Source organism: Triturus cristatus, chromosome 2_1 (genome assembly GCF_964204655.1).
Source record: "Triturus cristatus chromosome 2_1, aTriCri1.1, whole genome shotgun sequence".
Lineage (NCBI taxonomy): Eukaryota > Metazoa > Chordata > Amphibia > Caudata > Salamandridae > Triturus > Triturus cristatus.
The window spans coordinates 779943153-780519868 of NC_140581.1; the positions used below are offsets into that span (position 1 = coordinate 779943153).

Genomic DNA, 576716 nt, shown 5'->3' on the forward strand with positions numbered 1-576716 from the left:
CTTGTGGACGGAGCGTGTGTTGAGGAGGATGCACTTGAGGTTGTTGTTGCTGATGTTAGGTCCGGCGGGCGGTGTGCAGGTTCGGAGGCAGGTGAATCTGCAGGTGAGGCAGGTGAAGGGTCTGTGTGTGCGCTTCGGGGTGGCTCGGTAGCAGGCCGGTGGTCGTCCGGTGTTGAGTGCGTTGAGGGCGGCAGTGTCGTATTTCATTTGGGTTCCTTGGTTCCGACGGGGGCCAGGGGTTCTGGCCCTGGGCGCGGTCCAGGCGCGGACGGGCGCAGACGGGCTTGCCTTAGGCGGGGGGGCGACCTGGGCTGAAAACAGGGTCAAGGGTCGCTCCCTTAGCGCGCAGCGGCCTGCATTATGTAGGGGTCGAGGGAGGGAGGAGCAGCTGGGAGGGGGAGCGGGGACCAATCAGGGGTCAGGGGGCGGAGCCGCGGGGGACGCAGCGGCGGGAACGAAGGAGCAATGGCGGGGGGAAAACTACAGTGGGACGGGCACAGGACGCGAAAGGGAAATACAATAAATACAACAGATGCAGCAGGGCTCAGAACGCAAAAGGAAATACAATAAATCAGTACAATCAGCAGTGGATACAGTAAAGAGATAGAAGGAGGCAAAGCTTACGATCACTGGACCACCAGGGATCGAACCGGTGGCAGCAGCAGCGAGGCACAGGGGCACAAGGACGCAGCACTAGCAGGGTGTGCTAGCGCGGTGGGGGGGGCGACCTGGCCGGAAAACAGTGTCAAGGGTCGCTCCCTTAGCGCGCAGCGGCCTGCATTATGTAGGGGTCGAGGGAGGGAGGAGCAGCTGGGAGGGGGAGCGGGGACCAATCAGAGGTCAGGGGGCGGAGCCGCAGGGGACGCAGCGGCGGGAACAAAGGAGCAACGGCGGGGGGAAAACTACAGTGGGACAGGCACAGGACGCGAAAGGGAAATACAATAAATACAACAGATGCAGCAGGGCACAGAACGCAAAAGGAAATGCAATAAATCAGTACAATCAGCAGTGGATACAGTAAAGAGATAGAAGGAGGCAAAGCTTACGATCACTGGACCACCAGGGATCGAACCGGCGGCAGCAGCAGCGAGGCACAGGGGCACAAGGACACAGCACTAGCAGGGTGTGCTAGTGCGGTGGGGGGGGGGGGTGACCTGGCCCGAAAACAGGGTCAAGGGTCGCTAGGGATAGCTATTAATATGAACAGGTCTGATAATGCTTTCAAACCCCAAACTGAAAGTAAGTCCCAAAACCACCCAGTTCAAGTCCATGTTACTGGGTCTTGGTGTATTTCAGTGGCTATCTTGTGTACTTTGGAGATGGCCGCATAGACAGATGGTGAATTGTCCCGGTATAAAAACACAGCAGCTGGATCCGATGGCACGGCATGCTCCACCTCGGTCAGCTAGAACAACATCTAAAACATGTCTACTCTGTAAAGGGACCATGCGGATTGATGCTCGTTCTTCCGTTAAGTTTCCTAAGGCCGCAGTTGTCTGATTAATCACTGCCTCCATTGTACGGGTGAGGCGGCGGACCAGTTTTCTGTTTTGTACTGGGCCAACGAAGAAGAAAAATCCTTTAATAAAGTCTGTATATTGCTCCCATGTGGTCTCTGTCTGATCGACTACAGAGACATCGATGGCACGTTTTCCCCTACTACCATCGTGGTTATTGAACAATTGCAAATCTTGGTGGTATGTTGGGGGAGCTAGAAACACAGGTGGTAAAAGAAAAGCTATGTAACAGGTACCAGACCAGCCTGAAGGTACGAAGTAGTATGCCTTAGCTCCACAAACAAAATAAGTATGATGTGATGCGAGAAAGCTGCTTTGGCCCCTTGTGGACATTTGCAACACTGTAGTACAGTTACTGTGACCCATTAGCACATTGCCTGTACTCTGTACACAGAGGGGGCCAGTAGTCAGAACAACAGAGATAACAGGTGGCCCATTTCCTTTAGCTGCTCTAGAGTTTGGATACACATATTTTGTTGCTGCATTTCCTCTACTATATTCTTCCATCTCCAAGACGGTCTCCTTTGCTTGTGGGTCCCCATCTTCATTTGGATAGCATACTTTATTCAGTTTGGCGTTGAGGTCACCCACATCCCATGTTTCTGAGAGGTTAGATTTATAGGAAGCATAGAGTAGCTCAAACCAAGCTTGGCATGAGCCATTGTGAGAAAATGGCAGTGGTGGCAACGGGATTCCTCACAAACCCAACAGTTAGTAGCATTGCTTAGCTGGTGTGTCTGATGCAACATTTGAAGAAATTAATTGTTTTTCAGATTTTTCCGGTACCCCTGTTTATGTTGCGGCAAATCAAAATGATGATGTTCCTTTGTAGTAGGTGATGTAGCAGTAGTGTTGAACAAGGAATCCCCACATTACAGTAGAGATAAGAGCAGCAGTTGAAGTCAAACCAAGGATGCAAAGTGTACAGCCATTACACATTGCCGCAGCAATCCCCTTCTTCTCCCTAGGGGGGATCATCTTTCGGCAAATGACAAGAAAGGTAGTGCCCTAAAAGTCCTGAGTGGGCGTTGGTTTCTTCACTGACGTTGAGACGAGTTGCCACTAATAGGTAGACCTCCCCTTTGTAGTCAGACTTAACCACTCAGGCCAATGACTTCTCTTGTCTTGTTTTGCTCTGGAGAATCTTTCTTCCTGGGTCGGAGTAGGTATCTAGATATACCAGGGATAGTGAGATCCGCAAAAAACTTCCTCAGTTCTTTCAGGTGATGCAGCTCGTTCCGTCACTGTGACCAAGATGTTGCGGTGATCTTTCAACGCAGTAGAATCCACTAAGGTGAGTGGAATCTTCTTGCAGTGGGTGGCATGCGTCCAATTTTACCTGTTGGTCACTCGGGCTGCAGTTCGGGTGGCAAGGAGGACCTGCTCGGGGCCTTTCCAGCGAGGTTCCAGACAATTTGTTCGTTGTTTGGAAGACTTTTATCATTACGAAGTCTCCCGGACGCAAGTCATGTCCGTCACCTTGCGACCTGTCCGGGGTAGCTTCTCGAACCAGCTGATGAATGGAAAGTAAACTGTCAGTCAACTGAGACAGATAATCACTCATTAATGTGTGAGGCACATCGTGTATGGGGCGAGGCTTAGGAACTCCCCAAATATTCATGGGCCTGCCAAACACAACCTCATATGGGGTAAGCCCAGAGCGTGTATGAGGTATTGATCTGATGGAAAGCAGTGCTAAGGGCAATGCATCAGGCCACTTTAAAGAAATGGAAGCCTGTATTTTTGCCAATTTCAGTTTCAATGTAGAGTTATAATGTTCCACCAAGTCTGCTGACTGTGGGTGAAAAGCAGCATGGAACTTCTGCTTGACCCCTAGCCCTTTCATAACATACTCTACAACCTGTCCAATGAAATGAGGCCCATTATCACTCCATAAGGGAAGAATTCTTTCAGGAGTATTTTCGCAGTTGTGAGGGCTGTATTGTCTTTCGTAGCATAGGCCTCCACCCATTTACTGAAGGCGCAAACTATTACTAAGACATATTTAAGGTTAATGCAGCACTCAAACTGGATACAGTCCATCTGAAGGACCTCAAAGGGTGCAGATGGTGTCGCAAGCCCCCCTGCTGGAGTTTGCGTTCCCTTCCCAGGATTGTACTGGAGGCAGACCAGGCAAGACTGGACTATCATTTTGGCGGTAACAGCAATGTCAGGATGGTCCCAAACTTGCATAAGTTGTTTTGCTACTGATGATGCACCAATCAGAATCAGAGGGTGTAGGTATGCAGTGGGCAACTTCCATTTAGTCATATCTTTGTTCCTCCAACAGCCCTCATCATCCAATGTTCCCTCCTTAGACCATTGGTCTAATTCATCAAAGGAGGCAGATTGTTGCATATTGAGCACTTCCTGTCTAGCATCATGCCAATGCTCAGCTTGCGACGTAACCACATACATAGACGTGGTGCTTCACTGCATAACAGTCTCACGGGCTGTACAATCTGCACAGGCATTACCTGCTCCTATTTTGTCTGTCACCTTCTTATGTGCGCTACACTTACAATAGCTATTTTCTTAAGATAAGTTAAGGCAGTAAGAAGATTGTGCACTAGTTCTCAATGCACTATCTGTGTTCCATGTGAAGTGAGAAAACCGCGTTCTTTCCACAGGCGGCCAAAATTGTGTGCTACCCCGAACGCATACTAACTATCAGTGTAGACATTGACAATCAGCAGGAGAGTAACAAACATCCCCACAGCCCCGCAATGCGGGGGCCCCCTCAGCTCTTCGGTAGAGAGCTGTGAGAGAGACAGGCTCTAAAGCAGCTGCAGTGTGCAGCCTGCTCTGAGCTCCTCGCATGGCCCAGGACTGAAGAGAAACAAAGTAACAAGTTACATTGTATCTCTTCAGTCAGAGCTCGGCAGGAAAAGGGATGGGGGCCCTCAGACAGAGCAACTGCTCTGCCCGGTCTGCATGAGAGAGGCCAAGCAGAGGTGAGAGACTCCGTACCAGTGCAGCTGCTGGCTCCTCTCAAGGCTGCCTGGGTGTAATTCAGAGCCACCCTGTATCCTCCTAGAAGTGAGGAGCTGGCGATAGCATCTATGGCAGAGGCCCATGTATCCTGCTGGTGGCTGTGGTATTAGCTGAGGCCTGCGGGCCGGGGAGGCTGAGGGCTCATTTAGCTGCAGTAAGCATCAGCTGCATTGGGGCCAAATCACGCTTGCCAAGGTTTCAAAAAGTGTTTTCCCCTCCAATCTCACCTGCCACTCTTGACTCTCCCTCACCCTTGTTCCACTTATTGTTGGGACAACTCGCTGTCAACCAAACAGCAGCCCTCTTCCCTCCTCCCGCCCGCACTGTGGAGAAGTCATCACTTTGCCCGGTCTGCATGAGCAGAGGTGAGAGGCACCGCGGCACGCCCGGCTCCTTAAAGGGCCTGGGAGCAATTCAGAGCAATCCTGTGCCCTCCTGTGAGCAAGGAGCTGGTGATGGGACTTATGGCAGAGGCCGGTGCATCTTGCAGGTGGCTTTGGTGTTAGGTGCGGCCTGCGGGGCTGGGGAGGCTAAGGGGGTGGATGAGAAGACTGCTACTGGGCTGAGAAGAGAGATTCAGAGGGACACCAGCCCCTACTTAAATACAGGCCTGTGGCATGACAGCCCATGAGGCCTAGCAGCTTTTAGCTAGGAGAGTTGGTCCGCAATGAGCCAAGTGACCAGCACCCCTAAGGGACACGAAGCCCTGAGCTTCTCAGGCAGTGTCAAACGCCAGTAAAGAACCACAGACTTGGGCTCAGCAGGGTGTGAAAAAAGGTTGATTCTGTTTTGGAACGCTTGAAAGCAGCTTTACAAGTTTACGTAAACTTGAGCCAGTAGACTTAGCTTCTTGTGTCTGGCTTCTGCAGCTCAGTAGTTCCACCAGCAGTACTGGCAATGCAGATATTAGCTGGGTCTCACTTACCATCAGAGAAAGCCCTTGCAACTTGTGTAAAATCCAGCTCAGCCCTTTTGCAGCTCAAGGAGGTGCAATGGTGATGGAGGTCTCACACATTACCAAGGGAAACAATCTTGCTTCTTATCTACCTCAAGTGCATATAAGCCCCGTTGACTTCTTCCTCCATGATCATACTTGCACTGTGGGGAGTTGGATCCATTTTTTCCCTACCTGTCTGAGAGGCCAGTACATCGTCTCACTGGGTGTTGCAGATATTTTTCAAAGGTTACACTGTATTCTTCACATTCTGTCACCAGTGCCCTCCAACCTCCAAAATGCCCCACCTGCTTTCATATTGTATGTACGCCATGCCACTTTTCTTCTACAGCAGTGTTAACCATTGATAGGAAACCACATGCCTGGGCACTTCTGGAAGCCAAAATAAGCAATCAGATCAGCCAATGAAGTCATGTAAATATATTTACTAGAACACATTTAAAAGTGCTTTCTGTTTATATTTTCTGTTTGAAGTATGTACAAAGGGCTCACTAAAAATACCGGCTTTAGGTGATCTTACTTTATTTTTGTACCCTGCTTGGACATTAAAATACAGGTGGCAAACCGGTCAGGTGGCAATGCTAAGTGAAAACAATGCCAAATATATACAAAACATAAAAGTATGAGCTTATTAGGCTTATAGTCAGTGAACCTGTGTGTGGGAGGTTTCTCGGAAAAATGTATGAGTTGCTAAGCCTTTAGTAGCTCACAACTATTTTCACTGATCTGAAGTACAGAAAAGGTTGGAGATGCCTGCTCCAAAGTGTACTGCTCATCTGAGAAGGGCCGAGGCAACACAGAGCTGACTGGGGCAGGAAAAGGTTTGCAGCTCCAGGAACAGGATCTGCTGGGACGCATAGGAAGGTAAACAAGCATTTGCAATGCAATTGATCTCGCATTTGTGAGAGTTAGAGCTATTGATGTTGTAAAGGACTCTGGGGCACATGCATCATTGGAAATTGCGGTCTGCCCCTTCACGACCGCAATTTTTGCATTTGGGATGCATCATCCCAAATGCAAAAATTGCTATTTAAGTAATCGCTAAATTTGCGATTACTTAAATTGCGATTGCATTTAGGGAATCACGAATTGCGACTCCCTGAATGCTATGCAAGAAAACAAAAATTGTGATTTCTCATTTAAGAAAGGCAAATTACCATCAACTCAAAGTTGATGGTAATTTGCGATTACTTTGAAAAATGCACAAAAGTGCATTTTCCAAAGTTCTGTGTTGTACACATATATGCCCTTGGGGCATGTGTGTGTGCAACATTTTTTTAAATTTTAATTTCAGGGGTGCATCAGGGTGTCCTTTTGGCACCCTTGTACCCTTGAAATTGCATGCGCAATTTGCGAGTACCTATTTGGTATTCGCAAATTGCGCATGCAATTCCCATTGATTCCTATGGGCTCTAGGCCCATAGCAATGAATTGGAAGCAATTCCTTATTTGCGATTCGCAATTTGCGAGTCGCAAATAAGGAATGTGTAGGAATCTCAATTTTTTTTGCGATTCCTACATGTATAGGGAATTGCGATTTCTAAATTGCGATTTCTTACCAATCACAATTTAGTAATCGCAATTCCTAGTTTTGATGCATGTGGCTCAATGTATTTTACCTATGCGTTTTCTGTTTGGAGAGGAGTGAATGTGTGTGCTGCCAAGTGGACATATGTTGTTTGGATTGGAATTGCTAGTTGTGGAATTGTGTTGTGTGGATTGGATCTGTGTAGTGAAATAATGTGGCATAGTGTGCAGTGTAATTATGTGGATAGCAATTATGTGGTATTGAGTGTACTGGAATTATGTAGAGTTGGTTTGTGTGTCACGGAGTGTGATTGTGTGTCTTGGAGTGAGATTATCTGGAATGGTGTTTTGTGTTGTGGAATGGTTTGTAGTGGAATATACGTATGTGGTATGCTGTTACATATTGTAGCATGAATGTGGAATGTTGTGGTGTAGATTGGAGGTATGTGGTGTGTTGTGTAATTGTGTTGTTGGTTTGAATTATGCAGTTTGTTGTTGAATTATGTGGTGTGGAATGGAAATGTGTAGAGTTGAATAGTGTGACGTGGAAGTGTGCGATGGTGAGTGAAAATTATTTTAAGTGGTATTATGAGGCATGGTGTGAAGTGTAGTTATGTGGAATGTTGCTGCGTGGCATAGACTGGATTTATGTGGAGTGTATTTATGCAATACGGAGTAGAGAATAATTATGTGGAGGTTAATTATGTGGTGCTGAGTGGTATTATGTGGAGTGTAATCAGGGCCGGACTGGGAACCACAACCGGCCCTGGCAAAGTGCTCGGCCGGCCCCCCTCCCTTCCCCCGCCCGGGAAGGTGGGGGGGGGGTGCCGCCGAGCTCTTTGGCAGGGACGGTTTTCGGCTGATTTTGTTACAGGGCCGATTCTGTAGCTATGCTGCAAAATCGGCCCTGTAACAAAAACGGCCCCCAGGAGCCCAAAACCGGCCCCCACCCATGCGGCGCACCCAGTGCCCGCTACGGCCAGTCCGGCCCTGAGTGTAATTATGTTGCTTTATAAATTTGTGTGGGGATGAATTGTGGAATTCTGTGACGTGTGGAATTATGTGGCATGGTGTGGTGTATAATTGTGCGCAGTAGAATTATGCAGCATGTTGCAGAGTTGTATTTTGTGGAGGGTAATTATGTGTTTTGGAGTTGAGTGTAAATATGTTGTGTGAAGTATAATTATATAGGTTGAAGTGTAATTATGTGTAGTTGAATTGTGTTGTGTGGAGTGTAATTATGTGGTTTGGAGTGGGATTAAGTTGTGTGGAATGTTATGTGATGTGGAATTATATGGTATGGAGTGAAGTAGAAATATGTGTTTTTTAATTTTTAGGATTATAATTATGTAGTATGGAATGTTGTAGGGTTAAATTAGTTATAATTGAATTGTGCAGCATAGAATTATGAGATGTTCAAATGTGCTGTGTGTGGCAGAATTAGGTCGTGTGGATTTGGGCAAGCTGTGCACGCCAAGGCTTTTATGTCATGGGGTATAAAGTTGACGATTGTCTATTTTTCTTTGTAAAAATAATATGGTCTGTTTCTTTACCTTCCGGTACATTTCTGAACAATTTGTTAAGCTAAATTGTATTGTTGCATTGTGTGCGCATGCAGGGAAGAGCAAGTGTCTGGCAGACATGCAAAAAATCATCCTACGTCTCAGGATTAACTTCCACACTTCTAAGCAGTAATTCCAGTCCTAGAATGAGTTACCTGTTTGCTTTACAATGACAGTTAGTAAAACAAGTATGTGCTTTGCCAGCCTGTGTAAGTAGCAAAGGTTTTAAAGGGACTTGTTTTTGTGCAAGGTATTGCTTTTCCCAGATCACGGAAGGGGTAAAAAACATCTCCAGTTAATAATAGGGTTGACAGGATGGTGAGATAGCAGAATATTCATGCATGTGGATCTGGTGAGGACTGCGGGTAGCAAGTGCTTGATACGCTATTTGCATAAGAAAATACTATATATTTTTTTCATTATCCTCCATTAGGTATTAGTAAGAAAGGGGGAAGAGAAGCGTTCACCGACAGCATTCGGTTAGTCTTAGGGAGACAAAGAATGCTGTGGTCTGTGGTAGATGCCGCCCAAAAGGCATAGGTATATGTATAAGGATCTGCCAATGAAAGGAAGTGGAAATGCGCTTTAGACGTTGCCAGTATTGATGGCTACTGTACGGTTGCAGACTTCGCAAGGCTGACAGTGGGTGGGGAAATGCTATGTTGTCACTATAGGTTTATTACAGGAATAACGCATACTCTCTGGTGTTTGTCCTTGGAGTACTTGCTGACTGGTGCTACATATGGGATCAGGTTTGCCTTTGACAGGAGGTATGGTTTAGTGGGGTACATATTGTAAATTGATGTTGGTGTGAGGAAACAAAAATCGGACCATTTAATATTGTTGTGTGCATCATGCAGAGGATGAAAGTAGCAGGAATGGCTTTGATGCAGTAGAGGCTAACAGGAAGAACTGTTTTGGGGTGGTCAGTTGAAGAGATTGTTTAACATGTTTTAAACTACCACAGTGGCATTGGGGAGGGCAGCAGCTGAAAGGCTCTGTCTGTACTGGTAGGCAGTGGTTAGATGGGGACTGACCAACAGTCTTTCTGTCGGTGGGGGACAGGGGAGCAGTGGGCGGTGGTCACAGGTACACAGTGACATCCAAGGGGTAGTTTTAAAGGTGGGCAGAAAAGCATAACTGCGGGTTTCGTAGGGGTGAGAGTAGAGTGTAATGGATGCGTTAGTAGCAGGCACGAAGGCAGTGGTCTGTGTTTGGAGGTGGTTAACTGAGCGAGCTTTGCTTGAAGGTGGGTCATCAAGTAGGAGGATGTGTTTGGTGGGCCGGCTAGAGGCAGTGTTATGTAACTTTGCTGGAGGGTACAGCAGCAGTATTTACTGATGTATGTATATCGCCCGATAAGAGGGCGGATGTGACCAATGGAGGAACCAGAATCCTTTTTTTATGGCTGGGGTGAGCCCCTGCAGTATGGCGGGTCGCTGGCCTGAGAGCTCTTGACTGGCGCGTAGAATGGGGGCCCCCTCCATGTACTGTGCAGGTGGGCCCCCTCAAGTTTCGTTACGCCACTGACAATCAGGTCTGTAGTAAGCTCACATGCTCTGGTTAGAGCAATCAGATCAGCTGCTTGAGCTGATTTCTGTGGGATACGAGCTGTCTCAACTATTGTGTAGAGTGTCGTAATAGCATAGGCAGCAAATGTAGTGCTATTGGGTAATTTCAAACATGACCCGTCAACCCATAACTACCCATCTGTAATGAAGAAGGGAATGTCTTGCAGGTCAACTCGACCTTTTATTTGTTCTTCAGTGAGAAATATGCAATCATGTGACTCTTGTGACTGAGGCTGAGTGGATGGAAATGGCAGTAATGTGGCGGGATTTTGTGTCAAACATCTTTTTAACGTGATATGGGGGGCCAAAAGTGTCAATTCATATCCTGTCAAGCGAGCACTAGTCAAATGCTGTGTCTTTGTTTGGTTTAGCAACGCATCAACTGAATGGGGCACTAACACAAGCAATTTGTGTGACAAAACTATTCCTTCACTTTGGCGTATAGATACAGCCGTTGCTGCCACTGCTCAGAAACATCCAGGCAGCGCGCAAGCGACTGGGTCGAGGACAGCTGAAAAATATGCACACGGACGTTGTTTATCACCGTACATCTGTTCTAAGACCGAGATGGCACAACCTTCCTTTTCATGTACATAGAGTGTGAAGGGTTTAGTGTAATCTGGGGTACCTAATACTGGTGCAGAGCAAAGGGCTTGACGTAACTGTTGGAAAGCGCTCTGGCACTCAGCTGTCCATGGGAGGGCATCTGGGTGTCTTTGGTCAAAAGGCCTAACAAGGGTTTGATAATATGCGAAAAACAAAAGGAAGTAAGGCCAATAAATGCACAGACATCTTTTTGAGTACGGGGTACAGGAGTGTCTGGAATGGTTCGAATGCAATCTGGTGTGAGCGCACGTTGCTAGACAGGAGATGACCTAAATAGGCATTTTTTAAATCAATCACGGAGAATGTGGTGGCAGTGGGAGGGACCATAGTGAGGAGGGTTATTATGTCAGAAACAACTGGATATTGGGGCACCACTATTTTATTGACCTCACGCAAATCAATAATGAACCTGTAAATCTTAGTATCCGTGTCCTTTTACAAAATAGGAAGGATAGGGCTATTGCAGGTATTATAGGGAACCTCTTCCACTACACCTACTTTAATCAAATCCTGAACAATACCTGCTAATGCTTCCTCACCCTCTCGAGATATCTTATATTGGGGCAAACGAGGCAACGAGGCCCCCTCCCTCACTTGAATTTGTACAGGTGGAATAATCATTTGACCCACATCAGTGTCTGAACTAGCCCATAGAGTGCAAGGTAGGGACGCCAGAGCAACGTCTGCATTGATAACGCACGACCTATCAACTATTGGATAGTTGTCATTAAGGATAACACGTACACCTTCTGGGGAACAGCGTATTGTAGCACAAAAATATTTTAGCATATTGATACCTACAATGTTATCTGGAGTGTTAGGGGAAAGCAAGAATGAACATGTTGCTGTGGATCTATCTGGTCCGAATTCAAGGGGCTGTGATAGTGGGCTAGGTGTAGGTGTTCCGCTGATCCCTATTGATATTATCAATGTGCCAGACAGGGGAGCCCCAGGAACCAGTCTATTAGATAGGGCATTATTGGTAGCCCCTGTATCCACCAGAAATCGATCAGTAGATCCCAAGACATTTGCGTCAACATAGGGACCCATTTGATCTACTGGCACCTCAACTGGTCCCACACCCTGTCTTAGGCAGCCCTAAGCATAATCAGAATCTGCAGGTGTATCAGCAGAATAATCAGCCATTTGGTACTGATGTCGTTTGTCAAAAGTATTATGATAATTCAGTCATTGTTCGACTGCCTCAAACCGGGGGCGAGCACCTGCACTACTCCTGCTCCCTACATTCCCTGGGCGCCCTCTCATACTTCCCCGTCCTCTCTGATATTGTTGGCCTTGTAAAACAGGGCACTCAGAACACCGATGCCCAGTCTCCTTACAATAGGCACACTGGTCAGGAGACAAATTTGCCGGAAGGAGAGGGAGCGCTCCAGGTGCATGCATTGTACGTCCTCCTCCTCCACCTCTCCTAAATGGAGAACCATACGCTTGAGCCATCATGACTTTCGTTTTCAAATCCTTAACCTTTGTATTCGCCCTACCCTTCGCTTCTAGTTCCTGTCGCTCATAATATTATGCCATTGTCAAAAGGGAAACTGGGGAGGACGTAGTCCAAGAACTTTCACTAGCTTTAAGGCGACTAGATATATCAGGTAACATATTAGCAACAAATTTATCAACAAACAGATGTTTACCCGTTTCATCGGCCAGGGACTGGCCACTAAAGTCTTGAAATGTCTCCTCAAATCTAACGTAACGCTAACGTAGTCCAATCTATTTTCTTAGGGGGTATGAGAATCTACAATGTAGTCACAATAGCTTTAGGAAGATCTAATATCTCCTGTAGGGGCTTCTGGGCAGGTGTCCTGTTCGCATCTATTTCTTCTAATCTTTCCCAAGTGTCACCAAATGCCACAGCGTCATCAATATTACGTATTCTTGTCCACATATCAGGGGGCAAAATAAGCCCAAAGAACATATCTATATCCGCTAAGGTCATAGTACAGGAACTGATGGCTCCTTCCACCTCCTCATAGAAGGCGGCAGGATTTTTCCGAGGGTCGGGCAAGGCAGCCTTAAGAGCCATAACATCTGCTCTACTCCAAGGAGTATAGACCCAATCATATAACAAGCATTGGCATAGCCAATAGGTCTCGCCTTTGGGACCTTATAAGTGTTTAGTTATCCAGCACAATATTCTTGGTGCAACAACATCAAGTGTTGCATGGCTAAACACCTATAAGGTCCCAAAGGCGAGACCTATTGGCTATGCCAATACTTGTTTATTATTTTATTTGTTATGCAGGTATTTTAATTAATTTATGCAAATAAACAACAATTGCCACTCTTGCACTTAAAGGCACTTACTTAATTTCACGCCTCTGTAAGAGTGAGATCACAGAGTGAACAACACAAAACCATGACTGAAATTCCTAAAAGCATCACGCAAGCACTCCCAAGCACATATATCTCTTTTTCACATCCACGTTTTTGCAAACAAAGGATATATTTGAAATATACGTGTATTTTTTGAATTGTTCAGAAATGCTGCTGACGTGAATGTAGCTCGGCTGCTCTTAGGTTTAGAACCTTAAATTGATTAATCGGCTGCTGCTCTGCCCAGAACAAAGTCCCGAGGAGATATGCACATTTAATCACAAACCCCCTCTGCGCTCGTGTGTGTGTGCAGTCCCTCTCCTGTGCCGAGGCCAGGCGGCGCTGCTGGGCTGCTGCACGGAGGGCAGAGCCCGGAGCTGATGGGGTGTGACGGGGTTAAGAGACATACACCGCTGCCGAACCAGGCTGGGCTTCTGCGCGACTACATTAAACCTCCGGTGACTGCAAAATGAAGAAAGAGGGAGCACACAGGCTTCTCAAGGTCTTGCCGATGTTGTGGGTGTATGGGGACGGGTGCGGTGGCAGGCAGCAACATTTATATTCAAATGAAGTAAGCGAAGAACCAAATGTCAAAGATGCCGAGAACACCTAAACACAACCAACGGAAGCGCCCATGCCCCCTTTTGTCACGGTAGCTACAGCATCGCATGGGTTGTATACAGAGAAAGGGATATGTTGTTCTTCACAACAAAAAACGAATACCTTCAATAACCACAAAACCCGATTTCGAACAAAGTGCCTAGCGTGCTGCCTATGATGGCACACTTATATAAACACGCGAGTGGTGCGCGCGCCACAGCGAGACATCTGTTTTGCATTATCGTGCACGCGTCTGGGCACGATAATTCAAAACAGATGTCACCCATGCGGGTAACCGCAAGCAATAGGTTGTTGCTGGAGCAAAGGCGGGACATGCACCCGCCTTTGCCCAATTGCATGCTGTCTTTCGTAGAAAGATGCACGCAAACGCCAATAGCCTGTGAGAAAAACAAAACCACACGCACGAGCGTGTGGTGAGCTCTCTGAAGCCCCTTACTAAAAGTCTCGCAGGGCAGCGCATGCGCGCTGCTCTAGGCTCAACCTAAAAATAGGTTTTTAATGGGGGAAATAAAACATTTTAACTGTGAAAATTATAAAATAGAAGAAATTCAGCAGGTGTTAGCACCTTCTATGGTTTAGACACAACCCCTAACTAGGTACGCACTGTAGCTCTTCTATTACATTTGCCCTATTCTTAGTGTCCCCACAAAAGGGCCTAGCGTCAGATGTTGTAGGCAAAATGAAAGCCTCTAAACATGCAGGTTTATGGTGGGTAGAGACTCACAGAGTAATACAACAGTGGAGCTAAGGTTTCCTGCCTGCAGCTTCTGTATGTACGTTTGGAGAAAGTTGTCCAAAAATATCAGATCCTTCTTGTAATCCAACTCGTAATATACCAAGAGTTATGGCATATTCTGAGTGGTTATCACTGCTACAATATAATGAGAACACTGCATGGCACCAAAAGGGATGGGTTTATTTATAGTTTGTAGGGCAAGTAGATTTCTGAAGCATCCCATCCCTTGAACAAGAATATATTTCATTAAATTCCACGCCCTATCAAATCGAATCAGTAACATACATAGCTGAGCTGTACGCACAAGGATCTTGTTCAGTGTGCTCCAACTTGTTTTAAATAAAGGAAATAATTACTTTATTGTAAAGCTACGTTTGTCTTCATTTTGGCATGTGTATAAAAAGACACCAAGATATAGCTCTGGCCAAAAAATGGAAACATCAATATGGCAACACTTGGGAAAAACACAAAGGAAACCGCTGTTTTTTTTGTTTTTATTCAGTTGGGCTTGGAGGGAATATTTTTTTAAGAAACATTGTAAAAATTGTAGTAAAACCATACCCAATGCATAGTGATGCCCCAAAAAATATTCTAAAAGCAGCTTTGCAGCTCTTGGCAATAACGCAATGCTTTAATGGCTCACTCAGTAGTTATGGAAGGCGCGGGGAAGAGCACCAAGCTGTTCAGGAAAGCGAGAGACGGGCCAATATCTGAGAAGAAGTACACTGGCCCTAAAATAAATTAAAAGAACATTGTAAGTCACAACATTGTTCCCTAACCTCAAAGGTAACTAGAATGTGGTCTAGTGCCTCTGTATGGCCAGACATCATCTCAGACTCAAAATATCATTTTAATGTAGGGGTTGGGTACTTTTTCACATAAATAATGCCACAGAGAGATTCTGGTGACATAAACATGAGTCCATCTGGGAATGCTACCTGAATTACAGATAACATGTTTTTGAAATAGTACTATAAAACAGTACACTATTCTGTTTTCTAGACTTCATAACGGAGTACAATCCACAAGCATAATAGAAACATTCTAAGAATTTTGAATACTAAATAAAGGGTGTGACCTTTTTGTGAAATTAACAGTTTTGAATGCACAGCTGATCCTACAATTAATAATTGCTAGATATGTGCAATACAGTTTCGTCAAACCACAATACAGGAAGGGACGTTATGCTACGATCTTAAACAGGAAAACGCAAAAATGTCTGAAGTCACTTACTAAGAGTGAGCAAATTGCGTGTTTTCCTTATTATTAGATGTACCATTTTCTACATCTATTTTCATAACTAAAGAGTAGAAGAAAAAAAAATTATGAAAAAAATAAGAATTCTTGCTGTGAAAATCCTAGTATAGCGCCACTGCGGGCACAGCAAGCAGATCAATTCCTTCCTAAAGGCTAAAGCAGCCAATATGATGTCCACTGCACCTGTCATTATGGTATGCTAGCTGCACAGCAATTGGAATAGGTTGAGCAGAACAAAAATTCTGATTGGACAGAAAACAGCCAGTTAAAATGACTGAAACAAGGTGCTGTTTAAAACAATCTCAATGGCCGCTATTAAACCAGAACACCCTCAACCACCCTATTCAATGCTAAAGTAAATTAGATATGCCTTGCACCCAGTATGAAGGAACTTACTGAGCAAAGTTGTACCAAGCAGACAATAGGTAACACATGTGGCTGCTGGCCATGCAAAGAAGCCAGTACCACTGTTGGCAGTTCTGCTGGGCAAAGAGCCTAAGCACTGTACCCAGTACTCCTTCCAAACTGCCCGTTTATTACTTCTATAAACACCAGACACTGAGCACAGCTCTTGGTTTGAGACCATGCCCTGCACCAAGGCTTTGGCATGCAAAAAGGCTACTTCAAAATAATGAATCTGAAGAGAAAATACAGTATGCATTAGAACCAACATATCCCTCGACACTTTATGACCTATCCACATCTTGTCATAGCCTCTACAGACAGAACTTCAGAGCCAGACCTTTGCCACCTGAACATGCCCATCCCCCAACTCCAATAAAGTCCACTTCCAAAGTACCCTCTGTCAGACACAGGCAAGAAAGACACAATTTCACTTTTTAACAATGATCACAATCACAAATCAGAACAAACAATCCTGCAATCATACACACTGCTTCAATCACTACAGCCTGCATAAAAGGACAGCGAAGTGTGTGTGTGTGTGTGTGGGGGGGGGGGGGGTCACGGAGATCCATATGCTTATTAAGGTCTCCCATAAACAGGTCATCTTCAGGCTTGATGTCCATCATATCTGCACCACCTTTAGGCTCAGGCAGCCACTCCATCCCTAATACCCATCTATAATTCCAGCTCATGTTCTCGAATACCTGCTCAGTCTTTAGGTTCAAGCTCCCCTCCGGTCAATGATTTGGGTCCGTAATATTGCCCACTGATACAGTAAGGGACCTTGCCTGCGACTTTGCATTACTGCCCACAATACCCGTTTCATATTCAAATTCCGGATAGAGGAAAGAGCACTGCTTTAGTCCCTGTTCCTCCTGTCCTTGCTCTTTAATCCTAAAATCCCTAACATTTGCCCCTACTTTTGTCTCCGAGTTCTCAAAAATGGCCCTTTTAGACTCAGGATGCCTAATATCTGCACAATATTTACCATAATGACACCACATTTAATATGTACCTTCTAATCACGACCATTTTAAAATTGTTTTTCCCACCACGTCACACCCAGTAGGTTTACTGCTGGCTGGTCATCACAAGCCTTTACTACTTCTTACTTTGAATACACCGCCAAACTTGCTTCACATTTTCAATCATCCCAACCCCAATTTGTTTTGGATTCTCCATCTTTGTCCCTCATGAGCCTCTTATTAGAGTCTCCCATTCTGGATGTTCTAATCTGGTGTTCAATTACCCCCTTCAGTTATGCTGATATTCTGTTGCCCCCTCAGTGTTCTGCCAACTCCCAGCTACCAAAGCCTCCATCCCATTTCATGTTCATTCAAATCACAATTTTTTTAACATCTACCATCATCCAGAGTTCAATTAAAGCTCCTTTCCGCATCTGCATGGGAGTTCCCTCACGCACCCTGCCTGTGGTGTGTTCTCTCCTCCTCGCATATTGTCCATCAGTCCCTGCTCGCTACTATTCTAAGAACTACCTCAGTTGCCTGGTGTTCCATCAGCCCTCAACCCTCCAGTTGTTCTCACTTACTTTTAAATGTGTTAGTTTTCATTTACCCCCCCCCACCCCAATGTTGCAACAACAACTGTGCCACTTCCCAACACTAAGGAGAGTGCTATCATCCTCCTCCCTCTCCTTAACACCAGTGGTGGCTCCTCCGCTAAGGCGGAGGAGCGTCACCCCACTGCCTTTAAGCAGTGTGAGGAAAGGAAAAATAAAATGATACTAACTTCTTCTTTTATTGTTTCCAGCTGCTTTGCAGGCAGGCAGGGCTGCTCTGTTCTCAGAGCAGGGCAGGGGAGGAGTGGTTTGCCCACTCCAAGTGCGCCTGAATGCTTGGCCGGTCCTTTCAGGCCGGCTAACATTCACGCGCACTTTGCATGTTCTCCATGCAGATTGTATTGCAGCCTGCGTGGAGAACATGCCTAGGCCCCCATACCCTGGCTGAGCGACGAACCACAGCGCTTAGACCAATCGCAACACTGCATTGGAGCGTTGCAATTGGTATGGGGAGCCTGGGGGTGCTTCATGGTTGCTGTTCCGCCGGAGACCCAGGGAAGAGAGACAGAGCAGAGACGCGTTGACAAGGTAAGTGTTTTTTTGTTTCTTTTTTACATTACCCTTCCTCCTCCAACACCTCCTCCCCCGACCCGCCAACCCCTAATCCGTGCCACCACCGCTTTACACAGAGGAAAAAAAGTCTGGTTAGATTATAGATTTAAAGAACCTGGTACTATGCCGCCACTGATTTTTGTGATGCATCCATGGCACTAGGAGGCACACTTTGTGCCCCTCCAGTTCATTAAACAGACTCTGAACTTCACATTATCAGTGATAGGACTAGCCCTCTGTGCATATACTAGAGAAGAATGCTACCAGGACCAAAATAAAAGTCAGCATACAGGTTTCACAAGCCCTCAACATAGAAAGGACATTCATTTTCAACACCCCCCATCTCTGGTGTTTAGCAGCCCACTCTGCACCATTTTCCTACCTCTGGTGTTCCAACCCCCCTGGAATCTCTGGTTAATTATCACCACTAGAATAATATCACAGCAATATCCTTCCCCTTCAACTCCCCGATCACTGGGATTCTATCACCCCTACAATGTTATTCAATCACCACCCCCTTTGTATCTCCAGGGTTTTATCATGCCATCCTTTACTTCTTATTTTCTATCACCCATCTTCTGATCTGGTGGGGTAATACCACCCCCTCGTTTTCCCGCTTGTGTGCGATCACAAACACCGCTTCCCTCTCGGTGCTCTATCACCACTCCCCCTCACTTAACCCTCTGGTGTTCTACCACCACCCCCTCTGGTGTTCCATCGCGATCCCCAACCATTATCCCCGTTCTGGTTTGCTATCACAACTCCCACCCCTTTACCACTTCAGGTTTTCTAGAACCAACTCCCTTCTTTCTCCCTCTGGTGTTCTATCACCACCACCCTCTTTCCCCTCTGTTCTATCGCCGCCCCTCTGTTCTATCGCCGCCCATCTCATTTGGTGTTCTATCACCCAGCCCCCTTTCTCCTGTAGTGTTTGATCAACCCTTACCAATCCCTCCGGTGTTCCATCACACCCTCGCCTCTCCTGTGTTGCATCACCACCACCCTATACTATTTCTCCTAATGGTCTTCTGTCACCCCCCCAACCTCTGGTGCCCCCCCCACTCCATTTTCCCCCTCAGGTGTTCTATCACTACCTCTTCTTTCCCCTCTGGTGTTCTCTCCCCCACCCCACCCCAAACCTTTCTTTCCCATATGGGGTTGTGATGCTCCATCAGTTGTAGCCCCCTTCCCCTCTGGTAAGCTATCAACCCCCTTACTCTCAACTTATGTGTAGTATTTACTATCTACCTTTCGTCTCCTGTCATCTCTGCCCCCCCGTTCTATCACCACACGGTACTCCACCACCAATACCCCTCCCACTTTAAATGTTCCGATGCCCCCCACCCCGTCTCTGAGGCTCCACCGCATTTTGCAGTATCGAAATTTGAGGAGTGACCCCTTTCACACCTTGTGTGTTTGATAACGTCCCCAGCTTGGCTGTTTGTTCACACTTCACCACAAATAGTGAGCTTTGTCCCTATCACCTCACTCCCCAACTTAATTCTGGATGTTCTATCAATATTGTGGCTACACTAATCGCTCTCCAACTCCTATGCCCTGTGTGGCACTGCTCCATCATCACCTAATTAGGTGTCCAATCACACCCACCCCCTGCTCGCTGCGCTCCAGGAACCCCAACCGGGTTGTGACTCCCCCGAGCACATTCGGCTCTCCTATCCTACCAGACTCCTACCTCGCTCCCGTCGCACACAGCTTTTAGCTGGGCTCGCAATGTTCCGGCCCAGACTCAATGTCTTCCACAGGCTCACGGTAAGGCTTGGGCCAGAGGGCGCAAGAGAGCTAACCCAACGCTGCAGACTTGTAAGGCTATCCACAGCTCATAGAGAATGGTCATAGAGTATTGAGTACGAGATTGTCATAGGAGCATAGAGCGTTGTGGACTGTCACCTTCCGGGCCATAGAAATGGAATGTAAAGATAGAAAGAAGACCGCAGCTTTCAACAGAGAGCTAGAATGGTAGCTCTATGGTGTAGTTCCTGATTTTAAAGAAGAATCCTTCATTTGATTTCTAGCTGGTGTCGGCGTACTGAGTTAGTTGTGAAGAAAACGCTGTTTGTTTATACTGCTGCCCTCGTAGACGTAAGGGGGGGGGGGAGTTCTTCCACAACTTATTATTCGTAATTATTGAAACAGAGTTTGAAGTATTACAAATGGTATGTGTTACACTCCTTCCTCTCCGTGCCTTACCTGACTCACGTCATGCCCGGAATAGCTCACCAGACGCTAAGGCGAGAGCGCTGATGGGGTGGTTAGCCGGATGGTGGACACGGAACGAGAACACAACGGGAGTTAGTACTACAACTCCCATGATCCCTGCACTTCCGCCACCAAGTCCGATCACGTGGGAAGAACCCGGAAGAGGTAAACCTTTGAAAACGCCGTTCGGCGTTTCACTCGCTGCTGATTATTCTCCCGATGCAGCCGAGATCCCCGACGTCTGCTGTTCGCCCGTGTAGGGTAAGGGTGCACATGCACCACCTGGATCATTGAGAGCCGCTGCTCTCGATATTGTTATTGCAAAGACTTCGTACTCCTGCCTAGACTTTCCTTGTGTGGCGAGAGAAACCATACCCTGCTGTTCTTGCTGAGTGTATACGTTGGCCGCTTGGCTACTCCATATTCATGAGTGTTATTATTTTCGCATTCCCTGTGTACAATTTCCTGGGTGATCTTAGGTGTTTAGTGGTACTTGTATAATACTCGCCCTGAAACATTAACCAACGGTTGACATTGACTTAAATGCCACGGAGTTGAAAGAAGCATTTTAACTCCGGACCATTGTTTATTAACAGGGGGCCATGAGGCGGCAGTCTGCTCATCCCCTGTGAAGCGAAGCAAGTCAACCCATGTGGTGTGTATGATAAAGAGCATATGATAGAGTGTTTGCTGTCTGCCTGGCCACAGAGTGTGAGGAGGTGTTTTCATGTTGCCTTCCTTTTGTTCCTAGAATCCTCTATATCATTCAGAACAGGGTATTGCTTGAGTGGGATCCAGGATGAGTACACCTGGAGAAAACGTGGTTTAAGTTTATTTGCAGGTACGCATCTTTCCTCTAGAGTGAGTTGAATAGGCATATTAAAGAAAAGGCTAATGTGTTGAGTGTCTTTTACTTTCAGATCTCCCTCCCAGCTGTTCCCATCCTTTCCTTCCCCCGCTTGACCATCCCACTCTCCTGTGCTTTAATAGCAGTCAGGGTTGGGGCTGTCGAGAGGTGGACCCCTTTTTGCATCGTTCCGCTCCCGAGGAATCTTCGAGTCAACAGAATAATCAGCCCACGAATTGACTTCCTCCTGGGCGGGTCGATGCAAAACATGGCCACATTAGAGGAAGTTGTAGGTGCCTTAACCTTAGTACAGCAAGAACTAGCCACCTCTCGAGCCGAAACAGCAGCTTTAAGGCAGAGGGTTGAAGGAATGCAACGCAACCCCTTTGATGCAGGTATGGGGCGGGTTCCTTTAGGTGGCTTTTCAGCCTCAGCCGCACCATTCAGCGTAGACCTGCCTACGCCTATTCCCCTTGCAGCTCCTGAAAGGTTTTCAGGAGATGCCCATAAGGTGCAAGTATTTATTACACAAATCCTGCTACACTTTTCGTGTAAACCCAAGGCTTTCCCTTCCAACCAATCTAGAGTAGCCTTCACCATTTCCTATTTGAACGGTGATGCCGCACAGTGGGCTGTTCCCTTGGTGCGGCGCGATGATCCACTTTTGTATGACTGGGATGCATTTCGAGACGAATTTGAACGAGTGTTTGATCGCCGAGCCGCCACCTTTACAGCTGAACGTGAACTGCTAGAATTAAGACAAGGGAATAAAGAATTAGTTGTGTATGTCAACGCCTTCCAACGATTGGTTGCAGAGACAGAATGGCCCGAGAATAAACAACGCGCGTTGTTTTATCAGGGCCTTAAGGATGACTTGAAGGACGTAGTGGCTACTATAGATCCTCAACCCACCTCTTGCAAGGCACTCATTGAACTAACCCAGAGGTTAGACCACAGATTAGCAGAACGTAGGGTGGATCAAAGGAGAGGAGAGAAACCCTCATTTAGGTTTGACCGAGCTAGACCAGCTCCTTGAGGATATAACTCCACTTCGGAACCCATGGAAATAGGTTCAGTTCGAGCCTCTCTTACCACAGAAGAAAAGGAGCAGAGACGCAAGAATGGGCTGTGCCTATACTGCGGAAAGAAGGGGCATTATGTGAGGGAGTGTTTGGCTAAACCTCCAGGAAGGGATAGAGAGGTCTTGTCCCGCAGGAGTGGAGAAAATCTGAAGACGGAAAACTTCAAGGCTCAAGAAGACAAGAAGGGAGGTTCTTGGGCATAAAGGCGATCCCTTCCGTACAAAACATTGATGACAGTTCGACGTCCCATTTGCATGTGTCGTTACACCTACATCTGGGAGAACAGAAATGCCCCCTCAAGGCCATGGTAGATTCGGGAGCAACTGGTCTTTTTATAGATAAGGACTTAGCTCACGCACTGAAATTAAAACTAATACCTAAGGCCGAACCCGAAATTGTGATGACGGTAGATGGGCGGCAATTGGTTTCTGGCCCCATCCGGTACTGTACGGAAAACCTTGAGATATCTTGGGAAGAACAACATTGGGAAACGCTTTGTTTCAATGTGATAAAGGCACCCCAGTACGGAATCATATTGGGTCTCCCCTGGCTCCGGAAACACAATCCGATGATTGATTGGGAGAAAGAGACGATCGAATTTAATTCGCCCTATTGCATAGAACACTGTAGTTCTAATCGACAGAGTACGACGAAAGCGTCCTCTCGAACGCATATGATAGCCACTGCTGAGGAGAAAGACGTTCGTTTACCTGCACCATACCACGACCTCCAGGACGTGTTTGACGAAGACCAAGCCAATATCTTACCACCGCATCGTAGCTACGACTGCCAAATTGATCTGGTTCCCGGGGCTGTGGTGCCATGTGGAAGAATCTATGCACTCACCGAACCAGAAAATGAGCATTTACGCCACTATCTAGACACATACTTAGACAACGGTTTCATAAGACCGTCCAAATCACCCGCTGCATCACCCCTCTTTTTTATACCTAAGGCCAATCGAGAACTCAGAGCCTGTGTGGATTTTAGAGCGTTGAATAACATCACCATTAAGAATCGCTACCCTCTGCCCCTCATTCCAGTGTTGTTAGACCAAGTACGCCGAGCGGTAATATATACCCGCTTGGATTTGAAAGGCGCTTACCATTTGGTAAGAATGCGTGCTGGTGATGAGTGGAAGACGGCCTTCCGCACAAGATATGGCCTATTTGAGTACTGTGTGATGCCATACGGCCTATGCATCGCCCCAGCCGCATTTCAGTTTTTCTTAACCGACGTCCTGCGTGAGTTCCTTGATGTTACGGTTATCATTTATATTGACGACATCTTAATATACTCTGAGAAAGAAGAAAACCACGTAGAAGACGTTCGAGCGGTTCTGCTCACACTACGAAAACATCGCTTGTTTTGTAAAATAAGCAAATGTGAATTCCAGGTGAGGAGAGTGGAATTCCTGGGAATCATTCTATCGGCTGAAGGACAAGAAATGGCAGCACGTAAAATACAAGCTGTTTTAGATTGGCTACCCCCCAAAAACGTAAAAGAACTGCAGTGTTTTCTGGGGTTTGCCAATTTTTACAGACGTTTTATTCAGCAGTTCTCGCAAGTGGCAGCTCCTCTGACCAGACTACTGAAGAAGAACGTTCCTTATGTGTGGACTGAAGATGCCCAGAAGGCATTCACTGTGTTAAAAACCGCCTTCACCACTGCACCTATTCTTGCCCACCCTGACAGTGACATACCATACGTAGTGGAGGCAGATGCTTTGGATGTGGCCATTGGAGCCATTTTATCACAAAGAAACAAAACGAATGGGCAATTACATCCGGTGGCCTATATGTCCCGAAAATTAAACACGGCGGAAACCCACTACACCATAGCAGAAAAAGAACTCCTTGCTATCAAAGACGCCTTTACAGAATGGAGGCATCATCTGATGGGGGCAAGACATACCGTAACGGTATATACAGACCATCGAAACCTGCAATTTATGAAGTCGGCTCGGTTACTCACTCCTCGTCAACTACGGTGGATGTTGTTCTTTGCGGAGTTCGACTTTGTGGTTACCTATAGACCCGGGGTGGAGAATAGGAAGGCAGACGCCTTATCTCGTCGTGACAATTCCCTTGCTGAGAACAAACAGGAGCAGCAGGCCATCATTCCCTCCACAAAAATTGTGTGTGTAATACAAACAGAGAACTTCCTAGACCAAGTAAACAGGCCATTAAAAGTCCATCTTGGAAAACCTGGATGAAGGACAATACAGAATGGCACTTAAAGGACGGTCTTCCCATGCGCCAGCATCAGCTGTTAATACCTGTCTCTGCACTAAGAAAAACAGTCTTCGCTTGGTGCCATGAAGACCCATGCGCTGGACATACAGGCTTGGAGAAAACTATGGAAAAAATTCTGCGCCACTTTTGGTGGCCCAAGGTTAAACAAGACATCACTAAAAGAATCCAAGAATGCGTTGTGTGCTATCAGGCCAAGGCAGACCATAGAAAACCTCAAGGACTGCTGCAACCGTTACCCTCTCCAGAAGAACCTTGGGAATACGTATCAATGGACTTTATCGTCAGTTTACCAAAGGATAAAGGCTGTACGACCATTTTAGTGGTCGTGGATAACCTAACTAAGTTGGGTCACTTCATAGCGTGCGCTGACCTGCCCTCCTCATCCCAATTGGCAACCTTGCTGCTCACAAATGTCGTGCGTCTTCATGGGATACCCAAAGTCATCATTACAGATAGGGGTCCTCAAATTACCAGCAAATTTTGGAAAACCTGGTGCTCAACACTTCATATAGCAAACAACACCTCCACGGCCTTCCACCCACAGACAGACGGTCAAACAGAACGTCTGAACCAAACCTTAAAGAAATACTTACGTTGCTACGTGGATCAAACAACGGACGAATGGGTGGACCTTCTGTGGTTAGCAGAAGTGGCCTACAACGACGCTCAGCATAGTTCCAACAAAATGACACCCTTTTTCTGTACCTATGGATTTCATCCACGCTTTCTTCCCATAGTGAAACCTCAGTATAATGAGAAAATACCGAGTGTACAAGAAAGGGTTACAGTGATTCAAGTAACTCTGAAAACCGCCAGAACAAACCTACCAAAAACCAAGGAACAATACAAAAAACAGGCCGACAAGCATCGTAGACCAGGTCCTACCTATAAGAAGGGTGACTATGTATGGCTGTCCACAAGGAATTTCAGGTTTCGCAAATACAGTGTTTTCAATCCTCGATACGTGGGCCCGTATCGCATAGTGAAAAAGATTAATCCAGTGGCGTTCAAACTCGCCTTACCCTCACACATGAGGATCCATCCGGTTTTTCACGTTTCCCTTCTGAAACCATCTGCCAAACCATCTCGACAACCAACGTCTCCTGCAATAATAGATGGACAACCAGAGTACGAGGTGAAGAGAATACTCGACTCCAAGTGGAGACGCAAATCCTTATGGTACCTTTTGGCTTGGAAGAATTATGGACCTGAAGAAAACTCGTGGGAGCCAGCAACTAACGTGCATGCCCCTCGATTGGTAAATCTGTTTCATAAAAAGAACCCTAGTAAACCTGGCCCTCAAAGAGGGGCCCCGAAGAAAGGATGTGCTGTTACACTCCTTCCTCTCCGTGCCTTACCTGACTCACGTCATGCCCGGAATAGCTCACCAGACGCTAAGGCGAGAGCGCTGATGGGGTGGTTAGCCGGATGGTGGACACGGAACGAGAACACAACGGGAGTTAGTACTACAACTCCCATGATCCCTGCACTTCCGCCACCAAGTCCGATCACGTGGGAAGAACCCGGAAGAGGTAAACCTTTGAAAACGCTGTTCGGCGTTTCACTCGCTGCTGATTATTCTCCCGATGCAGCCGAGATCCCCGACGTCTGCTGTTCGCCCGTGTAGGGTAAGGGTGCACATGCACCACCTGGATCATTGAGAGCCGCTGCTCTCGATATTGTTATTGCAAAGACTTCGTACTCCTGCCTAGACTTTCCTTGTGTGGCGAGAGAAACCATACCCTGCTGTTCTTGCTGAGTGTATACGTTGGCCACTTGGCTACTCCATATTCATGAGTGTTATTATTTTCGCATTCCCTGTGTACAATTTCCTGGGTGATCTTAGGTGTTTAGTGGTACTTGTATAATACTCGCCCTGAAACATTAACCAACGGTTGACATTGACTTAAATGCCACGGAGTTGAAAGAAGCATTTTAACTCCGGACCATTGTTTATTAACAGGGGGCCATGAGGCGGCAGTATGCTCATCACCTGTGAAGCGAAGCAAGTCAACCCATGTGGTGTGTATGATAAAGAGCATATGATAGAGTGTTTGCTGTCTGCCTGGCCACAGAGTGTGAGGAGGTGTTTTCATGTTGCCTTCCTCTTGTTCCTAGAATCCTCTATATCATTCAGAACAGGGTATTGCTTGAGTGGGATCCAGGATGAGTACACCTGGAGAAAACGTGGTTTAAGTTTATTTGCAGGTACGCATCTTTCCTCTAGAGTGAGTTGAATAGGCATATTAAAGAAAAGGCTAATGTGTTGAGTGTCTTTTACTTTCAGATCTCCCTCCCAGCTGTTCCCATCCTTTCCTTCCCCCGCTTGACCATCCCACTCTCCTGTGCTTTAATAGCAGTCAGGGTTGGGGCTGTCGAGAGGTGGACCCCTTTTTGCATCGTTCCGCTCCCGAGGAATCTTCGAGTCAACAGTATGGTATTCTACTACGGGTACAGTCTATTGCCGAAATAAGAAGAGAAATTATGTTACCCTCTAATCCCATGCTTAAACAAGCGCTCACCAGGCAGCCTATGACACTTACTTTTGGCTTTTTCGCCCGCCCGACTTGGACGAGCTTGCCTGCTTTCCTTCTAAAGTAAAAGCTTTTACTTCAGAAGGAAAGCAGGCGAACCCGTCCAAGTGGGACGGGCGAAAAAAGCCAAACGAAAACGTCACGAACAGCTCTTTTCCAATGGTTGGCCACCGTTTAGCATAAACAGTGACGCCAGCCAATAGAAAAGAGGAGTGGGGCTTAATGCCCTTTACCAAAAATACCCCAAATCATTAAATCTTGCCAGCGAAACTGCGCATGTGCACAGCCTACGCCAGGCGAGACCTAAAAAGTATCCCTTTGCATCATCGGAACTCCTTGTTCCCGCACCCTTTGGAGAAACATACAGAGGTGCGGCTTCACGCATTGGTCTCATAGCAGGCTCACTACTACTAGGATTATCCGTGTCTACTGGAACATCTGTTTTCTCTATCTGAGAGTTTTCTGTTTCTACGCCTTTGCGCCGCTTTTTAGCTAATTCTTGTTCCTTTTGCATTTTTAATGTGTCATCCCGTAGTTTAACCGCTCGTCTAATTGTATCAGGTATGTTTTTGAAAGGGTAAGTCCCATCTCCTAACTGCTTATAATCTGCATTCACGTCTTTTGGGCCTGGTTCATCAGAGATATGTTGCCAATTATATAATACATCCCAACAGAACTTTTCTAAAAAATATAACTGTTTTGCGTCTTCCCAAGCCTAAACTGTAGTTGTGAGGATCGTTGCTGTAGTAGCCCGACGAGATTCCTCTCTAGCACTGCCCTTCAATTTATCTTTGTCTTCGCTAGACAGAGTAGCGCGAGTCTGTCGCATGGATCGCTGATCTTTGTCCATATCTTTTGAGGGGGAGAGCTCCTCATCAGAAGCACCACCCTCAGGGGCACTCGGAACGGGAGATTTATACAGGGGCAGGGGCCGCTCTAGTATGATACAATCATCATGAAGCGCATCAAGTATTGGATAGACAGGACGTCTAATAGGGTACTAGCCATTTACCTGCATCTACGTTCTCTATCTTTCTTTTCTATTCCTTCCTGCATTTCCTTATCACTTAATTCAACACATTGCTGATATATCGTCTTCCGCTGTTCTTTCTTCGCTATAGCTTCCGCTTTCTTCGCTCTCTCTCGCACTTCCTTATCCCAAATACGCAAACAATCAAACATATCCTGCCTACTCTTTCTCTTGAACAGACACTGTTCCACGTACTGAACCTTCTTAAAATCAAATGACCCATTCACTGGCCACTGTAGGTCGGGTTCTTTCTTTGTGTATTTGTTCCACAATGAGCCATACATTATGGAACAAATACCGTATTTTATATACATATCTCTATTCGGCGTCCCATCTGGAGGAGCCGGCTAACTTTGTTTCAAAACATTTCCTGCACTGCAACAGCAGCACCACTTAAAAAGTTTACTAAGAGGAGGAATGTTTTAACAAATATATGTCAAATATTACTATCCAAACAAGGTTCAGAAGGAGAATAATCCCCACAATACCTGCCTTCAGTCTTTGCAAAGAATGAATACCAAAACCAAACCAAACAATCAAGAGTGCGGCGTCAGCGACCTTACCAAACACAAGTCTTCAACTCCCATCTGCCGATCTCTGGTTGACCTAATGGTCACTGCAAATTCGCCAAAGAAGCCCCGGTCAAGTCAGAACAAAACGGAAAGTTCACGTTGGCTGCAAAGACAAAGGTCTTCTCATGTAGTGTGCGTCCTCAGTGATAATTTTGATCTTCCATCAAGACCACTCCTTCAGATGGCCGTGTCTCCGATGGGGCCCCACTTGCTGGGTGCCAATTGTGGAAACGTACCCCCGAGAGGGAACTTTGGTGCAGGGTCAACCTCTCGTACACGGGTCCGAAGACAAACAAAGGAGAGATCGGCACTGGAGTGAAGTAAAACAAACCAAGTTTATTAATCACTCATGAGTGGGATCACATCCAAGCAACACCCTAGAGTGTTGTGGGAGGAAGTACCTTGAATACAAAAACCATCATCCTTATATACTGTTGTTGCAGTGTAATCGCATGGGAAGGAAAACTGGAAGAAACAAGTTTAAGCACGGAAATAGCTATAGGCAAACAAGGGCAGATGGGTGACCAGGTGGTCAGCAGATGAGGAGGGGGAGTAAGAATGTATATGGCGGCAATAAGCAATGATTTGATAACATCTGAGACCAGGTGCACCGGCAGCTGCAGCCCCTCAGCACGTACATCAGATTGGGTGAAAAGGATATTACTATGGACAGAGCAGCATGCATTAATTTTAAACCAAAATCAATCTTTCTCCCCATACTTCCACATGACTCCATTGATACATTCCACGAAGTAATTACTAAAGAACTTACCAAACAAAAACACAAACAAGCAACGAAGAATAACATGAACTTCAACCTTTCATTCCAACAAAGGGAATTGATCTTATCTTTAGCTCAAGACAATAGCCTTGTAATATGACCGTCTGATAAAGGTGGTAATATCGTATTGTGGGGAAGACAAATGTACATTGATGAAGCCCAAAAACAATTCAATGATGCCAATTTCTATTGTAAATGTAACACTACTGCTTACAATATGAGTATCACTACCACCTGGGAAAAATTAGCTGAGTGGCATGAATTAGGATTAATTACATGGCAGTCAGTCAGTCAAATTGGCTTTATTTCGATATAAACATATCTTTAAAAGCAGTACAATTCATTTGTTTAAAAAAATAAAAAGCCAGTTCATAAAGATAACACTTATTCAAGAAGAAAATACGAGTGGCATAAATGAATTACATAAATTAATTTAATTACATGGCATGAATATCGCTTTTTAAAGAGAGACTACCCCAAACTACCAATACTGTACTTACTTCCTAAAATTCACAAAAATCCTTTGGTGCCTCCTGGCAGGCACAAAGGGGCATATGCATCAACATTAGCATTTGCGATTCCTTATTAGCGAAAAATAAGGAATCGCTAATAAGGAATAGCAAAAGGCTATGCATGTAGGAATCGCTATTCAAATAGCGATTCCTTAACATTCCTTATTACCGAATCGGTAATACCGAATCGGTAATAAGGAATACCTACCCATTCATTCCTATGGGCTTGGAGGCCCATAGGAATGAATGTAAAGCCATTCTGTATTAGCGATTCGGTATTACCGAATCGCTAATAGCTGGAGCACTTTCAAGGGTGCCAGGGTGTCAAAAGGACACCCTGTTGCACCCCTGAAAATGATATGTGCACATATGTTGCACACACACATGCTCTAAGGGCATGTGTGTGCGCAACATGAAACTTTGAAAAATGCACAAAAGTGCATTTTTCAAAGTTTTTGCAAATTACCATGCAGTTCATCTTCATGGTAATTTGCTCCCCTTATTAGCGAAATCGCTAATTTTTTAACTTTGATGCATTGCATTTAAGGAATCTCACTTTGGGATTCCTTAAATGCAATCGCTATTTAAGGAATCGGTATTTAAGGAATCCCTATTTAAAGAATCGCTATTTAAGGATTCCTTAAATACCGATTTCTGCTTTTGGGTTGATGCATTGGGATTGGGTATTTTTTACTTAATACCGGGAGCTAATAAGGAATCGGTATTTTACCGACTGGATTTTGGCTTGATGCATAAGGGTGATAGTATCTTCAGTGGGCAATGTAAATGAAAACATATCAAAATATGTAGACCACTTTCTTAAGGAATATGTCACTCACTTACCATCTCATATAGAGGACACCAAAGACTTTCTAAATAAAATAGAAGGTATAACTTGAGAGGAAGAATATGTTCTCATTACCCTAGATGTGAATTCTCTGTACACAATCATTGATCACATACAGGGTATTGATGCATGCATGCATTTCCTAGGCAAAAGAGACATATGCTACCTAGAGCACACAAAGATGCTAGCAGACATGATGAGGATATGTCTCATGAATAATATCTTTATGTTTGATGGTGACCTCTATAGGCAGACACACGGTACTGCAATGGGTACTTGCTTTGCGCCGAGCTTTGCGAACCTCTTCTTAGGTAAATGGGAGGAGGAACTCCGTGAGGACAGTAACTTTCAGTCAGATTTTGAACAAATAATAATTTGGTTGAGGTACATCGACAACCTCTTTTTGATATGGAGAGGCAGCGAAAAGGAGGTCGCTGACTTTGTTTTGAAACTCAACAAGAATCCATACAACATTACACTGACACATAACATCAGTAAAGAGAGTGTAGAATTCCTTGATACACAGATAACGGTTAAAGATGGTTTGCTTGTTTCTAGCCTACATCGCAAAGCAACCGCAGGAAACAGTCTCCTTCACGTGCTAAGTGCCCATCCTGATGCCCTCAAATGGAGCATCCCCTATGGAGAGCTGCTTAGGGCGCGAAGGAACTGTAGCACGGAAGAAGTATACAACAAAGAACAAGAAACCATGTTGAAAAGATTCAGGGAGCGTGGCTATCCTGAGCGGGTACTCCAAAAAGCTTTGAGTAAAATTAATAGCACAGATAGGGCGAAATCCTTGGAATACGCCAACAAAGAAAACAATGTTGTAGCACCTACAAGGGTGATTACGACATTCAATCATCAATCTAAACAAGTCCATAAAATTTTAGCAGACAACTGGAAGATTCTTAAAACTGATACCATCATAGGCCCAAATTTAAGTGAAAGACCATTGGTAGCTTACAGGAGAGGCAGAAGCCTTAAAGACATACTTGTCAGAGGTGACATTACAAATTCCCAAAAGGCTAACATACACAATCTTAAAGGATTTTATCCTTGCGGACATTGTAAAGCTTGCAAACCCAGTAGGATGGTAAAAGAATTTCAAATACCAGGGTCTAGAAAGAACAGGACAATAACACAATTTCTCACATGTAGTACCAGTTATGTTATTTACGTTCTGGAATGCCCTGTAAACTCAGATACGTGGGCAGCACAACTTGTATGGTCAAAAAACGTATCCAAGAACATCTCAGGGCAATTACTAACATCGACACGCACTACCCTATTGCACGACACTTTCAGGAGAAACGCCAGTCTAAAAACTCATTTCTTTAATTCTTTGCGATCGAACAGGTAAACCTAGGAAGCAGAGGAGGCAGTAGAGAGTTAGCACTAAGAAAAAAAGAGTCCAAATGGATATTAGAACTAGAAACCAGATTCCCCGGGGGCCATAACCTCGATGAGGAATTAGCAACACATTTGCATGAAGAATGAGTACATGTAACTTCCATATTATCTTCTGTAGTATACCTCTGATAGACAACTTGATCTAAACAGCAATGTAGATTTGTTTACCTGTTTAAGTGGTATATTGAATTGTTTTTAATATATTCTCCTATTTTGTTTATTTCGCAGGAGGAAAGGAAGGGAACCATCACCTTTTAAATCACCTCACAGGCTCCCTACCCTTTTCCTTGTCAGGATCGCTATCAAAATCACAAGATAAGAGACTTTTTAAATTGCATTTCTTTCATTATGCGACTGAAAAATATAGTTATTCCGATTCTTTTGTTTTTCACTTTTCTTTATAAGAAGCACAGGACAAGTAGCGACTCAATAGACTTACGACCACTTGGTTTTGATATCTTATATACAGCAGTTTTTACAAGCCATATCCCTTTTGTTGCATATTCTGCTGGCTTAACTTACCAACATGGGCACTAGTCCGCTTTAACTCACGGTTGGTGTTCATTAAGGTATTCCGCCTTATAACAAATCTGCTTTCCCTTACATATAAATGAAAGCAGTTGTGGTAAGTCAAGCTTTATCTTATAATACACGAGCACTGGGTAGTTGCCGTCTACAGTTTGAATAGAGCAATTCCCGCAATGGGAATCTATTGTTAGCAGACGCCTCGCAGTATACGGCAGCAGGCATGTTCCGAATCTTGGCGCTAGTCTATGAAATGTATTGCACATTTAGAATAAATCAGGGGATTATGGTATGTCAACACAACCTAATTTTGTAACAAACATGATGAAGCAAAATCGATACAAAAAACCACCAATGTGACATGTATAGAGAATGTACGCATAAGAAACGTTTAAAATTATATGTATACTTTCATGTTACAAAATGGCCACCATGTTAAGTGCGATATTGTGAGTCCTACTTTTGTGTCCACTATATTTTGTGTAATAATGCACGTTGGTTTGTAGCAGCTTTATCGTGTGATCAAGACACCAGGAGTGTCGAAGCGCGTATCGGTTGAAATAAACGTATGGTTTGGATATTTGGACCCCTGAGAGTGCGTGATTACTTGTCCTTTGGATGTATATATATATATATATATATATATATATATGTATATATATATATATCTTTCTGATCTCTTGCAGGACGTCCAGTATATTTGCTTGAGTCTTATCTCATATTATTTGCTGCTTGCTTATTCATCAGTATTATTCATGCATTATATTTACCAAGTGTGTTATTATTCCTTGCACATAAACATATATATATATATGTTTGTGTATTTGAATCTTGTGCATTTGACATCTGGGAAAGCCTTTCTGTTAGAGAGCATTGTGTAAAATAAAACCCCAAGCCTTATTCTAAAGAGAGAGTCCGTGCATTTTGTAAAATAAAACCCTTTTCTAAAGGTGCTGTGTTTTTGGCCGCTATTGTGTGGAAGATTCTGTGTTATCTGATAGGCCCAATCAAAACAGTGCTCCTTCATGTAGTATCAACAATCTACCATATAACAATTCATAATATCTGCAGAACTCGTCAATAATATCCCCTGGAGTGTATATGTGTGTCCTGGTAAGGGAAGAGAGGTGAGGGATCATGCACACTTATTGTGTAGGTGTGCAGTGCAGCCACTCCAGGGTAGCGTTGTTTTGCTCTTTTGTGTTTATTAGTTTATTTTGGCTCTGAGTCCATCCCAAGGGTGCCCTCCACCATATGGAGTGTGGCATCCAAGGTGTTCAGCTCTGCATGTAGCTCCTTAGGAAAACCCCACCGAATGGCTCTTGCAGTTCCTGCAAACCACCAACATAAACACCTCCCACTCGATCAAGGAAGATGATGGCATGCCCTGATTGTGTTTAAAGTAGTCTGTGATGTGTGTTTGGAGGGATGCTGTGTAGCAGGCATTGTCCAGCTGGAGTCACCATGTCGGGATGAGAGGTTTATTATCTAGGCGCTTAAATCCCAGTAGGCGGGGGCCAGTGGTGTGAAAGGGTATACCCAAGATATTCAGTAAAGGGGGCGTAGCCAGTCAGCCTCTCTGAGCAAAGAAACATGTGAACCCTGGTGTGTAGTGTGTATATAGGTGATAAGTAGAAGTAGTCATGCTCGTGACCATGCTGAAAGCGCTAAATATCTGATAGGCCCCCAATGCTGCGTCCAGTCTCGATAGCCGTCACTGTATGGGCCGTGGATCCCTACAAGGGGGGCAGGGTAGAGCGGTTCAGAGTGACATCCGCCACTCATTTAAAATCCCTTTCCAGCAACACATCACCCACCTGCGTGTATCCCATCGGTGCTGAGAGTCAGTGGAGAAAGGCCACCTTCTCATGGTTAGATGCGTATATGCTCCCTAATGTAATCTATTTGCCCAGCAGTCTACCCCTCACTAAGACGTAGTGGCCCTCCTTGTCAATTTGGGTTTGCAAACACTCAAATTGGGTCCCAGCTCTCAGACAGATAAATGTGTATCTCGCATATCCCGAGAATGACGTGGTGTACAATTGGCCCGTCATCCACAGCGCAGTCATTCCACTTCCACACCTATAAGATATGTTTCTTGGAACTTAGCAATATGTACTCCTCTACGTCTAAGGTAAATGTGTATATTATGCCGTTTGGCAGCGGACTCCATCCCTTGGACATTCTATGTCAGACATTTAAAACCCTGGGCAATTGTGGCCATGACTGGAGTACAGGTAATGATGCCGCTTAACATGTGCACCTGATCCCACAGCCCATTCTGTCCCTCCCATTCCCCCTTGCAGAGACAAACAAAAAGGAATAATAACACTTTCCCCAAACTTGAACTCTTTCCCCAGGGCAGATCAGTAATGGCTGTCTGTCCAAACGTCACACAACCTTGAACCATTGACATTAGCAAAGTTCCACCATACCCAGTCCGCTTGTTGCTCCCCAGTTAAGGCAGCCCAGACGGAACGGAGGGGGCCCCCAGCCTCAACCCACCGTAACCTAATGCACAGTTCTGGTTCCATAACAGTCCATTCCCATTCCATCTCTTGGATTCACTATGCATCCACGCCAAGGAACCTCCACTCATTCACAAGTGGCCTGTCTACTAGGCAATGCCTGCCCCTTTACCATTGTACCAGTCCTTTAGCAGCCGCTCCGAGCCCACTGGCGCTGCTCCCTTCCAGTTGCGTCACCTTCAGACGCATCCCGGAGAGACACCTGTTATCACCTATAGGGTTGGAATCATAAATGGCCTCAAGCAGTATCACCCCTCATGTAGCCGGACTTCAGATCACCAAGCAGGGACCTGACTCAGGGTGTCCGCCATTGGCCGCACAGTCTGTCTACAGCTTAAACCAAGTCCTCGACTGTTTGAGGTGTAACCACTGGGGGAGGGCTTTTCCATCCATGAGTGATCTCTCAAGCTCCAAATCTGTGGCTTGCCCTCTCAAACGTGATTCATTGCTAAAGTCCGTCCTTGTCTGGGAGGCAATAATTGCAGCTGCCTGAATTGCCTCAGCCCTCTCCAACGCCATCTGTTCTTTTGCGTGATTCCGCAGCGTGCTTCTGCTCCTGGGTCCACGGGTCCTTCTTCTGTGTTTCGGCACATCTTTCTGAGATCTTCTCTACCTAGTCTCCCGGCAGGCTCCGGTTTTGTAGGATTCCAGGCAGTCCCACACATCCCAAGCTTCTTCATAGAAATGTGTGTTGTTTCAACCTGGCCGGGCACATAAGCGCGTACTGTACCCCCTCCTCTCTCATTGTCTTTTTCACTTCCATATAGGACACCCTCCTGGACTGCACAGTAAGGGTATAATCAAAGAATAATGGGACCCTACCATTTCCAAACTCGTAAGGGCCCTTATTCCTGGCATTATGCAGAAGGATTTTGCGATCTCAAATGTAGAGGAGTTTGGCCACCACTAGATGAGGCAGCCTGCCCAGGGCCAGAGGATTCGCTGGGACCCTGTGCGCTCTCTCTAAGGCAAAGAAGGGAGTCAATTGGTTCGGAGTGACTATTGTCTTCATCCAGTCCTCCAGGTAGGCCACAATGCCGCCTCTCTCTGTTCCCTCCGGTAGGCCCACCACTCGGACATTTCCAATCTTGTTATGGCCCTCTACATCTTCAGCACGATGCTCCAGGATATGTACTGTGTTTGTTAGTGTTGCAACCTGCCAGGCCAGGTCGAGATGCACTGGTTGTAGTTCTTCGAGTCCCGATTCCCCCTCTGTTACCTTGTCTGACAATTTATTGTGGTCGGCTCGCAGCAGTCCGGTCCCCACAGAGACTTCACAAATCTCTTGTTGCAGTGTGCTTTTAGTCTCTGCTATAGCCACCAGAATTCTATCAAATTGTAGCTGCACATGGGGTGGCATAGTGTCCAAGCTCTCGCTCACTCCCCTGTGTGTTTATTTGTCAGGCCTTTAACTTTCCCATATTCTTCCAGGGCATGAAAATTGTGAGCGGGAGGGAGTAATTATCGAGTCCGAGGCAGGGTATTAAAATGCAGATATCTGGCCTCCTCGGGAGTTACATGGTAACGTGGCCTTCCCTCCACTAGCTCCACACTGCAGTTGGTGATGCCTCCCAATGATGTGCAGGGAGGCCTCAGATGGTTGAGTGCTGCCAAACCAGCACTGGGACTAGGAAGCACACCACGCACCGGTTGTACACTTATGTAAGTGCGAGCACCTAGTGTTTCGGAAGTGCACCACAAACCAGCATCAGTCTACCAAGTGGCACCCTCTCGTCAGTTGGGGTCCATTCAGTGCCTGTCTCCTCTTTGCCCTCTGTGAGCTGGGCCACACCTTGAGCCTCCAACGGCTTAGTACCATAACTCTACATCCACGATGGGGCCCATGTTTGCAACCTGGCACAGATTCTTTGTGTCCTTGTTCCTCCCAGTGCCTTAGCTCACCTTCAGAGCATCCAGCTATCAGGCATTTTCCCCAGCAGGTCATGCAGGGGTCCACTCCAGTCGCTATACACTGCCTGGTTGTGACAGCCCTTTCCAGTTCAAATCAGGTCACTCCTAATCCATACTGCTTTGACGGTCAAGCCCCCCTTTTTTAATTTTTCCCTTCTTTTTTCTTTTCATTGTATTTGTTTTCCTTTTTCCCAAGCAGGAGCAGTGGGGTCTGTTAGTTCCGGGAACGCATACAAGGTCCTACTGATTGCAGTATTCTAGTTGTGGGCATTGGGCCAGGCAATGCTCCACATGTTACAGAGTCCCCCGATGGGTGCTGTCTCACAGGCAGGTTGCCCTGGAGCACCGGCCAGTATGCCCAATTCATCAGGCCTCTCTGCCCCATCTCAGAGTAGATCCACAAGAGGCCCACAGCCGGCTGCTGCTTTAATGAGCAGGGGAGCTTACCACAGGCTCACCTCCGTCTCTGAGGGAAGCCCTCCACCTGCTGAGACCCTGAGGTGCTCTGTGCAGTCGTCGGAAGGCTTTAAGGCGGCCTCCGCTCGAGCGTGTTCTTTGCAGACGGGGACTCTGTGCAGCCGATGCGTCCTGGTTATATCCAACGTTCTGTGGTTCTGGATAGGGTCGCTGTCTGGCACTTCTCTCTGTGCTGCTGCCTCTTCTCTCGCTCCGGGGCACTCACCTGATTGCCTCTAACTGTTGGGCCCACACCCTGTCTCGTTCAGTACTGGGCAGTTATCGCAGTGTTGTAATGGGGTGCTGGGGTGACTTCTGACGTTCCCGGAAGCTTGAGCCGCCCTCCAGGTGAAGTCTGACTAGCAATTCAGTTTAGGCCATCTTTTGGGGTCGTACGGGCCCCCTCAAGCAACAATGCTACTGGATAATTGCTTGGGGAAGCGGAGCGATGCGATCTCGCATCTGCCATCTTTGGCAAGTTAGCCACGCCCCACCACACATGCCTAATCATAGTGCTTTTTTTCTTTTAAGACATGTTGCAAAGCAGTGCAGTGCAACATGGCTTACAATAAAAAAACAAGCATTTGCAATGCAATAGTTTGAGAGTTAGAGCTATTGGCATTGTAAATGACAATGTCTTTTACCTATGTGTTTTGGTTTCGAGTGCAGTGGATGTATGAACAGAGATGCAGCTGCAGCACTGCCTAGAGGACTAAGAATGGGGAATTACCACCCGGGACAAGAGACACAGCTGCACCACTGCCTAGAGGGCTTAGAATGCCACCAAGGCAATGGTTTCCAAGGCTTCAGTCTAGGGCCTCTGGATAAAAGCACGTCTAAGCACCAGGTGCATAACCTGCGAAGCTGACTTACCACTTAATATTTGTACAAATTGTGTCCACCCATGAAGGACGGGCGTCGCGCGGCCTCACCTTTGAGTTTGGGAGCACTGAGGTTTCAGCTGATAGCTATGCTGTGAACAGTGCTACCGTCTCCAGGTGCCTGATTATAACTGTCCTCTAATTGGATAATCTACAAAAAATCTAATTGTTTAGACAAGTAACTAGGAGCTGTGCTATACAGCAGCACTAGTGCCTATGCCAAGTCACCTGCTCACTATTATAACTCTAGATGTTATAGAACAAGCATTTGCAATGCAATAGGTCTCGCATTTGTGAGAGTTTGAGCTATTGGCATTGTAAATGGCAATGCCTTTTATTTACGTGTTGGTTTTTAAAACATAAAAGGCATTGCCATTTACAATGCCAATAGCTTAAACTCTCGCAAATGCGAGACGTATTGCATTGCAAGATTCAGAAGAAATTAAATGTGAATACATTAGAAAAAAACAACGTTTATATGTAAACTGTGATCAAAACGTTTTGTTTTAGATTTTAGCATTGTCTCGAACAGAAAATGTGGTGCAGTGTATGCATATGTACATTGTTAAACTTAAAGGGAAATAATGATAAAACTAGAGAATAAGAAGGACCTACACACGTTTAGGTATTAAAAAGCCACATAGACCGACAAACTCTCAATTGAACACGTATTAGAAGAGCTTTTTTTAACCCTTGATGCAGTTGAACATCTTATCAAAAAGAACAAAATAATAATACACCTGAGGATTACATCAGCGTCAAATTGCATTAGAAAAGCTATGCTTCTAAAGGCCTGCATCTTTTTATAATAATATCCTGCATTACAGGCAAAGCAAACGTCAGAACCTGAGCAGCAAACACTGCAATTTCGAGCAGAGTGCTTCAGTTGCCAGCGTTTCTAAAAAGCAATTTTTTAAAAAACAACTAACTTTTAGTTAGCGCATGATGATTCCAAGATAAAACAAAATAAATGTTGTGTATGGAGAACCACCAAAAACGACATAATTCTGCTTGACAGACGCAGATGGTGATAAACGGCTTATTCAAGGGGCATTGTAGCTGTTATTTCCTAACCACAACCCACTTAATTAGCAATAGCGGAGTTTACGGGGTGTGACTAAGCCAGTCCCATTTCTTCAGATGTCCTATTGGGGTCTTTCAAGCCTCATTCTCAAGCTCAGCGAAATGAACTGCTGAATGAAGGAAGCGCCCTAAGTAGCACCACAGAGCAGTATTTGCAATGTTGTTAACTTACCTACACCTCAGACAAGCGTGCCAACATTAACAAGCACGAGTCCTGGGGTCATTCATTAACCCGAGTTTCCCCTAAGGTGCTGCCACCAGGGCCAGTCAAATTCATTATTTCATTTCCCCCCCCTGTAGAATATGCATGCAAATCGGAGAAGGGGCAATAGACCGAGATTTATAATCTCGCCCATTTTATGATTTTGTCCATTACGAGCACCTGAATTTGGCGGAGATGTGCAGGCTTTAACTTTAATAGCCGGCTGCAAAACGATTATTTCTGCATCCAAAATACAGAGCTCGGCTGCCTACCGTTGCAAATGGTTTCTTCCATATTACAAAGCAGAAAGTGAAAACGCGGGCAGTGCCAGTTGTCGCTTTGCAACAGGAGTCTTTTCAGGGGTGAATGCGGCCAGACTTAAGGACGGTGACCGTTAAGGAACATATCAAACAAGAAACAAACACAGACACACGCGCACGCACACAGTCTCTCACACACGCAAAACAATAAGCAATAGACACAAACACGCAAAGACACAAAAAAACGCACACACACGGAAACCTATAAGCATCAGACACAAACACGTACACATGGAAGCCAATAAGCATCAGGCCCAAACACGCACACACAAAGACACACTATAGAAAAATGCAACTAATTAAAAAAGTTGGATTAATAAACAACATGTGAACTTACAAAGTGCAGGCGGATGTGTGCCATGGCAGAGCGGGGAGACCTCTGGGGGCGGAGGGAGGAGGTCGGGCAGAGCAGCAATTGCTGCTGCGGAGGAGTGAGTATTGAAGAGGCATTGCTGCCTCATTAAGGGAAAGGTTGTGTTTGTGCTGAGGGGGAGTGGGGGGGCTCTTAATGGGAGGTTGGAGGGTTGTGCTTAATGATGAAAGCGGGCGCCGAGTACAAAACAAGCCGGAAGTCAGACGCCCTTGCCCGGGACGTGGGCGGGGCCTGCTCCGGCAGCAAGAGAAACGGCGTGCCATGCCAACGCGGGGCTCCCATGCTGAAGGGAGAGCCCCGCGGTTGCGACCGGAGTGGAGCGAAGCCCCGGGTCCCAGGAGGGGGCCCGGATGAAGACTGCGGCGGCCGAGGCTGCCCACGGCAGCGCGGGGCTCCCGGGAGTGCAGGGAAGCCCCGCAAGAGAAGTGCTGCAGCCGCGAGGAGGAGCCCCCCCAGAAGAGCAGCCCGGTGAGTGAAGAAGGGCTGGGGGGCTCTGTGTGGGCTATTGTTGGTGCCTGATCAAGGCACAGCGTCCTTTTGGCATTCTGAGCAGCCCCGTCTTGCAGCGGGCCGCTCCAACAGGGCTGACATGTGGTCGGAAGGGGGACAGGAGATGTGCACGCCGCGTGGCTGTAAGCGCGTACACCAATTCAAATCCGCTAAGAGCCTGCGCGTGCCCATCTCCTGTCCCCCTTCCGAGGCAAGTCAGCAACAATAGATCTCGCTGGCGACAGCAGCGCTTCGCGCTGCGTTCGCCAAGCGAGACCTAAAGACGTGTGGTGGTGCAGAATAGTTGTACTCTTGGTACCATGAGTCTAGGAGCTTTACTCTACGGTGACTAGGCACTGTACAACAAAACTAAGTGCTGAATCATATCACTAGGTGCTGTTGCAAACCTCTAGGCACTAAACCTTATCTCTAGGAGGGACTGTAGATTAACAAGGAACTGTGGCACATTAGACACTGTACAAAATGCTAGGTGCTGCTTTCCATTGCGTGGGCTCCATCCGCCTGTGTTTCAGCCCGCTCTACAACCTGTTGAAATAACAAGAGTAGAGGGTGTATTTGCTGAAATAATTCCAGGAAGATGCCCAAATGCATTTGTAAAAAGCATGAATGAAAGAAGCATTTAGCGAAACAATTGGAGAACTAAGTACAAAGCATTGCAATAACACGAGAAGAAGTGCTTGAAGAGAGACAATTAGAGGAGGAAGGCATTAGGTGCCACAAATAAATCTAGGCACTGCACGGTCAGTGTAGTAACTGTGTGAATGGTATCTATCTGTGTGCACTTTTATAGGGCCAACCGATCTATAAATGAATGAAGTCCTGTCCAGAGCCCTAGAGGGGAATTTGGTCCCAGCTGCTTTCGAAGACAGCCGATGAAGAGCCTGTCAGAGTCCTATAGGAAAAGTGTGCTTGAGCAGCTATATAAAGAGATGGGTGGGGGAGTCCTTTATGGGTGCAGAGGCTGGGAGTGTCCTACAGCCAGTGGGTGAAGTGAGAGGGATTGGCACGGCATGGCGTGCCCCTACTTCTTTAATTGGGTGGAATCCGTTCTCCTACTTTTTATTTTTAAGAATGTGTCCCAGGACGGCAGGCTAGGCGCTTGTGGATGTTCGAGGACTGGCGGATCTTGCAGAGAAGGAAAAGGACTCTGTCTTTTCCTTCTTGACCACAGAAGACAAGGACAGTGTCCGCTTCTCCTGCTCTACTGCTGGCAGCAACCCCCTCTCTTTCTTCCTCTTAATCCCTCCCTTTCTGTCTTGCTCCTCCTCACTTGCTGAAAACCATGACTTCTAGAAACTCTTCATACCCTCTTTTTCCTCTCCTTTAGTTTATTTGTTCCCCCGTGAAATGGATCTAAAAACAGAAAAACACTTTTACTTGAAATTATGTTCTATTATAAAGTGCAGCCTCGGGACGAAGAGAAATAAAAGGTTTAATAGATGAAAAATAACTAAATAAAGCAAGACAGAGTGGTCGCAAAGTGGCCAGAACAACATTGTTTTCCCCGGGTAGGGAAGTGCACCATTCTTTGAGGTACTGCAATACCTGATTGATGGGTGGATTGGAAAACAAAATGTGTACCTCTGTGGTCTTTTTAAACCATACTGCTTACGTTTTGTAAGGATATAAGTAATGGACATTGAAGCGGGTCTCTTCTGGGCCCTGTGGTGATGTCCTTAACTTTTCAGGCAAAAGCACTCACTGATTTCTGAATGAGTGCAACAGTGTTACGATAACCATGTTGCTTGTTGTTCCTGCTTACATTTCACATACTTTACCTAATTTTGCATTCCCTGTGAGTTTTTTCTTTTACCAGGATGTTGTTACTTTTTTTTTTTTCAGGCCTCATATTACTCTTGTCTAGTGCATAATTTGAATTGAGTCGTATTCAGGTTTTGATAGCGGGGCACAAATGGGTTGTAGCTGAGCTGAAGGCAGTGCGAGTTTCTCAGTGGTGCAGTATGGTGTTCAGTGGGGGAGAGGATGTGGCACAGAGCTGCTGAATTTGAAACCGGGGAACCAGGTTCAGCTTTCATGACCAGTCCATCAGACCACTCTCCCGAGACAGCACATTCCCATGCTAGACCTTAGAAGGCCTTCCTAGGCCAGAAGTTGGATCCTAGCCTCTAGCGGTGGCAAGCGTGGGTTAACCTTGAAGGCCTGTCCACCACAATCTATACTGAAGTTCACCTCCAGTCTTGGGGACAGGCCTACGAAGCAGCACAACCCAGAGCGGCAATGACCCTGTCACTGAGGTCACAGGACCATTGAGGCCGGTCCGCCCCACCCTTTGGTACCTCCGTTGGCCTTGTTTCAGTAGTTGTATTGTAACTCACTAGGGATCGGCAATGCAGGATTTGCACACACACCAAACTAAGTTTGCAAAATTCAAGGTCTTTCTGCTTCATGCACAAGCACTTTTACATGTTCTACCCGCTTTGGGGGCACTGGAACTATGCAGCAATGGAGGACAAAATGATGCTGCAGTGTTAACTAAATTATGCAGCATAAAAAAGGCTGCAGCGTAATGCGATATATTTTCTGATACTTTATTATTTTGACATTTTTACACATACTAACGGTCTCTGCAAAGATTTTGCCTTATTAGTAAAAGTTTAACATAGAAATGCAGCAGGGAGAAAGGTGTCCAGTCAACCTTTGCAAAGGGCCGTCCACTTCGCAGCAATACAAGTCACATTTGTTAGTAACTTTTGATCCGTTTGAGCTGCAAACAATTTATTAGTTAAAATCGTCAGATCATGCAGCAGATTATGTATTATGTGGCAAATACGGCAGAGCCATAATTATGTGGAAAACATTTGCAAATTAGGATATTTTGCCATTCATGTTTGAACTGCTCTTGTGGAAAAAGGGAGAAGTGCTGATCACAGAAACTCCATGGCTCAGAGACAAATGGCTTGTGCTTTCACTTTTTAGTGTATTTGGGACATTCTGTCATTGGGAACATATCCCACTTTGTGAATGTATTTTAATGTCAATAGCTCATATTAAACCTTTAATAAACATGTGTATCCATTGGTTGAATTAAATGATGCAGTAAGCTGTAACTGGTCAGTGAAATGCTAAACAAATTCTAAAAATTGGGATGAAGTGCTCTTCCAGGCCACACCTCTGACTCCGCCCACTGACCCAATACTCTGGTTATTCCTGCCCTCTGATTCCCCGCCTACAGTCCCCCTACTTTTTTTCCGCACTTCGACCACTGCTTGCAGCAGAAAGGTGCTTGACTGATATATAAGACAGGAGTGGGGGAGTAGGTGTCCTCTATCCCTCCCTTAAAATAGCTGGTTTAATTATGCATTTTTACAAACAAAACTACGCCACAAACGTTTTGGAACGCTTGTTTTCATGCTGAATTTACAAGCGCACAGTGTACAAAAGTAAACTCTACCGAAGCCTAGATCAATATGCTCATAGATACTAATATTAAGTGTGGGCATAATGCTACCGCATCTTCAAAATATATATTGCAATTATTAAAATGGGTCTTTTGTAAAACCAAGCCTCGGAAAGGGCGACTGGGATGAACAAAAGGTACCATTGGCGCGATCTCTACACGCAGAATGCCTTATGGGTAAAGCTAATGCTCCGCACAGAGAAGATGAGCTACATATTCTCTTTATAGTATGTTTTCACGATCGCTCCCAAAGTGTCAGGGACACTGAGCGAGGTACCCAACGCGAACAAAAACAATAATAAGGTGACAGTCAAGGGATCTAAATCTTTAAAAGGATTAGCCAGCAGTAAGTGCACCAAGAAAAGTCAAGTGTTAAATATGTGACTAAACAGCACTGGAAAGAAACTGTGCATCAGTGCAACACCGCAAACACCCCCCTGAAGCTATGGCCCAGCCAATGGAAAGGGTACACGTCCCACCAAAGATATAGAGTGCTTTTTAGAATAGCAGCAGGCTTACAAACTTGTTTTTTTCAAACCAAAGTAGAACAGCAATTTTCCAACATAATAGGCTTTTAAGCAAAAAATAATTGTAATGTGTTTTAATGATGCTGACAACTATTGCACGGTTGGTTTCCTTTCATTTGAGGAGAGGCGGGACTTGTGTGCTTTGTGTTATTATTGGTTTCAACATCAATTTTTCATTTTCTCATTCTCACTGAGGCTTTCCCCAACCCTGGTACAAGCGTACGTCAGGCAGAATTTAACCTATCAAACCGTACCATCTATGGGTAGTTTTGATGCAGCGTCGATATTGTTTACAATTAAACGCATGGATGGCTCTTAGCTGACAGATACCATGTATAGCCCTATCACACTGCCATTTCTCCGTAGGAGAAAAACAAAGAACTAAGTTTATTTGGCAAACATGCAACCGGCATTGTGCTGTGTGACATGACTTTACATTATAAAGAAGGCAAATAATGTTAACTGGTGGAATGTACGGATTTAGCATTGTGTGTCAGAGCCTGGGGAGTGAGTTTGTACACCTTTCGACTAATATGGTCTTCATTGTGAAGCAGGCAGGTGCACGCATGTCAGAGCAAAGTCACATGTTAAATGTGTGAGTAAAGGCACCAGGTAAGTAACTGTGCATCAATGTGCAAGTTACAAGTCAAGTTTGTTTTTTGCGTCAGAAGGGGCAGGGAGGCACCACACGCAGGTACATAAGAGACAATAAGTAGGAGCAGTTGGGAGCTGCGCCATCGGGACGACAATGAGGAACCATGAAGCAAAGAGGGCATGGCGAGGAGTGACAACAGGGGAACCACCAAAAACAATAGAAACAAGAGCGCCGAAGTGCAAAGCCCAGTCCCTGCACGGCCCCGCCCACCAGGCACTGCCTCCTCCTGTGGGACAACCAAAAGGAACAATTAGTTAAATCGCCATGGGAGGATCGAACCACACAAATGAGGGACAATTGCAGTAATAGACCAATTAGAAGCCAGCCTTTCTGAATGCCACAGATAACAACGAATGGTAATCGGGGGAAGTGCCAAAAACCCATTGAAAAGATACAACAGGTCTTCGAGGCTCGACCTAAAAAGGACTAAGAATCGGTCTACGCAGGCCACGTCATAGCAGTTTTCTGTTTAACTTTAAGCCATGTTGCACAACAGCTCATACTGCTTTGCAGCATGTCTAAAAATACACTGACAAAACCAATAGATTTTGTAGAGGTGAAACCTATTGGCTTTGCCAATGCTTGTCTTATACAGCCTCTCACCAGTAAAATTGCTGAAGGATCTTTTATCAAACTTACACTAGTGAAAACAAAGCTGTATTCCACAACTAGGCAATATCGATTTAGATGCCCTGCTACTGACATCTGAAGAGAGAAGACCAGGGTCGGATTGGTAACGCGGGCACTCGGACAATGCCTAAGGGGCCGGTGTCCAGTTCCAGCTGTGGGCCGCTTTTTTGAGCAGTCTGGGGGGCCGATTTGTGTGGTTGCTGCCTTGTTCGGATACTGCCAGCTGCCCAGTGGGTGCCTGAGTGGCCTTTCTGGAAGCAGATGGGCGTCCATTACCTCCCGTTTAGCAACGGGCAGATGTGTCACTCCCTTTCTCTCGCTGGGCCGGGCCATTAATATATGCATATTGAGCAGGGGCAGTGGGCCTGAGCAGAAGTGGCCTCACTTGTTTTCAGGTGTGTTCCACCAGTGCGAACTAATCCGTGCATTTATTTTAACCCCATCCCTCCTTTTATTTAATAACATTTCGCCAAAGCAGTGTTTTGAGGACAGACAATATGCAAATATGGGCCACTTTTTTGGTTTGCGTGCCCTGGCCTAATTTAAATTCCAATCCAACCCTGGAGAAACCCCCTAAAAAGGATTGTAGAGTCAAATCGGTGCTATGATGATTTCAAGAGTACACCTGTGTACTTTGAAATGGGAGCAAGATAAAGGTTTGGACCATTTACAAACTGCTGGGCTTCATTTTGAGTCCTTAGTTTACACGAATTGAGAAAAAAAGTAACTGTTGCCTTTTGAGGTCAGTGTTATTTTGTAGCAGGCCAGGAGCAACCTCTTAATGAATTACGCTCAGGCCAGCAAACCTCCTCGAAAAGGCCTTGCATGCACGTGAACCGGGCGCCTTGCATCCAAGGCTCACTGTTGCACCTGTTCAAATTGTTGAGAGCCGCTGCTGCACTCTCCTTCGCCGAGATCCACGTCAGTTAGCTCCAGCAGAAGAATGATAGACAGTGAGTGATGTATCGATCTCTGGGCACGGCTCTCCTCCCTGCTTCCTCGGTGGCCGCATACAGAGAGCGGCCCCGTGCATTGCCGAGTCCAGGCACGCTGAGCATGGCGGCTCCGCCCCCGGCCCGCCTCCTCCCGCCTGCGTCGCAGCTCTTCGGCTCGCTCACCCCCGGCGGCGGCAAAGGGAGGCTTGTCTCATCCAGAGTACTCTTAGCGCCGCGGAGGTCGCCATCTTCACCGCGTAGCCCTCTTCAGAGCCGGTGACAAGGTCTGTTGCGTCTTGGGGGCCTTGCTATCGGGGAGGAACCCCAGGATCCCCTGCAGCGGCAACGCATCAGGCAGAGGCGGTGGCTGCCCTGGGAGGTGGTCCAGCCTTTCAGTGAGCCGACGGAGGGAGGAGAGCCGGGTGCACACCGCTTGTTTTCAAGCAGGCTCTGCTTACAGACGCCCTGCTGCGGCGGGGAGCAGGACAGCTGCTGAGATCCGGAGGGACTGGACCCCGAGCCGGGGAAATGCAAGGGACAAAGGCGCTCACATGAATCTGATGGGTGAGTGAGGTTGGCATCGCAGCCTGGCACTCCGATACAGCCCACCTGCGGGCATGTTTGTGTATTACATGTAGACTTATGTGCAGTCGGATTCACCCTTTGACGGAAGGGCGGTGTATTAATGATGCCAACACGGGCAGGTGGGGCCCCATCCTAGAGCCCTAGTTCTCTGCCCATGCTGGTTCTGTTGGTGTTCAGGTGTCCTCGGCTACGTTTGTGACACGTTGACCCACCAGGTCCATATGGCGTGGCAAGTGGCATCGTCGTGCCTGGGTGCATTGCTTCCACAGATGACCGTTTCCTGCAGTATGTTGTGTCTGTGTGAATGTGTTTAATGTTCAAACAAGGCTTACTCAATGCACAGTTTCCTTTTGGCTTCTTCTCGTTTCCGCATTTCATCTTCATATACAGAGGATTTGGGGGCATCGTCTGCAGTGCCACCTGTTAGTTGGGCTCGCGGGGTATTTAGAGCTATACGTGCACTGATTGCCCATTGCCTGCGCTGAGCTCGATTCACTGCTCTGTGTGGGAAAAGGACTTCCGTGACACGCAGATGGCTGCGCTCCCATGCATGCTAAATTCGCTCACTGAATGAGGATATTATGTTGGACGTTGAATCTCCCCCACTGGAACTCTGGGGGGGTCGGATATTCCCATACGGATTTCTCTTTTAGGGGCTGTGGCGAAATATGTGTACACGGCACCGGGGTCCTGCTGTTTGTCTCTGTCGGCAGCGCCATGCAAATGCTTCGCGCTTTGCTTGGCTCAGGTGCGAAAAGATGTCGCTGCTAGATTGCTCTCTGTTATTACTTCTGTGGTTTCTTTGCAAAGGTGTTGGTATAGCGATGCACGGGTGTTAATGCGAATTCACGCACTGACTGGACGTGAATGCCGCACTGACGCTTCTGCGTGGAAATGCCCCGTACAGTGCCGCGGCTTTAGCGACAGCTGCCCCAAGCTCAAGTGAAAGCTGGCATCGCACCTCGTTCCTGGAAGGAGGCTATTCAGTCTTAAGGGATGGTCATAAACCGACAATATCGGTTTAAGTGGCGGTCACCAAATGCAGGCCTACTTTCCATTTCGTACATTTATTTTGCGTTCCTTTAAATGTTGTCTCCGGAAAAGTATTCCAGCGTGTTTCTTGAAATATTGATATCCTACTCGTGGGGGGAAATCTCACTGTCGCATAAGTAGAACATGTTGGCAGAATCATGGCACACCTGGAACTTACAGGTAGCAGGCGCAGGATGGAAGTGGTTATAAATTTAAACATCACATTCACAAGTTGCATCTGGTTCGTAAATATTATCATACATGTATTTTCATATTACAGCCGTTGTTGACAATGTATTTATACGACAGAATACATGTTCCTAGGGGTTTGGATATTTGACCTGCTTAAAGAAAACCTCTTATCTAGTCATTGAATGCTTACCATATCAAGCTCTGACTTCTGTTGTGAGTCACCCACCCTACGCTCATCACGAGGCAGGGCCGAGAAATGCATATATCTACTAACTTAAGGGAAACAAGATGGACGTCTCTAGGACGAGAGGGCGTGCTGGCATATACCGAGTAAACAGTAGTGGGGCCAGGACATGCCCATGCTTGCCCTCACCAACTCTGTATGTGAGCCCTGAGAGGGCCCCTTCACTCGCCAGCCATAGCCCCACCTGCGGATTTGTATGTGTGTGTGTGTATATGTATGTGTATATATATATATATATATATATATATATATATATATATTCACTGAAAAAACCATAGGTTTCACACATGTTATAGTTAGCTGGACATTTCACTCGTAAAAAACCATTGAAATTCCCCCGTTATAGTTAGTTCAGCTAAATATAACTTGCGCGACCGCAATCCACTGCTGATGACGTCACATATTACATCACTCATGACATCACTGATGACATCTCAAATGACATCACTCATGACATCATCCAGTGAATGTGTCTTTCTGAAAAATAAATATTTTTTATATATGTATATCTAAAGGTTAATGGAAGAATAAATGGGTAAATAAGTGTCTAAATGGATGTTTTTTTTGTGTAAAATTAAGTGTATAACTGACTTATTAACAGTATCTTGGTGAATACAGTGATGTAATATGTGACGTCATCAGCAGTGGAACTAACTATAACGGGGGAATTTCAATGGTTTTTTAAGAGTGAAATGTCCAGCTAACTATAACGTGTGTGAAACCTATGTTTTTTTAGTGAATTTGTAAGGTTTTTTAAATGCTAATTTATGTATGTATTAAATGTTTTATATATTTATTTTACAATAAACTACCTATGTATATCGTTATAGATTGACTGTATCCTGTAATATGGAATGGCTCAGCTCTTTTTTTTGAATTTGGATAAAGTTGAACAGCATAGTTAATATCTTCTATAAACTTATAAACAGTTTAAAATGTTTTTTTGGTTTTTTTTAAGGGTTTTTAATGCGCGCACCCCGCGACTTTTTGGAAAAAAATAAAATGTTTTTTTCACCCTTCGGGGTCCTTCAGGGACCCCCTGACAAAGGCTAGGGGGTCAGGAACTCTCTACCCTGCCCCCTTTTCACGTTCTCGACCTTTCTTTTTCACTGTCACACACAAAATGGCATCTGACACTTCCTGATTTCGACCGATTGGAATGTTGACTGACATCTAACCACCAATCAGAATTACGCTCGCGGACATTTGGTGCGTGCACCGTGCGCGCACGGTGCGCGCACGGTGCGCGCATATAGATATTTATGAACTTTTAACTGCAATTTTCTCAGGAACTACTGAACAGATTGACACCATATATGCAAAAGGCACATGCCTGACCTCAGGACTACCTCTTTGCCAAATTTCAAGTAATTATGTTCAGCCGTTTGGGCTGTACCTTCGACTAAAAGTCCTATGGGAAAATGCATGGGCAAAACGCGTTTTGGGATCCCCCTTTTTTCTCAGCCCCCGCTTGACGAATCACCCCGAGACTTTCAGGGTAGGAGCTGAGCGGAGCGCCCCATTAGTTTTGAAAATTTCACGAAGATACGTCAACCGGCGCCAAAGTTATTCAAAATAGAATTTTCAGATTTCCTATGGGAACTTGGTCCTAACTATAACCATCTGATAATATACATACATTAGATAGATGTATGTCTGAATCATTGTTGGAATACCTATGCAAATTCCCACTTATCTTACTTTTAGCTGGAGCTTAGTACAACAAACATGTTGTTCATCAGAACATTGGTACAAGCTTTGTGGATGATATATATTCGCTTCCTCTGTGCCTCATAGGAAGGACGAGCAGTGGGGGTCTCTGGAGTCCAGTAATCATGCAATGGGGGTCCACAGAAGTCAAAAGGTTAAGTGCCACTGGTATGGGTTTGGTTGGATCCAGAGGCGGCTCCTCAGCTAAGGCGGAGGAACTTCCCCCCACTTCTATTTCAGCAGTGCAAAATAGAAAATGATAATAGCATGTTATCATTTTCTTTTTCTATGCAGGATTCGGGGTGGGGCTGGCTCCATGACGCCAGAGCAGGGAAGGAGTGGTTTGCACTCTGCTAAGTGCACACAACAGTTTGGCCGGCCATCTAGTGCTGGCCAAACCGTTATGCGCACATGGCATGTTCTCCATTGGGCTGTGTTGCGCAGCCCCATGGAGAACATGCCCAGACTCCCCAGGCATTGCCTGAGCATCTAAACAGGATGCTCGGATCAATCACGACTCGGCTCCTGTAGTGTCATATTGGCTGGGAGAGTCCAGAAGCCTGGGTGCTTGCAGCAGAGGGTGGAGAGGCGTGCGTCAGCTGAAGAGGCGTGAGGCGGATGGAGAGGCTTGCGGCAGACAAGGTAAGTTCATTAAAAAGAAATGTGATCCTACCCCCCACCCACCATCCCTGTTCTGAGTGAGCCGCGACTGGTTGGATCTCGTTTAAGCAAGACTACAAATCCCAGAATGCACTAATCTGTTAAATGAGCCTAGTGCTAGAAATGTGGGGTCCATGTGACATGGATTCATCTCCTCTCCTAATATATAGGGACTCACTGGAGTTGTTGAGTGTGTCCTCCTGGGGAGAGGCTTTCATGGATTTTGAGCCTTTTTTTTTTTTGTATATCATACTATAAATTATTATTGCTTCCCTAGGGCTCTCTGCTTTTTTGCTGGTTTCGGTTTACCTCCTGGCAGAGTCCTTGTATACTTTTATGCTTTAAGAGTTTGTATAGACTTGCCTGCAACCTCTTGAATACTGTAAATCATGTTAAGTGAAGCAGAATGTGACAACATAGTAAATATTGTAACTAAATGCAGGTCACATTAAGCAAATTTCCTCACAGAGGGATGTGCAGGCAGGCTATCGGGTGACCAGGTGTGCAGTGATTATGCGAACGTGGATTATATATGAAGCAAACTATTTTCTGAGAGTCCGGAAGTGATGTGAGTGGAGCTGAGTTTGGAGTAACTCCTGGTTCTGCATTCCTTCAGCTTGGTACTAGAAAGGACCTGCAGATGTCGAATGCAGCTAAATTCAGAAACCTTTGTGAACTAAGCTTGGAGATTGCTACAGCCCTATAATTGTAGAGTTTCTCTATATTTTCGTTACCTCTTGTAGCAGTCTCTAGGTGCTCTGCAGACTTTTCATTCTGAGCTGCCTAGATGGCAGATGCGTAATGGTAGCAGTGTCACACTTTATTTTTGTGCATTGTGCACAGAGAGTGGCTCCAAACTTCACAAGTGGTATGTGAGCGTGTTTCACGTATTTGGTCCAAAGGAGTTTGAGGGTAGATTCAAAAGGTGCTTGCACAAACCAGTCGCCATTGTTGCTTTAGAGGGATGGAGACTTGGTTATTGTGTTAGCCAATAATTTATTCCCCTACTGAATTGTAAATGATTGTTGACAAGTCTGATTTTCTTATGAAGTTTATTCCATTATTCATATGTTTGGACTGAGAAGCAGTTACCTCGTATGTGGGTTTTCGGGTAAGTAGGAACTATCAGCATGGGGGATTTCTGTTCTGAGGTTTTTTTGGGCTGTTAAAGTGCACTAAAGTGCACTTTATTGCACGTTGCACTTTAAATTCTCCTTAACTTCGTTGCTCTCAGACGTGGTAGATGCTTCGTGATGGATTGTGATTCGCTGGGAGGAACCAATATCAGCAAAGGGGGTGGAACCTATCAGTACTCGCAGCCCTTTTAAATGCTAACAGAGGCGCGGCCAAGGCAAGCCTGTCCGTGCCTGGCCAAGGCTAGTTACTGTGCCAAAAAACGTACTTCTACTTCCAACGAAGTCAGATACTTAAATTTGGTAAAACATCAACCTAACCCATCCATCTCACTTCATCTTATTAGGTAGCCTTAGGTTACACAGAACAGCTCAACCACTGAACTGATCAAACCTGTCACTCCCGCCCACTAGCGCGTGCACGGGGATTAACACATCCAACCAGATCACGTTTTTATGTCTTAGCATCAGATCCATGGTTAAGCACCAAATAGAAATATATCAGTAATTGGATTCTGAAAAAAAAATAGATCTATTACTTCTATCAGAAACCTAGCTAACAAATGAATCCTCCCCTGATATCTAAGCTGCTCTTCCAGGAAATTATTTACTCCATGCTAATCATTCAGTGGGCAAAGTAGGTGGAGGCTTGGCAGCAATCATTGGGAGAAAAAAACTGAGACTGAGATTACTTGTCTTGAGTCTTTTGACCTCCCAGCAGTCAACAGTCTCTTTATTAAACCTGACTCCACAACCTCCTCTCTAACTTGGTATACAGCTCTGGGTCATATGCCCCACTTCCCACATACCCGGGCGAACACATTTCCCCTTTAGTAATTACATTTGCAAAAATATTGCCAATTGGTGACCTGGGCAAATGAGGAAACGGGTGGGCAATTGTTTATGGATCTAACGGACATGCAGAGTTGTTTGCAGCGGCAAGTAAAGGTGGGGGTTGCTTGACTAGCCACCAACAATCCTTGGCAGCAGTAAGTTCAGCAGGAAGTTGTTTTAACATCTGGAGGAAAATGGTAGCTACCTGAAATTTGCTAGAGGTCAGGATGACGCTTCCCACAATGTACTGGAGCATCTACTTTTGGGGGATTCCCTTGGTGGGTCCGATGGACAGCGATTCGTTGATTCTTGTATGTTGTATTTACCTACGGTGTGCAGCTGACTAGTGCCACTAGTCCAGAGGAGCCTAGAGTTGCCTGGGGGAACTGGTGTTTGGTCCAGGAGGAGTCACAGTTGTGCAGTCATGTAGTTCCAGGATGGTTGCTACAGGTGCAGAGCATCACGCCATTGGTTGATGCAGTATCTGTTGTCAAAGACTCTGGTCTCTTTGCGTCCTTTGTTGCAAGTCAGATTAGAACTGAGGTTCTGGTGTCAGAGGTGCCCCTTTAATCCTAGATGTAAGGATGTTAGGGGTGTGGATTCAAGTGGCCAATGGGCTACTAGCCCCAGTGGCTAAACTTCCCATGAGGTAACCACAGAACCCTCTATTCTGTCATTTTTTAAAAAATAACAGAAATCTTCCTTCGCTGTACAGACCTGGTAGGCCACCCTGAGGTGAAGCTAGTCTTCTGGGAATCATAATGTGTCTAATAGTCACTGATACCGTACCACAAGCATGAACAGGGAACTGGCCTTCCAAAGAATGGTACAAAAACCATTGAGTAACAAAAGTATCAAATTTATTTAGTGAATATAGTTTTAATTTATATAAATAACATAATGAAAATAGCACCACAATAGTCCGAGCACATTCTACATCACACACACCCATTCCTTCCAACAAGCAAACACATACTCGCACATAATCAGATGTCCTCCAAAATAAGGGTTCCACATTTACAAAATGTCAAAATATATACTTAGACAAATCCCGCACATGATGTGAAGCAATTCAAATAGATTGCAGTTAATAGTCATGATGGACCCTACATGCTTCCCACCGTAATACTGTTTCCCCTTGTATCACGTGATTCTAATAGCATCTCATTTTGACATATGTAAGATGTGTAACTATAAGGTGACCCAATTACCCACTGTAATACTGTTTCCCCTTGTATCACGTGATTCTAATAGCATCTCATTTTGACATATGTAAGATGTGTAACTATAAGGTGACCCAATTACCTGATAGAATTCTATCAACCATGGATGGTGAAATATTGTGTTGGTCTCGTCTAATTTCAAACTTGGGATAAGCAGGCCTCCTAAGCTAGTCAGCACGCCACACTTATCTTACTTAATCATCTTTCTGGCTATAAACCAGTCAGTGGACCTGATGAGTTTTACGCACCCCTCCTCCTCCCAGCCACCTGTCTTTTATATGCTCTTGGTATGTCCCTCACATTTCCTATTGAGCTACTGTTCTAGGCAACCCCACGCACACACCCACATACACAGACATTCACACTTTCATTTTTACAACTCCAGTACTTACAAGAACACACAGACTCTCACATGCATACTTAAATAAACAAAGGCACACACATCGGCACTCACAGGTTGGTTCAGCACTTACCTTGTGGGCCTCGCTGTTCCTCCTCAATGCGTCAGTTCTGCTGAGCCTTGTGGTCAGAGTGGGGACACCAGGGTGGGACCTGATGCACGCGCTACTGAGCATACGTTTGATGGCCGCAGTTCGCCTCCTTCTAAATCTTATTGTCAGGATAGTGCAGGTCTAACCGTGGGGCTTCAGGCGAACAAGCACAATGTCTGTCTATCACTGCACACCCTGTCCTTCCCTGAATCGAGGCCTATAAGGAAATACAGAGGTGTGCAGGCGGGAGGTAAATAAGATGAGCGATGGGAGCATCTGTTCCTGATTGACGTCTTCCACCTTCTAAGTCTTTGGCTGCTCGCCTCATTGGTGAGCCATATGGCGCCTCATCCAGTAGGAGGTGAAGACGGATGCCTGGGGAAGTCTTTCCCTGTGCCAAGCTTGAGTCCATACACTGCCCTTTGCTTTGCACTGGGTAGCCTGCTCGTCCTATAACCAGCATTCACATGCACTGCATGCAGGAGGGAGATGGCTCTGTACATCCTCCATCCCCATGCAGCACACGTCAGACAAATGAGCTATTAAGCTGATCACCATATTATATAATGACTATCGGAAGCCCACTTAGGGAACTTGGCGGCATTCAGCACATTATGCCTTACTGGACGATTTTTTTTTTTCCTTTCATTGCAAAAATATTGTATTGGTGGTTGTATAGAAAGCACTAGTTGGACGGTAATAGTACAGATGCCTCGTATTTAAGGTGTACAGAACGCGGGTTAAAGAGCTGTTTAGGACCCCAGCAAGACCAGCTAAGGACAGCTGTGTTGAGGGAAGTGAATGAGAAAAGTAGTAATAGGATTGTGGCAGGTTAACATGCTTGACTACGGGAAGCCATGATTAATAACGTGTTTTAGTGGTCAGTGCTCAAAGTATGCATAGGCAGGTATAGTCCGGGAATGTGAAATTCAGCGACCAAAGTGTATTCAGTGTAAATAAAGATTTGCTGAATATGGCACATCGTTTACTACATGGTTCATAACTGGCTAATTGAATCAAAAAGCGTTGCAACTTATAAAAGGATCAAAAGCTACTGAGAGGGCTGCATTTCGAATTCAGTATAGTAACATCTGCTTCGAACAGGGGTCTCCAACCTTTTCTGTAGTGGGAGCTACTTCTGCTCAAGGAAAGTCTGCCCGAGCTCCTAGCAAATTTTTAACTGTAAAATAGTGACTGCACTATCACTACCCTAAGCAGGATTATCAGTAGTTACCACCCAAGTATTCCAAGTGCGGTTAATAGCAGAAATGCCGGGAAAAGGTTCATGAATATAAAATGCCTCCACCTGACTTATGCAGTAACATTCAAATCTTGACATGCCCTACGGCACAAAGGACAAAAATTCAGTAGTAGGTCTCCCCAACTCAGCTTGAATTATCATTCATCAGTTTCTTAAAATGCACATTTTTCTTACTTATACCACTTTCCACTGTGGGCAAACAAACTCGGGGCCTTATTTATGAAGGCCTTGCGCCGCATCACTTTTAAAATGGGAAAAAACAGACTACTTTGAATACCCAGGTATTAGTCATATGCCATGGATGCTCACCACGGATGCCTGCATTATGCCAGTAGTGCCAACCATTATACTACGGCTACAGTTGTGCCAAGGTTGGAAACCATAAGGATCAGGGCAGATACCATACATCAGTCATGACCATTATTGTGCCAGGAATAGGTATATGTAGGACAGTCATGCTCCTAGTATGTAAAAGTTGGCTGCCAGTATACCACCAGTAGACCAAAAATACCCAAAATAGTCAAGGATGACCATTATTATGCCATTGGCACTATTATGCCTGGAACAAGCACAATTATGTCAGAGATAACACCCTTGTGATGGGGGCTAGCATACACATTTGGATGTCCTTGATACCAGGCATAGCTTTCAGGAGGCAATAGTGTTTATCATGGATGCACATAAATGCTGATGAGTCTCTTAATTTTCTCTGGTCTAGATCATACCCTGGTCTCACCAGGTCTTGAGCTGATCACTCACCCAACTGACACATTTTCACTCTGACTCCTGCAGTCCCACACTTTGGTGGGTCAGCACTGATTACTGCTCAGGCTACTGCTGCTGTGCTTCTTTTATGGTACACTGTTCAGACACGTGTTATGTCTGATACAGCAGGGACTACAACATGGTCAGTCTCCTTGTGGCTTAGCTATATTGAGATTGGATACAGAGTGTCGAGTCGCAGGCCCTATATACCGATACAGTGTGTGTTTAGGTGTTAGTGAGTTACTGCCAAAGGTTCTGCTGGCTGTCACTCTAAGGGTCTTGAGATGAGCAGTGCTGCATTTTTTAATAGACATCTACCCTCTGAATTTGATACTGGGCTTGACTTCACCTCTGAGAGCTACTTTGAAGGTACTGGTGAGCTACCAGTAGCTCCAGAGGCACTCGTTGGAGACCCCTGGCTTAGAACATTCAACTGGTTGCATTTGGCCTGTTGGGCACTGAATTAAGCAACTACATAAGAGAGATTTTGCCCAGCTAACCCTAAAAACTCCAGTGAACATGTAGAGGGTGTCGTTTGTCCACACACTAGAAACACAACCCCAGAGGGCGGAGGCCATGATTCATTCTTTGTCATGATGGGTTTTAGCACAGCCTATTAGTTATTGCTCCCGAAATCTCAAGGCACTGAAGGATTTGGAAGAACCTCAAACATTTTGCATCTCCCAAGGCTTTCATCTTAAGGTCCCCTAGAGATGCTCTCAGGTGATCCATATTTAATGTACAATGTTGTTCTCGAGGTCTGTGTATTGGTAGTATAAGGTGCTGCCAAAAGCGCCATTGTGTGAATAAACCCACTACTTAGCTTTACAAGTCAATTTTTGAGGCATGTCCTACTCTGGAACATACAACAGTGGTGGGCATCGGGTTTTGCAGCTACAAGTCCGAGCGTGCTAAGGAACATTCGAACTGCTTCCCCTCCATGGTACCGGCACGGGAGGATGGATGGAGGACATATTGATCACCTTCTTAATGACTCCGAAATCAAGGGGTAATATTTAATCTTCTGTAAATAGTGTTCCTGAATTACTTACATCTGTAGGTATGTTGAAGCAACAATCACTGGACAGAAGTTCTAATTAGTAACTGGATATACCGATGGGAGATATGTTCAAACTAATGATGGCGCTTAAATCTGATATATACAGAGTAGCTATTTTACGTAATTTGAATGTATAGAAATGTCTCAAGTATGTAATGCACATCATCTGAATGCACTAGACTAACTTATCGCTGAATTGACTAGGAATAAAATAACAGTACAGTATGCATCTTTGATCAGAGGGAAGGTAGGCAATTTGAAACTCTTCCCTTTAACATAAGCCCCCTTCACCACTTCGGGTACACCTTGTTACAAGACTCAAAAGCCTGTCTGTTACCACATGTACGTGCAAGAGAAAACCACGTACTAAAGAGAAGCGGCGCACAGTCCTGCTTATCCCCTTCCCCTCGAAACAAACCGAACAGAAGCGCAAGACCGTCACATGAACTGACCACAGTTCCTTAAGTGCTGTATCTTCTTCCTTTCATGGGTGCATGTGGCCTTCTGCTCTGAATCACTACTTCCTCATTAAGCGTGACACTTCATTCAAGGTTCAACCGACCGTGCATTACAGAGCTTGAAGTGCTTCCATTTTGAAAGGGCACTTCTATGCATGCAAACACATTTTAAAAGCCCCACTGATATTGCACCAAAGAGTGGGGATTTTGGAAAGAAAGGTTTCTCTTTCAAGGGCGTTCTTGCGACCACTGTAGCTCTCTACCAGTGCTTATAGAATTAATGTAGAATGTATGGAGAGAGGCGCTATAGGTCTGCCCCGCAGCCAGTGGCTGCCACAAGTGTCAGTCTCTTGTTGACCAGCTGTAAATACCAACATTGTATGTCGCGTCATTCATGACTTATGGAGCATTTCCTTTATATTGCATTCACCCATTTCAAAGGGACATTGGGCGTATTAATTCATAGGAATGCCTAGATTGCAGATGCCTGAAGGGTGTAGCATTCCTGTGCAGGGAAGAATCATTGCTACAATTTAGCAAAAGGATTTCACCATCTTTTTGCAGTTGTAACCAGGCCGTCTCACTAGAAAGACTGTTGCCAGAAGTGATGCTTCCAGTGACGAAGGGATGACTCGAGAACCCCGGCACACTGTGCCGCTGACTGGAATCTGATTGGACATCTGGCCCCCCCTCCCCCATCCCTTCAGCCATCCTCTTCTAATTAAATCCCGCTGTGTTTCATGGCAAGGACTAGTCTGTTGATACAGCTAGGCTGCTGATGAGAATGGAGATTGTGGGTAGACCCCTGGAAGGGAGGGCGGGAGCGATTGGGTAGCCTCAGGAAAGCATCCTTTCTCTGCAGGGGTTGGGTCGTGGATCGTTTTACTTTCAAAATCCTCCTTCTGACTGGTAATGCATGCAGGCTGGATTGCCTGCGGATCAGCACCTTGCTGCCATGGTCAGGGAAAATCCCTAGTAATATTGTAGTCATGATTTAACTTCCATATCGCCCGTACTGCCCAACACCCTAATTAGCACTAATCTTTCCTCCTTTGATTTTAACTGTGGGTCGAAGGGCCATGTGGACAGGAGTTGGCAGTAGCACTATCTCCCGCCACGTGAGTTGAAAGAGTTGAGTGTGGGTGCACTGTTCGGGGTTCTTCAAGGAATGATCCAAAGTGAGAAACTTTGGGCAGTAAAAGATGTTGCTCCAGTGGTTGAGATTGAGTGGAAAGAAGGTGATGTGTGTGCTTGTTTTTTCACAGTTTGATGAATGGATCTTAGGTAGCTTGAGTAATAGGACTCCTCATATCTGATTTCACGTTTATAAGCAGCATGGGCACCCCTTAATATATGTGGAACAAACATCAGCCAGCTTTCAATCATCTCTCATTTTTGTTAGTTGTTCATCTGAGACTCCAGATTTATGTGTTGCCATGGACTGGTTCATGCTGAGTGGCCGTTACTCAATAAACGTATGAGGATCTTGACAAGTAATGATTAGAGGTGGGCGAGCCAACAAATTAACAGGGAGAGCCGGAATCGAGCCGAGGCTCTGGCTCGGATCTTGGATCCTGTGCACGAGCCGTCCCTGAAAATGTGTTATGTGTGCATACAACAAATTGGGTAAAATATGCCAAAGTCTCTTCAAAGCTGTAAAAAAAAACATTTCCTTAGTATGTGGGAGTTACGACATTAACAGAACCCATTATAGCATTGCACTTAGAAGCACTTCTTAAACGTTTTGTACGCATGGTAGTCTGAAATCATATTTTAGAAAATACTTTCTTATGCAATAATAAAAAAAGTTTTGATTAAATAGAATATTTGAATCAGATCACAGAATTGAAGCGTGGAAGCAGTGAGGTTTGCTGGTTTCACACTGTAGAAATCAGCCAGAAAATGGGTATCTTATTTGTCTCGTTATGTAAAGGCTTTGTTTTTATCTCGGTGCATTCTTAGGCAGTTTTTAAAAGGCCCCAAGGTATTGGAGGGCTGTACATGCAGCACCAGTTTAAATACAAAACAGACCATGCATTGTTTATTGGCATGGGGAGAATAAGTGATTTACCCAGAATCACAGGACGTTGAGCCTGGTTCCTGAGTTCCACAGTCTGCATCTCTGGCCGTAACAGTAACAGCACATCCTGCCTGGAGGGAAGGCAGGCAGAAGCCACATGAAAGTTCAGCTCATTATGGGCTCTGGTTCCAACCAGAGCCGGACTGGCCGTAGCAGGCACCGGGCGTTACCCCGGTGGGCTGCCTGGGTGGGGGCCGGTTTTGTACCCCTGGGGGCTGGTTGTGCAGCATAGCTGCAATATCTGCCCCTGTAACAAAAGCTGCAGCAGTGAGATAGGAGCGGTGCTTTCCACTAGCACCCCCCACCCCCCCCCCCCCTTGGGGGCCGCCCAAGCGGTTTGCCAGGGCCGGTTTCGGTTCCCAGTATGGTCGTGGTTCCAACATGACCTCGAGTTCAGCCAGAGTAAGGCTTCCCGCTTGAGCCTGGTAAGAGTTTTCAGTGGCTCGCTATCCTCTAGTAATGATTGATTTAAAACGGTTGGAGAAGTCCGCGTTACCCTCCTAATCTTAACCAGCACTAATGTGGCCTTACTTTGCGTAGTCTGCTTTCCCTATAAGGTACAGCCCACATTCAATATATGAAAACAAAACATAAACAGTGGTATACCCAAAATTATCCTCCTATACCTGGGTATGGAACGTACTATTATACAAGAAAAAATGATATGAAGGAAAAAATACAAAACCGTTTGAGTAGAGCACATTTAATTACCCTCTCAAATGTTGTTATTCTTAATGTATGTATCATAATATATTTGCAACACACATAAGCAATGGCACCTAATCAATGAAGAAGACAGAAAATAACATATACCATAACATTATATACATAAACACAATTGTATATTACACGGAAACCCTAGAATATTTTTCTCACTAGTGTCCACCCATAAATTCTGGGCGAGCCACTCGGAGGTAGTCCAGGTGAAACACCTAAGGCCTGGGGACTTATTTTCCTAGCTCTAGAGTGACCACACAATTCCAAAGTAAACTGTAGTTCCAAGGACTCCTCCTTAGAAGTGACACTTAGGTGTCATTGATTAGGTGCCATTGCTTATGTGTGTTGCAAATATATTGTGATGCATACATTAAGAATAACACAAAGTTTCGAGAGGGTAATTAAATGTGCTCTACTCATAAACTGTTTTTGTATTGTTTCCTTCATACCATTTTTTCTTTCTTGTATAATCGCACATTCAATATATGGGCTGCAACTACCTTAATGCCATGCCTGGTTCCCGGGACACAAACAATCATATAGGCAGTGCTTAATTTCAGCCGGTGGTGGTTACTTCAGGAGCATCAGCCCACTGCTGAAATGCAGCAGTCAGAAGAAAAATTATTGTAAATAAAACTACTTTGTCATTTTATTTTTACTTCCCGTCCACCGTGTCTAGGGCGTGGCATGGCCATGCCTCAGCATCTCGCAGCATGGGAGGAGGGGTGGTAAACACTGAAGGGAAGGTGTGCATGTGCTCAACTACGATTTATCTGCCAAACACTGAAAGTGCACATGTCAGTTTGGCCAGCCGGCCAAACCGACATGTGCACTTTGATATCTCCAGGCTGTTCCTTTGAGATGTCCTATTGCCCAGGGGCACAGGATCGCAGACACTGCTTTAGGGCAAAACTGGCCTGCTACGCCCAATCCCAGCACTTTGATCATGCAGGGATTAATAGCATGAGAGAAGTGCTGGGATTGCGTGGGGTCTGGGAGACTGTGCTCCTGGAAATTGTAGTGCCTGGACAGGAGCAGTGAGGTGCAGTGAGGGAGCAGAAGACTGCGGCGGCCGGCAGAAAAGGTACGTTTATACTTCTATTATTTTTTTACCCGTTCCGCCACCTTAGATTGGCAGCAGCCGCCGCCGTGGAGCTACAGCACTTAATTTTAGCATTAAGAGACTTACCAAGAGCATGAGAAGGAAAAGCAAACCAAGCAGAAAGATGGTCATGAAGGGACATAGCACGAACCTTCAAGAGTGAGATAAAGGAGTAGGGAACGAATAGAAGTGGATTAAAGAGGCCGGAAGTGGATTCAAGTCTATTCTGCCATGGTATTGGTCGCGCCGACTTTTAATTTGACCTCCTGCAGGCTTCTTGGCAGAGCTTTGCGCACCAGCACTTCTTCTTTTACAAAGTAGGCACTTGTCATATTGGAGACACTGTAGTATAATGTGGACAGTCATTGTGGCCACGTTAGCTGATAGTCACTTGCAAGTCTTGAGATACAGCCATTTAAAAAACGTTTGTTTCCCCAGAAAATTCAAATCCTGAAAAAATTCCATTGAGGGAAAAAGATGTTGCGCTGGAGGTCTCTTTAAATATCGGATATATGCTATTAATGACACACTGTTTCACACGGAATGCTTGTTTGATAGTCTGTTTAAGGAAACTTGTTTTCTAAATAGCTTGTTACAATCAAGTCCATGGGGTAGGGTAGGCCTTGTGGAGGAGAACTCATTCGTAATAAACCAGTAGTTTATGCCGACAAGCACATATAATGTGCCTACTTGTTGGCCACGTTTTGAATTATAGCCCCAATTATGTAAAGTGCTGGTTTTACGATCTAATCCACGCTTACCGATGGGAAAATTAATATATTATTAATTCAAGTTAATTAAAATGAGTAAAGTCTAGGGGTTTACACTGCTTTTATTTACAGCAGAGATCTACTTTACAGTTGCTTCATGAAAAAAATGTTAAGCTTCTACAGGTCAAAGCTAATGCAGTGCATGACATTGCAATTTTGGCAAGTGATTTATTCCCTTGCGTTTGTTCCTCATATGGTACAACGCATGCACCGAGGTCTCGCGCTCATGGGTCCTCGCTGGCAGGTTTGCAGTCCATTTAGGTGTCAAACAGCAAATTACTGAAAACTGAAGGTTGATGCAGAATGATCCTCTTTTCAAAGCTGATCTGAGGTTAGGGTTCAGGGTATGCACTAACTTTAGAAGAATAATCTGAAGGGCCACTCCTTTGTGAAACAGGCTTAACCGAAGAGTAATGTATTTCTGGAAATGTACATTCCTATTTTTATATAGATATAGATTCATGATGCTTTTTTTTATACTACCAAACACATTTTGATGGCATGTAACTGGTTCATCTTTGGACTATCATTCTGTTGTAGCATCCCAATCTCTACTTTACCTTTGCTTTTCAACTGCTGTTCTTCCTTCCGCTCTGCCAGAATTCTGTTCTCTTGTTTTGTCAGCACAATTTTGTAAGCAGTTGGTCAATGTCCTTTCTGTGCAAACCTTTTGTTTACTTCTGATCCTTTCGGAATATCCTACATCAATTGTGAAGCCAAGACTTACTATCATGTCCTGGTTTCTGTGAGAAATGTAAACATCTTGTACATTCCTCCATTAATAGGTCTTCACTGATGTAGTTCCCATTATTGTGTGATTTGTGGGTCGAATCCTTGACTGTCCCAATGAATCTTTCATCCTCATTGATACTTTCCTCCTTAACTTGACATGGGTTCCCCAGCTTGCACTTTAAGTACTCTTTCCTATTTGTGGTACCAGTCCCACTATAGGCAGTCATGCCACCCTTTGCTCACTCCACCCCCTGCTGACCTGGCTTATCCACTTCAGGGTCATCTGATTTTAATAGTTCCTAGATATCTTTAGTAGAAATTCTTAGCAGCACCTGCTGTTTGACAGCACTTCACAAATTTGCTAATGTCCTCCTATAATCTCAGATGCCTTCAGTCTACCCTAACCTAATAATTTGTTTTCCAAATACCCCAATTTCAGAACCGAGTGTTCCAGTTGCTGTATTGTCAATGATGAATGCCTGTAGCAGCACTGGCTGCAGGATATCTCATTAATTCACATTGTTTTACCCCAAGTGTGACGTGTTCACTGCTGCGGTTTCCTACTTGAGCTGAACTGGAATACTTCCCAAAGCTGTTGACTCTTCTTGAATCTTTTATGAGACATTGTCTCATTACCTTTGCTTTAAACTGAATCTCACGTGGAATATCCATAGCTCTCCCATGAGCAGATACCGTTATTCAAACACTTACATTGCCAATAAAATGCTGCAGCTGATTTGATCTGTGAAAGCTAATTTGTTGAGAAGCCACCACCAAGGTATTGTGCTAGCAGCCTCCCCTTTAGGCGGTGTGCGAAGCTAGAAGTTCATCTTCTGGCACAAGCATCAATAGTAGTGATACTTAGCAACACATACTATTTTAGGAAACTAGAACACCTGCGAAAATTCAACAAATCCATGCCCTATGCAGATGAAAGTGGGTGCTTAAATTTCTTTGGGTGCTTACATTTGTTTGGGCCATATCTGCATCAATTTATGAAATTCATTGAACCTAACAGATCATCAATGGCTATACTCCAAGTTAACAACTCCGAACACCAGTTCTTTGTTTTAAGAGCATGTTATAGCATCAACAATCTTAAAGCAATAGATGGCTTGGCATCTTATTGCTTACATGCATTATAAGACACTGATTTAATCATAAATTTGATTTCTGAGTAGATGAATAGTCAGTAGTCCCAAGAAAAGTATACTAAACATGAAAGGATCACTCTGTGTCATCATTCCTCAGTGATTTTTGCTTTCATCCATTTCACTGCACCTTTCTCGTATTGTATTGTATTGTAATTACATTTATATTTATATAGAGCTTCCTACCCCTGACGAGGCGTCAAAGCGTTCTTTTGGTGAGTAGCACGCTACTCCGGAACCCATAAAGGATTAGTGGTGAATTAGTATAGTGAGATATGAAAGTAATTTGAGTGGGGGATATGTTAGTCAGTTATTTGGATTGAGAAGGATAATGGAGGGATAGAAAACGGAAAAAAAGATTTGCATTTATATAGCGTTTGCTACCCCTGACGTGTTTTTTCGGCGAGTAGCACGCAACTCAGAAACCCATAAATGATGATTAGTGGTGAATTAGTATAGTGAAATATGAGAGTAATTTGAGTGGTGCACATGTTAGTCTGGTATTTGGATTGACAAGGATAGTGGAGGGTTAGACGAGGGAAGGATTTAGAATTTTTTCTGTTGCTTTTTTTGGAGCTCATAGCAGTGGGAGGAGGCTTGGGATGAGTAAAAGGGAGGTCGAGGTGGAAGAGTGAGAGGAAGGGTTTAGAAAGGCTTGTTTGGGAGATCTGAATAGTAAAGAGGTATGAGATGATGCAAGGAGGTAGAGTAGGGAAGAGAGTAGAAAGGGTTATTTTGGGATTTATACTAGTGGTATGGAGTTTGGAATGAATGAGAGAGTGAAGATAGAGGATACATGGATAGAGGCATAGGGTGAGAAATAGGGTAGTGCATTGGATATGCTGACTTAGAAGAAAAGTAATAAATATATAGATGCATGAGGAAGGTAGTATATGTAAATTAAAGATGCATTTAACCCCTTCAGTGTCACGCCCTTTCCCCCTCCTGTGCCGGGCGTTGCATTAGTGGGTGGGGTTCATGACGAGATAGTCTCGTCATGGGCACAGCGCGACCGTGCTCCATGACGAGACTATCTCGTCATGGGCACAGAAGAGGTTAATAAACTCCGTCTTTCGGGTGTTGTTGTACTTTAAATAATTATTCATTTTGTAATTCAATAGTGAAACAATTGTAGATAGCTATGATAAAAGATTTACTTATTTATGCAGCCACTTATATACATGTTTAAAACATAGTTACATTTTTCTATCTGTAATATTTACATGTATGATGAAACTGGATGCTCCCATAGCTTCCCAATTCCTCAAGCTGTGGTTTATGTCAAGAATTATATTTTTGTCAAGAATGGTAACTGTTTTACAGTTGTTTTCTCTTTTTAAGTGGGATCCTTTCTGATAGACCTTGTTCTGTTGTAACTGAAATTACTCTTTTAGTGATCTAGTAATGAATCAAAAATTATTCTTAAACAGTTTAGTTCTACTTCAGGTAATGTTTCCTGACCTCTTGGAGACTGACTGGCATGCAGACACCAGACCTGGTCCGTCAGCACTTCGAGTATCCTACAGAGCGCTCTCTTCCTCGGTCAATGGAGCTTCTGAAATTGGAACAAACTGGAGTTGTTTGGGTCCCACTTTTATGCTCTATTTCCAGCCTGGTATAGTGATCCACTCTTGAAGGTTCTGGAATTAGTTTGAGGCGGTTCCCTTTCAAGAGTCTTTTTTTCTGGTTGTAGTGCAGACATGGTCTTTGTGCAAAGTGATGGCTCTAGTACCAGGTAGTGGTGATGCTGCTTTTAAGAAGGAGTATCTAAATTATGTGCACAATAAAGTGTGAAGATTCTGCACCTGGCTGACATCAGGCTTCCCGAACTAGCAATCCGGGGAACACAAATGGGATCACCCAGCCTAGAAATCCCCTGCACCCACACCCCATTAGGTAAAGAATCTTCTGACTTATCCCCTCTCCTCTACCATTAACCAATAGCGGTGCTCAGGAAAATCTAATCGGAAATTCCTTGCTAACCGCTCCTTGTAGAAATCTAATAGCTACTATGTCTCCATCACCTCAGTCTATGGGTCTCTGGCTTCAGGAATACAGTCCATACACGTCCACACTGTGGAAGCTGTATCCACCCTCCATCGTGTTCCGTGCTAAACCAACTACTATCCAAAATTAATCCTGCTTGTCCCAGCACTCCAACTCTATCCTAAAAGAGTCTCATCTATCATGCATACTTGCACTCTGCATGTCAGCGCAAGGGTCTGGATGCTATAGCCAAGTGGAACTTTACATGAGTGTGAATAGTAGCTCAAAGTCCCAGCTAGAATAGAAATAGGTCTGCTCAGGACTATTAATCCTCAAAAATTGGTACGCTGCCTCTGCGTTATGTGAACAACCCAGGACATGGGCAGTAGTTCTATGTCATAAGAGGGTACCCTTAGTCCCCCTTCTGGGTTCCAAAAACAGATTCTGGACCTTGGATTTGCCAATGGCAGGTCCATGTCTTGGCACACACAACGGGTAAATGCTCATACACCATGCAGGGGACATTGCTGCCCCAACAAAAATCGAAATTTTGTTTACTGGATAAGAATGTAAGCCCTGATATGTAAATTAGAATTCATTATTTTGAATTGGATGTTCCTTGAAAACCTCGATCATATATTGTGCCTTTAAAGTTAGAAGTAAATTCACATTTATGGTTAAGGGAAGTTGCTATTTGATTCCCTTCATAATTTTTTTAAGTCACTATACTATTACTTAAGATAGTTGTGTTAATATAATGCCTGCATCTATGTTTGTTCTGATGTATAAACACATAAGTTCTGCTTACTGTGCTATTTTACTGGTAACTATTAATTGCATCAAGTTAATAAGGACACCATTGTCATGCATACACATTTTTTTTAAAGTATCAAAATGATTGCTACAAGAGATCAACTTTTTGTCACTTTTCCAACGTACGTATCTAAAAACACAAATTTCTTAAAAATGGAGAGTTTGGGAATTCATGAAGGAACCTATGTGTTTTTGCAAAGACTCGTCATTGAAGTGTGATTTGGTCAGCTTTTGAAAAGCGTCATCTTTGCAGTCTGAACACCTGCCTGTGTACATGACATGCTTTTCTCACTGGTTGGACTGACTGGTTGGTGTCAAATTTACTTTGTAGCAAACTTGTGTATGAACCTTCCCCATGAGCCTTTGCTGGAACATGATTGGACATGTGCTGTACTTACTTTAATATTTATTTTGAGTATGCCTTTGGTTCTGGCTAAAAGCTGTGTGAAAGACCATATCACGCTGACATTCAGCTGTGATGAACTTATTACTTTTTTCTTGGATCAGACGTGATTTTGAGCAGATATTAACGAACGCTTAAAAAATGCACAGCTTGAGGATTGCTTCTGGTGGACTAGTTTATTTAACTATTTGCCTTCCACTGCCTTCAACGTAGAAGATAGCTTCTCTCCAATCAACCCGGTTGAAGACAATTACAGAGCCTTTTGCACGAGGATTGTATCCACCACGGACTCTATTGCTCCATTAAAAAGATGCAAACCTAAAAGCAGAGCACCAGCCCCATGGTACAACGACTCCCTGAAAACCCTAAAATCAGCCTGCAAACAGGCCGAGAGGAAGTGGAGACGAGGCTACTGCGAATCAAATAAAATTAGCTGGAAAAACAAGCTCCTTGAATACAAATCAGCCATCGCAGAGAGCAAATCCACCTATTACTGCTCCACTATAGTCAACGCTGCAAATAGCTCCAAAAGCATCTTCCAGATCCTTGATAACCTGATCCACCCAGACTGTGCAAAGAAAACTATCCCCCCTTCTCAGACCCTCTGCGATAATCTCGCACAGTTCTTCACGTACAAAATCGAGACAATCATTCAGAATCTTGCAACTCCCCCTTCTCAAGATAATCCAAACTCCCTCGGAGCCGTTATTACCAACCTTGAGCCGCCGAGCCCAGGACACCTATCAAGGCAATGCCTACAGGCTCTTCCCCCCCCCCCCCTATCCCCAAAGCAGATTACGAGAGACTGGCACACGGAATCACTTCTGGGTCCCCCCTCGACCCATTGCCCCCTAAAACCTGGAAAGCGTGCGGTACTGAACTATTCCATACCCTCCGCAGGATCTGTAACCAATCTCTGGGCTGTGGATTCGTCCCCACCCCCTGGAAGCAAGCACTCATTACCCCACTGCTAAAAAAACCCTCTTTGAACCCCGAGTGTCTTTCCAACTTTCGACCTATATCGCTCCTGCCCTTTCCAGCCAAAGTGGTGGAATGCTGGGTTAGCTCCTGTCTCTCGACACATCTTGAGCAGAATCACATCTTGGACGACTTCCAATTCGGTTTTCGCCCAGCCCATGGCATCGAAACGGCGGTACTTACAGCCATGGAAGAACTTCGGATGCGTGCAGACAGGGGCCACTCAGTAGCCTTGATCCTATTGGACCTGTCTGCCGCATTCGATACGGTTAACCATGTGATTCTGCTGAAGAGACTCAAAGAGGCAGGGGTTGACGGCACCGCCCTGCTATGGTTCCACTCCTTCTTGAGAGATAGGAAACAGGCTGTATCCCTCCCCCCTTTTCAATCCGCTTTTTCCCCAGTACCTCACGGTGTACCCCAGGGCTCGTCCATTAGCCTGATCCTTTTTAACGTTTATCTAAAACCACTGATTACGTTAATCAAATCCCACAGATTGAAAACGGTAAACTACGCGGACGACACCCAGCTCATCCTCTCCTGGGAGGGGGAGGATTCAATTCCCATGGATTCGTTCCATGATTGCCTAAGAGACACAGCCGGCTGGCTTCACATGAATTCCCTGCAATTCAATTCTTCCAAGACCGAGGTCCTGTTCTGGGAGCCGGAGTCCTCGTTTATTTCCTGCAGAATTCTGGCCCCCGGAAAACCCAGAAAAACCACAGCCGGCACTAGTGTCCGCAATCTGGGTGTTATGTTAAACTACAACCTCAGCATGGAAACGCAGGTAACCAAAACAGTCTCTACTTGCTCGGCCCTACTGCGTTCTTTACGTAAAATCATGCCACTATTCCCCGCCCAGGCCCGAGCACTAATAGTCAGGTGCACTATCCTTAGTCGCCTTGACTATTGTAACGCTCTTTTGCTCGAGTCCCCAGCTGTTCTACTGGACTGGACTCCAAAGAGTCCAGTCGGCTGCAGCCAAACTGGCCCTTGGTTGGACCAGAAGATCCTCGGCCACAGCAGCCTTAGCCGAATTACATTGGCTCCCTTTGAAGCAGCGAATTGCTTTTAAAGCACTTTGCCTTGTCTTCAAGGCACTACATGGAACGGGCCCCAGGTCCCTACAAAAATTGTTTCCTGGTACACCCCCACCAGAACTCTCCGATCCACCTCAGCCTGCCTTGTGTTGGTACCAAGATTTAACAAGGTAAAGACTGGGGGAAGATCCTTCAAAGTGGCTGCCGCCAAACTTTGGAATAGTTTGCCGGTCGACATTCGCCAAATTCCTAAACTCCTACCTTTCAGAAAGCGAATCAAAACCTGGCTTTTTACCAATCCCGTTCGCCGCTAACTCCCTAGTTAAGCCTCCCGTCTCTTTCCTTCTTAAGGAGGGAGTTTCAGCGCCAGGATACCTGCCAGGTGACAGTTGCGCTCTACAAATGTTTTAAATAAATAAATAATAAATAAATAAATACATAAAATCAATGGAGATAGCAAGGCCACTTGTCAAGAGCCTCTCTCAAAGACAAGTGTGTGGTGTCGCCAACTGAAAAAAGTTACGCGATTTGACCGCCGAGGGGAAAATGGCATGTTTTTTAATTTTGGACATTTCAAGAGAAATAAAATAGAAAATGTTCATCTATCAATAAGGGGGATAAAAAGATTTGTCTCAAAGAGGATTATGAAGAAGCTAGAAGTAACCTACTGAAAGAAATAAATCTAGACATTTCTCCACTTCAGTATTTGAGCTTTTAGACACATTTTGGTGCTCACTGCCTAGGTTAAGGTGGAGAACACCCACACCTGTTTTCTAGATTATTCTCTATCAAAGAACACACTGATATTATGAATCTGGTTACATAGTCTGTTGTCTAGGAATTTCAATCTTGCCTTTTTTTATTGTTAATGGAACAGTGGTTTTGGTAAAAAGAAAACCATGACGTTTTCTTCCAGTAGTGATAGAACGGTGTTTAAATGGTGAATCTAGATATGTTTAGATATGTTTTTTAAAAAGAAACAATTTCTTGCCTGATGCTTCAGAATTCAATTGCCAGTGAAAGCATTGTAAAACTGGCAATCAATATCTTGTAACATAAAGCCATATTGACCTCCTAGAGACTAAAAGTTTGTTGGTAAGCTTTAGATGAAGGATGGTCAAACCAAGAAATTCCTTATTCAGCACTAATGATCGAACGCATGAAACTAGTCCAGGAAACTTACCTGATGTTAAACAGTTTTTTTTTTTCTTTCAAATCCCAATGTCTTCAACCTACTTGGTAATTTACTGGTTACATAGCGTAAAATATTGACACTAGTTTGCTATCTTTATGTGCATGCTATTTCTTACGGTAATCATGCTTCCAATTATTCTTCTAATGTTTACAGATTTTATTCTGCTCCTTTTTTCAGCTGGGTGTAATGCAATGGAAATTGATTCCAAAACTCCAGGGAGATAATTTTTGTAATTTAGCTGTCTTGATAATGATTCCAGTGTTTACTAAATAGCCTGTCGCTATTAGTGCTCAATTGTTTTTTACTCAACACAATAGTATGTTCTTACTCTGTGTATGCTTAGAGCGCAATACTTAAATATATAGGGCCTCATTTAGATGTCGGGCGGAATTCCTTCCGCCCGACACTGACTCGGTCATGGGACTGACTGACACCCAGTCAGCAGGCCCGACCGGCGCATTACAATGTGACCGAACACTGTTCAGTCGCATTGCACTTTTCTCAATGGTAGCTTGTGTTCCGGCCAGAACACAAGCTCTCATTGAGAAAAGAGAGGTGCAGTTCATCCCTGCACCCCGTGGCAGGCACCATGGGGTGCTGGGATCAACGGGGGGGGTCACCATAGGTGCTCCCTCAGCCTCCAACGGAGGCCGTGCACCCAAGGAGGCCCTGCAGGGTGACCCCAAAGTTGAGTTCCAACAGCGTTTCTGTGTCGGAAAGGCCGGCACAGAAAGGATGCCCAAACTGTACATTATAATCTCTAGGGCAGAAAGGTCTGCCCTTGAGATCACAGGCCGGATTCCGACTGGCCGATGAGCTCTCCGAGCCCATCGGAAGCCAGCCGGAATGACCGGCAGGTTTACTTTACGACCACCGCCTTCATCGTAATGAGGCGGTTGTAAAGTAAACCGACCATCCCATTGCAATACGGCCGTAAAGGCTCCGACCGAGGTTCAGAGCCTTTTCTGCTGCATCGTAATTGCCCCAAAGTCTTTTTTTTAAGGCTTTTATTTGCTGCCTTTGAAGTGAATTTATCTTGTAAATTAAATACAAGGCCCCATTCTTCCTCAAGTAAGCTTGTATTTGGATACAGGTCAGATCATTGAAAGACTTTATTTAAATAAATATGAATAGCAATAAATGTTAGACTGAATAGTTGTCCGGTTGGATCATACTTTCATTTATTGATGTCGGCTGTAGGTAGAATTTAGCTTGGCACTGAAATACAGATTCTTGTAAGAAATTTTGAACTTTTATTGTGCAGGTTATTTTTTCTTTGTCTGAGATTGCTCTGGGTACTGTATTTAGATGGTTTTTAATAAGCGTTCAATTATACAGGAACTGGATACTTAGAAACTGTATGAGTAAAAAGAAAGCACAGGATTGATCTGACACCTTTTTCTCGAAATACATTTAAGACCTTTTTGACACCATTAGGACTGTAGTAACTTTAGAAGTGCATTTTTGGATCTGTAGTGATTTCACTCCTTTGAGTGTGTGTTTTGCAGTGACATGTCTCTGTGAAAATTCTATTTACAATTTCAAAACGGTCCACTAGTGTAAGTACGGAACAAGGAAGGAGTATGACTTGCTATCTTATGTGGCCATATCATTGGAGAGGGAGTGGATGAAGTTTAATTCAAACAGGGCAGAGGAAATAAAAGTAGTGTTTCTACTGCTTTGTAGATTTCCAGGTAAGGGCATGCCCCAGATAATTAATGGCTTCTGTCGCGATACAGCTACTGTTCCACTATCCTAGATTTAATGTAAGAGCTTACATATCCCACTGCAGTTGCAATGGACTTTTGGCAAGAATGCTCAGTGACCCACCTCTTCTCTTTGGCTCATGGCCCTGATTTGGTAACTTTTATCTTTGCAACATGTTTAGAAACCACAAAAATGAACATTTGCCTTACATAGGATGCAACAGGTCTTCATAATCTGCACTGGCCTCTGGCAACCTTGAGTGAAATAGACAGCATTATATACAAAGTTCTGCTGTGTACTAGCAATCGTTTCCTGTTACATGCCACTTAAGAATTGAGATTTGCACTACATCTGCACTTTCATGTGGCCCTTTGATAGGAAGCTTGGTGTGTTTAATTCAGGAGAGCTGTCAAGTAGAAACATGTATTTAAGGTGTACATGCATAAAGTAAGAATGTATCTCACTAGAATCATACACAGGTCTTTTTTGCAAGGTGACTGTATTAATGCTGTGGGAACATTTAGGGACATTTGCTGTTAAAGTCGCAGCCCAATGGCAGTCTGCCTACCCTACCCAAATGGCATCATTGTAATCTTTGTTCAATTAGGCATGAGGGGATGCAGGATGGATATTTTGTTTCAATAATTAAATGTACTATTGTCTGCCACAACATCCCAACATATTATCAAGCTTTTCAGCCATCCACGAACCGTAATGTACTACTTTATGGCTGGAATACTAAAGGCCATGCGATTTTTTTTTTTTTTTTTATTTATTTATTTATTTTTTCCAAAAAATGTAATTTATTTATTTTAATTTCGCTTTATCCTGAGGAGATGATAAACATTTGTTTTTCAAAGTTTCTTTTGAGTAAGATAGTGACAACTTAATTCTCTGGAACTTCAGCCAAAACCTAATGGGCATCCGTTCCTGTACCTTGCCAGTATTCAACAGCATTACAAAGGATATGGGCATCCGGTGACTGATGACAAAAAAAGTTAATAATGTTATGAAGCCTCAAACAATTCTGGTCCATGATAACGTTTCCCAGAAACAGAGAAACAGTAAATGATGATCTATTTTAAAGGAAGAATGCAATATTTTCTTTTACTTAGGAAATTCCTACGTGGACTATTTTTCATCTTTTTTTAATTGAGTTGGTTTTTGGAATGAAACGTGAATCCTTTAGTGAGTGGTACCAAATGCTGGAGGATAAAGACACAGCTGGAGTCCTCTACTGCTCTGAAAGTGCAACATCACTACAAGATCTGCTGCCTTGGGGTATCGATTGAAAGCAAAAAAATTACAAATATTGGGCAGCATCATCCCGAGTTGTGCTTCCCCTTCTACACACACTGTGGGGTGGAAGAATGAGTTGACCGTGCCACTTTTCAAACTCACAAATACATCCCACTCAATGTCAGTGGAAAGCATTAATTAACTGAACCGTTCTGTTGGCTTAATATCCTTCGGTATCATCTAATGCCAGATTTTCCTAGATAAGAAATTGAAGACGCACTAGGGCGTAAGGCATTTGGGTGAATAACAACAAAGACCGTAAGATAACTTTCTGTTAGCTTGAAGATTTAAGTTTCAGTTCCACAATTTTTCTGGTGTTTTAGCTATGTTTATCTTGCTGCTGTGGGCAGTACATGCTGAAAAATAACTCCTCATTCTACATTGATTTGCATGTTGTAGTTGTCCTTCAAGTTGTGTTTTTTTTCCCTTTCAAATTTGCTTATTTAAGAAAACATGGACTCTTAATATAATATAGATATTATTAGAATGTAGTCTGCATAGACCTCTTTTACAACTTTAGCATAGATTCTCCAAAAAACAATGTAAAAGAAATTATAGTATCGAGACCGGATATTGTGGCCAGCAAGAGAGCACATGGTGAGTGTGGAGTTTGGTATAGGTTTGGGCGATATGTGGTACCATGTCAGTTTTGTTTCCAAGAGCGATACCAAGAGGCTGCAAAAAGACAAGAGCATAGGCGTTTTGACGAGGTGCTAACTGTTAAGCAGTGTACATATCTGGTTCACTGTGTCAACAGGAAGGAGTTCAGTGTGGTTTGTAATGTCAAGGATGTTAACTAATGAGGAGTATTTTAAGACCTGCTGAAGGGCATGAACTGTTTTCCTGTTTTGTGCTGGTAAGAATGATATTTCAAGAACCATGAAGCACTCGTATGGGTACTTTGAAACTCCTTTCTTATTTGGCAATAAAAACTGTAGTAGTTAAGCTGTCCGCATTTGTGGGTAGTCTGGATGGTTAGTTGGCAAGAGGAATGGGGATGGAGGCTTAATGTTAGGCTATAAGTGTGTGTAATAAGGTGGGGTGGGCAGTTGTTGAATAGGCTTAGAATCTTGATTCAGGGTTGCCTGTACCATTCATGACTTGTATAGCCTATGGCTAGAATGTTAGTACCTCTGTCCCATTTTAAGATGTATGGTGCTCCCTTCTGTAATGCTGGACTCCCACTGAAGTCCGAACAGCTCACATTATGTCCTGAGGGTGTACTTGGAATAAAGGGAGTGAAATTGTAAGTACTGCAGTTTAAAACTTAAAAATTGGACATGCACAGCCTTAGTTTGAATAAACACATCTGAGGAGCTTAGGATGATTAAAATCTGTACCCTCTGGGCAGGGCAGTTGTACCAGTCATTGAGAAAAATGTATGTTCAACAAACTGCCTAACTGAGTGATAGCTAAAATAATGATTCAGTTACAAATATGAGCCTTACCAGGGACTTCCAAGGACAAAAGACTGTGAATCTCTCCTAAGAAAGGTAAATAACATAAGCCCACCCAACACTGTTCCAAACATCACTTCTCTCCCACCTCTCCTTTTCCTCCCATCAAAACTCCCACCCCAGCTGTGATGCACACAGTATTTTAACAAATTCTCCAAGTTCGGCCATCGGACTGCAAGCTATCCAGGACTGAAGAAACCAAATGTGCCCTTGTTTACAGGCAAATCAAGAAACCGATCCTACAGTGGAACAGCAACTTGACCATGGTGTGAGTAAGAGAAAATGAGCTACACTCCATTGTGAGGGAATCGCATTTCTAATCATCTCAAAACCCTTCTCCACTTCAGCCGTTTAGGCTGCTGGGTGGAAGGGGGTGTCGTACAACAAATTCTTCTGCCCCAACTGTTTGACATCACTCTGCCCTAGAGAGCCCACACAGATGGCCTACATAACCATTCAACAACCTCACTTTGTGCAAAAATGTCCCATATAGAATTCCCAATTTTTACTGGCAATATACCTTGTCATTGAATGTGAAACCCCTGCAACAAATGAGAAAAAAACACATGAAAAATTAAAACTGTTTCCAAAGACTGAGTTGGCCAACAGAGACAACGCCCACCACACTGCCTGGTGAATGCTCTCTCACCTTAAGTACGTCTAATGCGAAGACCTCATCTGCTTATTTGCTTTAAAGTGTCATTAGTCAGAATACTGTTATTGCATTGTGCAATTATTCCTTTGCTGCTCGTTTTATTGATCCTTTCCTGCAGTCTGCATCAAGTTATTGCTTTTTAGGTTACATCAAGTATACACAGCCCCATGCAGTTTTTTTATTGCCAATGCTCGTTTCTGAATTTATCTTCTCATATAGTGATCATTGATTTGTTTTTGTGTTCTATTGCATTATTTCATAAATGTTTCTGTTTGTGTTGGAAAGATAAAATATGGTAAATTTTACACGTCGGTTAAATTTCATTCGAATGTGCGTGCTGAATTTTACTATAGCTTCAGTCTGTCAATTGTTTGCATGCGTGTAGGTTTTAGGTCTCACTTCTGACAGCTTTTAGTTTATAGTTATCAGTTTGCGAAAGACCTGTTGTGTACAAAACCAAAGCTTACAGTGTACTTAGTGAAAGCTCACTGCTTACCATTTGAAGGCTTTCTTGTCAATCTCCTTCATTTATTTATTTATTTCATGGGGCCCTTTCCTCTTCATGCGTTTGAAATGGAGCATAGCTTCTTTGCCGCCCTCTTGATTGGATCATTTCTTGTATCCTTTCTCCACTTGCATTCATGGAACTACTTTTTTTGGTTTTCTTTCACCACTCCATGTGAGTGCATGTTTTCTAGCTCTTACTGGTGTGTGTTGCCTTCCTACCAAAAGCCGCCGATTTGTGTTTTAGCAGTTGATGAGAGCTGACTTTCGAGATGAGGTGTGTATTTTTAACCAAATACTTTAAAGTGAGCTCTGGCCATTTTCCTAAATGTAAATATTGTGCCCTCCTTGGTGTTTTAAAGCGTCATAGATTCTGACACCCCTTCTGTTCATTAGGCAACAGTTTTGATGTAAACGCTTGTGAGCTTACACTGCCCTCTGTAGAGAGCAATTTCCGACTTTAAAACTCGTTTGTTTAAAGGTATGAGCTTCTCTGTCCTCTTGACGGGCCTCCAGGTTTTCTTTTGGAAGGGCAAATGTATTAAATATTGCCATGAGGACATTTGTTGTTGCCTGCCGTAGTCTGTGAAGTGTTGGCACTCGCCGCTTTCAAATGTTGATGGTGCTAAACCGAAGTACAACCATGACCATTGAGGAGTGACTGTTGGCAATGACGATTGACTAGTGTTTCTTTTATTGTAAGCTGCCTTTGTGCAGATTTTAACTTGTTCATTCCAGGAGACCCAGAAATCACGATTGGTTACTGTGAAATACAAAGCATTTAGATGGTAAAACATTTTTTTTAAGGAAGGCACGCACTGTGATAGATATGTAGATCCAAATGTATTATTTTTATGGCGACCAGATTTTCGGTGGTGGGTTGCACAAGAGGGAGAAACGGGGCAGAGCCATATTTAGTAACAAAAATTCGCATTGAAAAAACCTATATGTGTCCGCATTTGGGATCTATTGGCTTTGCCAATGGGTTTTAGCTAATCTGCACAGTATCTCTGAAAAATTGTAATATGCGGACGACTGCATTTTGCAGGTGCATGCATCCGCACCTATAAAATGAAGTTGGTGCTTTTTTATTTCCTTTAGTTATCTATCCTATTTGGATAAGTAACTTAAAAGATTATTTTTTTTTTTAACTAAAAGGGGAGGGGGGGGAGTGCGGAAGCAATATAGGGGATGGAAACTGAAGCAATATGGGAGGGACAGAGAAGCACATGGCAAGACTGCAACACAGCAACCAGAAGACTGGGGCAAGCACAGAAGAATACATCAAGGCAGAGCAACACAGAAAAGGGGGGGGGGGGGAATGCTTTTTCTCCATGCAAATTTTCATAGGAAATATTAAACACGGGTACAGCCCGAACTGCTGAACAGGATTACACCAAAATTGTTAGAAAGGTAGCTCTTGGTCCAGAAAGCTCCCTTTTTTGTTAAATGGTGAAAATCCGTGCAGAAGTTGTGAAGAAATTTAAAGAAATTCTTAGTTTTATATCTAGGGACGCAAAGGATCCCCGAACCCTCACGATCTTGTGCCTGAGATCTGATTGGCTGCCAACACTTAAAAGCAGGAATTGTTGGAAGCCATCTTGTGACTCGGTTGAACCGATTCACTAGAAACAATGTTTAAAAAAAAAGAAAAGGGAACAGGGTTGAAACACCCTGACTCCGTAGGCCTCATGGGGGGGGGGGAAGGGGTGTCCCGCAGGGACTATCCAGAGCCAAAAGAGCATTAAAAAAAAGAATTTAGGTGGGACTCGCATTGGATTCGTGACTCCAGCCAAAAATGGGGAAAAAGCGAAGTACGGGCTGCTGCGCTTCATTTCAAATCAGCCCTTGGGTAGGACAGGTCCTGGGGGAATTATTAAAATATAGGAGGGGGTGCACGGAACACCCCTCCTCGGGCTGTTCAAAGCCCTGGGGACCGTCCCCTCCCCAAGGCAGTCATATAATTATATGCGGGGGAGCCTCGTGGCTCCCCTGGGGACTGCTATCTTCCCTGGGCACAGATGAAAAAAATAAAATAATGCGGGTGAAGCTGTAGGGCCTCCCTCGCAGCCCCGGGGACCACCACCTCCCAGATATATATATATATATATATATATATATATATATATATATATATATATATATATATATATATATATATATATATATTTCCTTCCTTCCTTCCTTCCTTCCTTCCTTCCTTCCTTCCTAATAGTTAGGACCCTGTTTCCATAGGAAATCCGCAACATTCTATTTTGAATAACTTTGGCGCCGGTCGACGAATCCTCGCGAATTTTTCACAATAGGTGGGGCGCTCCGCTCCTACCCTGAAAGTCTCGGGGGGGATTCGTCAAGCGGGGGCTGAGATAAAAGGGGGGTCCCAAAACGCGTTTTTCCCATGCATTTTTCCATAGGACCTTTAGACAGGGCTACAGCCCGAACGGCTGAACAGAATTACTAGAAATTTGGCAGAGAGGTAGTCCTCAGGTCAAGGAAGTGCCTTTTGTAGGTTTGGTGTAAATCTGTTCAGTAGATTCTGAGAAAATAGCCTTTAAATCAATATATATATCTGAGCCAGCTTACGGTACGCTTACCGTACGCGTACGGTGGCGTGCGCGAGCGCGATTCTGATTGGCTGTTACATCTAAGTAAACATTCGAATCGGTCGAAACCAGGAAGCGGCGGCCGCCATTTTCTCTCTCGCACTCTGAGGGGGGGGCTGTAAACAAAGGCAAAAAACATATAAAGGGGCTGTTTAGACAGCGCCCATGCACATAGCCATGTTAGTTGAGTCCTCAAAGATCCCCCAAGGCCAAAAACGGTAAATTTTTATTTTTTGAAAATTTCGCCGATTACGCTTACCGTACGCGTACGGTGCGCTTACGCTAAAAATTTTAATAAAAAAAAAAAAACACTCTGTGCATGGCATATTATTGTCATCACTTACAAATTAAATTTAACAGATTACCTATCACAAGGAAGCGCATAATATGTCCTCCATGTGCGCACGGTGCGTAACGTGGGCACGCGGTGCGCGTAGCGCACTGCGTGCCCACCTTGCGTGTACGGCGCTAACTGCGTAAAGTGGGCGCGCGGTGCGCGAAGCGCACCGCGTGCTCACTGTGCGCGCACGGTGCGTTAAGTGGGCGTGCACGCCACGAATGGCATAAAGTAACTTAGCATTTAAAAAACCGTACAAATTCACTGAAAAAACCATAGGTTTCACACACGTTATAGTTAGGAATTAGCATTTAAAAAACCTTGCTAATTCAATGAAAAAACCATAGGTTTCACACATGTTATAGTTAGCTGGAAATTTTACTGATAAAAAACCAATGAAATTCCCCCGTTATAGTTACTGTAGGCAACTATAACTCACGCGACCGCAATCCTCTGCTGATGACATATGTGTCTTTATGAAAAAAAAATATTTGTAATATATGTATAGCTAAAATTTAATGGAAGAAGACATGGGCAAATAAGTGTCTAAATACAGTATTAGCATCAGCAGAGGATTGCGGTCGCGTGAGTTATAGTTGCCTACAGTAACTATAACGAGGGAATTTCATTGGTTTTTTTATCAGTAAAATTTCCAGCTAACTATAACCTGTGTGAAACCTATGGTTTTTTCATTGAATATATATAATATATATATATATATATATATATATATCTCCTTCCAAAACACAGCTCCTGCTGGGACCCTCGAAGGGTGGCGTATGCTCCGGTGGAGCAAACCGGAAAATTCAATCCAAGGTATGAAAAAGTACATAAATACGCTCTCAGGAAGGAAAGGCAGACACGATCTTCTCCATCACCAGTTTAATGCACACGACGCGTTTCGGCACGTGAACCAGGCTTCTGCCGAAACGCGTTGTGTGCATTAAACTGGTGATGGGGAAGATCGTGTCTGCCTTTCCTTCCTGAGAGCGTATTTATGTACTTTTTCATACCTTGGATAGATATATATATATATATATATATATATATATATATATATATATATATATATATATATATATATATATATATATATAATTTTTTTTTTTTTTTTTTTTTTTTTTTTTTTTTCCATCCACGCAGGTTATTTAGAAACTGAGCCCATTGTCAGTTGGTTCATAGTGCCGGTAAACCCGAAAACCGGCAATTTTTGTCAAATCCAATTTCGCCGATAGATGCACACTCAGAGTCACGGGTATTACAAATCTGGCAGCAGTTTATTCTTCGTTACGCGTTTCGACACTGAAAGTGTCTTGATCACACGAATCACCAAACGTTTTGCATTGATTTAAATAAAGTTCATTGACGTGATTTCACTCAAAACAAAGTAATAACAAAAGTAGGACTATATCTGTAACTTGTCTATTCAGATGTTCTATAATGCGGCAGACATATTGGAAGATGCAAACCTGCTGTCTCACTATACATCCTGGCCTGATTATATTGCTAAAATTGTACATATATTTAGTCCAAGGCAACGTAATACTATATAAATTTTGGCAATTAAATACCATATTACCAATGATAGTTTCCATTGTTAATATTAATGAACAATATGACATTAGACAAGTGTCTATACATATATATATATATATGTATATATGTGATCTATGTAATCTATTGTTGCTGACTTGCCTCGGAAGTGGGACAGGAGATGGGCACGCGCATGGTCTCGGCGGATTTGAGTTGGTGTACGCGCCTACAGCCACGCGGCGTGCACATCTCCTGTCCTCCTACCCTCGCAAGCCAGCATGCAGTTTCACTTTCGTTAACACGCACGTCCTAGGCAGCCTCATGCCATTTCATTTTTTTTTTAAATGCGCACGCGCGCTCCAAGCACTCACCGGCTCTTGTTGGGACTCTGCGCTGCTCCTCTGCTTTTCCTGCCGGTCACTGCAGCAACACGCGGGGCTCCGTTTTGCTCACAGGAGCCCCGCCTGAAATCCTGCTTTGTCCACACTATGCACCATTCACGAAGGCGGGGTGGGCTCCCGCTGGACTTCCTGTACTGTTTGGCGGCCCCCTCCCTGGGCAGCACGAGCTGCGCAGCACTAATTAAAAGTCCGGCTGTGCTGAAGTCCCCACACGCCGCCACTGGGCACGAGCTGCATAACACGCAAAAGTTACATGTACCGCGCATGCGCGGGCAGCCCTCGCAGGTCTTCTCCCCGGCCCGCATGTGGAGCTGCTTTCTCTTTTGCTTGTTCTTCCTGGTTCCAGCGCTCGCAGGTTCTTGCTGCTTTCCGAAGAACTGGTTATTGTCCCTGGCTGCGGCTAAGCCCTCTTTGCATTTTTTATTAAGCTGACACGGTTGGGTATGCTTGCCCGTAACTTGATTTCTTCTGTCTATATGAGCATAACATGCTTCCGAATGATTTCTGTATGTTACGCGCTTCTACCTCGTTGCGTGGGCTACGAGTTTTCCCCGTTAGCCTTGAAAAGCAGTTTACGATGCCTACAATAATCGTGCTTTATATAATTTAATTTGGTTTCAGGGCTTTTCTTAACGGTACGTAAGCAAATTGTTTACCACTTCAGAGGAGGTGTATGTATGTCGCACAATGTATTTGTTTTTTGGTCTGAATTACGTATACGAAGTATTGAGGAATTACATACCCTAGAATTAGATGCTGTTTGGAAGGGTGGACTTGTTAAATGTTGCAACGAGACCCATTCACCAAAGTACACCCACTAGCCTTGCGAAGATTCGGTGTGCTACGTTGCTCCTCGGGGTAATGTTTAGAGATTGGGTGTTTCTCTCTGAAGTCTTGTTTTAATAGATAAAGAATTGTGCTCATTTTATCGACCGCGGAAGGATAAACATCCTAGTGCTGCTAGCTTGCGCAGGGCCTCTAGGCTTCAGTGAACAGTAAGGTGAGCCTCACCCTTTGTCAGGAAGCGCACAAGCAGCAGGGGTGTCATTTGTATGCAGCACACAGACTCCTGGAGAGCAGGCCCGACGCCTCGAGGCGCTAATAAAAGGAGCGCTCACGCGGTGTTTACTCGTAGAGAACGGGGCCGGCGCATTGTTGAAAGGAAGAAAGCACACTCCCAGCACAAGGCCATTTGTGTACTACACTGTGCAGAGAAAAGGCTGTGTCAGCACACGATGCATGGTATGTATGGGCAAACCCTCGTGTGCACCAGTGAGGAACGTGCAGGACCCGCGTGTGGACACCAGCAGCTGTTCCCCAACAGGTACTGGTGCGTTTGTGCACGTGTCTGTGTGTGCCTGTCTGCGTGCCTTTGTCAGTGTGTATGCATGTGTGTGTGTGTGTGTGTGTGTCAGTGTGTATCCATGTGTGTGCGCTCGAGTGTGTGTGTGTCTTTATACTTATTACAGCGCGGACCAGGGCTAAAAACGCAAGCATAAGTGCGCACTCGTGAAGTTATTGCGACTGAAAACTGTCCTGCTTTTAAGAAACTACTGCAGATCCCGCGTGGGCGACTCTGAATACGTTTTTGTCTACACACATGTAAGTCACATAAATTGCATGTAGTTTTAAAGCGCACCTTCACGTAAAGTAGCTGTGTTTTTTTTTATAGATGAAGAATTGTGCTCATTTTATCGACCTCGGAAGGATGAACATCTTAGTGCTGCTACTTAATTTTAGCGCTCTGTCAAATAAACAGCAGCCCAGTGCTGCTGTTCAAAGTGGGCTCGCATATTAACGTCAGTAGGGCTAAAAGTGACCCCCGGACCATACTTTGAGAATCCAAGTTATATAACACGCATTCTCAAACAAGCATTTGCAATGCAATAGGTCTCGCATTATTAAAGTTTGAGCTATTGGTGTTGCATTATTTAGCAATGCCAATAGCTCAAACTTTAATAATGCGAGACCTATTGCATTGCAAATGCTTGTTTTAATTGCAGGGGAGGTTGAATGGGCTCCTCCGCTGCCCTAAAGTCTGCCAGCTCCCTGGGGCACTTTACATTTAAAATGCCGGGGGACACCCTGTCCCCCCACAGGAGGCGGGGAGCCAGCCTGGACCGTGGGGGCCTTCACCTCTCCCCGTGGTTCCCAACATAAAGTCCTGGTCTCTTGTTATATATGACTACCAATCCCATAATGCCTCATAATGGACACACTGGGAGAGAGGTAGATAAGGTAGAAAGTAAGGATGACTCACAACACCGTGAGCAAGACCAGTTTGGTTGAAACGCGTTGGTGGTGGCAGCGATATTTGTACTGATTGAATACATTGAAAGAAACTTCCTTTTTGAGAGTGCGGCGTTAATCACATTTTGATGGATCATTTGTTTCGAGTGCAGGCCACCGTGGAAAGCGTGCACTGTGGATGGACTGACTTCGTTATGGCACTATATATCTCTATCAAGCCTAGTCTGCCTGCCTTCGATCAGGCTTTGCATTCGAAACTATGGGAGATTGTGCTGGTACGCCCAAGTAACACCCTAGAAATGCAGCTTTGGCGCAAAGACGTCATGAGAAAGGTGCTTATTTAAAATACGCTAGAGAGACTTTGTGTGGCTTTGCGCCAATTTGCATTGGCATAAAACTTAAATGAATCTGGGCCGTAATCTTTCAAATCTAGCTTTTAACCACACATATTAAGTGAGCATGTGTGGGCTGGAAATGTTTTATTGTTGTCTCTCTTTATTTATTTTACTAACTGATCTTTCAGTTTATATATGGATGTACTTTAAGGGTTCACAGGCGATGTTTTGTTTCTTAGTTTGTATTGTAGGCTTCAAGGATGCTTCTAAATGGAGTTAATCTGCTCAGTTTTCTCCTAACTGCCTCATTTAAACAACAGTTTTTATTGAAAGGCATGTGACTTTGTACCCCGCCCACTAATTTAAAAATCCTGCACTGTAAGAATTTGCTGTTAAATGCTGCCCATTTACCTTTTCTGATAATTTCATGTAAAGGGCCTGAATTCAAAAATGCTCCTTGTTGTAAATTCCCTGTCTTTGCTGGTGATTATTGAGCATTTGGCATCAGTCTTGAAGTTTAACTACATTTTTCAGTGCTTGTGACCTTCTGTCTGATTTAAATTGAGCTGGTCTCTAGGAGAAGAATAAAAACAAGCATTTGCAATGCAATAGGTCTCGCATTTTCAAGAGTTTGCTTTTGGCATTTTAAATGATGATGCCTTTTATTTATCTGTTTTGAAAACCAACACGTAAATAAAAGGCATTGTCATTTTCGATGCCAATAGCTCAATCTTTCGCAAATGTGAGACCTATTGTATTGTAGATGCTTGGTATGAGAAGGAGGCAGACGAGTGACGGACATAGGTAACAGTAAATATGCAGTGTACAGCAGAGAGGAGGAGGACTGGGTGTAGCCTCCCAGGGATTTTATTTATTATGTGTGTTTTTTATAGCGCAAACTTTACCCGAAGGTGTCAGAGTGCTATACAACAATACCAGTTACATTATTTAAGGACTTCAGAGTACACGAATAACATAAAAGATACAGACAGATACATTCTAAACTCACATAAGAATGGTAGTGAGTAAGTACAGGAATTTACTACTGATACAGCTTGGGTGGTGTGCTTCCTGGTGCACCCAAAGTGCTGGGCAAGGAGAGACACTGCACTACGGATGGTGTGCATCCTGGTGCATCCAGAGCGCCGGACAGAGACAATGCAAGTGCATGGGTGGTGCGAGCCCTGGAGCACACAGAGAGCACTGGGCAGGGAGAGGCAGTGCACTGGCCTGGGTGGCGTGAGCTCTGGTGCTGAAGAGACACAGGGAAAATGTATATGCCCATACTGTAAATCAGATAGCATGTGTGTGTGCTTACCTGTGTTCTACTGCCGCTCTGCGGGTTTTTATGTGTGCCTGCGTTCTCCTGTGCATGCTCGTGAGTCCGTATACGTGCTTGTGTGATTTCTTGTAAGTTCCGTGTTTGCATGACTGTGTTCATTGTATATATAAATATATTTTGTGTATAATTGTGTAGCTTCTGTTTGCAGGCGTGAATGTTTTTTGTGTGTCTTCTTTACTTGCTTCTATGCGTGTTTTAATATGTGTGAGTGTTTGTGCTTTCTGTGTGTTATTAAGTATGTATTTATCTGTGTGTATTCACGTTTCTCAAATATGTTAACTCTTGCCGCATTGGACATAGAAATCCCGTGTTAGGCAAAATGTTGATACTTATTTTATTTTTTTACTATATCAAGCTAAAACATCCTCCTCAGAAAACAGGTTAATATAATTTCTGCAACAAAATATTTCTGAAACGTGCCGATAACTAGGTAACTCTATTAGCTAACACCAGTGGTTCTTGTTTTTGGGGAGAATCGAGAGAGCACTGCCTTTAGCCATCCCCTTGCCTTGGCTTTAGGGACACTTTAGGAGGGAGACGGGTTCACATATCAAAACGTTGTTTGTTCGTAAAAAAGAAAAAGAAAAGAAACGTAAGTCTCCTGAATAAACAGGGCGAGTAGTCAGTCTGGTGTGTACTTTTTGGGCCGGCTCCACCTTTTGGCTTCTGAACCCCATGAGTAGGAGGCAGGACGATGGGCAGTGCCCACTGCCTTGGCAAACCTGCCTGACAGGGGATTTATTTTGTTTAACAGGGGGACTTGAGAAGTCCTATAAATGTGAAATTACTGGTCTACGTCCCCCATGCCACTTTCATGAAGGGGTGTTTTGGAAGCGCCTTCGAGTGATTTCACAGCGCATGTGCCAATCACACAAACCCCACCGAGGAGCATAACTCAATGCCTGGATGTGTACGGAGGGAGCAGTGAGCCATGCGTTCTATGGCAAGCTTAGTTTTTTAATAAAGTTAAAATCGGTCGGACAGGCACATCTGACAGAGGAGACAGGGTCTAGGACTCTGTACTCGCACACCGATCGCTTCAGAGAGACAGAAGCTGAGCTGTTTGTCTATACTCCAGTTATGTGTGCAGTGCGGATTGGGGGTGTTTGCATTTCGAGTGCCTCAAAGTTTTGAGCAGTGGGTGTGCATAGTTAGCGAAGCCAAGTAAATCCTGACCTTTCCTGGGGGAAAGTAATTCATCTCCATTTTCTATTTGAATGCCAGGGAGTGCTAGAGCTCTAGGAAAAACACCAATTTCCCCTCTTTCCAGGCTAAACACAAACATGAAAAACATCAAAGCGCGAAAGTGAAAGTAATCGCGGTCAAGCGCGGCGCGCGCGCCCGCGCACATGCACTGTAGCTCTAGGCCGCCCTGGTAGCACTTTTTTGAGCCCTCTCAAAAAGTCTTGCCAGACCAGCGCATGCGCTGGGTCAGGCGAGACCTAACAAAGGTGGCTGTCATTAAATGTCTGTATAGCAATGGGCATTGGGTTCCTCCCTTCCATATGTACAATAAATATGCTTAGGAGCATTGCCTATCTTTGATCGTTTTCTTTCTCTTGTATACACCACATACATGTACACGAAGGTTACAACAACCTGATATAAGGAACTTTGAAAGGAAGGAAATAGCGCATACATATTGTTTGAAAACAGATGGATTGTTTTGAAACTCCGCATTTGTTAAATAGGGCGACTGACGTCACTATGTACAGGAGCATTTCCTCTTACTTGCCATTCGATCTTAAAATGGTTTTAACCATAACGTACATGAAAGAAAACAAAATTGTGAAAGCCAATAGCTCTGCACATAGGCATTAAAAAGAGCTATCTATTTGCTTTGCCAATGTTTAAGTAGTCCTGGCATTGCTAAAAGGTTTTCTTTGTTTTCCACCCATTGGAATGCTATGGTACTTTAGACTTGAGCTGAAAGGTGATTAAATTGGAACCTGTAAAAAGAGTGCAGCTACTGCATTGTTTCTTCCTTCAGGCCAGGCGGTCTGTTCCCCTCCTCCCTTCCCCCAGAGGACAGTGTAGAGCGAATCCACTGTCTATCAGATAAAAAAAAAAAAATCAATGCCTACTAAATACTGTCAAACGTCTGTTCTATAAGTCGTGGTAGAGTCAAATGGTATATTATAATAAATGTAGAAAATGAAGAAGACCCACTCGTGCCCCAATGCAAGCATAAGCAGAAAGCTGTGTACAGATGTACGTATTAAAGGAGAAATACAGGCCTAAGCTCGTAGAATGTAAATCACAAGTAGCGTTAGAACCCGGGGGGGGGGGGGGGGGTTGGCTGGAGACACGAACATCAGTAGAATGGAGCAATATAGTCAGACACAGCAGAAAGGGAAAGTTACAAGCCCACATTGCAACAACTTGTCCCTGAGGAAAAAGTGTAGATAGAAGTAGCGCAGTGGCACAGGATAGGTGGGAGTTTAGACCTTGTAGAGCAGTAGACATGTGGGGAGTAGAGCATTACTAGGCTTCTAAGAGAAAAACCAAGAACGACCGGTAGTACAATCGGTGGTGTAGAAGAACGAATAACACATGCACAGGAGTAAAATTCCTGTAACACGTAATTAACTGTTTTTTGTTGAAAGTATTACTCATAGATATAATGTTGTGATTAAGTAAATACCTGACTGTTTATGCAAATGTATGATGTATTTGCACTCACTAATGTATGAAAGAAAATGGCCGCCACATTGTAAGTTAAAATTCAGATTCCAGTTCCATGGGGCTGACTGACCTTCCACGCTCGCTATATTAAACTTTGTACTATAATGCCACAGAAATTGTCGTCTTTTTCTTTTGTCAGACAACAATATTATGTTGATTATAGTAATTCTGTTCATCACAATACACGACTCCTTTAGATGGTTTTCAAATACTGTTGTGCAGGAGTGTTCTCCTTTAACTCTCTAATGTTCACCCCACAACTTTGTAGCTAACTTGTGAATTGAGCCAGAGATTTCAATAGAATTGGAATGCCCATGTAATCCATGGTACCCAACTCCTGCCCTGGCACCCAACTGAAAACCTTCACTTGCACCCAATTGACATCATTGTTCTTATCTAGTGGGTAGCAAAGTTCACTCTTGGAAAGACTAGTGCTGTAAAGCTCCTGCATTGATCTCACCCGTCTTCAGATGAAATACAGCCAGTACTGCTGAATAAGCAGTCTCTTACCGTGGCCCTCTTTCACAATTTAGGCCACATAAGTCTAGATATAAATCACTAAAAACTGTCCTATCTCAGTACGGTGGTATTCTTGTGTCACACCTTTGATTAGCTTGGGTTGGGAGTTATAGATGAAGCAGTACTCCTACCCACTTCTGAAGTGGCAACTAGCAGTAAGCAGTAATGTGCAGTTTTACCAAAATAGGGGGGGGGGGGAACACACTAAATAATTTGGAGACTTCCTTAATGTATTTTGTGCATATCACAACCCGCAATTGCTGTACTTGTTTTGCTCATACTTTTGCACTTGTTTGTGTCTCTGGTGCTATTTCCAATGGTCTGCCATTGTGATTTTTGTATTGTGCACATATTGAGAGCTTAGAACCATGTCTGCTGGAGCTCACTACCCATGTGCCACATGGGTCCCGCTGATATTTTCATCTTATGCATCCATTTTTATATTTCTCGTCTTGTATAATTTTCTACTTTGGTACAGTTTTAATTATAGTTCACAAAAAATCTGTAAATGTCAGATCCAAGATTCTAACCAAAGGAATGGGGATCCCGCTAAATGTGCGGAAAAAGACCCCTATCTTTGAGAAAAGAAAAATGTACTTTTCTTGAGTCCCTTCACTCACCCAGGGTTGCCCCTAGGTGACATGCTTTATCATTGGGGTCATCCCAAACAGCTGCTGTCTCGGGCGTGCTGCGACTTTCAGAACTACATAGGAGCACTTTTTTTGAAAAAATGTGTAGTGCAGCGTTAGTGGAGTGTTGAAAGTGATGCTAAAAAATACCTAGCTAGTGAGCTACTATTTTATTCTTGCTCCTAGTTGGTAAGGATAAAAAGGGGGTTAATAGTAGGGAGAAATGCAACTATTATGTGTATACAGTCCCTAATATTCGGTCAACATGTTTCGAGGTATCCCCTAAACCTCTTCTTCAGGACCACATTGGGACCAGCTCCTCAGGGAGGACCATGTTGCTTATGAGTGAACTCTCCAGAGTTAGAGATCACCGATTTGTGATCTGAGGATATGTCTGTGCCCCCCCCCCCCCCCTCTGCTGTGTCGACATGATCTCCGCCACCGCCTGTAACGCTGCTATCTGTTCAGGATCCATCCAAGATGTTTTTTTTCCAGTTGGGTCTTCCTAGTTGACAGTCTGAACTGTTTCCGTGTAGACCGGTTCCCCACCCCGGGCCCAACTCGTGGTTGCCGAAGTGGCATCCTGGCCTTGTATGCTTCCATCCAGGACCACACAGTGGCCGGTGTGTTGCTGAAATTAGTGCTACCATCCAGGACTATTTTAAGCTTATCCGGGAACATTAAGGAGTACTGAATGCCTTCTTCGCGCTGGGCCTTTATCGCTTCCAAGAAGGATGCCCTTTGGGCCTGGACCTTAGCAGTGAAATCAGGGAATACCGATACATTACTGTCCTCTATTTCCAATGGACCATTGGCACTGGCTTTTTGGAGGATTATATCTGTCTCTTTAGTGTTGGAGCTGTGCCACCACTAGGCGTGGGGGTTGCTCCAGCGCCAGAGGGAGCACCAGTACTTGATTCAGCCTCTCTAAGGCAAAGGACTGTGTGGGTAGTCACCGCGCCACTGTAACACGGTGCTCCAGAAAGGTTACCATGTCTGTACCTTCTACCCATTCCGGGATTTCGACCGCCCTGATGTTGTTGTAGCGGTTTCAGCCCTCTGTGTCCTCTGCTCACCATTCAAGTGCCATCACCCTAGTTTTGAGCTATTCAATTTGACGGGATCTTGACGTCTGTTTCGGTTGAAGTTCCCCATCCGTCACTCGCCCCACCAGCTTGCAGTGCTCCGCTTGCAGCAGGCCTAAACCAACAGACACCGCTCCTATATCCTGCTGCAGTGTGACCTTTGTGTCCGCTATGGCAGCCAATACTTTGTCCAGGTGGGTATGTATTGAGAGGCCAACGATGCCGCTGTCCTCTTCCTTGGACCCAGTGGCAACTAGTGAGGGTTCCCCCAACCCATTTGTGGTCCCCTGTTTATGCTTCAGTTTTCCCATATCGGTCACAGACCCCACACAGGTATCAGGCACCAAGCAGGCCAAGGGTCCGAAGCAGGGCTCAAACCACTCTCTGGTGGAATTTGTCACCGATTCACGTAACACGCCCATGGCTCACCAGCTGATGCCCGATGGCTCGCAGAAGGCCCAACACTCCAGGGGTCACCCCCGGTCCTCACCCTTCTTGTCGTCTTCACTTGTGTTGCTAGGCTGGGGTCCAACCAGGGAGATCCGTCTCAGCTCACTCCAGGCGTTATCTGCCCTATTAGTTCCCCCTCTGTCGCCAAAGTGCCCGCCGCACCACACCACTCCTCGAATCTTTCTGGACCTCTCACAGGCAGGTAAATCTCATCTGTCAACGGGTCCCCAGGGCCGCAGTCTTTCCGGTGTATCCAACCTCTCCCCAGGTTCACCACCTGATCAGGTCTCATATAGTCGACCTCACTGGCCCAGACTGGGAGTTCCAACTTTCAGTCAGTAATCCAGGCCTGGAACTCTGCGCTTCTTCCTCACGTGAGTGCTCCTACTTGAACAATATAGCTCTCCTGGGCCTTTCACACAGCTGGGCCTTGTAATCTATAGGCCTCTTCTCTCTTTTTGGGCCCTAGGACTCTCCAACCAGAACAACATCTCCTGCGGCCCCCAATTTATTACCATGTGCCAGAGCAGGGTGGCCGTCACTAGCTCTCCCTCCTAGGTACGTTCTGCTCTGCATTTCCTAATTGGCATGGTGAAAGAAGGCACAGTGTGGTCCCTGCCAAGTCTCGCCACCGCTCCTCGATCTGGCCCAGCTCAGCCCTTGGACGGCTCTTGGATCATGGGTCTCTGGCACCCCTGCCCAGCGCGCAGGTGGTCAAATCTCTGAAGTGGAGTTGAGGCTCTTGCCTCCACACCTCCTACGCAATTGTCAAGGAGGCTGGGCCCTCCTGTCTTGGCCTGGGTGCACGTCTCCCCTGCCTCACTTCCAGCCCCTACACTGGGCCTTGATGTTGGCCCCGATCTCGCTCACCGCCATGGCCCTCTCTCTTCAGGATCATGTGTGGTCTACACACTGTCACTGCATCGCAAATGAGGCTGCCTCCTTGGTTCGTCTGTCGCTGTGGCCCCTCAGTCCTCCACCAATGCCCGTCCTCTAGGGCAGTTGCTGCCGGCCCTCATCTCCTGCAATGGGTTTCTCAACCGCCGCTGGGCCTCTGGCTACACAGCGCATGGGTTATGGCCCCCTGATGCCTCTGGGTGGAAATGGAGGAATCCCCTCCTTTTTGCACTCACAGGGTAGACCGCTGCCCCTTGCACAGTCCCTTTTCCACCACAGGGCTGCCCTCTCTAGGTGAGCCCCGACGGCAACGGCTCTAAGGTATCCTGCCCGGGTCGCCTGTAGTTCTTTTCCCCTCTTCCCACAGCTGCGGTGGGGGGGGGGGAGCGGGGACTCAAGTTCAGTGGCCGTGCACTCCCGGGGTCCTCTGTCGCTACCCCAGCGGGCCGATGCGTCTGGATTATCACTGGGCCGGTGCAGTGCTGGCTGCTCACGCATCCGCCATCTTTAGCGCCGTAGCCACGCCTTGTTTAAATAGCTTTATTCAAATGATTTCATCAAGAAGGTACATCCTAATGAAGCATGTCTAATATCTGAAAGGAAGGATAGAATAACCATAGTAATGCAGAGAATTATGATTCAATCGGAGCATTAATAAAAATGAAAAAAGATTGCATTTTACAGGCTAGAGACCGAAGAAGAAAAACGTGATAAAAATAGTACCATAATTAAACCGCAATTTATATTTTGCATTAAGAGTAGAAAAAAAAGGAAAAAGAAAAAGAGGAAGGAAAAAGATAAAAAAGGAAATAATAAATGGATTATTACAAATAATTGGGTTTACAGAGAGTAGTTATTATGAATAATCTTGCGCTTAATGTGGATAAAGAAATTGCACTTGAGTGAGGTGAAGCCCTTTAAGTAAGTGATGATTCAGTTGAATAAAATAACTGTGCTGTGGCAGTGCCAGACTGGATATACTGCATCATGGGCGGAATGCAGAAGAAATCAAAACATTCACCCCCAGTCAAGAGATCTTGGTTAAATTCATCTTTATTTTGCTCACCATGGCACCCCAGTTTAGACACAGCCATAACCAAATCAGTCTTGACCCTGTTCCTCATGGGAACACTCCAGCCTGAACTGCCAAGCCAGGTCCTCCCTGGAATGGAAACCAGCATCCTAGGACCGGTTACGGGGTTTCATCCTTCATCAGCCAGGCTAGTTGAATCCAGTGGCACAGTGAGCCCGGAACCCACGTCTGGGCATACCTGGGGCACTTAGGGCACCATTGCTTTGCCTATCTGCCAGTGACCCTTGAGTAAGCTCATGTATATTTATAGACTGCGTCCTTTTCTGTACGGGGCTCTTTGGGTCAGTGCCCGTGAGAGTGTTTTATGTATACTGAGGTGGGATGGCCCTGAATTTCATCCTTTGAAGGTGAATGCAAGTGAGTTCGATTTAGTTGGGTAGGAAGACAAAGGACAAATCACCTTGTGTCGTATAGTATATAGATATTCATGTTACAATTTGAGTGTCTTTATGGATGCAGCATTATTGGTTATTGGGATTAATAACTTTCATCCCTACACCTTCTTCGGCCTACAGTGCTGCGGAGCCCTCGGTGGCAGAGACGCGTTGGAGCCCTTCGGTCCACGTGCGTTGTCACCAAGACATGGTCTGAAAACATCTGGATAGATGAGGCACGCGATGGACTTTGAACCCCTAACGACCTCTTCTCGCACATAAGTTAGTATAATTACTTAATTGGACGTTCCTTGGCAGTGATGTATTTGCGGAAAGTCTAATTGCAGGGTGGTGCAAATGCGACAATCAATCTTGCTGAAAAATACTTTAGTCCTTCAGTCATTGCATTAGGAGGATGCTGAGAAGTTTGAGGTTGGACACCCGCTCGTGGATTCTTGAAAACAAATATTGAAGATCATGTTGTGCGTTTTTTTTTTTTTTATCACACTGCAAAGTAATACAGCTTAGTAGGCAGGGCATTTTTTCAGATTAATGGATAATCGAGGTTTATTAAAAAGAGGGAGAGTTAATGTAACTGGCATTGGCGAAACGAATGGAGTTTTTGCTTTTGAAACGGTAAGGATATGGAAAATATTTGCATAATAGTTTGGTGGGCACTCAATGAATGTTCGTCTACAATGCAACTGTTTTTGCTCGAGCTGGGTCCTAGACACGTGACCAGTGTTGAAGAGCGTCTCGCAGATAGGGCAGTGAGCATGAAGGAAGCGGAGAGCTGCATCTCCATGGCAATGCCTCGTGTAGGTGGAAGGAAGAGCTAACCGCAGGCTGATTTGTATGTGAGAAGTGCTTCTTGCCTGCCTCAGATCAACAGCCCTTCACAGTGAGCGCGATGGTCCCTCGCGCCGAGCTATCTTCGCGCTGATGAGGTGTGTACTGCTGCTGCTGCTGCCGCCGCCTGTGTGCTGCTTTTTTTTTTTATCTTCAGTCACGCGCTGTTATGAAGATGGGGGTTATTATAGAGCTTGGTTCCATTCTGACTTTTTCCATTTTGTATATTCATGTGTGCCTGCCCCCGGCTTATGTTAAGGGCATTAGCACGAGTACAAATCTATGCTGCCTGCTCGCCCCCCCCCCCCCTCTCTCTCTCTCTCTCTCTCGCGCGCGCGCGCACACACACACACACTTTCGATCACACACACACACACTTTGGTTCACACACCCACACACTTTCGATCACACACCCACACTTTCGATCACACGCACACACACAGTCACTTTCGCTCACACTCTTTCGCACTCAAACGCTATCTATCACTCGTCTAAATTGTGCCACTTCTGTCACATCTCACCAAAGCTGCACAATGTTGTTGCATTCTGCTTTTTGCAATACTCCAGACAGGCAGATCCGTCGAATATTTTTGTTTTTAAATGTATTTCTTTTCCAATGTATTTTTCACTTTGCGATAAGACGTGCGGTTCTGTTGGAAAAAAGATTCAGAATATGCGTGTCGCTTGCATTTTTTTACAGTTATTAAACAGCGCACGTCATCAAACACATAAAATATTTCCACCCAGATTACATTATAGCCGTGAAGGCGTGAAATGCAGCGTGTCGAAAGCCCGAGTTGCACTCTGCAGATGTTAACAGCAGCATCTGCTGAATAATAAAAGGCCCTACAGGTTTCAGGATAAATTGGAGCACGGGTATACAGCAAGTATGTGAATAGACCAGACGGGCGAGTTTGGGAGCGCGTTTTAAGAGCGGTAGTTGAAGTCTGTAAACTGAATGAGAGGAGCCTCGTGCTCGTAGTACTGAGTTGAAGGTACACGCAGCAAAAAACAAACAAAAAACCCCCCTGAAAATGCACAAGTTGAGCTTGACCGTTATTGTGTATGGAGGTAGCCAAGGCCTCTGAATGTCTAAGCTCACCGTGAAAATGACACGTGTACACGGAGACGGAAGAGGGTTTGTGTACACAAGCAGCATGTATACTGTTAAGGGGCATATGGGCTGGTATCTGGATCATGTGGTTTGTAATCCGACTGTGCTCGAGCCATCGCCATCACTACATAAATCCCAAAGAAAAGGTATGGGGCTGGAACCATCCCCGTGACTGGGTTCTCCTGGATATTTGTCTTGGCAGAGAAGAGAAGGGGCATGTTGTGTGTGTGTTTGCCTGGTTATGCCTGACTAGAAGAGGGAAGCGTGATGCATGTGCTTGAACATTTTAACAGCAAAAGCTAAGACCGGCCCGAGTGGTACACCCCTTCTGCAAAGAGGTGGATCATAAGTTGCGTGCACCCTAGCTACAAACGTGTTTGCATATCGGTGATTGAATGGGGTGCTGTAGGCAGTCTCTGCCAAGGATATGAATGCATGAGGTGTTGTGAAGCATGATGGTGCAAGTCCTGAAAACAAATAAGGGATCAACTAATTAGCAGATACAATCCAGGATGAAGGCACAGAAACTGACTTTGACAACTATAGCACCACCCCTGCCCCGACTTTAACAGGAGTGGCTTTGCTCACCAGTCTATGCAACCTAATATTCGATGTATTTAATTAAGGAGCGCTCTGCATAGACACCTATACAGCAGTATGTTTACTCACCCCATGTTATATTTTTCTTATACCTCTTAATTTTTAGAACTTAGACTGCACCTGCGCAAAGAGATGTGATTTAAGCAGTCACTGCTGCTCAGAGCTTCATTTCTTAACAAGGGCAACTCCACTTTTATCATTTCACAATGTTTGTTGCAGCGTAACATTTTAGCTTATAGGCTCTGGTTTTCTGAGTTATCTCCATAACTAGATTATCTACAAATTTAACCAAACTCGCACGTTGTGAAATTTTTATCCCAAAAAAAATACATTGTGTAGATGAGTTTAAAAAGTATAAATATTGTGTAGCTCTCCACACACACTGATGGATTTCCTGTGATTGCATGTCTAGATGTTGACTAGGAAGAAAGCAAACCTTCCCTGGGCATGCTTCCGGGTGCTGAGAACACCCTGCTGGTTGCAATTTCAGTGGAACGTTGGAGCGACAGCAGCCAGTCACATTTCAGAGACTGTTCGTGCTACCATTAGCTAAATATAACTTTGTCTACAGTGGTTGTTGAGCCTTACTTGGACATTTTAGCTTTCCTGCTTCCAGTAATGTGGTGATGCGGGGTGTGCGTGGAAGTCAGTGGTGTCTTTATCCACCCTCTGTTTTTAAGAGCCACTGCATTGAGGGCACACTTCAAAATCTATATCCTCTCTGAGTACATGAATATTAGGTGATGACGGTGAACATTGAAGGATCTAAGACTGAGTGGGTGTAATGGGGTTGGAAGTCCATGAGCATCTTTTTAGTTATCTGTAAATTTAGGTTTACGAGAAATACAAACATATTTTATTGCTACCCCCACTGTCAGAGGACACCGCCTCCTTCCATACTACCTCATCATGAAATTGGCACCAGAACAGCACGGCACGGCCCACTCATCCACATCTGGGGTATCACAGTGGGCCTGAGACTAGAATTTCCGACCAACATGTGACCTATATCTGTTGATACATATAACAGCTACCCAAAGAACATCCATTGCCTCCTTAAACATACAGATGTTTGTTATTGGCAAACGGACCTGCCCCATATGTCTAAGCTGTTGGATGCTACAGACTGGCAATGCTCGCCATTGCTAAGCGATTCTTGTTCGAAGTATTGGAAATGCTGCAGAAGTGTCAGGACGACCCTTTTCTGGCCAATTTCCGCCCAGTCTTCTGTGGCGTGAGTCTGGACTTCCCAAATCATTGTAGACCCAGTTCTGCATTTGGAAAATCTGATCTTGCTCTGGTTTTGCTTTACATTCAGAAACAAATCTGTGTGTGTTTACAGCACTTCTTTAATGGCAGCTGCTGGTTCAGCACATTCCTTCATACAGTGTATCTAATTCAGAGGAGTCCATGCAAAAGAGGGGTGCCTGCCTGTTGACTCTTAGTATCTGACTTTAAATGATTGCATCCTGTCTCCGTGTGTCCCCCTGACCCATTCATGAAAGAAACCGCTTGATGAATAATCCAGGCCTTGCATTCTGACTCACAGATACGCCAGTAGCTCACGCCATACATTAGTTGATTGTAGTACTTATGATTTTCTCTATTAGTGATACACAGTTGTCAAGAAATACTATTTTGGTGAAAAGAAGGAGATTTGATTAGATGGTACGGATGCCTAGCACTTGCACGCTAGGCAGTCGTGTTCTTAACCCAAAACGTGCAAAGAGGTATCGGTTAAAGGCAATTGTAGAAGCCTAGGTACTGCTGGAGGTGCGTTGTTTGTAAGTCGCTAAAGCTCATTGGGTGATGGGCATAGCACTAGATGCTCATGCAAGCGATAATGTCCAATGTACTTGGGTGACAGAAGTGTGTGCAGAATAAATGTTATCAGAGCACCCATTGGTGAAAGGACTTTAGTATGTATGAAACAGAGGGGACGTTTGGTTGCAGACAGTTACAGTGCTAGTAGTTTAGACATTCAAGCAACCAAGTGTCAGTAAGTATTTAGCTCAATTCGTAATGCATTTGCCAGAAAATACGTTTTTGTAGGTTTATGCACAGACCTGTTGCTATCCAAGCAAATATTTTAAATATGAAAAGCAGTCACAAAAATAATGCACAAGAACCCGTTATTGTTTTACGCGTCGCAAGCAAGGCAGCGGTTCTTGCAGACACATGAACCTTCTGAAAGGCCATGCTATGGTAGCTTATTCGTTCCTATTCAGAATCTTAAGTTCAAGCTTCTCTGAAACAGGAAGTGAAACTTTTAAAGTTTAGTAAAATGTATGTCTTACTGGTTAGATGTGAGAGTCTAGAGTGGCGCAGTTGAATCTGCTGTTCACTTACATGGAGATCAGGACCCACCAACAGAAAACATCAACATGCCCAACATAAAACATGTCCACCTCCCTAAAACACTGAATAAAAAAGAATAACCACATACAAACCCATTAGCGATCCAGTTGAACGGTATTGCTGAGTTTATTACTTATTACACATTTTTAATTATTTCTTCTATTAAATGTTTCTATTTGATAAAGTCCAGTTCTAGCTTGAAGAAGCGGCAGAACGCTTTACAGAGAATACATTTTATTGCAACAGGGACATCCTAAAGATATCTGGTAAGTGGAACAGTATGCTGTATAGGGGCTAGTTCGCTGAATTGAAGAACACACAGGAAGGAGGTACTAATTACTCCGGCAGGACTGGATAGTGCGCTGTGTAGATTGTACTTTGGAGCGCGCGCATTTTGCATCGCAGTTATTTACGGTTTGAGGTTCAGGATTTGATGGGATCTGCCGAAAATCCCTTGATTTTATTTGGGGAGATGCTGAAGTCAGAGTTTGAGCGCCATAACACTGTCTCCAAAGACCCCCAACTCGGACACTTGGCTGCATCTGTTCAAGCACCAGACATTTAGTTGCTGATGCTTCATGGTCTGACTGGGATGAACCGAGGAGCATTTTTGAACAGCGAAGGCATGGAGTGTCCGGGTGGAATGGAATAATATTTAGGTGTTCTGTGCCTGTCCAATGTGGATTTTGAATTTAAACAGTAAAGTTGTAATTGAGTTATTTCATTGGAGGGAAATTGAGTTTTAATTAAGCCGGATAAAAAACTGAACCTTTTATGGCCGAGTCCGCAGTGGTGGGTAACATGTTAGTTAGTGAAGTTAAAATAACGATTTAAAGTTACTAGTGTTAAATGCCACTTCGATGTTCCACAGAATTAAGGTTTGCAGAGTTTCATGGTCCGCTTATGTAAGTGTGTCCTTTGTTTTGTCGCTCAGCAATTGATGATCAGGATATTGACATAGGTTACCTCTACAAACAATGCATCTCAGTGGAATTTGTTATCCTGAAAATCTGGGATGATCTGCCTCTTTGCACCTGTGTTAGACACCCATGGTCTATTACACCCTATACTTCTCTCTCAGACTAAACACTTGTAAGCCCTTGCATCACCTCTGCTCATAACGTTTGTGGGGCAGAACTTCCACCATGTTGGCAGCTCTCCCCATACCTTTTAGGGCCTGATTCTCCAAGTGTAAGAGTAATTTGTAAAAAGATGCAGGTGTCCGTGACAGAGTATAGAAGAATAGAGGGAAGCCATGGAAAAGAATAATGCTCTACAATATTTTCAAAGAAGTTACTGAGGCAGATTTTTCTTTTGAAATCACTTTAGTTATCTTACATTAAGCCATGCAGAATATGTGCTTTATGGAAGCTTTACATACAGTGGGGTAAAGATGTGCCAGCAAAGATGCATTCCTTAGTTCCATCGCTCCTTTATAACTAGTGGTGATAGGCTGAGATTTTCTGCGTCGAAGATGCAGGTATCTACGTCTGTAGTGCATTCAGAGTTGCATTTCTTTATTTCTGCACAGAGCACTTACGTCAGTGCAAAAGCTTACACTGATATGGCACTTGTGACATGGTCTGCAATCCCTCAACCCACGCCCTCCCCTGTTGTGCTTAGAGGAATCCCTTTAACCTGGCACTCCCAGGCATTTGCCTGGGCAGGCAGGAGCAGAGGTGCGGTAATCATCCTGGAAAACCCTTTCATCTCGCTCAAATGCCTGTTTTTAAAGACCATGTGAAAGTGTTGAATTGGGAGTGTTATAGGTTTATGACTGCTATTGGAGCATTTTATGGCTGCGCTCCTTGGTGACCTTTCGTGCATAGATGAACATTAAACACCCAGCTGCTACCTCTTTAAATACAGGCATATTGTTTTATTTACTCCGGTGTTAGTAAGAAGTACTTTTTGTAGAATTTTGGATTATTCCATTAGGGGTGGAGGAGCACCTGTGGTTCCGCTTCCCCAATTTGTAATTTTTTCATAATGCTCTACATTTTGAGAGGGAACACCCCAAACACCCTTTATCTACCCCTGACTATTCGACGTTTGATCTTTTTTGTTAGCTATTAGGTGCCCAAATACATTCGTTTTCGCTTAAGTCTCTGGGATACTATTCTCAGTTCCTATAAATATGGTTGTTGTCTCTGGTTAGAAATAAAGTTCTTTTACCTGCGATAATTTTGTTTGATTTTAGGCACCTCTGTGCAGAAGTAGCTGGCCATTTGTATGAGATTGAGTATATTTTCCTCTCTTTTCTTGATTTGTTGGGAAATTATAAGAATTTGTATTTATTTAAAAAGGAAAAAAACGTTATCCCTTGCCTGGATTCGAACTGGATATAGTTAACACTAATTGCAAAGGAAAGGATGTGGGTAGTATATTGAAGTTTTGATAGATCATATTAAAGTGATTACATTTATCGGGGTGAACAGAAAATTGAGCTGTCAGATGTTATCGAAAGTTAGTTGTAGATGTGTTTGTCAATACAAATATATTGGTTTCAATATGAATGTGCTGATCAATTAAAAAATTAATATTTTCTCACATAATGGAAATTTAGAGCCATCTTAAGGTATTTTTTACTCTTGGCGCAATACTTTATTTGTGCTCCTCTCATTCTTTTTTGCATGCACACATTCAGAAAATGTAGAAGCTGGTGGTGCATGTGATGTCTCCAAACCAAGCCAATTGCTCAGGGTTTAATATGCTTACGCAAGCAACACTAGCACATTAGAGCGGGTCAGAAGGGAGGGAGCCAGCGCAGCTATAGTTGTAAAGTAGTATCTTGCAGTTTAATGCAAGCTTTTTAGTGGCAGCAGAAACACTCAAACAGTTAATCGCATTAGGTGAGCGATGAATCCCCCCCTGGACTTAGTCGAGAAGTGATTGACAAAGCATCAAGCCAATGGCTAAAAGAGAAAGTTTGATCAAAGCCAATGGCTGAAAGAGGCGAACAAAAGGCCCATTCTATGTATAATGTTAGCAATAGTTCGGTTAGACCTGCACTGTAGAAATCCAGACCGGAAACAAGGCAACAAGACTTATCCATCTGTATTCCCAGGTCCTTAAGGACATTCTCTTATCCATCAGGACTGTACCAATTTAGCAAAGAGTTGAAGACTGGCCTCTTTGAAGAGTACTATGGCACAATGCAGTAACTGTCCAATCATATGTGCATTTGCCTTTTTACTGCTACAGGACTCTGATGCCTTTTGGCAGGGTTTGCAAGTTGTTTTTGTTTGTAACAAGAAGACCGCAAGATACAAATTACCAGTGACGGCTGGTGATATTTTAAAGTAGTGTGGCGTAAAAGTTTGGGGTGAGTGCTCGGTGGCGAGTGAGCCTGACTGCCATAAGGTGGGTTCGAGGGTCCTTCTCGCCTTTTTTGTAATTACTCGGACTATCCCCAGAGCTCAACTAACACAGGCTATCAGTATTCAGATGCTGATTAAGCTGTTGTGTAATATCTGAAAAAACCCGGGTGAAAATGGCGAACACTGCACAGAGATGGTACCGTGACCACCGAAGCGCACACGGTATTGGACAGGCACACAATTCATACACATGCGAGGTAATTGGCCACAGTGGGTAACAACAAAAGGAATTGGGGCGATTGACACCCTAAAAACAGGCAACATATGCAGGGAACAAGCCCCTAGGCATCCTATGTGATAATGTGACCCAAGAACACCCCCCAGCATGGATGCAATGATAAAGGAGTATGCATGCAAAATGAACAGTAATAAACACATTCATGAACGAAATAAATGAATTTACCAACCAGGAAATAAACCCTAAAATGCTCATTTATGAGACTCCATGCAATCTGAAATCCTCGCAGAACATTTCACTACAAGTGACATCACACAGCCAGGTCCTTACCAAGGCTGCACATCCCACCCCTTAAAATACAATAATCTGCAAACACCAGAATCATTGAGGGAAAACAAACCGTGTGACAACACCATGTTAATTTTTTAAATAATTGTCTGTGTGGTATTTTAGATCAGTCCTTGCGTGCACTGGTTTGTGTAACTGTGCAGTGCTGTTTACCTTCCACTCGCCCAAGAAACTAAACTAATAAGCTCTCCGATTTGTACACTTTACTTCCTCACACCCGTGCCAGCCATACCGTTCAGACAGCGGCCGCCATTAGCAGATGTCCACTTCTCTATTCCTAATCCCAGCAGAATCACGGTTGTTTCCGTGGTCTGCCGGTTACCTTTAACCAGTTTTCCTCATGTCTGGAAACCTCTGAAAAGGTCAAATTTTCAGACTCGCTTGTAATTAGTCACAACTTGAAGCAACAAATATCCGCATATGAACTTGTGCGTGCCCAGACACAATCTATGTATGGGCCAGGAAAGCACCCATTGTGTACATCCATTATGCGGCAGTGAAGGATGGGCGTTATTATGAACGTTTGAGGTGCTTTCTGCAGAGGTCAATGTTTGTGTGCATTTAGTAGATGTTTTGCTTACAGTAAACACAGTCATTGTGCCGCACTCCCACAGTCTCCCGGGCCTCTTTTGTCCTGTAGTGTAAGGAGATCCTATTGAAATTCGGGTAATACGACTGTCTCTTTTTGAATTGATATGCAATCGGGCTCTGTTTTACGTATTCAGAATGGGGCGGGGGTGATGTGTTCATCCAGCACCGCGCAAGCAAGTAGCACAGCTTACCTAAGACGAACTGGAAGATAAGGGATTTGCCCAGGATGGCAGCATTTGGCCATGTAGTGAAGAAACGTTAAGAACTCGACTGCATGACCATTTGCCGCCTGAACAATCTAGTATCCGGGTCTGCAGCTGCACATTCACATTTATATAACGTTTTATATAGCAGTTCTTGCCATTTCTAATCATTGTGAATAGCTAGCCCTGCTTTTATCCATTATATTGACACCCAATTGGGGTTGGTACGAGCCTATCTAATTGGATATAGCCATAACTAGCAATAATTCTAACTGGCCTTGTTCTCGATGTCCACGTGCATATTCAGCCTTCAACATTGGTAACGAACTCGAGCTGATCACTCACGCCATCCGCTGCTTTCCTGACCCCGGCCACATTAGCAATACTCGCGGGAGGGGGGGAGGGTTGGTAGGTTGGCGGCCGGGGAAGTTTAAAATTAAAATATAATAAAAGCAAACTTACCAGTCTGCGCCGCCTCTGCTCGACTGGTCCTGGGCCAGGGTCCCGCGCGTGCTCTTCAACAAACAGGAACAGCGCGACGTCACTGCCAACCCCTCTACTGACGCTGCTCCAGCAGCGCCAGGATTGGTTGAGGGCAGAGATACTCCCTGCCCATTAGGAGACCGGGGCTGCAGCATGCAGCAACCCTCGGTCTCTTAAGGGGAAGGCTAGTGCGCATGTACGGGCTGATCGTAAAAATTATCAGCCCAAAAACGAACATGCGCACTATTGCTGTGAGTGTAGTGAGCTGCTGTCACTCAACTCCCTGAGTGCTGCCGCAGCCCCGCCCCCTCCCACCCCCTTTAGCATCCCTCGTTCTACTTCTCCGACGCTAATTCCAATCAGGAGTCCTGATAGGAATTAGCATCGGAGAAGTAGAACAAAGAATTTGAATGTCGTGGCATTAGTGGGTCAACGCCCCAGCGCCCCCAATGGACGCATCACCACTGCAGATAACTCCCTTTTAAAGAATGAAAAAATGGCGTAAGTTTAGGGTTGCCATTTTTTTTCCAACAAATTTACCTTTTAATAGTCTTGGAGGATCAAATATAGATGGCGTCATCGTTTTTGGCGACATAATAATTTACTTGCAAATAGAAGAACATTGTAATTGTTCAGGGAGTGAAATTGAATGGATGTAACAAACATGTCTCCCTAAAAGTTTTTCCACATATATATTCTGTAAGTGAAATATTCATAATATAAATGTATTTTTGCATAACAAACTGGATTTATGTGCGTTTTCCTTATCTATCCATGAGGAGCAGAAGCACTTGCGAACAGACATTTGATATGAATAATATATCACTATATTTTGGCATTTATCTTTTTGTGACGTATAGTAATGCGAGTCATGGCAAGAGCTTTTTGTTTTTGTCACTTTTGATGGTCTCTGTTGTAGCAGCTTTTGCTATTTTATACATTTATCTGAAATTCTGGAGCTCCTGATAATCCAATTATCTTGTTCTGTAGTTTTCTTTTTTTTAAAATTTTATTTCCCACCTGGTATGCTTTAGCTCAAGTGTTAACAGCTGATGCCATCCATGGGATCCTGGGGTGGGAGGGGCAGATTCTGAAATCTTCTAGGTGATGGATGATTAGTCTATTCTACTCTCTTACATCTTTAAAGGTGTGTTGTAGCTAAGATTTAATAGGATTGCCACCTCTGTAATTATGTTCTTCGAATTACTGATACTGCAGGGGTCTGTGATGCTGGTTTGTGGAATTACGGTGCATAAGAGTTTAAACTTGTGAATAACCACCGGAGATAGTTTTCCTGAAAGGATTACCGCATGCACATCTCACCAGGGTTTTTTCTTGAGCAATGTGAGGTTGGAAAGAAGACCGGCAGCGCTGTTAAGAAACACCCAAATTTCAGTTCTGGGGCAGCCGCAAAATCCTGTTTTTTTCAGTATCCCAATCACAGCGTTGCTTTCAATGGATGACTTGGAGTACCCAATAGAACTAACTGCTGCTTTAACAGAGTATATTACTAATGCAAGATTTAGTGCGCTATGACAGAAGCCAATTAGTATGACTGTTGCATAGTGCAAAGGTTTTCTCAAGCTTCAGTAGAACGTAGAGAACAGGTGGCATGTGGCAGTAGCAGTTTAAGATTCATTTTCACGCAGCCTAGGCAGCAACATAGAAAGCTTTTGGTTACGGGCCAGCTTCACATGGGACAGATACTGCCGGAGACCTACCAGCCTTTTAGAAGGGCCTGCGTATCCCACAATGATAGCAATAACTACCTTAGATGTACCTGGTTCACAGATTAAAGCTGGAATGTAAACTGAGCTGTTGAGTTCTCGCCTCTATCCACCCCGTAAGGAGTCGCACTGCGCATGCCCAGTTCATTCCCTCTCAGCTCTGTTCTTTCCATTCTTTTTTAGGTCTCGCCTGAGACAGCGCTTTAGCGCTGCTCTGGCGAGACTTATAGTAAGCGAGTTTTGGAAGTGCAAACAGTGGCTTTTCAGGCCTCCAAGTACAGTGCATGTGCGTCGGCCGGGCGCGCGCACCATTTGGAGGCCTGAAAGCACTCGTTTGCTTTCACTTTCGCGGGCCGTAACGGCCGCTTTGATGTGATCGCGATCGCTTGTTTTTCTTTTCGTGTGCTTGTTTTTGTTGTTGTCACATTTCTTTTGCACTTTGCACCCATCTACTCGTCTACCGGTAAAACACATTGACATTTACAACACTAATAGCTCCAACTCTCAGAAATTCGACACCAATTTGCATTGTAAATGCTTGTTTTTTAACTTCGACACAAGCTGGTTTCAGGTTGATTCGCGCGATCAGTGGTGGGTGCAAATGTCGCTGTGCTTTGCTTTACGGACACTCTGCTGCAGCGGTACCTGCTTACTAAGCCCATTGTCTCCCGTAGTGTCTACTAGTCCCTGCCAGTCGCCGCCATTGCATCCTCCTCCCTGACCGCGGTTGTTATTAGCGGCAGTGCTAGAGTCCAGCACCACCGCAACCTGCAATCCCCGCCGTCGCAGCCCCTGAGGCGGCGCGGCATGGACACATACTCTCCTTCCTCATTAACATTTCACCGGGCAGGCAGCCCCCGCAGAAGGATGATGGTGCCCCGCTTCCCCCAGCCCCGTCGCCTCCTCCCACGCTCCCCGAGAGTGCCCCGCTGGAGCTTGAGAAGGACGCCTTTGCTAGCTGCCTGCCAGCCCTGCAGGCTGTGGTTAGGACCCCACTGCGCGCAACATTGGCCACATAAACTCCTTCACCCGGGGCATACCGCTGGCCGCCACCGTGCCCTTCTGCAGGCAGCAGTCGGCGGGACCCATGGCCTGCTGGACCCCGGAGCAGCTGGGGGGGGGGGAACGTCTCCCTGAAGTTGCACTAGTAAGTTGCGCACATCCACCCCTGTCCCCTAGACCGATTACATTTTAAATGCTTGTTTTTTTTAACGAGCGTTGCGCGGCTTAACAAACGTTTTTTTTTTAAACCGCTGCAACGTCATGCTTTAACTTGCAATATTTCTCTTGTTTTTGTGTTCAACATCGTTACAATCCGCACGTTAACTTTAAAATGGTGCCCATAAACCTATTATTAGCAGTTCGGTGGCTTCTAACATAGCCAAAGGTGCTTTTTCCTTCTCCTCCTTTCCATGTGTGTAGGCAATTAAACACAAAAGGAAGGCGTTGGCCACCTTTACATCGTTGCCGGCTATGCAGCTTTTACGTCGGTTATACCTTTAAACACGGACGTCGCAGCCTTGCTTTTCTATCTGTTTACTTCTCTAACTTTCACAGCACGCTTTAGCTTTTAAAATATAAAGTTACAGCGCAGCGTGCCGCAAATGCAAAAAGCAACAAAAAATGCTAATTTCAGACTTGTAATAGGCTCTGAACTCATAACAATCACATGAACAAAATATAATTATTTTGATTAACTCTATGTTGTGACACTTAAGCAAGTCCTCTATTGGTTTGAACTGCTCGTAATAGCACTTCCGGGCTTGATTCGTGACTTATGCCGTGCTCCCCAGTGATGCAGCATGCCGTGTTAGAGCAGCAAGCCCAGAGCACCCGAGGTCCGGGCCAGAGCACCCGACGCCATGAAGAAGAGCCACTCCAGATCAGCGACCCTGACCAGGCTCTTCAGGAAGAAGCAGGCCACCGACAACCTCTTTACCCCAAATCCACCCTGGATCTTACCACAGACTTCCAGCAAAGTAGACAGGAATTCCTACGTTCAGTATAACATTTATTGTAAATTGCGCCGTTGCAGTCTCAAACCGTTCTTACTTTTTAAATAACATATGCTCCAGTTTGCGTTTCAACCCTTGTGAAATTTTCTGCGGTCTCCTTCGGCGGGTTTTGGTCTTAAATGATTTTCTTTTGCTTAATTGTGTTTGTTGGCCTCGGTCGTCTCTGAGCTCTCAATGTTTCTTGGTCTATGCCCAAGCAGTTAATTAATTTCCGGTATATGTAGTCCCACTTTCATAATTAGAACAAGCATTTGCAATGCAAAGGTCTCGCATTTACGTGAGTTTGAGCTATTGGCATTGTAAATGACAATGCGTTTTATTTATGCTTCAAAAACCAAAACATAAAAGGCATTGTCATTTACAATGCCGATAGCTCAAACTCGCGTAAATGCAAGACCTGTTGCATTGCAAATGCTTGTTTCTTCTGCTTTGGATTCTGATGTTAGAGAATTCACTATCAAGGAGCTGGCAGTGTGTAGCTCTGCTCCGGTGAGGCTTTTTGCAGGGACCCTACTCGGGGATTTAAGTGGGTTGAAAAAACTGGGGGGGAGGGGGTCTCTCAAAGGACCGTAAGCTATGTAATAAAGGGCGTGGCTTAAACATGCAAGATAAAAATCTCTGCTGCCTGTTATTTTGCTGCCTCTTTCTTTTATTGTATCCAGATATATAATAGAACAACTGACGTGCACTTAAAACAAGCCCAGACTACCAGACTATTGGTTTTATCAGTGGCTGTTAGCTACAGAAGATGAATGAATGAAAACAATGGGGGATACGTACAAGCAAGTGGCGGAGAGAGGCAATTAGCCCTCATGGGTTAATGCCTCTCTCCGCCACTTCTGAAATGCAAGGCTGCCCCATATTTACTAGGATGTGGAGCAGCTTTTCTTTTCCCCCTGCGAAGGTGCAAAGTTTAGCAACTCTGCACCAACGCAGGCTCCCTTGCACCAGAGTGCAAGGGTGTCTGCGTGCAGGGGAGGATTGTTTGTGTAGGAAGGTGTCCCTTGCTTCCCATAAACAATCCTAAAATGACATTTTGTCACCTTCATGTGTGCTGCTTTATGCAGCACACATGAAAGTGACAAAATGAAATTTTTTCTTTTAGATTGTTTATGTACAGGAAGGGGGACCTTCCTATACATAGACAAATCATGGCATTTTGCTTTTTGCAGCACAAGGCAGCACACATGGAAAAAGCAAAAACGAGGAGAAATAATGCATTCCTCCTCGTTTTACCTGGTCTTAATTTTGACGCTGCCTCCTATGTACGCACCCTTGTACATAGGGAGCAGCGTCAAAAACAATGGGTGTTGCAGCGGAACGCCCACCGCAACACCCACTACCCAGCCCTTTCACGTTAACCATAGTATGAAAGGGGCGTTATTTACAAGGCAGCGTTAAGCCGCGTTAAGTGCCTTAACTCTGCCTTGTAAATAAGGCGCAGCCCCTATCGCCACCACAACTTCGATAAAAGTGACGTGATGGCGATAGGGGCTTATACATAGGCCCTAATGACTTTGTGGAAAATAATTGTGAAAATGCTTAAATTCTGTAATTCTGATACTGTGAAATAACTATACCATTGCATTAGAAACGTTAAATAAAACTCTTTGTAAAATACTTATATTTATTGTGGCCTGATCCTGCACTCGGTCTAAGGCCCTCCTGCGGATCCCCACGGCTGCACTTGCAGATCGTATCTCCCAATTAGTTGTTTCATGGGAGCTTGCATAACAAGCAGTCTCTCCTGGATTACATCAAGGTTGGTGATGGCTGGTGGAGCACCTGAGTGAAGATCTGTTTTCACGCCTATGTTGGAGAAGCACTTTTCGAGTAAAAAGTCTTGAATCTGTGGGTAGCTTCTTTTGTTGCCGTGCCATCGAAGTCCCTCTGATGAATATGGACTCCTCTGCACTGATCTGTTCAGAACATCACATCCCTCACGAGGGCAACGATGCATTGGCTGCTGTAAAAGGAATGCCCAACAGATCCATTCCTTTGTACAACATCGAATGTTCGCTGAGAAGATGATTCTAAACAATACTTTGATATCTTAATTTTTTTTCATTCTTTTTTTTAGGGGTAGCTTCATGAATCTTTATTAAATAAATTCAGGAAGTCAAAATCTACAGTGTTTAAGAAAGGTTCCTTGGTGGAAAAAAGTCCTCAGCCCAACACCTTCGGGTATTTGTTTGCGCAATAAAAATCGCGAAATAAATGTATAAACTGTGCTTTAAGAACCTTCTATGACTAAAATATCGGTTAAAGTTTAAAAATACACACTAAAGCATTCTAACAGTTCTGGCATCCTCAAGCCGTAGCAAGCCAATTCACAAACTTTGCACTCCTCTATGGGAAGATCTACCACAACATATTTTGCCAAGTTTTCTAATGCTTGTTGCTTGCATTTTTGGTATTAGTTTGTACGGAGCTTAGCGTACGGAACAAACCTGGTCTGTGTTTCAGAAGACTGAAGGATAAATAAATTTGTTTTTCTAGTGCATAAAATTGCCAGACTTCAGGATGGTTTAATTTAATGCAAAGAGTTGTTGCAGCCTTTCCAATACCAGTGATTCATCGCTGCACTGGCATGAATTCTCTTTTCAAAATAAATTCTGATCCATCATCGGTTCTAGAAAACATATTGAAATGCGGGGAAAACCCCACAGCTATTGCAGATATGTTGATGCCATCTTCTGGGATTTCTACCCATGCATCATTCTATGAATTAGCTACATAAACAGCTTAAGACTTCAAAACAACATACACAAACTATCAATAGTATTCCCATACATATTCTATTAATTTTGTTTTTCCACGAAATCACATTTTGACTATTTGGGAGAGGATGTGTAGTAACGGCCAGAGCTGCCGACGTTGGAGCTGGGGAGCCAGGTTCGAGCCTTGGTGTATGCTGAACATCCTGTGATTCTGGGCACATCACTTAATCTCTCTGTGCCTACAGAAAATGAAATTGTCCTTGTGTAATGTAACTGGTGCTCATGTAAAGCACTCCAATACATTAGGGTTGAGTTCACCCTTCATAAAAAAATATATATATTGGTTCTCAGAAGTGGATTTCTATTATTTTGTTTTTCTATGAATTTACATACTGAAGTACAAAAATCCCACCCAGATTTAGAAAGCACTTGGTATCCTAATATTGGTAGAAGGTGCTATAAATGGCTTTCTTCTTGTGACGGGTAATCTGTCTGCTAATATATTATGTTGAAGGACATATTATATTAAATGAGGAATAGTCCCACAATATCATAAGACAATGGGGAGGGTATCCTTGCTTTTTTCACCCAGACAGTAGTTGGTGGAACTCCTCAGGCCCAACAGTCCGTGATGCCTGAAATGCAAATGAGTGTGCATATCAGTTTTTTGACTAATAGGTGGTCGGGGTGTGTGTGTTATGTTGGTCGTGTTCAGTGCTGACTGGTGGTGAGCGCACAATTTGGTTTTCTTCTTGTCCTTCCTATAGCAGCATGTCTTTTGCAGTCCACACATGAGACCATATCGCTTTTTCTTTAAACTCCCTATGTTTGATTCCTTAAGGAAAGAGGACTGCATCAAAACTATTGTATATTGTTCGCATCCCTTGCCACATGCTAAACTTACCCCTATAGGTCTAGCCAAACCTCACATTCATGTGTAAACTTTTGGTGAATCCCTATCTTGCGCTATCTGAAACTGTAATCGAGTAGTAGGCCTTTTTCTGTACCATGCTTCTCTCTGGAATGCCTTACCTGTACAATTTTTCATCAGAATGTCCATCTGTGGATTTTAACTGCCCTCAAATGTAGCTTTTTTTCTAGGTAGATGGTGGAGGTTTGTGTGCACATGTAGGGTTGTGTGGCAGTTTTGAATTTAGTGCCTCCTTCAGCATGTTGGCACTTTTTACATCTGGGGAGATCCCTCTTCACGTCTAGACACTCTTCCTCAGTTCTGGCTATGCTGACACCTTCACACTGGGTGGTTCCTGCCCGGATGTTACTTGGCCACTTGGTTCACTCTGGCACTTATTTCTAGAGAGCAGCGGTGTACTCTGCCCATCTGCATGGTTACCACTTCTGGTTGTGTTCCAGACATCTCAGATGCTTTCCTGTACTCTCACCCAAGAAGTTGCTGCATTCTGCCCTTGCTAGCAGGATAAATAACTGGTATCGCAGCCATCAAGGCCAGCACCCTTTCAATGTCATTACCCAAGTGAAGTTCCATGGGAGGGACAAACATTGACAACGCTGATATCTATGTTTAATGTCTTAACACAATAAATGCACCAATGCAATTTACATCTGTTAGCCGCTCCTATTCGCTTTACCCAGTGCTAGGTGTCCAGAGTGTGCTAAGGATTTTCAGTGTCCCAAGCTAAATAATATTTTGGTGCTTGGATACCCTTTTTCCATTAGTAAAAAGCATCCGTTCCTTTTTGTGTAAACCTTTACTGGTGTTGCCTGTGATGCACTTGTGCTTTTTGTTTGTGCAAATGTATGTGTACGAAGCAGCAGTTCAAACGTCTTACACACTCAACCTGTGCTGTGTACCGTGGTAAAAAAACAAAAAATAAAGGGTTGGTTTCTATATACAATGCACGTATGAAATCGCATATGTGAATATTTTGTGTACTTTTGAGAAGTAAAATAATGCATTTGAATAGAAGCACTCGATAGGATTCGACATGATAGATCTCATAGCCAATAGCATGAGGTGAACAAGTACTACCCTGGATGGAGCCAAAGACGACACTATTTGTATTTTAAAGAATTGGTAACTGTAAGTATTGCAAACAGCTGCAGTGTTAAGACAGATCGAAAAAAGGAGCAGCGCTATCCTTGGTGGCCCTTTCCACTCTCCTGCCTATAAGGCCCTTTCCACTATCCTGCCTATAAGGCCCTTTCCACCATCCTGCCTATAAGGCCCTTTCCACTATCCTGCCTATAAGGCCCTTTCCACCATCCTGCCTAAGGCCCTCCCCCATGCATCACTGTGAAAGGTGGTTGAAGCAAATAGAAGAACTTCATTGGAGAACTTTTGAGCGACAAGGAATGGGTGACTCTATGGGTGGCGTCGTCGCATTGCTCATACCAACATAGGGGAAAGATTCCACAGGGGCAGTACAGCCAAAGCACAAAAGGTTGTTGGCTGATTGCTTTCCTTGTTACCGTCTGAGAAGCCGAGTCCCCACACATAACGAATACAGATTAAAGGGATTGAGCGTACCGTGGCTCTGCCTTGTTTGGCTTGCCGCAACTTAAGCCATCACAGGACGCGTACTCCATATTCTGCCTTCTCCGAAGCAGTGTAGGCACCTCATACCAGGTGGAGCTAGTAGATTTTTTGGAGCAAACTTTGTGTTGGGAGAGCAGTAAAGGGGCAAGCTCTGGCCCGTCCCTCCTGAGATACCAGTAACGTTAAAATATATTTTAAGCAAGCAATTGAATTACTTTCAGTTTGTAGGTTGACCCTATGCTGTGACTCGGATTTGCTCCACGACACTTCTGATGAAAGACCGCATCCTTTTCCAATCAACCCTTTGCAGACAAAGCGCCTAGAATAAGCATAGAGAAAAGGGACCACGCTTCGTACATTGTTATATTCTTTTATTTCATTTGATGGATTTGTTTTTGTTTATGGGTCTGGGTCCGGATTCCAGCGTAATGTACACACAGGATTGTAAAAAAAAAACGTGAAAAACACTTTTCCAAAATCGTGACCCCTCAAACCTCTAAAGGCATGGTGTTATGTGCCATTCTAGTTTTTTTGTGTTGAAATGAGTTTTATAATGAGAATACATCAGAGCATTAACATCAATAAATAAGGAGATGCTAAATCCATATTAAAATGAACAGTGTAAAGAATTACTGATGAATAAATATGATACAAATATGCATTTAAATAAGTAAATAATAATTGAAGCAACAATTAAATTAAAACATATACTGATACATAATGAAGGATAACCTATATGAAAGAGAAGAAGGGAGAAATCCTAGAAAGTAAGTGCAGAAAGTATGAATGAATAAAACGAAGATAAGGTAATTAGATAGAAACAGGAGGACGCTCTAGAATATGGAAGAGGAACAGAGAAAGAGATAAGTAAAGAGCAAAAGAGGATAAAAGGTGAAAAAGGAGAAAAAGAGACAGAGTAAAAAGTAAAAACGGACAGAATAACCAGAAATAATGGAAACTAATTAATCTGCTTTGGTAAAAGTGTAAGCAGGGGATTCAACAGCCTTTGATTTTAGGAATGGAGACCAAGTTTGGAGAAAGATATCAGCTTGATCCTGAAGATTATAAATCGTTCTTTCATGTGAGGCTGTTTGCATCATAGTTACCAACCAGTCTTCCTGAGAGGAAGGCAAAGATGACTTCCAATGACGTAATATACATATTTTAGCTGTAGCAAGTGAGGTATGAAAAAGACGGAGTTGTGGTTTCGTAAACTTTAGGGAGTGACCTAAATCATGCAAGAGGATGTTAATTGGCGTAAGTGGTAATTGTAAAGGCATTGAGGAACTCAAGGTAGTACCAATGTAAGTCCAAAAGGTTTGTATACTAGGACATTCACAAATAATGTGAGTAGTATCACAACCAGGATTGGAACATCTCCAGCAATTAGTATGAGAGAGAAGACCAGCTTTGTGTAATTTGACTGGAGACCAATGCCAATCATGCAATATTTTAAAGAGACAAAATTTGAGCCTTGATTCTCGGGTTCCTTTATGCAAATTTTCTAGGATTTGATCCCATTGGGCGTCTGAAAAGGAAACTGAGAGACGAGATTGCCATTTACATTGAAGATCATGTGAAAGAGATTTAGAAAAAAGATGAGATGAAAATTTTTTGTAGAGACCAGAACTAACACCTTTAAATTTCCCCCAAGTATTTAAATAGGATAATATAGGGGAAGTTTGCATTAACCAAGGTGATGACCCCAAGTGAGTCTTCAAACATTGCTGAAGCTGAAGCCATTCTAGTTTAAGGTTGGTTTACAACTCCGGGTTACAGTAACATTAAGGGCCATATCACAGAGATCTTGCACTGGAGCAATACAATAGTACACATCCATGTTGCTCTATTTTATTGCTTGTGTACTATGGGGTGTACCGTTTTTGCTGAAATCTATACCACAGAATGGTTTTTGTACGAGGGGAAAACGGATTAAAGCTTTATAAATTGATATTTCTCAGAAAACGAATTTGATTATGTTTGCTAAGCAGTGGTAATGATGACTATTTACAATTACGTTGACATATTTTCCCTCACAAATGAGGGCTAAATGTTTTCAAATATTTAAAAGTGACATAACATTGGATGTCGAGTACTGTTTGGTGATTTAAAATAGTCATAGTGTGTATTTTTCGTAAATGGCTTATTTCTGAGAAACTAATGTTTTGCATGCATAAAGTGATAACCCAGCCCTTCCGCTTCCAAGACAAAACTTGTAATTCTAGGTGCTGTATTAATGGCCAATTTTGTTAACGAGGTACATTCCTAAAGTCTGCACACAGGATGGCGGAGCTAGTGAAATACTTGCATATCCAAGGCCAAGGTGTAGTATAGGAGTCATAATCTTAATTCATGCAGGTGCTTCGTAAAGTAGCTTTACCGGCATTGCACTGCATGGATTCCCAATGTTTGCTGTTTTAAAGTCAATAACCCAAGCCCCTAGTGAAAGGTGTGGTGTGGATGTTCACCAGCTGTGGGCCTAAATCAGGTCGGCGCAGGAGATATTTCTATGTCTTCGTTGAGACCTTTGGGGATGTTTGTGAAGAATATGCTTACAAACATGAGACAGAAGAGCTTAATTGCTTAATTGTGCCTCTGGTTTAGGGTAAATCTTTTGTCTTGGCTTCCAAGAACTACCCAGGAGCAACCACCCTCAACATTATTCTAAAGTCGAATTATTTGAGAGTCCGTGTTAAGAGAAATAGAATATGTCAACCGTGTAAAGTCCCAGGGCAAAACGGGCAGCTAGTTTCCCAGAGGGGTTTGGAAGCATACAGTGGTGAGAATTCACTATACCAATGCAGGTAACGTAACATTAAACAATGATGAAAAAAATGCTTAAGTATGTTCAGTGATTTAGAAACATACTTGTATATTAGAAACGGCCCCCCAGCCTATAACTTTCTACCCATTTCCTTTTGCATAAAATAATACCCGCCCAGGTTGACTGCTTTATACTGCTTATAATTGCTCACCTGATTTGGTCCCAGACATATTTATTGAATTATATTGGGTATACTTAATGGAACTCATGAGTTCACGTCCGTATTCATTAAACTATATTATATAATTTACTCGTGATTCTCACAACCTCTGCTGCCCTCCATCTTTGGAGTAATCCTCCACTAACAATCACTTAGATTTTAGTGACTAAAATATGATTGTCTTATCGCCCCATACTACATTACTCTGGTACACACAGATTTTAGTTTTGGTTCTTTTCCTCGTGAGATCACTGGTATAAAGTATTTCACCGTTTTTGTAGCCCACAGGCGACCAATTTTCTGTCGGTATTTGAGCTCTAGAGTTTTTGCCTCTTCTCCAGATTAGACCTACAATTGACGTATATATTTACAGAGCAAAACTTTTCAAATTAGTATAGATCACACAATTCACCGCTGCAATCCTCGTACTGTGCACAGAGCCACACCCCACTGCTTAACCACTTTCCAATAAAGTCCTGTTCCTGTTTGGCAGGCCTCTGCTCACATGATGTACAGTCTTTTCACATTTCTGTGCCCTAACTGAATAACTGTACGGTTAGCTGCACTGGCCCTCAGTAAACCCTTTGCTGAAGAACTTTTCACCTTTCCTAAATCACCCAAACCTGCTCTTGGTACTTATTGTCCCGGACGGTGCCATATCGACTACCGCTGAGATGGGTGTGGCTTTATCTACTTAACGCGTTCTAATGTAGTATTGATTGTGAATGATTTGAAAAGCATCTTTCTGCAATTGATAACTGTGCCTTTAGTTTGGACACCTTTTTCCTCAGAATGAACTCCTTTTAACAACCCATTGTTGCCTTTCCCAGGTTACCAAAGTGACTTCATAAAAACTGACAATAAAATATACCTAATTGTTCAGTCTTTTTGCACTTGTATTTTCATGTATATTATGTGAAAGGGATGATATGATGGGACATTATTTATTTTCTATTGTGTTATCCACACTTTAATATCCTTTGCCTGAATACTGGAAATGATTTGCACTTGACTTGAAGGGATTGTCCCAGTATTTGTTGGTGCAAAGTCATGCCAGTCTTTGACTAGGGGCAGTGGGAAGGAATCCAGTGTCTAGCACGTGAGGTGGCTTCTAGCCATTGATTTATTGAATGCCTATATGCCTACTGATGAGTAGAACGTCATCTTAGGTTTAAGAAATTGGTTGTAGACTAGTGCACTCCATTTGTCCAGATAAAAAACATAAAAACAGCTCTGCACCGTGAAAGCATCTAAAAATATATTCAGAGGACTACAACTTTTTTCCAGAAACCTTCAGCTGTCTGAGTTTATTATAAGTGGTTCCATTGTTCTTCACAAGCCAAAGTTTTTGATTGGTTGAAATGCTTATTACAATTGTTATGTTAAGCAAACCTTGTGATCACGGACACCGTCATTTCTGAGATAGGCTTGTTGGTAAGTCACAAGATTGTCTTAATACCTCTTGGTTTCCTTACCTTAAGGTTGGGGCTGTGTTTGTGGGCAAGCTACCTGTTTTTCTCATTCACGGGACATAACCGAGCTGCCCACAGGTGCTGATGTTGAGACAAATCGCTTATAAGGGGTTTTAATACTCCAATATGCAAATTCAGTAATGCTGTACTGCAACAATTTTTTATTTCGCTTTAAGGAATAGATATGTTTATTGGCCCTAATCCGTTTCTTTTATTAGATTTCCGTCACAATGATTATCACTTCATCTCGGCTTTGTCCATGAAAAGTTACATGTAAAGACTGGAATTTTTCTGCACGATTGTAACCACTATCCTTTTTATTGTTTGAAATCTGTTTATTGAAATTTTGAAGGAAGAAAGACATAAAAACACAATAGAAAAAACATACACCGATGTACATATAACCACTATCATTTTGGCCTGCACCATGTATGACATTAACGGCAATAGCTGCCTAGAGTCAATAAACCCAAATTATACTAAGTGAAAATCATTTAATATCTGCCTGTCCACAGCTTGATTTAATATTAATGTGGTTTTCATTTCATATAGGTTTGTGATTGGTCACTTGAGTCATCTGAACTCCCATCTGAAAAAAAAGTAAGCATTTTCCTTTGAAAATGTCTTTAAATGTTTTGCCAATGAGCTTAGAATATTCTTGGGTAACTTGGCCCCATTGTCATCAAGAGCCATCCTTATAAATTGTATTATTTCCATGGTCTAAGAAGAGCTTAATGCCAAGGATGGCTTGTCCCCAGAGTTAGTCAGCCAGAACACTATTGCAACCTTGCAGCAGTGTTTGGTGTCCTGGCCTAAGTCTGTTATTGGAAATTGTTGAATTCCCAACAGTATTTCTAAGAAGGTGTTAAGGTGTTCACAATCCAAGTGCCAAGCTGTTCCAAGACCAGGTCAGGAAATAGAGAGGGCCATTGTAGGTATGTTCCCTTTTTGGTGTGACCACCCCATTTCTTCGGGACTGACGTTGCTGGTTTTTGACTCTGACATTGAGACACTACTAAACCGGTACCAGTGCGTGTGTTTTGATCTCTAAAGTTTGACAACATTGGTTAACTCCTAATTGGCAACTGTCGGAACCCTTTTTAGAGGGCCACTAGGCAAGCAGGCAGCGGCGGCCGCCATAAATAAAGGGTAGTGGGGTCAATCGGGAGGGTGAAAAATACAATATTAAAAATAAATAAACATACCTTTGCCATCGGCCACCTCCATCGTCGCTTCTCATCACGCTGCCTCTCCTCTTACTGTCTGGTCCTAGCAGCCCCTGGGGCAGACTCCCTGTCCAATCCCTGTGCTGCAGAGCAGCCCAGGGATTGGTCTGAGCGGGCAGCTGCTCAGACCAGGGTGTCTGTGGTGTTTCTCCAGCCTAGCTGTCAATGCAGCTGGACTGGAGTAAATCTAAGTGCATATGTGTATTTTGGTCAGCCTGAGACAGCCGGCCAAACACATATGAGCACTTAGGGAGTGGAGTGCACTAGCACTCGTCCCCCCCCCTCCTCACCCCCCCTCCCTTGCCTCGACCCCGCCCCTCCCAACACCGCTGGCTTAGATCCAGCAAATGTAAATTATAACGATGCAAGAGCATAATTTTATTTTACATTTGCTGGCTCTGAGCAAGGCAGTGGGGCAACTCTCCTTCGCCATTGCGGATTAGCCACCACTGCAAGCAGGTGTTTCTGTACCGAACCATGGGGGTTGGGCCTGTTACTCCTGATGTCCTGTGGTCCAACTTACATTGGAATCTGGGCAAATGGATCAGCACTGACTTTGCTGTTGCCCTCTTCCTTGACATCCCGAAAGTCTTGTCTGCTCCTCAGGAGGTCGTGAAGGCATTGGTAGTGTGCTTCTGTATTTATTGAGCACCAAAAGAAATTTGGTAACTTTTTCAGAACTCTTCAGAACTCTCTGCTCCAGAATTTCATGGAGACTGACTGCGACAAATATTGACCAGCCATTCCACAGTGTCTGATTGAATTTCATATTCCTCCCACATTGGGAAAGTTTCCAATACAAGATCCCTTTTCAGACTGATACTTGATAACGTTTCCAAACTTTCCTTCTTCCAGACCCAAACAGGTCCATTCTACTTTGTGTGTCAGACCTGCGCTGCATCGCGGTCAGCCTCAAATCATGCCTACATCTCTGTATACCTCGACCATTGTCTACCGTTGGCACTTTTTTTTTTTTTGGTGCCATTTTCACTTACATTTTTAAAAATTAATCTCTTATTTCTCTTATTGCATTTTTGTCACTTTTGTGTCAGTTTGCTAATTTCATTTTCCTCTTCTTGTACATTTTTATTGTGTTGTGTTTGTTGACTTTTTAAATGTTTGGCACATCTAAATACTTAACACACATTTTCGCTAAGTTAAGCCTGTCTGCTTTGTGCCACAGCTACAATGGGTTGAGCTCAGGTTTACATTTCTGAAACATTTGACTGGACCTTACAAGATTGTGACTTTATTACTTGTGATGAACATCATTCCACCCCAACTTATATACCACTTTCTCACTGGCAATTTTCGGTATCAGTCTCCCGAAATTCTTTGCCCTTAGATACCGAGCCTTCCATCTGGGTGAAAGCGGTTTGTGAACTCTACTGCTGTGTATCAGGAGGTAGAAAAGGACAGTTATCTTGTATTTATTTTCTTGTGGAACGTTTCCTGAAGAAAATTTAACTAAACATAAGCAAGCTGCTCCATAAAAATTGTTTATATGCAAAGCTAAACAATGGTTCCCTCAAGGGAAGCAAATAGCCTAAGCGTCCTAGGCAATTGTAAGGAGATGGTCTAGAGCAAAATCAAAGTTTGTGAAAGACCAGCGGTTTAATAGATAATCATATACTTGTATGCACGTGCATGTGCAGGCATTGAGTATACATATACATTGATGGTATTTTACAAACAAGAACATTGCCTGGGAAGTATTGGCTATTAGCTTCCCCCCATGGAACCATGGTTTAGATAACTATATTTACCCAGGTTCCTAGGGACGCCGGGTTGCCCCATACATTGTCCATGAAATTTGTTAGCACAGTTTATTTTCAACTAAAATATTCGCAAAATGTAGGCACTCCAAAAAGCACTTTGTGGAAGGCAACAAGGCAAGTAATTGGAGGGCTTATAACATTGACTAAATAATCCATTAGGTACTAATATGAGCCTTGGGGGGGGGGTTCTGCATTCAAAACATTCTCTGTTTTTATACATTGGAGTGGTTTTAATGCTTCATATATGCTGTATGCTAATGATGTTGTGCTGATTAGCTGTACAAAGGTTGGGCTTCAACATTTAATACAACTGCTCAGTATGCTGCTGATCATGGGTTAAGAATCAATCTTAAAACTAAAACCATGCTTGTATCAGTGAGAAGACCTTCACCACCACTATTGTAGGAATATGCCTCCTTTTCACACATGCCGTCACACTGCATGCAATTACAACGCAGTCGTTACAAGGACCGCGTTGTAAAAAGGCATACCATTACCCCGCAAGTCGGAACAACGACTTGCAGAGGTGGGTGCTGGATGTTGGAATAGTATAATTTACTATTCCAACTCCAGTCTGTGCGGACAGTAGGGAAGGTGTTGGATTTTAAATCCAACACCTTCTCCCCCCCCCCCCCTCCGCAAGTCGTACTTTGGTATGCGTTGTTACAACGCGGTCGTTGTAACGGCCACATTGTAATTGCATGGGGGGTGACTGCTTCGTTGTGATGGCTGGTTACCCTTTTTTACATAGAAATCTGTGTAAGAGCATAAATACTTGGGGGTGATTTTTTTAATTGATTTTTTTTTTTACTCCAGAGGCTCATTTAAGTACCAGAATACTGCAATTTTAAGAAGAAACAACACACTAGCTGTTGCGTTTTCTTCATTGTGGAACTTTAAAAGGCCTGTCCCTTCAGCCACTCCTGCAAGTAATGGCTGTTAAATATGCTTCTTCGCTGATGTATGTTGTCAAGATATTGAGAGGAAAATAGGATAAAATAATAGACAATGCATTTATAGGAACCTTTGGTTGTCTGTTTAATTTACCTCAGCAGGCCTCGCCAGCTCAAATCCTTTTAGAGTTGGGCCTTAGGAGGCAGTGCATAAGTAGTCTTGGACCATACCTGAAATTCTGTCATGAGCTAACAAACGATCCAAGATCTACGCTTCGCACAATTGTGTGGAAAGCAGTAAGTGACCGCAGAAACACTGCAGCACATGAATATTTTAACTTGGCCATATCTACTTTTAAGGCTGTGGAGGTTTGGGATTTATCCCTTTTTCAAGCTGCATTTAACAGTTATAAACGGATTAGGGAAAAGATTTCATCCTTAAGGGCTAGAGAAATATTAAAGCTGTTACTCTTCTGACTTGGAGATTTGCAAACTCGTTTTAATTTGCCCTCTTGGAGGAGATTGTCCAAAGAGACATCATGTTGTCTTTGTAACTATTTTAAGGAAAATATTTGTCATATTGTCTGCTTCTTCCCAGCCCTAATGACAGAGCGTAAAAGGCTGTTGATACAGTTTTTTTTAATTAGAAATATATATATATATATATATATAATTTTTTTTTTTTTTTTTTTTTTATTTCGATCAAATGTATGATCATTTACATTGTAAAATCAAAACACATCATATGAGTAAAACAATTAAAATTACAGTACAATACATCATTTTTAAAATAAAATGGATTTAAAGCATCCCGTAACATAGATAGCAGCATTATATCTGTGAATATTTTGCCATATTAAAAACAATTCATGGGACAATTCAATACAAATCGTTTGTTAAGGTTGTAAGTTGATCACGGATGAATTTTGATTAGTTTGGATCTTTTCGAAATATTATACAAACATGTCCACAAGCAGTACAAGCCTGTCTCCAAGGGGACAATGATATTTTGTGGAAAATTTCTGAAATTCATTGCTAAGTACAAAATAGCAATGAGTGAGCTTTAATGGTTATTGTCAGTGGCATAAGTGGTGCTCAGGAGGTCTATTTAAATTGAGTTGGGAAAAAGGGAAAATAAGGCAAAACAAAATTAAAATATGATATGAAGCGGTCTTAATTAGTATGAATTTTTATGGTTTTACCCCGAATCATGAACATTATAGACTCACATGATTCATTATGCTAAACCAGATTGTTTTTTTTACTTTTGTCATAAGGTAATTTTAAAATGAAATAGGTGATTTATTAAAGGCACGTAGCATTGTGTTTTGACTACTTTGCTTAGATTAGTCACTTAGTGTTACAACAATGTTTGTAGCAACGTTCGAAATGTAATCATACGAAGTTGCTGCAATAAGGTTCATGCGCTACAATATTTGAATATTGAAGCCCTTTTTATAACTTCTAATTGGGCAAAGAAATTTGGATTTTATTTCTTAGTTTGGTGATCTACAGCTGTGGATCAGTGTTATAGGACACTTAACTTAGGTTAACGATTTTGGTATTTCTAAATGCTTTTAACATTTTCTCAAGTTAAACCCGTCTGCTCTGCACCATAGCTACCAGGGGTTGAACTCCAAATTAAATTACTGAAACCTTTACTTGACCTAACAAGAATAATAACTTTATTATTTGTGGTGGATTACTATCCACCCCAACTAATAATCGACCTTATCGCAGTTATAAAAATAAATATTAGATGGGACGCTTCATGAACAAATGAGTACAGGGCAGTATTTTCTGAAGACTGAAAACAATGTCTTATTACTTTTTACATACTTCAATTGGATAGAACTTCCCAGTTTGTTAGATCTTCATCAGTAATTTAATTTAGGACAAGCTATTTTGTAGGACTTCTATCTTGACTTTTAGTTGAATTGGGAAACCAGCCTGACTTGACTATAAGGGTTCATGCAACTGGTGACCAATTAATAAATCCATTTAGTTTTTTCTTATCTTTGATATGCTCTTGTTTGATTGATTTGAGTGAATGGGAAGGAGGGTTAGTTTGATTCAGTGTAATTTTTTGCACATAGATAATGTAACTTATTAATGGAGGGTTGGTTAAATGGTATTATGAACTCTGCAAGCTTTTGAAGAATATATGGTTAAGTTCCATTACGTTAGCCTTGAGTATTAACTGTTGGATCCAGTTAATGTAAGCTTGTTTGAGAAAAAGATAAAAATCAACATGTCGGAAGAAAGTGCATGTTCAAATTTAATGTATTAGCATTACATCAAATAGCAAAAAGAGAAAAAAGAAGTGTCTCGTGGTTAGACATATAGAAGAGTAAATATGTGTAGTAAATGTTGATAGAAAGCACAAATGGAAAAAATGTGGATCTAACATACAAACTTTATCAATTCTGACTTTAAAAAAACATGTGAGAAAAGCAGGTTTAAACTCTTGGTGTTATTAGTGTTATTGCAAATATTTCTGAATTATGTATACTAATAGGAGTTTTAAGGTGGTATATCTGATCGGAATGTACTGATTTGAGGTATGGTTTTGTTGGATGTTATTCTAAATAACTATGTGAAGTCCTTAAAGTGAAGATGTAGATCTTATAAATTAGTTAATTAAAAAGAAAAAAACCAATATTATTTGCTGGTGTGCAGACTGCAATTTTTGCTGAAGGACCATCTAAGCAGTGTTCAAAGGAGTATAACAGGTGATCAATGTCTGCGTTCAAATAATGGATTTGTAATCCCGCCTCAAAGGAGGTGCAGAGTGGGGAATGTGGTAAAAGATGCAAATGATTGTTCTGCATTTAAAAGCGTGTCCTCCCTGGTTGTTACTCAGGGTTGTGATTTTGTTACTACAGTAATCATTTTGCACACGTTTTGAGTCCTATCCTAAAGCTGTTATCCGTACACCACACTGATAAATGCTTAAGCTCTTATAAAGTGTCATGGATGTAAAGCAGTATGTTCAACCAGACAGTATTCAACTCTTTTGGTGCTCTTGTCAAGTTTATGCGCTGATGGCAGAAGAAGGGAGAGGCAGGGTAAGTTTTGTTGTCTGTGTTCTTCCATCCATAAAAACAGAACTAATAATTGAATTGATATCCCTTGAAGTGGAGACCGAAAATAAAATAAGGAATCGGTGTTTCAAAAATGAGGCTGTGCTGGTGGAAACGTCCTGAAGTTTCATCTCTCTTCAAAGACACCCGCTGAACCACTCTAAGTAATTGTTGAAGCAGTTCCATACGGAAACATCCTGTGCAACAGCACATACTACAAAATGCAGACTCCGAAATTTTCGATGATTTATAATAGCTCCAGACATAAAATTCCACTTCCATTTAATTCCTAAATGCAACGAGGCTTACTGTCTGCATAATTTAGGGCAGTGTTAATTTACTTTTCGAGCTCTGTTGACAGTATTTTGGAGATTGGAGTTTAATAGTTGGCTTAGAGTCAGGTTGAAATAGATATAAAGGGGTATTTATCTATGGTTAAGATTCTGGTAGTCTGTTTCAATGTCTGTCTTTGCAAAACACAGTCTCAATTGCTACTACTGAAACCCAGGCATGGTTAGCAGCAGTTTCTCATGAGCAAAACATTTTATGAGATAACCTTTTACATGTGGCGATGTGAACAATGAGAAATACGCATTAGCAATTACATTTGCAAGTCCAGTGATCCCATTTAGTCTTCCCTAGTGGTTTAGAGTTAAAATCTAAATAGAAATTTGTATCACTAGGTCTCTCGGATCAGTCTCCAAAATCAGTCTCTTAACTGTAGTCTCGTTAAAGCATATTTCACAAACAAAGCGACAGGATTCATAGTAACCTGTCCTGTTGCAGGACATGGTACATAATTTGTGAGTCAGCCTAAACTAGAGCTGAACTTAGCTACCCAAGGTGCTTTTGGCCATATTACACTCTGGGATTCTGTGACTGCTCCCAATAGCATACCTAATTTATGCTGCTTCACAAGTGAATCATGTGTCCGCACCATACCCTATTTATTGCTGATATTCTCTTTTGATTAATAACTCTCATTTAATGGTGAGGATCTTTGATGTAACACATCAAACATTTTTCTGTGATAGGGTTTGCGTTTGATGCCATTCCGCAACCTCATGTGAACATAAACTTCCCTTGAACCCATTCATAAGCTGAGTTTGTGTTTGTTTAATGTTTAGTAATCCAGCCTTCGCTATTGTGTGCCTGTGTTTTAATGAGATGGGCCTGCGGCAAAAGAGTAAACTTGTGGGTAAATATTTAGTTAGCGAGAGCTTGCATTTCGCACTGCTAAATTGCCAATAAACTTATGTGTGCCCTTTGAACAAGAAGGTGTAATTCTGAATTTTTCTACTTAATGCTTTCGTTTTCTTAAACTGTTGTTTACAAGATGCAATACTAATAATACAGGCATTATAAAGGTTTTGGATTCCTTTATTCTTTGAATTGTCCATGTAATTGGAGGTTCCCGTGGACCACAGTAGTGAAGAGAAAATGTGATTTAAAAGAAACGCCACATTATGAATCAAAGTAAATAGTTAATCTTTGATTTTCTGGCTTCTTTGCCCATTTGTTCAAAAGACCTTGTCTGAATCAAGCAACAATGATTTTCTCTGCTAATTGTCACAACATAGCCAGATGGATGCACGGTTCATATTGGAATTGTGTTTTGGCAACCTTAAATTGACTGTGCAAATTTGACTTCCAATTGAATCTCCTTTTCTATATGTATATTATTTTAAGAGGCCAAACATAAGGCCGTGAGCTAATGTGAAGCAGCCTTGCAGGACTCTGACTCTGAATCCATGGCCTAGTAATGGAATCATTCTGTACTCTTACCGTATGTGTAGATTAAAGTTTACTGCAAATATCACATCAGCTCAACATCCAAAATGCCCCATTGTAATGATGGTGGCACTAGTGAATTCCAACACTTTGTCTTGCTTTGACAGCTGCATTTCCTCGTGAAATAGTGGCCTACACTTTAGAATACCACAGTGTACCTCTTCAAAAACATTAAATCCTGTTTCGTATCCCCTAATATCTAAAATGGACTCCCTCGAGTCTGCAACAAAGTCTGTCTGTCTTGTGAGCACTTGCTTTTTAGAATCCCAAAACCCAGAGACACTTCATTTCTTGCTTCTCTGTTCTAAATGAATCTGATGGATGGCTAAGCCACAGCATTGATCTTTTCAGTGAAGACCATTAGTCAAGCAGAATTTTCCAATTGTGGCCAACAATGCTACCTTAAATTATTTTCTCTACACACAAGTGATGAGTGAGTTTCCACTTCTAGGCGAGAATGGGCAGGATTTTTCACAAGACAATTTGAGAAAAATGTTGAATGGTGGATATTTCTTAAACTATATTTACCTAAACGCCATAGAAAGTGAGATTAAGAAATTCTAAATATTTCAAGCTGTACCACAGTACTCGGGTTTATCACTTATCTGTAACAGGAAAGACATCAGACATATAGTTTATTTGCTTGTTGGGAGCATCAGCAGAAGAGTGCTGCACCAAAAATAATTGGAACTCTGTCAGGAAAAGCTTATCGATGTAATCCTGCAACAGGAGCTTGAAGAGCCATCCCCTTAACCGTGCCAGAGTATGTCCACCAGAATGAATGTGGCAGGAGAGGGTCATTCAGGATTGTCATGCTACAAAATACATTGATTACCATTTCTTAACTCCTGGTATAGGGCCAGCGAGGCTGTAAATCAGTAAGGGTGATGGCCCATTTGTTCCTGTGCCACAAGGTCTGCTGTAGAGACTGCTAGGCTGTAACGTGTGATATTCACACTGTAAGTCTCAAAGGATGGCTCACACATAAGTACTGTGCTACTCATTGCTCGCTTCTATCATTTCTTCTAGCTCCCAATTATTTCTCAGTTTTCCCACCCTTTGTTCCCCTTTCCATATTTCCTTTTTTTCCCCTTTGCTATCTAATTTTCTTTGCATTGTCATAATTGTCTACTTCCGATTTGTCTACCACTGATTATTTTTCTCACATGTTGCTCATTTTCTCGTCTCCCAGTTTCATTCGCTCACTGTTATCACTCTAACGCAGTTCGCATTTGTGTCACTTTCTTACTGTCTTTGTCATTTTATTTGTCTCCTCACTTCTATAGATCAATCCTGCCCCGCCAGTATTTCACTCTAACATATGATATGAGTTTTACTCTATCTTTGTCATAATCATTCTCTTGCACCCTCTCACTCACTAATCTTTCACTCCCTCGCTTACTCTCATTGCTTCTCTTAGTGTATTTATTCTGACATTGGCAAACATCTAACCTTAGACTTTTATGCTTGCCTTCTGGCTCTCTCTTGCTTGGATTCACCATTGAATGTTTTTTTTGGGGTGTAGCTAAATTAAACTTAAGTGTGTGAGAATATCTGTGAATATAGCCCTATGTATTTTGCTTAATTTGTTAAAAAAATAAGTGCAGGGGCCCAAGGTTTTGCTCTGATGCCGGCTGCCGGCGTTTTAGAGTGTCGTGGTGACGAACATCAAGGCTGTGCAGTCTATTCCATCTCATGCCTCTTTAATCCACCACCAGGCGCTCCTTCCTCTTTATCTCACTCTCGCATGATCTTTTTCATCCCCACTTTCTCCCTTTGTCGCTGCTTTCGGTCTTTCTCCTCTTTCCTCACTTTTGTGCTTTCCCTCTCTTGCTCTGGATCAAATTCTGTTGAAGAAATTTAATTACCGGTGCTCAAACCACTAGCTCAAATTAAGCTCTACCTGTGTCCGTTGTGGTTACTTTCTTTATAAAGGAGATGTCGTGCATGACATACTTGTGTGGGCCTAACCTATATGTTTGTATTGGGGATGAACGAATGTGCTGTTGTCTGGGCATCAGAGGTATCAGGCTTGAAATAAGCCTGCAACTGCTGTATACTTTTTCCAGTCATCTAATATGTTGAGAAGAATGCATGATCTGCACACGAGTATAGGGCAGCCAAAAGTATTGAACTCAAACTAGAGGATAAGACGTTTAGGATATTCCAGCTGTTTACTTTATTAAAGCATGCAGTAGAATAATGCAGCTCTGACACAACATTTTTTGTTTTAAATAATGTATATCCTTACTCTCGGGAGTCTCTCTTGGTTTTTTAGGGGTTAATGTAACTGTTGAATAATTTGTTGATTTTTTTTTAATGTTATTTATTCATTTATTTATTTTTTCTTCTTTTTTTTCTCCTTAGTTACCAGAGTATTTTGTGCATTGAGAGAGTAGCAGTGAATCCTGAGTGGGATATAGAAGAGTGTAGATTTTGACCGTTTTTTATCTTGTCCTAGATAAGTGTTTCTTATTCTTAAGATCTTTGACGGTAGCTTAAAATCTTTTTGTGATGAACTAAACAGACTTTCTCTAGCACCTTTATTTTCTTGCAAATAGTATTGTTTGAAGTTGTTTTCATTCTGTGTGCACTCTTAAATTATCTCAAATGACCACAGTATGAGTAACTTCAACGAAAAGAACAAATGTGTGTATATATACATTACTTGTGGATCGGGTGGAGAATAAGGTTGTTGACTTAGCTTTACCTGGCAGGAATATCATAAAAAGTTTAGTGACTGTGTTTGAGACGTGAGGAGCATACTCCTAGTATACCGCAGTTGAAGTAGAACCTAGTGATTACATTTTCATAAGAAGTACTTGTAGACTCTAGCATCACTATACTTCAGAGAATCTGTAGGTGACGAGGCATTTCCCTTCAATGTATTGCTTGAAAGCAGGACTTTTTAATTATTTTTTTAGCTTGACATTGATTGTGCCCAAGTTGAGAGTTTTGTCAGCAGCCTACCTCATGTGCACTAATCTTTGGTGCTGGTGTGCATGTCAGACGTGTAGGCTTACATATATTAATTAAGTCATATTTGTGGCTACGAGTCACCTTCTTTTTCAATACTGTGGCAAAAACATTGTGTTTGTAGATATCTAGATTTTTAGATAAGTAAATGGTAGGCCTTCACCCACCAGGGTGTCCATCCATCACTGAAAATGTGGCTCATATAATATTGTGTGCACAATAATTATCAATTGGTCTCTTTCCTTCTTTTGGTTTCTGAGCCTGACAGGTTTTTTTGGGTGATTTCTTGGTAGGAAACTGTATGTGTCGGGTTCTGTATTAAGTCAATTTGACTTAATGATCGTAGGCTGTAGGCAATACGAGGTTGTGAATAATTGTGTATGGGGTGTGTGTGTGTGTGTGTGTTATATGAAGGTTGCAGCCTATAAGGAGGTGGAGGGTGCATCAAGGGGAAATGGATGGCACACACCTGGGGAGGCGTGAATGTAGCCTAATTGCTGCTCCCTAGGAGGGAGGGTGGGTTTCAACTAAAGAGCAAAGGTGGGGAGGGGCTTTCACTAAAGTGGGAGAGAATGTACACACTCCAGCGAAGGAGGGCACTCACTAAGGAAGGCGGATGGGCTAGCTTAAATTGATGTGGATCACATGGTTGGTGGGAGTGAAGGATGCACACAATATGGGAGAGAAGCCAAAAAGCAAACATGTTTGAAAATCAAATAAAGAACAAAAGAATCGATACAGTATATTGTGTATTTCTATTCTACAACAGCTCTGCAACAAATTTGCACTGCATCAAAAATAAACCATGTTGTAAAACGTAAGCATGTGTTTTGACACATCCTCTGCGTTCAAAGGTAGAGTGCAGCAAACTGTAGATGCGCCGCATCCTTTAAGAATGATCCACTCAACTAGTGTGACCACTGAAAATTACTCTAATTTTAAGCTGAGCCTTTGTGTTTTTTCACAGGCGCGGCGGACGTCCTTCTGTAGGGTTGTCATCAAAGAGCAGAATATCATGACGGATATGCATTGTAACATCTCTACAGGTAAGATGTGTGTGTTCGTGGTCTCCATTTGCCCAATTATTTACACAATGTAAAATGTAATGTGTAATGTTTCACATGATTCTTTCTCAACAGCAAGTTCTAATCTAAAGTTTTCCTTAATCACTTCTGAAAACATACGAACGCAGATCTTATGTTTGGAGTTTTGTCACATGCTTTGAAAGTGGCATGATGGTTTTATGATTAATATGTGTGTAATATTAATGACTCATCGGGCTTTGCTGCACGGATGACCGAGAATCACTTGTATTCCGTAGCAGACATGTTTGGAACAGGAGTTTACGGGTATTTAGATCAACGGCCCCTCCATTTTATTTTATAAGAGGTATTAAAAAAAGGAAACCATGAACAGCAAGGCGAAACAGAATGGTGTACACTAGTAGTGTCTGACAGGCTCCTTGTCCAGGTCTGTTTTCATGATATTCACAAAAGACAAATCTGCGTTCTGGATTCTGAATGGAAATCAATTACGTATGCTGAGGTCATTATGAAAATCAGGCATGGATCTTGTATAATCCTGGCTGTGTGCTGGGGACCCCTACTGTACTCAGTAAGAGTATGCAGCTGGGCAAAATTACTGAATAAGATCTGTAGGGCCTCTTTGGAAGAGCTTGTGTACATCTTAAGAGTATATAACGTTAGATTTGTAAACATTCCCTCTTTTAATCCACTGCATGGAATTTTCCGTGGTCAGTACACTTCCAGACATTTCCAACACTAGATTCAACTCAGCTGCACAGGTTTCCTAGGTGGTGATGGATGAACTCGGAAGCACTCACCTAGTGGCTGTCAGTGCCTGACTGCCGCACCCCTATGCAGTAGATAGATAAGTAGGGAGAGGCAGGCAGCTAGTGCACCGCCTTCCTTCCTGTGCAAAGACCGCAAGTTACTGTCTACTAGGTTGGATGGCCTGCAGGACAGAGGGCACGGAGAACCTCTGCATATAGACTTTTCCTCTTTCACAACACGGTCTGATTTTACAGTGGAAAATTCAGGAATTCTATTACAACATATGATTAACTAATATGGAACAAGATTAATCTGTGGCGAATGTTTTGGTGGAACATAGCAGGAATAATGTGAAACATTTCTAAGGAATGCTACCAGTTTGGAAGCTGGAACGAATGTTGTCCAACATAGATGCAAGTGTGAAAAGGGTAGCATAAGATTATCTAGTCTTTTTTTGGCTCTCATCTGCAAGAGCGCATCCCCTCTCGCTTGCGAGAGATATTGTATACAACAAGGGGCTTCACTTCCTCTTCATTAATCGGGAGCATGGACCAATTACTGATTGCCTCATCTTGATTGCTGTCCTTCCACTGATGCATTGTTATTGAGGTACTACTTTTATTGTTTTTCCTTCCCTATTGTCCTGGTTGAACTTCTTGCCATTTGTAGCAATGTTTTACTATGCCGCACACATTTGTTTTTATTGTGACAGCAGATGTATCTGCTTCCATATGTACTTTCATTAAGACATGAGGACAATTGCTTTCTATATGTAATAGTTTTGTTTTGCAAAATGTCATATTTCTTTTTCTCTTTCACTCACAAAGAGATTAACTGATTTTGCTCAGAATTGCAGGGGTGTTGTTCCGAGACCTTACAAGCACTGACAAAGCCAGAAGGTTCTGTCTTTGAGACTATTGGCTCTGCCAGTGCCTTTTATTTATGCAGTACAGCATGGGCATTGCCGACTTTGGCAATGATTTGTAGCCATGCTGTATAGCAGTGTGGCTGCTGTGTAACATAACTAAAAATATTAATTAAAAAAAGACTTTGATGGATCCAGTGCTAATGCATTTGTTTTCTATACACGTTTGTCCTGGCTTCATAGTAGCTCTTTTTAAAAATGAATTTTAGCAATCTGCAAAGCATCCGCACTGCTGTACAGCATGGCTATAAAACATTACAGAAGTCAATAGCTCTCATAGGCGAAACCTATTATCTTTGCAAATGCTTGTCTTTTAGAAGTGTTCAGGGGTGTTGCAGAGGATTTCATTCTTCTCGTCAACATATCAGGGTCACTATGGGTGGATGGTTGTGCAGTTATTGCAACAGAGCTTAAATAAAGTCAAGTTTTGAGGGAAGTCAGAAAAGTGAGATAAGGTGTGAGGCAGGAACCACAGAGGTAGGGCGGTTATTTACACCCATTCATGTGTTTAGTTTAATTCCAGTTACCAGTAATTTGGTTCTGGGGCACAAAAGTTTGTAAAAATTTTAAATTTTCTTACATTCCTCTTAAGCACCATTATCCATAAATAGCATTAAAGGTGATGGAATAGTGGTCCGTGCCAGTTCACCTGCTCCAAACGAGACTCTTTATTTGCATTTGCACGTTCTCCTACTTAAAGACAGATTATAGCGTTGAACAGTCACAAAATAGTGATATTGATTCAAGCCCTTCCTGCTAATTCTGGCACTACTGCCCTCACACTGTACCATGTGGAGGTGATTTCGTTCAGGAAGTTGACTTTATTGCATCTTATGACGTGATGTGTTTCTGAGCTCACGTTCTCTTTTTTACATATTTGCAGATTTAATTCAATTTTTCCAGCTCTCTTAACCAGATTCTTGCTCTTCATTTGCTTGTGTATCTCACTGGCTTCCTATTGTTATTTACAGGACACAAGTCGGGGGTACACGCGGGTGGAAGGCGTCCAACCACTGTTTTCACTGGGTGGACGCTGTCCACCCTGCCAAGAAGTTGGGCCCCACTGAAAAATTATGCTGAATTCGTCCCAGTGTAATTTCCAAACACCGGGACACATTCAGTAGCTCCTGCCGATTGTTGTCTGCTTTCGATCCGCAACAACGTGCAGGCAAGGAAGAGGCTTTCTTAAGACTCCTGCTGGGACCATAACCAAGGCCTAATATGAGGGGTCATCAGGCCTCCATTTGTTCGAGTCTCCTGGCTGGCAGCAGTCAGGAGCCTCACACCTAGAAGCAAATGCAGCAGAGGGGAAACAAAGGCTCACAACTTGTTAGCACTTCACCAGTGGCGTAAAGAAACTTGTTGGGCCCACCTGCAAAGTGCACGAAGGAGGCCCCCTCTGACCACACTCAGGAGCTCTGCTAACAGGGTACTGGGCTGAAGGGGCCCCCTGGAGCTCGGGTCCCCCCCCCGCACCGCGGGGGCTGCGGGGGCCTTTGTTATGCCCCTGCACTTCACACATACTTAAGGCAGCTTTTCTCTTTGTTCAGGCTCTGTTTAGGAAATGTGTATGCACTGTAAAAATGTCAGATGTGTTGGTCTTTCCCAGTATTTCCACAAAATTAATATCATTTATATAGTGTTTTCTACCCCTGAGGAGGCTTTGTAATAATTTAAATATCACTCTTTTTTTCCTTGTAAAGCACTATGGGTAGAGGAAATTTACCTGACAAAAGGTAACATTGTTTTATGTGTAGCCTACAAAAGAGTGAATCTTCTGCCTAAATCCGGAGGGTTTCCCTGTATGTTTTCGAAATGTGCTCCAATGTTCTCATGATAGACATGTCAAACATATATGTGAGGGCTTAAGATCTGATATCACTTCTTATGATGCCACTTCCTGTAATGTCACACGCTGTGATGCCACTTGCATACTGATTATCCAGGTTAGTCCCCCCACTTCTTTTTTTAGGACTTGTGCCCTGGTTACTTATTTATAATACATAGTGAGACCGTTATTTTAATCCTCAACTTCTCATAAATTAATTTTTTCCTTCCTGTCGATATGTATCTATTTTCGGAGTCTGTTATATGTGCTTTGCCTTTGGTGAAATTTACATCGGAACCTTTATTTAGTGTTTCAATGTAATTTTATTTCCATTTCTTTTTCCTTTGTTTTTTACATGAATAGCACAAGGCAGGCATAGCAGTGGTACACCATATAATCGAGCAATGTGTTCTCCGTAAATCTTCATTTCTGAAATTCAGCATAGTTTCTATTCCTTGTACAAGTTGAAACCCCTTTTTAATTCGTATGCGTGTGGTGGTTTCTGTACGAAACTACCTTACCAGACATTTATTCTGTACTTTCAGCCTGCACCATTATTCAGCTTGCTTTGCTTGTAAATTCTCCTACTCAGCAGACTATCAATTACTGCCTGCTGTAGAAACCTACCACTTCAATCTTTTTTCAAGTGAATCCGACGTGGAGAGGTGTGGCTCACTGGTTAGAGGCGGCAGACCCGTAAGCAGAGAATCGGCCAGGGACCAGGGTTCAATTCCCGACGCGGCAGGGTCGTGGACCAGGGTCAAAACGGACTCGCCTCGGTACCTACTCTAACCAGGAACACACTCGGCAACTCTGGGCATTAAGCCTACCTCATCTCTACAACGGCCCCCCACAGATGCCGGGGATGCCTGGTTTCACCTTGTAGATACCCAGAAAGGGACCATCTCACAGGGATAGCCAGGACGGATTCCCCAGCGGTCTACAGCGCCGGGACGCCCCGTTGCTGGGGCAGCTGTGCGCTTTACAAGTCTACAACATTTACATTTACATTTACATTGCATCATTCCCTTGTAGGAACTATTTATTTTGTTGAAATTGTATATTGCACGCACCTGTCTCCAAAAACAAAAGGATCCCCTAACACAACGCTTTTGTAGAAGATGGAGTATCTCAAACACAACCTACTCTACGCAGAACAACATAGATTTTGGTGGGTCCAGATGAGAGCAGGTTTCACAGACCAGGACTTCAAGGGGCAGAGTAGGAACATGCTATGAAGACAGTTCTCGTCAGCTCACTATACAGTTAATCGGCACATTTACCCTATACATGTCACAGGGAGATCGTCATCTATTTCCTGAATCAGAATTTGTTTTGGACCAAGTGCTAAATCTGAAAATGTAGTCCTGGGTGTCTCTAATCTGGAACATTTCCTGACTGGTTTTGGTTTACATCCGATCAACATTGCCTAATATGCAAATTGAAGAAATACATACTGTTTAAAATATTCTCATCAACAAACAAAATACAGAAAAATGTACATAAAAAATACAGCCTGTAACTTACTGTCCTGTGTCCTCTGTCAGCCTGAGGTTATTTACTCCATTTGATTGTGTTCCTATGATTTGTACTTGCATTCACACTCGTAACTACAAGAATCAATGAAGCCTCTTTCCCTATCTTATCCTTTACCCAGCGTAGTTGAGAACCTCAGTTCAGAGGAATGGTGATTGCACTGCTCCCTCCTACCATTAGTAGAATAGGATCTCCATGTACTACCAATATGGAACCTAAGCAGTGTGGTGAACTGTTGGGGCACATTTTGCAGCTACTTTGAAATCTGTTTACTTAATTGGACTTCGGTATCCACATGCCTCGTTCTGTTAACTATTAGATATCTCCCTAATTCCCCATCACAAGAATACCCTCAATATATTTCTAACTAGTGGTGCCTGAGTAATACTGCATTGGACAAAGACAGACTTCGCTAGTGCTGGTATCCATGCCCTGCAGAAGACCTCATTCAAAGGCTTGGCTTTTGCTGCATCTAGGGTTGGCCTCTCTGTTGCCAACGTTACTTGTAAGCTAAATCCATAAAATGTATTAAACCTCTTATCTGGGTGGAAACACCTATAGGAAGATATGGAAACCCTTTTTTCGTTACCACTGATGCTTTTTTTCATCTAAGGTGTTTAGTGCATGCTTACAGCCTCTTGAAGAGCTGGCTGTTAATTGGACAAAAGTGTAGCTCTGTTATGTGCTGCTGTGTGGGCTGGTATTTATAGTATGGCTCTATCTGGTTTATTCATTATTTTGTTATATAAAGGACTACTTGCAGTCTAAGAGGTTTCAAATGTATGAGATCTGCGAAATTAGTGCACATATTATGAATGATATAGCTCCATGCCTAGGTGCACCCACACATTTCAAGCTCAAAAGTATCGTTCGCAGCAGAGTAGACGAAGTGGTCATGGTTAAATCCGTTTTTGACGTTTGGCCATGACTAATAGTCCCTTTTCAATCACAGGATGGAATAAGATCAGAGGTGTATTTGTGGGGGTATGCTGGTATTTTGTAATGTCATGCATTTTTTGCAAAGGACAATGTGCCACATACTTGGCCCCATTACAGAGATGTAGGCATTTTACTGTATTTTGACGATTTGCCATCTGGAATGGAGAATGCTTTGTAAAGGAGGTTATTTCTTGTGATTTTCTGCCTCACTTTACTCCGCACGTGAGCATGGAAAATTGAGCTGTTAGCAGTGAGTAGTCCTAAACAAATGTTTATCAAATAGGTTGTGTAAGGTGGACTTTTCTTCTTCAAAACTTCTGTGCCAGTCACTCCTTGAATCTGCATGGCTCTGATGAGATCTATTCTCCAAATGAGTTGTCAGTAAGCTTGAGGGTGTGTGGGTCCATTTGTTTTTGTTGTCTCCATCCAAACGCTTTTTAAAATATTGTCTGCCCCCGTGTGTTTATCTCATCTGTAGTGCATATTTAAACTTCACCCTGTCTGTATCGGTTCTCCTGCACAATTAGTATCCTGTCCTCTGGGCCTTGTGTTCTTTGCCCATGATAACTTGGTAATATTCTCGTGGATATACTCTGTTTCACTGTCAGTAGGGGGAATAAGGTGAGAACATCAGGGGGGATGGTATTGGGTCTAGAGATGCAGAAGAGCATAAAGGATTGAGGGAGGGGTGAGAATGGGACTGGGGAAGTGATGAGAATGTAACTGGGTTAATGATGATGCATTGAGGGCAGAAGGAGGGGAGAGGATGTAGCCTTACGGCTAGAGCGGTCGACCTCGAAGCTGTGGAACCGGGTTCGAGTCTAGGCAACGACGCTCAACTACCTGTGATTCTGGGCAAATCACTTAATCTCCCTGTGGATGAGAAAAAAAAATGAGTCCATCCGTAACAAAACTGGTGCTCGTGTAAAGCGCTCTGATACCAGATATCTCCGGTCTAGTTTGCACTATATTAAAAAGAGAAGAGACGAGGAAGAGAAATAGAGTGGGGTAGAGTGAGTGATAGGAGAGCGTAGGAGTTGAAAAAGCAAAAGGGGTAATGGAGAAGGATAAAGTGCTGTGGGCAGAGGTAAAAGAGAGAAGAAATTAATGTGGTAAAGGAAGAGTTGGGATGAAACGAGTGAGGGCAAAGAGAAGCTGCCAATGTAGGGACTGTGGGACTTGTTAAAAGGAAGAGTAGTTGTACTGAAAGCATTCGTTGGGGATGTTTTATTGAGTAGATTTTTAGCAAGTTTGCAAATTACATTACCTTAAAGTCGAGAAACAGATTAAATTATGATGTGTTTGACTTCAAAGTTTGGCACTTAGTAGACGATATATGTTATTTAACCCACAAGATTTGTATCCCACTGAGTTACATTGCAAATGTAATCTGGAAATTATTATCTGTACCGAATAGCAATATAGGTTATCCTACTAATATAGGACAAGTTGATGGCATAAGACAAATTGAGTGGTTGCTGCTCATTGAATGAAAAGGAATTTGAGGTCTCTGGTTATTTTGCCACCCTGTACCCCATCACTTCCACCATACATGGATCTGGGGATCCATCCCGCACCACGCAATGCTGTGACCAACTGGAGGATATTGTGGTGAACAAAGGAGTAATTTATGTATAGAAACGCCATAGAAGAGATATTAGGATAGCAGGGCCATTTAAGTGTACTTTAGCTCAGTTATGTTCTCATGCATCTGCTCCAACTCGGCTAGATTCACTTTGGAATACCCCGAGCGATGCTACCACAATCACTAAATAACTTAAGAGAAAGTATTAGTCCACTTCAGAGGCAGACGTGGTGGTAGATTCTGATCATGGCGCGTTGGATAATGCCTTTTTAGAAGTTAAATGTTTAATAGTGTTTGAGCCAGTTTTAGACACCATCACGCCTTCCCTCGTGAAGCAGCTCTATTTGCATTTTAGATCCGGGACTCTTGTTATGAACGCATTTTGCTGCAAATGGACAAATGCTTTTATGTTGACTCCGGTAATAGACCCTGTCTGTCTGTCCTGTAAGCTGGAAAGGGAGACGGTAAAGCCTGTTCTTTTGTTGTTGTTTTTTTTTGTAGCACATACTCTGCCCTGCGTAAGGAATGGGTAGCTGCCGGTTGAAAGATAGGGGTGTCTCAATATAGTGTCACCTTGAGATATCCGAAAACCGACACCAGGGAGATTTTTGTATATAGTGTATCAACGTTTTTTAATTCAATGTGATATGCTGGACGAATTTTAATGGAACACAACTAATTTGTACTTCTACTTATGGTATCCGTGTTTTTAATTATGGACTTGCACTAGTGTATGATAATTTCATTATGTTTATTTCTATTGGTGCATTTTGTATATGGCTTTATGGGGCTTATACCCCAGATAAACTAAATTGAATTGTTAATTACAACTGTTTAAAATGCCATTTATGGTGTATTTCGAGCGTATTTGTACTTTTTCCTGTTGTGCTGACATTGAACCTTTGTAAAGTGAACTCCTATACAGGTGGGTGCCCCGGTGGTACCACAGAATGGTTCCGTAACTGCCTTTCTGCAAAAATTCCACATTTGTGGGTTGATGAAGTATGCAATTGCATAATTTTCTTAACTTTCTGAACAGACTACTCCTTGTATGCCGCGTCTGCTAGTTTATTTATGGTGCTTGTAAAGGGTTAAACCCGCTAGGTGCTGTCTGAGTGCTGGTGAGGTGTAAAACACGCATTGGCATAGCCAATAGGTCTCGCCTTTTGGACGTTATAAGTGTTTAGCCATGCAGCACATTATCCTGGGTGCAAAGCCAATAGGTCTTGGCATCTCGAGACTCTGTGGTTCAGGAAAACTGTACTATAAACTTCTTTAAAGTCCAGTGCTCTCCCCGAAGCAAGATGCACCGACCCGCTCTCTATAGGAATTGAAATACTTTAACAAAATTAGTGCAGTTTTAAATTGTTCAAATGGTAAAATCTAAGCACTTTACTGTTTACAGATGGTAGGCTAAGGCCAGTTCAGTACCAGGGAGCAGAATGGAGCACAGGAAGAGGGAATTTATTGGAAGATTGCCCTCTATGAAGAGCAAAGGAAACATGAAGCTCTTACGGTTCCCATATGGTTTGCAGGTGATGCTGCACATGGCCAAATCAAGCACCATTTTAGGAATATTTGACAAAATGTATTCGATACTTTACGGTTAACAAGCAGCAATTACTCTTTAGTATGATAAGTGGAAGTGACGAGGAATGTATCTGTCCCTTCCTGTACCATCATCACACACACCCACAAAACGTCCTAAATGCTCAGCATCTGCAAACAGCAAGAAGTTTCATAATTAAATGGCACTAAAGATACATTACTAGGGCACTGTTTTTTAACCTGTGGTCCTAAGGACACCAGTGGGGTCCGCAACACCTACTCAGGGGGTCCACAGCTGCTCGAACAATTATACAATATTAACAGATTAATAAGGTGTGTATGAATAAAGAAGCAACATTTAAAATACTAAAGCGTTCTATAAATGTGAAGGAATTTTAAACTGAAACATAAAAAATACGTGGGCATCCTCAAGTTGATTCAAGCAGTCACACAGAATGTTGTATGGACGATGGGCGGCCTCACCTGAATTCAGAAGAGTGCCAACATTACCATTAAAATTTTCAATTTTTCATATTTGTTTCTGAATTAAATAAAATATTTCTTCCTTTATGTATTTGTTTGATGAATGCTTGTTTCCATATTTTTTGTATTGTTTTGCAGTTCAAATCTTGCAAATGGTTTAGGCCAGGCCCCCCATATTCCAGGGGGTCCCTGGGTACTAGTAATGATTAATTAGGGGTCCACAGAAATCTAAAAGCTAAGAACCACTGTCCTTGGGTTCTCAAATGTCTTGCAAGAGGGTCATGTGGCCCAACTGGCACATCCATAGGAAAGTGTTAATAAGAGCATGAGTGTACAGCACTCTAGCCCATCCCCCACTAAGTAACCCTTCAGGCACACTTATTTTAATCGTTGTGCAAAAAGGTTCACCTCAACTAAAAAGAAGAGTGTGACCGAATAAACGTGTGGTGACCATGGAAAATTGGATAAAGCAAGCTGGGTGTGTCTTAACTACTTGTGCAGTTTAGATTCACCAGGAACAATTATTCTGCCTTACTCCTCAGTAAATGTACCACGATTCAGTCAGAAAGATAGTGTGATTGAAAGCTTGCAGTTCAGCCTAACAAAATCCTACACAGTATAAGATTAAGATTGCCTTACAATTTCAGATCTGCTATTTTGCCGCTAACAAGATACAAGTTACAACAGGAATCCCATCCAACTAGGTACCTCAACTTAAAATGAAAAGGCAGTAAATGTGTAACCCACTCAAAATAGCAGCTTGCCGCAAGAAAAAGATAGCTAGTCTGAGGGGTTTTAAGTGGGATGAAAACATCACTATATACAAGCATTTGCAGTGCAATAGGTCTCACATTTATGCGAGTTAGAGCTATTGGCATTGTAAATGGTAATAGCTTAAACTCTCGTAAATGTGAGACCTATTTCATTGCAAATACTTTTTTGTAAAAGCACCTCATACCGGGCTTTCACTTTAATAGCTGCTGTTAACCTTTCTTTAGACGCGGCTCTCCTAAAGAAAGGGGCGTGGCCTCTTAATGTGAAAGCACCGCATGGGGCGCTTCTAAACAAAACAAACAAAGTAAATAAACAGGGGGAAAAACATGCATCTGCGTTGGATGCCACAAATAAAACAAAGGCGCGGCCGCCACTCTGACATGCCGTACTATTATAGAGAGTGTGTCTTGCCTGCAACAGTAGGCAGGTGAAAACCACTGAACTAAATAGTGCTCGGAGGCTGTAAATAAAGCCTACCTACTGACAAAACAATTAAGTGGGCCAGTCCTTATGGGAGTTTACAAGATGAGATAAGGTGGTACTAAGGAGGGACTACAAAGCCTATAGACCAATGAAAAGCCACAGTTTACATAGGACAACGACACAAGCCAATGAAAATTATAGGCGGAGAGTGGGTGGAGCGTCAAGTCCATTCCTGAATACAGAATGCCATGCCCAGGCTCGACCTAAAAAGTTTGGACACAGGACCACTGTTGAATCATTGGATACACACAAAAATGGGAACATGTTATGAAAATGTTAGAAAACTTCTATCAAGCCAAGTCTAAAGTGTCTCCATCTCTGAAAAGAAATAAGGTGAAAGCCTATTCATTAATATTAGTGTCAAGCTGAACGCCGCGCTATGTTTGCCGACATTTGGAGAGTTCATGCCTTATAAATGAATGTGCTACACAAACAAATGATGGACAGAATGCTGAATAAATCATACATTCACCCCCATCAAGAGATCTGGGTCAAGTCCATTGTTCTTTTGCTCACCATGCCACCACAGTTTAGACCCAGCCATAAGCAAATCAGTCTTTACCTCGTTCCTTATGGGAACAGTCCAGACCAAACTGCCAAGCCAGTTTCTCCCTGGACTGGAAACAAGCTACCTGGGACCAGTTTCTGGGTATTACCACTCATCGGCCATGCTAGCTTGAATCCAGTGGCACAGTGAGCAAGGAACCAACATCTGGGCATACCCATCCCACTTAGGGTAAAAAGGGGTACGCAAACAAATGATGGACGGAATGCTGAATAAAATCATACATTCACTCCATTCAAGAGATCTGGGTTAAATCCATCGTTCTTTTGCTCACCATGCCATGAATGTATGACATTTTTCTGCATTCTGTCCATCAATTGTTCTTTTTGCATTTGTCACCCCAAGTGGTACGGGTATGCCCAGATTTGGGTCCCTTGCTCTACATGCCACTGGAGTCAGGCTATTCTAGCTGATGAGGGGTGAACCCCCAAAACCGGTCCTAGGATGCTTGTTTCCAGTCCAGGGAGGACCTGGCCTGGCAGTTCAGTCTGGACTGTTCCCATTGGGGGCAGGGTCAAGACTGATTTGCATATGGCTGGATTCAAAGTGGAATGGCATGGGGAGCAAGAAAACTATGGATTTAGGCCCTGATCTCTGTATCGGGGGAATGTATGACATTGTTCTGCATTCTATCCATCAATTGTTCTTTTTGCATTTATAATTGAATGTAGCATGAACTGTAGTTGGGGATGTTAGCCTAAATCAGACGCTGTGAGGATTTCAAATGAAACGGCCTATGTTCACTAAAAATGGCAATAATGAGTTGGGCATGCTCAGTGCTAGGAGCAAATACTGCATTTGTCATTGGAAATGCGTGCGTTTTAAACTCCTGACAACGTGTGTAAACTGTAGAAGGCTTCACTATGATAAGCAGCAATAGAAACTAGCCAGAAAGAGTTGGAATCCTTGTTGAACACATTAAAAAAAAAAAACTGAGGAAACTAATACAGCCTATGGTTCTGCCTTCTGCTGTCATACTAGCAATGTCTTATATAGGGCCCAAAGAAACTTTAGAGGCAGCCCCTAAGAGGGGCATAATACATGACCCAGCGACATGAGCGTTTTCCCTCACTTCAGGGGCTCCCCATCTAGCCCAGAGCCTGACAATATGTGGGACATGAGGCTCTGGTGTCCTCAACGCATTCAAAAGGGGAGCCCCATCATTTTGTTTTACGCCACTGCCCAGGATCCTTCGAACCATGTGCTTGCAGCATGTTCAACTTCGGAGAACCGCTGATTATAAAATATAGGTCCAGCTAAAATTATTCTATTGGCCTGTCTGGAATAAAATATTGTTAAAGTGGCTATTTTCCTAAGCCAAAATTTGGGAAAAATGATGTCAAATACTGAATGAGTGTCTTTTAACACCCGTGATTGAAGTACATTTAAAAACTGCATGCGTTCCCCTTAAAGATTTTTTCTTGAACAGGCACATGGACTAGAGATGCGAGTTACTGTGGCAGAGTCCTGTGATGCACATGTCCCTAACCCTTCGCCATGGCTGCTACACCTAATGGTGACTGGGAAGCAAAAGCAGCCCTGTGGCTGGTGGGCTGTGAGAGCTGGACTGAGAGCAATCTGAGCTGGGAGGGGATGAGATGTAAACGGATGTGGCATTTCCCATGACAAGAGAGTTAGTGAGACTTAAAGCATTTAATGGCAAATCCTCTTAAAGGAGTATCTTCTGGTCAGAAATGTAGTTGTTCATTTGAGAGGGTGGTACCCCTATCAACTCCATAAACCCACTCTGGATAGGTCTTAAGGCAATTCCATGAGAATCTCTGCTCAACTCCCTGTATCCAAGGCACAAGAAGCAGGCAATCCACAGAGAATTGCATGCTAAGAATTATTTTTTAATTTGTTTTATTAATTTTGAAGCCAAACAAAACATGGGCTAGTACTGTGGTTGAAAGTCCTAGCATTATGACCTCATTATAATTCATCATCCCATAGGAGGCCAACAAACTCAAAACAGCAACATAAACAGTGGAGTTGACATAGGCTAAAAACTTCACATTCCCTGAAAGGTGGTACCAAAGTGCATGGTCCGTTGATTGCACAGTCATGACTAAAAGGAGAAAAACCATCATTTGCAGTTTTAAAAGCTCATCAGATGATGTCAATTTACCTTCACTTTGTGATCCCGTGTGCATGTCTCAGGGAAGTGGCGGAAGGCAAGGGCGACTAATCAGCAATGGCAGAGGAGCGTCGCCCCACTTGCTCAGAGCCAGCAAGTGAAAAATAAACAAAATACCATAACCGTTTTGTTTTTCATTTGTCGGCTCTGAGACAGCATGTGCAGGGAGGGGCGGGGCATGGGAGGGGGAGAGGGGAGGAGGCGTGCTATGTGCACTTCTAAGGGTTCATGTGTGTTTGACCGGCCATCTCAGGCTGGCCAAACACACATGCGCACTTAGGTTTCTCCAACCCGGCTCTTTTGAACAGCGGGGCTGGAGAAACCGCACAGACTCCCTGTCCTGAGCGGAGTGTCCTTTCAGCCCGCTCAGGTCAATCCACGCGCTGCTCTCATAGTATGAGAGCAGCAAGGGTATTGCACAGGGTGCCTGATGCTGCCCCAGCGCCTGCTGGGACTAGGAAGCAGCTCACGCGAACACCGAGGAGCAATGTGGCCAGCAGCATCAGGTAAGTGTTTTTTTTTTTACCCACCCGCCTCACCACTTCTTCATTGTGTCAGCTGCCACTGGCGGAAGGTTCGAACATCTTCAAGGGGGCAGTTGGCCTGAGTGGGGGATATAGTTCCGGGTCTTCCCCTAGAGCCCACAAGATGTTCCACCCTCCCCAAGCATAGTGCAACGGTCCCAAGTGTTTGTAATGTCCAGACAGAACACGAAATCTAGAGTGGGGTCCGACTGCATGTCCAATGTTACAAGCGGAGAATTCAATGAGGATCAGAATATCTCTCAGGGTGGGTGATGATGATAATTTTTTGCCTCTATGTTCCTAATGTAGACTTCCCAACCTCCCTTGTCTGATGTCTCCTCCTCTGGTGCACACCATTGCAAATACTCAATCACACTCAGTGCATGCCCATTTCAACAGTGTACCTAGCCAGCACTTAATTTCTGGGGCCATGGTCACCTTCCACAACATTGCAATTTGGCGTTTAAAAAGGATAAAGGCAAGGTCAATAAAGCTGTGTAAGTATTATTCTCCTTTAGCCTTGGGTTGGAGTCCCAGTAGACCTAATTCTGGTGAGGGCAAAGGTGCGTGTCCTGCAATTGCGGCTGTGAATTCAGCTACCTCCCCCAAGGCCCTATGTAGTTCTGCTCACTCCCAGACCATATGGTAAAAACTGGCGTTGGGTGTTCTGCATCTGTGACATTTACAGGATGCCTTGGGGAACATGCATTTAATACTGTGTGCCGTGAGATGCCTGTTTCACAAAACTAAACTGCGTGAAATGAAAGCTTTTGTTACAGAACACCCCTTTGACATGCAGGAGTGTCTGGGCCCAGTGCTCGTCTGTTATTGGCTGTGGGAGGGCTGTGGTCCATCTAGTCCTGGCCCACTCAGTCACCCTCTGTGTGGTAGAGTTCAGTGCAGCATGCAAGACAGTAATGGTGCGCCATGCACCCCCGTATGACAGGAGTGCATGTAGTGTCGATGATTGGAGTGGTTCCGCTTCACCGCCATCGCTAGTGGTGTGCACTGCATGTTGTATTGCATGGTATGCCAGAAACTGTCCTGCCATCACACCAGAAATGACCATGATGTCATGGAATGATATAAGCCTCCCATCATGAATAAAGACTCCTAAGTGGGCAATCTCCACCGCCCTCCAGGGTGCTAGGTCAAATCTTCAGGCCACCTCTCGAAGTTCCATTAACTGCCACGCCGAGATGAGTGGGGGTATGGGGGATGGAGTCCCCTGCCTTGTACATACTGTTGCCAGTACAAGCAAGCCACTGTCCTCGGACGTGACTCCCGGGTCCAATGTTTACTTATAGATCTTGGTTTTCCCAATACTCCTACGAATGGCCGCCCTCTCAGGACAAGCGGCCATACCAAACCATTGCATCAGCCACTGCAGCTGTGCCGCTACATTATACAACTTGTATTTGGGGGAGCCTAGGCCACCTCAGAGTTGTGATGGCTAGATTATGGGGAGCACCAGTCACCTCCTGCCCACTCCACATATCTGCTCTGTCAGAGAACCATGCAGTTCTTGGAAAAATGACCAGGGAAACGAGAGTGATTGCGCAGCAAAGTAATACAATAGACTGGGTAGTACCAGCATCTTAGCGATCGCCATGCGTCCAACAGATGATAGTGGCAGGAACGTCCAGAAGGGGAGGGATTTGCGGATTGATGTCAGTGCCCGATCTACATTGCCCTCCCTGAGGTCTCTATCTCCATGGTACATTTGGACACCCATGGTATAGTTGGACGCCCAGGTACTTGAAAGTGTCATAACACCATTTGAGCCTAAATCCTTGCAAGGACCCACTATCAGATTCTGGGGATGGGGAAACAAACAGGACTTGGTTCATTTCACCCTGAGACCCGACACAGTTCTGAATTCCTCCAGCATAGTCATCACGGACGGCAGCAAGGTGGCTGCATCTCACTAGTACAACAGGGTGTCATCCGGATAAAGTAAAATAATCCAGTTCTCACCATGTGCCAGTATCCCCCACTGCTGCGAGTGCTGTAGCAAACTACAGGCCAGGGGCTCCATGGCCAGAGCAAAGATCAATGGGGGTAGGGGACAGCCCTGCCCGGTGTCCCCCAGGATATCAAATCTGTCGGAGCTCAGCAGGCCTGTCCGGACCCGCACCATTAGATTCTTATACAGGGTACAGATCCAGCCGTGGTAATTTAGCCCCATCCCCATGCGCTCCAGGGTGGCAGTTGGTAATCCCACCCCAAGTTGTCAAATGCTTTGTCTAGTGACATTGCAACTTGCCTCCGAGCATCAGCTGGCATATCTTCCACCGTGCACAGTAGCTGATGAATGTTCAGGAAAGTACTATGCTTTGGTTTATATAAACCCATACTGAAAGTCGTATCCTTTAATTTGACCCCCCGCCCCCTATTAGTGGGGGGAAAAAGGAAGAAACTCCATGTAAAAGATGAAGAGGGACTAAAATGAACAAAAGTCTGGAAAAAGGACAGGAACAGAGGAAAAATAGCACTACAGGCAGAAAGAAGGTCATGGAACTTACGTCTGCTTTCTCCTTTTCCATGAGTGGCAGTGGGCGGAGCTCGGGACCAACCTGAGAGAAGAGAAGAAGAAAGACTTAATTATCCCACTGAAATCACAGAACTGAACTCATGTTGCAAACCTCTTCAAGTTTAAGTACATAAATATATAAAAAATAGGCTGCTACCAACCAACCAAAGTGTGAAGTGTTTTACCTGCCAAGCGACAGTAATTATGAATATACAAACATTATCGTTTTCCGCATGCATCAATGCAGAGCATTTAAACTGCTGTCCAGCCAGAGTACTATAATGCTTCTGGCAGACTTAGATTTTTGTCATACATGTAGGTGACTTACATACACACTGCTGCCCACATATGAAATTCAACTTTCCAGGCCATAGGTGAACTAAAGGCACTATTTACAATGAGCTTCTAGGGAAGTTAAATAGGCCAACTAGGGTGTTCCAGTGTACATCACATGATTTGTAGGGAAGCACTTTATTACTGTTTAGCAGAAGTAAAGTGAACTAAGTTTTAAAGCTAGCGAAGATAGGGTGCAGAGAAAAGGCAAAAAATCTGAGGTGACCATACAGAAAAGGCAGATTTGCTGTACTTCCCTACTTAATCAGTGAGGTGTTCACCAGGACGTCTCTGAATACTTCTATGTCCACCAAGTCGCTCCTCCTGGAGGTCTTCTTTGCTGGAGTAGTGTCCATAATTACACCCTTGCGGCCCTTTATTTTGAAATTTTCCCATATTTTAGTTGTTTGTGAACTCTCTTGTGGCTAGGGCCCAATCAGTCAAACTGGACTGAGATTATAAAATCAAAACATCTAATGGGGCCTGCAGCGCTGATCACAGCTACCGGCGTAATGTGTAGTGTAAACCATGAAGGTACATTTGCCTTTCAGACACCATCACTTCTGTAAGCATTGTAGCAATTCACATGATAAACGCACCTCTGTGGTCATCACTCACAATGTGAAAAAACACTTTACACATATGATCAAAAATAATGGCAACACCCTATCACCCACACACTTAGCGCACTACCCCGCACAGGGGGGGGGGGGGGGGGGGGGGGGATGGGGTGTGTGTGTGTGTGTGTGTGTGTGTGTGTGTGTGTGTGTGTGTGTGTGTGTGTGTGTGTGTGTGTGTGTGTGTGTGTGTGTGTGTGTGTGTGTGTGTGTGTGTGTGTGTGTGTGTGTGTGTGTGTGTGTGTGTGTGTGTGTGTGTGTGTGTGTGTGCAGCAAACACTTCTGCACCCACATAGGATAGTAAGGGCTATAAAGCTGCAATACAATCTATCCGTCTTTTCATTATTCTCTCCATTGATTCATGTCGTCATTCACCCAACACTTCTGTCCATCTAGTTGTATATTTGTGCATCCATTCATACATTGATTCTTATATTCATTCTTGGCTACATCACCCATCTTTTCATGCATTCATACATTCACTTGTTCATTCGTCAATCCATACACTGGTTCATGTGAAGTGTGGCGCTGCTACCTATTACTTTAAAAATATACTGCTGTGCCTATATACTCCATAATGTGACTATACGCAATGCACTTCTAACAAGAGATCCCCATGCCTACCCACTCACTGGGAAGAGTCCCTTCATCTGTCAGTGGCTTGAGGTTCTTGCAGTCATCGGGGGAAGTTCTTTGGTCCAGGCATGTCTGACGTGAATTATGTGCAGACACCCTCTGGACCTAGTTGTACATAGTGCTTTGAACACTGAAAAGGGAAGTTTGTTCCACCATAAGCTTGGCAATTGAAAGATGACTCCAGATAAGGCTGTGGATCTACCTGAGAAATTGTTCTCTTCCGCAGCCTCCATTACTGAATAATGCAATTTAAAGAAACCAAACAGAATTGCGCATTTCGATATCAAAGCAAGGCGAAGGCGGAAGCATGGCATTCACATACTTGCACACGCAGCCTCCTCCTTTACCCCCAAAAATACACAGTCCAGGTTTCCTAAGTTATCCCTGTTGGGTGTATATGGCTACTGTATACCTTTTTCCTTTGCATTCAGGTACTTGTCGTTTGTTTCCTGTCGTAATAAATACAGGGCTGCACAGTGGCGGCACTATTTTGGGGGCGGACAAAGGCATTCAGATATGGCTTGGCTTGCTTTCGTGGACGTTCGGGGACGGGCAGAGAAGGAAATGGACTCGGGCAATGTCCTCTTTTTTGTGTCGGCAGGTGTCTTCCCCCCCCCCCCCCCCCCCTGTCTTCCTATTATTCCCTCTCTGTCTTGCTCCTCACGTACTGAAAACTGTAACTTGAAGAAACAGTTCACAACCTCAGAACCTCTTTCCTTCTTTCATTTAGTTGCTTCCCTGTGAAATGGATCCAAAAAAGAAAAACACTTTTGCGGGAAATGCCCTTTTTCTGAAATTTTTCTATTCCAAAGTGCAGCGGGATGGAGAAAAATAGAAGGTTTTAAATATGAAAAATAAATACATAACTAAATAAAGCAAGACAGAGTGGTTGCAAAGTGGCCAGATTGGTTTTATTCACATCCAAACACATCAGCCTCACTTTACAGACTTTGCAGTGAAGCGCTACTTTTGTTTTCTCGTCTTTCTTTGAACAGCATTGTTGTCTCCAGGTGGGGAAGTGCACCATTCTTGGAGGTACTGCAATACCTGCTTGATGGATGGATTGGAAAACAAAATGTGTACCATGGCTCTGTTTATGGATGTGGTCTTACGTGCTTACGTTTATTAAGGATATAAGCAATGGACATTGAAACGGTTCCCTTCAGGGCCCTGTAGTCATGTCCTTAACTTTTCAGGTAAAACCACTCGCTGATTTCTGAATAGTGAGTGAGAGATCGTTAAGGTAACCATGTTGTTTCTGCTTACATTTCACATGCTTTACTTAATCTTGCATTCCCTATGAGTGTTTGCTTTAACTTTTTTTTTTTAGGCAGAATATTACTCTTATCAAGTGCATAATTTGAATTGAGCCACATCCGTTTATAGCGGGCACAATTAGGTTGTAGCTGAAGGCAGTGCGAGTTTCTCTCAGTGGGGCAGTATGGTGTTCAGTGGGGGAGAGGATGTGGCCAGAGCTGTCGAATTTGGAACTGGGGAACTGGGTTCAGCCTTCATGACCAGTCCACCAGACCACTCTACTGAGGGAGCATATTCCCATGCTAGACCTTACAAGGCCCCACTAGACCTCAGAAGGCTTGATGTCTTAGCACAAGCAGGTGTACCCTAGTGGTGTCAATTGTGAGTTAACCTTGAAGGCCTGTCCACCACAATCCATACTGAAGTTCATCTCCAGTCTTGCAGGCAGGCCTACGAAGCAGCACACCCTAGAGCAACAGTTATCCAGTCACTGTGACTCTGTCACTGAGGTCACATGAACCTCGAGCAGGTTAGGGCGGTGCAAAATGTGTGACCGCACTGGGTACCTATTTCGGGTGGGTGCGTAGTGTTTGCAAGTATATTATGGTTTAAAAAAAACTTGGTTCCACCTTCCTGGCCTCCAGCAATTTTCAGAAACAATAAAAATGTCATGATAACTTCGGTGATTAATGTTCTTCCTAGAGAGAGATCCGAGTTTTGTCTAGTGGAAGGGTTGACTCCTGGAAAGGTAGTACAGAGGGTTAATATGCCTTCTGCAAAGAACATGTACCATGCAGATCACAAAGTGCACTGCTTTAATGGGGGGGGACCATGATGAATGGTCATTTAATGTCAGCTGTAGATGATGGATCCCTGAACAGTGTCATATATGTGCATGTTTGTATTGTACTGAGGGGATTACCAGGTAATTGTTCACGCAGCTCTCTGATGGATGTCACATGCGTTTTTTCTGAGTCCTCCGATAGATCATGCAGTCTGTGTGTTCTCTTTTGTACTGCCAGTCATTGCCAACCACCGGTGTATTCAACTGTGTAGCCTTGGAACGTGTCATGTATGTGCATGTAACTTGCATAATCGAGGTAACTATTAGCGGCGATACTACGTGTCTCACGGTCCACTTTCAAGTGCTTGCCGTCCTCTTTCCCAGCAACCCCCGCCCCCCCCCCCCCCCCCCCCCCCTCAGGGGCAGCAAACTGGGGGATAGCCCCGGGCGCCACAAGCTCTAGCTACGCCTCTGGGGCTCCATTTACCAGAGTGCAATGCACAAGCGAGGACTTGAAAGGTATTCTTACTAACACTGTGTTGAATTGACCAGGTAGAGGAGCCTCAAGGCTCCCTCTCTCTCAGCTTTAGAGCAGTCAGGCATGCAATCCTCTCCACTCTTATCTCACTGCACACTTCTTGCTCACCCTTCTCTGCTTACAGCAATAGTGAGCAGTCATGCCCCTGATAAGTCCCATGCTTCTTTCCATCTGTAAACTCCAGTGAAGTGATCAAGATAAATGCTGCCTCCGGTGTGGCGCCAGGAGCGACATGTCCAGTAGTGCTGCATCGTCCCATTCTTTCACGCGTGCCCTTGGTACCCTCCTCCTGGTCAGAGGGAGCAGTATGCACTGGCTGACAAATGAATGATGTGGAAATCTGGCTTTGTTGCTGGCCAGCTGAGCATTGGCCCAGTTGGACAGTGGTAGTCTGGTTTGACACTTGCTTGGTAGAGTTGGGATTGCTTCACGGAGAGTTAATAGCTGAATGTGAGCTTTTCACGCCTGCTTTAGTAAAAAAAACACCAATACGGCTGGGGCTGCAACATAACATTTTTTCAGGTGATAGAAGGCAGACAGGACGGGCAAGCCAGGACGGTGGAAGGAAGTGAGGATATGGACAAGCAAGGCTGGCGGGGAAGGGGAAGGGGACAGCAACATAGAGAAGTGGTTAGTGGGAGGGCAAACCAGCAATTGGAAAAAATAGTACCTCGTTCACAGCGCGAACAGTGGACGGACACCAATTTAGTGTTAATCCATCTGTGCTTGGCCCACACTCCTCAACAGGGAACGGAAAGTGACGCTTGGCCTGCACTGGCCAGTTAGGAGGAAGTAACGCAGAGTTGCACTGTAGCCGCAAATGGTGAGCAATGGGTGGACTCCAAGCCCTTTTTAGGTCGAGGACCGTCCGGTCTGCCGAAGGCAGAACCGGAAGTCGGAGATTTAATGTTTCTGAGAGTGGCTCCATAGCCCGCCTCTCTTTTTGCCTCTCCTCCATTGGCTGGGTTCCTAAACGGAGGCCAGCCATTGGAGGAGAGAGCCGTCCCTCCAAATAGGCTCCGTCTTTTTCAGATTCGGGGGCGTGTTCCTTGCTGTTCTTTCCACTTTTTAGCCACGCCCTTTTAGAACAGCAGGAACACGCCCTCGAAGCCGAAAAAGTTTTGAAGCTTCCCGTGTTTGTACATCGGAGTGTGCCAGCGCCCATGCCAGCCAGAGGCACCAGGACACATCAGTGACTCGAGCGGCTACCGTTAACGCTTTTAATTAAACTTGCAACAAGATAGGCTGAGCGTTACAGTCCCCTTCCGAATGATCTAGCAGCAACTAATGTGGCGCGAACTGATAGTCGCAAGCCACTCGGGCTGTACCTTCGCAAGGGCGCGTCACCTCCTGCTCACAGACTTCAGCTACTCCCCGCCCCGTCCCAGGCTCTCTCCCTGCCCTAACCCCGTGCGGCCGCAGCAGCGACTGCTTGAACGCGTTACGGCACTGTCTACTCCCTCCACTTCTAGGTTATCTTCTCCAAACCCCATATTGGACAGGATTTGTTGTGAGTGTCCCTGAGTGCGCGCAGGGTTCAGGCTGACCGCCTGGGATTTCTGTCTGTACGGGCTCACTTCAGGCCTGCGCCCGGTCGGTCCCACTATGAGTTCGGTGAGTGTGACCAACTTCTCTTGCAGGGAGGGAGAGCGAGCGAGAGAGAGAGAGGCCAGGTCCTTTAGTGTCTCACAGTGCCCATGTAGGGCTACGCTCCATTTTCATTTTGGAGATGGTTACTGGGGAGTCTTAGCTGTGTGTACGTTAACCCTGTAAAGGCGTTCACAATCTAAGTTCGGGAAGTTTTGTCTTGTTTTAGGACTTGTGCCAAGGCTGCACACAAATAGATCTGGTGACGTCATGCCAGCGCTGCCATCAGGTTCAGACGCTCCGGGGGGCCTTGCGCAATTGTGGGAAGAAAGGTGCAGGAAATGAAATTGCCCAACACGTCAGTCGCTTTTTTTCACACACTCAGGGGTGAGAGATGGATTGCAGCTGGGTTTGATACACCCCCTCCCCACCAGACACATGCGCACGCACATCTAGACCCGGGCATTTCTTTCACTGGATCCAGGGACCTTACTTCAATTGATCCAACCGAACGCAGCAGAACCACAACTCCCAGAATGCACAGTGCTGGTAAACAAACATCACTTAGCACTGCGTCCTGGTGACCCGGGGCCGTCCGGTCCTTATCAGCAGCAGGGGGCTGTAATGTTTCAACCCCCTGGGCTGTCAATACCACCTTTTGGGAAAAGCAGACTTCTTTTGTGGCCATGTATTTCCGGTCGTAGACTGTGTAATTACACAGAGAGCGTCTGGTATAGCACCTCCGCTGTTTCTAGGTGCTACGAACAGCTGGTGTCACTATGACCCAGAGCGATGGTGCTTAATATACTGACCCCGGCAGGAGGAGGGCTGGGAGTTGATCCTGAAGTGTGACCTGCAGTGACCGCAGATGTCAGCAGCGAGCGCCGAACCGCCGCGCCCTCACCTCACGATGGGCAGGTACAAGCAGCCAGGGAGCCTCGGGACTGGCTCCTTCCCAGGCCTGGCTCAGGGCCACTCCCTCCCCACAGGAGGCATAAAGACCGGGCCGAGGCTCCCCACCAGACACATGCGCACGCACATCCAGACCCGGGCATTTCTTTATTAACTCACTTTAATATCGAAACCAAAACTCGAGCTTCCAGCAACTGGAGGTCTCCCATCCAGGTACTAGCCAGGCCCAGGCCTGCTTAGCTCCGAGATCAGGCGAATGCAGGGTGGTAAGGCCCTGGCCTGTAAAGCTGATTAATTACTTGCTTCAGCATCTGCAGGCGCAGTGCCGACATGCCAGAGGTGCCTTTTCACAGGTCTGGCGGCATTGCCCATCGCCGGGATTCCATCACATCCTCTCCCACCGGCGCACCACAGCCGAACCTGCTGGGCCGTGGTACACTTTGCTGTTAACGGTTGCCTGTAAATGATCTGGTTTAATTTGAAGCTGTATGCAGCTCCGCATATGCCTCATAATGTATGTTGGGTGGCTCTGTATTTGTATGTGGGTGACTGTGTATGTGTGTGGCTCTGTATCTGTATGGCTCTGTATATGTGTGTGAGTAGCTCTGTATGTGTGTATGGGTGGCTCTGTATGTGTAGATCAATGACATAGGGTATGTCTACATCTATGTGACTAGGTCTATATGTCTATGTAGTTGATTCTCTCTCTAAAACTACCTCACTATCTCTCTCTCTCTCTCTCTCTCTCTCTCTCTCTCTCACTATCTCAATCACTCTCTCTCACTAACTCACTCTCTACCTATCTACATCTCTCTCTACCTCTCTCACTACCTCAATCACTCTCTACCTCACTCTTTCTATCTCACTAACTCATTTTCACTCTCTCTTTCACTACCTCTCTCTCTATCTCACTACCTCACAACATCACTCTATGCTTATATATCACTACCTCACAACATCCCTCTCCCTCTCCATCGCTACCTCACTCTTTCACTACCTCACTCTCTCTATCTCACTACCTCACTCTCTCTCTGCTAATGCAATAGGTATCACATATGCAAAAAAAAGCTAATGCCAATAGAAATGACAATGCCATTTATTTAGGGATACAAAAATGATACAAAAATAATTAGCAATACCAATAGCTCTACCTATAATATTGCCGAGACCATTGCATTGTAAATGCTTGTTGTAAATAAGTGTCTCGCAAACGGGAGCACATGTGCTGGTGCATGGCTTATGGAGGCTCAACCCTAAAAAGGAGATGCAGTTATGAATACAGAGGTCGATAAAATACAAGCGAGGCAAATGTCTATGTGTATATGTTAATTGTTTTAAAGAAAAATGGGTAGTAATCTCTTTCCAGTTACTTAGCCTATGAAATTCCTGAAGTTATGGCCTAGTAGAAGCAAGAAGAAACTGATGCACAGTAATTCTGATCCTCTTGCGGGCATCAATTGACTAAAATATGTAAATTGTTTCTGTAAATAGAGTCCAGTAAATCCACGGTCAAAATATTTTACTAGTGTCTCTGCCACACGCTCAGTGAGGTTCCATGCATTCTGTGTGCCTTAAAATTATTTTCCAATGTGCTCCCTAGAGCTTCGAATAGTTTCCACTGCATCACTTAATTGACACTTCATTAATTATTAAGACATATGACACATTCGTAACTCTTTAAAATGTAACACTTTATATATGAAAATATTACAATGTTTTTCTTAGGTTTTGAAAAAAAATGTTATGCTTGGTACATCATCTCCGATTTCCCCATCTTAAATTTCCCTTGGCATTAGCAGAGGACCTTAGAACTTTACGTAATGCAAATGATTAGTCGCTGTGTCTGAAATTACTACACTGTAATTGGAACTGGTTAATAATTGTGAACAAGCTGTTCAGTATCCGGCCAGTTTAAACATTCTCAGTATGTCTTATGCCGTGGAGAAAATAGCTGAGAATTTAAAGCAAAACATAGGTTGTCAACTTTCCGCAATCTTGTAAAATTTCAGGCTAATCACGAAAGATGTATACTTTTTTCGATACATAATGGAACCTATTAAGATTCGCAATCATCATTTATCTCCTATTAACATTGGTGCGAATTGCCAAGTTTTTTCAATCTACATGTATTTTGTCATTACGGATCTTTGTGGCACTTGTGGTTGGATTTATGGCCAACTTAAGCTAAAAGAGCAAATAGATTTTGCATCCTTTTAGGGATAAGCTACTCTTGCCTGGTTAAAAAAATTAAAAGGGAAAGTGTACCATTGACAAGTTTTGTGGGCCAGCCCACACTGTTAACTGGAGAAAAAGACACATTTTAAGATCTCACAGCGCATAGGTTATCTGTTGAAAGATGTATTGTCAGCTTACACTGGGTTTAGAACCTGCCCATTTCTGGGTTGGCTTTGTCACACTCGTTGCTTGTTTTCTATTAGCTTGTGTGCGCTTTACTTCCTCACCTGATGTTTGTTTTTCCCCTGGAGCATGGACGGATTACTTGTATTACTTGTATCCATTCACTGCTTTCTTTTCAAGCACAGCTTTTTTTTTCAGCTCTCCTCCAGAGTGCATGTGTTTTCCATCCGTCTCTCATGTACATCCCATGCCATGCTCTTCTTTCTTTCCTGTGCACTTCTCTCTTGCCCCCTCTTGTGATGCGCTTGCCCTCGTATGCTTCTCCACTTCCCCGTTGCTTTCGTGCCCATGTGCTTGCTTTCCACCCCCCCCATGAAGTACCTGCCCTTGTTGCCTTCTCGTCCATTTGCTTTTCTTCCCTGTGCTTCAAGTCGCTCTTTTCATGTTTGGTTCCCCCTTCTGCGCCCCTGTGGTGTTCCCTCCACCGATGCCCCGTTTTGCTTCTGCCCCTCCTCTTCTTGCTTCTGCCCCTCCTCTTCTTGCTTCTGCCCCTCCTCTTCTTGCTTCTGCCCCTCCTCTTATTGCTTCTGCCCTCCTCTTATTGCTTCTGCCCTGTTGCTTTCCCCCAATGCCTATTGGTTCCTCTGCACTAAGTAGGCTTAATGTATCTCTTGTGAAAAGTAGAGGTGGACTGTCATTACGGATGCCATGGCTCTGCCTCCCTCCCTTTTCCAAAACATGATGTGTCTGTCAGGCTGAGCAAAAGTCAGCCTGATAGTCAATCATCATGTCAGGATCAGGCAGCCAGACGCCTTAAATACGCTCATGCGCAATCGCTTGGCAGCCTGAGGTAAGATTTGGCGGGCTGAAGATGGCCTTGGGGCAGTGGCCTCATTAGCATGGCAAATCCCTGTGAGGTCCTCCCACTATTGACAAGGGGGGGCATCACTGATATTTAACCCTGGGCGCTTCAGGTCTATGCACTGAAGTGTCCGGGGCAGACTGAGTGGGGTGGGGTCAGTAAGTCGTATGAGTTAGGGAAGGTTCTCCTCTCATTCAGGACCCATGACAAGTTAATCCAGTGAGGAGGAGGCGGGATCTTCTGTGTGTGCCTTCCCACTCTAAAGCCTACAGTAACTTCTGAGGCCTTTGTACTTGTCCCTTCTGCTGCCTACTGGTTCTGTTGTCACCACCACGTTCCGATAAGTGATTATCAAATGTATTTTGTGTGTGTGTGTGTATATATGTAATTGCGTGTGTGCTAGTAACTGGTGTGTGCTTATGTATGTGCTTGTGAACTGAGGGTGTATTTGTGCATGCTTGTGAATAAATGTTTGTGGATGGGCGGGTGGGAGTATGTGTGTGTGCTTGTGAGTCGATGGGTGGAAGTGAGTGTACATGAGTATGCCTGCTGCAATGTTCATCCAATCCACTTTATGAGCCACCCCTGTTTATGTGTAAGTCAATAGGATGGCTGGTTATTACTCTGAATTAAAGTCTACAGCTAGATATTATGTTACATGGAATCTCACCGATTACCGTAGTAGGCAAGGGTTTTACTGTTGGTTATCTCTTCTAACAAGACATGGGTACAGATCTGCACTGTGAGAAGCCTTGTAAAGCCCTTTTATGACAGATAGCATTTTGCTTTACCAACTGCAATTTTGTATGCATTAGTAATTTTAGGAATGTATGCCTGATGGTTGCCTTGTGGGAAAGCTTATGCTCAGTACAGTAACCATCATTGATGTTATGTTATGTTATGTTATCAGTTTTGTAAAGCGCAAACAGCTGCCCTCGCTACGGGGCGTCCCGGCGCTGGAACCATAACACAACCAACTGAAACAGGGGGAAGGGAGGGACCTAACAGGGGGGGAAGAGATAGGTTTTAATAGTTCTGCGGAAAGCTAGGATGTTGTCCATGCATCGAATATTGAGGGGAAGGGAGTTCCATAATTTGGCCCCCAGTAGTTTGAAGGAGCGCCCTCCGATGCGGCAAAACTTAGTGTAGGGCACCGTAGCTAGGTGTTGCCCCATGGACCTGAGGTTCCGTTTGGGAGAGTAGGGGGTCAGCAGTGAGCGGAGTAGCTCCGGGCCTTCGTTCCTCATGATTTTAAAGGCGAATATGAGGGCTTTGAACTGGATGCGGGCTTCCATGGGTAACCAATGTAATCTGTGAATGGTCGCTCTCGCCGAGCATCTTTTAGGGAGACCTACTATGGCCCTTGCCGCCGAATTTTGTATCCGTTGGAGTCTCTTAACTTCAGTTTTATTCGCTCCTAACAACAAGACACTCGCGTAGTCCAGTCTGGACAGAATGGTAGATTGTACGATGAGTTGTCGAGTTTTGGAGTCAAAATAGCCGAAGATGGGGGTAAGGCTTCTCAGTAGGCCAATGCAGGTTGCGGCAATTTTTTTTGTGTGCGACTGGAAGCTAAGAGCAGAGTCCAGCCACACTCCCAGGTTTTTCGCTAGAGTCTTAGGGGGAGGTGCTGGGCCCAGTGATTGGGGCCACCATAGGTCATTCCAGTTGTTACTATTTTTCCCCATTATCAGCACCTCTGTTTTGCCGCCGTTGAGTTGAAGGCAATTAGCCGTCATCCATTTAGCAACGGCGGCCAGACCATCCCTGAATCTAGTGGCATCGGGGGAGGGGGCATGGTTGATGCTGATGACCAGCTGTGTGTCGTCGGCGTACGACACCATTGTGAGGCCCCATTTCTTGGCAACCTCCGCCAGGGGTTGCATGTATAGGTTAAACAAGGAGGGACTGAGGGCAGAGCCCTGTGGAACTCCTTGTCCTATGTTTTGAGGTTGGGAGATAAACGGGGGGGCAGATACCCTAAACGATCTGTTGGTTAGGAATGATCTAAACCATTGGAGTGCTGCGTCTATGATACCTATGTTTTCCAGGCGTTTCAATAGGATGGCATGGGAGACCGTATCAAAGGCCGCGCTGAGATCGAGTAGAATCAACGCGGCACTTTTGCCGGAGTCCATAATTTCCCGTAAACTTTCTGTGGAAGTTAGGAGCGCGGATTCCGTGCTATGGCCCGGCCTGAACCCGTGCTGGGAGGGGTCCAGGATGTTGTTTTTCGCCATGTGCTCACTTAGAATTTTGTTAGCATGGGCTTCCGCCAGTTTCGCGACCCATGGGAGCAGAGAAACGGGCCGGTAGTTTTCCGGTTTAGCTGGATCTAAGGAGGGTTTTTTTATGATCGGTGTTACCCAAGCCTGTTTCCAACAGGTGGGGACCGTAGCCGTGGCAAAAGAGAGATTAAGGAGTGAGGTCAAGGGTGGGAGGAAGAGTTCCAAGGCTTCCAGAAAATGAGTAGGCCTCATCGGATCTGTGGGAGCGCCCGATTTCACCTTCCTACAGAGTTTAGAGAGTTCTTCACCGGAGATGGCGGGTATGCGTGTGAGACTAGAGTCTCCGAGGATGGTAGTGGGAGGGTTGATGTCCTCTGGACTGTCCTGGGTGAAGGCGTTGTAAATTTTTTTCACTTTCTCCGTGAAGAAGGTAGCTAGGTCTTCACATTGTTGCGTGGAAGTAATGTGAGACGCCGGCTTGTTTCCGTTTTGTAGTTTTTGCACGATTTGGAAGATCGTTTTCGTGGGGTTAGGGCTAGCATTTATCTCAGTGGCGTAGAAGGCAGCGCGGGCTACCCGTATTGCCTTATGATATGTTCTAATAGTGGTCAGATATGCATCTTTGTCCTCCTGCTTGTACTCCTTTCTCCATTGTCGCTCCATTTTTTTACAGACTTTCCTCATTGTTTTGAGGTTCTCATTGTACCAGGGATTGGAAGGGGTGCTACGCCCTTTGGTCCACTTCGCTGGTATAATGGCGTCCAGTCCCTTGGTAATCCAGTTCTGGAAGGACATATATGATTTCTCAATTTCATCTATATCCTCCAGGTTAGGTCTCCCCAAACTCGCTGCAAGGTCACATTGTTGGAGTTTGTGCCAAGGTCGTTTTAGGCAGGAAGTTGGAGGCTTTTTTATGACATAGTGGTTATTAGGGATGGAGAAGGTTACTAGTGAGTGGTCCGTCCAAGCCATGGGTATAGGATCATCCGCTCTGGCCTCCGGAATGTTCGTAAACACTGGGTCCAGCAGATGGCCCGCAACATGTGTTGGGGTTCGGACCAGCTGAATTAGCTGAAGAGCAGCTAGGTCTGCTGTCAAATTGCTGATTTTAGCATCTGATGGGTTGTCTATATGGAGATTGAGATCTCCTAAGATTGTGAAGTTGGCCGAGTCAGTAATCATAGCGTGTGTCACCTCAATGAGCTCTTCCGTGAATTTCGCGGAAGGACCCGGCGGTCTGTAGATAAACAGGCCTGAAAGAGTGCAGTTAGGATTCGTGGAAATTTTGAAGCGCGCGCATTCACAGTCCGCAATGCTTTCCTTTAGAAAGGAGCAGGTGAAGGAGGATCTGTGGATGGCGGCGATGCCCCCTCCTCTTAAATTTCTGTTAATACAGGTCATGGCAAACCCATCCGGTATAGCAAGATTGGGGATACTGGTTAGTTCATCTTTAAGCCAGGTTTCACTCAGAAACATTATGTCTGGGTTCTCATCTATTAATAGCGTTCTTACCTCCGCATGGTGTTTGACCAGGGATCTAACATTCAGCTGCATGATGGTAAGTGACGTTTCCTTCCTTTTGTTCTTTTTCTGGCTGATATGGCGTGGTGCAGATAAGACCAGGTTACAGCTTTTACAGTGGAGGGCGGTACGACCAATGCAGCCCTCTAGCTTGTCGCATCTCAGGCCAGGGTTGAGTGACCACAGTGTATCACTGTCGTAAACGTGTGACTTTTGGGCAGGGGGTCTGGCGAGAGGCGAGGACTTGGCGAGGACGGGCGAAGACGGGCTTGCCTTAGGCGCGCCTTCGGCGCGCAAACGGCGCGCCCGCTGCGCCCGTCCGCTGCGCGTCCGGTGAATGCACATCTTTAAAGGCGGGAGAGGGGGAGGTTGGGCGTGGCCTGCAGGTAGGCGTGGCCTCTGTTCCTCGCCGGTAATGGCGGCAGAACTGTGTGTTTGGGCGGAATCGGTGCAGCGAGGGGGTCGCTGTTTAAGCGTACTTTTAGCCCAAAAGGAGGTGCCTGAAGGGTGAGTGCGCAGATAAAATGCAATTTGTTATTGGTGACATAGAATACAATTTTAAAAAATGATTGCTGTGCATAGAAACGTTATGGCAGATGGCATAGGTCTGATCCGTTTATTATTTAAAGTTATGACAGTAGGGCTGGCTTATTTATTGTGAAAATCATTTGATAAAACGAATACTTTTGTAACTGTGGATTTTTAGCACACTGTAACAGCCTGAAGACCGATGTTTGGTTACATGCAAGTCACAGATAACCATAGTAGGTAGCTTTTTTTGTGTTTATCATTCACTCTGACAAACCCTTAGATTACAATATTGTCACTCTGCTAATACTTATTAGGCTATATTGAAAGGGGTTGTATATTGTTTTGCCAACAGTAATTCTTTACACATTGTTATCTTTATAATTATATGGACGATGGTTTCCAGCTTATCTACACTTCATAAGACATGTGCTGATTATAATGTCAAGTCAGTGAAAGGCTATAGTCTTCACTGGGAAAAGTTTCATCCGATTCTTTAGGAGTGTTAGGAAACTTATGACCAAGATCTTTTGGCGTTTCTACTGCCTCTTATGCAGATGATGAGCACATTGTAGTTTCGATCTTGGGGGATCCCACAGAGGTTGCCAAACATTTCAGCAAGTCTATGTGTGAGGTAGTAGGATGTAGTATGATGCATGGGAGACAGTTGTCTCAAGCTAAACTCTGTGAAGACACATGTCCGGCTTTTTGGAAAAGAAATAACTTTTTGGAATCCTACTTGGTGGCCTCAAGAGCTGGGCCTGCTACCCCCTCAAGTCACTAAGGTCTGAAATCTCGGGGTGATTTTGATAGCAAGCTCACAATTTCAGATCAGATTGATCAAATTACATCATCCTGTTTTCTACCTTTTAGGAACACTGAAAAAGATCCTTCAGTTCTTTCCTTTCGATTTACACAAAACAGTAATAAGTACATTGGTTCTCTCTAGGATTGACTACTGTAACACCCTTAATATGGGCATACATAAAAGGCAGGTGAATAAACTGCAAATACTTCAAAATGTGGCAGCTCGCATTTTCCTGAAGATTCTAAAATAGGCATAAGGCTCCCAAACCATTGAGACGCTACATTGGCTTCCGATTAGGAAAAGAGTAGCCTTTAAGGCACTCTGTTTATCACTTGAAGCCACTAAAGATTCTGGCCCACAGTATCTGAGAAAAATAGTCCATGGCTATGTCTAAAATCAGGAAAGCATCCTGGGGAGTTAGAGGTCTTTCGGATGCCACCATTAAACTGTGGAACAAGTTGCCTTTGCGCCTCCTAGCCAAACCCACTCTCCTGCAGTTCAGGAAACAACCTAAAACCTGACGCTTTTCACAGGCCCTCCCCGTATGACTCCCTATAATACCTCCTCTTTGACCTACATCTCTTCCTATGCCAGCGCCAAGACACCCTTGGGCAATCGAGTGCTTTACAAACATTTCAATATCAAGAAGCTATTTTCGCCCAGGCTTAGTATTTTCTTACACACTATCTCAAATTATCGTAGTAGGCAAGGGTTTTTGGTGACCCACGTGAACAAACCATGGGAATAGATTTTCACAACTGTAATCCATATTATATTCTAAAAGTAGGATTATATATTCTATTGGCAACTGTTTTGTAATTTTACTATGGCATGCCTGAAGGTTGCCCTGTGTGAAAGCCTATGACCAACACAGTAGGTCTGAGTTGGTTATAGTGACAAGCCCAATATAAAGTTTATAGACCTGATTTTTTTATAATGAAAAGTTAAGATAAAGTCAGTAGGCCTGACCTATTGTGAAAAGCATAATTTAAAGCCAATATAAATTAAAGGATGGATTGTTATTATTCTGTAGTAAAGCCTACAAATAGGTATTTTGTTACATGAAAACTATCACTGTACAATATTGGTCTCAAAATTGATGACTCAAAAAAGATTAACGATTGGGAATAATTTGTTTGTGATTATACTTACCACCATACAGAGAGATGGTATTGCATATGAAATCATATGTATGCATCTTGTTTGAAAACATATTATTAGGTTGCTCGTTTGAAGACATTGTTGAGAAGTGAGATGGCGAAATGCCGCAGGGTGCGGACATTTAATTAAATTCTTCCATTAACCAGCACTGACTTGCAGTGTCGCAGTTGAGGTTTCCTTTGATTCACTGAATGGATAAGACCAGTTCAGCTGTATCTAGGTGTTGCTATGATTGCGGCCTTCAGATCATGGTTAAACGCCTCTAATGTACAGAGTCTAGACTGCTGGAAGCTTTTTATTTTTCTCGTCTGACACAGTGAATCACAGAAGGCAAATTCAGTATGAACCCAGGGACTGCCAGAGCCCACTTCTTCATGCGCATGGTGTAACTAGCCTTCTAATGCGATTAACCCCTTCAGTGCCCGCCCCTTTCCCCGCCTTGTGCCGGCTGTTGCATTAGCGGGCGGGGTTTATGACGAGCTGGACTCGTCATGGGCACAGCGCCACCGCGGCCCATGACGAGTCCAGCTCGTCATGGGCACTGAAGAGGTTAAAGAAGTGACAAAAGAATACCCTAAAATGTGGAAAGGAGGAATACCACACCAGAACTCACATATTGTGCAGGCCATTACTGACCATCTCAGCAATACATGTTGAGCTGTAATATGGTTGGAGGTGATTGCAAAACAAACGCCCCAAAACATGTATGGTAGCAATTTAAAACTACATACTGAGGTTGCGATGGTGAAGGGATCGACCTACATGTTTGTTTTGTTTTTTCACAACAAATTTGATTTAGTTTCCATGGCACAGGGTGGGCAGTGCCCAAAGCATACATTGTACATACAGTTCGATGTAGAAAGTGCCGAATTTTGGGGAAAAACATCAAACTAGCCTGCAAAACCGCTGGAACATCAACTGAAATGTAGCACAGATTATCACATAGTTCACTTATACGCAATATGTCTAGATGTAATGTATTGATGACTGATTTGCTCATCTTAGATATTTTAGCAATTAGATGTACAGGACGGATTTATAGAGGGTCTGTTTTTGGCAGGGGGGGTCACGTCTATGCCCGATATGTGGCCCAATGCGACCACACCTTCCTGTGCTTCTGCGGGCAGCCCCTTGCCTGATTGACTGCGATCTCGGCCCCCATGCATCTGTCTATTGCCATCTTCCACCCACCCACTGTTGGCGTGGACGTCGCCTTCCATGCTTGGCAAGTGTGAGGCCCAGAAACATTAAGTGTTGTTTGTAGCGGTTCCCACCAATCACCTCTGTGCTATGAAGCAAGAACAGTCTAGGGTCGGACGGGAGGCTCCAGGACAAGACACGGCCCAGGCAGGACGAGATATTATGCCAAAGCGGCTAGAAAGAAGGTGCCCTCCGTGTACCGACATCTGAGACATATGGGGGACTGGATGACACCCATCTTACAAAGACGGGAATGAGTGAAATATGCTCGGTGGAGATATTTGAATTGAATGAGGCGATATCGCCTGGAGGCAGCAGCGCCACGGGGACTGGCCAGGTCCTCAGTTCAGTCATCGTCCGTCATGTCTGGCAGGTCTGCCGCCCATGTCTCCCTGGTTTTGCATAGTTTGGTTCAGATGTGGGTGGCCAAATCTGGTATATTTGTCGTATCTTGTGCACCCCCAACTCACCCATCAAAAGACGGCCCTCCAAGGGATGAAATTCTGGTAGTTCGTCCAACGGACTAACCAGGGGGGGTCAGGGCGTGTCTCAGCTGCAGGTCCTTAGAGAACTGTGACTTATGTAGCTGAAATTCTTTTTGCAGTTGTTGAAATGATTTGAGGGTGAGGCCCTGCATAATGTCCCCTAGGGTAGCAATCCCAAGAAGGTCCCATTTCTGAAAGCCAGAGAGTTCGGTGATGGGGCGCAGGTATGTGGCCTGCCACAGCATGCTCAACCATGACAGTGTATCGCCAGAGTTGAACGATCATTTTGCTGGCAGGGGGAAGAAAGTCTAGGTTAATTTTGCTGTAGAGGAGTCTCTGGAGGGATATGCCTTCCATCACTAGGCTTTCCACTGCATAGGCCGGGTCCGTGTGCGAACTATACCACCACTTGTTTATGACTAAAAGAGGAGAGGCCACATAATAAGCGTATACATCCGCCACTGCAATGACCCTACAGTATGTCGACTGTGTGCAGATACGCAGTGCTACTCGAATGGCACCTCTCTGCCATAAGAACCTGTTCAGGATTGCATTGATTTGGGCAAACCATGTGCAAGAGATATTATATGGTAAATTTTGCAACCGATAAAGTATCCAGGGCAGAGAAACGATCTTGAAAACTGCTGATCGCCCATACAGGGACAGCAGCTGATGGGACCATATTGTGGTCTCTTCGCGTACGGTTGAGATTAGTGGAGTAATATTATGTGTCCACGATGTCGTGGGGCACGGTGAGATAAAAACTCCTAGATATTTGAATCCTTGCCTCGCATGGGACAATTGCGCAGCCCAGGTTCTGCGTCACTGGTCACCACATAAGGGAAGAGCACCGATTTGGAAGGATTAGCTCCCAGGCCAGAGGTCTCCCCGAACAACCGAAGAATCTGAAGAATTCGTGTCCCAGAGGACCAAGGATCAGTCATAAGAAACAGCACATCATCTACATATAGTGCGATTCTGTCAGATCGTTCTCGTGACCACTCAAACCCTCGGATCAATGTGTCTTGCCACACCCAGGCAGCCCAAACTACATGTTTTCATGGTGAAACTAATGCAGTTGACAAACCAATGTGTTGTTGGAGCTACATAATAATTTGTTATTTGACAGTTGGAAGCTGTTAAGATCCTCCAAACCGAGCAGAATAGGATCGATTATTTGGCATGCCACCAGGATCATCTAGCTTCGCCATCCATGAGGAACTGGGTCTGCCATTTGTGGAGGATGCCATTAAATTTGCCCCCTGAAGCTATGCTGCTCCATCTGGTCTAATCAGGAGACCTCGCTGAATAGGCACATCACTCTGGACTGCTTTTGGCTGTGATATGGGCCTTCGTATCCTGTGACTCAGTTATGACAAAAATGTATGCAATAAGCTGGGCAGACCAGACCTATTCTCATCAACTGACCAACTTCTGGCGAAGGATAAAAATATGGTTTAAAGATGCTTTAAAGGAACCCCTTGCCAAGGAAAGGGAGGCTTGAGAATTACTTACCCCAGTTTGGTTTTTGGTCAATAAACTAGAGTGACAACACATTGTCTTGTTTAAACGATCAGTGCCAGTTAGCCACTGGTGGCAGATGAGGTCTTAAAAAAACATGCCTTAAACCACAAAAAAACTAGCTAGACTTCTGTTTGACTGCGGCACAAAAGGATGAAGCTGCAAATGCTGAAAAATCTAGAAACAAATCGTTTTTCAGGGTTTTTGGGTGTCAGATCAGTGTAAGTGGAGGGAGAAGTACTTGGACCGTAATGGATAGAATATGTATGTGAAAAAAGACCAAGTGTACAAGCGGAATAACATAGCTTAAGGACTTCAGAATGATGAGCGGGGGTCACATAGAAGGTAACTAGGGAATTAAGATTTGAAAAAAGTTGCACAAAGCAAACAGTTATTCATTATTACTGCAATGGAGGAATCCCAAGGGTAATTTAAGGTTGTATCTGGAAGTGTGCGAAAAAACCTAACAAACGGAGGTATGTATATAGTCCTGTGTAGCTATCTGTATAGCACACACCTAGCTATAATAACATAACACTGTGTGATAGAGGGAAATTATAAACCTTGGAGATGTGTATATTTATATATGGTATCTCTATTGTGCATTCCAAACTATACACAATAGAACTGTGCAATAGGATGAGGTTATAAAATGAGTGCAAGTAAGGCTTGCTTATAAATGGAAGAGTTTTCTTTATCTTTGTGCATGTAGGGAAAGCAGTTGAAGAGATTACTTTTGAACAAGTTGTTCATAAAGAAGAGTGACACCAGTTTCTTCCTGAAATGGAAGATCAAAAGTGGTTGACTGATCGGTGTTGGAACAGAATTCAAGATCATTGGTACACAGCAGAGGAACCCTGTCTGCTGCACTTTTCCTTTAGGGCAGGGAAGAACCAGAAGGCTGCTAAGACCTGCAAGGTGGCGGAGGACCAACGGGCTCCTCATATCAAGGAGGACCAGAGATCTAGGTGCCCATTCCTTGTTTCCAATGCAGGCAGGCTAGAGGGCAGGATGTGAAGCCATTGACCTATAAAGGCTCTGTAGGACTGATGGATCCAAGAGAGGAACATTAGTGCCAGGAGTTGAATTAAAAGGAACCAGGAATGAAAAGCAGTACACTTGGGTTCAGAATCTGAATGGGTACAGAAGGAGTCTGGTTCAGGGACGGAAAGGCGAACAATTTAATAATGTTGCTTTGATCGTTTAATCATCGAAAGGCTGGGGAAAGGAGGAAGAATGGGAGGTTATGGTTAAGCAGTTTGGTGTAGAAATATGATCATGGAGTGTCTGTTAAGCATAAATTGGTGATACTCTGTGTGTAGGAATGGTGTAGTTAAGAAATTGCATGTATTCATGTAACTACACGGGCAGGTTTGCAAAATAACAGGCCAGACATAGCAATATTTGGAGCTCAGACTTGACATCGTAAAGAAGTGTTTTAATAATTATGTACTTGCCTTGGTCTGTCTAACCATTTCAATGAAAGGGCCTTGGAGATGACCAGCATTGGCATAGCCAATAGGTCTCGCCTTTGGGACCTTATAAGTGTTTTGCCAGTTGTTGTAGCACCAAGGATATTGTGCTGCATAACTAAATACTTATAAGGTCCCAAAGGCGAGACCTATTGGCTATGCCAATGCTTGTGCAGCGCTGACATAAATGTCTTCAGAGCTCCTTTGTGAAAGTGTTGTATAGAGTGAAATAGAAGGAGCAGATAAACTCAAAGAGCCTTTTACACACAGTTAAACCAGATTGGTCGCACACTGCTACACCTACCAGGCGTGTTCCCCCAATGAAAATGGTCCCTGAAGGTCAGCGTCGGCGGATACACCTATGCTCGAGTGTGAATGCAAGTATGCGTGGCGTGTGCCATCCCTGGACACGTGTTTCGAGGTAGTTGCCTCTCGTCAGCAGGGAGTAGGAAAATGTGTGGGGTTGCTGTGTAAGCTGCTAAAATCGTTATCAGGTCTAGTACCTCTCGTAGCGCGCAGGTGCGTAACCATGAGTCCGTCGACTCCACCGGCTCAAGGGAGCCTGAATATAAAGTTAAACCAGATTGGTCGCACACTGCTACACCTACCAGGCGTGTTCCCCCAATGAAAATGGTCCCTGAAGGTCAGCGTCGGCGGATACACCTATGCTCGAGTGTGAATGCAAGTATGCGTGGCGTGTGCCATCCCTGGACACGTGTTTCGAGGTAGTTGCCTCTCGTCAGCAGGGAGTAGGAAAATGTGTGGGGTTGCTGTGTAAGCTGCTAAAATCGTTATCAGGTCTAGTACCTCTCGTAGCGCGCAGGTGCGTAACCATGAGTCCGTCGACTCCACCGGCTCAAGGGAGCCTGAATATAAAGTTAAACCAGATTGGTCGCACACTGCTACACCTACCAGGCGTGTTCCCCCAATGAAAATGGTCCCTGAAGGTCAGCGTCGGCGGATACACCTATGCTCGAGTGTGAATGCAAGTATGCGTGGCGTGTGCCATCCCTGGACACGTGTTTCGAGGTAGTTGCCTCTCGTCAGCAGGGAGTAGGAAAATGTGTGGGGTTGCTGTGTAAGCTGCTAAAATCGTTATCAGGTCTAGTACCTCTCGTAGCGCGCAGGTGCGTAACCATGAGTCCGTCGACTCCACCGGCTCAAGGGAGCCTGAATATAAAGTTAAACCAGATTGGTCGCACACTGCTACACCTACCAGGCGTGTTCCCCCAATGAAAATGGTCCCTGAAGGTCAGCGTCGGCGGATACACCTATGCTCGAGTGTGAATGCAAGTATGCGTGGCGTGTGCCATCCCTGGACACGTGTTTCGAGGTAGTTGCCTCTCGTCAGCAGGGAGTAGGAAAATGTGTGGGGTTGCTGTGTAAGCTGCTAAAATCGTTATCAGGTCTAGTACCTCTCGTAGCGCGCAGGTGCGTAACCATGAGTCCGTCGACTCCACCGGCTCAAGGGAGCCTGAATATAAAGTTAAACCAGATTGGTCGCACACTGCTACACCTACCAGGCGTGTTCCCCCAATGAAAATGGTCCCTGAAGGTCAGCGTCGGCGGATACACCTATGCTCGAGTGTGAATGCAAGTATGCGTGGCGTGTGCCATCCCTGGACACGTGTTTCGAGGTAGTTGCCTCTCGTCAGCAGGGAGTAGGAAAATGTGTGGGGTTGCTGTGTAAGCTGCTAAAATCGTTATCAGGTCTAGTACCTCTCGTAGCGCGCAGGTGCGTAACCATGAGTCCGTCGACTCCACCGGCTCAAGGGAGCCTGAATATAAAGTTAAACCAGATTGGTCGCACACTGCTACACCTACCAGGCGTGTTCCCCCAATGAAAATGGTCCCTGAAGGTCAGCGTCGGCGGATACACCTATGCTCGAGTGTGAATGCAAGTATGCGTGGCGTGTGCCATCCCTGGACACGTGTTTCGAGGTAGTTGCCTCTCGTCAGCAGGGAGTAGGAAAATGTGTGGGGTTGCTGTGTAAGCTGCTAAAATCGTTATCAGGTCTAGTACCTCTCGTAGCGCGCAGGTGCGTAACCATGAGTCCGTCGACTCCACCGGCTCAAGGGAGCCTGAATATAAAGTTAAACCAGATTGGTCGCACACTGCTACACCTACCAGGCGTGTTCCCCCAATGAAAATGGTCCCTGAAGGTCAGCGTCGGCGGATACACCTATGCTCGAGTGTGAATGCAAGTATGCGTGGCGTGTGCCATCCCTGGACACGTGTTTCGAGGTAGTTGCCTCTCGTCAGCAGGGAGTAGGAAAATGTGTGGGGTTGCTGTGTAAGCTGCTAAAATCGTTATCAGGTCAGCTTACACAGCAACCCCACACATTTTCCTACTCCCTGCTGGCAACTACCTCGAAACACGTGTCCAGGGATGGCACACGCCACGCATACTTGCATTCACACTCGAGCATAGGTGTATTCGCCGACGCTGACCTTCAGGGACCATTTTCATTGGGGGAACACGCCTGGTAGGTGTAGCAGTGTGCGACCAATCTGGTTTAACTTTATATTCAGGCTCCATTGAGCCGGTGGAGTCGACGGACTCATGGTTACGCACCTGCGCGCTACGAGAGGTACTAGACCTGATAACGATTTTAGCAGCTTACACAGCAACCCCACACATTTTCCTACTCCCTGCTGACGAGAGGCAACTACCTCGAAACACGTGTCCAGGGATGGCACACGCCACGCATACTTGCATTCACACTCGAGCATAGGTGTATTCGCCGACGCTGACCTTCAGGGACCATTTTCATTGGGGGAACACGCCTGGTAGGTGTAGCAGTGTGCGACCAATCTGGTTTAGCCTTTTACACACAAAAGGGCGCTTCACGGCAATGCATTAGAGGACATTAAAATCAACCCCATGCCTCAATATTTCCATGTAGTCACTTTGTTTTCCCAGTATGATGGAAGTGGAGTGCCATGTTAGTGTCCTAGAATCAATTAGAGAAGGAAAATAATATGATGCGCACGCGAACACGCGCAGAACAATAATCTCTTCACTAAAATGTGAACTGCAACAACGCACACTGAATTTATGTGTCTGTATTTTATATAAAATTTGCATGAATCTACTAAGCTATCAGCTCTATCTTTAACTGTGCATGGACCATGGTTGGGGTTCATTGGTTGACATTCGAAGCGCGCCGGATACAGCCTGTCTCAGTAATCGATAGGATCCGTGCATTGAGACACAATGGCAGGATTATGCTGCAAAGCTTTTGTTGGAAGGCGTTCCCCGGGGAGGCTACGGAATGCGTTCCTGACCACCCGGAGGCCCACCTTTCCCAGAGTTAGGCCGAGCAAGAGTGGGGAGGCCCTTCCTGGAAGGGTCTCGTACCTAGGATCGCACACGCTGCGCTTACTCTCTCCGGATAGAGGGACACCACACAGTAATTTGTTGCAAGACAATAGACTTTTATCGTTAGTGGTCAGGGATCTTTATGATCCGGAAGGCAGGTGCAGAATTGATGCCACAAGCGGCAGCGATCTCGTGATGAGGGGAAAGGGGTAGCGGGACAGTCTTTGAATCAGTGTCTCTGCGAAGTATCCGGCGCACAGCTCTCAATCCTCGAGCTGAGGGGATGTCACTTCTCTCGGCAATCTCTGCAGTTTCTCTGGGAGGAGCGGGCCGCGAGTCACTCAGCAGGCACCGGAGGTTCGTAGTTCGGGGAGCAGCGACCGCGTCAGCAGGGCTCCGATGGTTCAGAGTTCGGGGAGCCGCGACTGCGTCAGCAGGGCTCCGATGGTTCAGAGTTCGGGGAGCCGCAACAGCGTCAGCAGGGCTCAGATGGTTCAGAGTTCGGGGAGCCGCGACGGCGTCAGCAGGGCTCAGATGGTTCAGAGTTCGGGGAGCCACGATCGCGTCAGCAGGGCTCAGATGGTTCAGAGTTCTTTTGTTCGGGGAGCGATCGAGCCGCGACCAAGTCAGCAGGCTCTCGTCAGTCCAGCTCTTCTCTCCTCTCGTCCCTTCAGCACCCCTTGTTATACTCCCCCCTCCTCTTTGAAGTCCGGAGTCCTCGCGGAGAGGGGTCTGGTGCCTGGGGGGCGGTGTGTCGGGGTTTCCTGTCGCTCGGCCCTTTGATCTGTTCAGGTGGGTCCGGGAGGGACTCCAGACACCCAACGGGCAAGGCGCCTGCTCCCCGGGAGCCAGGTGGTCGATCGAAACCTCCCTCGGGGAAGAGACCAGAGGTGTGACAGGATCGGCGCCTCTCGGTCTGGTTTGGGGGGGTTTCGCTCTCCCTCGGCCGGGCATGCGTGTTGGGGATCTGGCCGGCCCTCGGGATGTTGGCCCACGGGGGCCGGGAGGCTGTATCACCGAGGTTCGGCGTGGTTGCCGGGTAGCTTGCTGGTCGGGAGGGCCCACGCCACGAGGCCGGTCTCACAGCTTTATAACAGTCTGGGCCGCACAGACCATAATAAAGGTGCCCAGACGGCATGGGACGGACTTGGATGTATGTTAGGGAGTATATTAGAAGTAGGGTGGAGGGGATGTAGGACCCAAGAGGGGTACTAGTTTGCATGATGGGTTAGTGTTGCTGCATCAATTTTTCTCTTGGGGTATTTTATCTTTAATAAGGCAGCCTGCCAAGCGTAGTCATATTTTTATGCTCAGACACCCAGAGTGCACCCTGAACGTTATATTTTCCCAACAGACTGATGCACTTGTTTTGAATTGCATAAGCATAGATTATTTTCTCCAAGGTGCAGAAAATCCACAGCCATCCTAGGTAAAATGTTTCTTTGGAGAGCCCCGATGTTGCCAGCATCAGAATGACGACTCGGACAGGTGAGGCCGAAGCATTTCACTTACTGACAACGCTGCTAGCGTGACATCCTTTGACTTATGCATGGTTGCATTGGCTTGTATATAGCAGTGATTCAGGGGTCATGCTTATATATTTTTGTGTAGCATTTGGAATGCGCAATGGCAGCGGGTCTGAAGCTGTGTGTCGCGCTGTACGTGTGACTTGAAGATGGATAGCGCAGCCCTTTGCCCCACGCCTTAAAACAGCGCTCATACTAAGAAGCACTTGGCAACGTGATTGCTTTTTGCCGAAAGTACCACAGAAAAAAGAAATATAGCAGCTTTCCAAAAGCAAGACATGGAGTTTGGCATTCCCATCTCAGCCAAATGAAACTGGTAGCAATATAGACCGACTGTACTTAGAAATTATGAGGGAGAACAGCTTCTGAAACCAGTAGGCAGGCTTGGTTTTCACTTGTTTTCCATGCCTTAGATTTATCCAAACATCTCGTCTCCCAGGCATTATGGGCTCCAGTCTTTAACCCCTCGTTTACATTTGGTTGCTAGTTGTGCAAGTTAGCTGGTCGCTTCACCTTTGGCTCACGAGACACGTGTGCTATCAGCAGTCAACTCATTCCCTGGCCTTTCTCTAGTACGAGAACCTGTGTACATGTTGAGATGTAGTGTGCAAAACCTCAAGGGCTATCACCATTTTTGAAATAACTGAAAATATAATTCCAAAGCTGTGATAAGTCCATATCTTGAAGTCACACACAAGATCAAATTGACGGTCACGAAGAATTTGTCGTGAATGGCATTTTTTACAAACCTAAGAACAATGTGCATTTAAGAGTAAAAAAAAAAAAAAACTAATGCAAAGAAAATGCAATGAAATAAAATATGAAAATCAAATGTCATCAGTCTGAATGGACCATTCAGTGACCATTCAGGAAACATGTTGGAAAAGATTTGTAACCATGTTGCGTGCCACTAAAGCTGAATTTGTAGAAGATTGATTCGGTAAGTTTAGCGAGTCAAATGACAGGAGAAGGAGGAGAGCCCAACATATCAGGCCACCAGTTGTTGTTCCACACAGAAGCATGACAACTAAAAATTAGCATCTCTGTCTTAGCTGCATTTCATTTAGAGAAGTTATCCTTCACCCAGTTACTGATTGCCCTCATCCAATTATAAAATGTCAGTGCCACCGGCTGACACCCTCTAAGACGGTGTGCAGCAAGGATCAAGCGGGTAGAAAAAAAGCCTTTGACACGACCAGCTGCCTCAGTTTGAAGAAGTGTGCAACCTTCCTTGAATATGGATAGATCACCTCCGAGTGCACCCAATGTTGATCTGTTTATGTCGGGTTGGAGTACTATGTCGTGGGTGCAAAAATAACAGATTTGTATGTATCCAATTGCCAGTAAAATGAAGTGGCAACATTTCACTTAGCCTAGGGCAGAAAAAATCGCTGCACCAACTTTGATTATCAGAACTAGAGGTAGAGAGTATTCCATCTGAATAAAGCTCTGCTCCTACCTTTATACCCGCCCTAGTCCCTGTGATGTTAAAGGGTTCTTTGCGTGACAGCACATTGTACAAAGATTCGTGTGTACAGGTGCTTTCCGCTAATCAATTAGTCTGCTTGGCATTCGGTCCCTTGGCGCTTTACATTTACTGATGTGAACTGGCACAATATCAAGGACCTACAATATTCATGTTGATCGTCTTCTCAGAGGAAACAAACACTTGTGTATTTATTTAATTCATGAAACAAAATTCCAAACCAATCTTGCCTGGCTTCCATGTTTCACGTGGTTGAGCATGGAGAGTGTTCTGTAGTTGCTGGATACAGTCATGTGGTTGTTTTCGCTACTAACCTATGTGGGAATAACCCATGCCAGCTCACTGACGTCAGGGCTGGCTGCTCGCATCTGATGTGACCTGCACTGCTCAAGTTAGAATCGCCACAGGGCTAACTTGTCTCAACATTCTTTCGAAGTAGAAACGTTAAATAACATTTAATTGGTTAATTATAACATTTTATATTGACGCTGCATTTAAAGGTGGCTAATCTGCTTTACCAATCACTGTGTAATAAAAACAAATTATGGAAATTGTTATTAATCTTGTTTGTTGGAGGAATGGTGAAAGTGTTTCGAGATTGACTAGACAGTCATTTTAGGAAACCCCTCCAGTCAGGTATTTTAGGTCGGAAGTGTGTGTGATATGCATGCTGATGAGTGTTTGGTGGGGAGCAAGTGAAGTTGTTGTATTTCAAGTACCTGAATGAGTGGCATATGTTCCAATATCCATGTCTAGCGTAGCGGTGGTCAGCACAGGTATACACCGTGGGGCGCGGGGGCGGGGTGGGAACTTGGCAGATGACGGAATAGGTATAATTAAATAAATAATACCTATTCCATTGTCTGTCGGCTTCCCCCTGCCACGCACAACCCCGCCCCACCCCACTGCGCAGCCGCCGCGCAGCTAGCGTACTCATCCGCCCGGCAGCTATTTGGAGATTGTTATAACAGGGTGAGTTCTAGGACCTGATGTCATCAAATGCATGTGACACAGCACACTCTGGCTATTAATTATGAGCACCTTTCAGTTAAGAAGGGTTTGAAAATGGCTGACAACCAGTAATTAGGTGTGCCATGGACAGAGAGGTGCATGTTGTCAAATGGACAAAATGCCGAAGGGCTTCTGAGAGAGATGGCTGCGTAAGTACAACATCCCTGTTCCACATCTGTTTACTCAGTCTTCTCATCTTTTCAGCTGCCTATATGAAGAGCATTTTTTGTCCTGCCAATAGCTTTGGCGCCACTTGACGAATATTCCTGAAGTTTTCAAACTTATACTTTGGTTGGTTCAGCTGCTCTGTTTAAAGTTTCGGGGTGATCTGTCAAGCAGAGGCCGAGAAAAATGGGGGTCCCAAAATGCATTTTCCACTAAAGGAATTGCACCAAATTTGGCAGAAAGCTAGATGTTGGTCCAGAAAGCGTGCTTTTTGTAATTTGGTGTAAATCCCGTTCAGTAGTTTTTGAGATTTCATAGGAAAAAAAATTAGCTTTCTAAGGACGCGGATCCTTTGTGGATCCCACAGACCCTCTCTGATATCTGATAGGTTGCCAACACTTCGACCAGGAAGTGTGGACAGCCACTATGGAACTCTGCTTCATGCTGAGTCTTAAAAAAGATGTAAAAAAATAAAATAATAAGGAAGGGGGGCAGGGTAGGAATACCCTGCTGGAGCCATACATAGCCCTGCGGACTGCCCCTTCCCTGGGCCGACTCCTGCTATGTCTCAGGGTGCCCACCCCTGGGACATAGCTGGCTGCTGTGGCTTGGCGGGAGCTCCTGCCAAGCCACATCAAACAATCCGCATCCAGCAAGCGAGAGCTTTGTATGCTCTCATTTGCTGGAGGCAGAACAGAATTGCTTTCACAGGGAGGGAGATGCATGTTCAGCAGCTCCCACTCTGTGAACGCAATGCTGGCTCCTGCAGGAGGCGGGGAGCCAGCAGGGACCGCTGGAGCCTTCAGGCTCCCATCAAGCTCCCCAACAAAAGTTACTGGGTGCCCTGGGTGGGACCAGGACACCCAGAAGTGACGATTTTAAGCACGTGGAGTGGGTTAAGGGCTGGACAAGCTATGCTGGGCATTTGGCTCCTCATAATCCTTTTCTATTATCTTTCAGTCCCCCTAAATGTGCTCCTCATTTTGCGCTTCTCGTTAAAAAAAATATTTGGTGACACTTCCTACTTGATTGTGCACTTACCCCCAAGCTCTTTCAATTTTACAAATGTCACAATCTTCAGCTCTTGAAAAGGAAATGAGTGCCACACCTTGTGCCAAATTATTATAGGCTTAAATCCAGACTCCTTGTTACTATAGTTGTTCTAAGGTGCACACTAAAGTACTGTATGCGTTTAAAAAGACATTAGATTAAAGAGCACAAGCAATGTTTACTTGTCAGGGCTGACAAGAATCTGGGGACAGGGGATGCAATACATATTTATATACCAGATGGACGTCCCCAAACACAAACTAGTAGCAGTAAAAAAAAAAAAAACCTACAATTGAATTTAGGGACAAAAGAGGGGTCTTCCTTGATTAAACCTGTATGGCGGGACACAGACCCCTTTAATGTCTACTAAGAAGCTTGTGAAAAGCAGAGAGAAGGATGCCTAGGTTGTCGAAAGTCTGCAAGTAACACTTTTTCACCAAGGTGTATGGGATGCTCTTGCTAATTTTTCTTTTATGTGAGCTAGTTGTTACTGTATCTCATGCAGAGGATGAATGGGACTCTTGGTTACAATTCTAGCTTGATATAGTGAGGACCTCTGCATTTATACAGCAATGGTGAGCCAAATTATGCAAAAGGGTTAAGTGAATCCTATGGTAAGAAAAGGAAAATTGTGCAAAATGGTATGCAATTGAAAGCAGATTATGTGACTGTGATCTCGCTATCATTTGTAGTATGTTAACTTGCATAGTTTGTTTTAAATGTATTCACATTCTTTAAAATATAACGTTTTTTAAAGATATCTACATTTAGTTGATATTATCTAGCATGTGTTTCACCACAAATTGATGATTTTGTCTTGTGTGTAAGTACAGGTACACTAATTTTACTCATTTAATCTTAAAAGTAGTTATTAGTGTATGCATACTATATGTTTCACAATAAAATATTTCATTAAAAAACAGTAAAGTCTCCCATTTATAAACTTTGCAACTCAAATTATTTGAGAAAAACCTTATTTAAACCATTCATATCCCTTGCACCTCATTATATTATTTTTTTCTTTCCTAAAAAGTATTGTATTCCAGTTTCAAATGTTGGACTGCCATTAAGATATAACTTACATCATACCAAATCTCATTAGTAACCTTTGATAATAATCCGCATATTTGTTAACATCTTAGCAGGGTTCAAACCAATCAAATTATGGTATTCAAAAAGTATAAAGCTTAAGCCAGAAGGTGGGTAATCAAAGAGTACACACAACTATTTAGAAACCCAGTAATGCTGCTACATTTTATAGAGTTATCATTGAACAACAACAGTTTTGTTTACAATCAGGAATATTTCTGACATTTAAGGTGAACTGAAGTGGACACCTGCTTTGTGTCCCTAGCTGTGCTAATCTGCTTATGGACTGGTGGGAGGAGCAGGAGGTCAATGGACCCAGAATGTCACACTGAACAGAAAATGTAATACCATGGTCAAGATGTATTGATGACCTATTCATTATCCAGAAAGGACACACAAAGGTTCCAGTGCATTTGTACACATACTTAACAGCAATGATTTAATTATACAGTTTACCAATACTATCACCGAGTCTGAGGGTGATTACTTAGATCTATGGGTATATGTTAAAAATTGCCATATTGAAACATCTGTCAACAGGAAATCTACTACAAGCAACAACCTGCTCCATGCAAGTAGTTTCCTACTGGTCACTTTAAATGAAGGGCCAGACACAAAAGCAGTAGAGAAAATAAATTTAAGGAAATACAAACGGAAATGGCACACATATTTGCAGAAAGGGGTTATAATTGGAGAACTATTGACATGGCAATAGAGCGAGTTGAACATTAGAAGTGAGAGGATTTATTTGGAGTTAGTAAAAATAAGAACAGGAACAAAGATGCATGCCGGTTTACAGCAACATACAGTAGGAAAGACAACTCTGTTAGGCATATACTGAACAAAAGTTGGCACCTGCACAAGAACGATCCAGTGATAAAAGGCTTCTAATAGAGGGGTTGCACTATAAGAGAGTGACATCAGTGAGGGGCTAACTAGTGTTTAGAAATTACAAGGAGACACAAGGGGAAATGGGCTAAACCCTTAACCAGAATTCAGAAAGTGTAACAAATGTAAGGCATGTTAACATTTTTTAAATCCGAAAGCTTTTGTTACGCATTTAAGGAGCTATCCCAACGTATATTGAAACATGTGAATGTGGTTCGCAAAAACGTTACTTACCCAATAGCATAAATGAGAGAGTAGCCTTTTAAATTTTGTGACTGATTTTATTTGCCAAGATTCTAGGGGTAGTGACCGGGAAAAGCGTTGAGGAGACTAAAGTTGCTCTACATTATAGAACTTGATAATAAAGAACTGAAGGGGCAGAATATGGATGAAGAGCTGTATCCCCCCCCCCTTTAAAACCTCTCTGTATCTTAGGAGTTTGGGGTCTCATTCTCATGTGTTTTTAACCTTTAGTTTTGTTGCAGTGTGCACACCAGTTCTCAAAGCCATTGGTTAACATGACTATAAGGGCTAAACATCATTAAGATGCAGTGACAAATGGGGGACTGTTACAAATTTAGCTTGAAATGTATCCTTTTGAACAATTGACTTCCCATGCATATGCTTTTTGAGTATGAATGAGATCCGATATCAGAAAATGTGTCTATGTATTAACAGTAATTAATTACCAAATCATTTTTGATTGTGATATCAACTAGCATTTCATGTTTCATGACACCTTCCGATATTCATGAGCAACATTTTCAAAATATACTTTAAGCGCACTGGCTCTAGATGTTATATGTAATGTCACATAAAATATAATGTAGATCAATTTAGTGACCCACTCTGCTTTACTGTTTGGGTTTTTAATCACTTTGCACAATATGCACTGAAAGCATGCGTCTTTTTTTCCAGATGTTTAGAAATGCATGTTGTGATGTTTATAAAGCGTGATAAAGATGTTGGCCTTCTTTACGTGGTTAAAGCTACTCAGGTAGTTGAAACGCATCATGCTCTGCAACACATTTAGAAAATAAGCATTGTGTGAAACAAGCAGTGACCATCAACATCTTCCTTTATGCAGGGAATGAAGTTTGAAATCAGTTAATGGAGTTGGTGGGCAAGTTTTTGGTCAATACCCTTGCCAATAAGGCACTTGCAGACAGTCAATCACCTGAATGAGGACGTACAGACATAGATGTTGATTTGCTTATTATTTTAGTAACATTTGATAAATCTGCATGACATGTGGCAGACATTTAGTATGTTCAGATCATTATGCTTTCAAGTTTGTGCTGATTAATCAAAGGGGCACATTTACAAGTAGGGAGTCCAAAAAAGAATAATGTACTAATAAGTGTGATACAATTTCATGAACCAACATGGAATTTGGCTAACTATTAACATGTTGATTTTTGTCTTGACATGCCAAGTTTCATGCAGACTAATCATAGGAAAGCACATTTGAAAGGGGGGAGGGGCACAACATTTTTGATATGCTAATAACATTGGTACCCTATGACAGATCTGCATGAAATTTGACAAGTCCTTATGTTTAGCTTATTCTTGATACATTGAGTTTCATGCAACTACGCCAAGGACGGGCTGTTTTAAATCTGGGTGTCAAAGTGTTCATTTGCAAATAAGTTTGGTGCTGGTATATTAATCTCATGATATCTGATAGACTGTTAGCAAATTGTGCACAGTGCAGGAATATAAAGTCTCAGGCAGATCCTAAAAGGTGGATGGGTGGGCTCAAGATTTGGATCATAATAGAATTAATGTGCGTTGAGATTTTATCACTACGCTAACAACATATAAGAAAACACAAATGTTTAAATTTAAAATTACATGATTTCATGTGCAGAGAGAACTTCCTGTTAGCCTCATGTGAATGTGTTAAAGAAAATTGAAGTCTTAAAGAAAAGGAAAGCCTTAGAGTGAAGGAGTGAGTGTCTCGAGAATGGAAAGTTTTCCTGAGGCTAATGTGTGAGAAATAGATTTTACAGCGTTACCTGGAAAATGGCAAGTATTTCCATAAGATTTGAGGTTAGCTGAAATAATCTGTCCTTGTAACATGGTGTACGCAGACTCTGGGCTGAAGACTCCTTGGCTATCAGATAGCACAGAAAGCGGTCAATGATTGTCAATCCAAAACTGCTGACGAAGCAAGCTATTACTGCTGAGCCTAAACTTTTTACAGATTAAGTATCCAGCCCACCAAAACCACTCCAACCTCCCTGGCAAAAATGCAGAAACAACTTTCCGCCCACCAAATGAACAGGCAGTTGGACTGCAGCATTTTCGACTTCAGATGAGCATGCGACATCATACTGGAACTGCAGAATACAACCAGTGTATCCCACAAGACCTGTTGTACATTGTTCAGACCGCCTGTTTTGTCTAGATTTCCATCATATTATACTAACTCATGCGAAACGAAGCCTACCCTTTAGAAAAGTAAAACAATAGTATTGTACTACATAGACCATGACAAAGTACATTTGTTTTTCAATTCTTGGTGAAATGTATTGGATTTCGCTCACAGTGAGGTCACTTGCATATGGTCTTCGTAGGAGGGTTTATTTTTCTGTCTATTGATTTCCTTTGATCTCTGGCTCCATTTCGTGTATATTAAATAGGAAACAAACTAACATATGTTTTTGTAGTTTTTATGCGTTTTAGTTGCTTCTTTGTTTTCTATGCTGTCATCTTTCTCTAGTTTCTCTTTACTGGTTCCCCAATCTTGAAACCCGAACTACTTATTTTGTTATAGCTGATGGGTTGGCTTGACTCTATTTGTTGGTAGATCGATTGTTGCATAGTTGTTTTCATGACGTGTTTCCGTTGCCCGTTTTCTGGTTTAGACTTTGTTCACTTTATTTATTTTTAGTTATATTTTTTTGTGTATTTATTTAGTGGTTTTAGTTAGTACAATTATTACATTTTTTTGTGTGCACAGTATTAGAGTTCTCGATTCTGTAGTTCAGGCACGCACTTCTGATTCTCCTTGGGTTATTCTATCTGTGTTGGATAATATCTGATGCATGGCTTGTGAGGTTCTATTGATATTTTTCTGATGCTGTTTGTCATTGAATAAAAATATACTGATGTACTTAGTGCAGGCGGTTTATTGATGTAAGCACATCAGTGCATAAAGTGTAAAATTAGTAGAACTATTTTATTCAGAAAGGGTAATAGGTAAGTGTGTGGTGGAAATTCAGGACTACAAATATTTTCCTAGAGGCATACAATACTTATGGTGCAACGATATTTAAATTGTATTAACACCTATCACAGTGCCCTTTCCGCTAGAGGTACAGTACTTCACCCTTCAGGATCTGCTGTAAAGCCGAAATCCCTCGTATCCGATCCTGTTCAGGGCCACAGGGCAGACGGGCTTAATTGGACCCCAAGCATGTTGGTTGAGATCATTTCCCGCTGGTGTACCAGGTTACCCCACTCAATGCCCCTGCAAACTGTGCTACAATCCTTTCCATGCTGTACTCTCAGGGTCGTGATAGCAAACCGTCTCAGGCTTGTCAGGAAGGTAATGTGAGGGAAGGGTACAAGATCAAAACACAAGCAAGCAACAGGCACAGTAAATTTAATGTCCAACCTGGCATTCGTCTTTGTTTAAAACGCAAGTAATTTTTAATTACACAGCAGTACTCAGTACTGCTGAATTCAGGCTCAAGCCTTTTCCTAGGGCTTCAGCCTTGTGTCATCTGGCATCACTGGATGGGTCCATCAGTCATTGCCTGCTACTCGGCCGACACAGAGACTTGTTATAGCAGTTGCAACCCTAACACTGCCCAATGCACAATTCGAGCATCTGCAGCCCATTCCAGGTCAGTATGCATAGCCTGACAGTAACAGCCTGACCTGGGCTGTACACTCAGCAGGGTAGAGGCAACCCTGATCTGGGATGATATACACAGCAAGTTAGATACAGCCTGACATGGGCCTATACACAGCAAGGCAAATGCAACCTTGACAGGGGTCTATACAGGTGGCAACGTAGATTCAGGAACTCCACTCTCCAGCTACAGGACCGTAGGTCATATATTTCGACTGACTAGGACATCTGTTCTCATGATCCATCTTGTACCATGGTGAACAATGGCATCCGAAATGGACCCCACTTGCTTTAGTCTTGGACTCTTAATACTACCCATGTGCTACATGCATAGTACTCACTCACTTCACATACACATGTCAGTGCAAGGTTCTGGGTTTCATGGAACGGTGGACCTTTACATGGGAGGGCCCAATAGGCCACAAACTGACACAGATAAAAAGTACTGGTCAGCTACATGAGAGGACAAGTGTGGTATGTTGCCACCACAGCCCTATGTGTTAGACCTAGGATGGGGACAGTAGTCATCTGTCCCCTCTGAAGGTGATCTTGGAGCACAACTCCAGTTCACACCTTGCATTGTCAGGAACACGCTTAGGCCTCTGAGCACATTCAACATTAGTGTGACACCATGACAACAAATAAGTCAAAATACCAGATAAGAATACAGCCTTGCACTCGGCATTAGTACACACCTGTATGCTATGCTGGGGGCATTCCCGTTCCAGCACTAGGCATCTTCCACATCAAAATCTTTGTTTCCCGTCAGCCATTTAGAATCCCTTTGAGGAATCGGGAAGTAGCACTGGCCCCCCGCCCCCTTTCAGTTACCCCCCATTCTGTCACCTACTCATGTAGGACATACATTTAATTTAGGGAGGTAGACCCTGACCTATGCCAGTTCTTGGAGATGGTGTGAGAGTCTCATGGAACTTGCTTTCACTGCCTTCACCATCACTATTCTGTTTATAATTTACGAACCTGTTCACCAGCTGCCACTCACATACCTGTGCCAATCATGAACGTTGTGTCTCCAGTTGACCTTTGCCGTCTAATTCCTGGAAATGGCTGTCCCACCTAACAGTAATTCTTCCTTTTCTACCCTTATTGGTCCCGCAAAAAAGTCTCCCCTTCCTCCACTACCCCCTCCCCTGAGCTTCTGCATGCAAATGTACCCATTGCTTGCATCACTCGATGCCTAAATATAAGCGCTCCAAATGCCCACCACCGACATGTACGGGTTTTTCCTTTGCCTTGTTTGCTAGTTAAGTGACCTGTGTCCATGGTTTATACATTTATTGCTCCATACATGTTCTTTCCGTCCGTAGTGATCATGATCACGTGCTTAGTTACAGTGACTTGCTGGTCGCATTTATTGTGCGTGGTCCCGTGCGCCCTGGGTTTGCTTTGTTTCCACTGCGCTCCTAATTGAATGGCTCTGCACAGCTTGATGCTCCACGCAGAAGCCCCTCTTCGCCACAAGCGCACCGCGCACGACCCTGCTGGAAACGGCACCTCATTATGAGATTTTCGCTTAGTTGTCACTCTGCCACGTGCTTTCTGCTATCACGTTGTCTCTCTGCGTGAACTCTGCAGGTGTTTGGATGTTTTAGCTGTTGGTTAATATTAAAGCCTGGCGCTCATTTGCCTCTACAGGGATTATTTCAGGGAACGTTTGGCACCATGCTATGTCCTAAACGGAAAATAATTCCAATGATATACAATATCGACAACTACCCCCACGGAAATACATTTTGTTTTACATTTTTGAAAGTTCTCTAATGCAAGAATACTTCACACTGTGTATCCTCGATGGACTCTGAGGAAATATTGTCAGTCTGGAAAAAGGAGTCTGCCTTTCAAGGAAACCCATATTCGTTAGCTCAGGCGCCTCGTTTAATCGAAATGCACAGGGCATTTTATGTAAAGTTATGCTGGATGAACCCCAAAATACAAGACAATGTGCCTATCCAGCGTGACTTGGGTTTAGAACAAGTAGTAGCAAGCATTGGCAAAGCCAATAGTTCTGGTGTTTACTGCCAACTTTTTGTCCATTCTTGTGTTGTTTGGTCTTGGTTTTTGCAAAGCGTTATTGTTCTTGAGGCTACCGGGCTCTCATTAAATATATATCTGTATAAAAAAGCCAATGTCTAAAGGGTTTTTCTGATCTCAAAATGTACACATACTGTGGTACACCTGGCACTGAAGGGAGTTACACTGTGTGTGGATGTGCTCCTTGTAAAAGGGCAGCATACTACAACTTATAATGAAGTCAGTCAAGGGCTGAAGTAAGGTGACATTGTTCCTTAGCTAGAGTGGGTGTAAGAAAATTGTAAATGATACAATAGCCAAGTAATGGATGAAATCTCGCTGATAACCTCTATAAGTAACTACATTATACATACATTTATTAAAATAAAACGGTTTGACTAACTCTGACCTACAAAAAGCCATCAGTCTGGTATTGGCTGCTAGCCTCAGCTTTGACATAGAAGGCAACAAAGAAGGGAAGGAAAGAAAAAAAGAAAGGCAGAAAAGCAATCAAGGGGAAGAAGGAAGGCGAAAAGGGAGGGAGGCAAAAGGGACGGAAGGCAAAAAGGAAAAACAGCAAAAAGAAGGAAATGAGGCAAGAAAGATAGAATGAAGGAGGGCAAAAAAAGAAGGCAAGACAAAGAAAGGAGAATGGGGAGAAAAGGAAAAAATAATGCAAAAAGACAAAGAAAAAAGAAGGAAAGAACAAAATAAGAAATGCAAATAAAGGAAGGAAGAAGGGGAAAGAAGAAATAAAGGAAGAGAGGGAGGTAAAAGGGAAGGAAGGCAAAAAGGAAGAAATGCGTAAGAAGGAAAAAAGGCAAGAAGAAGGAAAAAAAAAGAAAATGCAAGAAATCAAGAAGAAAGGGGACAAAAAAAGAAGGGAAGACAGAAAAAAGGAATAGTAAGGAAAGGAAAAAAGAATGGAAAAAAATTAAGAAATAAAGCCAAATAGAAGGAAGGAACAAAGGTAAAAAGGATGGAAAAGGCAAAAAAAGAAGTTGAATGAAGGAAGGAAAAGACAAGCAAGAAAGAAGGTAAAAAGAAAGAAAGGAAAGAATAGGGAAGTAAAAGGCAAGAAATAAAGGTGTAAAAAAGGAAAGGGGAGGAGAAATGAAAAAGGAATGAAGCCAAAAGAAATAAGGAAAGAAGGTAAAAAGGAAAGTAGGCAAAAAAAGAAATAAAGAATGAAAAGTCAAAAGAGAAAGAAGAATCAATGAAAAACAAGGGAATGAGAGAAGGAAAGAGGAATGAAGGAAAGAATAAAAGGCAAAAAAGAATATAAAATTGTAAAAAAGAAAATTAAACAAGGAAAGAAAATGAAAAGAAGGAAAAGGGAAGGAGAAAAAAGGAAAGGCAAAAAAGAAGAAAGGAAGGAGATCGAAACAGAAGGAAGGAAAGAGGGTTCACAGTATAAAATATTGGATACTAAAAACCCAAATTACACCCCACCTATTTTTTAAATAAAACTGCTACAACTGTGTGATGCTAATTAAACATCATAAACTTTGGTTTTTCTTCCTTGGCAAAATTTATCAAAGAACCATTGATGAAACAGCCAGACTAGTCCTCAACATCTCGTGCCAAGCCACACAACACACTACTCTACTCCCTAGGTAGCTCCGCTGGCTCCCGATACACACATACACTCTTTAAACTCCTCACCCACACCTACAAAGTTCTCCACAGCCGTATTCACTTCGACCAGCATTCCAGACACCCCCGCTCAGCCGGTCTCTCACTAGCACACACCTCAAGCATACACTAAAGCAGAGAAGGGGACTGCACCTTCTGGTATCAGACGCCTAAAGCCTGAACCAACGTCCTACAACACTCCAGAGCCGCTTCCGCTCTTCTTGACTTTTGCAAGAAGTTGAAGACTTCGGTTTTCGAGTAAGCCCCAAGGGCTGGCCTCACGCACCTGCTAAAGAGTGCCTGGATACCCTGACGGGTGATTTGCGTGCTATGAAAACACTGATAACATAGCACATACAATATACAAAAGGCTGGCATTTATGTACTGTGTGAAATTTGGCATCTTATGCGTACACCCAGATGAGGTTTTGTGTTTTTATTCTGCATCAGTACCAACCTCAGTCCTTTTCTCGTGAAGCGCTGTGCTCCTGAAGAGTTGGCAGGATATGGGTTCACCTTGAGAGGGGTATCAGAATGTGTGGCATGGTTCTATTGGTGCATTCATCACAATTTGCCTGAATACCATTGTAATGCCTTACATTTATTGGGCATAACATCAATCTGTGAGAATTTGAATCTATCCCAAAGTATCAGAAAGATTTAAAGGTTTCATGCTCTACCAGTGCTGCCATAATTTGTAGAATTCTAGACATAACTTTGGCCTTAAAAGCAAAATGGTACATATACGTTGGAGTAAAGGGGGAAAGCGGCACAAGGAACAAACGCCACCCGGGGAAGGAGGCTGCATGGTTTAGGGATGCTCTCCACTTCCAGTCTGCATGAAAACTCCTCAACCATGCAACTTCCCACGCATGCCTGTGTTTCAGTATTCAGCTCTTCTGATAGTCCTTATTTTCCAGCACCGACTTCTTACAGTATATATACTCTTGACTACTCTTTATGTTCTTGAGCAAATGCATGGTGGTTGTAATGATATATAAAACTCTCTGTAGTAAATTATATTCCTTTTCTCCCATCCATAGGTTACGATTCAGTTGTAGACGCACAGTCAGCAACGCTTGGCCTTTGGATAGTGTCCAGTCTATAAGTGCCAGGGCAACCAATTCAGATTATATGATATGGGAACTAGAGCAGCATTGAGTTCTTAAATGTCATCAAAACCAAACACAGTATTTTTCAGAAGAAGTTTCATTTCCATTTGGAACTGTATCTGTATTTCACTCTGCTCCTGGAGCTGATGACTGCTCTTGCAAATCATCCATTGTCCAAATGTATCCTGTCGAAAATGTATGTATTCACTTTTTGTTAAGTACCCTGGATCGCAAAATTTAGCAGTATGTATACTTAAGACAAAAGGTATTAAATAGTTGAAACAAACCAACACATCAGTGACAATACTATGAAATGGTAACACACCTCTAGAGCTCCCACCGCTCTCTAAGTGACAACTAAGGTTTTCATGCTTTGTCATAGTGGCTGTCAGAAAGTGGGTTATTAAGGTGGGAAGTGACACCCAGCATCCTTAATAAACGCAATCTGGTCATATCAAAGCACATTTCAGAGAGAATTTTTGATCAGGTACTCTTCGCTATGGCACAAGGAGCAGGCAGTCCCAAGAAAAGTGCACAATAAATTCAAGTAGTATAAACAATATTAAAGTAAACAACACAACAATAAAAATTCCCAAAATAGAGGAAAATGTAATGAGCAAAAAAGACACCAAGATCATAAGAGGTTAAGGGTAATCAGAGTTATGGATTTTTCCATTTCTGATGCAAAACAAATTCTGGAAAAAGTAAAGCACCATTGAAAACAGCTTGCGGTTGGCCCGGAATTAATCACGATTTCAGGCTGACCGCGATGGGTTGGAGGTCAGATTCACGAGGTGGTTCGTCCCAATTAAAGTTTTTACCTTAGTACTTGATCTCTGAAATGAAAGTCAAAATCTTCCAGTATGGCAAAGTCCAAGGCTGTGGCCCAAGAAGGTCCCTCAAAGTCTGATATGTCGAGCTCCCACTGAAGCAGTTGTTTCTGGAGCCAAAGGATTCCAAGCAAGACAAAGCTCACTTCCGTGGCCACTGAGGGTGATTCATCGATCAGACCTGCCTCCTTGTCTCTGTCCAGAGTTTCACCCTCAGACTTAGTCACATTTTTGGAAATCCAAAAGCCAGACGAGGCAAAGCTAGAACATGTAGCTGGGCATGGTCAATTTCTTGCAGTGCCCCACACCTTTTTTCAGCACTCCCTCTTGGCCTTACTATAATATTACTCAGTAGCCCTGTTTCAACATTCCTGCTTTGATTGGCACACCTTTCTTCCTTTTCCCCTTAGCATTGCTCTACTTACATTATCTCTTTGCCTTCGTGCTTTTGACATTTCTACTCCATTTGTATCCCTTTAAAGCAACATTGAGGGGCTGAAGCCAGAGCGCCATCTCCATTCCCCTCAGGCCTGTTCCTTCATTGACTTCTGGGGCCTCGTTCTTCCTTGTGGTGGTCTCTTCAGCTGTCCCTTTAGTCCCATATCCACAGTATCAATGGACTTGGACTGGTGCGCCACCTGATTGGCCAGCACTGTGAATGTTGGCCTGCTGTGTTGACTTACAGATGGAATCAGAGTGGTAGCTAGCATATGGTGCTTTACAAATGCAAAAATAACAAGTGATGGACAGAATGTTTAACAATGTCATACATTTACACCAGTATAGAAATTTGGGCCTAAATCCATTGTTTTTCTGTACCCAATGCCATTCCAGTTTAAACCCAGCCATATGCAAATCAGTCTTGACCCTGCTCCCCATGGAAAAGTCCAGCCCAAACTGCCAGGCCAGTCCTCCCTGGACTGGAAACAAGCATCCTGGGACCCGTTTCGAGTTTTCACCCCTCATCAGCCAGGCTAGCTTGACTCAAGTGGCATGGAGAGCACGGGACTCGTGTCTGGGCATACCCGTCCCACTTGGGGTGACGGATGCGAAAAGAACAATTGATGGACAGAATGTTGATCAATGTCAAACATTCACCTCAGTACAGAGATCTGGGCCTAAACCCATCATGTCTTTGCTCCTGAGGCCATTCCAGTTTAAGCCCAGCCATATGCAAATCAGTCTTGATCCTGCTTCCCATGGGAACATGTCCAGCCCGAACTGCCAAGCCAGGTCCTACCTGGACCAGTAACAAGCACCCTGGGACCCAGCCCAGGAGCAGGTTCAAGACTCATTTGCATATGGCTGGGTCTAAACTGGGGTGGCATGGTGAGCAAAAGAACCATGGATTTAACCCAGATCTCTTGACTGGGGTTGAATGTTTTATTTATTCAGCATTCCATCCAACATTTGTTTACATAGCACATATAGTGCTTTACATGCAGAAATATTTACAGAAGCTTGGTGCAGGAGTGTACATGCTATTGTGAAAACTTTCCTAGCAATGTTTCTTTAAATACTGAGTCAAAGCTGGTCTGAGTATAATATTTTATACTGCTGTGCCAATACTTACCTATTTGTTGGGCTTTACATTACATAGGAAAATATCCCTCACACTTGGATATTGCAAATCACTTTTTGTCTAGTGAACATGTTCACCATGTTTTATTCACATGCAGCTTATGTTCAGCAGGGCATTTGCAGTTTTCCGTAACGGCATATCCACACCCTGCCCCACCGTACCATGCTCCACACACCCCACCACACACCATTCCACACCACACACATTCTACCCCACTACACCACCAGAACACACCACCCACCCCCACACACCACCTTCCCTCTCCCCACACACCATCAAACCACACACTATAACTCATGCAAGAGTATTGCTAAATCCTCTGGGTTGGTGGATTAAAGCATCTGCCCCCTTGCCTATTTATTACCACTTTGTATTGTTCCAGCCTTTGAACAACGTTTAATTATGCCAGTGCTAACCAAACTTTTTAGAACCACAACCCAATTTTTAGGACCACAAACGTTTGCGACCCACCTAGCTTTCATTGACATGAGGCAGGTGATTTTTTTTTAATTTACCTAAAGCATCGTGTGGTTCTGAACTGTTATTTACTGGCAGCATGGTTTCCATTGAAATGGACAATACATTTGCACAGACATTTTTTCTGATAAAACTATATTGCACTCAAATGATAATGTGTGGAAATCGGGTCCAGTAAATGTTTATCATTTGTGTATCACCAAGTAAAGTGCCTTAATTTGTTTTGATCCTATTAAAATCTTTTTTTCCATCACACTTCAAAAGTACACAAAAGTGCTTCATTTTTGCTTCCCTAACTGTGTACAGTACACAGTTCATTTACAGGTATTTACATCTTGTTCTGTGGCACAAAAAAAGATTCTTTTCACACTCAATGTACCCCAGCAATATTGTCACATGATTCACTTTACTTTTCTTTATCTGACTACAAAGTGAGAGGAGTTTGTATACCCCAAATTAATCTTTAAAAAAAAAAAGCAGCAATTTGTCAGAAGATTTAGACTGACAATTGATTTTGTTTTGAAGTGCAGCAAATATGACAAGATAAATACAGAATTTAAAACCTCTTTATGTAATGCATGGACTTTTGCGACTCGCCAAAAATCAGCTTGTGACGACCCTCAGGAAACACTGAATTATACAAACTTGAGATCAGATTGGCAGTGCGGTAATGTTCAGTATAAAGTTACATTTCAGCATTGCATCCGAAAGGCTTACAGGTTCTTAACCAAACGATGGACAAATGTAATCACCTGGAGGTTACCTGGGACGTTCTTCCTTACATAATCATGGCTTGAAAGTCCCTGCCACCCCATTCCCTCTTATGTCAATTGATAAGATAGTTACTCTTGGGCTTAAGGGCAGAATGATAGGATAACATTCTCCCTCACATTACAAGCAAGGCTAAGAATAAGCGGGCTGACAAAACCAAGCAGGAATTCCTGATTACTTATGCAGACTCTGTTAAACGGCCCTAAGCTGGGATCAACATCTGTTGTTGGGGGAAAGCGCGGGTGGTTAGTTTTTCATGTTTAAATAACTCACGGTTTCTAGTAATGTCAGAGTAGGCAAGAAAACAGCATCAAAGGATGTAAGTGAGATAATTTCGTTACTATTTCATGCTGAAAACAATGGAAAAATACATTGTAAAAATATTGATTCCATCCTCTGTAAACAGCAGGAGGCATGATGTTGTGGGATGTTTCCATTCTTTCGGCTTTAAGCTCCCTGTTGATTGCCTTGCACTAGAATACCTTGGAGGCCCCCCTCTGGCATGACCCCCCCCCCCCCCATTAGGTTGCTCAGCAGATCTCGCTACGAGGCCCAGCCTTGCTCATTGCTCTCCCCAGTCATAGCCCAGGCTAATATTAAACTCGTGAAATGTTCGACTCACAACCATTGGTCTGTCTACAGCATGCAGTGCCTTTAGGTGCCATAAACAGCAAAGTAGTTTGCCTCAGCGGTATTTTAATTGCACACAATTAACCAACACAACCTCTGCAACCTTGCATTAATTGCTGCCTGGTTGACTTTTAATTATTGCCTTATTTACTTTCCGTTGGAAAAAAAAATGTAATGGCATGTGAAAGCTTCTGCTGAAGGTACTTGAATTTCCCCGTTAAAATACACTAAAAAGAAAACACAGACGTTGTCGTCCGTGAGCTTGCCAGGGTAGCAGCCCCCGCAAGGGCTACTTGCCTTGACTGTCTTGTGACACAAAATCTGTTTCCATGGAGATTTCAGCGGGAATGTTGAGATAGTTTAGCATTCCACCCACTCTTGATGAAGCTGGCAGTTGGATGAGAGGCATGCGCGTCGCTCCCAGCATGTTTAACATGACATTTCATTAAGGTTTGTAAGAATGTGCAGTGGTCTCTGTTTCTCTAATTAGGCCCTGCCTGTAATAATAGTCTTCCAGATAGTGCGGGCTGCTGGACTTTGACAGGATTTTTTTTTTTTTAAGATCAGCAAATTATTTTGGCAAAAGTCCAAAGAGCACATCATGTTCACAATATGCACAGTGTGGTTAGTATTCTTGTAGTTGTTCACTCTAGTTTGTCAGAGACTTTCAGAAAGCTTCTTGCTTCAAGCAGTCCTGCCTGTTTGTGTATGAAGTCTATTTTATTTATTTGAAAAGTTTTATTTGAAAAGTTTTATATAGTGCTGGCTAGACCCGGAGGTATATAAGCGCCTTACATGAGAATCAGCGAGTTACAGGTTCCATAGTTACATCAATTAAATCAAAGAATCATGGAGGAAGGAGGAGGGGAGGGGAGGGAAGGAAGCACAATGGGAAAACAAGGAAAACAATGTTAGATGACCGGCTGGGTAGGTGACGGCCGAGAGGGAATAGAGTTCCTTGATCTGTAGTGGTTTGCTGAACTTGCTTTCGCCCTTCCTGTCTAGGTGGGTTAGTTTCACTCTGACCCAGTCTCCGACTGCCAAAGTGACGTCACGTATGCCATGCCTCCGGTCATAGTTGTCCTTGTAAATTTTCTGGGCCTTCTCAATGTGGCTTCTAACCACAGCCGGGGACCACTTGCTTTGCAGTTTCATGTTAATCCACACGACATTGTCTCTCGTGAATGGTTCTCTACCTCGTAGGATCTTGAATGGGCTGTATCCAGTCAGCGTGGTTGTGATGCGGTACGCCCGTATCGTGTTCTTGAGTTTCGTTTCCCAGTTCTTGCCCGCGCTGATTGCGGCTTGGACTGAGCCCATGGTGACGCGTTAAAGCGTTCGGCCAGGCCGTTGCCTGCTGGATGGTACACCGGTGTGTGCTGTGTTTTGATTCCATACCTCTGGGTGAATGCCGTCCATTTGTCGAAGGTAAATTGGGGTCTGTTATCACAGGTGATGGTCCTTGGGATGCCCTCCCTCAAGAATGCGTTAGTGAGAAATGCGATTACTGCATCTGTGTCGGTGCTCTCACAGACCTCCACTTCCGGCCATTTGGAGTATCTGTCGACCAGGACGATCACATATTTGGGCACACCCCAGGAGTCCAGGATAGGTCCCAATATGTCGACTGACAGGTCTTCCCAGGGGTTGGAGGGCGTGGCAAATTCACCCATCGGGGGCCGCAGGAGTGTGAGCGATTTGTCCGCATTGGAGCAATGCTGACATGCCCGTACATACTTCTCCATGTAGGTGTCGATGGCAGGCCACCAGTATGACAGCTTGAGCCTCCTCTTAAATTTCACGATGCCGAAGTGGCCTTCATGTACTATGCTCAGGATACGGTCCTGTAACGTTTTTGGAGGAACTACTTTTCCACCCCTGAGCAAAAAAACAGCGTTCTCGCTGAGGGAGAGTTTATCCCTCACTTCCCAAAACTTCTGAGTATCCTCCGGCAAGTACTTCCTATCAGGCCAACCACTCGTGACTAATGATTTCACTCGGGTCAATGTCAGGTCGTTGTCGTAGGCAGACATCCAGTCCCGTGCACTGATGATGTTTTCATGGTCTTCCATGAATGCCACTTGGTGCTCATCCTAGTAATTGGGTTGGGGTGCTGCTTTCATGGCGGCAGAGCGGCTGAGGAAGTCCGCTACTTTGTTCTTTTGGCCTTGTAGGTATTTTACATCATAAATAGGGCTCCCGGTTTTATGGTATTTATTTTTTTGCCATTTCCGTCTGTATTTATCCATATTTATTTTTTGGGCGTTTTTTCTGTATTTATCCACATTTATTTTTGCCACAAGTAAAAGACGACGCTACAGTTAGTATTTTTCCACATTTATATAAATTGACAATGCACACATGTGCTCACTTAAACTAGCGATTTGTTGTGGCTTTAGCAGTGCTTTAAATGGTCCGGTACTCAGTAATTTGAAAAGGAGAGTACCTGTGCTTTTCAGTTCTGCTATAAAAACACTTTAGGATAGAGTACAAGCACTTATCAGGAGCAAACATGTGCCAGCGCTTCTGTTTTTCCATCTAAAGCCAGCTAGAAATCTGCCTTCAAATGTCTATGGTTTTCACATAGAAAGTACGTACCAAATGCAAACCAATGGGGCGCCTGGGCGTGCATTCTGAACACCCCCTTCACAGTGAGTTTGGGTCTCCGCTGTGGGGCGTGACAGAAGCAGGCACTAGGCTAAAGTCCGAAAAGCTGGCTGATCAGATGGCACTGCTGGGTATTGTGAGAAGCTGACGCAGGTGGGCAGTTTTACAACGTGGCACCTGAGGGTCGATAGAAGAATATAGCACTCATGTAAAGTGTCAATGAAGTAAGAGGCGCTGGCATTACTTGGGAATACTAGCATTCAACAAGTACCTACATATGCATCAGTTTGTAGTGGGCACTGTACAACAGATTCAGATTAATGCTCACGGGCATAGCTGAAGAGTGGAGGCTGCTAGGGGCCTCTCGATGGCTACTTTCTCCCTGCTTAGGGGAGTGCCTGCATCAGTGCCAACCTTCCGGATGTTGTCCTTTTTCCGGTTTCAGGACTGCTCCTTTTTGGCATGTGTTTTTTTTTGCATAGGTTGGACGTGAGTGCGACCTTAGCACATGCAAAGCAGGGAATGCCGCCCTCGCTGCACTGACAACAAGCACTGTGGACAGGAGACCCCTTTTACCCTGCTTTATTTATAAAGGTGGGCGCCTCGGGTGAGATCATAGGAGGTTACACTTAAACAGGCTGGGGCCTGTTGAATATTAATAGCATTCCTCTGACACTGAATTAATGGTGTTTAGAGCAGACAGCGTGTAATGTGAGGACAGGGTCTTCCCTCGCTGCACAGTGAATGCGTCAGGCTGATCAAACAGAAGATTGGCTCCTCTGCTGTTGACGGTGTTCCATCTCCAGCGGGGCTGTTGTATGCCATGCACATCGAGGTCTTTACTCGGGCTCCTGCAGCAGCACTGTGAATTGTAGTGCTTAAAACGTGCACTGTATGGGGCCTGGGACCGGAGGAGGCAGGGGCGTAGGAGGAGGCAGGGGCGTTGGGGGAGGCTACGGCATGGGGTGAAAGAACAATAAAGCCTCGTTAACAAGTACTCGTGAACAAGTCTTTCAAAAGACCTGTGAAGTACTCGGTGCGGCTGTGTGTGTGCCAGGGAAGGTATTTCCAGCAGCAGGAAGGGGGCGTGGTGAGAACTCTGGATTCGAGCACGGCAACATTTTCCAGTATTTTGGCGTTTCTAAATATAAATACAGACAAAGGAAATAAAGATTTCCGTCTGTATTTATATGTAAAAATCCGTAAAAACGGAAAACCGGGAGCCCTAATCATAAACAAAATGTAGGAGTTTGAAAGTAATTTTCGCGATGCGCGGGGTGGCAGTTGCGTGGCTGCCGAATTAGATTTTTAGCAGCGGTTTGTGGTCCGTTCTGAGGAGAAACCTGGAACCCCAGAGGTATTGCCGAAACTTGTCCATGGACCAGGTGGCTGCCAACATCTCTTTTTCAATGCCGCTAAATTTCTCCTCGGGGCGAGCGAACGAGATGCGAAGCCAATTGTGGTTTTCGTGCCGTCCCTGGATCGTTGCCATAGCACCGCTCCTAGCCTTTTCTTGCTAGCATCTGTGGTCAAAATGCTGGGGGCCGCACAGTCGAACCCCTGTAGAGGAATGGCTTTGCAGATGTCCTTCTTTATGGTTTTGAATTCTCAATATGAATCCGATGTCCAACTGAAACTATTCTTGTCCTTCAAGAGTTGGTGCATGCTGTGAGTCTTGGTGGCGAAGTTGCGGACAAACTTACTGTAGAATTCTGCTAGGCCTAGAAAAGAACAGACTTCTTTTTTGGTTCGAGGTCAGGGTGCCGCTTTGATAGCCTCCACATTAGCCTTTTTCGAGGAGATCCCATTTTCACCGATCTCGTGTCCTAGGTACGTGACCTTGCGCAATCCAAATTTACACTTCCCCAGTTCTGTCGTAAGGCCGTTGTCGGAGAGTGTCTGTAAGACCTTCCAGAGAGTGTCCTAGTGTTCCTTTTTGGTCGTACCCATGATGAGTATATCGTCTTGGAAATATAGGACTTTTTACTGTCCTTGAATAGTTTGTGCATGAGTTTTTGAAATACCGATGCTGCGGAGGCCAGTCTGAAGGTTAGTCGCCGGAATCTGTAGCAGCCAAATGGGGTAATGAACGAGGTCGGCTTCCTACATGAGGGGTGTAGCAGGATCTGGTGTTATGCCGCTGTGAGGTCAATTGTAGAGAACCACTGGTTTCCCTTGGTCTGGGCTAACAGTTCGTTGATGCGTAGGAATGGGAATTTGTCCACCAATATGTTTTTGTTCAGTTCTCGAAGATCAATGCACAACCTCACCTTCCCATTCGTTTTCCGTGCTACGACCAAGGGCGCCAGCCACTCCGCACTTTTGATGGGCTCAATGATTGCGCTCTCTTCCAGACGTTGCAGTTCCAGCTGTACGGCTTCTCTGCAGTTGAAGGGGATGTTCCGCACTCTGTGGCTGACTGGTACCGTGCCATCCTTTAGGACGATCTTGTGCATAGGGCCTAAACCCTACCATCGGAATCCTCTCCCCCGTGTATGTGACCAGGTGTACGTCTGTGGGGTGGAGTTGGCTCCCTACTGTGTTGGCAAACTCGCTGTCCCAAATCTCCTTTTGTATGATCGTGAAAGGGAACCCAGAATCTGCAACCATTGAAATCTGGACCCCCCCCCCGATGGTCAACAAACAGGATGGTTTCTTTTTAGTATGACAATCTATGCCCCATACTTGGTCATCAATACATAAGATGCACTCTTCTTCCCCGTCCCCCTCCCCTGTGTATTGTTATGAGTCCTACATGATGCATTTCACAGACGTGCTGCGCGGTCTTCGTCTGCAGACTTTGCCAAAGTGTCCCACGACACCGCAGAAGGAGCATTTGACGCAGAATGCCGGGCAACGTTTGTCATTGGCCATGTGGGTGTGGCTGCCACACCGGTAACAAGAGATTGTCTTCTCTGGAGGAGTTTTGGCAGGGCCTGTAGAGGCCACGTGGGGCACTTGTAATTTCGAAAGGGGGCGGTCTGTCACCGGAAACTTTGGTGTCACTGACTTTGCAGACCGTGGGCTTGGCCTCTGTATCTTTCTTGGCAGCTACTGCACACTGTTTAGACAGCTCTTCCTTTTTGGCAATCGCCATGATTTCGTGCAGTGGTGCTTCTCCACTCACCCACAGCTTTTCCTGAACATTGGTGTTGACAGTGTGCATTATGATTTGGTCTTGTATCAAGTCGTCATGAAGATGACCAAATTTGCAGTTGATAGCCAATTTCTTGAGTGCTGCAACATAATCCTCTACGGTTTCCGTTTCACTTTGTTTCCATTGGAAAAACTTATATCGATCTATTTCCGTGCAGATGACTGGCTGATAGTGGCTGTCCAGGTCTTCCAATGCGTGCTGGAACACGTCTTCATCCGTTGCGGCCCTCGGTTTCTTGACCAGGTTGTCATAGACTCTCAACCCTTCCGGTCCTAAGTTGTGTAGAAGTATCTTTTTACGGCATTTGCTAGAAAACGCTTCTTCCCCTTCATCTTCAAGGGCGGATAGGTAGTTGAGGAAGTACCCTTTCCAATCGGCCCACTTCATGGCCGGTTCTCCTGGTTTTGGGAGGAAGGGCACAGGATTCATGAGGGAGAAGGTCTGGGCACACATCGCGGTGGGTGGGGAACTGTTCTGGATAGTGGTTGTAGCGGAATGAGCTTCTGCGACTGTGGCAGACTCCTGTAGACGGCTAGTGGAGATGGCACCTGGATTTGGCCCTCTGTGGTTCCCACCAGCCTACTTTTGTGACCCTGGGTGGCCGGGTGAGGGCACTTGCTTTGTGGCAACCAGTGGAGTTGGGTCGTGTGCAAAAGGAATCCTGCACGGGAAACCTTGGACATGTGTACAGACACCTCCCTGAGGGTTCGGCTGTAGTAGCAGTCAGCAGGCAGGGGAGGCACAGGGTTGCAGTGAGCAGACAGTCTCGGTGGGGAGTATGTGGAACAAGCCACCACCAGGGGATGCTATGGAATGTACACTGCAGGCTCCCTGGAAGTCACCCCAAAATGGCCTACAAACGCGGGCTCACCTCTGGGTCTTGGGCTAGTACGCCCTACGCTGCAATGAGGGGCGTGGCCTGATGCAGGCGAGAAGCTCCATTAAAAGATGCCAGTCTTCTCCCATGGCGATGTGTGTAACGCGCGCTGCATGCAGAGTATGCAAATCTGCACAGTGGGTGCGTCAGGCAGCCGATGCATCGGATTCGTTCTCTGCACGTCGCCAGCTGTAACATGTATATCGTGGTGGACAGTAAACACTGTAAGGATGTGTCGTTATGTATTCTTTATTTCTTTAACCACATAATCACTTGTAGTCCCGCTAGCCCGTAACCGCGAATGGCGCGACCCAGCGCTTGTGAGGTACGAGCATACGGGTCACTTCGTTTTTGTCACAGCTCAATGCTGCAACACGCCGTTTGTGGATATGGTGGCAGCACAGGAAGCATGTCAGCAGCATAGTTACAGTGCATGCCATCAGTAGGGTTCCTCGTTTTTGAACCGCGTTGACGATTTGAAATTCAGTAAGATCGTCTGCATATCGAGAGGTATCGATTTGGCAGTAGGGGGATGGTATGACGTGACAGGCCTAGAACACAATCACTTTGAAGGTGATAGCATGTTTCTGATTTCATGTGCAGACATTAGTGCTGTGTGCCGATTTGGATGAGATATTGCTCACAGAGGTGTAGAACGAGTCATCTGCCAGAGAGAGAGTTTCTAATGCTGATTTATTTTTTAAGCTGTTTATTGCTACACTGAATGTTTCCTGTGATAGAATAGTTTTCTGTAAAGGTTGATTTCTTTGGATATGCTGATAATGTTAATGCTGGATTGCATGCTTAAAAATTTGTGTAGTACAACTACTTACCCCTAGTCCCATGTGGGGCAGGGGTGAGGAGAGGAGACGTGAATCCCTGATCCTATATTGTGACCGTGTGTTGAGTGAAAAAGTGTTAGGAGTTCCTGCCCCTGATCGTATGCAGAAGGGGGTGTAGTGTGATCGTGGTTTTGAGTTCTTGTTCCTGTTCTGGATGCAGTGGGGGGTTGAAGTGTGTATCCTTGGTCCTGCTATATGGTTTTGTGGCAGTAGTGGGTGTGGGGTGTGTTCTGTATAGAATATAATGTTGTAGAGAGTGTTTGCTTAGTTGTCCCTAACGTATGAGTAGTAGAGGGCATTTGGTGTTCTGGTGATTCGGCCTAGAGATTTAGCGTGAGCGTTAGAGGACGTTTTGTGTTCCTGGTCCTGCCTAGAAATTTAGTGTGTAGCAAATGCAACACGATGATGGACGCAGTGCTAAAGCTTTTCAAACACCCACCCCCAGTCAAGATATCTGGGTTTAATCCATCATTCTTTTGCTCACTTTGCCACCCCAGTTTGGACCCACCCATATGTAAATCAGTCTCGACCCTGCTCCTCATGGGAATAGTCCAACCTGAACTGCCAGGTTAGGTCCTCCCTGGACTGGAAACAAGCTTCCTGGGTCCGGTTTCAGAGATTCATCCCTTATCAGCCAGACTAGCTTGATTCCAGTGGCACAGCGAGCAAGGGACCCATGTCTGTACCATCCCTTGGCCACTTTGGGTAAACATAGCAAATACAACAAGATGATGGACAGAGTGCTGAAACTTTTCAACCACTAACCCCCGGCCAGGCAGTTCGGGCTGGACTGTTCCCATGGGGAGCAGGGTCACAACTAATTTGCATTTGGCTGGATTTGAACTTGGATGGCATAGTTAGCAAAATAACAATAGGTTCAACCCAGATCTCTTGACTGGGGGTGAATGGTTGAAAAGTTTTAGCACTCCGTCCATCATCTTGTTGTGTTTGATAGAGATTTAGTGTGAGCAGTAGAGGATGTTGTGTGTTCATGCCTTGAGAGTTAGTGTGTTCTGAAGGGAAAGTGTAGTCGTTATTCCCCAATTTATGAACAGTAGAAGGTGTTGTGTGTTACTTATCCTTGCGGTGAGAATTTGGGTGTCTGAACAGCTGTTTTTGGAGAGGTGTGTGTGTATATATATATATATATATATATATGTGTGTAGAACGTATTGCTTGAGGTATTTTTTACAATCTAATGTCCTATTGTATTTTCAATTGTCTTTATAAGGGGGAAGATGTGTTGTAACCTGCGTCCATACATCCTCCCCCCAGCCCTGTTCCTTGCTGCTCAGCCAGCGTGTGAGGTCATTGGAATGTTGAGTGTTTGTGTTTGGATGGAGTCAGTTGAAGTGAATGGGCTGAGCAGCAAGGATGCAGCTCCTTGTGGGGAGTTACCTGTAAGTAAGCTAAATAAACCTATAAACCTACATCTTTATTAATGACAAGGATCCATCTTCATTGTAACAAAGTCAATCGTCAGCGGTTAGATGGGATGATTTCCTAATGTCTTGTGACAGACAGGACTGTGCTAAGGTAAATGTGAGGAGAATCTTTGTCCTGCTAAATGAGTAGTTTAGCGAACAACGGTCCTTGTCGGAGGACAATAAAGGAAAATCAATTTAGAACAGAATCAATTCTATATGAAGACTATCCAGACGGATAGTGGAATTTAATCCAATTTATTTTTAGTAATCCAAACACAAGAAAATAAGCAGTGGGATACAATCCTGTACCCAGAAACCTAGAAGTGAAGTGGTTCGTGACGAATTGGTGACTTATGGGTGAGAGAGCAAAAACATTAACAAAACATTCATGCAAAACAAGGAGCTTGTTGAAAATTGTGAAAGATGAAACCAGTGAAATAATTAACACGACCGTGGCACAGATGTACAGAGATAATGTGTGCACGGTGTTTAAAAGGTCAACTACGTTTCGATCCCGTTTACAACAATAATGGGATCATCATCAGGACAGAAATTTGTTGCCTGAGAACATAAGAGTCTAACATTCATAAAAATACAAGAAATTTCAACGAGGGAAAAAGGAAGAAAAAGAATAATTGTGTGTTGGAGGAGAAATTTGAACAATACACGCATTATGCTATCAGCGCATTGAGGGGTCCATATGGCAGCAGCCTAGGAAGTCAATCAAGAGATATCGCCGGGGTTTTTTGGGTGAGAGCGCAGCGTCAGATTGAATTTTAGGGTTTGGAGGGAGCTTCAATTAAGCAGCCTGAAGAACGTGGGTGAAAAAAGGCGAAAATTACCTTTAGTTAGGGACCTGGGACTCCAGAATATTAATATGGATGTTGAGCTCAGAGAATTGGAGGGGCTACCATCAATCTGAAAGTGGGAATGGGGTATTAGAGAAGGTAATGCGTGTGCTCGCTGGGAGGAGGTCAGAAGTAAACAATGAAACCTACCAAATGAGGTCGAGATTCTGGAGTGACCGACACGGTAGGATTAATTCCAAGGTTGTAGTGGCCGAGTCACAGGAACCTGTAATGTGAAGGATTGGAGAAGGGTCGGAACGTGAAGCTTAAGGTTTAAAGGTTAAGAACTGCAAAGTGTGTCGCGTGAGTTCTTACCTTCATGTGAGCGGGTTGTTGCTATGCCGGTGGCGGGGGGTGGGGGGGGGTCAATTTGGTCAACAGTAAAGATGCTGGCAGTGCAACATCATGTGGGAGTTCGGCAAGTCGATAAGCGGCAATTTGGCAAGCAATGGGCGGATAGTTAGCCTGTAACAGGGAAAGTTGTTGTTACTAGGGTAGGTCCCAACAGGGCAATTTGCGAGCGGGGATGCATGTGGAGTGAGGTTCCTTACCTAGGGGTAGATGAGACAGGAAGCACCGGAAGCTGGGGGTCCTGGATCGGATGGATGCCGATTACAGGTAGCGCGATGGCTTAGTGGTGCTATCGGGTGAGGATTCAGAATGCTTAAATAACGCGGGAGCAAGTGGCTGGTGCAGGGGAAGCTAGAGCGAGAACCGAGGCGGCCACATTGGGTATGGTTTTTGTGCCTACGGTAATTCTAGTGTGGCGCTGTATGTTAAAGTTGAGTACACGTTGAAAGTACACGTAGAAAATTCAGTAGTTGTGACATAAGTGAGGTAAACTGCGCAAGTGCATCTTAAAAGCATAGAAAAATTAGAAAAACCGATTCAGCACCGTAGACATCAACATGGAAAAAAGACTTAATCAGTACAGCTAAATGCATTAAAAGTAATTGTATTGAAATTTACAGTTGGCTTATATCTGTTTTGTGAAAGGAAAAGAATAATGATTAGTAAGTTTAGGACACATATGTATGCTAATTTATAATAAGGATGTCCAATCCTCATTTCTGTTTAATCCATTTTTTATGCTTTGGGTGCGTAAAATCCATTTAAGCTCTTCCTTGATTAGCAGGGCACCAATGTCTCCTCCTCTTGCCGTAGGTTTGATCAGGCTGATTATAGTGCATTTTATGTCGTCTTCATTGTGACCAGCATTGGAAAAATGTTCCACCAATGATGCGTTGGCTGTTTTACAGCGAATACTGCTGCGGTGCTGGCTGATCCTGAGGCGAGCTTTCTGCGTTGTTTGCCCTATATAGATTTTTTGGCAAGGGCATTGTATTACATAAATGACATTACACAAGTTACAATTGGTGAGGTATTTAGAAGTGATCTTGACCTTGTTAAAGGTAAATTATTTTCCTTCGATAGTATTATCACATACACTGCACATACCACATTTGACGTGTCCTAACAAGGGGTCAAGACCCCATAGTTCAGTGAGTGTGGTTTGTGGTTTTTGAATTGGCAGTGCTGCTCTAACAAAATGATCCTTTATGTTGCGGCTTTTGCGAAAGGCGAATTGAGGCCTTTCAATATTTAATGTGCCTGCATTAAGAGTAGGCCAATGTTTAAGGACAGATTTGCGTATGATGTTGGACACGGGTGAAAATGTAGTCACACATACCATGCGGTTAGTCAGTCTTAGGCTTGGGGGATAGTAGGACCTCCCTAGGGCAGTACCATGCCCTTTTCATTGCTGTGCGTACCAATCGTTTTGAGTATCCACGGATGTGCAGTTTGGAGGAGAGTAGTGCGGCTTCCCTGAAATAGTCTTCTTTAAGAAAACCATTTCTTCTGATGCAATAAAAATTGTGAGTATGGAAGTGAGTCGCGCAGTGCTCGGGGGTGGTTACTGTTGTATTTAAGTAAAGTATTGCGTTCAGTGGGCTTTCTATACAGACTTGTGATCAATTCCCCATTGCAGTGATGGATGGTGAGGTCTAGAAATGGGATAGAGGTTTTGCTATAAGTGAGAGTAAAGGTCAACCCCTGACAGTTGTTTTTGAGTCAGTGGAGTAAGTGGTGGAGACTGTTTACATCAGAATGCCAAATTAGAAAAATGTTGTCGATGTATCGCTTTCATAGGGTGATGCCTATATAGAAAGGATTATGGGGGGTGAGAATTGAGGACATTTCTAGGTGGTCCATAAATAATGTGGCTAGATTCGGGGCAAAAACAGCCCCCATCGAAGTGCCCTTCACCTGCTGGTAAAATTTGTTCTCAAATGTAAAGAAATTCCTGGGCAGACATAGTTCAAGTAATTGTAGTAGGAAAATGGTAGGTACGTTATGGGGGCGTGGTCTTGAGTCTAGAATGCGTTCAATGACTAACATTGCCTCAATCTGTGGTATATTTGTGTAGAGCGATTCCACATCTAAAGTGCATAGAATGTCGGGATCTGTGTTGAATAGGTGACGCTCTACTAAGTTGATCATAGCCATGCTGTCTCTAACGTAACAATCAGTATTTGGAACGAAGTCCTTGATGAAAAAGTCAATATACTGGCCTAGTGGTTCTAGAATAGATCCACACCCCGAGACGATGGGCTGTCCTGGTGGTGTGGTATCATTTTTGTGGATTTTGGGGAGGGTATAAATCACTGGAGTACTTGGTGATTTGGTGTTGAGAAATAAGAGTTCTTTAGAGCTGAGATAGCCTTCTGTTTTTGCGTCAGTAGTGATCTGCAAGATCAGTTGCTGGAGCTCTTTGGTGGGATTAGTTGGTAACCTACAATAATGGTCAGTATTGTTGATTTGTCTCAAAATTTCTTCCTTGTATAAGTCTCTGTCCTGCAGAACTATACCGCCACTCTTGCTAAACGAGTAGAGCAACCTGTTTGTGCACGTAAATGTACATATCCACTGATTGCATTTCCCCTGTTACTGTGGTTAACTGGTTTTCTCCCAGTCTCTGTTGCTTCTTCTGCTTAAGGTCCTTTTATCTGGAGTTCGGCTGTGACGACTGACCATTGATTCGGGCTTTCTGTTTCAGGTGCGGTTTCTTGATTGAGTCTGTTGATTTTTACTTTTCCCATAATGTTAGAGATTTACAGTATGTGTTTAGTTATCCTCTGTGCTATTGCCTATTTCTTCAGTTTTTAATCTTTCATATATTTACTTGCTTGAATCATTCCCAGTCATCAGGCTGGAAATCCCCAGTAATCGTACATTGCAGGAAACATTGTTCAAATGCCCATAGACCCTAACCACAGTGCTTGCTTAGTAGCACATCCATCTATGTAGATCAACTCAAACTTCTGCCAATGAGGTGAACGTGCCAGTTCTCCTTCTCCCCACAGAGGCCACCATAGCCTATCTTTCGTTTGGTTGCCTGTCTGCTTCTTTCTTCTGTGCTCACATTGTTACCAACACTTTACTCCTTATGTTTGCTTCACACACCTCCCCACCCTCTACCCTCGCCCTGTAAAATTTAAGCCAGCCATTTGCATCTATTTTGTACCCTTTTAATTAGATCCAAATTCTTTACTCTGTAGCACAACCTTCAAGACGTGGAGCACCTGCCTATTGCAGTGGTGGACAATCAAGTTTAATGAAAAAAACAAATTGGTCCCGGAGCTGGCACTTTATGTATCCCACCTCCCTTTCCCCTTATTTTCATGCTTATTTTCGTACATTCTTAACTTTTGTATACTGTATATATAATTCTACCTTGCGGTGTAACCGGGCAGAGAGTCTGTGTAACGTACCTACCTATGTAACATGATCAATTTTATTTATATACAGTTCTTAACTATGTAACTAAATTGGGCTCCGTCCAGTTGCTCGCCAGTGCCATAATCAATCGCCATAAACATCGTATAGCCAAATGTATTTCAAGGCTATATGTCTCTGATCCTTGAAGTAAATGTGGAGTTTGGTGCACGATGCAAGTAAATAAATAAAAAACCTTCACTTGGTTTCTGGCTGTTATCGCACCCACCTTTGCTTCATTGTTCCATCTATCATTCCCCAATACTCATTCCTATGCAGTTGTGCCTTCATTTCCCTAGTTGCATAGTTTACAACTTTGTCTCTATTCTTACTTCTTTCTTCCCTTTTCCTTTCCTCACTCTAATTCAATATTTATGCTTAACACCTTGCTTTCCCTTAACTTTTCTATCTTCCTTCTAATATTTTTTTCTTTTTTTCCTTTTGCCTCGCCCCTGTACTTATCTTTCCCTCTTTTACTCCGTCTGTTACTCAATCCCCTTTGTTTTGAAAACGTTAAAATGATTTAAATATTTCCAGTTTTCTCCTGCTCTTTGAATGGTTGTCAATCTGTTTATTTTTTGAGAAACTACTCCCCCCCCCCCCCTCGCCCCCCCTCCCCATTTTTTTGACGGTTTCTCCTCCAGCATACCCCTTGATTAGTTGTACTTTATCACTCAAATTTACGGTCTGAAATTTTTTGTGAGGATCAACTCTAATGCGCGGTATTTTCTCTTCCAAACCTTTTGACTTTCAGTATTCAGACGTGCTTGTATTTTCTGTTTAACCATTCTGCAAAAAATTTAATTTTTTGTACTGTTGAATATTTTAAGTTTCACATGGAAGCAGTCCTAAGTAAGTGAACATGCCTGACTCAGCATCTACTTTTTAGGTCGAGCCTAGGCAGCACGCATGTGCTGTCTGCAAGACCTGTAGTAAACAGTATACGGAGTGTAATCCCGCCTGCCGATTGGCATTGGTTCACTCCGACGTTGCTCCACTTTCCTGGCTCATTATTGGCTACCTCTCCGATAGGTCACTTCCGTTTTGTAAGAAGCAGTACCGACCAACTACAGTTTAGCTACGCTGTAGGTCTGAATGTCGTTTGTTTTGGTACTACATGTATTTATTTATTTGAATCGCTATGGCGTACGCTTAACAGGTTGCCATGTGCATAAATGTAATATGCAGAGGCGCCATGCGCCTGCTTTCATTATTATTACTATGTCTGCCGTTTCAGGGGACGCCATGCGTATAATGTTTATGAGCACGGGTGCCGTGCTTTCTTTCAATTTGAGCCCTTCTCCTTTTTTGCTTCAGGTAGGAGGCTGCCATTTACTGTTGCTGTGGTTGTTGAGTGGGTTGACTGGCGACTGTAACCTTGGTGGTGGATGTTTGTTCATTTATCCACATTAACATCTTTCAGGAATTAATTTTGCCGCACCGTGGGAGGTAGCTGCTGTCTCCTGTGTCCACAGGAATGGGTTATTAACATTGGATTATCGCTCAACCCTATAGTTGTTACATCTCAGGGAGGTGCGTGCTGGATTGTCCTAACAATCAGTATTAAAGGGGTGGGGCGTTTCGACGGACCCAGGAGATTAAGGTATTCTTTAATTGCTGGTACTTGAAATTAGAGCGGGGGTTTGCTCATTAGCTAATATAATAACCTTCTTATAATACTTAGGTTTTTCATCCCTTTAATAACTCTCGCCTTGCTCTTTTCTACCCCCTTAATCCATCTATCTCTTTATTCCTTTGTATACTGGTCTTCTGTGTCACGTGGCCACTTTTCTAAAAATGAGTATGTGTTCAGAGTCCGCTGCGGTCTCATGGCGTCACTTGCAGCTTCACCTGAGGTAATTAGTTCTTCCCGAAGCTACCCAGAATACTGCAGCTGTATTTTGGGGTCTGCGGTGGCGTATGTTGTTCGATGCTGCCATGCAAGTCCCAGCCCTTTAGTCACTTTGTACACTCACTTCCTGCTAGAGATTTTACTGCCATTCCCTTTGCCTGACGTGCCTTTCACTCTCACACACCCATGAATTTTGGTGTTTTATTACTTGGCTTTGGTTGCCTTGTAATGCCCCCTGATTCCGAGTATTTTCAGCATTCCCGCTGGGGTTTGGGGGTTTTGTAGTGTCGCCTGCTGCCATGTGTTGTGCAGTTTTGTGTCTCGCCTCCTTCTCCGTCACCTGTTACTGTATATTATACACACTTTTCTCCAGGTTACGCGGTTTATGCGGTCATGCAAAGCGCTTCACTACCTTCCCAGGGCTAGTAAGCGCTATATAAATGAAATTAAAATTGCTGGCACAAGCCACTGTAAAGCTTGGTCTTTGTTTCGAGCTTTCCGTGGCTCCACCACCTCTACTTCATAAGCTGCACCGGATGTGGCCCACTTAACAGAGTTCTTGTAAACTGGTGACTATGACAGCACACACTTGCAGCAGCGTTAAAGCGCCTGGTTTACAGAGTAGCTCAAATAGGTGATAGCTCACAATGTCCCACATTGATAGCTGCGTCTAATGTTTCTCACTCGGCACCTCTTGTTAGGACTTGTGCCCTGAATCTCCCTATGCCGAAAAAAACAGAATGAATCTGTTTGTATTGTAACTGGTGCTTGTGTAAAGCATATATACATATATAATTTATTTATTTTTTGTCGCAGATTTATATGGCGCGAACTCGACCCGAAGGTATTGGAGTGCTTTATATGAGCACCAGTTACGTTACAAAAGGACACATTCATTTTTTTAGGCACGGGTAGAGTAAGTGATTTGCTCAGAATCCAAGGATGCTCAGCCGAGGCTCGAACCCGGTTCCCCAGCTCCAAGGTTGGCAGCTCTAGCAAGGCTACATTATCTTCGGATGGAGTCCACGCTATATAAAGCTGCAAAAAAACAGGCAGGTCCAGTGGGTGGCGGCATTAGACATGTTTGTGAGAGTACCTGGGTGTATCAGATACATCCAGGTAACTGTAGTGACGGTGCCACCCGGCCCACACTTTACAAAGTTGCCGTTATTGCAATGCACCAGGAGGGCGGGCTCGTCCGAAGGGTTAAATAAAGAAGCGCAAGACCGCTCGGGGTCTTGGCTCTTATCAGCATACCAGTGTGAGCGTGTATTACTTATATATAGTAATTATAGGCCATGCCCAGTGACGTCGGAGTTTGTCCAGGCCTTAACTCTACATTGGCGAAGAGGCGGGTCCCACCCCACGCCTCTGCCGCACTTCACCTGGTCTGTCGCATCACCGGAGGACGAGGAGCACTGTGCGTGGCCGCAGCCGTGCGTCAGTGAAGAAGCGGTGGCATCCAGGCAAGAGGAAGAATCGGTGCAGGCCTGGATGGCGGGTGCCCACCCCACGCAGAGGATCATCCGGGAGTGCCGGGCAGCGGTGCAAGGTAGGTCAGTGGTGCGCAACGAGTCCCGAGTCACTGCCACATGACACACAGGGAAGAAGGCCCGCTTGCACGTGCTCGCCCGCCCCAATCTCAACAGTGCTGAGTACCTCATGTGGCCACGACCGGGACGCCACGAAAGGCAGTCCCAACCCTGCTCCCTCTCCCACGCGATGGCCCAGAACCAGCCTCAGACAGACTATCCAGTGCAGGCCACAGATAAACCAGCACTGGCAAGTGCAACTGTTGGAGTTCCACGAGATGCTAGTCTCATGCAGGCTATCCACGCTGGCCCCACCCCAACAAGCATTGGCAGGTGCACTTGAGGTGTGCAGTGCAAGGCAAGGATGGCCTAACCCACCTCACATGAAGAGTGGACACGGACACGGACACAGGCGCACCACGCCCATCGCCGCATCCCAGCAGGAGCAGCACGTGCTCGTGCAGCGGAGCGTACCACACACCGCCTCAACGGTCACCAGAGTGAGACAGTCGCGCCACCACCAAGCGGACATAAGGCACCTGGGCACAAACACGGGCCTCATCAGGCAACATGAGCACCCTCAATCCAGGTGGCACGGCCGCCCCAGCGCCTCCGCAGCAAGCCCCGCACAAGCACCACAGCACGCTCTGCCTCAGCCAGGCAACGCTGTTCCGCCCCCCCCTGCCCCCGTTTAGTGAGCTGGCAGACCCAGCCACAGCAGCGGCACAGTGGGAGTCTTGGATTGGCCACCTAGATCACTACTTTGTGGGGATGAGAGAGACTGACAGAAAAGTGAAACGGTCACTCCTCATGTGCTATGGCGGAGGGGAATTGTACGACCTGTTCGAAACCCTACCAAACACAGGAGCTGACTACAACTATGACGACGCTGTGGTGGCCTTGAACAGGCACTTAGACCCTCAAATCAATCCTGATTTCGAGCAGTTTAAACTCCGTCAAGAGAGGCAAGGGGAAGCAAAGACCATAGATGTCTTCTATGCCCGACTAAGAAAACTGGCGAGTTTGTGCACACTGCACGACCAGAGGGAGGAAATCGGGGCGTAAGTGATACAGGGATGTCGGTTGGTGACCATGTGCCGCCTGATACTCAGGCAACTGGACATATCACTGGAAGAGATCCTAGTGCTCGCAAGATCCCATGAGCTGTTGAATGCTCGGGCGGACGAAATGGAAGTGGCCCTCAACCGCCGCCCAAACCTCGTTGAAGTTCCTCAACACCCAACAATAAAGGAGGAGAGAGTAGACGCCATTCAGAGACAGATGGCAACAGCTCGAGGGACCGGTAGATCGCAGCAGAAGGGCGCATTCAGAAACTGCGGTCTAGAAAACTTGCTGACCAGCCCATGCTTTGCAAAAGGAAAAACCTGCTCCTGTTGTGGAAAGCTCAACCACTTTGCCAAAGTGTGTCGCAGCGGAAGAGCGAGAACCAATGCCCCAGGGCAGCGTGGAATGACGACTGCAGTTAGACAGCTGACACTGGAAGACCCACTGGAGCAGGCAGACTCCACCCCACCATGGTACAGCCTAGGCGCAGAAGATGACTATGTGTTCTTTGTATCATTCGTAAGCCGAGAATGCCCACCACGGCGACCCCCACCCATGTGCTCCATTACAGTGGCAGGCTCCCCAGACATGGTGCTCATAGACACCGGTGCTTCGGGGAATGTTATGGACAGTGATCAACATGAGCAGCTATCCCCGCGGCCACCGCTGTCACCCTCCAGGGCAAGAATATACACGTATGGAGGGACCGAACCACTTCCCCTAAGAGGAGTCATGGAAGTCGAAGTAGCCAGCGAAGGACGACGCATCCACACGCAGTTCCTTGTCACTGAGGGGAAAAGGGGGGCTCTCCTCAGCTGCCATACTGCAGATGACTCGATGCTGGTCTTTCTAGCCATCCAAGTAAATGACGTGCACACCCACGACATTCTCAAGGAATTTCCCGCACTGTTCGAAGGGCTCGGGTGCCTGAAAGGGAAGCTATTCAAACTCCACATTGATCCTACGGTCAAGCCCACGGCGCTGGGACACAGGAGCGTACCGTTCCACTTAGGTCCCCAAGTGGAGGAAGAACTAAGAGAGCTGGAGGAACTCGGCTGATTGAAAAGGTGTCGGGCCCCACCCCGTGGGTGTCACCTTTGGTCCTCGCCCTCAACCCGAAGCAACCCGGAGCCTTGAGGCTATGCATCGATATGCGCCTTCCAAACCAAGCAGTGAAGCGGGAGTGGCATCTCACGCCCACTATGGACGACATCGTGGCGGACCTCGACGAAGCCAAGTGGTTCACGAAACAACCTCAATGCTGGCTACTACCAGCTGGAACTCCATCCAGAGAGCAGGAATATCACAACATTCTCCACGCATGTGGGTCTGCGGAGATACAAGAGGTTGAGCTTCGGGGTATCATCCACTGCTGAAGTGTTTCAGAACGCTATTCGAGGAACACTCAAAGGGCTACAAGGGGTCAACTTGAGCGATGATATCCTGGGGTTCTCGAAGACGCTAGAGGAACATCATAGGCACCTGAGAACCACCCTTCAACGACTGGCGGAAAGCGGGGTGACCCTGCACAAAGCCAAATGTGTGTTCTATCAAGAGTCGGTGGAGTTCTTTGGCTACATCTTTTCGAGACATGGCCTCCAGGTTGACCCGAAGAAGGCTGCCGCCATAGGCTCCGCCCCAAAGGCCCACATCGCCTACTGAGGTCTGCAGTTTCCTGGGCATGGCCATGTATTGTGGCCGATTAATTCCAATCTTGGCGCCGCTCTCTGAGCCTATCCGGAACCTCACAAAATCCGGGAAAGCATGGGAATGGACCGCGAAAGAAGACTCTGTGTTCCATGCTTTCAAAGAGGCACTTAAGGACTAAAAGGTCATGGCATACTTCCAACCAGCAGACACACTGAAGTGGTAGTAGACGCTAGTCCAGTGGGCCTAGGGGCCGTCCTCCTGCAAGAGACAGCGGCGAAAGAATGCGTCCTGGTCGCCTACGCCAGCAGGGCCCTAACAGACTTGAAACGTGATATGCCCAGGTAGAGCGTGAAGCACTGGCCATCAAGTGGGCATGTCATCATTTCTACCTCTATCTCTACGGACAGGATTTTTGTGTGGTCACGAACCACAAACCATTGATCCCCCCCCCCCCCCTTCGATGGCACCACCAGACTAGCACCCCCTCGGATCAAGAGATGGGCAGTACAGCTGCAACCCTATCGCTTTGAGGTAGTCTTTCTCCCCGGGGTTAACAACCCAGCAGAATTTCTATTGTTGCACCCTGCCAAGACTACATCGACAGAACAACCCGCCGATGAGGACAACACGGAAGAGTTTGTCCAGATGATATCCCTGGAGGCATGCCTGAAAGCGCTCACTCTGGCAGACATCAGAAGGGCCACGCATTGCTGATGAGGGTCTGTCCAAGGTCAAGGCAACCTTGGCCGATCGGAGCTGGTCACACTTCCTCGACGGGGCTCGGGCCCTCACTGAAGGTAAAAGAATGTCACACCAGCAACTAGGGAGAGCCCGCAGTGAGCTAAGTGAAGGGCTGCAGGGTGTAATCCTGCGCGGCACAACCCTTGTGATACCTCAGAGCCTCCAAAAGAGAGTGGTCGATCTGGCACATCATGGGCATCAGGGGATTGCTAAGACGAAGGCCCGTCTCCGGAACAAAGTGTGGTTCCTGGGCATGAACCCCATGGTCGAGGAAGACATCCGCACTTGCCACTCGTGCAACATCACCAGCAATGACCCAACTTCCCACCCGGTCATCACAGAAGCTCCGTGCCCGGAGCTGTGAACTCAAGTGAGCATCAACTTTGGGTCATTCTCGGATGGGCGCAATACAATCGTCTTCATAGACTCTCACTCAAAATTCCCTGTAGTGGAGGTAGTGTCGTCGACAGCATTTCCCCAGGTCAAAGATGCACTGGATCGCGTCTTTGCAATGATGGGACTCCCGGAAGAAGTCAAATCAGATAACGGGCCACCCTTCCAAGGGAGAGAATTCCAGGAGTATCTGGCATTCCTCACCATTCGACATCACAAGATAAAGCCGCAATGGCCGCAGGCGAATGGAGAGGTAGAAAACTTCATGCGTACCCTGATCCGGGCTCTCAGGATTGGAGTCGAAAAAAGGGACGATGCAGAGCATTGTGTGCAACAATTCCTGAGTGCGTACCGCCTGACACCCCACTGCATGACACAGTGTGCCCCAGCACATTTGATATTCCGGAAGGTGCCTCGAGACAGCGTTCACGCGGATCTGTCTTGGAGCCCACCAGATCTAGATCAAGCCGCTGCACAAGCCCGGAGATGGACCACCAATGATAAAGCAAGCCACTTGCGCAAGGCCCAAATGACGAATATCCGTGTAGGGGACTGCGTCATAGTGTAAGACCGGTACCCCGGCTGAAAGTATTGGACCCCGTATAAACCGGAGGTGAGAGAAGTCACGGATGTGCAGGGAACCATGGTGATCATAAGGACCATATCATGGTTCAATAAGGTTTAGACCAGGCCTGCAGAAGAAGATGAAAGAACAGAGGCAGAAGACGGTGGAGAGGCAAACCTGCCACTGAACACCTCTGGGAAATAACAGCCACCTGGTGTCAACACACCCAGAAGAAAGGACACCGGAATGTGTTGAACAGACCAGTCCCAGTTCGAGGATTCTGTCATCCAGAGATGGCACCGATGCGACAAGGGCTGACTACGACTCCTGGAGCCAGAAGTATGGCCTTCGGCCGAGCCCTGCCCCTAGCCAAAGACTCAGACTTTGTGTGCCACTTGTCTCAAGATTAACTTGTGAACACTAGAACAACATTGGAGGGATGTAGTGAGGGTGCCACCCGGCCCGCGCTATACAATTTTGCGGTTAGTGCATGCACCTGGAGGGTGGGCTCGGACAAAGGGTTAAATAAAGGAGCGCAAGACCGCTCAGGGTCTTGGCACGTATCAGCATACCAGTGTGATCGTGTATTACTTATATAAAGTAATTATAGGCCGTGCCCAGTGACGTCGGAGTTTGGCCAGGCCTTAACTCTACAGTAACGAGACTATATGAGACATGTCTTAGATAAGAGATTGCATGAGGCACCACGCTCTCTCCCGAGACAAAGAGAGTAATCCAGGCTCCCACTCACGCGAGATAGAAATCTAGGTAACTTTCCCTACAATTACAATGTCTTGCTTTTCTGCCTCTGCCCCTCATTGTCTTAATAAGCTGCGATACGTCACCTCCCTGCGGGACTTCAGAACACAACACTCGTACAATGTGTGCCCCCTCCTCGTGAATACACGTGCGCCCGGGGCCGTTTGATATGAATGTGTGTTTGGCGCACACATGTGGCGTAGGAATGTGCGAGATGTGGAAATGTATGTACTGGATTAGTCTGTGCGACCTGTGTGTGCATGAGAAATAAGTGTGCTTGAGAGAGGTGTGAATTTGTGCGTATAAACGTGAATGAGGTGGGAATGAGCACACGTGTGAGTTTGAAATCTATTGCACTACATAGCTTTCCTACTCCTCATGAAACAGCTCGGGAGGCCACGAGACTCCTCCTTTTGTTCTGCTTGTCTGAATGTGTTTCGTATACATGTTGTATAGGGAAACAATTTAACATGTTTCGTGGGGTTCCCAGATTGCTCGAATAGTGCCACAGTAAACATATTTGCGCTTACTTTCATCACGTTATGGAACAGCAGTTTTAAATGCTTGCCAACAATAAAACGTAAGTAAAAACATTGTTATTTACAACACCAATAGGTCTAACTTTCACAAATGCGCGACCGACTGCATTGCAGATGCTTGTTGGTGAAGTGTGTGCTTTGTTCTGAGCACCTATCCATTATTGTAATACACGTCTGCTTGCTGCTACTTGGGCTGTACGTCTGTGTAAATACAGCTATAGGGAGAACTGGAAGGAAAAAGTGTCAACAAATACATTGTCTCTCTTCTAGTTTGTTTTTTGTTTTTTGGAGGCCTGTGGAAATAGTGCCAGTAATTTAAAGGCCAGTTGTAGAGGCAGGTTAAAAGTAATGCAGGTTTCCTTGCCATCTGAGTCTTTCTTCGGTTCAATGATAGTGTGTGCCGGTCACTAACCACACATTGTCTGCTTCCTGCGTGGTTTTCGTAAGATGTTAAATAACCTTACATGGCAATACTGATGACTGCTCATTAGCAAGCAAGGCCAGAAAAAAATGCCCGGGGCGGAAGTAACTGTGGAAATGCGAATCCCCTCGTGAGTGAACAGACATTTGAAGTTAGAAAGATGAATAGTTAGTTGTCCATAACGAGAATGTTTAAACATTTTTACAGTAATCTGAATACCAGGAACACAAATATAGGAAATAAATAATGTGTATTTCTGCAAGACAAAACATGTATATGCCTATCAGACCAACATGTGTAATCAAATAAAATGCTCAAAAAGAAACTTAAATTAATAATTTATGAGTTGAGACTTAAAGACCTGGCTGTTCCAGCACTCAAAGTAACTTGATATCCTATGGTCCGTCATATGCATCACAGGGTGAGGCAGTCTTATCAGTTAATACATTAGTGCAAGATGGATCTTGAAAATGTTGAACTAGAACCATTCTAGAAAAAGTTGAAGTAGAAAAATGTGTTCCATCTCTCCCGTTTCAGATCCACTCTCCAGAACCCAACAATGAATTTTAGTGTCCTAAAATATAACTATGCACACAATCCACCCTTTGGGAACTCTAAGCCCGGACAAATGCCCCAGACCTTTTAGGCTAACTGATATGGGCAGAAACATGTTGGCAGATAATAGATGGGTTTGAGTCATTACTCTCAATACACCATCCATGCTTGGTTTTTAGTCATACCCAGTGTATTGCTGAATAAAGGTAATAACCTAGGAACATTAAGGTATTTTTAATTCAATCTGGATCCCCCTTTCCTGCTTTGTCCAGTAAGATTTATCTAAGAACTCCCTCCTTCCGGTACAGTCTTCGAGGAGGTTGAGTCTGCCCGGGGCGGTGGGGTGTGGGGGTGGGTGTGTTTGTGTCTGTCTGTCTGTGCCTGGTGTGATGCTGGCTAAATTTTCCAAGCGCTCCCTAGAATATTGATCAATTCAGAGATCTACTCTAGTGAAGTGAATGTCTGTCACGTCCTAGATGCTCTTGCTGCTGCAGACAATCTCAGTTCAAATTCTAGATAAAATCCATAGTATTTTTTTGCAGCACTGACTCCTGTGCCCATGCCCCTCCCACCATTCTATACGCCTTTGTGGTTGTGCAGTATTAAACATTGCAGAAGAAACTATCAGCTTAAAGTGCATATCAAACTTCTGCCACTTTGTATCATTCTTACTCCAGTCACAAATATCAGAGGGTGACTTGTATCTGTTGTCGGGAAAATGGCTTCCTTTGAACAGCAAAAAAGACAGCAGGATCTGTCATTATTCTACTCTGATCCACAGAAAGACTGAAAAGAATACGGATTAGGCTTAAAAATACAGTGCAATTTTTAGATGCACTGGTAAGAACTAGAGCCAATTTGCCTTTGTCCGATCTTAGAATTTTTCAATGAGCAAACTCTTATGATCAGAAGAACACTTCAATTTCAGTAAGAAAGTGCCAAAACAGTACTTGCACTATAGCAGTGACCTCATTAATATTTCTATCAAGTACTGTATGTTAGGCCTCAGCCGCACACACAATGGTATCAAAGCCTCGCACTCATGAATTGAAATGCAAAAGGCAAACCTTAGCCATGATGGTTGAACCCTGGGCCCTTTATGGTGGTTTCCCGAAATGTAATAAAATAAAACATGACATAGAATCGAATTATAACACCAAAACATTTGTCAAATATACTACCCAGAGAGAACGTCTATGAAGGGAGCACAAACAGCTCAAAGCCTATTAGCACAAGTAATTTAGTAAAATTAAACCGAACTGTCATCTGCCTCCAAGGACCTACTTCTGTTTATAAATGAACTGCTACTTCATCATATCTTAGTGTATAAGTTCAGTTGGATAGCTCACCACGGTCATCACCAAAATAGGAATGAGACTCGTGAAAGCCGTCAAGGTTGTCATTGTATCCTAAAATTACAGCACAGCACTGAGGGGTCTTCTGTTATGTAAGGCGGGCTTAAAACAGGCCTCTTGACCTCAGAGCCTCCCACGGATCCCAATAAAATTGCCCCCTCTGCAGTGCCAGACATAACCGATCAGTTCCTGGTTCAAAGGCCAAGAACAAGGGGGAAGATTATCAACCCTGAAAAGGCCCACAATACACTACAGCCTGTTCTTGCCAAGTGAGGGGGCCCTGTGCTGCAGCAATTGACTCACCTTCTCTTTGACCCAAACACGAATGGTCTAGTAAAGAGTCTGCAATCTGACTCTCAAATGTAAACCTTTATTTTAATTTACCTTCTGTGATCCGCTTCCTTTTCATGTAGTAGAGCTCATCATTTGCTGTAACCGCAAACACTACTCCCACTGGAGGGCACCTGAGTTGATTGTGTGTCCGCCACCATGGCAAAGTATTAGCAGTAATTGTTCCAGTGGCACTGTTTTATTCGCTTTATACTGGCCTAAAGGATGATTTTATACAGATGGTCCCTGGGGAAGCCATGTAACTAATACTTGCAGAAGAAGTTTTTTTTTGTACAATGCCTCAGTGGTGATTGTAGGTAGGGCACACTTGGACAAGATGACTGTGTTGTGTGACTATTGGTAATACAGCTCAGAAGGTGAGTATAATTTCTCTTCATTCTTGCTGAATGTTGGAAATTAATAATGCTATTGCTGATGTTTGATTATTGCTAATACTATCAAAGGTGTGGTGGTTATTCAATACTACCTGAAGAGATGTCATTTCGTCTTGGTGCGTGATTTATTTTCACATTTAAACCTGGACGTGTAATATTTATTCAATAGGATTTAAGTTAATGAGGTTATGTTTTTTGTGGTTTTATCATTCAAGCTGGTGTTGCTGCATGTGGCATCAGATTATTTGTTCTTTTTAGGTGTTCTTTAATGTATAATACTTAGTGCCACTTTTTGAGTTGTCTCCTGATTTTCTTAACTTTGAGCTCTGGACGCAGTGGGTCTTCCAACTACAAGTCTGAACATCACCAAACTGCAGTACTGAAGCAGGAGTTACTCTTTAAATGACTTCTGCTAGTTTCGCACATTCTGTTGATTCGTTATGAATATTTTTTCATATAGGTTCATGGATTTTAAACCGACTCGTTTAAAAAATGAGTACTTTTGAAGAAAGGTTATTGATGTAATGGACGCAGCTTAGTCATTTAATTTTCACTCACGTTTGGAAAGTCGATTTGTGAGCAGAGGAAAGCCATTCTAGCTAGCCCACCCACCCCACAGCACTATCTGATCTACCAATAGCACTCTCAGGTTATTCATTTATTCAACAAGACCCGAGAAGTTTGCATTATCTAAGCTTGCGTGCCTATCACTGGGTGAATTTAAAAATGAACTCGCCATCGGCTCTCCGTTTCTGCATTGGTTGTTTGCTCGAACTCGGGAAGAATTGACGAACAGCAGGGAGCAGGACGATTGTATGCACTCACGCTTCGAACCCTTCATTACTATTTCCGCCTAGAATGTTATTTCCTGTGCTTTGCTTGCAATTATAATGATTGCATGATTTGTTTGTTGCGTTGACGAAGAGACCAGGGCTGGGGAGAAATGGAGGAAGTACCTATGTAAGCTTCATAGTAAGCAATTCAAAGGGCATCGTTTATCTACATTTGTTTCAGGTTCGCTCATGTGCTTACTCAGCATTCCCCTCCAAGTGACATTTGTCTTTCGGCCAGGTTGACAGTCTTCAGCTATTTATAAGCTACGATATACTGTTAAGTTAATCATTAGTAAAAGGGTAAGACTAAGGTAGACTTTTGTTTTTGGAACTTTTCAAATCAAATACGCTATAAAATGTTACTTTAGAACATCTAAAAATGCTCACATTAAAAATAAAAAAAATTCCACCAAATTCAGTAATTAGGTGTGCAGCGCGTATCTTCTAGCTAGCACATTCCTGTCATTGTGGGGTCTTCCATTCAGATGATAGTGTGGTGTAGGGGGCAGTGAAACACTATAGTTCAGGGTTTACATGTGGTTTGTAAGGGCGGGAGTTAAAGAACTGACTGTCCTCCTCGGGAATTGCCCTGGCGGGATGATGTGCCTGCCTGCCCCTCTTCCTTCTTGTGAAGGTAAACTACTGGACACTAGCTGTGGTGATCTTTGGCTTCCCCTTTCTTCTCCTGAGTGCTTTCAATGCATTCCTGGCATGTCACCCAAGTTAATTCAGCAGTCTGCATCACAGCAGTTCATCCCAGGGTGCACTGGGGGTGAAGCCCGCAGCAGGTGAAATAAACCACTGAATTAAAGACCCTAGATACCCCAGAGCCAACACGTGAAGGTATGAAAAATCGAGAGGGATGGAGAGTACACATTTTGGCAGGTGTGTTTTTACTTCATTTGACTCCACATAGAAAGTGGATAAAGAGACTAAGAGGGGATTATGGTGCAGATTGCTTAGTAGGTGAGTGGCAGATGGTAGCCTGGGCAGAGGGCGCTTAGTGCTAGAATATAGACAGCACCATATCGATTAGCCCTTCTCCCGTCCTCCCTTAGTCTAGCTGCTCTCAACTGGGCAAGACTTCAACTGCTTCATGATAGCCGCCCGCTGGGTCTTTATACATCACACACTTAACTCATAAAGGCCAAATGCTTATTCTCCATCCCCACTCTATCACTGGTGATGACTTTGGCGTAAAACCAGAAAAACAAGTTTTATGCACTTAGCCACGTAAGACTTTGTGCCTTTAATTTATTTTGTTGCTTGTTTACCTCTGAAAAGCTCAAATCCTAACTTTACCAGCTTGTCCTGTACTCCTAAAACAAGCCTTTGTCTAGAGACAACGACCAGCATGACAAGACCTGAGAAAAAGTGTCCCTAGAGAAATTGGAAGAGTAGTTAATCTTTGTAGTTCTAAAGTGTGCACTGGAAGGCTCTAAGAGAGTCCTAGGCACTGCCAACGTGCAAAGTTCACCTAAAGCCAAGTTTCATATTCACCCTGGCCATAGATCTCACCTTCAAGGAACACCTTGGCAAGAAAACTGATACCCTGGTACAAGTGCTCTCCACTGAAGAAATTGAAATCATTCTTCCAAAAAAGTAACTTCCAAATGTACTATTCAATCCCTTGTGCTCTCACAATTAATCATCCTGTGCCATTGAGTGAAAGTTGGGGTTCAAACTCTTCCAATTTCATGTTCTTGATTCATGTTTGGACTAGGTTTTGCTTTTTGTTCTTGGCTAATAATAGGAATTCTGTCTATGTGGGGTGAGGTATGTCCTGGACATCAAGGTCTCAATAAGGTGCTGGCAGTGAGCGAGGCACTGGATGTCAGGATTGGATCAAGTTTTCTAATGTAGGTGTGTGTTAGTGTATCGGTGAATTTTAATTCTGTTATTGGTGAGTAGAGTCCTAGGGGGTTTCATGTAGAGGTTGAAGATGATTGGGGTTAACTTGAAACCCTAGGTACTCCAGAGGTGCTCGGGGTCTTGTGGGACCTGGAGGTGTCCAAGTAAAGGCTGAGGTACCTTTGTCTTTGGTCAAGAGGGCATTTTCTGTGTTTTGTAATTTAGATGTCTGTGCTTTAACATGATTTGAAGAACGATTGATGGCCATGTAGGGCCTTTAAAAGTGGTGGGCGTAAACTTTGGCTCAGATTCCAGTGAGAGAGAGAGAGTCTTAATGTGTTCGGGAAGGAGGGCTTACTTGTTCCCTCTCCGACTGACTCACTAGGTCTCACTCTAAGTCACTCACTTAGTCTCACACTTTCTCAGTTAGTCTTACTCTGTCTCACTCATTCTCACTCAATCCTACTCACTCAGTCAGTGTTACTCTGACTCACCTATTAGTCAATCTCACTCGGACTACCCTAGTCTCACTCAGCCTCACTCGTTTCCACTTAGTCCCACTCATTCCAACTCGCTCTCACTCAGTCTCTGACTCACTCAGCATCATTCATTTTACCACTCACTCAGACTGTGACTTTCTCAGCCTCACTTATTCCCACTGCTTTTCTCTCATTGTCAATCAATTTTACTCTGATTCATTCAGTCTCACTGATTCGCGTAGTCTCTACCCGTCTCACTCCTTCCTACTCAGTTCCACTCATTCAGACTCACTCAGACAGTTACTCTCTTGGCCTTAATCACAGTAACACTTTTATTCTCACACAATAACACTCAGTGTCATTCTCCCTCAGTTGCACTATCATTCTCACTCACAGGAACTAATCCTCACAGTTCTACTGCTGTAATTATCCTTCAGTTATACTCAGTCATTCTTTCTATGTTACACTCACTCTCCTTCTCCCTCACAGTAGCACTCGGCCATTATCACTCACTGACTCCTTCTGCTGATTCTCTAACACACACACACCACCCCCCCCACACACACACCAGCCCACCTCCCCCACACATCCCGCCACCCCACACACACACCACCACCCCACACACACCACCACCCCTCGCACATCCCCCCACCAACCCCACCCATTCACACCAACCCCCCCATTCACACCAACCCTCCACACACACCAACCGCCACACCCACTGCCACACACACCACCACACACACCACCAACTGCCACACACACCAGCCCCCCCACACACACACACCCCACACACACCACCCCCCTCCACACACACACACCCCAATACACACACCACCCCCTACACACACCCCACACACACACACCCCTACCCCCCCTACACACATCATTGATATGGTGTCATTCACAGAAACACACCCACATGCTCAGCAAACAGCTTTTTAAAACTTTTTTATTTACCTTTCTACAGGTCCTGTTTACACTCCTTTTAGCTTCCAGGTCTGGGGTATGAAACTGAAACCTCAAACCTGCACAGTTACAGCTTTGAGGTTATGGTCTCTGCTCTTTCGCCCCACCGTTGCCCAAACACTATGACGGGATGGGAAAGGTGAGATGAGAGGCTCATTTGGTCAGAATCTTGACCCGGGAAGTGAATTAAGCCTCAACTTAAAGTGAAGAGCACTCAGAAATATGTCACTACTAAAAACCCATGCTCTTACAATGCAGATTACTTTAAATACCTCTCATCTTCCCTATTTCTTACTGGAACAACCTTTTCAATTTTTAAATAAATGACATCCTCAAGTCAAGAACTAAATTCAATGAGAACATCAGAATGTTGGGAGCTTCACTTAAAACACTTGAATGCCAGATGACCAATAACTACCAATATAGGCCTTATACCCCAACATTTCATTGTTTCTTTGTTTAATTTAGTACATGCCACCCTCCATCCATGGACCAAATTATCTAAAAGTATTAGACTTTATGGCACAATCTATCCTCATCCTTTATTGGACCTTCCCCTCCTTAAAGTCTATTGCCTTCAGCACGGTTCTATTACACGAGGTGAGGCTCGTTAACCTCTGTTACAGATGTAGGCAGAGGGTTGTAATGCTACAATAACATATGGAAAATTGTTGCGATTGATAGCTGTGGTTCCCTGTAAAAATCATCAATTACTCAAAATTGTCAAAGGGATAATGGTTCCTTAAGTGTGAGCATTCTGATTTTTTGTCAACAAGTAAGTTTTAAAAACATCGCGAAGCATACTTGTATCACACACAGCAAACATTAATAGACGAAAATTACATTTTTGCCTTATTTTCTTCACTTTCTTCCTTTTTTTTTTTTAAATAAACCATTTATCTCAGAAATGTACCTGAGTAAGTTTAAATTTTAATAATTTTATTGGCATGTTTACTTTACAGGACAATCTAAATGAGTAAATTAATTTGATACACCATTGTAATGGATAAACTTAACTACGCCCAACCTTTCCTTCTGCCCTCCTCCCCCTTGTGGCCCTAGCATCATTATTCATCACATAACAATAGCATAGTCCATGCAATCAGATTGTGTATGGTTTGATGTCTCCTTTCATGGTTAAAATTAGACCACCATTGCTTGTCCATGTCCAACAGTCATATGGCTCTCAGCCTCCTGAGGTATATCAGGGTAATACAGACCCTAGCTAGAAGTCAAAGTATTGTCCCCATAGTTTCTGGAATTTGTTCTTTGTCCGCCAACTCAAAGACTAGCGGTCCAAACCTTTCGCAGCCACATACTGTATATTGGTGCTTACTCTTTTCCCAAAGTATGAGAATAGCTTGTTGTGCAGCTAAAAGCACGAAGGAGATAGATTCCCCCCTTAGTTTTATGATGTGGGTACTGTACAGTGCTTAATTTGTAAAAGAATCCGTACTGGTGCTTACAGCTTTACTAAGAAGACTGCAGCCAGTGTAATTAAATGTTGGCACACCAACTGTGTATTGTCGATCTACCTCATACCTCTTTAATACACTACCAGACACTCCATGCCCCTTTATCTCACTCTAGCAGGTTTCTGATGTCTCCCTTTGTGACGGGTTTTCCTCCTTCCTCTTCCTCCTTCTTTCCCCTTTCCCCTTCCTCCTTCTTTCACCTTTGTGTTTTGCCTCTTTTGCTCTCTGTCAAAGCCTGATGAGGAAAATTAAGTGCAGGTTCCCAAAAAGGAGTTCAGGTGGGTCCCACTGACAATCACCAGTTCAAGTTGAGCAGTGTGGGTACATCTCCGAAGGGTTCCCTAAGAGGATAAACAGAGCATCTAGCCAGGTTGGACTCTGTAATCGTGTTCATTCTCTCCATCACCTCATTCCAGTAAGAATATAACAGTGGCCAGGCCCACAGTATGTGAGGAAGTGTGTCGTGTTTCCCACATCCTCTCCAGCCGGCACTGATAAGGGTATTTATTATCCATTTGTTGAAACAAGCATGATGTTTAGTGCCGCCTGTTTAATATTCTGTATAGCATTTCTTTCTCCTGTGCATGTTTTGGCAAATTTGTTGTCTCTGTAGGATTTGCGCCCATTGACCCTCATCCAAAATGATCATCACTTTCTTTTTCCCACTTTCTCTGAAATAGGTGTGTGTCTTTTGAATTTTTGGTTTTGTTAGAATATTATAAATCGGTGAGATAGCATGTATAATGGTTGTATGCGTTTTTACCAATGGGTCAGATGTTATCAATGACCCGTTCTCTCCTTCTTTGATCTGCTGCTGGATAACACAGTGTCTCACTTGACCTATCTAAGCCTTTCACCCTCTTAAAAACAAAATTCTGCTTTGAGTTGCTGGAATTTTATGACTCGGCCCTAACGAGGAAGAGCCTACACAGTTACTCCACCTTCATACTTGAGTGCCCTGCTGTTCATCAACAGGGAACATTAAATGGTGGCCTACAAAGGGGGTGAAAGGTGATGGTCTGGAGCCAGGTTCTCCATAATACCCAGTAAATCACAGACTTTCAGGGTTGCCCACACCACTGACGATCTGTAGAGTTAAGGATATCTGTGTGTTCTAGGCAATCCTGCAACTTCCCATTATGTCTTGCCCACAATTGTAGGTGGCACACCTTGTATATCGGCAAATAAGGAATTCCCAATCCTCCATCCTTAGGCTTACTGGTTCCTTGCTGTCTCACTATGCGTGCCCCAGCCAAATATAGCTCAGAGAGATACTTGGTTTAATTTTGTCTATTGTTGGTCAATATGAGTGCATGGAATAGATGTAATAGTAAGGCTGTCAGCCTCACTGTTGCTAGTCTCATTATATGTATTAAAGTTATCCTTAAAGCATTTCCTGTTAGAGACTCCAGAAATGTTTTAACTATTACTATTCCCATGTATTCTAGTTCTCCCTTCACCCATCTGAAGAGGTTAATGATCTTTGGAGCCAGTAATGTAGATTTATGAGCATTAAGATTCAAGCAATCGGATCTTTTACTTTAGAATGCTTTATTGAAGAGAACGCCAAAAAAGCAATTACAAGATGAATGAAAAAAACACAAGTCAATCCAAGCACATATAAGTATATACAGTATTTCAGGTGCAGTACATGTTTCTATAAATAGAAAAATGAAATATTCAGATGGGAACCAATCAGAATTAGTAGAGCATACATTACTAAACTATGAACCGAAAAAGCTTAAATTGAAAAATATGAACACATTATAGAACAATGCATTTTAACCATTTTTAGGAGAAAAGGAAGAAAAGGAAGAAAAGGAGAAGAGAAGGAAGGTAAAGAGGGAAGAAAAAGAGTATGGTATTGCATATATTTACAGAGCAAACATTAACAAAAATGCAGTAATAAGTTTATAAACATTCTAGTCTTTATGGGGGTTCATAACTAATACCCTTAGATTTAGGTTGAGCAGATTGCCTGGATAAGAATGAGGTGAGTGGTGACCAGAATAAATATTTTTGATCATTAAAGGGATAGAGGTAGCGTGAGCTCAATCCAGTCTGTGATGATATAACAGATTCCACCACCCAATGTAAGAGATTTTAGTAGCGTCTTTCCAATTTGTTGTAATTATTTGTAAAGCAATGGCAACTGTCAGATCAACAAACTTCCCTTTCATGCCTTGAGATTGCCATAAGGGAGAGAAACCTCCCAAAAAATGTTCAGAATATCAAAAGGGATATTTGTGGACAAAATTTCATTCAACTTATCCCATATGCGTAGCCAAAGCTTTTTCACCAAAGGAGAATCTAAGAACATATGTAGAATGTCACTTTTATCATGAGAACAAGACCAGCATTTGACATTGTTAGAAAGCTTGAATGTCATTGGTGTTGAGTAATCTGTTACATAAATATCATGATTGGGTTATACTCGCTTGCCGAACAAGAGGAAGTGTGGATCTTAGCCCATACGGAATTCCAGGTTCGGGGGGAGAACTCTTGATGAAGGTCTCTTTCCCACAAGAGCTCTATTTTGGATTTCGGTTTAAAATCTGAAGAACCGATCAACACTTATATCTGCCAGAAGCCTTCATTTGTGAAGAGAAATCCAGTGTAATAGTACACCTATTGTATGTAAAACTGAAGTAGAGCATTGGGAAATAAATTGAAGAAGAAGAGTCCCAACGCATTGGTAATCCATGGCGTGGTAGGGAGATAAGTCATATTTTTCCTGGATTTCGGAGAAATTTATGAGAGAACAATTAAAGAGTAGATGACTGATGGTTATAATGCCTTTGTTGATCCATTCTTTCCAGGAGAGAACTCATTTAATTTTATGTGTTTTGTGTACCAAATTGGAGTTAGTGAAATAATTTCAGAACATGAATTGGAGTAAAAACTTAAAGTGTAGCTATAGCAATTAAGTAAGTAAGTATTGGAGAGGAAAATATCTTTGGGGATTGAGAAAAGTGAAACATTTCCCGGAAAGCAAATGGTGAAAATTGTGAATGTTCCAGTTTACCCCAAACTGTTGATATTTCTTTAGGATTTACCGAGAGGGAAGTCCAAATATTTTTCAGTGTGAAGGCAGAATGGTATAGCCTAAGATTAGGTAAGTTAACCCCTCCACTGTCTTTGGATTGCTGAAGACGGGTTGAAGAGATACAAGGTTTTTGTTTGGTCCACAAGAATTGAATCCAGGAGCGGTTAATGGTTTTAAAAAAAGTAACTGGAAGTGTGATTGGGAGCATTTACAAGTAGAAGTTCACAATCCGTAATAACATCATTTTAATTGTAGCTAATCTACCCCACCAGGACAGAAAAGGAGGAGACCAACCCATACACCAACAAAGTGATCTTTGTCTTAATTTCATTGAGATAAATGTTAATAGTTTCTTTGATGCTATTTGAGTAAAGGATACCTTAACATTTAGTAATTTTTGTTGAGTTCCATGTGAATCCAAAGTCCATAAACATATCTAGGAGGTAGAATTTGTTAAGGGGCAGTACCTCTGTGTTATCTATATTGAGTTTATACCCAGAGACTGTCGAGTATGAATTTAGTAATGAAAAGAACGCAGGTAATGATGTGCAGGGTTGGATAAATAAATCAAAATATCATCTGCATATGCCGTACATTTTATATCAATTCTTTTTAAATTGGAGCCTGAAAAAGTTGAGGAACAGCTAATTTTTCTAAGAAGTGTTCTAATGATAAAATAAATAAAATTGGAGCTAAAGGGCAGCCCTGTCTAGTCCCTCTATAAAGAGAACAATAACTGGATTGCTTACCATTGACCCAACTAGAAGTAGAGGGTTCTGAATATAATAACTGGATATATTGAAGAAAATGAGGACTAAAACCATGCTATTTTAATGCTCTGAACATAAATTTCCAATTCACCCGATCGAAAGCCCTTTCCGCATCGAGAGTTATAGCAGCTAAAGGGGAGTTCAGTTTAGAGGCCAAATGAATGATGTTGAGGAAAGTTCTAGAATATTCCAAAATAGTGTCCCTTAACAAACCCAGACTGATGTAAGTCAACTAGATCAGTAATGACAAGATAAGTACGAAGTGCCAGCACTTTAGCGAAATTCTTACAGTCCGTATTGATCAGTGAAATAAGTCTATAGTTACTACTTTGAGAAAGATTTTAACCTTTTTTTGGGAGCAGACACAGCTTAGCCTAAGAAAAATAACCTTCTGTCCGTCCTGTGTTAAAAAAAATGAGCAATAAGAATGAATAACTTAGGAATTAAAATATGTTTGAAAGAAGATAAAAGTGCACAGAACAGCCATCGGGCCCAGGGGTTTTATCTTTAGGGAGTTGGTTGATGGCATTTAAAATCTCTTGCTCTGAAATTGGAGTATCAAGAGAAGATAAATCTACGATGTTATCTAGAGATTTAGGGATTGATTGACAAGAAAGAAATATTCTGAGAAGCTCTCTAATATTTTAGAATCACTAATGTGCTTAATCTCAGCTGCGTCTGTTATAGCAACAATCTTAGACTTCTGTTTTTCTATTTTAAGGTATTTAGCCAACATTTTGTCAGCCTTGTTCCGACCACCAAACATTTTCACATTAAAATGGAGTAGGTTACCACAAGCATTGTCTCAGGGTTGTTTGTTATACTGCAGCTTGGCCTTAATAAGGTTAGTCAAAGTATCATTGTGATTGGAAGAAAATTATTAATTCCCTAAAACTTTAATTTGCCTTAAAAGTTGCACAGAGTCCCTAAGAGACTTCCTCTTCTTTTTTTGCAACAAAATCTATTATATAGACCCTTGTATTTGCTTTAAAGGCATGCCAAATGAAATTCATCTGTGTCTGAGGTAAGATTATTCTCAGAACAATTTGTGCATAAATATTGTAAAATGTTCTGTACATTGTTTATCAAGCTGAAGGACATTGTTGAATCTCCTCCTGTGGGTAAGAGAAATGGAAGTAGGGTACTCCAAATCTACAATGACTGGAGCATGATCCAAAATGAGTATTGAACCTGTATCGGCATGTGTTAGAAAATGGAGAATAGTCTGGGTAAAAAAATATAATCTATTCTAGAATGAGAATTATGAGCTGGAGAAATAAAAGTAAATTCTAGGACATCAGGATGAGACGTTCTCCAAATGTCTACTAACCCTCCAGAGGATATGGTTCTCTAAAAGGATCTGTGCATTTTGCTAGGAACAAACTTAGTCTGAGATCTGCGATCTAAAAAGGGGGTCCATACGTTGATTTACTTTCTCCCTCCACTATAAGATTCTATGAAGCATGTGAAAATAAGAGAGAGGAAAAGTCCTTCCAGAATATCAAATCAACACCATTAAGGCCATAAACATTACAAATAGAAAACCGGGTATTATTTATCCTAATATCTAACAAAAGCCATATTCCAATATCATCTTTAAACTCATTTAACATTTGAATACTTAACGATTTATGAAAGAGTATAAGAACACCTTTTTTTAATAATTGTTGCTGAGGAGCTGTAAACACCCCCAACCCATTGTCTGTGTGGGGAGGCTAAGTCCTGTTCTTTGTGATGTGTTTCTTGCAATAATGCAATTTGACAATTTAATTTTGATAAATACAACAACACCCTTTGCTTCTTAACAGGATTACGAAGACCTTTAACATTCCATTACACAATACGTAAATTACTCAGGGAAAAGAATACAAAGAACAATTAAAGAACACACAATAAAAGACTTACAGTAAACATAATGCTTATCCAGCAGTGAGGAATTGGGTATAAAGTAGTGAAAGGCAAAATGAACAAAATTACCTAAAAGAAAGTTTGCTCTGTAATAAATAAATATAGACAGATATTTAAAAGAGAGAGAGACAGAAAAAGAAAAAATAGAGAAAAAAGGAGCAAGGGCTACCCTGATGTAAATATAAAAGAGATGACAAAAAGCCAAAGGACTTGAGCCATCAGAGTGAAGAACAAAAGACATAATTATGTTGGAAAGGGGGGCGAGAAGAACAGATGTCGCTCAAGTGAAGAAACACAGAAAATAAATAGATGTGATATCAGCAAATAGTAGAGGAACAGTAAATAAAATAAAAAAAAGTATAAAAAGGTGATTAGACCGATTCAACAACGCACCATAGGGACTTACCAGACATTAAGGAAACAGCATAGCTGAACAAAATGTGGGCATTTGAAGACAGGGACAATATTGAACTGAGACATCTTAATCCACATGGGGGAGTAGGAGCCTGCAAAGAAGAGATAAATAATTTATTATAACATAAAAGGGAAACATTTAACATTTACTAAGTTCCATATCTTCTCCCTTATGAATATGTATGGATTTCTTGAGTTCGGCAGGGTCTTCAAAAGTTGTTGACTTGTCTTTATATATGACCCTGAAGTAACAAGGGTGGACCAGGCCGTAACGAGCATTCATGGATCGAAGCATAGGTCTGAGATCCGAATATTTCTTCCGGCGACTAGCAGTAGCCCTTGAAATATCTTGACTAAAGAAAATCTTCTGACCAGACCAGAGCATTTGTTAACGTTGTTTAGCTGTCATGAGAACCAACATTAGATCAGAGTACTGAAGAAACTAAGCAATGATCTCTTGCGATCTATTCGAAGTCGAAGCATTGAGGGGACCAAACCTGTGTTTTCTCTGGATATTGAGATCTACAGGTTTCAGTAGGCCAACTATTTTTGGTATATGAGTCTTCAAGAAACTGATCATATCAGAGCCCTCAAAGCCCTCCGGAAAGCCATATATGCATAAATCATTGCGACTGTTACAGTTTTCCAAATCTTCTGTTAACTTCGTTAGCTGAGTCACTTCTTTGGATAAAATATCGACCTTAGCAACCTCATCTTGAGCGTCACTAACTCTCTGTTCAACCTCTGCAAGTCTGGAATCCAGATGAGACCACTTTTCCTCTATTCGTCGAAGAGCCGTATTGGTATCTTGCATAAATGGTCTGATGTTTTTCAACTCATCCTTAATATATTCTAGTATCAAAAGCAAAGGGGATTTACTTGGAGAAGAGTGATATTTTTTGATCCTTTTATTAGCATTGCATCTAGAATCTTTGCGAACATTAACACTGGAATTGGTAGAGACCTGTGATTTTGTTGATTCCACGGCCTCCATTCTCATATTTAGCCAAGGGAATGGACAGATCAGCATAAATAGCCCTCCAGTGATCACAAAGGCGAAGTAGAAACTAAATTAGCAGCATTGATGAGGTGGTCCAATAAAACCGACCACTTGTATGAAATATAGTCTCCAATAAAGACTTATCCAGTAACAAATAGTGTATTTTTGTATAGTCCACGTAAGAAGCAAAGGCTAAGGCACCGCTCCAACTGCCCACCCCCAAAAAATTGCCCATGTAATATTGAAAATAAAGTGGGAGAGGGAATTGAAACAATGAAAATAGCCTTCCCCTATTGAAAAAGATATCATGTAGCTATCTCTGCCCACATTGTCAAAGAAATACATAAAGAAATTCCCAGTGCATCGTCTCCTGAGGAGCTACGGGCTCTAAGCTCATAAAATGGCAGCCGCTATGTGAGGGAAGCCGGGAGCGGCAGGCAAAAGGCAATAAAATAGATAACCAGACCAATTAAAGGTCTGAAAAAATACCACGCCGCTTCTGGGAACTTCCAACGTCTGTCGATGTAATTGTTACTGCCGCATTTTGCCGGATGGGCGTCCCCTCGTGTGAAGGATTTCTCTGTGTTTCAGGAGAAGCTTTAGTGAGCGGCTATCTTGTCTCACCACCGCCGCTGAATCCAAGCAATCGGATCTAACAAAGGTAATTTTAAATCTCAAGACTGCCTGGAATTGATGTTGTTCTGAGACCTGTGATGGAATTGAGACTCCTGGAATGGTCTGAGTGAGAAGAACACTGTAACTTTGAAGATGTCTTTGCCTAGTTTCACTACCTTGCTATTTGGTTTATCCCAAATCCAAAGTAGGACCGGCTCAAGTTTCAATAAAAAAGCTGAGTGAATTAGGAGCACTCATGCATCATCCCTTATTAAATATTGATTTTGTCAGTAACCCTGTTATTGAACCTGGCTTAGCTCTTTGATTTTGGTAATTTGCCGTAATCCCCTGCATAAACCAACACCCAAATCCCACTTTCCATAGAATATCTGATATAAAAGACAGTCCACACTGCCAAATGCCTTCTAGACATCTAATAATAAAAAATTAAAAAAACATTTCTTTGGCCCTCTTCTAGCCATGTCTGTTAGATGAATTATCCTTTTGGTGTTGTGACCTGTTTCTCTAACTTAATTGAATCTAGTTTGGTTAGGATGCACTCAGTTGGGTAAGACTTTGCCCAACCTGGTCTCTACTATTTTAGTTAACAGTTTAGCATCTAAATTGAGTAGCAAGATGAGTCTATATGATTGGAATAAGGTCGAGTCTTCACCTTGCTTAAGGATCAGGATGAAATATGCTTCACTTACGGTTGGGGCTAAGGTGCCCTTTGTGACCATATCATTCTTCACTTTTGTGAGGATTTCCAGTTTCAAATGGACAAAGCTTCTTAAATAGTTTTCCTTATACCTTTTCTCGGATGGTATCTAAAAATAAATGTGAAATTTTCATGATGTAAGATTACAAGATGGATAGATATTTTGAAGCAACTAAAATACTACCATGCTCGGCAAGAGAATTAAAAAGTTATAGTAGATGGGAGGAAGATTTTAGGGGTAAGCTTTGGGCTCCTATGAGAACCTTTATCCTGTGAGTCTGAGCAATGAAGTAGTCTTTTAATTTTGTTACTCAAAGATTTGTACTCTCTATAAAATCCAGCATACCCTAGTGCTCCGAAAGAAGTGAATGCTAAAGATGTTCTTGTCTCAGGGTATGTTGAGTGCTATATTTTGAATGTTAAACAATCTAAGGAAATACTACTATGGAATATTGTAAATAATTCACGACATTTCGAGAATTTAGTATAAAAAATTGCTGTAATAGCTACAGATATAAAATGGGTAAAATAGCCCAATTTTGTGAATCGGATATATTGATCAGGGTTGGTCTGGTATATAGGGCAAACATGCAGTGCCTAATGAGTTGGTCTGATAGGTCAGTGTATGGGCCTCTTTCTTTTTTTTTTAGGTTAGTGGGCCTGTTTTGTAGGCTGCTGGCCCGATTTTTACTGTTGACATCCCTGATAGTACCACAAACATTGCCTGTAGCAAGCACAAATGCACGCACACTTCCTAACCTTACAAAACATCTATACAATGTATCTTTACAGGTTCAAAACTGCCCTATTTTTTTCTTCCCAAAACCTTTTGTTGATTTTATAGATTTAGGAAACCAAAACAGTACTCAAGGCTCGTTTATGCCCATTCAAAACACAAAACTGTCCTATTTGCAGATGTGGGCTACTTTTTTAGCTATCTGATCCGCTAATGGGGGGGCGGCACATTTTTCCTGGGTGCCAGGGCCTATTTACTGTCCCTGTCTAACCCTGATATAGATACATAGATTTTATTAGTAGTGGTTGCATTCATACCTTTTGAAATCTCTGCTGCACAGTCTAGAACCGATCATACTATTGCCACGGCTTTGGTCATAATTCCACATTTGATCATGTGATCTACAACAGATGTTGCTAATTTCAGCCACAGGCAATGGACCCTTGTGGGGTTTCTCAATAGAGATGACAGGCACGTGTGTCACCAGTGGGGAATGGGTATATTGGCATGGGCTGGGCTTGGTCTAGGATTCTTATCAGCTCAACGTTAATGTACCACTGAATTGCAGGCATCATTGATTGAAAATGACAACTTTGGCTGATGTTGTAGATGGTATCACCAAAGGTGAGTTTGTTATTTGTGCCAGTGCTCTAGGAGTTGAGTGTTATCAGGATTGGCTGTAGAGTCTCAAGCCAAGAGTGGACACCCAAGAAACCGGGTAAGTTGTAAAATGTAATTGAAACCTTTGGGTCAGTTTGACTATCCACCCTGCTGTGGCTAGGGGCAACCAGACTATCGTGCAAAAAAACTTTTTATATGCAGTTGCACAACCTCCATTATTGAGGGCTGTACTCGCCTGATTTAAAAAAAAGCATGATCCTTGGTTTTTCAAGTTCACATTTGTAAGTCATTTTGTGGAATACAAAATGGAGCAATGTAGGTTATGGTAGGCCCAGAAAGGTAAAGCAATAGCGCCCTGAGACCCTCGCGAGTGAGTAGCTGCGCTTTACCAACCCCTGATTGATCGATTGATTGACGGTTTAACATGCAGATTGCACTCAGATTTGTGTAGCAGTGCCCATTGTACCTGCATATTGTATACATATTTGTTTTTCTGGTATTTATTAATACTTGAACAATAATCAATTACTGAGAATAGGACTCATGATTTAACTGAGCATTTTTGTTACATTATTAAATGAGCTTGTCGTTGTGAAGTTTTTCATTTTCTAAGGGATAATGGATGGACAACATGATTTTAGGAAACAGACTTGTTCTTGGGGAGAGGATAGAACAATGTTCTTACTGCCAATTATTATGGACCTTTACATTTAAAAAGGGTGAAGCATATTTTAGATAGGAAATGTTGACTCTCAAAGTTATGAATTTCAATGGAAATATATTAGTTCATGTTTAAATGTTTTACTTATTGGTTGTAAATACATTACTTAATCTTCTCCCCAAGGAATAGTCTGTTTCTTATGGTAATGTATATACCAGTTGGTTTTCTGATACTCTTTGTGTTGAATAGCAGAAGAGCGCAAGTTCCTACATGTAAAAAAAAAAAAGTCAAACTTTCAATAAATCTGTTATGTTTTTAGTTTCATGTGAGCTTTTGCGATTATAGGCGGCACTCATCTCTTTTTCCAAATGGGTTACATGCACTTAGCTGGAAATATTGCGTACAGGTCGTCTTAAACAATAGATACTCACACTTCTGATTTTTGTTTTTGTTTCGCAGTATAGAAGCATATTGAAAAAGATGCGTTTGGCTCTTCTCGAATCTTGTTTAAAGTCTCTGCAAGAAAACAGTCCGGTTACCTTTATTGCATACGTATGCATTTTATCATGATGTCTTAGACTGCCCTGTTTCTGAATATCTGTTTATTATGCACAGGAACCATTTTAGACTTTGAATCACATTGACCAATGCAAATCATAGTTCTAGTTTTGGAAGGGCAGTAGAATATAGACAGTGGAAATATCGGCTATTTAGGTGTAGATTAAATAACAGCACTTGAGTTTATTTTGCCGTCTGAGTAGCATAAGCACCTCAAAATATTTTGCTTACATTCCTAGACCAAGATCAGTCGCTTGTCACACGTCACACTAAATCGTGGAATGTGTGCCTTAAATACTTTGTTATTCAAATAAACTATCCTCTTGATGAAGGTATTTTTTTTGTTGCTATCCGTGAATTGCACATGTTGGTTTCATTTTTAAGCTTTTCGAGGATTGCACGTGCGTGAAACTGCGATATTGATGGTACTTGTAACAGTAATTGTATTTGTGATTTGATGTAGACAAGGGCCACTGGAATTCTGTGATTCTGTGGATGCAGCGTTTTTCGTATAGTTATGAATTTGCTACATTTGCCACAATATCTGCAAATTATGCCGCAGATGATGGATTAATAACAAATATTTTGTTTCTAGCTCAAAAGTTACTAAAAATGCAGCAAAGTATGTTGCAAAGTACTTCCCAAAGGTTGACTGTTCACATTTCTGTTGCATTTTGCTGTATTTGGGTGTTGAACTAATGTGAAATCTTAGTCCAGGCAGTGTTAACATGTGTAAAAGTGACAAAATTATAAACTACTATCACAAAATGTGGCGCGTTATGGAGCATAATTAGCATTTTCCTGTTGCATAACTAGGAAAGGGTGCAGCATAATTCTTCTCCCCCCCCCCCCCCCTTCCCCTGCGCCTGCTGCAGAATTCCAATGGCCCAGAGTTTAGGTGTGGCCTGGCTTCTGTGAGCAAGTTGTGAATAGTGCTGTGTTAACTTTTTTCTTTACACCATTAAAGGTTTGCAATGTTTCCAGGTTTCACAATTTATCAATTTAGCAAAGTTTCATGGTTTACAATGGTCTGTAAGTAAAAGTTATGAAAAGTTTTGCACAGCTCTGATATGAATTTATTTAATTTACCTTTTCATCTTCAGGCTCTGGTAGATGAATGCACAATAATTTTATGTTCATTTTAATTGAAAGCAAACAAATCTAGGAAAAAGACTGGAGTAATGATAATTACCCTTTTATATTTTTTCATACAGCTTCTGATTTAAACACACTATTTTGTTGGTCATTAACTCCGGATTTTCTGGTTTCATTTTCAGGTCTCAACCGACAGTAAAAATTGTGTGGCGGTTTCACATCTGAACTTTGGCAACTGTTGGAAAAAAAAGACGTCCTCCTTTGAGCACGAGTGTTGCAGCCAGAAACGTCCCGCATTTGGGGCGTTAACGTCCTGGAACCTTTTCGTATTAGTTGGAGGAAGGTGTCTGTTCCGAGAGGTGTGCCAACGGGCCCGCAGAGTTCACTTATTTCCTTCCACGTGTTGATCTGTGGGACAGTTTACAATGAGTGAATTCTGGTTGTGTTTCAACTGCTGCATCGCAGAACAACCGCAGCCTGTAAGTATGAATCCTGCACGCCTTTTAGAAATCCGTCGAAGGGCAATATACCGAAACGTGGGTCAAATAAATCCGGAGCACACCCCTCGCTGCTTTTGAGAACCTTCGGGTCTCTCTTTTTGGGCAATTATGACAAATATTTATTTCCTATTTTTTAAGGTTGGTAAAAATGTGGCACATTTCTGTTATGCAATTCATCATGCATACTGTAAATATAGCTAATAGATTTAATTGCTCTGACAAAATGAAAGAACCTTAAGATACAAGAATTTACATGCAGGATTAGTATTCTGGGAAATTTCTGCTTCCAACTCACCATCTGTGCCACCCCTTCGAACGATTCTGAAAGAAACTAAAGATGCACCATTTCCACCCCGCGTTTAGTTGACAGCAAGTATCATTCCTGATCTCCTTTAGTACCTTTATGGTCACTAGCCTTCTTTCCCCTACATGTGTATCGTAAAGTAATCTCTTCCACGCTATTACATTATATATCCTTCATAACACCAGGGCCTGCAAGAAGGTGAATGTCACAAATGATCCGCCCCGTCCAAAGGAAAAGTTTAATGTGGACCCACCAGAGGAAAGATTGCTCTTCAAGGCTGCCGCAGTGATAGTTCTTTTTAGATAGTTGTACGCTGTTCTGGTTTCCCTTATGTACTGACTCACTGTTACAGGGCTTAATGGTAAAATATCCCGAACAACAATATATTTGTGTTTACATTAAAATGGGTAAAGGAAAGTGGTGCTAGCGCAAGGTTGAGGGTTGGATGAGTAGTTGTGGTTGATATGAGATTGTGGGCACCAATGGGAAATGTTAAATCCACAATAAGGATTCTTCAAACATGAGGGTAAATCCTGAACTTTATTTCAAAGACAGTCTAGTTCGATAGGAACGGTTGTGGTATGTTGCTGCTCTCCAAGTCGTTCCACAATGCAGGTGCCTCACTCCTTGAGTTAACCGTTCCAAAAGAAAAACCAAATCTCACAAGAACATTCAAAAATATGAGAGAGGCAATCTGCAGATAGTAACTCAACCCTCAAATTGTTCAAGATGAGGTCAAATATTTAATATATGAAGTCCAGGACAATTCGTCAATACTTCAAATAAACAGGTACTCCTGCATAGTCAGGGGGATATTCTTTATTCCCGTCTTATAATGTAAAGGTGAAAGACAAACACAGCCAGCGTGTTTCGTCGCAAAGACATTGGGACTTCTGATCCGTTCAAGTATTCCTGCAGTTCATTATCTTTCATTCTTGACTTTAATTTGCTTCGGGAGTCCCCATATCTGCGTTCTTAGGTGAAGGCTGTGGTTATGGGCACATGTCAAAATGATAATTGAATGGGTCAAAATAATGTGCCCTGAAGATGTTCCAATGTCTTTGGGACGAAACGCGTTGGCTGTGTTCGTCTTTCACCTTTACATTATAAGATGGGAATAAAGAATTTCACTCTGACTGCGCATGAGTACATGTTTATTTGGAGTGTATTGCTGCTATTGCCATTATTGCAGCTTGAAATGTTTGGCACTGTCCTTTCTCGGGCTCTGCAAAGCAATGTGTTCATATTCCCTAGTGACTGGTGTTTACAGGCATTCAGATGAAATGGCAAGTGTATCTAAAAGAAAATGTGGCACGACCAAGGCACAGTCTGTAAGTATAGAAAACTTGCTAATGCACATAGGTTAGCCCTTAAGTGTGCACTATCAAAGCATTTAATAGCTTTTCCTGCTGTGATGATTTCATTTTCCCAGCCTGAGCATTTATAATCTGCATTCTCTATGCGTTTTGCCAGAACGAATCCAATGATTGGGACATAAAGACATTTCGTTCAGCTACTAGTTACACGTTTCTTTGCATCAGAGATTAGACTCCTACATGGCACGAAATCTAGAGGGAACACTAATTGGCAACCGTTTTTAATATGTAAAAAATAAATCCCACGGCCTTCAAGAGGCCTATGCAGCTTGCACCACCCATTGCCTTTTCAGGTCCAACATCAACACAAGTACAACCATCAAACTTGTGTGTGATAATTCAAACTATTCCAGATCACCCAAAGCTTTCAAATGGCCTGGATAGCTAGTACTATTAATTATTAATGTATTCTTAATTATGAAACACTCATCGATGTGCTTATATGAAAATATAGACAGACGAAGCCACAAGTGATGGAGTGTCATACGTGCTGGTGTAGAAAAAGAAGTGCCAGTGCTGAGTACAGCCAAACACCTGCTCAAATTAATCTTTGATTTACCACACTCGCATCATGAACTACATTTTTATTTGCTAGTTTCTTAGCTCTAATTGTCATTTTACTAGATTATACTATGCAGTGCAGCGACTACAGCATTTACGCACACTTAATTCTCTATTTCATTTCTGAATTCTCTAATGGTAGTTTTCTCCTCGGAAACAGAGCAGCAGAAAGATCGCACACTTGTAAGTGTCCAAGCGTGCCATCAAACTAAATGTTAATGTTTTCATTTGCTCAGACTGTGGGTAATGAGTTTCTCAGATGTTTGCCATGCATGCTCCTGTTTCCTAAAAACTAAAATGAAGCATTGACAATTTCTTTATAAAGAGACTTTTAGGATTGGCCAGGAAATGGAAGCCGCTCAGTAAAACATTGTTTCAGAAATGGATTGATAAAACAACTCTCTCAGAAGAGCTTAACACATGAAGTTATAGCCGACACCTTTTTGAGAAAAGAATGAGAAAATATTATGAAACGTTCAATTGACTTTAAAAATCCTCTGTAATGCTTCCTCTTTGTAGTAATAATCGTGTTAGATCCTAAATAGATTTTTTTCTTGGCCGATTTAATAGATGTCTTAAATGAATAATGTATGTTGTTTCTTAGAACTTGTTTTTTCTTTGCTATATATTTAACAGAAGCAATTAATAAATACCATAATTAAAAAGTAAAATAACCAGGTTACTGAGCAACTAATTCTACATTGTGACGTAGTCCTTTGGCAGGTACAGGTGCAGTATGTGGGCACCTGACTGTGTGCTTGGGTTTCAGATTCATCCGCCGTTGGCAGTGCCATAGCTAGGGTGTTGTTTTTACTCATGCACGCTAAGGAAATCAGTTCTTATTTCTGGTTTGGCAATTGTGATGCAGTGGGCCACTGAAAACCCTAGACCAAAGTGCTACTGCACCTACTGCATTAGTGGTAATTACGTCCAGAGGAGCTTCTTTGAAAGCTGATACACTCTAAATCAGTGCATCTTTAAAGGTTTTATGAATGAGGACACAAACACATTGTTTTATTTATGATGCTATGGCTTTAAATCCTGAAGCACCCACAAACCTGGACATCTTGAAAGGTATTTGGAATGGTGCACCATAAGCGTTTCTTATCCAAAGTCGATAAGAAAAAGAGTCCAGCAATATGTTCTTTTTAGTCATCTCCTTTATTAAGTGAACTCAAGTCCATTGCACCAATGAGCGTCGTCCAGCCAACGCTTCGTTCAGTAGTTACTTGAACTTCGTCAGGGCTATTTAGAATAAGGGTCGAATAGGAAATCCAATATGAACCCAGGCCTCTTCAGTTGAGGGGTGTAGCAACTGTATGGCTGATGTATGCGCCAATCGTCTTAAACAGAGCTCATGACTGTTGAAGTGACAGGGCCTCATATTTGGGCCATGAGTTTCATATCCTGTAAAGGTTGCCATGTAATAGCGGCCACATGTCTTCACAAGAACCTGGTCATTTAAGACACCTATTAAATAGCCCTGACGAAGTTCAAATAACAACTGAAAGAAACACGTTGGCTGGATGATGCTCATTGATGCAATGAACTTGAGTTTACTTAATAAAGGAGATGACTAGAAAGAACATATTGCTGGACTCTTTTTCTTATTGACTCTGGATAAGAAACGTTTTTGGTGCACCATTCCAAATACCCTTCATTTCTGTTCTGCGTTTGCAGTTGCGCCAATCAACGGCAGGTGCAGGAATAGTTGTGCACATCTTTTGGATAAAGAAGAAATGGTACAGTGAGGTGCGGCTCTTAAAGTCCGCTGCTGTTGTGCTTTAAACCTGGACATCTTATTATGGTGTGTTGGACCTGGCCCTTTTTGCAGGGTTATCCCCTACACTGTTTGCCTTCTTCCTCCTATTTTGTCAGACCTGTTTTGTTGGCTTTAGGACTGTGGGCACTTAGATACTGCTAACCAGTGCTCAAGTGCATATGCTCTCTGTCTAAATTGTATTGGTGATTGGCTTATCCATGATTGGTATATTTGATTTGCTAATAAATCCCTAGTAACGTGCAGCAGGCTTGCCCAGGACAGGGGCGGCTCCTCCCTTAGGGCGGCGGAGCGTTGCCTCACTGCTTTCTTGCAGTGCGAGAAGCAGAAACATAAAATGGTAATAACTTTCAGTTATTACCATTTTATGATTGGTTGCGGGCGAATCTGATCTGCGAGCAGACAGTGTAGGGGAGGAGTGGTGTGCCCACTCCTGAGGGCACAATGACTGTTTGGACGGCCCTCTGGAGCCTCCCAAACCAGTCATGCGCACTCTGCCCTAGACCATGCAGGCTGCAATGCAGCCTATATGGAGAACATGGCCTCCCCGTAAGGACCTGGCTGGGCAGCGTCTCCACCAATCACAATGCAGCATTCTTATTGGCTTAGGGGAGGGTCCGAAGGGAGCCTGCCTGCCTGCCTGCCTGCTTCCTGTTCCTGCCGTGAGTGTACGCATGGGGAGCACAGCGAGCTTTCTCCCATCCTGCGCTTGTTACAGTGGGTTGTAAGATGGACTTGAGCTCATCACTGCAAAAATAGAGTACAGCCAACAGCACTGCTGGAGTAGAGAATAGAAGGCGATGTAGGGTAGCATGGGGGGAGGAAGTTGTCGCTGGAAGAAGTAGAATCGAACAAAGATGAGGATTTGTCAGGTCAATGTAAGTGAGAGTGATTGTGGGAATGGGATAGCGAACGTGGAAGATTTGTGGTAAGAGAAAGGAAGCCAAAGAGCGAAAAACAGTAGTTCTCTGGGGTGAAAAGATCGGAGGGTAGTTGGATCAGTCATGCTAAAGCTTAACGAAGAAGGTTTTCAGCTTTTTTTCGGAATAGCATGAGGTTACCAGTGAAGAGGAGAGTTGATGCTAGTGTTGCGAGGGGGAACCGCTGTATGAAGAGGAGGAAGTAGAGGCATTTGTGGTAGGGAGGGCTTTCAGGTGGCCGTGATGGAATTAAATTGGTTGTGAGGTGGGTGGTACTGGTAAAATGACAGGATATAATTGCTTATTTTTCGTATGTTGTCTTATTGGTATCTGAGAAGTAGTTTGACTCTTTTGCAGAATTTTTTAATGCTTAATTATTAGACTGAAGGAGAGCCGTGAATAAATGATGACTTTCCCAAAGCTACAACTTCATCACTTATCGCCCTTCAAAATGTGTCGTTATTCATTTCAGTATCTGGAGAAGGTAAACATTTCTAGTATGTTTGCTCAAATGTAAAAAAAAAAGCGCAACTGGCATCCTTTGAAAATGAAAATTACATGGTGTGAGAGTCGCACTATACGTTGGTGCCGGGAAGGCAGACCTTTGAAAACGAGCCAGCGGACAGTTGTGACAATCGGCGAGTGCCAAAATGACTTCATGTCGCAAAACTGCGAGCTCTGGATCCTGGCCGTGAAAGCCCGCGTGTCACGCTGCATGATGGAGTGTCACCGCTCCCTTTTAATCAAGCCGAGCTGAGGGGGAAGACTTCATACTCCGAATTCCAACATGGGAGTAGAAATTCTTAGACCAAAGAGACTCTTCTGTGTTTTCGCATCTCAGACCGTACTAAGTGTGGGTTCCTAACCAGTTTCAAACAGGCGTCAATCATTATTTATTTGACAGCAAAATATTGTTAGAAAGTGTTTGTTTTACCACGTTCACCCCCAGAGACTGTATGACAACGCAGTATGACGCGGTGCATGGGTCATACTGCGTTGTCAGGCCAGGGCCCTGGGTCCCAGGAGGGCGACACCCTCCAGAAGGGGGCTAATGAAGAGGTATGCACGCATTTCTGATCGAAAGCATAAGGTCTATCTCATAACGCAAGCCCCCTGCGGTGGACGGGGGCACCTTTCAACCCCAAGGCTGTGAGTATCTGTGAGATATGGGAGACTCGGGCCGCGGCCACATTCTGTATCCTCATTCCGCTGGCATACCAGGCTGTGCCCAGAGAGAGTCTGCTTAATTCTTCGGTAAAGCCTCTACCAGCCCTTTTCTAAGGGAGCAGTGGTGAGGTGCTTTTTCAATTATTGTGACACTAAGGATCTCCAAACTAATGTTGACGCTATAAATGTGTTGCATTTTTCAATACAAACCATCTTGCAAAGATTTTTACATGAGCGTGTACGTTTTCACTTACCCATTGTGAACATAACGCCCAATTTCATAATCAATGGCTAAGTAGCTGGCACTGTTACTTTACATTGATTAAAACGGAAGTTCTAAAGTATAAATAAACTATGATGTTGGCATTGAATGTGAAGCATTGAACGATCTCCACGCATTGTGGTCTGTCTGTCTCCCTGACTTATCTCATAGAAACCAAGAACAAGAAAGGGAGAAAAAAGGTTAGGTGCGCTGTGGACTCAGCCTCCTTTAGAAATCGAGAAAAAACAAAGAAAGGCCAGTCTTCATTCACGAAAATAGCTGTGCTTCCAGTGATTGTTCATCGGAGCCATTGGTAGGCATAGCTAGGGTGAGAGCAGTTTTGATGATTGGTTGACTACAAGCGCCCCTCCCCTCCCGTGTTATGCTCATGGGGCCTTAGTTGGGCAACAAACGTATTGTTTTGAAGAAATATACCAATTGGGTATTGTATTCATGCATGTTAACAAAAGAGTGGTGACAGGGCTCAATCGCTTTGGTCCTGAAGAAAAGCCTAGGGGAAGGCTTGAAACATGTAGACCAAGGAGAAAACCACTCATTATAGTGTACATTTCTCCCCCCCACCCCCTTTTTAGGTCTCGCTGAGTCAGCGCGCATGCGCTGCTCGGAGAGACATTTAGTTGGCTGGCCTAGCGCTTGCGTTCACTCGAGCGTGTGTGCATGCGCGCAGCCGGCCGACAGCAGTCTTTCACGGGTCATTAGAACCGTGATGACTTTCACAAAAGTAAAGAAATAGAAAAAAACATCTATTTCTTTACTTTTGCTATAATCGCGGCACCCAAGCTTTACTTTTAATGTTCAAAGTAAAGCGCCGGTGCCGCGATGCTTGTTCTCGCGCGCGCGCCCAATGCTTGTCATTTGGAATACCTGGTTAACCGAATTATGACGCCAATCATCGCGATTGATTTCTGAATGATGTTTTCACATCCCACTACGTCAAACAATCTGAATCCCCTCGGATGAAGCCCGGCCTATATGAAACCACAAATAAATAAATAAAAAGTTCCGTCTTGTATTTGATAAACGTAACCCTTCGACCTCTCCTAAATCGGTTGCCGTCAAAACCTAAACACCTGCCTAAGGTCCTGCCCACCTCCTTCCTCTTTAGGTCTAAGCTCCAACCCACTACTAGCCTAGCAGTTTCTGCATCACCTGTTGTCCCACCTTCTCACTCTGTCAAGCTCACCTCCACAAAGCGTGTCACGTCGTACACCCGATCGTGAATGACCAGCCAGGCCTCCTTAGATGTGCTGCGTTTATTAACCTCTTGAAGAGTAAAGTATTTGACCTGACACTCTGTGGGACGCCTCCTTTCCAGTCGCCTCCTTCTCCATGTTGTTGCTGCCCAAGAAGGGCTCGTCAAACCTGTACGCTCTGCACCAGGCCCCAAACACCCCGTGCCGATTGAATACCACACAATTCTGAACACATTCAGCTTTCGTACTCCAGCCCTCAAAGGCTCACGACGCAAAGTGGTATCTCTAAGCAACAGCCATTCACAGCTTTGCGCTAAACGTCCGCAAGGCTTGATGGGCCAATCAACTGTGGACTCTCGTTACACGTGATTAAGGAGTTTCGCTTCTCAGTAGCCCATTTGTGCAAAGGATCACGGGGAATGGTCAATCCAATGCGCAGCACGATCATAAATATAGGACTGTCACATTCTTTGTCAAGGCCGAGTAAGCACCTGTCTAAGGCAGCTAATGAACAACTTTAATAGAAACTAGGAATGGTAATAATTAGCTGTTAAAATGCTTAAAAAGTACAGAAACTGGTTTCTCGAGTAGGGCTGCCAAGTTTTCTTATTACTTGGTTGTGAAATTTCTACATTTTAGTGTTTGTGTCTTTTCCAAGTCATGTGTGACATTTTGAGTGGCACCTAACTGCTAGCTGCTATTAATTTGACAACGTTTTGTTTTCAGTGCAAGGGCCCAGTGCTTTAAATTGCTATGATATCTGCTGTGATCTGTCTCTAATGTGTTCTGTAAGTGCAGCAAGTGGCAAGTAGTGCAAAGTTAGTGTAGTAGCCTAATTAGGCTGAAAGGACTTTAGCTAGGATGACCAGAATATTAAAGCCAACAAGCATTGGCATAGCCAATAGGTCTCGCCTTTGGGACCTTATAAGTGCTTAGCCATGCAACAGTTGATGTTGTTGCACCAAGGATATTGTGCTGCATAACTAAACAGTTATAAGGTCCCAAAGGCGAGACCTATTGGCTATGCCAATGCTTGTTAGCATTACCAGCCACAGGAATTATTTAAGTATAGTTTCCACGTAACCAGGTATTTTTTAACTCGCATTTTTCTGACCTTTTCACTCTCACAAAAAACACATAGTATTACTTCACAAAAGTGCTCCCACGTCTGTTGGTGGCAGCACGCCCCGTCCCGCAGCGGGAAGAACCCGATAATGAAGAATGCCACCAAGGGGCCTTTTGGTGGGTGAAGGCTGTTTTAAGAAAACTCATCTTTTTCTTTAACATACTAAAAGCAATCAGTGAAAGTACAGCTATTTTCGTGAATGAAGGGTGGACTTTCTTAGTTTTTTCTGTTTATCTCATAGAAAGACATACAGGTGCCTGCTCTCATGAACTTGAAGGAATGTCTTAGATGCTTCAAAATGCAGCCACTCATCTCATTCGTCATCTCAGGATCCCTAATCAAACACCCTCTGTAGGAGACTTTTCTGCTGTTGTACTATACCCCAAATGTCCTTTTGCCTCTTTGTATTCTCGTAGGACCCAGGCTTGTATATCCTACTGTTATCATGACTTTGTTTTTTAACAATGAAAAGGATGTTTATTCTAAAATACAACATCACCAATTAATTATTTGTCAAATGGATATTTCTAAATGCAGAGTTTTTATTTCTACAATAATCCCCAGGCACCAGACTGGATCTGGATGCTTTTCACAGCAGTGCTCCAGCTTCGTGCGGCTGCATTGCCTTTGTTCTGCAACGTAAGTGAGTGCACAAAGCATGTACAGATCCCACCCATACACACTGACATCAGTTCCTTTCTTTCTGCGTCTTCAAATGTGAATCGGTATCGCCCCTCCTCCTTCTTTGTAATTTGAGGAACTTGTGCCAGAATATTTTCCTCTTTATAAAAAAAAAAAAAAAAAAAAAAAAAACTTAGCGGTGTGCACAAGAACTATGTGCCCTCCAAAGACTTCAGGGTTTAAGCCATACCAGGACCGTCACAAACAAATGCACCTTCATGAACCAAAAAGCCAATCTAGAACCGTGAACCAAAGCTGCACATCACTGGACACTGAGTGTGAACCGGACTTGCAAGGTTTCTTACAAAGTCGAGAATGTGGACTCATTGTCGCCCCAGAGACCGTTCCTGCAACAATTTATCGTGTATGTAGTATTCCGAAAAATTCAGGATGAAGCGGAACCACAAGAAAGCCAAGCGGGGCTCGTCAGCATCTCACCACTCTGTCTCCAGAGACGTTGTGAGGGGACCACCGTGCCACCTGGTCTGATTCCCAAACCACTGAGGAGCGGATTTGGGCATTGGTCCCGATGCACCCCGAATTCCCTGGATCATTGTCACTGTCACAGCAGACTGAGACCTTCAAGGAGGCCATGTTGTGCATTTTTGGCCAAATTGGGTTCAGCACCATCATTGGTGCCAACTTCCACTGTGGCCCTAAAATCAGCAACGGTTCTTTTGACATAAACACCGGTTTTGACGCTGACAGAGGACTCTATACTGTTTTGGGGGTTTTATTCTAAGCTGAACTCGAATCCTCATTGATGTGCCCTGTCCTCATTCAGTAGGATTCTGACTAAACACTACACCTGCCAGGCAGCCACTATCCGCCACTAGCCTAGCTTTTTGGTTTGGACTTTGATCATACCATTTGAAGATGACAATGCTGATGATGGGGATGTGTAACGCCCACATTACGATGACAATTTGTGCAAGGACATACAACTGGCCAGTGGGCTTGATATATCCCCTAATGCTTGGTTGATTCCCTTCCTCACCCCGGGACAGGTTTCTTTTGCTGTTGTCATTAGATGTGCAGTAGAGGTCTTTCGCAGCTTCCCTCTAAGGAAGTCAAAACTAGTGTCCTTACAGAGGTCCTGCAACATGGGCAGGCTTCTTCTGAGCCCTTGTTGCCTTTTAATTAAGCCATGACTGATGCATTGTTGGGAACAATGGTAAAGTCTTGTTCAAGCCTGCCATTGAATAGGCCAGCTGCAAGATGCCACAGGCTGGAGTCAGGCGATCTTGATTTCCTAAATTGGCATCTCATTCCTGAGAGTTTGGTGGTTCAGGTTTCAACTAACTCCTTCCCTATAAATTTGACCCCTGCCATGCCCCCAACACTCTCTCCTGAAAGAGTCTAAAAGCAATGAAGCATTCAAAAAACAAATGTTCTCATGAGCCAGCCTAGCCTTGTGGTTGGTCTGTTTGCTTGGCTGATATACAGACTTCCTTTGAATCATGGTCAGTGAGATCTTGCTGGCAGTTGCTGTCGACCTTTAGATCTCCTTTGTGCAAAACAGAGTATGACTAGGATGCTGCAAAATGTCATTTGGTCTGGCAGGGACACCACCAATTGCCTAGGCCAAGCAGTCGATGCCAGTTTGGTTCTCTTTCACCATGCGTGGATTAGATGTACTGCTTTTTTTCTGGGTATGTCCAGGGCTGATTTATGGATATGCCATTCAACAGGTCTTGCCTGTTTGATGAGAAAGTGAATTCTGCCATGGAGTGTGTTAAGGAAATCTCATTGACGGCACACTCCTTGGGCCTTTGGCTCCTAACAGGCAATTCCTTCTGCAAACCCACTCCTTTTGGGGATTCCACAGAGTGTTTGTATTTAATGCCAGGCTTCCCCGCCATCCCCACAGCAATCACCTCAGTTCTTTTGGGTCAGGGAATGGGGGTCAGGCAGAAAGCTTGCTGCTCAGCAGGTAGACCCACAGTTCCCCAGCCATTTGATAGCAGCCACAAGCTGCTTTAGTTTGTCTTTAGTGGCTCATGATGAACCTGCTGTTGGCTGGATCCAAAACTTTCTCCAGGGAAGGCTTCAAATTACATCAGACAGATGGGCCTTCCAAATCGCCCAATGGGGCTATTCCCTTCCCTTCCTCTTTGACCCACCACATCTTCTGCCCAGAGGCAGATGCTGCAGAGAGGCTTGCAGAGGATCACCTGGTCTTTTTATTACAGGAAACGTAGGCTCATTCGCCCAAAGTGGTCATACAGAGGGTGCCAGCCTCAAACAGGGGCTGGATGCTACTCCTGCTATTTCCTGGTGCCAAAAGAAGGACCTTCATGCCTTCCTGTAGAAGGGCAACTGAAGATGCACTCTGTTGCAGTGAGTGTAGAACATTCGGCCCAGATGCTCATGGTTCACTCTCTGTCCTGGATCTCAGTGGGAGTGTCTGTGAGGCTTCTTGGCCTAATCACCTCCTGCTCGCCAACTATGCCAGATGACACGTGCAGGCTCTGCAGTGGGATCTGAAGTCTCAGTGGGCCCAGTACCAGGGCAATTGTTTGGAGGCCATATAGGTTTCAGAGGAGACTGCAGAAGATCTGCAGTGGTGGCTCTTCGACTGCATTTTTAGTGGCAGATACCACCTCCTTGCCTTCCCAACTAAAAGTTGAAGGTGGTGATGGATCTGTCACTGCTGAGTTGCAGAGGTCATCTAGGAGAGGGGGATCAGAGGACTCCACATAAATCTGTTGGAGCTGCGAACTATGCATCTGACTTTCTGATCGTCCATCAAGGGAAGACTTGTACAGGTTCTCCCTGACCCCACAACTACCATTTGATCCTGCAACAAGCAGCTCATGGTGGGTTCCTGAATCTAAATGCAAGAGCTCTTCACCTCTGTAATTGGCTTGACAGTCAGGGCATATCCATGATGATTAACTACCTGGCAGGATATTTGAACACTGGGGCGGACAAACAGCAGATGGAGCCAGGTGGATCAAAAATGGCTCCTTCATCTGAGGTGGCGCAGGGACTCTGGCAACAATGGAGAGAACCCTGTCTAGTGTTTTTTACCCACAATGGAAAATGTGCAATGTTAATACTGTTGTGTACTGTAGTTCCCAAAAATACACCTTGATGTGCTTAAGTGAGCACAGGACTTAATTACTCCTTTCTGGCTCCTCCTATTCTGCCCCAAGTTCTGAAGATCAGGAATGTCCGGGACACGTCAAACTAGTGGCTCAAGATTGGTCCAATAGAGTTTGGTACCCAGAACTTCTGGGCATGAGCATCTATTACCTGATGACGCGTCTGCTTTGGAAGGATCTCAAGTCCCATCAGCAGAACATGGTTCTGCACATGGACCTGTACAATCTACACCTCCATGCGTGGAGGTTGAGTTGGGGCAGTTGACTGTTTGGTCTACCTCCTGAGATTCTGGATGCTATGCTTGCAGCACAACACCACACCACTCTACAAATCCCATGTATGAAGGGCACTAGGACAAGTTGGTGGCCTGGTGTGAAGCTCACGACATGGACCTATTGCAGGATAAACCTTCTGATGCTTTACTGTTTTTGACTTTGGTCCCACAAGGACTCCCTGTGGGCTCCATTAAAGGTTATCTGCCAGCCCTTTCAAATATTTTGCATTTGCAGGACCAGACATCCTTGTTTAAATCACCTGTGTGATGAGGTTTTTAAAAGATTTGAAAAATATGTCCCGCAAACGTTTTGTGATGCCACAGTCCGATCTTAATTTGGTCCAGATGTTCCTCATGTGTATCCCCTTTGAGCCGATGCACAGCAACCCTTTGTGCCTTCTGACTCTCAAAACCATCTTTCTCACTGTGATCATCTCATCTTGTCAGAAGAGGCTCTCTCTGTGCATCTGCTTTAAATGCCTTTTTCCTGGACAAACTAGTGTTGAGTATCAGGGTGGACTTTTGCCAAAATTTGTGACTCCTTTTCACATTTAGCAATCCATCACCCTCCTAAAATTCTTTCAGAAGAGGACGAGAGACTTCATTAGTTGCACTCCAAAAATACGTTCAACATCAAGTGCACCAGACTATTTGGAGGATGATCAGCTCTGTGGAGGGTTCTGTAGACCACAGAAAGGCAAGGGTTTACGGAAGAAGGACTTGTCCAGATAGATAGTCCTCTGAATAAAGCTTTACCATGTACTGGCCAAGAGGCAACCCCCCTAAATTGAGGGCTCATTCCACCAGGAAAAGAAAAGGCTGGCACGTGGGCCCCCATGCACACATTCATGAAGCACTTCTGCCTTGACAGCCAGGTCTAACTGAAAGAGCTTTTTGCCCGTGCGGGCGATCCAGCAGGACTTTCTGGTTTGCGCCCATCCCACGTACCCACTCCACCTTTGGAAGCAAGGATTTAGTATCTATTCTAAAAGTGAGAAGCCTGCAGTTAGAAGTATCCATCAAGATAACAAGTTAATTGCCTTCAGTAATGACCTTTGTGGTAGTTACTCTATCTAAATGCACATTCCTCATTGCCCTCATTTCCCCGTCCTGTGGAATGGTCTGTTTTCTCATCTAAAAAGGTCTCAATCTACAGCCCAGCACGCTGGTATTTCTGATTAAGTTTTAGGTTCTGTATCCGCAGTCACTGGCCGAGTAAAAAATACAAAAAAAGATAAATAAAAAAAATCTGATGACATCTGTGCTCAGTGGTGGAGTCTTTTTAGGCTCTGTTCCGTCATTTCCGGGGCAGTACGGAGCTAACGTGGAGCTGCACAATGCACCTACTGGCATGTATGAGCATTCCTATGAGAAACTTCCAGATTACAGTGTGGCGCCCGGGATTATTCTACCGGTGTGAAATATGTGATTAGATAGCGTATCCACCAGAAAGAGTATTACTAAACGTAAGCAACTTGTTCTCTTTTTTGTTTTTACTACAGACATGGGCAATATAGGACCCTATTACATGATTACCTATTGTGTGTCATATAACCACGAAAGGGAAAAAATGTGGCCCAATGCTACGTTCTTTACAACAGTTACACCACTAAGCACAATCTCATTTATTACTAAAGAGTAAAGGTTACATTTCATGTTATTACACCTTTGAAGAAAAATGAACATGAGATAAACGCCATTTACAGCTTGACAGACTGCATGTTACAATGACTTTGCAAGGGATAAAGACTTCTGCAAAAAAGTCACGACTTCTCCAATGTGTTTTTTTTCCAAACTGCACAGACTTAATCCATTGCATCCTAGTATTGGAGAAATATCATTTTTAAGAAAATAGATATGAACTATACCAGGGCATAAACCATATATGCAGATATACAGAATATACTATATTACCATTGTGGTGGGATGGGCACAATATATACATGTATGTGTGTGTGTGTGTATGTATATATATATATATATATATATATATATATATATATATATATATATATATATATATATATATCTCATCTTGTATATACTTACCATGAGTGGTAAAGGCTGTGTGTGGTAAAGCATACATTGTAAACGCATGCACGATTGTCATACAACCTGTGGAAATACTTTTCTTACGTGCAAAACGATGAATTTGTGAACACTGCTGTGTTCTTACTGCCACCTGTTGGTATTAGAATCCTATAAAGCTAATAACATTAAGATTGAGTTTTGCAAATAGCCACTTAAATATAGTTCATTGCATCTACAAAAAACATTGCCAGCTAGCTACATTAGTTAAGATCTGCCCAGAAACAGTGGGAACACCTCAATGACCAAGTGGTTCACAAAGTGCATGCCCCAGCCACATCAAGCTTAAAAGCTTTGATAAGTGTATTAAACTTAATATCAGAGTATGCTCCTGCAAACCTGTGATTAGTCCTCTGGCAGCTCATAGACCTGTCCTCAGTGTTAAAACTCTGAGCCAAAAAAGGTTTCTGTGCCAAGAAACTGCTCGGGGAATTATTCTAATCGTGCCATCACCATCCTCCACTGTGGCACTACTGTTAATTTCCCAAGATACACACCACCTTGAAGTTCACAATTATTTCTTGTGTGCATTGCTTTAAAACACATGGGCGTGTTCTAGGACTGGTCAAAATCCAAACCGAAAGCTAATATTGCAAGGTCCAGAACTAAGAATAATGCATCAGAGGAGATGAGCACAATGGCAGGATCTCCAGTCCGTGCAATAATGGAAACCAGTAAGTCTTTGAGACCTATTAGCTTTGCCAATGGTTTCAGCCATGCTGCACAGCATTCCGATGCTGTGCGGCACAGCCGAATAACAGTGAAAAAATGTCATTTTGTAAATGCATGCACTAAGCATGTATGCACCTACAAAATGATGCAAGAGCATTTTTTCTTTTTGTTTAGAGAGTTTCTACTTGAATCGGTAAACAAAATCATTGTGGCTGGAAAAGCAACAGTATGGCAGCACCAGCAATGCGACCGGGACGTCGCAGGAGGGAATAAATTAGAGAGAGCGATGAATATGGAGCATGGAAAAGTTAACAGATGAGAGAGCGCAAAATTGAGCTGGGTGGAGAAGGACAAAGGTGTGAAAGTAATGCAGAGGAAGAAATGCATGAGGTTAAGCGCATCTAGAGAAGGGAAGTACATCAGGGAGATATCTGAAAATGCATGCACTCTTGTGATGTGCTTGAACAAAAAGAAAAAAGTACAACCTGAAAAGTAAGCAGCAGAAAGACATACGTAATGCTCCAGAGCAGGGACAAACATATGAAGAGGACGTATAGCTTATATAGCTAACGAATAAAAAGCAAGTAAATTAAAGTGACAGTGAAGCCAACCAATGGTAAGCAACGACTCTAATCCCACTGTATGCTGGCAATGTCCCACAACATACAGCAAATGCACGGTCTAGTAGGCAAGATCTAAAAAGTAAAAATCAGCCTGGCATAAAGCTCCATCAGAAGTCTTGTGGTGGAACACCCGAGAACATCACAACTCCCACTTCTTACAAATGGAGCCACAGTGACCTTGGAAACAAAAGGTTGACTGCTTTTGTAGACTTTATTAATAAAGCTTTCAGCCTTTCACACTGGAAATACAATCAAAAAGGTGAATTAATATGACTACAATGACAAAACATGCATCTTAAATCGTCAACATTTCCCTTGGTACCTACATTTGGAATTTAATTTTCTTGTCCCAGCAATATTTTCACTTACCCATATAAGGGGCCTGAACACTAGGCATCATATCATCTAGCCTTCGAGAATTACTGGCTTTACTCTTCTAGGACGATTAGTCTGTCCAGCTCTTTGACAAGAACCACCTCATCACTTTGGTAGCTAAGACGGAGATTCACTCAATAGAATGGATAGAGCTTCTATGCCTAGATCAAGGTCTTCACTTTGCATTTGCGTGGGCATTGTCTTATCCCTTATCTTAAACATGATGCATGTGTAGCAAGGTGTAATAAAAAAAAAAACTTCTAGTCTACCACAAATGCACATGCCGATTACAGCATGATTACTTTTCTTCATGACCATCCTAGTTGCCTCTCCTTGCTATGGCAAAACGTCACAATTCTTGTCTATCAACCAGATAGACAAATGGATATGGGTAAAATGAAATGTCAGCTATTATATGGAGTTCAGGTAAACAATGTTTTTCTATCTCTTGCATCGCCAATTTGTGTCTTGCAGCCTGAGAATATTTTTATAACATATTCCTCATATTTGCAGCTACCTTTCAGTCTAGCAGTGGTTCTTGCAAAATAGATAGTTTACTTAAGCTTTCTAGCCTGCTGAGAGTTTAGATGGCTTTCTCATCTCTTGGGCTTTGTAAGTTGTGATTTAATGTCTGATGTGAAGAACAGGCTTTTTCAGCATAGTTTTGAGGGGCCCTATTGCAACTTTCTTCTGTGGAGCTGTCACTCCCATCCAGTTTAGGACCATTGTCGGAGAGCTCTTTCGAAGATGAAGCAATCTCTTTCAGAGTTTTCTACCATGAGGACCAATTTCTTCACACTTCTGTCTTTGCTTCAGATATCTGCCCTATTTACTATTTGGCTCCCTACCTTCGCCTGAACCAACTTGTCATTATTGGCAAAAACATTGACACATGCTCCTTGACAAACCTAAGTATTGCATTCTGAGATGCTTCTGAGTTCTGTATGGCATATAGTTGGCAGACAATGTGCAATTCACCTCACCTTCATCCTTCATCCTTCCCCCACCCCTGCCGTGTGGAATATCCCCATTTAAGATACGTCAGACTGTATTTGGTCTTCTCAGCATAGTTTTATTAATTTTAAAAAGGCTACCACCAGTTTAACTTTTTCACTCGATGTCGATCTCTTCAACACTTTTTTATTGCTTTATTCAATACACCACAGCACGCCATTAAGATATCAGGTTATATATTTTCATCTCTACATTTATATTTACATTTGACTCTCCACTGGGCGTTTGCCGCGGGTTGTGCCAGCAGGCCCCAACCAAGATACCCTGCTCTCTTTAGTGCTGACCGCCCACCGGCCAACAGAGCCGCAGGTAGTTTCATAACTGCTGATAACTAGCATCGGCTTCCTGGGTAGGGCCAGAGAGTCCAGGGCCACCAGCAGGTCAGCCCCCTCTCCCGCCAGCCCGGAGCCCACAATAGGCTGCGCGCCCTGTTCTGGGGCCAGGCAGCCGCCGCCAACCGGAGTCCCTGACATGTCTCTTGTCCAGGACCCCGCCACAGGGCGAGGTGCTCCCTGGCAGACTCGCCCTCCCCCCCCTCGATCCTTCTACTTCCACCGCCAGAGCCCCCAAGATGGTGTGTACAAACAACTCCATCCCTGCCTGTGACAGGTGCACTCCATCAGGTGCGTACAGCCCAAGACTTGTCACTTGTATTAGTTTGTGCCTAATGGTACTGATGCGAGATTTCTTCAGAATTTCGGCCACCGACTGATTCAACCTCTTCACTGATTTATTGATAGCCCTAGCCGGCGCCCCATTAGCCCATACTTGGCGTGGGATCACCTCCGACCAAAATATTTTTGCGTCCGGAAACCTGTTCCTCACCACAGACAGGGTCGAGAACAGTGCTTCCTTAACTCCCCTCCTTCCCGCTGGGATCATATCATTGCCACCTGAATGAATCACCAGCACATCTGGGACCGACATGCCCCTGGCCATGGCATCCCGCAAGTTCTTTGGCCCGTCTGCTAGACGCTGTCCACCGACCCCTACCCAGTGGTGGTCGACCCCCTCCAGCCATCTGCCTTTGCTTGCTCTGCTGAAGAAGAGCCTTGCTCTGTGTATAAAGGAGTGGCCGCACCAACAAAACCTTGTTCTCTGATCCGGGATACCTGGATCAAAATTGCAAAGGAGACAGAATCAGCCACTGGGGGGGAATGGGGGGGGGGGAGGGGTGCAAAAGGGGGGAGAGGCAAGCTTCATGCGAGGTGAGGGCGTACGTAACGTTCAAAACATGAGGACTTCCATCGTCCCACCCTCTTAATCGTGTCGCCCGGAAGGCCCAAAGCTGCCGCCGTTGTGGCTGCCCCGATGCGGAATGAATGAGACGTGAAGTGCGTTGTTTCCAACCCCAAATTTTCCAATGCTCTCTTGCATATCCTGGTGAATTGAAATCTAGTAAGGGGGGTGCCATCCGCATGCACCAGCGCCCTCTGATCGACCTCCCTCGGTCTAATCTGGAAAAACCCATGAGCCAAGGTTACTGGACAAAAATTAGCCCCCGCCACTGCCCCCAGTTGGACCCACATCCCCTTGCCCAACGGGTCTGTCTTGGACCTCCGAACTCTGAGCTTCAAAGCTTCCCCGGTTAAGATCACATCCTCCAGGCGTAAGCCTCCCTCCTTATCTGCCTTTGACCCGGGGAGTAATTCCGACACCCTGAAGGCCCCAAAGAAAGCTAATGAGTACGCTAGTCTCAGCAAAAGTGTTTCATAAGAAGAGAAGCAGATCTGCGGTAATGCTTCTATGATGTTTGACAATCTGCCCGCATCAATCGGTCTCCTATTGTCTTTTGTCCCTGGCACCAGACGTTCCCACCCCCTCATTGCCCTTTTTACTCTTGGGTCCTTTGTAGGGTCTGCCACCCCCCCCCAGACCTGCATAAAAGGCTATTGCTGATAACTGTCTCCTCACCACGGACAGCGATTTGCCGCCCTCTTTTTGCCCTACTATGACTACCAGAACACTTTGTGTTGACAATCTCTCTACCGCGTCTGACCCCCCCAATGGTAGACAGGTATGCCTGCCACGACTTCTCATACATACTCTTAGTCTTGGGGGCCAATGATGCAGTTATCAACTCGGGAGCTGTGGGGCAAGCTTCCATAAACCCACCGGGAAGTTCGTCATCTGTTTGTCTGCCTGTGGCCATCTGGTGCGGAACTCTGTCAACTTGAAACGAGACAGGGCGTCAGCAGCTGAGTTATCCACCCCCGGCACGTGTTTTGCTGTAAAGTATACATTGCGCTGCAAACATCCTAGCACTAATTCTTTCAGCAGGCGCAGGACCCAGGGGCAGGTAGCTCTCTGTTATTGATGGCCATTACTGCTGACATGCTATCGGACCAAAATATAATATACTTGTTTTCCAGCATGTCACCCCACAAATGTACTGCCACAATGATTGGGAATAGCTCAAGAAAGGTGATGTTGCGGGTGAGCCCAGAACCCGCCCACTCAATCGGCCAATGCTGCATGCACCACCTGGTACCTAAAACCGCTCCAAATCCTACACTGCCTGCCTCATCCGTGAATAGTTCTAACTCAGCATTTACCTGACCGGGTTGTTGCCAAATGACCGTTTCATTGAAGTCTACCAGAAAATCCTTCCATATCCCCAAATCGGTTTTGACTTCGGCAGAAAGCCTGGTGTGGTGGTGTTTGGCCTTCAGACCGGACATTGCCCTTGCTATGCTTCTAGAAAACACCCGGCCCATAGGTATCGCCCTGAGTGCAAAATTGAGCTGCCCCACCAGGATTTGCAATTGGTGAAGTGTCACTTTGCGCGCCGTCAAACAAGCCTCCACAGCAGCCCCAAAAGAAGCTACTTTCTCCTGGGGGAGTCTGCACACTCCCTCCTCTGTGTCAATTTCTATCCCAAGAAAAGTTAAACGTGTCACCGGCCCCTCAGTTTTTTCTGCAGCCAAGGGGACCCCCAGTGCTTCTGCCAGGTGCTGGAAGCCCAGCAGGGCCTTCCTGCACGCTGACGAGCCTGGCGCCCCAAGAAATAGAAAATCATCCAAATAATGCACCAACTCAGCTGACGGTACTATTTCCTGCACCGCCCATTCCAGAAACCTGCTGAACGTTTCGAACAATGCGCAGGCGATAGAGCAATCCATTGGCATGCACAAGTCCATATAGATCTCTCCTTCAAAGGTGAAACCAAGAAGGCTGGTGTCCTCAGGGTGAACTGGCAAGAGGCGAAAGGCTGCCTCAATGTCAGATTTCGCCATTAGCGCTCCCTCACCCAGCCCCTGCAGCTTCTGTATTGCCGCATCAAAGGTAGTGTAACGAACCGTGCATAGGTCTGGATCAAGTTTGTCATTTACTGACAGCCCTGGGGGACTTGACAAGTTGTGGATCAACCGGAATTTTCCTTCCTCTTTCTTGGGTACTAAACCCAGGGGTGAGCATACTAAGTCATGCCTAGGCAGCTGTTGGAAGGGGCCTGCCACCCTCCCTAAGGACACCTCTTTCCTAATCTTTTGTCTAGCCACCTCCAGGTATCGTAGGACTGAACGTTGATTGCGCGGTGGGGTGGCTGCTGGGTTAGCATCGGATGGGATGCGAAAGCCAAATTTGAAACCTTGATGTAAGAACTGAGCCTCTTCTATCCTGTGGTATTTACTAAGAAGGTGCATCAATACATGGTGCTGTATGGGCGTTGGCAATGGCTTAGGGTGCTTGTGCACCTCGTCCCCTGGTCTGGGGTTGGTTCTGTGTGGGCTGCTCTTGTGGCCTTCCCCCTTTTTTGTAACACTTACTCTCTGGGTGTCCCAGCTTCCCACAGAAGGAGCATAAATGTTTGAACTTGCATGCTGTGCCCCTGTTGGACTCGTTCTTATTGAACTGCCAACAGGCCTGTTTTTTATCACCTGTCCCTCTGTCACCCCGAAAGGGCTGCATCGTCTTGTTAACTGGCCCCGTTGAATAGAAAACCCCATGCCAAATGTTTATCTCCCGCTGGTCCCAAGCTACTGCCGGGTGGACTGCTTTAATTTGCCTTAATTTGTTGTCATACTGCAGCCAACCCGTTCCCGGGAATTCCGAAGCGGCCCCATGAATCATGGAAATGTAACTGATCAATTGAGCTGCCATTTGGGGATACCTTTCGACCAGGATAGCCGCATAAATAGCGAACCCCGTGACCCAATTCTTAATAGTCCAGTCCACCCACACTCTCTTCTGTTTCAGCTCCCCTTCCTTCCCTGTCCTGCTTTTGCCTGGGATTACCCCCACATTGATTAGGTCAAAGACATCTACGAACTCCCCTCTGAATATTTTTTCTCTGGTCTCCACTGGTACATGCCAAGTGATTCCCGCTGATGGGGCCACCGCTAGAGATGTCAAACCATAAATCAGCGGACTGTGTGAGAGAGGGGACTGCCCCACTAATGTTGTCCCTGTGGCAAGGGGGGGGGGCCTGTTATGGGGGCCGCTGGCCCTGATATCCCGCTATTAATGGCAGGTCCCTGGGTCGTTGCCGCCACTACCACAGGGGATTGTGCCACCCCTCCTGATTGGACCCACACTTGGGCTATCCCGCTGCCCTGGTGCGCTACCACCAGGGGAGCAGACTGAGGTGTTAGGGGCCCTACCGCCCCCAGTTGCGTCGTTGCACCTGGTGTTGCTGATCCTGCCGCCCCACCTTGCCCCACCACCACTGGGGGGCCGGCTGCCTGCGCTAAATTGTAGGACGTTGCGTTTCCTGACGCCTGTGTGGTTGCCTCGTTCAGTTGTGCTGAGGGAGCCGAGCATGTGGGCTGTGTCATGTCCGTGGCCAAGGCCGATTGCCCTCTCAACCCTGCCTCACCTGGGGTACCAGTCTGAGAGTCCGATGACTTTAGAGCGTTTGTCTTGCTGTGCATCCTTGAAGCGCTCCGGTGTCCGCCTTGCCCGCTTGGCCCGTGTGACGTCCTGTTGCCCGCTCGCCTCTCCTTTCTCGGACAACGTGCGTAGCGCCCAGTCGACGCCCCCTTTCTTTGCGACGTCCCAGAGCTCTGCCAGAGAGCAGAAATCATCCTTGGTGGCGGGGGCGCCTTTGCCCTTCTGGGCCCGTTTTGGAGGCATTCTGTACTTAAAGAAACAAATCGCAGTTAGTCGTTGCCCCTTTAACCCCCACCTCCTTTGACCCAAGGACCACTGGGATATTATCTGCCACGGTGTCCCCTGTTAATCCGCATTCCAATCAACCCGTTCTCACCTCTGCACATGCTTTATCCTATTTTTACGCCCCGATGTCGTCGACCACGAGGAGAGGACAAAGAGGGGGTTCAACCTTGCTTCTGGGCTCTTAAACCCCCCCCGCCAGTTTCCTGCCCGTGACGCACTTCCTGGGTCCACGACGATCAAACTCTTCCTGGTTCCGCCCCTTGCTGCCACTAAAGGCACCACGCCCCCTATGTGGGTTGGTGCTCGTCATTCTACATGGTATTGCCACCAGCCCAAAATGCTTAAAAATATTTGACCCTAGTACGATAATTGGCTAACCTCAGATTTGTTTCTTTTTCCCCAGTAGAAGCATCTGGCCAATTTCTTCTAGGCTCGAAGTATCATCTTCAATTTAGAATAATTTATTTTGAGTCTGTGCACTTTAAAATATTGTTTAATTAATTGCAATTGTCACTGGCGTAACGAAAGTTGAGGGGGCCCCCCTTCAAGGTACATGAAGGGGCCCCCACTCAGTATTTAAGATGGAGCTCTCAGGCCTTAGTACGGGGCCCCCTGCAGTTCGAGGCCCCCCGCACCGCGGGGGCTGCGGGGGCCTGTGTTACGCCCCTGGCAATTGTGCTCGTCAGCTATTTAAGTTCAGGATAACAGAATGGAGAAATTTGAATACAGTATTGCTGCCGCTTTAAATTCATCAATTGCAAGGACATTCTTCATAGTAGTTAAACCGCTTTAAATCCTTTATATAAAGTGAGAATAGTAACGGGACAAGCAAGCAAACCTGCTTAACTTCTCTTGTTGTTTTGGCTCGACCACTCAACGTCCCTCGTTGTTTCAATCTGACTTGAAATGGGTATTCATATGGATTCTTTTTATTATGACCAAGATGACTGTAAGGCCCTTGTTTGTAGCTGGTTACAAATTCAACCTCTCCGTATTCGATCAAAATTTTATGTAAAATCTAGGAATGGGACCTACAGAGGCATATGGATTATAATGGGCTGTACTTGTAGATGATGTGAAAATGGGGACTGCCTGATCAGTTGCGGTCAAGCCAGGGTCAAAATACCCTGAATGGGGTAAGAATGTTGTAATCTTGAACTCACGTTTTCATTGCTCTTAGAACCTGTTGCAGTGAATTTTACAGTTAAACACAATTGAGCTAATTAGACTATAGGAACTGGCTTCATTTTTTGGGGCCTTCTTGTATAGTGGAATAATAATATTGAGTCACAAGGGAAGGCTAGTCTGATGAACTGATATCCGCCATCAGATGTTTGAACACCACCCCATTGATCATGTGTCTGCTATTGGCTCCTGCATCTTGCTTCAGAGAATTTTAGTGAATATGGTTCTGTCTGCTTTGATGCCGTGCATAGACTTTCAATAGATGTTTTGAGATTTTCTTCCAATTTTTCCTTCTCTGGAGATAACACATTGTTAGAAATGGCAAAAAAAAGTAGCCACCCATTTTTCTACAGCAGTATACGCTTCTAAGCAAACCTTTACTTCCCTGAGCACTTAATCTAATTTCACCAAAACCTTTTTGGGTCCTTTTCCTCTGTAGCCACTTTGAGGGGCAGCTATCTTGTATTTACGAGGTCCCCTTTTTCTTTGTTATAAGAAATATGTAATTTTCCCTCGCCCTCTTGATTTGCTGAGGATTCTTCCTAATAAGTTGAATGAGAATTGAACGATCTTTGATTCCTTGCAGTCATTCTAAAACCAGCCTTCAAGAATAGCTGTGGCCTGCATGATTCTCACCTTGATCCTCAACGCACTAGTAACTATGTGCTAGAGGAGAGTATGCTTTCAAAATAAATCCTCAACAAAGCTGGATATTTCTTTTTGATATTTTGCTCTGAGATACCAACTCTTTTACTAGGTCTTATGTATCCTCACTGTAACTCAATTTCATCAACCTGTGCATCTAACTTGTGTTAAAGATTTTTATTTCCAGAAGACTATCCGTTCACAAGATCTATTACGTTTTCTGAATCCATCATTTCCATGGGATTTTTCTCAAAGGTTCCTTTTATGCCCTAGGATAGAGCTTTTTGGTCCGATTCCAGCCCATGGCCAAATTCCTATTGCTGCCACTCTACTGCCCTGATACGAATTGTAGTATAGCGCTGACGAGGACCCTCTGATGTCATATGTGGAAATGTTTGACTCGATTCTCCTAAGAGTTGTGGGCACTAACCTGAACGTTTTCTGTACAAATGAAGGCCTAAACTTTCCTCTTCTGTCCTTTTTGATGAAAATTATTCTTGAGATAGGGATGCAGAGTTCATTTATCAAGTCAAGTAGGTCCTTATAGTCCCTCCCACTTTTATCTAATTTGCAACTGATAACCCCATTAATCAGGATCATTGGTTGTCTTTCTGCCACCAGTTTAATTTCATCACTGATGGACTATAGTTTGGCTTTGAACCCTGCCTTCATATTCAGGCTACGTTAAATGTTTACAATCCTTAAAACTGAGTTGTTCAAGAGTGCCATGCCAGACATCTGGACATTGCTGTGTTGTATGTGCCAGCTTTTCACTAGTCTGCATGACTCTACATAAAAAACTGAAGAGTCAGGAAATTGATGAGTTAAGGTGCTGCCTTCGCCCCGCTCCTTGGTGGTGAGTAAAGGTAGCCACCTGTATCTTTACCTTTAAGTTTTCTGAGTAGAATCTGCTTCAGTGGTCGGAGATTCAGCTTAACAAGTTACTGACACACGCGATACTGCACTAATAGAGTTCTGTTACACATCTAAAGATACTTTTTAGATAACACTAAGTGGATAAGACCTATTTCTCCGGCCCCTGAAGCTGCTCAATCGCCATGCCTTTCAAAACGTAGTTGTTTGGGAGCTTATCTTAAATCTTGCGGTTCTTCAAATCCAAAAATATTTTGTAAGGTATGGAGCATTTGATACTTCCTGGAAAAGCTGCCATACAGGACAGTTGTGGTAAAAAGGAAAAATGTAATAATATTGTGTAAAAGATCAAGAAACAAATCATGTCTTTGTGCAGGCACTGCATTTTCTGCCATGGGTCCTGTGGGGAATTTAAATTATTGATGCATTTCTGAAATAAGTCGAGTTGCTTTACTGTTCTAGAAAACAAAGGTAAAGCAACACTTTTTTAGCTAAGTGATGAGCTTATTTGGTTCTTCTGAATATTAAAATTACTTTTTCAGCCTGGGATGAAACGAATTGTGAAAGGGCATTGCAGAGTTGCTATTGAAGAACAAGCTTCTTTTTTTTTTTTTTTTTTTAAAACCTTTATTTCGGTAAATGCACAATACACAGCGTCTGCCTACAACCCCTCGGGGCCGGCCGCTACGACATTGTAGAACATAGAACAATAATGTCAGGATAAGAAAAGGTTTTAATTTTATGATTTTGTCGAGTACAATGTAGTGAACTACGAAAAGAGTCGAAGCTGACATTGACTAGGAGAGACATACCGTTCACGGAGCTCCCAGAAGGAGGCGTTATATAGGAAAGCATTTGTAAGAAAACAGGTGGCCACCATCCGGGAACTAAGAGCAAACACTATACCACAGAATGATAGAACACAATAAACTCCCTACTAACACTGAACCCCGACCCCGAAGAAACAAAGAAACATAAAAGAGAAAGAAACCGAAGAAGAAGAGAGAAAGAAAGAAAGAAAGAGAAAGAGGGCCATAGAGACGAAGAAAAGACATAGAACACATCCCATCCCCCCACCCTGCATACCAGCGGAAGGCCACGGCCCACCCCCCCCCAATAGGCATGCCTGTCGCCCCAAATGAACCCCAAGTAGGAAAGAGAGTCTGGAGAGTGGGAAAGAACATCCCAGTCTCCGACTCCCAGAGAAGGCAGGAGGAGGAAAGTTTACATACTCCCGGTCACCACAGCCCCATAAGCATCCCCCACCCTGAATATCATCAGCACAACTGAAGTAGCAAGCAAAGCAGCAGGTGGGGAGACTCCATTCCAAATGTGCGAATAAATCAGATAATTAGCAGTCCCGTCCTAGTCCCCGCCCGCCAAGACGTGCAGCAAACTAAAGGGAATCGCCCAGCCCTGGCCCGATCCTAAGTGGCCCCACAGATCCACCCCCGCAATCAACAATAGCAAATTACACACATGCGGCACAGCAAATACATAGACAAATATTCTAGTCCGGGTCATGCCAGGCGGTCAGGCAGGATCATCAAGGGAGACAACATCAGCCCTGGCCAGAACGCTGAGACCCCACCAAGCATGGCCACCGCTGGAAGTGTACCTCAGGCAGAACAAAGGAGCAAGATGGCCGCTCCCGGCATAGAAGACGCAGAGGGAGAGGAAGCGAGAGTTCCCAATCATAAACCATCACCACGGTGATAGTGACCAACACAGTTTTCCCCACAGAACGGCACACACTCCGGCGATGTTGAGGAAGCCGTGGCAACACTTGCAGAGGCAGAGTCTCAGCTTGTAAAGTGGAAGGGAGCTTTGTATCTGCAACTTTGTCATTAAAAGAACACTCGACACTGTAGCCAGGGAGAGGACGTTCCACAGTATCCCCCTGTCGCCACATTGTATCCGCCTCGAAGGGAATGAGAGGCATTGGGGGGTCAGACAACCGCGGTAGTTCCCTGGATGACATAGCAGCATCGATCTTCCGCTCCAGTTCTCGAGTGTTTTGGCACCATGTCGCCCTCAAGTCTTCCAGGGCTAGAAGGATATCACCATAGGTCAGGTCTGCTCCTCGCTTCCGCATGTCGACAGTATGTAAAGGCGCCACCGGGACACCCTCCAGCTCGACAGTAGGCAGGGAAGCTTGCGTCAGGGATATGGAGGCTTCCGTCTTTCCGGCGAGGTAGACCGGCACCGCCACCATTTTTGCAGTTAGCCCACATCGGAGGGGTGAGGGCGACTCCATAGGACGGAGGAATAGTAGTTAAGGCAAGAAGAGTTACTGCTCGCTACACGGGGCTCACACGATGGGAGAGCCCTCGGCTGTATTGCAATGCGGGTGGTGGGCGCTCTAAAACGGATACCGCTCTGACCGCTGATAGCAGGACAAAGGAAGGTTCGCCAGCCCGGACCCAATCATACAGGAATTCTCTCCGTCGCGAAGAAGGCTCCGCCAAGCCGCCCACTCCCCATCCGGTCACATTTCCCCAGGCGCAGGTCCAGCCCCAGGTCGTCTCACCGTACGTGATAAGCGGTGTCCGGTGACGGTGGTCGGGCCAGGGTGCGTGGGCAAGGTCCGAAGTCGGCAAACTCTATGAATCCTCGACCAAAAAAGCCGGCGGGGACATCGGAGGAATGCGGAAAGTATCAGCGCATTCGTGGTTACATTTGCTCGCGCCGTAGGCAGGATTAAAGATCAGGATGTCATGTAAACAGCAGACGGGCTGCGGAGCCGGGAGCTCAGACGTCCTGTCCGTCCGCCATCTTGGCTCCTCCCTTAAGAACAAGCTTCTTGATAGATTTTGACCACGGTCAGTACTGCAAACTGCCCAGTACATAATCTTTGAAATTTGAGGAAAAAACTTTTTCCCATGGCCTAAAAATTGTTCGCAGTAAATCGAAACATTTGGTGAAGTGTACATGAAAAAGGGATCCCACTTTAAATGGAGTCTTTAGAAGTTTCAGTTTGGAATATAGTCACAGTATGGTTTTCTTGGTGAACTGGATTCATTTCAAATACTGTGGCATGTTCCACGGTTCCCCACACAGCAGTTTTCAGAGAAGCCATGTATTTCATGTCTCCCAAGGTTACATGCCCTCATTGTGTGCAGTAGTCCGATCTGAGATGGCTTGTCCTGGATCCCGAGTACACGCATGCGCAAGCACAAGGGAGCCCATACTGCCCGAAGACATCTCCTCTAAAGTGCCCTGGCTTCCATTTCCTGTCCGCTCATATCAGAGCGGACAGGAACTCCCATGAAAGCTACACAGGCGGCACCGCTTGGGCGTGCTTCAATGGGTCGCCATCCGCAGTCGCCTTTGTGCTTTGAACATTCTCGCGCTGGCTTTTGTGTTGTTTTTGTTTCCTTTTGTGGTGGCATTGCAATAACCTTTCAGACTGGGAGTCCATCGCCGCACGCCGGGAATGAATCCCCTTGAAGTACGGCGGCCGCAGATGCCAGCCGACTTTGTTACTTTTAATTTAACTCCGAATATATACACATGGACTGTCCCTGTACATTTATCTCGCTCATAATGACTAAGTTATTGAAGCTGGGTCTTGTGTTTCGTTAAGTTTTGAAATAGTTGCTTCTCTGCAAGGCGTTCACCAAGCGCAGACCGAGTATTCTGGGTTGCACGCGGGCAGGGGGTGCGGGTCTGAGAGGGCGGGGAACACGAGGAGCCCCCCGTAGAGTGCGGTGAATCTGAGAGGCGCAACAAGGTTGAGCGCAGCATCGAGCAGGGTGACCAAATGTCTGCATATCACTATACTTTTACACAAAAGCGAAACATCCCGTGGTATTTGTGGGCTTTAATGATCAAATAAACAATGTATAATGTTTTGCATATTATTAAAATAAAGGAAGCCCTTGTGTTGGAGTTATTCCTGAAGTTGGTACATTAGTTCATATGGGAGGTTCAGCTTCACCAGTTACATTTCAATTCCCCTGGGAAACTGGTTTTAGACCACAGGACCTGTTCTGAAGTGCAGTTTACTTTTATACTCTACATAGGGATTCCCTGATTTTCCCTGAAGTCACGTATTAGTCATAATAAACCCAGTCTCCTGGCAATAAGCTCTTTATAATACATGGAAGCCTGCCATTCCTATATAACAACCTGTGTCTAATTTTCTATTCATAGTTCTTAAGCTCCTGTAATATGAAAATAAGTAGCAGCTCAACTTGATTAAGTTATTACAATTCAGTTGTGACGTCTCAGTATTTTCTGCCAGAGCTAGCAGACCGTGTACAGGGCAGGTTAAGGGTCAGAGTTTCCAAAAATATTTAAACAATGAAAATGCAAACTTGCTTTTCAGCACTTGTGAACTGTTTTTCTTAAATTGTCATCAGCAGAATGGAGCCATTTAATGCCACATGTTTACATTTGTGCAAATATATTGTTCATTATAGGAAGACCGGAATCTCTCAACATTAGGACTTCTAACTGTTTTTTGGCACGACTTCACATTCTGCAGGAGGGCCTCATCGTTTCACATTACGCCACTGGCATAAAGTATGCTTTTATAATTACTCGGTGGTGGCTGGTGAACATTCAGAGTGGTAGAACGTAAAAGTTAGGGGTGAGTTTGACTTCGCAAGTGAGTCCAAATAGCATAAGGAAGGCTTGTGTGTGTGTGTGGGAGGGGTTATCCCATGAGAAAAGTTTGAAAGAAAAAGGGGCATACAGTGGGTTATAAGCTAAGTTTTTCGAAGAATTGGTTGAGAAAGCAATAAGAATCTAGACTACATTACATTATTTAAACTTGCTGTTGCGCATGACTTCCTCTCAGAGGTCGAATCTCTGCACTGGGCACAGCAATTTTGCATGAGTAGTCACCAAAGATTTAGAGAGCGACATTAAATAGCCATGCTTTTAATAGATTTTTGATTTTAGCATGCTCCTCACATAGCCGAATAGAAAAGAGAAGTTTATTCCAGTAAAATGGTGCCAAATAGGAAAATGACCTACCGCCACATCTGGCGGGGCAGATGCGAGGTATTTTTAGATGAGACTTGTTGGAAGATCTCAAAGCCCGGGAGGGCTGGTACAGGCAAAGCTTGGAATGCAAATAAGTGGGCAAGGCCTTAATTAAGTCTTTCTGCGTCAAGCAGCAAATCTTGAAGAATATGCATTTTTTATGGGCAGTCAGTGCAGGTCCCTTAAAATGGGGGGCCTTGGAAGTGCGACATGGCAAGCTTAAAATTAGCCAGGCGGCAGTATTCTGCACCACTTGGAGTTTTGATACCAAGGTGTCATTAGCTGCTCCTAGAAGTATATTACAATAGTCCAGGCGGCTGATTATAAGAGCTTGGACTAGAAGAGACTTTCTGTATCTGGGGGAGAGCTACGGAAAAGTCTTCCTTCAGATCTGCTCGGTGGCATAGCACTTACCACAGGTAGAGTCCATCTGGGATTCCGTCGATAGTGGTTGATCGATTTTGACCCCCAGATGTTTTCCTACCTGTTTGGGGGCGGGAGCTGGGCCCAGCTCAGGTGGCTATTAGTCGGCTGACCAAATTTCCAGGGCTTTGCCAAAAAGTGGAATCTCAGTTTTTCTCTGTTCAACTGAAGACAATTATTGGCCATCATATATAGGGTGCATATGACAACTGATTTGCCTCTTTGTTCATGAATGGCATTGGTTTCTAGAAAGTGTGTGTTTAAAACATTCACTTTTAATAAATGCCACTCAATGCAGTAATGTAATTGTTCTGATGTACGAAGGTGAAACGCGTCCGCATGTCATGCAATTCAACTGTTAGAACCAGCTACACATCCGCTACCTGCCAGTGAGTCAAGTTAGCGATGAGAGGGCTATAATATTAACACACTCCTTTATATACCATTTCAGTACCTCTTTGAATACTACAGAGCTGAGGAATTGCAATGACGTTGTTTACAGCCCCCAGAGGCTATGAAGCCTCATTTTACTGCCCCCTCGTGCTCTTCCCAGAGCCACCAGACACAAGCTGCTGTGCTGACTGACTTCAGTAGCTGCTTGTCCCCGTGTTCTTTGCAATGACTGGTGTACAGAGGCAATGCCATCCAGCTTGTGTTTATCTAACTTTCCAGAACACTCAAACGAGTGTGTGTATGCAATGAGACCAAACTCTTTGCAGACCGGGGTATAACTAATAGCCTTCCCCTCAGCCCGGCCTCAGCCACGTCACCAAAGGGCTGCACATGAACCATTCCAGCAGCAGGGCAAAGACCTGACTCAGCATTTTATGCATGGTGCTGTAGGCGGGCAGAGAGGGAAGCGGCGGCAAAGGGTAGGCATTGGGCTCAGGAAACATATACACATCTATCCAAGGCTTGCTTACTTGAGGTGCATCGTGTGGCTCACTCTCCACCACAAGCAACAGAACATGCCCAATCATTGCAAGACTTAAAAACAGTCACTCAGTGATTGGCCATGCTCTGTATTAGTTCCACCCCTGCACTGCTTTCTGAGCACGTGACCAGAAACAATCTGTGCGTTGCTTTCATGCTGTTTTAGTAGTAAAGAGCATGAGAACAACACAAGGATTGGTGGGAGCAGGTGAGTCCAGCACTCCAACGCAGACCAAGGGAGCTGAGCTTTGTTCCCCATGGCTTCGTATGCGCTCCGGCTCAAGAGGGCCAAAGTGCGCATGTCGAGTTGACCACCCTAATTGACCTGTCCAACCCGACATGTGCATTAATACCTGCTGCTTCCCAATCAGCAGGTTTGGCCACATCCTGCCCAGAACACATGCTCAACACGATGGGTCACTCCTCATGAATTAATTTAAAAAATCAATAGATTTTTTAGTTCATGGTAATGCGTGTGGCGGTTCGTAGGAGCGGTGGGGGGCCAACTATCCAACGCCCCAATCAAGAAACCGCCCTTGCAACTAATAGTTGTATTTTAGGGTGTTTAATTTCTCTCTTTATTTATTCTTCTTGTTTACATCTATTCTCATTTATGTGAAGGAGCAAAAGGTTAAGGATTAAGGCTTTTTGGGTAAAGAGTAATCATATGTGATCATGTATGATACAGATTAAATACCCTCAATCATAAATTGAAATGTTATTGCAAGTCACCTTAGAGCTCTGTGGCCTTATAAAGGAACTCTGACTTTGTTCTTGTTCCTCCATATGATCACAGAAATCAGTGACTTGCAGTATGCTTATAATGTACGCGCAGAAACACTTTATCCATTTATAACAATATATTTATAAACACCTGACTGTAATTTCTTTATTACAGTCTAATTTCAACGTTGCTTGTCACCTGTAATTATGAAATGATGCAGGTACGCCACTGTAAAAGGGTATTGCAGTTGAGTTGTAATGCCTTTATGCCTGCTGCCAGAGCCTATAGACCGTGTGAAAGACCGGTCGCTGCACAAAATTGCAGCTGCTGTAGGAAACAAGCATTGGCATTGCCAATAGGTCCCGCCTTTGGGACCTTATAAGTGTTTAACCATGCAACAGTTAATGTTGGTGCACCAAGGATATTGTGCTGCATAACTAAATAATTATAAGGTCCCAAAAGCGAGACCTATTGGCTATGCCAATGCTTGTTAAATAAACGTGGTGTTTAGCTTTTTGTTTGGAATGGCAGACGTGTGGTTTTGTATTTGGAGTGAAGCTCTGCTCGCAGCTGGCAGTGTGTTACTGCGATTTGGTGTGAAGCACGGCCTTCTCCTTGCAGCTGGCCGTGCCACAGTCAGTGTGTATTTGGTGTGACGTAGCTCACTCTCTGCCCTCTTTTGCAGCTAGCAGTGGCACTGTGATTAATTTATGTGAAGCTTGGTAATCCTTGGAGGCGGCAGTTTCACTGTGAGTAGTTAGTGGAAGCATGGCCCCTGGCCCAGCTGTTTGCTGGCAGTATTATGCTGTGTATTAGCATAAGAGCCCGGCTCACCCACAGTGCTCTCACTGCGCCTGGCAGTGTCACGGTGTATTTTGGCGTGAAGCACTGAAGCTCCCCCCATGCAGTTGACAGTGTCACGGTGTGTAATTGCTTTGAAACACTGCCTCTCCCTGCAGCTGGCAGTGCTGTGGTGTGTGTTCGATGTAAAACCCGGCCTCTCCCTGCAGCTGGCAGTGCCATGGTGTGTATTTGGTGTGAAGTACAGCCTCTCCCTGCAGCTGGCAGTGCCATGGTGTGCATTTGGTGTGAAGCACAGCCTCTCCCTGCAGCTGGCAATGTCTTGGTGTGTATGTGATATGAACACGGCCTCCCCCTGCAGCTAACATTGTCGCCGTGTGTATTTAGTGTGAAGCACGGTCTCTCTCTGCAGTTGACAGTGTCACAGTGTGTTTTTGCTGTGAAGCACGGCCTCTCCCTGCGGCTGGCAGTGTCACAGTGTGTATTTGGTGTGAAGCACAGCCTTCCCCTGCAGCTGACAGTGTCATTGTGTGTAGTTGGTGTTGGGCACGGCCTCTCTCTGCGGCCGGCAGTGGCTGTGTTTATGGTGTGAAGCACGGCCTCTCACTGCATTTGACAGTGTCACCAAGTGTTTTAGCTGTAAAGCACGGCCTCTCCCTGCAGCTGGCAGTGTTTTTTTGCTGTAGAGCACTGCACTCTCCATGGAGTTGGCGGTTTCACTGTGAGTAGTCGCTTGAATCATGGCCCCGCTGTGCCAGTGTTGCGCTGTGTATCCGTGTCAGACCCGGCTCACCCTCAGTCCCCTCGCTGCAGTTGGCAGTGTCACCGTGTTGGAGTGAGGGCAGCAGCTGCACGGCCTGCTTTAGTGCTTGCGTGTCCTGGAACTTGGACAAAGATAACAGCTCGAGTGACCGCGTTCCTTTCCCTCTAGTAAGTGGGTAAAGCCAAACCCAGAAAGTTTTACACCCCAAAGAACAGGCGTCAGTTTGTGCCTCCCTGCTCGTCTTAACAAATGATGCCTTTATTTGTGGGGTGACTTCAAACAACCCCATAGGGCATTCAAAGGCCCTCAGCAGACCGCTCATTGGATAAAACCCTTTTTATTTGAGTAACGAAGAGTGAGTCTTAAGATAGTACATGGTGCGCTGTCTGCCACATTGCACACTCGCGGCAACCTTAAGAGTTAATGCTACAGAAGCGCACTAATTAGAGATCGCCTGCAGTTCCATGCAGAGTTCACGGCGAGTCTTTCAAATCTGGGTTAAGTTGCCTCTCGATGCTGTTGTGAGCTGCATGTAAAACCACTCGCGGTCGGTGCTAATTACAGTGTGTTTTAGTTTAATTATGTATTCTCCTTATTCTACAAACATCATTTAAATGCCTCTGTGACTTGGTTTTAAAATTGAAAAGCCTGAAGTTTGATTTCACTCTCAGAAAACTGAACGAGACGAGTTCCACAGGTGGCCCCATTGTGTTTGATAAAAATCCTGCCCGCACCTCTACAAACAAGCTGCATGCCTCATTAAATTCTCGCACAGCAAGGCATGAAATAGACTAGAAACACTGGCAATAGACAGACAGTAAAGACACTGGCAATAGACAGACAGTAAAGAAGCAAAAAACATAGAAGTGGATTCCTGCTTGTGCCCCGGGGGAACTGCAGGCGGAACAAAAACACGGAAGTGGATGCTTGCTTGTGCCTCGGGGGAACTGACATAAAAATAAAAATCACACGCGAAGCGGCATTTTCGTTGCCATGGCAACAAAATGGCGTGGGACTGTCCCACGGACACGCGCATGCTGTCTGCATTGGACAGATGGCGAGAGCAGCCATCTTTGTCCATGTAGACGCGTGCATGAGTCCACGGTGGAGAATCGATTCCAAAAGGTCTCTGACAAGCGCAGCGCATGCGCTGCTTTCGCCAGGCGAGACCTAAAAAAAGACAACTGCCATTTCATCCCTTCTGAACAGTTGTTCTCTGAAACTAACACTAATTAACAAAAGATCATTTTTATAGCGGTATGTAGAGCTATAGGTCATTAAAAGAAAGTGGGTCTCTTCCTGTTAAGCACGTTCTAAAGAGGAACCGTTTAATGAAAATGACTAAAACTGCGTTTACTATGCTCTCGCAACAATTTGCTATTTAGGTTCTGCATGCATTTATTCTCCATATCTTCAACCATTCTTTTTCTGTCATATGAAAGAGCAACGGACAAAGCATATAAGAACGTTTGAGGTAATGTTAGTAGTGTGGCCCGTTATACAAGAAATTAAATACCCTTGTCTGCACTAGTTAAGGATACAGCAAGTTATTTCTGTTTTCTGTGTCCTAATTATGGATCTCTGCCTTCAACCTCTTTCATATGTATGGTCACGGTACTGCTTTGTAGTATCCTTCATGTACATGGAAGGCGGATACGTATCCATTGTTTTGTGCACCGTAAGGAACACATCTGCTTAGCCCACCACTGACTGACACTATTGTACACTACTTCTCAGTCATCCTCAACTTGCCCCCTCTCCTTACCCACTGTATTTTTCTTTCTACGAGATTGAGCTGTGAATAGGAGCATCACATTTTCTAAATGTAGTTATTTTTTATTTAAAAAGGTGTTTTGTGTACTCCGAGAACATCCATAATACTGACAATATAAAGATTTGTCCTAAAACTGTGTTAATTAGCATGGCCCTTTCAAATGTTTAATGCATGCAGATATGGGTGAATAATGTCTGAATGAGTTACAACCATCTAAGACTTTCAAGGCAAGGGTGTTAGGTGAAATCCAGTGGCGGCTCCTCCGCTATGGCAGAGGAGCATCGTCCCACCTGTCAGCAGCCAAAAAAAGAAAAAAAACAGTAACAAACCCTTGTTTATTAACAGTTTATTTTTGCTCTTGGAGTCGAGGCTTGGGGGCGGGGCAGGGGGATGACCGGCTGGTGGAGGAGTGGTTGCACTGTTATTCAGCGCAAATGACAATCTGGCCTGCCGTCTCAGGACGGACAAAGCGCCATGCGCAATGAAGCTCTTTCCAACACAAGCTGCGTTGCTGGGTTGTAAAGAGGAGGCACAGGCTCCCAGTTTGGGAGCGCAGATCATCGGCGCTCAGGCCAATTATCTGTGCTAAGCATAATACTGGTGCTGCTTTAACGTGTTTTTTGTGGGGTCTGTGAGAGACAAGAGTTTGTGCTGAGACTCCCGTTTTGTGCGGTGGAGATAAACAGGCTTATGGCCCATTATTTGTTACGTGAAGGGCGGTTACATATTCTGGCATTCAGCCTTGAAAAAGTCGTTTAAGACAAAACACGTGTCAGTTGTTTTTTCAACTGTACAAAGTGCAAGCAATACTGAATCATTGAAGTTGCACGAATAAAATCAGACCTGCTTCTATTAGCAGACCTTCAAAAGAACTTGTAGTGCTCTGGTGTATCTATTCAAGTTTTTTATGTGAAGATGATTCTTTTTCATGTATATGGTCTGCTATTATGGTGGCATAGTATTTAGCCTGTCGACCACACTTATCTTTCAATTGTTTCTACGTACCCTATGTTTTTTTAGGAATGTGCGGAGCATCTCTATACCACTGCCGCCAATTTCTTTCTTCATATCGTTCAATCGAATATGTAGAATTGGAGGGTTCTTTACACTATATATTTTTAAGAGGTGTTGAAATTGTTGTCTTCCAGAAGATTCATAAAATTTGTTTTAAGGACTTGCATAGGCTAAGGTCTTGTTCCCAGAGTGTGGGACATGTTCATAATTAGCAATGTGATGGGAGAAAACTCATCCTAAGTATGTATAACATTGTACAGTTTCAAGTGTTGTGCCACCTTAGGTCCAGGGAAAGGGTTGAGAAGGGCAAAACCTTGGTTTTAGTGATGAGTTTTTTAAAAAGAATTTCTCAGCATAATCATGTAGAGCCTTCACATTGCGCGGCAGGCCAATTGGAGTGAGATCAAATAGCACCACGTCATCTGCATACAATATTATATGCAAACTATGAGATGCTATTCGCGGTGGAAAATTCTTGACATTGGCAAGTTGGGCTGGTAGATAATATAGATTTAAAAAAAAAAGTAACAGACCTAACAGACACCCCTGTTTTAAGCCATTCATGGTGGAAATTATAGGTGTAAGTCCCTGATTTTCTCCCGTCAGGACCTTACAACATGTGTAGAAATGTAGTGTGATGATCAAATCAAGGAGTCTTGCAGGGATACTCAATGTCTGCAATTTTCTCCTGTGGGTTGGTCTGTCCACTTTATCAAGTGTTGTTAAAATGTCTATAAAGACAGTAGGCACTGTTTATGATTTCATAACAATTTTCGTTTTGCAGGACATGTTAAGAGCCATCCATAAAATCACCACCAGAAATGTACTGAATAGATCATTTTTTTTTTTTTTTTGAAAAACCTTTATTGTGCACATTTACGTCATCTTACAACGCACAGTCACCGTCCAGGTGGTAAAGCAGTTAAGCAAAGTGTACGTTTCCAGATATTAGAACACAGCCATTTAGCCGACAACCCGGGGGTCCGGCGGCATCATACAGGGTAACATGCGCGCAGAAGGGAGGTGCGTGCGTTGTGAAGGGAGTAGGTGCGGAGTGCTGCGTATGTGCTTTTGAATTTTAGTGGTGTCCCAGGTGCATGCTGTCAATGGTAGAGGATGGCGCTGTGATCTAGCCCACTCCACGGCTACGCCGGCTGCCACCCAGGCCTCGAGCCAGAGACCCATCGGATGTCTCTGTTGCCCCAGAATGTAAAGGCCTCCGGGTGGCCGAGCGCCAGCAGCGCGCTCAGAGTGTGGGCCGAAGCGCGGCAAGGATAACACAGTATAGCTCACAGCTACCCATATGTCAGCGCATAGATCTGGCGAGCCTGGTATGCAGCATCATAGTCCTTATCTATCCCGTGTATGCATGGCAATAGTATGTGCTAAGGTTAAGGTCGTGAACTCAAGTAGGGTGGAGGGGGAGGGGGGGAAAAAAGTGGGGGGGAGATCATTCTGCGGCAGAGCAGGAGGGTCATCATCTGCCAGACTGGGCACAACAGGACCGCGTAGTGTGCACGGGGAGTCGCAGATTAGGGGAGGGGAACAAAAGGAAAAGAGGGCTTTCAAGTAGGCTGGAATTCCCCAGTGTCCGTGTCCGCACCCACCCGCCAGCACCCCCAGGGCATCGGGGGCAATCAGGGGCAAGTAGGGGGGGGGGATAAGAGTTGTCCTCCCAGCAGCCCCAGGGCCGTCGCCGCCCCGCCAGCAGAGGTGCGACAGGCCCCAGGGATTCAGGTTATCCCCCTGTCTTGGCAAGCCCTCTGGAATGTCCCAAGGAGAGTATCCCAAAGGTGTGCGATGGGGAACTTCCGGAGCCCTGCCGTTTCCTCGCGAAGGAGCACCGCGCTCTCCGCTTGCGCCCAATTAACAAAAGAGGCTCTCCAGTGGCGTACGTGTGGGGGAGCGGTTGTCTTCCAGTGCTTGGTAAGCATGCGTTTGGCCGTGATAAGACCCATGTCCCAAAAGCGTGCCTGCACCTTATTTTCTTTTGTGCGCCGGTAGAGTCCTAGAATACATGTTTCCCATGTATGCGGGAGCCGCCCATCTGCGCCGCACGCGAGCAGTGCCAGCACCGTTTCCCAGTACGTCTGTATCTCTGGGCAGTGCCATAGCATATGTAAGAGGTCCGCTCCCGGCAGTAAGCATCGCGGGCAGGTTGCATCTGTCCTCGCAAAGTATCTGTTAATTTTGTCAGGGGTGAGGTATGCGCGTTGTAGGATGTAGTACTGTATAATTTTAAAGCGGGGATTGCGTGGGATGTTTGTCGGGCCGGACAGTATCATTGCCCATTCTTTGTCCGTCCAGTCTCTTCCCCTGTCCGTCGTCCAGCGCTCCCTCAGTGTTGTTGTGGATGGCTGCGAGTGCGCCTGTAGCGCCTGCGCCAGCCAGTGTACGATGTGCGCGCCATGGCCCATAACGTGCAGGTATTGCATGAAGGTATGCATCGGAGGCTCCTCTGTCATGTCACCCCAGGAAGCCGTGAGTGTGTGCAAGAGGGAGGCGTGTAGGAGGAACTGTCCCGCCGGGAGAGTCGTGTCTTCAGCCAAGTTGGCGAACGTGAGCAGTTCGCCATCAGCATATAGATCGCTCAGTGTGTCCACCCCCGCCTGGTCCCAGCCAGCTAAGTGAGCCTCCGTGAGCGGCCCCGTCGGGCCAGGCATACCCAAGAGTGGCACGCTCGGGGCATAAGGTTTAGTAGCACGCGTGAGACGAAGGCTCCTCAGAAAGCATCTGCGCGCCACTGCCAAGTAGATCTGGGAGGGGCAGGGTGTGCGGGTTATCGGGTGGAATAGCGCATTAATTTGCGTTTGTGTCCATGCAGCCATATGTGTGGCAGTGTCTTCGAGGTGTTTGCCGCTCAGCCATCCCGCCACCCATTGCATCTGTGCCGCGAGATAGTACAGTTCCAGGTTAGGAACCGCCAGGCCCCCCGAGTCTGTGGGCATATATAATTTAGTCAGCGCCACTCGCGGCCTCCCCTTGTTCCAGATGAGGGAGCGGAGCAGCACCTCTAGGTCACGAAAGAGCCTGACGGGTACGTACAGAGGCATATTCGCGAAGTAGTATAGGAGGCGAGGTAGCACAATCATTTTGGTCAGCGCCACGCGGCTGGGCACGTTGAGGGGTAGGGTATTCCAAAAGCCAATTTGCGTTCGGACGGAAGCGATCGCTCGGCAGAGGTTCCCTTCCAAGACATCTGCCGGTGTTCTATATATTCGGATCCCGAGGTATCGGAAAGTGGTGGGATGCCATTGCAGCCTGTCTCCTCCCAGCCGGATGTCACATTCCTGTACGTCTGGGTTAAAGGGGTACGCCCCCGACTTGGCCCAGTTAACTCTCAGGCCCGATATTCCCTCAAAGTTGCGGAAAATGTCAGCGAGGGAGGCAGGGATGGCAGCCATGTCCCTGACGTACAGCAGCAAGTCATCTGCATACAGTGACACTGCGTGTAAGCCATCTGCCAGCGGGATTCCCCACTCTAGCCCGTGCGCTCTGAGGGTCGTGGCCAGTGGTTCCATGGCCAATGAGAACAGCAGTGGCGATAATGGGCAGCCCTGGCGGGTGCCTCTGCGGACCCGGATGGTGTCCGAGAGGAGGCGGCCCGTGCGGACCCGGACCGTCGGCCTGCCGTAAAGTAGACCAATCATGGTCTGGTATCCCCCCCCCAGTTGATACTTCTCCGTAACCGCCCGCAGGTACGGCCACTCCACGGAATCGAAAGCCTTCTCCAAATCCAATATAAGGCATCCCGCTCTCGGCCACTGCTGCGTAGCGTATTCCTGTACCCGGAAGAGGCGGCGAATGTTGAAGGAAGTGTGGCGTGTGGGGACGAACCCATTTTGGTCGCGGTGTACTAAGGTGGGCACATGGGGGGCCAGTCTCCTAGCCAAAGCAGAAGCCAGGATTTTATAATCAGTGTTCAGGAGTGCCAACGGACGGTAAGAGCCCACCTGTGTGCTATCCTTGCCCGGTTTAAGAATAGAAACTAGTGTGGCCTCATTCAATGTTGGGGGTAGAGCGGCATCTTCCGCTGCCGCAGTGTACATCCTCAGCAGCTCCGGAATGAGAACATCCGAGCCGGCCTTGTACATCTCCGCCGGCAATCCATCTGGGCCCGGCGTTTTGCCATTTGACAGATTAAAGATGGCTTCTCGGAGCTCGTCAGGCTCCAGAGGGGCACCCAGTTCGTCCTGCTGTGCAATAGTTAGTTGCGGCATTGGCAGGGGGGAGAGGTAGTCAGCTATAGCCATAGGAGGGACCGCCAAGCGGGAGCGATGCAGCTCTTCATAATGAGCCGTGAAGGCATCGTAGATACCGATCTGTGTGTACACTAAGTCTCCCCCTCCCGTCCGTACAGCCGCTACTGGTGCCGAGCGGGTCTCCTTAGAGATTAGCCACGCTAAAAGTTTGCCAGGTCTGTCGCCCAGGTGATGCGTTCTCGCCGAGTGTGCGGCATAATTTACGTTCCGGAGTCGCTCTAAAAGGCGTGCGTGTTCCGTTCGGGCCTCATGTAGCGGGCCCCCGTCGCCAGCCACAGCCCCCTCCTCCCGTATCATTAAGTCCGACTCTAGTCTAGTCAAGTCCCTCTCCAATTGATGCCTTATGTGTCCCTGTGTATGCAAGCAATGTCCCCGAAGCACTACCTTAAAGGCGTCCCATTCCGTCTGTGGAGTGGACGCCGTGCCAGCGTTGTCCTCGAAGTATTGCGCGATGCGTGTAAGCAAATTATCTCGGAAAGCCGCGTCTAGCAGCAGCGTGGGCTGTAAGCGCCAAGTGGGGACAGGAGGGTGTGGGTGCGCCCAGGCTATTGACATGAAGTGTGGGTTGTGGTCCGAGTGCGTGCAGCCCATGTATTGCGTGTCCGTCACGTGGGGTAAGAGGGCAGTGGAGGCCATGAACCTATCCAGTCGGACATGTAAGTCGTGAGCGCCAGAATAGTAAGAATACGTCCGCACTCCCGGATTGCGTTGTCGCCAGACATCATGTAGGTCCCATTGCGCAGCCCATTCCAGCAGCGCTTTTGTGGCTCCCCGTGTAGAGGCATTGGCGGGGGGTGGGAAGGAGCGGTCCAGCGCCGTATCTAGTGTGCAATTGTAATCGCCCCCTATTATCCACGAGGTTGCATGCCAAGGTGCCATGACCCATGAGAGTCGCGCCAGAAAGCTGCCCTGATCTACGTTGGGGGAATATAGGGATACCAGCGTGAGAGGCTGGCCATCCAGTCTGCCCTGCGCAGCCGCATATCTGCCCTCCCCGTCCATTGCCACCTCTGTAGTTACCCAGGGGGTCCCAGGGCGGATCCATATCAGTGTTCCGCGTGCGTAGGAGGAGTACTCCGTGGCGTAAAGCTGCCCTCGCCATCTACGGCGCAGCGCCTGCACCTCGGCACCGTTCAAGTGGGTCTCCTGGAGTAGCGCTATGTTGATTTTATGGCGCTTTAGGTATGAGTATATATGGTAGCGTCTGGCTGGTGTGTGCATTCCCCTGACGTTCCAGGTGCATATTTGTACATTAGCCATAGCAGCTACTCGTGCGTGCGCGCCTCCTCTCCTCCCAAGTTATGGTTCCCCGCTCAGAGGCCCCCCAGCCCCAGCAGACCGTCCCAGCTACGCAGCTATCGCAAGTGTCATATTCGCAGTACCATGATCTCCAACAGGGTAGTGGGGTAGGGAAAAGGGGGAATGTAAAAGGCCTTAACATGGCAACAGAGTCCAAATACCAAAAGGTCGGCCGCACAACAATGTACTGAATAGATCATACGTGACTTTGATATAGGCTGTTGTTGAGTATGCTGTACAACCTCTTCTTGTGAGTGAGGCAGGTATATCTGGATCCACCCTTCCATTAATTACGATCCCATTGACATTGCAAAGATGTTTGATGAGCAACTTCCCTTTCTTATCTGCTTTGTGATTCAACTGAAAAGTAGAGGCAGGGATGTTCAAATGTATTCCAGTTTTTTATTCCTATTAGCGCATAGTGCAGCATTTTAGAGTTTGCATTCAAATCCACCACCAGTAGAATGCCAAGTTGTATTCCACTCTCCGAATTGGTTTCAATATATTCGAATCTCTGATATAATACATGGTTATTATCTTTGAATTTGAATACCCTAAATGTTGTTGTGGTAGGAAGGAAGAATGTCAAAGTCCCAATGAAGATCACTGGACAACAGGACCGCAAGGCCTACTTTTGCATGGTCTCGAACGGATGACTGTGCTGGGCAATCGATTACAAAATAGGAATCTGCAATGATTTTGCGAACTAGCCAAGTTTCCTATCGACAAGTACTTGTAGGCTTCCAATCAGACAAAGAGGCAAATTTCTACTCGTTCAAACCTTCCAGGTTCCAGGATATTGTCAGGTTGTTGTTAAAATGGAAGCCTGGCGACTATATTCTATTTAGTTTCCTTAACTGACCCAGTAAGCCAAGACCAGGAATTTTCCTTAATTAATGGGGGTGTGACGAGTAGTTATTCTTGATTTTTGACATGTCTGCTGGTTGAATTGACCTGGATAATTACCAAGTCAAAATGACCATCATTATAAGAGCAGCCAGTTGAACTTGTTCCAAAATTCCTGCTAAGGCTTACTGTATTTGTTTTTTAAAATTAAGTTTGATCCTTGAGGGAATATTGCCAGGAATAATGCGAACGCCATAGCTATTCATATGCAAGATGTTGCAAATTTTTATTATGATAATTGGTATTCATTCCGACCAGAATTTGACCTGAGCTGTGGACAAATCCTGATTTATTGGAAAAAAGAGCAGGGTTTTTTGCCTGTTTAATAAATTATCTTTCAAAAAGAGATCTGAGAGCTCAATAGTTGTTCAGTAGGATCCATGGTTACTCCTCTCCACTAACTTACTCATTAATTCAGGGTTTAGGACAGGTGTGATAGCTTCTAATCCCAGCAAAGAGTCTCCTGGTGATGTAGTAAGCAGTTTAAATTTGAAAGACTGGGGATTTAGTTCCCTGTGTGCATCTCCAAGAGTTGCAAAGGAGGGCACTAATGGTGCCCTTGATTGTGACATGGGCAATGGCTCTGCGATGTTAGAATCCGTAGATAAATTTTTTAGTGTTGAAGCATTATTTTATCGTAAGCGTTTGGAGCATTTTTTGATAATTCCTCAAGTAGGTTTTCTCTGTTACTTTCTCTGTACTATTTGACTCAGTTGTGATAGTCTCAGTTGAGACAGCTCCTTTCAATTGAACCCCCTTTTGTCCTATAACAATTGAGTAGAGTGGAAGGGCCGCAGGACAACATGATGGGTGAGGGTCTAGCATTTCTTTAAAGAGTAACTTGCGAAGAGAGAAAATGGTTCCTGTGTGCTGGGTTTTTTGCCTATTGGTGTCATTAGGGCACTCTTTTCCTGTCTAAGTTGGCTGTCTTTTTTTTTTGGGAGGAATTACTTTCTCTCTCTGTTTACCGTGAGAGATGGAAGATTCTCTTGGCATTGTTGCTTCTTCTTCATTTAAAGACATAGACGCCTTCGTATGGTCAGTAGGAAATTTTAAAATTGAAAGAATTTTCTAGTCATGATCAGAGTTAAGTGTTTTTTCCAAGAAGGGATATCTACTGAAGGGTTTGCAGGGCCTCAGAGAGGTACACAAAATCCCCTGGGGGATTCTAAGCATTATTTAATGGAAAGTCAGGGGAATGGGAGATTGTCTATATGGTTGGAACCATCACTTTCATTGATATTAAAAAGATTGAGTTTCCTTCAGAGTTTTTCCCCTCTTCTTATTAAGTAGTGCACTCAGGTCTACATCTGGGAGAGTATAATCCAAGAGGGGCATATCTGACGGAATTTCTTCTCTGGTTTTAATAATATCCTTCATACTTCCAGGAGTAGGTGGGACTTTGTCCACAGAGGGAGGATAGAGGCTTCTCTGGAAGACACATTCAGTCATTGCAACAAGTGTTTGTGTTAGAGAGACACCTTATATCACCCTTTTCTTTCATTACACACTTTTCTATCCCAATGATTTTTTGTGTGGTGAACAATTCAGGTATAGAAAGAAGGCCCTCCAGGAAACTAATATGGACACTCTTTTTTTTCACACACCTTTCACTTTAGGAACTACAAGTTGCCTTTTCATTTGTATAGAACGAGGCTTTAATTTTTTGACAGTCATATAGTCAAATCTTAAACAATGGATTACCTCTCCTTGCTCGTCTGTAATCTCCACCTCCACTAGCGGGGAACGCGAGTTGACGAGGATACACCGAATCTTGAATCCACTAGAATCCACTTTTCTTTCGTTATGGAAAATGTAGGATTAATGTGTATGTTGAGGAAAACTGAATAAGAGTTCTCTACCCAGTAGGACCTGTCAGCAGTTTAAATCTGTCCAGAAGTTCCAGATGCAATGCCCATAAACCAAGAGAGGGTCAAGGGCCATAGTCCAGCATGCAGAGGAGCAGACACCTTCCTAATGCAGCCGTACAGTTGGCACTGCCTTAGGTGTCTTTCCTTTGCTTCCCAGTAAGGGGTGTCATGTAAGCAGCAGGAGTATGCCGCAAAGAGAGGCTATTGAGTGTTGGGGAAGGAAACAAGTTTGAATGCCCACCACCTCCTGGCTTTAGCCCCAGCCCACAGGTCACGGCATCCGCTTGTCAGAAGTTCTGCTGCGGGGCAAGTAGAGCCAGCAATTATCGGCGAGTCCCTCTCAAGCTAACGACGCTCACGGCCTGGAACAAGCGATGGAGAGCGTGAAGATCAATCCAGCAGAGCAGTGATTGTGTTGAGACTACAGAGGAGCAGTGGAGCTATGGGGCAGCAAAATAAGGGAATGAGCAGATGCAAGATGCAAGACTGCAGATCTGCCTGTCTACGGGACTGCTGCGGGTGCACTAGTGGGGCAGAGGAAGGAGGCTGAGAGGGTTTCTAAAGCTGCCAGCCACACCTATGCCTGGACCAGCTACTTCTGCTTGTTTCATTGCTCAAATACAACCCTGCCGGCATCTAACATGCCGTAAAGTGCAGCTGCCCACAGCCTCACACTTCCTGTATCAGTGTCCGGCATCTGATACCTCTATGCAGTTCCAAAGCTCGCTGCACTATAGGCGGCCCTGTTGTTCCGCTGCAGCGCTCCCTGTGCGCCCTGCCACACCAGGTGTTCACACCACCTCCTTTCTTCTGCTTGTGTCTGTTTCCTGTTCTGCACATTTCCCAGAGTCTTAAATCTTTTACTGCAGGAGCACATTCATGCTCTGCACTTTATCCCTTCTTAGCTTATTCATTAGCAATTGCCAACTAAGGTGATCACCTGTCGGCTATTTACACAGACCAACTGTAAACTCAATGCCCGCGTAAGCTGCCTCTATACTAATGAAGACAGTAGACTTGTTTTCAATTTTAAAAAAAGAATGCGGAACTTGGGGCATAATGTCCTCTCTGCAATCACCCCCACTAGCTCTCTGTCCCCTCCTTGATGGTCCTGCATGCAGCGCATACACTGATCTGTAAAGTTACCTAATGAGTCCACATGCATATAAACAACTGGATTGTGATCCAAATCAGTGTAGTGTTGCATGTTGCACTTCGAATCTGTGGCATACGGCACCAGTTTCACCTCAGTGTCCTTCAGTGTCAGGCCTTAGAGGGTGAAATACACCTCGCTGATTGTTGGTGGTTCAGGTTGCCGATAGGCTTGCGTGGCCTGATTTCAGAAAAAAAACAGGCCTTGGGCATGTCAAGCATGCATTGTGTTGTGCTGTTTGGCCACACTTGTCAGCTCTCCTCCTTTTGAACATTATAAACCTTTCTTCCCTTGTATAATTGCTGGAAGATGAAGCATCCTGAAACTGGGGCATGACGTTCCCCCAGGCATATCCTGAGCTGACCTGCTGGGAGTGCCTTTGTTATGATGGATTAATTGGCACACCATGAAATTGTTGCAGGGAAAACAGTAGCAGTGCAGTTTCACAACCTCCAATACATCTGAGTGGTTATAAAGCTGGTTTGCCCACTCTTTCTACAGAAGGACCATCGTGGTCCATAACAGATTTGTGTGGCGGGAATTGATTTTTATTTTATTGTGATAAATGTTTGAACTGGAATACCAATGTCCGCAGTGAAAAATATATTTTATGATTCAACATGGTGCTAAATCAGGCACTGTGCAGTTTACTGCTGACAAATTAAAATGCCTCCTCCAGTATTTATTGTGGCATGCCCCATATTTTCCCATTTTGAACCACTGGAAATAAATCATTTGGAAAATATTTTTTTACTACAATCCTTTATGGTGCGGCAGGCATACCAGACAACTTAACTGAAAATAGGTGAATGTAGAATACAAATGATGGACGATAAAGTGAGGGAAATATGAGTTTTTGCTTTGTGGGGGAAGTTTTGGTTCATAGGTGGAAGCTTGTGTTGACAGGTGAATGTCTGGATGCTTTGAGGCTCAATCGACAATTACATTTCTGATAATAATCTATTTCTTAATCTATTCCTCGGCCGTGCCTTCTAATGGGCATGATATGCTTTTCATGTGAGCCGCAGAATACACCTGCATTTAATTGTAATGGTTAGGCATCAAATTAATGGATTTTCCAGTGGGAGGCTCCAAGTGATGTCAAGAAAACAAGATGCACAGAATGAGATCCAGTCAGCAGCGATCACCTCATACTGAAGCATATGAGTTCAGAATGCAGGATGGTGAAAGGTAAAGAAGACTGGGTGGAGGAAGACTAAAACTTAGCGGTATGAAACATTTTCTTGAAGGAGACAATGTACATGTTAACTAGAAGTAATGCCCAGTACCTTGGTACCAAAAGAGCCACTACTTGAAGCAAGGACATCTAAAAAGTAGTGTTAAACAAAAGTGCTAAAGTAGCTGCTCAACATATTTCATGTAGGGGAACTCCACTTACTTCAGACTAAGAGGCTTCCATACTCTAGTTCTTCAACCTGTATGCCCACAAGATAAACCTTCCCAGAGCAGAATATGTTTGAAGTATAGCTAGTCTCACCCAGTGTCTTAAAGTAGGAGTAGAAGGTTATTTCGTTTCGTTTCCAAAACTTTATTCGACAATTAAGTCATAAAAGTAGTGTATAAAAAACATTTACATAAATACAAGCTAAAACACAAAAATCATTACAGATTTATATAAATACCTAAGACAAGATTAAACTCTAATCATATTGTATAGGCCAATATCTTTATAATCATATATAAAACAAGAAATTTTCAGATTTGTACAGCAATATACCACACTCCCTTAATTTAAATAGCAACACAGCATTTCATTTTGCAAAATTTGCTAACTTAGTAAAAAAAATTCTTAGCCACTTAATTCTGTGGTAGCATGAGAGTAAGGGAGCAAGATCTTGCGAACATCAAAAGGCTGAATGGCATCATTTAACCCTTCTGGTTGAAAAATTGGAAGAACATTTTCTTGGGATGAAATAAATTGAGCAGAAACATTGGTATTGAAGTCTGGCCCTGACCTCAAGACAACTCGGGCTGGGTCGAACCTTAATTAGGGAGTAGTTACAATTAAAGAAGTTAATGCTCCTAATTTGCGGACTGAAGTGATATTATTAAGGAGGTGTGAAGGTGCAGCTTGCCAGATCTCAAAATGGTGTTCATTGACCATTGATCTGGTCTCCAAACTGGGCATAAATCTTTTACACCGGTTGTAACACATTTTGGAAGTATGAAGCACTAGGGTCGGTGGTAGTGGCGGGCAAGAAGTTGTGACACTGGTGTGAAAGTTTGGCACTGATCTGGGCCGCAACTTGGGTGACTGGACCGCAGCCTCTGAGCCTGACTCAAATGCTGCTTTGGAGTGTGAAGTAACATGCTGCAATGGTGGTGGCAAGCTCTGCAGCGGCCCACTCTGTGTAATGTAAAGCCATGGATGCTAGAGCGGCGCTGTTCTGTTAGTGGACCATGGGAAGTGGCAGCAGAAACTCGGGGGTGACGGCTCATGTTCTGCCATGATTGTGAGACGTGATTTCACCCCATGGTGGAAGGAAATGGCAGAGCAAAGGGCTGGGAAGGACTTCCCTACTATGACATTATGGGTCGGAAGTCAATAGGGCTGCAGCTTGGGAGGCTTGTGGGAACCTTGGTGCTGCAGGCCGGAAAGAGCACCTAAATGAGGGGTTTGATGCAAGTAGACGCATTGCAGCTGGGCCCCTGCGAGAGCCCCTGTGAAAATGACAAAAGAGTGGTGATGGAACTGCTGACCAGTAGCAGGGTATAAATGGTGTTGAGGAAGAAGAGATAAGAGCATTTTTTCAACACGTGCAAGGTTGCACCTGAATGGGGAAAAATGGAGATTAAACCTTTTGAGTGTAATCGTCTATTGTTGAGCGTAATCTCTGATTTGAGAACCGAACTGCTGGAGACAATTTATTCTTTGGAAACTGTGACTGAGAGTCCTCATTGACAGAATAATAATAGTGGTGCAGAGAACTGTGGAGTGGCTCAGAATACTGGCTTTGGAAGACCGGACTGTTGCAAGCCTCATTGATAGCAAATAAATGCCCACCTTAAAAGTTAATACAACTGTGGCGACTTGCAGTTGGAAATGTTGGACAAGGTGTTGAGGTGAAATAATCTGCAAATTAGGGGTGCCTGGGGATACAAGTGGAGCTCTCCATAGCTGGATGTAGACTGCCTTGCGCGATATGTTGGGTGGGATCGTCTCAATGGTTCGGAGTAAATACAGGCTTCCTGTTAAGTGTTGAGGTGGTCCATCAGGTTGCGGCAGAGCGGTAATGTTGGGTGTGCAATTGCAGGACACTAGAGATCAGATTATTCATCCTCCGATCCAATAAAATGTGTTGAAAATGGCGGAAGACAGACTCTTGTTATTCCCAGTCATGAGTGTGAATGAAGGAACCGTTGGAGGTGAGAGAGACGATTGAACCGAAAGGCCTCAGTGCTTCGGTGGGATTTATCTAGGCAGAATCAGCCAGCACTTTCATGGTTGGTCTGCGCCTTGATGGTGAGTAATTTCTTGACAGTGCGACTCTTGTTTCAGCTAGAAGATGGCGCAGGGCTGGAGCTGGGATTTTGAGCTGGGGGAGGGGGGTAGAACTGTAGTAAGTTGGGCTCAAGATATTTTTTGTGAGTGATATTGTGTTCTCCCTATTTCCCGTTCCTACCACTACACCATTACGGGCATTGCGAATAATGATCATGATTTGTGCCATATGGCGTCAAGCTTATGTAGAACATTGGTTCGAACAAAGCCATTCTTGGTTTCAGTGGCTTACAGCTGGTAGAGGCTAGCGGTCCTGGGTCACACAGAGGGGTTTACATTTTTAGTTTTTGATATAGCATAGAGCAGATAAGGTGTACAGTGGTATTGACATCTCTTTTATGAAAATTTTGCAGATGTTCTTATTACTGTGCAACTATTTTAGTAGTAAAGAAATGTATTAAAACCTAAAATTGGAGGTCAAGGCCAGGTCTCATTGCCAAGAGCCCCACAAATTAGAGGAGTACAAGAGGATGGGGGAGGGGGACGGGGAATGGGGAGGTCAGTCGTCTGGATAATCACTGCCTTCACTCTTCTTTCGAAGGTGAGGGAATTCTACTTGGAGAAGATTGAAGGAAGTCAGAATGAAGGAGATCTTTCTTACGCTTCTTAAGTGAACAGGAAGAATATAAAGTTAATAGTAAGTCATATTTCCTGTTTACAAATTTGGAAGTAGCCAGGAGCAGAGCCCAGAAGAAAAAAGGAGGGCCGTATTTCTAGTGGATATGCAAGAATTGTAAAGGATTATGAATTACTATTTACAGTTAGAGAGAACTTTCTGTGTGTGTTAATTATTTTAATCTGAGGAAAATGCAGTAGACCCAGAATGTTTCATAAAACTGTCTGTGAGTATCATTCATCCCATAACTAGTTGATCACAGACCCTAAAACGAGATTTTTCTAGGGGATGTAGGAATTCATTAAATACCCATGAGTCCTCATTTCCAGGACCCAATTGTCATTAAGCAGTCGTAGCCAGATCTCTGAGAACCGCACCATGCCCCCTCCACCCCTAAACAGGATAAGTTCTAGCATAGTCAGGCTTTTGGAGGTTGTGGTTGAAACTGGAACTGGGCTTTCTGAGACATTTCTATTTTGAACCAGACTTTCTTCCCTACATGCTCGAAGAAGGAAGCATCGGAAATGACCAGTAAGCATATGGTTGTTTAAATAGTGCTTCTAAAAATCATGAGCTTACCTCATAACTCGCATTAGAACGGGACAGTTTCTCTGTTGGTGCAGAGCATTGCGTCCTCTGCCCTGCTCTAGCTACACCGCACAAGTGAGGCAATGTGATGCTTTGTTAAAGCAGCTATTGTCCATGCTATAGCTGGACATATGTTGACATATGACAAGTGCCAGTCACCTGGGTTGGTGCGCCAAAAAAGTATGCTTTCAGCCAAGTTAAATAACTCCTAGCATACAATATAATTAGAAAATACATACCTGAATTTGGGTAATCATCTCGTTAGAATTTACAAAGGAAAGTGATTCCTGTTGGTCGGAGGAGGCATTCCCGTTGGTTGGAGGAGCAGCTGCGGCTTCTCAGTTATGGCTGTGGAGCATTGCCTCCCTGCTGCCAGCGCAGCAGGCCCACACATTCATAAAATGGTAAAAAATACCATGTTATTATCTAGGTGGAACCAGCCAGCACTTTCATGGATGGTCTGCACCTTGATAGTGTAACTTCTGGACAGTGGGACTCTTGTTTCAGCTAGAAGATGGCGCAGGGCAGGAGACTGGATTTTGAGCTGGGGGAAGGGAGGTAGGGCTGTAGTAAGTTGGGCTGAAGATATTTTTTGTGAGTGTTATAGTATTCTCCCTATTTCCCCTTCCTACCACTGCACCATTACAGGCAGTTGCGAATAATTATCATGATTTGGGACATATGGAGTCAAGCTTATATAGAACATTGGTTCTTACAAAGCCGTTCTTGGTTTGAGTGGCTTACAGTTGGTAGAGGCTAGCGGTCCTGGGGCACACAGAGTGGGTCACATTTTTAGTTTTTCATATAGCATAATATTTTATTATATTTGGCAGGCTAGTGCTGCTACAGTCCAAGGGCAGGGAGAGGGTGTGATGAGTGCAATTGCACTATTACTTCAGCCCCGTCCCAGTGCGCATGTCAGATTGGACGGCTGCCTACAGCCTGCCAATCTGTTATGCGTACTTGAGAGCCTGCAATCTCAGGGCTGAGAAACAGGCAAGGGATTGCAGCTGCAGGCCCCCAACCTTAAAATGAGTGCTGGGTTAGCCTGCTTCAACCAACCCTAGAGCTGCAGCTCCAGGATTGGCTGGATTTGCGTGGCACCAAGGAGGAAGTCCCTCCCTTTCTGCCCCTAGATGCTGAGGAGAGCGCCAGAAATAGAGAGAGACAGCAATCAGACCCAGTGGTCAGCAACATATATATGGTGAGTTTTTGGCCATGGCACTCTGCCGTATTTTAATGTTGCCAGCCGCTACTGCGGAGGAGGGATTATAGAGAAGTGGAGGGTTGTAAGTAAAGTTGAAGCAGAAGAAATACTCCTATCTTAGCAGTTTATAAAGTTTCTTCTCAATTACAGTGGGTAATTGTCTCATGGGAGGCACGCCTCCTCACGTATGTTAAGACTGGAACGAGGAAGACAGATGAGGTTGCAATAATAGAGGTGGGAGAGCCAGCAAATGAACCGGGATAGCAGAACCAAGGGGCTGCTTCGGCTCTTAGAGCCCATGCATAAGCCGAGCCCTAAAAAATGTTGGCTATGTAACTCATACAGCAAACATCACTTAACATATGAAAGTCTCTTCAGAATTCAAAACAATGCATTTCTTTAATATATAGAAGCGTTTACATTAAAACGTCACATTATAGCACTGCACTGAAAAATACTTCTTAAAAGTGATGGATTTTAAACATAAGCCATTAGTCAACTAAAAAGAAAGACATTGTGTTGTAAACCCTTTATGTAGTCTGTTGAATCAAACACAATAGGTTTTTGTACAACAGGCATACAGAACTCACATATTTGAGAGTGCTTTTATACGGGATAATGAAGGAAAAGAAGTTTTGGTGAAAGAAAATATTTGCCTAAAAACACACAGTCTAAGCGGCAAATTAGCCACTAAATGAATATCTATTTGACTTTACTTTACCGCTTTGTTTTTACCTCTTGGCAATTTTATATAGTGTGAATTCGAACCAAAGGTGTTAAAGCGCCTTTCATGAGCACTGGTTACGTTACACATGATCATATTCATGTGTTTTTCTGGCAGTGGCGGCTAGCAATACATAAATAAGAGGGAGCGCAATGTGCCCAACTCTCCACAAATTATGCTGCCGCCTGGTGTGGAACTGCTCTCCCAGCGATGGTGGTGTCGACGAGCAGGAAAAGGAAGGACTTCCCTTCCTGCCCTTCCTGCCCAGTGGAACGCAAATCCTGACTAATCCTGGAGCTACTCTTGTGCTGTTTTCAGCATGAGAACAGCTCCAGGATTGGTGGGAGCAGGCTAACGCAGAGCTCATTTTGAGGGAGGGGGCCTGTGCCAGCAATCGCTCGGCTGTTTACCAGCCGGGGGATTGCTGGGTTTACAGTGCGCATGTCGGGCTGGCCGTAGCAAGACAGCCTGCCGTCCTGACGTGCACTGAAAGTAGCAGCAGTAATCCTGCAATAGCAGAATTCAGCCCCCCCCCAGCCTCAGGCTCATTTGTACACAGCGTGAGCTGGTGGCAAAAACAAAATGGCATTATTCTGCCAATTACTTTATTAGTGTTTGCCTGCTGTGAGGGGCAACGCTCCTCCGCCATTTAGGAGGAGCAGCCCCTGATGGGGAGATGAAGTGATTTACCCAGAATCACAGGGCATTGAGTTGATGCTGAGCTTAGAACTTGGATTCCCGAGTTCCAAACTCTGAAGCTCTGACCCTAATGCCACATCCTGAATAGAGGGACGGCGGCAGACTGAAGCCACTTGATAGCTCAGCTCGTAATGGGATCTAGTTTCCATGAAGACGTTGCGCTGAGCCAGAGCCAGTCTTCAGGCTCGAGCCTGGCTTGAGCTTTCAGTGGCTCGCTCACCCAGGGCCAGCTTTAGGGCAGTGCGACTGGTGCGGCTGCTCCGGGCACTGGCCTTTGGAGGGGGCGCTGATCTCATGGGAGCGTGCTTTATTTAGCAGTAACTTATGATTGTAGAGATGAGTGGCACTTGTGCCCTGTGGAAGTGGGATAATCAGTGGAGACGGCCATGGGGTGGGGGCACCAAAAATGATTGTCGCACTGAGTGCCACCAGCGCTAAAGCCGACGCTGCGCTCACCTCTAGGTATTAATGTGCTGAGTTGGAAGAGTGGGTTGGCGAGGAAAAAGATGGGAGTGGGAAAGAAACTGTTGGGTTTTGAAAACAATGCAATGATTTTTTTAAAGGGTGCATTGGGGTGAATGGTGCTAGTGAAAGATTTTGGCTGTGTTTACATGTTTTGTTCTGTTCATTACAAGCCTGATCGTATTCACAGATCTTATGTGCTTGTTGAGAACTGTGTGTTTTTCCTGGTCTGTTTTAATTTACAACTCTAGTCGGAAACATTGTGTCCTTCACATGGATTAACTTCGAATCTCTATGCCCTAAAAAGCATAGTGTCGCCATTAACTACAGCTTGAAATGTTGTTGTTGGCACGTTACGTTGCCCTGATGCAAATCGAAAGTAACATAACATGCTGGACACTATTAGAATTGTGGAAAGATTACCAGTGGGAATGTTTTCCATCAGATCAGCTGGAGTCGCAGAGAACAAACACATGCAAAGCTCACATGGGTTGTGATGGCTCACCTGGGGGTCGGGAGGGAGGTAGGACTGGGTGGAGTGACCCTACTATCTCGATCAAGGTCTCCCTCTCATTTCACTCCTAGAACATAAAGTTACGGAGTAGAGGAGAAAGGATAGGAAGGTAATAAAAATAGACAAAAGACTGAGGCGCACAGGTGATAAAAGTGAAGCAAAACAGGGACAATGCATATGACCCACACTAATTGTATGCGTCTTAATAGTATTTCATCGAGGGCTCTACAGCCCTTTTTCTGCCCTGCTTGCCTGAGTGGCAGAAGCCCTCGGACAATGAGCCTCAAGGCCTTTGAGACGGCAGATTTCGAGGTACACGTTTCACTGCTGAAGTGAAGGAGGTGTGAGAAAGGACTGTCCGTTCTTCTGTGCGTGAAAGCCTCAAGCCCTGCTGCTGAACCAAGAATTTTCCCATAAGTGCACAATAGCGAGAAACGCTGCTTTCAATGGCCTCTTAATTGGTCGCAGCAGACACAGAAACAAAGGAAATGCGCGACAACGGGGCCATTGCAAATTGTAGTACAAATTGTATTTAATCCGTCGCAGGCGTTTGTGGAGAACAAGGCGAGCTTTGTATACCCTGCTGCCTCCTTTCCGAATAAGTGTTTTTCGTATACATTTGCCCGATTTAAAGAGCCATTTAGCTTTCTCTAGTGAATTCATTTAATAGCAACAATTGTTGGCATTGCTCTCCGACTCCCCTTCAGTTTGTGTGTGGTATGTGGGAGTCTGCATTCCTGAAAGCATATGGATGTTTGCATTGTCTGCTGTGCCTTCCTTGTCATCATGTTCCACTCTGCTTCTTTAATTCTCCGTGGTAAAACTTTATTCATACCAGGTTTCAACTTACTTTATTCCAGTTTTGCAATTGAATTTCCATTTAAGAGTGATGGAAGCTAATGTGGGGTGTTTTGTCCATTCAGATTATTATTGCTGGTATTAATATTATTTTTAATAGAATATGGGCATTTCGGGTGCTTCATTAAAGACAATGGCGTGGCAGAAAGCCAGTTATGTTTGGTACAGCGCTTGTGCGCTACACCACAATAGACACCCAGGGGCCCTAAACTCCAACCTGAAATGTGCGCCCAGGAGAGAGGAAACCTCTCCTACCATCTTCTGTTGTGTGTGGGGGCTCAGTTTATCACTGAGGTTATTTTTCTTACGGTAAAAATATGTTTTGTCTACGTAATATAAATGTCAGCGAAGATTTCCATTTTAAATTAGACACTAGGTAGGTAAGATTAATATCATCACCACAGAATAATTAGTACATTTACGGTGCCCGCCACTGACTTGAAATTTTTTGGAAACAGAGTAAACGCAACCTTTCAAGAATTACATTTGTGTTTTTGTTTACTTTTATGAGTACAGCTTAGATCTACTTCTGTCAACTCATTTCAGGTGGGTAGACCATCTCTAATGCAACAAAAGGTGACTCTCTTAGTTTACTTCTTGCACCACTTTCTATCCGGTACCATGTGTAAAGTAAAAAACCACTCGCCGTACCCTTTCACAAAAGCCAGCAATGCATTCAGCTAATGTTACAACATGCACTATTAAGTGCACCAACATTTTCACCCAAGTGATTGGCGGTAGAGACAGGTCCTATTAGACCATCTGTTATTCAGTCTGAGGCTGCTGGAGCAGAATCTAAATGACTTTGCTGATGATAAACGTTAGTCCACCAGCAAATTACTAGAGCATCCAGGATTCTGTTGCCAACAGATTAAGGTGCGCCCATCTACAGGAGGTAAAACCATGTGTTGACCATAATACACTGGACAGTGAGAATTTGGAGGGAGCTCTAAATGACACTGTTAACAGCCCACAACGTGATGGGAGACCGGAGAGAGAGGAAGGGATGTAAAAAGCAAGTTACACATTCATACTTGAAATAGTTTCATGCTTTTTTGATCGAGTGCAGTCACAGTACAAGATTTTGCATTTCTTGGTTCTTGGTGTTTGTGCATCAGCGAACATATTCCCTTTCATCAGGCTGCTGGATGAATATTCGTTTGCGTCCACACTAGCAGTGCTACACTGCTGAGTTTGCGCGCGTCACAACAAAGGACGTTAAATCTCAATGAGGCACGCAACCTTGATTACCCTCCATGTCTTTCATTTAACTGATGCTCTACTATAGTTTCTTTTAACCAAATGGGTAAAGCATCACTCTAGAGCTAAATGTGCCTGTTCATGCTTCTGCAGGCAGCTGAAAGTTTGGTTCTATTATCACTAGTACTCTCTCTTTAACAATGTTGACTTGATATTGTCTGATAGCTCCATGAAACCTCAGTTTTAATACAGCTTACAAATATCCCTTAATATACCCTCATATGCTCTTTCCATGAGATACTTTTACTGTGGATTTTATATACTCCTCTCACCAGTAGTTTTCACTCTTGACCTAAATCTCCTGTGAGTCCAGCTGCCAGACACTGATGTCAATATCCATCCCCATCAGTAGATACCCAACCTTCCCTCGGAATCATATCGAACAAGGCTATCATCTGGTTGAAGACATGCCTCTTATATACTCATTTCTGGATGTCTGGAGCTCAGGCTAAGTTGATTCCAATAAAGTCCAAGATTTTCTTCTTAGCCACAGGAAAGAGCAGTTCCAGATGTGGCCGAATAGAATGAGCCTGGATAACTTGAACGCAGGACTCGCTCACAACAAGTCCCTTGGCTTTCTCATAAATCGCAACTACATCTTCAAAACACACATAACATTTATACCCAAGACCTGCTGGCATTGGCATTCACTGCTTTGAATGATGAAACCTTCCCTTTCAGAAGGTGATTTCAGGCTGTCCATGTGCTCACTGTACCCGTCACACCTTGGCAGAGTAAGCCCCTTAATCACCGGATTTGAAATGCACCTCACTCGACCCTGAAGAGCAACATCTATGCCACGTCATCGGTGCTCTCTAAAGATTCCATAGAATAGCATTCATGCTCGAAGATCTGTACTGGTTCTTCCTGCCACCTGTATATGTTTTAAAGTCGTCTGCATCGTATACAATAGCGTCCATGATAGTACTGAGGTTTATTGGGCTTTCAAATACAAGGCAACAGCCGAGTCCAATAAAAGCCAAAACAGTCTTGGTAGATTAGAGATGAGAGAAATCCAAGAAGGAGAAAAATACCAAGATTTCTTCCCAAGGCATTGAAATTGGAAGCAGCTGCCCAAGACTCCTCAGTTCAGCACCCCTGAGTCTCAGTATCAATGTGTAAAAAAAGCACTGCAACAACTTTGCATTAAGAGCAGGACATGTGAGCATGGGGGAACTGGGGGGTGGCTGAAAATTGTGGCAAGCCACACTGTTCCTGCACACTCACTTCGACGCAGCACTGATTTCAATAGGAGTGAATCCTGTCAAGTATGTTTTGGTAGTCTCCGTTACAAAGAAGAAAGTGGTACCTGAGCACCAAGTCCTTGAGCCGCAAACACAGATTTTGGTTCTTTGTTAAATCTGACCAAGAGGGCTGCGTTGCTGCGATTTTTATTTTCAGGAAAGATGTCTGTGTTTTCCTGCAGGACAGATTCCTCAGGAAACACTATAGAGGGAGCTGCCTATAAATGCAAGACAAGTAGTGCCGTTTTAACGCATGGGCATGCTGGGCAGTTCCCTGGGGCCCCACGAGCATAGTGGCCCCATGCAGACCACAATTTAACACTAATTTTCCATTAAACGTTTTTATTCCTGTGAGTGGTTGTGTAAGCAGGGCCCAGTCCACTGTTTTGCCCGGGGGCCTATAATTCTGTAAAAAGATGGCCCTGAACACAAGCAATGATTTTGTCAGGCGGACATGTTTTAGATGCTAACCACTCTACCAGAAGTTCATATTGTCCCATTTCAGTTTCGACTGCTCCTAGTATCCCGGTTTTACAATCCTTCAGCTTATTCCACATGGTCCTAGTTCAGAACTAGTGTGATATCTTTGCTCAAGGGATGCACCAGTGCAGGGCTTTGTGCTTCTAGGCCAACCAGCTTTGGAGTCTTTCCCTTTCTTACTCAGTAGGCAGAACGCCTTCATGACCGTGCTTCTTATCTCCTGTATCTTCATACCCGTACATTCTGTGTTCCATTGAGTTAGTCATGGATATATTGAGGTTTTCAGTCTATGCAATGTGGTAAATTGTGACTGTTCACTTAATTGTAATACAAGTACTACAATGGTTTTCACACTTGTACTTTTAGGGTTCTGCTACAACAAGCACACATTGAGAAAGGCTGTGGTTTGGAGAAGTAGATTTTTGATTGTATTAAACACTGCCTCTTCAATATTCTGTTAGTTGGGCAAGAGGTAGTAAATCAACTAAAATCTTCGATGCAAAGTGAGAAGTTGACTTTATGTAACAAGCAAAACCTATACATATTAGATTAGTAATAGTTCATGCGTTTAAGGCTGTGCTTATTATTCGCCTTCAAGGTCACCCTCTTCTGTACTCTGGTTACCCTCCTGTTTTTTTTTCCCCATTTATTCTTTTCTTGTACAGTAGATACATTTAAATAGTGGTTATTGTACATTAATTTGTTTGTTGCACTTAGACGCTATGTGCCTGGCATTGATGCATATAAGAATAAATAAGAAAACAAATATACTATTTTTCTACTCTAGGCTGGGCTAAGAATCTTTGTGTGGGGGGGCTAGGCTGCAGTTGATCTGTATATGCATGAGCCCTGCATGACTTCTACACAGGGCTTCATTCTTTCTAAGTATCACACATACACTGCTGCACCCAGAGCCTTATCTCACCTTTTTATTGCAGTTCCCTTTTGTACATTGTTTATCATGTGATTGAACCTTACACTATTTTTACCTATTCTGGAGTAGGCATGGGGGAAGGGGTGTCCTTAAACTTTGCACATGTTGACAGTTGTGCTCCAACTGTTCTGTCTGTAAGGGAGCATTTATCTTAGTTGCCCGGTTTATACGAGACCTGTGTGAAAGAGAAACATCCACTGCTGTAGGCCAGGCTGTACAGGATCCATTTTGAAGGAAGCTTGCACTACTGAGGCAAGGCTGCTATAATTGTGTATGTGAATTAAGCTTGCATGAATTCTACTCATGGGTCTATTCTCTGTGAATAACACGCATGCTGCTGTATGAGCCATGCCTGGCATTATTTACTGCAGCTTCCAATTACATGTAGTATATCCTGTGAATGCACCTTGCACTATTCTTATCTAATGGGGTCTACGGAGGACTTGAACATTGTGCCTGCTGCCATTTATGCTCCACCTTTTCTGTCTGTAAGAGAAGCTTGCACCTTTGCTGCCCAGGTTGTGTAAAGTCTTTATGGGGAAGAAGCATGAATACGATAAAGACCTTTTGCCTACAAAATGCCACAACTATTGGCTTTGCCAGTACTTGCTTTGGGTACACAGGGAAAGAGAAGCAACAATGGGACTGTAGCGTTCTGTAAAGCTGTAACCAGCTGCTGTGGTACGAAGTTCAATTTAGTATTCTGAGATCTTTACAAAAGAAACCTTTTTTCTGAGGGATTGTGGTGCAGCAGGTTGACAGTATTGCACCCAATACTAAAATATGACTTGGTGGATCCTTTGTTGTGGTAAGGAGAAAGGCAACGCATGTTCCTATTGAACTCCTTTCAGGTTAGTTTCAGATGTTTACAGTATTTGGCACTGCTCTCACTGTTTTCTGAATAGAGCAATGTCTTTCAGATCTGAAAGCTGGTCTGCTCGTGTCAAATCCTGGGTGTGTTAATGGACAGATCTATATAGGGCAAGAGGTTGTTAGCCGCAGTCCGACTGCAGAGTTGGTCTCCATCGACACGCTTGTGTCTTAGTCACTTGCCAACAGACTGGATTGGAGATGGCAGATCAATGAGTCACGATTGACCCGGCATATGCACTGATATTGCCTGGTTTAAAAAAAAAAAACTACATTGAACTGTATCCCAATGATTAAAATTATGATTATGTAGACTTTGTAGAAGAAACTTCATTAATGTCAGGAAGCTGGCAATGACAGGATTGTTGGGGGACAGTCAGTACTTGTACAAAACCTTACAGACATGTTTTAACGAAGGGTGTAACAGATGCTTCGATACCAAAGGTATAAACCATGCATTAAGAGAGGAGGTGGCAGATGTCAGCATGGCACAGTGAGATGTAATCACAGTGGCCAAATCTATCAAAGCTAAGGTGAAATCAATCAATAGGTGCGGAACATAATTAAAAACATTGAACTTTTTCTCCACCAGAGACTTCGATTTAGATGATCCTTAGGGGCAGAATGAAAGCAATCTACAGTGGTAAAATCCACACCATAGTTCACAGAAACAAAACTCTTAAGTTTTTGCTTCTCATTGTGCACTTCTGACAGGAGAAGATCTGCCAGTATGTTGGATTTACCACAATTAGAGATTTGCAATTGGGAGCAGGTTTCATTTCAGGACGATCCTCCACCCAGAGGTTTGTGCAGGTTTATTGATAGCTGTGTCACTCGTGTAGTGAGTATTCCACCAAGGAAATGCACGCAGATTTACTCCTGTGAAAGGTTAGTGTAAGTGTGTTTCTAGGATGGAGCAGGGAATGAAGCAAGCAACAAAGCAGTTTCTCCATCAAGAAAAAAAATCTTGCTCCTCGAGTGTAATAACATTTTTCAAATACAAGGGTCCACATAACTCACTCATGCAATTTCCATCCACTGGGACATCCACCAAAGTACATTTTGAGAATTGAAGCCCTGGTTGGAATTATTTGTGATTCCTGTCAATATTGGAAATCTACTGCTGATAAAGAAATACACCTATGGAAGTAGATTTATGACGTTTCCTTCCAGAGCTTTGTGAATAGGGCCCTTGGAATTTAATGTAAACGTGAATGATACCCTCCGACCTGATAGTCTGTTATGTTAAGGACGTTAAATCACCAGAGTTGTGTGCCACCCAGGCTTTCTTAGTGTTGTTTTTTCAGTGATAAATATAATTTTAATGAATAACCCGAAGTTGACCACATTGATAATTCTGCATTGTTCCATAAAAATCGATTTAATTAGATGTGAAACTCCTAAAATGATACATTTGTTGATAGATGCGGTTTTCTTGCTAGAAATGTATAACTTTGTGATAAATTCAGAGAGCTTTTTTGTCAGATTCATCAGTTAATAAATGTACTGATGCATCCATTTGATAGGTTAGTTTTGCATTTTGACACAGAATATTGGCTTTGACCTGCTTGAGGGATTCCATTTCCGTAAGAGATATTTGCCTTATTTGTCTGCAACTAAAATGCGGCTTTGTTCAAGAAGAAAGGAAGCAGCGAGACTGAAAAAGACAGTAATGAATACTATTGTGTTCATACTATTGAAGTTCAAAGAGTAGGTATTTGTAAAGAGATTTGTCCTGAGAGAGTAACGCCCCTATTATCAAAGGTTTTTTTCTATGTGCACATGGAACAAGTTTGATGTTTTTCATGCAAAACAGGCAGGCGATTCACAAATCCACTTTTTATGAGGGTCACTTGCAGATGGAGAAATTCCACTTAAATCTGTTAATGGCTATTACAAGAGCGGTTGTGGGCATTCTCAGAGGCGTATCATGGCGTGGTCAGGAGAATGCGCGGTGCAGACCCCCAAAATCAGATCTTTGTGGGTATTCACGTATAATTGCAAAGTCTTTTTTCATACTTGGCTGCACTTCCAAACTCACACCGCATTGATTTATGCGGAAGTATTCTAGGAATAGGAAAGACATCAGGTAAAATAAATGTGCTTCAAAATAAGACTTTTAAAAATTACATTTTGTGCAGATTCAGACCTAGACGAAACCCACATACACCAAAAATGTGTCCAAGCCACAAATATGTGCAAATAATTTCTGATAGTCTAACATAATGCACATGTAAGTCCTCGACTTCTCTACAAATCATAGGCATAGCCTAGGCCTCTATATAGAAGCAGTGAGCCCTCCTTTAGAATGATACCTCTACCAACTGTTTCACCCATCTAGCCTCCTTCGTTGTACAAGTAGCAAAACTCTAAACCGTTCTTCCAACAAAGAGAAGAAGCACTCAAGATCACTTGCTGTGCCGAAGGCAGAAAAGACTTGGGTATTCTCCACCGTATGACTCAAGATCGTATTCTCCCTACCGAGTACATTCAGTCCTTTACACACTGATTAGTATCAGCATATGTGAATGTCTCTCACTATTGACCAAAAACCTGAAGCACAACCTAGCCCCGCTTTGGTGCACAATCAAATATAGTTCCTTAAAAAATGGAGTCGTTCCAGACTGCCTTAAAATGGGACAAGTCACACCTATGCTGAAAAAACCCGGCCTTGACACTACGGAACTGAATAACTTTAGACCTGTTTCGGATCTCCCCCTTCTGTCCAAAACCCTCGAAAGATGCGTTCTCCAACAACTAACCCAACACCTGAACAACATCAACCTACTGGACTCCCACCAATCTGGCTTCAGAAAAGGCTGTAGCACAGAAACCGCGATCCTCAACATCATTGACGATATCCACAGATCACTTGACTCTGACCAATGCTGCCTCCTCATACTCCTTGACCTCTCGGCAGCATTTGACACGGTAGATAACAATCTGCTCCTTAGGGCTCTCCAAGAAAGAGCCGGCCTTGGCGAAGTGGTCCTCCAATGGTTCTCCTCCTTCCTGCACAACCGTACGCAAAAAATAAAAATCAAAAACTTCACTTCCGACCTCCACCAAGTCAACAAGGGTGTCCCTCAAGGCTCGGTGCTATCCCCACAACTCTTAAACATCTACATGAAGCCTCTCTCCAAACTACTCAAAAAAGCCAACGTCCGCTTCCATCTCTACGCTGATGATACTCCGATATATTTGGAAACTACCTCCCTCAAAGACATTCAAAGACTCAATGACGTACTGAGCGATGTTCAACACTGGCTATCATGCAACCACCTTAAACTAAATCCGGACAAAACTGAGACACTCCTCATCTCGAATAAGGAAGAAAACCCCCAAATTGCCGAATGGCTAAAGGCTGTCGATGCGCTCAAAGGAAATCTCACTCTAGCAGATTCTGTCAAATCACTAGGCATCACTCTAGACCCGAAACTGAACATGACCAGACATATCAAAAATTCGGCCAAGAGCGCTTTCCTAAACCTCAGACTACTGAACAAAATAAAACCCCTCATCCCTCCCACTGATCTCAAACAGGCCACCCAAACTCTGGTACTGTCAAGACTGGACTATGGGAATGCAGTCCTATCTGGAATTCCAAAATCGCACCTGGCTCCCCTCAAAACGACGCTGCATGCGGCAGCCAGAATGATCACCGGTATCAAGAAATTTGACCACATTTCTCCTGCACTCAGGGAACTTAAGTGGCTTCCGGTCGAAATGCGGATTAGCTTCAGAACAGCCTGCCTCACTCATAAAGCACTACATACCGGCAAACCCGAAAATCTGGCCAAAAAACTCAAAAAAGCCGGTCAGGCTAGGAATCTCAGAAGCTCAAACTCCCTTCTACTCATCCCACCAAAAACTCGAAAACAAAAAACTGCAGATCGGTCCTTCGCCGGTAGCGCTCCAAAAATCTGGAACTCTATCCCCCCCCACATCAGAACGATTCCCTCCTGACACTGCGCTCTGCTCCAACGCCAAGGCTCCGAAGGACTACAAAAACTTAGTCTGTCTTGCACTGTTATTGTGTCACTCTACTGTTTTGTGTTGTTGAATCTATGCAATGTTTCCTGCTGTAAAGCGCTCCGATACCCTAGGGTCAGGCCAGCGCTATAAAAAAACTTCTTAAATAAATAAAAATAAAATAAATACTTAGGGGCACCTTAATGATCATCTTGTATGAAACCAAAGCCCTCCCTTCATAGGGCTCACCAATATCCAACCAAGCAGAACTCGTAGAGCCGCATGCTACTCCATAGGGAATGGGGTGCTAATCACTGCAACTACCCTGCAATACAATCTGGAGATCTACCGCTTTTGTGAATCAACCTCAAAATGTGCTTGATGGACTCCAGAAACAGTGGTTCTGTGTATGTTTTTATCTATGTGTTATCTTATTGAGATAATAACTAGCGAAAAAGCATTGAAGCTCTAGGATTAGTGACTGATCTTTAATGAAATAGAGAAAGACTTGACCTCATATGCAATGTGCTAAGCCATTCAGAATGTCCATGCGCTAAATGGCAAACTGAAGACCGAAATAAAAAAACACAAAAAAATAAATTCAAACAGGCTTTCAGTTTAGAAATGGATGTCATTCAATGATTTATATGGGAAGTGCGGTCAGGCACTGAATATCTACACTTATTTAATTTGAATTGTAGAGTACCTGCACTTCTCTGCAGGGGTGCACTACTTTTAACAGAGGGGAGTTCTTGGACTTCCCCGGATGAAGCAGGTTCTCTAATGGTATCTGCACATCTGTATTTCCATTTGAAGCACTGATGCTGTTATAGTGAGAAGCTTTTTTGCATGTTTTGTCAGTTTAGTGAATGACCGCCCTTCTTTTCTTTGACAGTATTGTGTTTTTGGTTGTCAGTTCAGTATGTTTGTGTCATTACTACATTTTATGTAGAACTACTATCTCTTGTCATCCATATTTGCGGGCAGGTTGGTTAAGGTAATGGAACAGAATACCAGAACCAGTGCAGGTCTGCTCACTCCTCCTGCCCCTTGATTCCAAGAGTGGTTGTAGATGGTGCCTCTAAGGCTGGAAATTCGACAGTACTAACTGGTGGGAGCAAACCAGTACCCTAACGTTTAGAAAGTACTTATCTTTTAAAAGTTGTTTGAGTGTATACTTAACAGCTCCATCGATGTTTAGATTGTGTGAGAAATAGTTTGGGCCTGAACTAATATTTTAAACCAAAATGCAGTTCTTTAAATGTACATGCTTTTCAAACACGACCGGGAAACTTTCCAGGTCTATTTTAGAGCGACCCATCGTTGCACTCAAACATGTAGTGAGCTTGCCCATCAATGTATTTTAACTCTACTACTTGCTGAGACTACTGCAAGGATTGCCAACAAATAGCCGGTAATTGTGATGGTCCTTGTTGATGTGGGCATATTTCGGTGCTTACACACTTGTCATATGAAAGGAAGAAAAGAACAGGCTGTTTCCAGGAAGCATCACCACAAGAGGAATTTTACATGATTAGAACACCTGCTTCACTCACTGGGCGCGGGGGAAGCACACAAGTTTAGACACTCTGAAATGTGACCTCTACCAGAATGCCCACATTCACTGGATCAGAGACGGTGTTGAATCTCAATTTAATGAGGAAATGTGTCTCAGCGTTAAGGCACCTCCCAAAGTATTAAAATCAGTCAATAACAATTAAAACCAGTATTGAAATGAGATTTAATGGTCCCACTCAATAACTGAGTTCTAGATAAATGAAAGTGAAATGGTTTTATTACAGAATTCAAAAATAGTCTATACAGAGTCAATGTCATGAAGGCTCTTAATGAAAATTATACAGAGACTTCGCAAAATCAGAAATCATTCCAAGTTGCAATGGGCAGCAAAATTAAGAGTGTAACGGACTGCATCCCTTGTGGAACAGAAAAGTCTTCTGGCTCACCTCCAAAATAAAGGACTTTTATACATTTTCACATAAGAAATTGCAGAACTTGCAGGCCCATGATAGTGTGAGCAAACCTAGCATTTCATCAGCAAATCAGACCCCATAAAAAAAAGTCATCCGATTACCTTAATACCTCAACACTATCCCAATACACCCTCTATGCTAATGTTGTCCGGAGATGCTAGAACAAAACTAGATACATCAACAATAATGTGTTGTATGAATGAACAGGCTTAGTGAACCATCAGAAGGACATTGGTAATGTATGCAGGTTAGTGCATCTTAGCTTGTCTGCATGCTGCAAAGTTTGAGGAGAGAAGGTGGGCAGGAGAGGGGGGAAACATGAATGGCACAGAACAACTTCCATCTTGAACACAATGGAGTTTATCTCTAAATTGAGGCCTAGTTAACACGAATTGGAAAAACATCTTTCTACACATCATAAAGAGTTCAACAAGCAACAGTACTGTATCTTATATACATATGTAATTGAGTGTGAAAATACATTCTACACGTTATTAATGATGCACAAAATATAAACCCAATAAATCTTATGAAAAACTCCCATCACTCAACACATGTGACTTGTGTATGTGCATTTGTATAGCACAAACCTTGCTGGGTTCAACGGAGTGCTCTGCTCTGATGGAGATTTGCACAGTTTTTTAAACGGACAATTGCAGCTCACATATGCACAATTGCATCAGATTTCATATATTTGCAGTTAGGCATTAGAAGATTAAGCGATTTCTCTAAAGCTGCATGTTTTTCAGAATAGTAGCAAATCTGCCATTATACTCCCAAGACCCCAGGTTCCAAAATCAGTAGTTTAGCCTGTAGAGCCCATCTCCTTAAATCTGAACAAATGAATCCCTAGACTGTGTAGATAGATCAGTGATTTAAAAGGTAAAACTGCTTCGGTCAAGCAGTGGGACGAAACATCTGATTTTCTGTTCCAAAAAATAACTGCCTTGGAGTGGGCGCCTCTGGCAACAGGAAGAAATAGTCTATTAGCTGCACCCGGAGAAAAGATGCATTTTGCTAATTAGTTTCTGTGTCAGCAGCTGATGGACTAATGACTACAGGGGCCTGCGTTCACCAAGAAAATAATGATCTACGCAATCCAGTTATTCAATGAAACGCTGCCTTTGAAACTGCGCACGGAAATGATTCAGCTGAAGTCGGTTGCCAAGTGAGACTCAGCAACTTCATGTACATGGCAGAGGGCGGGGCTGCGCTTCCGACATAGTATAGCCATTGGCACCCCTCAGTCCCCCCTCCAACAAAATACATACCCAATAATAACACACACACAGTCTGTTTGGTTGGGTACAAAATGCTGCAGGTTTATTACATACTCCGTTATGTAATAGGTGGGTTATCTTACGGGCGATTCAAGGGCAGGCAACCAACTGGGCCTCCTGCCCGCCTGATGAGCCGGACAGCACTGGGGCGAACCCCGCCTTTGCTGCCGTCCAAGTGATTCTTTTCCAGGATCACGTGACCGTTGGTAACTTCTACTCATGCCCCTTCCCGGGGAGGAGCGTCGCATAGCAAACCCCCGGTTGTTCTGGCCCACAACCGCCCGAAGGACTAGCGGGGCGCCGACACGGCTTCCAGGACCCTTCCATGAGGATCCTCTGATTTGGCTCTGGCACCCCTATGGTGCCGCGCAGAGGTACCCTTGGTACCAGCCTGCTTCCAGATCGCCCTGTAACTCCGCCACAGCTCTGGAGGCGGCCACCGTCGCCGCCAGATCCCCCCCACCAAAACCGCTATAGTCTTACCTGCAACCTCTCCTGTCTAGAGCTTCCTGCAACTAGATGGAAGGGAACCATCCCTGCTGGTTATCGATGGCCTCATCTATATCCCAAAGCCCTGGACGCTAACCTGGGTCAGATAGTGTCTGCTGAAACAAAGGACCCGTTGGGCCTGAGGAGTTGTGCCCAGAACTATTCACCCCCATGCGGGAAAGTTACACCGCTTTGCTTGCCTCCGCCCCGATCCAGATCTGGGCGGGTGGATGCCGGCACCCAGGCTCACAAAGCCCAATCTATTGGATGATCTCAATTAGCTGCCGTCCTCCTAGCACCGAGTGTGCCTGAACCTGCGTGCCCATCTCTGGGACAGCAGCCCACTTGCTAGGTGACCACTCCCCCACCCGCCTGCCTGCTTTGGCTATTATGGGGGAAGGGTTTTACTTAACCTTTGAACAGTCCCCTTTATTTGCCAAATCCTGATGCACAGGAGTGTCCATAGCTGACAGCGTGTGACCATGGGCTAGGGGGTCCTTTTGCCCTTGCCATGCATCCCTTATTCCTTATGGGAATTATGCCCCTTCAGTTCCCTCTGTGGTGAAACCCCCTAGGCATCTCAGCTTCGGGAATATGTCTGATTTAAGCAGTGCTCACTGTCTGCGGTATGGTTCAAGCATTAAGGATTGACTAGTCCTACTTCACCCCTCCTAGCATGGTCCCAGGTAGGAGGGTGGCAGGGGTGGGGTGCCCACCGCCAACCTGGAGCATCCCCAGCGGTGCCCAATTCCTCTCCGTTGAAGCTGAGTTTTAGTTACACCCTGGGCGTGCCAAATGTTCTGTTGACCTAATTTCCCCTTGTGTTTGACCCGCTGATACCCCAGTTATTGGGACGGCAGCACAATATGTTGGCTGACCGCAACCCCTAAGCGAGGTTAAAGTGTCTGTATCCCAGGTTCCCCGTTTCCTGCAGCTGCAGTACATGACCAGTAGCTCCGCTGGGAGATACCACCAACCGCAATGGTCCTCCGGACATTAAGAAATGCCCCATTCTCACCGGGGCCTGCCTCTGAATAAAAGTGATTTCACACAGCTGGAGGCCCGCCTATTAACCTACTTACTTGTTTTTTGCTACTCGGCCCCCCTTATGGTTGGGGCTCTGTGTTTGCGCAGCGCGCGTGCTCCCAGGGCACGGTGTTGCTGAAGGGCTGGTGTCTGTCACGCACTCGCTGATACTTTATCTGTCGCTAACTGCCCAACTGCTGGATGCACCCCAAGAACTGTAGACTTCGTGGTCCCACCTAGATTGATCCCATCGCTTGGGGGAAACCCAGTCGTAGTCAGGACCTTCATGGTACCTCCACCCCAGCATAGACTATCGCCATATTTGGGACACCGGAGCAGGAGATGCCCCTTCAAGTCTCGGTTCTAACCCATAGAAGGATAACCCTGGGGGGGCAGACAAGTCTGTGGGAACCAGCGGGAACCAACGGTGCAAATACCGACCCTATCCTGAATGTCGAGAATGGCCGCCCTGGCTAAAGCGCAGGTAGATAGGTCTTAATGAAAGCAACCCAAAACCTGCCGATGGTTGAAGGGGAATGCCCCCCCAGTGTACATCTGGACCTGTTTCTATCTGGTGCCAGCAGATGCTCCTCATAAAGGCCTACTCCTTGGTTTGGTGCCAAGCTCAGTGGGCTGCCGGCTGGTATTTTGCGGCTTCTTGATGGCCTCCAAATGTATATTACAAGACCACACTGCACCTACAACACCCCAGTGCCGATGGCTTAACAAGGCTTGTTAGTTGTAGGAGGTGCCCGAAGCCACAATTCTGGCTTCGCCGCGTAGCATTTCAAAATTGCTTCCATTCTGAAATGGTGAGATTGTCACCATTCTGTGCTGAATTAGCCTTAGGTGTCTCCCTTCAGTGAATAGCCAGCTCGCCCATGGCTTGTGCAGCGGGCACTGTGTCGCCATGCAGCCGACGTTATACTAAATAACGTGGCATGTAGGTAGTACCATGCTAATGTTCTCTGCCTCACACCCCACAGAGCGTTGTGCCTACAGCCTACACTGTGCAATGTTGTGCCTTCTAAAATTTCAGGCAGCATCCTAGACCGAAGTTAGTCACGCAGTGCCCACTGCTAGTCACCGCGAGACCCCTCTTCGCATGCAGTGATACTTGGCTTCCTCGTTAATCTAGTGTTCGGTCGCTTCCTCTTACACTACCAAGTGTGGGAATGGGGGCCCTCTTATGATGACGAGGCTGTAGGCAATTTTTGCCCGCGCATGGACAGTCTGCACGGCAAACCCCCGAAAACCTGTTCCCCAGTGACGGAGCGTCGCAGAGTAATCGTGAGGCTACCGGGTCAGCAGAGCACAGGAAGTGCAGTGACACATGCCCCGGCGGCGCGGCCAGTTCCACAGAAATAAACGTGGTAGGAGGGGGTGGGGCAGCGCGGCCCTCCCCATCCAACAACCTCAGGCCTGCGCGGGGCCAAGCACAGGCCCCACCCTGCTTCACGCTGCATTGCTTGGACAAACCCCCCAGCCAAATACATTTGTGGGTTGCCACCAGGCCGTGGTTGGTTCCCCTCACACGCACATCACGTGTGCATGGCCGCCATTGCTGCGAGCGAGCACCTTGCGTTTAGATGCACACCTCACTATATTGCAAACAAACGGACAGCCGGACACAGCCGTGCCCCATCCGGGGAGAGCCCGCTATGGTTTAAGGCCCCCTGATGGGAGATGTACAGTCCCTGCCTTCTATGGAACCCCCACAACTAAAGAGGAGGTGTACCTCTCTGGAGGACCCTCTTGTTCCCACTGACCTGCCCAGATGCTGGGGCGGAGGTTCTGGGAAACAATGACCAACTGAGTGATCACTTGCGACCCGATCGGGTTGATTGCCCAAACAGGACTGGTATTGAACAATTGAAACCTACATGGTCCATGATTTAACTTGTGCGCCATGAGGCGGTCTTGAACAAGGACCGGTGGACAGCAAGTCATTGGATTAACAATGAACTATTGGTCGGTTGGAGACAGAGGTACCCTCCCAAACCCTGAGATAACGGTGAGAATAGTTCTATGAGGAAAAGCATTGAATGAATTGCTCCTCAAAGTCTAAGCACAAATACCCTGTCCGGTTACCACCAATGCAGACGTACCGCAATGCCAGCTGTAGGCAGAGTAACACACAATCTCCGACCTAGAGCTATTCCGGCAAAATGTACCTAGAGAACCCAATTGCGCAAAACTAGAAATTGGCATCACACACGCTTCATACCGCAAGGCAGTTCTATGGAACACCTGACAATTGTGCGACTACATGCCAGGACTCATGGCAGGCGGCCATTTCCTATCGCACCACACCTTGCTCCTGCCGTGCTGTCCATCATAGTAATACCACGACCAACCCTGATACTCGTGCAGGCATGATACTTGCGCCTGTTCCAGGCCCTCCAAAACTATAAGAATGGCTTGTTCAGCTGGCAACAGTGATCTTTATGCCAAATGCATTGATCCATACCTGTTGGGTCATCTCTACAATAGACAGACAGCACCAACTTGTGGCAAACTGTCCCTAGCGCCAGTTTGCAATTCGCTCGCGTGCGGCGCCCAGCAACCCCTTGGTCAAATTCCACCGGTAAACTTTGTGCTGTGATTTTAGCCTTAGTGGGCGCTATGTAGACCTCTTATTCTTTTGCCGCTATGTCAATGCATCCCTGTATTCAATACAATTGGGGCACTAAGCTACACCCATCTTTTGGCTTACTCAATGCTTCCCTTTGCATTAGATAATAAACCACCATTCTAGCTCGGTTGCGTTGACCTCCAAGAGCCAGCCACCCACCTGGGTGGCTAGGTTTCAGTTTGCTATGTGTAATTCTTTCCATATCTGTGAAATTATGCATGCTAGTTAAAGGCCTGTGACTGGCACTTTCTTGCAAGCAAACCAACCATGCAGATGCCGGAGACCTATCGATATCCCTAATTACACAAACATACCCGTGTACGGTAGTCTCTAGGCCATACAATTCGTAGCTCTGACTAGTTGGGCAATGGTGACTGTTTCTGATAGGCCTGGCTAGCAGTAGCCCCACAGACTGCGCCACTTGCCACACCCCGGGTTCATTGGCCCTGCCCATGAGCCACACATGCACACCAGGACAAAACAGTTTTAGCTGTTTCCTAACCTAGTCCAATGACCGTTCTACGTCCGGACTATCCCCACTATGGTCCGCCCTGCCCAAGGACTAATGGAATTGGGCGCGCGAGGCCTTAGGCAATGGGTTTTTGGGTGTCCAGAAAACAATAACAATAACAGCCTACCCATGCACATTTCAGAAAAAGGTTAGGGCAGTGGGACCTGTGATGCTATCTGCCGGTATAGTTCGAATTCTCTCGATGGCTTCAACAGGCAACCCCATAATTGGACAGAACTCCCACTCGGTCTGTGCCCCTAACTGTATTTGCATTGAGTGGTCCTATAACGAATTTTTAACAAATCGTGTCCATGTGTGAAGGCGTCTGCGAAGCATAGTTCATGTCGTGGCTGCTCAAACACGTGCAGTAAACTGTGCTGGCATCGATACTGTGGGACTGTTGTTAAATAGACATGCTCATCTATGGCCTAATATTAGTCAAACAGTGCAGCACACGACAACGGAAATTAATTCCCTTATCTCCTCCATATTCCACTTCTTTCCGGCTTAGTGATGGTACAACGTAGCCACAGTGCCAACCGGTAGCGTACAGTTTGCAACATGAGCAAGACTGGAACTAGTGACTGTCTTATGTGCTAGCAACAACACATTCTAGATTAGACATTCAGTCAGCAAGGCCCGCGGACTCGACCCGAAGGTATTGGAGCGCTGTACCTGAGTACCGCATTCACATTACATATTCAGGCACAGGGGAGATTAAGTGGTTTGCCCCGAATCCCAGGACGCGACCTCGAGGCTCGAACCCTGGTTTCCTGCACCAAAGTGAGAAGCTGCACATTGAGCACCGTATTTACATTACCTATTCGGGCACGGGGGGATTAAGTGATTTGCCCGTGATCACAGGACGCGACCTCGAGGCTCGAAACCTGGTTCCCTGTACCAGAGTCGACGGCTGCACATGAGTACCGTATTTATATTACATATGCCGGCACGGGGAAATAAGTGATTTGCCCGGGATCACAGGACGCGACCTCGAGGCTTTAACCCTGGTTTCCTGCACTAAAGTTGGCGGCTGCACCGGAGGACAGTCTTTACATTACATCAGGCAAGGGGAGATTAAGAGATATTCCCAAAATCACAGGACGCGACCTCGAGGCTCTAACCCTGGTTTCCTGCACCGAAGTCGCGCTTGCTAGGCAAAGGTGTGGCATCCGCGCTAGATCTTCCAAAATGCCAGTCGAGGATGACACGACCTAAAACCAATTGCCACACTGTTTCATGCTAACCGCTCTCCCTCGCTCTGACCCGTGTCCCCGGTCTGTACGTTTCCTGACCGGGGGCAGGGGGGGGGGGAAAAATCGGGCACCGACGCCTTCCACCTCGTGAATGGAGGAGGCGAAGACCAGCTCCAAACCAGTTCAGCTGGTTATACAGCCTGGACGGCTGGCGCGCTGCCAGCCGTTTACCTTCCCGACAGCTCCCTGTGAAATGTACCGAGTGCACTGTCGAACTAGTGCGTATTGGTGGAGGCTGGCCACCGGCCTACCCCCGCTAAAGGCCGCGGCGACGGTGCGGCGGGGCATCCCGGCTCACCCGGTGCCGCTCCAGCCCGTGTGTCCTTCCCTGGCCTGAAATCAAATGAGTCACAATGCATAATTGTCGCGGAAAGAAACGCTGCAGCAGGTGCTTCGCAAGCATAAAACTTTCAAACACTGCGCCCCCGGGAAGCCAGCGCCCGGTTAAGGTGGCCCCGGTCGTCCCGCCCTAAAGCCGGCCCTTCTGCCACCCCGTCCCTGGACGCGATAAACTGGCCTGCACCAACTCAGACCGCTCCTCGATCACATGCGCCTACGATAAGCCGGGGAGGAGTGGGCTCGCTGTCTTCCCCACCTAAAAATAAGTATAATTGTTACCAAATCCTTGGCTGTCAGGTAGTTTTAGTGCTCAGAACAATTAGGCATATTTTTTGTATTAAATTGGGACTCATTTAATTAGTCAGTTCTTTACGAAGTGGTGCAGAATGAGACATGTGCCATCCGACAGCATCGGATTGGTAATGCGGGCACTCTGGCAAAGCCCGAGGGGCCGGTATCCAAATTCCAGCTGTGGGCTGCCTTTTTGGGCAGCCTGGGGAGCCGCCCAAAAAGCAGCCGACAGCTGGAATTCGGATACCGGCTCCTCGGGCATTGCCTGAGTGCCAGCATTACCAATCCGATGCTGTCGGATGGCACATGTCTCATTCTGCACCACTTCGTAAAGAACTGACTAATTAAATGAGTCCCAATTTAATAGAAAAAATATGCCTAATTGTTCTGAGCACTAAAACTACCTGACAGCCAAGGATTTGGTAACAATTATACTTATTTTTAAGAAAATTATGCACAGTCACCAGAGGCATTGCATTGTAAGGTCAACTATTCCACCAGTGCAGTCTTCAACTCAGATAATTACGCATGAACAAAATGTGTAGCTAGGGTTTTGGCTATGTGCGAATAAATATATAGGAAACTTTACTAAACATGGTAGACTAATTCATAAATAAAAGTGCATTTCCTAGTCAACAATGACCAAACATAACCCCAAAACGTTACAATTCTGTGTTTTTGTTTATTAATACAAATCTATAATCTTGTGCATATACATAAAGTGTATCTATTTGACTTTCTCATTACCCTATGTATGGATAGATCTCATTTTACTTATTTCTTTTACATTAAATTAATTCTTCCTTTTAGTTTAAATTGTTCGTTATATCGATCACTTCAATTATGCATTGATTTACACATTGGTGATTCTTTCCAGATCATGTATCAATATATTCACAACCAACATAGGGAGGAAAACAAAAAAGACAAGAAAAAATAGAATGAACACGAATTATTGACACTTTATCTGTCCATTTTGGTCGGTTAATTACAGTACAATGTATTCATAATTTGAATATGGCTAGACTTAATCACACTTGACACTTTATCTGTCTATTTTGGTCGGTTAATTACAGTACAATTGATTTCATAATTTGAATATGGCTAGACTTAATCACACTACGCGCGTTTCGGCGTTCAGCCTTCCTCAGGTTGCCATGATTTCTTAGCTCCTACAACATAATAAGAAAAAAACAAACTATAACATTTATATACATTGAAAAAAACTACTCAGGTGACTGAAGTGCACAATCCTAAAAGAAAAGAATGTCTACTCTTGGTACAATATTTACAAATTTACATAATATATCTCCAGTTCAGTTGTCTCATCACAAATGTATAGTGAGTATCCTATATAATGCGTGTTGCAGCACACTGAATGGTCTTATTGATGCAGGGTATACAAAACTACAATTTACCTATAATACCCTATAGTTGGTACCATATATCGAACTAACCAGACAAATAAATCCCACAACAACCCTGTGGTAACTCAACTACCAGATTACAATAGTGGCTAGTAAGATGGCCATATACCTTAATAAAGAGAGTCTTATGTCCGATTGTGTAGAACTGCAAAGTAAGTCGCGGGAGGTAAAGCGTAACCCGTCACCTCATGTGAAATGACCAATGTAGACCGAGACGTATCTGCAATCGGGAAAATCAGCTTATTTTAAAATCAACAATTGATGCCCAATGCTAACGTAAGGGTTTAATGTTAATAAGATGGAAAAATTTAATATACACTTACTATTGGTGTTTGACGCGTATTAAATATTCAAAAACTCGTTGTTTTCAGGAAGCTTGATGCGCGAATAGTAATTACTTTTCAAAGCGCAGCAACAGAATCTAGGAAAAAATATATATATATGTGATGATCAACAACGGCCTGTTGGTGCTAGTGATGTTTCAAACTGTAAGGATCTCCAACTGTAGAAATCTGAAGTCAATTATCTGCCTAGAGATACAACGTCATATATCGATAGATACTAATGTTTAATGCTGGCAGATTTCTATCAAAATAACCTTGCCCAGGGGATCACTATGATACATCGTTAAATAGATGGCCCACTATTCCTATTTTGTATTCGCGTAGTACGCATACCTGATATTGAGTTTAGATCACACGTTCGTCAAGAGACAGCAGCAGGGTTTTGGTCCAGGTCATTTGGCCATGCTTTATAAAAATTGCATTAAGATTTTTCGAGCTGTTCTGGTGAGAGGATCCCTCAAAGTGGGTACATGTTTTCTTTTAATGACAGCCTAATATAAAGCTTTTTTTTATCTCAAATTCCCCTAAAAAGCAGTATATCCATCCCGTTTAATAGCACAGTGTGAGAAAGCGCCCTCTTTCTGCATGGTTGGCCCCACTTTTTACTGTACTGCTGATGTACTTTAATTGAGTGTGCCTTGGACTCCTGCCAATTAGGTACCCAGGGCCTATGTTCTTTACCTAAAACTGCATTGAAGACCAAACCCAATTGGCACTCTCTGGCCACAGGTCAGTCCCTGGTAAATGGTACCCAGGGCACTGTGACCAGGGAAGGCCTCTTAGGGATGCAGCACTTATTGTGCCACCCATAGAGGCCCTGTACCTTTACACCCACAATCTTGGCAGGCTGCGTGTTTTGGTGCAGAACAAAGTGAAGTCAACATGGCACACATTCCTCTGTGCTATGCCTACAACCTACTGCCCTGGCATAGATCAGCCACACCTCTAGCTGGGTGCACTGTACCATTGGTAAGGGTACAGATGCATGAGCCCTGTACCCCTACAGTGTCTAAGCCAATTCTTAGACATTGTAAGTGCAGTAATGCCATTAAGAGTATATGGTGCTGGGAGTTTGTCATTACGAACTCCACAGAACCATAATGGCTTTACTGAAAACTGAGAAGTTTAGTATCAAACATCTCAGCACATTAAACCCACACTGATGGGATTTGATGAAAACTGCACACAGAGGGCATCTTAGAGATGCCCCCTGAAAAACGACCTACCACTAGTGTCCAGGCTGAGTGGCTGCTCGCCAGCTGCCACCACAAGACATGTTTTTGGACCCCTGGGTCGGGAGCCTGCTGCTCTCGGGGGTCTGAAACAATGCACATCCTGGGACGAGGTGCCAAGCCTCCTCGCCCCGGGTGGCATAATAGGGGGTGTACCCACCCCAAGGAAGGGACCCTTTGGTCCCAACCCTTTACTTACCTGTAACGCCCCTAAATCTAGTATTTAGGTGCACCCCTCAACCTTGTCTCGTCAGACAAGAAACCATAAGAAGAAAAGAAAAGGACCGAACAGCCATGCCGAAGCTAAGAAGAGGACGACGCCCACTGACTTAGCACCAGCCCTAACGGCCTGTCCCCACCTCGAACCTGCAGAAGCGAAACTCTGGTGTGACCAGCAGCCTCAAGAACACCGAGGACTTGCCCTGCCTTCCAAAGAAAAGACTTTGCCTCCTGTGAACACCGGATTTGTTCACCACAGACTCCAGCTCTAGCGAAATCTGCGAGTCTGCACCACTCTGCACCCGCGCTCACGGCCTGAGTTGGAGTGGCCCAACACCACGAGGAGGTCCCCCCAGCGACCCTGACCTGAGATCCAGGGATCCCTGACCTGCCTCAACCCCCCAGCCGACGCCTGCAGCCTCAATTCAGAAGGTCCCCCCACCCCCAACCGCGACCAGGAGCTGGTAAGAAGATCCAATCCTAAAAGACATCCCTGCACCCGATGCCCGATGGCCTTGGGTGGCCCAACCGATGGTGGATAGCCAACCCCCAGCATCCCAACTTACCTCTCCAAGTGGTGGTCGCCCCCAGAAGACCTTCGTCCCCGAGCCTGCAGTGTGTTTGCAAACCGGAGACTCCCCATTGAAAGTAACAGGGCAACCGAAGGCAAACCAGCAGCTGGCTGCCCTAGTGCCGCTGAGGGTGCACCTTTGGTGCTAACTTAAACCCCCTTTTGCCCTGAGCTTAAGCCCAGGTGCTTTGCTCCCACAACCTCGTGGCCTGCTTGTAAGCAGCCACCAACCGAAGGCCCCCTATCGCCCTTTGGATAACATTGGGCCTCAGCACTCAGCACCCGGCCGCCCTAGTGCCGCTGAGGGTGTAACAAGAGTGCATCCTTGACCCTGGTGGACCCCTGAGTCTAACCACAGTAACCCAACTCCCACACCAAAATACTTATCTGTTAACCGATAAACATTGACTGTTTCCAGTTAAAAAGCTTCTAAGTGTGGAGTTGGAAAATCTATAAAAGTCTCTAAAACTGTAACCAATTAACCAAAATGCTTTTACTTACCTGTTTACAGGAAATGTGCCAGTGTAGTATCCAGGTATAGTACGCTGTGTAAGAAAAGTATTCTGTAAAGTAATCTACTTGATATTCTATTGAAAAGCCAATACACAGTATATGTACAATATTTCATAGCATTGCATTACAAGTAGTTCTTATGTAATCAAACCAAAGTATATATACAATTGCAATTCAAACTGTATTATTACTGCAAAGTATTAATCACTTACCTGTGGCAGGCTGGCTTGGTTCTAGGAAATAAAATAACTAAGAGTATTTTTTTATAAAATATTTTTTTATACAAACCAATTGGTTTGAGTTCAGTCTTTGAGTGTGTGACAAGCATTTGCTGATTTGAGTGTGTACAACAAATGCTTAACACTACCCTCTGATAAAGCCTTACCGCTTGCCCACACTACCACCAATAGAGAGTAAGGTGCTATCTACCTTTATCTCTGCCTACCTTTGGGGTTTCATTGGACTCTGTGCACACTATACCTCACTTTGGTATAGTATATACAGAGCCAGCTTCCTACACACAGTACCACTTTCACTTCTGCCTGTACTTGTTTTCTAGTTTTTGTAAAATGTACATTTAGAATCGGCTATGATGCGCTTTGTTGAATTATTAGCAGGGCATCCTGAGGATCGAGCGCATATTATCATCCCAGAGCCACCTGAAATTAGAAATGCTTCCATATCTAATGGACATGAAATTGTTACTTTAGAAATTGAGAACATGAGTCACATACTCACCTGCATTCTCGCAGCATGACAACACAGCACATTGGTAGTCTCTAAAATGGTGGCAAGACTGCAATGCAGGAATAGTGACAGCAACAAGCAAAATGAGGCAGGTTCTAGAATGGCCTGAATTGCATACCGTTCATATTGGAGATATGGCATTAATAAACAGCAGCTCAAACTAATTGAAAAAGAAGATGAAATTCGGGAGAAGAATGCTTCTTCTGTAGGAGGGCAGTCTACGTTAAGACAGAGTTAAGAGCATCTCAGACTAACAGAAAGGGGAAGAAAGAGGAGAACTGTTAAGTAAACGAGTACTCAAGTCGATGCCTGCTTGTGCCCCGGGAGGGAGGGGGCAGTGGAGTGCACGCAATGACAAACTCATTCAAGTGAGTCACTGCGCGTGCCCCAGAGGCACTAGGTAGTGCGCGCGTCGTCTGGAGTGCGGACAAGGAGTAAAAGGCATGTTGGAGGATTTCCCCTGAGATAACCGCGCGCTGGGGCCACGGCACTTGGGCAGCGCTGTAACTTTAAATCAAGGGCGTAGCTCTTGTTTTTATTTTGTTTTCCCCCATCGTTGCTTGAGATGTTTAAAAGAAGTTCCACCAAAGCATATTAACACAGTACTTTGCAGATGGGAAACTGCTGTGAGAAACACACACAGAAGAACAGGAAATTGAATGCCTGCAACCAATAGAAAAAAGGAAAAGTTAAGTAACAAGGACCAATAGGAGGTGAATACTAAATGCAAATCCCTTTTAAGATCCATTTAATGCAATAGATTTCACAAGCACAGCAAGCGAGGTGAGACCTTAAAATAACCTCCTTTCCTCACCATCTGAACTCTGCGGGTCGGTGGGGCAGCTGGGAAGGTGGGGTGGGAGGGGTCCTCGCATATAGCAGAGACCAAGGGAGTCTACCCTCTTGTGCTGTAAAGTAATGTTGTTAAACTGAAGTGTTTAACACATTCAATAACAGTGGGCCCCGAACTGCACTCCACTTCACTACAGGCCACCCATGAGACTAGAATACAGCTGCTCCCTTGTACAAGTCGTTTTTAAAATTGCAACCTCCACATATCCATACCTGTGGCGATTGGTCTCTGAAAGAAAGATACAAAATCACAGATTAAAAAGGCTTTGATCCAAAGTAACGGTCTAGAGTGTTGTGTGATCAATATAAAATAAGCTGTAAAACTTTGCACAACTGAAAACCGCAAATAACATGACAATAAAAAGGGCGAACTAGTTGAGTTTCAGAAATCAAATGTATTTTTGCCAACTCGACCCAAATGTATGGAAGCTCTTTACATGACCACCTCACAAGGTAACATTCATGGTTTTTTTAAGGCACGGGGAGATTAAGTGATGGACTTGCCCAGAATCACAGAATGTTGAGCCGAGACTCGAACCTGGTCCGGCATTCCCAAAGTAAGCAACTCTGGCTGTAATGCCAAATGCTCACCATATTGAAGACATACTAAAGATAAGAAGCTCCTGGTCTCTTCCCTACAAGTTTTGCTGGTTGAAGGAAAATAAATCTGGTTAGAAACATAAGGCGAGCCTTCAGGCCCAGTGGTCACCTTTGTGCAAGGGACAGCGCTCCATCGCTTCAGGCAGCCCCTTGTTGTGTGTTACATCTTTAGCTAGTCCCCAGCTTTAAAGCCATTAGCACGTTGCATGTTTGAATATTTAAGCAATCACATTTAATGGTTGAAAGCAAAAAAAAAGGCTAGTCTCGTATTGCAAAGTGCTGTTGGTTGGCTAAAATCACTGGCATGGCTGAATGTGCCTCAAGAGTAGGCATAAGGCCATTTGAAAATTGTGTTTCTCCCAGTGCTTTGCCAACCAGGTTGCAGTTTACCCATAATCCAAATATGAAGCATCAACAAACTCATTAGGTCTGACTTTTACAGACAATATGCATAGAAAAATCAATAAACACTTAAACAGAAATAACATTTGTAGTGCAGAAAAGAGTGGCTTGTCAATGCATCTTCAATTCATGGCCTCTCCTCAGCTGATTGACTACTTGATGGCGCGGAGACTAAAGTACTCCAAATGTTTCGTTAAAAAGAAAACAACAACCGTGCAACTGTTAAGAAAAAAAATACGTGAGGACGTGTCAGAGGCTACACCTAGGAGAAATTAAGTGATGGTTGACAAACTTTAGTGTGCCATGAAAAATTGTGATTGATGGAACTTCTAAGCAGTTTTATTGCTGGGCAATGATGGGGCACTCATTTGGGCAATTAACGCTGAATATTAATTAGTGATTGCATTTTTACTTCGCTTGCTCCTGCAGAACCATGGCTATTGTCTTACATTGCATTAAAACCTATCTGGCTTCAAAATAAAGGGAAACACGGGTGCTTAACTAGTGATGGGGAGAATGGGACTTCATATCTATGTAATATTTATTCTGCTTTAAAGGTAATCAAGTCTATGAGAAGCCATTAGTGGAGTTTGAATGCCAATCCAATTGCTGGCCTGTGCATAGAATAATTACTTCCACTCAGTAATGGAACATTTAATTCCCAAAGACACCTTGCCCTAATTGGAAGGTGAGTTGCCCTAGATAATATTCCTTACATACTGTATGCTCCACCCATCCCTGGGCTCCTTGTTAAAGTCATGCATATGGAGCAATGCTGTTTAGTTCCTGCATATTTCTAGGACCTGTTCATGGCCCATTTATGCTTATCCCATCCCTCTAGCCATGTCTCCATTGGTGGTTTTGCCTTCTACCAATCGTTTATCATGTGCGTTGGTCCAGTTGGATCATATGAAGCAAATGATGACTACAATTCCCAGATAGCACTGATTTGTTAAATGAAAAATAAGGGCTAGGCACATGGGGTTTAGCATACTGAATAAATCTGGCAGCTTGCACCAAGATCAATTTTTTACACTAAACTTATTTCATGATGTTTACTGTGTGGCAAGTTTCTTTTGGTGTGATTTGCTGCAAAATACATCTTGGACCGGTAAATAAAAGGAAAAGGTTGTCTCCTTATCTAGGCACATGCAATGTGTTAAACACATGCACGCCTGCAAAGTAACATAATGTATGTTTTTTTTTTTTTTGGCTTGATGCACTGTATAGCTGGGCCAAACAATGGGTCTCATAGGCGAGACCCATTGGCTTTGCCAGTGCTTGTTAATTGAGTTTGAATGAGAATATATGATTTTGTTCGAAGTGGTTGTAAACTCTTAATTGCACATTTCCAGGACCTCTTAGCTCGCTTCTTGTTTGATGTAAACATGTTTCCTCAAAGCTCCTTTGTCTCCGCAGTACGTCAGGGGCAGTGAGTCATCTGACATCATCCGGCACAGGGTTTCTGTTTGTTTAGAAAACATGCTTGGAGTTGCCAGTTGCCATGAGAATGGCAATGCCACTCTAGTATAATGGAGATATTGTTTTAGAATTTATCAAAGCGCCTGATCCAGACAGATGAGGTGCTCAAAAGCTTCCGAATGTTCGGAGTTTTCAGTCAGAAAGAACAGGGCTTGATGGGAAGCTGCTGTTAGATTCAATTTATCCGAATGTGTTTCCTGTGCTTGACGAGAATATGGCTTCCGAGCATTGTTCAAACTGAGTGAAATTCCACTAAAGGAACAAAAGTTCAGGAACAACCAGAGCAGAATTTGACACGACCCAACGAACTGCAACGTAACAGGTGTTAACAATGTTTGTGAGACTTGTCAAGACTTTTAGTCACCTGGAACAATGTCTACCAAATTCCCGGGGAAGGGGAGGGGGGGGGGAGGAGGGGCACGTGGACACTATCCTCTGAAATAATGAGGGCTCCTAGAGGGCTCCTGGAAGCGTCAGCAAGGAGTGGGAAGGTGCAGATTTTAAATTTAATTTTTACATGTGGTGTAGACCGCTTTAGCTGTCTCGCCATCCTCATTTAATTAAATAAAGACAAATAAAAAATACTCTTGTATACACGTAGATGAGGCTCAACCCTCTTTATCCATACATCTGTTCCACTGTTATAAAATGCATTCCCCACTGGGTGTATACGATCTTGTAGATAGTCTCCCGACCCCTCATGTAATGTACAGCGCTTTGTTGCTTCACAGCTTGGTTTGCGCTAAATAAATAACAATACATACAAATATACAGACATTTTTCTGCTGCCCATCTCACTGTACATCGTGGGCAGTGTGTAAGCCCCTCAGCCATTGGCTCGCCTGCACTTTGAAGGACCGCATTTTCCCTGATCACATGTGCACATCCACCAAATAAGGTAGTCAACTTAATTCCCAGGGCTGGTGGGTAATACTTTAGGAATGTTTTTGTCTTACCATTTTTTATACTTTCCAATTTTCTAGTCATCCCTTTGTGTTTAGTATATGTCTTCAGGTTACAGTAATTCAAAGTTATTAGTATATTTTGTTAGCAACAATAAGAATCACATTTTCTTGTGCTATCCATTACAACTAAAGAGTTTCTATTCTTGATCATGGTACAACTGCCTGCTAGGAAGGACCCAATACTGTTCTGCCAAATTATATGCAGTTGTTAATTTTTTTTAATTTAATATCTTTGTTAGAAATTAGGTTTTTGATCAAGAGGGAGCGAAGACCCTTCTCAGGCAACAACCACAATTCCTGTTCGGGTGAACCAGAAAAGTCACTATATTAACCTATGTGTAACCTACTGGTTGCGTGGCACAAAAGCAGTCGGGCTTAACTTAGAGGCAATACACAATGTTTATACAGCACACAAACAGTAGTAAACTGAAAACACAACACAACACTAAAAAAATCCCACTTCAATAAAAAAAATGTTTACAAATAAAATGAAACCAAAACAACAAAAATCCAATCAGTAGAACCGGCGATATACAATTTCAGAGATTTTAATGAGTGTAGCACCCAAAAGCACCAAGCGCCACTCACGGGTATATAGTAGTTCTATACCAGGGGAAAGTCACAAGTTTAGGCTGACTGTGATGGAGTGCAGGCTGGATACAGGGACCAAGTTAGTCCTTCTGAAAAAGTTACCTTCTTAAACTACAGTGTAAAGTGTCCAGTTCGTGGTGGACAAGAAATGTTGCAGATGGTCATCGCCTTAGCCTGAAAGCAGGCCGGGCATAGCAGACTGTCATCGCTGTAGGTTAAACAACCTCTCGGGTGTCGTGGACGGTTGTTGCTGGAGCTTCACATTGGTGGTCACCACAGACTGTCGATGCTGTAAGACAAAGTGCTGATCTCACGTTGCTTGTGGTCGCTCTAGCACAAAGTCAGGTCCACCGGGGCTCTGCATTGGAGGTTGTTGAGGGCTGCAAAATTTTGGGGTAAACAGGTCTATTTACAGTCGCAAAGAGCCTAAAACATCAGGATTTCTCCCTTTTCTTCAGAGGAGGGCACTCTGATGCCAGCCAAGGGTCCAGGACCTGGAAGGAACCTCCTGGGCATCAATGACTCACTCGAGCAGAGGTGAGCAGGGCTCAGGCAGGTCCAGGTGCTGTAGGTCAGCTGGGCAGTTGCAAGGAAGTCTCTGGAGCTTGTTGTGTCCCTGCAGCTCAAAACAGGAGGTCAGCCAGCTGGCTGTTTGAGTCATTTTGGTTAGCCTGGGATGAAGGGAGCAGGTCCAGTCTTCCTTTTTGGAGATCAGGGCAGCTCTTCTGTAATGGTCACAGGAATTGTACTGAAGAGATGGTCTGAGATTCCAATATTTATACCTGATGCCTGCTTTGAAGTGGGAGAAACTTCTAGATTCCCCCCTTCTCCCTCCATATCTGGTTCTGGATTTTCCTTCCCTCCCCAGTCTGGTAGGTGTCTGGCATAATAGGCTGGTGTCAAGTTCTTTGTAAGTGTGCTGAAGGCAGCCCCTTTGAAATGTAATTGGGGCAGGGAACAGCTCTGCCCCTCCCATTCTGGTAGGATGGCCCATCCTGCCAACATCTAGTCCCCCTTTGTCTCACTGTCTGGGAGGAATAGACAAAGGCCAACTACACCCAGGTATCTGACACAGGCTAAAGGCACCAAATCGTTTAGACAAGAAAATGCTATCTTTGTAAAGTCTAATCATCAGAATTGTGACTTAATGTCCAACTTTAACATTAAGGAGGATTTTAAATTATAATTCTTTTGAGTGTAAACATGACTTTCCTACCTGCTCCCAATAAAAAATGATCACTTATTAAATGTAATAAGATAACCCAATGTTATCCTATGAGGGAGGTAGGCCTCGCGGTAGAGAAAAACGAATGTGGGAGCTTTTCACTACCAGGATATGTAAAACTTAAAAGTACATGTACAACTTATTAAATACACTGCACCCTGCCATATGGACTGTTTAGGGCCTTCCTTAGGAGTGACTTATGTGTGTTAAAAAAGGCCTGGCAAAAAGCTTATTTTGCCAGGTCGAACTGGCAGTTTAGAACTGCACACAGGTTGTACTGGCAGACCTGAAACCTGTTTTAAAAGGCTACTTATATCTGTAGCACAATAAGTACTGCAAGCCGCTCATAGCATTTTAATTTACATGCCCTGGGTACATGTTGTACCACTAAACTAGGAACTTATAAGTAAATTAAATGTAATAATTGGGTGTATGCCAATTTTACCATCTTTAAATGAGGGAACACAAGCATTTTGGCACTGGTTAGCAGTAGGAAAGTGCACACTACAAAAACGAAATCCAGCTAACAGGAGAGGAGTAGGCAAAAGGTTTGGAGAAGACCATCCTAAGAGCTTTCACGTCTAACCATATTTTATCATTAGTATATGGCTACCATGTTGAAGTTGTCGCATGTTTTCTTTTCTTTTTCTAGTCTGTTTCAAATCATAAAAAAAAAACCTTTGCAGCAGCTTCCCAGAACAGTCATATTAGTTGTGCCATTGCTTATTTGGAAACATGTTGCTGTGAGGTCCTGTATGCTGTAGACTGCATTGAGTTTGTGAGGAGGACTTCTGTGGCTGGCATTATTGCACTCTTGAGAGGTTGAAGTTCTGGAGCTCTTGGTTCATTGTTCCAGGCTAATGTTTTTGTAAGGCCCAAAGTCACCAAATAAGTCCCTATTCGCCGCTGTGCATCAACCGCTGGGCTGGACCCCATGAGAAGGGGCCATCGTGAGTCACGTGAAATTTCTGGATTATTTCTGGTAATGGAGTTCCAAAGGTATTACCGGTCGTCAATGAAAAGCTTTATTGCTTAGTACTGCTACACCTCAGCAGGGGGACTTTATCAGGAAGTATAGCTTATTTTGTTCTGTTTATAGGAGCCTTAAGGTTGTATGACTTTGTGTAGTATATAGAATTACTTGCTGATCTACCTGGACGTTGGACCGATATTGTGACAGTAATAAGGACACATCAGAATCCAGGACTGTTCATAGCTTAGTTGTCTTCTATTTACTTTTTTATATTTATCAATAAATACAGATATTAGTCTGTTTTTATCCTTGTAACAGGAACAGGAGAGCTACCAGACACACTTTGCTAATCGATGTTGCTATGTTTGATACACATTTCATTTGTACATTTTAAATATAGATTGGAGTACAATGGTAGTTTAACAAAGTGGAAAAACAATTGTATGTCTGAATAATCTATCTACGCTTTGAAGTTTCATATCATGTGCGTAGCATCCAAGCTGATATCACCAATTTGAAGTGAGAATATCTTGCAATTGTAAAAACAAAATGTAAACTGTGTTCATTATGAAGCTGGAAAAGCACCTTTATCCACCGTTTCGAGCTGCTTTGAGTGCTTGCCTGTGTTGGTACAAACTTTTAAGCAGCGGCTTCTTTATTTATTTTTATTTTGTAGTTTTAGGTAGCGCTTATCCTAACCCCAAAGGAACAATGGCACTGTGCAATTTGGGAGTTAAATATAGGAATGTTGGGAGGAAATTGTGATGGAATTGACCGGTCATATTAATTATCAAATAATAATATAGTGAACGCTGTTGTAAAATAGACAAGGATAATGGAACACTACAAAAGAATATCTGAACGAACAAGGGAGTCAAAAGACAATACAAATAAATACACTCTGATGTTTTTTTCAAAGAGCCCATAGCGAAGAAAAACTTGAATTTCAGCAGCTAAATAAGCTTAGAGGTAAGTCGTGGTATCACAAAGTTTAGTTTAAGTATTTTCAGTGCATACAACTGACGGAAAATGTATTTCCTCGGAGTGGCGCTGTAGCTTTTGCACCAGATACTCAAGTTGTTGTATGAAGAGGCACTGGGATGCTAAAGCACACTGAGGGGTGTGGCTTCAAATTTTACACTGTAAAATTGTCATTGTCGCTTCAAGCTCTACTGGTATGGTTTGGTGTCCCTGTCCTCTGAGTGAATCACAGGAGAGCTGCCACAGGAGCCACTTCTGCAGCCATGAAAAGCTCAAAGCAGGAGGAGCCTCTTACCATTACTTGCCCTCTGCCACTGCTAGTGACTGGTTCCAGATGTTGCCTAAGAAGTCATTGGGTCTGACTGGACCTGCCATAGTGCTGAAATGCAGACAGCCTTAGCTGTCTGTTGTCAAACGACTTATTGTGTAGAATATCAATACTTGTAGTGGGCTCTGGGCAAGCCCTTTGCTTATCATAGCTGACTTCCTTGTCGATTTCATTTGCTTGCTTCTTCAATAACTTTTCTTCTCTTTGTGTTTGCTCCTCACATGGAGCATAGCTTCTATGCCATTAGATTACTTATTTCCTCCGACTGCTTACATTCAGGGAATTTCTTAGCTCTCACCTACCAGACAGTTTTAGCTGACTGCTTGCGGAAAACCTTTTTTGGACTATACCAAAAATGTACTGTGTGCTTACAGCTCACCCATGGCTTACTACTGGTTGGCTTTGTCACTTTTGTTTTCTTGCTTCTTGTTCAGTGGCTTACAATCCTTTCTTGTGTTTGTCTCTCCCCTGGAGCACAGTTGTTTTATCATCCTTTTGATTGGATAGCTTCTATTCTTCCATTGCTCAATTTCAAGGAACTACTTTTTACTTTTTCATTCAGCACTTCATGAGAGTGCACGTATTTTCTAGTTCTCTCCATTGTGCTCATTCCTCCCCTTCAAACACCTACCCCCACACACTGTGATGCACCTGACCCCACCCAACATGTCTGAAAAAGCACAGCAATACGTATATTTTGCCAGCGTATGACTAAGGATCTCACTTTAAAGGTTGTCTTTGTTTTATCTCTTGCATTCCACATGTTGCACGAAAGCACAGGCCTTGGCACATAAATACTTTTATGTCGCTGAGAGAAGGGGTGGCTGCTGCAATCATTCAGCTGGAGTTTAAGGCAGAATGTTTACTTAGCCTGAGTGAAAAGGTGATTAGCTCTTATGTTTACACATTAGCAAAACACAGTGTTTGTTTCCAGTGCATTTCCTAATCGAACAATCACAAGCAACTGGGGACATTTGTTGTCTTGTCTTGATTGTAGATGTATAGTAATACTGGTTTATTGAAAAAGGCTACAAGGTAGTGTGTTAGCAACATTTGTGTAGGAAGGAGTGGATGTTGTTCTTTGAAAGTGGGAGACCGTATCTTTCAGTAGAGTACCAAGAGAGTGGAGCACCAAGCTTGGCCCTCTCCACAGGGTCACCCCCAAACCTTTTGCCTTAACAACCTGTTTTCTCAATCCGTTTTTGTTGGCTTTTAGAACTTTGTTCACATTACTACTGCTAACCAGTGCTAAAGTGGTTCTGCTCTCTGCCTTAAACATGGTAAAATTGGCTTACGCCCAATTGGTACTTTTAATTTACTTCTAATTCTCTAATAAAGTGGTACGACATGTACCTAGGGCCTGTAAATTTAATGCTACTAGCACTTATTGTGCCACCCACTCAAGTAGCCCCTTTAAAAATGTCGTAGGACTGCCATTGCAACCCGTTTCCAGTTTTAAACTGCCAAAAACGCTTTGCTAGTCCTAAACCTTCCTTTTTGATACATTGATACATATAAGTTACCCTTAGGGTAGGTCCTAAACAGCCCATTGAGCAGGGTGCATTGTCTTTAAAAAGTTGGACATGTACTTTTAAGATTTACTTGTCCTGGTAGTGAAAAACCTTTCTCTTCTGCAAGGTCTACTTTTTCCGTAAGATAACATTGGGTTACCTAATTACATTTAATAAGTGGTAACTTTGGTCCATCATTTTATTATATCAATAACTTCACATGATTCACTATATTGTATGCTGCCATTTAGATGTTTTTGTTGTACTCTTGCATTGGTCACTTTAACATAAATGTACAGTCTACATTTTACCGTGGTATGGAAGAAATTTGCCATGGCTGTCAGAGTTCAATACTGTGTTGATAATTCCCTTGAATCCACTAGATTGTATGTTGCTATTCTGATGTACTTGCTGGGTTTTTCTTTCCCCATGAATTGCCAATTTGGTAGGGGTTTAATTATGTACAAGTTTTTTTTTTAAAAAGTACTTTGTTGGTATTGCACCTTGACATTTTATTCCTGGTTTCATCATTGTATTTTTATCTTAGTATAATTTTTACAGTTTTTAGTGTTCTATCTGATCTATGTGTGATGTACTTTTATGATCCCAGTGATCGCTAATAAAGTTTTTGATGATAACGTTGGCTTGAAAACTGGTAGAAATGTCATGTTTGGTCTCTAGAAAATTGTAATTTAAAATCTTCAATGGAAAAGTTGAATTTTAAGTCACAGTTGTGAAAATGACACTTTTAGAAAGTTGGCATTTTCTTGTCCTATTCATTTGGTGCTTGATGCTTGTGTCCTGTTCACATGACTAGTTGCAGTTGGCCTTTGTGTGTTACGTCCAGACAGTGTCACAAAGGGGGACTGGGTCTTGGTAGGCTAGACCATCCTCACAAGATGGCAGGAGGTCGTAGCTGTCCTCTTCCACACTATCACTTCAGTAGAGTATGCCTCCTGCACTCGTACAGACCTTCACGCTAGCCTTTTTTTCATCCCAAACATCCTGGTACTAGGGCAGGTAGGAAGAAAATTCCAGGACCATCTGTGGGGGGAAAACTACAGAAGTTGCTCCCACTTCAAAGCTGGCACCAGTTATAAATATTGAAACCTGAGGCCCAGTCTTCAGGACGCTGCTGGACCTATCATACTACGGAAAAACAGTCTTTCTGCCAGAGAATGGCCCTGCTGTTTGGGGACTGCCTTGCCAAGACAGAAGCTGGACCTGCTCTCTTCATCCCCAACCGAGTGACTCCAAGGGTCAGGTGGCTGACTTGTTCTGAGATACAAGGATACAACATGCTGCAGAGGCCTCCCTAAAACTGCCCAGCTGACCTGCTGCACTGGACCTGAATGGCCCTGCCCGATCCTTGCTGGCCTATGCTCCACTCAGTTCCTGATCCCCCAAGATGTGCCGCTCCAGGTCATGGACTCTTGTCTGGCATTAGTTGAGTTCCTTGTGTGAAGAAAAGGAGAGCTCCTGAAGTTTTGGGCTGTTCAAGACCGTGAACGGCCCTGTTTGTGCCTAGATATTTCCCCCAGAACGACTGCCAATGCGAAGCTCAGGTGGACCCGACTCTTTGCACTTCAGTGACAGCAAGCGATGACTGGCAAAGCAAGATCTGCAGTTCACACTATTACATTGGCAGCCTGCGGTGACCGATGACGCAAAGCTCCATCAACGATTGTCTGTGATGCCCAACAGGATCTTCATGATACAGTGACGATCATCGGTGACACACTCCCTGCTTCTCACAGTCTCCTCCACCGTGAACTGGACACTTCGTCCCAGACTTTGAGAAGGTAACTTTTTCAGCTGGACTTTCCTAGGTCTAGCATGTCCAGATGACCACAAGTGGTGCTTTGTGCCATTAGGTGCTAATACTTCATTAAATCTTTGAAATTGCATATCTCCGGTTCTACTGACTGGATATTTGTAGATTTGGTGTCAAATAATGTAGTACATTTTACTCTATTTTTCAAAATTTGGGGGGATAATTATTTTTTCTTTTTTGTTAGATTTTATTAAAAATAATACAGCCGTGTACAATATAGCACTTGCTTTGAAGGTGGAGCAATCCGAGTAAAAATATAACAGGCAGAAGATGTTACAGCATTACCCCCAGCTAGGAGTCAAATACATCCATTTACACATACTGCTGCATAGTCTGACAGACAGGTCTTACCTATATACTTTAGCTTCACTGAATTGGCACTTTATTCACAGGCAACCCATCTTATCCTGCCCATGCCTGGAAGCCACATCTCAAAGCCATTATAATAAATAATAAGGGGATTTTTCTTGTGTTGTGCTTTTACTTAATTACTATTTGAGTGTTGCATAAATACCTATCATATTGCCTTCAAGTTAAGCCTGACTGCTTTGTGCCAAGCTGAAAGGGTTAAGTCGGGTGACTTTTGTGGTTCAACCTCACAAGGGATTGTTGTTGTTGCCCAAGTAGGGTTTCAACCCCTCAACCAATTAACATTTCTCACACCATCATACTCCCAATTGCTAAAACTATTTCAATTCTTTCATGAATTTCTAGTCCAGTCAAGCCTGACCCACCCAGGGGTGTTGAATGTTCAGCCTCCACAAGACTATTTTGAGAAAGCGATGGCAGAATGGATCATTTTCAGCACAATTTCCATAATAAATCAGTGATACAAATATTTTATATCCTTTTTCAACACGTTTCCATTTACTTTTCCCCCCAATCTCTTCTAAGGAGCTTGGTAGTTGTATGTTATGACGGAGAATCGTGTTGAAGCCCTAGGGTGTGAAATAAATAAAAAAATCACAACCTCAGGGAATAGACAGTTGAGTTGTACACACTTTACAGTCTTAAACAGCAATGTTATCCTTCCAGTTACATAAACCTTACAAATTCAGGCACCAGGCATGAGTCCTAGACTTACAGGCTCAAGTATCAAAGAGTAGTAGTTAATATCACTCAAATATCAAATTTAATTATATATTTGGAAAAATAGTTGTGTTCCTGTTTACTAGCTTGCCAGTTTATAAAAAATGTTTACATAGTCAAACTCCAGTCCCCAAAAGAAAATCTTGTCAATTTCATGAAGATAGAGACTTTTTAACTGAAATACCAGGTTTTAATTTTCAGTGAATACATGTTTGGTGGCCAGACAGCGTATTATTTTCATCTCATACTCAACCTTGCATGCACTACCATCACATGTGACTCGATTCTGCAGTTAATGCTTATGTTTCACCATATCATTCTAGGCAGCACATCCTAGGCCAGGAATAACTACCATTATACCAGGACCAACATTATACCTAGGTTGGCCATGCCAGTGATGCTGGCAATATGGGAGTAATTACCACAGATAATACCTCATTTACACAGGGCAGCACCATAACTAATAATCTGTTGTCAGGCCTGTAGGTGGAAATTTCCATACATTCTGGAGCTAATGTCACAAACACCTAAATGTTCTCATATGCACATGCACCACATGTTTTTTTTAAATGTTTGGTGTGTACGTGTGACTGCATGTGTATTTTGTTAGCAACTGTTGTGGATTGGTGTGTGGGTGTAAGAATGCATGGGTGTGAGTGAGGTGTATGTGGCCCCTGCCCACCTCCATGGGAAAATTATCGCCCACCACTGGACAACCTACAACTAATCTAGCACAAAGTAGGTAGACGAGTCCTAAAATTGAGCAAGTGAGACCAAATTCCCCTTCCTTCAAAACCTTCCACTGATTACCAAGAGTGAGATGAACCTGCCGCAAAACACTCTCTGCCTGAACATCAGGTGATCCAAGGGGTAGGAGCTATCTAGTTACAGATGAAACTCAAACTGTGCAGTGAAAGCTGAAATCCGATTTAAAAAGGTACCACTGCTGATCATCAGAGATAGCGGGCTCTGTTCAGCTGTGCAAGCTCCCTTAGTGTAAAAGGATCATCAAGTGCCATGTATAATTCATAATGGCTATAAAAATCTAACTGTTCCCAAACTCACGATTAAGCTACATCATTGACTAAAGGTCACTTGGTTTATATATGCAAGAGCAGAACTATCTCACACACACTACTTTTGCATACTGTACCATACGTATTACTCTGCCGCAAGTCAGACACGTCTCGGGGCCTTCTCACACGTGATACCAAAACGCTCCACTCCCATTAGGCTGCTGCAGTTGATGATGTTTGCAAACTTGATTGCTTCAACAAAATTTGGTGGTTACTAAAGTCAAATCCCTACTCACAGCAATAGGTCTAAGGAGTCTATGGGATGTTAAAGATCCCTGTTTGCTATCAAGTAAGGGGCTGGTTAAGTCGCAATATTGGAACTGGGTCGGCAAGACTATTGTATCGGACTCACTAGGCAGCCGCCTCACATCAGAATTCTTGGATTTTCAAAACCAAAGCGCATATGAGCAATATATGGAGGTCATTACGATTCCTCAGGATAGAAAGCTCTATATCCAATTTAGATTTGGATCTCTTCCTGTAATGCCTTCATATCTGCGTGGCGACGACATACATCTGTGCAGCTGCATTGCCCCGGCTGTCCCAGTTCCGTTGAGTCTATTGTACACATCTTCATCGCTTGCCCGCTGTACAACTCCCCGAGGCACAAATGGATGGCACCCGTTTGCAGGTTGTTGGGAACACAATGTCACCAAGAAGCGTTGTGCATCCTAAGATCTGATTTGAGAGCACTAATTGCGTGTGCAGTAGCCAAGTTCCTTGGGAAAATGTGGATAATTAGAAGGCAAACTAGTGTCTCTACGGTTTCAACTCCATCTTCCCAAGCCCCCTAACAAGAACTAGGCAGTATTACTAGTCATTTGCAACGTAGTGCAGAGTCTCACATGTGATTTTAGTGGGATTTTAAATGTACTACTTTGGGGTTTTCCCCATGTTTATTCAACTTTCCATCCTTTTAACTGATCTTTTTTAATTGGTTTAGTCTTGATTATTACACTTTTTCCTACAACTTATTGTAATTGTATCTAACGAACGCTTGTCATGTACTCAAACTTGAAGTTTCGTATTGTAAGCACTTGCACTTTTTCGATCATAACAAATTCATTGTAATACTGCAGCATTTCATTCTTGCAATCATGTACTGTTAGCACTTGTACTTTTATGGTCGGAACGACCGAATAAAGTTTAAATTGATTTGTCACTCCACTCATTGGACAAAACACCCAGCATTTCCCCTCCATCCTACACAATACACTGATCTCCGAAAACTTTATGCGGAGCTCCACTTTAGATTTGAACACGCAGATACCGTAACACAAAGGTATGCCATAATGCATAGAGTGTGCACTGTTGTATTATTTCACTTCATTTGAGTTGATACTTGTATGTGTATACACTTTTGTCTCTATTGTGACGCTTAATACACGTGACTATAAACATGCAATCAAAATGATGCGGATTATTCTGATAAAGTCAACTTGTTGCAGAAACGCGTCCTGTTGTGTTACTTATTGCTGATGCCAAGCAATAAATATTCTAATTTCCATAGGAAGAGAATATTTTGTTTTGCTAATAACTTGGCGCCGTTTGAGATCTTCACAAAATTTTCAAACTTAGTTTGCCAGCCACTTCATCTGCTGTCTGGAAAGTTTTGGGGTGATATGTCAAGCAGAGGCTGACAAAAGGGGGGTACAAAAATGTGTTTTCCCAATGCAATTTCCCGTAGGGATTTTAGACACGACTACAGCCCAAACCGTAATTTGGTGTCAATCTGTTCAGTACTTCTGGAGTTATTAAAGCAAAAATATTTATTTATATCTAGAGACCCAGATCACTGCAGATTTGGGTGGCCAACAGCAATGCTGTGATTGGCTGGCCGCAATCTAAGAGAAAGGTTGTGCTGACATATTGTGCATCGGGACTTGGTTCCCAGGGGGGGAAATAACATTTAAAAGTGATAGAAGGGGTCAGGGTAGAGGTACCATGACCCAATGGGACTGATGAAGGGGTCTGTGAGGGATCCCTCATGGGCAAGAAATTGTTCAATTCTTTGTTTTATTTTTAGCGCACAAGGATCCACTGATCCACCCGAATCAACTTGAATCGGAGGATCCAGACTACAATTAAAAAAAAAAAAACACATACACCCTCACAGACCCACACCGCCTACTCACACTTACTCACACACCCACTCACACACCCATACAGCCACTCAGACCCACAAACGCACTTCTCCCACACAGCAACTCACACAACCACTTAATCACACAACCGCTCACCCACCCATATAGCCACTCACACAACCACTCACACAACCACTCACACAACCACTCGCCAACCCCCAAAGCCACTCACACATCCACAGACCGATATAGCCACTCACACACCTGCACAATCACTCACACACAGGCAGTGATACACTTATAGGAATTATAATACCATGTGTTTGTATAAGATGTGTTGTTGTTTTAGTATTTGATGTGAGCAAGATAACGAGCAGACCCCTTATTTGTAAGAGTATTGCTGGTGGATCTGCGGATCCATCAAATTAAGTTAAATATGAAAAAAGACTTTGGTGCATTGCATTTATAGAAAGACTACATAAGTTGCCTCACCTTTATATTCTAATTTTAAGTTTTAAATTATATAACAAGAATGAATGTGTGAATAAAATGTATTTCTAAACTTGTGAAAATGTATAGTAAATTGAATTTATGCGTCAAATTGTAGTACAATTTATATTTAAAAGAACAGTGAAATTCACTAAAATCCAAAGGTTACATGGACATTAGTCGGGCCACTGGAATTAAGCAGCAGGAAAGGGCTAAATTATGTGGTAGGGCTGAGTAAATTATGCGGCATAAAGAGGGAAATTGTGCAGCATAATACAGCACATTTATTTAAGAGCATTACTTCATTGTTTTTTTTTTTTCAAACTTAGTAACAATGTCTGGACATTGGGTGCTCCTCATTAGTACCAGTGCAATGCCCAAATCTAGCAATAAGCAACAGAAAGGTGAACGGGCAACTTTGCTAATGCATTTTCTGGGAAATGTCTAGGAAGCAAAAATGCAAAACACACTAGTCAAAGTCCCTGCCAAACCAGTGTTGTGGATTAGGGCATGCGTTATTTGGTGTAGGGGCTGCTGTGAGTAGACAAAGTTTGTCTTTGGAATACTATGGAAAACGATGTTCCTGTACTTTTTACATCGAGCATTCGAGACCTGTTGTAACTTCTCTTGTGGGCGAAAGCTGCCCCCCTGCTTTCGATTTGTTTGTTCCACTGTCCTTTAAAAATCCTTGCTTGCTAGTGGTCAGTCCTGCGTCATTATCCCTCCTTTTTCTCTTCAGTTCCTCCCAGCAGCAGGGACGAAGTACTCTCTCATTACTCTATGGTTCTCTATCTGTTTTTTGGGGAACAATTTCTTTCTTGGTTTCTGCTCTGTTACTGTCTGCCTGTGTTCAGCTTTGGTGCCACAGCTGTTTAGATTTTACTATAGCGTTCCTCCCTATCACCTTCTCTTAATGCCACAGTTGTGTTAGTGCTGCACTTGCACCCTACCTCCCGCTCCTTTGCATGTGTTTTTCAGCTTTTTTGCACTTTTTAGATGTCCATCGTCAGTACGACTATTTTAGTAGGATATTTGTATGGTCAAGGCTTCTTTTTAAGGGAGATTGGACTTGATAAAGTTTTCTTTTTCTTTGTAAGAAGGAAGAGGCATTGCAGCCCCTCCCACTCCTCCTTGTGCAGCGGCACAGCAAATTATGTGGAACACTCCGGCTCTCTGGGGAGAGGTGGGTGGAGGTGATTGGGGGTGCCATTTCCCAAGAGTGCACAGCTAAACTGTGCCCAGGCTCTTGCCTAAGGCTGATTGCACATCGTTCTCCCCAGCTGTAATCGCGTTACTCCTTCTTGATAAGGTGCGCACCACCCATGGCAGGCCCAGACTCCTCGAACAGGCAACTCCCACTCTCTAAAACCCATGCGCCTTCCCACTTCCTTCCTCTGCCTTGGACCTGACATCTCTCTAATTGCGGCAAAAAGCAGATTTTCTTTGTGAATGAAATGGTCCCGGAAGCTTAGCTAGCTCCAAACCAAAGGATCCAGCAATAGGCTCTCTCTTAGACTGCTGTAAATCATTGTTATGAGGTCTGTGCGAATCACTGGCACACATGTGCTACAAATGACCCACGCCTAGACAGCCAGGTGGGTAGTGGATCCAAGTGGCAGGAATTCATTACACTGACAACACTAAAATGACTGTACCCAGTCTGAGACAGGGATGCAATAAAAATGTGCATGTGTTGTGCCTTAAACAGTAAAAAGCCTACTTATCTAACTATAAAATTGATCCGCTGAAGCGTGAATGTTGTTGCGCTGAATCAAGCATAAACTGACTTGTTTCACTGGGTGATTCTTCAGACAAGGCACCCGACGCTTCTGGAACTAATATCCAACTAATGTCAGGGCTGAAATCAAACTCCTGCTGTTTAGCCAACTATTTATGACCTGTTGTTCACACAGATCCAAAACTTAGTGGTGTCCCATCCAACACACTGCAGCCAGGCCATTTAAACACTCTTTAACAACCACTGCCATCCTTTGTCTATCAGCCCAAATGCCCTGTGTTTTTTATCCCTCTGTACTCCTGGCAGTCCATCTGTACACTCAGCAGTGCACAAAATGGAAGGAAATTAAAAAAATAAAACGCTGCACTTACTGTGTTTCTTGGCACCCTTATTTGGCAGATAACGGTAGTGCAGCATTAAGAGATGCAGTGATTTGTTCAGGATCATACAGTTTGTTCAAGTTGTGGCGTTTAGAAGTTGAATATTCTAGGTCAGTGACTGACTTATTAACATAATAGACCATATTTTCTACAACATTTTATGCTCCCGATTTAATCATTTGTGATTTTGTTTTTTTTAGGATTTTTATCACTTAACTATTTTAAATATCAAGAAAGCTTAATGACATTTATTTAGCAAATATTTTACGCTCTGCTATATGCTCTTTAGGGTTTCCTAGAAGTTAATAGTAGATTGCTGTTAACAGTTCGAGGGAAGGGTGGGATGATGAAGTGACCTGCTCTTAGGTCACGCTCTGTAACTGGGACTACAGTGCTGTATTAGGTAAACAATCACTTGAAACACTTTCTTTTTCTGCATTTTCCTATTATTACTAGTTTCCTTCTGCATTTATCACCGGAAGGTCACTGGCAGCGGCGGCCGGCACGGATTGGGGGTGGCGGGGGGAGCAGCGGGTTGGAGGCTAAATAAAAAAATGATTTAACTTACCTGCTTGCCACATCCTCCTTACCGCTCCTCCTGGTTGCGTCTCTCCTCCTACAGCCAGCAGGAACAGGAAGTAGCCTGAAAGCACCAAGGCTCCCCAGAGCCAATCACAATGTTGCAATGCAGTGTTGTGATTGGTCTGAGCGCCATGGCTCGACACTCATACAGGGCATTGGGGCCTGGGCATGTTCTCCATCCAGGCTGTAATACAGCCTGGGTGGAGAAGAGGGAAAGTGTGCATGACTTGTTTGGGTGGCCCGTCATTGCGCACTTGGGAGTGGGGGCAAACCATTCCTCGGCTGCTCTGTCAGCCCCGCCCCGCAAAGCTGACGTGCACCAAAAAGGGAAAAAAAATAGCTGAGTTATCGTTTTATTTTTGTCTTCTACTACTGAAAAAAAAACAATGGGGCGATGCTCCTCCGCCTTAGTGGAGGAGCCGTGACTGGTCACTTGACACATTTTGGGATGCCGAACTCCCCTTGCTGGTATGACAGCGGAGCAGTGCACAATGAACTTCCTATTCCAAAACCCTTAACGCATGCTCACACGTATACCAAATTGCGCAAAGCTGGAAAAGCGCTGCGTTTACTGATATTACACAAAACAGCTTTGATTCTTAACCAGTCGATTACCCGATGAACACCACAGACAGCACCCAGGATAATATACTGCATTGCTAAACACACATACGGTCCCAAATCCTACTGTACTGTAAAGGAAAGCACACAGGTAAAAGACATTTTCATTTACACTGCCAATAGCTTGTATGTACTTGTTGGGCTCCTGCTTCTGCATGTGACTCAAGCTACAGCAAATGCTACTGGATAGATTTTCATCGAACTTGGACTGCAAGACAGCACTTGGTCGATGGTTTATAGTATAGTCCAGTTTGTTTTGTTCTAATTAAAAAAAAATGCAGTGATACAAAATAAACTATATGAATGACAATTTAGTTTGTCCCCCGCTACCCTGTTCCAATGATATCTTAAGCTTACATCAGAAATATCCCCTTTCTATCTTAGCTAACAATTTAGAGGATCTATGAGGCGTTGTGACATTCAAACATTCATTTTGCAATATTTGGAAATTTCATAAGCCACTCTTGGTTGGATATCTTAAGATAACTGACTTTGATAATAACAGTAAATTGCTTTTCATATGTTTTACAGCAGTTTTGGCGTCCGATTGGCTCAATAAATTGTGTTTTATTATTGTGAGACTGTTTCCTGGGCAATCGCTTTATTGTCTTTTTTGCTTTAAACAATGTTTTGTGTCGTTTATACTGACAGAATAGGAAACACGTTTTTTCCTTTGCAATCCTACTTCCCCCACACTTTAATATAAATGGTTTTACTTCTGTGTAATAAGTACCTTTGGTACAAAAATGGATATAATTAAAATCCCAAATTTAGTACACGCCACGGTATTTGACACATAAGTAGAATGTAATCTTCCTAGAGGTTTAATAATTAAGTAAAACAATTGTCTAATTAGGAAAAAAAGGTATTGGTGGTTCAGGAATTATATTTTTTCATTGGATCAAGGGCCCGGGTATTACTAACAAAGTGCCTGCAATATTTTAATAAATAATAGTTAGCTGTAGAAATGAAATATAAAATACATTTGCAGAAAACCTTTTTTTTTTTAAGTATACAGCTAACTATGTTTGAATTTGGCAAGTTTTGTGCAGATTGTATGCTAACATGGGAGCTTCAAACAGTTGCTTTTCGCATTTTATTTCTAATAGAAGTATTTTTTTCATGTATGATGCAAAGAGAGAGTAGATTCGGCAACACCCGTTTTGGCATGAACATAAAATTTGGACTAAGAGTGTGCTTTTTGTGATATGCGCAGTTAGAGACTCCGCTTATAAATTGGATGAAATGTCCTTAATCCTTCCTTGTATGTAAATATGGGAGTATACGTAGTACAAGTATTTGATGTTTGATTTAGTTTCACTCTTCATTTGATCAGGCAATCTCAACATGCTCCACCCTGTTGGATATCATGCTAGTGTTTTTTTCAAGGTGTATAAAAACACAAGATTGAAGAATTAGATAAAGTATAGCTATAGCAGTAGTTTGGTATTCATGTCAAAAGCTGGTCTTTGGAGCTATTTTGAGGTCTGTGGGACAATACATAGTACCTCAGGACTCATGTAACAATAATACATTGTGAGGATATATTCTTAGGTCAGCCAAGCCCTGCACATAGGGAGACCATGGCACACCTCACAGGTGCAGGCTGTGCTCCTCCGTCAGTACTAGCAGAGTATGACTTCACGCTTTGACCTTCTTATGCTGCATTTAGAGGTCCTGCACACAAGGCATGAGCAGAGACCGTGCCTTGTGGCTACTGTAGGAAGATGTCATGCGACAATGCAGTTTGCAAATTACTCCTGTTCAAGAGTCCACAGGAGACAGGCAGTCACGAATATCTATTTTGTGAGGGAAATTTAACCCACTTTTGGAATAGTGTAAACTACAATTTAGATGAGAGAAGAAAAACAAAAGTTTATATCAATAGCCTTATGTGGTTTATAATCCTAACGATTTGCATACATAGTTTACAACATCCCATCTCATTCTAATGGCTAATTATAATGAAGCCTCAGTCCCCACTTAGTGATTCTCTCCAGGGACCAGACTGGATCTAGAAAGCTTCAGAAGTAGTTTTGGCTTGCATGTACGTGGTTCCTTCAACCTCTGTTGTGAGTCCATCCAGCTTCTGGATATAATGACATAAAGCTGCGTTGAGGGCAGTTCCTCTTTTTTCTGTGCTCTTTAACACAGATCAAGAGATTAGCTCCTAGCGCTTTTGGACTTTACCAAAGCCCGTTTTGAAATTCAAAGATTAAATTCTTAAGTCTGCAGGGTTTTCACCCTTGAAGATTACTGGTTTCAAACTGTGCTCTGTGTGAAACAAGCAGATATCTGTTAGAGATCCGTACATCTGCCTATGGTGCCTCAATATCCAACATGAATCCAAGTCTTGTGACAGATGCTCCCTGATGCACCCAAAGTCATCAGGGAGGAGAAACCCAAACTTCAAGTCACTGAGCACAAAAAGCGAGCCTGGTCTGTTCCAGGTCACAAGGTCAGCCTCTGTCTGGAGCACCCATATCAGCTAAGCCAACAGTGAAATTGATGGAGAAGTAAAAAAAGAAGCGTGGAAGAAGTAAGTGAGGCTCTTAGATGTCCAGATGCTCCTGATCATGGAGAAAGTCTCATGGTGAGCGTTCCAGAGTCCTGACACTGGCCTCACCTTCCTTCTCCTAAATCTGACAAAGCGGAAGCCACCTGCACACCAAATTCCTTGGGCCTTAGTAGACTGTGCAGCAAATTCAGACCTTCAGAGAGGACATGCTGCAGATAGTCAAAATGATTATGCCTTCCTCAGGCACTCTACATCACCCCACTTGTGAGACAGTGCCTCCAATTCATTTGCCACTGGCTAGCCCGTCCCTGTCGCAGAATGACCCTAGGTGAAGTCAACCCAGTCCACTTCTGGTTTCATGCCAGATGTTCCTCTATCCAAAAGTTCTGCTGCAGCTTCAGATTAGGATAGTTTCTCGGATAGGGTTTTTCCCTATGTCATGCCATATAATCACAAAGACACGCCCATTTGTGGAGAAAGAAATCCCCCCCCCCCCCCTGCACTCCGATTCTTTTGCCTCAGCAGCAATGAAACTGTAGGATGGAGGCGATTTGTGGGCCTGACTCAGATTCAATACAGTCTCTTCATTCTGCCCAATATGAAGACCATGAAGAGGAGGTTGATAAATTATTTTACTGATTTATATCTCCAATTACATAATGTCATTGGCCTTGATACTGCTCCAGGATTTCCCCATTCGGATCCCCAAATGAAGAAAGTTTCTCTTTCCCTTTTGTGTTTAGGAGGATGGTAGAAGTAGTGGAACTGCCCCTCCCCATTCAGGAGATTAGGCAAATCTTACAGAAATGTTTGCAACCTGGGCCATTCACTTCCGAAACTCTGCTGCCATTTAATATGGCTCTAGTAGACCCATAACACACAAGATGATGGACGGAATGTTGCACAATGGCAAAACACTCCCCCCCCCCCCCAGTCACAGATCTGGGTTTAATCCATCGTTATTTTGCTCACCACACCACCCCAGTTCAGACATGGCCATATGCAAATCAGTCTTGACCTTGTGCCTCATGGGAACAGTCCAGCCCGAACTGCCAAGCCATGTCTTCCCTGGACCGGAATCAAGCATCCTAGGACCAGTTTCGGGGTTTCACCCCTCTTCAGCCAGGATAGCTTGACTCCAGTGGTGTAGTGAGCACGGGACCCACGTCTGGGCATACCCTTCCCACATAGGGTGAACAGCAAAACACACAAGATGATGGACGGAATGTTGCACAATGGCAAAACACTCACCCCCAGTCACAGATCTGGGTTTAATCCATCGTTATTTTGCTCACCACACCACCCCAGTTCAGACATGGCCATATGCAAATCAGTCTTGACCCTGTGCCTCATGGGAACAGTCCAGCCCGAACTGCCAAGCCATGTCTTCCCTGGACCGGAATCAAGCATCCTAGGACCGGTTTCTGGCTATCAGCCGTCATCAGCCAGGATAGCTTGACTCCAGTGGCGTAGTGAGCACGGGACCCACGTCTGGGCATACCCTTCCCACATAGGGTGAACAGCAAAACACACAAGATGATGGACGGAATGTTGCACAATGGCAAAACACTCACCCCCAGTCACAGATCTGGGTTTAATCCATCGTTATTTTGCTCACCACACCACCCCAGTTCAGACATGGCCATATGCAAATCAGTCTTGACCCTGTGCCTCATGGGAACAGTCCAGCCCGAACTGCCAAGCCATGTCTTCCCTGGACCGGAATCAAGCATCCTAGGACCGGTTTCTGGCTATCAGCCGTCATCAGCCAGGATAGCTTGACTCCAGTGGCGTAGTGAGCACGGGACCCACGTCTGGGCATACCCTTCCCACATAGGGTGAACAGCAAAACACACAAGATGATGGACGGAATGTTGCACAATGGCAAAACACTCACCCCCAGTCACAGATCTGGGTTTAATCCATCGTTATTTTGCTCACCACACCACCCCAGTTCAGACATGGCCATATGCAAATCAGTCTTGACCCTGTTCATGGGAATAGTCCAGCCCGAACTGCCAAGCCATGTCTTCCCTGGACCGGAATCAAGCATCCTAGGACCGGTTTCTGGCTATCAGCCGTCATCAGCCAGGATAGCTTGACTCCAGTGGCGTGGTGAGCACGGGACCCACGTCTGGGCATACCCTTCCCACATAGGGTGAACAGCAAAACACACAAGATGATGGACGGAATGTTGCACAATGGCAAAACACTCACCCCCAGTCACAGATCTGGGTTTAATCCATCGTTATTTTGCTCACCACACCACCCCAGTTCAGACATGGCCATATGCAAATCAGTCTTGACCCTGTGCCTCATGGGAACAGTCCAGCCCGAACTGCCAAGCCATGTCTTCCCTGGACCGGAATCAAGCATCCTAGGACCGGTTTCTGGCTATCAGCCGTCATCAGCCAGGATAGCTTGACTCCAGTGGCGTAGTGAGCACGGGACCCACGTCTGGGCATACCCTTCCCACATAGGGTGAACAGCAAAACACACAAGATGATGGACGGAATGTAGTAGACCCATATTCATGTGCATGTGCGAAACGATTTTATGAGACAGCAGGGAGTTGCCCCATTGATTAGCTCCATAAACTGACTCCTGATGGCCCCAAGTTTTTCATTTGAATCCCACTTTGGTACAGGCCTCCACTTGTAAGATGAATCTTAAGTCTTTTGCTGCAGCTTATCCAGATGAGAAATACAAGAAAATTGTTTACATGTTAGGTGCTACACCATCTAGGGCATGTCACATGAGATTATTCCTGCACTGCCCCAACATCTACATGATGACGTCACAAAAATGGTCCAAGATGAACAAGATGCAGCTAAACAGAATTTATGTCCTGGCCTGGACACTACAGGCTCTGCTGATCGTTGATTGGGCGTCAGTGCCATTATCAGACAACATGCCTGGATGAGGTCCTCCGGATTTTCCAGGGACATCCAGTGTGTCATTAATGGATGTGCCCTTTGATGGGGCTATGTTTTTTGGGCAAAGGCGGATGCAGCTCTAGTATGTGTCAAAATCGGCAGAGCTATATTTCGCTGCTTGCGATTGTCATCCCCAGCCTGCTAATTCCGCCAGCAGCACAGGTCTGAAGATACTCTAGGATACTCACTTTCTTCCTGCAGCGGCTGTTGCAGCCCATCCGGCAACACACACAAGTTTAGCGTGGTGCTAAAGGCGGTGTCAAGGGTCAAAAGCAGCAGCAGCATCCATTGTCTTTCATCACTCGTCTCCAGGCAATGCTGCCAAGCCCCTTTACATTGCCTTTGAAAAGGCATCCAAGGCTGGTAAGGATAACGGATAGCATTTAGTGTACCATATTGGCAGTAGATCAGTCTAGATTGTCCAAGCTGGCTTTTCCCTTCTTTTTCTGGACTCCCATCCTCACATTCTGCCTGCTTTCACCAAAATGTTGATGGTCCACATGAGTATGGTCTCCAAGAAAGTGTTGATGTTGCTTGCCAAGTTTGCTTTGAGCTGCTGCCCAAGGTGGAGCATGAAATTGGCAGCCACTCAAATTGCTTTGTGGTCCATAAAAAGGACAGGGGCTTGAGACTGATCTTACAAACCAGCCTCACATTCCAATTCTACTCAGGGACCTTTGAGGAGTAATAAGGTCTGCTCTGCAATCTGCCGGTACAAACTTAATCTTGTCAGCCACACTATGTATCTGAAGATGTGGGGGAAAAAAGGAGACGACTTATGTTGGCATGGACGAGTGGTACCTATATGTGGCTCTGTTTTGTCCTATCCAGAGATGAGGCAGACTTGCTGCAGAGGCCTTGCAGGAATTGCTGGATCGAGTCTGACACCTAGGGAAATTAACAAGGTGATAAATCTGTTTAGAGTATACACCAAAATAATGTTACTGAAGGTAAGTAACGTATTCATTTGGAGCTATAGCTCAAAAACATTTTCAGGTAGTGTGTGCTATATTTCTTCTTGGTGCCTTATTTAAATGGCACTTTATTTGTGTGGTGGGTTAATAGATATTTCCTTTAGGCAGTAAAAAAGTATAAAGGGTTTTGTTTTATGGGTGCTCTGAGAAGAGCTACTGTGCATAATGGACAGCCAAATTCCATGTGCTCTGTACAGTGCAAAGAGGGTTCGTCCTCAAAAAAGGACCTGTTGTATTGCAAGCAGGTGTACTGTGATAGAGAATTCTTCATCAGCAATGTATGTGCTGGGCATGGTGTCAGTTTATGCTCTGAAGGTCCTACAGACAGGAGTTCTGATCTAAGGGAAGTGTCACAGACCATGTGTCAGTGGAGTTCACACATATCACGGCTATAGACCATACCCTACAACTTATGGGTCAACGGTACATAGCATTGCCATAATTTATTTGCCTAAACCAAAAATAGTAAGCACGAAAGAGTCGTTTTATTGATGATAATGGTCTCCCAGATAGTTGAGACAATAAAAACTCTAAATAATGGGACTCCCATTTAATATTTGTGGTCACTGACATGTGGCCTAGATATTGAATTCAGAAGATTGTTTTACCGCTGTTTGGTATGTAATTTGTATATTTTGGTTTGAGTCAGATGAGCATGTCATAGGTTAAGCAGGATAATTAGATTTTAAATTCATGTTAGTGTAAAGTGCTGACCAGTATTTTTTTGGGAGTAGCATGTAAAATGTCAATTTCTTTTAAGGTGCCCCTCTATGGTGTGTCTATTACTATGGAATTTAATTAAAATAACTTTTTCCTGTAAACCTAAAAAAAAGCTAATGAAATAATTTCTACTCCTCAGAAAAGACGACGGCGGATCGATCGAACTATGATTGGGGAGCCGACAAATTTTGTTCATACTGCTCATGTAGGTTCGGGAGACTTGTTCAGCGGAATGAACTCAGTAAGTACTGGAACATACCTCATTCTTAATATTTTATATATGCTGAGATATATTTTTCCTAAAAGGGTTCCTGCTATACATTGTTCATTTGCATCCTTATAGCTGGTTGTTGAACCTGTCTATAGATAGTCTAAAAATATTTTTTCCCTAGATGTGTGTTTGTTAGATATATTTATTTTATCAGGCAGTAAAAAGAGAGCACCATTTTGATAACTAGTAGCTTTTACTGTGCAAAAAGTCAGGGCACTCTTTCTGATGCTTTAGAAGCAAGCAAGCAGTTATAAATAATTGAAGAAATAACCTTTTCCAGATGTGGACAGTATCATTTTTGCTGGTCGCTATAATTTGTAGACTTTTTTTTAAGTGATAAAATGTGTCTTAAACTTAATTTTTAGGTCTTGTCTAGACAGCGCATGTGCTTTCTCTTTAGGACCTATTGTTTTTGAACAGTGGGCTTAGTAGGCCACTCATTGCTTACCATTGGTTGGCTTCATAGTCTCACTCATTTGATTGCTTTTTGTTGGTCTAATGCCGTGGGCTTTTTCCTCTTCGTCCCTTTCTTGAAGCACAGACCCATTATTTGGCTCTTTGCCACTACTAATTTTTTTGGCACTACTTTTTTAGGTCGAGCCTAGCGCAGCGCGCTTGCGCTGCTCTAGGAAAACTACCTCTTGGAATCACTCTGGACTTTTCACATGCTTGTGTGTGTGTTTTTTTAGCATTTTTTTATTGGTCTTTGCGTGCGTCTTTATAAAAAGACAGCACGCAATTGGGCAAAGGCGGGTGCATGTCCCACTTTTCTCAGGGAATGTATCTGCCCACGGCCTACGGCTTGCGGTTACGAGCAGGGGCACCGTCTTTTCGGGGTCAGGGGTGCGCAGGGCATCTGTTCTGTTTCATGGTCGCTTTCACTTTAGCAGCCGTGTGGCCACGCTTGTTAGGTCGAGCCACTCGTGGTCTTGTTACACTTGGCGGTTTCCTTAAACCGCAGGCTGATCGGGTTGTTAGAGTAATTGCTAGGCAACATGGAATGCTGATTCAGGCTGACAAGTCAAGATCCCTCCCATCCCAGAGTTAGGCCATGCAGCACTGCAGCTTCCAGCGTTGCGGACCTTGAACTGCCGTGGGAGAGTGGGGCTGGGCTTGGAGAGGGACAGCCGGGGCCCATGACACTTAACAGAGCGACATGGGTTCCAGGGCCAGCCTCTGGTGCGGGGAGGCAACTCGACGGGACAGGCCTCGGCTGCTGGAACTGGCTCTGAACATGACTCGCCTACCGTCGGCTACTGCACTGTTGGTCTGCTACAAAGCCTTGTGGTTTGTTGCATGGTATATGTTGCTCTTACAAAGACACAGCCCCTCCCGGACTGCCACCTACAGTACGGACCTAAACACACATTTTACAAGTTTCAGATCTGTTTTACTCCGTGAAGCGGTGCAGATGAGACACAGTTTCATGTGATGTTACAAGCTTGTGCGTAGCGGTGTCCGCCTGTAGTGTGCCCTGATTGCCAGCGCCGCGGGACTGTTTTCCTTGGCAGTGTCTGACTTCTCCGGGAACCCGAGTGACTGATCATTCACTTTGCAAAGGTCATTGTGCACCGAGATTCAGGTTTGTGCATGTGAAGATTACTTTCTTAGACTTGATGAAGTTTTATTTTGAGTTTAGCCACTTTAATTGTGTTTACTTGAGGAAAGCATTTTAACATTCACAATAAACGCCAGTGTGATTGTTGCTGCCAGGCCATAAATAGCCCGTTAACTAATGTAGCTCTTATCGTGGTCCACCTCCCGAAAGGAAGGTCACCACCTGACTCCACAGCGCTGCATATCCTGTCTCCTGTTTTAGGCTCATCAGGCTAGTTCTCTTATTGGCTCAGTGGAGGTGAAACGGACTACATTTCCCAGCATGCATTAGTTTTCCTTCAAAGCTTGGGTCCTGACTGGCTGTCCACGGTGAGTAAGGTGGCCACCCTGCTATAAAAATAAGCACGTCTATTATCGAGAGAACACGGATGCATGTTTTTTGTGTAACAAGTGTGACTGCAGAAAGTAACGCTTGGCTTTAACGTGGAGCTGTAAACCTGCATCCTACGACTCGCTATGGTCTGTGTCTTTAGGCTTATGGATTCAATACTGTACAGAGGTGAGTGTACGTAGGCAGTCTATAAGACGGAACTACTTCTGCCCTCTTCCATCCTATTCTCTGGAATGACCATGCCCCCTCTCAGGTCTGTTGTCTGAAGCTGCTTACACTTTTGTTAATGGTACCGCTCTTTCTTGTTTTGAATGCCTTAAGAATGTGTACTGTGTATATATATATATATATATATATATATATATATATATATATATATATATATATATATTTAAAGCCAAGATCCTCCTTTCTGGTGTCCTCAATCTTTAGAGGGTGGCGCGAGACCGGCGGAGCAAAACCGGCAAGTAAATATGTTCAAAAAACGAAGTTCCACTCGCGCTCTCGGGCGGCACATGCAGAGAAACAGCGGACTCAAATCCAAAAGTAAAGGGGGTTTATTAAATCATAGACCCGCCGTGACGCGTTTCGCCACTTTCGTGGCTTGTTCACACAACGTTGTACATACAAATGACACCATTACATACTTTTCGACTGTCATGGAAATAGAAAGAGGCTGTCACCATTGATGTTATATCGGATCAGAAGCAAGGAAGCAACATGAGCGCCATCTTAACATGTTCATTATGATTCAACATTCTCATATTATTTCCACCTCACGTTGCAAACAGTGCACTAGGACAAATCCCATTAAACAGAAATATTAAATAAAGTATACTCTAATTTGTCAGCACCATTTAAACATTTAACGAAAATTACTCGTTATGTGTTCTTATTTAGGATTTTAAGCTTTTTTGCCCCTACGTATATGAAGACAACAATTTATGCATTTCTAAAGCAGTCTTGTAAATCAAATTGGATATCTTCGTATCGTATAAATGCATACAGGCGATTGTTCATTTGTCAAATAAAGTTTTTGTTCAACGTCGCAGGGATAAAAAATGTATGTTTACCGGGGATTAGTTTACCCAAATATACAACGTTACCATTGTTATCTGATGCGAGTTAAGAATCATGTTGAAGACGACACTCGCTTCCTTGGTGTATTATAAGCCTCCTATTGCCAAAGTATTAATTCCCCTTGTTAGTGGGTAAAAAATCGAGTTTATACACTTAAGCAGGTAACTTAATTCCTTATCTACTGTTATCTCACAATGGACTTTTAATCTTTCAATTGTACCCTGATTAGTGGGTAAATGTAATTTATGTTATTCTCGATTATTTATTATTGCAAGGTGTCATGTATTACCCTTATTTCACCTTCTTGTGCTCAAACTATAAAACCATATTGATTTATCTTACACAAAAGGACGTCGGATGATCTGATGAAGAAAAGGGGGGGGAAAAAAGGGGGGGGGGGGTGGGGAGATTTGTAGATCTCAAAACTGGGTCAGCCAAAACACCCTTTCTCTTCTCTTCCTGTTAAGAAGATAACACATAAAAAAGAGAATATATAAGAATATACATCTCAAAGCAGTCATTGATATAACATATTCATTCATTATACAGATGTATTGCCATTTCTTCATCAAGATTATGGCCATTAGGAAACAAAGTGCACATACTTATAATGTGTTTTGATTTCGCGCTGTCTCAATCTTAACACCCTGTTTCCTCCTCTCATTTTGGGTGTAATTTGTTCAATGGCATAGTATGTGAGTTTAGAACAATCAGAGAAGTGGTAACTTGAGAAATGACGGGCAATGGGATATTGTTTATCCTTATTTGTAATAGCCCGCATATGTTCCAGCACACGTTTTTTTGCCATATGAACGGTGCTGCCAACATACCGGAGTTTACACGGACACTCCAAAACATAGATCACAAAGTTACTCGTACATGTCAAAAATTGTGAAATACTGATCATGGTATTAGTGCTGGTGTTCATGTATTCTTTGACCATTTTGCTGTTCCTGCAGGCTTTACAATGGCCACATGGAAAAAAGCCCGGTAGATCAATACCTCTCACTTCAAGGTTGAAATTAAGATCACTATGTACAAGAGTGTCCCTGAAACTGCGTCCCTTCCTGTATGTGATCATAGGTTGTGTTGGTAGATTACTACCTATAATGGTGTCATTTCTCAGGATTTCCCAGTGACGTTGTACAATCTTACGGACTTGGGTAGAATGACCATTGAATGTCATGATCAATCTAGTTTTGTCCTCTTCTTCCTGTAGTGTGGTACCAATTTCTGGGGTCAACAGAGTGCTAGATCTTTCAACTGACTTTATTCTTTCTGCGGCTTTTTTGAGAACCCATGATGGATATCCTCTTGCTTTAAACCTCTCCATCATTATTCTTTCTGGTAGTCTGATAATAAGCTACAGTTTCTTTTTGCTCTGAGTAGTTCTCCATATGGAATGCTCCACTTTAAATTATCGGGGTGACTACTCAGAGCATGAAGCAAGGTATTGCCAGCAGTACTCTTGCGATATAAGATTGTATGTACTTTGTTGTTTTTCACCTGCACACATGTATCTAGGTACTCGACTTTCTCTTTACTGATGGTACTGGTTAGTGTGATGTTTTTGTTGTTCTGGTTTAGTTTATCAATGAACAGTACAGCCTCTCTCTTCACCTTGCCATACTACAAAAATGTCATCGATAAATCTAAGCCACAAAATGACTTTGGTGTGAAATTCTTGTAGATCTGGTCTCACTAGGATCTCTTCCTCCCATGCCCCCATGAACAAATTCGCGAAACTAGGCGCGAAACATGTACCCATCGCGGTACCGTGTTCCTGTTTATAAATCATATCATTAAACAGAAAATAATTGTTCGTGAGACAAAATCTGATCATGTCCAGGATCATGCCTGTGTGTTCTAATAGGTCAATACTTCTGCGTTTCAAAAATCCTGCGCAGGATTGGATCCCTTGCTCATGGTCTATTATAGTGTACAATGAGTTAACGTCTAACGTTATCAGAACGTAATTCTCTTGCCACACTAGTTTTGAGATTTTATTGAGAAAGTCTTTTGTATCTCTTACGTAAGATGGAAGTGTAACAACAAATTCTCGTAAGAAATGATCTGCGTATCGTGAGATGTTTTCAAGGGAACTGCCTTTGGATGAGATAATCGGCCTGCCTGGGGGATTGTCCCTATTCTTATGTATCTTTGGGAGCAGATACATTACCGGTAGAATGGGACAGTCTTTTTTTAGGAAACAGAATTCCTCCCACTCTAACAGGCCTTTATCTTTCCATTCCTTAAGTAATTCCCACCCTTTGTTGATGCTGTCATTATATTCCACCCGTGTCACATTAGTATATGTCTTACCATCCTTGAGTTGTCTTAACGCCTCATTAATGTACATGTCTTTGGGCAAAATCACAATATTGCCCCCTTTGTCGGCAGGTCTTATTATGATACTCTCGTCACAAGCTAGATCTTTAATTGCTTCTTTCTGGGTTGCAGTAAGATTGTATTTAAACTTTTTCATTTTTTTTGCCCAATTGTTTTTCCTGAACTTTAACATGTCGGCACTTACTAACTCCTGAAAGGTATCGATGTTATCGTGTCCCATTTTGGGGATAAAAGTGGATTGGGGTTTGAAATTACTACATGCCGCTTAGTCATGTTGTATTTCCAATTCATTCAAGATGAGTAGGGAGTCTTGGCTCATACCTGTTTCATCTGGATTGTTTTGGAGCTCATGCAGGATTATCATTGTATCTATGTCACCAATTGTCAATGGCTCTTCCTGCGTGTTGTGTATTTTGTGATGATTTTCTCTATTCACTGTTGGTTTCAATTTATGCCATTTTTTTAATTTTATTTTTCTGCAGAATTTAAAAACATCAATTTTACTTTCGGTATAGTTCATTGGCATTGATGGACAGGAGGATAGTCCTAGACACAAAGTTCTTTTAACTTTTTGGCTGATGGTTTTGGTGCTTAAGTTTACAATAGTTTGATTTACCATTGTGTCATCCATCATTAGTTCTTTTTGGAGCGAGTCTGTCTTCTTCCCATGTACTCCGTAGTTTTCTCTCCTCTTCCTTCTTTGTTCGGTCCTTTTCCTCCTCTTCCTCTGGTACCCCTTCCTCTTCCTCTGCCCCTTCCTCTCGGTTGTGGTGAATCTTCCATCCGATTCTCTTTCGTCACCGACCTTGTTGTCTGCCGGTTCTGTTTCATCAACCGGTATTCGTCTAAAAAAGTGGGTTTTGGGTAGGTTGATCTTTCAGTACTTGAGGTTGAACTTTCTGGCGTTCTTATCATGGATTCATCCGTGTTGGTGTCACTGAGGTCTATAGCTTCCTCCACTTGTGAATCGTGTTGTGCATTGATGTTTGTTTCTGCTGTGCTTCTATTATCATACAGATGATCATACTTTTTACTGTATGTTAAAACTCTGCCAGCCTCGTAGTCCCCACAGTCTCTATGTAATTTGCGCTGTTTTCTCTTTTTAATGTCATCTTCCATAGTTTTTAGACGTTTTTTCATTTCTTCTAAGAATTTGACAATTATATCTTGGTCTTCATGTACATCCAATTTCTTTTTTATTTCTTCTATTTCTTGTTTGATTTTTTCTCTGTCCGACCAGGCATATTTCACTAGTATTTCTAGCATATTCTTTGAGCTGCAGGCTGAATTCATGGACCACTCCTCCAGCATTTTGGGGTCTGGAGAGTCATATGACGGAGTTATATAAATTCTTAATCCTCTAGGTATCATAGATTTCTCAATGTAATCCTGGAGTGATGTTGCCTCCCACCACTTAGAGATTTCTTGTTTATGGAGTTTTTCCAATCTTTTCAGTGTATTATAGATTGTATTTTCACTTGCTGCTTTTGCCTGTACATTTTTGGCAACACCAGGTGCCCTCGCAAAAAGTGCTTGTGCTGCCTCTCTGCGTTCCCTTTCCTCATCCATCCGACTTCGGAAAGTCCAAGATATTCAAATTGAGATGTTCGTGATTTTTGGAAATATGTCTGCAAAACTATGCATATGCCAGCCCCTTTGTCAATACAAAGTTCCCCCAGGCTAAGGGAAAATATCTATCTTTAAATATAGATATATAGTGCCACAGAAATCGTCACTTGTCACTCCAGAGTTAATATGTAACACAATTCTGATCATATATTGTGACCTCAGAAAAACTCTTCAATGCTTTATGGTTCAAAAATCCCGCGAAAATATAACTGAACACGTATCTCTCTTACCTGCACGGTGTACCCCGGTCCTTATGGGATAGCGTGAGGTCTCTCTAGTTCAGCGGCGCGGCTTGTGACGTTTTTCTTGTGATCACCAGATCCATTAGTCGATCCAAAGGGCACTCAATTTCAATTAAAGCCAAGATCCTCCTTTCTGGTGTCCTCAATCTTTAGAGGGTGGCGCGAGACCGGCGGAGCAAAACCGGCAAGTAAATATGTTCAAAAAACGAAGTTCCACTCGCGCTCTCGGGCGGCACATGCAGAGAAACAGCGGACTCAAATCCAAAAGTAAAGGGGGTTTATTAAATCATAGACCCGCCGTGACGCGTTTCGCCACTTTCGTGGCTTGTTCACACAACGTTGTACATACAAATGACACCATTACATACTTTTCGACTGTCATGGAAATAGAAAGAGGCTGTCACCATTGATGTTATATCGGATCAGAAGCAAGGAAGCAACATGAGCGCCATCTTAACATGTTCATTATGATTCAACATTCTCATGTTATTTCCACCTCACGTTGCAAACGGTGCACTAGGACAAATCCCATTAAACAGAAATATTAAATAAAGTATACTCTAATTTGTCAGCACCATTTAAACATTTAACAAAAATTACTCGTTATGTGTTATTATTTAGGATTTTAAGCTTTTTTGCCCCTACGTATATGAAGACAACAATTTATGCATTTCTAAAGCAGTCATGTAAATCAAATTGGATATCTTCGTATCGTATAAATGCATACAGGCGATTGTTCATTTGTCAAATAAAGTTTTTGTTCAACGTCGCAGGGATAAAAAATGTATGTTTACCGGGGATTAGTTTACCCAAATATACAACGTTACCATTGTTATCTGATGCGAGTTAAGAATCATGTTGAAGACGACACTCGCTTCCTTGGTGTATTATAAGCCTCCTATTGCCAAAGTATTAATTCCCCTTGTTAGTGGGTAAAAAATCGAGTTTATACACTTAAGCAGGTAACTTAATTACTTATCTACTGTTATCTCACAATGGACTTTTAATCTTTCAATTGTACCCTGATTAGTGGGTAAATGTAATTTATGTTATTCTCGATTATTTATTATTGCAAGGTGTCATGTATTACCCTTATTTCACCTTCTTGTGCTCAAACTATAAAACCATATTGATTTATCTTACACAAAAGGACGTCGGATGATCTGATGAAGAAAAGGGGGGGGAAAAAAGGGGGGGGGGGGAGATTTGTAGATCTCAAAACTGGGTCAGCCAAAACACCCTTTCTCTTCTCTTCCTGTTAAGAAGATAACACATAAAAAAGAGAATATATAAGAATATACATCTCAAAGCAGTCATTGATATAACATATTCATTCATTATACAGATGTATTGCCATTTCTTCATCAAGATTATGGCCATTAGGAAACAAAGTGCACATACTTATAATGTGTTTTGATTCGCGCTGTCTCAATCTTAACACCCTGTTTCCTCCTCTCATTTTGGGTGTAATTTGTTCAATGGCATAGTATGTGAGTTTAGAACAATCAGAGAAGTGGTAACTTGAGAAATGACGGGCAATGGGATATTGTTTATCCTTATTTGTAATAGCCCGCATATGTTCCAGCACACGTTTTTTTGCCATATGAACGGTGCTGCCAACATACCGGAGTTTACACGGACACTCCAAAACATAGATCACAAAGTTACTCGTACATGTCAAAAATTGTGAAATACTGATCATGGTATTAGTGCTGGTGTTCATGTATTCTTTGACCATTTTGCTGTTCCTGCAGGCTTTACAATGGCCACATGGAAAAAAGCCCGGTAGATCAATACCTCTCACTTCAAGGTTGAAATTAAGATCACTATGTACAAGAGTGTCCCTGAAACTGCGTCCCTTCCTGTATGTGATCATAGGTTGTGTTGGTAGATTACTACCTATAATGGTGTCATTTCTCAGGATTTCCCAGTGACGTTGTACAATCTTACGGACTTGGGTAGAATGACCATTGAATGTCATGATCAATCTAGTTTTGTCCTCTTCTTCCTGTAGTGTGGTACCAATTTCTGGGGTCAACCGAGTGCTAGATCTTTCAACTGACTTTATTCTTTCTGCGGCTTTTTTGAGAACCCATGATGGATATCCTCTTGCTTTAAACCTCTCCATCATTATTCTTTCTTCTTTCTGGTAGTCTGATAATAAGCTACAGTTTCTTTTTGCTCTGAGTAGTTCTCCATATGGAATGCTCCACTTTAAATTATCGGGGTGACTACTCCGAGCATGAAGCAAGGTATTGCCAGCAGTACTCTTGCGATATAAGATTGTATGTACTTTGTTGTTTTTCACCTGCACACATGTATCTAGGTACATCACACTAACCAGTACCATCAGTAAAGAGAAAGTCGAGTACCTAGATACATGTGTGCAGGTGAAAAACAACAAAGTACATACAATCTTATATCGCAAGAGTACTGCTGGCAATACCTTGCTTCATGCTCTGAGTAGTCACCCCGATAATTTAAAGTGGAGCATTCCATATGGAGAACTACTCAGAGCAAAAAGAAACTGTAGCTTATTATCAGACTACCAGAAAGAAGAAATAATAATGATGGAGAGGTTTAAAGCAAGAGGATATCCATCATGGGTTCTCAAAAAAGCCGCAGAAAGAATAAAGTCAGTTGAAAGATCTAGCACTCTGTTGACCCCAGAAATTGGTACCACACTACAGGAAGAAGAGGACAAAACTAGATTGATCATGACATTCAATGGTCATTCTACCCAAGTCCGTAAGATTGTACAACGTCACTGGGAAATCCTGAGAAATGACACCATTATAGGTAGTAATCTACCAACACAACCTATGATCACATACAGGAAGGGACGCAGTTTCAGGGACACTCTTGTACATAGTGATCTTAATTTCAACCTTGAAGTGAGAGGTATTGATCTACCGGGCTTTTTTCCATGTGGCCATTGTAAAGCCTGCAGGAACAGCAAAATGGTCAAAGAATACATGAACACCAGCACTAATACCATGATCAGTATTTCACAATTTTTGACATGTACGAGTAACTTTGTGATCTATGTTTTGGAGTGTCCGTGTAAACTCCGGTATGTTGGCAGCACCGTTCATATGGCAAAAAAACGTGTGCTGGAACATATGCGGGCTATTACAAATAAGGATAAACAATATCCCATTGCCCGTCATTTCTCAAGTTACCACTTCTCTGATTGTTCTAAACTCACATACTATGCCATTGAACAAATTACACCCAAAATGAGAGGAGGAAACAGGGTGTTAAGATTGAGACAGCGCGAATCAAAACACATTATAAGTATGTGCACTTTGTTTCCTAATGGCCATAATCTTGATGAAGAAATGGCAATACATCTGTATAATGAATGAATATGTTATATCAATGACTGCTTTGAGATGTATATTCTTATATATTCTCTTTTTTATGTGTTATCTTCTTAACAGGAAGAGAAGAGAAAGGGTGTTTTGGCTGACCCAGTTTTGAGATCTACAAATCTCCCCCCCCCCCTTTTTCCCCCCCCCTTTTCTTCATCAGATCATCCGACGTCCTTTTGTGTAAGATAAATCAATATGGTTTTATAGTTTGAGCACAAGAAGGTGAAATAAGGGTAATACATGACACCTTGCAATAATAAATAATCGAGAATAACATAAATTACATTTACCCACTAATCAGGGTACAATTGAAAGATTAAAAGTCCATTGTGAGATAACAGTAGATAAGGAATTAAGTTACCTGCTTAAGTGTATAAACTCGATTTTTTACCCACTAACAAGGGGAATTAATACTTTGGCAATAGGAGGCTTATAATACACCAAGGAAGCGAGTGTCGTCTTCAACATGATTCTTAACTCGCATCAGATAACAATGGTAACGTTGTATATTTGGGTAAACTAATCCCCGGTAAACATACATTTTTTATCCCTGCGACGTTGAACAAAAACTTTATTTGACAAATGAACAATCGCCTGTATGCATTTATACGATACGAAGATATCCAATTTGATTTACATGACTGCTTTAGAAATGCATAAATTGTTGTCTTCATATACGTAGGGGCAAAAAAGCTTAAAATCCTAAATAATAACACATAACGAGTAATTTTCGTTAAATGTTTAAATGGTGCTGACAAATTAGAGTATACTTTATTTAATATTTCTGTTTAATGGGATTTGTCCTAGTGCACTGTTTGCAACGTGAGGTGGAAATAACATGAGAATGTTGAATCATAATGAACATGTTAAGATGGCGCTCATGTTGCTTCCTTGCTTCTGATCCGATATAACATCAATGGTGACAGCCTCTTTCTATTTCCATGACAGTCGAAAAGTATGTAATGGTGTCATTTGTATGTACAACGTTGTGTGAACAAGCCACGAAAGTGGCGAAACGCGTCACGGCGGGTCTATGATTTAATAAACCCCCTTTACTTTTGGATTTGAGTCCGCTGTTTCTCTGCATGTGCCGCCCGAGAGCGCGAGTGGAACTTCGTTTTTTGAACATATATATATATGTATACATATATATTTTTAGACCTCACACCATTGGCATGGGTCTCCCTTCCATTTTTTGCTGTTGCCTCCTGTGTTTTTTCTATGTGTTTTGCTGGTTTAGCTGCTTTGGGCACTTTGCCACTGCCATTCAGTGCCAAAGTGCAAGTGCTCCCTATTGTAAATTGTTGTAATGGATTAGTGACTCCATGATTGGCTTATTTGATTTACTTGTCAGACCCGCGTACAGTGCACCTTGTGTGCCCAGGGCCTATAAATCAAATGCTGCTGGTGGGCTTGCAGCACTGGTTGTGCCACCCACAGAAGCAGCTTATAAAGTGTCTCAGGCCTGCCATTGCAGAGCCTGTGTGCAGTCCAGTACTGCCATGTTGACTTGGTAAGTGCACCCACTTACCAGTCCCTAAACCTTCCCTTTTCTACATGTTAGCCACCCCTAAGGTAGGCCCTAGGGCAGGGTGCATCGTATGTGAAAGGTAGGGCATACCCTATTGTGTGTGGCATGTCCTGATAGTGAATTACAGCCATTTTCTTTTTTCACTATTGCAAGGCTACTTGTCCCCATAGGCCTGTTTGGTTATAACATCTTATAATCCTAACTGACCTAGGGAACATGGTAGAAAAACGGATTTAGTATGCCTGAACTCAGAATGATAAAATACATCTTTTACTAAAGTTGGTTTTAACATTCTGTGTTTGCAAATACCACTTTTAGAAAGTAGGTATTTTCTTACCTAACCATCCAGCCTGCCTGTGCTAGGTTGTGTATTGCATGTCTGCTGTGTGAGTGACAGGGGCTGGGGTTGCTCCAGGAGGCAGGGTGAGTCAGCACTAGGCTGAATAGACCTACCTGCAGTGAGAGTGGTGGGAGGAGTAGCACCTGGGCCTGAATAGGGCTGTGCCTTCCTTCCACAATGTTGGCTCCACCTCCTGTGGTGTATCTGATGACCCTGGCCCACACTGACAAAGGAAGTTGTGCACTGGCAGAATGCACCCAGAACTGGTTTGGACTAGGTGCAGACGCTCCCTGCCTTCAGAGACAAAGGATTTGTGTGTATAAAAAGGGGGAACCAGACCCCAGAACTTTAGATCACTTCTGGGAATCAAGACAACCCTTTGCCAAGGAGAATAACCAAGGAAACTGAAGGAGGAGACAGCCCCTGTGCTGTGCGGCCTGGCCTGCAGTGGTTACTTTATTGCCAAGGAAAGGAGAAAAGGAAGTTTGTGTGTACTTTTGCAATCTTGAAGAAGAATCTCCAAGGCTTTAACTGTGCTTGCCTCCTGCCTGAAGTCTCAGGGATACAAGACTTCATCACCAGCTCCCCTGAATTCCCTTGCTGGGAATTCTGCCTGCAGAGAGGTGCCTACTGTTTGGGCCCGCTGAGAAGATTGCGTGTCGCTGGGAGCTGGATGCACGATGCAATTGGAGAAGCGCCGCCGCAGCTGTTCACCGTCGCATCCCCGACGAAGTGGGTCGCATCACCGGAGAAGTGTGTCGCCGCCTCAGAGGTCTCCGTCGCATCACCAGAGAAGTATGTCGCAGGGCCTGTCGCGGCTCAGAAGTTACCGAGTTCACCGCAAGGCCGTCGGGCGTGCACACATCGCATCCAACGTTGTTGCATTGCATCAAGACGCCATTTTCTCGCATCGCACCAGATCTTCCCGTCGCATCGAGGCACCATCTTGAAGCATCATCACCGGGCCGCAGTAAGAAATGACGCATCAACCCCCTTCACAGTAAGGAAGCGAGCCTCAACTCCCCTGCGCAGCAGTAAGGAACCGACGCATCCACTCCCCTGAGTGTAAGGAACGGCACATCAACATCCCTGCAACCCTTTTGTTTGTTTGTGTGACGCATCTAAGGTACTTTGAGAGTAAAGTGTTGCGTTTACCATCTACATTGAACTAACCTATTTTCTACCATTTTAAAGTTTTTTTTTATTTCAGTATTCTGGATTTTTGTCGTTTGGTCTTATGTTAAGTCTAGTAAAGATTACTTATTTTTCTAAACTGGTGTGGTGTCCATTTGTAGCGTTTTCACTGTATTACTGTATGTGTTCACAAATGCTTTACACACTGCCTCTGAGATGAGCCTGTCTGCTCGTGCCAAGCTACCAAGGGGGTGAGCAGGGGTTATTTTAGATGTATAGCCCCTTACCCTGACTAGAAGCAAGAGTCCCTATTTGGACAAAGGTACCTACCTCTGCCAACTAGAGACCCACAGTTCTAACATATATGTATATATTTATGTGTATATCAGTACACAACTTTCCCTCGTTATGCGGTGCTGTCCTTGCTGGCAACAGTGGCTTGTGGGGAGGGAGAAGTGTAGGTTGTACACTCTGGCGAGAATGGGGATTATTTCAGTTGTATTCGAAGCAGTGACTGTGTGTGGTCCTACCCAGCCCTCTCCGCCTGTGTTTATTTTTTGTTGCACTTGGTGCAGTGTGCATGTACAGTGCGATATGTGATCCCCACACCTGTTGTGAAGCAAGCCAGTTGCATAACCAGTGCTGTACCATGATCACACCCACTCATAACTACCAATGCGCTAACCGAGCAGCGCATTATTGGAATCAAGGTACAAAGCACCAGGGCGATCGAAAGAATTCTTGAACTAATCCCAGCTGCTGGCAAAGGCTTAGGCCCCAACCAACTCCATCATTTTTAGTCGACTATGCCATACTGGATAGAGCCCAGCCATATGCAGGAATAGTCCAGCCCGAAGTGCCACGTTAGTTCCACTCTAGATGGAAACCCAGGCAACTCAGACTGGTTTCAACTGAATTGGGCCTCATCAGTGAGGTATAGCGCGAGTCCTACGGCACAGTGGGCACAGGGCCCATTTCTGCGTATACCTGTCGCATTTAGGGTATCTACTGCAAAAACACCAAGGTGATGGAAGGAAAATTGAATTAATCTCACCCACTGGCAGTCACTCAGGTCACATTACAGACTATCATTTTTTGGCCACTGTGCATGCCATTCTACACCGAGACCCACCTGGTGCCAGTGACCGAGATCCCTTCCTTCATCTTGTTTTATTATTTATGCGGAGCATAAAAAGCTTGTTAAAAAGGTTTGTTAAATAGAGGCGGGTGGGGGCTGAGGAGAGGGGGTCTTCCTCCTGGATATCACTGTCTCAGCCCCAGCTTGAAGCTCCTGCCACCGATTTCCCTCTTTATTTGTTGTAAACTTATCTCTCTATTTTATTTCTCTAATTTGGGACTGGGAGGGACGGCTGTGTGACTTCTGGAATTTTTATTCAGGTGTCATCAAGGAAGATGAGAAAATGAAAGTTTTAAAAACTTAAAATGTTCCTCGATAGCGCCCTTTTCACAGTGTTTTTCTGCTTTTAGCCTACAGTATATAAAGTGTGCCTATTATTAAAGCATGTGTGAATGAATGTCTGCCGGGACAGCGCCGAGCATTGATGCGAAGTTAAGCTACAATGTCCAACTAGGTCTGATTGGTTGTGGCGGATAATTAAAGCACATTTATTGCATGGACAAAATTTGTAAAAAGGATAAATAAGTGGAATTAGTCCACATATGCAAAATAATGAAACTATGAAATCGTTCGCAAGCAAGCCGTGAGAGTAACGGCTTTGGCAGCAAGGACTTTGTTGCCGAGCAGCACCTGGGGCCGCCAGTGACACCTCATTTCGCGCTCGGAGGGCACGTTTAAGTCGGCGGCGGGCTCCCGCAGTGCGGGATGCGCACAGGCCAAGGGCGGGCCTGTCAACGCCCGTCAGAGACCGGAGGAGGCTGGGCTGGGCCACCTCCCTGACAGGCTCCATCTACTAAGCTGTGACGAGGTGAGTGCTGAAATATCACGACTTGGGGAAACGTACCATTATAACAAACTCCCGCCCCTCTATCTCCATAGACAGCATGCTAGAAAGAGCAGTTAACATTGTCGCAACTGAGATCGAGCTAACCGAGAGGCGTCTGTCCTTGGGACTGGCAGCTCCACGGACTGCTCCTTTTGTAGGGGGATGGACAAGACAATTGTATTAGCCCCCCCCTGACGCCGAATTTATTGTGCAGCACCACTAGGTACTCACCAATTCTGGGAAGTGGCTGTAATATGGAAAGAAACCAGGTTAATGAGGACAATGGGGCCTTTGAGGATCTCCCAGCAGTGGCCTGTAACAAGGATATCGTACCAAATATGGATATCTCCCCGAACCCAGTAATTACAGGGGCAAAAAGAAAAAGAAAACTGTCTAAACCCACCAGCTCCAAGAGGAAACAACCTCCTTGTTTAAAACAACGCACCGCCCTGCGCTCATGGATTCAAGGTACGGTAACCCCTGTGACCTCCGTGAATGTGGAGACTGCTGATGTCACTGTCGACTTAACTTCATCCAAAACATTAAATCATTGATCCTACACTCAGACTGAGCCCACAGCAGCTCCTTCAATTCGTTCTAGACTTGGTGACACTTCAATAGATATCATAGTGGACACTGTATATGAGTGTATTAGAGACCTTGTGGACAAGAATTTCACTGCACTTTGGAAACGCTTAGATCGTTTGGCGTCATTGACAAATAAACTTAATACACACACCAATACGTCTAAATCAACTGTCAAACAAGGGGGGGTCTACAATTTGCAGTCACCTCGTGCAGTGAACTTGAATCAACAGTGGCAAACTCCGACACCTATGCCCCTTCCCTCTATCAGTGCCTGTGATACGTCCAGCAAAGCTAAGGAATGTTTTTCATCCAAACTCATTCCTGCCTAGAAAAAATTCACTAACCACAGGGTGCACTAATAGTCCAAACACTCTTACTCGCCCAGCTAATCATGTGGCCACCGCAAACCCCACAAATAAAGCCACTTCAGGGTGTAAAACTCAGAGCACAACCACCACAATCGAAAACCATGCCAGCGGGATGTCTACTGAGGCCAGTAGAGAAGTCCTTAGCTTACCACCAGCAGCATGTCCCTATGTCTTAGTCTTAGCAGGTGTTCCCCTCCCCCCCTAAGAAAAATCAGACTGTGTTTGACAAGCCAATCAGCGCTTTAGTTTCGCAATTGGTCCAAAGTCTCAAAGGGCTTGGGGTGGCAAACATTAGTGACATTATAATGGTACGCAGGGTAGGGTGGGTTGGACCTTCACCAAAGAACTTTGAGGGAGACTGTGTTGTCATTAATTTTCGACAACCGTCACAGGTAAGGTCGATTCTGATGACACAGGAGCTCAACAATACTATTCCAACTCTTGTCTGGTCACTGCCCCTAGATTTTTTCTACAAATCAACCCCTGGGCCAAACATCTTTGCCATTCCCCGCATACAATGCATAACAGGTTTTCCACCCTGTCTGGTTTAGACAGCCTGGATTGACTGTTGTCCATTCCAACATTAGTAGAGCCCGTTCCCACTAGACCCATGCCCAATTCCTTAGGGCACAACATCTCAGAACCACATGACCCAAACTTACATGTGCTAAGCTGGAATGTTGGCTTCTAAATTAAGCTCTCCAGATTGGGTAAATATAGTCCAAAAATATGACATCCTCATGTTTCAAGAAACCTGGGCCACAAGCGATTTATATCTAGAAGGGTTTGTATGTTTTAACATCCCTGTACCTGTTCCCAAAGTAGGCCGCCCATCTGGCGGACTTTCCATTTGGGTCAACATTTCCTCAGGTGGTAGTGCGAAGACTCTTGCTACAAACAACAATAACTTTCAAGCCCTGATCTACACACAGGAGGCCCCCAATTTGCTTCATCAATTTTTATAATAATGACTTTTTAACTTTACCAAATATGAATTTTATTAATCTGTTTAATTTTATTTCCTATTTACAAAGTCAAAAGGCGTTCCACAATTTAGCTGAAATCTGCCTAGGTGGCGACTTAAACGCCAAGATCCCCAGGGAAAATGAATTAGTCACTGTTCCTCGGGCTTACGAGCACCCATGCAAAAGGGGGACAGAACTGCTAGATCACTTGTCTAACCATAATTTATTAAATGTGATGGAAATTTATTATAACGATAATTGTTCAATACCTACATACAGGGGTCGTGGCTGCGCTTCAACCATTGATTATGTTTTTATATCTGCTTCACTCGAAGATTTTTTTATGAAAGGCTGAGGTTATATCTACTGTGCAGGGCGACCACAACCCAATTTCAACTACAATAAGATTTGCCCCTAGACCGGATTTTGTCAAAGAGCCTGGGGCTAGTAATTTAGCACCCTCAATTGACAACTTGAGAGTGATTTGGAAAGGCATTGATAACAACAATTTGTTTTCTAAAATGATAACAGCACATCCATCACTCATTGATATTTGTCTGTCATCTATTGATCCCAATGCAGAGGCCATTAACGCTTTCAGCCATCTATGTGCTGGCATTAAACGATTGATTTCTAGGCCTGCATTAAATATTAACCAGAGCCCAAGATGGTTTAACAATGCTTGCTCGCGAGCAAACAGAGCTCCGCGCATCACTCGCAGCGACACCAAGGGATGCAATTCTTGTCAAGTCTTTGAGGCTACACTACAAACAAGTGCCCAGGCAATGAAAAGACGAGATTCTAAAAGAACGCTAGGACAACCTTGCTTGTGCCGCTAGACTTAACAATGGAAACGGTTTTTGGGCAGCAGTTAAAGATTTGAGGTATGTGGGTCTTACACTCACCCCCTTAAGCTGTAATATAACCAGTGAAGCCTGGGAAGCCCACTTTTCTCAAATTTATACAGCCCCATCCCAGAGTGAGAACCCCTTAAACTCTCATGCTGCTTCGCGGATTTCAATATCCGTGTCATAAGTCGAGGACGCCGTTCATCAAAGCTTAGGTCATAAGGCCCCCGGCCCTGACGGGCTTTCCATTGACCTTATCAAGCATAAACCAGAATTCTGGGTGCCCCTTTTACCTAATGTTTTTAATAATTTAACAAATACTTTTATTCCTAGCACATGGTCTACCAGCATTATCGTTCTGATTTTTAAAAACGGAGACCGATCCAACCCTAGCTGTTACAGACCGATCTCCCTGGTTGACAATACATTGAAGATTCTTGGAAGGATCCTGTTTAACAAAATCAGGTCTTGGGCTGAGGGGGAACACATTTTAAATAAGTGCCAGCTAGGTTTTAGAAGTAAATTGGTAACTGTGGAACAGTGCCCAAATCTTAATCTGATTGTCGGCAATACACTATAGCGCGGAAGTCGCCCATTTACTTGGCTTTTATGGACCTCACCTCAGCCTTTGACTTTGTCAACAGGTCATGCGTGTGGTCGGTCCTTTTAATATACGGTTTGGCTGAGGTTTTAGTTCATTTTTTAGCTTATTTGCACAGGGATTTGAATGCACGGGTGAGGATCGGTAAAGACGGGGGTGGTTTCAGGGGACATCAATATTGGTAGAGGGGTCAGGCAGGGGTGCGTACTGACCCCTCTCCTATTTATTTTATACATCAGTGATCTACACAATGTACTGTCCGAACTTACTAATGACGTCCTGAGAATCAATAGAAATACACTCCCCGCCCTACTGTATGCAGATGATGCGGTCCTAATGGGCCGAACGCACTAAGCACTTTAGTTAGGGGTTTTGTAGATTTTATGGCTGATTTAGATCTTTGCACTAATTTAAAAAAATCGTTCATAATGACCTGTGGCCCTAAAAAGCTCCTAATCAATTCACTTACCTCAGGATAAGAACGCTTGTTACGCACTTGTACTTTCCCATATCTGGGGCTAGTATTTTCTGGCAATGGTTCTTGGGCAGCCTATGTGGCCCATAGCAGAAGTAAGTTTCTAAAGGCCATTAATTCAATTCTGAGCCTCCCGCAACCCAAAAGAGCTGAGGTAGTGCTATCCATAACTAAAATTTATTAAACACAGTGCATTCCCACCGCAACATATGGCGCAGAAGTCTGGGGCTTTACAAAATGTAGTAGTATCCAGGGAGAGGAAAATAGATTCTGCCGGAAACTCTTAGGGGCCCCAATTTCTTCCTCACATTTTGTTTCCCACAAGGAATTAAAATTGTTTTATATTGAAGACTATATTAGGGCTCATGTCGCCATATTTTGGCTAAAAGTTTGGCAAAACCCAGCAGCAACTTTGACGAGAGACATAATAGCAGACTGTCTTAAATGTGATAAGGGAGGGACGTACCTTGGCTTGCTGCTGTCAGAAAAAGTTTGATCAGTGTGAATCGTGAACATATTTTTCTAAATCCAAGCGATTTGGAGGGAATAAATAAAAAGACCCTGGAGGGAGGAGCCTAGCGCTTGACCAAGATGGCCGCGTGAGCTTAGAGCTCCCGAGACCCTCGTGCCCTCCGTCGACTATCCTGTCTCTAATCCTGATGGTATGCATGGCATTGTGTTGCTGAGTTGTCAGGGAGGCGATTGATGCTACCCGCGGTCGGATCGCCCATCGAGAACCGGACTTACGCCTGGCGGAAGATCGCGGCCTATCTCCCGGGGATGCCAGGGGCTAGAGTTGGCAGGATGCCCGGCTCCTAGTTGATCAACAACGGACAGGCGAGGTGTGAACTGTCGGACGGAGGTCCCCGCACTTTCACTTTCGATTTCGTTCCCTTTGTCTGCCCGGACACTGGAGAGCTCTGGGGGCTTTATTACCCCAAGGACGCTCGGCGAGCTACTCTGGCAGCTTAAGATAGAACTGCTCACTCCTTATTCCTCTCTCTGAGAGGGACCAGTCTTAACTACACTGGACGGCCTGGAGTCCATTATGTCGGGCAAAGCAGAAGGGGATCGGCTGAAGACTAAGTCTACCAGGCGGGGAACGTATACCCAAATCAACAGCATGGACCGCTACGCTCTCCAGAAAGTATCACCGAGTGGATCGAGCCAGGCGCCGGATGCCCAGAAGGAGGACTCGCCTGTGGCACCGGAGCTCTCCCTACAGGATGTCATGGGCGCGCTCGACTGGATGCAGACCTCGATGGGGAGACAGTTCGAGGCCCTGGCGCATAAGGTGGACGCCATCCCGGTGGATGTCAATCTGATCTGCTCGGACCTGGGCAAGACGAACGAACGCGTTAAGAACCTGGACCTCAGGACCACGGGCCTCACTGATGATGTTGTGGAACTGCAGACCGAGGTCCGTAAGCTGAGGGCCGAGAGTGACCTCGTCGCCCGCCGGCTGGAGGACTTCGAGAGCCGGGCCAGGCGCAACAACGTGCGCGTCATCGGGGTCCCGGAGTCCTCGGATGAGGCTTCGGCGGACCTGCTGGTTGAGGATTTGGTCCTTAATCATCTGAAGCCTAAGGGCCTTGGGAAGTTTTTTGCGGTGGAAAGGGCCCATAGGGTGCCGGGCGGGCGGCCCAAGGCGGGTGCCCCGCCGCGGCCGATTGTCGCCCGGCTCTTTCATTTCCGAGATCGGGACGCCATCCTGCAAGCATCGAGGGTGACGGGCCCAGTTCCCTTCCAGAATGCGTCGGTGAATTTTTACCCGGACTTCACCCAGCAGGTGCAGAGACAGAGACAGAGCTTCCTGGGGGTGAAGCGGAGGCTTCGGGAACTGGATCTGAAGTATGCCATGCTTTTCCCTGCCAGACTACGGGTGGTGCACGAAGATCGAACATTCTTTTTTGACTCTCCTGTTATGGCCAACGAATGGCTGGACGCTTTGCCCCGGCGACGGACGGGGGACGACACTGCCGAGCATGGAGATTGTGGCCGGGATGGACAGGGCTGATATCTCACAGACGGCCTGACTTGATTTGACTATACTTGAGAAATTGAACAGAATGCAGTAACTGTGGAGGGTTGCGGGAGGACGAGGGGTGCTCTTTTCCTCCCTTAGGGTAATTTTTGTAGACTTTTGGTCTTTAGGGCGACAGGCACACTGCAAGTTGGGGGGGCTTTGTAAGCTGCAGCAGGGGTGCAGGGTGGGGGGAGTTTCGGGGATTTGGACTTTGTTGTTGGGGGGTTTATTTCTGCAAGGCATGATGATTATCCTCAGGTCTGTTCCATGGTGGCTCCTCGGGTGTGGGGTGGGCCTCTTTCCGTTTGAGGATGGGGGGTAGAGGCTTAAGTGTTATAAGCTGGAATGTTAATGGTTTGGGGGATCGCATCAAGAGGGGGATTGTTTTGCAATTTTTGAAACGCTCAATGCCAGATGTTGCCCTGCTGCAGGAGACGCATCTCATAGGTAATACGTGCTATGCCCTGAATAGGAAGGGGTATAAATTCATTGCACACTCTGGATTCTCTTCTGGGTCCAGGGGAGTGGGCATCCTAGTTAGAGCATCGTTGCCTTTTGAGGTGGACTCCACAATTGTTGACGATAGGGGGAGGTTTGTGGCGGTGGCGGGGCGGTGGGAAGGAAGGATTTTGGTTTTGGTTTCGGTTTATGTCCCGCCGGCCCTGCAGGCCTCCACATTTGCTGATCTGGGCAGGGCTTTGTTGACTCTCCCGGGGGGTATGCTGGTAGTGGGAGGGGATTTCAACGCTGTGGGCTCCGGACTGTTGGATAGATACCCGCCCAGGGACACAGGGGGGGCTCAGAAATGGCTCCCAGATTTCCTAGACACGTTTGGTCTGATAGACTGCTGGAGACTCCGGCACCCCACACAGAGTCAATACACCTTCCACTCCGGGGCGCATGGTAGCCTCTCCAGGATTGACTACCTGCTCACTCTGGCCGCACATGCCTCGTTGGTATCCGAGGCGAGGCACATGGCACGCGGCATCTCTGACCACTCGCCAGTGTGGATCCGGCTGGATCTAGGTCGGGAGGGAGGAGGGAGGGTGGCCCCCCATCAACCCGTGGTATTTCCGAGACCCCAAGATGCGCAGCGCCCTGGTAAAGAAGGTAGATAATTACTTCAAGGACAATCTGGGAACTGTGGACTCGGCGGTGTCGCTGTGGGAAGCTTTTAAGACCGTGCTTCGGGGGGAAGCCCTCTCCCCGGTGGTGGCTGCCAAGAATCGGAGGGATGGCGAGGTACGGCAGGTAGAGGAGGAGATTGCGGCCCTTGAGGGGGCTATGGAGGAGGGGGTTACAGAGTCCTCACTGCATGAGCTTTGCTTGAAGCAGACGGAATATAGGGACCTGGTGACGAACGCCGCTAAGACCCTCAGTAGGGAACAACAGGGCCGCCTGTATGATGTTGGCGATAAGGCAGGGAAACTCCTGGCGTGGTTGGACAGGAAAGAACGGGTCAATAGAGTGGTGCCAGAGTTGACGGGAGTGAGGGGAGAGGCGATTGCGGAACCTGAGGGGATTGTGAAGTGTTTCGCGGAGTATTTTCATGGGGTTTATTCCTCTGTGTCGGACAGGCCGCCCGAGGACTCGTCGGATCTCCTCCGTGATATCGAGTTGCCCTGCCTCTCTGACATAGATAGGGACGATTTGGATGGTGACATAACGGTTGACGAGGTGGCGGGGGCTATTCGTGCGTTAAACTCGGGTAAGGCCTCTGGACCGAACGGATTGCCGATCGATCTGTACAAGCTGTTCCCGGATAGGGTCGCCCCTCACCTGCGCGCCATGTTTTTGGAGGCGCGGGGGGATGGGATCCTTCCGTTGGACCAGCGGCTGGCGTCGATCGTGGTCATACATAAAGAGGGCAAATCCCGAGATAGGTGCGCCTCCTATCGGCCCATTTCACTCCTCAACGCTGAGCCGAAAATTCTGGCTAAACTCCTGGCGACACGTTTGATTAGGGTACTTGGCGACCTGGTTCACCCGGATCAATCCGGATTCATCCCGCACCGAAACACAGCATTAAACCTTAGGCGTCTTCATGGCGTCATCGCCAGGGCGGGCACGCTGCGTGAACCGGCTATTGTGGCGTCTCTTGATGCCGCGATGGCCTTTGACTCGGTGGAGTGGGCATACCTATGGGCCGTGCTGGCCAAGTTTGGTTTTGGTCGCGGTTTTGTGAGTTGGGTTAGGTTGCTGTACGAGGGGCCGCTAGCGAATGTTGTGGTGAATGGTCGGGCCTCTACTCCGTTTCGACTTGGTAGGGGTACTCGGCAGGGTTGCCCCCTGTCACCTCTGTTGTTCGCCCTCGCCCTTGAGCCGTTGGCTGCGTGGATACGTTGGCACCCGGATATACGGGGCCTTCGGTGGTCGCCTGATCACGAGGACCGTATCTCGCTTTATGCCGATGATATCCTGTTGTACCTTGCCTCACCTAAGAAGTCACTTATAGTGGTCTGTGACGTACTCGCATCGTTCGGTAGGAACTCGGGGCTCGTTATTAATTGGGGCAAATCGTACTTGTACGTTCTTAGTGGCGAGGTCCCACCGATCCCTAGAACATGTTCGATACAGGTCGCCCAGCAGGGTTTCGTGTATTTTGGGATCTTTATATCCATGGACCCTGCTGTGCGCTACGAGAAGAATCTGCTCCCCCCCTGGCACGTTTGAGGCGAGATGTTGAAGGTTGGCGTAAGTTGCCGCTCTCCCTTGTTGGGCGTGCGGCCCTGTTCAAAATGATGTCTCTTCCCTGCTTCCTCTACGCCCTCCAGAACACTTTGGACTGGGTCCCGGCCAAATACTTTCGGGAGGTCGAAGGCCTCCAACGGACGTTGCTGTGGGATGGGCGGCCGCGAATAGCTATTGCAAAGTTGACGCTCCCGTGGTACGATGGGGGCATAGCGCTTCCAGACATCCGACGGTACTATTGGGCCACGCAGCTGAGCGCGATCAACCATGGATTTTATGGCCCCGCCCTCAGCCCTGGGTATGCCATGGACAGGTGGTTGCTGCGTGGTGGCAACTACTACAGGGCGTTGTATTCGCGGTCCCTAGACTCGTCCCTCACGGGGCCCACAGGTGTGGCGGTGCGTGTGTGGAAGATGGCGACTGACTCGTTGGGCTGGAAGGATAGGCTCACCCTCGCTACCCCATTGTTTGAATCGGAGAGATTGGGAAGGCTCTGGCATACGAAGGGCTTTGATAAGTGGGACCTGATAGGTATATCCAAGGTGGGAGATATGCTGCATAAGGGGAGAGTGAAGTCCTTCGAGGAGTTGCAGACAGAGTATGAGCTGGGGCCCTCCGAGTATTTCAGGTATATCCAGCTGCGCCACGCCCTTCGATCAGTCCTCGTGGAGGGTGAGAAGGTGCCGGAGTCCTCTCCCCTTGAGGACCGGGTCCTTGATGGTCATATGCCCGAGAGCACGATCTCGCTCATATATAAGAAATTGATTAACGTCCGGGCAGACATGCTTTTGGGGCTGAGAGAACAGTGGACTAGAGATGGCCTTGAGTTGGATAATGAGGACTGGCAGTCAGCGGTTTCTTCTCCTAAGGAGGTTGCGATCCCGTCGCGTCTGCGGCTGGTGCAGCTTAAAATACTGCACCGGGTGTATGTGACGGGGCCAAGGCTGGTCCACATGGGATTCTCGGAGGATGGCCTGTGCAGGAGGGGATGTGGTATGGTGGGCACTTTCCTGCACATCATTTGGGAATGTGGTGTCATTGTGGAGTTCTGGAGGAGAGTCCATGCAGTTATGGGGGAGGTGACGGGCATTGCTGTGCAGCCGGAGGCGCGGTGTTGCCTCCTGAACGTCTGGGGGCCCACTGACCTCGATGAGGCGCAGACCCAATGGGTGACTCTGGGTAACATGGTCGCTAAAAGGGATATCGCGCGATTGTGGGGCTCCTCGGGACCCCCTACACTGACCGCGTGGAAAGAGAACATGGACTGGAGCATGTTTAGGGAGAAGACGGTCTATTGCTCCAGAGGTCGCCCCCGGAAGTGGCATGCCATCTGGGGGCGGTGGAATCAATACAGGGGGGGATTATGTCTTGCCCCGGATCTGGAACCTCCCGAGGAACAGCTTTCCCCCTGACCTTCTTTCCAGCACAGTTGGGTTTTAGGAACTGTTTTGGGCCTCTGCCGCCCCCCTTCTTCCTCCGTACACCGTCTTGTAACTAGTAGATGAGTGGGGTCCGGCCTCCCCTGGGGGCTTTCACCATGGGCTTTCAATGTTCTTGCCTTGCTGGGGTTTGTTGTGGTTTTTTTTTTTGTTTTTTTTTTTTTTTGTGTTTACCTAAAATTGGACCTTTGCACTACTCTTTGTACTGTACTGGGGACACGCCACTGTATCTAACTCTCAATGCTGCCGAACCTTCGGGCTGTCGGCTGAATAGCTGTGTCCTGATTTTTGAAATAAAGGTTTTCCAAAAAAAAAATAAAAAAAAATAAAAAGACCCTCCAGGAGGCTCTATATGAACAATACAGCAGCACGAGATGCCATAGAGCTCTCGAAATCGTAGGTTGCAAGGTAGACGTCTTTGATCGACGCTAACAGCCCCCCATCACATCTGCCATCCAGATATCTTTTAAAGAATATAGGTCGCTGGGAGAGAAGTTTGCTCTTTCGCCTTAGGGCTGGCACCTTAAAATATTCACTTTGCTTCCCTATAGGCTTTAATATGAATCTTGAGCAAACGCCTTGCCCTTGTGGCACCCGCAGCAATCAACCAATGCTACACTTTTTATTTTTCTGCAATTTTTATCAAATATACACTAAACAATTCTTGATCCCTTTCTTTAAGGCAACTGCTATCACGGACTATAGAATGGCCTATTTGGAAATTCTTAAGCTTAAGAGGGATGATTTGATTTTTTGTGCAAGTTCTTTTTTGAGAGTGGCAGCTCGTTCACGTGCCTCAATGAGCACCCCGTAGCACAGCTAATTTGTATTTAATTTTATCATGCTGCTATTTGCCATGATTCTTAAACACTATTATGGGATGGTGTTCTGCAACAAACTGCTGCTTTGTATATTATATTCCTCTTTTTAACCCTTTCGCTGCGGCGGGAATTTCGCCGCAGCGCTGGGGGGTGCGGGGGGGCAGCGCGGTGGCGCTGTGCTCATGACGGAGCCGCTCCGTCATGAGCCACGGTTGAGCTGTGCTCATGATGGAACCGTTCCGTCATGACTCCGCCCATTTGCGTTGTCCCCCCGCACAGGCGGGGAAACAGCGCCGCCAACGGAACCGTTCCGTCATGAGCACAGCTCAACCGTGGCTCATGACGGAGCGGCTCCGTCATGAGCGGGGAAGGGGTTAAAGCTTATATTTGATTTCACTTTATTATACTATGCTAACTGTTTACATCTGATTGCACTTTATTATATTATGCTGCTATTTGTTGAACATTTGATCGCACTTTATTATATTATGCTGCTACCTGTTAAGGGCCATAAACTCTCTGTGTTCCAATGCTATTTATGACGTTACTGTTCTGCATATCATGTCCTCTTTTATAACATATGTATTTTTATTGATGTCTTTTGATACAGACTACAAGTCCCCTCTTGCCTACTGCTTTTATACTGTGCATTGTTTATAAATGTATGTATTTTTGCTAGTATTTTAGTCTGTGCTTTTATGGATATTTTTATATCCGAATAAAGATTTATTGAATTGTATGTGTAGAAAGGAACATAAGACATTGTTGGTAATCATGAAACAAGCATTGGCATAGCCAATAGGTCTTGCTTTTGGGACCTTATAAGTATTTAGTTATGCAGCAAATATCCGTGGTGCAACAACATCAACTGTTGCATGTGTGAACACTTATAAGGTCCCAAAGGCGAGACCTATTGGCTATGCCAATGATTGCCTTTGTTTCTAAGCACTCTTCCAGAGTGCATCATTTTCAGCTGGTTCACTTGTGTACTTCTCCCCTTTCCATGTTTCTCCTTCACTTCCTTGTTTGTGCTGCCTGCCCCGCCCTTCCTTGTTCGTGCTGCCTGCCCCGCCATCCCTTTGTCGTGCTGCCTGCCCTCCCTTGTTCATGCCGCCTGCCCCGCCCTCCTTTGTTCTCGCTGCCTGCCCCACCCTCTCTTGTTCATGCAGCATGCATTTGTTTGTGCTGCCTGCCCCCACCTGCACTCCCTTGTTCATGCTGCCTGCCTCCGCCCGCCCTCCCTTGTTCGTGCTGCCTGCCACACCCTCTCTCGTTTGTGCTGCCTGCCTTCCCCCGCCCGCCCTCCCTCATTCGTGCTGCATTCCCCCGCCCTCCCTCATTCGTGCTTCCTTCAAATCATTCGTGCTGCCTTACCCCGCCCGCCCTCCCTCATTCGTGCTGCCTTACCCCGCCCGCCCTCCCTCATTCGTGCTGCCTTACCCCGCCCGCCCTCCCTCATTCGTGCTGCCTTACCCCGCCCGCCCTCCCTCATTCGTGCTGCCTTACCCCGCCCGCCCTCCCTCATTCGTGCTGCCTTACCCCGCCCGCCCTCCCTCATTCGTGCTGCCTTACCCCGCCCGCCCTCCCTCATTCGTGCTGCCTTACCCCGCCCGCCCTCCCTCATTCGTGCTGCCTTACCCCGCCCGCCCTCCCTCATTCGTGCTGCCTTACCCCGCCCGCCCTCCCTCATTCGTGCTGCCTTACCCCGCCCGCCCTCCCTCATTCGTGCTGCCTTACCCCGCCCGCCCTCCCTCATTCGTGCTGCCTTACCCCGCCCGCCCTCCCTCATTCGTGCTGCCTTACCCCGCCCGCCCTCCCTCATTCGTGCTGCCTTACCCCGCCCGCCCGCCCTCATTCGTGCTGCCTTACCCCGCCCGCCCGCCCTCATTCGTGCTGCCTTACCCCGCCCGCCCTCCCTCATTCGTGCTGCCTTACCCCGCCCGCCCTCCCTCATTCGTGCTGCCTTACCCCGCCCGCCCTCCCTCCTTCGTGCTGCCTTACCCCGCCCGCCCTCCCTCCTTCGTGCTGCCTTACCCCGCCCGCCCTCCCTCCTTCGTGCTGCCTTACCCCGCCCGCCCTCCCTCCTTCGTGCTGCCTTACCCCGCCCGCCCTCCCTCATTCGTGCTGCCTTACCCCGCCCGCCCTCCCTCATTCGTGCTGCCTTACCCCGCCCGCCCTCCCTCATTCGTGCTGCCTTACCCCGCCCGCCCTCCCTCATTCGTGCTGCCTTACCCCGCCCGCCCTCCCTCATTCGTGCTGCCTTACCCCGCCCGCCCTCCCTCATTCGTGCTGCCTTACCCCGCCCGCCCTCCCTCATTCGTGCTGCCTTACCCCGCCCGCCCTCCCTCATTCGTGCTGCCTTACCCCGCCCGCCCTCCCTCATTCGTGCTGCCTTACCCCGCCCGCCCTCCCTCATTCGTGCTGCCTTACCCCGCCCGCCCTCCCTCATTCGTGCTGCCTTACCCCGCCCGCCCTCCCTCATTCGTGCTGCCTTACCCCGCCCGCCCTCCCTCATTCGTGCTGCCTTACCCCGCCCGCCCTCCCTCATTCGTGCTGCCTTACCCCGCCCGCCCGCCCTCATTCGTGCTGCCTTACCCCGCCCGCCCTCCCTCATTCGTGCTGCCTTACCCCGCCCGCCCTCCCTCATTCGTGCTGCCTTACCCCGCCCGCCCTCCCTCATTCGTGCTGCCTTACCCCGCCCGCCCTCCCTCATTCGTGCTGCCTTACCCCGCCCGCCCTCCCTCATTGGTGCTGCCTTACCCCGCCCGCCCTCCCTCATTCGTGCTGCCTTACCCCGCCCGCCCTCCCTCATTGGTGCTGCCTTACCCCGCCCGCCCTCCCTCATTGGTGCTGCCTTACCCCGCCCGCCCTCCCTCATTCGTGCTGCCTTACCCCGCCCGCCCTCCCTCATTGGTGCTGCCTTACCCCTCCCTCCCTCATTTGTGCTGCCTTACCCCGCCCTCCCTCATTTGTGCTGCCTTACCCCGCCCTCCCTCATTTGTGCTGCCTTACCCCGCCCTCCCTCATTCGTGCTGCCTTACCCCGCCCTATCTCATTCGTGCTGCCTTACCCCGCCCACCCTCCCTCACTCGTGCTGCCTTACCCCACCCGCCCTCCCTCATTCGTGCTGCCTTACCCCGCCCGCCCTCCCTCATTCGTGCTGCCTTACCCCGCCCGCCCTCCCTCATTCGTGCTGCCTTCCCCCGCCCGCCCTCCCTCATTCGTGCTGCCTTACCCCGCCCTCCCTCATTCGTGCTGCCTTCCCCCGCCCGCCCTCCCTCATTCGTGCTGCCTTACCCCGCCCTCTCTCATTCGTGCTGCCTTCCCCCGCCTGCTCTCCCTCATTCGTGCTGCCTTCCCCCGTCCTCACCCGTTCTTACTGCCTGCCCCCTCTCGCCCTCGCCTGTTTGGGCTGCCTGACCCAGCCCCCCTCGCCTTTTCAGGATGCCTGGCCTCGCCTGTTCAGGCTGCCTGACCCCGCCCATCCTCGCCTGTTTGGGCTGCCTGTCACGTTCGGGCTGCCTGACCCCCTGCCTGCCCTCCCCGTTTGTGCTGCCTGACTCCCGCCAGCCCTCCCCGTTTGTGCTGCCTGACTCCCGCAATCCCTCCCCGTTCGTGCTGCCTGATTCTCGCCTGCCCTCCCCGTTCGTGCTGCCTGACCCCCTGCTCGCCCTCCCCCATTCGTGCTGCCTGACCCCCCACCCGCCCTCCCCCATTCGCGCTGCCTGAGCCCCCACCCGCCCTCCACCATTCGCGCTGCCTAACCGTCCTACCCTGTTCGTGCTGCCTGACCACCCACCCACCCTCCCCGTTCATGCTGTCTGACCACCTGCCCACCCTCCCCGTTCATGCTGTATGACCACCCACCCGCCCTCCCCGTTCATGCTGCCTGACCACCCACCCGCCCTCCCCTTCATGCTGCCTGATCCCCCTGTCCTCCAACGTTCGTGTTGCCTGACCCGCGTTCATGCTGCCTGACCTATGTGCTACCTGACTCCCACCCGCCCTAGCCGTCCCTGTTGTGTGCCAATACGTTGGCGTGTTGTTTCCTGCCTTCACTCCACCCACCCTCCCTCATTCCGTTGTTGTCCGGGTTGGCTCCTGTCACACCTGTAATAAAAATAAAACGCTATGACGTGACCAGCAAGGGTTATGTCATAGTTCTTTGTTTTGTTTTTTTTAATTATCTTCCGCTATGCTGCTGTACAGCTTGACTAAAAGACCTTGATAAAGCCAGTAGGTCGCTTGTAGGTGAGATTGTCATACATTGGGGCCCCTCAGTCAAAACAGATCAAAACACTTCTATTGGACACTCTCAGGCATGAGCTGTGGACTTTGTTTCATGAGGTTCCTCTACCCCTTCTGATGTACTTGTAAAGACCTATTTTCACTCTTACTCCAAATTAGGATTGTACAGATGGAAAAGTAGCATGAGTTGGAAGACTATGGGCAACCTGCATCAATATCCAGCAAAGACTTTGACCCACTGTGGCTATGCTATTCTTGCTGTAAGGCAGTTGTCTTCCCAGTAAAAACAAGCCTCTTAAATTAATGTTCAATAACCATAAGTAAGATGAAAAGGGCGGACTAAAAATTGCAAAGCGTTTACTTTGTTTCGAAATACCACAACGCTGGAGGTTTATGTGCATGCTGCTTTATAGCCAAAGGTGCATAGAAGGGAAGTGTGCAATCAACGTGGGAGGCTCGTAATCTGCAAGCATTTTGACCTTAAGTTTGGGGCTTTGGCGCTTACCCCTCATCAGAAGAGCACGCCTCTTCATTTTTCGTGCTGAATTACCAAAAGAAGTTTTCACAATATTTAGAAGGTGCTAGAGGAATTATTGGATACATTAATAGGATTGGCATTGTTGTCATCGTCCTGCCATATTTGCAGCGCCCTATGAGGTTCTGCTGTTCGAAGAATCGCTATGTTAACTATCTCACTTCTGGTTTTCTAATTTCGTGTAATGAGGGGTTTAAAGATAAAAAAATTTGAGTTCTCTGCATGTACGGATACCTCGGTCACCGCACTCCGACCATTATTTGATTTAGTCTCATAATTCCGGTTCCTCTCTGCGGTATTGCCTTCATCATGCTCTCATGCAGGGTCACTCTGATTACTTTTCAGATTATAAAACTCAATGATACAAAGGCATGTTTTTTGGAAGGTGTATAGTTTAATGGTGATTCAATAATAGAAGTATTCCTATTTCTGAAAGACAAAACTATGTTGACTTTCTGCCTACCTAGTATTAAAGGATCTACTCTAGCAGCTGATGGTTTGTTGACTGAAGGATTGGATGGCATAGACTAAATATGTTTCAAAATATTGGTTGAGCAAAGGGCAGACTTTCTATTAATTATATTAGATATATAATCAGTTTCCACAACATCACTTCACATATTAGATATTAGCAAAAATGCCATGTCCATAAAGTCACATTGGATTTCACACCTTAACCCGCATTGGCAAACCCACTAGTGCTGGCTTTTTATCAGTGAAAGGGCTTTGTAGTTTATTTGCAAGTTTGTGAGTGTGTGTGTGGACTGTGGAGTTAAATGAATGGGCACGCCACTAAATGGCGTGCTTATCTGGGAAAGACCGTATGGCTTATTCTACAGTCTGTGCAACAAAACAAGAATTATTTTATCAATGAAAGAGCGTTTTAATAAAATGCGGGCCTATTGTCTTTGCAGGTATTTCTATTGTCAATCTGTCTAAAACGCTTCAGATTAAATAATTAATACGAGTTAAAACCTTGGTGCTCTATTTTCTTAGGTGCACACAAGATGTGATGACCAAACGTGGTTAGAGTATGCAGTCGTACGTTTTTCACCACATTTGCTCATATTAGGCTGTTTGGGAGTAGCCATTGATTTGAGGTGGTTTTGCACTATGCACGGCTTCATTCCTTGTTTCCATCTTAGAAAATCTTCAGAGTAGTTGTGGCTTTGAGCAGTCATCTATTTGGTAAAAGATTCCCTAACTATGCACAAAAGAAAACTTGAACGCTACTAGTTGGGGAAGCCATAGAATTAGTTGAGTGTTCGTGAGTTATGTTGTAAGGATCAGTGCATGTGTCCAGTTCTAAATAGTGCACACAAACGTCACAATGTTAGCTAAGAAATATTGTCTGTGTCTTGGTTAGATTTGTGTGCGTTACTATTGAACTCTTTAATTCTTTTTCTACAATCGGAATAGGTTTAGAACTAGCAGGTTCATTGTCTCGTTACTGATGTGGAATAACACCACACTGAAGTACGGTTATGGGGGTAACACATTAGGGCTGTTCTGATGACAGGTTTGGGGTGGGGTGACAAAGTTGGTCATTATGGTAAAGTTGGACCCCATGTGTAAAGGCTTAGATGATCCACAAAAAATATGGAAACTGCTGCTGGGGTACTCCCCGGGATTAGCTCAAGTTTCCTCATCATAATTCTTGCTCTCTATGCCGTTTCTATTGGTGTATTTTCTATACCCTGATGTGAATCCCTTTCCTGATGTGGCTTGAGACTCCTACCACTCTTCACTGATGGGGCCTATAGATTCCAGCAGTACATCTCAGATGTAGCCAAGAGATTGAACATTGTGGCCTTCTCTCAAGACACCTAGAAAGAAGGGCTTTACCTCAGTCATTCATTGATGACTCATCTTGGGTGGTTTGTTGTCTAGGCCTCAAAACTCACTGCTCGTGTTGTCATGTCCCTGGGATCGCGTGTAGTCTAATTCTCGAGTTCCACCTCGCGGATGGGGCGAATTGTTTCTTGGGGTTGCTTGTTTCAGAAGGTTTCCAAATGGTTACATTTGCACAAAGAGTTTGGCCTCTGTAAACTGAGGAGGGGTTAGGTCCCGGATGCAGTAAAAAGAAAGACAAAGGCCACTGGCTCGGTACTCCATGCAGACATTATTCACCAGAATTGGCACACACTCCTAAGCAGTGACTGCAAATCTTATTACAGCATTTTTAATCCTTTTCCGTTCACTCAAATTATATAAAAAGGCTGTTTTTGCAAGCAGTAAACCTTCTATATCAGAGGTAGAAACGCATAAGCAAACATTTGGTGCCCATCTTCCTTTGTGATTTTGTGAAAGACAATTTTGTGATCTGTCGACTTTTCTTTTTGAAGGAACTAGAAGCCCATTGATTTTGACATTTAAAAAGAGTGCCAACGTTTGGCTGCCACGGGATGTGGTATCTTAGTTGCAAGAACTACCTGTTTCCCATCCTTTTAATTGTATAAACAGAAGGCAAAAAGCTCTAAACTGAGGCACAGGTGATCACTCATAATCATATACTTTTATACGCTTATAAGCATAAGTCCTTCATGTTAATTGGGATAGTGTCCCCTTGGAGTTGGAGGCGGCCCAAATAAGTAACAACGCCTGAAAGTACGAAATTAAATAATAATCAATTACAAAATTCTACATTCAGTTGTCTCTTTCACAGTGTTATGGTAATTTGATATTTAACTCTTGTGAGATTGACATTTATAATTGCATCCGTCACATCAAGGATGAGGTGAAGAGCAATTCATCTGGTGTTTGTGTGTTATGGTTTGCATGTCTGCTGTGTGAGTTACAGATTGTGATCCTAAACATAACTTGCAAATTTTTGTGTTATTTCGGTTTTAATTTTTAATCATAACTCCACTTAAACTTCGGTTTTCCTTTAATTTCGACTTTTTTTCAAACATGTTACTGTTTTATAACCAAACCTAACCATACCTTCACTTTAACCATTGCTAAAAAAACATATATATATATACATTACCTACTGGCGGTCGCCAGTAGGTAGTTATAGTTAGGACCCTGTTTCCATAGGAAAACCGCACCATTCTATTTTGAATAACTTTGGCGCCGGTCGACGAATCCTCGCGAAATTTTCAAAACTAATGGGGCGCTACGCTCCGACCCTGAAAGTCTCGGGGGGATTTGTCAAGCGGGGGCTGAGATAAAAGGGGGGTCCCAAAACGCGTTTTTCCCATGCATTTTTCCATAGGACCTTTAGACACAGCTACAGCCCGAACGGCTGAACAGACTTCCTTGAAATTTGGCAGAGAGGTAGTCTACAGGTCAAGGAAGTGCCTTTTGTAGGTTTGGTGTAAATCTGTTCAGTAGATTCTGAGAAAATAGCCTTTAAATCAATATATCTGAGCCAGCTTACGGTGCGCTTACGGTAAGCTTACCGTACGCGTACGGTGACGTGCGCGAGCGCGATTCTGATTGGCTGTTAGATCTTAGTAAACATTCGAATCGTTCGAAACCAGGAAGCGGCGGCCGCCATTTTCTCTCTCGCACTCTTAAGCGGAGAGGAAAAACAAAGGCAAAAAACATGTAAAGGGACTGTTTAGACAGCTCCTTACCACCTAGCCTTGATTAATGGGTCCCCACAGTTCCCCCAAAGGCAAAAATTCATTTTTTTTTAACGAAAAATCGCCGATTACGCTTACCGTACGCGTACGGTAAAAAAAATAAAAAATAAAATAAAATTATCCCCACTCTCCCTTCCCCGTGTCTAAATTGTGCCTGAAGGGCACCATTTGGGGATGGTACATTACCAATGTAGAAAATGTAAAAGCTTACATTTCACAGCGAAGCGCATAATATGTCCTGCATGTGCGCACGGTGCGTGAAGCGCATCATTCGTACATGGCCCATCCACGGCACTAACTGCGTAAAGTGGGCGCGCGGTGCGCAAAGCGCACCGTGTGCTCACTGTGCGCGCACGGTGCGCAAAGCGCACCGTGCGCGCACGGAACGAACTGCGTTAAGTGGGCGCACACGCCACGAATGGCGTAAAGTAACTTAGCATTTAAAAAACCGTACAAATTCACAGAAAAAACCATAGGTTTCACACATGTTATAGTTAGGAATTAGCATTTAAAAAACCTTGCAAATTCACTGAAAAAAACCATAGGTTTCACACATGTTATAGTTAGCTGGACATTTCACTCGTAAAAAACCAATGAAACTCCCCCGTTATAGTTAGTGCAGGCAACTATAACTCACGCAACCGCAATCCTCTGCTGATGACATATGTGTCTTTATGAAAAAAAAATATTTGTAATATATGTATAGCTAAAATTTAATGGAAGAAGACATGGGCAAATAAGTGTCTAAATACAGTATTAACATGTGTGAAACCTATGGTTTTTTCAGTGAATATATATATATATATAGAGAGAGAGCTATAAAGATGTGTGTGTACTACGCACTAGCTGGTCACACTGTGTAGTTATGTTATGCCACAGTTTCCATCGGAAGAGTGCTTTTTGTTTCGCTAATAACTGGTGCTGTTTGATAACTCTTCACAAAACTATCCACAAAAAACAGTTCATCCATCCCGTAAAATTATGGGATGGTCTGTCAAGCAGGTGCTGAGAAAGCAGGTGATTCCTAAAATGTTTTTCCCCATGCAAATTCCCATAGGAATTATGGGAAGTGATGCAGAAAAAAACTGCTGAAAACCAACATCCTGGGGCCAGTTTCGAGGTATCGCCCCTCGTCAGCCAGGCTAGCTTGAATCGAGTGGCATGGTGCATGGGACCCACGTCTTGGCATAACTGTCCCACTCAGGGTGACAAATGTGAAAAGAACAGTTGCTGGATGGAATGCTGAACAGTGTCAAACATTCACCCCCAGGCCTAAATCCATCATATGTTTACCCACCATGCCATTCCAGTTTAGACCTAGGGCAGGGCCTGGCCATAGGCCAACCACATGCTGTTCCACACATGGCAGGGGGTTGGCCTCTCGTGGGAGGTATGGTGCAGGACTTGCCCATAGGCCAGGACCTCCGAACAGTCCTACACCACGCATTGTCTAAAAGCTATGTTTATTATAAGATTTTGCTTTACATTAGAAAAAGCTCAAATTCACTGAAATAAACAAAGGTTAAAGGGGGTGTGGCCAACACCCGAGCATGGTGGACGTGAAGACTGGGAGCTCCTGCGTCCGGGCCCTATAATCCAGCCCTAATTACACCGGGTCCGGTGCCATCAGCAGCCAATCTTGAAGCGGCGGCACTGGGGGACGAGCAGCAAAGCAGTGACACCATGCTGTTGGTCTGAGGGGTGGGGCTCCATTTCCCAGGGCGAGCTGGTCCGCGGCTGCATCGTGCTGTCAAAATTGCAGGCAGTGGCTAACCCCGCTGATTGGTTCCTGCCTGTGTCCCAGGAAAATTGCGACAGTACACGGAAGACATGCCGCACTGGGATTTCATGGGGGGCCACAGTGGGCACACAGACTTGCATGGTACCCTGTCCACAGGGTTGTGAGTGCTTACACCTCCCACAGATGATAGGACATGCCAGGGCACAGCCATGGCGGGGTGGAACTGTGGGTGGGAGCTGCCTGTTAAACGTTGTTGTGCAGCAGTTGAGGGGGGAGGTGGTGCACCTGACAGCGAGCTGGCAGGCAAATACTTAATGTAAGAGATTCATTATGATTTTGACGTGATGTTTTGAGTAATATCTTATTAGCGTGTATTTTTAAAAAAAATGTAAAGTCTTTTTATTAACAAAGCTCGAGAGACCACATCATACAGTGACAACGTCATGAGTACGTTAAATGCCATGTACAGAGAATCATTATCAATACTTTCTCGGGTTAAGCAGGATCCCATGTTGCCCTTCTTAACAGTACTAGTCTGCTCCCCACAGCCCTCTAAACCTTCTCCAGGGCAGCCACACCTTCTCCCATTTCTGAGCACACCACCTACTCTTATATACTGTTTCCTCCGCCCTCTGGCACCAATCAAGATCCCATTTCCATTCCTCAATCTGTGGGGGTGCCGACCCCCCCCCAACTTCTGGCAATGTTGCGCTTTGCCACCCCCGCTGACAGTGCCAGCCATATACTCACATACCTGGACCAATCTGCCTCCCCTCTGATCAATAGGAGAAGCCACTTGGGATCGCGGGTGACAGGCACTCTCACCACCTCCGACATGATTTCCGTGATCTTCCACCAGAATATGGAGATCTCGGGACACTCCCACTAGATATGCATGAAGGTACCCTCCTCCCGCACCCCCTGATGCACATCGCTGACGGGGCCCGACCCCAGGATTATAGGTGGGTGCGAGGGTAGTAGGTATGATGCAGGATCTTGAGCTGTACTAGCCTGAATCTAATGCGCATAGCCACTTCTCTTGGGCTCTGGAGTGCCTCCTGACAATCATCATCATCCGGAGCCCCCAGATCACCAACCCAGGCTGCCCTGAGGGAGACCAAGGGATCCGGGAGGTTGTTAATCAGTTTACGGTAGATCATAAAGGTTGGTTTCCCCTGTAAGGGGTCCTACAGTAGCCGATCCTCCATCGGTGAATATTCCGTAATGGAGACCCCTAGCTGGATGTAGGTGCGCAGAGCGTGAAGGAGCCGCAGGTGCGTATAGCGCTGTGAGTCGTGCATGTTATACTCTTTTTGTAGGTATTCAAACATGCGAGGGGCGTCCCCCTTCCACTCGTCGCCCAAATATTCAATGCCTATTAAGCACCAGCCCCTGAATCCCGTCAGCGCAGCCACCTCTCTGAGGGGATCACCCGCCCAAAGCGGGGTTCTGCCAGTCAGTCTCAACGCCCAGCCCAACAATTTATTTGCGTCTCTCCAGCATTGGACCACCACTTTTGTATGCTCTGGCCAAGCCAGGGTCATCCGCCAGGAGTACAAAAGTAATTTGCAATTATCCCGTGACATCGCTGTCCTATCCACTCTATATGCTGGTTCATCCGTCCCTACATACACCCGATCGTTCATCACCTGCATTTGGGAGGCACAGTAGTACAACTTGACGTCCGGTACTGCAATCCCCCCATCAAAGACCCCCCTATTCAACTTGTGTAGGGCGATTCTCGGCGACCCTCCAGCCCACAGCAGAGATCGCACCTCCTGGGCAATACGCTTAAAAATAGTCTGTGGTATCCGATAGGGAGTGTTCTGTAGTACATAAAGAAGCCGCATAGCATCAGGATCTTGTACCGGGCCGACCTACCCATAAGTGAGAGTGGGAGCGAATGCCAGTGACTAACATCTGTAGTGAGACGCCTCATTTGGGGCTACAGGTTTTTCGCCAGGAATTTCTTCTGGTCTCGGGTGATGAAAATCCCAGGATACTTAAACCCGTCCACCACCACTGGAGCTGCGCAGCACCGCGGGACCCTGGGGGAAGACCCGAGAGAGGAAAGATCACAGACTTTGACCAGTTGATGTTGTATCCCGAATAACTACAGAGCAGCTCGAAAATGTGAAGGACCCTCGCTATGGAGTAGTACGGCCGTGCTAGGTATAGTACGATGTCATCAGCGTACAGGGAGATACATTACTCCCAATCCTCTGGTGCCCGCAACCTCCAAATCTCAGGATCTCTCCTTACCCAGTGTGACAGAGGCTTCAGCGCCAGTGCAAACAGGAGCAGGGAGAGAGGGCACCCCTGCCGAAAGCCCCTACGAAGCTGAAAGAACCTGGACAAGGCACCATTCACCCGCGCCGTGGACCCCTCATATAGGAGTCTTACCCAGCTGCAAAAGGACAGACCAAAGCCCAGTTTCTGGAGGACCATGAATAGGTACGGCCATTCAATGCTGTCGAAGGCCATCGAAGAATCAAGCGGCATGAAAGCCATTTGCTGGGATACGTTCCCACCCGTCATATGCAGTATCCCATAGAGCCTCCATAGATTATGCCTAGTGGTTTTGCCCGGCATAAACACTGACTGGTCCACATGTACCAGGTCCTTGATAACCAACAGCACCCTGTCCGCCAACACCTAGGACCTTAGCCTCCACGTTAATGAGGGAGATAGGCCTATAGGAACTGCACAGATCCTCCGTCTTACCCTCCTTGTAAATCACCACAATCGTGGCTACCATTTGGTCCGCCGGGAGATGACCCTTCTCGCGCCTCTTGTAACATCTCTGTGTGGGGGGAGGATAATCGATGCCTGCTTCTTATAAATTTCTACTGGGAGCCCGTTGGGCCCGTACACCATCCCCGGCCGAAGCGACCCCAGCGCCTTACCCAGCTCTTCTACCCTAGTGTCTGCCTCTAGGTCGCCATATTTTTCCAGGGGCACCATGGGCAGGCCTGAGAAATTCTTCTCAGTCTAGTGTGGACCTCGTGCTAACTGGAGCGTACACGCTTTCGAAGAATGTCGCAAAGGCTTCTGCGATATCTGAACTGGTGGACCGAAGCACCCCTTCCGCATCTCGGATCCCCACCACCCAGGACCTTTCCCTATAGCGCCTCTCTAGCCACACTAGTAGTTTGAGGGCCTTATCTCTGACATCTTAGAGGCGATGCTGGGTGGCCAACGCATATGCCCGTGCTTCACCTTCCGCTAGGGCCCGTAGTTTTAGCGCCAACCGATGTCGTGCCTCCGCGTATGTTGTCGTCTCCGCCTCGCCCTCCATCTGGCTAATCTCCTGCTTCATTTGCCTACATTGCAGGGTCTCTTCCTTCCTTTGTGCCCCTATTAACGCCTGCTCCCTTAACACAGTCTTGTAGGCTTCCCAAAGCGTGACATGCGACTGGACCGACCCCCTGTTCTCTTTGAAGTACAGCTCGGATCCCTCCTGGAGCTTGTCACTCTGCATCGGATCACACGGTCGCCATGAATCTATCCGCGGGAAGGCTGCCCTGTCTGTTAGTGGGCCTTTAAGAGTAGCATACACTGGCGCGTGATCCGAGAACCCCCTCGCCATATGGTGGGTTGCAGAGAAGTCCCCCACTCTGTCAGTGCGTGTGAACAGATGGTCAAGTCTAGAGAAAGACCCGTGTTTAGCCTAGTAAAAAGTGTAGTGTCTCAGTGTAGGGTTGTGCGTGCACCACAAGTCCACCAAACCCAGTGCCCCTGCAAATTCTGCAAGGCCACGTTCCCCTTTCATGCTCGAACGAGGGCCAGACCTATCCATTTACGTGTTCATTACTGCATTTGTGTTGCCTCCAAGGATTAGGGTGCCTTCGGGGAGGTCAGTTATGAGTGATTCGAGCTGTGGGAGAATCAACGAGTGCAGCTCCGGTGGCACATAGCAGGAACTAAATATCAGCAAGCGCCCCTCCAATTTGCCCGCAGCCGCGGAAAAGCACCCCGCAGTATCTGACCAAGTGCCAGTAATCACGAGGGGTAGTGCTTTGCGTATAAGAATACCCACTCCCTGGGCCCCGGACATAAACCCTGAGTGCGTCACCATCGTGTACCCAAACCGGTCAAGGGCTTTACATCTACTGCCCCTCAGGTGCGATTCCTGAATAAGAATGACGTCTGGGGAGTGCCTCTTCAGGTACTGAATTACCAGCATGCGTTTAATCTTATTTCCCAGCCCGTTCACGTTCCAGGACCAAACCTTCACAGCAGCCGGTTCCCCCATTAGCCGTATGACAAACTAGTGGCAATGGGGCCTCCCTGCTCCCCGCCTTGTATTTCGAGTCTACCATCGACGTCTGCTGGTTATGTAGGCCTCGAGCATTACCCCTTCCCCCCTGCAAACAAATCAAACAACAGTCCCAATACCCCCCTCCCTGCATCCCTGCTTGGTGAGCCCCCAACCTGTCGCCCATTGAACACCCTTAAACCCATTTGTGAGGGGTCGTGGCTAGCCTCCAGCGTGAAGTTACGTCTAACTGCTGCCTGGGATTCTTAGCCCCACACTCAATCCCCGCCAGGCCAACTTATGCTAACATCTCCCCGCAGCTCTGCTATCACATCTCCTAGGTCAGATATCCATCTTGGGCAGTTCTGTTTTCTCCCCAGCATGAGTCCAGGGCCCAGGCCCCACTGTCCCGGCAGCATCATGAATCTCATCCTCATTACCCAAGTCCCAACCCCCCCTCTCCCAGAGCCACAGTGCAGTCACAGCCCCCAAGGAGGTGCCCCAGTGGTCACTCATCTGTCTGTTGTCAGCACCTCTAGCCACTGGGCGAGTTCTCAGTCCCCATGATCGACTCTTCACCACTCCAGTCCATCGCCGATCTCCTGTGCCTGCCTTTGCGGCACACGGTGCGCCAGCCCTCCAGCCAGTCACTCGCCTCCTCAGGCTTATCGAAGAAATACGCCTTTCCATCGCCCAGGATTTTGAGTCGAGCCAGAAAGAGCATCATGTACTTAACACCCTGTTCCCTAAGAGCTCGTTTCGCTTCATCAAAGGAGTGTCGCTGGCGCTGTACATGCAGCGTGAAGTCTAGAACGAACCGGATTGTAGCGTTCTCATGTCAGAGGTCTCCGTGCATCCGTGCCGCCTGCAATATGGCATCTCGGTCCCTAAAGTTTAGGATGCGGGCAGTGATGATGCGTGGGGGGGAGGCCCCAGTCTGGGCTTCCCTCCCAGTGCTCTGTGAGCCCGCTCTATGGGGAAAAACAGTCTTTTGAGCTTAAGGTGATTCAGGATTAAGTCCTCCAGGAATAGGTTGATGGCTGGCCCCTCCATACCCTCCAGCACCCCCACCACCCGGATGTTGTTGTGGCGGGCCCTTCCTCTTGGTCTTCGAGCCGGGCATAGATGTCCACCTGGTTCTTCGTGAGGGTCAACACCTGTTCCTCCAGTCGTTTCGTTTTGGCTTGGATACCCCCAATGTTCGCTTCTGCCGTGGCCACCTTTTCTGACATCTTGCGAAAGTCTGCCCGCAGGAGGTTAACCTCCTCGGTGACCGAATATAGTTTTGCCTCCAAGGTCCCCTTCAATTCGCAGATTGCCTGCATAATATCTTTCAAGGTCGGATCCGGTCCTTGGTCGCCCTCCTCCTCCTGCTTGTCTCTTCCGACCGCGCCATCATCACGCCCCATGGCCACCGTATATTTATCTATGTGGTTTGTTTGCATGGGCCCCTTCCCCTTGGTGCGACCCATTTCGCCGTCTGTGAAGTAATGGGGACCAAGGCCCACCAGGCACGATCGGTTAAGCTGTCGTCCGCTCCAGTCAGGGTGGAAGGGTTTCACTCGGTACTTCCCGCTAATGCGAGCCTTAAACGGCCCAACTGCTGCTCGGTCTCTTAAGTAACTTCACCGGTATAGCTGCGTTGAGCTTGGGCCCCCCACTGCCAGCAGGCGGTCGTTGACGTCACTCCCCACTCGTCACCCTCTCAGGCCGTTGCCCTGTCCGTCTCCCTCAGGGGGGCAGGAGTGTAAACCCCCAGATGTCCCTCAACTCACCGGTCAGAGTGGGGGGGGGGGGAGGGGAAACATGGTCTGCACCCCCAATACGCCGCGGGGCCACCGGGCCGACTCACTCATGCCACACTGATCCTCGCTTCCCCGGGTGGCAGCCCTCTCTGTCTGGGATGGCCCCGATGCTGCTCTGTCTCTCTGGCTACACCCATGTTGTCCTGAGGTTGCCTGTTGAATATTAAGCAGTCTACCTCGCCCCTTTTGCCGGGGTCCTGGTGCCGGTCTATCGGCTGCTTTGTTTCCTGGCCACTCCCACCCAATCCGGATCGGCCGCTGGGGTATGTCGCGGTCCGCCACATTTGCTCTGCCGGGAGACTTGTCGTCGCTGCGGGACACCTCATCCTCACCGCCAGCGGGGTTCGGGCTACAGCTCGCCCTCACAGTTATCTTCTTGGCGGCAGCTCCTCCTACAGCCTCCGGAGAGTCACCATCTTGTTGACTCCCGCACCTGGCCTCCGATAGTTTCCCAGCGCCGCAACTGCCGATTACCGCCCAAGTTTCACTGTTTAGCAGGCGCCGCTGCCTCTCTGGTTGATTATCGCTCGGAATCGGCGCTCTGAGGCAGAATTTTGTCAGATGGATGGGGCACTAGTGCTGGTTGCTAGCACAGCACACTCAGTCTGCGGCCATCTTCCGCGTCTGCTAGCCCCCCCCCCCCGAGCATGTATTTTTCAATGCTGCCACGCCTGTCAAAGGCTGTTTGCACTGATAAAAATTTCAATAAAATGTGTTTTAAAAAGAAATTCTCTGGCGACATCTCAGGTGAAAATAGTATTTGGTTATTATTCATTTTAATGAGATGTCTCTTACATATATCATCTGACATAGCATTTTAAGTCATCTACTAAATCTCTATATATTAGCCACTGTAAGGCATGCACTACAAGTCCCCATGGACAATCCTCCGTAGTATATAAAAATATCTTAAACATATTCCTGAAATGAGCAGAACGGTGTACACCATTTTAACAATGCTTACAATCATAGTGTGATTTGAACAGCCTGTGATTCTTATTTACATTATATATTCTACAATGTACGTTTCAGAATTTTCACGGAACCTTTGGAAATAAATATCTACGCTTTATAATCTACTTTTTTATAGATAGATAACAGTACATGATAACTATGTAAAGTTAGCATGTACACAGCTGTCCACAGGAGAAAACGTGTTCTAAGGAGGAGATTTGAGTTTTCTTACATATTTTTAGCGATTGGCCTTTGAATTAAGCATAACTTATATGTTACAGAAAGGTGCAAGTCACACTATTTGCTTTCCATCTCCAGTTTGCTTTAATGAGGTATTGCCTTCACTTAACACGTCACTGGTAGCTAGAGTGTGCAGCATTTAACTTTTACCCTACTGAATTAGATTTATCTTCAATACTACTCTGTTTCTATCTGCGGAGCAGTAGCGTGGATGATGTGATCAGTGTAAAATGCACAGATGCTTTCCACACAGATCATAGATGAAATAATGAGGCCATGGTTGTCTACCCAAACACCTTGTACACACTAGATTGAAAGATAGCTGTATAAACCATAACAATCCGTTGTGGTTAAAATTGACAAATTCATCCCACATCTCTTCAGTATTTCATAAGCTGTGTTCCAAACATTATTTTGGTTGCTATCCATCTCATAGGATGCCATTACATTTTCATGTTAAACAGCATATTAAATCAATTTCACAACAGATCATGTGCATATACTACATAAATGATAGATCAATTTGCAGTAAGGATTTCACAACTGTTATTGACGTTAAATATATGCTGTTGAAGATGAAAGACTCTTCTGGTCTGATCCAAACTGCGGATGACTCTTTATTCAGGCAGTGTCTGGAAGCAAATGATGGAAACATATCAATGCATGATGAGGTCTGACCAAAGGCCTTCCCTGTGTATAATTTTGTTCATTTTCTTGACAGAACCCTGCCTGTGCCTCACCTAGAAATCCACTCTAATACTCTATAGTGTAGCTACCAATACATGTGTTGGTTCACCTAGAATCCTATTTAAAGGCAGGCCATGTTTGATGGTCATGCTGATTAAGGCTGGCAGCAACCAAGCTTTAATATATGTTAATATCTTGCCTACAATTACTTGCTATGGGGTGTGGTGAATGTGAACCAGTGAAAGGTGTACGCTAGGCTATGCTGCAGTTTATGACTACTTCTCCTGCCTCTTCTTTTACATTTATGCATTCACAGTCTGAGCAGGCAGATAGAGTGAATTGTCTTCGACAGATTAGACTAAGTGGACACATTAGGGAAGAATGCATTGCTTGATATGATCATAGGGCATTAATATTTAAATTAAACACACAAAAGTTGAAGGAAGTAATGCTTGCACATAGTCTAACTGCTGGCAATCGCTCAGGGTATCATTGCAACCCATTGCTTTTCTGCCCACTGTGTCCGCACACATTAGATCAGCCATGTGCAAATCAGCCTTGATCCTGCTCCAATCTGAAGTCCAGCCTGAACTGCCATGCCAGATCCTCTCTGAAGTGGACACAACCTATCCAAGACTAGTTTGAATGGATTGGAATGCTTCCCTGAGCAATTGCTAATGGTTAGACTGTTTGCAAACATTCCTCTTTTCATGTATTGTGTGCTTTAATATTTAAAACCATAAAACACCCACACCATAGCTCCCTTACTTGCTTCTCATCCGAGTGTCAAATTTTTCTTGCGAGTTGCCCTTTCTAAAGATGCTCTTCAAGAACTTTATATCTATTCTTACATCAGCAGCAGGGTCCTGCAACTAGGAACTGAGCTGTGCAGTAGATCCTGTCACTGATCTAAGCTGGAGTTCAAGATACCTGTGAAGGGGTATACATCCCCCCCCCCCCCCCCCAAATTGTGTGTGTTTTGCAGATTACCGCTCATTTACCGCTAAAGGAATGATGTGTTCTTCTTAGAAGTCAGCATGCATCCATGAATGTTATTGATTAGAGTGTGAAAAGAAAATATGATAATTCACAGTCGTAATAGGTCTCCAGCAGCAGTGGAAAACTGATTCTCGATTTACTTATTTTCTCTAATTAAATTGTATGAAACTGAATGTTGTAGTGCATTCTCCTTGCTTCATTTATTCAAGTGCATCACACTTGCACTAACGATTCCGAAGTAAGAAAACATTTGCCAGTGAGTGTTCGAACATATTCGAGAAATGAATACCAAAGTTCACATTGACACTGCTTATACACAATGAAGTTATTATGACCTATTTCATGAGGTTGCTGAATCTAGAAAGCAGATATTCCTCAGTATTTACATCTCTAGAACTTCTGCCTGTTCTTTGCTTCTGGTGTAATAGCGTTTTTAAGAATGGCTATGGGCTGTTAGTGTTAACGTTTTTATTTCTACTGCACCCAAACTGGTCAATTTTAGTAATGTTAATGAATTTGTGTTGATATGGGCTCACAAATTCATAAGAGAAGTCCATCCGCTTAACCAACTATCGTAGTATTTAGGTCTGGCTTGAAAATCCAGCAATCCATTACCTTGTGCAATAAACAAAAAAAAATCTTTAATACACACTATTGGAAAGGGGTTTTGGCTCCTCCTATATGCTGATTTCTTAACTACAGCATTTAATGGGGTAGAGGTAGTGTGCTTCCACTGGAAAAAGAGTGCTTTTATTCCAGTAGGCCTGGATTGGTTATGGTGAGAAGCCAATGATGCAATAGATCTGTTCTGAAACTTGGACATATACCATAGGAGTCACCTATTTATTATGAAAAGCAAATGCTAAAGGCAGTATGCCTTAAAGTATGGATTTGTATTGCACTGTGGTAAAACCTGTACACAGGTATTTTGATTCAAAGACCCTCACTGATTACCATACTAGGCAAGAATTTTGCTGTTAGTTACTCCCTCTAATAAACACTTGCTGTAGAAGATATACACTGTGAGAATCCCTTTTGTGCTCACTTAGCAGGGGTGTATATTGATTTGCCAACTGAGAATTTCTGCATATTTGTTATTTTATGAGAATTTATGAAAATAGGTGTTTTGTAGAAATGCCTTGTTTAAATACTGTCAGCTTGAGATGGTTATGCTGACGAGCCAGTTATAAAGGCAATAGGCTTTAAGAGCCTCAAGACGGGTGTTAGAACTGGGGGTTTCTGGTTGTCAAAGATATGCACCTTGTCCAAGCAGGAACCATCACTCTAATCTGGGTAAGCTAGATGCACACTATAAAACATGACCTGTGCTCACCCTCTGGTAGCTTATCAGAGTGGTAATCCTTGTAGCAAAGTAGTCTTTGCTCCTGGCAGTTCTTCACAGGTCCAGTAGTGTACTGTCTTGGTAGAGTCAGTTGATCCTTTGAAGTGGGGGTGACTTCATATCAGGCCCTAGAAGTGCACAGATCCCCCTTTCTTCCCAGCCCAGGCTCCAAACTATCAATAGGCGGTAATGAGCCCTTTATGTGGGAAACAGAACACTGCCTATTCAGCTAAATGTGTCAGCTTCCCCCTCTCTTCCTGCCCAGCAAGAACTATCAGAATGCAGATTAATGGAGATGAGTTCACTGTCACACCCACTCTTCCTGTGTTTGTGACTTTCTAGAGGGAATGCACAAAGTGTAGCTGCCACCTACTCCAGACGTGTATTGGAGAAAGGCTGCAAAACACACTGAGCAGAGAAGTCCACACTTTCTAAAAGGGTTTTTTCTAAAATAGTTATGTTAAATCCAACTTTACCTTTAAAGAGGATTTATAGTTACCATTCCAAAGATATAAAACATAATGCAGCTACTCCTTTCTATTTGGGAATTACAGCTTTAAATTTTATTAAGTCATTCCCAATGCTAGCCTATGAGAGGTGTAGCTCTCATAGAGGTAAAAAACGAAATTAGCTGTTTGTCACTACCAGGACATGTACAAATTAAAATGTACATCTCTTACCTTTTACATACATTGAACCTTGCCCTTAGGGCTACCTTGGGCCTAGCTTACTTATGCGTAATAAAAGGGGAGTTTAAGGCTTGAAAAGTAGCTTTAAATACCAAGTCGAAGCGGCAGTAAACCGCACACACAGGCACTTCAGTGGCAGGTTTGAGCCGGGTTTGAAAGACTACTTGTGTGGGTGGCACAATCAGTGCTCCAGGCCAACTAGTAACATTTAGGTTACAGGCCATGGGTATATGATATACCACTTTATAAGAGACTTATAAGTAAACTAAATATGCCAATTGGGTATAGAGCAATGTCACCATGTTTGGGGGAGAAGCACATGCACTTTAGCACTAGTCAGCAGTGTTAAAGTGCTCAGAGTGTTATGGCCAAAAAACAGTTACAGCAACAAGAGGAGGTAAGCAGGGAAAATGTTTGGGGGCAAACCACCCTACAGATGACAGGTCTAACAGGTATTTTGTTACCCAAAATCTCACAAATTGCAGTAGTAGGCAAGGGTTGTGGTGTTGGTTACCCTCTCTGACAACCCCTGAAGGTAGTATATTTGCACTATGATAATCCTCATTAGGCCCTTCTAGGATGACTTGTATATTGTTTTTTGCCAGCTGTAAGTTTGGGCATATTTGTAACTTAAAGGCCATTGCTTTATGGGAAAACGTATGTTCAATGCATTAGGCCTGATGGGTACTTTGACAGGCCAATGAGAAAAGCTATAGCTGTCATTAATTCATTGGGAAAAGTTATATCTGATGCCATACGTCTGATCTGTTTATTATGAAAGTTTATAAGAAGCACAGTAGGACCGACTTCTCTTTTGTGAAAGGATTGCTTTAAAGCCAGCAGGCCTTCAAGTGTGGATTGATATTACTCATTTTAAAGCTTGCAGAGGGGTATTTTGTCACATGGAATCTTAGTAAGCAAGCAAGCAAAAGATGTTGTATTTTTTTCTCTCGTGACAAACCCTCATGGAAGAAGATTTGCCCTGTGAGAAACCATGTTGGACCCCACTTAGGAGGAGTTTGTATATTGTTATGGATAAATGACTGCTGGTTGCCCTGCGGCAAACCATTTGCTCAATACAGTAAGTCAATGTGGTTGTGGTGAAAACCCAGTGAAAGAAGCTACAAAACAGTAAAAGAAAAGGTTAGGTCATATCACTTGTGTTCGTTTTGTTTATTACTAAACAGTATTGTAAGTGCAATAGGGCTGACTTATTTCAAATAAAAAACATATGTTAAAGACAATGAACTTTTGAGGGTGAATATTTTCTTACACTTAAAATATGGAATTCTGTTACATAGAATCTCACAGATTCATGTAGTAGTCAAGGGGTTTGGTGTTTGTCACACACCTCTGACAGGCCTTGGGAATCGAACACTTGCATCAGAGAATAATTGTTAGGCCTGGGAGGGGTAGTTTATTTGTTTACAAACTGTATGTTTTTACATGTTTGTAATTGTATGTGTTGTTTAAAACTCTGTGTATTAAAGTGCTTTTTAGATCCCACCTAACAATTTAGTTATCTGCCAGCATTGTCATTTCAAACAAATCCATAAAAATTAATGCTTACATATCCATTCATAGGGGGGCCATGGGGCCGTCCACTTCCGTCATTCGACTGTTTGAGTGTGATTCACATTTTGGTTCCATCCATTACAGCATACAGCATGGGGCACTGTTAGCTTACTTCGGCCATTGGCTCTATTGCCCTCTGAGCGATGGCATTTTGCCTGATCTCGTGTACACATCCGCCTGATGCTGAGTGCATGTTAGTGCCTGGTCCTGTGCATCCTTCGCTTTAGTTTTGCTCATTCTCTTTGTACAGATCCTCATTTTTCCTTTCTTTCTCTTTTTTTATTTTGTATTTTATTTTTTGAGCGCCTGCCTGCTTCCTTGACAGTGCTAACTGCCCGTTCATTTGGCGCTCATTTCATCTGCAGTGCATCATGACCATTGCTTCGAAACTGACTGGCTACCTCAAGGGTGCTGTCCATAGCATATAATTGTTTTATTGTTCCAAAATGGCTGCCATCGTTAAAAGCAGTATGTCGTCCATCTTAGACTGATACAGCGAATAATCACGATACACAATACGATTCCAAAACAGCCACTCGCTGCTATATTTAATTTTTTCCTTATTGTTAGTTGCAAGTAGGTGCCTGACACGTTTTTCAACTTTTCTTTTAATTTGTCTTACATAGTCTTGCTGACTTTTTGTTTGTTTTATTGTGGATGAATGTAAGAATGAGTCCAGGGGTGGATGAGTGCATAATTGATGATGTACTGACTGAGTACCTAAACTTATCAGTAACAGAAGAGGGTGCTATTAGTGATCTAGAACGATTGGCCTGGCCGGTGCTTGTTAGCGAATGAGTGTTCTACACGTCACGCAGTCTCTAGTTAATTCACCCTTTATTCGGCTTGGAACCTATTGCTTTTCTATTGCTAAAGCTCTGCCAACCTTTGTTCCTTTCTCTGTCAACCCATTGTCCCCTCGTACTAGAAGCACGGTTTCATAAGAGCTGTTGTCCCGCTTCAACAATTGCTGGCTTTGTTGACTGATTTAGTGGAGAGCTGTGCATTGTTTCACTAAGCAAATGGCTATTCTGTCTTTCTTTTCCAAACACAATTTAAATTTCTGGCTGCATTCCTGTTCTACGCCACCCAACAGCAAATGTGATTGATGCGTCTAAATAGAAAATACATGAAGGCATGATGGTGTTCCATCATGGTTCTGAAAGGCCCTTCGCGGGCCTGCGGTTTGCAGCGTAATAATTCGCCTGTCAGTCTACAGCACAAAACATGCTGTTGTGTGCAGTCTCCCTGCCAGCTGCCATTGAGCCCTGGATTGAATTCTGAGGGGAGCAGCGCAAATCCAGGTTGGGCAGGAGAATCGAATGTTCTGCTAAATCCTAATTTCCTGGCTTGTGACTTTCGCCTGCTTTGCTTTTTTATTTTAATTCCTTACCCTGCCTCTTTCTTTCCCACAGGTGAATTCAATTCAGAACCAAATGCAGTCCAAGGGAGGCTACGGAGGTGGCATGCCAGGAAACGTCCAGATGCAGCTTGTGGATACCAAGGCGGGATAACCTACTGAGCGTCCTCTGTAAGTAATGCATCAGTTCATATTCTCTTATGCCTGTAATATAGTAATACCTCTCTCGTTTGGTCTGTGGCAAGATAGCTGAGCAGGTTAATGAGCCAGATTGGCTGCACTCATAACTTGCAGGCAAAATTATTGAATCCTTGGAAATGTTACCCTTTTCAGTGTCACTAATAGGAACATTAAGTATTGTGTAATAATGAATACCAGTTTGCAGGTTAGTTTTCAGTCTTCATTTAGACACTCAATACAGTGCAATTTTTGAATGGACTACTCTTCTCTGAAGCAATAAAAACATTTTGAAGTAATATTCTGATGACCTAATGCTTCACTTTCAATAAATACTAACTGTTTAAAGGAAGATTGGAAAAATGAAGGGCCCCATCACAATCACACTGTCGGCCCTTATTGCAGGCTTGCATTTGTGAAAAGTTACATGGCCCCGATCTGAGTTGAGGTATGTCACATTTCTGCTTTACGATGATTGTGTTGCTAAGTGGTGACACTCTCTTGCTAGTACACACTTTTGGTTATAACCATTTTAAATGTTATGCAAAGTCCGTTTCCCATAAAAGGTAAGCCTCTCAGAAGGGATTTACTTAAAGTGAAACCTCATGATGTCACAAGATTACTTCAGTGGAAATGTAAGTGTCAGTTACTCAGGCGAAAGGAGGTGAACTCTAAAAGAAGAGAGATGGATAAAGACAGCAGTACTGTGGGACCTAACGGAATGTGCTGATATGAGTTAGTGCATCCACAGCCTATGCTGATGTCTCTACAACTCCAGCTAGATGTTAGTGATGCAATGCAAAGAACCCAATGCTACCTAAACTTGCTTGCAGGGGTGTCAAAAATTGGAGCGGCAGAGTGCATCTCATAGATAACCCCTCCTAAAGGAGAGGATTTTCTTTGACATCCTTCCTGATCCTGGGTGTGATGAGGTTAGTATCGGGGCCTGTGAATACTTATACGGGGGCAGAAAGCAACCACTCGCCGTCCGTACCTTGCAGCAGCAGCCTTGGATAAAATCACAAAGCGAACTGGGGTGAAGGGGTTAAGAACGGAATTCCTGGGAGTAGGTCCTGCTGAAGGCGGAGACTGATTAGAGTGTGGTTTTTGGAATATGTTCTCAAATTGGTGAGAATTATAAAATTAATGATCTCTCTTACCTGATGGTTGGACCGCAAAATCAACAGTGGAGATTGAGCACTCTGCCGTTTTCCCCTTTCTGTGATGGAAGGAGTTATAAGCCTGAGATAAACCGTTTAGATTCCGTTCTGTAAAAGAAACTAGCAACCAGGCTATATAAGCATCGTCACCAAAACATTGACCTTAGTTAGCGGGCGTCTCCTGCTCTCATCTTACCAAACTTTCACTTAAACAGAGAACCTGCTTAGACTTTTGCCCAACTTTATAAACTGAATCTTTTCCTGAGGATTTTCTGTTTTTTACAAAACATGCAGTCTTAAGTGTGGCAATGAGTCCCTGAGCGCTTCTCACTTATTCGGAGCAGGTCCTGACAGTTGTTCCAGTGGAAGAACACCCCAGCAAACGATTGTTATGAGTGGAAAGGGCCCAAATCATTAACCATTGGGTAGCTTGGCAGAGGCTAGACAGTTAGTTCTGGGGTGATGGGAACTGTGGAGCTATGCATGGATTTAAAGAAGGAATCTGTTTGTTTGCCGGTTCTGCTCCCTTTATGGGTGCCATAAAGAGATGGTGAAGTTAGAGTGGATAAACAAGGGAGTTCAAACGAACACTGGTAGCAATGTTACAACCAATGAGAGGGCAGGTAAAGTACTCGCCCCTGCTCATCATGAAGCTGCTGATCAGGATCTTGACCAATGGGACAGAATCTGAGGATGCATCTTACTGATGTTGAGGAGGTGGAGGTGGTTGGAGACTATGAAGGTAAATATGTGCACAAAAGTGAATCCCCAGTTTCCATCCACCAGTGAGAGGGCAGCAGAAATCCAGAAGGAAATGAGATGGGTGATGTTATAGGGGGTATCCATGATGAGATTGCTAAGAGGACTGTAGAGCAATCTGGCATGATTGTGCAATCATTGTAAAAAGTCCAGTTTACACAGCTTTGAACCAGTGTTTCATTAGGGTATAAATATGAAAACAAAATGGGAAAGAAGTCATGTTAGCAAGCAGATGTATGTCCACTAAAAACACAAGGATGTGACTTGGATGCCCCTATTACGACTGAGGAGGTTCAGAGTGTCCTTGCTGATATGCGCTCAGGTAAAGCCCTGGGCCCAAACAGGTTTCCTTGTGAATTTTACAAAAAATACTCATTCCAAGTATCAACACATTATTTGGCAGTTCTCTACGCTGTGGTGAAGGATGGCCACCTTCTGGCTGACTGGCATCATGCCGAAATAGTGATCTTCTTAAAACTGGGCAGACCTCCAGAACTGCATGCCTCATATAGACCAATCTCCCTTCTCAATGTGGAGGCAAAAGTCTTGGCCAAAATCATTGCAAATCGTATCGTCCTGCACATTACAAATTAGTTCATCCTGACCAGGTGGGCTTTATGCCCAGTCATGCCACCCGACACATTATTCGTTGCCCACACAATGCGATCGCCTCCGTAGAAAGGCTGAATGAGCCGGCTGCGCTCCTTCTTGCTGATATCGATAAGGCCTTCGATTCCCTCATCTGGACCTACATCTTTGCACTTTTGAACAGATTAAACATCGGCCCTAGACTTCTTAAATATATTTGCCTCCTGTATACGAACATCACCGCCTCGGTACAAATTGCTGACTCAATCTCGCGGCCGTTTCACATCGGAAGAGGCACTAGGCAGGGATGCCCTTTATCTCCCTATCTTTTAGCACTGGCCATGGAACCACTTGTGGCGTGGGTACAAATTGATGGCCAGGTACATGGCTTCGAGTGGTCTCGTGAGGTCTCCGATCGCATAGTGCTATTTGCTGAAGATGCATTATTTTTTTTCACACGCGCAAATAGATCTGGCCCACGCCTGCTTCGAAAAATGCACATTTTCGGCCAAAATATCGGTCTTTATATGAACGCCCTCAAGTCATTCCTGTGGCCTCTGTGCGGGGTTGATCAGCTTGGGACTTGTACTCAGGAGGTGAAGGTGGTGTCGGATGGGGATGTATGATGCTACATCGCAAACGTTTACATCGCATACCTTAACATCGCCGTCTTTACATCGCATGCACATTCACAACGCAACCTTTCACAACGCAAACCATTACTTCGCTTCCCCATTGAAATGCATGCAAAAGACATTTACAACGCACACAAACACCCCGCATGCTTTCACATCGCGATTGTTTCCCCGAAATACCCCCCAAACTAATACACTACCCTCCATAACACACACTTCACAACACTATCATACAGTAAAAAACAATACATTTCCCTAAGCCCTAACCCCTAACTCCTTAATTACTACCTTACACTACGACCCCCTGACCAGACCCTAAACCCTAAAACAGTACCCTACACTACCCTAAGCCCTAAAACACTACCCTACAGTAAGACCCCCTGACATTTTACACTATGCCCCCCTGACCCGACCCTAAGCCCTAAAACAGTACCCTACACTTCCCTAAGCACTAACCCCTAAACCCTAATACTCTACCCTACAGTAAGACCCCCTGACACTACCCTACACTCTAAACCCTAACACACTGCCCTACACTACGACCACCAGACACTACCCTAAACACTCTAAGCACAATCCCCAGACACTGCCCTAAACACTACACTCTAAGCACAATCCACCTTACCTCTCTCTCTCTCCTCGTGTCGTCCCAGTGGTCCTCCACCCCTTTCCCGGTGCTCGTCCGTGCAGCCTGCCTCGCGTCCATTACACCACATGCAATTTAAAACCGTCTGCGTTTTAAATGCGCATGCGATGTAATGGTACATGGCGTAATGGTCCGCGCCATAACGTCGCTTGCGACGTGAACGCATGCGTTGTTCTGGATGTTTTCCGTCGGATGGCTTTACCTATCTTGGGGTGTCCTTGTCGTCATCCCAACCATGCTCTTGGACTAAGAATCGGGCCCCTCTGCTACCTCCAATTAGACAACAGGTGGGCTCTTGGTCACATCTGCCCCTGACACTGTTTGGCAGATTGGCCATTTTTAAAATGGTCTCGCTACCTTGCCTTCTTTATCAACTCCAAAACCATCCTTATCCAATACTGCATACATGGTTTTGGCAATAAAATTTAGTCCTTAGTCACTTCGTTTGGGGTGGGGGCTCTGTGCGGGTCGCAGTGCGAACGTGCTTTCAGTCCACGTACTGTGGGGGTCTCGTAACCCCAGATATCCAGGCTTATCATGCAGCGTCCCATCTCCTCATCTTAAATGATTGGTGGTACGGTGATAGACGTGACCCTGCCTATGCTGTCGAGCGTTGACTAATGGACGCTAAATCTCTGCACACGATTCTATACTCTAGAGCGATGCTCAAGCCGCTACCGCCCGCAACCAGGACTGTGTTTGTGATCTGGTGACAAGCATTGCGCAGGATCGGGTGGTGAGGCAGACTCACTAAAGAGACTCCTCTTTGTTGCAATAGCCTCTTACCGCAATTTCTTGAACTCCCAGGATTTGTAGGCTGGGACACTATTGGAATCTCAATGGTTAGCGATGTCCTTCATGGTCGGACCCTTAAGTCCTTCCAACAGATACAATCTGACTTTCAAATGCCCCGATCCCAATTTTATAGGTATCTGCAGTTTCGCCACCCCTTCTCCCCATACCTTGCTCTGCAAAAAACCATTCCCAACTTTAACACCATTGAGGCCAAGGTGTTTTTAAGTGAGATGGGCGCACACAAAATCACAGCATTATACTGCACTTTAGTCACTAATAGCCACACTCCACTCCACAAGACCAGAGAGGCCTAGTGGGAAGACTTGGGTCTACTTGATGAGGACGACTCGGTTGAGGCTCTTGAATCCCCATGCGGTGCGGCCATTGCAGTGCGCCTTCGACGTATACATTTAAAATACCTCCTACGGGTATACTTTACTCGCTGCAGACTTTGGCGCGCTGGGATGATTCCTCCCCCTTATGCCTGTGCTGTGGCTTGGCCGAGGGCATCTTCCTTCACACAATATGGGACTGTACTGCTTCATCGCGGTTTTGGCGTGGGTGCTGACCTGTCTCTCAGAGGTTCTGTGGTGGGATGTTCCACGGTCACCACGCTTAACTATGCTTCACATCACCGAAGGAATTGGAGGTAATATATACAAAAGACACCTGCTATTTCTAGGGCTTACCCTGGCTAAGTGAGATATTGCTAAGGCTTGGAATGCGACTTCCCCGCCCTCGGATGTATGATGATACAACGATTACCATCACAACGTGGTATGTTACATTGCGGTTTTGACAACGCAAGTAGTTACATTGACTTGCGTTGGAGGGTGCTGGACTGAGGAATAGTGTGAATTACTATTCTAGCTCCCGCATACGTACAGTAGGGAAGGTGTTGGAATAGTAATTCACACTATCCCTTAGTCTAGAGCGCCCTCCAGTGCAAGTCGGTGTAACGACTTGCGTTGTTAAAACCACGATGTAACCATACCGCGTTGTAATGGTTGCGTGGTTAAGGATGTTTCCCCCGCCCTCTGTTGGGGCCTAGAAACGGGGCCTTGATTTCTCCATGGGGCTGGAAATTCCGATTTTTAAGGCATGGGGATGTCCCCAGAAACACCCGAAAATATGGAAGCGGTGGGCCGATTATCGAGGTCTATATCTTGAGCCTATTCCCCCGGCAATATGTAGTAATGGCTTGCCATGAAGATCCAAAGTTGGCTATGCACACTGTGAATAACTGTATTTATGCTAAAATATCACGATTGGAGTCTCTATCTGACGATGTATACATGGACATTGCGACACTGCTGTTCTTTGTTTATATTGTTCATCTAAGTGTAATCCAGTCTTGCATATCCTCATTTTCTCGACGACTGTATTGTATAAAAGTTGACATCTTTACTAATGCCATGCTATGCAGACAATATATTGCCCTGGGACTTCCTGGGCTTATTGTGTCTGTCAACAATAACATTTGTTGTGGAAAAAAAAAACACAAAGCTGCGATGCTTGCCTCCTTTAATTGAGTCGTTTTCCTCTTCCCACAGGTTCTTGTGAATTGTATTGTTTCATCTCCTGTGTCCCTCCGTTTTTGCCTCACTGACTGCTTTGTATCTTCATGATGAACGAGAGAGAAAGAGATGCCCATGGCTCGTCGTCCTTGTGATTGCCTCAGTCCAGCATGTGCTACTCTGTCGCGAGGATGCCGCTGTCCGGCTGTGCCTTCCAGTGGTGCACGCATGTTTGGCCTCCGCCAGAACTACGAACTACGGAAATAGATTTTTTTTAAATTATTGTCTATGTGCAAAAGGTCGGACTAATGTGATCTTTTTTGCAACAGCACAACATTTCTTTTGCTTTTTTCGAATTTCCACACATCCGTTTCCCCTTGTGACTTCTGGATGAGCACGGTCCCAACTGATCTTTTTTCTTTCTTCGTAACATTTTCGAAGGGCTGGGTTCCTGCAAGCACAATGGTACTTTTGTTCTTGGAATGTCAGCAGAGTCGATGGCTCGCATGCTTTGCCTTTGTGTGGCAGCTGCCTGCTTGGTGCCAAGGAAAAAATAAATAAAGCGCTAGCGGCTGCCAGCTCGGTGATGCTCGTGATGGTGAAAGTTCTGGCTGCTGCACCCATGTCAACTGAAAAAAAAATCCACAAAAACAGCAAAAATAAGACTTGTAATTTAGCTGCAATAGAGATTATCCTTTTAGTTTAATAATCCAACTGGTCTCGACACAATAATAAAGGCGAGTAATAATGAAAAGCTTGCATCAGGAAGGCATTCTGTTGTAAATGTTTAGTATATTTATTTTAAAAGCTCTGACCTCAAGATTGTAAACCAGTGCAGTGACGTGCAAAAAGTGTCGTGTTTGTGCTTCTGTCCGTTTTAAAGAAACACCATCTTGTTTGCTGCTTAAATTTGATTTATTTTGCCTAGTTTTAGGTTAACCTCTCCAGTAGCAGCATGTCGAACTGCCTGCATTATTAACTAAAGTCTGTAGGCCTCTTGCACAGTTGCCATGTTTTTGTGTACTAAATGTAAAGCGGCCAAGTTGCTAACAAAAGGGCAACTTTGTGAAACTGGCGACTGACGCCATCGGGGGGAGGGGAGGGGGGAGGAAGGGAAGCCAGCATACAGGGTGACTTTTTACCTAGATGGTAAAAAGCATTTTGCTCAGGTTCTGAAGCATGTTTCCTTTTCACTGGTTGTAGAAATTGTGTTTTAATCTTGCACTGTACTCAAGTATCCATTAAACGTCGGGGGTGTTCCAAAATTTGAGTTGTCAGTATTAAGCTGGCAAAAGACATCTGTAATTGAGTGCCATTTTCAACAGTTTCTCATTCTGTTCAGAAGGCGTTCTGCTTACTACAAATGGGGCTCAAATGATACTGGTACCAGTCTTTTAAATGAATATGGATGCCAAATTTCAGCTATGATTTGTATGATTTCTCGCTCTCTGCTGTCCTCTGCCATTGTGCAATTTAGGAATTTCCTAATTGAGCTGGCATTCATGGTTTATGAAGGATACAGAAAAGTAAACATTTCTCACCAACCATAATCGAGATCCAGACTGTCAGTGTTAAATTCAACACAATTATGTTATCGTTTAAGTATATTTGAAGAACGTACTATACTAAAGGAAAGAGGAAATTTAGCAGGCCAGGCATTTCCTGATAGCCTCGCCTATCTTTGCCACTTTGTATGAAAAAATCATGGTACTAATTAATAGCTCTTACAGTATTAGCTAACAATTCTCCGGAGCACCACCCTATAATTGTGATACATTTCATATTCCTACCCAACATTTATCCGTTATGATTTTCTTTGCAAAAATGTTTGGATTTGATTTTGACTTAGGTTGTCACTCAAGTTTAACCATGGAAAGCTGGTTTATCTTATATTCATCAAAGTGGTGGCCAGAACAAAAAAAACATATTTTTATAACAACAAACATACATTTTTTTGTACATTGTGTCCATTCTTGAATAAAGTCAGTTTAGTGTTGGCTTGTAGATATTAATAGGAAAATATTGACTTTCATTCAATAAATGTCTTCTTTCAGTTTCCTGCTGTTTTAATTTTTATGTTTGATGATAACAAATAGCAGTTTAGTATTTGGACTACTACTAAATTTTTATAACCGGTTTGGTACTTGGTACTCCGAACTCTACCGGTGATAAACCTAAAACAATATTAGGTCACTATCTCTCCATGCATGTATTGTATAAAGTTATTTAGTATTGCTTAGTTCAGTAGTCTTGTAATGTTGCATTTCACAATTTTTGCATCATTTGAACCACTGCTGCTTGTTATATAACTAGTTGTTTTCAGTGATGTACAAACAACCAAAATAGTCTATAAATCAATCCATATTGTAACCTCAACATTGCCCACATGGAACTAGATGGTGTATATACAAGCATTTGCAATGCAATAGGTCTCGCATTTATGAGAGTTTAAGCTATTGAAATTGTAAACGACAATGCCCTGTTGTTTTTAAAACAAACAGATAAATGAAAGGCATTGTCATTTACAATGCCAGCAGCTTAAGCTCTCATAAATGCGAGACCTATTGCATTATAAGAGCATGTCCTTCCTATTTGAGAAAGTAGTGCTCGGAGACTGTAATTAAAGCCTACTGAGCAACAACATATGTAACAGGGGGCGTTGCCATGTGAGGTTACAAAATGAGACATGGCAGTATTAAGGAGAGACTACTAAGCCTTTTGACCAATGAAAAGCCACGGTTTACAGTGGGCAATGACTCAGTACAGTATGCCTCGCAGAGCAGCCCATGCGCTGCCCAGTCTTGAACTAAAAAGGCACTTCACCAAATGCAGGAGGGATAATGGATAAAAATGTACATGAATTACCAATGGCATTTGAACACTAAGAAGACATGTTTGGTGTTCTTTATTTGATATTATGTCCCCAATTTTTAAAATGTATTAAAACTACCAGCGTGACTTCTGGACACTAAACAGTGTGACTAAAAAAGTAAACTGAAAAACCTATATTCTGTGGTTATAAATAAAGAGCCAGATTTGAACTCTTATCACAGCTGTGTCTGTGGCCAATAGGAAGCGCAACCTCTGGCGGGCTTCTTTCAGTATTAGGGAGATAGGCAAAAGGCCGAGTGACTGAAGGGCATGAGGGACCAAAATAATTAAATGGGCTGGAGGCAGGAGAGACTAGCCTTCCGAAGAAGTGCATTGTCTTCAATCAGACTATCCAGAACCTCTGGTGCAAGCATGATGCAAGGCCCTTGTAAACATGCTCCTTAGTCTGGTGTGCATGCAAATCCTGCATTGCCAATCCCTGGTGAGTTGCATTAATACCACTGGAACAAGGCCAATGGAGGCACCTATGTGTGAGGCGGACTGGCCTCAAGGGTCCTGTGACCTCAGTGACAAAGTCACTGCTGTTCTAGAGTGTGCTGCTTCGTAGGCCTACCCGCAAGACTGTAGGTGAACTTCAGTATGGATTGTGGTGGATAGGCCTTCAAGATTAACCCACACTGGCCACCGGTAGGGTCCACCTGCTGGTGCTAAGAGACCAGGGCTTCTATGGTCTAGTATGGCCTTCTAAGGTCTAGTAGGGGAATGTGCTCCCTCAGGAGAGTGGTCTGGTGGACTGGTCATGAAGCCCGATTCCCCAGTTCCAGATTTTATAGCTCTGATCGGTAGTGCCACATCCTATCCTCCTTGAGCACCCTTCTGTCCCACTGAGAGACACTTGCACTGCCTTCAGCTACAACCCAATTCTGCCCCATTATAAACACCTGGCTGTGACTCAATTCAAATTACGCACTGCCTGAAAAAAGTAACAACATCCTTGAAAAAGCAAACACTCATAGGCACAGGAAGATTATGTAAAGTGTGCGAAATATAAGCAGGAACGACATGGCTACTTTAGTTTTGACACTCCTTTTTTAGAAATCAATGAGTGTTTTTTGCCTCTAACGTTGAGGACATGAAAACTGTGCTCTTAGTGTACACAGGTGTGCCTTTGGTGTACTCGTGGACAGCAAGGAAGGGCATTAGCAGGGCTCAGAAGATTAAGGTATTCTGACTCACAGAAACCCACAGGGCTCCTCCACATTCATGTATCCAGCAAGCTGCTCAAACATCGACATTATGTATTCAAGTGTCCTGCTAACTATACCTTTTGAACTGTCTGGCTTGCTAACTCTCCTACCCACAAAAATCTTGAAAGAGCTCTTGAGGGTAAAAGGTAAAATTATATTTTCATTCGGGAAGTGAAGGATACATCCAACTTCATTTTTTGTGGCGACACAATCGTACATTAGTTAGGCTGTAATGCATTGCTAAAACAAAATCACAAACCTAAGAGGTCCCAAAGGCAAGACCTATTGGCTTTGCCAATGCTTGTTTAGATATCTCATTTGCTAAATGGGGCACTTTTAATTTGGTGCCAGACAGGGCCAAACTGGGAACCCAAAGCAGCCCTGGCAAATTTGTGTCCATCCCCTGTACAGTGTGATGCGAGCGAACGCAGCAAGCAAGCCTGATGACTGCAAAAGGGACACGGGGAGAGGGTGTTCTCTCCCCTAGAAAATTTTGGAAAAAATTACATAAATGGTGCATTCTACAACACATTGTATTATGTATTCCATTGTATTAGCTTTTAGAGAACAGTAAATGATGACCTTACGGTGCACCAGGATGCGACAATCTTGTTGGGGCCCTTCAAGGAATCCCTCACTATCACCCTCCAACAGCGCCCCTCATCTCTCCACTGCCCCTTTCTCACATGTATTTAAATTGTTTTATAGTGCCTCTCATAGCAGTGAGGGACTTGGAGCACTTTACATCATGCACACATACAGAGACAATTAATCATACGTGTGTAAATCAATGTTTGGAAATGTTTACAAGACAAAAGGGGCTAGAAGGTGTTAGGATTCACATGCCATCAATTCTGGTTGGCATTTTTTTAAGATCTGGAACACAACCTGAGGGTTCAAAATGTAACACAGTAGTTGGCTTTTCTAATAAGAATGTATTTCTTCCCAAACAAACCAATTTTAGCAGTATTAGGATAATGAATGACTGGGGAAAAAACATAACTTCCAAACCCTCACCATGCAGTTTGCATGCAGCTCTCTGTGACAAAAGCAGTAACCGACTCAGCTTTGCCCATTAAATACAGTTCTGTGATTTGTATGGTACAGGTTCTTTGCAACAGGCATTTTAACCCTCTGCGCTACAATGGATGGGTCAAAACTGGCAATAGACAATACTCCAATCTCTCTCCAACAGGAAGATCAACCACCAGAGATATAAATCTTGACTCTTTTATTGTTGCCTGAAATATGCTGGGCTTACAAGGAATCCTGCAGTAATTTTTGCGTTTTTGAGAGTGAGAAGTGAGTCATTGTGCTGGACAGCCCTGTGGGTTTTGTTACTGGGGGTCGGTTTTGCAGCCTCCAGTAATAAAACCAGCCTCCCTTCCGATGCCCAGTACACCAGCCCGGCCTTGGTGCCTGGACTGATTTGTTTTCACAGTCAGACCCTGGATGGGGTTCACAAGGGGCTCTGGGGCTCGGTGTCACAGAAATGGACACCTCGGGCTGCTCTTATGTTATATCCTTAGAAAAGGGAAAACAGTATTTTCAAAAAGACCACATCCCTGAACATAGACAGAGAAGCAGTACACATTTTATAAAATATAATACGGAAAACAGCAGATAAGACATTAAACATTTTGCACATTTTTTAGGTCTCGACCTTGCTATCGCGTAAGCGATCGCAAAGCGAGACTATTGCAAAGGGGCTTTTCAAAGTGCTCCCAAAAGCGGATTGCATGGCTAGCACGCGCATAATCACGCGCATCGTGCCACCATGCACTCTGCTTGTGGGAGCACTTCAAAGGGTCCGCTCCCCCGCCTGGAATGCGCCCCCCCGCCAAGCGCGCGTGCCACACTCCGCCGGGCTTGTCTTGTTTTTCAATGCCTTCCATACACTGTCCCGAAGTTTCCTTTTGATCTGGTCTTCATTGAGACCTCTCTGGTCGGCAGGCTTCTCACTGCTTAATGAAGCAGATAGTGTAAACAGCTTGTTAACTGCCTCCCTTTGTTTAACTTCTCTTGATGTTGCCATACTATCGATCCCTTTATAATCATTCGGGGATCCTGCAGTAAATGCCAGCACTCACGCTGTTAATGACCAACTCTCTTCGGGTGAATTATACTCCCGTTTAGCACCCCGCACCTTGGAATAACCAGCCCGAAACCATAAAGTTAGTGTTGCCGCTCACCTGTGTAGTACCAGTACCAGGGAGGGGGGTCCTCCGGCTCCAACTCCTCACTACTCACGCACTTCTCGATGCGAGCAACTGCTACAGTTCGTTTCCGGTTAACACTGCTTGGAGATAATTCGAGTGTTTTTTTTTTCTCATGTAACGTAACGTTTGTTCTTGTACTATGCATACTTGTAATTTTTTCCTCAGGTAACGTTACTGTTCCTATTGTGGAGCGCTCTAACACCTTCGGGTAAAGTCCGGGCTATATAAAAACGCATAAATAAATAATAATAAAACCGGTAACTGCATGTGATAGCGTTCCACATTCATTATTGGTGAAACGCTATCACATGGAGTTACCTGTTTTATGGATTCTCTCACATTAATTCGAACAAATCATTATTGTTAAAACCACTCGCATTATCTCAAATGCAACTTTATTCAAAAAGAAAATTGCAGAAACTGACAACAATCTGTTTTCTATGTTTTTGACTTGCACAACAGCACTTGTGGTGGTCTCTTTAAAAGAGAAATGAAAGAAAGTAAAACCTAACCCGTGACCAAGGAGCGGAGGCTCCGAAACGCGTTGGGATGTTTGTTGCCAATTTGTAAAATAATCACGCTGATTTATTGAAGCCTCCACACTGTGGTTCTTCTGGTTGGAGTTAAAAGGACCTGGCCGTACCAACAGACTGTTGTATGGTGTATATATATATATATATATATATATATATATATATATATATATATATATATATATATATTCTTGCAAATGCAAAAGGCGTGGCGCACACTGCTCCAATTTTCAAAATCGCTTTATTGCGCTTTATTTATTTTTTTACAGGTGTTGTGTCAGTAGTAAATAATCGTACAATCAATGTGATGCTGAAAATCATCAGTGTGACGACCCCCCCAGCCTAATCTAAGTCAGCATGAGATCTAGAGGAATACCACTTTGCGGGGCATTCCTATATTATATCACCAAGTATTGCAGTGAAGGTGTTTTGTTCATTAACCTTACTCAAACCCTGAAAAATCTAATTTTATAGATTTTATTTTATTTTTTTGCATCTTTTATATAGCGCGAACTCGACCCGAAGGTATTGGAGCGCTGTACACGAGCACCGTATTTACATGCACTGTGGCTCTAGGCTGGCCTGGTAGCACTTTTTGGAGCCCTCTCAATAAGTCTCGCCAGACCAGCGCATGCGCTGGGTCAGGCGAGACCTAAAAAGCGCCAAGGTTTGAGCACAGTCTGCCACGAATTCCACATGAATTCCTCTTCCTTTCCGTGTGGCATCGTCAGTCTGGGTGAGCTGGAAAATAAAGGGCAGATGAGGTCAGGGGCGGGGCCGCCAATGCGTCCTAATGTGTCCATTGTATTGGTCACAGTGAGGGCAGGTGGGTAGCCTCCTCACTAAATGAGGTGTAAATCACCGCACAGCCGGGCCCATCAGAGGTAGCCGGGTTTTTGTGCCGATTGATTGCTCCTCCATTGCACCGCGGCTCCTACAGTGTTGCTGGGCAGGTCCCTGCCCACAGATACAGTGGGGAAGGGGAGGGGGTCCTGGCAGCTGCAGAGGCCTTCCTCGCTATGCAGCACACCGGCCTGGATGATCCTGTAGTTTTTTTTTTTTAAGCTCAGAGCATTCCTGCCGTCCCGGGACGTATTTTTGAAATGAAGAAGTAGGGGAACGGACTTTGTTAAATTAAATAAGTAGGGGCACACCGTGCCCCTCCGTTCCCGCCCACTTCGACCACTGATTGCTACACAACTCTCAGCAGCGCTCGGCAAGGGAGGACTGTCGAGACCGAGCCAGCACAGACCGCAGCCCCCAGAGCCCACCAGCACAGGAGACTTTGACGGTTGTGGCCACAGAGCCATCCATCAAGATGGTGACCACTGCCACCAGTCCACAGGTGTCAGGAGTTCGGCTCCGGCAGCCCCGAAAATGAAATGCAGGTGAGGATCCGTATAAAAGAGACTATGCAGGGAGGTAGTTGGTCACTCCCCAATACACAGTCCGACCGCCCAGACCACTGCCAGGCAAGCCCATACACAGCCCAGAACCTAGGCTCCACTCAGCCTACAACGAACAGCGACGCAGACCACAGTTGTCCACACCTAAGGAAAAGGGGCAAACAAATGTTGTTGCTCGTATTCGGGATTATAGTAGTAGTTCGGGGGTCCCGAGGTCCCCATGAATCTCGTATAAATGACAGATGATTAATTGCAGCTGGCAGTGCCTCATTAGTGAGCGGCCATTTTGCTACTGGGCTCTCTACTGCCCCCCTAAAATTCACATTTGCAGTTAGATGCTTTAATTCCCTATATGAAGAAACTTTTTTTTTAAAATAATCTGTTTATTAGTAGTATGCATATCAGATTCAGTGTCCAGACATTATTATTAAAACATCAATGCAATGTTGTGTTGCCCATCCATGGGGCCCCTTGGTGCAGTTCTCAGACCACAGAGCAGCACTTAAGGAGCGTCGTACAGGGGTTGATCTCGCAGTTTAATCCTAGCCCTATTGCAGGTACAACATTCCAGAACCATTTGTGTACTGCACCCGGGGTGATCCATCTATAATTGCATCCTATGATTACATTACTACTTTTAGTTTTACTTATTTTTTAAACAAAACATACAAACTTATTATTGCTGCTGACCGTGTCTGGCGGTAAAAGCGTCCTCCCCTATGTTGTATTTGTGTGCCCATGTTTGATATTCAAGCGAGGTTTTCACGTGGTGTAGGCTCCCTCTCCTTTGATCCCTATCCCCAGTAGGGGTGTGTCTGGGTGGGGTGAGGGGAACATGGGTGGTCATACGCTGTGGGTGATCTAGCAGTGAGGGCCTAGCTCATCTACAGGGCCCCCCCAAGCAATGGGGTGTGAGTCTGCCAGTCATCAACATATGTGTATGTGGCCCAGGTGTACTACCTCAGTGTGGGGAGAACCTGGCGTTGTAATCATTGTTACTATGGGGATGGGGAGACCCTGCCAGAGAGTTATGCTGTGTGGATGTCCTGGTATCGTTTCCAGGGCAGTCAGAGTTTATCACTCCAGGGTGATTCGTCCCCTGTGAGGTATCCAGCTTAATGCCCCAGGTCTCTATCCACATTCTCATTCGTGCAAACCGCCCGCAGCCGGCGCTCTTCTGCTACCCCCCATTCACATAGATCTGCCCTCCATTTCTCTGGGAGGGGGGGTTGCAGCTAACTCCCAGTAGATAGCTATGCAGCATTTCGCCAATACCAACCCAAGCATAGTGAATTTACTTCTGCATACGAATTGTGGCCCTGGGGGTTGGCATCACCCACAACAGACATTGTTTGACTGAGGACTCAATTGAGAGCTTGGTTCCTCTTCGCAGAGTGTCCAGCACTGTTCTCCAGTAGAAGCAGAGCATGGGGCAGTCCTAGGTCACGTGAACGAAGTGGGCAGGGGTGGCGCCACATCTCAGGCACTTAGGTGAGTGCAATGGGTCAAACCTCGACAAGTGTAGGGGAGTCGGGTATGTGCGGTGGAGGTAGTTGAACTGTGTGAGCTTGAATCGGGCATTGTTAGAGATGTCTTGTACCAGCGCAAATGCGCATTTCCATTCCCCTTCCGTTAATGGTACAGGTAGGTCTTCCTCCCACCTGTTCCGCATCTGAGTCAAGTACTGTCTACGGTTCATTTTTAAGGCCTTGTATAGCCGGGATATTAATCCTTGGAAGGAGCCTGGGTCCAGGATTGTGCACAGTGTACTAGATTCCTCTGGTTCGTTTGGGAACGTGCAGGTTATCTTTGCGTACTGGAGGAAGTGGCCCTCCGGGACACCATAATGCTCCTTAGCAGCCTCAAAGGATAGGAAGAATCGTTAAGGTATAGATCCCCCGCCATGGTGCAGCCACCTGCGCTCCAGCTGGCCAAATCCATGACTGATTTATCTGGTGGAAACCCGGGAGCCATTCCAATGGGAGAGTGTGTGCATAAGGGGGCCTCCGCAGCACAAGGGTCACCGCTCGCTCCTATGACCAGGTAACCTGTTGAATTACGAATGTGAAATACGAAGGGGTTCTAGCCCCCATCATCCTATATCTGGGGAGGTCTGTTTCTGGGAGCCAGCCAGCAGCCTTTTTTACGTGTTCGGACCTTCCTCACACCATTGCGCCGCATACTGGAGGAGACCCATAATATAATATATGCGTAGATCTGGGAACCCCAGACTGCCCTGTTCCATGTCCAACTTTAGGAGATCAAGTTTAACTCTCCTGCGCTTGCCCGCCCAGACCAGCAAGACCAGGAGCTATATGAAGATATTTAAGGAGCCTCAAATCAAACAGAGAGATGCGCATGGCACATTACAGGATGTAGAACAAAGGATATCACAATTTTGTTAAGAGAATCAATCTAAATCATAAAAGTAGCCAGTTGAGGTTTATCGAGGATATCAAATTGCCATTTACAAGCACATACAAGGATTTTTATTCTCCAGTAGACATGGAGAAGCCAGTGATACTTCATTCTCCCGGGACATTTGCTTGACAGATGACCACCAAATTCGAATTTCCTGCCTGCTGGAATGGAAGGGGCTTCTGCATCAGTGCTAACATGGGTTACAGTGTTACCTTTAGAATCAAGTCAAGAAGACTGGGTAACTATGCAAGAATCCATTTATTAAGAATGCATGTAGGTCGCACTTGGTCTTATACTATCCACCTAACGGTCAGTGGTTACTTATACCCCTTATTACAGATCATCAACCAGCACTAACTCCACTTCCAAATGTACCCGAATGACATACAAATACACCTCAGGCTGAAAGAAGGATCTGAGCACCAGCCTAATATCTGACAGTGCTTTCAATAGGTTCATTATTGATAAAACGTATTGTACTACCAGTTCATACACACACGTCCTTCTTTTCAGGGGCACACCGAATGATGCAATATAATTTCTCTCTCACTGGGAGATCCTTTGTTCTGAACTCAGCACAGAACCTGGAAATAATTTTTATCCACACTGCCCCCCCCCCCCCATATAATTTTGGTGAGGATGGGGAGTGAATGACCAGTTTGACTTCCCCAGAAATAACCTCCATTTACAGTCTGATCATTGGTCTGAATTTGAGTCCTGACTCCATCATATGTTGATAACCAAAACAGTATATAGATCAGCCTTCTAGAAAGTACTTATCCAAAAGCATCAAAGAGTTTAGAAAAAGGTTGTTAAATTGTGCTTCATTTTTCAGAAGCAGGATCATGTATGCCCTATGTAGGTACTCCATCCTAAGAAAGATTTGATTTCAATAGCTGATGCACCATCCATAATTTTTCTGAGGTAAATATCCCATAAACCAGCTGTGTGCTTATCAATCAAACTGAATTTGTATAGCGTGGCTAATCAACCATCAGATTATCCAGGTGCTGAGAGTACGGCTGCAGGGGGCTCAGTTGACCAGCCGGCTCATGAGTCCTTTTCTGGTTTCCAGCAGAGATGAGATCTGTAGGTGAAGTGGGAGTATGTTCCAGGACTTAGCAGCAATGTAGGAGAAGGACTGTCTTCAATGTTGCTGCGGCTGATGCGTGGGGTGTGAGCGAGGCAGAGGGAGATGGGGCCCAGGAGTCTAGAGGGAAGGTGGAAGTTCAGTTGGTGGTGGTTGTATGCTGGTCCCTGGTTGTGGCAGGCTTTGGAGTTGTGGCTCAACATCTTGAATTAGCATCTCTTCTGTATGGGGTAGCCAGTGGAACTTCTTGAGGTGGGGGTGATGTGGGTCATTTCAGGGAAGTCTCGGATGAGTCCAGCTACGTGTTCAGTATTGTTTGTAGTCTCTTGAGGAGCTGCGAGGTGATTCCTGCATAGCATGTGTTGCCATAGTCCAGTTGGCTGGTAACCAGGGTTTTTTGGACGGTATGTCTAATGTCGATGGAGAGCCACTTGAATTTCTTGCGGAGAATGCAAAGAGTGAGGAAGCAGGTGGATGATGGTGTTGATCTGTCTTTTCATGGTGAGCTTACTGTCCAGGATGATGCAAGGTTGCAGGCGTGGTCAGTCGGGATGGGTGAGGTTTCTAGTTCAAGCGACCACCAAGCATCCTTCCATGGGTAGGTGTTCCAGAAGATAATCACTTCTGTCTTGTCTGTGTTGACTCGTAGGCAGTTGTCTCTCGTCCAGTCACCAATGCTCGTCATGCACTTCTGGAAGTTGGTCAGTGTGGTGGAGGGGACTTCTGATAGTGAGGATGAACTGGGTATCTTCGGTGGAGGATATGATGTTCAGTCCAAACGATTTGACGACGTTGGCCAAGGGAGTCATGTAGGTGTTAAACAGGGTAGGGCTGAGAGATGAACCTTGCGAGATGCTGCAGATGGTGTTCTTGTGTTCTGAGTTGAACTAAGGAAGGCGGATTTTCTGGGTTCTTCCGTTGAGGAAGGAGGCGATCCTCATGAGTGTGGCTCCTTGGATTTCAGTTTTGTGAAGTCTTTTGATCAGGGTGTGGTGTGATATAAGGTTGAACGCTGCTGAGAGGTCGAGGAGGATCAGGTGCACTGTTTTTCCTTGGTCGAGGATGGATCTGATGTCATCTGTGGCTGCAATTCAGGCGGTTTCGGTGCTATGGTTGGTGTAGAATCTGGATTGGGAAGTGTCCAGGAGATTGTCCTGTGGTGGTTGATGGCCTTCTCAAGGACTTTGGTGGGAAAGCAGAGCAGGGAGATGGTGCGATAATTTTTGAGTTCAGTGGGGTTGGCGGAGGGTTTCTTAAGTAGTGTCTTGACCTCTGCATGTTTCCATTCTTTGGGGATCATGGCCATGGTGATGGATGTATTAAATATGATGGTTACTACCCTGAGGATCATCTTACTCCCGAGGTTGAACATGTGGTGGGGGCAGAGGTCCGTGGGTGCTCCTGAGTGGACGGAGTTCATGATTGATTTAGTGTCTTGCATGCTGGGCTAGTTCCAGGTGGTCATGTTCCTCATTTGTGGGGGCGAAATGGCTGATGATGTTGGGCTGGGGTTCGAAGTTTCTGTAGATGGAGTGGATCTTGTCTTGGAAGAAGTCTGCCAGAGAGTCGCAGAGTTTCTGTAAATGGGTGATAACATTTTCGGTAGCTGAGGGCTTGAGAAATCCGATGATGTTAAAGAGTTCTTTGCTGTGGATACCTTTAACTGCAGATTCCTCAGTTACAGAATAATCCCAAGGTGCCAGCTTGGATATGGAAGCCTGCCATGGTTATTGTTGGTGAATTGATTCTTTGCACCATCTGTGCCCTCGAGACCAGTTGAGGTTCTGCACCAGAGGTGATGCAGATTGCCACTCTGGGACCAAAATCTGCGCTATTCCCTTCAACAGGTATGTCGGTATGAATACCGCTTGTGCTGTGGGAAGACCCTATACCAATTTCAGTGTCTGAATCTGAGATAACCTCTCCTTGGCCTCGACTGAGCTCATGTTTGGAATCCACATTGATATGCCTAGTCCCCATTAGATCAAATTCTAACAGAACACTATTCCTGCCGCGGAGCCCCCTCAGGTGCTCGACCAATGTTTTGGTTCAGACTCTGATTAAAGTATGCCACCGTTTTGAGACAATAGTGCTGATGATGGGCATGTGTTATCCCCAAACTACATTGGCAACAACTTGTATGTGAAATTGCAGGAGGTCAGTAGGCTTGATACATCACAATGCTGGATTGATCTTTCTCTCCCTGGACACCACCCAAAGACCGTCCTACCTTTGCTGTGGTCATTAGGTGCGAGCGGACATCTTGGACCTACAATTTCCCTCTGTGGAGGTCAAAACGAATGTCCTTACAGCGGTCTTGCAACCTGGACAGACGTCCTCTGAGCACTTTTTGCCTAATACTGAAGCCCTGACTGGTACTTCGATGGTCAAAGCCTTGTTTATGCCAACCGTTGAATAGGCAGTTTTTTGCCAGATACCACGGGCTGGTGCTAGGCAGCCTTGATTTCCTGACTCAGTATCTTACTCCTGAGTGTTTTGTGTTTCAAGTCTTTACCAGCAAGGTGAATCTTAACGTCTTTCCTACGACCTTTCCTATAGAGAGAGTTGAAATTGAATAAGGAATTCAGGAAATTAATGTTCTCCTTAGCCACCCTACCCTTGAGGTCGGTCAACGCCAGTTGCTTGGCGAATATGTGCACGCCCTTTGGAACATGGTCCGTTAACGCTTGCCGGTAGTGCCTGAAGGCTTTTGCCTCCCTGGTGCAAGCCATTCAGGATGGCCAACATGTGGCTAAATAGTCATTTGGTCTGGCCCTGGTCACCACAAATTGCTTCGGCTGAGCAAAATGTACCAGTGTGGTCTTCCATCGCCACACGTGGATGATATCGACTGTTGTTTTTCTGGGAATGTTGAGTCCTCCATAATAGATAATCCATTTGATGAGAATTGCCTGTTTAGTGAGAAAGGAGATTCTGCCCCTGAAGGAAAGCTGAGCCACTATGCGTTCCATGGGCGTTTCGTCTCCTACCAGGCAGTTCCCTCAGCAAACCTGCATATAGGGAATGCCAGGCCTACACTGCCACAGCAAGCACCCTAGTCCACTTGAGGTAGGCGAAAGTGATCAGGCAGACAGTGTGCTAGTCATCAGGGAGACCTATCCTGCTCAGACCCTCAGCCCTGCAGCAGACTCTAAGCTGCTTTAGCAGCTCATGAACTCCCTGAAGTAGACCGTGACAGACACTTTCAGATGTATGGCTCCTCCAAATTGTCCACCTGGGCTACGACCGTACATTCATTTTCGACACTCCCCACCATTCCCATACACCAGAGTGCCTTTCGGAGGGCCACCTCTGGCTTTCAGACTTCAGGGTCTCATGTCCAAAGAAGCCATAGAGAGGGTGCCGGCGTCAGAAATAGGGACTTGATGTTATTCCCACTATTTCCTCATGCAGAAGGAGGACGGGAGCCGCCTTCCTATTTTAGATCCTTGCCCTCTGGATGCCTTCCTGCAGAATGACAAATTTGAGATGATTACATTGCCCCAGGACATTTCTGCCTAAACTCTGGGCAACTGGATGGTAGCCCTGCACCTGCAGGATGTACATTTTCATATACCCTTCCGGCAGTTCCACATATGTAACTCGTGGTTCACGGTAGCCCAGTAGGTTTTCCAGTTTGTCATGCTCCCTTTCTGCCTTACCAGTGTCCCTTGGATGTTTACGAAAGTGATGACCATGGGTCCTAGACCATCTCCAAGCAACAGCGAACCTTCTTACATCTCTGCCCGTCTGCGCCCGTCCGCGCCCCGGAGCGCCCAGCGCCTAGTTATAATGTCCTTGATGGGCGGGATAGGAGTTCACGTCGTGAATATTCTGCCAGTGATTTGTACCAGCTATGGGGTAAGGTATGCGCTTGTACACCCTTTAATATGTCAATCAGATTCCCAGTTAAGTGCACAGGTTGCGATTTTACCTGTAGTTGCTTTAGAGGCAAGACTCAACCTGAATCCTCCGCTCAAAAAGCCTCACCTGTGTTAGTAAGTTCCATTTTTAAATTTTGGAGTATTAATTGTAGGTCCCTCCCTAAGAATAAGGAACATATATTTGATCTTTTTAGCACTGCACATCCGGATGCATTATTTCTCACAGAAACTTGGCTCCATTCTAGCTCCGGTTCGGATGTGGCCAGTGCTCTTCCACCTGGCTATGTAATAGTGAGAAGAGACCGAAGTTCTGGGAAAGGTGGCGGGATCGCAATCATATTTAAAGACACCTATACATGCCGGTTAGAGGCTCTGCAACTCCCCGACTGTGAAGCCGGGTTGTTTAAATTAGCACTTTCACCTCACCTGACTCTATCAGGTATTCTTCTTTATCGTCCCCCAGATAAACCTACCCATTGGCTCTCCTCATTCTCAGAGCGGATAGCTCCTTATGTTTTGAAGGCTGCAAATTTCATCATCGTAGGAGATCTTGATCTTCATTTAGAAGATGTTCATAACAACTTGAGGAAAATGTTTCTTGCTGACTGTGAGGCAATCAATCTAGTTTTATGTAATCAAGGACCTACCCATCAGGCTGGACACCTACTTGACCCTATTCTATCTAACATTTCGCTTGATTGTAGTATCTCGCCCCTTCCCCTTGTCTGGTCGGATCACTTTGCCATTCAATTCAGCTTAACCTCAGATAGTGTTGCCACACCAGTTCTGCCCCTTAACGCTGCTAGGTATAGAGCATGGTCTAAACTGAACTTGGATAAGTTCAATGCTCAGCTGATATCTACATGCCATGATACCTCTCTTCCTTTATCCTCTCTGAACTTGGAGGTGTCACAGTGGTTGTCATCTACTATCGATCATCATCTTCCTTTATGCACTAGGCGTCCCCTTGTGCACATGCCCCCAGCCCCTTGGTTCACGCAGGACCTTAAAATAATGAAGTCTAAGTGTAAACACCTGGAAAGGCGTTGGAGGAAAACCTATTCATCGGATAGTAAATTAACTTATAGGTTAGCTTTAAAGCACTATCACCTGGCCTGCAGGAAAACGAAAGGGATTTTTATTTCTGACTCTATCTCTAAGGCCAGTAATCGTCCTAAGGCTCTTTTCTCCATGATAAAGAAGCTGGCAGGGGCCGATTCCTCCCCGGCCCCACCGACATTTGGGGAATCCCAGTGTAATGAGATCGCTGACTTTTTTACCACCAGTCGAAACTATCCATAATTCCCTTGCCCAGGGGTGAGGCTTCTCATATTATTTATGGTGAGTGTTCTCCTCCCAAGGAAGTGATCTCTGACTGGCCTCTGTTGGATCGAGAGTCCTTCCGCCATTGCCTCTCTAAGGTGAAATCTGGCTCCCCTCTAGATCCTATGCCTATTTCCATTCTTAGCCAGCTCTCATCCTCTCCCCTCTTGGTTGTCCAAGAATTGCTTAATGCCTCTCTTTGGGAATCTACAGTTCCCGTAGAATGGAAGAGGGCTATGGTGATCCCTCTTCTGAAAAAACCTGGGGCTGATCCTAAAACCTTTGCTAATTTCCGTCCTATCTCTTTGCTACCCATGTTCTCAAAAATCCTTGAGAATCATGTAAACACTCATCTGACTGCCCATGTGGAGTCAGTGGGCTATCTCCATTCTTCTCAGTCAGGCTTCCGCACTCATTTCTCCACAGAAACTGCCCTACTGGGGGTTACAGAGACTCTACGTGCTCGTTTGGATCAAGGCGAAACCACGGCGCTGATCGTGCTTGATTTGAGCGCCGCATTTGATACGGTGTCCCATTCTATTCTTCTCACCGCACTAAAAAATGCTGGGGTGGCCGGGTCCGCCCTGACCTGGTTAGCCTCGTTTCTGTGTCAGCGCTCATTTCAGGTTTGTTCATCTAGTTGCTCCTCCTCTATTCGTGCATCTGCTTATGGGGTTCCCCAGGGGTCCACGCTAAGCCCTATGCTTTTTAACATCTTCGTGCGACCCCTGGTCTCGATTGTGGAGGATGCTGGACTATCCCTCTATTCTTATGCGGATGACACGCAGATCATTTTCTCTTTATCCTCAAACAAGGAGTTTTCCTTCTCTATTTTACAGGAGGGACTTGGTCGCGTGGCAGAATGGATGCAGGCGAATCTACTAAAGCTCAACGGTGACAAAACTGAGGTAGTTATATTGGGCAAGGATAAACATCTCTGGGGCCTGAAACACTGGCCCCTGGTAATGGGCCCGCTACCCCAACCGGTTACGCATGTGCGCAATCTGGGCTTCTTGTTGGACGATTCTCTATCCATGCGTCAACAAGCGGTCAGTATTGCAGCCACCTGTTTTACCATCTTAAGGTGGCTTCGGAAAATCCTCTGGCTGCTTCCCGCTTCGACTAGACGTACCGCGGTCCAGGCACTTGTCACCCCCCGCCTTGACTATGGTAATGTACTTTATCTGGGTAGTAGCCAGGAGGTACAAAAGAAGCTCCAGTTGGTGCAAAATTCTGCCGCCCGGCTCCTATGTAATGTCCCTAGGAGATCTTCCATCTCTCCTTTTCTGCGGGACTTACATTGGCTGTGTATAGAGAGCCGCATTAAATTCAAGGCGCTCTGTTTTATGTTCAAAATCAAACAGGGCCTGGCACCTCTGTATCTGCGATCACTTGTTTATCCTTATGTCCCTTCCCGGTCCCTCAGATCAGCATCTCAGGGTAACTATGTGATCCCTAGATTTAGATTGGTTAGAATGGGCGGTCGCTCCTTCTCCCATCTCGCTCCTAAGCTTTGGAACTCTCTTCCTGTCTCTTTGAAATTGGAACCTACTTTCATAAAGTTCCGTAGGGACCTGAAAACCTGGCTCTTCCCTCAATGAATAGCTATCTCAGTTTTTGGCCATTACCATCTTTGGCGCCGGGAGACCCCATGGTGGGTAGCTGTGCGCCGTTATAAATTCAACTACAATACAATACAATACAATACAATCTCTGCTGGACAGAGTGTGTTCCTGGGTCTTGTCCCAGAGGGAATTTGGCCTCTGACATTGGCTGGACCATTGGCAATATCCCTAGTTATGAGCACCAGGGCGACAGACTTAGCTGACTACGCCTAGCGCATAAATGGTGTCTACATCCGAAGTGGCACAGGGAATCATCTAACAATTGGGAGAACCATCTTCGATGGTTTTTTGCCATAGCCGAGAAGTGCAAACTGTCAAAGATTTCTGCATACTGGAGGTCCCAATAAGGCTTTCTCTTGGAGATGCAGTCAGGCTAGAGTGGGGCATGAGATTCCTGTGCTCCACTCTACCTATGATGCCCCGAGTGCTGAAGAAGTTCAGGAACAACCAAGAACAAGTCATTCTAATGGCTCTGGCTTTGGCCAGAAGAGTGTTGTACTCTGACCTTCTGGGTATTCATCTGCCCTCCAGTCAGACTACCACTTTGGGACGATCTTTTGTCGTGGAGATTGAGCTGCGGCTGTTGACTGCTTTCAATTGCCTACTTGAGGTAGTGTATGATATTGTTGCTGTAGGGTGCCCTTCTACAGATTTCATTATACAGGGTGGTGGGACAGGTATGTGGCCTGGTGTGGATCCTGCAATACTGGCCTGAAAACAGTTTTCCTCATTGCGGTTACTTCAGCTCACTGCATGGGAGAGCATCAGGCCATGTCGGTGCAACCACCTTGCACCACCTTTTTCTAGACAAACTGATGTTGTGGACCAGGGCTTCCTTTTTTGCGAAATGAAGTGATTCCTTTTTGACGTTTGGCAGTCCATCACCCTCCCAATATTCTTTGCTTCATTCTACCACTTGAAGGAGGATGAGACTCCATCGGTTTTGCCAATAAAAGAGGTTGAAGCTTTTACATCTTGTGGATGATCCGCTCCTTGTGAGGTGCTCAGCGACTAAGAATGGTAAGACAGTGCACAAAAAGACTTTGTTCAGATGGATAGCTCTCTGCATTAAGATCTGCTAAGCATTAGCCTAGATGCAATCTGTGAGAAGTTGGCCTGATATATGATGCCACTAATTCTAGTGTACACCTTGTATCAGTCCAAACAACCCTTATGGCGATTGGTTGTAAAGTCAACCTTATAGACCAGCTATCCTAGTGGTAGCATTGTAAGAGCAGTCTTAGGCTTAACTCTGTATGGCATGTGGAGCCAGCTGTTATACCATATGTAATCCCTTGAATACCAAATGAAAGGATACCACAACAGATATATATAAAAATAGAATGTATTTATTCTAGTCAAACCCTCAGCACTCTTTATGAGATTCGAGGTAAGTACAACACAGTCTTATTTAAGCATACATTAAGTCACACAGGTAAGTAATACAGTTCGGCCCTAGGGGCCACGCAAACCATATACTAAGTAAGTGGTATAAGAACCACTGTCACGAACACAGGATAGGCCTAGGCCAAGGCCTAGGGAATCGCTGGGGCTACACTATACTACCAAAGGTTAGGAAGTGGGAGGCCCACGGGATTCAGGTGCAGAGTGGAAACACTCACGCGTAATGCGTAAAAGTCGATAGAAATAGTAGTTATTAGAAATTAACAGTTTTAGAACACTTCTGGAATAGCTAGGAGTTCGAGACTTGGAAACTAGACCCTAGGATAGACAATACCCTTGTGAGCACCGGAGTACTCAAGTTACCTAGCCCACGGGCTGCGGGTGCATAGGTGTGAACTTGCGTCGGGTTTCGTCGTTGACTCCTATGGATGCCTGAAGGAAAGTTGCTGACAGGCAGTCAGTGAAAAGTGTCCGGTGGATCCCAAGGATGGAATCAAGAAGGAAGGATACCTGCAAGCAGAAGGGACAGAGTCTAGGTCACCAGCCAGGAGCCGGGAAGGAACCAGGAAGGAACCAGGCGATGTCGTGCAGATGCAGGTGAAGAGGTGAAGCTTGTCGCAGCAGCCACGGGTACCAGGAGACATCTAGGACAACCAGGACCAGGAGGGGAGCTGTCCCATGAAGGCTCTTGCTGTCGGCGGCGTCGATGTCGAGTTAGGACCCAACAAGCCTTGGCAAGCGGAACCCACGCAGAATGGAGGACTTGCTTCTTGTGCAGACCAGGAAGGTCTGGGGTGCTTCTCTTTCACAGAGGAGCGAGTGGCAGTCTGGAGGAGCCGGACCAGCAAGGTGAAATCAAAGGTTTGTCATCGCTGAGGTCACTAGCCAACGGGCCAGCAACCGGACAACACGTCGAGCAACTCAGGTGCAGAAGGGCCCCACGCAGAACACGTGAAGTGTGGGGAGCTGATCTTCTTTGCAGATGGTGCTCGGGACGGGGGTGTCTCAATTCCCCAAGCACAGCCTCGAGGAAGCCTCAGAAGTCCCGCTAGTCAGTTACTAGCCACTTTTCCCAAGTCGCCGGTCCCACGTCCCTCGTCGCCTCCACGGGTCTCAGCTTTGCTGTAGAGGTGGATCTGGTTCAGAGGTGTCTGGAAGTCTCAGCGCTGGTCAGTCTCTGCAGTCGTCCCTCGTAGGATCAGTCGCAAAGCAAGCAGCGGTCGCTAGATGGTGCCTGGTTGCCCAGGGTGGTCACTCCTTGGCCACAAGGGAGATTCTTTAGTCTTCTTCCTGATGTCGAATGTCGAAGGTCCAGAGTTTCTGTTGAAGTTGCAGATTCATGATAATCTAATTTTGCAGGGCTCAGCTACCTACTGATATACTGGGCTAGTGGGCTGGACTACCTGCAAGGTCCCTCCTATGGGTGGGACCAGGAAGGGGGGTGGCTACACCCCCTTTCCTTTGTCCAGTTTCGCGCCAGAGCTGGGGATGGAGTGCCCCAGCACCGGTTTGAACTGGACTATGCATGGAGCACCTTGTGTGCCCCAGGCATGTCTCATTCCTTTCAGCCCTCCCTGCCCCAATACACTAAAGTCTGTCTGGGGAGGTGCTAGCACCTCCCCAAGCAGGAAACCTATTGTCCAGGCCTCCCTGGCTGGGAGGGCTCCCGGCTGCAGGAGGTCAGACTCGTGTCTGTGGCAGCAGCATCCATTTTGTGATGCTGAGGCTTTGGTCAGAGTTAAACAGCAAAGTAGGATTTTAACATGTCTCTCCCTCTAGAAGGGAGGAATAATATCCTCATCACCAGAAATGGTATGGGGGTATTATTCCAAAGTGTTAGACACCTTACACAACATGTTTTGATAAAGCCAAACCATAGTTACCATAACCGTTTAAGATTATAAGGCACTTTAAGAGTATATGGTAGGCTATATCATAGAACAGCTATAAGGACATGGTTCTGAAAGCTGCAGACAGGCTCAGCTCATGCTAGAGCACCATCTCACATGTTGCCAAGCACTCTGCCTCCAGGATTGTTAAGGCCTGCCATAGGAGTGGCTGATAGGTACACATGTGTCTATATATAAGGTAGGTATAGGAATACTACACCTAAGCAAGGGGTGATTACACGACCTTGCCCCAGCTGAGTGATCAGCCAGTTGTGTCTGATTGGAAGGCCAGGCCAGGGGTGGCATAATACATGCTGCAGCCCCTGGGAGGCCTAGGGTACACCTATGCCCTAGGTACCTAGGGTACACTGTACAGGGTCCAATAAGGTGATCCTTACCAATTGGGTATGTACCTAGATTACATGGAGTCCATTTTAAAGAGAGAGCAGACAGCCTGAGACCCTGAATGGCAGGATCTCAGGCCAACTAAGTCGAAAAACCAGCTAGACACTAGGCAAAATGTTGAGGGTAACCATAGTCAGATATCCACCTTCCTACACAATCCTCAGAAGGATTGAGGGCTCAATTCACCCATGGCCAAGGCGGAATGTCTGTTCTGGACATTTGTCAGGCTGTGACATGGGCTTCAGTTCACTATGGCCTTGACAGACAAATCTGACAGGAAGGGCATTATGCCCATTTGGTACTACAGGAATTTTTGATTTGAAGCTGATGCCACAGGCCCTTTACCTTGGAAGATACTGCTTTGGTATCTATTCTAACAGTGAGGACTCTGTGGTTAGAAGTATCCATCAGAAGAATAACTTACGTTTGGTAACACTCTTTCTGGTGGATACTCTAACAGCAGATTCCTCACTGCCCTTCCCCCTCCCTGTTTTGTGTAAGGGCCTCTTTACCCATCTAAAAAGGTCCAAATCTAGACACTGGTATCGCTGATTAAGTTTTGGTCCCCATGTCCAAGGGCATGAACAGAGTTAAAAAAAATAAACTGATGTGAGTGCACAGGGTGGTGCATATATCAGTTGCGCTCTATCTCTTCTGAGGGGAAATGGTCAACATGGAGCTACACAATGGCACTTACTAACACGCTGGAGCACTGCTGTAAAAATCTTCTGGATCCAATCTGGTGCCTTGGATTATTCGAAAGGTGAGGTTCTGTGGTCATATAGAGTATCCACCAGAAAGACCACTACTGAAGGTAAGTAACCTGTTCTTTAGGCTTAAGCTTGGTGAAGCTCAGTTTCTCCCCCTCTTTCTGTGGCTAATAATCTACAGCAGATATCACAGTTAGCCAGTTACTGCCCCTTCTCTTTCCTTCATCAGCACGGTGAAATTCTGTAAAGAACATGCACACTAGAATATCAATCTTTTGCAGAAACTCACGCTTTCTTACACAGCCATCAACAACGATTCAGGTCATGTAGAGTAAACAAAACCAGCAGATGGACATAGAGAAAGATGATCTCATGGTTGTTGACAGGGGAAAGACCGTGCAAAGGCTGAAGTTTTCATATGAATAAATTTGCGTGTGTCAGGGAGCAAAGTGGATGATAGTGTTGCCCTGTAATATAATTGAGAATTGGTTAAAGTTAACTCGCCCAACTCTCCAGTGGATCCAGGCATTCCTCACTGATCAGAGTCAAGAGGTAAAAATTGGCACTCACCTTATGCCTCCTAAAGGATATTTTCCTATGCTCCTGAATTATCTGTGCCAAGCTGCTGTTTGACAAATATGTGAGATCATTGGAAACCTGTTCCTCAACACCAACTACATATCAAAAATGTTTGTGGATGATATGGAGAGACACAACCAACTAGAGAACAGCTCTGAACACCAAATATGATTACACCGTGTCTCGGGGCCATCTTCTGGATGAGGGGAGCTGATTCATTTGGTGCAGGTCAGAATTCATGGTGACTGGAAACACTTCTGACAGACAGCCTTTTGATTGGCTACAAAAATGTGGTTAGCACAGTAATCTGTCTGAAAAGCCAAAAATCTCATGTGGGGGTAATTGGTGTGGATGGTGACCTGTACTTAGCTCAGCAGGTATGAGCAGCTGTATACAAAGAGATATTCTATCTCATATAAGCATCTTAATCAGGGACTTGAAGCAGCTCATAAAATATTAGGTGCAACATACACTACAGTGATGCTAAAAAATAAATTTAAAAAAATTGCGTTGAATTTACTTACCTTTAACTGGCTGTGAGGTAGAAACAGCCACACTGGATCAATAAGTTATGATCGCTATTAGTAATTGATCTGTTACCCAGGTGCTGAATATTCAGCTAGATTTGAACCAACTATCAAGTTAGAAAGGTCAGCTGAGAAAGGAAAGACTTTAAGATTTCGCCACATGTAACAATGCTCAAGTGTTTCAGATCTAAAGCAATGGTGTAAGGTCATCTTGCAAATTCATACATCAAACTGGAACACTCCCCCGTTCTTTGAAAGGGTCTCCTGAAGTGTCCGTTGCACATGTATTCTTCTGTAGAAATGTCTGTCTGTATATTTGGTGATGTGCAGAGGCCAAATTTGAATATAGAAATAATAAATTATTTGGATGTAAACTCAATTATTTAAAAATCTGAAAGAAAAAACACTACACAAAATGTGTGTATACATATATATAAGAAATGCTTCATCTAAATGCTGTGCTTTGGTACTGAAATGATACATACTGATTATAAGCATCAGGAAAATAATATACACTGTTCTCTGGGAAGCACCTATGAAAACTAAAAATGTGCATTTGCTATGAGCCTTTTGCAATAACTTCAGATAATTTCCTTCCAGTAACCAGAAGTTGTTTATTCAGGCCACAACCCTATGACATCTTAAAGGTCAGGCACCACAGCTACAACTGGTGAGGCCACTTCCAAGATAAACGAGCCCAGAATCCCATGACTCAGAGATGGGTTTTTATTACATTGCAAACATTCTCCTACATAACGTTCTAATAACATATCTCGTTTTCTCCATTAATAACACCCAACTAACATGAGACACTCAACGGTTCTCTTACATAACAACAACTGTACTCAGTACAGACTAAGACAAAAAACAGAATACGGATTTGGAGTTGGAAAACTGCATGTAAGACATAGAATCAAGAAAGACAAAACACAAAGTAGGGAAGACTCTAAGAGAACACAGAAGACAAACACAATTCCGAACCGGTTAGCAAAACATAGCTGTGAATAAAATCATCAGAACACCCCAGTGGTCTGTGTGTCCTTGGCACACTTCTGACCACTGTTATTCCATGAGATCTTCAAGGAACAGAGAAGGCATCCCTGACCCAGGCTATCATTCCCCTTTCAAGATTTGAGGTTCCTTCATTAATCATTCTCTCCACCAGCTAACAGTCAGGATTCTTCTGAGAAGCCACCCACTACAACCACTTCTAAATAAAAATCATCTTTTTGATACAATGTCATTCTTCTCCATTTCCAAGTTTGCCCATTTTCAAATTTCACCAATTACTTCCTACTACTTTCACTTTGTATGGCCCCCTTGAATTTCAATAAGCAATGATCAACATTCCTCGATTTGACTTTCACCCAGTCCCCTTTTGTTTTATCAGGCAATCAAATTGTTCCGTTCTCCAGACATGATTGATGGCATGCATTTTTACATCCCTCAACCATGAGGGAATTGGCTTTGTCCCCATAGAGTTTCCAAACATCAACTCAAAAGGCAGCTTTTCAGTAGTGGGATTCAGGCTGGTGTGATAAGCCCACAACATCTCTTTTACTGCTCCCTGTAAACTCAGTCCTGACCTGACTGCAATTTCCATGGACCTTTTCACTAACCTGTTAATCCTCTCCACTTGACCATTACTCTGTGGATTATAAAGAGAGATATGAATGTTTTTCACATAATTTCCCTGTAAGAAGTGACATGTTTTTACTGAATTCAGCTGAGTACCATTCTCCAAAATTGCATTATGAGCCTTAACAGTGTCACCATAGACCAAAATGTCATCTTGGAAGAAGATGATAAACTTGACCCCTGCCAATACACTTGACTTGTGTCTTTAGAAGACACTGGCCACTGAGTCTAAATCAAATGGCAGCTTAGGCAATTGGTACACTCCATCAGTAGTGATAAAACTGGTAATGGTCTTGAAGTTAGATGTCATCTTAGCTGGTTATAGGCACTTCACAGATGTATTTTGGAAAATTCATTGATGTTTGATAGAGGGAAACAGTCTTATATGATCCCTTTGAGACTACACATGTCCACACAATAATCTGAGGGACCCATACATTTTCTAATCCACTCCATGGTCTCCACTGGCTTGATAAGTCCATCTTGAAATACTTGTTCTAGACTCATTGTTACATCTCTCTGATGGCCATTGGAACTCTTCTGGTGGCATGCCTGAAAGGTACTGCACCTTTCTTCTGAATGATTTTATGTTGATACTCTTTAGCATCACCCAATCTGATTTCAAAGACTGAGTTATACATGGAGAGAAAAGTATTGACTTAAGTGTCTTTATTAACCATGACCTTATCTCTTGCCCTGTTATATATGATGAATTGGAGTATTGGTGTGTCCATCCCAAAATTGGCAGACCAGGCTCTGCAAGATACAAATTTCCCACTGTTTCATGTACCCTGAACTTAATATTCGCAACCATTAAGCAGTTCTCCCCATTGCTTGCTCCTTGGTAACCTTTCAAGTTGACATCCTGTGGTTCCAACACTTCTCCTGGCCAACTGAGATTAAACAAATCTTTGGGAATAATGGTGTAAAACAAAACAAACTGATTCCACTGGATAACCCAATCATCTCAAGCAGAAATCTGCCTGACATTTTCAACATGGACCCAGGCAGGTGAAAGGAAGTACAAGTTTATGAAGCCTGAGCTGGAGGTCCTGGCCAAGGAGTTGGTAAGACACCATGACACCTTGACGATCTAATGTGCCATCTCATGCCAAAGAGGCACCAAAACAAACAACATGCAAAAGGAGATAATGTAAACCTTAATTACTGAATCAACGTATCCACATTATGTTAAGAACATTTGAAAGAGATTCTAAACCTTTACATTCTAGGCCCTTAATAGAGTTAACAAGCACCAATAGAAGTAGATATGGTTGTTAAAAAGTTAACTTGGTTGAGAATGATCAGCCTTGTGAAGAGTGACTGATGAAATTTGCTACACATATTCTAATTGATCCATGAATGTGATATCATAGGAGCTAACAGTTCTTTAATGGTACTGCTGACAATTATTGAGCTTGGAATGAAACCATCATAATGTATTGTAATCTTGATAAGGAAGGGTTGATTATTCTGTACATTACTTTAAGTGGGATGGACCCCACACAAGCAATAACCCCTCCTCACCTAACCACAGCCCTAGCTATCAATACGATAGCTCCTACATCCGATCACAGACTCGATGAGATTCTACTATCCCTACAACAACTCAAAGAGGACATCCAAACCCTTCATGACTTGATCTTGCAGCAACCCAAGCCACAAGCGAAACTCACTCATCAGCCATGCAATAGCCCCCCGCCTCAGTCGCTCCCCAGATGGAAAACAGTACCTTACCCCAATGCTTCATCTGGTCCAATCAGGATGAAAATCCCCCTATCACCGAAAGATCTTACTTCCCTACTTCATTCCTATGAGCTCCCTGCCCCACCCCCTGAACCTGTGCACATGGATAACACGCAGAATCTGTCCTTAATCCAACCCATCCACTCCAATGCCTCTAGAGTTACAAGACACACTACCAGAGGTATTGTTGAAAATAACCTCAAGAGAGTACCCATCTTTCACAGCCACAACACTACTCCCACCAAGGCCCAGCTAAAATGTATACTACTAAATTGTAGATCGGCAGCACGCCATGCCGCTGATATAGCTGACCTCCTAATAACCAATGAACCAGATCGTATAATTTTAACGGAAACTTAGCTAAACGAATCATCCACGCCCATCTTAGACATACTAGTTCCCCCCTAACTACTACATCACAAGACTAGATAGACTTGATAAGCCAGGGGGTGGTATTGCCTGCATCCATAGGAAAAAACCTCTCTGTCAACCGCTCCCACTCCCCCGGTGCTCCCTTTCTGTGAATACCTATGCCTTGACATCACAAGCACTAACAAGCCAATATGCTCACTACACTCATTCTACCATCCTTCTGGAAACAACCCTATCTTCATCGAACACGTAATGGATATCCTAGCCACAAATGTCGGACAACCGAATACTCAGATCTTCCTGGGGGACTTCAACCTGCACTGGAACGATCCTGACGACCCAAAGGTCAATAGCCTCAAAGCTTTCCTGTCCAACCTTAACTTGTCCCAAATATGTGACAGACCCACCCACAAAAAAGGCTCAACCCTCGATCTAGTAATCTCCAAAGCAGACTCTACCCAGCTGGAATCGATCCTCCCCTGCAACTGGTCCGACCATCACATAATCACCTTCCATATCAAGGAAGTAGTTAATTACTCTCTGTCCAACCTACGAGAACGAAAATCTGGAAGAGGAACCTAGAAAACATCAATCCTCCCTCACTCGCAACCGCTAGTCACATCCTCACACCCCCCCTGGCTGGATTAAAGGATGTACATGATCTGACCAATCACTACTTTCACTCTATGAACATGGTACTAGACAACCTAGCTCCCCTACACTTGAAAACAGTCACCACAAAGGACTCAAACCCCAGGTATGATGGTAGGTTAAATGAAGACAGAAGATCACTGAGAGCAATTGAAAGACAATGGAGAGCTGCTCCATCCGCTGCCCACCTCAAATCACTAAGAAGCACGAGAAATTCCTATTACAGAAAGATTAGACGCTCAAAAGCTGACTTCATATTTAAACAATTAGACCAAGCCAAGAATCGTCCCAAAAGACTATTTGAAAATATTCAAATCTCAATCTAAGGGTGCCTCCCACTCTCCCCAAGCTAATCCTGAAACACTCCCCAATTGCGAAGAACTTGCTTTCTTTTTCACAACAAAGACTGAAAACTTAAAAACAGACCTACTTAACGATCTATTATCCCATACAAACCAACACATGAACTCCTCACTGACCACACCAGGGACCCCGATTAACTGCTCTGCAAAGCTCGACCTCAAGAACAATGCCTCCTGGACCGCCTTCAACCTCTACAGCGAAGAAACTATCTTAAAAACACTCACGGCTCTGAATCCCTCAAATCACTTCACAGACCCTCTCCCAGCAACCCATTTAAAAGCCTTCATGCCATTGCTAGTGCCCCTATGGACTAAGATTATAAATACCTCTCTTCTGCAAGGAACCATCCCAGACATCCTCAAAGCTGGTCAGGTATCCCCCATCTTAAAGAAACCATCGGCGGACCTGTCAGACCTGAATAAATATCGCCCAATTTCCAACATCCTGACCCTGGCCAAACTACTAGAAAAATGTGTCCACACGCAGCTTAGTAACCACTTAGACCACTTCAACCTGCTCGATCAATTCCAATCCGGAATTCGATAAGGACACAGTACCGAATCAGCCATGACCCACATAATAGATGATGCATTACAAATATTGGACCAAAACAAAGCCTGTCTATTAATCCTGCTTGATCTATCCTCAGCCTTCAATACAGTCAAACACGACAACCTACTAGACCTCTTGAAACATAGAATGGGTCTATCTGGCATGGTGTTCAACTGGTTCACTTACTTCCTACAAAACAGAACACAAAGATTCAAGATCAACCAATCTCTATCTAACCCCTCCCCAGTCACTTTGGGAGTACCCCAGGGATCCTCCCTCTCCCCAACACTCTTCAATCTGTTTATGGAACCACTCACTGAGCTCCTCAACTCCTCAAATATCCAATATCACATGTACGCCGACGACACACAACTCTACATTAAGGTCCACTCACTTGAAGACATCAAGTCCCTGAATTCAACTCTCCAAAAAACACAGACTTGGCTGGCAAAGAACCATTTAAAACTAAACACCCTAAAAACAGAATTTCTCTTAATCGCTCCCCCCAACCAAACAACCATCATCCACGAGTGGATGAAGCACCTAACAGCACTTGATGGTCAACCTCTCATCATTGATTTTGCTAAATCACTAGGAATAACCCTGGACAATAAGCTAAATATGCAGAAGCACATCAGCACTGCAACTAAAGGAGCAAACTTTCAGATGAACAACCTGAGAAAACTGAAACCCTTCATACCCGCAAATGACTTTAAACAGGCAGTTCAAACTCTAGTAATTCCTAGAGTGGACTATGGGTGTGTTGCTCTCTGCGGCCTGCCCAGATCAACGACCGCTCCTCTAAGAGCCTCAATCAATACAGCCGCTAGACTCATCACAGGCTCCAAAAGAAACTGCCACATTTTCCCTGACCTTCGTGCCCTCAACTGGCTACCTTTTGAGGCCAGAATCCATTTGAAAATTGACTGTATGACACATAAGGCATTGCATCACAAAACCCCGAGATACCTAGCGGAGAAACTAGTACTATTGGGTGGCAACAGAACAACTAGGAGCTCTAACAATCTGCTACTCAAACCACAACGTTTCTCCAAGAAGAAAACGTACAACCGTACCTTCTCAGGAATAGCTCCCAGGATTTGGAACGCCATGCCCCCAGAAACGAGACTTAACCCGTCCGTAGCTTTTTTTAAAAAAGAAGTGAAAACAATTCTCTTAGCCAAGTTCACCTGAACTTTTTGATACACTCTTGTAAATATTTGCTAGTCTCTAATTTTACCACGACTGTATTCACATAATTCATTGTACTTTTATGTATATGTTATATTTTGCTCTGTAAAGTGCTCTGCTACCCGCAAGGGTCTTGTTCGCGCTATAAAAAAAACATCAAAATAAATAGATAAAATGTGCTACCACAGTATGACTTATGTTGCTTCTCGTCATGTCACCTTTTCGTGATGCTAGAAAGAACTCAAACTAAGACCAGGAGAAAGCATTGGATATGTAAGATAAAATAGTCTTAATAGAGATGAAGTATTGGTTAATCTAATTCCGACCATCCATGTCTATTCACAATATTAGTAGAAATGGTCTTAACAGATGCAGAGGTGGGCTATGGTTTATCTAACTCTGACCCTCCATGTTTAGCCCTGCCCCTATATTAATAACTTTATAGAGCTCTGAGTTCCCTTCTCGCTTATTTCATGTTTCTAGGCTTACTTTTCAAAATAGTTTGAATACCATCTAAACCAGTTGACAGTCTCATTTTCAAAAGTGAACAATTCTGTTGTAATAAAAATATACTTCAAACACACATGAAATATATTTTACTTATATGTTATACTCTACGTATGTTTATCATAAATTCTAAAAGTGTGTTCAAGGCTCCACAAATAATGCCGTATGATAAAATGTTGCCTTACACATTACAAGACAGACTGTTGGATGGTTGACGTAGGAAACCCTATGAATTGATTGCATAGGCCTGCTAGTGGTGAGCAACTGGCCAAAAGCATTTAATACACTTCAAAAAGATTCTGGGCTTTGTACTCACCAAATCTGACAATACCCGTAACTAAACAGAGGTCTACACAGTGTCCTTAGAACCAACCCCTTGTTGGATGTACTATACAAATGTTCTGAGAATTCGGGGGCACAGTAAGGGAGTAATGTCAGGGCTACATAGTATGTTAGTACACCAGCATTGGTCTAAACCCACTAGTGACCACTTAAAGACCAAATGGCAAACCTACTTGCCCCATGACTAAACGAATAGGGCTGAAAGCGTCACATTGTATGACTTGGGCGTCTCTGTGAAGCCTGACTTAGATTTAGTCGCTTATCCAGATTATCCAGGACTAATACTATACTCCACACAACTGAACAAAGCAAGGCTATCCATGAACCTAGGATGTTGGTGAAGCCAACAGAATGACTGTGACTTGATACATGTTCTATGGAAATGACTGTCTCTACAAGCCTATTGGTCCTCTGTTTGGTGCATTCTACAGGTTCTATAGAGTTTACACTAGTTCCGTCTGAGAGAGGAGCACTCCTACATGATATGTCAGACTTTCAAACCATGTCAACACACAAAGAAAGGATGATCAAGATGTACAAGATGGCATCCTATGAAAAAATCATATATCATTTACTAGATGGGATGCCACTCTGATCTTTTCTAAATCCAGAGGAGCCCTTGCATGTTGTACTGGGAGGCAGGAGTTCGGGGTAGGGAGGCATACTCGTCCTTTATTTTCTCAATCTTCCACTGAAAAGCCAACAAGAAGATCACTGCAGGAGACGTAGGTTAACTAGGACCTCATTCAACAACTGGCTCCCCTCTCCATGTTTACAGCAGATGTGGAGACACTGACAGTGATAGATACCCTGCAAATACAAGCAGGACATGACCTTAATATTAACCTTGTATTGCTGAATTAGTTCCATCCCCAAATCATGTGTTCCAGGATAGGCCCATGGATTGGATTATAAAGGGCTATTTCGAAGGCCAAAACCTAACTAATGACAATAATAGAGTATTTGGAGCCCTTCACTGCTGATGGGTTACTTTCAATAGCTGCATGTTCATCTATGCGAAACTCCAATTTCCTCAAATTAAGAAATGTTATTACTCATGGCAACTTATATGTCATATGCCTGACTTTTGTATGTCCAAGAAGATAATAAAGAATCCCAGCACAAAAAAGAGATTGTCACCCACATATGCCGCAAGTTTGTATTCATTATTGCCAACCAGGATGCTGCACAATTTGTCATTCTTCTAAGGGCCAACAGCAGCAGCTCAAGGAGCATCATAAAAAGAGGGGTAAATGGGCATTCTTGCCTTGTTCCTTGATGTAGGGCAAAATATTCCGATATTGTTATTTCTGACAGTCTTCAGCCTATGATAGAGAGATGTTAATTAACCCGTAAAACCTCCTGTGAAAATAGCTTTGGAAAAATGACCTCTCAAGTACTCCCACAACTCTTATTATAAGGCGTTATTGAAGTGTAGCATTGCTGCCAATGATTTTTACTGCAGTCAGGACATGAACGATAAGCCTCTGGATAGCTCTGCAGTCAGAATATGACTGAGAAGTCTCTGGATAGCCCTGCTGTCAGAATATGGCGAAGACCCTTCAAATTATCAAGAGAAAGGTAATCTGATTGTAGCTAATTTGTAATACTAATCACTTTTTGTTGTCTTCTAGTTAATTTTGTTTTCGATTTTGCAAATCGAATTCAGTAATGAAAGTTAATAACTAGCATTCTGAATGAGATCTGTTATCTTTTGGAATAAGGATAATCTAAACCTCTGCAAATGTACCTTTCACCCCTCCACCCTTGGCAAATTTCAGAAATAGTCATTCCAGACATGGACAAAGAGGATTGCTAAAGACCTTATAAAAGAAACTGCACATGCCATTGAGCCAGCGGTCTTCCCTAATGACAGTGATTGGATTTTCTTCTGGATTTCTTCAATATGAAAGGGAGTCCCACGGATGTTGTTGACTTCTTCACAGAGTTTCGGTAGTTGTTCATGAAGAGATTAATTTTATTTTGATCTCTTTCTATCTTCAGGGTATATAGACCTCTTTAAACCTTTTAACAATCCGGACTATCTTTTTTTGTTCTTGTTGCAACCTCATTGTTTTGAATTTTATGCATTGCTATGTGTGCCCTTTGTCTCCCAGCTTTTACGTAATTGCCCAAAATCCTCCCTGTCTTATTCGTACACAATTTAGCCTATCTTGTGCTTTCTGGATAAATTGGCTGGCATTTCTAGATAAAATCTTTTATTCATACCTAAAGGTGCCTAATTTGATGTATTCTTGACTTCATAAGCAATATGAAAAGTTTGCATTTGTTTAATTTCTGGTTCTAGATTCAAAAGTTCTTTCTTGTGTTCATATGCTGCTATACCAATACAAGTTCTAATTGTGGATGTTGTAGTGCCCCATATAATACAGTAGTTCTCAATTATATGTTCATTGGTTTCAAAATAATCAGTAATGCTTCCAAGAATTTTCCTTTCAGGCTTTTTAGGATAGCAATTTCCAATTTGCACAATTTCTGCTGTGGTTTCTGGTCTGGAAGGTTCAAGACAAGCTTATTGCGAGAGTCATTTGATACACAAATAGGCTCTGTAGTGGCATTTCCTACCTCTGACATTCGCTCCTTAGAAATCATCAAATAATCCATACTGGAGTGTCATTGATCAGGAAAGGAAAATAAGGTAAAATCCTGGCTTGTAGCATGAGGTGATCTCCATGGGTCCACCAGATTTAAATGTTTGCACTTTGCTAGTAGTGTCTTTGAAGCTCTTGGAGGCTTTGCACCTTCCTTGTGTAGAGTTTTGGCAATGCCAGACTGAAATCCTTACCAATCACCATTATAATTCCCTCTAATTGCTTCTTAAAAGTTGCGGAATCCATTGTAGGACCATAAACATTAAAGATTGGTACATCAGTTTTAGCTCTTAAAATAATTGCACCATTTGTTTTGTTCACATCATCCATGTAAATACATTATTCAATATTTTATCTTCATTTGAGTCACTTCCTTATCACAAATTCTAGTTTACTGTAACAGGACAACATCACCTCTCACTTTTCTACACTTGACCAAAATGTTGTCTCTTTTGGGTGGTGATTTAGCCGGATGTATGACGTTACAACGCATACTTTTACAACGCATGCACTTACAACGCAATTTTTACAACGCAACATCCACTACAACGCATTCCATTACATCGCATGACACTACAATGCATTTTTAAAAACTACCTTTACAACGCATTCCATTACAACGCATTATATTACATTGCATTTAAGGTAAGTGTTGGATAGTATAGGGGTAAAAATTACTATTCTCACTCCAGGGGGTGCAACAGTAGGGTAAGTGTTGGATAGTATAGGGGTAAAAATTACTATTCTAACTCCAGGGGGTGCAACAGTAGGGTAAGTGATGGATAGTCTAGGGGTAAAAAATACTATTCTAACTCCAGGGGGTGCAACAGTAGGGTAAGTGTTGGATAGTATAGGGGTAAAAATTACTATACTAACTCCAGGGGGTGCAACAGTAGGGTAAGTGTTGGATAGTGTAGGGGTAAAAATTACTATTCTAACTCCAGGGGGTGCAACAGTAGGGTAAGTGTTGGATAGTGTAGGGGTAAAATTTACTATTCTAACTCCAGGGGGTGCAACAGTAGGGTAAGTGTTGGATGGTGTAGGGGTAAAATTTACTATTCTAACTCCAGGGGGTGCAACAGTAGGGTAAGTGTTGGATGGTGTAGGGGTAAAATTTACTATTCTAACTCCAGGGGGTGCATACTTACCTTAAATGCAATGTAATATTATGCGTTGTAATGGTATGCGTTGTAAAGGTAGTATGCGATGTAATGGAATGCGTTGTAAAGGTAGTTTTTAAAAATGCGTTGTAGTGTCATGCGATGTAATGGAATGCGTTGTAGTGGATGTTGCGTTGTAAAAAATGCGTTGTAAGTGTAGTGCGTTGTAAAAGTTGCGTTGTAAAGGTTGTTCCCCGATTTAGCCATTTAGCATTCAATGACAGTGTCTTAAGTTTCTTTATTGTTAATTACTCAAGAGACATCATGCAGTATCACACTCTTCCAGCTTCTGGACCTTTAACCAGTTTTAGCTCTCCAGCTTTTCTTCTTTCTATCGCTTCTACCAATTGTTCACTCTTAGAAAGAGTTACAAACACAGGAGTCCCAGACGAGGAAAGTAGGAGAGGCGGGAATAAATATAGACTAAGAATCAGTACTATATTGAAGCTGTTGAGCCGGACAAGTTAGTTTAATATTTTATAAATGTGCAGAAAATAAAGTGGGGACACAATCCTGCGTCCAGCAAGGTACATATACAACAAAACAAAACAAAAGCTCAGGCAGAACAAATGCTTGTGAGTCATACATTAGATAGAACAAGAATATATGAACGACACCGTAACGCAAAAACAATAGCAAATAAAACTTTGTTCATGGTGTACAGAGAGTCAACGACGCTTCGATCCCATGAGAGCAATAGTGGGATCATCATCAGGACATTATATTACATGCCTGAGTAGAAAATTGCCTGTAAAACAATAAGGGATTAAGGGGGAAAAGGGAAGAAGGAAATCAATGTACATAAAAAGTAAATAAATTGGCAAAACAACATAGAGCTAACAGTAGGAAGTGAAACAGTGGTTTGGTACACTAATTGTGACTGTGGAGGAAGAAGAAGTGACCTGCCAAAATGTGGAAAAAATTGTTATGGTGAATATTGAACGTGAAAATTCCGGCGAGTGACTGAAACAATGAAATGATCTGCCAATATGTGGAGAGAATGCTATTGTTAATATTGACCATGAAAAATTCGGGCTAGTCAGTAAAACAATTAAGGCATAATTCTAATTACAAGGAAGATAACATGAAAAGGTGCCTGGAGCATTGGGTGCAGAACTTGCCATCTGACGGGATATAAAAATTAACCACAGCGTGGCCAGGCAGATTTTGCCGATTTATTTACTTTTTATGTACATTGATTTCCTTCTTCCCTTTTCCCCCTTCTTCCGCTATTGTTTTACAGGCAATTTTTTAGTCAGGCATGTAATATAATGTCCAGATGATGATCACACTATTGCTCTCATGGGATCGAAACGTCATCGACTCTCTGTACACCGTAAATACAATTTCATTTTCTATTGTTTTTGCCTAACGGTGTTGTTGTTCATTTATGCTTGTTCTATCTAATGTATGACTCACAAGCATTTGTTCTGCCTGAGCTTTTGTTTTGTTTTATATGTACCTTGCTGGACGCAGGATTGTGTCCTCACTTTATTTTCTGAAAATGTATACAATATTAAACTAACCCTGTACGGCTGGACAGCTTCAATATAGTACTGATTCTTAGTCTATATTTATTCCCCCCTCTCTTACTTTCCTTGTCTGGGACTACTGTGTTTGTAACTCAATATATGATACCCAAGGTCCCTGACCAAAACAATTGGGTTCCCTTGTTTCTAATAATACTCTTAGAAAGAGAGCACAGAGAATGGAAATATGATTTTGAGTTTTAATGAACCCACAAATCTGTGTTTTATATCCATTGACCTAATCTTTGGTCTTTGGTCAAGAAACAATCCTGCATTTTGCTGTTTCCAGTGCAAACTCTTGCCTGAATATGACTTTGGATCCATGCTATCTGAATTTCAGGTTATCTCTGGTGCATGCAAGAACTTTGACAGACTGTTCAAATCTCAGGAGTTTCAATGTCAAAGCTCTTGCGGACTTCTAGGGTAAGAAGGAACACTATGATCTTGTTCAATCTGAACGTCCATGCAAGATGTAACCAAGCCTACTGAAATCGGAAGCATGAATTTGCATTCTTTTCTCCATCTTCCAGTAAACTAGGATTTGAATATTGCCCGTTCAATTTCCTTTTCCAGTTCTGTAATCTCTTGTTCGATTTTTAAAAAAATGTTGTTTATGGAGACTGTTTTACTTTTGAATCATACATTTTGATGCAGAATGTCATCTAGGTTGCTATCTTTGTATTCTGCTTCACTCCCCTGCATGGTAAACTTTTCTCTGTCATTCCTTAATTCAGCCACATCTGCATTAATCATGCCTGTTTGTTTTGTAGACTGTGGAAGGGTTTTCATCAGTGTCACTTCTTTCAATAGTACGTCCATATCTTGTCCTTGATAGCAGATTCTGATAAATGCGCTCCTTTATTTTACACTCTCCTATATTGTTGGATCCGCAGCATGCATGCTTAGGTATTTGAGGTTGGCTCCCCCTAATCACTGTTTATGTTGCAGGTATTGGCTGAGGCAAATAGGAGCAAGACCATCTGTAAATCAGAAACCAAAGGATCAATCATTCTGAAATAGCTGGAGATCTCATATTTGTGACCTCCATGTTAGTGTAAATTCTCCACTTACATAGTTATACGTGCCCTTTGGACAGCATACCAACATCACACATGAATTATGTATTCTCAGTGAGGATATGTTTAAAAAGCTGTAGGAAGGTAGGATCCTTTTAGCATGGTTACCCCCATGTTTTGCCTGGAGTCAGTGTAATGTTTGACTAGTTTCTGGGATCCTGCTAATCAGGACCCCAGCTACTGTGCTTCCTCCCTTGCTATGGTAAGTACTTTGGTACCTCCACAGTTGGTTACTGGTGTACCCTTGTAAGTCCCTACTATATGGTACTAAGGTACACAGGGCATAGGTACACCAGGGGTCTCTCATGGGCTGCAGGATGCATTATGCCACCCATGAGAGACTGCTCAAACTGTGACTAAAGGCCTGCTTGAATCCCTCATCACAGATGTAAGTTTCCTTATATCTGAGGTCACTACACTTAAAACCTATAGGTCACCCCTTTGGCATGCTCTTCAGTCCTGAGGGCAGGGTGCTTGGTTACAAGTGCCCCTGCATGAGCAAGGCACCCCTACAAAACCCAGAGTCGATTCTCCAGGCTTTGCAGGTGCGGCCAGCCATTTATTACATATAGTGGACATCAAGTCAATTACGAGATGTCTAACTATATATTGGCTGCACCGAAACAGGTCATGTTTGGTATAAAACATGTTGGACTCCTACCCCAATGCAAATTCCAGTGTTGGCTATAGAATCCCATGTACTGGGGGGGCTCCCCTAGGGTGCCCCATTGTATTCCCGATACCAGCCTTTCAGGGTTTAACAGCAAGCTAGTGCTGCTGCTGACCACAGACACGTTTCTGCCCTCCTGCTGCTGAGCTGAACTCAAGCAGGGGAAAGCAGAACAATAGGTTTCCAGCCACAGGGGTGTGAACACCTCCCAGACTTGACTTAGTGTATTGGGCTGGGGTGGGGGTGCTTGCCAGCGCCACCATACTACTTTGAAGGGCATATTTGATGCCCTCCTTGCATACTCCAGTTTGAGCTACTTCAGGGGGCCCTTGGTTCCAGCTCTGATGCAAAACTGGACAAAGGACATGTATTCTCCCCTCTGTCCAGCCCCTCCTCTGGGAGGGATCTTTGAATTGTCCCAACCCTTTCCCTAGGGTACTTAAGGACGTACCTGTGGGTGACTCTTCAGATTCATCATGGGACAAGATTCAAACTCGAACCACTTCAACTTCAACCGTCTGGGCACCTTGGACTTTGCCTGGAACCAAGACTGCACCAAGGAAGACACCTGCTGCTCCTGGTATAGCTGTTCTGCAAGTCTTCATCCTCTGTGCCTGGGCTTTATCCAGGATCCTCTCTAGTCCTGTGGGTATCAAAGACACCCAAAGGAATCTCCCTTGGAGTGAAGAAGTCACTCCCCTGCATCTTTAGGCACCGCAACAAAGCTGACCAGTCTGCTGCTCCTGACGTCCCACAGACTCCAAAAGGCTCAGTAACACAGGTGGTGATTCTGCAACTCCCTCAAGGCCTGACCTGTCCTCTCAGCAAGGTCGACGCCAGTATCTCTTGTTGGAACCACTGGAACAGAACCCCTGTGAACCGTGTCAACTTGTCGTTGCCATGGCTTGTTGGCTCTGTACTCCAGAGATCTTTGGGCTACAAGAAGCTCCTAATCTCTTCCTGCCAAGATGTTCGTCCTCACTGCATCCTCTGCGCCGTGGGCCTGCATCTTTGGTGAGCTGCCCGAGGTCCTCTTGCGACTCTTGTTCCTTCTGCCTGTGGGTCCTCTTGAAGGTCTTCTTTGACTTCAGTGGGATCCTATGCTTGCTTGGGGCCCACTCTGACTCTTCTGCATTTGATGAGTCTCTTGGACCTTGCTGGTCCCTATGCTGCTCCTTTTTTGTTTGCCACGTCTGTTGCTGCTGCCAAGGCTTGTTGGTGCTCCCCCAGACACTGCCCCCCCCCCCCGGTTCTTGACTCCCAATGTGGAATAGCTTGTGACTGGCTCCTGGTCTTCCACAGCATCGCCTGGTCCTCACAGCTGCCGCGGCAAGGTTGCGGTCATCACTCCTGCATCTTCCGTCATCGGTGGTCGTGATATTCCATGCCTCCTGGTCACCTCTGAGTGGCATAGACTCTGTCCCCTCTGCGTGCATGTTCTTCTCTTAAAGAATCCATCCTTGGATTCCACAAGACTCTTTCACCTTCTTCACCAGCGACATCTTTGCCGAAGTCCTCCATTGTGGTCTACGGCGGTTTCCGACGTCACTTCGCACCATTGCTCCCAGCTTCCCTGATGTAGGTATCCTGGTTCCTGGGGTATCCATGGATGGGGGGACTCTTCAACTTTTTGTCTTCCACGGGGTTTCTTCAGGGTCCACTGGGAAGGCTACTTCTTCTTGAAAACTGCAACTACGACTTTCCCATTGGCTTGCATTCAGTACACGGCTGTGTTCCACCCTGCACACAGCCTCAGATGGTTCCTTGGGTTCCCAGATCTTCTGAGTCATCTGGTCCAAGTTCCAACTTCCGTCACGATTTACATTTCACTTCTTTAGTATATGGTTTGGTCTCCTCCTGGAGGCCACTGTATATTTGTTCTTACTTAACTGTTTACATTTGTAAAAAATTGTGTGTAGTGTGTTAATCACAGGTAGGAGGTATACCCATCTGTTAGTGAGTGTGTATAATAAATATACTTATTTTGAAAACTGCACTGTGTGGTTCTTTTTTGTTTATCCTACACACTATGATTAGTTCTGGTAAAACAAGCTGCTTAACACTCCTTCTGAACTAAGCCTTGAGGCTGCTTTCCACAGCTGCCACTTAGAGAGCTTTCTATGGTTGTCTAAGACCCCTAAAATCACCATAATGGTTGTCTGAATTAGTGCAAGGTGCTTCACTTGAATAAGTGTGCACAATATACTAAGCCAGCCTCCTACATTGATGTGAAGCGGTTGGGATTTAAGCCTCCACTGTTTTCACCAGATAATCTAGGTGGGGATTAAATGAAAAACCATCACTAGCATTAGGCACACATAACATTATTTTTGTAACAGTAAGATCTACTGAACTGTTAGTTTGGTTGTTAAGGGCCTAGAACAACCCTTTCTCCAATGTTTGGAAGTTTAGTTTTCACTATGGTAGGTGCAACACATCACTACACCTAGTCACTATGTCTTTGATGGTGGTTCCCAGTGTGTCCCAAGCCTCTAGATACAGTGGTCTTAAGTTCCAGGAACTAAGAACCCTGTGTACCTATAGAAAGATAAAGCAACCCTAACACTAGGCAACTCATAGCGTTAGCTCTGCAAGATTGCAAGATGACCTCCAGAATCCCGATAGGTCAGAAAGGCATGACAGTGGGTGGGGATGCTCCAGAAGATGGGTCAGAAAGGGTTCACCCTAGTGACCTTAATTCTGAGTATGACCAGGAGGAGTCTGATGACTCCACACTGGTGATCTCGGATCCCCCAGGGGATAGTACAGATGGTGTCCCTAGAGGTAGGACCCCCTTTATTTCTCCTGGGAGGATGCAAAGAGTACAGGGGAGGTATAGCTCCTCCTATGCCCCTTCCAACACCTCAGACACTTCTATAGGGACCTCCATTTCTAGCAAGATGGAGGACTCCTTAGAGAGGGAGTACCACCTGCTCAAACTTGAGAGAGCCAAGCTCAAGCAAGAGCAGTAGGCCCTTGATAACGAGACCCTGGAAGTTCAAAGGGCTAGGAAGAATGTGGACCTAGAGCCCAATGGTGGTGGCACTAGTGTACCTAGAGTCAGGGAAACTTCCTTTGATACTAGGAGGGGGAGGATATCCATAAATGGATCACTGGATCACTGCCTTAGAGAGGGCCTGTAGAGTTCAGTAGGTCCCCCAAGGGCAGTGAACAGCTATCCTGTGGCTCTCAAACAAAGGTAGAGACAAACTCCTCACTATTAGGGAGGAGGATGCAGGCAATTACTCAGTCTTGAGGAGAGCCCTCATAGATGGATTTGGTTTAACCATTGAGCAACACAGGGTTAAGTTTAGGGACACACAGAAGGCACACGCCCAAGACTGTGTTGATTGTATGGACAGTGCTATTAAGGCCCATGGTTTCATGGAAGTAACGTGCATAATTGTACAATTTACTAGTGAAGGAGCACATCCTTAACCCCTTCCCCGTGGTGCGAATTCCGCCACGGTGCGGGGGGGTTAGGGGGTGGGCGTGGCACTGCGGTGCTCATGACGGCTCCCGGCCATCATAAATCACGGTGGGCGTGTGCTCATGACGGCTGGGAGCCGTCCGAACTCCACCCACTAATTAATTCTCCCGCACAGGTGGGGAATTAACACCGCGTGGTAGGAGCAGCAACGTTCAGACGGCTCCCGGCCGACATGAGCACACGCCTACCATGACTCATGATGGCCGGGAGCCGTCATGAGCACCGAAGAGGTTAATAATAGTCTAAATCAGTAACTGCACCAGAACCTGGTAGACTCTGATCTGACCTCTCCCCACAAATTGGGAAAAAAGGTAGACAGATGAGTTCATCCCAGGGTTAAGACTAAGTCTCAAGGTGGTGGTGACCAGAAGAAAGATTCTTTCAAGGCCCAAGAGAAAGGTGTGGAAAAGTCCAAAGAGATGTCGTCTGGAGGTCCCCAAAAGTCTTCCTCTGAGGTGGATCCCAATCCTCTTCCTCTCCTGGTATGAAACCCTATTGCTATCTCTGCAAAGAGAAAGGCCATAAGGCAAGGGATTCCACTTGCCCCAAAGCCAGCAACAAGGATACCACTACTACTCCTCCTCCTCCTCCTCCTAGTGCCCCCAGTAGTGCACCCAAGAATTTAGTTGTGTTCTCATGGGGTACTGAGTTGGATTCTGGCCTAGCCAGATCCCCTACGCAGGCCACTTTGGTGTGTGATGGTGGCATGGGTTTTTCCACTTTTATTGTAAATCCCAATACCTTGGGCAAGTACATACAGGAGCCTCTGATCAATGGTCAGAAAGCGTTAGCCTGTAGGGACACAGGGGCCAGTGTCACCATGGTGACAGCAAAACTTGTGTCCCCTCTTCAGCTTCTCCCTGGGTACATGTACCAGGTGACCAACACTGATGGTGTTAGAACAGATCAGCCATGGCCATAGTCAATCTCAGCTGGGGTATCTGGCCCTATAATGGTGGCAGTATCCCCAACCGGCCTGTAGGTTGCCTGATGAACAATGATCTAGAGATTTCAGCATGGGCTGAAGTACAACTCAAGACCCATATAGAGATGAAAGGCCTCCCTGAGCAGGTTGGTGTGACCACCTCGGGCACAAGTCCAACTACAAAGAAACACTGGAGCAGTGGAGCCTGAAAGAATGGCCCACCCAGCTCCAACAGAGAGCACAAGGGAGAAAGAAAAGTTGCCCTCCCCCCATATTGCAAATGAGGGTCAGCCTCCTCAGGGAACTGATCCTACCCCTTGTGAAGAAACTGTTCCAAAGGAGGTCAGGCCTATCCTGGCAGAGCCACTGAGGGCAGGAGAGTCTACCAAGAAGGAACCAAGTCTGGAGCAGGTATCCTTGCCCCTCTCTTCCAAGCCTCAGCCAGCCAGGTGCTGCAGAGGCCAGGGATGTCGGTCGACCCCACAGGGCCCACTGCCAAGGGGAATGCCCTTCTCCACAGATTAGGAACCCCAAGCCTAGTTGTACTAGCAAGGTGGGCTGCTCTCAACAATCTGAGGGATCCCTCTTACCCTTATCAAGTGATATCCCCCAAATGGACTTTGTTGTGCAAAGCAATACCTGGGACAAGGCTGTCCCAACCCTTCACTGGCCCCACATAGTTCCAGACCAACAGGTTCAACCAAAAGCTGTAATCAGCAAAAGGTTGACTCCTAGAGATCAGTACAAGTTAGCCATAGAGAGAAAGGCCTCTGTTGTGGCCAGTGCTCTGAGGACATTGAGACCAACACTGTTAGGACCTCACTTCCCTATTCAGACACCCGGCAAGCCTCTTGGCTTAAGCAGTTTACAGATAGACACCCCCAACTTTTGAGAGGTTCCAAGCCCCTACAAGGGAGGATTTTCTCAGTGCACCATAAATCTGGGAGTATCCATGCCAGTTCAGTTGGACCTTCCTCTTTTGGCCACCTAGGACATAAAGACTCATCTGGGCATGGTTAGCCTTATCCCCTTTCGTTTGGGGGGAGGGGTTATGTAGGAAGGTAGGATCCTTCTAGCATGGTTACCCCCACTTTTTGCCTGGTGTCAGTGTGATTTTTGACTAGTCTGGCTGGGATCCTGCTAATCAGGACACCAGCCACGGTGCTTCCTCCCTAAATTTGCTATGGTAAGTACTTTGGTACCTCCACAATTAGCTATTGGTGTACCCTTGGTTGTCCCTAGCATATGGTACTAAGGTAACCAGGGCATAGGTACACCAGGGGTCTCCCAGGGGCTGCAGTATGCATTATGCCACCCATGAGAGACCACTCAAACTGTGACTACAGGCCTGCCATTGCAGACAGTGTGAATGGGTGCTTGCACCCCTCACCACAGATATAATTTTACTTATGCCTGAGGTCACTACACTTAAAAGCTATACGTCACCCCTATGGCAGGCTCTTCAGTCCTGAGGGCAGGGTGCTTGGTTACAAGTGTGAGTGTGAGTGTGCCCGTGCATGAGCAACACACCCCTACAAACCCCGGAGTTGATCCTCCAGGCTTTGTAAGTGCAGTCAGTCATTTAATGCATATAGTGGCCATCAAGTCAATTACAAGATGTCTATCTATATAATGATTGCATCGAAACCGGTCATGTTTGCTATCAAACATGTTGGGATCCTAACCCAACGTCAATTCCAGTGCTGGATGTAGGATCCCATGTACTAGGGTGCCCCCCTATATTCCTGGTTCAGGCCTTTCACGGTCTAACAGCAAGCTAGTGCTGCTGCCGACCATAGACACGCTTCTGCCCTCCTGCTGCTGAGCTGAGCTGGAGCAGGGGAAGGCAGAACAGTAGGTTTCCTGCCACAGGGAGGTGTGACTACCTCCCAGACAGGACTTAGTATATTGGGCTGGGGTGGGGGCACTTGCCAGCAGCATCAGACTGCTTTGAAGGGCACATTTGGTGCCCTCCTTGCATACTCCAGTTTGAGACAGTTCAAGGGGCCCTTGGCTCCTGCTCTGGCACGAAACTGGACAAAGTACATTGTTGTATCCTCCCCTCCGTCGAACCCCTCCTCTGGAACGGATTCTTGAACGTCCCAACCCTTTCCCTAGGGTACTTTAGGGCTTACCTGTGGGTGGCTTTTCAGATTCATTGTGGGACAAGATTCAAACTCGAAACTTCTTCCAATTCAACCGTCTGGGCACCTTCAACTTTGCTGGACTTCACCTGGAACCAAGACTGCACCAAGGAAGACTCCTGCTGCTCCTGGTCTCGTTGTTCTGCAAGTCTTCGTCGTCTGTACCTTTGCTTCACCGGGCTGCTGCTCCTGACATCCCATGGACTCCGAAAGGCTCAGCAACACAGGTGGTGGTTCTGCAACTCCCTCGAGGCCTGACCTGTCTTCTCAGCAAGTTTGAGGCCAGTATCTCGTGTCGGAACCGCTAGAACAGAACCCTTGTGCGCCATTTTGAGGTGCCGTTGCCAAGGTTTGTTGGCTTTATACTCCAAAGAAATTCGGGCTACAAGAAGCTCCAGCATCTCTTCCTGCCAAGATCTTCGTCCTCACCACGTCCTCTGCACCGTGGGCCTGCATCTTTGGTGAGCTGCTCGAGGTCCTCTTGCGACTCTGGTGCATTCGGCCTGTGAATCCTCTGGAGGATCTTCTTTGGCTGCAGTCGACTCCCCTGCTTCCTCGGGGCCTGCTCTGACTCTCCTGCACTGGGAGAGTCTCTTGGACCTACCTTACTGGTCCAAACGTTGCTCCTTTTTCGTTTACATCTTTCGTCATCTGTGGTCATTGCTCTTCGTGCCTCCTGGTCACCTCCGAGTGGCATAGACTATGTCCCCTCTGCTTGCAGGTTCTTCTCTTCAAGAATCCATCATTGGATTCCACCAGACTCTCACCTTCTTCGCCAGCTGCATCTTTCCTGCAGTCTTCCATTGTGGTCTATGGCTGTTTTCAACATCACTTCGCACCTATGCTCCCGGCTTCCCTGGTGTAGGTATCCTGGTTCCTGGGGTATCCATGGATGGGGTGAATCACCAACCTTCTGTCTTCCATGTTTCTTCAGGTTCCACTAGGAAGGGTCCTTCTTCTTGAAAACTGCAACAGAGACTTTCTCATTTACTTGCATTGAGTATGCGGCTATGTTTCCACTCTACACACAACCTCTGTGGGGTTCCTGGGGACTTACCTTGGGTGGTTCCTTGGGTCCCGAGCTCTTCTGAGTCATCTGGTCCGAGTCCTGACTTTGGTGGTAGTTCCCATTCCACTTCTTTAGCATATGGTTTGGTCTTATTTTTATAACTACAGTGTGTGGTACATTTTCGTTTAACCTACACTATATGATTAGTTTTGGTAAAACAAGCTTCTTAAAACTCCTTCTGGACTAAGCCTGAAGGTTGCTTCCACATCTACCACTTCGAGCTTTCTATGATTATCTAAGACCACTAAAATCACCATAAGGGTTGCCTGGATTAGTGCAAGATGCTTCACCTAAATAAGTGTGCACCATGTGGAAATTTAGCTTACAAACTGAACATTATCTGCGCCATCTTGCCTCTCCTCAGCGCCACGCACAGCGAATGCACGGCCGCCATTTTAGGCACCCCACTCTCTCCCCACTCATTGTCAATCGCCAGCGCGGTCCCCTTGGCGCTGCGAGCATCCCCCGCGCGCTGGCCACCCCCGCTCTCTCATACAGGCCATAAACCCACTCTTTCTGCGCGACCCTGCTACGGAACCACTTCCGACCGACAACCCATACATGGTCATGCCTCTCCTTTGATAACCCCCTTCCTCTGCGCCCCATTGTCTGAACTGGTCCCAGGCCATCACCTAGCCCTGCGGATGCAGTTTATTGCCCCTACTGTAAGGGAAACACCCCACATCAAAGGGATTACAGTAGATCAAAGCCCCTACTCCCTGAGACCCGACCGGTCACACACCCCCCAGGAATTGGCGGAATACCCTGCTGCGCAATAGCCATCTCCTACTGTGGGTGGGGTGGGAACTTCTACTGTATCTATGTGTGGGATCGGATCTGAACCGGGGCTTCAGGGGATATTCCCCCCGTACATCAAGGGAATCTCAAGAATGTACTATGTGTAATAAAGCAATAAACCAGTGTATAAGAGACCAGGTCTCAGAGATGCAGTTAGAGCACCTCGTGACGATACCTTGCTGTCTGATCTGATGTGTTCTGCTCCGACGGAATAAAACTTTGTTTCCTGCCTTCCAGTCTCCGGCGCCTGCCTCTTTTATTGGTAAATTATCGAGTGGTATGAGAGGCGATTACCGCCGGGCAAATACTTGAAAGGTTATCGACTGAAACTGCCGCTACCATTTAACAATTGGCGTCCCAAACGTGGGGCCCATCAGCGACACGTGGATCCAGTGGGAGAGGTCCCGACGACAGAGTGAACGACTGCAACGATCGGGAGAGCTCCTGCCCAATAGACCCTCGTCTGGCAGCCGATCATCCGAACTTCACTGGTTCCGAGCAGACCTCTCTCGAGTGATCTACGGTCCTGACTGGGAACCATCAGGAGTGCCGCGGCAAATACGGAGAGTAGAGGACGATCGGGCGCTGGAGGCGGAAGACGAGAAACTGTCCACGCGGTCCGGGTAAGGTCGTGATACACGACAAATTGAGAAATAATTGATTGATTGTTTGATGCTTTGGAAATACTAGTATTGCTCATTGATTGTTCTTTTTGAGATATTCGCTGTCTACAAACGGGGAGGAGTAGAAATACTCTCTCTCTCTCCCTTTGCAGATAGTGAAGGGTAGGTAACGCAGACTTTTGTCCCCGTTGAAACCCGTCGTGCCTATCTTTATCTCCCCATTGATTGATTGTCCGAACATTGATTGTTTTGAAGAATAGTGCTTTTTGAGATATTCTCTGTTTGCAAATAACGTAGAATAGGAATATTCTGTCTAGTCTTTGCAAATAGTGAAGGGTAGGTAACGCAGACTTTTGTCCCCGTTGAAACCCGTCGTGCCTATCTTTATCTCCCCATTGATTGATTGATTGATTGTCCGAACACTAGTTGTTCGATATTGGTTCTTTGGAGGTATTCTCTGCTTACAAATAACGAAGAATAGAGATATTCTGTCTAGTCTTTGCAAGCAGTGAAAAGATAGGTAGTGCTGACTTTTGTCCCCGTTGAAACCCGTCATGCCTATCTTCTCCCCACTGATTGGTAGTTGGTTCTGCCCGGACCGCTTATTAGAGGTGAACCACCCGGCTCCACTGGAAGGCACCCCTAATAAGGACATGTTCACTAAATATGGACTAGTCGCCGTAGCTTATAGCAAGCTGTGGCATAAATATACCAAGAAGGACCCCGAAAGTCAGTGGCCACTGATGGGATCCTTCGACGACCATAAGATAGAAGCGCTAGAAATAGCTCTGCGTAGCAACAAGACGACGCCTACTATGCTTGACAGTATCGGCATGTGGCGCAAAGAAGCGACGCAACGGAAAAAGAGGGAAGAAGTAAAAGCAGAAAAGGAATTACGAAAGGCAGCTCACCTTGCCGCTAGAAAGTTAGAAGAAGACATAAAGGAGAGAAGGGAAACTAAACTAAGACAGGAGCCCGAAACCTCAGGCCAGTACGCTGTTAGGACCCCTTCTTTGCTCTACCCTGAGTTGTCCTCCAAGCAGCGAACGAATGACGAGTTACTGTTAGGTCCCCCGATCATTTACATGCCCCCTCCGTATGCACCCTCCCAATCAATAGTGCAACACCCACAACCCCCGAACACGAGCGAAAGCAGTACAGGGGCCTCGGCCCTCACGGCCTCCGCGCCGGCTGAGCCTCTTGTGCCGAACCCAACGTCGACTACAACGCTAGACGACCATGAGATAGGAAAGAAAGAGTCCACCAGAATGAATCGATTAACTAAGGATGAACGAGCAGGAATTGACAAGATAGTAGGGACGCTGGTGGAACGAAAAGAAAGTGAGGAGTATATAACAGACGTGTATAACTCGTACGCCGACAGCCGCAGACGACACTTCGTCGTACGGCTCTGTTATCATGCCCTGAATGCATATGAGGATAGGTACCACGATAAAGGTCCCGAAGGCTTAGCGGCCCTATATAGGAAGGTAGACATTGGGGAAGAAAGAGAGGGCGATGTAGCGAACCTCTTCACCCGTACACTCGAGGTCTACCGACACCTTAAAGAACATGGACAGACCACCAAAACAGAAACCCCCATAGCAACTAAGCCCCAGGGAGGAAGGTCCGATGCCATGATGCCCATTAAAGAAGCTGCCCCCTACTGGGTCCCCCCACGGGGTCAGGGAACACACGACGACATCAACCACCAAGATGCGAAGGGAAGGGTTGTATATAACTGGGTCTACCAGCCGTGGGACCGGCAAGATATTTTGACCTTTAGAAAGACTCTACCCGACTTGAGAAAGAACCCGACTGCCTTCTACACTGAATTGGGTACAGCCTTAGGCTCAACGATAATGACGTTAGCAGATATCGACTTGTTCTTTGGGCTATGCCTGCCGGCTGATGTGTGGAAACAAATCCGGAAAGTTGACCACGCTGAGCCGTTCGGATATACCTGGGTACAACTCGATACCATAGATAAACAGCGAGAACCAGGACAGAAACCCCCGAAGGCCATCTTAGAGCTCCCAGACAAGATTGTACAAAAGCTGAAGACTCTAATCCCAGAAAGAAAGGTAGACTGGTCGATAGTGACGGCTTGCCGCCAGAAACCCCAGGAGGATGTGTCTGAATACTTCTCCCGATTCGAGACTGTGTTCTCCGATTACAGTGGCCAAGACATGACCACCGCAACCGGACATCACCTCTTTGTCCAGAATTATGTAAAGGGTCTGTCGCCAGAAGTTTCCCAGAAACTACAGACCAGCGAGAGTAGTTGGGCAGCCTCCAAACCCGCAGCAATTCTCCAGATGGCCCAGTACTACGAAAACCAGAAGAACGAGAACGATAGGGCGTCAGAGAAGAAGAAAAAGGAATTAAAGGAGAGGGTGATGATAGCACAGTTGCAAGGGGTGACCATAGGAAGGGAACCCCCAAAGGAGAATTACCAACCAACCGCCCCTAGAAAGCTACCCCCTAGAGACCATACACCTACACCCTACAACGGACGGAGAGACTTAGATGGGACTCAATGTGCGTTCTGTAGAGGGTTCGGACACTGGAAATCCCAGTGCCCGGTCCTTCTGGAAATGAACAAGAATAGGGACCCCAGAGACACAGCATATGACCCCAGAAATAGAGGACAGGGACGAGGGCACACGAACAACACCATCAACGACAGGCCAGGCAGACCGAACACCTTTGATCGCCCCCGACAAAACCAGTGTCAGCAGTCCGACTACGAGAGCACCCATGACTTCGCATAGGACCGCCAGGGACAAGGGAGGGATCCAGTCGAACTCCGTGTTGACCAGCAAGGTCCTTACGTCACCGCTAAGGTCTTGGGCACAAAATCTCCATTCTTGGTAGATACTGGGGCGACACGTAGTGCGTTATCTAAACGACTGATTCCTAGGGCACCCTTGTCTGGCTCACACGTAACCTCAATAGGCTTTGACGGAACGCCCTCCACTAACCCCTTATCAGCACCAATCTCCTTTGACTTAGAAGATAACACCACTGACACGACCTTTCTGCTCTCCTCCAACACCCCCGATGCTATTATGGGGCTCGATTTGCTAAAACATTTTCGAGCCACCATCAGATGCTCCCCAGACGGAGTTCGAGTCATCCTACACGATAACCCAGATCTGTCCAGACCCTGTCACACCCGGCGTATGCTCTCTATAACCGATGCTGATACGTCCCTACTCGACACATTACCTTCACATCTATGGGCTAAAACCGACTCAGATGTAGGGCGCATGGTGATCGACCCGGTACACATAACCGTCCGACCGGACGCAGTGCTCCCAAAGCTTCCACAGTATCGGATATCACCCGAAGGCGAGAAGGCATTGGTGGAAATCATCGAGTCCCTGGTCGAGGCAGGAGTGGTAGAAGAAGTAGTCAGTAATGTTTGCAACAGCCCTATCCTACCCATTGTAAAGAAGCAAGGCGAGGGGGATGAGAAAGCCTACCGTTTCATTGTTGACTTGCGAGAGGTTAACAAAGTAGTCATACCCCAGTACCCCGTAGTCTCAGACATCACCACCATCCTCACCCTGATTCCATCCACTGCCACCATCTTTACTGTTATTGACCTCAAGAACGCATTCTTTTCCATCCCCATCCACCCAGACAGCCGCTACCTGTTCGGCTTCACTTTAAAAGCCCGTTCGTACAGATTCTGCAGGGCACCCCAAGGCTACACTGAGAGTCCCAGTATTTACAGCCAAGCCCTCAAGAGGCAACTGGATGCAGTCCAACTACCCGATGGAGTGGTGTTGATACAGTACGTCGATGACATTCTTTTGGCGGCCGATACCACTCCTCTTGCCGTCACAGCCACCATTCACCTCCTCCGCTTCCTTGCGGAGAACAGTCACAAGGTCTCCAGAAAGAAATTGCAATTCTGCCAGCCCCAGGTAACGTATCTAGGCCACCTACTATCCAAAGACGGGAGGAAACTTACCCCTGACCGAATTCAAACCATCCTAGAAACCCCTGTTCCCAAAACTCAGAAGCAAGTACGATCCCTAGTGGGCCTCACCTCCTTTTGTCGACAGTGGTTGCCAAACTTCAGTCTTACCATAAAGCCTCTGCTTTCCCTGCTGGCTAAGGATGTCCCCTTCCCCCTCCCCTGGACACCTGAATGTCAATCCTCCTTCAAAGAATTACGAGACGCCCTCTGCTCGGCCCCAGTCCTAGGAACCCCAGACTACACTAAACCTTTCTCCCTCTACACCCACGAAAGGGAGGGATGTGCGTTGTCTGTCCTAACCCAGTCCATAGGCCCTAAGCAACGCCCTTGTGCCTACTTCTCTGCCACTCTCGACCCCGTAGCCAGAGCTTTGCCCGCCTGTCTTCGAGCAGTAGCCGCCGCTGCTGTCTCTATCCGACAAAGTGAGGGGATCGTGCTCTCGAACCCCCTCACGGTATTGGTACCCCATGCTGTTGACACCCTCCTGAACCAAACCAAGACTCAACACCTGACTAGCGCACGACTGACCGGTTATGAACTGACTCTGCTTGCACACCACATCACATTGAAACGATGCACCACTCTGAATCCAGCTACACTACTGCCTCTCCCTGACGCTGACCCCAATGCATCCCCTATACATGATTGCGTGACCCTCACCGACGAACAAACCAAGAGTAGGGTTGACCTCCGGGATACTGCCTTCCCGGACCCTGACGGAGAACTGTGGGTGGATGGCTCATGCATCAAGCTCCCCGATGGCAACACCTCAGCTGCCTATGCAGTCATCACAGCCCGAACAGTTGTTGAGACAGCCCGCATCACACAGCGATCCGCACAGGCGGCGGAACTAATTGCTCTTACACGAGCTTGCATCCTGGCAGCAGGGACAACCGCAAACATTTACACAGACAGTCAGTACGCCTTCGGGGTAGTTCACCACTTTGGGCTCTTATGGAAAGAGAGGGGATTCTTGACTTCTCATGGCACACCCATCCTGCATGGAGATCTAGTCTCTGCCCTGACCGAAGCAGTCCTCCTCCCCACACGGTTAGCTGTGATCAAATGCCAGGCACACAAGAAGGTGACAGACATTATAGGACAGGGAAATGCACTAGCTGACATTACTGCCCGAACCACAGCCGAGAATAGGTCCACGACCCGTATGTACGTGACCAGGTCACAAACTGAGAAATGGAAGGATGCTAGGGAAACAATTAGGGATATCCAACTAGCCAGCACACCACACGAGTTAACTGAATGGGCCCGGGTGGGATTGAAGGACGATGACGGTTGCTGGCGAACCAAAGACTTGAACAAATGGTTGTTACCAGATTCATTCTTGATCCCCATGCTGACCATGGCTCACTCCCCCGCACACATAGGGTCTGCCCCCATGATCGAACTCATCTCCAAAGTCTGGCACAACGACAAAATACCAGACTCAGCCAAACGTCTAGTCCAACAATGCCTAGTATGCCTCCAACACAACCCTGGGAAAGGAACTGCTGTACCCCGGGGAGGGTTTGGGGTCCCCAATCACCCCTTTGAAGTCCTACAAATGGACTATGTCCAGCTAGAAAGGTGCCAAGGTTTGAAGTATGTACTCGTCATTGTGTGTGCCTTCAGCAAGTGGGTGGAAGCCTACCCAACCCATGACAACACCGCTATGACTACCGCAAAGGTACTACTGAAGGAATTCTTCCCCCGATACGGCCTTTGTCGAATTTTGTGGAGCGACAATGGCCCCCACTTCGTAGCCAAAGTTATCCAACTCATCTTAAAAGGGTTGGGTGTAAAACAGAAGTTCCATGCGGTTTTCCATCCCCAATCTGCAGGCCTGGTTGAACGACACAATGCCACATTGAAGCTTAAGATAGCAAAAATAGTCGCCACCACAGGGCTAAGATGGCCAGACGCTCTCCCACTAGCATTGCTATCAATGCGTTCCACCCCCACCAAACACCACTTAACCCCCTACGAGGTCGTCTTCGGGCGGCCCATGAACCTTTGGACTGCACCAAAACCGACATCCATCCACGACGTCCCGGACGTCCTCATGTCTGATTATCTGTACAATCTAACTAAAACGTTGTCTATCATCCATCAGCAGGTGCTGCACGCCATTCCCGATGTTTCCAGGGGCCCCGGGCACGACATCCAACCAGGTGACTTCGTCTTAGTGCGTAACTTCCAGCGCACCAAGAGTCTGGAGCCCCGGTGGACGGGCCCCCTGCAAGTCCTGATCACCACCCGAACAGCTCTTCGAGTGGAGGGGAAACGCAATTGGCTGCATGCACACCACTGCAAGAAGGTATCACCGACCCTGACAACCACGGACAACGTCACCGCCCAAGAGGAACTTCTGAACAAAGACCGACCATCCCTGAGCCGCTGCCCGGATACAGAGACACTTGAATTGATTGAATATCCCGATCCCACTGTGCCATCCAAAGAAGGGTATAACTTGCGACGAAAGGAGAGAACTTCGGCTAAGCAGACCACAGGCTAAGTGGAAATCTCAGAGCGGTAGCCTAGTCACTTCAAAGGCCACCAGGAGAGAAACTAAGCAAAGTCTGTGGTTCTGCCCGCTACCGAGTCTCTCGAAGGTGATGGAAGCGCCCGACATGAAGGTGATGGAAGCAACCGGACGTCCGAAGATCCCCTACAAAAACCCAAAGACTGACCGAATGCACAGCTTTAAGACTATAACACTTTTTATTACCCTTCTCTTTTGCCTTCTCCTCATGGTCACCTTCTGGATCATGGAGGAGAACACACCCGCTCATAAGACATTGCTGACCACCGTTCAACCTACCACCATGAAGGAGCACCATCTGATCTCACTTTCACCCCAACTCCGAGAAAGACGTAAGGAGTTCTGGAATAACTCTTTTGTGCAGTTGCTCCACCAACACAATCTTGCCACCAACGCCACTAACTGCTGGATCTGTGGATTGCTACCACATGCCACTGGGCACTCAATCCCTTTCATCCCTTCACCTTTTTCTGTCCATGGTTCCTGCCTCGCCTGGCTGATCCTTCTGCAGGAGAGCTACAAGGACAATGCCACTTCCGGCAGAACCATGTCACACTTCTACCATGGGTTCTGGATGAACAAAACTGGTAGAACTTCCGCCCTCTTCTGCCCTCTGAGATCGAACACTTCCTTTCACATGGACATCCCTGCCAAAGAACGAGTTGAAATGCAAGTGTTCAACAATCCAGCCAGACCCACCTTCTCTTACCTCCGAAAACGGACGGCCGCCACCCTAACAGTGGCCCTGTCCGTCATCAACATCACTGGATCTGTATGCCTCGAAGGCCTGGGGGCACAGCTGGTGGGCCACAGCTCCTGCCTCATCACCCGAACATTGGATTCAGTTGACCCACCCTCCTTTGTTGCCTCCCCGAATATGTACTTCGTCTGTGGTACTAAGGCCTACACCTGGCTCCCGAGAGGTTGGGGAGGCACTTGCTACATCGCCTTTGTCCTTCCTCCGACGTATGTGGCCCCAGCAAACCATCACCGACAGAAACGGGCCAAAGACATTGTGCAGGCCGACTCCACCGGAGCACAGTTCATGGACGCAGTCAAAGGCCTTGTTCCACTCTGGGGCCCAATGGCAAACAGCCGTGCCATCCGCCACTTAACCCAGGCAGTCGAAACGGCAATGAACATTACGGCTGGCGCCCTCGCCAACAACACCGCCGAGCTCCAGGCCGTCCGCTTAGTGGCCCTTCAGAACCGCCTCGTTCTAGATGTGGTTCTGGCTGATCGTGGAGGAGCATGCCGCATCATTGGGTCCAGCTGTTGTACCTACGTACCAGACAACTCACCCTCAGTCTACAAAGCAATTGAACACCTCCACAGACTGTCCACAGAGGTCCATCAAGAGCAAGAAGAATGGTCGCTGGGGAGTTGGTTTTGGGACGCTATTAAAAGTTGGGGATGGAGGCTGTTTTCATTTATCCTAATACCGATTGTGATACTATGTGGATGTTGCTTGGGGATTCAGTGTCTGCCACCTTTATGTTCGCTTTTTATGAACTGCATCTGCCCTAAGACTTTGAACTTTGAAACAGAGCGGATGAAAGCCCTTTATGAGGTGGAGGTCCGTAGTATTATGGGGATAAATCCGAACTAGACAAGCTGGCGAGATATGTTAAAAGGGAGGACTGTGGAAATTTAGCTTACAAACTGAACATTATCTGCGCCATCTTGCCTCTCCTCAGCGCCACGCACAGCGAATGCACGGCCGCCATTTTAGGCACCCCACTCTCTCCCCACTCATTGTCAATCGCCAGCGCGGTCCCCTTGGCGCTCCGAGCATCCCCCGCGCGCTGGCCACCCCCGCTCTCTCATACAGGCCATAAACCCTCTCTTTCTGCGCGACCCTGCTACGGAACCACTTCCGACCGACAACCCATACATGGTCATGCCTCTCCTTTGATAACCCCCTTCCTCTGCGCCCCATTGTCTGAACTGGTCCCAGGCCATCACCTAGCCCTGCGGATGCAGTTTATTGCCCCTACTGTAAGGGAAACACCCCACATCAAAGGGATTACAGTAGATCAAAGCCCCTACTCCCTGAGACCCGACCGGTCACACACCCCCCAGGAATTGGCGGAATACCCTGCTGCGCAATAGCCATCTCCTACTGTGGGTGGGGTGGGAACTTCTACTGTATCTATGTGTGGGATCGGATCTGAACCGGGGCTTCAGGGGATATTCCCCCCGTACATCAAGGGAATCTCAAGAATGTACTATGTGTAATAAAGCAATAAACCAGTGTATAAGAGACCAGGTCTCAGAGATGCAGTTAGAGCACCTCGTGACGATACCTTGCTGTCTGATCTGATGTGTTCTGCTCCGACGGAATAAAACTTTGTTTCCTGCCTTCCAGTCTCCGGCGCCTGCCTCTTTTATTGGTAAATTATCGAGTGGTATGAGAGGCGATTACCGCCGGGCAAATACTTGAAAGGTTATCGACTGAAACTGCCGCTACCATTTAACACACCATATAATAAGCCAGCCTCCTACAAAAGCAACAAGCAACATTTTTTACTATTTTGGTTAATTTAATAACCAACTCAGCCCTGGGCTATTGCCAAGCTACATCTTCTTACAAAATCTGAACATACAAGCCAGCATGCGGGGTGCTAACCTTTCCAGCTTTGCGCCTCTCAGGGACACATTCTGATGAGATTCTCTGTCACTGTGAATTTTCCATAATCCGGTCCAGGAGCTTTTCCTCTCAGTCTCGTTCGAATTGAAGTGATGCATCTTTGAAGTTTGGTGGTGGTTCACTTCCTGTCAGCCTGCGGCTCTACTGTACATTGTGGCGTGTGAGCCCTCGGCTCCTCACTGTGGCGCTCTATACCTGTAGCCATCCCATTGATTTCCTCACCCAGTTCTGCAACTGGCAGATGCACCACAGTAACAGAACTCCAGCACCTCATATTGTGCCTTGCATAAAGCACTCAGGGCTTGTTTTCTCTGCATGGAGCAGGAAGAAAGCTTGGAAGTGGCTATCCCCATTGGCAGTAAGCCATACACAGAGATCACTTTCAGGGCACTATCTTCTTGTTCATACAATTGTTGGTTTAAGTCTGTCCAAGTATTTTTTATTTGACTCTTACTTAGGCTCCTCTGTGTTCCATCTATTTCCGTAGTTCATTGGTTTTTACAAAATATATATATTTGATATAGAATTGACCTGACTTCATTGTGAAGAATAAAGCTTTACAGATGATATTTTATTGTAGTAGCAGCATCTTGAACTTGTGGTGCTGTACACAGATCAGTGTAATGTGAGTGAAAACACGTGTAGCTCATCAAATGCAGTGAAGCAATTCAGAAGGGTTAAATTGCAGCCAACATGGTAGTTCAGGCTCAATATACAACACAAGTTTCACTGTTTCATTCCAAACAACATTTAGAAGAAAGTAGCTCAATTTACCAGACCCCTTCACAAAAAGAGGCAAGGTGTATGAATAATCAACACTTATTATAAGATAATAAGATGTCAAATAACTGTGGCATGAATGCATAATATGAACTATACCTGTCATTTACACTAACCCCCCATAGATTAACATGATTAATTCTAATAGTTTGTGCTCGGTGGGATGTAGTGAAGGTATCAATATATATATTGAAGGTTTATGGGCTGCCATCTCATCCCTAGGATTATCAATAAATAATATATATCAAGTCACAAGATGGCTTAAGGCAATGCGTAGGAGCCAAAGAGGACAGTGAGTGGACCCCTTGCCACGAGGTGAGCGCAACACTGGGTGAAAGATAAGATCGTCTTGGGCTGGCCAATGCCTTTTTAGCGCTACATGTTTCTATGCGCAGGGAGGTATAATTAGGAGGGTTTAGACAAGTCAGCTGGGTATTTGCAACCTACGACTGATAGGAGAGGATAACATAGTTATGCGTTCGTTAGATCTCCAAAAGTATATGGGAAAATCAGAATTAAAGAGAAGACGGAGAAAGCCAACCTACAAAACTGGACATGAAATAACCACTTCTAAACATGCCACATAGCCAGCAACACCAGTTTTATACTATTTTAACAAATTATCAAAATGCAGTTAATCAACTTTAGATATGCGTAAGCAAACAGTAAATCTGCCAGGCCACAAGTGTGACACGAAAATAATACGATGAGATGACAATCTATTGAGTTAGAATTGACTCCCTACCTAGAGATGAGCTATGACACCCGGTCTGTGATGGAAACCTCAGAAATGTGTGCCAGGCAACCCTGATAATTGTTAATGCTACATAACTGTACTAATGGTAGACTGTGCACCCTAACAATGTCAGTAACATAATAAAATGTATTAGTAACATCAATCAGTGGCACAGGTAATTGGTGATGAATAGGGTCATACACTGATAATGTATTACAAATGTGGCCACATATCTTATTTGACATGGGTTCCTACTAAAGTAGTTTAATGCTAATGCACCTATTGTAACTCATTGTCAGTTATTTTCTTTTTTAAATTATAGTGAGGGCTTGTGCCTCTGTGTCGGAGAGCTGTCCGTTGGTAAAAGGATTACATGACAACAGTGGTATACTCTCTTTATTGTATATCATTAGTATATTCAGTGTTGTCATGCGGAGGGAGCTTTTGTGGAAGATGGCGGTCTTCTCCTGGGTGGGTGAGGCGGTCTTTTCGCAGGATCTTGTATCTCCCACTGGGCCACCAGGGATGAGGCACAGGCAGGAGCCTGCGGATGGAGGAGGTCCTCGAACTGTCAGCAAAACGGAGAGCTCAGGGCTCAGAGGGCAGCACTTACTGGTGGAGCTGCGAGGGGGAGAGCACTCACACTGACCAGGTCAGTGGTCTAGCTCTTCTTTCTGTGCAGCAGCCCCCATTAAGTAGGGGTCAGGGGGAGGGAAGTCAGCAGGGAGGCAGGAGAGGGAAGGGCACGCTGGAGGGGCCACGGGGCCAGGCACAGCAGGGGGGCACGAAAAGAGAGCAAAGAGGACAAAAACAAGAGCGAATAGAGAGCATGAGAGAACAAAGAGCAGAGAGAGAAAAGACTGCAGAGAGAGCAAAAAGAGGAAAGAGGGCACAGAAATAAGCCAAGAACAGCAGAAGAGTAGAGTCCTCTCCCACTGGACCACCAGGGATGAGCCTGCAGAAGCCTGCAGGAGCCTGCAGGTGGAGGAGGGCCTCGAACCATCGCAAAACGGAGAGCTCAGGGTTCAGAGGGCAGAACTTACTGGTGGAGCTGCGCAGGGGGAGAGCACTCACACTGACCAGGTGAGTAGAGCATAGACCTCTTGTCTGCTCTTTCACCTTGCTGTGCCCTCACACCAAAGTTTGCATAACCTTTAGACAGCATGCACAAGTAGTTCTATATCCCAAACTGTGCACTCATTTTTGTTACTCTAATTGTTGCTGCATCCTATACGTTCCATGAAGTTATCTTTTATCCAAGACACTTCAAGGTTTTAGGTCGTTTTCCTTTCATGTGTGCATTTCAGTCTGTCTTCCGGAGTGATTCTTGCCACAGCAGGGTCTTCTCCAGGCTGGATAACCCACAACAGAGGCATAAAGAATTAATGAGCAGTCTGCACCTGACTATCAGCATCCACATCTGACAATGATCAGGAAGAGGTTCAAAGGGGTGACCTGCTTCTAAATCCCATATTTCTATGTGCTTCCAAAGATACATAAGCCACAACATCCCCCTCTGGGTAGACCAACTGTCTCAGGGATTGGATACCTTTTGGAGCCGTTATCGCAATTTCCTGATTATTTTCTGAGGCCAATTGTTGGTAAGATGCCCTCTAGTCTTCAGGATGCAAAACATGTCTGAAAATATTTTGAAAAAGCTTTAATTTGATATGGAAACTAATTTCTTAGTTAGTTTTGATGTGGAGTCTTTATATATATATCCATTCAAATAGGTGAGATGCTGAAAAATTCATAAACTTCTACAAGACAATCTGACCGATGAGAGAACACCAATTTCTTTTATAATGGAATGTATAACTTTCCTGTTTCAAGATCAACTGTATTTACAGATCACCAGTATTTCTATGGGAAGCACTTACGTTCCCAGTATGGCGAATCTCTCCATGTATCATTTCGAATGTCAACATGTCCATTCAGATCTTTATCCCTTCCAGCATAATTTGAAACTTTACATTGATGATGTACTTATAGTGTGAGAAGGCACTTCGGAAGAGGTTCTTGCATTTCACATGTAGGTAAAGGCTAGAAATTATCACATTAAATTTACCTGTAAATACATAAAAGAAAAGTTGCCATTCTTTGATTTGTTATTGTATCCAAAAGATGGGAGAGTACACTCTGAGCTTTTCAAGAAATCAATGGCACAGAACTCACTTCTGTTATATGACAGTTTCCATCCCAAGTCATTATGGTAAAATTTGCCTGTTGAGCAATTCTTACGAGTAAGAAGGAACTGTTCTGAAGCTATGATGATTGATGAACATTCAGATTTGTTGAGGCAACCAGAAAGCTTCATCCTCAGCTGATCAATCAGGCGAAGAAGAGAGCGAGTAATAACGGAGAAGTCTTTTGGGGACCCATCATCGTTCTGAGGATGATAGATTTGTTTGTGTGAGCACTTTTAGAAGCATGACTACTGCTGTCAAAAAGAGCATTTTGAAGAACTGGCATATCCTGAATACTGATGAACTGAACACTGATCTTTGTTCGAATAGGTTTTTATTATTTTTGATTAACAACACAGACATACACAGTATAACACATGCTCTGCCCCAGTCAGAATGGGTTAGCGGCATTGGTAGAGAGTGTAAAATAGTACAGAGATGATTGGGACATCATGTCAGCAATTGGCAATAACAATGATCATGCACTAATGTGCAATGTGATAGGAGTATCATATCACAGTTGACTTCGGATGTTATCTGAAACTTTTGAGTGTCGAGGTACATCTGGCTGGTAATTTCAGTGAGTGTCTAATGTGAAGTGATCTGATCACAGGGGAGGCGGGCAATAATGAACCGGGACAAGTAAAACATAATTTTGGGGTTGTGTATAGAACTGAAGCCCTTTTTACCCACCAATTGTCCACCGACCTCCCCACTTGCTACGTTTGAGATTAATTTGGTGCTTACTCTGAGATCCCCCACAAGCATAGCACACCTGCTAGTTGCCCTGTGCTATGGCCGCATCAGGCCCTGTATTAGTCCCTAAGCACATGTTCAGAGCCAGCGCTGTCATTGGAATCTGGCCCATCCAACTCAGCACTATGTGTATTTTGCAGTTCAACCATTTTTGCATCCCAATTTGTAGCAATTGGGAGCTTGCGGATGCCCAATATTCCCTCCCGGTGTAGTGCGACGCTCTCTGCTTTAGCCCAAGTCAATAGAGAGTGCCTCGAGGCCAGCACACGCGGGGGCTCAGGAGCCTTCCATCTCCTTGTGATCAACTTTTTAGCTACTGCTAAGCCTAAGTCTAGGAATGAAGAGGTTACTTGGCGCTTCTTCGTTCTGCTATAGAAGTGTAGGAAGTAAGGCTCCGACTCGAAAGGAATGTAGCGTTCTGTACAGCGGAAGAGGACATCCGCAATCCTGCTCCTGTATTCCTGAAGGAAGGGGCATTCCCATAACATGTGCAGGAAGTATGCATCGACAAGGTGACAGCAAGGGCAGGCGGCATCGGTACGATGAAAATATCTGTTGATCTTGGCTGGGGTGAGGTATGCTCTCTGTGTAATATAATACTAAATCTGGCGGAGACATATGTTTCGGGGAATGTGCATGGGTTCTTTAATACCGCCACCCATTCAGGATCAGTAAATGGACGATTCAGGTCCCCCTCCCAATAGAGGCTCAGTGGTGTTTGTGTGATCGCAGTGTGTTGCCTAGGGGAAGCAGCAAACCACCGTGTGAGGTGTCCGCCGTGACCCCATCACATGTAGGTACTGGATTGTTAGGTGCGTTGGGAGTTCATTGGTCATATCTCCCCATTTGGTAGTCAGGGCTGACACAGTGCAGCAGGAATGGGCCGGGGTGCAACCCTTCCTTCTCGACCAGCGTGGCATATGGTATCAAGACGCCATCTCGATAAAGGTGTCCCATGTCCTGGATTCCCGCCTACCCCCAACTATGCAGCTCGGCTGTTGTGATATCATGACCCCTTGGCATGCCCTGTAGTGGTTAGGCAGGTATGTATGGTGCCATCTTCCAGGTAATATATAGGCACCTGCGATAGCATCTGTACGCCACCCTGAGAAGTAAAATAAACTGGAGATTGATAAACCTATGTTTGCTTTTAAACGTAGTAATCACATTAAAGACACTCTAGTACATACCAGACCAAAGCCTTTAGCATCAAATACTCAGAACAACTTTATGGGCTGTGCCTAAAGTGACAGGACATTTTCCTTTTCGCTCCTGTTCAATATGTGATTTCACAATATCAGCTACAACTGTAGATCTTGGGCTGAATATGCCCTGGTAATTGAGACGGCACACCAATTGTAATAGCAGCGAGGTGATATATCTCTTGAGATGCCCCTGTGGACTTCCAGATGTGAGGATGACTACAAGGAAAGTGAGGCAGAGAATAAGTTAACATTGCAGCACAATTCGTTGTCGAAGCAACAATACCAAATTAACCAGACTTTACCTTACACAGTGTCATTCTGAGGACAATCTTTTTTGGACAATGGTTGACAAACCTATCACATGAAAACAGTTTGAAGATCCCGAATAATTTCTTTGAGTTTTAAAGAAAATTTTATTGAAATTTAAATACAACAGAATTATAATAAAACAGCATGGTTAAAATTCAACTAAAAAGGGGTATTGTCCTACAGGAGGGGAGGAAAGGAAGAAATAAGGGAGGGGAATAAAAAGGAAAAAGAGCTTGTCAAAAGTAGAACAAAATAGATACGCAAAAAGCATAATTATTACTGTATAAAACGCATGCATAGGAAGTATAAAGGTACAATTGGGTATAGAAAGACTTCTCCAGTAACAATGTATAAAATATTTAGAAATACAAAACATTTTATATGTATAGATGCTTAAATTCAACAGGAATATGTTCAAGGAGGGTGGGGAACTTCTTCCATACGAGGATTGTGTAGGGGTAGAGAACGTGCAACTGCATTTAAAAAGTTTGTGATTGGCACCCATAATATATCACGTTTAATAGCAAGTGTAATGGGATATACATAGGCCCTATCCAATCTATGGTGATAACAAACCCTATAACACCAAGCTTGAAAAGAAACATTTGAGGCATCCTTCCAAGACTTAGTGATCTGTTGAAACGCCACAGCTATAAGTAAATCAATGATGGAAGTATCTGTAGTGGAGAAGGACCATATGTCAGAGAGACTGCTTAAGAAAATATGTGAAAGAGTAAAGGGAAAATGTGTTGAAAAGATTTTGTTGATCTGCCGCCACACGTCATTCCAAAATTTGTAAATCGCTGGACATGTAAATAACATATGTTTAAGGTCTGCCAGTGAGGCTGAACAAGTCCAACAGGTAGAAGGCACGGAAGGGTCAATCATGTTTAATTTAGCAGGAGTAATTAAAAGTCTATTATAGATAAAAAATAACGTTTGAGTTGTATTAGCTGCTCTAGACGACTTCCTTATTTTGAGCCAAATTTTCTGCCACACGGTAGCAGAGAAAGAGTCCTCTAAATCTGACTCCCAATCAGATTCTACTTTGGATTTATCCTGAGTAGCAGGAACCTCTCTCAACTTTCTATAGATTTGGGAAGCAGAAGAAGAAGCAAGTAAGAAAGGGAGAGGAAGAGGAGGAGGGTGAGTGTGAGTGATGGATGAGGAGAGGGAATCATAGCTACTCTGTGCAGCCGCACGTAGTAGACTATATTTAGGTTCAAAGGAAACTGGTAAAGAAAAACGAGATTGAAGAGAACTGAAGGAGACACAAGTACCTTCATGAAAAAGCTGATAAGTCCAGTTAAGACCAAGATCTCTCCAGTCCTTCCAAAAAAGCATCCTATTTTTTAATTTAATAAGAGGATTATACCATAGGGGGGAATGCAAGAAACGTGAGCGATCATCAGAATCATCCACAAAAAGAGGAGAAAATGTTTTCCGAGAATTTTTAAGAATGGGAAGGGAAAAGCCCTTGGGAATGCGGGACAATGACACAAATTCTTCAAAGGTGAAAGGATGAAAGAAAGAAGACCCAATGTCTACCCACAGAGGTTGAGAAAGGATATCAGATTTATGTTCAGATAAAAGGGAAACAGAGTGCTGAAGAAAAAATGCGGTATGATAAGTAGCAAAATCCGGAAAATTAACTCCACCTAATTGCTTAGGGCATTTAAGTCTGGCAAAAGACATCCTAGGTTTCTTATGATGCCATAGGAACTTTGATAAGATGGAGTAAATATTTTTATAGGAGGATTTAGGTATATTAATTGGAAGATTAGAAAGATAGAACAAAATTATCGGAACTAACATCATTTTAATAGAATCTAATCTACCCCACCAAGATAAAAACAGAGGATGCCATCGAGCTGTAGAATCCTTTAGAGTTGTTAATAAATTTTTAAGATTAAGTGCGACAGTGTCTTTAATAGAGGGTTTAAACCACAAACCTAAGTATTTAATCTGAGTCGGGCTCCAGTGAAAAGATGAGGCCAAAAAATCTCCGTGGAAACAAAATGTATTTAGCGGAAGGATTTCACATTTGTCTACATTTAATTTATAACCCGATACCTTCGCAAACCCAGAAACTTCAGATAAAAAGGAAGGAATAGAGGATTTAGGATTAGAAATGAATAAAAGTATGTCGTCCGCATAGGCTGAAAGTTTCAAATACTTATCCCCATATGGAAAACCGGTGATACTGTTATTTTCTCGGAGCTTTGTCAGAAAAGGTTCTAATGCTAAAATAAAAAGAAGAGGAGAAAGGGGACAACCTTGTCGGACACCTCTAAATAGGGGAAACGAAGAAGAGACAAGGCCATTAGCTAAGATAAAGGATCTAGGAAAGGAGTATAATAAAGAGATGTATGCAAGAAATTTCGGACCAAAACCAAACCAAGCAAGAACTGCAAACATAAATTGCCAATTAACCCTATCGAAAGCTTTTTCGGCGTCTAGTGCAATAGCAGCTAAAGAGTGTGGGTAGGAATGAGACTTACTTAATACGTTAAAAAAGAGTCGAGTATTATCAGAGAGGTGACGGCCTTTAACGAAACCACATTGTTCCTTACCAATCAAGTGAGGTAAAATTTTATCGAGACGGAGTGCTGGAATTTTTGCAAAGATTTTGTAATCCAGATTAATTAGAGAGATGGGTCTATAATTCTTACATAGGGTATGATCCTTATTCTCTTTAGGAAGGAGGTAAATTAAGGCTTCCTGAAAGGAGCCTTCAGATTTTTTGGAAGATATAAAGAATGAGAACAGTTGATGAAGCTTAGGAACAAGCAACGTGGAAAAATGTAAGTAGAATTCGATCGTAAAACCTTCTGGCCCAGGAGCTTTGCCTTTTTTAAGCACTTGAATGGAATCTTGAATGTCTTTAGGACTTATATCAGCTTCCAAGGGGGCAAAGTCAATGTCTGGAAAAGAAGGGGAGGGAATAGAGGATAAGTACTGATCTATATCAGTTGACAAGGGAGGAGATTCCGGAGTATAAAGCTTTTGATAAAAATTTGTAAATTCCACCAGAATATCCTCATCTTTATGGAGTGTGACGTTAGATGAGGAAATAATAGATTCAATTCTTGTGCGCTCTCTCTTAACTTTAAGGTATTTGGCAAGAAGATTGCCAGCTTTATTCTGAGCAGTATAATATTTGGCACTAGATTTAAGTAAACATAAATTTGCAGATTCAGTGGAGACTTTATTAAACGAAAATTTAGCCTTGAGAAGCTTGTCCAAATCAGAGGGGGATTTAGTCAAGTAATAGGAATGTTCCAATTGTTTGATTTGTAGGTTAATCGATTGTAAAGACTGGGAAGCGACACGCCTTTTATGAGAGACAAAAGAGATAATGAAATCCCTAGAGGCAGCTTTAAAAGTGTCCCATAACACCTGAGGAGAAATCATAGGAGATTCATTTTCGGTACAAAACAAGGATGAGAACTCAAGAAAAGCTGGGGTAAATTTAGGATCTAATAAAAGAGAGTTGTTAAACCGCCATCTCCTAGTACCTTTTACGGGTGGGAGTAAATCTAAGTGCAAGGAAACTGGAGCGTGATCAGAGATTAAAATAGCGCCTATTTCAGAATGGGTAATATGTTGAATCAAGGCTTTAGAAATAAAAATGTAGTCGATCCGGGATTGGGAGGAGTGGGCTGGTGAGTAGTATGTGTATTCCCTAAGTGTAGGATGGCGTAGTCTCCAGGAATCAACAAGAGACCGTTGGGAAATAGTAGAAGTGAATTGAGTGTGCATCAGAGAGGGAGAGAAATGGCAATTGGAGCGACGATCAATAAGAGGGTCCACAATTGTGTTACAATCTCCTCCCAGAATGAGATAGTCATCAGAGGATTGCATCAATGAGGTGAGCATCTGTGGCCAAAATAGCTTGTCCTGTGTGGTAGGGGCATACACATTAAAAATAGTTATAGGGATGTTATCGATTAACAAAGATGCATTCACCCATCTACCATCAGAGTCATTGGCTTGGTGTATAACTTTGATATTTAAGCGTTTATGACAAAGAATAGCAACACCATTACGTTTTCCTGAACCAGGAGATGCAAAAACATGACCCACCCAATTACGACGTAGTTTGGCAATTTCAACCTCTTTTATATGAATCTCCTGTAATAACACAATATCCCCTCTCAAATTTGCTAAATGGGATAATACACGTTGCCGCTTAATGGGAGAACCCAATCCTTTAACATTCCATGTAAGTATATTTAACGACATTTAAAAATACAATTTATACCAAAGAAGTTGCGTGGAAGTCAAATATATACATAAGTGATAAAATACAAAGCATCTTGTAAAAATTGGAGAAAAAATGGCATTGCGTCTAGAGGAGTAGCTAAGAAATAAGGAGAAAAAATATGAAATAAGAGAAAGACTTGGAGAAGATAGATTAAAAGTAGAAAGGTATGAAACGAAAAGATTGAGGATCAAATATAGACAAGAGGAAAAACAGCTGGAGAAGAGATATGACCAGAGAGAAAAACAAAGAAAGTAAAGAGAAAAGGAGAAAGAGGAGAAAAAGCAGTTAATACAAAAAATAAGGGTATAAAACGACAGACAAGAACAGTGAAAAAATAGAAGAACAAATAGACATACCACCAAAAATAATGAAGAACGGGGTTGGTGAAGCCACATGAGGAAGATGGGACACTAAAACGGGAGACTCTACAGCGACGATGAGGAAGGGACATCCGCTAGGCAAGCTGAGGAGAACAAGGAACGATGAAGAACCACAAAATCGCTACCTGAGAAGGAGAAGAAAAGGGGGAACACGTTAGCACAACATAACAATACAAAATACAAGAGGGGAGAATTAAATATCATTAATGGTGAGACAAACAGACACCGCTAAAATGAAAAGGTCCATCATGACTGAGGTACTTCCATGGACTCCGTTCTGCAGCTGTTCAGGAATTGTTGGAGCAGCGCAGGGTCTTCATAACTGGTAGTTTTGTTGTTATAAGTTACTTTAAAGTGGCATGGATGGAATAAACCATAGCGTGCGTTTATACTGCGTAGTGCAGGTCTCATGTCTAGGAATTTCTTCCGACGGTCAGCAGTTGGTTTAGCATAGTCCTGGGCAAAGAAAAGAGCAGAACCATTCCAAGTAATTTTCCCCCGTTGCTTGGCAGCCTGCAGGAATCTGAGTAGATCCGTATACTCCAGAAAGTATAAGATGACTCCTCTCGGTTTAGTAGACGATGATGAAGGAGAGCGAGCTAAGGGACCTAAACGGTGCGCCCTTTGAATATTTAATGAGGGATTTTCTGGAAGACCCAAAAGAGTTGGCAAAAAGGATTTGAAAAATGAGATTGGATTGGCACCTTCAAGACCTTCAGTCAAACCATAAATGCGCAGATTATTGCGCCTATTACGGTTTTCTAACATTTCAACCTGTTGTTTAAGTTGAGCCACCTCCTGAGATATGAGAGGAAGTTGAGCTGTGATGTTTTGAACAGAGTCAACACGTAATTCCAGGTCTCCAACTCTCTTCTCAGTGAGAGACCAATTAGCTTCCAGATTCTGAAGCCTGGTATTAGTTTTCTCCATATGTGGTTTAAGTGCACGAATCTCATCAAGAAGGAGTTCCATAGAAATCGGGGACGATGAACTAGTGGGAGAAGGCGGGTTAGCCTTCACCCTTTTGCCAGAAGTAGACGGTGACGCAGAGGGTATCTTGGTATTTTGTTTAGTACTTGAGCGAGGAGTAGACGGAGTAATAGATTTGGCGCCAACATAGTCTTTGGTATTATCGTCAGTATGTTCTTGTAAAACATCAAAAGGGTTAAAGACCTCTAAATTGCCCTCGGTGGAGGAACGGGTGGCATTACAACTGCCGCGAGGCATGATGTTCTGAGAAAAAATATACTAAGAGTCCTTCAAAAGAAAGCAGAGTCAAAATTAGAGGATAGTAACCCAGCAAAGACGAAGAAATATTGTTGAGCAGTAACTGCAGGCACACCATCAATCAAGTAATATAGATGCTGCTTAAAAAGGACGAAAGAAACGTAATACTAGCAAAAAAGGCAGCCAAATATGGATCAGCACCGTCATACAGCCGCAGGCAGGGAGCAAAGGATCGTTGAAAAAACAAAATGGCGGCCGCGACGGTGAGGTAACAGGAAAAACATTAAAATAAACTTTCCAGCCTCACCCTATGAAAAAATAAAGGTATCATTCTGGAGAGTGGCAGTTCCGATTGTCAAAATGAACAATTTCGGCGATTTCGACGAAGAAATGCTGCCTGCAGAGGTCGCGTTCCTTCACGGCTCGCCGGAGCTCCCGGGAATAGCGGCCATCTTCTAAGGCTCCGAAGCCACGCCCCCATCCCGAATAATTTCTATTTCATAAGGAACATGGGTCTACCGACTGCTCAGCCACATAGTCAGTCTCAATGAGGATATCCCATTGAGGAGCCTATCCTAAGCGTGACTTTTTGGGATTCTCAAATGTGTTTACTGACCTTTTTTTGTGTTGTATCTCTTTATTGTGTATTCAAACAGTTTAACATAGAAAATAAAGTAGGAGTGTACATACACTGTTCTGGGTTACATGCACATAGTCGGTACAAACTTGTGAAGTGCCACCAAAAATTATTGACAAATTAATCCTACGAATAGCAATCATTTATTGCAATCTACAAAAGAGGGTGATAACCGGGAGAGGGAAGGGTAGGGAAAGGGAGCTAAAAAGGGGAGGGGGGTATGTGTGTGCCTGCCTAAACAGTTCCGTTTTCTTCCCTCCTCCCCTACCGGGTTGAATGAAAAATTAAAAAAAACTACAAAAATAAAAAGAGACCACCCTCCCTAAGCTCGTGCCGCCCTCCTCCACCACAGATATCCTCAAATCTATCAAAACCAGACTTGACAAATGGTATACCTTGGGACTTATATCCCAATCAGAAAAATCATTCCTATATATACCATACCCCACCATGCCAACCCTCTACCTCCTTCCCAAAATACATAAAGGCATCTACCCCCCACCTGGAAGACCTATCATAGCAAGAATCAATTCCCCTTGCTCACGGATAGGAGAGTACGTGGACAGAAAACTACAGGGACTTATGAAAGAAATACCGTCTTTCATCCAAGACACAAAAGACATTCTTAATAAACTCCAAGATATAACTTGGGAATCAGATTTCATACTAGTCTCTATTGACATTGTTAGCCTGTACACATCCATCGAACACCGCGATGGATTAACTGCAGCACAACTCTCATTATGGACACAATCAGCCAACCTATTGGAAAGCAATAAAATGACTCTTGAAATGCTGAACTTTTGCTTGGAAAACAACGTCTTCAGTTTCAATGGGAAGATATACAGACAGAGACGCGGTACAGCTATGGGAGCCAAATTCGCGCCGCCGTACGCATGTATCTTTATGAGCCACGTGGAAAAATTCTGACTGTGGGACCATGACTTCGCCGATTTCACCTCCCACATAATACTTTGGCGACGATACATCGACGACATTTTCTGCATCTGGCAAGGAGATGAAACACTCCTAAAAAGATTTCTGGAAAAACTCGACAAAAACCCCTGGGGAATAAAAACGACTCACACTTTCTCCAAGAAGGAGGTCAATTTCCTGGACGTTACTCTTTATGTCAAAGATAACACCCTACATAGCAAACTTTACAGAAAGGACACTGCAGCTAATTCCATCCTGCGAGCTGATAGCTTTCACCCACGTCACAACATTAAAAATATCCCTAAAGGAGAATTTCTGAGGACCCGCAGAAACTGCAGCGAGGATGAAGTTTTTGAAACCAAAGGGAAAGAGATCATATCAAGACTATCCCAAAGAGGATATGAGCAGTCCATACTTAAAAACACCATGACCACAGTATCAAAGTTAGAACGCAAACGGATGTTTACAACCAATGGAAGGGGAGAAAAAAAGAACGATTCAGCAATAAGATTTATCACAGATTATAGCAATGGCCATCACCAAATAAGACAAAGCCTGAAAAGACACTGGCACCTGTTACAACATACTCCGAACCTAGCTGATGAAATTAAAACATATCCTGAGATAACCTTCAGACGTGCCCCGAACCTGAAAGACATACTGTGCAAATCAGAATTCGAAGATAAACGCAAACAAGTTACCACTTTTCTGGACAGACCACCAGGATACCATACATGCAAAAACTGTAGTGTCTGCAAACTGAGCCGCAACAAAACCAAAAAGATACCAATGACACAAGGAAAAGAATTCACCATAAAAGAATGGATTGATTGCAATAGCAAATTCTGCATTTATGTGATCCTCTGCCCATGCAACCTACCGTACATTGGGAGTACAATCCGACCATTGCGTATCCGGATACAAGAACACTACCGCAATATCCATAAATACACATCTGGTCACCCCCTGACAGGACATTTTGCCGACAAACATCAACATAAAAAGGATTTCCTTTTCTATGGACTGGAGATTGTACACCAGACCAAAAGAGGAGGAAACCGGGAACTGAGACTTCGCAGACGCGAAAGTGAGCTAATCATGAATTTCAAAACAACTGAACTAGGACTCAACAAAGATGCAGAAATGCATGTATGGCTGGGAGAAGATTAATTTCATCAACTGTGTTTCCACTGTTTCTGATTGTTTTTCTCCCTTGCCTGTAATACACCTGTGAATACATCCCTAATTTCCTTTCTTTAATTTCCTTTTTCATCCCCCTTGGGAATGAGTTAGATAGTAATGTTAAGAACACTTTGCATTATATACCTAGATTTCCTTCTAGGTCCGACCCTTTCGCATCCCCCACTTATTCGTTGCACAATTCTACGCATCTTTTTTGACATACAACTAACTACTCTCCCCGTATTTTTCTCAAATCCCCACTACAATTCAAATCAGAACTTTATCCGTCTTTTTTCTGATTAAACATGACATTTGGCAGCAGATCACCCTCCCGCGTCCCCTTCCCAATCCAAAATGGCGCATCCGCGCGAATCAGGCCACTTCCAGGTCCTAACCCGGATGTCCTCCCCTGAGCCCCGTTGTTAACGCTGCTTTCTCAGGGCACACATCGAACACTGAACCGAACCGAATAGAACGCTCGTATCAGGCATTAGCCAAGACTTGAGGTAAGCAATGCAACATAGCTGATACTTCGCTTTGGCTTTACCTCTTACCATGAGCTAAGGAAATCTTTTTCTCCTTTTGATCCCCTCCCCTTAGAATCCTACGTTAATTTACCTAGCACATCGTTGAAACTTCTTATTACAGAAACACCCGGTAAGCCCTACTCTGCTTGCTTCTTGCTTCTACTGCCTTAACGCCTCACCGTGACTAGCCTACCTTGTAGTTTTTAAACCTCACCTGTTACGAACACCCTCACTTTAAATAAATACTCGCACGACCACGCCACTCGTATCTCGTTGTATTTACCTAAATTAAAAACACCCGGTAAACGCCTTTCTGATCACGTTTTGCTGTCACTACGATAAGTCTTTACACCACCGCATTGTCAGAATTAAATAAGCCTCAACCGTCATGAGCACGTTCAACCTAAACCTATATCTTTCCAATACCGCGCCACTCATATCTCAACACGTCCATCCCGCTTGGGACCGCACTTTGCCGCGCTGCCGACCTCAGCTGAAATCATGATCACCTTTTAATATTTCACGCATGGAACCTTCATGTGCACGTTAATGACCTACTTTAAATGGAAACAATCCTTGAAAACACTACGTTGGTTACTTGAATCGCGATCACGCCTGCAACCTGATATAAACCGACGAATGTATTCACTTTCGAGCATGATATTGCCCAGCAACCCCGCCACTTGACTTCACCCGACCGCAGATCACCACTACTTGGCTCTAAGCATATTCACTGTTTTCGTCGAGCATCAAGATATCACCTGACTCGCACTGCATGCGCAACGACCAGACCCATTATTAAGACTAATTGTGATCTTCTCTCTCGTGATAACCATTTACCAACTCATTACCAACTCATCACCTTGCTGCCCGTGATCCGGTACTGACCTTGTAAATATACAACCTTTACTTATCTATATTCCATATAATAATGTTTTGTTGGCCTTCAATGTCTTATATACGCATCGTTATTGTCGTTACCTCACCTTTATGTTCCATGTTCCATGACTTGTCGAAATTCTCAATTTTTTGTCGTTGCGCCTATGTGGATCACATTCCATTTACCCTGTATATTGTAACAACCACGTGTTCAATCTCTGTTTATGGCCCTTACTGACATAACAACTGTATATAACAATATTTTTCCTCGTACACTTAAATGACTTGTGGCCTATGGAACCCTTGATGTCTTCGGTTTTGGTGACCTATAATCACGTACTGCTTTTTTTCTTTGTTCTAAAATATGGACATGTGTTATGATCATTATCGTGTTTTATTCTATAATATGTTACACACTGTATCTAAACTTATACATATTGATACTTACTGCATCTCCCTCACTAACCCTCACGTGACCTTTGCATTACAAAACCCCCCCTCTTTGTTTTTCCCTTGTAATGCACTATCCATTCCCTCACTAATTCTCCGCTGTCAACTATATACTCGCTGTTCTGTAATGTCTATCACCCTGTTCATTCATCCTCTCGTTTTGCTTTCTCCTCCCAACGCGCTTTCACATCTTGACCCACTGGTTTGTTATCTCTAAACTCTCGTGCTATATACTTTTGTATGTATCTGCATACTCCCAAATGGCTTTTATTTACCCTTACTGTACAGCCCTGAAGAAGCCCCAGGCCTATAGGCCATGTAGGGGGCGAAACACGTGTTGGCTGTGCCACCTCTTTTTCTCATCCTTCATACCCACTCCTATGTGAGAGTGCAAATAAAGGATTTGTTCACCTCTGGATCAACTTGTTTTGAATTGGAATTTGTTCCTCCAAGAATTAAAATATATCAATCTTGCCTAGACAAACCATCAGAACTTTTGCTAAAATTAGGGGGATAGGGGTCTCCCCCTGTCATCGGGCAAGAACCAGCACCTTTTGACCAACGCTTAATACCTGGCGAGTAAGGGATAGGGGCCTTTCTCCCCTCTCTTGAAGAAAGAATAGCAATCATTTATTGCAATCTACAAAAGAGGGTGATAACCGGGAGAGGGAAGGGTAGGGAAAGGGAGCTAAAAAGGGGAGGGGGGTATGTGTGTGCCTGCCTACACAGTTCCGTTTTCTTCCCTCCTCCCCTACCGGGTTGAATGAAAAATTAAAAAAAACTACAAAAATAAAAAGAGACCACCCTCCCTAAGCTCGTGCCGCCCTCCTCCCCTTGACACCCCAGATTTTCTTATAGAAAGAATGTGTGTTGGCTTGTCAGTACCTCGTTTCCTCTTGAGGGACAAACCGAAAAACTATTACAGGAGGTGATGTGAGGGGGGAGGGAGGGGAAGTCGCCGGCAGGTTCTGGCGTAGGGGCCCTGATATAATACGATGCCTTTGACCATTTGATAGTGTGGCAATCGAGCCCTGTGGGCATGTGGTAGCACGATAACTGTTGGACCGGTATGAGTATGAGTGTGGGTGTGCCAGAGGGGGGCGGTAAGGAAGAGGTGGAGTGGGGGAAAGAAAAAAAAGGAAACAAGGGAACAGCGACCTACAACAGTAATAATAACAGTAATAATGGCAGTGAACATGACTGTAGTAAGAGTAATAAAAAGAACAATAATGGTGACGGTGAGAACTATAGTAGTGCTGAGGAGGTGGTTGAGAATACCGAAGTGGAACTAAGTAGGGGGAATCATTGCAAAAAGTGGAAAGGTCAAGTAGAAGAGGAGAAAAGAAAAGAGCGAGAAGAGTGTGTCACATGCTGAAAGTGAAGGTGAGGGATATATGATGGCTTCTAGAGCAGCTGTGGCACGCTATGCATTTAATCACCAGAACCTGCTGCAGACACGTCTCCATCCACATACGGCGCCTCTGTGTGCAGAAAGGGTATCCATACCTCTAGGAAAATCTCTGATTGGTCCTGTAGGTTATATATGATCTTCTCATGGGAGGCCGCTTGGATCATAGCTGTCAACCAGGATTCTTGCGTCGGGGGGTCGCAGCTCTCCATTGACGCATTATGCAGAGTTTGACCATGGCCAAAGCTGTATGAAAGAGGCGGCGTTGCAGTCTGGACAGGTCCGGGAACCGCTGCATGATGTGCAGAAGAACCTCAGGGGGCGTAAGCTGTAGGCAAAGTAGCATGGTGGAGCTCAGGGTCCATCCCACGTACTCCCAAAATGCCTGCACTGAGGGGGCATTGACAGATGATATGTGCTATGTCACACCGGGAGATGGGACATCTCCAGTAGTTGGCATGGGGGAGGAGAGCCGCTCTGTGCAGTTTCATGGGTGTCCAGTACCAGTCCTGCAAGACTTTAAAGTATTCACTGACCTTTACTCGGCTTCAGTTTATAATAACAAATGATCTCTTAAAAACTTTTCATTAGTCATATATCTCGATCAATAACACCAATTGACTTTCTGCTGTCACATGTAATGTGTTACTGTCTAATACAAGCTCATGAATAATACTATAAGATAGCCTATGTTTTTACGGTCGTTCTGTGGCACTAGTTGTTCTTTCATGGCAAATGACATTTCCCAGTATATCTGTGGGGATTATAATGTCTCTTAGATTAGATTTTTCATAATTGCAGTGTGTAATAACATCAAGTTGCATGTGCCTTGATTGCTAAGGGTCGCTTTTTATGTCTCGCCTGGCTATCGCGTAAGCGATCGCACAGCGAGACTTATGTAGGGGCTTCCGAAAATGCTCCCAAAGGCTTCCCAGGCGGATAGGGTGGCGGTTACGTGCACAACCACGTGCATTCCATTTGCTACCAGCTACTTCCTGCGTGTGCGCCGCCTCAGGCAGTCAGAGAGATTTAGTAAGGGGCACAAGACCTTAGGAATGCGGTTTATGGCCAGTGCATGTGAGGCATTCAAGCGCGAAGCTGGCATCTGGCATCGGACTTGAAAGCAGCAGACTGCTTTCGCCAGAACTTTCGTTATAACTCACACCCCATATGCTTGTTCCCTCCCACCCTTCGCTTTTCTTGCTGTTTACAAACCATGCCACACACTGCTGCACGCCACACACTGCTGCGCACACTGCATTACACACTGCTGCATTACACACTGCTGCACGCCTCACACTGCTGCACGCCGCACACTGCTGCACGCCGCACACTGCTGCACGCCACACACTGCTGCACGCCACACACTGCTGCATGCCACACACTGCTGCACACTGCTGCATTCCTCACTGCTGCATGCTGCACGCCGCACACTGCTGCACGCCGCACACTGCTGCACGCCGCACACTGCTGCACACTGCTGCACGCCGCACACTGCTGCACACCGCACACTGCTGCACACCACACAGTGCTGCATGCCTCACACTGCTACACGAAACACTGCTGCACGCCGCACACTGCTGCACGCCGCACACTGCCGCACGCCGCACACTGCCACACGCCACACACTACCACACGCCACACACTTCTGCACACACTGCTGCATTACACACTGCTGCATTACACACTGCTGCACGCCGCACACTGCTGCACGCCTCACACTGCTGCACGCCTCACACTGCTGCACGCCACACACTGCAGCATGCCACACACTGCAGCACGCCACACACTGCAGCACGCCACACACTGCAGCACACCACACACTGCTGCACGCCGCACACTGCTGCATGCCGCACACTGCTGCTCGCCACACACTGCTGCATGCCACACACTGCTGCACGTCGCTGCATGCCACACAGTGCTGCATGCCTCACACTGCTACACAAAACACTGCTGCATGCCACACACTGCTGCACGCCGCACACTGCTGCACGCCACACACTGCTGCATGCCACACACTGCTGCATGCCACACACTGCTGCACACTGCTGCATTACTTGCTGCTGCATGCAGCACAACACTGCTGCACACCGCACACTGCTGCACGCCGCACACTGCTGCATGCCGATGCACGCCACACATTGCTGCATGCCTCACAGTGCTACACGAAACACTGCTGCACGCCTCACACTGCTGCATGCCACACACTGCTGCACGCCACACGCCACACACTGCTGCATGCCACACACTGCTGCACGCCGCACACTGCTACACGCCGCACACTGCTACACGCCACACACTGCTACACGCCACACACTGCTGCATGCCGCTGCACGCCACACACTGCTGCACGCCACACACTGCTGCACGCCACACACTGCTGTACGCCGCACACTGCTACACGAAACACTGCTGCACGCCACACACTGCTACACGAAACACTGCTGCAAGCCACACACTGTTGCACGCCACACACTGCTGCACGCCACACACTGCTGCATGCCACACACTGCTGCACGCCGCACAATGCTACACGAAATACTGCTGCACGCCACACACTGCTGCACGGCACACACTGCTGCACACTGCTGCATTACTCACTGCTGCATGCTGCACGACACTGCTACATGCAGCACACTGCTGCACGCCGCACACTGCTGCACACCGCACACTGCTGCACACGGCACACTGCTGCACGCCGCTGCACGCCACAGTGCTGGATGCCTCACACTGCTAGACGAAACACTGCTGCACGCCACACACTGCTGCACGCCACACACTGCTGCCCGCCACACACTGCTGCACACCACACACTGCTGCACACCACACACTGCTGCACACCACACACTGCTGCGCACACTGCTGCACTACACACTGCTGCACGCCGCACACTGCTGCACGCCTCACACTGCTACACAAAACACTGCTGCACGCCTCACACTGCTGCATGCCTCACACTGCTGCACGCCACACACTGCTGCACGCCTCACACTGCTGCACGCCTCACACTGCTGCACGCCTCACACTGCTGCACGCCACACACTGCTGCACGCTGCCCACTGCTGCATGCCGCACACTGCTACACAAAACACTGCTGCACGCCACACACTGCTGCACGCCACACACTGCTGCACGCCGCACACTACCGCACGCCGCACACTACCGCACGCCACACACTGCTGCACGCCACACACTGCTGCACGCCACACACTGCTGCATGCCACACACTGCTGCACGCCACACACTGCTGCACGCCGCACACTGCTGCATGCCGCACACTGCTGCTCGCCACACACTGCTGCATGCCACACACTGCTGCACGTCGCTGCATGCCACACAGTGCTGCATGCCTCACACTGCTACACAAAACACTGCTGCATGCCACACACTGCTGCACGCCGCACACTGCTGCACGCCACACACTGCTGCATGCCACACACTGCTGCACGCCACACACTGCTGCACACTGCTGCATTACTTGCTGCTGCATGCTGCACAACACTGCTGCACACCGCACACTGCTGCACGCCGCACACTGCTGCATGCCGATGCACGCCACACATTGCTGCATGCCTCACAGTGCTACACGAAACACTGCTGCACGCCTCACACTGCTGCATGCCACACACTGCTGCACGCCACATGCCACACACTGCTGCATGCCACACACTGCTGCATGCCGCACACTGCTACACGCCGCACACTGCTACACGCCGCACACTGCTACACGCCACACACTGCTACACGCCACACACTGCTACACGCCACACACTGCTACACGCCACACACTGCTGCATGCCGCTGCACGCCACACACTGCTGCACGCCACACACTGCTGCACGCCACACACTGCTGTACGCCGCACACTGCTACACGAAACACTGCTGCACGCCACACACTGCTACACGAAACACTGCTGCAAGCCACACACTGTTGCACGCCACACACTGCTGCACGCCACACACTGCTGCATGCCACACACTGCTGCACGCCTCACAATGCTACACAAAATACTGCTGCACGCCACACACTGCTGCACGGCACACACTGCTGCACACTGCTGCATTACTCACTGCTGCATGCTGCACGACACTGCTACATGCAGCACACTGCTGCACGCCGCACACTGCTGCACGCCGCACACTGCTGCACACCGCACACTGCTGCACGCCGCTGCACGCCACAGTGCTGCATGCCTCACACTGCTACACGAAACACTGCTGCACGCCACACACTGCTGCACGCCACACACTGCTGCACGCCACACACTGCTGCACACCACACACTGCTGCACACCACACACTGCTGCACACCACACACTGCTGCGCACACTGCTGCACTACACACTGCTGCACGCCGCACACTGCTGCACACCTCACACTGCTACACAAAACACTGCTGCACGCCTCACACTGCTGCATGCCTCACACTGCTGCACGCCACACACTGCTGCACGCCTCACACTGCTGCACGCCTCACACTGCTGCACGCCTCACACTGCTGCACACCACACACTGCTGCACGCTGCCCACTGCTGCATGCCGCACACTGCTACACAAAACACTGCTGCACGCCACACACTGCTGCACGCCACACACTGCTGCACGCCGCACACTACCGCACGCCGCACACTACCGCACGCCACACACTGCTGCACGCCACACACTGCTGCACGCCACACACTGCTGCATGCCACACACTGCTGCACGCCACACACTGCTGCACGCCGCACACTGCTGCACGCCGCACACTGCTGCACACTGCTGCATTACTCACTGCTGCACGACACTGCTGCACGCAGCACACTGCTGCACGCCGCACACTGCTGCACGCCGCACACTGCTGCATGCTGCACACTGCTGCACACCGCTGCACGCCACACAGTGCTGCATGCCTCACACTGCTATACAAAACACTGCTGCACGCCACACACTGCTGCACGCCGCACACTGCTGCACGCCACACACTGCTGCACACCACACACTGCTGCACACCACACACTGCTGCACGCTACACACTGCTCTTATGCGAGTTTATGCTACTGACATTGTAAATGACAATGCCTTTTATTTGTTTTAAAACCAAAACATAAATAAAAGGCATTGTAATTTTACAATGCCAATAGCTCAAACTCTTATAAATGCGAGACCTATTGCATTGCAAATGCTTGGTATTTCAAGCGAGTACTGACACTAACATGGTTCCTGCGATACAATGCAGACTATCATGTCATCAGTACCAAACTACAGGTCCCATAATCCTCCTGTCACGTCATCTAGACGCCCATTGCTTAGCTATTATGAGTCGCTTTGTATTTAAAGTGAGTGTAGGCATCTATGCGGTCTCCTCGCCGAGATGGACTTGGAGAACAACTGACGCTACAGAGGTAAGTTAAGGATTTCTGCATCCTTCATATGAATCACAGTGATTCTTTTGTTGTAGGATTCATCTGGCTGTTGTAGCGCTCTCGATTGTTTGAGAGTGCACACTTTTCAGTATTTTCAGATAAGCTGAACTAAGTACTTACATGGAGCCTTATTCTCCGTATAATAATCCTGCTATTTTTTTCATTATGAGGAGGATTTTGAAGAATTGGAGTTGATCCACCTCCCCCTTCTTGGTGTATTTTACGGATGGGGTCAGAATACTGTTGGCGTCGTCATCCTAACCAGTGTCTCTTTCTTATATGTTAGAAAAGGTAGACGGACCGGGAGGGTCGGCCGGGGTCAGGAGGAGAGGTCTCCGGGGAGAGCCGTCTCCAGCGATCGTACAGATAAGTAACTTCCCTCCCACAGACAGATGCCACACAAGGATAAGGTTCAGTGTTCTTTATAAGCACTTATTTAAGGTACGGTGGAATGATACAAGGAGGTCTGGACTCAGGGGTCCCCTCGATTATAGTCTCGCAAGGTAGGGAAGGGGGTAGCGGGACAGTCTATTTACCCATCAGGTAGTTCGGATGAGATGATGATGAGCTCACAATCCTCGAGCTTGGTGGTACGGGCCGCGGCAGCGCCAGCAGGTCCCGGTGTGGATGGTCGATACAACGGGCCGCGGCAGCGCCAGCAGGCCCCTGGAAGATATACGGTCCGCGGCAGCGCCAGCAGGTCCCGGTGAGGATGGTCGTTACAACGGGCCGCGGCAGCGCCAGCAGGTCCCAGGAAGATGAATGTTGCAGAAGGCCGCGGCAGCGCCAGCAGGTCCCAGGAAGATGAATGTTGCAGAAGGCCGCGGCAGCGCCAGCAGGCAGGACGATGGTTCACAAGAGCGGGCTATGGCAGCGCCAGTAGACCGTCAAGGTTGAGTTCACTCGGTGTCTCTCGACTCCAGGATACAACTGCCTCCCTGCTCCGGAGCTGCCTCAGTTATAGGGCTGGCGCCCTTTGATGTCCGGACCCTCGCACTTGGAGGTCGGAGGGCCCGGGATGAAGGTGTCCAGACACCCAGCAGGGGGTGGAGCCAGCGCCTGGGGGAGCTGGAGATGATCGGCACCTGGCGGGGGAAGAGCTCTTGACACTTCGTTCTCCCATTGACCTGCCAAGTGGTCCGCTCACCTCCTGGGTGGATGGTGGTGCCGGGATGTCGGGGCCGGCCAGGCCCGGGGTTAGGGTCGAGGGGAGGCCAGGCGGCCGCGTGGTGCAGGGCCCAAGATGGCGGCTTGACCCGGCCGGGGAAGCCGGTGGGGCTGGACCCCGTGATGAGTAAGGGTCCGAGGGCAAAGGGTCCGTCAGGAGACGGAGTACAGGTGCTTGTCGCGGGGTTATGCCAGGTGGGCCGGAGTCCGGGCCCTGTCGAGCGGGGAGGGAGCAAGTCGTCTGTGAGGCCTGTCCAACATGCGTCCCCCCCAGCTGAAGGCGGGGAGAGTCACCCATCTCCTTGGGGACTCTCTTCGTCGAGGCGGAAAAAACGGGACAGGCCATCCGCGTTGGCGTGGTCTTGGCCTGGTCGGTGCTCCACGGTGAAGTCCATTCCCTGCAGGGAAATGGACCAGCGCAAGAGTTTTGGGTTCTCCCCCCGCATCTGCATCAGCCATTGCAGGGGTCGATGGTCGGTTTGTACCCGGAAGTGGCCACCGAAGAGATATGGTCGGAGCTTTTTGAGGGCCCACACTACTGCAAATGCCTCCCTCTCGATGGTGCTCCAACGCTGTTCTCGGGCCAGGAGACGTCGACTGATGAAGGCCACCGGCTGGTCATGCCCTTCGGGGTTCAACTGAGAGAGGACGGCTCCGATGCCGTGGGCGGAGGCGTCGGTCTGCACCACAAATTCCCGACTGTAATCGGGGGCCTGGAGCACCGGGGCGGTGCACAGGGCGGCCTTCAGCTCCTCGAAGGCCGCTTGACAATCAGGAGTCCAGCTGACCCGCTTCGGTTGATTCTTGGATGTGAGACCCGTGAGGGGCCCCGCGATGCTGCCGTAGTCCTTCACGAACCGCCGGTAGTAGCCGGTGAGCCCCAAGAAGGCTCGGACCTCGGTCTGGGTGACGGGGGGCTGCCAGGACTGGATGGCAGCAATCTTAAGTTGTAGTGGGGCCACCAGCCCACTCCCCACTTGGTGCCCAAGGTAGGTCACAGACCCTTGGCCAATCTGGCACTTGCCGGCCTTAATGGTGAGGCCAGCCCGCTGGAGGGCTCGTAGGACCTCTTGGAGGTGACGGAGGTGGTCGGACCAGTGGCGGCTGTATACAGCGATATCGTCCAGGTAGGCAGCGCTGAATTCTTCAAGCCCCGCCAAGACCTGGTTCACAAGGCGTTGGAATGTGGCGGGGGCATTCTTCATGCCAAAGGGCATGACCTTAAATTGATAGTGGCCATCGGGGGTAGAGAAGGCTGACCGTTCCTGAGCCCTGGGTGTGAGGCCGATCTGCCAGTAGCCCGCCGTTAGGTCGAAGATACTAAGGTAGCGGGCGGCCCCCAGCCGGTCGATCAGCTCGTCTGCCCGGGGGATGGGATGAGCGTCGGCCCGGGTGACAGCGTTCAAGCCCCGGTAGTCGACGCAGAATCTCAGTTCAGGTGCGGTGCCGGGGGCAGCGGCTTTGGGAACCAGTACAACCGGACTGGCCCAGGGACTGTCCGAGGGCTCGATGACCCCGATCGTGAGCATCTTGGCCACTTCCTCTTGTATGCAGGCCCGTACCCGATCTGGTACGCGGTAGGCCCGGTGCCGGACAGGGGGACTGTCCCCGGTGTCTACGTCGTGCAAACACCAGGGGGTGACCCCGGGGGTGAGGGAGAACAGGGCAGCGAACTGCAGCAGGAGGTCCCGGCAGTCCTGGCGTTGCTCCGAAGTGAGGGCGTCAGAGAGCCGGACCCCGTCCACGGAGCCGTCCTTCTCCTGAGTCTTCAGGAGATCCGGGAGGGGCTCGGAGTCTTCTTCTGTGCCACTGTCTGTAGCCATCAAGAGGCTCAGTTCGGAGCGCACAAAGTGTGGTTTGAGCCGGTTGGTGTGGAGGACCCGAAGGGGGTTCCGGGAGGACCCCATGTCGATGAGGTAAGTGACGGGGCTTTTGCGCTCGACCACTTTGAAGGGCCCCGTCCACTTATCTTGTAGGGCACATGGTTCGGTTGTGGTAAATATTTTCTCCTTTACCGGAACTGAATTTGATACGGGAACATAATAAAATAGCTCAGTAAAATGAGAGGCAGAATCCGTGGTATTAGAGGTTCGGAATGGGCTTTATTCCATTGATACGATTATAATCGGTTGCTCTCAATGTTCCGTCACCACGAAGGTTCAGGAAGTGAAGCACACACATTATTGACATGAAATGGCTTTTATAATACATACATTACAATGAAGCGAATACAGTAGGCGTAACAATTGATAAGGAAAGTGACGAATTGTCTACGTAACCGAAAATGGGTGTAATAAGGAGTAAAAAGGAACATAATTGGTTATGAGATCATATATAGGTGGATCTATAAGATAATATTTGGCATAGATGCGCGCGCAGCAGCATGACGTGTGATTGACGTGTAACTAGGGGGTGAAGGGGACTTGACATTTAGCTTTACATGTGGAGACGAAAAGTCTGGGGTTATGTCAACCTAATCCCAAATCATATCTAACATCCTATGTTTAAAGAACTATGTTATCCACAAAGGAAGGACTCTCGGACAGAATCTATTCTATACTGACTGTGCGTGCGTGTACAAGCGTCTAAGTGTCTATATTAAAATGCGAGGGGGTAGGAATATTCCATGGTAACAGGACTATGAATTACTTGCATAAAGACAGAGAAACCGGGCTCTTTGCTGGGTAGCGGGAAGAATGTTTACTTAAACTACTAGGCAGGAATGCATCGGCTGAGGGGGAAGCAGATAATTCGAAGGTGAAATACAGTTCTTGGCAGAGAATAGGCTGATGTCAGGCTTTGTGAGCCGCGCAGAGAATGAGACAAAGTTCATGGTCACAGATGCAGGCTCAGACTGGAGCTTTCAGAGGCAGAAGGCAAGAAGAGTTTTGATGACAGAATCAGGGCCTACTTGCCTGGACTGTAAAATGGCATAAGTGAACCATATAAAGCCGGTGGCCTTTTGTACTTAAGAATGGAATATCCGGCCTATTCATGGCGGATCTGACAGAGGACATGTTGACGGTGGACGCACATGTATTTGCGTCTTCATAACTGGAACTGGAGGGAACATACATGTACTTGTGACATGCATATAGAACCGTTGGGGTCCAAGATAGGGGACATAACTGACCAGAAAAATCCATATTTCCACATTCCCTCCTTGTCCCCTACTTGCCCGTTAAGAGATATCAATCTTCATTAATCCATTGATCTGTTCATATAGCATCATTTGTTCTTCTTTCTTCTTCCGGAATCTTGAAGGAAATCTTGATGGTTGAATACACGATGTGGCACACAGACCACAAATCGCTGGTCCACATTGTAGACATAGACAGCAACTGAATAGTATGAGAAGGCCAATACCTAGGAAGGATAGAACTCTCCATCCCCAGGCTGATATCACACTCCAAAACCAACTGGACCAAGTCCAGGTGCCTGGATTCTGGTGTATCTGGCTTACAATCTTGTGAAGGCGAGTTATAGCTTTATATACAGATGGCGAATTTTCTGGTATGAATACGCAGCAGCTGGATCCGATGACCCTACAAGCTCCGCCTCTATCAGCCAGGATGACGTCAAGGACAAGACGATTTTGAAGCACAACAATCCGCATAGCAGACTGCTCTTCTGTTAAATTGCCTAAGGCGGAAATAGTTTCATTCACTACTGCTTCAAGGGTTCTAGTTAATCTTCGTATCAGCTTGCTATTAGTAACAGTACCTATATAGGGAAAGATGCCTTTATTGAAATCTACATACTTGTCCCATGCTGTCTCAGTATAATCGACAATTGGGAGATCTCTCCGCTCTCTATTGTGTACTAAATGAATATTTCTATAATAATCAGGAGGAGCTAGGAAAACAGGTGGCAAAAGGAATGCAATATAGCAGGTACCATCCCAATCTAGGGGTAGACGCATATATGCAGTCTGACCACATATAAAGTAGGAGTGGCGATAAGCTCTAAATGAAGATTTGCCTTGATCACTGAATTCTACTGTAGTAGTACATCTACTATGGCCCATATGTATGGAACCAACCTTTCTTACACATAATTCACCTTTTGCTGGGAATACTGACATGGTGGGTAAGACTAGTTCAACTTCGGATACGACATTTAGAATCATGAGATTAGGTGTAAAATTACCTAATCCATATACTTCATTTTCTAGATCAGTTCCTGTTCTTTTGGGGCGACCCTCCTTGTCAGGGTAACAGACCTTGAGTAAAACTAGGTTTAGGTTTCCCCATACCCACTGATCCTGGTAAACTGCTGTGTCTGAATCTATGGAATTGATTAAACTAAACCATGCTCCACAGGAGCCATTACGTGTAAATGGATGTGGAAAGAAAGGCAAGACTCCCTTATAATTCTGATAGGGCGGAAGTCGGCCACACACCCAACAATTAGTTGCATTACTAGTCTGATGGGAATGGTGTAACATACTAATGAAAGTGTTATTGCGCAGCGCAAGTCTGTAGGACAATTCATGCGGGGGTAAGTCACTAAAAGAATGTTCAGCAGCAACATTATAAACATGTCTAGAAATAGGGTAATATATGTGCAACAACATGCTTGTAATGATTATTAAAAGACTCAATAAAAACAAAATAAATAATGTCATTATGCAGTGGCTACGCAGTGATTTACAATACGCCTGTCGCTTCAACATTTTCCGGGTATTTTCTCTACTCAGGTCCAAGGGATACATGTCAGAGACAATTCAACCGCTTCACCTTGGAGAGGACTTAAACAATCAAATTGCTCGACTTGTTGGGCCTAAGCTTTAGTTTGTAAAGTTCAGTTTCAGTTTTTTCAACCAAAGGAAGTTTTGAATCAGTCTGTGAGAGAGTGCAGGGCACAATGTCTATATCCGAGGATTGTCCATGAAATTTCTTGATGTGGCTTGAATGAATCCATCCCTTGCGGCCCTCGATCTTCACGGCTGTTCTTGTGGTCAGCAGAACCAACTTGGGTGTCTTCCACCTGGGCTCCAGCTGAGTCTTTCGGTCGAAATTTTTAACAAACACAAAATCCCCCGGAACTATGTCATGGGGTTTCACCTCAGTGTTGTCGGGAAATGCTGCAGCAACCTGTGAACGACAAGATTGTAGTGCAGACATCAAGGAAGCCAAGTAATCTGTCAGCATATTACAGTCAACATCAGTTATTTTGCGTGGTACAGGCGTCCCCCACATATTTGGTGGTCTACCGAAGATCACCTCATACGGGGATAGCCCTGTTCTAGAGTGTGCTACCATCCTCATGTAAAAAAGTGCAACTGGTAATGCTACTATCCAGTCGACACCTTTTTCTCGGCATATTTTGGACAATCTGATTTTCAGAATCTGGTTATGTCTTTCTACGAGACCTGCTGCCTCGGGGTGTCGGACACAGTGGAATTTCCACTGATATCCTAGCAGAAGTGAAACATGTTTCATTAATTCGGATGAGAACGGCTGGCCGTTATCTGAGTAGACAACACGTGGTAAACCGTATCGTGGGAAGAATTCTCGAACTAACTGTTTGGCAGTAGTCGGGGCAGTGTAATCTGATACTGGGTACGCTTCGGTCCAACGGGACAGAGCGCAGACAACTACGAGAACATATTTGAATCCTCGACATCGTTCCATCTGGATATAATCCATCTGGAGGACTTCAAAAGGGTGATCAGGAGGATGAAATCCACCCTGTTCTACGGGAACACTTTTTCCTGGGTTGAACTGGCAACAGATCATACAGGTACGAACTTTTTGTTTGGCTGCTGCTCGTAAATGTTTATTGAACCAAATGTGTTGAATGCTGTCTAGCATAGCTTTTTCTCCTAGATGGGCTGGGCTATGGATAGTGTTAATAATGACTTGGACCATTGAATCAGGAAGGAACCATACAGATTTTTCTTTCATCATCCATCCTTGGTCCGTTTGGATCCCTCCTAATTCAGTCCATTTCTTTATTTCGTCTGGTGTGGCATGTGTCTGTATGTCAATTACGTCAAGAGTAGGATCTTTAACTGTCATACAATGTGTCGGCATCGGGACTTTTGTCTTTGTCATGTCGGATGTTTGAGTTTGAGCAGTCTGTTTAGCTGTTCTGTCGGCTAAATCATTGCCTTGAGAAATGATATCAGTAACTTTCGTATGAGCTTTACATTTCATAATTGATATTGCAGTAGGTAGATGTATTGCATCTAATAAGGCATGAATGAGGGGTCCGTGCTGAATGTGGGCACCATGGGAAGTTAAATAACCTCTCTCTCGCCACAGCACGCCGAAGTCATGTACGACTCCGAATGCATAACGTGAATCAGTGTATATGTTGACTCTCTTACTTGTGGCTTGAATACAGGCTTGTGTCAGAGCGATGAGCTCTGCGGCTTGAGCTGACAAAGTATTTATACGATTGGCTTCAATGACTTCAGTATCTGTTGTGACTGCATAAGCGGCCACCAATTCTCCTGTACTTGTTCTCATGCATGAACCATCTACATACAACGTCAGGTCTGGATCTGACAATGGAACATCTGTTAGGTCTTGTCTAGGTTTCGTCGTTACAGTAATAACTTCACTACAGTCATGAGCTAGTGGGTCTGTTCCAATTACTGGCAAAAGTGTGGCAGGATTCAATGTATTACAGCGTCTGATTTCTATGTGTGGCTGAAACAATGTAAGTTCATACCCTGTAAGTCGTGCTATAGTCAAGTGTTGTGTTTGCGTTCTATTCACAAGGACTTCTACTGTGTGAGGTACTTGAACTGTCAATGGATGTCCTAACACTATGGCATCGCTTTGTCTGATTGCTAATGCTGTCGCTGCCACTGATTTCAGGCATGCAGGCAAAGCCTGAGCTACGGGATCTAATGTACTAGAAAAATAAGCACATGGTTTGTGTGCTCCTGCTTGTTCCTGTGTGAGTACTGACAAAGCAGTACCTCCGCGTTCTGTAACAAAGAGTGTAAACTGTTTTCTGTAACATGGTGTTGCTAAAACGGGTGCTTGACATAAAGTTTTCTTTAGGCTTTCAAAAGCTTGTGTATGTTCCTGAGTCCAAGGGAGAACAGTCGATGTGGCTGCCTCCTGTGTTGTCAACTGAATGAGTGGTTTTGCTAGAAATGCATATTGCGGAATCCACTGTCTACAGTATGAAGTGAGGCCTATGAAAGCCCGCACCTCCTTTTGTGTCTTGGGTATTGGCATGTTAGCTATTAACTGAATGCGGTCTGGTGTAAGCTGCCTTCCCTCCTTGGACAGCGAGTGTCCAAGATAAATAACTCGCTGGACACAGAATTGCAGCTTAGAAGGGGACACCTTGTGCCCTTTTTCGGCTAGAAATTGTAAAACTGTCAGTGATGCTTTTTCACATTCAGGTTCGCTTCGGGCGGTGATCAGCAGATCATCGACATATTGAAGCAGAGCAGTGTTAACTGGCATTTGTATACTGTCAAGTTCTCGTTTCAGTGCTTGGCTATAGATGCTGGGGCTTTCTGTAAATCCTTGAGGTGCGCGTGAGAATTTAAAGCTACGTCCATTTAAACTAAATCCGAATAAATATTGGCTTTCCGGATCTATTGGGACGCTGAAAAAAGCATTCTTGAGATCGATTACAGTAAAGAATGTTGCTTCGGAATCAATAGCTGTCAGTAATGACGAGATATCGGGAACCACAGGAAATTGTGGCACAATGCATTTGTTTAATTCGCGCAGATCAATAACCAATCGATATACTGGCGGGGCCTTAGGATCTGTTCGTTTAAGAATCGGAATTATCGGGGAATTACATACATTGGAGTCAGTTTCTACAACCACTCCTTGGGCAATAAGTTCGTCAATGATTTGCATTAAAGCCATTACAGCATCTGGGGGTAACTTGTATTGTCGCATTCGTGGTAGCACCACTCCTGCCTTTAATGTGACTCGATATGGTGTAATATTCATGCAACCAACATCAGTAGGGCCTTGTGCCCATAGACGTGTGGGCAAAGTCTGTAGTCGGGGATCCATGTCTCTAGATACATAGTGACCTTTAAAATCACGTAAAAACAATCTTACTCCTTCCGGAGAACAACATATTATGGCTCCTAGAGCTTTTAACGTTTTTATTCCTAATAGATTTTCTGGACATGATTTAGTAAGCAATAAATCTGTAGTTCGAGTCAAAGGTCCTATCGTAAGTGGAAGAGGCTGTGATACTTCATTTACAATAGGCTTTCCTGAAAAACCCAGGGAAATATTCTGTGAGCCTGAGAGGGGTGCCCCTGGAACTTCACTACGTTTAATAGTTGTTCGACTTGCCCCTGTATCGAGTAAAAATTTTCTGTCTTGGCCTAATAATTCACTGTGTACATAAGGTCCTTCTTGATCTACAGGGATCTCGATAAGGGGTAAGTCAATTTCCCTCCCTAGGCTTGTTCATGCATAGCGCTGGTACTCAGGATATTCATACTGTGCGGTCTGATACATTTGTCGTGTTGTTGTCTGTGTGGCAGTAACAGGCAACGGTGGTGCAGCTGGCACAAACTGTATTGGCTGTTGTGCGGCTGGCATGGCTTGGGCATGCTGCAAAGCTCCTTGTTCATTCTGATCTTGTCTGAGTGGCCGTGATCTTTCTTGTGTTTTTCCTATGGCGATATTATGTTTTAAAACTGGGCAATCGTGTACGTAATGACCTGGCTTTTTACAGTAATTGCATGTCCCTTTTACGGGTCCTGCTGAATCGGAATGTGTTGTACCCTTTTTATGCCCTTCAGCTGGAACTGTCTGAGAAACTAGCATTTTCATTTTCGTGTCTTTCATGCGTCTGTGTTCATGTTCTTGTTCCTCTCTAATTCTATTGTGATGGTACTGTAACATTTGTAACATTTGTGATGGAGTGTTACCTTGCCAGGTACTCTCGAATTTTAATACTCTATTCTTTACTGGGGGCAGGGCATTTTCTACCAATTTTGTTACAAACAGATGTGGGTATGATTCGCTACTTGCTTTTATGCCACTATTTATACCAAAACATTTTTCAAATCGGGCATAGTAATCACTAGTGTCTTCATCTTGCTTCTGTTTACAGGCTGAAATTGTACCCCAATCTTCCTTTTTCGTAGTCAATAAACGCGGCAGTACCTGTACTAGTAATCCTGGTAATGCCTTAGTTTTGTCCCCAAGCCCTGCTCCTGCAGTTCGGGCCCTTTCTTCTGCTTCTAATACTGACCATTCTATCTTTTGGTCTCCTACCTCCCACTCTTTTTCTTTGAGTTTCTCGTAAATGCCAGCAGGCATCAATACCTTTAATATTGTCATAATGTCGGGGTAGGTATACTCTCCCATGAGTAACATGTCTTTAATTTCTCGGTGGAAACCCGCTGGGTCCTTGTCATGACTGGGTACCACTTTCTTCATTTGTAACAATTCTATTTTCGATATGGGCGTGTATACAAATACGCGTCTAAACTGATTGTCCTCGCCCTTTATTGGGTGCACTGTCTATCTATGTGATACGTTGTTCTTTCCTTGACGGGCAGTGGAACATGTTCTGAACATACAAAAAGAATATATTGCTTTCTTGATTCTAGAATTTCTTTAATTAATTTAGTATCTGGACCTCTCCATCTATTCGCGAGTAATTCAGTCAATATATCGGGTAAGGGACCAGGATCTGAATGCTGACTTCGATATAGTATAATGAGTTGTTGAATCATATAAATCCCAGCTAACCTCTGTTCATCTGGGGTAAGATTCAAGAATGTGCGTACTACTGTATCATCACTATATTTTCCGGGACTGTCCACCCAATGGACAGCTGCCCTGGCTAAATCTTGTTCATCCATAGAATCGAGGAAATGATAACCCCTACGTTCTCGGAGTAACTTGTCAGCTGTTTGGAACGAATGTTCGTTAGACCTTATATGGACTATGGGTGTTGGGAAACCCCTGTTATTGTCTGGATATATCGGGCGTGTTGGGTCAATAAGACGTCTTGTACTATTACAAGATCTTCTTTTACCTACATAGGCTATAGTTTCTGACTGTCCTGTGAGCGGTTCTGACCCTTCTTCCTCGCTTTGTTCAAACTCGTCTACCTCTAATCTCTCTTCGTGTAGGCGTTCTATTTCTTTACGGATCTTTCGGCACATGGCTATTATACAATTTTGTTTGTCATGTCTCCCTTCTGAAATATTCTGGCTCCATCTTGTAAGAATTTTCATTGCTTCCGGGTCTACCCCCGGTCGGTCTTCATTTCTGATCACACAGTTTATGAGGAAACGTAACAGTTCCCCCTGTATTTCTACTTTCTGGTATTCCATAGCTCTGTTAATACATCCTGGATCTCGCCCTGTGTGGACAAAATGGTATATATTATCTAGATGCGCAGTCATTCCTGGTAACTTCCCTAAATACACTGCGGCTCGCCTGAGACGTAATGATGCTAGGGTCATTTCGTCCTCCTTTCCAGGCACGGGGTCATATCTACAATCTATAAGAAGTTCCTTAAGCGCACGGGCACTAAGGAGTTTCGGTGTACGTGAATGTGCTGACTCTTGAAAAGTAAGTTTATTTATTCTGGGTGGCGTAGAGAAAATATTCGTAGCACCTCCCGTAGCCCCATCTGGGGTGTCGGGTGCGAACGGATTCGTTGAACGTGATACAGCAACTATAGGTGTGGACACAGCTATAGAAGCAGCTGTGGGAACAGATGTAGAAGCAGATGTGCTTGCCAGAACTCGTGACTGTGGAGATACGGATGCCGGATCTTGGCGTTGAACCTCTCTGGTATGCGGTCTATGCGGGGCGGAATTAGCATACTCAGGAGCTGCGTCATCTAAATATGAGGAAAGAAAAACATCTTCTGCGGTTCTAGGATGTCCCTTAGGATGTGCCTTTATTGGAAATAATGGGGGTGGCAAGTCTTTCGGTATTTCTGGGGTAGCCTTAGGTAATCCTTCTGCCAGAAGGGGATACATACCATTCATGAGGGCATTTCTTTGTCTGTCTACTTGTTCTGACTTCACTCGGATACCTTCCTCAATTAATAAATTTTCTTGAACTTTATTGGAATTCTCTTTACTCTTCTCTTCCTGTCTACGTGCTTTTTCTGTTCGTCTATGCGATTCCTTACGCCATAATTCAATGGCATCTTTCTGTGACTGTCTGACTTTCCTTTTCCATAACTCTTCTTCTACTTTCATGATGCACTCTGCATCCCAGGTTCCCGCTGTGGGCCACCTCTGACTTTCTGGTAATCCCTTGGTGTAGTCTACCCATAAATCAAAAAATAATATAGCATCTAGGCCATGTTTATGATACATAAAGTGCCCTGGAGTGTCCCTAGGAGGAATAGGAACGGCTTCTTCGAGAACCCCTTTTCTAGTAGTGATCTGTCTTAATTTCGAAAAGAGCGGCATATTGAGAACTGACTTTATACTTGATTTTGACCACCTGACCTGATACTTGAATTTGAACAGACTTAATACAATAAACACGATAATGAACAGTCATTCATACCACAATATACAGAACGTATTTAAACACATTAAACATTAAACATTTAAACATTTAACTGAAACAACAATGATGGTCGTCTGCATAACTGACCACCAAGCTTAATTCTCGGCATTAACTAGACAATAACTAGACACTTCGGAATACCTTGGAATACTTGATATACTGCTAAACAGTACAGATACACTGCTAAACAGTGCAGACCGGATTTGTGTACCCAAACCCGTCTTGACCGGCACAACCTATGTGCACGTCAGAAATGCCTCCCCGGCAATGGTACTCACCGGGTAGCTTCGGAAACGGAAGGCCTCAGTAACTTGAACTTGACTCGAACTGGACTCGACTCGACTCGACTCTTCGGACACTGGACTTGACTTCGGACTGGTGGGTCTCTGTATACCTCGGATCTTGCTCTCTCAGCTAGGCTCTGGTCGGGATACTTCGCACTTCTCACCGCCTCGTCTGGGTGTTGATCGCAGTCTCAGTCGCCCCCGCTTGACCGGAGGGAACTACAGGAAATCCTGCTGGTACGCGTTATTTTCCGTCCAGCTGTGGCAGGAGACCGGGCCTGCAACTCACCGCCGGCGCGTGAGATGAGAAAGTGTCCCTGTTCGGGCGCCATTCATGTGGTAAATATTTTCTCCTTTACCGGAACTGAATTTGATACGGGAACATAATAAAATAGCTCAGTAAAATGAGAGGCAGAATCCGTGGTATTAGAGGTTCGGAATGGGCTTTATTCCATTGATACGATTTTAATCGGTTGCTCTCAATGTTCCGTCACCACGAAGGTTCAGGAAGTGAAGCACACACATTATTGACATGAAATGGCTTTTATAATACATACATTACAATGAAGCGAATACAGTAGGCGTAACAATTGATAAGGAAAGTGACGAATTGTCTACGTAACCGAAAATGGGTGTAATAAGGAGTAAAAAGGAACATAATTGGTTATGAGATCATATATAGGTGGATCTATAAGATAATATTTGGCATAGATGCGCGCGCAGCAGCATGACGTGTGATTGACGTGTAACTAGGGGGTGAAGGGGACTTGACATTTAGCTTTACATGTGGAGACGAAAAGTCTGGGGTTATGTCAACCTAATCCCAAATCATATCTAACATCCTATGTTTAAAGAACTATGTTATCCACAAAGGAAGGACTCTCGGACAGAATCTATTCTATACTGACTGTGCGTGCGTGTACAAGCGTCTAAGTGTCTATATTAAAATGCGAGGGGGTAGGAATATTCCATGGTAACAGGACTATGAATTACTTGCATAAAGACAGAGAAACCGGGCTCTTTGCTGGGTAGCGGGAAGAATGTTTACTTAAACTACTAGGCAGGAATGCATCGGCTGAGGGGGAAGCAGATAATTCGAAGGTGAAATACAGTTCTTGGCAGAGAATAGGCTGATGTCAGGCTTTGTGAGCCGCGCAGAGAAGGAGACAAAGTTCATGGTCACAGATGCAGGCTCAGACTGGAGCTTTCAGAGGCAGATGGCAAGAAGAGTTTTGATGACAGAATCAGGGCCTACTTGCCTGGACTGTAAAATGGCATAAGTGAACCATATAAAGCCGGTGGCCTTTTGTACTTAAGAATGGAATATCCGGCCTATTCATGGCGGATCTGACAGAGGACATGTTGACGGTGGACGCACATGTATTTGCGTCTTCATAACTGGAACTGGAGGGAACATACATGTACTTGTGACATGCATATAGAACCGTTGGGGTCCAAGATAGGGGACATAACTGACCAGAAAAATCCATATTTCCACACGGTGGGGGACATCACCCATACTTGCTGCCCCGGCTCGAATTCAACGGAGGAGGTATTGTGATCATACCACCTCTTCATGTCCTCCTGGCTGGCCTCGAGGTTCGCCTTGGCCATCTCCCTGAAGCGCCGGGTCTGGTTTCGTAAGGCCAGGATGTATTTGAAGACGTCTGGAGGGGTCGTTAGGGGGGCCATCTCCCAACCTTCCTTGACTAGGCTGAGGGGCCCCCGCACAGGGTGCCCGTATAGGAGTTCGAAGGGACTAAAACCGAGGGACTTCTGGGGAACTTCCCGGTAGGCGAAGAGGAGGCACGGGAGTAGTACATCCCACTGGCGACGGAGGGGCTCTTCCAATCCCCCAATCATCCCTTTGAGAGTGCGGTTAAAATGCTCCACTAGTCCGTTCCCTTGGGGGTGATAGGGGGTCGTGAATCTGTAGGTGACCCCGCATTGTTGCCAGAGGGACTTCATGTATTTGGATATGAAATTCGTACCCCGGTCGCTGACGACTTCTCGGGGGAAGCCTACCCGGGAGAAGATCCCCATCAGGGCCCGGCCAACCACCGGAGCGGTCACTGTCCGTAGGGGCACCGCCTCGGGGTAGCGGGTGGCATGGTCCACTAGTACCAAGATGAACCTGTGTCCCTGTGCCGTGCGGGGGTCCAGAGGTCCCACAATGTCTATCCCCACCCTCTCGAACGGGGTAGTGACCACCGGGAAGGGTTGTAGAGGGGCCTTCAGCTTCCGGCCACTCTTCCCGCTGGCTTGGCATGTGGGGCAAGATCGGCAGTGGTTCAGGACGTCATTCCTCATTTTCGGCCAAAAAAAATGGGTCACCAGGCGACTGTACGTTTTGTCCTGGCCCAGGTGTCCAGCCAGGGGGACATCGTGGGCCAGGTTGAGCAGAAAGTCTCGGAAGCGGAGCGGTACCACCAGAACTCGACCGGCCCCCAGCTCGGCGATTCTTTGCTCGCTGTAGAGCAGGTCGTTATCCCAGTAGACCCAGTGGGTTCCGGTGGTGTCCCCGGCGTTTTGGGTGCTGGCTTGTTGGCGGAGTCCCTCGAGGGAGGGACAGGTCTTTTGTTCCTGGCGGAACTGTTCTTGGGTGGGCCCCCCTTCTTGCCGCCACTGAGCCAGATCCGGGAGGTCCTGGTGTGGCGCGTCTTCTTCGGTAGTCGGGTCCGGTAGGTCGGACTCGCCGTTGTCCCCTACAGGGGCCACCGGGGGCGGAGGTGCTGGCCATTCGGTTTCTTCTGATCGGGGGGCGGCACGGGCGGCCATGGATCGGGTGGTTATGCAGGCCCAGTCCGGGAGGCCCAGCATCCCCAAGTGCTCTCTTCTCTCGACGGTGGCCCACGGGGAACTCTCGAGGTCATTCCCCAGGAGGCAGTCCACGGGGGCATCGTCCCGGACCGTCACCTTCAGTAGGCCGGAGACCCCTCCCCATTCAAACGGGACGCAGGCCATCTTACACATGCTCTCAGAGTTGTCCGCCGAGCGGACGGGGCAGAGAATGTTCGGTAGGATCTGCTCGGGCTTCACCAGGTGACAGCGGACGGCCGTCACGCTGGCGCCGGTGTCACGCAAGGCCTCGGCTCTCTGTCCATTAATGGTCACCCACTGACCGTATTTTCTGGTGTTGGCGGGTAGGGGGGCCCGCGGAACCATGTCTCTTCCCCCTAAGCATGCCAGGACCATGGCGGCCGGTTCCCACCCTTGCTGGGCCGGCTCATACTCTTCGGGTCCCTCCGATGATTGCTCTTCCCCTAGGGCAGCGGCAGCTACCTGGCGGGGCTTGGGTGTTTGGTTTAGCGGGCAGTTCGGATCATTGGCGTAGTGGCCTAGTCGCTGGCACCGGTGGCACGTGACGTTGGCTCGGTACCCAGGCCGCAACGGGGGGTTGCCCCGGCCGGCCGGAGGCGGGGTGCTGGCTACGGGTGTTGCGGGCAAGGCGTCTCTCCCTCGCCCCTGGCCCCCTCCTCCTCCCCGAGGACGGTGCTGGCCTTGGTTGTTTCTGTTCTGTTCGTGTGGCCCCCTCCGGCCCACTCGGGTGCTTTCCCATCGGTCAGCTTCTGCGGCGAGCTGCCGGGGGTCAGTCAGCTTACTGTCGAGTAGGTGCTGCCTGAGCTCGACGAAACAGTTGTTTGACAGGTGCTCCCATACCATAAGGTTGAAGAGTTGTTCGTAGGTGGTGACCTGACTTCCCTTGATCCAACCCTCGAAGGCCCGGCTGAAATAGTTCACGTACTCTACCCAAGTTGTACCTGGGATCCGGGTGCAATCTCTGAACCTCTGGCGGTACATCTCGGGCGTGAGGCCGTAGCGGGTGAGGAGGGCAGCCTTCATGTGGTCGTAGGACGACATTTGGTGATCGGGGAGCTGTAGCAGGGCATCGCGACCCTCATTGATAAATCTCCCCCAAAGTCCGGCTCCCCAATCACTCCGGTCGATCCGGTGGGAGGTCATTGCGATCTCATAGGCTTTAAACCACTGTTGTATGTCGTCTTCTCGGACATACTCGCGGACCACATCCTTGGGGATGTGAACTTTTTTCTCAATTGGCCCCGGGGTGTGTGGTCGCTCAGGCACCCCCAGTTCCTTATTCTGTTTGCGCAGTTCTATTTCCGCCAGTTGGCGCTCGTGCTCGAGCGTTATTTTTTTCTCTTCCAGCTCTCTCTGTCTCTGCTTTTCCTCTCGTTCCTCTCGAAGCCGCATATGCTCGAGGTTGAGTTTCTGTTCAGCTAACTTGAGTTCCCCATCCATCTTGAGTCGTGCCATCTCTAATTCGTGTAATCTGACTCTGTCTCTTTCTCGTATCTCCTCCTGCGAGAGGCCCGTTCCCCGCTCCTCGGGAGCCGTGGCGTTCCCCTCTGGTGTGATGCTGTTTTGGTCTGGTGTGACGCTGTTTTGGTCGGAGGGTCCTGTGACCCCAGTTTCTGTCCATGACTCAAGAGCGCGCTTTAGATCATCCTTGGTACTCAGGCCGGTGGTAGCAATGCCAAGTTCTATGCAAAATTGTCTCAGTTCGCGGTGGTTGTATTCTTCTAATTTCTCCATTTGGAACTTCTCGGTGGAGCTGCTATCTTTGCTCGACATCGTGTTTTGTCGTGGGGTGAGCTACTCTCTGTACGATTACGCGTTGATTCGGATCGCGCCGCTGGCCACCAATGTTAGAAAAGGTAGACGGACCGGGAGGGTCGGCCGGGGTCAGGAGGAGAGGTCTCCGGGGAGAGCCGTCTCCAGCGATCGTACAGATAAGTAACTTCCCTCCCACAGACAGATGCCACACAAGGATAAGGTTCAGTGTTCTTTATAAGCACTTATTTAAGGTACGGTGGAATGATACAAGGAGGTCTGGACTCAGGGGTCCCCTCGATTATAGTCTCGCAAGGTAGGGAAGGGGGTAGCGGGACAGTCTATTTACCCATCAGGTAGTTCGGATGAGATGATGATGAGCTCACAATCCTCGAGCTTGGTGGTACGGGCCGCGGCAGCGCCAGCAGGTCCCGGTGTGGATGGTCGATACAACGGGCCGCGGCAGCGCCAGCAGGCCCCTGGAAGATATACGGTCCGCGGCAGCGCCAGCAGGTCCCGGTGAGGATGGTCGTTACAACGGGCCGCGGCAGCGCCAGCAGGTCCCAGGAAGATGAATGTTGCAGAAGGCCGCGGCAGCGCCAGCAGGTCCCAGGAAGATGAATGTTGCAGAAGGCCGCGGCAGCGCCAGCAGGCAGGACGATGGTTCACAAGAGCGGGCTATGGCAGCGCCAGTAGACCGTCAAGGTTGAGTTCACTCGGTGTCTCTCGACTCCAGGATACAACTGCCTCCCTGCTCCGGAGCTGCCTCAGTTATAGGGCTGGCGCCCTTTGATGTCCGGACCCTCGCACTTGGAGGTCGGAGGGCCCGGGATGAAGGTGTCCAGACACCCAGCAGGGGGTGGAGCCAGCGCCTGGGGGAGCTGGAGATGATCGGCACCTGGCGGGGGAAGAGCTCTTGACACTTCGTTCTCCCATTGACCTGCCAAGTGGTCCGCTCACCTCCTGGGTGGATGGTGGTGCCGGGATGTCGGGGCCGGCCAGGCCCGGGGTTAGGGTCGAGGGGAGGCCAGGCGGCCGCGTGGTGCAGGGCCCAAGATGGCGGCTTGACCCGGCCGGGGAAGCCGGTGGGGCTGGACCCCGTGATGAGTAAGGGTCCGAGGGCAAAGGGTCCGTCAGGAGACGGAGTACAGGTGCTTGTCGCGGGGTTATGCCAGGTGGGCCGGAGTCCGGGCCCTGTCGAGCGGGGAGGGAGCAAGTCGTCTGTGAGGCCTGTCCAACATTATACCCTTTAGCCCTTTTTATGTTCATCAAATAACGCTTGACTTGAAGCCTAGCACTCGGCTTGGTAGCGGGAGAGATTTTATTAGTGCATGTAACGCCCTCTTTTGAACTGTGTCCCACTGTGCTGGTTCTTGTTATTAAGGGTTTATATCATCTACAACTCTTGTTTTAGGCACTGGGACTAGTGGACCTATGTGAATTGCCACTTTGATAGATTTGATAAATATCTAACCCTTATTATTTATCACTTTTTGGGTAGACTGACTATCCATTTGTCCTCATCAATGCGCAGAACCCCCTGATAGGATCACCTCAAAGGGATCCCTCCATCACAGCATTTGGGATTGAGCAGGACGTTGTAGCACACACCATTGAATTTTTATTCTTGGTGTGAGGAGGGGCCCAATGATGAAGCATGCAACCTTATGGTGAGTGAGGGCTTACGCACTAAAAGAAATAAAATTCTACAGTTATGGGATTTTTGCTTGAGTCATAGGATTTCGGCTTCAAGCTTTACATTACCAACGGCATCTCTTTGTGAAGTGTATTTAGCTGCTTCTAAAGGACCCTTCTCTCTGCCAACAAGAACTGCAGTACAACCACTCACCCCTATCATCCATCAAATGGAAGTTTCAGAAAGACCAACCAACCTCCCTCTGTATTGAAAGGACCAGATTGATCTATAAGGGGACGCCTGTCTCTTCTTTCCCCACTTGCCTGTTTCAGTCTCTTCAATTGGAAAAGTTTCATATTGTGCACATGTACAGACCAGGGACTTCCAAAAGGGAACCTGCACGCAAGTGCTAGTCTGGCTTACTCAGGTACCCATGCATTGTAGAACGCACATCTTTCACACAAGACGCTTTCATCTATGCGCTCAAGATCTCAACGCTAGGATTCCATCGTAAGCAGCATACATTTATAGAATTTTCAAAGTGGGCCGACACTCTTGATACAGGTAAAAAGGCGTGATCATGGTAAGATCACTACAAAACACGGCACGCTGCACCACTGTGGTACTCCCCTGCACCCATGACAGGGCCAGTATTCATCTGCCACTACCGACAGTACGCTTGGTGCCCTCTTCTGGGTTCAGGAGAGGCCCGGGTCCAGACTCTTCTCTTGGTGCATAAGCTAGGTTACCCAAATATCTAGAAGACAGGATACTAGCAACTCCGAGCGGGTCATGCAGGAGGCATTCCTTTCCAGCAACGATGTTTCCTAAAGTTCAATGATGTAAAAAAAAAATATTGCTTAGCACCTCTTCAAACGTTTCTAAATTATTCATTCACAATATTCAGTACTAGAATGCATATTCTAAAAATTGCCCTAGTACCAAAAATGATGTTTCGGTTGTTATCGTCAATGTAATTGATTCAGAGTATAATAATGTATTACGTAGATACATTACTTTTTATTGAATTTCACGAACGTGTTGAATTTTTGTCATGTATTATGAATGGCAGAGTTCGAACAAACTGTCTGAGAACATGTTTTCAAGTTGACAAAGAATGTCTTGCTGCAATACTCTAATGTGAACTTTGTATTGACATCTAATAACAGTATAAGTACCTCTGAGACAATTTTCATTTAAGTGATCGGCATGCAGTGTCACACCTCTTTACTTAAGCACGAATTTTTCGATCATTGGATTTGTCACATCTTTTAATGGCATTTAACTTGAAGAAATTGTCGGCAATCTGGGAAAAGAAGGATTAAGAAAGTTTGGTAACCTTACCCGCCCCTCAGTGTTGATTGTCTCACAACTCTTAAAAAAATAAAATAAACTCAGCTTCGTAACCTTTCTGAATCCTTTGATGTTTAATATAATTATTGGTTCCCTTTTATGGTGTAGTCATCTTTATATATTAATTCGGCAGGCGAAAAAAATGACAAGAATACAGATACCAGCTTCGGAAACCCTTTCACTCTTCGGTAACAAAATCCATTGTTGAGAAGCCGCATATTGAATTGTTGGTAACATGACTTACAAGATGCTACACAAAATCAATGAGATGAAGGGAAGGGATGGAATGTGAAATAAAAAATAGGCATTCTTCTGTAAGAGCGATGGTTTATGTTAGACCTCACTCACGATTTGCTGTGTACGAGTGGATAGGAGAGCCTACGCATTTGGATAACGTTGAATATATGAATGTATATACATATTGCATCAAATTGTGCCGATGCTTATAGGTATGTTTTAAAACTTGTAAAACAAGAGGGTGTAAAACAACTCAAAACAGGGCCTCCTTTTATCCCTTCCTCTTGTCTCCAGTTAGCGGCGGGATTATAAATTCCACTGTGCTTCCTGGCAGTAGGCACAGAAATGATAGATGTTGCTTATAGCCCTCAACCGGAGGAGGGCTAGATTTCTGGACAGGTCTTTGCTCCCCGAATTCAGTACACCCAGTGCTTCATTTGAGTCAGTAGAGCCTACCGGCATTCATTGTTGGGGATCAGCACTTTTTCACCAGACTTTATCCCTGAGCAAGAGACAGAAAAACACAGAAAGAGGAATAGAGGGAGCAAAAGAAAGACGGAAAAACAGCGACAAGGGCAGAAATAAGGAATTAAAAATAACTTTCAAGAGTGAGCTAGAGAGACAAGGAGTGTCTGGTGGAGGATTAAAGAGGCGTTAGGTGGAATCAAGACTACAAGGCCTTGGTATTCGATACTCTGCCCTACTATAGGTCCTATGAGTGCTGGGATGCCCCCGGGTAGCCATGCGCTCTAGAAGCGCCTTTTCACCTGCCAGAAAAAAACTTCGTACCCCAGCACTCATTATTTTACAAATTAAGCCCTGTATACCACAATGGAGATTTTCTACTGCTTGTGGAGTCTACATTCTTCTTTGCCTTATGTCTTGGACACATGCGTGACACTTGGGTACACATAAATGGTTGCAGGGGTGGCGGTATGTATATAGAAAAATGGGAGAACAACATAGTCATTCACAGCATTATGTTGTTTTATTACCTCCTGTTTTTAATAATAATTTAGGGAATGAGAAGGCGGCAAATGAAGAGTTGTCTTTGACCCCTATCCTTTGTATTCTTTGGAAACCCCAGCTCAAACAAAACACCACCTTAGCCTCTTTCTCCTCCCAGTTCAAACTAATGATGACACTGGGATGCTATGACCAAGCTGATGGTTCCCTCACCCTTCACCCACCACTTACTTTGGCAATGTCCTGATAATTTACCAGTAATCTTCATTTAGAGTCTAGCCTTCATCGTCATAGTCCTTACATGTGAGATAAGTTTTCATCCAGCAGACAGGCAATACACTTGCCCTCAAAGTATAACTCATTTTTTATATAACTATCCCAATTTTGTCTTATAAAGTGGGAGTATGTAACCACATCCTTTAGTCACCATGCAGGAGATCAAGGAAGGCAACAACTGAGGGATGTCGGGTGAAAATAAGGACTGTGATAAGGAAGTCTATGGTTACTGTTACGTAATGGGGACATTGCCATTTTATCACCTTTATCACCACAATCCATGCAGGTGAAGATTTACCAAGAAGCTACACCAGATAAATACACTGCAAGGCTAATAGCAGGAACACCAGTTACTGAAAAAAGCACGGGTCTCCTAGGCACCAAAGAATGTTGAGCGATGGCTGGATCCCACCAAAACTCAAGAAAGTACCCAAAGGAGACAGCACTAGCCCTATAGATGCACATCAAAAACCGCCAAGAGGCCTCCAGAGCCCGTGGGATTGCTCACTAGAAGTCCAGGAGTGTGAACCCCCCAAAACCTAGTACACATGTCAGGTTGCCAACAGGAATCGACAGCAGAGGGGACTTTTTGCCAGAAGGCAAGATGAGACACACAAGGCCCCAGTTCTCAGAAGGCAGCCAAACACTGGCAAAGGACCCTGGGAAATGGCAAGAGAAAGAGTGACTAGAAAACCAGTAAAGAATTTGCGACCTAAAACAAAACCAAGGGCACTGAATGAGCAAAAAAGAGGGACAGAAATTAAGAGCCAATCCCGTCAGGGAAACTTACCTTAATGCCCATATCAGAGCAAGGCCCCATGCTCGGATACCCAGTAGGTTGAGTGCCACTCGACTAAGAAATGGAGCCAAAAAGAAGGCCAGAATATATTTTAAGAGGTAGAACGTCAGCAGGCAAAGAATGGAAAAGTCATCAAGTGCCATCTGATAAAGGCAGATCAACACCCAGACTAACCAGGTTGTCACTAAACACGTATAGCTAGGATCGTAAAGCACAATGGATGATTGCAGAGGGATAAAACCCCACAGCAAGATGCCAGTCACCATCTAGAAACTCATCTGAGAAAACTCAGCCAGACCCACCTCTAAAGACCCAAAGCAACAATGATGAGACAGGCATGGAAGGGAATGAAGCAAGCAAACTCCATGGGGGCTGCTGAGCCAAACTGAAGTGTCCAACACTAGGGTAGTGAATCCAAAACACAGAAAATATAGGGGAGGTGGGAGCCTTCAAAGAAGAATGAAGACTAAAGGACAAGCTGTGAATGAATCCCTTTCCCTCCGAAAGCCTTGGACACTTCACAAATGTGCAAACATAGGGAGCGGGGAACCAACAGAAGATGTCAAGTCGAACTCGAGGATTCCCCATCAGCAAAGTAGGCAAAAATTCCAGGGAAGAACTCAGAAATGAAAAGCACCCGAGAAGGCCAGCATACCGATACACCTGCCCCATAGTCATGCCATCAGGCGAACCACCCTGTAGTCAAACGCTCTATAGGTCCATCCAGAAACGTGGGTTATTGGCTGAACAAGATGACAACCAGCAACAATGAAAATTAACTGAAGGAAGCCAAGAGGATCCACATGTCTTAGCCCGGACCAATGGGGAAGGAAGAAGCAGCACCAATCAGAATAACACAACAAACTGCCAAAGTAGGGTTGCTAGTCACAAGCTACAGGGAAATGAATGAGTCAACAAGCACCATATGAGATAATGGACAGAGCTTTAGAGGACCTGGGGACAACAGAAGAGAAAATGGGTTGGGTTCCCAAAGGGATGACTGCATAGAGGCAGATGGATAACCAACAGGTGCTGCCATATCCAAGCCAACATACAATGGCAGAAGAAAAACAGAGCAATGCAAAGAACAGAAAATGTATACTGGTTCCAAGGCATGCAAACCATGAGAAGAATGAGCCTCAGATAATAGACAGGGAGAACAACTCTTAATGCACATCAGTGCCCAGAATTCAGCACCAAAGCTATAGTTATTAAGGACAACATTATATAGCTGGGATACAGGTAGAGCTCATGTCTATCCTGCATATAAGTTATAGGGTACACTGATATAGTCCGTCCTCACAAATATCAGAAAATAACGCTTCCATGCATACCAAACATTGTTTGCATGAAAATCTGTGTAACTATAATCGGACTCAAAACACACCTTAAGAACACCGTAAACTCGCCCTACCCATATCTTCAGTGGCATGGTGATATAGGTAAATAATCCACCTGCCCTGAGTTCACCTCAGCAAGCACGCTACCCAGTGCGTCACAAGGACGGCGTACCTCAGTCAGTATCACATGTTCACGTCGCCTAGCATCTCCAATGTGACTCCTGACAAGCCCCATCATCCATCTAGCGGGTTTATATTTGTTCTCCAAAGTCGGCAACAGGTAGAATCAAAACACTGTGAGGTGACGTTGAAAAGGAGCACCCCGCTAACACACCATCTCAGTAGTGCTGTTGGAAGCCTTAAAACCTACTTAAACAAAATATATTGGAGATAGAAAAAGATGACACAAGCTCTCTGGGTCTTGTTGTTACGCGCAGAGGTTTAGTATAGAATGATCCTGCTCTTAATATACGGCGCTATCGATCAAATTCTAAAATTCAAGTGCGCTTATATTAAATATATGTAAATGGAAACACCTATGCGATGACGTCTGAAAGCGGCGCCGTGCTAACATACCAGAAGTTCCCCCTACCCTCCCGACAGAAATATTGAAAGGACAAAAACGTACTTAAGCAAAATATGGTGAAAATAGAAAAGAAAATAATGACGAGAGCTGACTGTGTCTTGATGGTAATTGAGGCTTGGTATATCTCCTGTTCTGAAAGCAGGGCGCTCTTAATCAGATTCTAAAATTCAAGTGCACCTATATTAAGTGTATGTAACAGATTTCGGCGAACTCGCTGTGTTCGATGTTACAGGTAGCGCTCTAGCGTTTCAGCTAGAGCGCTGGAGGACACGCGTAGGTTGCCCTCACGTCCCGACGTGTAGCGCGTATATAAATAATAAACGGGCGGGCGAGCGAGGCAGTTCGCGCCCAACTGAGCAACAGGCTGCAGTGTGGTTATTGCGCTGCGCGCGCGCTAGGCCCCCACCGGTTTCCAGATCACGAGGGTGTGTACCCAGGGCCCCCACCCCTCACAGGCAGAGGTCAGGGAATGAAACACAACACTGGCGACGAGGGGTGACTGCTGAACCCCAGGAACTCATCCACCGGCTGAACAGCCAAGGAGGCCTCGCCTAACGGCGCAGCGCGCCGCACCTGCCCATGTGCAGCTACCAACTGGCCAAGTGAGTGCACGACGGTCACTGCTCACAAGTCGGTGGTTTCGACACCACCATGAGCGACAATGAGATGCCCGGCCCTGCGGGGGCGCTGCCCCATCACCCTGCATCAGGAGTGCTGCCTCCTTTTAGCGAAGCCGCAGACCCCATGACCGCCGCTCCGCGGTGGCAGACATGGCTGGGTAGGCTGGAAAACTATTTCGTTGGGTCCAGAGAGACAGACGGAGCGGTGAAACGCTCCCTACTCCTCCACTATGCGGGAGAAGAGATTTACCTCCGTTTAAGCACCTGCCCGACACGGGACCCCCGACTGACTACGCAGCAGCAGTTGCGGCTCTGAATGCACATTTTGACCCCCAAGTCAACCCTGATTATGAACACTTCAAACTTCGCCAAGCGAAACAGCGCGAAGGGGAGTCGGTTGACGCGTTCCACGCAAGGCTGAGGGTTCTCGCAGATATGCACCTGGTCGGAGACCGGGCCAAAGAAGAAATCAGGGCGCAGCTGATATTGGGGATCAGGAGCAAAACGCTACGAGGCCTGATACTTCGCAAGCCCAACATCGCGATGAACGAAATCCTCGTCCTGGCCAGAACACACGATTTGTCAGCGGCACGCGCAGAGGAGATGGATTTGGCCCTGGTGAAAGGAGCTGCTAGTACCGTGGAGGTGAAGGTGGAGAAGACGGACGCAGTCCGGAGAAAAGAACAGCCACAGAGGCCCTGCGACCGGCGGGCCCCAGATCAAGCCAAGCAATGCGGGTACTGCGGATACAACGAACACCCCCTCAAGACATGCCCCGCTCGAGGGAAAATGTGCACCAACTGTGGCATCGACAACCACTTCGCGTCAGTCTGTCGCAGGAAGATGCAAAGAAGCAGCCACAAGCGAGACAAGCCAGTGAGGAAGCTGGTGCGACAACTGTCACACACGTCGCTGTCGTCGCAGCCGCGGCCCAGGAGAGAACAAACCAGAGAGTACCCAGACTCAAGCACTGAGTCTGACGATGGGGAAGAAACGTACCTTGTGTCGTTCACCAGAGCCCTCAAAAGCACCCGGCGGCCACAGCCACGTTGTGACATACTAGTAGCTGGATTGGAGGTGAACGCTGTGATAGACACCGGCGCGTCGGTGACGGTGATGGGCGTGCAACAGTACAACCGCCTCAGACCGAGGCCGGAGCTCCGACCGTCGAAGGCCAAGATATTCGCTTATGGAAGTGACACCCCGCTTCCGCTGAAGGGAAAGATGACAGTGGCAGTACAGTCAGAAAAGGCGGAAATCGTCATCGACGTTCATGTCATCAACCAGGAAGTAGACTCATTACTCAGCGGCCACGCTGCAGAAGATCTAGGTCTGATCACATTTCTCAGAGTGGTCCAAGACCGGCAAGTCGAAGACCTGCTGGAAGCATTTCAAGGCCTGTTTTCAGGACTAGGGAAGATCACCAGTAAGGCTCCACATAGACCCCGCTGTACAACCGACAGCCCTTAGGCACAGGCGCATTCCGTTCCACTTACGCCCGTTAGTAGAGGAGGAGCTCCGACGATTGGAGGAACAGGGTGTAATAGAGAAGGTCACAGGACCCAAACCATGGGTGTCACCGATCGTGATAGCCGAGAAGCCACGACAACCTGGGAAGATCCGGCTATGCATCGACATGTGCCTCCCAAACAAAGCCATCAAAAGGGAAAGGCATATCACGCCGACAATGGATGACATTGTATCCGATCTAAACGGCGCCCGATGGTTCTCAAAACTGGACTTAAATGCAGGGTACCACCAACTCACCCTAGCTAAGGAGAGCCGTTACATCACCACCTTTAGCACGCACTTAGGGCTACGGCGGTACAGACGCCTGAATTTTGGGATCTCATCGGCTGCCGAAATCTTTCAGAACACGATTAGAGACATCCTGGTCGGACTCCCTGGCATCCTGAACGTGAGCGATGATATCCTCATCTACTCCAAAACAGTGGAGGAGCATTACCGACATGTCCGGGCCACCCTAGCGCGTCTACAAGAGCACGGAGTCACCCTACACCGAGAGAAGTGCCAACTGTTCCAACAAAAGATCGAATTCTTTGGCTACATCTTCACCAAGGAAGGCATCCAAGTAGACCCCCGAAAGTCGCACGCCATCAAAATGGCTGCGGCCCCTGCGTCAGTGGCAGAAGTGCGCAGTTTTCTAGGGATGGCCACGTACTGCGGAAGGTTCGTCCCGAACTTGGCCACCCTGGCTGAGCCCCTCAGGCGCCTCACCAAAACCGACGTGGCGTGGCAGTGGACTGACACCGAAGAAAAGGCATTTGAGGCGATCAAAGAGGCGCTCCTAGACCAGATGACACTAGTCTATTTTGACCCAACCAAGAAGACCGAAATCCTGCTGGATGCCAGCCCCGTAGGGCTAGGGGCAGTCTTAACACAAGAACAAGAACCGGGGCAATGGGCAACTCTGGCGTATGCTAGCAAGGCCCTCACCGACACAGAGAAGCGGTACTCCCAAATTGAGCGGGAAGCACTGGCGATCCGATGGGGCTGCCGTCATTTCCATCTGTACGTATGTGGACATCCATTCACAGTGGTGACCGACCATCAGCCGCTGGTGCCGCTATTCCGGGGAACAGCGCCACACCCGCCCCCACGCATAGAGCGGTGGGCCATCGGCTTGCAACAGTACCACCTGAGCGTAACATACCGGCCAGGGGCCAGAAACCCGGCGGATTTCTTGTCCCGCCACCCAGGACACTGCAGTGAACCCGAGCACAAAGATGCTGAGGACGAGGCCGAAGAGCACCTTGACATGGTGGCGGCACTGACGTGTCCCCAGGCCATAACGCTTGAGGAGCTCCGAGAGACAGCCGACCAAGACCCCGTGATGGCCAAGGTCAAGAGCACCATCCTCGAGGGAACCTGGCAGCTTTTTCTGCAAACAGCGAACTCGTGGGCCAGTGAAGACCGAGAGGACCTTCAACACATGTGGAGGATACGCCACGAGCTGAGCGTGACCAGAGGAGGACTCCTTCTAAGAGGTTCCCGAATCGTCGTCCCAGTGGCACTCAGGACAAGAGCGACACAGCTGGCCCAAAAGGGGCACCAGGGGACGAAGAGGATGAAAGCCCGGATGAGAGAGGCCTTACCTTCCACCGCCTTTGTGCATGTGGGGCCCGCCCTGGAAAAGGTATTCAGGATGTTCGGATACCCCGAGGAGCTGCGGAGTGACAACGGACCCCCATTTCCAGGACACGAGTTCGAAGAACTCCTAAAGTCACACGGCATCAGACACAGGCGCATCACCCCGCAATGGCCCCAAGCCAACGGGGAGGTGGAGCGGTTCAAGCGCACCATCAACAAAATACTACGCATCGCCGTGTCCGAACAGCTAGACCCGGAGCACGAGCTACAGCGATTCCTGGGGGAGTACCGCAGCACTCCCCATTGTTCCACCCGACAAGCGCCCTGGGCACTAATGTTCCACGGAGCTCGCAGGGATGGGCTGCCAGTAGCCCCAGGCTGGGTAGCACCGCCATTCAGCGAGGAAGAAGCATTCCGAAGGCGCCAAAGGCGAAATAACAGAGACAGTGAGGCACGGAGGGCTGTGACCCGAGAGGTTCAGGCTGGAGACACGGTGGTCCTAAAGGAGCGCCGGCCGGGAGGAAAGTTTAAGACTCGATATGAAAGAGGGTACTGGAGAGTGGTCGACCGCCAAGGGACCATGGTGACAGCACGCCGAGGAAGGGACCTGGTCACCCGGAACATATCCTGGTTCAAGGTGGTGAGGAGACCCGCAGACGACCAAGGGGCGGCAGACCTCGACGAAGACCACGACTCCAGGGACGCCCCGGCGAACACACCCAGCTCCGACCCACGGAGCAACACAGAGAGTGAACCAGGTGGCGCCGACGGCACAGGTGGTGGACCAAGGCAAGAGGTGGCACCTGAGACCCCGGCCCCGGGCGCACGAAGGGCCGCCAGGTATGAGCTGAGGGAGAACCCCAGGCCCAGCAGTCGGCTGAGAGACTTTGCGTGCCAAGTAAGTGATGCGGCGAATTAAGAATCGAACTGTTGTCAAGGACTGAGTTGAGAAGGGATGTTACAGTTAGCGCTCTAGCGTTTCAGCTAGAGCGCTGGAGGACACGTGTAGGTTGCGCTCACGTCCCTGACGTGAGCACGTATATAAATAATAAACGGGCGGGCGAGCGAGGCAGTTCACGCCCAACTGAGCAACAGGCTGCAGTGTGGTTATTGCGCTGCGCACGCTAGGCCCCCACCGGTTCCCAGATCGCGAGGGTGTGTACCCAGGGCCCCCACCCCTCACAGGCAGAGGTCAGGGAATGAAACACAACATTCACAAGTGAAAATTGATATCACGTGGCAATGTGCACGTTAAGATCTAAAGCGTGCTTCATAACAAAGTCAACAAGCATTGGCATAGCCAATCGGTCTTGCTTTTGGGACCTTATAAGTGTTTAGGCATGCAACAGTTGATGTTGTTGCACCAAGGATATTGTGCTGCATAACTAAATACTTATAAGGTCTCAAAAAGCGAGACCTGTTGGCTATGCCAATGCTTGTTTAACATGAGGCTGGCAAGACAGCTAAAGCCATATCTAGGTCAGGTATAAAAACGGAAGATTAATAAGTCATGCGAGATGCAAGTTTGACTTTAGCTTTTGAAATCTGGGGACACAAGGTGCATCACAGCTGTCAATTTCTTTCTAAGAGTCCTACCATGTCACAGGGAGACGAAGACAGGTCTACTGGAAACATTCAAGGGAAAAACGTATTTTAAAGTTTGAGAACACTTCTGAGGTGCCGCAGCAGGGCATTTTGCTTTAAACACACATTAAGCTTTTTTAATGGACTAAGTAGAATTTAGAGGGAGAAACCGGTTCTAACAAATACATGGTCTAAATACAGGACACATGTCTGCACAAAGACGTAGAGAGCTACTTTGCTTAACGAGGTGGGACACCATATCAAATAAGGTCGGGTGATTTACATACAGTTAAGAACTCTATATGCTTTCTCTCCAGGGTGCTGATGGTAAAACACATCGCGACACAAGGGTGGTGTAAAGAAAAGTGGTGTGCATGCGCCTGTCCAGGGGGCTGAAGTGCACACTAAGTACAGAAATGTGCTTGCGTGCTGACTAATGTGCTGAAGGATAGACTTGGCTCATCACTAGGGTGATTTTAAGTAAAGGTGTATATGTGTGTCCTGTTCAGGCTACTGAAACTGCACATCCAGACCCAAACACAAACATGCTACCCAACAATCTGGTGAAAAAGTGACACACAACCGCACAATCATGCCGTACATACGATGCGTGCAAGGGCCCTGTCCATGGTGCTGAATGCATGCAGCTCTCCAATGTTGGCCCTCAGCGTGGGGTGCGAAAGGTCTGTAGGAACATGCTCAAAACACATAACACACAAGCATTGGCCGCGCGGCCGTGAAAGTGACACGGCCGCGCGGCCACGAAAGTGAAAGTAATCGCGAGCGATGAAATCCGTTGTGAGTGTAAGGGTGGAAAGCCAGATGGTGCCTGAGGAAAGCCAGATGGCGCCTGATTGCGCGTGCCCAGGCGCATAACCACAAGCTCTAGGCCATAGCAGCATTTTCAAAATCACACTTACTAAAACTCTCACCAGTGAAGCGCATGCGCTGGCTCATGCGCGAGACCTAAAAAGCAGTGCGGAAAAGTTACAAGCACCAAGCCCATCTCTCTTAAATGAAAAAGCACTCGTCGCCGCGACTAGGAATTCTCACTGCGCTCATGTGTAAGTTAAAAGTTGCTCGATTCTGCCAACCCAGAAAAAAACCCAGGGTTGTATATAGGAGGGGATGCACGTTGAGGGATTCCCCCTAGTTATATAACCACTACACAACAGACTAGCACCTGGATGTCAACAAAACCAGTAAACTTCTTTACCTGCAATAACTGCAACATATGCCCACATGGTAGGACTAAGACAAAGGAGTTCAGCTTTAATACAACCGAGGTACACAAGATAAAGCATTTCATAAATTGCAATGCCCAAATTTCTGATTTTCTGAATTATGTGATAGGCTGAAGTTGTTATGCTGGCGGTACATCTTCAAAGTCTCAAGCTACACATATAGGAACACCGCAGGGCCTTACAAAATGAGTTAATAGATATCCCATGACAGTACGATCACAGTTTAGGTTCTTTGGAATTGATCATGTAATGGTAAGCTCACGGGGTGGCGACAGAAATTTGCTCTTAAGACAAATAGAGGCCAAATGGATCTGTCATTTACGTACCATGCGCCAGGGACATAACACAGATAATGAGTTTCATTACTTCCTGGGGTAATTTCACACACACTCCATGCAAGTTTTTTGCCCGAGTTTCCTGAGATTTCTTATTTGAGTTTTGTTTCGAAATGATTCCTTATGCATCACACAGGGTACAATATTCTGAAATGACAACTTTAAGAGATCACACCGTATATCTATCTAACCAATAGAGGCTTTTTACTAGAAGACACTATATGCACTACATAGAGTACAATATAGTGACATCATTCTTTGAGATATTGTTTCATACATTGTCATGATAGCTCTAAGAGGTTATTTCATGCATTACTATAATCATATGGTAACACTTGGATTCTCCCTTGTTCCCATAAGCACTGGAAAAGGTCAGTGACTTTTGTTCATTACATATCTTTTTTCGCCTTGCCCACTTGATAACATTTTATTGAAGAACTATTTACAGATTTTAACAATTTTGTCATGTTATAAGTACATTCCATCACCAATATATTTGGTGAGCTTGCTGAATTTCAGCAAAGATAGGCCCACATAGACACTCATTAATTGTGCTATATGGATGCTGTTTTGCCAATTCATCATGTGAAGTGCTGGGTCGCGCTCCCTCACCGCTGGCGCCTGGGGTTATCATGTGGAGTCTGGTCCAGCACTCTCGTGTCTTTCTTTGCAGAGTTGTTTTCCCGCTTCACTATGCACCAGCTGCTAAAAAAAATACAACATGTAGGGAGACCTAAAGGTTTAACAGGCATTTATTACAAAAATACCAAAAGCCACAACACATAGAAAAACAACAACTGTAATTTCAATCGACCAGAGCTCTAGCTCAAAAGCCAGGATGAGCATGTAGTGCTTAAATACATGCAGTTTTTCATGGATTTTATACACTTTTCTCTTCAATCCAAATCTATGGAGCAGAAACATGTGACCGAAACTGTTACTGCAACACAACTATCTAATGAGCAGGAGGCAGGATCTTCTCACCAAGAGAGTGTAAGAAGACCTTGAATCGAAGACAAAGATATATAAACTGCTCAATTAATTATTTTTCTAAAATCACACTTCTGTATCCCCATATTCAAAGTGAGGCTGCTCTTTCCTATGTGGTGCAGGAAATGTGAAGCTGTACTATCTCTAATAAAATGGCCTCTAGGCCTAAGGGAGTCATGAAACTTATCTTGCATTTTAAGACACAAGACACAAGAACATTTCATGTGAATATAAAAAACAGTATTCAGATTTGATTATCAAATACATTAGTGCATATTGTGATATACATGTGCATGGAAGCGTTAATGTGTAGGGTAACAGGAATACATGGGTATGCTTTCATAAATGCAAGGCAAATCTACCAAGTGCTGATGTTTGCATGGTCTAGACGGAGTATAGATGCCCCATGATGGACGCAATCTCTCTGGGGCCATGTTCCTGAACCCTTGACCTCCAGCCCTAAGATATGACGGTGCTATCCCTGCATATCAGTGATTGCACCAGGTCTGTGTGACAAATCTCAAGTCCCTTTACTAATAGCCACTGCAGGTCATTGGCCGTAGAGACCCAGCGCTTCTTCATGCTGGGTCTCCATTGCCTATCATTTGAGGAGAGAATTTGTGAGGGGACTGGAGCTTCCCAGACAGGCCCTCTTTATTTCCCAATCAATGTTTGGCCAGTCAGAGCTTTAATTAAAACATAAGTATTGGAGGTACCCATAGTTTGCAAATGTATTCCATGACTCCTAAGTAGGGGTAGGGACGTCTTTTATTTGCAATCTGCTCTAAGCATATGTGAAACTTTGATCATTTCTGCCATTTCCATTGTTTTTCATCCACCTGCCCGGATTCTCCATTTTTAATGGTTTCACATCCACCTGCTTCAGATTAGAAAACAGAAGGAGGAATGATGGCAGAATGCCCTTCAGAACAAGCCTTCTCTTCATTTCCACAGTGAGAAATGCATCAAACGTGGAATTATTGTGCCATTCAGCACTGTCAGGGTCGGCTAATGCAATTAGATTAATGGGAATTCCACTAGCTGGCCCCTGCCTATGCCCTTCCAAACAACTTTTCACAGCACTGAGTTCGTGTGTGGCGCCTGCCTGATGGACCACAAGTAGGACCCTGTAGAAAGGAGCTGCACATAGACTTCCCTGCTGAGGAAGGTGCTTTGAAAAGCGCTTTCAGGGGTCTGGACAATGTAATTATCCTAATGTAGCTGGCATTACGGTAAATACATTGTCTGGCCTCTCGCATACTTCTGAAAAACAATTGTGCTTTTGGCTTTGAGCTTTTTTCTACCCACTGCGCAGTGGATCAGTCCTAATGCCGCACCGCAGTGGAAAAAGGGGCGAATTTTGAGTATTTTGAAATTCACCTTAATAGTTGGTCCTCCCTTAACTCCAGCCACTGGAATGAAACACAACTGAATTTCCTCAAGTTGATTGTCTTTCAGTATCCTGGAGCAACCTTTCCTAAGCCTTTGTCTCCATGGGCTAAAATAAGCCCAACAGATGCCCCTGAGTGGCACAGGCTAAAGGCATTCACAGAATTCGTTTGGTGCCATGTCTCACAGCCACTTGTGATCTCCTTAACCCAATACAAAAGTAGTGCAAGAGCCCTGCATGTCAGCAACGCTGCCAGGACCATACAACTTATTTCCAACACCTCAGACTCTTCTTTTAATCACTTGGACTGCAAAGGCCCATCCCTAAAACCCTGATTGGTTATGTGACCAGAATGCTCAAAATGAGGCCAGGGCCTACTGTGAGCAATGCAAAAGGTCAGGAGCAGGACACTCTTGTGCTTGAGATTCTCCTTTACGGAAAGTTCCCTCTGAGTTTTAGAGAAACTCTTTGACCCCCAAGTTCCCCAGACCCACTTCTACAGGAAAACCTGCTAAGAACCTGAGGGTGTGGTTTGAGGAAAATCTATCCTTCGCCACACAGATTAAAAAACTTGCTGGGACATGCTTTGGCCTTTTGAAATCTTTGAGGAAATTTCTCCCTCTCTTGCCTAGGAAGGCAAAGGAGTCCGGCATTTGGACCCTTATTCTGTCTCAACTGGACTACGCCAATGCCTTGTATGTGGGCATTCCAGGCTATCTGTTAAAAAAAACTCCAGGTGGTCCAGAATACAGCAGCTAGACTCCTTCTCGAAATTCCTGTCAGGACAAGCATGAGACCCCACCTGCGCTCTCTGCACTGGCTCCCAGTGGTCGACCGGGTCAAATTCAAATCTTTGGTCATGGCTCACTGCGCTCTTCATGGGCATGGCCTCATCTACTTACAGAAACGCTTTGCCTTCCACACCCCAGTGCGTTATCTGCGCTCTTTGTCCCAGCGCCTCGCTCTGGTCCCCCGCTTCAAACGTCAGAGGCTTGGAGGCAGCTCTTTAGCACGGAAAGCTGCTGTTGCATGGAACGCTCTCCCCCTCGCCCTTCGGAATATTTAGGACCCGCTGATCTTCAAGAAGTACTTGAAAACATATCTCTTTGCTTAACTCTCTGTTGGCTGCCACTCTCTGCTCTGCGTCGGGACACTTTCGAGTATCTGTGCGCAATATAAATTAAATTAACATAACATACACACCTTTCTCGATCAGACTGTTAAAAAAAGGATGCACCCATGAACAGGGAACCAAGGAGGCAGGTGTTTTAATCTGAGGGGCGATGTCCAGGGGCTCACTAGAACCCTGTCTCTCCATAGCAAGATACAGAAGCAATGCCCACCATGGTTACAAAGTGTGACAGAGGTAGATGATATTATTTCATGTGCCCCCACCGCCCACCCTAAAACCGCTGTATTGAATAGCTTCCAATCTTTGCTTGGTCAGCTACCAAGACAAACAAAGCCCACAAAGCATATGCAAGCATACTATGATGTACAAATCCACCATGTCACCAATCAGACATTTGATCATGAGGCCACATCTCGTAGGCTATCTCACCATGTATGTCTGGCAGTTCGTCCTTCGCCAAGAGTGTTTTGGAGCCAAAGATTCAAGATAGCTGCCCTCCATCACAATCACCCAGTGATAGGCTACACCTGTGATGCCCTCTAGCCCCCATTTTTGATTTACTGGTCAGTCCCTAGTAAAGTGCACTGAGTGTGCCGGGGCTGGTAAATCAAATGCTAGAAGTGGGCCTGCAGTACTGATTGTGCCACCCACATGAGAAGTTCTGAAACGGTAACTCAGACCTGCCACTGCAGTGTCTCTGCGCAGTTGTTAACTGCCATGTCGACTTGGCAAGTGCACCCACTTGCCAGGCCCTATCCTTCCCTTTTCTTACATGTCAGTCACCCCTGAGGTAGGTCCAAGGTAACCCTGTGGGCAAGGTGCAGTGTATGTGAAAGGTAGGGCATGTACTGGTGTGTGTGGCGTCCTGATAGTGAAATACGGCCAATATTGTTTTTCACTATTGATGGGCTATCTTGCCCCATAGGACCGAATGGGGAATATTTTGTAAACTTTTACAAGCATATCTTCCCATAGGGATAAGATGGAAAAATAAAGTTTAGGCTCTCTGAACTCAGAATTTAATAAAACATATTTTACTAAAGATGGTTTTTAAATTGTGTGTTTAAAAATTCCACTTTTAGAAAGTAGGCATTTTCTTGTTTAACCTTTCTGTGTGCCTCTGTCTATTTGTGTATTGACTGTCAGGTTTTGGAGTGACAGGGGCTGGGGAGGTCAATTCTCTCAGACAGCTACAGGGGAGGGGAGGTTGGTGTGTGTCCTGCCTTTCCCGAATGAGTCAGCACTAGGTTGAATAGGCCTGATCTGCATTTTGAGTGGTGGGAGGAGTAGCACCTGTACCTGAATAAGGCGGTGTCTGCCTTCCACAATGCTGGCACCACCCCCCTGTGGTGTGTTTGGAGCCAAGGCTCACACTGACAATGGATGTTGTTGTGCACTTGCGGAGTGCCCCCCAGAACTGGTTTGAACTGGGCTCAGAGCCCCTTGCACAAAGAGAACAAAGACATTTTGGGGTGTAAGTATCGGACCCAAAACCCCTGAACTTTAGACTACTTCCGGAATCAAGAGGAACCTTTGCCAAGGAGAAGAGCTCGAGAAACTGAGGAGAAGTACTGCCCTTGCTGTGTGTCTGGGGTTGGCTGGCAGTTGCTGTTTTCTGCCAAGGAAAGGAGAAAGACTTTGCTGTGTGCTGTGTCCCCTGCTTGAGGAAAGTCTCCAAGGGCTTGAGTGGAGCTTGCCTCCTGTTTAGAAGTCTCAGGAACACAAAGACTTCAACCCCAGCTCCCCTGAACTTCCTTGCTGGGAGTTCTGACCTGCCAAGAGGTGCCTGTGACTGTCTGGTGTCTCTGGAGGTTGTTTCTGCTGCTGGGAGCTGGAAAGCAACTCAACAACAAGGAAATCGACGTCATTGCTCTTCCCGCGACAGTTTTTCCGACACAATGCCGTGGTGCGAGACAAATCTCTGCTGAAACCGATGCAGCCCTTGTCGCTGCTGTAAGAATTTACGCATCGAAGGATCGCGGCTGAAAAGGTTGACGCAGCGCCACTCGTCGCCGCTACATCATTCGCCGACGCATCCCGGATTTTCACGCATCGTCCCTGTGCGGCAAGTTTTCCCCGACGCATCAACAGCGGATCGGAGTCGTCTCAGAATCGACGCATCGTTTCCCCCTCCAGACCGGACCCGACGCATCGCTCCCCTGTGTACTGCGGAACGTTTGCATTGCATCCACGAAGGTCTCAGGAACGACGCATCTCTTTGTTTTTCGACGCTTCTCATCACTGCGGCTGTTCGGCTTGGTGAATTTTGTCGCAACAACAGGTACTTTGCAAGAAATCAAGGATGTGATGCGGAGCTGCCTGTTTGTGATCCAACCTTGTCTCTTGCAGATCACAACAGACATCAACATTGAGCAATTAACAAATTGAGCCAAACTGTTGCCCTTACCAAATCTATATTCTGCCATTATAAACTCTTAGTTCCCCTTTATCAACAACCTTCAGCACTTGTAATATCTCCTATCTAATGCTGTTTGTTTAGCCAACAACCCTCCTCAATCCACTTCTCGTTATATGGAATGTCGAAAGCATTTATAATAGCACTTTCCTCTCAAGGCACTTTTACTCAAGTCACATTTTTTTTTTGCCATGAGACTTAAATGCAGTAAATGTACACTACCTCACCTAAAATTGACGGAGCTGGCCGCATACCTCAACCTCTATCCTCAACTCTGTTAAATAAATCTGAATTAAAATATTCTCTTTATGATTCTGATTGCATTCTCCAAAATACATCATCTTTATTTCTATAGGACATCGTTGGGTAAGAATTGTGGACGTGGTCCGTCGGCTAGACTGCCGACTTTGGTGCTGGAAACCAGGGTTCGCGCCTCGGGGTCTCGTCCGCATCCTGTGATTCTGGGCAAATCACTTAATCTCCCCATGCCTGAATGTGTAATGTAAATAGGGTGCTCGTGTAAAGCGGTCCAATACCTTCGGGTCGAGTTCGCGCTATATAAATATGCACAAAAAAAAAATTGAGAGTTCGGCTTAGAGGGTACTCTGTCACTGACGTGTTGGACTACCCTTCCTGCCAAATCCTCAGTCCACCCACTCAATTTTCCCATGGCGATGCTCCCGCTGGCTCTGCCATCAGAAACCTTACTCTGACTCTTCTGATGGTGTAGGGTCTGTTGGAGTAAGGGCATCTGGCCACTTGCCCATTTTTGGAGCAAATGGTGTGATGCCCTTTTTTCTTTCATTCAATTCAGTTTTTTGCTTTCAGAAACAAATTCCCACTGTGGAAGTTTGTTTCTAAAAAATAAAAGAGTTTGGTGCACAGCCTACAAGACAGTGGTCATGCACCACAGTTTCAGTACCTTCACAGGATCTGTCATGGCAGAAGTTCCTGTGAACCATTCAAAATATGGCCTGCTTTTGTCCATCAGTGTTGCTGATGTAAACTCCTCCAAAACTCTGATGGACAGAGTAAAGACTGCCAATGGCTACATCTAAATCATCAGTACTGTCTATCCTTGAAACCTCTGCTTTTTGTAACCATAAGCTTCATAGCATAGAAACTCTAACTCACAGTATTCCTCAGAGGCCCTACTTTAGCAGCCATTACCACACACTGCCTAGGCAACTCACTGATCCTCATATTGATCCAAAAAAACATACTCTAACCCCACATTTGAATCAGTTTTTCTCAGAGAAGGAAAGGACGTCCCCACCACAATAGAAAAAGTCACAAATGTCAATTGGTACTCCAAACTCCTAGCTTGAAGCACCCCCGGCCCACCAGCCTCATCCATGCCATCTCCATTATCAACAACTGGATAACCTGTGTGGACTCCTGACCCCAATCCAAACCAAACCCAAACCCTAGATCATTCACCACACTAGCTGGTACACTGAAGACCTTCGGTTAACTAAACACCACTGCAAGCAACTTGAACAACAATAGCACCTCACCCATTAAGCCACTGTCAAACCCTCCTTCAAGTAGGCTCTCATGATCCATTATCAGCACCTCAAAATAGCCAAATCCACAGCCCTCTCAACCCCCATACAGAACAGCTAGAACTCCACCAAATAGTTCATCGCCATTTTCAAGGAACGCACATGTGCCCACACAGGCTCTACTGTGTCACCCCATTCCAGGACCAATGCAACAAACTTTCTGTCCACTTCTCAAAGAAAATCAGCACCATCTATAACAACTTTGCCCCTCAACTGGATCACACAATGCCCCCAGCAATCCTGCTGGGCAGAAATCTCCACCACAGAAACAGCCAACATCATGCGAACCATCAAATTTGGAGTTCCTTCTGATCCTTGCCTGCACTACATAATTGTAAAAGGACTGAAGCCCACCTGTTTGGAGCTTACCTCAGTACTCAATCTTTCAGTCTCAACCAACACCTTCCTAGACACCTGGAAACATGCCACCATAAAACCCCTTCCTAAGACACATTCGGCAGGCCTGACCACAAAAGCTAACTACAGGCTAATAGCTCTTCTACCATACCCAACTAAAGTGCTAGAAAAACTGATCTAAACTCGACTCGCTCACTACCATGAGACCAACCTTCCCCATGACTATTCTCAGTCGAGATTCTGAGACAAGCACAGGATGAGACGGCTTTAGTCCAGCTACAAATGACATATGCCTCATTACAGACAAGGGAGACATGACACTCCTCATCCTCCTAGACCTTTCAGCAGCCTTCAACACCATCTCCCACCCTATTATTATTCAGAGACTCCATAAGACTGGAATTCAGGGCTCGGCCCTTTAATGAGTCCTCCCCTTCATTACTCAAATGGTCAGCCTCGCCCCTTTCTAGTCAGACTCCAACAAACTGATCTGTGGAATTTCAAAGGGCTCCTCCTTGAGTCCCACCCCCTTTAATGTGTACATATCTCCACTCGCCTCCATTGTACAGTCACATGACCTCAGCATCATTTCACATGCAGATGTCATGCAGCTCCAACTCTCCCTCTCGGAAGATGTATCAACACAATCCAAGTTCTAAGCCTGCATGTATGACATAACAGATGGGATGAAAAGAAGCTGCCTCAAGCTAAACAGCAACAACACTGAAGTAGTACTTTTTGGCAATGAAACCTCTCTATGGACAATGGCCTGGTGGCCTGAAACCCTAGGACCCGTACTCATCCCAAACAAAGCCACTAGGTACCTGGGTATTATAATTGACATGTTCAAAACATAGAGGTCCAGGGATTCTGGGGAACCCCACGGTACCAAAACCATGGGAGATCCTTTTAACCAAGGATAAAGGGATGCGTCCACCATACATGACTACTTCTGACCAGGGTGGGCTCGACCATGTTCCAGGGAGCTCTTATGAAGACAATAAAATATTGGGCATAACTTAAAAGATCAAAATTCCTCATCCGCTCTCAAGGAATGCCTTTATTAGAGGGGTAGATGGGAATGATTAAAATCTATACTAGGGGTTGAAAGGATGTAATGGTCCTATGACTGTAAAACACAAACATGTTTCAGCCCTATACTATTGGCCTGAATGGTCCTGGGCTTTCATCAGGGTGGATTCATACTTAAATCACCCCCACAACTGTATTCAATGTGTATTTTGTGTGTGCAACGTGCAATTGTATTCAAAACATGCACAGGCAGTGCTAATACTTGCCACTCTGGGCAGTTCCTGAAAGTATATATGGTATACGGATAAATGCCAACATGTGGTTGCTCAAAATCAACACCCAAATCACCTCTCCTTGCATGCATTTTTCATACTGTCAAGATGTATAAATTCCAATTATTGGTGTCTGTCTCATACACATATTCATGCACCTCCACTGGCGTGTCAAAATGAATAGTCGTGAGTGACGCCTCAGTGCACCACAGTTTCACAACTGAAAACCCAGAAGTGAAAAACATTCATACTACCAACTTTTATGCGGTTTAAGAAAAGCATGCTCATAAAACTGTACCTAGACCATCCTTTATGCTCCACTAGGGGTTTAATCTTTGAATACATCTAAATATAAGAAATGTCAAAATTCATCATGGTAAAACATTCACCCAGAACACTGGGCAAGAGTGGGTGACTCTGTAGTCAAACCCTGAAACATGTTGGTGTTTTTGGGTCATAGGACCATTATATAATTTCAACCCCATATATAGTTTTTAGTCTTTCCCATCCAACTCACCAATAAAGGATACCTTGGGAGTGGATGAAGAATTTTTATCTTTAAAGTTATGTCCACTATTTTATTGTCTTCATAAGAGCTCACTGGAATATGATCGAGCCGACCCTGTCCTTTAGGAGTGTGAGTAAACCCAATGATGAAGCAAGCCACTACTAGAGTGGGTGAGGGTATATAAAAACATGTTTTTTTCCTTTCCCACTCCTATTATAGTGGGGCTTAGGTTTGGCACATGATCCCATTATTTCCCTGCACTTACGATGAAACGCCAGAGGGGATACTTTTAGATCAGAAGTATTATAATCGACAGCCAAATCTCCATGGTCAGCCAAATCAACATGGTAGCAGCAAAGTGCAGCCACACCCTTGTGATGCTCAGAGAAATCCTCAAATGGGTTCCACTGGATATCTGCAGGACAGTTACACAAGCAATCATCACCAGCACACTAGACTACAGCAATGCCCTCTACTTAGATATCACTGCCAAGCTCATCAACAGACTTCAAATGGTTCAAAACTCGGCTGCCAAATTCACTCTCATCCTCCGTCTTCCAGCGCATCTCCAAACACCTCAAAAACCTCCATTGACTCTCCATCCGGAAACACACCCCCTTAACATTTCTCTCCCTCACTTACAAAGCACTCCACAATTTAGGCCCTGCATGCCTCAACAACTGCATTCACTTCGCACCCCAAAAAGACAGCTCAGACTAGCTGGACAACTCATTGCCATCATACCCTACTGCCAGTGTAGAAAAACTGAGGCTGTGCCTTCTCCCACATCACCTCCAAGACCTGGAAGGAACTCCTCATCCCCATCTGAGCTGTCAGCTCCATCCTTGAATTCAGAAGGATATTGAAAACATGGCTTTTATTATTGGCTCTTCTCAGACAGCACTGTTCTCTCCCTCTAGGGCACTTGGATACCCTCCCAGGTCATTAGTGTATCATACAAATCCAGATAATATAACATAGCATTACATAACAAAGAGATGTCATACAGATGAATGAGTTATCCAGGTGATCTCTGTACATCCACCTATTATCCTAATTGCTGATTCCCAAAGAAAATTGCACCAAGCCTTTTCCTTTCTTCCAAGAGCAAGGATTGTCTGCCCAGCCACAATGTTATATGTGTTGTGTTGTGTTATGTTATGTTATAGTGCTTTATAAAGTACTTGTCTGCCCCAAGGGGTTTCCCAGAGTAAGCATAACAGATCAAAGCAGGGAGTGCTAAGTAGGGGTTTAGGGACGAAGAGTAATTCCATTGCTAATCAATCAATCAAACAGTCTTTATTTCGACTTCAAGTCATGAAAGACAATTTAAAAAACAGAACTCATCATTATTTACAAAAACACATTAAAAACATTTCATCATTAAACATTTCCAATTTTTGGGCTGTACATATAGAATTCATGGTACTAATGCTGGGAACAACATGATTTGTTTTACTGCATGAGTGGTTTACCTAATCGACCAATTAAAAAAATAAATATCTGCTTTCCATAAAACCAAGCTAAAAGAGTATAAAAAATTCCATCATTATACTGGTTTACAATTAGGGCAGCTGAAGGGCTTTCAGTTTCCCGGCTCTAATTAACCACATCCATTTAAGAAATTTAGCTATGGCAATCACTATTATTTCAGAACTATCAGATTGAAATATTCTTAGTGCAGAAATCCCCGTCTTGATACCCTTCTGGATGCAAACTGCTCTTATCCATCTTAGGCGGGGGGCCTTATATACAGGGCAAATAAACAAAATATGTGCTATGGTTTCACGAAGTATCTTACAGAAAGGGCACATTTGATCGTTTTTGTTAGATGCCCATTTACAGGTAATCGTATTCAGTGGAAGAGTACCTACCCTGAACTGGTGATATAATTTCCTATCTTGAGGCAATGTGATCAAATCCCAGTACTCCTCATACCCAATAGAATGTTTCAACTCCAAAAAAACCTTGGTATGTGAAGGATTTGTATGTGACTGGAATTCCACCTGGGATATATATGACCAGTAGGCCTCTTTCAACTCCTGTTTAGTGGGAATTATTGTCCCCTGTGGATTGTCCCATAGATCCCCCATTCCTAAGGACTTTAAAAGGATTTTTACCTTCCTGAACCAGGGAATTTTTTCCCCTGTATCCATATTACGCGTCTCCAGAAGTGCCATCGCATAGTGGTTCAATTCGGGGGTGACCCACAGTCTTCTCCAATAAGCAATTGTTCTAAATCTACAGATATTTTCTAGACTCTGACACCCCAGATCCATGCGAAGAGGTATTAATGGTGTAGATTGTGGGAGGCCTGTGATACAGCGAAGAAACCTATTATGTGCTTTTTGTAAGCCTGCTATATCAGACGTCCCCCACAATTCAGCTCCATACAGCATGGAAGATCTTACTCTCGAGTCGTAGATTTTTAATACTGGGGCTATGGGTTTGGTGGCTGACAGCTTAAATTCTCTCAGCAGTGCGCCTGAAAGTTGCGCATGCTTAGAGATTAGATGGGCCACATGAGGCTTCCACTGTAACCTGGAGCCCAATGTGATGCCCAGATAGTTAAAGCTGTCAGTCTGCTCTAGTAATTCCCCATTCATAAAAACTCTGCCCCTGATGATCCGGTGCCTATGCATTGTCATAAATTTGGTTTTGGAGACATTAACAGAAAGGCCAAAATCATTACAGAACTTTTCAAAGCAGACTATTGCCTTTTGTAACCCTTCCTGTGTTTTAGATAGTAGGAGGGTGTCATCGGCAAACATCAGAAGGGGGACGGGGATGCCATTCTGTTTAGGTGGATCGGTTGTAGAGTCTTGGTAGTATTCAATGACTTTGTTTATATACAATGTAAATCATAAACTATACTTATAAAATATTAATACGGCCCAAAAGCTGACAAAAAGTAACACGTGTACTCCAAAGTGCCTTAAGCCTTTGCTCGGTAGTACGTGTATGAAAAACAGGGTCAGGACAGATGTTCACAGGGGATGAAAAACGATGGGTTGCTACCCAGGTTGACTGCCAGTGGTTTAGGCTAATGGCAAGCATATCTCCCATCACCATTCTTATGTTTAAAAAAAGTCCAAAGTAGCCAAATGTTTGCACACACATTGGTCCCTTTCTCGCTGTACTGCAGAATCCAAGCTATACCTCACTGATGAGGTGTGATGAGGTTGAGACCAATTAGGGGTTTCTTCTATTATTTTATGGAGAGGGCACTACTTGATAGTTCGAGTTGAACTCTTCCCATGAAGAGTGGCATCATTATTGATTTACAAAAGGTGAGCTTTGGTCTTGAATTGCACAGTGAACACAAAATAATGAGTATGATTTCTACCTAGAGCGACTGCCAGTTGTTTAGACTATGTCAAGCATTCTTCTCATCTCCTTTGCGTATTAGAGAGTGCCGCATCAGCCTTTGCAGTGGATACAGTGACATTGAGAGCAGGATACTGCATTGTAGTCAGCCCGTTTGCTGCATGGGAGTATGTTCCAGTCACTGCTGTGAGAAAGGGGACATATCGAAATTGTATGGGGTTGTAATTAGAATGGATTGCTGGGTTCTAGATATGGAAAATTAACAGAATGGAAGAAAGAAACAAACGAATAATGGAAAGAAGGAAAAGAGGAACGCAAAAAGATGAAAGGAAGAAGAAAAATGGAAGGGAAGAAGGTCAGAAAGGAGGGAGGGTGGAAAGGATTGAAAGAAGAAAAGAACACATTGTATGTAAAAACAAATGGTAGGACCAAGAAAGAAGGAAAGCATGAAAATAGACTGCATGCTTGTCTTTGATGCTGTACAGCGCTCCGCTGCCTTTTGACAAATATCACATACATGCATACATACATACATGCATACATACATGCATACATACCAATTACTGACAGCAGAGCCTCGGGTTGATGTCATTCAAATCCTTTGTCTGGAGAGAGCCAACCGCCACATTACTGCCAGTTTGTGTATGTCAGAAATGACTGCCTTCTTTGGAGCGGGTTTCTGGCATGCTGTGCCTAATTTGTTAAAGAATAAGTCCCGGGCCCAAATTTTCGCTCTGAAGCCAGAGGCCGGCACTAGAGAAGGTTGGATGCCGAATAGCAAGGCTGCACTCTCTGTACTCTACCTCATGCCTCTTTAATCCATCACCAGACAATCCATACCTCTCTATCCCGCTCTTGCATGTTCTTTTCCATCCCCTCTTTCTCACTCACTTTGTTACTGTTTTTCCATCTTTCCTTTCCTTCTTTCCTTTGTTCACTCTTTTGTGTTTTTCTCTACGAAACTGATTGCTGGTTCCCAAGAATAAGTGGTGATGGACACCTCCTGCAACCACCATGTCAAATTAAGCACTGTTCACATGCATATTATCTGGCCAGGTCTGCACTTCCACGAATAAGCAGGAAAAGGAACATTTTTGTATCCAGAAACAAGATAATGCTTCGGGCTTTGTTTTTGAAATACTAAAAATAAAACCGTGCAGACTGGGTTACTATGATATGGCAACCAGTCTGTAATTATTTTCTCTGAAAGTGTTCCCATGATGTTAGCACAAACAATTGTGGCCAGAATGGCCATTTAATCCTTCCAACAACTCAAAATGTGGCAGACAGGATGCTACAGGCAGAGGTGGGACTTTTACCAAATCAGTGGCTTTGCAGCCTGACCACCAAAAGATAAATGATCTCCTTATTGTTCCATTTATACCATAATATTTAGCATGGGGGGGGGCATGTTGAATAGAGCCAGTGTTAAGTAGCACCAAATTATAAAGGTGTAATTATAAGGTGTATACTGCTCTGAACCAACCATTACCCCTCTGTCAACATCTGCCCTAGCCACTAGCCCTGTCCATGGAGAACCCTTACCCTCACCTGCTGACCCCACCTGTGAGACGTCTACCCTAGCCTTCTCATAGATGCATCCTAGAATCCAAATTGTACCACCGCGGTCAACAAGGTAATGTGGCCCATTCTGCCTGCTGGGTCAGATCTCTGCCCCAACCTGGGTCAGTTTGACCCACAGGCAACCAAAAAGCAGGAACAACTGTCAGCTGTTCGTTTATTGCACTAAGTCACTGGCCATCCAATCACCAGTACATTTTCAAATCCATTGCTTTGTGTAGGCCTCACATCTAACCTGTGGTCTGAAAAAGACTCATTTAGGGGCCCATTGGGACATTTCTGGATGTAGTCCAGGTCCCTAGAGCACAGTCAAACCTGATCAAACCACATATGCCAAGGTCAAGCCTTCCAGGTGAGAATCATGCACAAGGCCTAAAGTCCCCTTCTACCTTGTCACTATGGGCCCAGTGAAGGGCCCCTGAATGTTTACCTAAATGACCATATAGGGGAGCCCTTCCATCCCTTCCCTTGGATAAACTCTCCTGTCCCTATAGCACAGGCTAAGCCACCTGCTTGAGGTTTCTCAGATCTCCCAGGGCCTTCAGAGTGGGGATGACACCCTATTTCACTCTCCCTTACACCATTTCAGGGGTAACACCCTGAGACTTGTCCTTCAGCTCAGGGACTGTACCCTGAAAATGAACACTTGACTGACAGTCCAGGAAGTCCCATGGCGACATACTTCCCACATCGTTGGTAACACACTCTGTCTGTGTTATGCAGGTGTCTGCCTGGTCCAGGGCTCGTATCACTGGTCTCTGTGACAGCACAAGCAGGACCTCCAGGACAGAAGCGGTCTCACCAGCCCCACTCTCCAGATCCTCTCCTGTCAGAGCAGGTAACCCCTGGCCCACTGCAGGTGGTACCTGCCTCCTAGCCCTTATTTTCCTATTGAGCTCCTGCACCCTACCTTTATGGCTAGTATCATCAGAGACCTGCAATGGGGCAACCTGGATGCTCTCATCCACTGGTTCTCTTCCTGCCTGTGGTAGTTCTCGTCCAACAATGAAATCTATGGGCAAGCAGGGTCACACAGATACCTTTCTCTGGGCATCTACCCCCTCCTCTCTAAGCGGACCGTAGCCATAGGGTGGTCACCATCCCTGCGCCCCATTGACATTCCTTACCCTAAAGACCTGTCCCTGCAGGCACTGTTCTGGGTAAACCAACCTTTTTATCACCAGGGTCTGACTGGCACAGGCATCATGCAGAGCAGCGGCGTGGGCCTCGTTTACTGTGACCATCTGGAAGTACTTCCCAGGACTTTCCAGGATCAACAGCTAACTCTACTGGTACACCTTCAACCAAAGGGACACTAGGGCATGCTCTACCCAGTCCTCCTGGGAATCCTATCCCCCAAGCGCTGCATTAGCCACACCTGCTGAGTGCCCACTAGTAAGTGCCTTATTGGGCACAAGGAATCTCTGACATTTAAAGCACCTGCCCCTCTCAAACGGCTTCTTCCCCCTTAGGTTTCCACCTATCTGCTTACCTAGGGGATTTGGGCCTTTCCCTTTATCAGAAAAGTTGGGTCTTAGGGGGTTCTTAAATTTAATCTTCTATTAGGGTTCTGAACCACCCTTCTAGTGGGGATGTATGTCGTTACAACGCACACTTTTACAACGCATGCACTTACAACGCATTTTTTACAACGCAACATCCACTACAACGCATTCCATTACATAGCATGACACTACAACGCATTTTTAAAAACTACCTTTACAACGCATTCCATTACATCGCATACTACCTTTACAACGCATACCATTACAACGCATAATATTAAATTGCATTTAAGGTAAGTGTTGGATAGTATAGGGGTAAAAATTACTATTCTAACTCCAGGGGGTGCAACAGTAGGGTAAGTGTTGGATAGTATAGGGGTAAAAATTACTATTCTAACTCCAGGGGGTGCAACAGTAGGGTAAGTGTTGGATAGTATAGGGGTAAAAATTACTATTCTAACTCCAGGGGGTGCAACAGTAGGGTAAGTGTTGGATAGTATAGGGGTAAAAATTGCTATTCTAACTCGAGGGGGTGCAACAGTAGGGTAAGTGTTGGATAGTATAGGGGTAAAAATTACTATTCTAACTCCAGGGGGTGCAACAGTAGGGTAAGTGTTGGATAGTATAGGGGTAAAAATTACTATTCTAACTCCAGGGGGTGCAACAGTAGGGTAAGTGTTGGATAGTATAGGGGTAAAAATTACTATTCTAACTCCAGGGGGTGCAACAGTAGGGTAAGTGTTGGATAGTATAGGGGTAAAAATTACTATTCTAACTCCAGGGGGTGCAACAGTAGGGTAAGTGTTGGATAGTATAGGGGTAAACATTACTATTCTAACTCCAGGGGGTGCAACAGTAGGGTAAGTGTTGGATAGTATAGGGGTAAAAATGACTATTCTAACTCCAGGGGGTGCAACAGTAGGGTAAGTGTTGGATAGTATAGGGGTAAAAATTACTATTCTAACTCCAGGGGGTGCAACAGTAGGGTAAGTGTTGGATAGTGTAGTGTAATATTATGCGTTGTAATGGTATGCGTTGTAAAGGTAGTATGCGATGTAATGGAATGCGTTGTAAAGGTAGTTTTTAAAAATGCGTTGTAGTGTCATGCTATGTAATGGAATGCGTTGTAGTGGATGTTGCGTTGTAAAAAATGCGTTGTAAGTGTAGTGCGTTGTAAAAGTTGCGTTGTAAAGGTTGTTCCCCTTCTAGTGGTCAACCCTGATTTCCACTTTAACGCACTGGTGCTGAGCCAGAGATCAGCCTCTTTCTAAAGCTCCCTGAGACCAGTAAACTTAGAATCATTCCGGTGCTGGTGCAACTCTGTAGAACAATGGCTCAGAATGTGCTCCCGCTTAAACAATTTATGCAGACCATCATTGTCAGTTACTTTTCTGCCCTTCTCGCAACCCTCAATTGCTTTAATAGACAGAACAAGGAAATCTTCCCAAAATTGCTGTAACCGCTCCTGGGCATCCATAAACGTCAAGCAATATTTTTGGGGGAGGGAGACCAAACTTGCGAATGAGGGCAGCCTTTATGGGTTGGTACTGAACCTGCCCCGCTGCCTCTAGGGTCAATAGTTTGTCCCTCCCCTCACTGGGTATGTGCTTTCATAAGCTACCCCCCTGCAACTTTCATCAGGTATAATTTGTGCAAGCACACAGCAACCTCATAAGCAGCAAAACACTTATTTACACACACATAGCTAGGCACAATATCTTTGGGAATATTTGATTTTGTGAAGACCCCTTCTGGGTACCTCCTCTCTGAACTCTGATGCCCTCCTGCACCTTAAGACCATCTTGCACTAGCAGCTGTCATGCGTCACCAAGGCATCCCACGCCCCCAAGGCCAACTTTTACTTTTTATCCTCGAGTGCAAGGGATATTGCTGCCAAGTTGGCAACCGACTTCTTTGCCTCTGCCAGTGCTTTGCATTAATAAATTACAAAGTGCCGATTGGACGGGCTGTGTGAGTCCCAAAGCAAGCGAAGGAATTCTCCACAAGACCTGATATAAAAAGTCCAAACAATGTAAGTTTATTTAAAATTAAGAATCACTACAGAGAGCAAAACCGGGAAATTGATGAATCAGTCAATAATAATCCGCATGAATCCAGATATTAATCAAGAGAAAATGTCTACGTACAGGATCAGAAAGAGGACCAACATGAGGTCTGCCTCTGCAGAAAGGAGCAAAGGCTCTGGCTCAAAAGAATTCTAAGTACATAGTTAAATACCAGCTCGACATAAACACAGTATAAAGGCTAGAAAAGGTCTGGCACATATCACAGAAAAGGCACTTCTAAAGGTTTTCAAACACATTGTATGAAATGAAGCAATATTGAAAATAACAAATAGTTTCATAAACACATGATACATTAACTGCAACATTGCTGCAGACACCTTCAGAATGCACAATTATTGTTAGGCATTAATATAAAAACAAGAGAACAACATTATACTTTTGCACATATTAAATACAATGGACCCTTCAGAAGCATCCGGAGGAGCAGGAAAATTCCTTGACTTGTTGCAAGAGTGGGTGCAGTAACAACACAGATTCAGTCAAGCTACAAAAGAAATTATATTTCTTTTTACCATAGCACCACAGAACAAATCCGATTTTAACTATTTTTTTTATAAAGCACAACAAATATAAAGAAATGGAGAGAAAAACATGCACAGAGAAAACTTTACCTCGCACTTTTAAAAGCCACATTGTCTTCAATTTCAAAGGCAAAATGAGAAAGACTTAGTAGATTATTTTTTGCAGCCTAGTTTTGCTAACCTAATAACACAAAATGAGCATTGAAAGTTTAAATAATAAATCTGCTCTGACACCACCAGCCTCCATTCCTCCAGAGCAATGAAGATCTCCCTCTCTGCAGCAGCTAGGACAGCTGCTACCTTTTTCTTCTCATGGCCATAGGCTGCTTTCTTCTCCTCAACAGACAGGGCAGTATCTGCCCTTTTTAGGTCTCGCGCCTAGCATTGCAGTGCGTAGCACTGCTCGTGCAGCGAGACTTCATGTAAGGGCTTTCGAAATCTGCCCTCACACTCGCACACGCTCGAGCGTGTGCTTTTACTTTTGTCCTACGCTATTGGCCTTTGCGTTCATCTTTTTAACAACAACAGCACGCATTTGGCCAAAGGCGGGCGCATTGCTCCGCCCACGGCCTATTGGTGGCGGTTACCCGCACAGGCCACATCTGTTTTCAATTATCGTGCACAGATGCGTGCGCGATAATTGAAAACAGATCGCTCGTTGTGGCGCACGCGCGCACACCACTCGCTTTCTTTCCCTTCTTTGTTTTCCTTCAGAAGTCGGTAAAGTGACTAACAGTCAGTTGAGCCGCAGTAGCACTTTTTATTTACTCTGCGGTAGCAAGCACTATATAAATGGAGAGTTATTAAGAAGCGTTAGTTAAGACCGCAAGACCCTTATTATTTAGAAGGCATGTGTACCTTTGGAGTTCACGTGGTTCTGGCCTACAAACTTTTCATCAGTGTTAGGACCTTTCCATTTGGCTACCAGGCAATTCTGACGTGGGGGGAAGCATTACAAATAAGTGTAACCACAAAACCAATGTGCAGCAGCGATCCATTTACAATACCTCAAGGACCTTGGTTTCTCTAAGAATGGAGTTGAACACTCGAAGCTCTTTTCAGCTCTTGAAACAATAGGAAATGAATTCGGCGAAAGGCAGAGGACAAACAGAGCATTGAAATGGCCGCCGGGGAGCGTGGTGGACGGACAGCCACACAAATCACCAGCAGGCCTTATGAATATTGGGTGTGGGCATTGGGGTTCTGTCAGGCTTGACACTGCGTCCCAAGCACCTTAAAGCCCGCAGCGCTGGAAAGGTGGAGGCCTCGTCGATTGTCCAACATCTGGGATTTTAGTTGTCATTCTGGCATGCCAAGCGAGCGCAAACGAAAGAGTAAAAGGGGATTTTCCTGACAACGAAATGAGTTACCGAATCTGGTGATAATGAAAAGCAGAAGTGCTCTAATTCCCGGCCGCAGTCCTCGAGGTGGAGGTACGTTTCTAGCTGCAGGAGTAAAATGTTGGCAGGATGAACAGATGGCCTGCTGTCCATAAAACTCGAGGCTGCCTAATCCTGCACGGCTTCCTTACCATCACCCTGTGTCCGCTCCAGAGTGGCTACTGATGAACTGCCATCTTGTTAAAAAAAAGCTTGACTCTAATAAATTGATGGTAGGTCGTCTTTAAGTGCACTGGTCTATAAAGTGACGCAGCTTGTTCCATTATTCTAGCAGACAAATTTAGGGAAGCTACTTTAAGCCCCGCAAGACTACAGTTGGATATCTTAAAACCCTGTTCTTGCTATGTACAGACAAATAAATGGCCTTCATCATAAGAAGGTGCTTTAGGGATCAAAGATGGATAAATACATAGTGACGCTAGCTTAAATGTGAAATTGAGTTCTTGACAGCATTGGAAGCGGAGAGATTTCTAACTCCATGTTAAAAAGAGAGGGAGGTTAATTTCTTGAATTTTACAAAATCTAGGGGCATATTTGTACGGGCCGGTGATAATTATCGCTGGCTAACGCTGAATTTTATCACTGAGATAGCGTGCTATCAGCAACGCTTATCTCAACAGTGATAAAATTCCAGGCGCAAGCTGCCAAATGTGCGATTGATAATCGCACAACGTTTGGCGATAGCTTGCTGATAGGTCAGGGCAGACTCGCCCATGATATCCACCTTCCATTGGATATCTTGGCTAAGTCAGACTGAGTGCAGGCGTAAGGAAAGTAGCGATAACCGCTTTTAGCGCTACTTTTCTTATTGCTCTGCATGTAAGCGTGCAGCTTGATAATAGGAGAAATGTCGGTTAGCGACATTTCTCCAGTTATTTTGGGGAGGAACGCCCACTTTGCATCTCATTAGAGATGCAAAGCTGGACGTTAAGGGAAAGGGCGTTGAGGCAAGGATTCACGCGATAGCGTGACCTTGCTGACAAAGCGATAAAATTATCGCCGCTTTTCGGCCGAAAACAGAGGCAAAAGCGGCAATAATTTTATAGCGCCGCCTTGATGATATGCCCCTTAGACTCTTAAAATGAAGTAAAAGCTAAGCAAACAGCAACGTTCTACATTTATGCTTTTTCATATAAAGTCATGGGGTCTACATTTTTTCATTATTCAGTTAGCTATGTAGCATCAAATAATATGCGAGGAAATCTCCACCCAAATAAATTCTGCCACATTTTGTATACAATTATGTAAAGGTCTTTATTTTCTTCTTGTGTAATTTTAGTTTATAGGATTATGTGTAGAGCACCTCTGACTCTGAGCTTGCCTGCCTGAAAGTTGAAAGTTTACCTGGTTCGGTCTTGCTCAAAAAGTGCATTATCCTGGTGCACAAACAGCTGAGCGCTGAGGAGGTCATTCTTTGGAACTCTGATGATGACTCCCTTTCCTAATGACCCCCGCACTCCAGAGTTTATGCAGAGTTGCCATTTTATAGGTCTCTGCTATATATACAGAGGAGAGGAGTTGGCCTAACAGCTAGGACGGTCGATCTCGAATCTGGGGAACCGGGTTTGAGTCTCGGCAATGACTCTGAACATCCTGTGATTCTGGGCAAATCACTTAATCTCCCCGTGCCTAACCAAACAAGCATTGGCATAGCCAATAGTTCTCGCTTTTGGGACCTTATAAGTATTTAGTTATAGTTATGCAGCATAATATCCTTGGTGCAACAACATAAACTGTTGCATGGCTAAACACTTGTAAGGTCCCAAAGGTGAGACCTATTGGCTATGCCAATGCTTGTTTTTTCTGCAGCCAAGGTAGCCTTTTTTCTCTTCAATGGCAAGGGTGCTCAGTTTAAATTTTGAGGCCTCTCTGCCATCTTGTTCTCCATCTTTAATGTGGACAAGGTATAAGAGGACACACTGCTGCCAGCCTTGGATAACACAGAGGATGCTGCTCCTTGGGGAAAATCCTCCTCTTGTACTGGTGCCACCTCCACTTCATCCTCTTCATTGTCATTCTTCTCTGAGGTGATCTCTGCTTGGCAGGCCTACTCCCAGGCCCTGGGATCCTTCTCATAATTTTCCTTCTTGGCTCTCTCTCCCAGCTTTCGCTTCTTTCCTTGCACATGGTCTTCATCTGCAACATAGCAAGGCCAGCCAGGGTAGAGTGATCCACCTCTATGTTCTCGCATAAACAAATCAAGGTGCAAAATTGTGAAAATGAAAAAAGAATTGACTTGATTAAAAATGAACCAAAATATATACCTTGCCAATTAAAAATTCAAAGCATCTAAATCTGGAATGAAATTCCTAATTCCTATTCTTCCTATGCTGGGCAAAAGGCCTAGCCCACCACTTCTCCAATGTCAGAAACAGGGTTATTAATTTGGGAAGGAGGGGCAACCCTGCCAACTCAATAAATCTGCTCTGTTTGGTTAAAACACAGTTGTGAGAGAATCTTTGCTCAGCCTCTGGTAGCTGTGGCACAGGCAGCAAGCAATCCCCAGGAAAGTGTATGCTAGGTTCGAGCAGTACCAACAAGAACATAAAACAATAGTATCTTCAAACCAATTTGGAACTATAGAGACAACTTTAAAGAGCAAACACACCAAGACCATCCGAATGGGTTAAGGGGAACTGAAAATATGAACTTAACATTTTTGAAGCCAAAAAGTGAAAGAAGTCAAGCGCTATGGTTAAACAATAGCTTGTGGTGGACCGGGACTGAGGTGCAATTTAGGGCCGGCTGTGATGTAGTAGTGGTCAAATACATCAAGTGGGTTGTCCCAGTCAAACGTTTACCTTCAGACGCAATTTTCAGCTGCTGGAAAAGATTGTTTTGTTTAGTCCTGCAGCCCTTGCTCCTAAGGGCAGACACCAGGTCTCTTTCCAGTCAGGTCTCATATAGGGCTAGTACTCTTAAGCCACCTGGGGCATCTTGGAGTAAGAAATTCTTCGTCTTTTTGCGTCCTTGAAGCAGATAAACAGGAGGCCAACAACATGACTATTAGAGCGCAATTCCAGTCCCTGGATGCCAGTAGGATTCAGAGGTCCTTGAGTGCTTGCGTGTGTGTCCTTCTGCCAGAAGGAGCCAGGAGTCAAGTTTCTTCTTTCAGCAAGGTCTTCTTCTTCCGAAGAAGTCTTCACAGATCCAGGAATGCTCTGAGAAGGTGGTGGTGGTGGTGGAAGTGTCAGATTTATTATGTTCATGAGCCAGGTATTGGAGAAAATGTAACACCCAGTTATAAAACAAATCTCTCCACCCCCCTCCTTTTGCAGCACTTCCTCTTTGCCCTACTCTAAAATTACCCAGGAGCCCTTGCTTCAAGATGATGGGGCCCAGCTTTTACCAGGCAGGTCTGCTTAAGCTTCTTGGCCACTCTGAAAGGGTCAAAACTGTGTATCCTTCCTACTGTGGCTAGAGCCCAACTGCCTACAAGGGTCCTGGGAATGAATAGAAGAAACTCTCCCTGGCATCTCCAGGTCAAAAGAAGTAGTGCTACAGCTGCTCTTTGTTCTGTCAACTATTCCTGCCCTCTCCCAGATAAATAATCCTTGCTAAGTGGTCAGCAGTTAACACCTATTGGTCTTTGCTGGGCCAGGAGGCAAACCATTGTCTCCTGAGCCAGGGTAATTAAGCCAAGGATGTATAATCCAGCAATACAGCTCCGGGGGTGTGATGAGTGGCAGAACTATTGTTAGATCAATTCTGGCTAAGGCAGCCTAAAGTAAATTTTTACAAAATTATTTTTCTGCTTAAGTTGTCACAATTCTGATTTCACCATTAAACCAGATTTTTGAACAATGAGCAGGAAATAACTTTGAAGCATATCTCTAGCCCTTACCTAGGCGGAGGTGAAAAATAAAGATTTGAGGGGCATATCAGCAAGGGCCGGCGATAATTATCGCTCAGCACTCTTAGCATGAGGATAATTACCGCCGGCCAACTCTGAATTTTATCGCGGAGATAGCGTGCTATTAGCAACGCTTATCTCCAAAGCGATAAAATTCAGAGAGCTAGCTGCCAATTGTGAGATTATCGCTGGAAATACAGCGATAATCCCACAAGGTTTGGTGATAGCTTGCTGATAGGGATAGACATACTTAGCCATGATATCCACCTTACATAGGATAGCATGGCTAAGTCAGTAAAATACCAGACGTAAAAAAGCAGCGTTAACCGCGGATAGCGCTGCTTTTTTAAAAATCTCTAACAGGGTTAGCGATATCCTTGATAATAGGAGAAATGTTGCTTAGCGACATTTCTCCTTTTATTTTACTCTGGAACAATGAGATGCAAGGGGAAGCGTAGAGTAAAAGGGTGCTAACATGCAAATTTGCATGTTAGCACCCTGTTGCTGATAGGGCGCTAGTTTTATCTCTGCTTTTTTGGCTTTTAAAGCCAAAAAAGCAGAGATAAAGCCCTTGTTAATCCTCCCTAGGACTACTAGAAACAAGTCTAGCCAGGGCTAAAGAATGAAGTAGCTTTTGTGTTTTTTTTCACTGTGAGGTCACTCTAAGCCCAACATGTAGTGTGTCTTATTTTTATATATTAGCACTCTGTTCTGTAAGTATACAAGGCACAGTTTGAGGGCAATTTATGACTATATAAAAATAGTCTTTTTCTGCATGGCAAATACAGTTTTCCCTGCCATATATCACTGTAGTGCATTTAAACTGCAGCTTAGCCAGAGCACAGTAGTGCTCCTGACAGAAATATGTGTTTGTCGCATTGGTGTAAATAAACACTGCAGCCCAGTGGTTCTCAACCTTTTGACATATGAGGACTGTTGAATGTTTTGCCAATGTGCAACATTCCGTCCATCATCTTGTGTGTTTTGCTGTTCGCCCTATGTGTGAAGGATATGCCCAGACGTGGGTCCCGTGCTCACTACGCCACTGGAGTCAAGCTATCCTGGCTGAAGAGGGGTGAAAACCCTGAAACCTGTCCTAGGATGCTTGATTCCGGTCCAGGGAAGACATGGCTTGGCAGTTCGGGCTGGACTGTTCCCATGAGGCGCAGGGTCAAGACTGATTTGCATATGGCCATGTCTGAACTGGGGTGGCGTGGTGAGCAAAATAACGATGGATTAAACCCAGATCTGTGACTGGGGGTGAATGTTTTGCCAATGTGCAACATTCCGTCCATCATCTTGTGTGTTTTGCTGTTCGCCCTATGTGGCAAGGGTATGCCCAGACGTGGGTCCCGTGCTCACTACGCCACTGGAGTCAAGCTATCCTGGCTGAAGAGGGGTGAAACCCCGAAACTGGTCCTAGGATGCTTGATTCCGGTCCAGGGAAGACATGGCTTGGCAGTTTGGGCTGGACTGTTCCCATGAGGCGCAGGGTCAAGATTGATTTGCATTTGGCCATGTCTGAACTGGGGTGGCGTGGTGAGCAAAAAAACAATGGATTAAACCCAGATCTGTGACTGGGGGTGAATGTTTTGCCAATGTGCAACATTCCGTCCATCATCTTGTGTGTTGTGCCCTTCGCCCTATGTGGGAAGGGTATGCCCAGACGTGGGTCCCGTGCTCACTACGCCACTGGAGTCAAGCTATCCTGGCTGAAGAGGGGTGAAACCCCGAAACCGGTCCTAGGATGCTTGATTCCGGTCCAGGGAAGACATGGCTTGGCAGGTCGGGCTGGACTGTTCTCATGAGGCGCAGGGTCAAAACTGATTTGCATATGGCCATGTCTGAACTGGGGTGGCGTGGTGAGCAAAATAACGATGGTTTAAACCCAGATCTGTGACTGGGGGTGAATGTTTTGTCAATGTGCAACATTCCATCCATCATTTTGTGTGTTTTGAAATATGTGGACTGCCACCTAATCATTACTGGAATCTGGAGGCCCCCACTGCATCGCAATTGGAATCCATGAAGGACGTTCACTGAGTCACTTTTTAATCTAGGGACCCGGCCTAAGTAATTTTGATGATTTGAACTGCAAAACAATGTACAAAAATACAGAAACAAGCATCCATCCAACAAATGCGCATAAGGTTAAATAGTCTATTTAATTCTCAAACAAATATTTAAAAAATCAAATTGTTTATTTTAATCGATAGGTTTGATCTTTTCTAAATTCAATTGCCCCTACTACTTTCTGTTTGATGCACTTGCACTGCTTCCTGCTTAATTTTTAGTCTCCAGTTTCAATTTCCTTCATATTTACAGAACATTTTACAAGCAGTCTGCAGGCTTCCCCAATAGGCACCGCAGACCCCAGGTTAAGAACCACTGCTGCAGCTCACATAGGACATCTGAATTTTCATGCCATTGGTGCTCTTTAGGCACCATTAACAATGGACATATATGGGAATTAAATATGCCAAATAGGGAGTTCCATTGTACAGCACATATATTCGAGGGGCAGCAGAGGCGCTTTACTACTCTTTAGCAGCGGTAAAGTGCACAGAGTCATAAAGCCAGCAAGAGTAGGGTCCAGAAATTGGCAAAAAGTCTGGGGCTGACCATGAAGAAAAAGCAAATGTGCGACAGACTGGTATCTTGTTTGTTTTAAAACAAATGCTAAATTCTTTTTCGATCTTAGGTTGTGCAGCTTATTAAATATTTAAACTATTGCAAAGCAGGTGCCATGTACAGGTAATTGATTGCACTCCATATCTATTTAAAACCACAAGGTGACACTGACCGCGGTTCGATGCTGCATGCTGCCGCTGGAATCCTACTCTAGTGGATAATGGTGTTCTGTGAACTTATAAAAAGACACACTTACTGACTAAATGCAACCTGGAGTTATTTAAAGCTTTTCTAATGTGTTTTCGTCCGAAAGCATTCAGGTTCATTATTACTTCTGCTGTTTTAATTGAGTTGCAAGGTGCACATAGTGGTAGACAATTCATAGGTTTCTGACTTTGTGATCTTCAATAGTAGAAATAATCTCCAAGATCTAACTGTGTTCAATTCGCAAAACCAATTGTAGAAACAATGGCGGGGGCAGGAGACTAACCAGCCTGTAGGTATTCCAACAGAAAGCTTTTTTTCTCATCAAGGAAAATGGTTAATCACCATAAAGCTTATTTGGCGTCAGGAAATGAGAATGTGGGGGCTTCTTATGTGACCATCTTCTCTCAATCACGGTGCACTTCTTGGTCCCCGCCCTTTCCTCCTCCCATGTCACTTCCAATGACCAGCAGAAATCAGTCACTGCGCTCCAGAAGTGACGTGCAACAGACTTGCTAACTCTCATAGGGCCACTGCATGTCACACAATAGCTGCTCCCTTCACATCATCAGGTGAGGAGCCGATATCACACAGGGGCAGGGACAGTGAGTTGGAAACCACTGCATGGTGTCAATTTCCTCAAGGCTAGGACTAACCTTGCAGCCCTGGTAATACTCTCCTGATTGCACTGCTTCTTTTGCTGATCTTCTTGCATGGGAGCCATCAGCTTTCACAGGTTCTGAGCCATCAAACAAAGACGGCGGAGGCGAAGTCATTGAGGCATTTGTTCTTGGCACATACACTGCAGGTAGAGTCCTGACTGGACTCAACCTCCCTTCCACCCCTGTTCTTTAACAATTGCTTTTAAGATCCAGCCCAGATGATGCAATCTTACTACTTTTCATTCCAAATGTATGCAGATTACACTTATGTTTAAATCTGCATGCAAAGAGAATATCACAATTTATCTGGACTACATGAACATCTGGATTAATGAAAACATCCTCTACACCAAGAACAACTCTTCCCTGTTTTATCACTTTCAACAATTGGGTCAGCTCCAGCACCTTCACAAGTGGTGAAAATGTTTTTGACCCAGAAGTTTCCTTCAATCTCCCACTAACTTGGTTAAAAACATTAACTTTCAACGCTCTTGGTCTTTAAAAATTATTCCTCTCTTCCACTAATCTTTGGAATTTACTAGCACCATGATTTTGGAAATGCTAAAAACTTTGAACACAGGTGATAGCGCCTAATATGATTGGCCAAATGGCATTTGAGACTAAACACCCAGTCTTCCAGATTTACCTGTTTGGAAATCCAGATGGCGCTTGACAAGTCGTATGGACCTTTGACACCGTGGTGCAAATGGAGCTGGAACAAAACACAAGCCATACATAAATCATCAACTGCCAGATCCTTAATGTACAGTTAATGTGAAATGATGGAGAAGTTTTCAAAACCTTTATTTATCTTAAAGGATTAGTAAAGTTTTGGCATTTTCTCAGGTTCATCCAGTTTGCAGAAATATTAAATAAAAGGTTGATTAGTGACAGCATAAATCAACACAGAATGTTCCATAAAGAAGTTTGTCATTAAACTTTCTTAAGGACCTAACCTACCCTATACAGAGACACCCATGAAGAGTTGCTTTCAGAAAAGAGTAAGATTTTGGAGCATAGTAAGAGACTAGAACTTCCCATAAAGAGTCATTCTGGAAAACTCAGCCGTGTTCTCCACAGTTGCAGTAGCAACCGTCAGAATTTCAGTGATAGAAGAATGATCGTTGCAGTAGCATAGATCAGAAAAATCAGAATAAAGCCACCTATAGCAATAGCTGTCAATAACAAAGGGCAAGAATAAGAAGTGACTCTTCTGCAGCAGAGTCCTAAGGGGTCTCTCCTAACTCACTAGGATCACTCATTAATATAAAATCACACAATAATGTAACGAAAATTAGTAGGTGTTTGATTTTCTCATCCAATGGAAACCGCTCATCTGCTGGTGTCGTCAACATCCATTACTTCTCCTCACGATTCCCACGGTAAACAATCACGCTGAAACATAGTTAAATGCTGTAGCCATTGCTGGAAACATGGAGGAAAGTTCTCATGTGAACCTTCTTACCTAGGCTAAAGCTGCGTTAAGTTTCTACTGCGAATGCAATGGTTAGTCAGAGGCTTAAACAAATATATCAATGATATTCTAGTTGAGCATACATAAAGTATATCTATATTATTGTTCATGCTATCAGTCTTTTCAATATAAATTCACAGCAGGGTTTATTGTTTTGCAAAAATGTTCTCATATGGCATGATGAAGCTAAGGAAACACAATCTTGAAGTCAGCCCATTCTCTAGCAGGGTGCTGATACTAGGAAAAATGTCCTAAATAAATGTTTTTTTAGCTAGGAGCAAAAGTCAAAAGAAATAGGCTTGGGCCTAAGCAAAAACGCACATTTAAGTATGATTGCCGGGTACAAAATACCTTTCTTCACGTTATTCTCATAAACAGTTAAGCAAACACATTTTCCCTACTGTTTTTGACTACGTTATTCTTTTAGCAGAATAAATGTGTACTAATGAATTCAATTTCAAAGCTGAAATGTATTCTAAAGTGATTCTATTACACGTTTAAAGCAAGCACATTTCTCTACTTGTTATTTTCTACGTCAAAACATTTCTACATGGTTTAAACGCTTCTAAAGTACAAATCTAACATGGTCTGTAAGTCAAAATTTGGATTTTAAAATCCATTCCTTACACAGGCTATCCTGTACTCCAAAAAGATGCAATTGCACAACTACTGCTTTGAGATTCCTGTACTGGCTCTCGATAGAGACTATAATTAAATTAAAAAGTCTGTGGTCCATGCACAAACCATGTTAGAACAAAGGGCCTGGAAGTAATTTACAGAAGTTAGCACTCAACATGCTGTCAAGAAGCTTGTCAAGAGGCATGGCTTACTGCTTATGGCTCATCAGGCACATGGGAAGAATACTTCATGACTTTAACCACAGGTTGTCACAATATTGACTACACATGAAATGTATGTATCATTACTGCATAGCGCACAAAGAGCAGCAAGTGATCTATTTATTGTTACGACAGGAATGACAGAATTTTAATGCCTGCAAATTACTTTTCCAGTTGCACAAGTGTCAAGTAACCTAAGGTTATCTTTATCCGAGTGCTTATTATTACGAAGCTTGAGATAGTTACTTTACCAACATAAAGGAACGGTTGATGTATAAATATAAAGGCATTTATTATGTGTTATGTTGTATGAATAACAGCTCTATAACAAGGCACAGAGAGCTGGTTACATGGAGTTGCTTTAAATATATACCCTTTCTACTTTCAAGGATAACTGCAGAACTTTGATGGCAGGTTATTATTTTACCATTTCCACTTTGTTCTGCAGTCATCTGTGCCCAGCAGAGTGACTAGTCAGAGTGGTGGTGTCTGCTGTCTTTGCTTTCTCTTTAATTCGATTTTTATAACAGTCAGTGTTGGCTCCTCCACTATGGGAGAGGAGCATCTCCCCACTGCTTTCAAGCAGTGCGAGAAGAGGAAACATAAAATGATAATCACGTTTAGTTGTTATCATTTTATGTTCGTGCTGCTTTGCGGGCGGGTGGGTGGTGTGCTCTGCTCTTGGAGCAGGGCAGGGGAGGAGTGGTTTTCCCACTCCTTATGTGTGCAATGACTGTTTGGTCGGCCCTCTGTGGTTGCCCAAACCAGTCAGGCTAACTTTACCCATTCTCCATACAGGCTGCATTACGGCCTGTGAGTAGAACATGCCCAGGCCCCCATTCCCTGGATGAGCGTCAAACTAGGACTCTCAAAACCAATCACAACACTGCATTGCAACGTTGTGATTGGTCAGGAGGGCCTGGGTGCCTACCAATCACAATGCCGCATTGCACCGTTGTGATTGGTCAGTGGGGCCTGGCTGTGCTTCCTGTTTATTCAGGACAGCAGGAGCAGAGATACGGACCCGGCGGGAAGATAAGTACATTTTTATATTACACGCACCTTTGCACGACCCCACTCTCACACCCAGTACCCCCACCCTGTGGCCACCCTGCCACTTGCGAGCCATGCTGGCCGCCACTGTTAACAGTATGTGGTGGTGGCAGTGAGAGAATAGTTTTTCATATAGCGGTATGCGAATTGCAGCATGAATCTTCAAATGGAACTGATTAGCATAGTCACTGGTTATCCTGAAAAGGTGACATGGATGAGGCCTCCTGTAAAGTGTTTTGGATCTTTGTTTTTAGACGATTACGGTTATCAGCTACTCGACTCAGTAGAGGCTCGTATATCTGCAAATTTGATTACTATAGATCATATTGCTAAATAAACTGCCTTATGAGCTAGTAAATCTGCCTAAATCCTTAACAAAGGGTCTGTCAGACAAAATATTGTGAAAGAACACTACTCATTGAGATAAACTTTGGGATAAGACAGAATAGGCACTCATGATCCAATTAAACAACCAAATTTGTAAGGCAAAGCTGAATAGTTTATAAGAAAATCTTCAGCCAGGAAAGATTATTGCAGTCCACCCCATAAAAGAATTGAGCCCATCAAATGAGCAGAGTACAGGCAAACAAGCCCAAAACATCAGACTCTAGCAACTAGCACTACACTTTATTCAAAACCAATTAATAGCCTCTCAATAAAGTTGATGCCATGCACCCTAAGCTTCAGTCCAGTATCAGCACACACTGAATTATGTGCAAGAGTAAGTGTTGGACAGGTAGAGTACATATGTACTTTTACAAAATGTGTAGATTTAATGGGAATGCATAGGTATTTTGTGAATCCCTTGAAATTTAAGAGTATGCATGGAATGACGGAGCAAAGATGATCACTGGGAGAGGGGGACCGCAATTTAGATATAGGGGCTGCAAACAGAATGTAACAAGGATGAATATTCAAACTTTATATATAATTAAATATATAAGCATGATCCAAACATGTTTTAAAAGTTGTTAATCTAGGAATAATAGATTTCTGACTTTCAGAAGATACACAAGATGCCCAATTTCAAGTACTTCCAGGGCTTCCTAAGACAAGCCCCAGTGAAAGCTCTGAAAAGACAGAACCCTGGCACCAAAGTCCTGGCTCACCTTTTTGTCACATACAAATTGTGTTACGTTATGACTATTTCTAGAGCACAAGTCTCTCCCGGGAGGGTATCCAGGCACTAGAGGGAGGAGACTGAGCTGGCTGAGTCTGAGGTCTAGGTACAGAGCCATGTCTTCAATTTCTTGAGGAATTCAAGGATTGAGGAGGTGACTCTGATGTGCAGGGGGAGATAAATCCAGGCCTTGGATGTGAGCTATGAGGTGGCACATCTGCCCCCTCTGTTGATGTGGGGGATTTAAGTGAGCAGGAGATGGTGAAAAGTAGGTTTCTGCTCATGATGCAGAAATTGAGATAAGAGGAACTAGATTGTGCCAGGCTTTGTACATGTGAGTGAGGAGCTAAAAGAGTGCGTATTTGTGGACAGGGAGCCAGTAGAGCAAGCCGGGATGCTGCGTTTTGGATGACCTGAAGTTTTCTGCACAGTTGAGTGGTGATTCCCACATGAGTGTGTTGCCATAGTCCAGTTTGATGGTGGTAAGGGCCTTGTTTATGGTTCTTCGTGTATTGATTGGGGTCCATTTGAAGGTTTTGCAGGCTCTTTAGGGTTTAGAACTAGAAGGAGGTGACTTCATTGACTTGGCTGGTCATTGAGAGTTGGTTGTCCATCACTATAACTAGGTGTTTGGCTTGACTGGCCAGGTAGGATGTTGGACTGAGATCTGTTGGCCACTATGCGATAGTGGAATTGTGTTGCAGTTGTCAACCCAATTTTTGTCCCCATTAGAACTACTAGGTGCTGTATTTCGCCTTTGAGAGTGCACTGAAGCCTGCTAACCAGGCTCCAGTGCCAGTGCTCTTTCCTTAGAGAAAGGTAAAATGGTCTAATTGTGGTAAAATTTGGCCCACACTTTATCTCCCCTGTACGTCCCTAGTAAATGGTACCCCTTGTAACTAGGGTATGGGTACTAAAGATGGTCCTAAGGGCTTCAGCATGTATTTTGCCACCCTAGAGGTCCCCCATACAAATTGCCTGAAGGCTGCCATTCCAGACTGCTTGACATGGTGCAATCCATGTGTGAAAACACAACATGGCACACTCTCTGTGTGCCATGCCAAAGTCACTTCATGTTATATATGTAAATCGCCCCTACATCAGGCCTTATAGCCCTTAGACAGTGTGCATTATACTTCATGTGAGAGCATATCTGCATGAGAAGCTATGTCCCTGAGATATCTAGTTCAATTACTAGATGGTACAAGTGAACACGGAACCCATTTAAAGTTGGTGTACTGGGCATCGGTCATTACAAGTTCCTCAGCTACATGATGGCTTTACTGAAACCAATGGTGTTTGGTATTAAAAACACCTTGTATTAATAAATCTGTACTGCTGCCTGTACTAAATGAATTATTACCTTAGAGGTGCCTCCTGAGACACCTACCAGTATATAGTATGCTGGCTGACTGATATCGTCCAGCCTGCCAACATAGACAATTTTCTGACCCTCTACAGGTAATGGCCCATGCGCTATGAGATCAGAAACAATGCCTGCTCTGGAGGAAGGCTAGTGATGTAGCATATCAAGGCCAGAGGCTTCAAAGCCCCTGCTGTCTTTAATATGTGACCCTGGCTGTCCAAACACCCGGGAGATGCCATCCCCGCCCTGGGGCCCATTTGGCACCAGGACAGATGGGAAATTAGATAGTCAGGAGACGTGTTACACTGTCAGGCTAGTCATACCCCTAAGGAGGGCTACTTGAAGTGGACACAAAAAGAAGGATTTCACTATCTTGGTTGAGGTGAAATTAGGAACTCTGGGAAAGGGTTAGCCCACTCCCCACAGAGAGTGGTCATATAGTGGATGTAGTGACCCCAGGGGTCAGTAGTCCATTGGCGAATGCCCTACAATCCCCTTAACTATCCTAAATTGAGTATTTAGGTGTCCCTTGGACACTAGGAACTCAGATTTGTCTGCCTGAAAGAAGAAGGACAAAGCAGAGCTGAAGGCATGAGAACTGCGGACCACCGTCAACTTTGGCACAAAACCTTGCCTGACGGCTGCTCTCCCAACTATCACTGACAGCGACTTGTCCAGAAGCAGAACAGCCTCCTGTAGGGAGCTGGCTCTGTATATACTACACCAAAATGAGGTATAGTGTGCACAGAGTCCAGTGGTACCCCAAAGGTAGGCAGAGGTAAAAGTAGATAGCACCTTACTCTCTTTTTGTGGTAGTGTGGGCGAGCAGTAAGGCTTTATCAGAGGGTAGTCTTAAGCATTTGCTGTACACATGCAGTCAGGAAATGATGTCACACACTCAAAGACTAAACTCAGGACAATTTGTATCAAAAATATTATTTAGTTATTTTATTTTTAGAACCAAGTCAAGCCTGGTGCAGGTAAGTGAAATATTACTTTGCAATACTTATGCAATCAATTAGAGTTGAATGCAGGTTCAAATGCAGTTGGTTGATTTACAGGTAAGTCAATAATCAGAATTACTTTTCAGTTACTTTGTAGATTACAGTATTCATTACTACTTGGATTACTTTTTAAATTACCTTTGCTAATCAGTGTCATATGCCTAGATATCACACTGAGAAATGTCCTAGACAAAAGGTAAGTAATTCACTTTTGGTGCATTTGCAGTTTTTTAAGTTTTCATACAAAACAACTCCACACTTAGAATTTTCAAAGAAAAGCAGTCAATGCAATCCTATGTACTTGTTTGTGGGAGTTGGTGTTCTGGGGTTAGAACAAGGATTTTCCCTGGGTCAAGGATGCACTCTCAGAACAGCCTCAGCGGCACAAGGGCAGCTGGGTGCAGAGTACTGAGGCCCAATATTATTCAATTGAGGATTCGAGGCCTCCGGTTGGTGGCTGCTCACAAGCAGGCCACACAGTTGTGGGAGCAAAGCTCCTGGTGTTAGGCTGAGGGCAAAGGGGAATCCGGTTTAGCACACAAGGTGAACCCACAGTGGCACAGGGGCAGCCGGGTGCAGGGTGCTATTTTGGCATTGGGTGCCGTGTTGTTTTCAATGGAAGTTGCTGGTTTTGGACTTTGGCTACAGGCTCGGTCCAGGAAGACTTCCGTCAGGAACCAATAGCTGGCAGGTAAGTTGGAGGGCTCAGGGAAGTAGGTGCACCTCCGGTTCTCTTCTTCAGGGTGCAGAGCAGCTGGATGCAGGGGTGTCTTTGAAGGTTAGATTTCACCTTACCGGGCCACTCGTGGTTGGAAGGGTCTCAGTGCGGGGGCTTCAGGCGATGACGGGAAGTCCTGGAGAGGTCAACCCATGGTGGACCCAGATTCTGGAGCGCTGGGGGACCTTGCTGGGACCGGTGGGCCACCCAGATTCGGGGCGTAGGCATTGGGTCCAGTGGTGGCTCCATGCGTCAGTTTTCTTTGTCCTCAGCAGGCTCAGAGTCTGTCTTGGGATTTTCTTTTGAACAAAGCTGCTGTTCACAGGAGATCCGGTCTTTGTTGAAGGCTGTCAGTCCTCCCAGGGTTCTTGAGGTCACTGGCTGCAGGACAAGGCAACTTTTGGTGCAGGATCTCTGGAAACTGCAGACGGGCCAGTAGGGCTGGGGCCAAGTCAGTTCTTCCCTACAGTCTCCTCTGCTGGGCGTCTTCTTTCGTCCTTCTTCTTCGTAGGTTGCAGGAATCTGTCGTATTGGTTCAGGGCTGCCCCTAAATACTGTATTTATGGGGCATTTTAGGGGTCTTGAGGTCAGTAGCCAGTGGGCTACTGACCTTAGGGTGACTACACCCTTGGTGTGCTCACCCCAAGTGGGGGAGTGGGAACAATCCCTAATCCTGACTGGAGAGTGCCTGCCATCTGCAAGATGGCAGGCACTGAAGAGTGGGCTTCACCTTGCCTCCCCTACCTGAGGGGTGGGGCTGGCAGACGTGGGCACACCTTCTGGGCTGTTCTTATTTTTCCCACCTGTCTTCTCGCTGAAAAGGAGGGGAGACAGGAAGGGGGCCTGCTCCTGATAGCAGGAGGGTCTGGGATCATGTTAGAAAGGCAGTAAGGCCTTTGAAGCTCCCCTGTCACAGATGGCTCTTCCTGACCTGGGGGAAAGGCTTTCTTTCTGGGCTCAGGGAGTGAAGGCTCCCACCCCAGGGGTCCAGAAACCAGTCAGGAAACCCACCAGAGGCTGGTTGTTTTTCAGGGGTCACCTCTAAGATGCCCTCTGAGGGCATTGTATAATAGATTCCACACTGGCATCAGTGTGGGTTTATTATGCTGAGAAGTTTGATACCAAACTTCCTAGAATTAAGTGAAGCCATTATGGTGCTGTGGAGTTCATAAAGACAAACTCCCAGACCATATACTCTTTTATGGCTTTACTGCACTTAAATTGTCTCATGAGTGGGATAGTGCACCCAGCTAGAGGGCTGTCTTACCTATGCCATAGGCAGTGGGTTGCCGGCATGGCACACAGGTATGTGTGCCATGACTAATGTTCATTTTTCTCTGCACCACAATACGCAACCTGCAATGTCAGTGTGTGTGTGTTAAGGTACAGGACCTCCAAGGGTGGCACAATATGTTCTGCAGCCCTTAGAGGCCTTCCCTGGTCACAGTGCCCTTGGTACTCATGGTACCTTTTACAAGGGGCTTGCATGTGGCTAGAGAGGTGCCAACTGGGGGTACAAGGTACAGTTTTGGGAAAGAACACAGGCCCTGGAAACCTGATTAGCAGGGACCCAGGGCACATCAAGTCAAAGTGCATCAGAAATCTGGCAAAAAATGTGGGGGGATACTGAAACAGAAACCCAGCTTCCTACACCTCCCCAAACCCTTGGAGATCTACCCAGCACTTTCTTGATCCAGCAACATCTTCATTGGAGTGGAGGAGCCCCTCCACTGCACCAGCAGGCACAGACTGCAGCTGCCTGGTACACCGCTCTGTCGACCCCATGTCCCAACAAGGGAGCAGCACCCCAACAAGAGGTCTATGTGATACAGGAGGTCAGATACATCCCCTTGAAAAGTTTGGAGATGCGAGGAACACAGGGAGCCACCCTTCATCAATACCCAAGGTACCGGAGCCAGTTGCAAGCACCAAGGCTTGTTTGTGTTCAGTTGGAACACCACTGCTTCCAAAACTTACCTGAACATTGAGGAAATCTGAGAGAAACCAGTTCCACACTCAGAGGCTCTGCTGTGTTTCTTTTCCCTCTTCTGTAGGAACACTGAGAACTTTGAGAGCCTCTAACTCACTGACCCACTAGAAAAAAACACCTCTGCACCTTAGCTCCCCACCCTGGGCTCACATAAACCAACAGTGTCTCTGTGGTCCTGAGACCCTCAAGAGCTGAACCCTTCCTTGGGTTCCGCTGGACTGGTCCTCCAGTCCCCCCTTTCAGCCTCTTTCTTACAGGAACTTTTTCCATGGACTTTAACGTGTAGCGTTCAAGACTACCATTGCACAAAGCACCTCTGCACCCAGACACTCCAGGGCAGATAAACTTGAACTCTTGCTGCTTTCTTGGACCTTGACTCATACTTACCTTAAATCCAGAAGAACAGTCCTGTAAGTCATCTGTAAGTATGTCTATGCAGTGAATATTCCCCCTATAGGATACCACTCCAGCGTTCGAGGCTCCTGTCTCAAATCTGACAGCTATCATTTTCTACGGGGTTTCCTGTTCAATTTGATGATGTCTAAAGTACTTACCCGATTCCAATAATCTTGGTGTCTAAAAATATTTTAAAAAGATGTGTTATTTTTTTTAATTGGTCTCCAGTTTCTTCTTGAGTTTGTGTCTCATTTATTGACTCTGTGTGCTCAACAAGTGTATAGCACCACCCTTTAATAAGCCTAAACAGCTTGTCCACACTATCACAAAAGAGAGAATTTGGGATTATTAATTTAAGCCCTGTAAGCCAATAAGGGTAGTCTGGACTTTCTACATGGTGTATCATTTTGGTACATACATAAAAAGTCAGCTTCTTACAGCCACCAGGTAGTTTTCCATAGGGAGGTGTTCTTGTCGAAGGGTACTACTTCTGTTCTATCTGCAGTGAGTTCCAAACATCTGATTTTCATCCAGCTGGCAACTTAGGTCATATTTGAGGTGAAGTTGGTTTGAGTGTTGGATGTTTTATCGGGAAGGGAAATATTGAGCTTGGTGTCCTCACCATAGTAGATGATGTTGATTCCTTGGGATTAGTTGATGTTGGGGAGGTAGGGGTTGAACAGTGTGAGGCAGAGAGATGATCCTTGGGGTACTCCATACATGATGTCGGTGCGGCTGAAAAGTGGGCGCCAGGCAGACTGACTGGGATTGTCCTTTGAGGAAGCAGTGGATCCAGTAGAGAGCGGGCCCTTGTAAACTGGCTTAGTGGAGGTGTTGAATGTGGATGGGGGGACGTGTCGAAGAAAGCAGATAGATTGAGTAGGATGAGAGCTGTGGTGTGCCCTCTGTCCACTATCATTTGAATGTTGCCTGTGGTAGCATTGAGAGTGGTCTGAAGGCTGTCGTTGGGCCTGAATATTGAATAAGTGGGATCAAGGAGGTGGTTGTTGTTCAGGTAGTTGGCCAATCATGTGTTAGTTACTTTCCCTAGGACTTTGGCAAGGTAGGGCAGCAGGGAGCTTGGTCACTAGTTAGCCAATGTCATAGGGTCTTCTGAGGGTTTCATTAGAAGGGGGGGGGGTGTCATGTTTCCAAGCATCCAGGAGGGTGGCTATGCTGATGGAGTTCTTATGTTTTGGGGGCAGGGCTGTGCAGATGGGATCCAGTTATTTGGTGATGAATTGTGGGTAGGGCTCCTGGATGAACAGATAGTATGATCACAATGGTTTCTGCAGTGGTGATGATGGGCCAGGAGGTCATGATGGTGTCTGGGGGGTTTGTCTCATCTGGAAGAAGGGCTGTAATGGTGGATATGTCCAGTGGGGGATCATATTTTTTGAAGATGTTGCTGATCATGTGGCTGAAATAGTGAGATATGTGAGTACAGAGGTAATGGGAGGGGTGATGGTTGTGGAACTAGTGGTGAATGAGGTGAAATCCTTTACAATGATAAAGATTTATTTGCCATTGTTTGTGCTGTATTTTGTTAATTCTGAGAGCTTGGTGAATCTGAATTGCTGGTGGTAGAACCTGAGGGCTGATTTGTAGGTGCTTTTGTTGCTTTCATTATGGTTCTGCATTCAAGTTGCTTGTAGTGGAGTTTGGTGAGTCTAAGTTCATTCATGTACCAGCTTTATTATGGTATGGTCCTGGTGGTGGTTTGGGCGGGGTAAGGGTGTCACCACAGGATTTGATCATGGTGTTGAAGTTGGTAATGGATCGTGAGAGATCATTGTGGATGTTTTCGTTGCTGGGCTCGGAGCTCTGTGGTCTGTGTTTCTTCCAGAATCCTATTTCAGTTTCTTTGGACAGTTTTAAAAGGTGCTGTTCCCAGCCAAAGGGGAATAAGCAGGTCGAAGTGTGGTCGGCTCAGGTGAGGGGGGTCCACTGTGATATGGCTGAAGTTGGTGAAGATAGGGTCAAAGATTTGTCTGGTGGCATTGACGGGATCTTTCACTTGTTGGATGAGCCAAGTGTGGTCAGGAACTCCAGAAGTTTTTTGGTGTTAACCAATCAATCAATCAGGGGACTTGTAAGTGCACTACTAACCCGTGAGGATCTCAAGGCGCTGAGGAGGGGGGGGGACGCAGGTCCATTCAGCCGAAGAGCCAGGTCTTGAGAGCCTTCCTGAAGGAGTTTAGGGAGGGGGCATGTCTGATGTCTGTCGGCAGCTCATTCTAGGTCTTGGCTGCACTGTGAGTGATCGATCTTCCGCCTGCTCTGGCTCTGTGGATGCACGGGGTTTCAGCTAGTGCGAGATTGGCAGATCGGAGGTTTCTTTTGTGTACGTGGAAGTTTATTCTGTCATTCAGGTATTTGGGTCCGTTGTTGTGTAGGCATTTGTAGGCGTGAGTGAGGATCTTGAGGTGATCCTCTTCTCCATGGGGAGCCAGTGGAGTCTCCATGGGTGTTGGCTGATGTGTTTGTGCCGGGGATGCCGGGGATGCCGAGGATGAGTCTGGCCGCGGTGTTCTGTATCGTCTGGAGTTTGTGGAGTAGGGACTTGTTGATGTTGGCGTAGAGAACGTTTCCATAGTCCAGTTTGCTGGTGATGAGTGCATGGGAGACTGTCTTTCTTGATCATCACAAAAGAGCTGCTCCCAGTGTGATAACCCAAAGCGAGCTACAAGAACGTCGTGAGTGTGGGCATCTCACAAAAAGATATGGACTGGTCTCACACACCACCTGGTGTCATGCTTCATCATTGACCAGTCCTCGCCCTCCAAAACCTTCGTTTGATGGAGGACGGGCATACACTTGACGACAAGGATGCACTTCTAAGTGATGGAGTGGGGGCCCGTGACTATGTGAGTGAAATTAAAATTAAAAATCATTATAGTTATCAGTAGCAATTCTTTAATGTGAGGTGAAAACTATATGATATTAAAATAAGAGTGACGGAAATTGGGATATTTATTGGTCCCAACCGTCTAATGAGTGATCTTGTGGATGGTCGACATGTTTCTGCCTGGGTGGCCCCGAAGGGTCCGCGGCATTCATCAGGACCTAAAAGTAGAGAAATAATGGGCTCCGTTCTTACCACATTTGGTAATGTGTCACCACTGCGGGAGTGTGATATGGGTCACACTTCACCATCTAAGGGATGCTTCCAATAGTGAAGCCTGAAACAAAATTTTAATAAAAGGCATTGTAACTCGCTGGATCAGTTGTACCTGTAAAAAGGAAAAAAGACAAAACAATGCATGCATTGAGTGTCGTGCGTGACACAAGTGTGTGCGTGACTCAGTGGCACTCTATTTGTGGACACTAGTGCGAAAAATTATGGTGGTAGACAATGCTGTCACCAGGCTTACCCTAATGATATGGACAAGTAGCCTCATGGGAGAAGAGGCGGAGGAGAGAACCACAACTGTGTTTCAGCTGTAACAGAAAACATTTCAGACAAAAACGTTATGTAAAAAGGCTGTAAATTCTCATGTTTAGCCAGCCTCGAAAAACGAGTGAAGTCATTTCCACATATCACATACTCATGCTATCTTACTCGCACTACCACCACACACTCCAGGCATACTCTTACTGTTACTCGCGATAATCGCGTCCTGCCACCTATACGTCCGCTCGTCTGTCTCCCCGATGTGCAAATGCCAGGGTGAGGGCGTGGTTTATATCGGCTGTCAACCCCGTGACTAATTGAAGTAGTTGGCCTAAATCGATTTCACGTGGGTGTTTCCCGGTGTCCCCGGCTGCCGCTGCCTGGAACGAGAATGGCAGAAGTGGGGCGTATTAGGTCCTCAGTAGACGCTCGAGAGACGAGGAGAGGGATGGGTCCTGCCAGCCAATGGTGAGGATCCTAGTGATCGTGCAGGCGATGACGCGCCGTTGGTGCGGTGCTCCGGTTGGTTAAGCCGAGGAGAGGGTTGGGTCCTGCCGGCCAATGGTAGGGATCCTAATGATCGTGCAGGCGATGACGCGCCGTTGGTGCGGTGCTACGATTGGTTGAGCCGTGAAGGGAATTCAAAGGCCCGCTCTGATTGGAGGAGCTAAGGCCGGGAATTCAAAGGCCCACTCCGATTGGAGGAGCTCAGGCATGGGGGCGTGACTGAATCTGAAGACGCGCTGTAGCCACAGAATAGGTTGTCATGGGGACGTATGCTCCAAAGGTGGTAGCGCGATCCTCCTGAAGATAGGGTCGTAGTGGAGGTGGCTTTGTGCAATGGGTATGCTGGTCATTGTGAGGGTCTCATGCTGGGCAAGTACGTAGCAGATGGGAACCACGTGCTAGAGAGATACTGTACTTCATGCAAGGTCAGAAGTGGCAAACATGGCAATTATGACTGTGAGTCTATAGAAGTGATCATGCAGAGAAGCGGTCGTACTCAGAGGCGACCTTGCATCCAGTGAACTTCCATGGTTTTATCAATTATATATATTTTTTCATTTCCCATATATACAGAAATCATATCGTGTTGTTATGAGCCAAATATTAACGATGGTATCTCACTCCTCAAAAAGGCTAAGCCAGAAAATGCACATCCCACACATACTAATGCTCATTCTGAGTGTTGTGTATGGGCGGGGTGCTGAGGTTTTGTGTAAGGGTCAGATCTTAGTTGTGGCCTGAGTTTTGGAGATACGTGTGCATCATTGGAGAATGATAATATATACTAGGTATATTCATCTTTTTATCGTGTCAGTTGTAACCATGGGATATCGTCATTGAGACCCCTCTCATGGGTGCGGAGGCGGAAAACCCATCGTTGTTCTCTAAAAAGGAGGTTTGTTGTAAGGTCGGATTTCCCTTTTCTCATGACTTCAAGTACAGTCCAGCTGAGGTCTGTTTCTTTATGGTTAGCTTCGGAGAAATGGCGAGTCAGTTTTGTATTGGTCTTTTTGCACCTTATAGTGCTTCGGTGTTCGTTAATACGGGTTTTTATCTTCCTAGTAGTCATACCTACATACCGAAGCATGCAAGGACAGGTTAGGAGATAGACAACGTTCTCCGTGTTACAATTGCTGAATGTGTTGAGTCTCCAGGGCCTGCCCGTACCTATGTCAACCTCTTTGGTATTTTTAGTGAGGTCACAGGAGTTGCACATGCCACAGGCAAAGTGACCCACTACACGTGGTTGGTCCCAGAGTCTGGGTTGTTCAGTCTCATCCAATGTGGTGATCTGGGCGTGTACCAGTTCATCCCTTAGGTTTCTGTTGCGTTTGTACGCAAATAAGGGCGTTTCCCATTGTTTCCCAGCGCTATTCAGTATGTGCCACCTTTTTCTGATGATTTTCTGTATGGAGTTTGATGCTGGTGTAAATGTAGTGACACACACTTGTCTGTCCGTTTGTACTTTCTCGGTGTTCTCCAATAATGCTTCTCTGGGGTTATTGCTTGCTCTTTTGTTGGCCCTTTTAACCAGTTTTCTGGGATAGTTCCGTGCTATGAGTTTTTCCTCAAGTTGTTTCGCTTGTTCTGTATAGATTACTTTTTCAGAACAGTTCCTTCTTATCCGTAGAAACTGGCCGACTGGAAGATTCTGTCTGAGGGCTCTTGGGTGGTAACTTTCGTATAGAAGTAAACTATTTCTGTCTGTAGGTTTATTGTGGACTTTTGTTGAAAACCCTCCACCAGTGATTGTGATATCTAGGTCTAGGAAGGTAGCGTGATTTTTGTGGATGGAATGGGTAAACTTTAGATGTCGATCTTGAGAGTTTATCCATTGGACAAAAGCAGTTGCATTTTCTTCTGTTCCTCTCCACACAATCAGAACGTCGTCTATGTACCGTTTCCAAACCTTAAGATGATTTAGAAACGGGTTTGCTGGATTGTTGACAAAGTCATCCTCGAATTGTTGGACGTACAGACAGGCCATACTAGGGGCAAAGGTGCTCCCCATCGAAGTTCCTGTTATTTGATGGTAGATGGTTTGGTCATATTGGAAAAAGTTTTCTGTGAGAGCCAGTTCGGCACATTCCATAACAAAGTGTTGGGGGGTGGTGAAATCCCATTGTCTGTGTAGAATAATGTTTTCTACGACTTCCAGTGTTCTCTGTTGGGGTATGCTTGTGTATAGGGCTTCAATGTCCATAGTTATGAGCCAATCACTGACGGGGTCTATCTCCAAATCTCTTAGGAGGCAGAGGACATCCTTAGTGTCCCTTAGGTAGGATGCGGCCTCCTTCACAATTGGCCGCAGGAACCAATCACAAAATTGTGATAGGGGTTCCAGCACGGATCCAATCCCTGATACGATAGGTCTCCCCGGAGGGGGCATCCGATTCTTGTGGATCTTTGGGAGGACGTAGAATCTGGGCATCCTGGGTTCTGTGTTGATCAGGAAATCAGCTTCTTGCCTCGTAACCCAATCGTTACTGAGTCCCTCTTCCACAATGTTCTTTATTCTGTTCATGATGGGTTTAGTGGGATCTCTTTGGTGTGTAGCGTAGCTGTTGGTATCTGCTAGCAGTCTTAGGCACTCCTCATGGTACATCGAGTGGTCCAGAATGACGGTGGCGCCCCCTTTATCAGCCGGTTTTATAACAATGTTATGGTTATCTTTTAGGTTTTTTAGGGCCACACGTTCTCTCCTCGTTAGGTTGTCAAACCCTTTGGTGTTCTGGAAATCTATTTTCTCAATGTCTCTGAGCACGGCATGTTCAAATGCCAGTACTTCACACGAGATACTCTGCATTGGAGGTTGGAAAGTTGATTTTTTCCGTAGCCCTGTTGATTGCCCATCATCTTTGCTGGTTTCTGTTGTTTCACCGAAGAAATCGCGGAGTTTGATTTTTCGGAAGAATTGGGCCAGTTCCATATTAAGACCAAAGGGGTCGTTTCTTGGTGTGGGAACAAAACCCAGACCCTTCTCGAGGACGGATTTTTCTTCGGTTGAGAGTGTGTATGTACTAATATTGACAATATTAGTTAATCCCTGCTGGTTGAGGGCATCTCCGTTCTCCCTCTGCTCCTGGTTGTCATCCCCTGCGGTTGATGTTGCTGGTCTTCCCATTGGACCCTTGCGTTTCTTCTTTTTTGTCGGCCTCTCCCTCTGCCCCTGCCCTGGAATAAAAAAGAAGGTGGGCCGGGGGGTAGCCAAACCCAGGTGGGAAATACGGTTGTTGCCAGTAGCCGAAGGGCGGATGTTGTGGTTGTGGGATTTGCATCAGTGGTTGATAGTGAGGTTGTCTTCCCAAGGGTGGTCCTGAGCCTTCGTCACCGCTTGAATCGCTTCTTTCATCGCCTGAACTGAATGTCCAGTTCTGTGGGGTAGGTCTGAAACGTTGTTTTCTCCCTGTTTGTTGGGGGTTCGGTTTATCGTAATGTTCATCCGTTGTGTATGGATAGATTGTCTCCTTGCTGAATTTCAGTACGTCTTTCTTCAATTTTGTCAATTTTGATTGGGTCAGATATTCCTTGTACTCCGAATGGTCTTTATTAATTTCATCCAACTTTTTCTTGAAGGTTGAAAGCTGTACTGTGGTTTTTAGCCTGCTTTCGCTCTGCTGAATTTCAACCAGGAGAGCATCGGCCAGTTGTCTCGCAGTGTTTATAATCAGGATCAGCCAATCTTTTGTACATTTCCATGCGATGCTGGACCAGTTGATTCTGAATTCTTTGTTGTTAAGGAAAAGTCTAGGCTCATTGGTGACAATCAATCCTCTCGGGGCGGTGTTTTTTCTGAGGTATTCTGTCATGAATGCCCCATGGAGAGCTGTTCGTATTTGCTCTTTCTTTTTTGTGGATAACGCTTCCCATTCGTCTGAATTCTGTACTGTGTGTGTAACAATAGTTTCTGCCAGTAGAGATGGTGTGTTCAAGATCTCCGCTAGGACCTCGTCCCCAAATGAGAGTTCGGTGTCCATCTTGAGATTAGGGTGGTTGTGGATGCGACCTTTGGTCGGATCTTAAACTTGGGCCTTGGTACCCAAGTTCAGACGCACAATTGGTCTGTTGTAGAAATCCTATTTACAGAGTGCTGTATGGTAGGACAGATCCCTTATTATAGGGCAAGTACCCCTTGGTTCGTTCCCACAGCCATCAGCTGTACATAATTCAATCACAAGAAAACTCCACACAGTGTGTGGAGGGGGGAACTAGAGGCGTGGGGTTCTAGGAGCAGCAGCCTCCAATATTAAATGATCATCACAAAAGAGCTGCTCCCAGTGTGATAACCCAAAGCGAGCTACAAGAACGTCGTGAGTGTGGGCATCTCACAAAAAGATATGGACTGGTCTCACACACCACCTGGTGTCATGCTTCATCATTGACCAGTCCTCGCCCTCCAAAACCTTCGTTTGATGGAGGACGGGCATACACTTGACGACAAGGATGCACTTCTAAGTGATGGAGTGGGGGCCCGTGACTATGTGAGTGAAATTAAAATTAAAAATCATTATAGTTATCAGTAGCAATTCTTTAATGTGAGGTGAAAACTATATGATATTAAAATAAGAGTGACGGAAATTGGGATATTTATTGGTCCCAACCGTCTAATGAGTGATCTTGTGGATGGTCGACATGTTTCTGCCTGGGTGGCCCCGAAGGGTCCGCGGCATTCATCAGGACCTAAAAGTAGAGAAATAATGGGCTCCGTTCTTACCACATTTGGTAATGTGTCACCACTGCGGGAGTGTGATATGGGTCACACTTCACCATCTAAGGGATGCTTCCAATCGTGAAGCCTGAAACAAAATTTTAATAAAAGGCATTGTAACTCGCTGGATCAGTTGTACCTGTAAAAAGGAAAAAAGACAAAACAATGCATGCATTGAGTGTCGTGCGTGACACAAGTGTGTGCGTGACTCAGTGGCACTCTATTTGTGGACACTAGTGCGAAAAATTATGGTGGTAGACAATGCTGTCACCAGGCTTACCCTAATGATATGGACAAGTAGCCTCATGGGAGAAGAGGCGGAGGAGAGAACCACAACTGTGTTTCAGCTGTAACAGAAAACATTTCAGACAAAAACGTTATGTAAAAAGGCTGTAAATTCTCATGTTTAGCCAGCCTCGAAAAACGAGTGAAGTCATTTCCACATATCACATACTCATGCTATCTTACTCGCACTACCACCACACACTCCAGGCATACTCTTACTGTTACTCGCGATAATCGCGTCCTGCCACCTATACGTCCGCTCGTCTGTCTCCCCGATGTGCAAATGCCAGGGTGAGGGCGTGGTTTATATCGGCTGTCAACCCCGTGACTAATTGAAGTAGTTGGCCTAAATCGATTTCACGTGGGTGTTTCCCGGTGTCCCCGGCTGCCGCTGCCTGGAACGAGAATGGCAGAAGTGGGGCGTATTAGGTCCTCAGTAGACGCTCGAGAGACAAGGAGAGGGATGGGTCCTGCCAGCCAATGGTGAGGATCCTAGTGATCGTGCAGGCGATGACGCGCCGTTGGTGCGGTGCTCCGGTTGGTTAAGCCGAGGAGAGGGTTGGGTCCTGCCGGCCAATGGTAGGGATCCTAATGATCGTGCAGGCGATGACGCGCCGTTGGTGCGGTGCTACGATTGGTTGAGCCGTGAAGGGAATTCAAAGGCCCGCTCTGATTGGAGGAGCTAAGGCCGGGAATTCAAAGGCCCACTCCGATTGGAGGAGCTCAGGCATGGGGGCGTGACTGAATCTGAAGACGCGCTGTAGCCACAGAATAGGTTGTCATGGGGACGTATGCTCCAAAGGTGGTAGCGCGATCCTCCTGAAGATAGGGTCGTAGTGGAGGTGGCTTTGTGCAATGGGTATGCTGGTCATTGTGAGGGTCTCATGCTGGGCAAGTACGTAGCAGATGGGAACCACGTGCTAGAGAGATACTGTACTTCATGCAAGGTCAGAAGTGGCAAACATGGCAATTATGACTGTGAGTCTATAGAAGTGATCATGCAGAGAAGCGGTCGTACTCAGAGGCGACCTTGCATCCAGTGAACTTCCATGGTTTTATCAATTATATATATTTTTTCATTTCCCATATATACAGAAATCATATCGTGTTGTTATGAGCCAAATATTAACGATGGTATCTCACTCCTCAAAAAGGCTAAGCCAGAAAATGCACATCCCACACATACTAATGCTCATTCTGAGTGTTGTGTATGGGCGGGGTGCTGAGGTTTTGTGTAAGGGTCAGATCTTAGTTGTGGCCTGAGTTTTGGAGATACGTGTGCATCATTGGAGAATGATAATATATACTAGGTATATTCATCTTTTTATCGTGTCAGTTGTAACCATGGGATATCGTCATTGAGACCCCTCTCATGGGTGCGGAGGCGGAAAACCCATCGTTGTTCTCTAAAAAGGAGGTTTGTTGTAAGGTCGGATTTCCCTTTTCTCATGACTTCAAGTACAGTCCAGCTGAGGTCTGTTTCTTTATGGTTAGCTTCGGAGAAATGGCGAGTCAGTTTTGTATTGGTCTTTTTGCACCTTATAGTGCTTCGGTGTTCGTTAATACGGGTTTTTATCTTCCTAGTAGTCATACCTACATACCGAAGCATGCAAGGACAGGTTAGGAGATAGACAACGTTCTCCGTGTTACAATTGCTGAATGTGTTGAGTCTCCAGGGCCTGCCCGTACCTATGTCAACCTCTTTGGTATTTTTAGTGAGGTCACAGGAGTTGCACATGCCACAGGCAAAGTGACCCACTACACGTGGTTGGTCCCAGAGTCTGGGTTGTTCAGTCTCATCCAATGTGGTGATCTGGGCGTGTACCAGTTCATCCCTTAGGTTTCTGTTGCGTTTGTACGCAAATAAGGGCGTTTCCCATTGTTTCCCAGCGCTATTCAGTATGTGCCACCTTTTTCTGATGATTTTCTGTATGGAGTTTGATGCTGGTGTAAATGTAGTGACACACACTTGTCTGTCCGTTTGTACTTTCTCGGTGTTCTCCAATAATGCTTCTCTGGGGTTATTGCTTGCTCTTTTGTTGGCCCTTTTAACCAGTTTTCTGGGATAGTTCCGTGCTATGAGTTTTTCCTCAAGTTGTTTCGCTTGTTCTGTATAGATTACTTTTTCAGAACAGTTCCTTCTTATCCGTAGAAACTGGCCGACTGGAAGATTCTGTCTGAGGGCTCTTGGGTGGTAACTTTCGTATAGAAGTAAACTATTTCTGTCTGTAGGTTTATTGTGGACTTTTGTTGAAAACCCTCCACCAGTGATTGTGATATCTAGGTCTAGGAAGGTAGCGTGATTTTTGTGGATGGAATGGGTAAACTTTAGATGTCGATCTTGAGAGTTTATCCATTGGACAAAAGCAGTTGCATTTTGTCTGGCCCAATTCTTCCGAAAAATCAAACTCCGCGATTTCTTCGGTGAAACAACAGAAACCAGCAAAGATGATGGGCAATCAACAGGGCTACGGAAAAAATCAACTTTCCAACCTCCAATGCAGAGTATCTCGTGTGAAGTACTGGCATTTGAACATGCCGTGCTCAGAGACATTGAGAAAATAGATTTCCAGAACACCAAAGGGTTTGACAACCTAACGAGGAGAGAACGTGTGGCCCTAAAAAACCTAAAAGATAACCATAACATTGTTATAAAACCGGCTGATAAAGGGGGCGCCACCGTCATTCTGGACCACTCGATGTACCATGAGGAGTGCCTAAGACTGCTAGCAGATACCAACAGCTACGCTACACACCAAAGAGATCCCACTAAACCCATCATGAACAGAATAAAGAACATTGTGGAAGAGGGACTCAGTAACGATTGGGTTACGAGGCAAGAAGCTGATTTCCTGATCAACACAGAACCCAGGATGCCCAGATTCTACGTCCTCCCAAAGATCCACAAGAATCGGATGCCCCCTCCGGGGAGACCTATCGTATCAGGGATTGGATCCGTGCTGGAACCCCTATCACAATTTTGTGATTGGTTCCTGCGGCCAATTGTGAAGGAGGCCGCATCCTACCTAAGGGACACTAAGGATGTCCTCTGCCTCCTAAGAGATTTGGAGATAGACCCCGTCAGTGATTGGCTCATAACTATGGACATTGAAGCCCTATACACAAGCATACCCCAACAGAGAACACTGGAAGTCGTAGAAAACATTATTCTACACAGACAATGGGATTTCACCACCCCCCAACACTTTGTTATGGAATGTGCCGAACTGGCTCTCACAGAAAACTTTTTCCAATATGACCAAACCATCTACCATCAAATAACAGGAACTTCGATGGGGAGCACCTTTGCCCCTAGTATGGCCTGTCTGTACGTCCAACAATTCGAGGATGACTTTGTCAACAATCCAGCAAACCCGTTTCTAAATCATCTTAAGGTTTGGAAACGGTACATAGACGACGTTCTGATTGTGTGGAGAGGAACAGAAGAAAATGCAACTGCTTTTGTCCAATGGATAAACTCTCAAGATCGACATCTAAAGTTTACCCATTCCATCCACAAAAATCACGCTACCTTCCTAGACCTAGATATCACAATCACTGGTGGAGGGTTTTCAACAAAAGTCCACAATAAACCTACAGACAGAAATAGTTTACTTCTATACGAAAGTTACCACCCAAGAGCCCTCAGACAGAATCTTCCAGTCGGCCAGTTTCTACGGATAAGAAGGAACTGTTCTGAAAAAGTAATCTATACAGAACAAGCGAAACAACTTGAGGAAAAACTCATAGCACGGAACTATCCCAGAAAACTGGTTAAAAGGGCCAACAAAAGAGCAAGCAATAACCCCAGAGAAGCATTATTGGAGAACACCGAGAAAGTACAAACGGACAGACAAGTGTGTGTCACTACATTTACACCAGCATCAAACTCCATACAGAAAATCATCAGAAAAAGGTGGCACATACTGAATAGCGCTGGGAAACAATGGGAAACGCCCTTATTTGCGTACAAACGCAACAGAAACCTAAGGGATGAACTGGTACACGCCCAGATCACCACATTGGATGAGACTGAACAACCCAGACTCTGGGACCAACCACGTGTAGTGGGTCACTTTGCCTGTGGCATGTGCAACTCCTGTGACCTCACTAAAAATACCAAAGAGGTTGACATAGGTACGGGCAGGCCCTGGAGACTCAACACATTCAGCAATTGTAACACGGAGAACGTTGTCTATCTCCTAACCTGTCCTTGCATGCTTCGGTATGTAGGTATGACTACTAGGAAGATAAAAACCCGTATTAACGAACACCGAAGCACTATAAGGTGCAAAAAGACCAATACAAAACTGACTCGCCATTTCTCCGAAGCTAACCATAAAGAAACAGACCTCAGCTGGACTGTACTTGAAGTCATGAGAAAAGGGAAATCCGACCTTACAACAAACCTCCTTTTTAGAGAACAACGATGGGTTTTCCGCCTCCGCACCCATGAGAGGGGTCTCAATGACGATATCCCATGGTTACAACTGACACGATAAAAAGATGAATATACCTAGTATATATTATCATTCTCCAATGATGCACACGTATCTCCAAAACTCAGGCCACAACTAAGATCTGACCCTTACACAAAACCTCAGCACCCCGCCCATACACAACACTCAGAATGAGCATTAGTATGTGTGGGATGTGCATTTTCTGGCTTAGCCTTTTTGAGGAGTGAGATACCATCGTTAATATTTGGCTCATAACAACACGATATGATTTCTGTATATATGGGAAATGAAAAAATATATATAATTGATAAAACCATGGAAGTTCACTGGATGCAAGGTCGCCTCTGAGTACGACCGCTTCTCTGCATGATCACTTCTATAGACTCACAGTCATAATTGCCATGTTTGCCACTTCTGACCTTGCATGAAGTACAGTATCTCTCTAGCACGTGGTTCCCATCTGCTACGTACTTGCCCAGCATGAGACCCTCACAATGACCAGCATACCCATTGCACAAAGCCACCTCCACTACGACCCTATCTTCAGGAGGATCGCGCTACCACCTTTGGAGCATACGTCCCCATGACAACCTATTCTGTGGCTACAGCGCGTCTTCAGATTCAGTCACGCCCCCATGCCTGAGCTCCTCCAATCGGAGTGGGCCTTTGAATTCCCGGCCTTAGCTCCTCCAATCAGAGCGGGCCTTTGAATTCCCTTCACGGCTCAACCAATCGTAGCACCGCACCAACGGCGCGTCATCGCCTGCACGATCATTAGGATCCCTACCATTGGCCGGCAGGACCCAACCCTCTCCTCGGCTTAACCAACCGGAGCACCGCACCAACGGCGCGTCATCGCCTGCACGATCACTAGGATCCTCACCATTGGCTGGCAGGACCCATCCCTCTCCTCGTCTCTCGAGCGTCTACTGAGGACCTAATACGCCCCACTTCTGCCATTCTCGTTCCAGGCAGCGGCAGCCGGGGACACCGGGAAACACCCACGTGAAATCGATTTAGGCCAACTACTTCAATTAGTCACGGGGTTGACAGCCGATATAAACCACGCCCTCACCCTGGCATTTGCACATCGGGGAGACAGACGAGCGGACGTATAGGTGGCAGGACGCGATTATCGCGAGTAACAGTAAGAGTATGCCTGGAGTGTGTGGTGGTAGTGCGAGTAAGATAGCATGAGTATGTGATATGTGGAAATGACTTCACTCGTTTTTCGAGGCTGGCTAAACATGAGAATTTACAGCCTTTTTACATAACGTTTTTGTCTGAAATGTTTTCTGTTACAGCTGAAACACAGTTGTGGTTCTCTCCTCCGCCTCTTCTCCCATGAGGCTACTTGTCCATATCATTAGGGTAAGCCTGGTGACAGCATTGTCTACCACCATAATTTTTCGCACTAGTGTCCACAAATAGAGTGCCACTGAGTCACGCACACACTTGTGTCACGCACGACACTCAATGCATGCATTGTTTTGTCTTTTTTCCTTTTTACAGGTACAACTGATCCAGCGAGTTACAATGCCTTTTATTAAAATTTTGTTTCAGGCTTCACTATTGGAAGCATCCCTTAGATGGTGAAGTGTGACCCATATCACACTCCCGCAGTGGTGACACATTACCAAATGTGGTAAGAACGGAGCCCATTATTTCTCTACTTTTAGGTCCTGATGAATGCCGCGGACCCTTCGGGGCCACCCAGGCAGAAACATGTCGACCATCCACAAGATCACTCATTAGACGGTTGGGACCAATAAATATCCCAATTTCCGTCACTCTTATTTTAATATCATATAGTTTTCACCTCACATTAAAGAATTGCTACTGATAACTATAATGATTTTTAATTTTAATTTCACTCACATAGTCACGGGCCCCCACTCCATCACTTAGAAGTGCATCCTTGTCGTCAAGTGTATGCCCGTCCTCCATCAAACGAAGGTTTTGGAGGGCGAGGACTGGTCAATGATGAAGCATGACACCAGGTGGTGTGTGAGACCAGTCCATATCTTTTTGTGAGATGCCCACACTCACGACGTTCTTGTAGCTCGCTTTGGGTTATCACACTGGGAGCAGCTCTTTTGTGATGATCATTTAATATTGGAGGCTGCTGCTCCTAGAACCCCACGCCTCTAGTTCCCCCCTCCACACACTGTGTGGAGTTTTCTTGTGATTGAAGACTGTCTTTCTTGCCTCGGGGGATCCATTTGAAGGTCTTTCGAAGGATGTGGAGGGTGTTGAAGCAGCTGGAGGTGACAGCATTGACCTGTCGGTTCATGGTGAGTGATGAATTCTAGTATGATGCCGAGGTTTTTAGCCAGGTCTGAGGGGGTGGGTGGGCTTTCAAGGGCGGTGAGCCACCAGGTGTTGTCCCATGCTGAAGGGGTGGTTTCAAGGACGAGGACTTCTGTCTTTTCGGCGTTGAGTTTTAGGCAGCTGTTGGTCATCCAGACTGTGACGTCTTGCATTCCTCTCTGGAAGTTTAGTTTTGCAGTGGTGGAGTCACTGGTGAGGGAGAGGATGAGTTGGGTGTCGTCGGCGTAGGATACAATGTTGAGGCTGTGTTGTTGGACAATGGCTGCGAGTGGGACGACGTAGATGTTGAAGAGGGTTGGGCTGATTGATGACCCCTGTGGGACTACGCAGATGATTTCCGTGGGGGTGTAGAGGAAGGGCCTGATCCTTTGGCTTCTTCTGGTGAGGAACGATCGGATCCAGCCCAGGGCAGTTCCTTGTATGCAAGCGTTGTGTAGTCTGTCGACTAGTGTGCGGTGAGAGACTGTGTCGAATGCTGCAGACAGGTTGAAGAGGATGAGGGCTGCTGAGTGGCCCTGGTCCAGGAGGGTAAAGATGTCATCTGTGGCGGCGAGTAGGGCGGTCTTGGTGCTGTGGTTGCTTCGGAATCCAGATAGGGAAGGGTTGAGGACGGCGTTCTCTTCGATGAATCGTGTCAGTTCCCTGTTTACTGCTTTCTCTGCCACTTTGGCTACGAAGGGGAGGAGCGAGATGGGCCGGTAGTTCTTGAGGTCGGTGGGGTCGCCTGTGGGCTTCTTGAGCAGGGGCCTGACTTCTGCGCGCTTCCAGTCATCTGGGAAAGTGCCTGTTGTGAAGGTGGTGTTGAAGGTCTGTTGCAGTTCAGGTGCAATGGTGTACGCGGCCCTGTGATAGATGTGCGGGGGGCAGGGGGCAATGGGGGCCCCTGAGTGGATGCCTTTCAAGGTCGTGGCGGTGTCCTCGGTCGTGATTGGTGTCCAGTTGGAGATGGTGGGCTAGCTGGTGTCTCTGGGGGGCGGAGGGCCGGTTGTGGCATCTTGTGGGTGGTCGACCAAGTTGTTGTAGAGAGTTCTGATCTTGAGGTGGAAGTAGGTTCCAAGCTTGTCGCAGAGGCCTTGGGATGGGCTGATGTTTGTGGCTTCGCTGCATGGGTTGGTGAATTCCTGAATGACACTGAAGAGTTCCTTGGAGTTGGCGGAGTTGGTAAGGATTTTGTTGTGGATGAAGTTCCTTTTGGTTGTTCTGATTTGGCTGTGGTAGTCTGTCATGGCGTCCTTGTAGGTGGAGTAGCTGTCGGTTGTCTTGGTGTTCCTCCAGTTCATCTCCAGGCATCTGCAGGTGCGCCTGGCTTCTTGGAGATCGGTGGTGAACCAGGCGGCTTTCCTGAGGCGCTGTTTGCCGGGGTTGCGTAGCGGGCAAGCTTGTCTGCGCAGTTGGAGATTCAAGTGTGAAGTCCTCTGGCTGCAATGTTTGCATCGGATGCCCAGGTGGGGTTGCTTCGTGTGAGGGTGGAGTTCAGTTGCTCATCGGTAACCTTGCTCTAGTTCCTTCGTGGTGGGCAGGGGGGTGGTTTTGGTGCCTTGGGTTTGTCGAAGGAGAAGTGAAAACAGTGGTGGTCGGTACATGGTGGTTGCATTGGGTGGCTGATGTGAACGCTGTTACCTGCAGCGAAGATTGAGTTTATCTTTCTGTATTTCTAACACCATTCTAATATTTAGGATGATGTTGTTATGGAATGTATGATAGTATGATTGTTGTTTTTGAATGAGTCGTGTCGGACAGAAATATTACATTTATTCGAATTGTGGAATGATGTTTTGCAATATACATATGTGTCTATATTAGAATGGTGTTAGAAATACAGAAAAATAAACTCAATCGACCATCTTGATTAAATCACACCCTTGTTGGATTATTGTTTTTCTCAATTCTTGTGGTTGTCTGCCATGGTTGGTGGGGGGTCATTTTGATTAGGACCCGTATTAGGGCCTTCCGTGAATAATTGTGGCAGGTATTCTTTTTGTTGGTTGTTGTTCATTTCCCCTGCCTTACCTGCCTGTATCATTAACTAGGGCTCCCCCTTCTTAGTAGTGGGGTGCGATGAAGTCTGTGATAGTGGTGGCGAAGGGTGTCCGAGGGCCGGGGGGGTTTGTATACGAGGGTTCCTCGGAGTGTGGCGTTGGGACTGGTCTGGATCTGGAAGTGCAGGTGTTCGGCGGAGGGGAAGGTTTCGCTGGGGGTGGTGAGGTGGAGGGTGCACTAGTGGGCGATGGCGAGGGCTCCTGCCGGGTGGTTGGGGCGGTCCTTACTCTGGATCTTGTATCCGTCCAGGATGGCAGTGTTGATGTCCGGGGCGGAGGCGGCGTTGGTCCAGGTCTCCGTGAAGAAGGCGATGTCGGGCGAGAAGGAGTCGAGTAGGTTCCAGATCTCTATGGAGTGTTTGTGTACGGAGCGCATGTTGAGGAGTATGCATCTCAGGGTGTAGTCGGCGCAGGTGTCGGTGATGCCGGAGGTCGGGGTGGTGGTAAAGGTCTGACAGCAGTGGAGGCAGGAGAACTGGCCGTGGGTTGAGTTCGGCGAGGCCTGTTGGCATTCTCTGACTCTTCAGGGGTTGAGTGCGAGGAGGGCAGCAGAGTTGTAGCTGTGGAGGGTCGTGGATCCCGGGTTCCTGGCACTGGTCACGGTCGGGTCACGGACGGGCGCAGACAGGCTTGCCTTAGGTGCGCCTTCGGCGCGCCAGGGTGTGACCGCGCAGCGGCTGCCATTAAGTAGGGGAGGGGGGCGGTACGAGAGGCTGGGAGGCAGGAGTAGGGGCTATGCAGGGGGAAGGGGCCACGGGGCGGCAGCGGCAGGAAAAAGCAACCGAGAATGCAGAGGATTTAAGAAAGAGTTAAAGGGCTACTGTAGCAGGAAGGATTGAGGCACCAGGAATAAGGCTGGGGCAGTAAAAAGAATTACACCGTAAAAAGACACTCGAGGTTCAATCAAGGCACCAGGCAGGCGGAGACAGGATTAAGGCACTAGGCAGGCGGAGACTTGTCGGGTGAGCCAAATGTGGTCAGGAACTCCAGAAGTTTTTTTGTGTTAGGCTCAGTGAAGTCCTCCAGGTGGTTATTGAGGTCACCGAGGATGATGAAGGAGCTGGAGTTGAGCCCCAACTGGGCTATGAAAACCGAGATGGAGTTTCCAAAGTCAAATCATGGGCTGGGAGGCCAGCAGATGAGGGTGCCTCACATGGTGGAGTTGTTGGAGATGTGCAGGTGTTCCAGAGAACAGCTGTTGTTTGTGGACGTAACAAAGCAGTGGATTCTTTCTTTGAAGATGGTGGATAATCCTTTTCCTTGTGGGTAGGTTCTGTTTTGTCTAACAACCGTGTATCTGGGAGGAAGGGTAATATCTGTGGCGATGTCAGGGGCTGAGTTCAAAGTGAGCCAGGTTTCTGTCAGGAAAAGCAGGTCTGGTGAGAGTTCATTCAGGAGGTCCTAGACTTCTATGGGCATGTCTGACAAGCGAGAGGTGTTGAGGTAGATGCAGGTCAGGGTGGACTGAGAGCTGTGCTGTGGGGTAATGTGGGGTGTGTGGTCATGTGTGTTGGGTGGTGAGTGGTGAGCGGGATTTGGAGGCTCCAGTATAACTGGACTGGCATGCAGAAGTGGCAGGAGACACAGGAGAATGGATCTTTTGTCTTATCCTCAGAGGAACAGCTGCAGTGCTGGAAGAAGAGTCCTTCGTTCAGGACTTGGAGGGCTGCGGCCAAGTAGCATCTGAGAGTGTAGTGTGTGGGTGGAGGACCGGGGTCCTGCCAAAAGGCATGAGCAGGGCACTGATGAGCTCAGACTGGTTTGACTTTGGTGCGCATCCACTGCACGCATCTACATTGTGGTTGTCATTAAGACGTAGGAGGGGTAGAAGTTCCATGGTGGTGGGTGGGCTAGAGTGAGTTGCGAGCACTGGGAAAGCAGGTAATGGCATTGCATGGGGAAAAGGGCGGGAAAGCCATAGAGTGGGAGAGGGGCATAAAATAAAGAAAAAGGCTAAGCACAGGAGACAAAAAGGAGACAAAAAGCAGAGAGAAATGAAGCAGAACAGCAGAGAAAGTGTTCAGGAAAGTGTGGAAAAATTGACAAAGAGGCAAAATAGCTGAGCAAGATTTAGAGTGCAAAGGGTGAGAGGAAATTGTGCAAAGAGGCAGAAAGTGAAAGAGCTAATAAGAGCGAGAGGAAAGTGGCAAAGAGGCAACAGTGTGAGTGCAACAGTGAGAGAAAAGGTGGGGAAAGAGGCAAAAGAGAGCTAACAGGAAACATCAAAAGTGCTTAAAAAGGAGTACCAGACAGAGGAGAGAAGGAGTGCAAGGCTGGGAGCCTCAGGATAGCATCAGAGCTGGATCCACAGGGCCAGGGCTGGTTAAAGGACTGGGCACAAGAAGGTGGGTGGGCAGTGCTTACTTAGATCTAGCCCAGCTAGCTCTTATCTCTGGAAAGTAAAGAAATGAATGAATATACCCATGCAGTGGTCAAAATTAGCCAACGTCCTAAATACAGACTGAGGTATTCTTGAGCCAGGGGGATAAAATAACATCATGCAGTAGAATAGAAGGAGCCGACTAAGTATATAATCACAAAGTACATAAAAGCAGATTATCTGCCTGAACAGAGGCATGCAAAGTGAAGTCCCTGCACATAGACACACACAATCATCTACTGCACTAGAGCACAGCATGTAAAAAAATCAGATACTGCATATACAGGACTGATCCTGACTCTATCAAGCACAGTGTATGTTTGGCCAAGACATTAACAGCAGCACCAGAGAAAACATTATTTTGAAAGCCATTTAAATCTGTCATAGACTATGGTTAGGAATAGATATTCATGGACAGCTAGCCTTGTGACTGCAATGCTTCCTCCTAATTTATGTTTGCTGTCACTATGGTTGATGTAGCATCTTCAAGGAACATGGTAGTCAATGACGGATTCGTAATGTATGTTGAACCAGGATTCAGTGGTGCATAAAATGTCCACATCACGGTCGGAAATGTGAGTGGGGATTTCAGGATGTTGAACGCGGACTGATCGGGCATCGAGTAGTATGCACATTAGATAGAGGTTGGTGCTTGGACTTGAAGGTGCATAGATGTGAGTGCTTTAATACACATTACTTTATTAATGTGGACACATTTAGAGAAAGAGCCTTTGGGCGACGATAGGGGCGAGGGATAATGGCAATAGAGAAGTGGGATGCATGTAGACACATTGTTGAGTTTGTTGGGTGAGTTGAACACTGAAGATTTAACTTGAGAGTTTAGTGGGTATTGTTTCGGTTGGTTTAATGGGAGTTTCAGAACGTTTAATGACTTCTAGCACTTAAAAAGTACTTTGTATCAATGGGGATCCTACATGCAATCCATATTCAAAATGTCGAACTGAATTCAGAGCACTGAAGAGTTAAGTGCAGTGAGTGATAAGAAAGATACAAGGGACAGCAGTATAAGAAAAAAAAGAGTAACAGATGATAGGAGAGTATGGTCAGGGGTGGGAGTAAGGTGAAAGGAGGAGGAGGAATAGTAGTAGAGTAGGTGAGGCAAACTGTAAATACAAATATTAGTCAATACAGAAGCCAGTGCAAAGGAAAAATAATTCATCAGAGGATAAATGAGACAGAGTAGATGCATGAAAGTAGAAGGAGGCAAAACTTGAGTAACAGTATGATTAAGAGTGGGAATACATAAGAGTAAGAGCAGCAGCATGTAAGACTATGATTAGTAGTAGGGAAGAGTAGGAATATTCATAATAATAGTGGTAAGTGCAGAGTGGGAGTAGGAGTAGAAGTGCAAGTAAGTGTATGAGTAGAAATAGGCATGAGCATGGATGTCATTTAGGGGTCGCAGCTTCGACTCCTGGCTTGCCTCTTGCTACCCCTGGCACTGCTTTTGCAACCCCTGGCCCAGAGGTGGCAAAATAAGGTCCTGAAACACCAGGGCAGCTCCTAATAATGGATGCTAGTTTGAGCTCCTCCAGCCTGTTTTTTGTCGATTTTTTTATTATGCAATAGTGAATACAATTATTCACTATTAGTGTAATAAGAATTGGAGTAGATTAGCTGGAATATGACCCTATCTGGGAGCTAAGGTAAGTAAAAAAAGCTGTTAAATGTATGGTGTATGCATGCTTGTGGTTGAGAGTAAGTCTATGTGCGCGAGTGTGTGAATGTGTGAGTATGTGTAAGCATGTGTGTGTGAGTCAAAGTAAAGGGCAAATGGCGTTTCACGTCAATTCCGCTACCATTGGCATTTTGCTGAATTGACGTCCATGAGCATGAGGTGGGAGTAAATGTATAAATGGGAGTTGAGTTGGGATTGGAGTGATGGTAAAGGTAAGAGTTAGATAAGGACTATGAGAAGTGATATGATTATGAATTGGGGGAAGAGTGGAAGGAAGTTTAAGAGGATGGGTAAGTGAACTTTGGGCGTAGGTGTCAAAGTGCACCTCACTGCATTGCCAGGACACTTCAACAGCCATGCATTGCAAGGGAAGCATTCTTTAGGTGGACTAATATGCCTAATAAATTAACAAGCTTACTAAAGGCTGAAACTGGAGCCCAGCCCTAGTTCGCTCAGTGCTATAGGAGCTTTCAAGCAGGGACCGATGATGTGTACTCCCTTCATGTTCCAGAGTTATAAGATGGATCAAAGTGATCCCTCATGATATGTCTGTAGGTTATGATTTTGTTAAAGGCAATTCCTAAAGAGACTTGGACCCTTTCCCATCAATATGGTGGCATGCTTCATCATGAGGCCTACTCGTCACCCATATCTATGAGTTTGTTTATATGAATAGGATGGATATCAAGTATGAGCTCTTGTTGTAGGTTACAAAACATATAAGTATAGTTCCAGTATAAAGACTGTGCTAAAGTCATTATGTCTTATGCAATACGGAACAATAGGAGGATTGATATCTAAATAAAAATACCTCAATCAAACCATATTCATTTTATTCCAATCTCCTGTCTATAAGTTGAAAACAACAGGAGGAACTTTAACAACACTTGCTTCCTTTAGGTCAACGTATTTCTGCTGAAACCCAGAGCCCAGTATTACAAGTCTGAGGAATTCTACAGGACACAGATCACTACTCCACTCTACCAAATCACTACATGTCCGTGTTTGGTGTCCAGGCTTACTGTAGTGCCAAAAGGCAAAATGCATGAAGGTAGAAGACTAGAATTTGGATGTAATATTGGGGAGACAATATTCTGTAGGTTCAAGGTGGTGATCTATGTTAAACAAGACAAAAGGAAAGAAACACAGAGAGATTCGTTATGCTTTGCAGTGGTTTCTGCATAGCCTCTACTCTTTGGGTCTGTGAGAGGGAGTCCCATAATACTTTCTTAGAACTGTGATGAGTAAATCACTTGATGATGGCGGATCTATATCAACATCTTGAAATAATAAACTCACACTTCCCCAAATTTGCAAATAGCCCTCTAAAATATTTACAATATGCTGCAGATACTATTCTGCTCAGTCAGCCACCCATTGACTTACAGAAATTAATTAACTCCCTTGAAGAATATATTTCACGTAATCATCTTGAATTTAACATTAAGAAAACCAAAATCATGTCAATTGGGTCATCTGCAGCCCTTTCTGTCGGATCTCGCACGCCACTATTTTTGTTGTGGGGGCAAATAGTAAGGTGGACAACGAGCACCCCTGCCAGGTTCCCCGTCTAATAGGGAAATCATCAGACAACAATCCATTCACTTTAACCCGAGCTCGGGGGTCCGCATACAGGAGTACAAGCCATTGTCGATATTTGGGACCAATGCAAAACTTGTCTAGAGCCGCCTCCAAAAAGGGCCAGTGTACAGCGTCAAACGTTTTTTCTGCGTCTAGGGAGAGGAACATGTGGGGATCGTCTCAATCCTGGACCTTCATGAGCCAGTTGTGGGACCTCCTCAAGTTCTGTCTAGACACCTGGTCTGGTAGGAAGCCCGTCTGATCTTGATGTACCAAGCCCAATATTACTTGGCGTAGGCGGTGGGATAATATAGTCACTAGGAGTTTGACCTCTATGTTGAGGAGGGGTCTACAAGTCATTCTTATGCAACCTGCACAATGTTTACATTTTTCTGTGCTTGTCAAAGGTCACCTTGGATCATTATCAACTAACTAATTAAATTAAAAATGCGAAATTGCATGTTTAGACTCAAGCTCTGTTTTCTCACAACCTCTGTCAAAGATATCCAATATGCAAGTGCTGATTTAGATTTTAGTTCACTCATACCTCGATTCCTAAATCATGCAGTTTCCACTTACCCCTATATTTTCAGCATTAATTTAGCGATCCCTTATGTCCTGATCAGATACTACTACCACAAGTACTAGTACTATGACTTGAAGTAGGAGCTATAGTTATTTCCTTTTATAGGCGATGATCTACAGTAGGTGTATCCTCATTTCCTTGTTACACATTTGAGATTAATTTCTGTGCCATCAACTCGCAAAGAGTCCTCACCTTGCATTAATAATCTTTAGATATCATTCAACCTGAGGACATATGAGGACATATGTCATTTCATTTGCAGGCCATCTCTGCTGTCTTCTTATTACAATTGATAGCATACAGGTTCTATGTCCCAATGCCCCTTTCCATAGTCTGCATACTGGCCTATCAGAGTTATCCATAGAAAGTAGAATTTAGACGCAACACTATAATTTAGTGCAGATATGATCTTAGTTGCATAGACATTTATTGAAAGAACCACGTCATACCACCATATGTTCTACTGAAATGCTGTATTCGTAAGATTGTGTAGGTAGAACCTCATTCTTTTCTCTTCAATTTCCATGTAGTTCTTGCTTGTTTGTGTCAGTGACCTCTGTAGTTTCTGGTATTGCCCCATGCTTCTTAGGATGATGGAGTACCTAGGGTTTCCTGAAAGGATTCATCTTGTGCATGACATGTGAACATGTGAGTGGACTATCTGTCCTTCTGGGTTGAATAGTGTGTGTCAGGTCTTCCAGAAATGGGATTACTTCCGGAAGGAGAACCTTCCTTTCTTTTCAACCAAGGCTGTTGAGACATTCCTGAGGTAGATCATTTATCTTTCTGGTGCCTTTGGCTCTTGTAACTTGTTTGACAGCAATGTTTTCCTTCTGATGAACGATGTTGTAGGCCCAACGAGGATTTTCTGTGAAAGTTCGTATGTGACTGTGGCATTGCTGGTCCTCCAAGAAGCACTCTCTTGTTTTAGAAGTGTGCTGGAACTGACAGGCCCTTAGTGGGCATGATTGGAACATGACTGCTGGATGTTTGCTGATGGATGTTGTTTAAAGACTTGTCACTGCTTTCTTTAACAAAATGCTGTTAGGGTTATGGCAGGCCACTGTGCCAAACTAGCAAGCCTATGATTACCTAACAGTAGTTGTCATTGCTCTGAGTTCTACAGTTACTCATCACTGTTCTCATTTCCTTCCTTCCATCACCATTGCTCAATCTTTTGTCTTTGACGATTATGCTAATACTTGAATTATACAAACACAAATTGTCAGAGAGAGGTCAGGAAACTATGTCCAGGGGGTGAACGAATGGCCTAAAATTGCATTGACAAGATTCAATCAGTGGCATCGTTACCCATTTCGCAGACTGGACTCACCCTCATACTAGTTGGCCTGTGGCAAGGAAGAAGACTCCATGTGAGATTACTAACCGGTAATTAAGCCATTTCCCCATGCAGATTAGGCCATGTATGGAGGCATGTCAGGTATTTCCAGAACACGAACTCGTGAGAAGTTCATTATCTCCAGCAGCTGCAACACCCAGCATTAATTATATCACATTTAATGTTTTCCAAAATAAATTAACAATGAATGAATGATTTGTGCAGCCAAAACAAAGGCACAGTTAGCAATTCTGTTTTTTTTAAACATTTTTCTTTTAATAAACACATTTGGACAAGCTGTTTATGTCTAAAGGTCTCAGGTGTATGTATCAAATATGAAATGTACCATGCATAACATCTGATTTCCAGGGGCTACAAACATGTTCATTTGACCACTATAATTAGGAAGGTTTCCTTCCCTGGTGTATGATTTATTATTAAATGTGGCACTTTCTGTAAACTCGGTTACACCAAAGCGTCCTGCAATATGTTCTCTCTTGGGCTGTGTATTATTAATGGTATACACGAACAGGCTAAATTTAGTTCACAGGCGCAACTCCTTTCCTTAAGAGGAGAAATCACTCACATTTGCAACACAGTGATGCTTTCAATTACAAATAGCTGAGCTGCCATTTCTTTGAAAAGATTGCTACTGACATGATTTCATCTTGTCTGTTGCTTTCGAGGAAATGCAGCCTGAGACCCAACAATGCCCTGCGTTTAAACACTAGGGGCCTCATGTAGGTAGCCAAATACCGGTCGGTAACGGCAGATATTCGGTAAATATGCCGTTACCGACCGGTATTCAGACAAGTGAGATGTAGGAGTCCAAAAACCACTTTTCGGTAAATATGAGGCGGTAAATACCGATTCATATTTACCGAATTCCAAAATACCGAATCAGATTTACCGAATACATAATGAACGATTCGGTAAACATGAAGTGGTAAATATGAAGTGGTAAAAATTAAAATGACATGTAGGAGCACTCGGTAATTAAGAAATCCAGGAAAATCGGTAAATAAGAGTCGGTAATTAACACGGATTGAAAGCAGGTGGTAACCATCAACAGTGCAGATAAGCAATCCCAAAATGCAACAGCGTGGACAACATGGCCGCTATGTACGTCATTGCAAGGCGCCTACGTCTACAGGCAGCAGGACTGAGGGTGTGGCGACGGGAGGAACAAATCTACAGACAGCGCATCACACTATTCCAGCTGACTGATGCAGAGATACATGAGAGGTACAGGCTACACCCCGAAACCATCATGGACTTAATCAGGGACCTACACCCACTCCTGGACCATCCAATAAGAAGGGCGCACGCCATACCCCCACATGTGCAGGTGCTCTGCAGCCTACATCTGTTGGCATCCGGCAGTTATCAGGTGGTGATAGCTGCGGTGGGTGGGGTATCCCAGAGTTGCCTGTCACGTTTCTTCAGGAAGTTCCTGGATGCCATGATGCAGAGAATGCACCACTACATAAGCTTCCCAAACACACAGGCTGCACTGCAGAAAACAAAAACAGACTTATATCACATGGCACAGTTCCCCCATGTCATCGGCTGTATTGATGGTACACACATCCCAATCTGTCCACCAGCTGACACAGAGCACATCTACAGGAACAGGAAGTCCACCCACTCCATCAATGTGCAGGTGATCTGTGATGCAGGGAACATCATCACAGATATTGTTGCAAAGTATCCTGGGAGCACCCACGACTCTTACATCTTCCAGAATAGTGGGATCTACACACGACTGAGTGCCGGAGAATTCGGAGAGGGATACCTGCTAGGTAAGTAACAGTGACGCCCCTTGAAACCTGCAAATCATAGTGTATAGAGGCATGTCACTGATGGTTCCCTTTTACTCATCCAGGCGACAGTGCATATGCATGCCGTTCATTCATCCTCACTCCCTACCTACACCCAGCAACCCAGAGTGAGAGACGATACAACGGGGCACACAAAACAACACGCAATGTGGTGGAGCGCACGTTTGGACTACTGAAGAGCAGGTTCCGCTGCCTGCACAAGAGCGGAGGCGCACGCCAGTACAAACCCATCACCTGCTGCAAGATCATTGCCACTTGTGCAATGCTGCACAACCTTGCCACGAAAAAAGGTACAGATGTGGAACTAACATATTTTGAGGACAACGAGGATGAGTCAGGCCAGCCAGAGGGCAACGCAGCTAGAGTGCCAACTGCAATCGATGGGAGAGAGAGACGGGCAGAGATCACATGCAACTATTTCTGAGTAAGTGAGGGGACACAGCGAGTTGTGAGAAGTCATGACGTAGTTTTAATGTGGCACCACGCCATGAACACATGAACAGGCCAATCTGGCAATATACCATCTATACAAGGAGTATGTCCAGGGTTACGTCATCCAATGGGAAGTGGCTAAGCAGGGCTACATCAATGTTTGCGCATACGCGCTGCAGTGGTGGATTGCACGGCCTGTGCATCCTCACTAGAGCCAACCCCAAGCCGCCTGCTGCTCCTGCGTGCTTCTGGGACGGGGGGTGTGATGCTGCTGCTGGTGTCGATGCTCTCCGCAGCATCCCCTGCAGCAGTTGTCGACGCCTGACTAGTCAATAGCACCCCTAGTGCACTTGTCACCTGCACCATCCCCCGAGACAGGTCGCTGCAGCACTGTGTTAGGCCCTCCTGCATCGTCACAGAGCGCCGGCACAGTAGAGAAGTCGCAGTTGCCAGACGGTTGAGTGCCCTGCTGGTAGTGTCCCTTCTCTGGCGTTCCCGGCGCCGTGCTTCGATGTCAGCATCTAATTTGCTGCACAACTGCTGGATTGACTGGGACATGTCCCGAATGCCCGCAGCCATGCCGCTAATGTTATTGTCCATGTTGACTAATGTTGTCTTCATCACCCGCATGTGCCTCTGGACTGACATGACTGCCTTGGATTGCAGGCGCTGTTGTTTCAACATTTGGCCCTCGAGCCCCAAGAAGACACCATGGCCGTCAGTGGGTGCTGGTGGACTCTGGACACGCGACCTGCGGCGCCCTCTTGCTCCCGTCTGTGCTGCCTGTGAGGTGTGGGGCACAGTGGCATGGCTCCCTTCCTGGGGCCCGGTGCGGTCTTCTGGGCCCATGCTGTCGTCTGACGAGGTGTCTAAGGCTCGTAGCCTGGCTGCTGGACGCCTCCTCATTCTCACACCTGCAAGCGGAGATGTGGCCGGTGATTCGAACATGAGTGGCGATGCTGGCTCTGGTTGTGGTGATGCTGGCTCTCGGTGAGGTGATGCTGGCTCTGGGTGCGGTGAGGCTGGCTGTGTTGGTGGTGCGGCTGCCAGTGGGCCTGCTCCCTGGTCTGAACTTGTGCTGGCTAGAGGTGATATTTGTGGCCGGTGTGCCGTCTCTCCTGCAGCATGCCCTGTCCTGCATGATGTCACATCTGTGGACAGAAATACAACATTGGCTCAGTGTCCCCGAAGGGCTGCATTGCAAGCGTCACAATAAATCATTTCACATTCCAATATGTCCTCTGTCTCCTTGTGCCTCGAGTGCGTGACATGCCTTGTTGCCCTGTAACATTTACGTCATGGTTAGTGTTGCCCTGACTACATCTCCCGGAATGCATTGCCTGTCTGCACTGACACGTGTGGACTGCAGTGTGATTCTCGTTTCACAATGGGGGATGTGGGATAGGGGTAGGGGGAGCTACATTGCTGTGCTTTCGTCTTACCTTGGTGTGTTGCGGCTCTGGCAGAGCTGTCGGCGTCCCCAAGACCCACGACGCTCTCCTGCTCGATTGTGGCCGCCACCAGCTCCTCCAGTTCGGTGAGGGCAGGTGCCCTGTTGGTTCCACCTCCGGTCTGGCTGGCCTCCTTCTGGATGTCGCCCATCTTCCTCTTGGTTACAATCCTCAGGTCATACCAGCGCTTTTTGAGGACCTCAATGTCCCTGTGGGTCACTCCCACAGCATTGACCTGCGCCTGGATGGCCAGCCATATGTTGCGCTTTTCAGCCTCAGGCACTTGCAGGGATTGCCTTCCAAACAGCTTCTGGTGCTGCTTCACCACCTCCTCCACCAGCACCTGGAGTTCCTTGGGGCTAAATTTCAGCTTCCTCCTCCTTTCCCCTCCGTCTCTCTGTGTTCTCTGGCTGGACATGCTGTTCGTTTACCCGCTCGCACATGCAACGGCTCCCTGCCTC

General features: G+C 45.2%; 1 protein-coding gene across 2 annotated transcripts; it reads left to right on the forward strand.

The window, feature by feature from the left end:
* Positions 1–47425: 47425 nt before the first annotated feature.
* On the forward strand, positions 47426–400273 carry CDC42SE2 (CDC42 small effector 2). Of its 2 annotated transcripts, none has more exons than XM_085632718.1 (6): positions 47426–47827; positions 130285–130363; positions 234865–235161; positions 341373–341474; positions 391996–392111; positions 398254–400273. In XM_085632718.1, the coding sequence occupies exons 3-5, from the start codon at positions 235108–235110 to the stop codon at positions 392092–392094; spliced, it is 255 nt and encodes an 84-aa protein (XP_085488844.1). In that variant the 5' UTR covers positions 47426–47827; positions 130285–130363; positions 234865–235107; the 3' UTR covers positions 392095–392111; positions 398254–400273. The 2 variants fall into 2 exon arrangements, with proteins under 2 accessions (XP_085488844.1, XP_085488845.1); XM_085632719.1 differs by lacking the exon at positions 47426–47827 and adding an exon at positions 94915–94980.
* The last annotated feature ends 176443 nt before the right edge of the window (positions 400274–576716 follow it).

Bases quoted from the DNA above. Each gene is read 5' to 3' on its own strand.
- CDC42SE2 (XM_085632718.1), top strand. From the start codon at position 235,108: ATGAGTGAATTCTGGTTGTGTTTCAACTGCTGCATCGCAGAACAACCG. The intron at 235,162-341,372 runs GTAAGTATGAAT...TCTACTCCTCAG, and splicing joins TCGCAGAACAACCGCAGCCT to AAAAGACGACGGCGGATCGA. The intron at 341,475-391,995 runs GTAAGTACTGGA...TCTTTCCCACAG, and splicing joins TGTTCAGCGGAATGAACTCA to GTGAATTCAATTCAGAACCA.